A 576,716-nucleotide genomic window follows, 5' to 3' on the forward strand; every position below is an offset into this window, starting at 1 on the left:
TCGAGACAGCAACCTTCCCGGAGAGCTGGAAGCTCGCTGAGATCAACGCCTCACTCAAGAAACCCAAGGCGGACCCCAAGGACCTCAAGAACTTCTGGCCCATCTCCCTGCTCCCGTTCCCGGCAAAGGTCATCGAGAAGACCGTCAACGAACAACTGACCCGCTACCTCGAGGAGAACAACATCCAGGACCCTTCCCAGTCCGGGTTCCGCAGCAACCACAGCACCGAGACTGCCCTCATCGCCGCCACTGATGACATCAAGTCCCTGCTGGACAACGGAGAAACGGAGGCCCTCATCCTCCTGGACCTGTCAGACGCCTTCGACACGGTCTGTCACCGCACACTACGAACACGCCTCCACAACACTGGGATCCAAGAGAAGGCCCTGGACTGGACCACCTCCTTCCTCTCCGGCAGAACACAGAGCATCCGCCTTCCCCCCTTCCGCTCCGAAGCCACCGAGATCATCTGCGGCGTACCCCAGGGCTCATCCCTCAGCCCAACTCTGTTTAACATCTACATGGCACCGCTCACCCACGTCGCCCATCGGCACGACCTCAACATCCTCTCCTACGCCGATGACACCCAGCTGATACTCTCCCTCACCAAGGACCTCCACACCGCCAAAACCAACCTTCACGAAGGAATGAAGGTCGTTGCTGAATGGATGAGGAACAGCCGTCTGAAGCTGAACTCGGACAAGACAGAGGTCCTCATCCTTGGATCCAACCCTTCGGCCTGGGACGACTCCTGGTAGCCGACCGTACTGGGAACCGCTCCAACACCCACCGACCACGCACGCAACCTAGGGGTCATCCTCGACTCCACCCTCTTCATAACTAAACAGGTCAACACGGTCTCCTCCTCCTGCTTCAACACCCTCCGCATGCTCCGTAGGATCTACAAGTGGATCCTCACTGAAACGAGAAGAACAGTCACCCAGGCCCTTGTCAGCAGCAGGTTGGACTATGGAAATGCCCTCTACGCAGGAGCCTCGGCCAAACTCCTGAGACGGCTTCAACGCATCCAGAACGCCTCTGCACGCCTGATCCTCGACATCCCTCGCTGCAGCCACATCACACCCCACCTGAGAGACCTGCACTGGCTCCCGGTCAACAAGCAGATAACCTTCAAGCTCCTCACCCACGCACACAAGGCACTCCACAACACCGGACCAACGTACCTCAACAGACGACTCCGCTTCTACACCCCCACCCGCCAGCTCCCCTCCGCCGACCTCGCCCTCGCTACAGTCCCCCGCTTCGGAAGAGCGATCTCAGGCAGCAGATCGTTCTCCCACCTCGCCGCCAAGACCTGGAACACCCTCCCCATCTACCTACGGTAGACCCAAGACCTGCTGACCTTCAGAAAACTCCTCAAGACCTGGCTTTTCGAGCAGTAGCAGCATTCCCCACCCCAGCGCCTTGAAACCCTCACGGGTGAATAGTGCGCTTTACAAATGATATGATTGATTGATTGATTGAAGGGTTACACCCCATCCTCAATCTTCTGGAACATGACCATGATATTGTCTGTAACATCAAAGAAAAACACTCTAAATTTAAACTCCTGCAGATTAGCGCTGCAAGAGGCACAGGCTTCAAGCCTTGGTATTAAAGTGCATAAAGGTACGTCACTTTATTTTAATTGAAGATCTTTAATATTTGGTTGATGGAAAAAATCCTTTTGAAGCCTTAGCGACACATGTCTCAAAACCTCAGAGGACGGTTGGTCTTTGGCCAGATTCCCTCTTGGGTGTTAGGTGTCTGTTGATCTTTTCACACAGTGAGTGTTTTGAGATCAGAGGCTTCCCAGAAACATTTTAACAGGATTGGACATTAATCTTTATGCAGATCACATTTTCAGGTGTCACAAGTGTTTGCTTACACTTGGGGTCGGAAATGCACAATCCAACGATGACTAGGCTGGCTTGCTACAGTTATTTACTATACTAGGCCTTGTTAAGTATGCATGACCAAAGAGCCAGGTTACACAGAAGGGGAATCATAACATCCTTACACGGTGCTGCAACATCATTCCCTCTGTAAGCAAAATCGATCGTACACTCATCAGGTTTTACCTGTACAGCACTCTACCCGGTCTCCCCATCTCTGCCCTAAACACCCAGCAGTTACTCTTGATTCACATCACTATCGTGTTACATTGCTTGATATTGAGCAAACAGCCCCCAAAAACTGTTCGGTCGACTATAGGGGGGCATCAGTTTATTATGGACCTCTGATTGAATATTGCAATACAACATATTTTTCCCATTCTGCAATCGTTGGGATGGGGTCCCACAACCAGCGCATTGCTAGCCTATGTTCCGCCAAGAGCAAACCCACAGCAACCAATTTACGAATGCTCTTACGCAGAGATTTCGTGTAGCCCAAGAGAGCCATCAGGGGGTCAGGGGAGAGTGGTATCCCCACGATATCAGTTAACGCTTGAAAGATGCTCCTCCAATAAGCCTCCACAGGAGGACACTGCCAAGCTAGATGAAAAAACCCAGCTCCCAGCCTATCACATCTCTCACAGCAATCAGTATCACGCAATCCCTATCTAAACAGTCATTGCGGCGTGTAATGCACCCTATGTAAGAATTTAAAATGGGCCAACCGATGTCGGCCATTTAGTAAAACTTAGAGGGTGGCCTCAAAAAATGGCATCAGTAATTGGAACTTCAAGATCTGACAGCCATGCCAGCCGGGCCTTCTCGTATGAAGTGGTCTTTGTGAGTTGTGCCGAGGTATACAATCGAGAAACCAACTTAACTGGAGATGTGGAGTTATGCATCCTTTTCTATGATCTCTCCAGTTGCAATCAACGAATATCTAGGGGCTATCAATCTTCCTACTCTTATTAGGGAACAGCAGAATATAGCAGTGGCCCCTATCATGCTCACAGAAGTTTAGGAGACCATCAGGACCTCCGCCAATGGGAAAACCTGTGGGGATGATGGGCTGCTGACTGATATGTACAAAAACTTTATGGCTTAGATTGTGGCATTTTTGGTTAATTTGTTTAACAAAATACTCGAGGGGTGTAAAGTCCCCAGCTCGTTTACAGAGACTGTAGTCATCAACTTTATGGGATAGACTTAACTGCCCAATAAGCCTGATTCATATCTACCCACTAGCCTCCTGAACAATGATTACAAGCTATTTACCAAGATCATTGCCACTAGAATAACACCACTATCTTAAGAGGTGGTCCATAGGGACTAATCTGGCTTTCTGCCAGGGATAACTATCTCCGCTTCCACCAATTTTCTACTACATGCTATCTATTTGTTTGTCAACACGGTTTAAAGCAGCTATCATCATAAAAGACGCTGTGAAAGCCTTTGACTTGGTTCATTTGGAAATTATTTTAGCTATTCTATCTAAATGTGGTTTCCCTTGCAAACTAGTAAGGCTTTTAGAAAACTTATATCTACAAGTTCATGCCAGAGTTATAGTGAATTCCCATACAGCAGTAACACTTGCAATCAGCTGTGGCACTCGCCAGCTCTACCCTATGTCTCTGGTGTAATTCTCACTCTTCATTGAATCTTTGGCTTCAGCCTCCGTCAGGACCCACACATCACAGCATCTCTGCAAGGCGCACCTAGATTGAATTTATCTGCAGATGATTTGATCATGTGTCTAAACACAGCAGATCATATCGCCAGAACATTTGCAAAAATCTAATCTTTTGCCGATCTGAGGGGCTATAGAACCAATCACTGCAAGTCGTAAGCCCTTCTGTTTAACTGTTCTGAATTTGTACTAGTGACTGAAATGCGGCCAAAATTCCAGACCTCAAACTCAACTAGATATTTGGTCATTTTTGTTTCTCATGATTTTTTGGCACTTTAACAGCTCAACTATCGTCCCACTTTAACTAAAACCCAAAACTTACTACGTCAATGGTAGTCTTATCCTCTAACTATTATCAGATGAATATCATTAATTAAAATGATGATTCTCCTACTTTTTTATTTTTTTTAATGATCAAGGTGCCCCAGAGTTTCTTTAGTGAGATCGAACAGATGTTGAGCCATTTTATCTGGTCTAGGAAGAAGCACTGTACCAAATTGGAAACTCTACAATTAACTATTGAGGATGGTGGGCTAGCTCTTTCTAATTGAAGAAAGGACTATCGGCTTCTTTTCTAGATTGGAGTGTTTGTACAGCAATACCACAGAATCTCTAATTATTTTTATCTCAAGGAAATGCTTTGGGAAATCGGAATGCAACTTCGCCCCTTTTTGAAAATTCTTAAGCTCCCAAAACGTTTTTGATAAAAGTTCCCTTTCGTTGTGCTTTTTTCAGCACACCCAATTGAAGGAAGTATACTTTCCCCCCCAATTTCATCTGGATATTCGGAAAAAAGATTGTGGGCCATATTACCAAGATGTGCGTTAAAAAACGCACATCGCACATTTCCCTATCGCCGGATTTTATCGCTGTGTTAGCGCGCCATTATCAATGCGCAACACGTAGGCGATATTAAATCCGGCGATAGGGAACATTAGCACGTGAAAACAAGCGTTGTTGTCATGCGCTAATGTGTGCCTTGATAATATGGGGGGGTGGATTCAGCTTTATGATCCACACCCCCATGTTGTCAATGCCTAACACCTGATCAGAGCAAAACCAAAGGAAATGATGGACGGAGCGTTGACAATACAGCACTCACCCCCAGTCAACTGATCTGGGTTTAATCCATCACCATTCTTTAGCCCACTCTGCCACCCCAGTTCAGACATGGCTATATGCAAATCAGTCTGACCCTGTGCCTCATGGGAACAGTCCAGCCCGAACTGCCAAGCCATGCCTTCCCTGGACCGGAAACAAGCTTCCGAGGACCGGTTTCTGGCATTCCAGCCGTCTTCAGCCCGGCTTGCTTGAATCCAGTGGCAAAGTGAGCAAGGGACTCATGTCTGAGCATACCCTGCCAACTTATGGCGAACAAAGCAAAACCAAAGGAAATGATGGACGGAGCGTTGACAATACAAGCACTCACCCCCAGTCAACTGATCTGGGTTTAATCCATCACCATTCTTTAGCCCACTCTGCCACCCCAGTTCAGACATGCCCATATGCAAATCAGTCTGACCCTGTGCCTCATGGGAATACCTGATCAGAGCAGGCGTTGGGAGACATGCGATAAACGAGTTTATCGCAGGTCTCCTTCTCCCAACACCTGCCTTGGTAATATGGTGTTACCACCTCCAACCACATTTTACATGTGGTTGGACGTGGGAACGCCCACTTTGCATGTCATTAGCGATGTTTCTCGCTGACATGCAAAGTGGGCTTGAGGCAGGCGTTAGCATGCCCTTGTTAATAGGGCGCTAGAAGTATCGCCGCTTTCTCGGCACAATTTGCCGAAAAAGCGGCGATACTTCACCTTGGTAATATCGCCCTGTGATTTTCTAGGCCTTTGGGTAGAAAAGGGAAGTATTCAGGACGGGGGGAAAGTTGGGATCTTACGCTTTAAGGACTTTCTTATTGCTGGAGCCATGAAGCCCTGGAGATAGATGCAATTGAGTAACGCAGCGATTTCCGGTACCTTGTTTTTTCCATATCTTCAGTTTCAACATTCTTTGCAAAGAACCCTGCCCCCTAGGAATGTTATATTCTCCACCGTTAGTCAAGCTTACTACATAAGTAAGCAAGTTAGAGTTGGCAATTGGAATTGTATTTTAGTGCAACAACTTCAGTTTAAATTGTTACCGGTTGTCTTAAACAAGATAGAAATCTCTACTGGGTGTAGGATAGAACTTTCTACCTGGAAACAATACAATCACTGGGCTCATAAAGCCATAGAGGTGCCAACTTTAAAAGAAAGGCTTTCCTCCAAAAATGGATGCTCTGTTATACGCCATCTCGCTTACATAAAATGTTTCCCTCTATATACGAGATTTGTTTTAGATGTGGGATTAACATAGGAGACTGGCTCCATGTATGTTCTATCTGCCTCGTACTATTTGAATTTTGGAATAATATTTTCCAGTGGCTCGGCATGAAACTCTAGGGTTCTTCGGCACCTTCTCCTCTGGGAGCCCTTTTCTGGATATGTAATTCCTCAAATCTATCCTTACGGCAAAAGCAGATGTATTTTATAGTATGTTTGGTGGCAAAATATTTCATTCTTCAAAAATGGAAACTAGGGGAAGCTCCATCATGTGAGTGTTTGGTTTATACGATGCAACAGGCGAAAGCAAAGGAAAGTTATATGCTTTAAAGGTCAGTAGGGGCTTTACTCAAATATCAAATTATTTGTTAGAGGGAAGAACAGTAATGAGATACATTCAAGAAATAATGAATTATGGGTTTCGTATGCTTGCTTTCTACTATCATGTCTCTTTGAATGAAGCTCGATTACAGGAGCATGTACTTGAATAGCCTTGTCCTTTGGATGAAATGTGGCATATTTATTTGAGTTTCTACCAGTTTCACCCAAAAAAAAAAATCTTTAAAAAAAAAATCAGAGTCCGAATAACGATAAAAATAATCTGTCAAATAAAGTAATGAAGTTGTCCTAGCTCGAATCTGAGGCGTCCTGTGTGAACATCTAATGGGGGATGTATAAAATATATTATTTAGTCCAACGGCAGTATCTGCATTTTTAATAGGCATAATTGTTTTTTTACCTACTACGCTTAAAAAACATTGTCTTTTTCAAAAACTTGTTTTGGTCTGAAGTTCTGAATGGACCGTACATGTTCCATTATTTTTTTAAGATCAGTAACCAATGGGAGTAACAGTTTCTCTTTTACTACCCCATTGAACTACTTCCATGTCATCTACAGTTAACATGACCTTAAAAGCCTGGTTCATGATGTGAACAATCTGAACTGGGGACTGTAAATCTTACTCTTGCCTCCAGTATTTGGTGGTCTGAACAGATCCCTGACAATGGAGGGAGCAGTAGAAATGGTCTTCCTCAATCTTTGCCATCAAAAGACCTAATGTATGCACACTAAAATGAACATTGCTTCGGGTAAGGTTAAAATGGGCAGGTTGGAAACCCTGTAGCAGATGTTCTTTGGTGGTCTTCTTGAGGATTATCTGCTTATTAAAATCTCTCGGATGAAGGTAGCAAATTAATTTGAGACTGGGTTTGATGCAAAAGGAGTAGATGGTTTCATGCATTTCATTCGCTCCCTAAAGTGGATCCTCCTTCTAGAGGTTCGATTCAGAGGAAGGGTGGAAGAGGCACGGATGGGCAAAAGAGGTTCCTCACAATGAAGGACTTTAATGGATCTTGCATGACCATCATGACCTACCTAGGCACTATTTGAAGGATAGGAAAATGCCTTTAAAGATCACTAGGTTATTGTGCTTATCCAAGAAGTGCGCGATAGGGCAGCTTAAATGTCATCCAGACACTTTTTTACAAATTAAAAATGGTTACATATTCACACTATTGCCCCCAAAGCCACCATCCCCTTTCGCTCTGACATAGTAAGGCCATATGTCCTTTTGATTAATAAATTAGCCTTCCGATGATGAGGGCAGCTGAAATAGCCACTTTATGATGCTTACTGCAGTGTTCTTGTAGCCAGAAAACAGAGAAAGCACCCTCTCATTAAGAAACATATACCATGTTTCAGTTCTCCTAATATGCTCTTTTAAGAAGCCATTCACAAACTCATCATTTACAAACTCCAAATAGTTTAATGAATTAGCAGGCAAACCTTGGCCTTCGACTAATGTCAAAACGAATGAGGCTACCCTGTGCATGTAAGCTGCAGCTTTGCCCAACTCAACTTCAAAGCAACTGTTAAACTTGTATGCCAACGTATTACAAGTTGGGACATCTCTGACTGACCCCTGGAAAAATTGAAAATACCCAGTTCTTGTTCGACCTATCCAAAACAAAACTTTCGTTTGTTCATCTCCTCTTCTTTGGGAAATCATCACTTTTGTCCTGGTATGTAACGGTGTTCTAACTATACTAGATCATACACATTCCAAGATAGGCTTGAGTTGAAAGAAGTCAATTTAAAGCAGCGCAAATCTGTGCACACTGGTAGACTTCCAGCTTTAGCTGCTTATGATGCAAAGGAAACACCGAGGGCAACAGCCAAGGCTGGGAAAATACAGAGGGGCAGATTTACAAGCCCCATGCGCCGCATCACGTTGCGTGACGCACCGGTGGCGCAGCCTGCTAAGGGATATTTACAAGCACAGATAAAGTCAACCTGCGTGACTTAATCTGTGCTTGTAAATATCGCCCCTGTTCATGTAACACTTTGTGTGTTAGTGGCGGGACATGGGTGTTGCTGTGGGTGTTCCCACGCAACACCCATGTCCACTGAGGCATTTCCAGATTTACGAGAAATCATAAACCAGAAAATGAGTCAGTTTGCTGCGCCACCATAGGGGTGGCGTAGCCAAGCGAAACTAGGAGAAATTTTTCATTTCTCCTCGTTTTTTCCTCTTTTAATGCGTGCTGCATTCTACAGCACGCATTGAAAGAGGAAAATGCCTGCAGCGATTGCTTTTGTGCAGGAAGGAGCCCCTACCTTCACAAAAGCAATCTCCCCATGGCGCAGGCATCCTTACACCATGGTGCAGAGGTGACTGTGCCGGCGCATGGCAGTTGTTTCTGCGCCAGCGCGGGGGAGAGCACAGGAATGCAACATATCATTGTAGATATGTCGCATTCCTGTGCTCTGAAAGTGCCGCAGCGTGGCGCAGCCAAAGGGCTAGCGGTGCCACGCTGCGGCACTTTCTTTTAGATCTGCCTCATTGTGAGGATCTAAGAACTGTACACACAGTAAAAGCACAGATGTCCTTAGCTTTTACCAGCTTCACAACCCCAAAGTAGGGGAGGGTCACAATCATGACTAGAGTGAGGATAGATGGCGCCTGGTCTCAGTTCAGAGCTGACTGGAAACAGACGTGTTCTAGTTCCTCACTCATTTGCCAAGCGAGTACTCCAGAATTACCCCCACGTGTCCAGTGTAGCCAGGAAAAGTCCCGAGCCAGAGAACTAAGGTTTATCATCTAAATTATCTAATAGGAAACTGTTGGAGTATTCCTCCATGTCCAGGTTTTTCGTATGACACAAATGGAAGAACATCTAATCTAATGGGAGACATCAGCTGGTAACTGCTATCAGTAAACAAATTATTAAATATTGTGTTGCATTCTACAAAAGGCTTAGCAGACAAGATACTGATGTCTAAGAAACAGCTTCCACAATGTTGACATATTAGAAGATGAGCATTAAGACTTTAGAGATAATTATTTCAGCCAAGAACCAACCTTTTTGCCAATAATCAGGGGTATAGATTGCCTGGGAAAGTTTGTTTGTGGCAAATTTAGGTGTCTAAAGAGCATACAACGATCTGGCTGTTATTAGCAAACAAATGATATGGAAAATCTAAATAGGATATTTATTCCGGGGAGATTATGTAAAGCAATACACGGGACAAGTACGAAGTGCTGGGGTAATCCTGTGATAAGGGGGTGGGAGGGGAGTTATATTAACTCTAGTGGATGGAAAAGTTAGGAGGGATCCTGGCGAGTGCTGATCCAGTAATGCCCAGGGATGAGAGTGCCATGCCTTTAATTTACTCTGATCACTCACAGAAAAACACACAGTAAACTAATAAAATGGGTACAGCCAAATCACTCACACCACAGAGACAAAAACCATGCCCTCTAAAACGAAGGAGAGAGAAATAACCTTGATAATGGAAGTTGCCCCTTTGAAGCCTTAACCTGTACCTCATCAAACCTTAACAACACAAAGTCCTCGCTCTGTCAAGATATCAAAGAATAGGGCAGTAGGGGGGTGGGTTGAAAAAAAAGATTAGTGCTATGTATATGCTATGTGTCTAGTTCACTTAAACAATTTGTTTTGACTTTTTCTGCAGTAATGGTGGGAAATGTGCCTGGCAGAAGACTAGGAGTTGCTGCTTCTCCTCGCCGCTCAGTTGATCCAACAATTGCAAAAATTCTGCTGTGGGAATGAACTCCTGTGAGCACTCCCCATGGCAAAGTCAGAGGAGGAATGAGAAGGCTCTTCATCATGCAGACATCAGTGGAGACCCTGATCCCAAAAGGCTGGGGGTGGAGTCCCAATATAAACCACAAACGCCCACAGAAAGGTACATGGTTCGGGAAAAGGATCTGCCTGACCCCATGTCCAGCTTGCAACACACACTGGCCCGCATAGGTCAACTGGAGAACGAGAGAGTGGAGGAACTCCGCGAGCTGGTACAGCAAGAGATGCAAACTACTGACATGTTTGACATTGGCGACTCACCACATCCGGATATCGAAAATTGGGTCAACCAGGCAGAATACCTTATTCAGGAACGGTCCCAGGTCCTGGCAGCACTGGGAGAAAGCATGTCTTCTCTTCGCCTAGCACTTCAGTTGAAAAAGCAAGCATGCCAGTGACAGGCCTGAATAAAGACCATTGGGATTAATGTTTTGCAATGCCACACTTTATCCTGCCTTGACTATCCATCTTGTTTCATTGTGTGCGCTCCTGTGACCAGTAGTCTCAACACCACACTTCCATATCGCTCATGCCATTCTCAAGAAAGCCTCTTCGGGCTTGATTGGGAGGCCAGTATTCTCCTTGGCTAAGCCACGTTTTTGGTATCAGTTGGGTCTCTCTGTTAATTCTGTAAAAGTTAAGATTGTGGGAAATGACTCCAACAGTGGACAGCAGAGCTGAGTGTGTTCCTCAGTTCGAAACATAGCGATTTTGCCGAAAAAGAACGAGAACACTCGAATGAGGCACCCACCACTTTTTGGCAGCTCCAGTTATTACCCAGCTCTAACTGAGACTCTAAGGGGTATGTTTACTAGGAAATGGGACAGGCAGCAATTTTTCAGCGCCGCCCTGTGTCATTTAAAAAACGCAGGGATGTGCCCTAATCACAAGAATACAGTGCAAATGTAAATGTAAATGTCATGGTACTTATAGAGCGCACTGTCACCAGACGGTCACCTTGCGGTGTCGCCTATTCGGCTTCCTGGCGCTGATACTCATACCGCTGTGGAACCCCTCCTGGCTTTCCCTGTGAAGTGTCCACTCCTGGGCACCCCCAGGGTGAAGCCAGGCATCCTTAGCGCTGTTGGGGCCGGTGTGGAGGCTAAGCAAGCTATTGCCCAGAGTTGCAGCGTGGGGCCCGTGATTAGAATAGGCACCGAGGCGAGAATTAACAGGTCCGAGGAAATTGAGCCCGAGACCCCGCCGAGGCGGGAATCGAACCCTGGTCCCTGGCCAGAACTCTGCATCAGGGTCTGCCGCTCTAACCATTGGGCTACACTCCTCCACCCCTGTGTTTTCCCTTGTGACTGCGCTAAAATAGCTCACAAGCGTAGACACACTTGCGCCATTTTGCAAGGGTGACTGCCTTGCAGGGATGAATGTTTATGTGCAGGAAGGTGTCCCTTCCTGCACATAAACAATCAATAACTGCGATTTGCTACTTCTATGTGTGCTGCATTCTGCAACACATAGAAGTAGCAAATCACCATTAATTAATAATGTTTTTTGTGCAGAACGGCAAACTTTCCTGCACAAAAACAATCATTAATGGTCTTTAGCTCTTATGTGTGAGCAAACAACGAGGAGAAATAAAAGTATTTTTCCTCGTTGTACCACTCGAACGCCTGCTTTTCACTGGTGTTAGTTTCTGGCGCGGCCTCAGATTTAAAGAATCTTGTAAATCTGGGACAGCATCCAAATGCAATGGGTGTTGCATACAAATTCCCACAGCAACACCAATTGCACCTCCTTTCATGCACAGTGAGGCGTGAAAAGGGGCCGTATTCACAAGGCAGCATTAAGCCACTCAAAGTGGCTTAGCGCCACTTTGTAAATATGGAGCAGGGCACAGCGCTACCGGAGCATCGGTAAAAGCGACATTTTCTAGTAAATATACCCCTAAGAGTTAACAGCAGTACGGAAGAGAGGAACACAACCAAAGTCGAGGAACCACTCTTCACAATTTCAATAATCTTTGGTCTCTAAATCCGATTGCTCTTTATTTTGCCTTCAAATTCATTACTCGTGCCAGCTAATTTTCCATATTGATGGCAATGTGGCTGGATAGCAATAGCAGAAATCAAATGACAGGTCTGCTCTATGGATCAATACTATGCTGAAGTGACGAAAATCACAAAACTATTTTGTGATTGAAGTCCAATACTAAAGAATACCTGTTGATGGATTTTAAGGTATTGCAATCACCAACAGCACCTAAAAGTATTTTTGTGTTGCCCAATAAGCTTCTCTGCTGGATAAAGTTAGGGTCCGGTTGTGATCTAACCTATCAGCGCTGGGCACCTGCTTGAGCTGAGCCACATACTTTGACTAGCGAGTTTTACCTGGTCATTCGTTGCTTCTGCACCAATTTCCCTAGTGGCAGGCAAAGTACTCTCTCCCCATCAGCCATTTTTGTTAAGGCCTGGGTGCACATGTAACTCACCATTTTTTTACAATTTAGCTGAATTCTCTGCTTCCATAAAACGTGCTGCTTACCTGCTCTTCCCACACAGCGCTTAGCAAAAGCTGGCAACTTTCACTGCACTCCTGTTTGTTTGGGTAATGCACTTTTTTACTTGGCCCATTCACTGTAACTGCCCAACTTAAGATCCGATAGAACTTTGTTGCTTGTTTCCCCACAACCCAATCCCCATATGCCCAATCATCAACCAAAAGCAAATCTCCAACATAAACAAAACATAAGTTAACAAAATCTATTTGAGTTTGGACTACTGTCTGCTTTCAGTAGAAGATTAGCTGTAATGACATTTGTCCAGCATTGGAATTTGTAAAGATTCAGAATACTTGATTAATTCCCCTGCGGTCAGCTAGGAATCAATGGCACATTCCTACTAGTAGTGTTTAGTGTAATACATTACTAGAACTAGCACATCCACATCATTTTAAAAAGCCTGATTTAGATGTGCTCTGAATACCCTCGCCCAAATGGACAACTATACATCTAATTCTCATAGCATAAATGAATAGGTAACATAAGGGGAGCCTCGAAGAAGTGGAGTATTAAAGGTTGCATGTACATATATACATTATACCATATTTAGAGTGAGAATTTGTTCTGCTCCAGCATCGGATCTTTCATAGATTCACAAGCTCGAATCACGACCAACACGAAGTAATACATAGGAAGGGAAGCTGGAAGAGACTTATTATATTGAAAAAATTGTTTGAAGCACTGCTAGTCCCCACTGTGAACTTACTTATGGCTGACTATTCACAAAGTAATGCTTTTTGAATGTATGGCTCATTCTCCATTTTGTAGCTCTGCAACTGTCCGGGAGGGGATGAGCTGTGATATTGCTTTCCCTCTTGTGAGTTGGCTATACATATCCCCAGAAGTGGTATGCCTGTCTTTATGTACAAAGGTAATATGCATCCCATTTTCCACCTTGTGTGTAGACTGCTTGAACTTTATTAGTCAGTCTAGATCTTTTCAACAATTTATTAATCTTGTAAATGCTTCTGCCTGTTCACAATTAAAAAAAGAACAAATAATGGACAGAATGCCGCACAATGTCATACATTCACCCCAGTACAGAGATCTGGGCCTAAATCCATCGTTTCTTGCTCACCATGCCATCAAAGTTTGAACCCAGCCATATGCAAATCAGTCTTGACCCTGTGCCCCATGGGAACAGTCCAGCCCGAACTGCCAGGCCAGGTCCTCCCTGGACTGGAAACAAGCATTCTAGGATCGGTTTCGGCGTTTCACCCCCTCATCAGCCAAGGTAGCTTGACTCTAGTGGCATGGAGAGCACAGGAACCACGTCTCTGCATACCAGTCCCACTCGGGGTGACAAATGCAAAAAGAACAAATGATGGACAGAATGCAGAAAAATGTCATACATTCACCCCAGTACAGAGATCTGTCCCTAAATGTATCGTTTTTTTGCTCACCATGCAATTCCAGTTTGTATCCAGCCATATGCAAATCAGTCTTGATCCTGTGACCAATAGGAACACCACTGGATTCAAGCTAGCCTGGCAGATGAAGGGTGATGCCCTGAAACCGGTCCCAGGATGCTTGTTTCCAGTCCAGGGAGGACCTGGCTTGGCAGTTTGGGCTGGACTAATCCCATAAGGAACAGGGTCAAGATTTGCAAATGGCTGGGTCCAAACTGGGGTGGTGTGGTGAGCAAAAGAATGATAGATTAAACCCAGATCCTTGTGACTGGGGTGAGTATTTGTATTGTCTAGCATTCCGTTCATCAATTGTTTCTTTTGCATAGGTTCACATTTTAAAGCATCTTAATGTGAAGGGAACAAAAGTTCACATCTGTAGTCCAAGTTGGATTTGGAAAGAATGCTGGTAGGCCGACAATCTCATTTGGAACCCAGGGGATAAACCCTAGGTTTGATTTCAGAATAAGCCTGTCCCCACGCACACTATAAAAGTTCTTTACTACTGAACCATTGTCATTCTCTACCTTGTCTGGCTGATTTTCTGACTAGCACGAAGACCACATTCTGTGTATGGTATTTAATGTCCTCTGTAAGTTTACGTTGAAAGAGAGGGCCCTTAATCTTAGTAAAAAAGTCCTGTCAAACTCCAATGTTGGCACTAGCTAAATAAAGCAAAAGGTAGAGGAGAATCTTCAGTGGTTCGGCACAAGGAGGTGGTAATCTGTTTTCTTTTCAACCTCAAAGAGCAAGTGCTCCGTGTGGAAGGGAATGTTGCCACCTTAAGCAGCCATCTTCTTTCTTCTGGTTTGCTCAATGAACCAAACTAAACCCGCTCAGGAGTCTGGCTGTCAGGTGAACTCATGTTGGGTCCTGAAGAAGAACCTTACTGCGTCCTCCATGAGGAACCCTACGGGTGATATAACAACTTTGAATATTCCACTTGTCTGTGTATCAAAATCATCAGTAAAATGGAATTGAACCATGCCCTGAACTCTCCTACCTATAAGTCCCCGACTGCCGCTGTCTGCAGGCAGATGATGCTTTGAAGAGGTCAAGGGCCAGAGCACCATCGTGAACTAAAAATTCACTCACCTAGTTCACACTGGTGGAAGAAGCTTTAGTCCTGCTGAAGACATGTGCAAGGCCATTGGGCTTCCCTGGTAGATGCCTTCTGGTGATGGTGACATGCTGCCAGTGCTTCTGTGCGCACTTTTGAACCTGTTGGCTTCCACTAAAAGTTGGTGGGACCTGGTCCCTCCGTTTCTACACAGAACGCATGGAGTTTGTGTTACCTCTTCATAGTCTGACAGCTGTATTCTTGGGCACATAATGAAATGCCCACAGATTTTAACGAATTTCTGTACAATTATGTGCTGGATTTTAACCTGGTTCAGCCTGTGACCCTTGTAACCAGGTGCTCGAATTGAGCTCTCCACCAGGCCAAGGAAGCATCTGCGGGCATGGTGGACTTTGTTTGAGTACTGGGATAACATTCTAATAGTGAGATTGCACACTACCCCCATAGTGTTCATGCGAACCTGCTCTCAAAGATAAGGCTTACCATGCAGTCTCAATTTCCATCGGCCTGCTCCCGCTGATGATAGAGCTGCTCCTAAATAGCCCCAATGTGTTGGCATCACTGGCGAATCACAGGTCCTGGTCCACTGTCCTCTCGTGAGTTTAGGCAGGTTTCTAAAATAATAGCTCCTGTGCAGGAGTCCAGAGACTTTTCTTGTTCGAGGGATGTGCACAGGTATTGCTTGAGGATCAAAGCAGCTACAATGACCTTCCAAGGTACGATGATAGCATTTTCAAATACCCAGTCACTAGGATATGGGTACACTTGGCAGTCATGCCTTCTTGGATGCAACACAACTTGGAACACGCATTCCATAAAGACTGGCCATTGAATGAGGAGAAAGAGAATCTCTTTCTATTTATATTGTTGACCACTCAAGGTAAAATATAGACATTTGTAATGGTATGTGTGTGGATTGGAATATGAAAATAGGAAACTTTAAGGTCTGTAGAAATGAGCAACTCTTCCTTGTACTGGAGGGAGATAATGTCCCAGGGGATTACCGCTCAAGCTTTTAAGTGTTCAGTTGTCAGGAGGGTTGCAAATGTCCTCATTGTTTCTTGTCCTAGTGCCTCTAGTAAAACTCTTTTACTATTTGAAGGATTGGAACTTTCTCTATGATGCATTCAAGAACATCAAAATATAGCCAAGCAAGTAGGTCCTAAGAAATTCCTCCCATGACAGAAGTGGCAGCGTTGTAGTCCAGGCCCTTGTCTTTTACTGTTATGTTATGTTACTGGGGGTTTTGTAAAGCGCTCAGCTGCTCATAGAGCGTCCCGGCGCTATAGATCCTCACACAAATACCAGCAACTAACAACAACAGCCATACGGCACCAAACAACACAGGCGGCTTACAGAGCGAAGAGATAGGTTTTGAGTCCCTTTCTAAAAGCAAACAGATTCGAGTACGTTCGCAGCGTCAAGGGCAGAGTGTTCCAGAGACGGGGGGCAAGGTAGCTAAAAGAGCGGCCTCCACACCGCACACGTCTCACTGACGGCACGATGGCATTGGCCAGGGCAGCCGACCTCAAGGGTCTAGATGGTAGATAGAAATTGACCCTTTTCTGCAAATAACCAGCGCCGAAATTGTGGAGCGCCTTAAAGGTTATAGTTAAGGCCTTAAACGCAATGCGCTTCCGAATCGGCAGCCAGTGCAGAGTCACAAGGAGATTGCTTGCCCTAGCTCTTCTGGCAAGACCAAAGATTGCCCTGGCTGCCGAATTTTGGACTACCTGTAGACGGGTTAACAGATATTCAGGAAGGCCAAGGTAAAGGATGTTAGCATAGTCCAAGCGTGACCCTATCAGGGCCTGCACCGTAATCTTCTTATGTTCCAAAGATAGATACGGCAAAAACTTTCTTAACATCCTTAATATGGCAAAACACTTCCCCGTCAAGCCAGCTACCTGGGCCGTGAAGGAGAGAGTGTTATCAATCAACATGCCCAGGTTCTTAGCTGTAACAGAATCGCTGGCAGGGGGGAACATGTTCGCAGGCCACCAGTGCCTCCATCTTGAGTCTGCAGGACAACCAAAAAACAATATCTCGGATTTGTCCGAGTTGCATTTGAGGCCGCTTTTTCCGAACCAATCAAACACAAACTCCAGACATTTCCGGATGGCCTTTCCGTCAAAATCACAGCCCCTGTCGCATGTGAACAGGAGCTGCGTATCGTCCGCATAAGACACAATCTGGGCCCCTAGCTCCTCCGCTTGAGCCGCCAAAGGTGACATAAAGATGTTAAAAAGGGAGGGACTGAGTATGGAGCCCTGCGGAACCCCAACCTCCAGCTGCGGCATAGGGGCGGCGAATGGGGGGGCCCAGATTGTTTGTCTGCGGTCAGCCAGAAAAGATTGAAACCATTCGAACACCGTTCCCCTTAGGCCAATCTCCCAGAGTCTAATTAGGAGAAGGTCGTGGGGAACGGTGTCGAAGGCCGCCGACAGATCAAGCATGACAAGCAAGGCCTTTCCACCCCTGTCAAGAGTTTCCTTTACAACCTCCGTTACCTCAAGTAACGCGGTTTCCGTACTCAGGTTAGATCTAAACCCTGACTGAGACTGATGTAATAAGGAATTGACCTCTAGAAAGCTGGTTAAGGTGGTATGCACATGCTTTTCCGCAATTTTGGCCAGGGCGGGCAACAGGGAGATTGGCCTATAGTTGGAATGCAATTTGGCATCTGCATTCGGCTTTTTAATAAGGGGGAGAACAAGGGCCTGTTTCCAAGATGAAGGGACTTGTCCCGAGCTCAAAGACAGGTTAATCATAGGATTAATAGTAGAGTTAAGGGCAGGCGCCAAGGTCGCAAGGCACTTGGCAGGGCAAGGGTCAAGTGGAGAGCCAGATTTCAAATTGGACAGTAGATCCAGCGAAACCTGAAGCTCTAAAACAGGGAAGCAGTCACTCTCTCTTGGGTCCAAGACTCAGTGGGCCCTCTCTATACCACTGGTGGTAGGATGCAGTGCACCTCAGCTCACTGATATTATAGGTAGCAAGAGGGATGTTTTACATGTAGGGTATTTAACATGTGCTTTATGTAGATATTCAAAGATGGCCTGTAAGCTTTCAGAAAACTGTAATAAACTTCCATGTTTGTTCTTTTCCTTCAGTGGCGAAGCTAGCAACAAGAGCTCCTGTATAAATTCTTTGACAATGCAGTGCTCCTATTTGCAAACACCCTCAAGTTTAGGAGCCTGCCGGATGGCAATATTGCTAGCATATGCGATAAAACATTTTGATACATTTCATCATCCATGAATTGACTATCCTCTCCAGGCATCCACAGAAACCAATGCAGATCCTTAATGTTCTTTAGCATATTACCCACATGCTTTCCCAAGAGCCTGCAGAATTTTGGATTTAGATCCCTGGACAAAATGAATTGCTTCTGAGCTACACCAGTCTGTGGGTCACTGCACAGCTGGAAAGAGGAGAGAACACGAAAGCTGCAATCTTCGTCAGTATATCAATGTTGGACAATGCGGAGTGAGCCTCTCTCAAGATTCTTTCACCTTCCACTATTTTGTCCTCTATTAGATCCATAAAATGTTTATTGATCAGAATGACCGTCCCTTGCATCTGTATAAGCCGCTTTAACTGCTATTGCTGCAATTAAGTACATTATCTTTCTCAGAGAATTCAGGCATCTCTTACTCTTGGTCAGCGCTGTGTATGCTGACCAAGAGCTCCCACAGCATGTTTGACCCACTAAGGCAATCACAGAATCAGTTTGTGTTGACTTGCCAGCCATGAATGAGCGGTGTCTAGCAACTCATTCCTCTTCCCCATCCCAGCCAAAATGACCTTCATTAGGTGCTGTGCATTTGCCACGTAGCATCTCCCATTGAAGATTCACCTTTGTACGGATACTTTTCTGACTTTACTGCTTCTCCTTTCTCTTCCTACACCTCTGCCTGCAGGTAAGAGGTGGTAGTGTCTAAACAGGGGCAGCTGGAGGAATGTGTTGCTGATTTAGGTACAACGTGATCCAAACAGGGGTGAGGGTTGGGGTAGTTTGGGACTGTGGCACTCTGGAAATATCTGCACTATGTTTTGTGCAGAACTGCACAACTTCTCCCTTGAGAGGGCTCGAAGGTTGCAGTCCCCTTCCAGAGGCAGGGTGCCCTCCCCTTCATTCTCCTCATCCAGAATCTTGATTGGTAACTCCAGAGGCTTTTAACAGATGACTCTTGGGTGTCAGGATAATCAACACTTGGTACAGAACAAAGAGAAGGCACTGTGTTGTGAGGTGGATATGAAAACTGGTTACTGACCTGCAGTTCTGCTTCTTCAGTACTTGTAGATTTCATAGATTCACATGCTTGAATCATCTCCAGTCATCAGACTGTGAACCCTCGTTAATCAGTGTTAGCAAAGCAGTGTGCACCACAGCATAAACATTGCAGAAAAGTCCTTAGTCTGTACTTAACCAGTCCACCTCTTTGTGCAACCAAACTTAAGCTCATCAGACAGCAACACACTCATCCTTTGCCATTTGCACCTGGCAGGTTTTCTAGCCACTGGCTGCAGGAAAAAAACGTATGACTAGCTGTATGAAAAAGAAGGGTTGCATGTAAATGTAAGAAAGATGCCAATGTAGGAGGACCAAAGTTAGAGGTACAGAACTTCTTTTCTTCTCCAGCCTGGTGCTAACATAGATTCATATGCTTGAATAAAGATTAACATCAGTGTTAAAGAATGAGGAACACAAGTTCCAGAGCACTGCTTTACTCACTGGTGATTTCTTCCTGGATGCCACATTGATGTAGAAATGCCTTGAGAATGCACTTGTCCTCATCCACCTATCTTAGCTGCCTTGCACATTTCTTTGAGGGACAGTCCAGCAGAGAATGCAGTTGTGGCAGCCACACTTCTAGATAAGTGTGCTCTAAGAGCACCAGTTAGTGGTATAGTCATCAGTCTGTGGGCTATTGTAATACAAGAAGCAATCCATTTGACAAGTGTCTTTTTATCGCACTACAGATACTCAAGGGTGCATAGGCATTAAAAAGGTTTCTAAAGGTAAATTTAAAGCATATAATGCAAAGGGAGTGCATGCAGAGCTTTGTCCGCTGCTGAAGGATGGTTTTGAAAAAGATGCTGCTGAACATATTTTCTGATTCAAATTAAACAGAGTGAGCATATTCAGAATAAACCTGGAGTTAGTAGGAAGGAACACATTGTTTTTGGAAATCTTCAAAAAAGGTTATTTAAGGGAGACAGTCTGAAGATCACCTACTCCCCTGGATGAATATCGCCAACAAAAAGGTTGTCTTCCAGAAAGAGGCTGTAATGTCAGTCTGTGAAATGGATCCAAGAGTGGTATGGCAAAATTGTGTTGAGCTCCCAAGAAGGAGATAGCCAAGCCTTTGATAAAAAAAAATAATAATAACCTGTTCTAGAACGCTTTAAAGATCCTTGAAGCATAAAGAGAGGGTCAATCTAATCTTCTCAGATCCCTGTAAATTGCTGCTTGATAAATCTTAACAGAAGCAAAACTGAGGCCATCCCTAGCCAGTTTGGGAGGTTGGGCAAAAATTGGAATAGATACATTTCCAGAAGACCCAGAATGTCCTTTCTTGCATAGAACACACATCTCTTCCCTTTTTAGAGCATTTGTTTTGTTCCTGGATGGTGATCTGGATGCCTTAAGTATTTGCGTACAATCTTGGAATAAAATAGATGACCAAATTCTAGGTCTTGATTAGCCAAGTAGTCACTCGTGTAATAGTCACCGAGGATTTCGGTTGAAGCATTAGATTCTTGTTCCTGGACCACAGACTGGTGTTTAGACTGAACTGCACAGGGTGCTGGATGCGCATGTTCCACATAACTGTAAACCAGTGCTAATGTGTCCAGGCAGGAACTACCAGAATCTCTTGAACTTGCGGAGTAGTCTTGGAAGTAGGTGAATTAAAGTAAATAAATTTTTCTACCGTACACTATGGAAAAGCCTCGCCTTGAGCACTGGGGAAATACCATCTACTCATCACTAGGGAACATGTTGTGTTCCGGCCATTTGCAAACATGCCCCAACGTTGCTTTCCCCACCTTTGGAAGAACAAGCTCAACTGTCTGCTGTCTAACTTCTGTGCGTGAATGCCCAGATTCTTCCTACTGAGATGGTTAATCAACTTATTCTGCAATCCTGGAACATGTTTCATAGGCAGTTCTAGGTTGGGCTGTTATGCCCACAGCCATAGCTGCTGAGCTTTGTGATCAGAGAAAATACTTTGTGTTTCTCTTTTCTGAATATGGTACATGGTGGGGATTGTTGTGTCTGTATGCACCATGCCTTTGGAGTAGTATGTCTAGGAGGAAAACCCTCATAGCCTGTCTGACTATTCTCAGCTCAAGCAGGCTGATACTAAGAGATAAGTCTTCCACTAACTACTGACATGTATGTCTTGCAGACACCCCCAATCCTACCAGGGAAGGGTCAGTCCTGCCCCTTGAATATGTTGCTGTTTTCTTTCCTTCATTGTAGAACTTGTTGTATTTGAGGAAGATAAACACTACATCATTCCAGACCTTGCTTACTTGCTCTCATTGCAAGCTCAACTGTCTCAAACTGCCATTCTTAGGTGCATCTGGGGACTAGAAGAATGCAAGATGAACTAGTACATTAGCAAAGCCTTTACCGACCGTTGACTCTGTCTCGTGCATTGGAGCTACGCCAGTTGCATACATGTATTTGCCTGCTCATGGAAAACGAGTCCTTTTGTTGGTATTCTGGCTCCAAGAAACATGATGATGTTTGTTGGGATGAACATTTTTCTAGCATAGATAACCAGACCCAGTCTTGTCATTGTGATTGTTAGCATACCTCCGAACTGTGCCGGAGTTTGGGCTCAAAGTAGTGAATCGTCCAGGAAAAATTGTGCAGTTTCTTTTTCAAAGCTATGCAGCTAACGTAGCAATGCACTCAGTGAAGATTTGGGGGTGGGGGGGGCTCTTCTTGACTTGAAGAGGCATACTACAATAACTTCACAGTAATGATTGGAGTGGCATAACCAAAAGTAATGGTGAAATTACCAAAATAGGAGACACCAAGGACACAGCTGCTGTCGGCTTTGCTAAAGAAATGGTTACCTTAGTACACCCACCATTGCTTGGTTATCTACCATCAAACATATGTGTGGAGATTGCTTCGTCAATGGTGGCACTGTCGGCAGTGCAGTAAACGATGAGCGAGTCTTCACTGAAGAGACCGTCAACAATGATTCTTTAATTGGTGAGATGTTTGTCATGGACGATAAATTTGCAGACTAGTCGAAGCAAGAGATTATACTGCTGTTGTAGACTATTTCCTCTCCATAATAGCGATCGACAGTTTCAACAACTTCTCTGAGGAATTTTTGTTTTTTCAAAGGCAATTCTTGGCTAGATGAAACTAACAGTATAGACTTTTGCAGATGCTTCTTGGGGAGCCAAATTTCCTTACCTAACAGCACAGAGGATGACAATCGCTAACTGAAAGTATGACCCTCGAGTAAAGATGTCGAAGGTGGGTTCCAGGGTATGTACCTACTTACTTGAGGTGAGATCAACCACCTTCGCCTCAAGCATCGCCAAAGCCAGCCTTCTCTCTCTGTTTTAGAGCATTTGGTGGGAACCCTTTTCAGAGGTCACACTTCTTTGTAATGTGTCTGGGATAGAGGCAGTAAAAGCACCTAATGTGAGGATCCTCCATACAGACCTTTCTCTTGACACAGGCTTTGCAAGCCCTGAAGAGAGATTTTCGTCTCAAATTTCTGATATTTTACACTGCTTCAGAAAATACCTGCAAAAAAATGAAGAAATAAATGAAGGCAGAACACTGCCTCATAGCTAAAGTGGTGCAGTAGTTGTTGAAATTAAATAAAAGTGAATTAGAAAACACCCTTTGAAAAGGTTGAATGGAGACAGAACTCTAGAGGATTCCCTATTACTGAATGTATGGTAGAAAATCTGGTAGTTGGTAGCCTCTCTCAGGGAAGGGATGAGAGTGCTGCTCTCGGATTGGGCGAAGTTTGGGTCACATAACCAAGTGGACTGGCTATGTGATGGTCATGGAGTTCTTCAATGTTATTGAACGTGGTGTGCACTGCTTTGCTAAAACTGATTAGATTTGGATCTCAATCTAACTCCTGGAAATTTTTCAAGCATGTGAATCTATGAAAGATCCAATGCTGGATGAACCAATGGTCCCTCATAATGGCTAGCTCATTGAAAGAAGTGTCACTGATGTTTTTGATGAGATGGGTTTTGACAGGATCCCCTTCAGTGTCAACAATCTTGTGGAGCATATCACGGTCGATGAGGCACTTTTTGACAAGACCCTCATTGACAATTTGATCATAGACAAAATCATGAACAAGGCATTCACCAATAAAGAGGGTATGCTTGTAGAACATATTGTTGACAAAGATTTTGACAGCAGATACTGCTAATCATTTTTTGATGCTCATTGGTGGAAGGCATCGGATCTGTGAGTGAAGCAAAAGCAAATTTCACCCTTTAATCAAGGAAAAAGTGACACTTCTTGGAGGGACTTCTGAGTAGCAAGTTTATATCAGGGCTAAATCGTTGCTTTTTCCACTCATGCAGAGCTTGTACCATAAAAGATGGCAACTCTTGCACTCCCTTAGCCTTATGCCTCAAACAAATGTCTGCATCCAGATTTCTTCATGGGCCTGAATTCTCAACTCAACAGTTAACTTGAAGTAAACCGAGGATGGAGATCCGCGCTCCTTAGTAATTGATTCACACACAAACGGTGAGAGAAACACTTTTACAATGATGTTGTACTTCTAGAACTGCACTACATGAATGCAGGTTTATTCTGCTGTCTAAAATGTACTTGGAGTTTGCCATCTGGTGATGGTGAATGGTTGAAGCATAAAAATCTATGCAAAATACAGTGCTGGAGAATCTTGTGTTCTTGGTGTTTTTATAGGTGAGAGTAGACAAGGGTTTGCAAATACATGCATTTTCCTTCTCTGCTTTATTCTCACACCTATAATGTTTGGATGTTGGCTCCATTAATCTGACAGACAGTACTTCAAAATGCACGCCTATCATCTGACTAATAAAGGCTGATATTAACTATATCAAGAAAGTGCACTGCTTGCTAGAAATTGTTCTCCTGGTTGTCTTGTGGCATTAGCTACTGCTGCACCCTACATAAATCACAGTCTTAACAGTGACCATGACCCAGCTCTCCTTCAGGGTTCAGGTTGATCCTTGCTTCAGTGAGAGTGTAGTTGGGGTGACCACCCAACCGGCTCTTCTGGCAGCATCGGTTACACCTGTACCAAGTACTGACATTTCACTCCAAACAGAACAGACACCTGGCTTGAGAAGGCCAGCTTGCATCTCCAGAGTGGCACAGTGTTGAGGGTGGTAGAAAAGAGCTTCTTAGAAACGGAAACCAGCAGAAAAACTCCAACCCGAAAACGGCAAATACTTTAGCATTTTCAAACGTGTTTTTCTACGTAGTTAGACCAGGCATTTCTACACCGATACGGTACAAAATGGGAACCGCATAACAGAATACAGAAGTGTACAAATGCAAGGGACACCTCCTAAAATCAAACGGCTTGTGGGGGGAAAAAAAAGTCCACCAAAATAGTTCCCTTGAAGACTGCACAGGCTGGGGGGTTGGTTCAAAGACCAATGGGTGTAGCAGAAAGCAGACGATGGAGCACAGGGTGGTGAAGTGCGGAGAAACTAATAAGAGATTTAAAACTACATATTTGGATGAGACGAAATAAAAAGCATAACAGCAGATGAAGAAGAATATAAATTGAGTATTGAAGTGGGGTCATTGTCCGAAAATGTCAAAGATATATAAAGCAAATGGGAATGGATATATATTGTATAACAATTCTTGCTTACTATATCATTTTTCTGCAACAGGCATCCGAGTCCTTATTCACCAGTTGGCAACAAAAACTTTCAGTGATAATTGACTTGAACACTCATTTTTAATTAAAACGGTAAATTATTTTGGTATTTCTATTTGCGAGCCTTTCCATTCGGACCGGATGGATTTACGTATAACACAAAAAAAAATTAATCAATCTGAAATTTAAACACGGGTATAATTATAGTTAGTATAGAAAAGAAGAACAACAAGAGAAACGGAAATTCGATCCAGAGAGTAGTGACTATATCAGACTGCTTTGGACAGTCTGATTTTAGAGCAGAAGCAATAAACCAGAAACACCATATTTAACCCAGAACAAAGAACGTAAGCAGGTAAGGCTTCTGTGGTCCAGCAGTGTCGGTGAGACCAGAGCTACAATGCGGAGTGAGGCGGTGCTCACTGCGGTGTTGACCGGTCATGGTGCAAGGGACAGAGCCGGTGAGCGGCAGTTGGCGTCGGTGGCCCAGACTGCTGTGAGGGACGAGGCAGTGCGTCGTGAAACTTACGAGCAGTGCCCCCAGCCAAAAAGCAGTCACGGGTGTCGAAGTCAGCGACGGCGTCGGTGAGACCAGGTCAGCAAAGTTGAGCAAGGCGATGCAAAGTGCGGTGCCCACGGGTCACGGTGCAAGCAGCGGCTCGGTGGCGTTGGTCGTGGTCAGTGAGCCCAGGGTTGCGGTGCCTTCAGGACACGGAGCCAGTGACGGAGTCGGTTGCTTTTCCCTTCTCTGTGGCAATTGAAACAACAGTTCCAGAAGCTGTACTCAGTGGTTGGGGAAGTCTTTGCAGTCCCTGAGACTTCAGAACAAGAGGTAAACTCTAGTTCAAGCCCTTGGAGATACTCAGCATAAGTAAAGAAAGCTCAGTCCAGTCCTTTCACTACCTAAGGCAGCAGCAGCAACTGCAGGCCAACCCAACACAGCAACATCACACCAAAGGGGCAGTACTCCTCCGCGCAGTTCTTCCAGCAATTATTGGCAGGTTCCTTGATTCCAGCGAGTTCTAAAGTTCTGGGGTTTGGGACCCAATATTTATACTCAAAACTTTGTTCTCTCTGGCAGAAAGTGTCTGTGCTTAGCCCAAACCGGTTTGGTCCTCTCTGGCCCAGCTTCCCAGCAGGAGGTGGAGACAGCATTGTCTAAAGCAGACCAGGCCCATTCAGGTGCAAGGTAATCTCCTCCCACTAATCTAAATGTAGCCCAGGTCTTTTCAGGCCAAATCTGACTCATCCAGGAAAAGCAGGACACACCTCAACCCACCCCAATGGCTGCATGAAGCGAATGAACATCCCAAGCCCCTGTATCTCCAAAAACCAGACAGTCAATCCACAAACCCAGCAGATGCACACAGAATGGTTAAGCAAGAAAAGAACTACTTTCTAACAGTGGTATTTTCAAATACAGAATGTAAAAATGCACCTTTTAGTAAAGATGACTTGTGTTCTGAGTCCAGGCATACAAAACCAAATATCCCATTCTTGTCCCAATGGGAAGTTATGCTAATAGGAGGTTATAAGTAAAACTCCCATTCCATCCTATGGGACAGACAGCCTTTCTATAGTGAAAAACAAAATACACTGTAATTCACTACCAGGACATGTCACACACACCCGTACATGCCCTACCTTTATTTTCACACAGCACCCTGCCCACAGGGGTACCTTGGGCCTAGCTTAGGGGTGACATGTGTAAGAAAAGGGAAGATTAGGGCCTGGCAAATGGGTGCACTTGCCAAGTCGACATGACAGTTACAACTGCCCAGCAGACACTGCAGTGGCAGGTCTGAAATATCTTTACAGGGCAACTTCTGTGAGTGGCACAATAGGTGCTGCAGGCCCACTAGAAGCATTTGATTTGCAGGCCCTGGCACATTCAGTGCACTCTACTAGGGGCTTACCAGTAAATCAAATACGCCAATCATGGAAACACCAATCCATAATAACAATTTACAACAGGAGCACTTGCACTTTGACACTGAACAGCAGTGAGAAAGTGTGCAGAGACATAATACCAGCAAAAACAGTAGAAACTGGGAGGTCAGAAAACAAAAAGACAGGAGAAACACACCAGGCCTAACAGCAAAGATTAAAACTGAGATTTGCACAAAAAAAAAGGAAGATCTGAGTACCGTTGGGGAGGCAGCGATAGAAACCCAAATTTGACCCTAGCAGATGCACTATAATACATTTAATATGGGTGCTAATGAGCAACATCCGTTCGTCAGAGTGAGAGGACAGATTTCACCCATGCCGTAGTTATTCAAATACAGGTGCCAGACAAAATGTGGCAAAGTATCTAAAATGATTATCTGTCTTTTTCTGCAATGCTAAAATCAAGTGGGTAAGCTCAATGGGTCTTGGCTATTAGTGTGGTGTAAAGGCAAAATCTCCACAAAAAGCAGGTTGGATTTTCTAACAGAAACAAATGAGGGTCACTGGAAGGATAAAGCTCAAGTGGTTGGTGTTTCTAGTCACTAGGAACTCTGCTACATCATGACCTCAAATCTCTGGTGAGGTAAGGATCAAGGAAGGAAGAGGAAAGAACTATGTGAGTACATTTAATGGGTGAATGATGATTCTGATACCAACTTCAATTCAGGATGCAGATGTGTTGACCCCTTGGGTGCCATCATTGAGGTTCCATCTAGTTTGCTCAAAGACTTTAGGAGACCATGTCAAAAACAGATATTTGGATTCTCAATTTCCCCCATACCAGTGGCAAAGAGCAAATAATGTATTGTAGAAGTTGTCCGTTTTTGTATAAAACACCACATACCCCAGTTTATGTGGGGGACCTACTTGCAGTTCACAGCACAGTCAATGCTTCTCTTTCACCATGCATCTTTCACAGCATGCTCAAAACTAGTTAAATCCTTCCGTTACAAATAGGCAGGTCATGACCAGGCACCCTCTAACAGCCAATCCCCCACCAAACAAGCTTAAAAAATACTAAGAAGCCAGTCTCCATCCACCAATAACAAAAGTGCATCAAGAACTCCCTTCACTGTGGCTACCTGTTGGCCTTCAAAATACACTGCAGCACTAAAACAGCAATTAAGAACCAATTAAGAACAGGAACCAAGTTGTAGGCTGTCTTTCTCATGAGAGAAAACATCGACCCCTGCCATTTGGTCCTGCTTGATCTCTAAGTGGGCTCCAATATCAGAACAGAATACGCTACTCACCTTCCTGTTTACACACATGAAAACTTCTGTCTCGCATTAACTTGTTTCCTTCTCAGCTCCTCAAACTATTCAGATGGTACCCTTAAGATCTGAGCATCAGCCAGCGGTTGGAAGAGCACAACCAGGATTCATCTTCACAGTAAACGTTGTTTACACCGCACGACCTTTACCACGCTGCCATTACAACGCAAGTCATTACTACGACTTGCGCTGGATGGCGCTGTTGGTTAAGGAATATTGTGATTTTCTATTCCAACACCTTCCCTACTGTTTCGTGGGCTGGAGTTGGAATAGAAAATTATAATAATCCTCAATCCGCGCCCTCCAACACAAGTCGTTGTAACGACTTGCTTTGTAAAATCCGCGATGTAAAGTACCGCCTTAAAAATGATCACGTTGTACTATCATACATCCCATCTTCACACTTATCGCTAGGTTCACACATCCTCTGAATTCTTCTGTCCCAGCCTGGATTCAAAATCCATCACTACAACAAATCATAACATCTCCTCAAGCAAACTATAGGTAAACCTGTGCGTTAGCAGGGACTATGCAGCCATTAAATGCAATAGTCAGCATGGACTCTACAGGTATTCTACCAAATACAAGTTTATTTACAAGTTTATAAAATACAGTGATTGTTGAAGCAAAAACTTAAGGGACACAAACTAGACCTTTGTAAATGACTTGTTTGGACTGTTGAAGAACAATTATGGGCACAATGTCAGTTTTGGTTACAGAATGTTTGACAAGTGAGGGTTGGAAGGGGATTTGGGGGTTGATATGGTATTCAAAGTTTGCGGAGTGGAAGGTGGAACACAACACAATAAAAGATGAGAAAGGGAGAAAACAAATCTTTGGAGCAGAGAAGAAAGTACTTGGAGCAAGCTCGGGTTGCATTGGCAAGAATCACTAGATAGAAATGGGAACTAATGTCAATTCCCATTTGTGTGTAGTGTGAGGTATACATGTTAAACCTTTAAGATACAATATGTTGACTCATATTTGATGGCAAAAGATGGACATTCAAGTAATACAGAGGAAGGTGATGATTTGTTGAATAAAAAATGAAATAATGGAGGGGAAGATACTGAGCCACCAATTCAACATACAGAAGACAGGGGAACAAAGTTAAAGGTAACACACTAAAGACCTAAAAGGGATGCATAATGACCTGTGGTGTGCTGGATGGGAAAGAACTATGCAAAATAAATACATATGCACCAAACGTTGATGACAAAGATTTCTACTAGTCTGTTACACCGTTGGTCATGGTCTCCATGTTTTGGGAGGGTGACATGAATTGTATACTGGATAGATGAACTATAGGCACCCCAAAAGTCAAAGTCAAACCTTAAACTGAGATCTGTGGAATTGCAGGAAGAACACATTACTTAACTTCAAGAACACCTTTTCTGGTAGCAACTCTTTCCAACCGCAGATGCCTTACCGTAGAATATTTCCCAGGTGTCAGAATGGATCCGAAATATACATGAGCAGTACCTTTGTGTGCCGGTATCCGCACTGGATGTGATGTGCATGGTGCCTACATAGGTGCCACTCTGGGGCTCTGACAGTTTCTTTCACGATTCATTCTGCATCCACAGGCGCAGAGCCATGTCAGAAAGGTGGTGACAAGTTTTGGGGACTAAGAGAACCTTCCATATGAGAAAGTGCAGTTCACACAGCATGAAGGGATGGAGGTAGGGTTGGTTAAAAATATGTGGTTAGATAGATTCCCTACCAGATAAGGAGTTACCATAGGTAAGTAACTTGTTCTTCTGGAAGAGACGTCCAACTGCAGACTCCTTACCTTCTAATAGATACAACACTAATAAGCTCTACAGTGGAGTGGCTGCAAACTAACCTAAATCAAAAAGTCCTGCACGACCGAGCAGGCAAAGTGTTCCTCTCAACGAACCTGACATCCAGACAGTAGTGCTTTATGAAAGAATGGAGTGATGCCCATGGCTGCCATAAGTCAAGGATAGGCATCCACGTGCTAATGCAGTAGTCCAGGGTTGCTTCTTTGCCGATGCACATCATATTTTGGAAGCAGAGTACAATCAATTAAGAAGTTTCTCTTCTGCACAGCTATGCTCCCGCAAAAATGAAAAGCGGACTGTTCAGTTGGTGGTCCTTGGTCCGATTTATACAAACACTATGGGCATTCTTTGGATCTAAAAATGATGGAGTCTCTCCTCCTTGCAGGAGTGGGTTGGAACACAGAAGGCCAGAAGGGTGATCACTTGACAGACATGGAATGGATCCACCACCTTAGGTAAGAAGGAGGCATGCGTTCATAGAACCAGTTTGACCTGAAAGACAAAAGTATAAACAGGGTAGGCTGGGAGAGCCTGAAACTTGCTCACTCTCAGAGTCGATGTAATGTCTACCAAGAAGACAGTCTTGAGACTCCGTGCCCAGTCCGGGGCCACTAGGATTACGTGGGCCCGGTCGGCCTTTTGTCTTCTTGAGGACCCAGGGCAAGAGTGGTATCGACAGAAAGCCATAGAGGAGTCCAGAGTTTCACTCCAAGCAGAATTTTTACCCTAGCAAGAGCTGCTTGGGAACTCCAAAGAGCAGAAGTGCAGACATTGTGCATTCTCAGAAGTGGAACACAGATCGAGCAAAGGTTCTCCCCATTCTTGGAAGAGATCTTGCATCACCTCCAGGTGTAGAGGCCATTCCTAGTTTGCAAGAGTCAACAGCTGAGTTAGTCTGCCCAAGTGTTCAGAGATCCCTGCCAAGCATTGCAGACCAGGAAGATGTCCTGACATTTCAGCTATTACCAGAGGGGAAAGTTCCACTGGGGCAGGAGTAGGGGTAGGGTCAGGGTCCACCCACTCTAACTCCCACTTGTTTGAAGTACCACATGGCAGTAGTGTTGTCTAAACACCTGAATCAGCCTCCTTTTGCTGGAAGCCAGGGAGGCTTCCACCAAGCGGATGGCCCGCCTTTCCAACAAGTTGATGTTGAGGCAGGTTTCTGCTTGACCAGCGGTATCTGTTCCCTATCTCTCCCTGGTGGCCACCCCACCACAGAAGTTATGTATTTCTATCACTATCAACTCTGGGAGGGGAAGGGAGAGGGCTATCTTGCTGAAGAGAGATCAATTGAATAGCCACCACTGCATAGCTCTTGCAGTGTCTTCTGAAATTTGGACCCAGATGGAGAGATCCTCCCCTGATGTTATGCACACTGGCTCTGCATATGCCAGCTGGCGTTTTTCACTAGAAGGATGCAGACCCAGTGGCATTAAAATGAGTCTCACCAAAATCCAAACTTGAAGCTAAAACATCAGGATCACAGCCTGAATGTGCTAGACTCTCTGCGCCAGGGGTAGTCGCGAAACTGTACCATATTCAGAATGGCTTAGACGAAAGGGAATGTTCGGGAAGAAGGCAGGTATGACTTTGGCATGTTGATACTGAATCCCAACAAATGAAGGTTCCCTGCAGTCCAGAGGTGGGTGATGCTTGCCCGGGAGAGCTGGCATCCTGCCTCCTAAAGGATGGCTGTGCACTGAGTGGGGTGCATTAAAGAGGTTTGGGGAGGTGGTGAACTGGACCGAACCGTGCCCTTGCTGTCCACGTGGCCTGTTGGGAGTCTTTACCTCTGACACAAAAAGGCTAGGAAGCTCATTGACCTTGTGCGGATAGGGGTGCTGGATATGGGAGGAATGTTGATGGCGGGAGGCAGCAGCCAGACCCAAGGATCGAGCCATGACCCTACGGTCTTTAAAGTGCTCCAGCACTGCATCCGCCTTGTCAATAAACAGGCACGAGCCTTTGAAGAAAATATCCAAAAGGCTTGATTGGACAGCTCCTGAAAAGCCAGTGGACTGCAGCCAGGTGTGGTGCCTGATAGCCACCATGGAGTCCTTTGCCCTGCCCATGGAGTCAGTGTTTAATCCACACATTATCATGAATGTTGCTGTGTCCCACACATTAGATATGGCTAGGGTAATGATCCCTTGGGCTTCACCAGGGAGAGCACTTGTGCCACCGAATCCCACAACATGTGGGAATAGCGGACCAGAAAACATAAGGTATTAACCGACAGCAAGGCCAAGCTGGTGGATGAAAAGATCTTTATTCTGAGCGTGTCTAAAATCTTGGACTCTGTCGGGGGAAGGGGAGGGGAGGGGTGAGGGGGTAGCGGGGAAAAGCTGTCAAGTTTACCCTCGCACCACCAAATTTCGAAGTGGGAGGCTGGGTCAGAAACGAGGCCCTAGGAGGATGTCTGTAAGGGCTCATTACAGGGGAAAATTGGCTCTGAGCTGGTTTGCCCCGATTGACGTACCTCCGTAAGTTGGTTTTCACTTCCATCGCCGGAAGCTGGAGGTCAAGGCTGTCAGCTGCCCATCCGATCACCATCACAAAAGATGCACTCTCCTCAGTGGCTGGACGAAGTAGTTTGAGCAAACCGCTGTAAGGAGCGGTGTCTGGTCCACTGGCGTCACACAGCTCCTCAAACCAGTTCCCTTAAGGGAAACCCTAGGCAATATAAATCGGCAGGGTCAAAGACCCTGTACTCCGCCTCCTCTTTCAATTTAAAAACAAAACTTGATGAACAGAATGCAGAACAATGTCATACATACTCCACAGTACAGAGATCTGGGCCTAACTCCACCGTTTTTTTGCTCCCCATGCCATTCCAGTTTGAACCCAGCCATTTGAAAATCAGTCTTGACCCTGCACCCAATGGGAACAGTCCAGCCCAAACTGCCAGGCCAGATCCTCCCTGGACTGGAAACAAGCAGCCTAGGACCGGTTTCGGGGTTTCACCCCTCATCAGCCAGGATAGCTTTACTCCAGTGGCATGGAGAGCACAGGACCCACGTCTAGGCATACTCATCCCACCCCGGGTTACAAATGCAAAAACACTTGATGGACAGAATGAACCAATGTTCCCATGAGGCACAGGGTCAAGACTGATTTGCATATAGCTGGGTCTGAACTGAGGTGGCAAAGTGAGCTAAAGAACGATGATGGATTCAACCCAGATCTGTGACTGGGGGTGAGTGTCTGAAAAGTTTCATCGTTCCGTCCATCATCTCCTTGTGTTTGCTTTCCTCTTTCAATTCAGCACCCAGAGACAAAGGCGCTGTATCGGAACCGAAAGATTGCTGTGTTATCCCAGGTGATGCCGGTCTCAATGTCAGACTGATTTTATGTGGTGCCACCTTGGAATCTGTAAGAACAAAAGGTGGTACGCAGGTAGCAGCGCCAAAGGATCAAACTCAAGCAAGGATCCTAGAGCTAGAACGGGGCTTGGGACTGATGTCTGTCTGGATCAGGGGGATGGACCAGAACGGGAACCCAGTTAGAGTACCTCCCGACTCCTTGGGGCCTGAAGTTTCTCCTGAGGAAGTCAACTACCCGAAGATGCGAGAATTTGCTTGGTATACTCCTAAAGCTGGACAGGAATCGCTCTGGTGCCAGGAGATCTGGGAAGCCTGGAAATTGACCTGGTACTGGTTCTGCAGGTGGTGTGTTGGACGAAGGTGTAGAGGCACGGGTGCAACCTTGCTCTTATTTTGAGGATTTGAAAGGGCACAGAGAAGTCCAATGGCATTTTAATTACTTTTTTGTTTTAGACTTACCCGACTAAGATTTGGGCTCGGATGATGACCTGTCAGGGGAACAGCTTCGGAAAAGGTCCGTGATCTGCCACAGATCCAAGATCATCCGCGGGAGTAATGCAGCATCTTTCTGTGTCGCACTGCAAGAAGCTTCATCGCCTTCTCACAAATCACCTGTAGGTGAAACAGGAGGCAGTGTAAGCAGGCCATGGAGTTGGAGCCCGACCTAGGCTCCTAAGGCAGACCAAATAAGGAGACACTCACAGACAGACATCTGTCTGTATGATTCCCCGCAAGGTTTGAAACCTGTATGTTTCTGAGGGGACATGTTCCCAGTATACTGGAACCAGAGAAGATAGAGCTTGACAAAAGTTGAGAAAAAGTTGGCAAAAAAATTATCAAGGTAGACCTCTGGATCCGCGACTGTTGGCACAGTAAGAAGAACTGATGTCAGCACACCGGGTGGCACTTATATAAGCATCATGCATGTCACAGAGCGGTCGGCACCATCTATTGGTGCACAGATTTATTGCTTAAGAATTTTCCAGATCGATTCTGCAGCTTGGAGAATATTCTAGGGGAAGGAAGCTGCAGTTAGAGTCTTTTCAGAAGTTATGTATACTATGGGTTAGGCAAATATCTGAAGGGCCTTAAACCCTACCACTAGAAAGTACTTACTTACAACAGACTAGACACATCCTAGTGATACAGAGAGCCCCGAATAGATGTGACTGACATATCTCAGAGAATACTTCTCTGGCCACCCCACATTTCAGATATATGTATGATGATATTATCAGGCAGGGATTGCCATGTGAAGATAACGGGGTGAGAAGAACCACAGAGGGTTAAGCAATGGAGTGGGAAGCAACGAAGTTGGTACTAATAGGTGAATGCATGACAAGAATAAGTGGTACCAGACTCCCACTTGAGGAAGTACTTGATAAACATAAGGCAATAGATTGCCGATTACAAACAATCATAATTACAGACCGGGTAATGAAAAGAAAGCAGATAGGAACTGGGGCACCAGGACACACTGGTCAAGTTCATCAGTACAACCTTTCAATAGATATTGCATAGAGGAGATAAATTAGATGGACTGCTAGTCTGATTGACAAAGACAGTGGCGGCTCCTCTGCTAAGGCGGAGGAGCGTTGCCCCACTGCTCTTTGAGCAGTGCAAAAAAGTAAAATTAAAATAAGATATTATAATTTTTTTCCTTGCATCACTCGGAGTCAGGTCGGGTTAGGGCCGAGCTCACCAGGGTGAGGAGTGGTTTGCGCTCCCTAAATGCTAATGACTGTTCGGCCACCTGGGTGTGCTGCACAGCCCGGTGGAGAATATGCCTAGGCTTTGCCCAAGCAGCCAAACAGGCCGCTCAGACCAATCACAATGCATGATTGGCTGGGAGAGACTGGGAGCCTAGGTGCTTCTGTTCCTGCTGCAGTGTCTAGTGATGACAGAGGCGAATTGACAGCGGCCAAAGGTACGTTTATTTATTTATTTTTCTACCCCACCACCCCCGTTCTGAGGCAGCAGCCACTGCAAAGAGAAAACACCCTTCCTGTCATATCAACCACTATCCATTATCATCACCGGCATCAAGGGTTAAAGCAAAGCTCTAGCAAACAGGCTAATGAAAATAGTGAGTACCCAGGAACATAATGAAAATAGTGGGTACCCGTGTACATAATGACCAATGTTGTTTTAGATCATATAGAAGCATTACCCAGAGGCCAAGGTGTCTTACACAAATTCTGCCCTAACTGGGTAGTGCAGCATTATGCTTTGCTATCAGAACTAAACAGAAATAAAGCATGCAACGCAATAGGGTAGGACTAGATGTTAAGAGTTTTGAAGACTTTGGGATTTAGGCCCAGGTTTCGGATTTGGAAATAATTGTTATAAACACAACCAACAGCAAGAAAGAAGATCACACAGGTGGTCTCAGAGACCTTGGAAACAGAAAGAGGGGTCCACTCACAGTTGCTATTTGCACTTGTGGTTGAGTCATTAGATTGTAAATTAAGTTTGATGGAGTGGGAGTCTCAAGATCAGGTTCACAGGGAGCATTATGCCATGTATGCTTATGAAACTCCCACTTGTTTCCAGCCTGACAATTCTGTGCATGTGTTACTTTGAGTGTTGAAGTTGCAGGTCGCCTGCACACCAATTGTGAAAAATCAAAGCTGTTCACTTTGGGTAGTGAACCAGGATAACACACAAGCGTGTCTCCAGAGGAGCCAGTGTGAGGGGAGTAGGATCAGTATTCATACCACAGTGGACATGGTCTATAACATTGCTAAGCAGCTCCAGCATGCAGTTGGCTGGATAAATGAGGAGGACAATTGGAGGGGGGCAGCTTATAAAAAAAATATAAGGCTGCTCATGGCGAAACACAGATGAACCCTACCCTCTACCCTGCGGGAGTTGCTTCTGAAGGGAGAAGCATTCACCTTGATATCCATAATCTCAAGACTGTCAAAACCTGGGCAAGGTACACAGCGTGGGTTATGAAGACGCCTCTACATGCATAAGACATGAATTTCTCAAAGCTACAGCCATTCAAGCGTATTCGTCACAACTATGTGGTAACCTATAAGATAAGAGGGAAGGACAGTGAGAGGCAATAGTAATTTTGTGCCCATATAACATTTCTTATATTCACTGAAGGACAGGGTGTCAGAGTGCAGCCAGGGCAATTTTTTGCAGTACACCAAACTGCACAAGAAATATGGACTGAATTCTAGGACGCCCCAAAAGCAACTGAGACCCTGGTTATGCTATTCAATTTAAAAACAGAGGGGGAGTTCGATTTTATATTTGTTAAATAATTAAAAGCAGAAAAAGGTGGATGATCCTTGAAAACGAAAGCACATAAACACAATGTCCAGATTCCTACAGAATAGGGAATGAGAAACCGCATACGCATGTGTAAATGTCTTAAGTAACACCAAGTTAATGCTGGTTCAATTATCCCCATAGTACTTACTTCACCATACGGAAACTGGCAAAGATATACCCATGGGACACTAATCCTGTCCAAGAAGGGCATCTGCAGTGGCCAACTTGTTTCACATATTCTGGTCCTTTCGAGTGACGTAGTAGTTTTGGACGGAATTCCTGGTGAGGCTGCACCCAATCATGGGTGGTATACTCACACTTACCATTTACCAATGTCTGCTGGAGGTAATCCCTAAACCAAAGAAAAGCAAAAAGAAATACAGGTTTGCTGTGATGAGTGCTGTCCTCATTAAATATTTCATAGCGATCCGTTGGTTAAGGCTGGAGGAACCCCAGAGTTAAATCAGGGTAAAAGATATCTTGGAATTGGCAATAGAAGGCAGATGAGAGCTTCAAGAACCAATGACTGACTGAAGACCCAGTAGAATGTAACAAAAAAACGGGCTCTCTCAGACAGACTAGGTAGTAAACTGACCTTTGACTATACAGTCTTCAACCTGGAATGGGGAACAAGAGGTGCAAATGGGATACAATAATTACGTAGTATACAAAAATATAGATAACAGACATACAGATCCCGAGGAGTGGGGAGGGAAGGGAATCAGCGATGTACTGGTGGAAGATAGAAGATTACCACAGCATGAGTGAGATACTCAGTCAATGCCATACTACACACTGCAGATCAGACTCTGAACTGTAGGGTGATCCTATTAAAAGATTACTTTTGTCATTGGCCCTGCCGACTGCTACTGTGAACGTTTTTTATGTGATTGGATACCTGTTCTTTGGATCGTTGAAAATGTTAAAAATAAGAATCTTTAAAAAAAAGTCAATCAAGAGTTACCAAGAAGCAGCAGTTTTTCAGATGAGAAAAGAAAGAGAAAGAGAATAGTCACTTTTATTACACTAGTGGTGATTCCATGACCTTGACTAAAGGACTCAACTGTTTAATGGATAAGATTACTTCTTCAACAGCCGCCACTTCCAAAGCTGGTCTCAAAGGGGTATGAATAAGCCAGCTGTAACTAAAGAGGATTATAGGACGTTTTTGTGGCTTGTTTGGTTTAGGAAGGTCTGTTCTTCACACTTATGCACCTTCCCATGTGAATAGGAATGAACTGACTAATGCAACATCCTCAATGTGGGCAGACCTGCACAGCCCAATTACCAGGAAAGGTCTTTTGACTACTCCGGAAGGTCGGTCTGGGGAGAATGCCAGGAGCAAAAGACATTCCATTAGGATTTAAGCTGGTCAATTCCCCCCTGGAACCTAACTGCCTATGTTCCTACTGCACAAGCAGTCTAAGCACAGGCTTCCGGATCACAGAGAAAACATTTCACTCAGGACAAGCTTTCGCCACACAGAGAAGGCCATTCCACCACCTCAGAAATCATGTCCAATATTGGGATTCATAATCTGAGAGCCACATGGGACTTCTACTGGTATGGGGTCAATAAGGTACAATCATTTTTGTTAAGCCTCATGGGAATATCACAACAATGTCCAGTTCAAGCCCTATATTAGGCCTATGCAGCATCACTAGGGATCCCCAGCTGAAACCACTGCACTGACAGTTGGAACATTAATGCAACATCAGGTCTAGAAAGTACAAAGTCACGACTTACTGTTCACTTACCACGCCAAAAAGGAGTCCAGATTCATAAATTGCCTTGCTGACTAGCGGTTTTCACATACAGAAATAGCCCCACATGTAAATTATTCAGGAAGCAAGAAAGATATGGAAGACAAAGTATTGTTTGCTGGGTGTCGCATCGAGGAGTGTGATCCCTGAAAGAACTACTTTCCTTAAAACAGGACGCACATGTGGAGGAACCAGCTGCAGAATTGACTACTCGAGTCTGTAGGTCTTCCAGGCCTCCGTATTAATTAGATATGGTGGCATGCAATGCTTGGTGAATAGCAAACTGGAGCAGCTAGGATAACTATGCTGCTGCGGGAGTTTCATAATCCGAGGAGGAGCAAAGCAGCAGGGAAAGAGAATAGGCTTTGTGTTAGATATTTCAGGACAGAGTCATGCATACATTTGTGCATCCCAGTTGAAATATCAATGCACTCCTCTCCCCCGTGATTACCAAGTATTGATACCCAAAAAAGTGAAGGACAACATCCTGCTTCATTATAAAACACATTGGGTTTGGATAGCTCCAAGAGCAGCATTGTTTTTACAGGGAACTGCAGCCAAGTTACTTCACAACATATAGTACCAATATCATATGGATGAGAAGGAAAACATACAAATCTTAAGGAAAACCGATCAGTACTGAGTCGAGGGAAAGTTCAAACTTGTAACTACATGACCGACATTGGAAAACAAAACATTTATAAAGGCTAGTACTCCTGTGAAGCCACTGCCTCGAAACAATGAAACAAACACGAAGATTGATGTCTTAACCACACAAGTATAGTTGGCTCACATCTAGAGTAAGCCTTATCGGTTTGAACTGAATTTCATGTTGACGAGTCAATAGCCAAAACACAGCAACAACAACAAAAATCTGAAGTTACTCTAATTTTTAATTAAGATTTTTGGCATAAAATTGTACACAGTACTACTTGGTAGAACTGAACATCAACAGAGGCATAATAACTTAGGGTAGCTGAACCTTTGATTTGCCAGAAAAGGGTTGCAGCTAATCAGTTAAAAAAACCAAAATGGCAAACATTTTTTACAACGCTGGAGAAGCCAGAATATAAGTCAGACACAAGACACTCATTTACATTGGCACAAACTTAATTTGTTGGAGGAGGTCTATGGACAGCCTTCATGTGCACCACTTCAGTACAGTTAAAATGTTTGGCACAATTGTTTGCATTTTGTCCAAGTATTTCGAAGCAAACATTAGGCTTACAGATACGATTCCAATGCAATGGGAAAGGCGGGAGGGCGGGAAGAACCATTCACAGGACCACTGGAGGGAAGTCCATTGGAAAAAAACAAATAAAATAAGAACATCCTTTGCCTTGGCAGGACAATCTTTCCCCTTTTCTTGCATCTCCTCCTTAAGAGCTTGGACGGCAACATGCTAATTACCAAAGGCACATGCAAAGCCTATACAAAGACAGTTCATGAAGAAAATAGCTTTGCTGGCTCAACTGGTTTCCGAAGGACAACTGCTCTAGACAATTCCAGATGGTCTCAAATGGTTTAATTTTGGGACAAAATTGTAAAGAATAGAAGTTAAACACCATTAAATGGGTGAGGTAAATGTTACCAATATAAAAACTCAAAATCGAGCCAGTGCAGACACTTGTGGCTGAAGGTCTTGAGTTGGAGTCTATACAATCTTCATTTTTGTGCTGATTTATTTAAAAGAACAGGGGACAAAATGTTTCATGAAATTTAATTCACAGAAAGGCAACTGATGTATTGGTGGAGTAAGGCATCAGAATTGGAGTTTTGAGTGAGGATCTCCTGATTTCCTAGTAGAGTTCTCCATGATACATTGGCCGTGTTTTCCAGGTGTAGGTTCACTGTAACCGCTCGAGGAGTCCCGGGGAAAGCCCAAGCTGTAAGAGTTGTTGTGTAGAGAGATGGGCCAGGTGAGGGAAAAACTTGTTTAATTTCTCCCAGCACAGTTCTAAAAGACTGGGCACCACCAGCCAGATTTTAAATAGCGATCCAGTCCGTTTGTTTTCTTGAATGTTGACAACTCCACCATGGATGTACATGCAGCCAGCCTACAAAGAAGAAAGAATTTGTTAAGTCTGAAAATGCAGATTCCCTCTGAAAAAATTCAAGCGAACAGATAACTTGATCAACCTTCATGCAGTGCAACACAGTGCATTTGTGTGGCTAACTGATGATTGGCAAGAAAGGAAGTGTTTCTTACCTGTAACACCAGTTCTCTCCTAGGTGAATTTCAATTATAGTCATAAGCACTAAATAGTCCCGCTCAAGTGCAGGGACAAGGGAGCATTTTTCACAAAATATCTTAAGTGTAGATGTTTGCCTTTCTTCAAGAAGGCCAGCTGTCACTTAAGAAAGAAAAATATTATGCAGCCTAAAGGACAAGGCTACAATAGCCCAATTCTTCATTATGTACTTAAAGGGGCCAGGAGAATTATACATACATATAGTTTCATGATGTTTTAATATGACCACATAAATCTTTCACAAACTCTTTTTTTGATAGAGCATAGAGATGAAGGAAAGTAGGACAGAGTAGCCCCACAGGATGTCATCAGAGTTAAAAATAGAGGCTGTTCCTTTAAGAACCCAGGGACCACCAGTATTCCATCATGCTGAGCAGGTGGCAGTTGCTTCAATGCTTTTTTATGTGGTGCATGATATTTAGGTCCCACAGTGACCTCTGTCCACTCCACAGGGGAGGAGGGAGGGTTGTTAAGGATTAGAATGGAAATCCCCCTATGAGAGAATTGGAGTTACAGGTAAGAAACTATTCCTTCTCTCGTGGGGGATTTCCATTTAGAGTCATAAGCACTGACTAGAGTAGCATGCCCATCCCTACTAAGAGAAGTGGAGCAGGCAGAATGAACTAAGGCAACCATTTAAGCGTCTGCTCTAGCATCAGAGTCTAGGCAGTAATGTTTGGTAAATATATAGACAGTTCTCCATGTGGCTGGTATGCAAATATCCGGAATGGGGATATTCTTCAATAAAGCAGCAGTAACCGCTTTACCTCTAGCGGAGTGTGCTATAGGTTTAGCGATAGTGCCTGGTTAGCTTTTTGGTAACACAAAAGGATGCAGGAATCTATCCATCGGGAGATGGATTGCTTGGAAGTGGCTAAACCGGTACAGACCGGGTCACAGTTAATAAACAATTGATTCAATAAGTGGTTTCCCCTAGTCTTGTCGAGACAGAATTTCAAAACTTTCCAAACGGCCACGGATTGAAGATTTTTCAGCTGGAGTAAAGGAATTCTAAAAGAATGTTGGTAAGTAGATGGTTTGATTGACCTGAAAGTCCGAAATAACTTTGGGGAGAAATTTCAGGTGAGTTCCTATGACCACTTTGCTAGGAGTTCCTATGACCCCATTTGCTAGAGTGGAAGAATGTGTATGGTTGGTGAGGAGTTAGCGCTTGGATCTCGCTAACCCTGCGAGCCGATGTTATTGCTAGAAGGAAAGCGGTCTTCCAAGAAATATGTTGCAGGACAGCTTTGTGGATAGGCTCCAGGGGGTCCTGGAGAAGACATGCAAGTACTATGTTAAGCTCCCAGGGAGCAGAATGACGCCTAATTAGAGGGAAAGCCTTCTAGAAAATCCTTGATTACAATAGATTTTGAAAAAACGGTTTGTGAAGAACATTTTTTGTAGGCAGTAAGATCTGCCAGGTGAACATTTATAGAAGAGAATTGCAAGCCAGATTTTACCAAATGGAGTAAGTATGGAAGGAAGTAGGATCCACTTTCTTAGAGAAACACCATATGCAAAGTCTCTTCCATTTGAAGGCGTATGCGTAACGTGTTGAAGTCTGCTTAGCCTCTTTCAGGATGTCCGTGCAGTCTTACGGCAGATTCGTGTCCGTGCTGCACTAGCTCAGGAGCCATGCCACAAAACTCAAAAAGGAGAGATTGGGATGTACCATCTGGCCTCCGTACTCAGTTAGCAGGTCTGGTCTGCATGGCAGTTTGAGATATGGACGGGTGGACTGGTGAACGAGGTACGTGAACCACCATTGACGTGACCACTCCATAGCTATGAGGATCGGGAAACAGCGTTTACAACGCTGCTGTTACCACGCAGGTAGGTAACAACGCGGTTGTTACAACGACTACGTTGTTACCACACGTGCCTTTACATCGCAAGTTATTTCTACGACTTGCACTAGGTGGCGTTCAACACCAGGGAATGTGTTGGATTTTAAATCCAACACATTCCCTGCTGTTGCACTAACTGGAGTAGGAATAGTAATGTACACTATTCCTAAATCCAGCGCAAGTCGTAGAATCGACTTGCGATGTAAAGCCACGCGTGGTAACAACACAGTCTTTGTAACAACTGCGTTGTAACCTACTGCGTGGTAATAGCACGCGTAGTAAAGTGCTTAATTCAGGAGGATCATCTTGGTTCTGTATTGGAACAACTTGATGAGGACTGTTGGGATCAGGGGAAATCATCAGAAAAGAGTAGAGAAATTTGCCAGACTAATTGATCCATAGGACATTCCCCAGAGTCCGTGGCTTGAAGTAACTTGGAGGCGAAGCTTCAGCATTTTGTGTTTTCTGCGGTGGCAAACAAGTTGATGGCCTTTTGGACGATGTTGTCGTTTAAGACCCACTCGTGGTTTTCTTGCAGGAGTCCGATGAGGGAGCCTGCTTGAGAATTTTGAACCCCTGGAAGGTGAGTTGCTGTGAACACGAGGTCCCTGGCTAGAACCCATTTCCAGATACTCTGGGTCTCGGATGACAAGGGCCTGGACCTCACCCCTCTCTTGCTTGTTGGGGTAGGACATGGTTGTTGTACTGTCCATCTGAACAAGCAGGGAGTGAGATCTGAAGGACATATGGAACACTTTCAATGCCTGATAAGAGTACTCATAGCTCGAGGACATTGACATGGTATGTCGATTCCCTCTACGACCACTTACCCTTGACTTGGATATGATCCATGTGGGCTCTTCTGCCCAATAGTGAGGCCTCAGTGACTATGGTTTGAGGAGGGATCTCCTGATGAAATGGCATACCTCGAAGTAGGTTGGTTGGAGAGCACCATCACTTCAGGGACAGTTGTATCCAGTCTTCCCAATTGCCTGTCAGTTGAGGAGATGGGCATTCACTGTGAGAAAAATGCAGGAGGCCATGGAGCAGAGAAGGGAGGATACTGTTCACTGTTGAATGAGTGGCTTTCATGACAGCAGGGTACTTCCGATGGATCAATAAGCGCCTCTCCTCCAAAGGACACACTTTTGCCAGTATTGTGTTAATGAAAGCTCCAAATAATGATAAGTTTGAACCGGGACAGGAGTCCACTTATTGTGGTTGACCTGAAGGCCTAATATTTTTAGGAAATTGCACGTCTAATTACAATGACGCTGAGCTTCCTGAGAAGTGGGCGCCTTGATTAGCCAATTGTCTAGGTGTGGGTAGAGTAATATATTTTGTCTCTTGAGATGGGCAGCAACTACTCCCATGCACTTCCTGGAGAATGTCCTATGTGCTGACTTCAGCAAAATGGAAGTACTTGGTAATCGTAATGGTTCTGCCCCACTATGAACCTCAAGAACATTCGATGGTTTCTGGCAATTGGTATATGAAAATATGAATCTTTAAGGTTGATAAAACTGAGCCAATCCCCTGGTGTAATTGGGGATAGATTTGGTATAAAGCCAGCATCCAGAACCTTTCTTGCTGAATCCACTTGTTGGCTGTTTTGAGGTCGAGAATGGGTCCAAATTTGTTCTGATCTTTCTCCTTGACAAGAAAGTACCTGAAATAAACGCCTGTACCTCACTGTTGGCGAGGAACAGGTTCCACCGCCTCCTTTTGTAAGAGGATTTTGACCTCGAATCTCAACAGTGGGAGTTGGAAACTGGATAGTTTCAACGGTGTGGACGGTGGAGGACTGGTGAACCTCAGACAATATACTGCAAACAATATTCAGAATCCAGGCATCTTGTGTCATGGTTGCCACTCTGCCAGATAATTTTGGATGCTTACCCCTACCGGAGTGGGTAACTTTAAAGAGGGAATTAATGATTTAGGGGTTTCACCCAGATGGTAGCTTGCCCTTTTGAGCAGGCAGCTGGATAGATCTCCCTCTAGGCTGTTTTGTTTGGTAGAATTGATGCTGCTGTTGTGCACCATTGTGCTGGTGCCACTGATACCAGTGAGGGGTTTGAACCCTCTGGGAATAGAAGCGGGGTTGGTAGGATTTGGAAAGATTCTCTGTCCCAGGGTCTCTCTAAGCGAACTACCTTTAGTGTGTCTATTTCCGCCCTCATCAAAATAGAGTGGAACCAGAGAATGGAAGATTTAATATCCCCTGCTGCAATTCTGGCTCGATGTAAGGCGGAGCTAGGAGTGCCTTCTAAGAGTGACACTGTGGCAGTAAATATGAACCACTAGGGAAACGTCTGCTGCAACACTAAAAGCTAGATTAGATACCATTAATCCTTCATTCTATGAAGTCTTCCCTCCGACCTCTAGGAAGGTGTTACGCAAACTGGTTCCTGGATTCCCACAGTGCCTGGTCTTATCTGCCTAGAAGAGCCAGTGGCACTGGCCGCTTTAGTGGTGGTGGCTGTTGTACTGCACACTTTGACCCACAGAGTCAAACTTCCGACTATCTTCCCGAGAGGCACTGTAGAAGTTGGAGTAGTAGTACTCCACAAAAAAGTACTCCGCACTCTTATGACCAAAGTGCACAACTCTCTGAGACTAACCCTGGTTGGTAAGGGATGGGAAAAACCTATTCAAAGTGATGAGCTGATCTCCACTAGAGAGTGGGGAAGGACACACATCCTTTTGTTTTTATTACCCTCACACACCCTAGTGGTGTCATGCTTCATCATCGGGTCACCCAGACGCCTAAAAGTCAGGGTGGGCTTTACGGTATTTCAGGGCGCTCTTGGATAGATGTGGCCAGGGGGGGCTCAAAGATTAAAAACCAGCCGTCAGATCGCAGTTTCCCTTTATTCGTGGATCCGTCGGGGATATTAAAAAACAAAATTTTATTTTTAGGTCTGATAGCTGCTCCTAAACTGCCAAGTAATAGATAATTTATCTTTGTTTAGTACTCACTCCATCCCATCTTAGGAGAGTAATCGCGTCTAAGGGAACTCCGAGAATGGGGTAGCCCTTTAGTCAAACTGCAATCAAGGGTCCTGCCCCGCGACGTTACCTATTAGGTTCGGGTCCCCGGGCTTGTGCACAAGGACTAAAACATGTTGGCACTAGGGTCATAGGAACATAAACCTCCTGTTTGACCCACATTAACCTTTGTTTTTTAATATCCCAACAGATCCATGAATAAAGGGAAACTGGGATCTGGCGTTTTTTTTTTTTAATCTTTAACTTCCCCTGGCCACATCTATTCAAGAGCTCCCTGAAATACAGTCAAGCCCACCCTGACTTTTAGGTGTCAGGGTGACCCAATGATGTAGTATGACACCACTAGGGTGTGTGAGGGTAATAAAAACAAAAGGATGTGTGCCCTTCCCCACTCTCTAGTGGAGATCAGCTCATCACTTTGAAAAGGTCTTTCCCATCCCTTACCAACCAGGGTTACTCTGAGAGTCGTAAACTTTGGTTATAAGAGTGAGGAGTACTTTTTTCTGGAGTAGTGTCTACACACGGGAGGACGTACTCCCACTATAGGAATCCTCTCGACCCTTCCGGCACAGGGAGTTCCCTCCCTATGTATGCCATAGTATACTGGTTCTTGAAGTTGGAGTAGCAGCATTTTGCTTCTTTGCTGCTACTATAATCACAGAGTCTGGTGTATGATATGTTCAGAGGAAAGCAGGATCTTGCTTCGGAGGGCTATATATCTTTGGAAGCCGGAATGGAGCCGGCTTAACTGAGGCTGGCGTCAGAAAGAGGTCCATACCAGGTTGAAGGAGACCTGGGGCTAGAGGCAGAATAGGCCTTCATGTTGACCAGTGTTGTTGAGCCTCAAAAATTACTGATGTTATCGGTGTTGGAGTTGACATAGGAATTAAGTTTCTCTGCTCCCCGGTGATATTCGTGAAGGTACAGTTTGAAAGTGTTGGGGAGTATCGTCCAGAAGTGGAAGACGTGTCCATATGATGTCTTGACCAAGATCTTTGTGGTTAATGAGGACGATGGCGGGAGCACATGCAAGATGTAGAAGTGCACCTTGGGCTGTGTTGATGGCACCTAGAATGATGACGCAATCTGGAGGAAGATCTGGGTCTTGGAGAGGCTGGTGCCGGTTGAATTGGATGCAGTGGAGGCGGCCATGGTAGCGGAGGCGGAGAAGACTGTGCTAGTGGTGGAGAACATAGTTGAACCCCTGAAGAAGGGAGATTATGTTCAAGAGTACTCTGAATCTGGGGAGAGACAAAAAACAGTGAATTAAATAGTGTCACAACTTTTAGTTGTAAATGTTTGAGGAAAAAGACCACAATTGGCCAAGGTCAATGCTCCATGGTCCTGTCAGCAGGAGCCGGAAAAAAAAAAATAACTGAAGCAACTGCCACCTGCTCAGCATGATGAGATACTGGTGGTCCCTAGGTTCTTAAAAGGTACAGCCTTTATTTTTAACTCATATAAAGACAACCTAATGGGCTACTCTGTTATGCTTTCCTTCCCCTCTATGGTCTATCAAAAAAGGGCTTGTGGCCCGAAAAAGTGGATACGACTATAGGAAGGGTGAAAAACTCACAGGGGAGAGCTGTGCACCTTACCAATCATACCCCAAGATCCCGAAGCATTGTAACAAAGGTCTCAATGTTGTAATGTGATAAGCATGCACTGTATTGATGTATACCTACGACTGTGCAAAAATAACTGACACCCATAACTGTAACTTTACCAAACACACTAAATGTAATAAGGAGTACTTGTATTTACTTTTTATATGTGCCAATGTAATGTGGAAAAATAAAAATATTTTCAACAAAAAAAAAAAGGGCTTGTGGAAGATGTATGCGGCTATATTAAATCATGAAATTATACATGTATATAATTCTCCTGGCCCCTTTTTATATACAAGATGAAGAATTGGGCCATTGTAGCCTGGTTATATAGGCTGCATAATATTTATCTTTCTTAAGTGACTGCACGCCTTCCTGAAGAATGCAAACATATACACTTAAGATATAGTGTAAAAACGTGCTCCGGGGTCCCAGTGGACGGGACTATTCAGTGCTTAAGACTATAAATGGAAATCTCCTACGAGAGAACAAAGTCTTCAAAATAGTTAAAATATCAATCATAAACGCAGACTAGCGTCAGACAAAAGACACCATATTGTCCGAGACATGTCATTTAGCCTAAAAAATGTGCACCACAGAATATAAAGCATGATTATTACAGAAATTAAACATTACTACGGGCTTGGGAATCTGAAGAAAGATGAACAGTTTGGAAACATCACAAGAAGTAAAAGGGAACATGGCTGATTTAAGAGTAAGTACCCTACTCCCGTTTCTGCTAAACTGGGTTGATTTAAGTAGCAGCAAACACTAAAATGAGCCTAAAACACACCAAACGCTGAGGCCGGTTTTGGACTGCAAATACACACACATCTTACAATCTACTTTTAAAATATGAATGCATACTCTATCTGATAATTATATCTTACAGCTTGAAGATTTCCAGTCGACCATTATGTGCAACACCCTACCTTATCATATAGGTTTATCACCTGAATGTTATCCTGGGGAAATTGAATACTAGGTCTAAGGTTAGTGTTTTTCAATTCTACTGAATCTAATAATTGCTTTTCAGTGGAAACCGGGTACAAAAATATGAATTCTGCTGCATTTATACTGCTTCAGAGCACTGTCTTGCAAAGCTAAGTACTATTCTATTATCAGTGCAACTGCTGTGCCATACTTGAGACACATAAGCCACCAAATATGTCCTTGTAACCACCCAGAGGTTCTCTAAGCCCCCTGAATCTACTTCCAGGTCCCTGTCCGTGCCATTTGGCGAGCCCTGCTCACCTCATCTGGATTCAGTTTTATGTTCTCTGCCGGCTGCTGTGCTGCATTTAATGGCAACATGTCCAGCTCTTTCTGCACAAGAGGGAAAGCATGCCAGAACAGTGCATATAGGCCAACAACTGCACACAATACAAAGATAAAGTAGCTGCCGCAACTCTTACACACGCCCGGTGGACCACAACAGTCCCAATATGCTTTCAACTAAACACAAGCCTGGCACAAATCAATGCTTAGCAGTCCTCACACCCACTTTCAAATAAAGACAATATTCAATAGGCTTGGTCCAACAAGAAGGAACAAATAGAGAAGGAAATAAAAGTTTCACAGAAGTAAACATACCTTGCTTGGTGGTTGACTTATATTTAGCAGTTCACCTACCATGTCACACTTTGACTTTAGTCACGTGACCTACACAGTCAAACGACCAACGGTCTTCCGGGGGCTCTTTTCTCTACGACCGCAGCTGTTATTTCATACAGTGTAGTTTCCAGTCACCAAAAGTCATTCTGCCAAAAGCATGCATATCAATTCCTCTGCAGGCTTCTCCCTCTATGACCAGGCACAGCAGGCAAGTCTACAGATCACACGTTAACTATCTGTTACTAGTGCATTCCTTTCTTGGTGTCCTTAGACAAAGAACAGCACAAAAACAGACCTTGGCTTGCAATAACGGAACCGGAGATGTAGTCCTTACTCCAAGTCGTAAATCCTCTTTCAGCATATCATTGCCCTTTGATTAAACAAAATAGCAGCAGGATGGTGCATTTATTAACCTTTATTCTGCTGAAATCAAAATTTAATGAGGTGCAAACACACCTCCAGCCAAGCACATCCTTACATGGGTGGGAGAGGCCTTGAGAAAGTGGAGACTGTCTCTCACTAATAGAATGGGCAGGGAAAATATAGAAATAATGGAAAGTTACATGAACTAAAATGTAAAGAAAAGATAGGAGGAATGGGAAAGGAGGAAGGAGAGTTGACAATTGGAAGGACAAGGGAAAGACGGAAATGGTTATTTACAAGCACTGGAAAAAACGCACTGATAAACAGATTTTTGAAAACACTACCAAAGAAGGACCCAAACTTGCAACAGATTAAAAAGGATAACAGGAAAGCCTAGTTATAACCCATATGTAGAGTCCTGCCTCTGTGACTCCAGGACATGCCTTTGACCTCAGCTTAATGCAGCGTGCGGAAACTGCAGTAAAAGGCACATAATTCAATGTCAAAGCAGGGCTCACAACCTGTTGCAGCCAATGACAATCCTTTGCAAAGGCCAATATCAAAACTATAATTTCTGTGATGTGTCTTTCTTCCTGGCGAGGGAATGTTGAGGGCTAGGTGTGGGAACGCGAGGTGGAAGAGGGTAAGAGAAACGTATTGCTGCCATGTTGAGGGCAAAGATTACTCACATTTGGGGCTAGAGATAAAGAAAACTGAAAAGTGAAACATGGAACCTAGTCAACAGCACTACCCATGAGGTCAGAAGATTACACCAGCCCAGCAGCATGTGAACTACCCAGGAGCACAAATATCGAACTCACAAAAGAAACCGTGATCTCCACAGCACCAACTTGGCCTACATAAGAGAAGCATGGACCATGTAGTAGTAGTCCCAGTGCTTTGAAACACACACACACGTACACAGTTGCTCACCACACGTCCCTAAAGACTGCCAAATTGTGACCAGGCTTAAGGTGCTGCCTGGCGTTGAAGTCTGGCATCTGAATAGATTCACCCAGAGCGTGCTTCAGATATGCATATCTTCCACTTTGGACCCAAATAGGGCGATAGGCCCCTGCTGCCATCCTAACTTTAGGCTGAGCAATGGACAATGTAGGTGTTCAAAAGAAGTACAATTAATTGTGTCTGCTTTTGATCCTCTACTATGGTCCTACTACTACTCCTGCAATTTAGCACACTATTGTTGCAGCCTTCACTTTTAACCCCTTCGACGCTCATGACGAGCTGAGCTCGTCATGAGTTACGCCTCTCGTACACTCATGACTATCTCAGCTCGTCATGTAACGCGGGTTTTTAAAAAATGCCTCGCACAGCGGGAAAACCGCTAGCGCGCATGCGGTTAAACTGGTTTAAAAAATGTAATTAAAACAGGTATTGGGCTATGACTATCAGCTGCACCAGGGATTTATTTCTAATGGCTTCCAACTGACATGCAAGCCCTTCTCTTCAATTACCTTTCACTCCCTACAATCACATGCATATATCATCTATCCATTAACAACTGTACATACTAACCACTTGTCTCATACCAAACCTGACTCACCACTATCATATACACCAATACGTTGCCTGAAAATGAAAATCAATATATCCACCAAACCTAAACATTAAGCAAACCACCAAACTCCTTCAAATGTCAACAAAGGCACTCCCAATCTCATTCAGACTCTAACACCAGATCAGTCTGCAATAAAACTTCCTACATAACTGAACACTTAAAGTATCAAGCACACAGTACGTTGCACTGCTATTTATGAGACATGGATTGCCACATACAACTTAGCCGCACTAGCTGCCTTTCACAATAACCTTGCTACTTATGACCCACCTCGCACACTTCTCATTCCCAAGACAAGGGAGGACGAGTATTCATTCTATACAACAAACCTCTTATTCCCCATGTTACAACAACCCAACATCTCTATCTTTTCAATGCCACTACACAACAAATATTTAACTTGCAAAAGTCAACATCAATCAGGATCTGTGGAGCGCGGCTGCATCACCCGTGAAGGTCTAAAGGCAGAGGGAGATCACGCTGCCAGTTCTCATATTGGTTGAACATCCAGCTCTTGAGGTCCTTCATGAACTGCTGGAACATAATGACAATCTACCACCCTCATGGACCACATGATGCTGCTGCTCTGGAACTTGGCTCCAGATAGGATACATTATCATCTGGTTTTGCAGGGTACAGGTCTGGATAATTATCCATGCGTGGATCAATATTATAATCATACCGCTGATCTGTAGGTAAAGGGTCATTGTCGTCATCATCATCATCCCCATCTCCTAAATCAGGCTGTGTGTGAGGAGATCCCTGTGGTGTTATGTGTAATGGATCTGATCCTGGCAGTATTGGTAATGGTGAAGATGGTGGAAGGGAACTTGTAGCAATGTCCTTCTTAAGGGGGATCCTGTATCCAGTGTCCTCTGAACTAACTTTTGGCTATGATATGTCCAGTGTCTGGATTGATGTAAAGCTTTTTCTGCTTGGGATCTAATCTGTCCTTTATAATGTCCAAGATTGGTTCCAGCGGATCTTAAATATCTTCTTTGGATTTCGGCACCAAATCCGAAAGTTTCGGTGCCAAACCGGACTTGTCCTTCTTGCCCTTGGAAGTGGAAGGTTTCGGCTCCTAAGCGGACTTTTGTTTCAAAACAGAGGATTTTGGCTCCGAACAAGATTTGTCTTTCGGCGAAGAATATTTCGGGTCTGAAGATGATCTGTCTCGGCTCAATCCAGAGACAAAAGGCTTCACCACTTGTTTCGGTGCCAGGCCTGAGGGAGGGGCATCAGAAACTTTGTTTCAGTACCGACCAAGGCCTGCGGCAGAGGTGGTGCTGAAGCCTTACATTTGGTAAAAGATAGTTTTTGGGGTACGGGGGTTTTGGTACTCCTGATACCCTGTCCTGCTGGAATGTCTACTGACTCCAACTCGATGTCTAGGTCTGAATCGGTTTCTGGGACAGAGAAGCCCTCCTGTACCGCAGCTGCCACTTCTTCCTGTTCGGATTCTTCTTCGAAGATATTAGAGTGTGCAGAGTCCCTTGGCCCTGAATTTCTCTTCGTCAAGCCTGACTATCGCGAAGTCTATTTTCACCTGTCGTGTAGTTCCTATAAACCTATATAGGATCTGAGGGAGTAGACAGATTGTGGGATTTGTGTCCAGACTGATTCCAGACACCCCCACTGGCTATGTTCGCCTGTATACCAGCTAGCTCACAGTGCCACTACAAACCTCTAACCAAGGAGAGGTTAGTTCTTGGCAACTATCGAACATGACAACGCTGTCCCATCAGGGATCAGGGAAACCGTGCGATACTTTTCGCTCAGTCACTCATGCTCATTTGTCTCCGAGAGATACACAGAATAAATGGTGGTGACGTTTTCAATAAGCATTTATTGAACCAGCGTCATTCTAGTGTAAATTAGGTGTGCTGAAACAACTATTTGACAGAAACAGATATAAATGATTATAAGCACCAACAGATTAAAAGGATTGCAGATTTGAAACCCTCTAGGATAAAGTCAACCCCATTACCTGAAGTGGTAGACTGTGGGATCCCGTCTTGGTCTCGAGATGGACACCCCGCAAGGGATGTCAGACCAGAGTGAGCTGGAGTGTCTGCATGCAGGAACCTTAGCGTCTTGCGTCCGTCAGCATGGAAGTCCTTTTTCTCCTCTCCCTGCCTCAGCAAAAATATGGTGTTTATATACCCAAAGTTGTACCCGCAGTGGATCTACCTTGTTGTGTCATGTCGGACTTAGGATGACGGCCGAAATGACTCTTATACATAGTTATTATGCAGGAGATGGTAGTCCTGCTGAGTTTCAAAGAATCCTCATGCATAATGAAAGATGCTAGTTTTCAGAGAATATCCCACGTCCTGTTAGCAAGACCGTAACTAGGTAAAAGGTCAGTCCCAAGACCGTTATGTAGTGTAATAGCAGGGTAAATACAGGTGAGAGGTTGGTTGCTACCTGAGCCTATTTGGGGTTCCTATATGAAACATAACAGACAGGTCTCGCAGTCTTCTTCCTTGTGCTCCGGTGATAAGCACAAGTTGCAGACCGTCAAGGGTAGAGTGGATTGCACACAGAGGGTACCTGAAGGACTGTTTCGAACCGGAGCGCAGCAATACATGTCCAAACCAGATGGCGGAAAAAAAACAATCTAGCAATGGAGTCGATGCCCATGTGCACTATCACCAAAAGGAGGAGTCATCTTACCTTGCGACTAGGAAAGGCTTCTTTGGAGATAAACAACTTGCAAACACCCCGACCAAATACTGGATGGCCGGAGTATGCAAAGCATGTGTATCTACAGCACACATGCCTCGAACAAACACTTCATTAACGGAAACTAGTTCCTAACTATACCTTCTGGCAGCCGCCAATAGGATCAGGCAGACAGACAGACCCACACACACACAGACACACACAGACAGACAGACAGACAGACCCACACACACACAGACACACACAGACAGACAGACAGACAGACCCACACACAGACAGACAGACAGACAGACCCACACACACACAGACACACACAGACAGACAGACACACAGACCCACACACAGACACACAGACACACAGACCCACACACAGACACACAGACACACACACACACACACACACACACACACACACACACACACACACACACACACACACACACACACACACACACACACACACACACACACACACACACACACACACACACACACACACACACACACACACACACACACACACACACACACACACACACACAGGTCACCAGTTTTAGTTCGGACCTAGTTTCCATAGGAAAAGTTTTTTTGTTCTGCTAATAACTTTAGCTTTGTTTAATGAATGTTCACAAACTTTTCAAAACCAGTTTGCTGCTCACTTGAAAGTTTCAGGGGGCGGGGATTCGTCAAGCAGGGTCTCACAAAACACGTTTTACCTCTGCAATAAAGCTAGATCTTGGTCCAGAACGCGCGCTTTTTGTGATTTGGTGTAAATCAGTTCAGTAATTTTTGAGATATTAAAGGAAAAACAAATATGTATATCTTGGGACGTGAATCCTATGCAGACCCCTTGTGAGCCGTTCGCGAATCCCTGCACCAACAGGCCTGCTGTGATTGGCTGACTGCAACCTGAGTCGAAAGTTGTGGCCGCCATTTTAGACATCTGCAAACTGTCTCCGGCAGCAACAATAAACATGAAATGTAGGGGATGGGAAGAGATACCCTGACCCCCCCCCTCCCGAGTGTAATATAGGGCTCTGTGAGGGTCCCCCTGATCAGTGGAGGCTCCTCCGCTAAGGCAATGGAGCGCCACCCCACTGCCTTGATGCAGCAAAAGAATGGAAAAATAAATGATAATAAATAATGTTATTATCATTTTATAATGTCCTCTTGCTGCGGCAGCTTGCGTGAGGGGGCGGGCGGGAGAGCAGGGGAGGAGGGTAAAACACTCTTAAGTGACTGTTAGGTCGGCCCTCTTGGGCCGCCCAAAACAGTCATGCACACTTTCAGTGTTCTTCTGTATGCTGCATTACAGCCTGAGTGGAGAACATACCCACCCCTCCAGCCCCCAGCTGAGCACCGTGTCACGGCACGTGTGGGAGACCTGGCGCCTCAGATTCCTCCCAAGAAGGAAGAGGACGCAGGAGAGGCGGCGGCCAGCCAGCCGGCCTGGCGGTAAGTGGAGGTAAGTGATTTATTTTCCTTTTTTTTTTACCCGATAACTACCCGTCGCTCTCCGCCCCTCTGCTGATGGGCAAGAAAATGCCCTGAACTGTTCTTTTTCCCCACATGCAAGGATTCACTAATCCACTGTGACGCCCAGCATAGCCCCCTGTGTTACTTCGCAGCGGATCCGTGAATCTCGCTGAAATGTAAATACACTCACTCAGACACTCAAGGACCCTCTCACAAACCCACTCAGACAGTAACACCCACTGACAGACCCACTGAGATACTCATACTCAGTGACTGACCCACTCAGACACTCACATATCCACTCACAGATCCCCCTCGGACACTCACACATCCACTTAGATGCTAACAGCTAATCACTGATTCATTCAAACACACTTCTGCACCTACTCTCAGATCACACATACACACCCACTCACAAACCCGAACACTTATGCACTCACTTAGATACACACACACACAGCTACTCAGAGGAATTGGCAGATGCAAAGAGTCCAACACAGGGTCCAAGTCACTGGAAGACCTACCCAGACACTAACACCCCCATTCAGTCACTCACAGACCCACATAACCACTCGTACACCCACAAAACTACTTACACACCTATATAGCCACTCCCACCCACTTACAAACCCATACAGCCACTCAGCCATACAGCAGCCAATCACATAACCAATCAGACCCATGCCGCCATTCACAAACCCACTCACACTGCTACTCACATACCCACTCACAGACTGAGTCACTCATACACCCACTTACCAACTCACAAATCAACTCACAAACCCTCAAAACTGCTCACACATTCAAACACCCATAAAACACACACACAGACTCATACAGCCACTCACACACCCCGTAACTGACCCATACAGCTACTCACACACTCACCTTAGACCCACAAAACTGCTCACACCCACAAAACTGCTCACAACCATATAGCCACTCACAAAGGGTACAGTTAGAAAATAACATTTTAAAAAACTTTCGAAATTCACAAAAAAAAAAAAAACAGGTTAAAGGGACATTATAGTTAGGAAATAGAATTTAAAAAACCTTAAAAATTCACTTAAAAAAAACAAAGGTTACAGGGACCTTATAGTTGGGCTCAGATTGTACACGCACAAAATCCTAGAAATTCAGCAGTTATAGTTACCTGAGCATATTACATGGCTCATGACCTGGTCAGTGACATCACTGATGACATCTCAAATGACATCACTGATGACATCATCCATTGATTGGGAGTGTTTTCTAAAAGTGTGTGTATATATATATATATATATATATATATATATATATATATATCTCCTTGTATGGGTCAACCAGGCTTCTAGCTATAACAGCTACTATATCCATTATTAGTTGCTGCACAGTAGTAAGACTCCAATGCTGCCAGCATTTACCATGTACACTGCCAATCACACCTTTGTACGTAATCTACCTATATCTAATAAAATGTTCTTGAGTCAATAAGAAAATGTTACTTATCCTGTCATTTGTTCATAGCGTGTAGCGCTGTAGATTCACATGCTCTTCAAACCTAGTTTTTAGTGTTGCACCCGGATGTTTGCAATTTGTTGCTTTCATCAAAGTTGTTTTTAAGCCACAAGATCTATTGCGACTCCACTGTTGGTCCACCATGCACAGAACAAAGACGTCACCTCAGATTGTTCTCAACCCTGCAGGTGAGTTGTGTTAGTGGAGCAGAGTGTTGAAGACAGATCGCATGAGCTGTGTATTGTAGAACTTAATGATGTTGAAAGGAAAACATTGGTGTTAATCTAAGCCTTCCAGGAAGGAACATGCATTTTACCTCACTACACTCTAACAAAGGATAAGTAACAATTTCTGTCTGTAGCAAACAGTCGGACCAACAAAGTCTGCTGGTGTACTTGAATGTCAATACAGAAGTGTTTAGTGAACGTGTGGTGTTGGCCAAGTGGCAGCTTTACAGGTGTCTGCTAAAAGGAAGTTTCCTAAGAAGGCCAGAGTGATGCAATTCTTATGTGAGGAATGTGTCTCTGATGGGCACAGGCAGTGTACATTTGGCTTTGGCACAGCAGGTTTGAATGCATTTGACAATCAGCTCAGATAGGCCAGCTTTAGAGATGGGGTGGCCGTTTGAGGCTTAGGAAAGGCTACAGTTGCTTTGCAGATGGACTTTGCTCTGTCAATACAGTAAAGCACCATCTTACCATCTAATGTATTTGATGTCCTATCTGCTACAGAGTCTGGTGTGGTAAGAAGATGTGCATCTCAACAGTTTGATTGATGGTAAACAGAGAGACTCCCAGTAGGAAGTTGGTGTTATCTTTAAGGAATACCTTATTCTTATGGATCTGAATAAAAGTATTCCTCTATGGTCAGTGCCTGTAACGCACTGATCTATTGCAAAAAGCTGATGACCACTAGATAGGCCACCTTCCAAGACAAGAACTGTGACACAGGAATTGAGTGGTTCAAATAGTGGATCCATGAGCCATGCAAGGACTCATTCACGTTCCAAACAGGGACTGGAATAAAGCATGAAGGTATGACTCTTGAAGCATTCCATGAAGCCCATAGCAACAGGAATTAAAAAAATGGATGAATGCTCTGTTTTGCTCATATGCTGCAACTGCAGTTCAATGTTAACAGATAGAGGTATATGCCAATCTAGCTTTCTGCAAACTTAAAGGTAGCAGATAATGTCTATACTACTTTAACTCGTTTTATGTGCTTGTGCAGTAATGAGCAAACTGGTTCTACCTAGCTGGGTAACAGGGGCGTGTGGTGGGTTTATGCACCTGAAGCAGAATTAGCATACACTCCTTAAGGAATTGAGGTACCCAAACTCTAGGAACTCAGGGGCCAGATCGCTAGGTTGGAGTCCGGATACCCAAGCTGACCCCAATGCGAAGTGAGAAGGTCTAGCCTGAGTGGCAGTTTGGTGTGTGGGCACACCATCATCTACAGGAACGCAGAGTAACAGAGCTGCGTGGCCAAAGTTGGTGCTTCAAAAATGAGGGTCATAGACACTTATGTATTTTTCTTGACACATTCAGGTTAAGAGGGAGGGGAAGAAAATGGTAAACAAATATCCAGAACCAGTTAATCTATTGTGTATTGCAAATAGACTTTAGGTGTTGGTTCCTGAAGGCAAAGGTTTGGCATTTTGGGTTCACTCGGGGAATGGGTTTAAGAGAAAATAAAATAGATGGTCAGAGTACCCAATTGATGCTCTAAATACCCCAATCATCCAATGAGAATTTCAAGTGTATCCTAGGAATGGCCCCCAGAGTACAGACATACGCGCTACAGAGGAGCAGGCAACTCTGGCTACACTTAGTTCTCCAGACTTATCAGGGTCCCGGTTACCTACATTTGATACAGCTCGTACTTGATATGTGGAATTGATATTTTTACTTTGAGATGACCCTCTCTCTAGTCCCCGGGGCCAGTTATGGGATACACTTGAAATTCTCGTTGGATGACTCGTTTTAATTGAATTCTTTTAAGCCTCGAAAAAGTTGTGGAGTGCAACGAACACGTGTCGGCTGTCATTGAGCTTTATATGGAATAAAAACGAATGAAACCAACAACCTGGTTATATGTACATTTTTCTGATTGAAGCGGACTCTACTTGAACGGACCAGTTAGAGTGAAGGACCTTTTCATTGTGATTATGGTGGTGCTCTGGACATTCTTTAAACATTTTGTGTAGATGGGTTTTCCTCATATACCTGGCACTATTTGGATGACTTCGTGTCTTTATCTTTATTGAGCACACCTGCCCATTCTGGTGTTACTTATACTCTCCTGAAATGGTGTATGTGCCAGCACTGTTCTAGGGCCTTTGTCATCTTAGTGCTTGCTCACCCTTATCTGGGCGCTGTGTCCCTTTCTGAAATCTGCCAGCGAGGGGGCTGTACGTAGCAAAAGGGGAAGGCGTTCCAGGTCTTGGCAGCGATGCAGAAGAAGCAGCAACTGCTGCAGCTGTGACAGATGCAGGGGTGTGTGTAAGGGCGAGTGAAGAGGAGCGCAGGTGTCAGGAGGGTTCGTGGAAGTGCAGTCATCGGCTGATGTAGGCAGGTCTTACGTTGTATATGGCTTCGTAGGCGTGCGTGAGGATCTTGAACTGGCATCTCTTATGGATGAGGAGCCAGTGAATGTCTCCAAGGTGAGGGGGAGGGAAGGGCGATATGGCTCTTTGGGGAGGTCCAGGATGAATCTGGCTGTGGCTTTCTGTATGGTCGCGAGTCTTCAGAGGAGCGGGGAGATGCCGGCATAGAGGGTGTTGCCTTAGTCGAGCACGCGAAGTGTGTTGTAGCAGGAGAAGCCAATTGCGTTAACTTGACGTTTCATGGTCAGTTGTCTGTCGAGGATGATGCAGAGGTTGGTCGGTGTAGTTCCGAGTTCCGAAGGCCACCATCTGTGGTCCCAAGTGGAGGAGTTTCCCCCAAGATAAGAATGAATATGCTACTTACCAGTATGCATCTGTTCTTGGCATGTAGGGCTGCTAACATTCATATCTAGTGCATAGATCGTCGCCTAGTGTTGGGTCCGGATGATTGCACATTGTTGTCCTGGAAGAGTCTTCGAAGTATCACGAGATAGGTGGCTCCTCCCCTGGACTACAGTGCGCATGGGCATCGACTCCATCCCCAGATTGTTTTTAGCCATTGTGGCAGAGATGGAGTGAAACAGTGTACAGGATGTCCATGCTAATGATGAATGCAAGAGAGTGTCTGCAGCCGCTACGGGCACCGGGGAGGAGGGCGGGCGATATGAATGTTAGCAGCCCTACATGCCAAGAACAGATGCATACTGGTAAGTAGCATATTCAGTTCAAGGCATGTGGGCTGCTAAATTCATATCTAGTGCATAGAATACACAGCAGTCCCTCCATTAAGGGCGGTTGCCCGTGCCAGCTGCAGAAGCTTGAAAAAGTGTCTTGAGAACAGCCTGTCCTACAGCTGCTTGCTGTTTGGAATGCACATCTACGCAATAATGCTTGGTAAATGTGTGTGGTGTAGACCATGTGGCTGCTCTACAAATGTCTTCTAAAGGAATGTTCCCCAGGAAAGCCATGGAGGCCCCCAATTTGCGTGTAGAGTGCGCCCTTGGGGGTATTGTTAAAGTGCGTTTAGCCTTTTGACAACAGATTTGAATGCATTTAACAATCCATCTGGCTATTCCTGCTTTGGAAATGGGGTTGCCTTTGTGTTGTGCTGAGAAGGCAACAAAAAGTTGTTGTGTCTTCCTAAAGGGTTGTGTCCTGTCAATGTAGTACATTAGCGCCCTCCTAACGTCTAATGTATGAAGCATTCTTTCTGCTACCATTTGCGGGTTTTGGAAAAAAGCAGGCAGGTCAATAGTTTGGTTGATATGAAACTGTGACACCACCTTTGGAAGGAATTTGGGGTTAGTACGGAGCACTACCCTGTTAGAGTGTATTTGGATGAATGGCTCTTGGATTGTGAGCGCTTGCAGCTCACTAACACGCCTGAGCGACGTGATAGCAATGAGAAAAGCCACTTTCCATGTTAGAAATTGAAGTTCGCATGAGTGCAGTGGCTCGATAGGTGGGCCCATCAGCCTAGTGAGGACCACATTGAGGTTCCACACAGGAGCTGGTGGAGTTCTAGGAGGAATGACTCGTTTCAGTCCCTCTAGGAAGGCTTTAATGGCAGGCACTCTGAAAACAGAGAGGTGCTGCCGATTCTGGAGGTAAGCCGCTATGGCGGATAAATGTATCCGAATGGAAGCGTACGCCAGATTGCATTTGTAAAGATGTAACAAATAGCAGATGTTAGGAATGGATGCATCTAGCGGGTTGATATTGTTGTCTGTACAGTAAATGACAAACCGCTCCCATTTTGCAGCATAGCAAGCTCTGGTCGTGGGCTTCCTTGCCCCACGGATGATGTCCATGCATTCAGGAGGCAGGTTGAGGTAGCCAAATTCTAAGACCTCAGGAGCCAGATCGCCAGATTGAGCTGTTGCGGATCTGGATGCTGAATGTCGCCATGGCTCTGCGTCAAGAGGCTGGGTGTGAGATGCAGCCTTTGATGCGGTACCACGGAAAGTTCTAGAAACGTGGTGTACCACGGTTGGCGTGCCCATGTTGGAGCAACTAGGATGAGAGTCATCGAGTGTTGCTTTAGCTTTCTTGCCACCAGCGGAATGAGAGGCGCTGGGGGAAAAGCGTACGCAAATTTGCCTGACCAGTTCATCCATATCGCATTCCCCTGCGATTGCGGATGAGGGAACCTGGCGGCAAAGCTTTGGCATTTTGCGTTTTCCCTTGTGGCAAACAGGTCTATCTGTGGATGACCCCACTGCTGGAAGTACGGGTGGAGCACTGATGGATGAATCTCCCACTCGTGCATTTGATGACTGTACCTGCTGAGCAGATCCGCCATCGGATTGTCCTTGCCGGGGAGGTGTTCTGCCATGAGGAAAATGTTCCTCTGAATGGCCCACTTCCACATGCTCTGAGCCAGATGAGACAGCTGTGGTGAGTGAGTACCTCCTTGCTTTTGGATGTAGTACATGGCTGTCATGTTGCCCGTCCGGATCAACACGACTTTGTTGCACAAATGTACCTTGAAGGACTTTAGCGCCATGAAGATTGCCATCAATTCTAGGTAGTTGATGTGCAACTTCTGTTGTTGAGTGGACCACAGTCCCTGCACAGTGTAGTGGAGCACATGAGCTCCCCATCCTTGGAGAGAAGCGTCCGTCGTCAGGATAATCTGTGGCACCGGCTCTTGGAACGGTCGTCCCTTGCAAAGGTTGTGTGGATTCCACCAATGCAGAGAGTTGTATGCCCGACCGGTCACCAACACTAGGTCCGTCAGTTGTCCCCGAGCCTGTGTCCACTGATTTGCCAAGCATTCTTGGAGAGGACGCATGTGCAACCTCGCGTGCGGGACTATGAAAATGCAGGAGGCCATCATGCCTATCAACTGCATGAACACTCTCGCTGGTAGGGAGTGTTGCGGTCTGAACCGTTGGATTAGTGACTGGATGCTGTTGATCCTGGCTGGGTTTGGCTGAGCCATAGCAGTCAGGGTGTTTATTGTCGCGCCTAGATACTGCCGCACGTGGGCCGGTTGAAGGTGCGACTTTGGGTAGTTTAGCGAGAATCCCAGACTGTGAAGGAGGTGAATAGTGTGGGACATGTCCGCGGCGCATTGTATTTCCGACTTCGCTTGAACAAGCCAGTCGTCTAGGTAGGGGTAGACATGTATGTTCTGCCGTCTGAGGTGCGCCGCTACTGTCGCCAGACACTTTGTAAACACTCTGGGGGCAGTAGTCACCCCGAAGGGTAGGACTTTGAACTGATAGTGTTTGTTTTGAATGGTGAACCTGAGGTACTTTCTGTGGGATGGGTGGAGTGGGATGTGAAAGTAAGCATCCTTGAGGTCCAAGGTTGCCAGGAAGTCCCCTTGGTTTAGCAGGGGAAGAATTTGTTGCAGTGTCAGCATGTGAAAGTGTTCTGACAGTATATACATGTTGAGGGGGCGTAGATCCAGAATAGGTCTGAGGGATCCGTCCTTTTTTGGGATGAGGAAGTACAGGGAATAGACCCCTGTGCCTTCCTCCTCCATTGGTACGAGCTCTATTGCGCCCTTTTGCAGCATTACCAAGACCTCCTGCTGCAATAAGTGCAAGTGCTCTGCCGACATAGGACGGTGTCTTGGTGGAATGTTGGGAGGAGTGGATGTTAACTCCAAACAATAACCGTATTGGATCAGTTTTCTCACCCACCTGTCTGTGGTGATGGATGTCCAGACTGGCAGGAACTGCTGGAGTCTCCCCCCGACAGGTGTTGGATGGTCGGGGGGCAGTGACAGAGAGTCACTGTTTATTGGCGGCAGAGGAACGGGAGTTGTTGTTCCCTCTGCCTCTGCCCTTGGCACTGTTACCTCTGTAACCCCCTCTACCTTGCTTGGGGTAGGAGGATTGTGCACCACCCTTTGTAAATTGTGATTGTTGACCCAAGTGTCCTCTGGTAACACCACGCGCTCCTGAGCGACGAAAAGTGTTTCCTCTGAATTGTTGGGACTGAAGTGCCCCCATGGACTTAGCAGTCTCGTTGTCCTTTTTAATCTTTTCAAGTGTGGTGTCTACATCTGGGCCAAACAGTCTGTCAGGATTGACGGGCTGGTTGAGGATTGTAGTTTGGATGTCAGGCTTAAATCCAGATATGCGAAGCCAAGCTTGTCGTCTTAGCATGACGCTAGTGTTAATCCCCCTAGCCGCCGTGTCTGCCACATCAAGCGCACACTTTATTGCAGCGTTTGATATAAGCTTCCCCTCTTGTATGAGCATTTCGGCTGCTTCTTTATACTCATCAGGTAGATGTTGAAGGAGCTGTTCTAGGGTGTCGTAATGCGCCCTATCGTAACACGCCAATAGTGCCTGTGTGTTTGCTATACGCCATACATTGGCAGCCTGCGCAGCCACCCTCTTGCCGGATGCCTCAAGCACTTTCGACTCCTTGTCAGGGGGAGGAGCGTCACCCCTAGTTTGGGAGTTTGCCCTCTTGCGGGCATTGGCGACCACCAACGAGTCCAGAGGCAACTGTCCTCGAATATATGCAGGATCCCCAGGTGCTGGCCTGTATTTTTTTTCAATACGTGGGTTCACCACTCTTGCCCTGAAGGGTTCCTTAAAGATCTCTGGGGCATGTCTAAGGACACCTTTGAGCATAGGAAGTATTTTAACAGTTTTTTCCGAGACAGAGAAAGTGTTAAACAAAAAGTCTTCCTCCACCGGGTCAGCATGCATGTCTACATCATGATTTGCTGCTGCCCGTTCGATTAAAGCATTAAATGCTGCAGAATCCTCAGTTGGAGATGTACGTGCCCCAAAACCTTGTGGATCTTGTACCACCTGCTGTCCACCTTGGTCCCCAGTGTCGTCATATGTGTCCTGCTGAACATCAGGGTCATTGTCCACTGGGAAATTGTATTGGTCGTCTTCCTCATCATCCTCTCCCCCTGATTGGTTTGGGGAAGGTGATGGACTCCTTCTTGGAGGTGGTAGAATGGGCTCAATAAGGGCAGGACTGTCCAGTGCTGTCCTCTTTTTCTTCAGTGGAATAACATATGATTCCAGTGGTTGGGAAGTGATCTTTCTTTTGTAAATGGTCAGTTTCCCCGTGTGGGCATCGATGTAATGCTCTGATTGTTCAACTGAGGCCTGAAGCGCCGAAGGAGCCGAAGTCTGTGGCACCGATCTAGGTGCAAACGCCTTTGGTGGCACCTTTGGTGGAAGAGTGTAAAGCAGCTTGGCTGATGACTTCTGAGGAGTGTCCACCTCCTTTGGAGCCGACGGCGTGGGAGCCGTCGTCGACAAAGCTTTTTCCCGAATCCGTTTCAGGGAGTCGGTGACCTGCGCGGTGAAGGAGGCGGAGGGTGTGGCAGGCGACGGCCGGTGTCCGGTGGCGTCGGAGTCCCTCGGTGTCGACGGTATTTGCGTCGACGAATCTTCAGCCGCATTGTGGTGCGGGTCCTTGGTAGACTTTGGCGCCGACGCTGCAGAGTCGACATCTTTGTGCCGATGCGTAGTGCCTGCGGCCTTCGGTTCGTGGCTTGTAGTCGACTTTTGTTCGACTGGGCGTTTAGTTGGCTGCACCGTAGGAGCGTCTGAAGGCGTGTGCACCGACTTCGACGACCGTGCCGGAGCAACAGAGGCCGACTCTTGATGGACGGCCTTCTTGGAGGACGAGTCCTTGTGCACCTTGTGTGGCGCTGCCGTCTCGACAGCCTTCTTCGACTTCTGTGGCCCGGAGGTGGACGGAGCCGATGAAGGAGCCGGTTTCGAAATCGTTTGCCGGACGTCGTCCGTCTTTGGTGTTGTCGCGTCCGGTAGTTTCGTTTTCGATTTTGCCTGGACGTCGGCCATTTTGTCTTTTGTCGAAGCCGTGTGTTTCGGTTTCGATTTCGGCTGGACGTCGGCCATCTTAGGTGCCATAGAGACCGAAGGTTTCGGTTTCGATACGGTTAATGGCGGCTCCGCTTGAGTGTCCGTGGCCGGGCGAGAAGGCGGGGCCGGGGATAGCGGTGCGGGGTCGTGGGTAAGGCCGAGTGGCGATCCCGTGACCTGAGCCTGAACCATGTAGACTTCGGGGCATAGCTCCTCCTCTGAGCTATCTTCCGCGGCCCCATAAACTTCTTAGTCGTCCCCTACCTCCTCGACGTATTCAGTGTCCTGGCCGTGCCCTTCGACGTGTTGCTCGGCATCGGACTGGACCTCCGTCGTCGGAGGCGAAATTTGGAGATGATGGCTACTGCCTTCCACCGCGGGGTCGTCAAATATGTCGTCGGGTGCCGGTGCCGCTCGCTGGGCCTCGAGGCGCGCCGCGCGCCGATGCTTGAGCGTCTTCTTTGACCTGAATTGAGAGCAGGCCATACAGTTGTCTTCGTTGTGGTCCGGTGACAGACATTTGTTACAGACCGGATGCACATCGATGTGTGGATATTTGGATCCACAGATGGGGCAGTATTTAAATGGGCTCCGCTCCATGGTAAGGTTGTCGGGTCTTGCTGCGACGAGAGGGCCTCGATGTCTGAAGAGTAACTGGACTCCGTTGATTACCGGCTCCGAGAGTCGGACGACGCTAGAGACCGTGCGCAAACAATACCGACGCTGGTAACGAAGGCCTTTTGGCCTTAAAAACAAGTTTATCGGTTCCGACACGGAGACGTCGAGAACCACATCCGAACCCAATGGCGGAAAAAAACAATCTGGGGATGGAGTCGATGCCCATGCGCACTGTAGTCCAGGGGAGGAGCCACCTATCTCGTGATACTTCGAAGACTCTTCCAGGACAACAATGTGCAATCATCCGGACCCAACACTAGGCGGCGATCTATGCACTAGATATGAATTTAGCAGCCCACATGCCTCAAACCTTACATTTTGTAAGTGTTGAGCTGGAGGCAGTTGACTCACATTCATTTGGCTACATTAGTCATGGTGTTACAGAAGTTGGTTTTGGCGTTGGATGGGTCCTCTGTGAGCCAGAGGATCAGTTGTGTGTCGTCTACATAGGAGATTATGTTGATTTCATGGGATCCAACAACATCTACAAGGGGGGTGATTATTGTGATAAGCCTAATATGCGGTCTTTAGGATGCGGAGGTGAAGGGAGGCAGTCGAATGCTCTGTGTGCGTCCTGTGAGGAAGGAGGCGATCCACTGGAGTGTGTCTTGCTGTATGCCTATACTGTAGAGTCTGATGCGGAGGGTATTGTGGGAGACTGGGTCAAACGCCACGGAGAGGTAGAGGAGGATCAGGGCCACAGTTTCTACAATGTAAAGGAGTGTTCTGATGTTGTCTGTGTGGCAATCAGCGTGGTCTCAGTGCTGTGGCAAGCACGGAATCCTGATTGTGGCAAGTCTAGCAAGTTGTTTTGTTCAGGAATTTTCGGTGAGCTGCTTGTTGATTGCTCTCTCGAGCACTCTTGCCAGGTAGGGAAGCAGGGATAATGGCCGGTAATTTTTTAGATCGCTGGGGGTCGGTGGAGGATTTCACTAGGAGGGGTCTGATGTCTGTGTGTTTCTATCTGTCCAGGAAGGTTGCTGTGGAGATGGGGGTGTTGAAAATGCTGGTGAGTTGCATGCTGATTTGGTTCATTGCGAGGTTGTTGAGTTGGTGAGGGCAGAGGTTTGTGGGCGCCCCAGAGTGGAGGGAAGACCTGATGGCTGAGGTGGTTAGGGCAGTGAGCGGAGACCAGGTGTTAATGGTTTGGCTGATGATAGCTGGTTGGTAGAGGTCGTTGGGGTTGAGGGAGGCGGGATAAATCCTTCATCTTTGTTATCCCAAGACATGACGTTTGTTGCACGATTTTATTCAGGAAAATCCTTTGTTGTGGTATAAGGCAAGGTCTAAACAAAGCTTTGTTCCCCTGAACCTGCCAGTCCATTGTCCTCCAAATTGACTTGACATCAATAGTGTCCCTCCAAAAGTCAAACCCTTGTGTGGATAGAAGGGAAAGAAAGGAAGCAGGGTATATCAGCTTGGTGTTTGTCAGCATATTTTTCTTTGCAGGTGATGGTGCAAGTTTATAATGAGACAATGGGTCTAATGCATCATGACCTGAAAAATAAGCAAACTTCTACGTAAATGTCTTTGAACTACCCCTTGGTGGTGTAGGGCAATGTTTCCATTGTGTATAATTAAAAAACAGCATGTAGAGTACTTCCTTTAGCAGGAAATGATGACCGTAATTTTGGAAACAGAAAATTGCATCATAATTAGATGTACGTTCGTATCGTTCATCAGACGAAAAAAACAGTACAATGCCCTAGATCTTCTAGCATTTCATGTACTGTGTCTACATCCCAATCATCAGAGATAGTGCTAGGAGTGACAATGTCATTTAGAGATCATTTAAACAAATATGAAATATGCAAAAAGGTCAGTGGGGCCATACACATCATACAATACTCTATCTCAAACAATCCCATAAGGACCTGGAACAGTTGAAATGTTCACCAGGGAATGGCTTCTTTGTTCTTGTTGTGATGTGAATGTGGTTTGAGAACCAAGTACACCAGTTGTACTGGAAGATAGTGTCCATTTAGAAGCAAGAAAAAGACTTTCCAAACCAATCAAAAGGACCAGAAAAAAATAAAACAATTTAAATCCAAAGGTGTAGCCACGGAGAAACAAAGTAGGTCTTTTTCAGCCAAAGATAGAAAACATGCAGTCTTAGCCGAAACGGTAGAGGTGGTGGAGGATCAGATGAATCTGAAGAGAAATCCTCAAAGTTGATGGCAGCTCTTCAGGTTTCGTAGAACTGGTGGATAATTTGATATGTGGAACATGGGTGTAAACAGGATTAGTGTCATGCTTCTGAATTGAAATCTGTTTCTGCACTAGTTGAGTGTACAGTAGTAGTTGAAGTAAATGGTAGAAGGGATAACTTCATTGTTGTTTACTGTGATCTCTCATTGGAGAGAAGTTACTTCATCAGTAACTAAACCTTTCATCCGAACCTCCTGAATAGTAGTGAGAGGAGGCAGGTAACTACCCAGGAACTCATGTGGCTTACTGTTGAGAATCAGCCACATTGTGTGGTTTGATCAGATCAATCGAGACAAATCTCTTGTTTTTGCAGCTAGCAAGAGACAGGAGTAGTACAGGTCTGGTACCTTCAACAGCCAGGACAGGTACTCTGTAGGATGGCCCACTTTCGCTCTTGTGCACAATATTTTCCAGGACCAGATCCCCAATCTTCAGGATCCAACTAGGTTTTGTTAGTACTTCCTTCACTTCCCCAGTGGTGGTGCGTTTTATTTGGACGTTGCTTTGTTCATCACAGAAACTGTTCGGTTCCTGTAAAACAGCCAGACATTTGTTTAAACCAAATGGTGTTTCTGCCGCCACTGTGCTGGGACTGTCGAACTCTGGGACCCACATCCTTACCCGTAACAGGATTTCATAGTGAGCCCGACCACCCAGATATTTTCTAGGCAGATTGCGGAGTTCCCTTTGGACCCCAAATAGATGAATCCAACTGCAGCCTCAGCCTAGTACACTAGCTGTTAAAGACTGCTTTAAGTCCCAGTTTTTCCTCTCCAGAACCGCATTTCCCTCAAGATGGTACGGGGAGGAGTAACCCATACCCAAGGTTCCCATGGCCTCTTTGTAAGCCCTAGAGCCAAATGCCGGACCTTGGTCGGAATGTAATTTGCCAACTACGTGTGTCTCGATAAAGACTCGCACATCATTTATAACAGTTCGGGTGTCAGCTGACCACTGTGGCCATACCCACAGGAATCCAGAGCAGGGATACACTGCTACCAAGATACACTTGTCCGCTCCATCTGATGACAAAGGCCCACAATGGTCCACATAAACACAAGCCAGAAGCATATTAGAAATCAGTAGAGGTGTCTATGGTGGATGTGCCATGGTGGACCCTCCCTTTGCAGGTGGATGTCGCATTTAAAGGACAAAGTCCTTGGTCTGTTTGTAAAGATCAGACCACCAGTAACGTTGCTGCAATAATTAAATTGTAGCAGCCACTCCTACATGGGCTTATGCAAGACCCTCACAGCTAAAATTAATCCCAACCTGTGGTCTGAATTTAGTATTACTCTATCCTTCTCTTCAGTAATGTGAGCAAATGGTATGTTTTGTGTATCTAACTTGTAGGAGTACTCAAGTGGAAATCCTTTCAGCAAGTCGGTGTCGCTGCGGGCAGTGTTGACAGCCACCATGAGGTCTGTGCCTATCCTCTACCTTGAACAAGTTATTGCAATGACTGCATCAGTTTACACTGTTGCAGCTTCATTAGCCATGGTATTCCCCTCAATTTACACGCACACATGTTGATTACTTAATGTGTGGATTACATAAGTCCTTGGCAAGCAATCTTTCAGCTTCGCAACCTGTTTCCAAAGTATTTTGGGATTTACTGTGCACCCATTTAATTCGCTGAATCAATTTTGGTTCCAATAATGTACTTACTAATTATAAAACTCGACAGAGTAATGCAAATCACACATGGAGTGTGGGGAATCCGGGATCCGGATTCTCCAGTGCCAGTTTTCAAGCCCTAAGTTCAGCCAGCTGTGCAGTAACGTAGTGACTGTGTGCAAGTTTTCTCTGGATGGAATTCTCTGTCCTTCATGCGCCCCTTCACGATTGTGCATGCTACGGAGTACTGATGCTTTGTCCCTATGGCAGGCTGGGCAGAACCCTCATTGTATATGATGTAATTAATGTCCCACAGGCATTATTTAATTAGGCAGAGGGTATTCTTGTTCAAATTGCAGAACTTGTGTTTGCAGTATAGAGTGAAATATGCAGTCTACATATGTTGCAGTGAGTTAACCATTGCTTCCAACGTGGGTGCAGTATTTTTGCATATGAAACGCTGGCTCTGGTGACTGCCTCAAAGGTCGACACTAGGGTCACGACAAGGACTAGTTTTCCCTGAGCCAATGCTCTCACGACAGGTCTGTACCGTGGTCAGTATTTTTTCTGTCAGTGCAAAACGCAGCCAGCATTGGTGTATAAATGTGATTTACATGCAATTGGTACAGTGTCACCTTCATGCAATGTCACGTAAGTGTACCTTGATACCTCCGCGATGACGTGGATCACCAAGTTTGTTGTATTTACATGTGTGTGCAAGTGTTTTGAAGCTAGCAGGTCAGCTTGTACTGAACTCAGTATTTGTGTATGTTCAGTGGTCAAGTGTATGTTGGGAAGTCTGGATGGATCAGATCATAGAATGGTTTAACCCGTGCTGCAGAATCCAGAATGTAAAGTCTGCCAAAATTTAGGAATCCTAATATGGATTGTAACATCTTCAACATAGAAGTTGTAAGAGCGCACACTTCTCTAAGAAATGTATTGCAAGGTTATTGCCTTCACTTGACAGCTTGTATCCCAGAAACAAGACATTGAGGTGGCCAATTTTTGATTGTTTAAAGTTACATTTGTAGCCCATTTGAGCAAATCCCAGAATCATGAGATCCACTCTTGCCAAGTGCTCCGGACGGTCATCATCTGTCAAACATACGTCATCGACATAAGAAGGCTTGCTATAACTTTGTTAGTAGTTCTGTTACCCTGGCTCAAAACAGCCCGGGCTGTTCTTATACCCCTGTGGCAATCAACCAAACTACTTTTAAGAACCTAGCTGTGAAAAGTCAGTAAAAAACCTGCTTCCACGCACTATACGTTGGCAGAAAAATCAATTTGCAATATCTAGCTTTGTTTTGTATTTTTTACGTTCTATGTTATTCATTAGTGCTGCGCGGTGTGTAGTCTGTACTGCAAATGTGCGAGTAGCTGCGTTGAAATATCTGCAGTCTAATACTAGACAATAGGAACGGTCTGGTTTCATCAAGGGAAGTAAGGGATTATTCATTGAAGAGGTGCAACTTTCTATTACACTCCGGTATTCACATTGTGTGAGAACCTCCCCAACTTGTTTCTTAGCCTAATTTTTTAATGTGGTAGTGTCTTTGAGGTTGTGGGGTCATCTTCAGAGGTATTTCTTGAAAAGGGGCACCGTCATCTCACCCCAAGACTGCAGTATAATGCAGGAGCTAGTGCCAACGCCCACTTCTTGATGTATGAAAATGACTGGTTCTCCGTTCAGGCAATCCATCATGAATTCAGGTGGCCCGTCCTTTTTGGCCCACAAATGGCCGTAACCATATGTCAAGTTCTCCCAAAAGAAATCATTGTTTCTAGGTACGTCCCCCTCCAATTGGAGTTGTATTTTGTATAAAGTATGTTGGACACTTACTCTAGTATCCAGTGTTTCCACATGGATCTATTCACTCAGTGCTACACTCACAAAACAATCCAGCGAACTTCTGTGACTTCTGCCGCACTTTCCAACATAGTCACTGACCATTCCCCGCTCAGAAACAGTGTCCTCAATATCCATTGCATGCCTGACCATAAGTCCAGCTACCTTTTTTTGAATATAGGTTTGAATGTTTTAGGTTTATCTTCCTGGTTAATGATATAGTCAGATGAGTGTTGGGAGTCCTTTTTCGGTTTCACGTTCCTCCAATCTGAGCTCGGACAGTCCATCTCTCTTCAAACGTGTTTCGGATGACTCCTGGAAGGAACGTTGAGGAACGTGTATCAGTATCCTAATACTGATCAGCTGTCTTATATTATCAAGGTTACGTAGGTTATAGTGCTGATCAGTGGGTTCCTGTTGAGAAGACCCACCCTGTGGTTTATTATTTTCTTTGTTTTTCTTACTGCGCCATTTCTTCCTTGTTGAAGACTTGGGTGCCTGCTTAGAGTTATCCTTTACAGAATTACTCTTTAGTTGTAGTTTACCAGGTCTGGCTCCCAAATTAGCTCTACGCAGAGTAGCAAAGGTATCTTCGATAATTTTAGGTAACTCGCGCTCTTGTTGCCCCGGAGCCTAGCTTGTGAGTCGCTGGTGTATGGCCAAAGCTGCTGTTTCCTCTTTAATCTTACTTAACATTATGGCAGCTACCTTGGCAAAATTGCCCATTAGATTAATTCCCAAATCCAGGTCAGGTGTTGCCCCGTAATCATTCTGAATCTGCTTAAGCACCTCTGGCAAAACAGCTAATGAGGAGATATGGTGGGTTCTGGTATATCCATCAAAAACTGCACCCAAATCGGAGCAGTCCTTTAAAGGGGGAGTCATCCCCATAGGCAAGCAAATTTGTAATATTCTGTGTTTTTTCTGCGGTCCTGTATGGCGTAAACCGTTTCAAGTGGACTTGTTTTTTGTGCAAATCTGGAGTAGAATCTTCTCCCGTCTGACGGGAACCTTACCCATGACTGCATTCTGCATTTGTGGGCTGATATGCGGTGTAAAAAATTGTGGATATGCAGCTTGTGCAGTCCACACAGGGTTTAGTGTTAATGTTCACATAATGAAATTTGTCAAACATTTGCATATGGTCACCAAGTGTTTGTATATTCTCCGCAAATGTATTGCTGATAAATTAACATTAGGATGGTGCGTGTATCTGGCTAAGACTGGCCATGTCACTCGCTCATTGCTAAGGGGACCTAGTCTAACGTCTTCTGTTGTGTGTGGTAGCACACCATCAAACCTTCTTCTGGTAACTTTATTTCGGTCACCACGGACCATAAAAGTGCAGATAAAATACATACATACAATACACAGGAGATGAATAAAACAATAAATAACATAGCCAGTAAAATTCAAACATTTAAAATTGAATTAAACAGTAATGGTTATCCAGATATACAATAAGTACAAAGTTATAATTACACTTAATCTTTACAACACTTTTCTTCGTCTGTGCCACATACCAATTAGGAACCGTGAGACAGCAAAGACAATAGGGGGATGGGTGTCGTATTTTAAAACCCTACAAGCTTGGGCGCATAGGCTGAAGCCTAGGTTTCTACAAAGTGGAATCTTACCAGCATTTCCTTAAAACCTGATAAGCAGGGCAAAAAAACAGGACATGAAATACATCCTCTCGCCACGATGTTCTCTGTATTTGCCCATTTGCTAGTAAATGCCCCGAGTGGGAGACTACCAATCCTAAACTGCATATAAAGTTTCCTCGCAAGTGGGGGATAAATTACATCCAAAAAAACCTCCCTTTTAGGTTCTGTTTTTACTTGGAGGAACTCTGCTGTTAGTCTTCCCACTGTAGTGGATCTTTGCAGAGATAATTTATGGTGCCTTAAGTAGTGGACCAATAGAATCTTACATATCCCTGGACAGGTTTCTTCAGGATTGTCCCACAGCTCAGGTAAGCCAATCCTGTTATTAAGTGCCTTAATATGCAAGAGCCATGGAATGTTCTTAGTTCTTAAGGTAGCCCAAACCTCTAAGAATTCTTTTTTATAAGAGGCTAGTTCAGGCACTGACCATAATCTCTTCCAATACATCAAGGGCCGTAATGCTACTGCCTCCTCTATGGGATCTAGCCCCAAGTCCATGCGTACGGGAACAAGCGGTGTGCTCGCGGGTAAGCCCAGAAGATTCCTCATGAAGGTGTGTTCTACCTTCGTGAGGCTGGTTGTTCTTTGGTGTCCCCATAGCTCCGCCCCGTACATAGAAGCCGTTCTGGCCTGGAGTTTATAAATTTCTATGACCGGGGCCGCTGGCTTAAATTCAGAAATTCTGTGCACTTTTCCAATTCCACCCGCCACTTGAGATAACCTAAGGGCAGCCTTTGCTGACTGGAAACCCCAGTCAAGATGTTCCGTCAGAGTAATGCCCAGGTACTCAAAGGTCTTGACTCTTTCCAATGGAGTTCCATTCAAGAGTGGATTTGGGCGGGTCTGCCTTGGAGGGTTGAAGATCATAAACTTAGTCTTATATAAGTTTATTTCTAGACCACGCAGTGCACAGAATGCAGCAAAACTATCCAGGGTACGTTGGATACCCGTTGATGTTTTGGACATCAACAAAGTGTCGCCCGCAAACATCAATTCGGACACCCGACCGGAAGCTAGCCTAGGGGCGTCATTATCCTTTACTTCAAGCAGATGGTCTACTAACCCATTTAAATAAAGACAGAATAAGGTTAGGGCCAGGACGCACCCCCTTCTTCACGATCAGACAATTCTCAGTACCTCCCACACCTGACTTGAGCATAATTGTCAGTGTGGAGTCTAATTAGCACATTCAATAAGTAGATGGGTAAGCCCAGATCAAGTAATCCTCTCCACAGCTTGTCCCTCAGCACTAGATCGAATGCGGCCCGCAGGTCGACAAAGAGGAGGTAGAGGCTGCCACCCTCCACTCTCACCGTCTTCCAAAACAATACCTGAAGTCTAAATATTTGATCTAGGGTTGAAATACCCAGCCTAAACCCAGCCTGCAGAGTACTCAGAATCTCATTTTCCTCTATCCACCCCTGAACTCCGTCTAAAATAATCCTTCCCATCAGTTTTTGTGTGGTGTCTATCAAACGGATAGGCCTGTAATTAGACGGTGTTAGGGGACAACCTTTTTTATGAATAGGTACTATCTCCGCTCCACGCCAGGTATCAGGCGGGTCCATACCCTTTAGTACTGCATTAAATAGAACACCCAAGTATGGTGCCCACATTTTCGGTTGAGACCGAAATAGATCCCCCGGTAGCTTATCTAAGCCGGGCGCCTTGTTAGGTAGAAGTTTGGCTATTGCAGTTTCAACCTCACTTAACGTAATATCCAAAGATCCCTCCAGTCGATACTCATTGAGGGGTCCTGGGGTAAGGAGAGGGGGAGCCTCTTCACCAGAGTACGCATAGAGAGCTCCAAAGTGAGTTTTCCAGACCGCAGCTGCTATATTAGGTACGGGAGCTGAACCACCCTCACACACCCCAGAGCTGACAATAGCCCAGAATGATTTAGAGTCCCTACGTGAGAGTGCTGATCTTAAATCTTTCCATCTATTTGCCTCCCAATCTTTCTTTTCCCTATTAATAACCTGATTATGGTTAAACCGGCATTGCTTAATGCTTGATTTGTCCTTTGCTTTAATTGCGGTTAGCAAATCTTTTTTTGCTTTCCGACAGGTGGCATTGTACCAGGGATGGATTACAACTGGGCATGCCTTCTTACTTCCTTTGGGGTAGAACACATCAGACAATTTGAGAACCAACTGTTTGTGGATTTCCAAAGGCCTGATCAGGGTGTCCTTATCCCCAGTCTCTCCCATTTCAATCAGCTGTGGTAGGACCTGCTGATATATATCTGCAAGTTTAGTTGGAGAGCCCTGCAAGTAAGACCATTTGACTCTCCGCCTGTTACTAGTAAGGAGGAGGGGCAGTTGAGCAGCATTGGGCGCAGGGACAGGGTTAGACAACCCAAAACTCCCGGGTTTCAACATCAAGACCAGGGCATTGTGGTCACTGTCTTTCCTCAGATGTACCCTGAAGTCCAAGACCTTATCCCAATGTCTAAGTTCAACCATTATGTAATCGATGAGGGATTTTGCCCTTCCCTACTGAAGGTTGATAGGTCCGGCCTATCTGATTTTGTCCTTCCATTGCACGCCCTCAACGACATTGAAAGGGAAAGAGAATTGATTTGGAGAACTAACGGCATCCATGCTCTAACAGGTGGTATCTGTGGTTCTGGGATGCGCCAAAACTGATCCTCATCAGCTAATCCTTCTAAATCTATGCTGCTAAGAGGCTCAAATTGGCAATTAAAGTCCCCACCTACTAATAGGACAACTGTTGGTTCAAGAGTCAAGATGATCTGCCTTAATGTGTCAATGGTTCCAGATTCTTGCCCACTCTGCATAGGCCTTGAGTAAATATGGAGTAGGGCAATCTGTGTGGAATCTGGAAGCGTTAAAAGGACACATTGGACATCGGGTGAGTTAGTTGATATGTGGGCTGCTTTAGCACCCAGGTGCGTACCCACCCAGGTGGTTAAGCCCCCCGAGGGTCTGCCCCTACCCAGTGTTGTGGCCAATATATTGAAAGTAGCAAAACCAGTCATCACGGTCTCTTCCAGCGCCCATGTCTCCTGCATTAGACAGATGTCATGCTTTTCTATAAACAATCCCCACTCGGGCGAAGTTAGTTTACTTTTAATCCCTGCCAAATTCCAGGACAGAATTTTAATGTTACCACCTGTTGCCCTATCCCCAGTTGCGCCTAGTACTCTAATTGAACTGGTTTCCCCAGATTGTGGTACTTCACCAGGTGTTTCCCCTCTAGTGCACATTGGCCGCTTATACACTTTAGTTCTTTTCTTGGGCCCACCCTTTAACAACTCGTCTAAAGCACCCCCTACTTCCTCCTGTGTCACGGGGAGTAGGGCTCCAAGATGTGCGACCGCATGGTCCCTCCCCTTGATCTGCCCCGCGTTAATCCTGGGTACCACCCTGCCGCCTGCACCCTCTTGCTGGATAGTTACTGGGGTATGGGGAATAATAACATCAATGTTAACACCCTCTCTTGCTACTTGTGGGCCCTGAGCATTGATCGTTGGAAATGCGGGCAGTTGACTCCCTGGGCGTCAATCCACTTGATCTAGGGTACTGAACCTATTGCTTTGAGGAAACAGAAAGAAGTAAAGGGATAGATGTATATGCACCCTTCCAATTTGTTGTCCCCACTTGGTCTCTGTGGCGAACCAGGTTCTGCGCCCCCCCCAGAACTGCCCACCTCTGTTTCGGCTGGGATCCGGCTGAGGAGCAGGATAAAAGTAAGATAGGTGTAGGGGTTGGATTTGCATTCCTGAAGTTAATTATCACACAATCTCCCAAAATGGTTTTTTGCCTAGGCCCCACCCAATCTACTCGTCTTGCAAACAATATTTCGCCAGAAACCTGTAAGGGAAGTGTCCTATTGAGGTTGAGCCACTGCATACATTTATTTTTGAGCTCATTATAATCCTCTTTTTTTCCCCTGGCTTAGGACTGGGACCCCTGCAAGCACCACCACATATGATAATGATTCTGGGGGGGAAGATCAATGCGAGGTAGGGCTTTTACTAGCCCTTCCTGAAGTATGTTACTGCTTGCTCGAGGTTGTTGATTCACAGCCGCAGTCACCCCCCAAGCAGCCTCCTTCTAATCAAATCACTGCTACTGTTTATAGTGCTATCACTTAGTCGGGGTGGAGGGACATTAGGGGCTACCACCAAAGGAGGTGGAACAAGTACATTATTGCTAGTAGGCAGGATGTTTAGGTCGCCATCTCCATTATATTGTGCCCCATCAAAGTTACCATCCACCCCTGTAGCCTGTAGACCTGGGCAGATTCATGCAGTGATTCAACATGCAAGAGTCTATTTTCTATCAAAGTGAGTCTGTCATAGATAGGGAGACAGGTTTTGGTAAAAATAAGTTCCAATTTGGCACAAAAGGCAGGTCCCAGCTTGCTGGGGCCCACATTACTGAAGCTCGTTGTAGTAGTAGCCACTTGAGTAGTATGCGGACTTGTGACTGGGGTGTTTAAAGTTCTTGTACTTTGACCTTCACCCTCATTATTCCGTTTTTGGATCTTCACTTTTCTATTCTTCAAAGGGGCACCCCGCGTTTTCTTTTAGCAACCGGGTCTACTACAGATTTTGTAGCCTCCGGTTTGGAGCTCTGTTTAGATCTTGTTTTTGGCCATGAAAATCGGCGAACCTGGGTCCTCGCAGTTGTGATCAGGTATTCTTGAGTTGCCAGGGGCAGCATCCCTAATATCTGATGTGTGGATTTACACTGGCTTGTAATAGGTTGCCCCCCTCGCCATTAACTCTTATCAAACCAGTATCAGTCCCAGGTTGATGAATAGGCGACAATGCGTGTACCAACACACCCAGGGATGACCGTTTCTCAAAAACGGGGTCCAGTGACCGCCTTTTTTCAGTTAATTCTATTTCGCGGGCCAGCACAGATGATGCCCTCGTAATAAACTGATCCAGGGTGCCCATTAGCGAGCCACCAGTGGTAGACTTCCTCCCCTTCGCTTCCTTTGTAGTAGTCATGACGGCGTTAGGAAGGAAAGCAACTTCTTAGGTGCATACTAGTAAGATTTCAGACGAACAAGTTAACACACAGTCAAGCTACTAAGTGAGGTATAAATACACTAACCTTAGCTCGCTGATGAGAGGATGGCCCCGTCCCGTCCTCAACCGGCCTCTAACGGGCTCAAACGGGCCCGCCCTTGGCCCGCGCTACGCCCGGCGCGCGCCCGTGCGCGTACCGCGACGCGGATGTGAGGGTCAGATTTAAACAAGCTGGGGGAGTGGCCAAATACGCCTCAGGTGTCCCAGGCACAGGGCTGCTGGGACACGTAGTCCTCGTGGTGTTCCGGCAGGGGGGGGGGGGGGGGAAGAACGAAACAGTCTCCCTCAATTTGCCCAGTATTCGATCCTCGCTGTCCTCATGGAAAGCAGGGCTTGGGTGTAAAAATGCGCAGCATCAGCCTACGGTGATCTCCTCTCAGCGAAGCGGCACCCCACACGTTTTCCGGAGCGGAGAGCCTGGAGCCAGATTCACGGAAATGTACATAATAGAAGGTGCAGGTTAGGCACCATTTCCTCACACACGGTGTTAAACAGGAAGTGCAACCAAAGCCGTGGGGCTCAATGCTTGAGCCGCCCATCAAACCAATTTCTGCGTTCTTGGAATGTTAAAGGTATTTCTTTTGCTTCATATGATGTATAGTTATCTGGAACTTCCCCTTGTGTGTAACAGTGAAATAGTCCTGTTGTAGTATTAGTTGCCGAAAATGTAACCCATGAATAGAACAACTCTGTTCTATAGGCTTTGTGAACCTCAAGCACAAAGGTAACATCTCCACCAGTTAGTGTGAGACCATGTTGTAATAATTTTTTGAATAGCCACATTTCTGCAGTTCTCAGCAATATTAATTGCTGGGGGACCTTCAGCTCCAGACACAATTGTATGAATAGGTGTATGAATAAGTGTATGACTTTCAGAGAGGGTAACACAAATGGGAATAAATCCTTTGAAAAGTTTAAACTTGAACAACCTACAGCAAATACCTACTCAGCTGAGGAGGACAGTCCCTACCACCACAGATGCCTCCGGTTTGGAGGTAAGTAGGGGTCTTTGAGTATGCACGAGAGAACTACTAAGAGGATCCATTAAATAAGAACCCAAATTACCAACGTTGGTGGCACCATGTCGTACAGTTTCCACTTTTTAGTAGGAACTATTCCTTTGTTGGACAACAAACGCTGAGATTATGCCTGACTGATTCCATGCGCCTCTTCAGGATAGGTTGGCCTATAGACTAGCTAGTTCACAGTGCCGCCATACGTACCTAGTAAGGCAACAAATAGTTTGGGTAACCTCAGAACATGACAACCCTGATCCTCCCAGAAATTGTGGTAACCGATCTAGAACCTTTTCGCTCAGTCACTCATGTTTTCTCAGAGAAATATACAAGAAAAACACAGGGGATATATCAATATTTATTGAACCACTGTGATTCTTCTATAAAATATATGTGCTGCATGGGGGCGTGGCTACGAGCGTCAAGATGGCGGTGGCACCTTAGGTGTGCTCCGGACCTCTCAGTCATCCGCTCGACCATCTGCCACCATCGGGAACATTTAACACCTTGTGCTCCATACCTGGATGCCTGGGGGCCTCAGCAGCACCTTTTGAGTCGTGGGGTGCTGAATTTGGAACGAGTGGGGCTGCTACTGCCTACCGGACCACCCGGGCCGAGCTCCTCAAGATGGCGGCCGTGGCGCACGGAAACAAGATCCTCTGCAGGTCCGCTGTCCGTGACTGGCACCACATGCCTGCGGGGGGGCTCCTTGCGTGGCGGGCCCTCCTCCTTTGTCCAGGGTGCACCATCACCTCCCCTCCGGGACCCACCGGTGCCGTGTCTGTGGCCGTGAGCAGCTGATGAGAAACTCAGAGGGTCTGGTGCTGACGTCCCGCGCTGATCGGCTTCCCCGAGGCAGAACTGGAGTGTGCGCGACGCAGTGGCTCCGAGAGGGGTCTCGGTGCGAACGGGCCACCTGTGGTGCTCCTGAGGGCCCTGCTGATTCCTTTCTGTTGCACGGCCTGCGGAGTGGTGGGGCATCCTCCACGGAGTGGAGTGCTGGTGCCGGCGAGCCTCTGTTGGTCCTGGGGCTCTCAGCGGACCAGTCGGCCCTGGAGTCAACCGGATTGCTCCGATGCCGCAATCCTGTGACCAAGCCTGCAGGTAAGGAGTGGGGGCGCGGTGGTGTCTGGTCTGGGGTGTGGGTCAGCTGGGCTTATCCTCCTGCTGCCCGCTGGGCTTATCCTCCTGGACTCTGGGCATGGTGGTGAGCGCTTCAGCCACCATTCCGGGCGGCGGTGCCCCATGGTGGTTGTAGACGGAGGTCCAGTGGCTCCCATGGGGCTGCGAATATAGTCACGCAAATCAGGACCCCCGTGAGCCGCCTAAGGTCCCTGCCAACCAGACAAAAATGGACCGCTTCACCACCCCGGAGGGGGGGCCACTGGAGGAGTGGCTGGGCAGGAGGCTCCTCCATCTGCTGAACTGGCCGCCATCCTCCAGGCCATCCACACGCCCCAGACCTCGGTGGAGGGCAAAATTGCAGAAGTGAGAGTGGACATGAATCTCATCAGCCAGGACCTTCGCAACGCGAACGCCCGGATTAAAGAGACTGAATTCAGGATCTCCGCTGTGGAAGATGACGTGCAGCAACTTAAGGGGCAGATGGCCCGTCTTCAGTCTCATGAGTTGCATCGCCGGGCGGAGGACGCTGAAAACAGGTCCAGACGCAGCAACCTCTGCCTGGTGGGCTTTCCGGAGGGAGTGGAACAGGGTCGTACAGTGGACTTCCTGGAGAGGTGGCTGAGGTTGTGGGTCCCCGGGGGATCCCTATACCCTTGGTTTGCAATTGATCTGGCTCACCAGTCCCTGGTCCCCAAGCCAATGCCGGGTGCTCCTCCCTGCCCGATAAAAATGTGGGTTCTTAACTTCAAAAATCGAGACATCATCTTGTCTGAAGCCTGCAAACAACGGCTCCTTCACGAAAACTGCGCCATTATGATCTTCCCAGACTATACCCGTGAAGTCCTGGACCAGCGTCGCTCTTTCGGAGAAGTCAAGCAAAAGTTGAGGGCACTTAACATTCAGTATCTGCTCCTCTTCCCGGCTGGCCAGCGGGTGATATTTGCGAACAAGACACTGTTCTTCAACAGCCCGGCGGAGGCTTGGACTTGGGTGACGGAAGAGTGCTCTCTGGGAGCTGAGGGTGGTGCCCTGGGCTGAGGGGATGCGGGGGGGGCGGACTCGGCCGCTCCGCTTACTCTGCTCCTCAGCCTCCATGTAATAGATCCCGCAGGCGCCGTGACCGGAGGCGGGTCTGCGCGGACTCCCCGCCGGGTCACCCACAACAGCCACCCCAGGTCAGACCGGAGGCAGGCCTGCGTGGACTCCCCACCGGGTCACTCACAACAGCCACCCCAGGTCGGAGAGGGAGTGCTGACTGGGAGGCGCTCTGGGTCCTCTGGACGGCGGAGATGCTGAATCCCGGCCCTCCGCGATTGACCTCCCAGACACGGATCTCTCCTGTAGCCCAATGCTTTTGAAGGACCCTGCTTGAGCCGGTCTCTGCCAGGCGGGCCTTTCTCCGCGGCCGGAGAAGGCGCTCTGATCCAGATCTGTTTCCAACTTCCCGATGGTCTTTGCATCCGATCACGAGGAGGGGGTCCTCCACGCTTCCCCATTCCCAGGCGTTTTAGTTTGGTTGTTCGCCCATTGTACTAGGGTGTTGTTTATTGGGGGGGAGGAGGTCGACAGATGCTTCTGTTCCTGAAGTGTAGGGTGGGGGTAAGGGGGTTTGGGAAAGTTTTTCCCTGTACGTTGTTAGGCCTTTTGTTGGTTTTTGTTTCAGCTACCACGGAATGACACAGGTTACCAGTGGGAGGGATGGGTGTGCCCCCGTAGCAAGCGAACGCACACATCACCGCAGGCTCCCAAGAGCGTTTGTATACCCAAAGTCACGCACTCAGCTTCGACCAGGAAATGCTTACCATGACAAATAACACTTCCCCTACGGCGTCTCTCCACGTGTTGTCGTGGAATGTCAATGGCCTGCTGGCCAGGCACAAACGCACAGCGGTCCTAAGGTACGCGCAGCGTCTCCACATAGATATCCTCATGCTTCTTAGGTAACTGCTGCCCCTTCTTAGTTCGCTATGGCTATGACCGGGTATGGCATTCAGGCTTCTCTAGGGGCTCAAGAGGGGCAGCCATCCTCCTGAGGCGTACATTGTCCTTTGTTCTCTCCCAAGTGGTATATGATCCTCATCTGTGACAATTTGCGGATCGCTGGCTGGTTCCCCTCTCATGTATGTATTTGCCCCCCCCCCTCCATGCTCGAGCCCACACTTGCACACACCGCTGCCCTGCTACATATTGTGCCCGCTGGCAACATGATCATTGCGGGTGACTTTAATACAGTCTTTACCCCGGCCCTCGACACAACGGGACCTCCACCTGCCGCCCGGGCGGCAAGTGCGAAACAACTGAAAAACTGGTCTGAGTCTCTGGGGCTCTGCGATGCATGGCGCACATGGCATCCACGCAGCACCAGATTTACACATACCTCCACGGCTCACCACACCCAAGCGCGCATAGATGCAATCTTTGTCGTTGCGCCAGACTGTTCTACGATTCTAGATGTCAGCATCCTGCCCAGAGGCATTTCGGAAGATTCCCCTATACTCCTTAGCACAGGGTCCCCCCCCCCACCCTCCCTCAGCCCGCCAAACATTGCAGGATGAACGCTTGGTTTCTCCAGGATAAAGACTTCAATCAGGTGGTGGGGAAAGAGCTTACACAATATTTTGCTACCAATGAGGGCTCGGTAGCCTCCCTGGAGACCCTATGGGAGGCAGGGAAGGCGACCATACAAGGTATGGCAAAACAGCAGCTTAAGATCCAGAGGCAGTCACAGTTGCAGGAGATCTCCTCCAAGGAAGCGCAAGCGCTTCGCTTGGAACAGCTACTATCCACGTCAGAAGACGCCGCCCAGACCCGACAATTAGCCCTCATCCGGGACAACATCAAACAACTGTCCAAGCTCCTCTGGAGGTCTTTGGTAACAAGAGTTTACGGGTGGGGGGACAAGAACGGCACGATCTTGCACAGATTGGCCACATACGATTCGCCCTGGGGTATCATCCCAGAGGTGGTGGATGCAGCTGGAACGGAGCAATGTGATCCCGTGGCAAATACCTTTGCTGCATACAACCAGAAGCTGTACACAGCACACACCCCCGAGCTGTCCGTTGCAGCTCTCCTTGACCAAGGTAGGGTGTGCATTCCTAGGCTGGAACCAGCCGCTCAGAAGGACCTAGAGCGCCCATCTCCTTGAAAGAAATTGAAGTGACCACCCTGGTCTCCCGGGGTAGGACCCCGGGTCCAGATGGCCTCCCGCAGGAGTAATATACGGCATACCGTGGCACCCTAGCGCCCCACCTGGCCAGCTTATTCAAAGAAGCCATGGAGAGAGGTTCCTTTCCGCCGGAAATGGATATTGCCACCATATTGGTTCTCCCGAAATCCCAACCTCCCTCCCGAATGTGTGCAGAGTATCGCCCCCATATCCCTCCTCAACACCGAAATTAAGCTATATGCCACCATTCTGGCCCAACAACTGAAATCCTACTTGGCCTTCCTGGTGCACCCAGACCAATGCGGGTAATGCCTCAGCGTGAGACCCGATGCACGCTGACCAATGCGGGTTCATGACTCAGTGTGGGACCCGCCACTGCCTCCGAAGGCTGCAGCTAGCTCTGGCACACCGGCACCTGCTTACCCCATACTTGGCACTCCTGTCCATAGACTTTGAAAAAGCATTCGATTCAGTGGACTGGACATACCTACAGGACGTGCTGACCGAGATGGGGTTAAGGCCCTACTTCCGTTCCCTGGTCCGGGTCCTGTACGCTCATCCGAGAGCGCGAGTATTGGTCAACAGGGTACTGTCGGAGACCTTACTCATCGCCAGGGGCACTCGGCAGGGATGTCCGCTTTCTCCTTTGCTATAGACCGCCTCCGCGGATGGGAGTGGCCCAATACTGACACGGACAAGATTGCAATATATGCGGACGATGTCCTTGTCTTACGGTCCGAACCAGCCTCCTCCGGGCCATATTGCCTCCAGATCTTGCACTCTTTCGAGCAGGCCTCAGGGCTGCAGCTAAATCCCGGGAAATCAGTGTTGGCCCCCCTGCATCTCTCTAGAGAATTCTTTGATTGGCAGTCTACTATACCACTCCAGAGAAATTCCTTTAAATATCTGGGGATTTGGATTATCCTTCTTCCCGAGCTGGGCTGGTCTCTCAATGTAGCCCCGTTGGTTAAGAAGGCCAAGGATGGCCTCCTTAAATGGAAAGTGCGGCCTCTGAATCCCCTGGGGAGGGTGGCCCTGTTTAAAATGATGATCCTCCCCAGATTCCTCTATGTCCTACAGAACACCCCCTACTGTTTTCCCAGGACTTGGTTTCGGGAACTGGACAGTCTAATCACCAAGTTTCTCTGCAGCAGAGAATGGGCATGTGTGGCTCTGTCCGTTTGCCAGATTCCCTCCTACGAAGGTGGTATGGGGATGATGCACTTGTATCTGTATTTCTTGGCGGTACGTCTCCTGGTAGTTCACGACTGGTTCAATGGGGGCTGGTTTGACCCAGCCTACAGGCTTGAACTGAGTGAACTGGGGCTCGCGGACATTCAAGCCATGATGTATGGGGGGCCCATTCCAATCCGACTGCATGAAGTGACGCGTTCTGTGCTGTTGGCTTGGCGGGCTTCGCACCGTCCTACTGGATGGACTGGGAAGTTGACTCAATGCACCCCCCTCTGGCATGGGGCTTGGCTCCGGGAGGTTAGTGGACTACAGGGGTTTAAAACCTGGGACCTTATTGGTATCTCCCAGCTAGGGAACGTATGGGCCAGGGGCCACATGCTGTCCTTCCAGGAGCTCCAAACTCGCTACTCTCTGCACTCGTCCCAGTTTTATAAATATTTGCAACTGAGACATGCCCTCCACATGCACATTACGGACATGAGGCTCCCTGAATATAGCCCCACTGAGGCTCAGACGATGCTGGGAGTCTTGGGTAAGGGAGTGGTCTCCTGCATTTACCACACTCTAGTTAACAATACCCCCACATCCCTAGATAGGTTTAGGGATCAATAGGTGGATTGGGTGGGCCCCTTGACGAGGTGGACTGACGTGATGCCCTTATGGTCCCCAGAATAGTCACCATCTCTGCCAAACTCAAGCGGATTCAGCTCTACTGTTTACACGCTGCGTACCTCACTCCCCTGCACCTGTATCGAGCGGGTTTGCGCCCAGATGCGTCATGCGCGAGATGCAACCATGCCCCGGCCAGCTTCCTCCACATGGTTTGGTTGTGCTCCCGTTTGGGACAGTTCTGGGGATCTATTGAAGCGGAGCTAACGGAGGTACTGGGCTGGGAGGCTCCTCCTGATCCAAGTCACTCTTTGCTGGGAATTACTGATGGGCTGGACGGGTCCAGGAGTGACAAGTTATTTTTTAATACGGCTATGATGGTGACCAAGCGGGACATAGCGGCGGCCTGGATAAGCCCTGACCCACCGGCCCTGGAGAGGTGGCGTAGAGGGGTGGACTGGTGCGGGTTCCAAATTCAGTCTATGTAATTTTTATGGTGTTCGTGATTGGGGGTTACATTGCTTTTGCGAATGGATTCAAAATAGAGATTTCCGTGTACTGGCTGAATTGTTTTATGCGTTTTAAAAGCAATAAAAATTTCGTATAAAAAAATATACATATGTGCTGCAATAATCAATAGCGGTAGAAAAGGGGGTGGTGATGGACGGAGCATCATATCCAATCAAACACTCACACCCAGTCAAAAGATCTGGGTTTGATCCATCACCGTTCTTTAGCCCACTCTGCCACCCCAGTTCAGACATGGCTATATGTAAATCAGTCTGACCCTGTGCCTCATGGGAACAGTCCAGCCCGAACTGCCAAGCCATGCCTTCCCTGGACCGGAAACAAGCTTCCGAGGACCGGTTTCTGGTATTCCAGCCGTCTTTAGCCCGGCTTGCTTGAATCCAGTGGCAAAGTGAGCAAGGGACTCACGTCGGAGCATACCCTGCCACACTTATGGCGGCCAAAAGCGGTACAAAAGGGGGTGGTGATGGACGGAGCATCAGAACCAATCAAACCCTCACACCCAGTCAAAAGATCTGGGTTTGATCCATCACCGTTCTTTAGCCCACTCTGCCACCCAAGTTCAGACATGGCTATATGCAAATCAGTCTGACCCTGTGCCTCATGGGAACAGTCCAGCCCGAACTGCCAAGCCAAGTCATGCCTTCCCTGGACCGGAAACAAGCTTCCGAGGACCGGTTTCTGGCATTCCAGCCGTCTTCAACCCGGCTTGCTTGAATCCAGTGGCAATGTGAGCAAGGGACTCACGTCTGAGCATACCCTGCCACACTTATGGCGGCCAAAAGCGGTACAAAAGGGGGTGGTGATGGACGGAGCATCAGAACCAATCAAACACTCACACCCATTCAAAAGATCTGGGTTTGATCCATCACCGTTCTTTAGCCCACTCTGCCACCCCAGTTCAGACATGGCTATATGCAAATCAGTCTGACCCCGTGCCTCATGGGAACAGTCCAGCCCGAACTGCCAAGCCATGCCTTCCCTGGACCGGAAACAAGCTTGATGACTGACTGATTTGCATATAGCCATGTCTGAACTGGGGTGGCAGAGTGGGCTAAAGAACGCTGATGGATTAAACCCAGATCTTTTGACTGGGTGTGAGTGTTTGATTGGTTCAGATGCTCCGTCCATCACCACCCCCTTTTGTACCGCAATAATCAATAGTCAGAAGCAGATAAAAGTGATTAGCAGTAGAACAGTGAACAGAATGAAAAATTCCAACATCGAGCTAAAACAGTGTAGTACTGGGTATAGAGTACTCCTACTATCCGTTCCCTAACCTAGTTGCCTGGGGTGAGTGTTTTGCCAAGAATCCCCTATTGGATGAGCTAACCCCCATTACCTGAAGGCAAGGTATTTAGGTCCCCATCTTGGCCACAAGTTGGACATCCCTCCTAGCAGAGGGATAAAACAGGATCCAGCTGAACTGAAACTTCAACACAGCCGTGACCTCATAACAGAATAGTGCCACTCTGATTGGAGCACAGAAATGTGTGTATTTATAACTGTGTTCATGCTTCTGTGTCGGCGCTCCAACTGAGTGGACATTATTTGTCTCTTTGCTAGCAATGCCGCCTTTATGGACGGAATAACCTGCAACAACATTTGCACAAGTGTGTCGAGGCCTTATATGAAACGTTCAAGGTTTTGTGATAGAGTACTTATGAAGTGGTTTTGTAAGCAATGTGGTTTCAGAGAAACTAATCCTTCACGGTCAAGCAAGCAAATGTATGTCAAAAGTCAGCATGTGAAAGAGAAGACAACTTAAGAATATAAAAATCCATTTTAAAATGGCAGTGTTTATTCATTAACTGAGCAACGGGACAGTTTCACCATTATTAGGGCTCATAAGCAAGGTATAGCTTGATTCTAGTGGTACAGTGTGCACCGGACTCACATCTGGGCCGATCTGCCCACTTGGGGAGTCACACTATAGTATGCAAAAAAGTAGTTGATGGAATGCTGGAATTATTCTCAGCTGCTGTATTTATATTGGTTTGATACCCTAAATCCACTCCAGTGCACCCGGTTCCTGTACAATCTGATTCGGACAGCATACAGCAATTATTCCAACACTGTTTGCGGAGACTCCATCACCATTCTGGTTTTAATTTGGACAAAGGTTGGCCTCCCGGAAAAGATATTGGTGATGATCTACCCAAACATTCTGAGGGTTTGATATAGATGACATACTGGAGGGCATGTGGGCTTGATATTTCTCCTGATACAGGATTGTTGTCCTATATCTGACCTCAACAGAGGACAATGCTTCTTTTGCTGCGGTAATTCGACATGCTGCTGAGTTTCTAGACCTGCTTTCTATTAAAACAAATGTCCTTAGATAAGTCCTGAAGCCTGGGCGTGTTGCCTTTCAGCCCTTACTTCCATTCAATGAAGCCCTAGCTTATCTTCTGATGGGCACTTGGTCCATGGCTTGCTCTTGCCGCGAATGAACAGGCAGGTGGACAGATGCCACAGACTAGCGCCAGACGGCCAACATTTTCTAATGCAGCAAGAGAAAATCTGGTGGTCATGGTTTCGACCAGCAAGGTGAACCCAAACTCGTTCCCTGCAACCCCTCCAGACAGGGTGTCAAAAAAGATTGAAGCATTTGGGAAGTGAAAAAATGGTCTTCAGTCGGCTTGGCTTTGAGGCCTGGGACAGTTTGACGACTAGGCTGATACCCACATGCCCAGCAAGATCTTGCCAGTGGTTCCGGAACAGTTTAGGGCCTCCTTGACTCAGACCACTCAGGATGGTCAAGAAGCAGAAGAAATAAGTCATTTGTGCTGGCTTAGATAGAACCAACTACCTGAGATGCGCAGTCGGCGCCAGGTTGCTGCTCCGTCACCATGCTTGGATGCAGTCCACAGGGTTTTCCGGAGGTGTGCAAGCATCCCTTATGGATAGGTCTTTTTATAGATCCTGCTTATTTAGTGAAAATGCAAATACCACATTAGAAGGTTTTCAGAAGAGCTGGGCCGCAGCATGTTCTTTAGACCTCTTCATAACAGCCAGACAGTTTTTTCCCACCAGTTTCAGCCTTTCTGGGGCTCCCCAAAGGGGTTAAAATATAGGCAGCTCCAGGCCCTACACCTGTGCAGCAGTTAACCAGTTCTTTGATGGAATGGATCAAGTTTACACTATAAGGCTTTGCAAGGGCATTGACCTTCCACAGCGGGCAAGCCACTTTAGTTTCTCCTTAAAGGTGCATACCTACCCTATGAAAGGCAGGATCCAAAACTTTCTCCGAGGCTGGCAATCCATCACATCCAACGGATGGGTCCTTCAGCTTCTTTGGCAGGGCTATGCTATGCCATTCCATTTCTTTACGACCTACTGCAGTTTCCTCTAACATCTGAGCAGCTCTCAGAGAAGCATCTTTCCAACTTGCTGGAAGAGGTGAGAGCTCTTCTTATTAAAGGAGCCACCAAGAGGTTTCTGGCCTCAGAGATTTAGATGGGTTGGTACTCGTGCTATATCTTCATGCAGAGGAAGGATGGAGGACGGAGTTCTATTTCAGATGTTCACCCTCTGAATGCTTACCTGCGGAAAGACAGATTCAAAACGCGCATGCTAGCCCAGGGTCTGTCTGCATTAAATCCGGGAGACTGAAAGGTGGCCATGGACCTGAAGGACACGTATTTTCATGTAGCCGTCCTGCGGTCGCACAGGCAATTCCTGCAGGTCAAGGTAGGCCTGGAGACTTTTCAATTTATCATGTTCCCCTTCGGCCTCACCAGCACCCCTTATGTGTTCACAAAAGTGATGGTGGTGGTCTTTGCACATCTTCGATGCTAGAGGTTACCAGGTTTTCTCCTACCTCAAAGGCTGGCTGTTTAAGGCCGACTCACCACAATCTGCAATATTTCACAGACTTAATGGGTTCATCGAAAAGGGTGGCCTGTTCCTTTTTCTAGACTGCTGATAGATGTGAGCATAACTTCCTAAGAGGAGCTAGAGCTCTTCATTTTATTAAGCACATTATGTTCCTTCTTGATGGCAGCTGCAGGAAGTTTGCAGGTTCACCGACGTATTTTATTCGTGACCTTTTGGCTTGCACGCATTGAAGCTGTGCAAGTTGATGTCTCAGACTTGTAGGATGCTTGCTCTCCAGAAATGTGCTTGGTCCAATGGCACAATCTCTTTTGTATAATTCTGCCACTGAGAGCATGCCTGGATCCGAATGCCCAATTCAGTCCAGCGAGGCGTCCAAAAGCTCTGGATGGGAGAAGATTCCAACAGGCCAGAGAAGAGGTGAGGAAAGCCATCTTGCACAGCTGTTATCTTGAATACATCACCCTCCCACCCCCCCATCTGTCACTTAAAAGTTAGATTATCAACATTTGTATAGCACATATCTGCCATTAGTATGGACCTCATACAGCTGTGAGTTTAGAGTAATGTTTTCTCAGATGGCTGCAGGTTTTCCTGGAGGAAAGCATCCAAGGGACCATATGATAGATATACTACATTATCCATAAAAGCTTATAGGTCATTATAAATTTGAAATCCTGTCAAGGTGGTCGTGCAAACTAAAATTATGTACCATGGGATCTGCAGCCTGATCTGTGAAATCAAAGACAGTTTCCCTACGGAAGTCAGAAGCGCTCTTAGGTTTTTGTTGGGAGCACAACAAACTTTTGTGCTATCAGCAGGTTGTTGTAAGCTAGAGGAACGGAACGGAGGTAAGCAGCACATTGTGCAGCAGCTACAATTCCTAGTAATCCCCAGTCATATTTCCATCTCAATTTCTAGTCTCTGAACAGAGTGCAGGCCAGAAATTCGGTCATTTAACACTTGCACCAATCTACACTGTACCAAGAGAAGAAAACCTGCAGTCATGAAACTGATACAGTGGGCTGAACACGGAATTATGTCCATACAGTTAAAGAACTTACATTCCAAAAGTTTTATCTACCTGCGTAAGCTATCCCTTCTTCATAGTCCATGAACACAGACCAGACAAAAAGCACATAGAGGTGTGCAAGTTGCACTACAATTATTTCATTTGGGATAGAAAGTGGATTAAATAAATAAAATACTTACAGGTGTAACAGCAGCACAGTGAAAATAAGCTGGCTCTGGCATTTTCGCAGGCAGTTTCACCCACTGGAAGGTCTGCAGGCTCAGCTTCCAAAGATCCCCCAGGATCTCATCACCATTGTAGCCACCGCAAATGAACACATCTGAAAGGATTGATAAGTGTACAAACGTATAGATAAATATGCAGCTAGTCATCTTAAGATGTTTATTGCTTGATCAGCAATTTTATGTAGGTCTGCATGAACCAATTAGAGACTGATAACTCACAATCATTGACTGATGGACGAGACAGATCTTATTATGCTAGGGCATAAACAGTGTCCTTACATAACATATGACGTGGTTATATGCAAACCACTAGACACCACCTGTTACAAACTTACTTATCTAGAAATGTATCTTTCTACAGGGCCCACCAACAATATGGGCATTCTGCCAACATACATGTACTTCAATAAAACTCATGCCAAGACAAATATTTCCACAGGTGACTGGACACCAGTTCAAGTTTGTAAGCAGGACAAGTGACTGTTGAATTTTTCTGGAGGAGTCCCTTTGTCTTTGTGAAGTTCATACTGCATACATTTGAGGCACCCAGCCCAGATTGTTTTTTTAGTGTTTCCTATTTTAATTCTAATAGGAATGTTTGTTTCCCGCTGCATAAAAAACTAGTTGAACAAAATGAAACCAAACACGGCACGATGGTAGACATTTATCTAGAATTGGCCCTTATACTGTCTGGTGTAAATCCATTCAGTAGTTTTTTTTAGATCTTTCTGTTCCGAAAAAACACTGGGTGGGTTTAGAAGCATTGATCTTTCTTAAAGCTGGGATTTCACAAATAAAGTAAGTGCTGCTCAACAAGTTAAATCGGTATACGGGACTCAGAACTGCTAACATTTAAGGATCTCACGGAGACTTTCGGATTACTGTGCAGACAATTTCTACTGCACAAGGCGGTGGTGGTGACGATTCAGAGCCGCCAGGGAACAGCTGAACTCACTGCTCACCAGTGCTGCTGTGTGTCATGCCCCACGACCGGTAAAATCAAAGCAGTTGCATTACTGCATCAGGCACTGCAGGCGGACATACCAGCCCGTCAGGAGCAACTCCGCCTCAAGTGGGAGAAAGACATTGGTCTCCCCACAACAGAGGTGGAATGGGCCACTATTCTTTCCAATATATACACACGCTCCAGAAATGCTAGATTTAAATGAATACATTTCTAGATTTTACATAGGGCGTACCTCACCTCAGGTAAAATTATTAGAACTTTCGGTTCAACAAAGGCTTATTATCCATGGTGCAGGGAACATAGCTCAAAATCACTTCACATGATATGGTCCTGTTGGAGTTTTGGGAGGAAGTGGTGGAATGCACCATCAATGTCACCAATAGGATGATCCCTTGCATCGCCAAGGCATGGCTGTTACAGGGGATTCCCACAACCAAGCAAAAACAAAATAGTCACCAAATTTGTTGACCCGGCCGGGGTCTTGGCGAAGCAGGAGATTACATCATACTGGAAGGCATCCAGAGGTCCCCTCCTGGAAAAATGGAAAGAGACTAAACCTTTGAGCGGGGCATGAGAGTGCAGTGCTGCTTCAACAGGTGAGGAGGGGGCAAGGCTCCAGTGACAATGCCTGGGCCTGGGACTACCTGCTAATTTGTCTAAAAGAACCAGAATACACCCATGACAGTTCCTTTGTGTCAATACACGAATGAGGTTGAATAGATCTCGAACTCTTTGATCAGTAGGTATTGTGCATTAGGTGGTTGAAAACGATCCCTCAGGGTGGGGTTATTATAGACTATCCTACAAGAAACATAAGGCAGAGGTAGGAGTTTGGGGGGAAGGGAGGGGGAGTTTTTTCAGGGATTGCATGTTAATAAGAAGTACAGGAACAATAGCCAGATATGTATCTGTTCTATCATTCGCATACTTTAAGTGTTGTGCTCATTCAAATGAAATCAATGTACAATGCAGGACAACTACTGTAAACTATGTGCCCGAACTGAGCTTCTTTTGTTGGTCTAGATAATAAAATCAATAAAACTGTTTACAAAAAAAAAAAAAAAGTTCAATCAGTATATGATTTGTTCATTCAACAGTGGTTCTCAATTTCAAATGCCATGGAGGTTATTAATGGCGTGGTGGAAGGCAGGCAAAGTAATATGGAGGATGATCTGAAATTAGCATTTGAGATTTAAGCGCCACAGGAATGTTTGCCAGTGGCAGTTTCTTCGCTAAGGAGGAGGAGCGTTGCCTCACTATGCAATTCAAAAGGGAAAAATAAAATGACAACGCAACTGTTCTAACTTTACTTAAACAGTACTGGCTCAGTTGGTTGGGGGCAGGGCTGCTGGGTTGTTCAGAGCTGGGGGAGGAGTGGTTGACACTTCCTATGTGTGCATGTCATTTTGGCCGGCCCAAGAGGGCCGACCAAACTGTCATGCACACTTTGCATATTCTCCACCCAGGCTGTGGAGAACATGCCCAGGGTCCCAGCTCCTCTAAGTGCCAAACCACAGTGCTCAGACCAAGGCAGCATTGTGTTTAGTCAGCGGAGTCTGGGAGGCTGTGTGGTTCCTGGTTCCTGCTGCCCGGGAGAAGAGACGAGTATGTAGGAGAGGCGGCAGCCAGCCGTATCCAGGTAAGTGTTTTAAAAAAAAGATTTTTCATTCCCTCCACACTTCCCTGCACCCCTGTTTGGTAGCAGCTGCTACTGATGTTTGCTCTGCACTGCAGCAAAAACCGATGAATGGAATTGAACCAAACCCTGCAAAAATCTACATATGACCTTACCATTAGAAATTAGTTTAAATTTGTGTTTTTTAACCAGTTTGTAGTCACAATATACACACACACAAAAGAAATCCACCCAAAAAAACCTTCCAGGCCCTCAGTATATTTGTTACCCTCACCAATACATAGAAGCTCAACACAAAGCCACACTAGCAATACATCAACACAAACAACACACAGAAAATCAACAGTTAAACACCCACACAAAACCCCAACACATCTGCAACACACCTAGAAAGTACATCACCCACTACAAACATCAACATAATAATACACCTGCAAACCAAACAACTGCAACACCACAACAACAATAAACAGAAAAACATACTGAACGAAAACCTACAATCAGTACCTATTGGCCTGAATGTATCCATGTAATGAAATTTAAGACATAAAAATAGTTCACTTCAGTGGTAGCATTATGCATGAAAAAGGGTGAATTAAAGAGCTCACATGAACAACAACCACTACCCGCTCCGGTTTAGAAATTTTCCATAATCTCTGCAGTAGTTATGCACCTGAATGGCTACAACAAGCTCTACTCCTAAACCGGTCATTGGCAAAACTCAAGCTGCTAGCCTCCCATTTAGACTAAAATTATACAATCACTTTACATAGCCCTTGAAACCCCTTTCTTAAACAATTACAGATAACCTTCACAACCCAATGTTTTGTTCATAAATCTTACAAGGCTGATTGCCATACTACCTTTCCATTTTGCTCATCACAGTTTCCAATCAGAAGATTACAAGTCCCCAAACCTTAGTCTACGGTCCATCTGGCCAATCAGCTTGAAGAAATTTGGTGGAAGCTCTTTCCACGTTCAGAACTCCTATGTCAACTTCCAACTTATCCACCAGAAAGATGAAAAGGATTTTCTTAAAATTATACCATCTCTACAAATACAATAGTTCTACTGGGTTGCGGTTCACCCTTCTCACAAGATTATTCCTAATGACTGCAATCTAATCAATTGGTGTTTTTCATATGCATTTGTTTTAAACATGGCATTTAGCCAAAACCAGAATGCAAGAGGTTACATTTTTGCAGACAGCTAAAAGTAAAATTAAAAAGATCTTGTAACAATTGGCAGAGTTGCTTCAGGTCTAATGTCTAACATCCAGTCAGAGGCAGTAAAACAGTCTTTAACATATCAATTTCCTTTCTAGTTCAGTAAATAATTTGACATTTGTATTGTAGTAACAAAAGGTGAATGTGACATTAGTACTGTTGGTTTAAAATAGCATAATGTGATTTATATATATGATACATAATCAATCAATCAGTCAATCATGAAATTTGTAGAGCGCGCTACTCACCCGAGCGGGTTTCAAGGCGCTGGGGGGGGGGGGGGGGGGGGGGTAGGGGGTTCGGGCTGCTACTGCTCGAAGAGCCAGGTCTTGAGGAGCTTCCTGAAGGAGAGGTGGTCCTGGGTCAGTCGTAGGTGGGTGGGGAGGGAGTTCCACGTCTTGGCGGCCAGGTAGGAGAAGGATCTTCCTCCGGTGGTGGTTCTGGTGGCTTCCTCCGGTGGTGGCGAGGGCGAGGCTGGCGGAGCGGAGCTGGCGGGATGGCGAGTAGAATGTAAGGCGGTTGTTGAGGTAATCGGGGGCTCTGTCGTGGAGAGCTTTGTGTGCGTGGGTGAGGAGCCTGAACGTGATCCTTTTGCTGACAGGGAGCCAGTGCAGGTCTCTCAGGTGGGCGGAGATGTGGGAGTGACGGGGGATGTCCAGGATGAGTCATGCAGATGCGTTCTGTATGCGCTGGAGTCTTTTCTGTAGTTTAGCTGTGGTTCCAGCGTAGAGAGCGTTCCCGTAGTCCAGCCGGCTGGTGACGAGGGCCTGGGTGACCGCCTTTCTGGTTTCGGTGGGGATCGACCTGAAGATCTTCCGGAGCATGCGGAGGGTGTTGAAGCATGAGGATGAGACTGCGTTGACTTGCTTGGTCATCGTGAGGGAGGAGTCAAGGATGAAGCCCAGGTTGCGTGCGTGGTCCGTGGGCTTGGGGGCAGAGCCCAGGGCAGGGGGCCACCTGGAGTCGTTCCAGGCGGAGGGGGTTGGTCCGAGGATCAGGACCTCCGTCTTGTCCGAGTTCAGTTTTCCTGCGGCTGAGCTTCATCCATTCCGCGACGTCTTTCATTCCTTCCTGGAGGCTGGTTTTGGAGGTGGCGGGGTCTTTGGTGAGGGAGAGGATCAGCTGGGTGTCGTCAGCGTAGGAGATGATGTTGAGGTTGCGAGCGATGGCTGCGAGGGGGCTCATGTAGACATTGAAGAGGGTGGGGCTGAGAGAGGAACTTTGGGGTACGCCGCAGATGATCTTGGTGGCCGCGGCGCGGAAGGGCGGGAGACGGACTCTCTGGGTTCTGTCGGAGAGGAAGGAGGTGATCCATTCCAGGGCCTTTCCTTGGATCCCGGCGTGGTGGAGGCGGGTTGTTAGGGTGCGGTGGCAGACTGTATCGAATGCGGCCGATAGGTCGAGGAGGGTGAGGGCGGCGGTTTCCCCGTTGTCGAGCAGGGTCCTGATGTCGTCGGTGGCTGCGATGAGGGCGGTCTCGGTGCTGTGGTTCGCTCGGAAGCCGGACTGCGATAGGTCGAGGGAGTCGTTCGTGTCGAGGAAGGCGGTCAGTTGCTTGTTGACGGTCTTTTCGATGACTTTTGCGGGGAAGGGGAGGATCGAGATGGGCCGGAAGTTCTTGAGGTCTGTGGGGTCCGCGGTGGGTTTCATCAGGAGGGCGCTGATCTCTGCGTGCTTTCAGCTCTCCGGAAAGGTAGCAGATGCGAAAGAGTTGTTGATGATGTTCCAGAGTTGGGGTGCGATGATGGAGTCGGCTTTGTTGAATATGTGGTGGGGGCAGGGGTCGGCTGGGGAGCCAGAGTGGATGGTGTTCATCACGTGGGTGGTGTCTTCAGTGCTGACAGGGGTCCAGGCGCAGAGGGTGGTGGTGGGGGGCGTTGGTGGCGTGCGTGGGCTGGGTGTCGAAGCTGTCGTGTATATCGACGATCTTGCGGTGGAAGAACGTGGCGAGTGAGTTGCAGAGGTCTTGCGAAGGCCTGATGTCGTTGCTGCTGGCGCTGGGGTTGGAGAGCTCTTTAACGATGCTGAAGAGTTCCTTGTTGTTGTGGGTGTTGTTGTCCAGTCGTTCTCTGAACGATGTCCTTTTGGTAGCGCGGATCAGCTGGTGATGTTTTCGGGTGGCGTTCTTGAGGGCAGTCAGGTTATCTGCCGTCTGTTCGTGGCGCCAGGCTTTCTCGAGGGTACGGCAGGATTACTTTGAGTCTTTGAGGTAGTCGGTGAACCATGGGGCTTTCCTGCTGCCAGGTTTGCTTCGAGCGTTCTTCAGTGGTGCCAGGTCGTCGGCGCAGTTGGTGATCCACTGTGCAAGGTTGCGGGCTGCGTCGTTGGTGTCGGTAATATAGGTAGGGGGGTTTTGGCTGAGGGAAGTGGTAAGCTGGTCGGTGGTGATCTTGCTCCAGCATCTTCGGGGAGCCTGTTGCGCATGGTGGTGAGTCGTGGTCCTTCTGTAGTTGAAATGGTCGCAGCGGTGATCGGTCTAATGTAGTCCGGTAGAGTGGCTGTAGGTGACGAGGTTGCGGGAGGAGAAGACGGGGTCAAGCGTGTGGCCGGCGTAGTGGGTGGGGGTGTCTACCAGTTGCTTGAGTCCGAGGTTGGCGAGGTTGTCTAGCAGGGTGGTGGAGTTGCTGTCATTGTTGTTCTCCAGGTGGAAGTTCAGGTCCCCTAAGAGGATGTAGTCTGAGGAGGCGAGGGCATGCGGGCTGATGAAGTCTGCAATGGCTTCTCTGAATTGTGTGCGTGGCCCTGGGGGTCTGTAGACTAGGGTACCTCGGAGGGTGGTCTTGGGGGGTCGGTGTGTATCTGGAAGTGAAGGTGTTCGGCGGCGGTGAGGGTGTCCTCGGAGTTGGTCGTGATGCGAATGGTGTTCCTGTAGACGATGGCGATGCCCCCTCCGGTTTGGTTGATGCGGTCCCTCTGGGTGATCTTGTAGCCGTCCGGGATGGCTATGGCGATATCGGGGGCCGAGGAGGCGTTCATCCAGGTTTTCGTGAGGAAGGCGACGTCCGGCGCTGTTGTGTCGAGGAAGTCCCAGAGTTCAACGGCGTGCTTGTGGACGGAGCAGGTGTTGAGCAGGATGCACTTGAGGTGGTTGTTGTTGGCGCCTGGTCTGGGGGGCGCGGTGCAGGTTCGGAGGCAGGTGAATTTGCAGGCTTGGCAGGTGAAGGGTCTGGGGGTGCGTTTTGAGGTGGCTTGATGACAGGCGGGTATTCAGCCGGTGTTGAGTGCGTGGAGGGCGGCGGTGTCGTATCTCAGGCGGGGCTTCTGGTTCCTGTGGTGGCCAGGGGTTCTGGTGCTGGGCGCGTCCTCCATAAGAAGGGCAGTGGGAGGGAGGGGCAGCTGGGAGGCGGGAGCAGGGCTGCGAATGGGCTCGCAGGGGGGCGGGGCCGTAGGGACGCAGCAGAGGGAGAGTGCGAGGGAGGGGAGCGGGAGGGGGGATACGGAAGGCAAAAAACAGGGGGCAGGGGTACAAAGAAGGGCAACAACAGTGGAGGAACTAAGGCACAAATACAGAAGAAAGAGGCACAATATTACGTTAATACAGCAGAAAGAGACGCACAATGCAGTACAAGTGTACCGGTGGCACGAGTGCAGGAAGCGGCAGAAGCATGCAGCGGGCGACACAGGCAGCGTCACAGGAGGACCGTGAGGCACCAGAGGGGGGGACCTACCTGTACTCAGGGTCAAGGGTCGCTCCCTTCACTGCTTCGCGGCCTCCATAAGAAGGGCAGTGGGAGGGAGGGGCAGCTGGGAGGCGGGAGCGGGCGGCGAATGGGCTCGCAGGGGGGCGGGGCCGCAGCGGTGGGAAAGTGCAAGGGAGGGGAGCGGGAGGGGAATACAGAAGGCAAATAACGGGGGGCAGGGGTACAAAGAAGGGCAACAACAGTGGAGGAACTAAGGCACAAATACAGAAGAAAGAGGCACAATATTACGTTAATACAGAAGAAAGAGACACACAATGCAGTACAAGTGTACCGGTGGCACGAGGGCAGGAAGCGGCAGAAGCAGGCAGCGGGGCGGCACAGGCAGCGTCACAGGAGGACCGTGTGGCGGCAGAGGGGGGGGGCGACCTACCTGTACATAACAGGAACTGTGGGACATATTGATCCAATATGGACATCGAGGGGTTCATCAGAAGGCGTAAAACCAGGACGCTGAAGGCTGCATGGTTTACCCAATAATTATGGATTAACATTTTAAGACCATTTTACAAAAAGTTATTTCCAGTACATGTGGATGAAAATAATACAGCCGAATAATCCTTCATATCAGTGTTTTTGCTGCATGGCTTCGATAAGCTTTCCGCAGAATATGGTCCTCAAAGCCGCATAATTCTAGCAGGCTTGACTAAACCTCAGAGCTTTTCAGGGCTATAGAAGCATATAGTTGGCCGCTTCAGACTCAAGTTGCTATGCTATTATGCGGTCTTACGCTTGCCCACAATTAATGGCTGCTGCTTGCACTGAACTTTAAAAACACACAGCAAATTAAAAACAATTAAGAGAGAGCAAAGTGCTAAAAGTATTAGAGGCTAGCTGTTCTCTTTGCCTGTTGCACTTTATCTTGGGGCTTCAGTGGGGGCACGCCTCGCTACCCCGGTCTGCCGCGGCTTGGCCTTTTATTGCGGAGGGAAGTGAGTATTTTGATCAGTCCTCCCCCCACATCCGGTCCCTCCAGTGGGAGGTTCTCGCTCTAGCTTTTCTACAGCCCAGCCTATTTTAGGGCATGCTGGGTCGGACGAGCAGTGGACGCATGCAGCTGGTGCGCCAAAAGCAAGCCCGTCTGTGCCGGACCGCGCCAGGAACTCTGGCCGTTTTTCTGTAGACTGGAACAATCCTCGTATTTATTCGAGAGACCAGCTTCTCGGTCTACAGAGGCAGGGGGACTCTAATTGCAAGTACATGAACCTGGAAGCCCTCGCGGGTTGTCAGGCATAAGAGTGTTCTTCGTGTAACTTCCACATTCCTCAGACTGGCACCAGTGATACTTCCATGGAGAATCACTTGCTCCTCTCTTCACCTTCGGATAATTCCTTTCTGGGCTATCTCATTAACCCCTTGGCCGCAGCGGTAATTCCGCTGGGGGGGGGGGGGGGGGGGTGGAGGGGGCGGCGCCGCCATGCTTGTGACGGAACCACTCCCGTCATGAGCCACGGGCGCGCTGTGCTCGTGAAGGAGTGGTTCTGTCACGGCCCTGCCCGCTCATCAATTCAGCCGCCAACCAGACCAACATGTTCTCAGATGGGGATCTAGAACTGCTTTCCTGTTGTACCACGGGTGGCGGGAGTGGAGGTAGAGGAGAAGGAAGAGGATTGCTGACAATTTGCTCCCCTGAGGACTCTTTTACTCTTCCCTCTGTATGATCTGTACAAGGAATTTTGTTGTTGGCTCTGCTGAGACTGCTGGCGGTTACGAAAGGAGGCAGATATCCCAAAGCCACTATATCTTTTGTAGCTAAAACCTCTGGACTGCACCTGAAGGCCTAGAGATCTTGCAGTAGCCCTGCTGTCTTTAAAACGTTCCAAGGCTGAGTCTGCCTTTGAACGAAAGACCTTTGACCCATCAAAGGGCAGATCCAGCAAAGTCGCCTGAACATCAGCTGAAAATCCAGAAGACCTGAGCCATGCCCGTCTCCTAGTTGCCTCAGAAGACCCCATCACAAGAGTCACAGAGTCAGCAGTGTCCATGCCTGACTGAATCATGGCACGATCATCCTCAGGCAACTTGGGAGCCAATTGTACAACAGAGTCCATTAATGCATGAATGTATCTCCCAAGAAGGAAAGTTGCATTAGTTGACTTTAGAGCCATACCGGCAGAAGAAAACACCTTTTTCGCAGCTTGCTCCATCTTTTTCGAATCCCTATGACCTAAAATGGTAGGGAAAGCACCAGAAGACTGCTTTGAACAAGAAGCCTGGATAACTAAACTCTCAGGGGCGGATGTCAAGACAAAAACGCCGGACCACCTGGAGCAGGCCTGTACCTTCTTGAGATAGAAAGAGATACAGCCGGTGCAGATAAAGGCTTCTGCCAAACTTCTAAAATTGGATCTGTTAAAGCTTCTGTAAAAGGAAGCAGCGGCTCAGAAGTTGATGAAGTATTCAAAACCTCTGTTAGTATATTACACTTAATCTCCGCTGAAGGAAGTTTGAGGCCCAATAAATCATCTGCCTTCCTTATCACCACATGGTATTGTGCAATGTCCTGAATCACACCTCCACTTGCAGATGGCAGATTATACTCGGGATGTATCGATGCCACTAGCATCATGAAGGCCCTCAAACTCATCCATGGATTCCACAATTTCTCCTTCCTCCCGATTCTGTAAATATTCCTCCCCTCAAATAATCTCTGCGCCTCTCTCCTGGAGCGTTGTTTTGGCAACGGCGTTGGTGGAGCCACTCGCAGCGCCGGAGAAGACATCAACGGTGTCGATGGAGGTGCCTCGGCATCAAAACTAGACGTCGATCGAACTCGAGGCGGAGCCAACTCAGCTGCCGAAGGAGACCGTGGAGCCGGAGTAGAGGTTCTTGGCGCCGGGAAATGCCAAGCCGGAGTCGACGGCAAGAATGGCATGAGAGGAGCCTGGGGATAGAACTGAGGAACACCCAGGTTAAACGCCAAAGGGCCCACGGGTCCTGAAGGCGTGCCGGATGGAGTCAAGGCTCTGCCAAACACACCAAACATTACATTTAGAAAATGCGAAGAATCAGCCCTAGGAGCAGGAAAAGGAGGATATGGATCTGTACCTTCCTGAAGGGGAGTCACCTGAGGCTAAACCAGAGCCAGTGGAGCCGGGGACGGCACTCGCACAGGTGAAGTCTCATGGACTGGAGAAGATTTACAACGCGCCGGAGACATCAGTGGAGCAGGTGAACCTTCATGCTGTGAAGAAGCATCTGAAGCCGAGAACGCCTATGCCGGAGATGGTACTGGCGTCGCTTGAGGCAAGTTAGCGCTCTAGGTCTCAACTGGGGCTATTTAGGCGGAGCCTCTGGTCAGCGCAGCTGCGGTGGAAAGACAGTGGCAGTGTCTGCACACCGCTAGCTGGCTTGCTGGCTTGCTGAAACAAGAGGGCATAATTAATTTGGGACTGACAGAGCGCATTTGTTGAACGAGCGCTTTTTATCTAATTTGCTTTTAAATATACTCGTGTGCACGATTTTAGCGAGTGCACAGCTCACAATTGTTTAATACTGTCTTAAACTTCATCCGGAGTGCTGGTCTCGATTCCTGTGCCTGCCCGCCTCGGTCCGACTCGGTAATTCATTACCGTTGTGCGGAGGGCGGACAGGTGAGGGCCAGGCACTTCCGGGAGCGGTTAGCGCTCTAGGTCTCAACTGGGGCTATTTAGCCATCGCCTCACAGGAAGCGCGCAGCGGTTGCGCGCAGCCTCATTACAGCCGAAGACCAGCCAAAGAGCTGCCCGTCTGCGCCCGTCCGCGACAGGACGAGGCGACGGGGCAGTAACTTTACACCATGCCGGCTCTTTGTGCTGACACCCATATCAGGTATGAGCCTTCCCTCCTGAAAACATTACGGCAATTTACCTCCCCATGCTATCTAGAGGATAACAGACCTTGTTTTGGAGGTCCTTTTTCATGCAAAAAATGTCATTTTTCTTCGATGCTATTTCTTGATTCCCAAGAACTCACTAAGTCACCATATGATTTGCATTGTATTCTTATTAACGTTCGTTCGATGCCCAAACACCAAGTTGAGATCTGGGACTTAATACACTCCTTGACTCCAGATCTCTGTTTCATTACTGAAACTTGGCTAAAGCCACATACGGTATCTGCCATTAATGTAGGAGTGCCTATGGGTTACAAACTTCAACACTCTGATCGCCCTGACAAAACTGGCGGCGGCATCGCCATAATCTATAAAGAGTCTCTTAAATTAGACATTTTAGATAAACAATGTTGCAAGGAAATGGAAATTATGATCTTTAGAATTACCCTCCCTAACAGAAAGGCCAGTAAAGGTGCTCTTGTTTATAGACCACCCTCCCTATGTCCCAGCTTCTCCACATCTCTTTTAGAGATGTTAGGCCCCTATATACGGGCCAACGAAGATTTTCTTCTCCTCGGAGATTTTAATATTCATACTGACCAACCTGACTCCATTGGGACCAACGGTCTGTTTACCGATATGACAACCATTGGCCTCACACAAAGGAATCAGGATCCCACTCATGAAGGTGGACACTGTATTGATTTGATATACACTAATTTCGATAATATATTGTGTTATAAACCCACCAAAGTCAATTGGTCAGATCACTTTTTATTACACTTCACTATTTTTAAAGTTAACAATGGTCCCCAGAAGAAATCTTTACCCTCCACTATACGTAGACAGTGGCAGAAACTCACGCTAGAGGCGCTAGAAAAGGTGTGGGAAAAACCTGAGATTAGAGATACTGAGGATGTAGAACATAAGTTAACCATGTTTCAGCATTCTCTAACTGTGGCCATTGATAAAATTGCCCCTCTGAAAACTTTTAGACAACTACCTGTGGCCAAACAAGAAAAATGGTATACTGAGGCTCTCAGGAAAGAGAAACAAGAGTGTAGGAGGATAGAAAAGAGATGGCGGCGATCACACACGGAGGAGAACAATAAGGCACATCGAGCAGCTCAAACTAATTACTACAAACACATTAAAGCTGCCCGCAAAAATAACATTGCCCAACAGCTCATTGAAGCCGGAAATTCTCCGAAAGAATTGTATAGGATTTTGAAAACATTCGTAAAACCTATGGCTTGTATAAGTCCAGATGACTTCTCACAAAGTCTATGTGATGAAGTCTCATTATACTTTGAAAACAAAATAGAGACCATCCATGAAAAAATTTTAGTATCCCAATTAAATAGCGATACTCTGAATATCTCCTCCCCCAGCAGAAATGCCAACCTTACATTAACCACATTTCCTCCTATTAACACTGATGAGCTCTACACCATAATGACCCAAATAAAATCTGGTTCGCCGGATGATCTCATCCCTGTTAAAATCTTAACCTCCCTCCCTACCCTGTTAGCCCCTTACATTCAGGATGTAATCAATCAGTCTCTTAAAGAGGGAAAAGTACCAACTGAATGGAAAATTGCAGTGGTGAACCCTATTCGCAAGAATGCGGCTCTCCCGTGGACGGAACTTTCCAACCTCCGTCCCATCTCCCTTCTGCCGTATTACAGCAAGATGGTCGAGAAACATGTAAATGCACACCTGTCGAATTACATCGAGGCAGCGGGCGGCCTAGACCACTCGCAATCTGGTTTTAGGCCAAACCATAGCACCGAATCAGCCCTCCTGTCAGTGACAGATAACATCAGAATGTCACTGGACAAGGGGAGCTCAGTGATTCTGGTGCTATTGGATTTGTCCGCTGCCTTCGACACGGTGTCGCATAAAATTCTTCTCGACCGTCTGAAGGGAGCGGGAGTAAGGGGGACCGCTCTTGCATGGCTTGAAAGCTTTCTTGAAGGCAGACAACAGGGTGTCAAATTAGGCTCCCATAAATCGGTCTGCAGGAAGCTTACCAAAGGTGTGCCACAGGGCTCATGTTTAAGCCCCACGTTATTTAACGTATATGTGGCCCCTTTGGCTGAGATTATTAGATCTTATGGGTTCTCACCAATTTCCTACGCTGACGATACTCAGCTGTTGTTTCCCTTTCAAACCATCACACCTGCAGTCATGCAATCCTTTCAAAATGGCATGAGAGCGGTGGCTGGTTGGATGGCCCAGAACTTCCTCCAGTGCAATGTGACCAAAACGGAGGTCATGTTGTTTGGAGGGGCCACCCTGCTATGGTCGCCGGATTGGTGGCCACCTGAGCTAGGACCTGTCCCATCGCCCAAACAGACCATCAAAAATCTGGGGGTACGCCTGGACCAAAATCTGATTATGAAAGATCATGTCAGCCAGGTCGCGGGAACGTGTTTCCGCACTATTGGTCTCTTACGGCGTATCTTCCCTTTCCTACCGAACATCCATAGGAAAACGCTGGTACAGGCTCTAATCCTTGGGCGGGTAGACTACTGCAATAGTCTACTTAGCTCCGCCAACCATGAACAACTACGCAGACTGCAGGTGGTGCAGAACACCGCGGCAAGACTTATCCTGAATGCTCCCCCCCGTACCCCTTCCCGTCCTCTCCTTTGCCACCTTCACTGGCTCCCAGTGCAACAGAGGGTGAGTTTTAAACTCTGCTGCATTATGCATAAGTGTATTTATGGGTCTGGTCCCAAATATCTAAAAGATATTTTTTTCCTCTATTCTCCCGGACGTGCTCTGCGATCCAGCAACACTATGTTGCTACATATACCGAAAGTTACCAGAGCAAGACAGGGAGGCCGAGCACCCTCCTTAAAAGGCCCCCTGCTGTGGAACTCTCTACCACCGCAGCTGAGACAAATCTCCAATCTTTTTTCCTTTAGGAAGAAACTAAAAACTTTCTTATTCACATCTGGTTAACCTGACCTCTCTCTCTGTCATCCCCTTAATATGATTTATCCCTCTCATTCAGGAGCCACGCGCGGAGATAACCCTTCGGGGCTGATTCAGGCGCGTTATAAGAATATAAATAAATAAAATAAACAAGAAGAAGGATAAGGTGAGAAAGTCCTTCCTTTAAGGTCACTCAGCCAGAGTCGGCGGCCTCGAAACCCTGGCCTTCGACGAATGATGTCTTCTTTGGACTTCTTGTGCTTCTTCAACCTCGAAGAGTGAGAAGACGAAGACTTCGCTCTTTTCCTACCTATCATCTCCTTTTTGGCTTTAGCCATAAACAACCAACTTGGCCTCACGCTCCTTTAACGCCTTCGGATTCATTTTCCTGCAGCTTCGGAAATCCTCGACGTGGTGGTCGGAAGATAGGCAGCAAAGGCAGTCTTCGTGTGGGTCCGTGATTGACATGTGTCCTCCACACTCTCTGCAGGGTTTAAATACGGCCTTTCTGGAAGTAGACATTCTGTAACAATAAAGACATCCAAAGCTTTCCTAGATGAAAATGGAGAGCCCTAGAAAAAACGTTATGCGTCGACGGCGCGGAAAAAAAGGGAACTGACGTCAACATGCCGACGAGGTCCTTTTGTGGCTCCGATGACGTCATGTGGTGCCGCGAGCGGAGCCTGTCTATTGTGATGTCCTTGTCGGCGTGGGGAGAGATAGGAAATATAAACACAGATATACCCTATGCACACACAAAGTATTAATGTACACGTAGGTAGTCGTACACACAGTTGAAGATAAATAACGTTGCAGAGAAACAGTCAATATTATAAAGTTGAAAAGAAGAGAACAGTATTTCCTTGGTTCTTTAATTTCTGTAAGTTTTACAACAGCCAGCCGACACGTGTTTCATCGCTCTCGCGAATCTTCAGGGCTCAAAAGGCTGCATATATGCCAAAGGTCGCTCTGCCGGTGATACTTCCGACCCGGTGGGGCCCTTGACCAATTCAAGTGCGAAAATTGAAGTATAGATGTATACTGGAAACTTAATATACTTAGTGGTCCACTACCAGGAACACGGCGACCCGGGAGCTGCACCTCAGCGCGTTTATCGCATCTATACAATCTTTAACAAATTGAAGGGATTGCGAGCCACTTCACTCCTTCCCCCTGTTATAACTCACATACCGAGAATACGACACTAATGAAGTTATCCGCTCCGTTTCAGTGTTAAAGAATCAAGCTCCCGGGATGTAAATTGAGGCATATTAAGTTTCCAGTATACATCTATACTTCAATACGAAAAACAGCAGGGGCCACATACCAATTCATAAAATGGGCATTTGACCAGAACAAAACTAGATCTTAGGGGCAAGGGCACTTGGAGGAAATAGCTCACTTCTCCAAACTCGCCACTGGGGAAGATCCCACAACCTCGCAATACCTCAAAGTAGCACTGAAGCAATGGCAGCACCTGTAAGGGAAAAGGGAGGATAAGAAGTGGCCCTGGCACACCTGGTTGGGTCTTGCCAGAAATTTGCGAGAGCGCCTCAGAGGTTATATTATTCAGGGAGACCTTTACACTAGCTTCATTTGGGGCATTTAGAGTAAGTGAGCTGGTGGCACCATCCAAACAGGACATGACATACAGACCCAGGGCATGTTGAGGTATTACTAAAGAGGTCCAAAACTGACCAGCAGGCAAGAGGGATACTATTAATCTGTGCCCAGTTCACTGGATGCGAGAATACTGGGTTAAGCGCCCAGCCAGAGAGGGTCCCTTGATCAAGCACAGCAACGGGGAATGCCTGAGCAGGTTTCAGTTTCAGGTGGTGCTCAAGATGGCACTCACCAGGGCAGGTGTGCCAGCAGCAGATTTCTGCACACATTCATCCCGCATTGGAGCAGCAACAACTGCAGAAAGGAGGGGAGCTACGACCGGGGGCATCAAAGGAATAGGTAGGTGGCGTTCCTCAATCTACAAGTGGTATGTGAGAATCCAGCAAGAATGGGGGCAGCAGAGGTAGCACCCACACCCCCCAAAGCCCAGCCAGTGCACCACAACCATCATCACTACCCCACCCACAACACACAGACAACCGTGCCGCACGTACTGTACAGCAAGCTGCCAGTTTGTCTTGGCAGGAGCCTGAAGGACAACGGTGTGGAATTTGGGGTGCTCATTCATTCAGAGGACCCAAGATTTTTAGGCATGGGGGATGAGTGTCTCCCCAGACCCATCAAGATGGATAGGGGAGTCTGAGATGCGCTGGGGGTGACATTTGAGAGTTTACACTATAGAGCATCTAGTTGAACCACACCGGTCAATTGTGCACCAGGGGAGGGGGGGGGAGGGGGCGACCTTGTACAGTTGGGGAGAAAAGAGTTGTTGGGGTGTATCAGGCACGACCTAACTAGTGCATCCAGGCTATTTGGCGCCACCAATTTGATATGGTCAGAAATTGTGCTCAGGCAAAAGTGGAGAGGGTCCTAGTCCACTAGAGCTCTGGAAAATCCAGGAAGAAGCTCAATGTGGCGGTAGCCAAGTACTGCAGAGCAAACGGATTGGAAACCCTTAGGCACAGCCCAGTCAACCTGGGGCACCCGTAAGACTTCTGTAAGGACAGGGTGCATCAGGCAGAGGCTGGATGAGAGGTATACTGGGCCAATCTATGCGCAGCCAAAGCGCTGGCGGGGTGCCAGCAAAAGATCCAACTCACTGAGTGCTGCCCGAGGACGGAAGCCAACGAGCAGCATGGTGGTAAAGGAGTAAAATAAATGGAGCTTAAGGAGGTTTGAACAGCTAGCCTCACCATGCTCGGGTGGCAGACCAGGTACATACCTTAGGGTGCTTCACGGCAGGGTAAGGCAGTCAGAGACAAGGGGGCTGGACACTTATAATTAACATTTATCACTATAGGACATGCGGGCATCCAAGCTGATTTATGACCCTAACAAAGTTAAGCACCGTAGGAGAGGTTTGTTAGATCATCCAATCCTGCAATTCACGTTGCGTTCTTTGCATTTTTGATTATTTTATTAACTTTACAATCATAAATGTAGTATAGCAATGTCGGAAAGCAAATGAAAACGAGCTTTTGCAATAAACAGGTCTCGCATTTGCGAGAGTTTGAGCTATTGGCATTGTAAATGATAAGTTTTATGTATGTGTTTTGAAAACCTGCAAGCGGTGTGTAAACACTTAATAGTTCTTTCTCATGGAAAACAATGCTGGCAGCAAAAGTGGAGCAGTTACTTCCAGCCTTGCTTCTTGTAAGCAACAACTATTATTACTAAGTGCGTGTTTACGTAATTTGTAGGTTTTCAAAATGCATAAAAAAAAGCCATTGTCATTTTCAATGCCAATAGCTCTCAAACTTTTGCAAATGCAAGACCTTTTTATTGTATTGCAAATGCTTGTTGAGCTCTGAGACTGAGGCGGCAGCAGCCATAGGAAGGCAGGGACTGTGACGCCAAGAGGGAGGAGGAGGAGGCAGCTACATCAAAAGCAGAACTCAGTCAGTACAGCAAATGTGGCAAGAAAAGAGCACGATTTACAGCCATGTTTACAACAGAGCTCTGTAAACCACGAACACTGGTTTCCAGTGCTACAGCTTAAAAAACAGAAATAGTGCTCACAAGCTCTGAGTAACAACACATGTAACAGCGTCAGTCCTTGAAAATAGGTGGAGCTTTTAAAGCCCATATCCTGACTATAGCATGTCAGGCAGAGACAACGCAAGCTCTGCCTAGGTTAGATCTAAAAAATGTCTGGGCATCTCACTCGCTTCTAGGGATGAGGCAATCATTCACACCAATCTCATTGGTTCTAGTCAAAGGCTTCAAATAAAAAAAAAATCTGAGCATTCTGAGAGTTGTAGTCTTACTTTCAAGTAGAATGAAACGGTTTGATAATGTATGGGGGTGTGCAATAGACCGATTGCAAAGAAATAAAGATGAGAATACAAGTAATTCAGAGTGCTCACATTGTGATATACCTACTGGCATACGCATCAGATTGTCAAGTTTAATGAGACTCTTTTCAGCAGATAATTGTCAACCTGGCAGATTTAGGACACTAGTCACTCCCTGGCTGCTTTTCAGGTCTTGCTGAGTCAGCGCGCATTCACTGTTCAGAGAGACATTTAGTAGCGGCTTTGGGAAGTGTTCCCAAAGCGGCGAGCAGCTTGCTAGATCGCGCAACAAGCACGCGTGCTGCTGTGCGCGCATCCCTTGCGACTTGCTTCTGCGTTTTTTGCACGTCTTGTTAGAACATGAGTTTGGGACAACTACAACTAATGAACTGCTGCGTAGAAGAGTTTAATTGCACATTTGAACTGGTTCAATTATGTCTATTTGTTGCAAATGGATTTACATTTCCCAAGTTTTACCAGCCGGCATTAAGACCAAGTTTTACCAGCCGGCATTAAGACCAATTTCATAAAAGCCCATTTGCCCAATTTGCAACTGGCTGACTAGGATTTCCAAGGAACAGACTAGTATCAGCTCAATCTTTATCGCAAAGGCTGCATAAAATGAAACACTAAGAGGCAAAGTCTCAACCAGTAAAACTGTTATTCTATCATATTTATGGACAGTTTACTCCGCCACGGTATTTCATCTCGCCAGATCACTTATGTGCAATATAAAAAACATTTGCTCATGCAATGCAAGCCAAAACACTTGTAGGGAGCACGTAGGATGACGCCCAGAACCAGTGTTTTCCAGGGAGGAAGGCTAGTGTCACGCTTGACCATGCAGCAATGACAGTAGCAGCAGATCTAGTCAGCCAAGCTGCAATGTTATATATAAACCCCGCAGATGCACTGAAACACACTAGCACAACACACTTAAGAGACGCACGTGAGGTAAACCGTACAGTCCAGTGACGCGTGCTGCTTATCAAAGGAGCATGCTGTGGAAACGAAGTCCATTAGAAAAAGTTCGGAACATACTCACCCAGTACCAGACAGACCACATCAGCAGCACAAAGGGTAGCCTGCTCATGTCACACATGCTGTCAGCTCCTCCGGCGCACACAACGAAAGCAAGACCTGTGTGGGGACTACGCGGAGACCTGTGGTCAGCAGCAGCTCACGGGCTCGGTGTAGGCTCGGGTTACAAAGACTCACTGTGGGCTCGAACTGCCCAGCAGGCAGGTCACTGGCCCTGGGTTGTCCACTTGTTTTATTTAGTTTTGCTACACACACTCTTCCTGCCTGCTGGGTTTGCCCTAGTTGCCTCCAATTTATGAGCATGAGGGGCAAATATGAGCGTATCCAGACCATTCAATCATTGGCCTCTATTTAGAAACAAGACCGCCCCCATCTCCAGACACACACACACAAACACTTCTTCAGGCAGGAAAGCCGTGCTATTTCCAGGGAATTCCAAGGTAAGGAGACAGAGACAACCTCTGACATGACAATGTGTCAGACCCTACGCATCGCCTGCTCATGCTCTTCCTCTATTTACCTCACCTGATCGTGCCCGCAAGAAACGTATCTGTTTTGGGAGTCGCTGGGCCTCAACTCTCAGCGCAGCCCGATGTTCCTCAATGCTCATCCCTTTCCTACATGTTTGTTGTCCCTGGCCCTTCAGATAGTGGCAAGCCCTCTGCCCACCATCCTACCCACTCTCACGTGACCACCCCTCCAGAACCCAGGTTTCCAGTGACGTAGGAAGGGTGACACGAACTATAGCTTAAGTGAAGAACAATGGTCCCCTCAAATCACTATTTCACACAGCTTTATTTGGAGGAGGGGGACGGGATTGTATAGCGCAAACTCGACCTGAAGGTATCAGAGCGCTTTATGTATAATCACCTGTTGCTTTACACACGTACACACTCATTTTGTTATGCACAGGCAGATTAAGAGATTTGCTCAGAATCACAGGCTGTTGAGCGTCCCTGCCGTGACTCCCCTCTCTATTTCTACATCCTCGACCAGGGGCTACCGGTCTTCCTCCCTACCCCTGGCTGTAACCTCTGCCAGGTAGGTCCTGCCAGTCCCAGTATCTCCCGCAGCAGTGCCCCCTCCCTTACTCCCTGCCGGCTGGCACAGTTCCTTCCCAGACCATGCACCCCCCCCCCCATAAACCTATTCTTCCTGCCCCTGCATCCATGCCAAGGGACACATCTATCCGAAGGATAGGAAGCCCTCCCTTCCCCCGTCGCACCCCCTACCCTCCTGCGTGCCTGTGCTCCTGCACGCCATACAGGAACAGAGGTGCCTCGCGGAAGGGATGCCTGGGAGCGCGCTCGGCTCCTGTACGGCAGAATAGACCTCAGTGGCAGCGCTTCCCCCTCGCCCTCTTTTTGTCTTCGTCTAAAGCGGACTATGTGTCTACTTGTACTCCCCCCACCTTTCTACCTTTCTCTATCTCACCTACCTCGTTCTACCTCTTCTCGCTTTACCTCGCTCTCTATTTACCCGTCTACATCTAACTTACCTCTGCCCTCTTTCTACCTCACATCTCTTTCTCTACTTTGCCTATCTCTACCTCTTTATTTTGGTGCCCCTCATCTGGCACCAGTCTCAAAATCCTCGCTCCTCTCCCAGCCTCACTTCTATCTACCCTTCCCTCCTAATACTACGTTTACCGCTATTATTCATTTTCTGACTCCGGTCACTCCATACTTTACCTCACCTCTGGAACCCCAGACCTCTGTCTTTACCTCTCTCTACACCCACCTCTGGCTGCGCCATAGCTCTCTATCACTACTCTTTCCACCACACCTCACCTCAATAAGCACTGGCATAGCCAATAGGTCTCGCCTTTGGGACCTCATAAGTGCCAGCCATGCAACAGTTGTTGTTGCACCAAGGATATTGTGCTTCATAACTAAATACTTATAAGGTCCCAAAGACGAGACCTATTGGCTATGCCAATGCTTGTTGCACTTGCTGTTGATTCTGTACCCTCTGCAGTACACCGAGTTGTTTTTGATACATAGAAATTTGTGTTTCCTTAAGAATAGATTGATACTTCTATAAACATTGTTGTGTTTAAGAACGATCTAGATAGAATTTTTTTTTTAATCCACCTGATGTCTTCAGTATTATTGTAACTCACATCAACAATGTTAACTATAATGCATCATGAAAGCAGATTGCTTTTTATTCATCTGAACGGCATCCAGGGAGGTTGGGTTAATTTAAGAGTGATTCAGCACTGTATTAAACATTTTGATAGCCGACACCCATCCTGAATAGCAAGCTAGAGTCACTGGGAACATTTTTTGTACTAAATTAGCACAAAGGGTTTGATATTTTACAAGTGGGATTGGGGGCTTATATACATTCTTGAGTTCCAGCTCAGAGTGATTAAAAGTTAACCCTAGTGGTCAAGATATCATCCGACCTTTATAGGGTGGTGGCTGATGTCCTGCCACCAATCCCCCTTCAAGAGAAGGTATAAATGTGCATTTGCCTACTTTCTGATGGCTTAATGGTGGAGATCAGACGCTAAGATGGGAAGGAATGGAAACTGTAAAATAAGGGACTACTGTTTCTACTGATCAGGTGAGCAAGTATCTAAACAGGGCCTTTCATCTGTTTGTCTGATTACAGCTACAGGAAGGCTAAATGACAGTCAGATGCAGGATTTCACACTTCATTGTGGCTATGTTGTGGGTGTTCCGGATTAGACACAGTCACAATACTACCTTCCTTGAGAAGCATTACTTCAATCTACTAAAACAGACTCAGTTCTCCCTTCATCCCACCCTGATCATCTGAGAGAGATGGGATGCGTATCTCTAGCACAATACTATTTGCCCACGCGTGATGGTGGTGTGTGCCTGGACTGGTGTTCTTATGGCCTAGAATGATATTGCAACACATGCAAATAGTGTTATTTCTTTCCCCAGGTTTGCATGCGGTCTCCAAAAGCCCCCTCAACATTCTTATAAACCCTCGATGAAAACTACCTTTGACTTAAAACTTTCAAACTCTCAACTCCTTTTTAAGTTGAAACATACCAGATAGCGCAGCAGTGTGGTTGCAAAGACGTATTGGGGACATACTGAAAGCGGACCTAGAAATGCATTCCGCCCATTACTTTCCTTTGGCTTTGCCTTTTGTGACTCACATTTGCATGCGGTCTGTTTTCTGGCTTTGTTTTAGGCTGTCCAGCTTGAGTGAGTCTCTCCTGTGGAGCATTTCCACTTCTCTCTGTATGGTTTCTTTAAGGCGTTTTGTGGATTCTGCAGTCCCTTTTACCAGAAGAACAAGTTACTTACCTTCGGTAACTATGCATCTGTAAGAGAATTACCCCATGCGTCAGATTGTATCCAGAGAATTTTTCTGTAGCAGTACCCCTGCGCGTCGGTAGGTGGCATCAGTCTACTCCGCATCCGTTGTCGACATCGCCGGGATGATGTTGGGGTGTCTTAGACGCCGCCCCTGCGCGCTGACTACAGTTCTAACAGGACATCCCACACCAGAAGCGCAGAGCCATGCAAGACACTGACCACTGGTGCACAAAACTAGGGCCCTGAAAGAGGGTCCCTATCACTAGAAGTCAGTCCGCAGAACGGGGAGGATGGGTGGGGCAGTAAGGAATAACTAATGTAGGTCTCTTACAGACGGATCGTTACTGAAGGTAAGTAACTTGTTCATCTGAAAGAGACCATTAGTTATAGACTCCTTACCTTGGAATAGATACCCCAGCAATGCCAACCCCAGAGGTGGGCCTGCTAACCAAGTTCACACCAGAAAGACCTGGAGAACAGAACGGCCAAAAAAGTTGTCTCATACAGGCAGTAATGTTTTGTGAACGTGTACAGGGATTCCCATGTGGTGCCTGGCAGATGTCAATCAGCGGAACTCCATGCCCCAAAGCTGTAGAGCGGACGTTGATGTGGAGACCGGAATCCGCCGGAGACCAGAGACCCCTGCTCGCCGCCTCTCCGAGGTGGCCGCCCCATCCCAGGAGTGACGCATTCGTCACTACTGTGAACTCTGGTTGGAGAAAGGTGAGGGATCTGCAGATGACCCAATCCTGGTTCATGAGCCACCACTGCAATTGTCATGCAGTCCCCTCTGAGATCTGGATGACATCGGAAAGATTCCCCTGATGCTTCGCCCATTGGAACTTCAAGTACCACTGCAGAGCCTGCATATGCCACCTGGCACAATCCACCAGCAGGATGCAGGAGGCCATGAGGCCCAGCAGCCTCAGCGTCATTCTCACCAAAATCCGGGATAGAGGCTGAAACATCGGCATCATAACCCAAATATTCCGGACTCGCTGTTCGGGGGGATAAACACGAAACTGCGCTGTATCCAGAACTGCTCCGATGAAAAGGAGTTTTCTGAGAGGGAATCATTGTGACTTTGGCACTTTGATAGTGAACTCCAGCGAGTGCAGAAGGTCCGCCATAGTCTGGAGGTGGGAGACAAAAGCCTGGGGCAAGCTAGCCTTCAGCAGTCAGTCGTCGAGATAGGGGAAGACTGGAACCCCTGATCTGCGCAGATGAGCTGCGACCACAGCCATCACTTTCGTGAACACCCGAGGGCCACTGGTAAGGCCAAAAGGGAGCACTGTAAACTGAAAATGCTTGTGGCCTACCGTGAACCGTAGGGAACGCCTGTGGGCTGGCAGGACGGGGATGTGGCAATAGGCGTCCTGCAAGTCCAACACTACCATCCAGTCTCCGGGATCAAGGGCAGACAAGACCTGAGCCAATGTCAACATTTTGAACTTCTCCTTTCGGAGGAAGCGGTTGAGGACACTGAGGTCTAAGATGGGACGTAGGCCTTTGTCCTTCTTGGGTACCAGAAATTAGTGGGAGTAACAACCACAACCTACTTCTGGCACAGGGACCCTTTCAATAGCTCCCTTGACCAAGAGAGCTGCAACTTCCTGGCGGAGAAGGGCCAAGTGATTTTCCAACAAGCCATGGAGTGCTGGTGGCATGGAGGGAGAGGTAAAGCGATACAAAAGGGGATGATTGGCGGAGCGTTTGAACAAATCAAACACTCACCCCCAGTCAACTGATCTGGGTTTAATCCATCACCATTCTTTAGTTCACTCAGCCACCCCAGTTCAGACATGGCTATATGCAAATCAGTCTGACCCTGTTCCTTATGGGAACAGTCCAGCCCGAACTGCCAAGCCAGGTCTTCCCTGGACCGGAAACAAGCATCCTGGGACCGGTTTCGGATTCATAATCCCCATCAGCCAGGCTATCTTGAATCCAGTGGCCAAGTGAACAAGGGACTCACGTCTGAGTATACCCTGCCACACTTAGGGCGAACAAAGCGATACAAAAGGGGATGATGGACGGAGCGTTTGAACAAATCAAACACTCACCCCCAGTCAACTGATCTGGGTTTAATCCATCATCATTCTTTAGTTCACTCAGCCACCCCAGTTCAGACATGGCTATATGCAAATCAGTCTGACCCTGTTCCTTATGGGAACAGTCCAGCCCAAACTGCCAAGCCATGTCTTCCCTGGACCGCAAACAAGCATACTGGGACCGGTTTCGGATTCATAATCCTCATCAGCCAGGCTATCTTGAATCCAGTGGCCAAGTGAACAAGGGACTCACGTCTGAGTATACCCTGCCACACTTAGGGCGAACAAAGCGATACAAAAGGGGATGATGGACGGAGCGTTTGAACAAATCAAAAACTCACCCCCAGTCAACTGATCTGGGTTTAATCCATCACCATTCTTTAGTTCACTCAGCCACCCCAGTTCAGACATGGCTATATGCAAATCAGTCTGACCCTGTTCCTTATGGGAACAGTCCAGCCCGAACTGCCAAGCCATGTCTTCCCTGGACCGGAAACAAGCATCCTGGGACCAGTTTCGGATTCATAATCCTCATCAGCCTGGTTGAGGACGTCTGGTTTCTCTAGGGACGTCCGATCCACCCTTCTGGACATGCCGTTTAATGGCAGCCGCCTGTTTGGTTACAAGGTGGACTCAGCACTCGAGCGCTTCAAGGATTCCAAGGCTACGGCCAGATCCTTGGGCAACATCTCGCCACACTCAGTCCACCTTTCGTAGCTGCGAAAGGGGTGCCCACCACTATCCACCCAATCTGGCCACAGGGCCTCGCAAGCTTCCCAGCCTCTGCGTGGCTGCGTATGTGAGACCCAGCGATGCGGGTCTGGGGGTCAGCTAGCCGGCCAGTCCACCCATGCATGCCCTGCAGCAGTCTCAAAATCCTCCTAGTCAGACCTTTCAGGGCCACCAGAGGCTAGTGGGTGGCAGGATTCGCCATCACCTCCCCCACTGGCAAAACATCACGTTGGAAATGTGGGCTTTGCAGATAGGCCGAAGGGGCTACTCCCTCCCCTTCAAGACTTCAGGGCCTGGACCATGACTCCTCGCCTGGAACGGCAATAGAGGGAGAACCTTCCGGAGCATTCTCATAAGTCCGAAGCACGTGGCAGAAGTCTTAGTAGCCTGGACAGTGAAATCAAGTGAACTGTCTAGCCAAACTCCCAGGCTCTTTATCTGGGGTTTGGGGGGGAGGAGGGGGACCTAGACAGGAAGGCCAGATGGGGGTCAGGATGGTAGGTGAGGGGTTACCCAACAGCATGACTTCCGTCTTTTCCCCGTTTAATCTAAGACAGGAAAGTTCCATCCATCTGGCGCCAGCCTCAAGACATGGGCTCAGTGCGCTGGACGACATCTCAGCATTGTTCAAAGATACCACAAGCTGAGTGTCGTCTGCATAGGTGACGATACGGACGCCAAATGGATGGACGATCTGTGCAAGGGGCCTCATATAGACATTAAAAAGTGTGGGGCTCAGGGCAGAGCCCTGAGGCACCCCACAGCTGAGTGGCTGTTTGCTTCCCCTTCAAAAACTTGGAAGAAGCGTTCCTCTAGGAAGGAGGTGAGTCATAACAGTGCCGAGCCCGACACTCCAATGCCACTAAGACGGTGTAATAAAGTGGCATGGTTAACCGTGTCGAACGCAGCGCTGAGATCTAGTAGTATGATGGCCGCTTTTCCTCCATGGTCCAAAACTGTTCTGGCCTCCTCAGTCACTGCTAATAAAGCTGTCTCTGTCCCATGTTGGGGACGGAATCCAGTTCGAGAGGCACATAACAAGTCATTGGATTCAAGATGTTCCACTAGGATGTTATTAATGTGCCTCTCTAGCAGCTTACTCATCCATGGCAACAGAGAGATGGGACGAAAATTAGCTAAATTATTCTGATCTAAATGAGTTTTTTTTTAGCAAAGCCCTAACCATTGCACATTTTCAGGACTTTGGGACGGTGCTTGAGGTGATAGAGGAATTTAGAACGTCCAAAATGGCTGGGCGAATTAACTCAATAGCCGACGTAAGGACTTGTGGCGGTACAGGGTCCTTGGGGGAGCCTGAGGTGACTTTAGAAATTATTTTGTCTAACAAGACTGGATCTATAAGGGTAAATTTTTCTAGAATACAGGAAGGGGGTGTATTGGGGCTTGCTACTATCTCGGCCTCAAGGACGGTCGGATCAGAAATAAAAGAAATAAAAGAGGAATAAATGGTCTGAATTTTTTGATTAAAAAAAGTTGCTAAGTTATTGCAGCGAGCAAGCGCCCCATCTAGCCATCTAGTGGTATTTGCTCCGGAAGATTTCCTTGGGGGCATTGGCGGCTAAAATAATTTTTGATTCATAAAACTGGGCTTGAGTTGCCTTAATTTCAGTTTTATAGAGTCTAATGGCGGCTCTATAATCTGCCTTTTTTCCCTGTGTCCGATCTTGTCTCCAGATCCTTTTTGTAATTTGCGGCATGATAATTTCATATCCCTTAGTCTAGGGGTGTACCAGGGAGCTACTTTTTGCCTTTTTATACAATGAAGAGCTTCCTTCGGCAGAGCTAAATCAAGGGAGTTGTCAATCCAATTATCAAAATTGGCACTAACTATGTCAGGGTTAGAGGACCTCGGAAACTCGCTTGCCGCAAGCATGGACTCCCACTTAATGGAGGGAAGTTTTGACCACTTCCTACCCAGGTGTCTTTTGGGTTCTTGTACAGGGGGGAGCTCCCATTGACCCAGTTAATGGGTAACAAGTGGTGATCCGTCCAGGGTAGAGGAATAGGGGGTTCAGTTTTTAGGGCATCAAGATTACTGAACACGTGGTCCAAGAGGTGAACTTTAAACGTGTGTCGAGAGGAACCCATTTTGAATCAGGTCAATTGCTCGAAGACTCAGCCGAAGGCTGTTGGCTGCTGAGTCAAGTTGATCGTCTAAATGAAGGTTTAAGTCACCCAAGACGGTGAAGTTAGCCGATGTGATCGCTAAGTTAGCAGCTAAGTCTGCTAAGTTTGAGGTAAATTGACCTGGCGATCCGGGTGGTCGGTAGATCAAGAGGCCCGTGAAGGAATCTGTAGAAGATAGCTCTAATGAAAACAACAGGCTTTCGCAGGCTGGTATAGATGTAGGTGTCAGACGGCATTTAAATCTTTCTCTGTAAATGATAGCCAGACCACCTCCTCTACCCTTATTACGATCGAGTCTCTTGATTGTGTATCCTTGTGGGGTTGCCCATACAGTAGCTGGGTCAGCTTCTATATGTAGCCAAGTCTCCGTCAGGAAGAGTACATCAGGGTGGTACTCCTCTATTAGAAGGGCCAGCTCGGTGTGGTGTTTGGGTAGTGATCTGCAATTGAGAAGGAACATCTTCCATGTCCTGTGGGTGGGGATTCTCTTTAAGGTTTTTCCTGGTAATTCCCGATTACAATATGTGCACTTACGTGAAGCATCTAAGGGGCGGGTGCGGTGCAGGCATTTGGGGTTAGAGACCTTTCTTAACTTATGCAGAGTAAAGGAGTTATACGCGATTCAATTCCTGGCCACTTTACCAGAAGACTTGGTTATGGGCACGGTAGGCGCAGACTGGCTTTTCTTAGGCAACTCTTCAGCGCGATTGAGGCGCCTGCTTACGTGTCCGCTACGCGGAGAAGAAGGCCTCTAATTATATAGCTGAGCAGGGGAAGTGAGGAAGCCCGCACCACTGGACCGCCGCCCAGCGTGCCTGGCTCCTCCTATGATGGCCGCTGGTGGTGTATGCAGCCTACAAGCCTACACGTCTCACAATGCCCCTGCGGCACTTAGTCTGCCGTACAGGTATGGGAACAGGAAATAATGTAGCGCAATACAATGCCACCGGACAGAGGAATGCAAGAAAGATCAGCAGGAATCGATAGATCCAGAAAACACCCGGCTTCCGCCTCAGGTGTAGGAAATAAAAGGAGAAAAAGGTGCACAGGGCACGTAAACACAAACAGGTAAGGGCAGCGAGTGGCGAAATACTAACGCGCTAGCAATCAGCGCAGAGTCAAGCTAAAACAAAATTAAATTAAAGCAGCAAGAGGCATGCAGTGTTTGCCGACCGCTGCGCTAAGATTGCGGAAGAAAACTTCTTCCAAAGGTGGTCCAGCTTCTTGGATTCCCTATCTGGGGAAGCATTATGGAATGAGCCCTTACAACACTAGTCTTGGACCACAAAGATCTCGGGGTAGGGTGTTGGGAGAGGAAAAGTGGGTCTCTCAGGGCAGAGCGGTTGAGTCGGGCAATCATCCTGTCCACAGGAGCCTCTGTGCTGGGCTTGGGACCAAGTGCTCAGAAGGACTCCGGTGAGGGCTTCATTAAAACTCAGCAGTGCCTCCGAAGATGCCGCTGCTGGTTGAAGTACCTCAGTCGCCCTACTAAACACCACTGCGTTCAAAGTTCCCTCCTCCGTAAAGGGGGGTAGAGGAGGGGTTGCATGCCAAAGTCTATGGAGGTATCCAAACCCAGTTCCTCTCGCCAATCTGGCTCTTCAAGCTGGTCAGCTAAAGGGTCTACAGACCCCATCCAGTCCTCCTCACCCTCCTCTGGCAGCCTCTCAGGCCAGTGGGAAACACCAGGGATGAACAGTGGTATGAAAGTACCTTCTGGCGCCGGTACGGACGTTGGTCCGGCACCGGGTGCAAGTCGGGGGTGAGGCTGGAGTCGACGACGGTCGGGGGCACAACCAACATCGGGGAGCGTCATCACTGGAATCGGCGCCGGGGAAGGTACCTTGAGGTTGACTGGTGCCGATCCAGATCCTCTGGGTCCTCTGGCGCAGGAGCTGCTGGCATCAAAGGCCCGGGCCCACAGCCAAGTCTGCGTGACCAGAAGGCGCGCCGGAGGAGTTGAGCTGGCCAAATATTTTATGGAGCACTTCCTAAAAAGCTCAAAGCTGGGCAGTGGACACTCCAGCTCCTGGAAAGGGAGGGAAGCTCCGAAGACTGAGCTGGAGAACAACAACAATCCGGGTCGCGTCGGACGACAGATGGGGTAAAGGCAAAGAGCGACGATGCTTCTTCACCTTCTTTTTGTGCTACAACTTACCAGAGGAGTGCGAAGACTTCGATAATGAGTGGTGGTGGCTCCGCAACCAGTACCGAGACCTTCCTCTCGAACGACACTGAGCGGACTGTCAGGCCTCCAATTGCTTTCGGAATGCTCTGGCATAGACTTCGGATTCAAGGCCCAGCAGTCGGAGCACGACTTTGGGTCGTGGTCACGCTCCAGGCACCAGAGGTGCGGATCAGTGACGGACATCAATTTGTGACGGGAGTCACAAGGTTTGAAGCCGGTCCAGCAATGGGACAACCCTTGAGCTACTAGGAGTCGAAGACTCAAAGACTTCGAGAAAAGTTTAGTCAACAAATGACTAACGGGGAAGATCTCTCCGGATCTGCGCGGAAAAAGAAAGAACATACGGCAGCACGCAAGTGCGGCGTCTAAGTAGACACTGCAACGTCATCCCGGCGACCACAACGACGGACACGGAGTTGACCAATGCCACCTACCGACGTGCAGGGGTACGGCTACAGAAACATTCTCCGGATCTAGTCTGACGCCTAGGGGGGATTCGAAGGTAAGGAATCTATAACTAATGGTCTCTTTCAGATGCTGTTTTGGTTTTGCCTCGGTTGTGAAGGCACATTTTAAATACATGGAAGGAGTAGTTTCAGTCCTGTAACTCCAGTTCTGTAGTAGGGGTATCTCTGTTATAGTCATAATCTAGTGAATAGTCCCGCCCATGTGCGCGGACCCCAGAGCAATCAAAAATAATCTCTTAAATTGTCAAAAAATGCAGACCTGCACAGACACTTAAGAGAGAATTTAAAGACAGATAATGCAGCCTATATCCAGAGGCTACACGGTCCAGTACTTCAACTAGAAATTCCACCAAAAACCCACAACAGCACAGCCTGTCCAGATTTCTCCACAGAGAAAAACTTTCCTTTACCAGCAAAACCCTCTGGAATGATAGAGAGGAAGGAATGGACAGACAAGCCCCATAGGCTGCCATTATGTGGCTCAAAACAGGATACTGTGCCTTTAAGAGAACCTTCCAGAACTCTCTCAGTATCCCAGAATGCACAGCAGGTCCCTCTTACTTTCAGTTCTTTTTGAAGGTGTAACACGCCAGACCTGTAGCATTCCGTACATAATATCTTTCTCCACCGGGGAGGAGGGCGGCGCTTATGACTATAACAGAGATACCCCTACTACAAAACTGGAGTTACAGAACAGAAACTACTCCTTCTGTAGTAGGGGATCTCTATGTATAGTCATAATCTAGTGAATATAATCTAGTGAATAGAAGGGCAAGCCCATCCCCACACCAAAGCGGCGGTGGAGAGAATAGAATCAACACCACTACTGTGCGAACAGATTTCGCAGCGAAGCCTGCCCAACCTGAGCGTCTGTCCTGGCATCAGTGTCCAGACAGTAATGCTTAGCAAAGGTATGGACCGACTTCCAAGTGGCCGTCTTGCAGATTTCTGCAATAGGAACATTACGAAGCAAAGCAGTCGTGGCAGCTTTGCCCCTGGTGGAATGAGCCTTAGGTTTACCCCCTAAGGTCTTGTTAGCCTTCTGGTAACACAATTGTATGCAGGACACAATCCACCTCGAGATGGACTGTTTAGAGGTAGCAAGACCGGTCCTGACTGATCCATAATTGATAAACAATTGGTCTGACCTACGAATATCTTTGGTTTTATCCAGATAAAATTTCAACAACCTCCTAACATCCAGGGAATGCAGAGACCTTTCCGCTGGAGACGAAGGATTCTGAAAAAACGTAGGTAAAGTTATGGTCTTATTGACATGGAAATCAGAGATAACTTTTGGAAGAAATTTAGTGTGAGTACGCATAACAACCTTAGCAGCATAAAATACAGCATAAGGTTCTTGGCAACACAACGCCTGAATTTCACTCACCCTGTGGGCCGATGTGATGGCCACGAGGAACGCCGCCTTCCAGGACAGGTGCTGCAAAGAAGCCTTATGAATAGGTTCAAAAAGGCTCCTTCATCAATCTGGACAGCACCACATTCAATCCCCATGAAGGCCAAGGAAGCCAGACAGGAGGGAACACTTTCTTCAAGCCTTCCAAAAAATCCTTGATCACAGGGATCTGGAAGAAGGAAGTCTGTGAAGGGCATTTCCTGTAGGCAGTCAGCGCAGCAAGATGAACCTTAATGGAACGGAAATGAAGGCCAGACTGCGCCAAATGTAGAAGATACGGAAGGATGACATCTTCCTTACATGTCGTTGGATCATAGTTCTTGGACTTGCACCAGATGCAGAATCTCTTCCACTTGTAAGCATAGGAAGTCCTAGTGGAAGGTCTCTTAGCCTCCTTCAGTATGTCCATACAATCTTCTGGTAGATTCAAATGGCCATATTACACTATCTCAGGAGCCATGCCGGCAAACTCAGAGACGAGAGGTTGGGGTTCACCATCTGCCCCCCGAACTTTGTGAGAAGGTCCGGCCGGCACGGCAGCCGTATGTGAGGAAGGCGAGACCGGTGAAGCAGGTCCGTGAACCACCACTGCCTGGGCCATTCCAGGGCAATCAGGATCATCCGTGCCCTGGACTGGGACAGCTTGATGAGCACCGCCGGAATCAGGGGAATGGGTGGAAAAGCGTACAGAAAGCTGTTCGACCAGTCGATCCATAGCGCATTCCCCAGCGTCCCCTGCTGGCAGTACCTGGAGGAGAAGTCTCGGCATTTGCTGTTTTCGGCGGTGGCGAACAGATCTACGTCTGGAGTCCCCCACCTTGCGAAGACGTCTCCTAGTACTTCGTTGTTTATGACCCATTCGTGGTTTTCCTGAAGCAGTCTGCTCAGCGCGTCCGCCTGAACATTCTGCACACCTGGCAGATGAGACGCCGTTATCGTCAGTCCTCTGGCTAGAAGCCAACGCCAGATCGCCTGCGCCTCCTGCGACAGAGTGCGCGATCTTGCGCCCCCCTGCTTGTCGAGGTAATACATCGTGGTCGTATTGTCTGTCCGCACAAGCAAGGAGTTGGTCTGGAAGGACAGATGAAAGGCCTTCCGTGCCAAGTGAACAGCTCTGAATTCCAGGAAACTGATGTGATACGTGGACTCTGTCGGAGACCACGCTCCCTGGATCTGTAGATGGTCAGAATGCGCTCCCCAGGCCAGGAGAGACGCATCCGTAACGATAGTCTGAGTCGGGAAGTCCCTGTGGAAAGGAACCCCTCTGAGGATATTCTCTGCTGAGCACCACCATCTCAGGGACAGTTGGGCGTGAAGAGATAACAGAATCCAGTCGTCCCAACCCCCTTTCTTCTGGTTCCACTGGTCCTCCAAACAGTCCTGTAGCGGCCTCATGTGTAGGCGCGCATGCGGAGTGAGGAAGATACAAGAGGCCATCGATCCCCGTAGAGAAGACACCGCCCTCACTGTTGTAAATGGAGCAGCTACGAGAGCCTGAGCCTTCCGAGGGATGGATAAGCGTCTCGCCTCCGAGGGAGACACGCTAGCCGACAGCGTATTGATGGAGGCTCCCGAGTACTGCAGGCACTGTACCGGGATCGGGACAGACTTGGACAGATCTATGTGCAACCCCAGACGGTTCAGCAGGACGGTCGTCCTGTTGAAGTGCAATTGCGATTCTTGGAAGTTGGAGGCTTTGATCAACTAATCGTCCAGGTACGGGTAGACAAACACCATGTTCTGTCTCAGGTGCGCTGCTATCACAGCCATGCATGTCAAAAAAGTCCTGGGTGCAGACTTCAGTCCAAACGGTAGTACGGTGTACTGATAGTGATTGGTGCCGACGAAGAAGCGCAGGAATTTCCGATGTTTCCAAGGAATGGGCACCTGGAGGTACGCATCCTGCAGGTCTATAGCGCACAGCCATCCTCCTCCTTGCAGCTTAGGATAAATCCGGCGCAAAGACAGCAACCATCCGTTTGCTTAATGCAAAACCAGAATGGGCCTGAACTCGATCTGGTCCTTCTCTCGCACCCGAAAGCACCGTGACTACAGACCTTCTCTTAGAGACCGAGGGACGTCTTATCTCCCTGCTTCTCAACAGGGTAACGGCCTCCGCTCGGAACTCGCGCAGCTGGAACTGCGAGTGAGCCGGTGGAATTGCTGGAGGAGGGCTGACAAACGAAGACCGTCTTAGACCCGGCCGGCCTTTGTTCGCCGAGGAGCATCAAGCTCTCCCGCGTATGCGCACAATATACTTGTGACATATTAAATGGCGGCCCGGGACCACAGACAAATTCCGGGAGGAAAAAACGCCGCTAGAAAGGGCGGAAGGCCTTAAGCCGTTCTCCACGCCCCAAACCTACAGCCTTCAAAAGTCTCCGATTCAGACTTCATGCGGACCACTCACTACCCTCATGGCAGCCCAAGGGTCGCCCAAAGAACGGGAGAGTAGAAGCACACTGCTGAGCCGCAGGCTGCGGAGACGTCAGACAAGTACAAGTATGGCAACGTAGGACAAACCCACAATACCTGGGTGTCGGCAGGAGAGAAAACTCCGCTCCGACACCGATGCTTAGATCTGAAACTATCAGGCCCTTTAGACTATCTCTTGTAAGGCTTCCCTCCCGTCTCTCGACAGGGGAACCACAAATCGGTGAAGAAACAACCCCACACAGGGATCTTACCACAACGGCCCAGCAACAGCGAGCCACAGCATGCTGTCTGCATGCCGCCACCCCTGTGACCAAGTCAGAAGTACGTTCGAAGCCAGAACCTCCTGGCAGGTGGTAGTGGACGAAAGTTAAGTACCGCCAACCAGTTAAGAGTAGGAGAGAGTCTCCCCGTACTCATGGAAGACGCATCCCTGGCATCAAGGCACGGGGGCTCGCAGACTGAAGGGCCAAATGCCCCTGGAGTGGTGGGTGGGAGAGGGAACCGAGAGAATTCCGAAACATCCCCGGTGGTCTCACCAGTGGGGGCAGAGCAGGAGGCAACCTAGACGATGAGTAGATATGCGAATACTCAAAACTAAGCAAAAGGACCCAACGTCCCTCGCTTACACGTGGTAAGTAGCCACAGACTCCCCATCAGAAGGGTTCCTCGACGCCGATCAACTGCTCAGCGTCGTGAGTGGACGTTGCCGGGAACACAAAGTCCCCTCCTACGAAGAGAGGCTCACCACGGAGCGAGGCCTGGAACAAGACCCAGGCGTCAAGCGCCGGCAAGTATCCCACGGCTGTCACCCATGATGTCGACCTCACTACGACGTCACCATCACTAAGACAGTGACTGTCTCTACGACATTGGCCAAAACCCAGACATCAAAATGTCACTACGGTGTCAAACACCGAGACGCCGAGCCCCAAAAGGAGCATCCCTGCTCCTCGACGTCGAGCATCCCTGCTCCTCGACGTCGAGCATCCCTGCTCCTCGACGTCGAGCATCCCTGCTCCTCGACGTCGAGCATCCCTGCTCCACGACGTCGAGGCACTCCTCCACGACGTCGAGGCACTCCTCCACGACGTCGAGGCACTCCTCCACGACGTCGAGGCACTCCTCCACGACGTCGAGGCACTCCTCCACGACGTCGAGGCACTCCTCCACGACGTCGAGGCACTCCTCCACTACGCTGCCCGGAACCGCGTCATAGCTCAGACGTGCCCCTACTGGGGAGAACCCCAGAGGTCACAGCATGGGACTCGGTAGAGGACCTACCCTCTCCTTACCCAGAGGCTGAAGATGCCTTCAAACTCCCCTGATCCAAACCTGGGAGCCGAAGCCTCCTAGAAAAGAAGTTATAGAGAAGACAGGTGTCAAAAGACACAGGCAAGCACAGAATACAAACCCTGTGAGCTTCAGCTTTGGTCTTTAATTCAGCTGCAGACAAAGCACTTGTCAGACAGAAATAGTATAAAGACAAGAATGTAAATGTAAATGTAGTTGAGCTTATATAGCGCACAGCTACCCGCAGTGGGTTTCCCGGCGCTTGCTTAGGGAACCCTTCCTGGTATTCCCCTGTGAGATAGCAGGGTATCCACAAGGTGAAAGTCAGGCATCCCGCCACGAGGGGCCGTTGTGGAGATTAAGCAAGCTATTGCCCAGAGTCGCAGAGTGTGAACCCGTGAGTCGAGGAGGCACCGGGGCGAGAATTATCGAGTCCGTGGAATATTTAGCGAAAGACCCGCTGAGGTGGGAATTGAACCCTGGTCCACGACCGATCTCAGCTTCCGGGTCTGCTGCCTCTAACCCCTGAGCCACACTTCTCCTGACTGCAGAAATGTTGCCAAAAAAACACAGCAGAATGTAGATAAAGGCCAAAGACGTCGAGTGAAGCTGCAAAAATCCAAAATTATCACAAAACTTGAATAAAAAAAGCTCAAAAAAGAAGAGCTAATGCTCCAGGGTCCTGCTAGCAGGAGCCGGAAAAAAGAACTGAAAGTAAGAGGGACCTGCTGTGCATTCTGGGATACTGAGAGAGTTCTGGAAGGTTCTCTTAAAGGCACAGTATCCTGTTTAGAGCCACATAATGGGAGCCTATGGGGCTTGTCTGTCCATTCCTTCCTCTCGATCATTCCAGAGGGTTTGCTGGTAAAGGAAAGTTTTTCTCTGTGGAGAAATCTTGACAGGCTGTGCTGTTGTGGGTTTTTTGTGGAATTTCTAGTTGAAGTACTGGACAGTGTAGCCTGTGGATATAGGCTGCATTATCTGTCTTTAAATTCTCTCTTAAGTGTCTGTGCAGGTTTGCATTTTTTGACAACTTAAGAGATTATTATTTTTTTTTTTTTTTGGAGAACCTTTATTGTTACTTCAAGTAAATACAAGCATGGGCCTACAACCATCCCGGCCGGCCGCTAGTCAAGTCGTAAGTACAGCAAATCAATGCAGAAAAATACAGCAGCCCAAAAATCGGGATCTAATAAGTGTCCAGGATATAACTTTTATTCAAGCGTACTGTGCGAGATTCAGGATTCGAGAAGGTTCATTTTACAATAAAGAAAAACTCAGAATCAATGCCATACGGTCATACATGGTCCCACAATAGCAAGCATGAAGCCGGAAATCCGCAAACAGTGCAAATACGTTTGAAGTATTGGGGGTAAGGCATACGAGCAGGATAAATTTAAAAACAAACACGTTGCGTAGCAAAGCTGCACCCCACCCCTCAAAACGAAACATACTGTAGGAAACATGAAAAACGACGACACCAAAAAGGAAGAAAGACAAAGGGCCTTAGAAACAAAGAAAGGACAAATTAACAAACCCCATCCCCCTACCCCCCACCCTGCATCCCTGCAGAAGGCTACGGCCTATCCCCCCCCCAGCAGCGTGCCTGTCGCCCTAAATGAGAGACCCGAAATATAGAAAAAGAGAAAAAAGAAGAAAAAGAGGAAAAATGTGGGGAAGGGCCATCGATCTGGCCATTATGCCCCCCCTCCCCCCCCCACCACCGCGTGCAGTAAACATCCTAAAAGCAAGATCAGAATAGCCATGGAATACATTAATCACCGATAGCACAATCAATAACATCCCCGCTGAGTGTCCCCCAAATCACCGTCAGCCAACAATAAGTTCCACCAAGTCCTAGACGGTCTTACCCCTGGCCTTTTCTATCAGCAGTACCAACATACGTCCACATATCAATCGGCATACAGAGCAGCGTGGAGGGTCCAAGTGTTCCGGGCGGACCGGGCAGAGCTGTTACTCCATGGGACTTCAGCCACCAAAACCCAGCCGAATATGTATGGCGGAAATCCGTCTGTGTCAGCATCGACCCCGAAAACATCCTCCAGTCCGAACACAGTCTCACCAGCCAGAAGAGAGTCACACCATCCGGTAAGCGCTGAAACGCCGCCGGGGCAGCCCAAACCATAGATCGACGCTGTTTCCCCAGCCACCGATTAGATATGTGCCCCGACGAGTCACTCACATGTACAACAGATCTGTCCAAAGCGATCTCATGAACCGGGTCCTCCAGCGTCTCCACGAACATAGGCGTAGCTGGAGCGCTCCTCACTGACGCAGAGGCGGGCTGATCGGCGCTTCCTTGAAATCGAACTATGCCCGTGTGGAACGGTGGGATAACAATGGCGGCCATCCTTCTTCCCAGATCCCGGGCGTCCCGGATCAGGGTCGTATGCAGGGTTGTTAGCGCAGCCAGTATATCTCTGGACGTGGGCTCTGTCTCGTGTCGCCAGACCCCAGGACTCTCCCGTACAGCAGCTTCTCTGCCTGGATGTGGTCTGCGTAAGAGGGTGCCATCCGCCATCTTAGCTGATCCGGCCTCGTCCTTCTCCACCTCACCTCGGGACCGGGCCCCACACCAGGGCGCAACAGGATTTACCACGAGGACCCCGAAAGTCAAGGCAGGCTTCCCAGCGAAGGGTCACCAAGGGGCTAAACAAAATCTCCGCCGCTCCCTGGGAGCCGCCCGCCGATTCCGGGAGAAGTCATTAGTCATGCCCGGACACAACACTGGAAAGGGGGCCAAGTATCGTGCACTCCCCTCGACCCTGCTTTACCGCACATCCCACAAGGCACTCCGCTAGATGGACTGGGTCGGCACTGTCGCCATCGGCAGAACAAATCTCCAGTGCCCTCCGGCCGACTCCTCACCTCCACCAGAGGCCGCTGTTGTCGCAGTCGCGGCCGGCTACTCTCCTCACTCGACACCCCGGTCCCAGCTCCGTGAAGGCCGCAAAACAGTCGGGGACATTTCCTCGGGTCTGCCACACGTAAAAGCCTCAGGAGCAAACGGTCAGTGAAAGTTGTCCTTCGCCTACTTAAATATGCCGTGACGGCTCAGGATAGTTGCCAGGATGTATGCGCGGGGTGAGAAGGCTCACGGAGCCGAGCGTCTATGCAGCCATCTCGGTCGCCAGCCTGGCTCCTCCTAAGAGATTATTTTTGATTGCTCCGGGGTCCGCGCACATGGGCGGGACTATTCACTAGATTATGACTATACACAGAGATCCCCTACTACAGAAGTGTGAGTTTTGCTTAGCGGTCACTTTACACAGGGCATGCTCACTAGCTGCCACTATCAACAATGCCTTAATCAGTGATCATTAAGTAAGGCAAGTATATGGTAAAGACAAATTAATGTCACAGAAAAAGAAATAAGGGAGGACACAATAGTTTAAAGAGGACCAAAAACGTTGGCATGTTTTTAAGTAAAGGTAGTTATATCAGCACTACATTACATAAACTGCGATTGTAACCCAAAAGTATAATGTGCACATACGTGCTCGTGGAACGGTGAACAGCGCAAGTGACACGTGAACAAAGGTGAACTAACAGCGAAAACGGCGCAAGAAACAATTTAATTAATGGTTGCAAAACAGTCAGTAAGATGGTTATACAAAGTTTCAACTGTTTTCAGACACCACGATAACGCCTAGAGATGCGCTGAATGGTCGACGGCGTTTCAACCTGTACAATTTCAGGTCATAATCAGGACCAGGTTACTCAGATTCGGCCAGTGGCGAGGTGCTGGTAGCGAGGAATCCTTGTAGTAAGGGGGAGTCATTCAAGGAAGGCAAATTAAGATGTCCGTAAGCGGTCGCGTCAGTTAGGTTGAAACAATGGGCAAGTGGATTACCACCAGACCGGTATGTGTGGCACTGTTAGGGCAAATGAATTGTGTCGTGGAAAAGGAATGAAGCCAGTACACGGCTTGTGAGATGCCTTCAAGCAGGGAAAGTGAAGTCCAAGAGTCAATTGGGGCTCAGGAGTGGAATAATAGCAGGTCTCTGGAAAACAGCTATAGTCTGGAATTGGAGGGTCAGTAATTCAACCTACGCCGTGCCACAGCATTCCTTCCATTGGGATTTCAGAAGCTGTCCTTTTGTTTTTATAACTTCTAAGATTTGTCAGTCAATTAGGCCTTGGAGAGAGCATGATGTTCTCTTTATAGCATGCCAACAAAAATCACTGATCCATTTGCAGCTTGACCAGGGTGCTGAACATACAGAAACAGAGAACATTTGGACACTCCATACATTTTATTATTTCGATCTGCTTTTAAAGTTCTTATCCTGGTACTGGTACCGGTACCTGTACCGATTTACTGGGTAAATTGCTCCAAACTCTGGGAGACTGCTGCACCGGTACCTGGTACTGGTAATGATAATGCCAGTGCGGGGGACCGCTGCACCAGGACAAAGCCTCAGAGACATCGACTGGATCCGTCGGCTGAATCTGGGGACTCCCTTGAAACAAATCTCCAGCTGCCGAAGCTCACCCCGCGATTTGCGGACAACATAGTTTAACTGAAGCAGACCTACAGAGCACTCCAAAACTGGTATACGTTCCACACTCTCCAAGAACCCACTCCATAACAGAAGAAAAACCATGGTCGAACCCCAGCAGTGGGAGAGCCACAGACTGTGGTCGTGAACTCAGGACTGAGAAACATTTCTTGGGAATGCAACCATATAGTGGAGCTGGGATGAGACGCTCCAATCCCACCTACACTCTACATCCACCCCCCGCAAGAATGACTCGCCTAGCGACACGGAGGCTGCATTCTGACTGGGTTTTGTTCAGTTTACAGGTTTGGGCAGTTAGCGGTTGCTCTGCTGCCCTCGAGTTGGGCAGTTGTTTATTTTTTTTAAGTTTACACAAGTATACAGGCGACATGGCATAGTCAAATCCGGACATGGCAGGAGAGTGATGACATCAAGATCACATGGCAAGTGCAAATGTAGGCCCTAGGGGATAAAGTCCTTACTTGGAATTTTAGAGGCATGGGCTCACACACGAAACGTCATAACATACTCTGCTATATTAGATGTTGGGGAGCACAGATATTCATGCTCCAAGAAACCCACCTGACTCTAGAAGAGGGACAACGTCTCCTGAGACGATGGAGGGCCCACATGTACGCTACGCCGTACTCTGCCTTCTCCCGTGGGGTACTGGTGTGGATACACCCTGGAATGCAGTTTGATGCGGTACAAACCCTAATTAATCCCACGGGCCGATATGTGTTGATCAACGAGAGCAAAAACAACAGTTGTTGGACAGAATGCAGAACAATGTCATACATTCACCCCAGTACAGAGATGTGGGCCTAAGTTCATCGTTTTTTTGCTCACCATGCCATTCCAGTTTGAACCCAGCCATATGCAAATCAGTCTGGACCCGGTGCCCCATGGGAACAGTCCAGCCCGAATCGCCAAGCCAGGTCCTCCCGGGACTGGAAACAAGCATCCTAGGACGGGCTTTCAGCCCTCATCAGCCAGGATAGCTTGATTCCAGTGGCATGGAGAGCACAGGACTCACGTCTGAGCATACCTGTGCCACTCAGGGTGACAAATGCAAAAACAGTTGATGGACAGAATGCAGAACAATGTCATACATTCACCCCAGTACAGAGATCTGGGCCTAAGTCCATCGTTTTTTTGCTCACCATGTCATTCCAGTTTGATCAACGAGAGGGCAGCATCTACGCCTCTAACCACGTGCAACAACAGTTTCTTTGCAAACTCTCCAACCCGCTTGCAGGAACAGGCACACAGGATATGGTACTGGAGGGAGACTACAACTGCGTGGCAAACACCACCATAGATAGATCCACCCCACCACTGCATGGTACACTGGCCAACTTCAACGCGAAAGCCCTCCGTACTTGGATAAAGCACTGGGACTTAGTGGATATATTGAGACTGCACCACGAACAAGTTAGGGACTAATAATTATATTCCCCCCTATATCATTTGCTTACCAGGTTGGACATGTTTCTTTGTCATTTGTGTACTAATGTAGGATGAACAGACACTGAAAATTTGGGACGCACACTGTCAAACCATAGCCCCAAACTCCGGACATTCTCCACGACGCCCGAAACGTCAGCTCTCCCCACTTGGCGACTGGACGCTACCATGCTGAAATACACATACTTCCAACAATCCCTGCATACCTCCATTACTGACTATTTCTCATGAAACCAGGGTACGGCCAGTTCCTCACTAGTGGAATGGGACGCCTTCAAGGTGGTCATCAGGGGACACTGTAGGGGGGCGACGGTGGGTGCTAGGAGGGAGCTACTGAATTAACTCCAAAAACTGAACACTGAGATACACGCGCCTGAGTTCATACTAAGGGGGCAGACAGATACCAACACACAACTGTCCACAGCCAAGAGTACCTACAATAAAACACTGGACAGACTGCAAACCTTAGATCGCAAGGACTACCAGAAGAAACAGCGGGAAATCAGGAAAATTACTAGCGTGCCCGATTCAGCCAGAGAATAGGGGATCCCCATAACTAGGCTGCAGGATACAGACGGAGTCACGACCTATTCCCCTAACACAATAAATACCTGCTTCTTACAATATTACGGATCCCTCAATGACTGTCCGCCGTGAATACTGGGGGACGAAATCCAAGACTACCTGGACAATGTCCAACTACAACGTATTGATACTGAATCCTAGAAAGACTTGGGGGACGCTATCAGTGTACAAGAAATTAGGGTGGCGATTAAAGATATGGCAAAAGGGAAGACCCCTGGCCAGATGACCTCTCGGCTGAATTTTATGCAACATATAGTGCCCAACTGGCGCCCCACCTTGAGAGGCTATATGCTGACTCACTGGACCGTGGCCACTTGCCAACAACAACTAGAGAGGCCCTGGTGGTGCCCATCCCTAAGACTAAAGTTGACACCCCTAGTGTCCCAGAACTCAGACCACTAACCATGTTAAATATGGCTTCAAAATCTTAAGGAAAATATTAGCCAGGAGACTGCTCCCGCACATGCGCATACTGGTCCACCCAGAACGGGTTCATCCCAGCTAGATCCACATCCAGGAGCCTTGGAAGACTGTATTATGCACTGTTTCACCTAGATCTCTCGCACTACCCGAATGCAGTGGATCTAGAAAAAGCTTTAGACTCCTTGAGGTGGGACTTCTTGCTGAAGGTGATGCATGCTATGGGGCTGGGTGAGGGCTAGATTAGGTGAGTCGAGCTACTTTACATCTCCCCCATGGCTAGAGTTAAGACAAGCGGTACAATCTCAAGCTCCTATAGGATACACAGGGGAACCAGACAGGGATGCCCTCTGTCGCCCCTCCTGTTCGCCCTGGCTATGGAGACACTAGCTGAGCAGTTCAGAGCAGAGAATGATCGACTTGGCCCGACACTGGACAAGAGAGAATGTATGATTTCTCTCTACACAGATGATATACTCCTTTATTTGAAGAATGACGATGGAGGGAGAAGAGATGCAATGGTTATTTTAAAGGTTCATACTACATTAACTGGTCTGAAAGTAAACCAACGTAAGACGCATATCTTTCCTCTTAACCCTATAACCCCTTGCTCCCTTCTCTTCCGATGGGCACCAACTGGTCCCCACGGTCTTTCAAATACTTAGGTAATGAAATATTTCATGAACAAAGGGACCTCCTGGAGGGCAACCTGAACCCAGTGCTTCGCTCCCTTAAGTCAGTGGTGGCATGCACTCCCTTAAGCTCCCCACCATGTCATAAGTAGCACTCTCGCCAAGATGGTCATGTTGACACGCCTACTCTATTTTTTCGCAAATATGCCGGTGGTTATTCCGAGGATTTGGTTTAAAGAGTTAGATAAACTACTGAGAGGCTTGATCTGGGATGGGGGCCGCAATAGAGTATCATTAGCTATTGCCCAAAGACTGCCAGCAAATGGGGGATTGGGAACCCCGGATTTCGAGGCATACTACTTGGCTTCCCATTTGCAGTGGCTGGCGCAGTGGCTGGAAGGGATCGGGATGGAGACGCTGGACTCCCCGCCCTGCAAAGACCTGAAAGGGAGGCAGTTAGCTGGGATGCTACATCCTGGGAGAGGGTCCCAGCTCTGCACTAGTTACAGTGGCCTTGAAATGTTGGTGAAGCATTAGGCGTACACCAAAAACTACGATGTATTTACCAGATCTTCCCTTGGTCGGATTGCCCAGAGGAAAGGCAACCTCATCTTTCACCACGACCCAACTGAGAGACTGGGATAATGGGGGCCTGTCGAGTGTGGCGGACTGCTACTTGGAGGGAACACTGATCCTCCCTAGAGGAGTTGATATCCCAGTAGGACTTGCCTAGTGGGCAATTTTTGAATTATTATGGGATGCGGAGAACCTTGCAGTCTCTATGGGAGCGGGCACACGCAAACCAAACACGCATGGACTCTTGCAGGCCAGGATTACACTGGGATCGGCAAGACATTTAATTAAACGGTAGGACTGAGGAATGGTGGGGAATAAGCTACCCATGCTTCAACAGAAGTGGGAGTCCACTATAGAGCGTCCCATTTCTGAGGGAGCATGGAAACCGGCGCTGCACTTAACACAAGACTATCTCCAGAAATGCTTGCTTCAAATACACCCAATTCAACATTCTACATATGACCTCACACCACACAGACTCAACATAATGTGGGGCAGCGTTGACAAACCATGCCCGCGCGGTGCACAGACAGACGCTGACTTTAAACACATGGTATGGAACTGTCCGTCCCTATCGGAATACTAGCATGTCCTCGAATTGCATAAGGTCCTTGCACGCACTATTCCCAACACAAAGGCAGCATGTGTTCTGGGCCTGCTCCCTAGTACAAAACAGAAAAAAGTGGGAAATAAATTCCTACATCTAGCTCTAGTGTTGGCTAGACGGAGAAGAGCTCTACGATGGAAAAACCCCTACCAGCCCTGGTATCCTGTACTGAAAAAAAAAAAAGATGTCACAGCATGAGCCCGGGCAGAAGAAAGAGCATTCATTGAGGAGGTAAAAAAGAGTGGTGAGTTGCCGCCCTATAGCGGACATGTGGTCGGAGGTAGTACGGGAGTGGGAAGCAAAAGACACGGTTGAAGGGGACTACGCCCACTAAGTCACCACAAGCTACCCCAATGCCATAAATAAATACACAACCCACCCCGAATCACACTTAGACGAGTCAGTAACCACACTTGTCGACCCCTAGATGGCCTCTATAACACCATTAAATCCCACAGAATGTATACAAGACCTGCTTGCCACCAGATGAACTTGACCAGTATATATACTGCCTGCCTTTTGTCAATAGACGCTCTTGTTGTTATCAAGTTTTATGAGTAATAAGTTTTATATGTTTAGCTGCTAGAATATGATGCATAGAGGATGTCATGTGGACCTGACTCCCACCTTTGACACTTATTGTCGAAATTTGATTATGTGGAATGTGACTAACCACATGAATAGTAAATGTTTTCCTATATTTTCTCCAGATGTTTTTAAAAAAAAAAACTCTGGGACCTGGAGTAGTGTGCTGCCAAGCGTAAAAGCACAACAATAATGCCTGGTCAAGGGTAGTAATTGCTATATAATGTAATCCTAATACAATATATGACTCACACTAAAGTGAATACCATAACGTTTACCACTGAGCTGACTGTAGTTCATACAGGCAGCTTAATAATTCCCTTTTACTAGTTGCCACTCTTCCAAATCTACAACACAAAATGGCTAAGGGTCATATCCATCACCCAATACTGTACCATTTAATCGCATTAAGGCATGCAACACCAAATGAACAAGCACATAACGACTGAAGAGATCTGCCACATATTGCTAGCCATAGGAGGACTCTAATTTGGTCCAACACTGCAGGTCCTGACTAGCTAAAACACTACGGCCACTTTGACATTTTACAATGACAATCAGATTTGGGATGATTATAACAAAGTCCATCCCAGCAGATCTTTCCATAGCTTCTTTCTTTAACCTGTGTCTGCGCAGGAGCATAAACTTAACAAGCATTTGCAATGCAATAGGTTTCGCAGTTACACAAGTTTGAGCTATTGACTTTGCAAATAATTATGCCTTTTATTTTTCTTTTTGTTTTAAAAACATAAATAAAAGGCATTGTTATTTACAATGCCAATAGCTGAAACTTGTGTAACTGTGAGACCTATTGCATTGCAAATGGTTGTTATCAATGTATCTAATCGGACATTGGCTTGGACATAGGGAAAAAAGAAGATTCCGGGGTGAGATGGAAATAAATGTGTGGAGGGCGTTGACTCAACCATGGCCACACTCCTTTAGTTATTTATTTTTATTTATTTTTTATACCATATTAACATCTTGGGAAGCCACGTGAAGCACAGAAAGAGACTTGTGAAGGGAAGGCTAGGCGCTGAGATGCTAGGTCATAAACTTTTTGCGTGGGTGTGTTACAGGCACCGTGGGGCAAGGATTTCTCCTCCATTGGTGTCTGCCCTCTGTATCTTGGTGCCTCTACGGTGTGGGCTTACTCAGACTGTCCAAGCTTTGCCTAATTTGGACCCCACGCTGACACAACCTCGACACGCTTTTAGAAAGTATTCCTGGGCTTCCAGCTGGGAGGGATCCCTCAGCCAGACGCCAGACACCACCTTGAGCCTCTCTGCCTGACTTATCGATCCAGTGAAGCCTGTGTTGCCCCCACCCTCTCCGTGTTATCATCTTATTTGCGCTCGTTATAAAGTGGAGTTTAAACACTCTCCTTGACTGTTTGTCCACCGACACTCCTTCACACCAATGTTTCGTGGAGGTATGCCGATGCGGTTTGTGAAGCCGCCGGCACCCCTGGCTGACCAAGTATGGGGAGATTTCAGTGCACGGGGGGGGGGTTTATTCAGCCATTGTGGTAGGGCGGGCAGACTTTACAATTATTAATTGTTCATTTAAATGTTTTTTTTTTTCCATGAGACGCGGAACAATATGCACTCCTTACCCCTCCTCACACTTTAAACCATCCCTGCCCCCACCACACCCAAAAGAAAATAAGAGGTGGGGGCACCTTTATTTGGCCGAGGTATTGAGATAGGGAGGCCCAGCTTTAAAGAAAGCTCTTTTGTTTTTGCCTGCACCAGGGGCATTTCCACTGCCTCATACCTACCGGGCCCGGCTCTAAAATGGTTCTGCCCAGTGGCAGTTATTTATGGAACGGAGCCTTGGGTCGATGGATGCTGCGCGCGTACAGGCAGTAACATCACAAGCGCGGCTACGATTGGGTAGCAGCATAGCTGTGAATAGTGCAGCGGGTGCAGTAGTACTGGGCCCAAGCTGCACAACGCACCCTAATTACAGCAGCCACGAATCCACAAACTGAATATAGTTTGGTTACCACACAGACATACCATACATCATATATCCAGTATCATGACTATGTTCCGTGCACATAAGATGCATCATACATGCATTTAGTATACTTGTACAAATGGCGCCAAAGCTTTCTATGGAGGGGTTTAGCTTTGCTACGGGACAGCACAAGCCCTGTTTAGCTTGGAGTACGTCTTTGCCCACTGGTTACAAGTGAAATGGGGGCTGTCTGAACCTGGGGGAAGTGGTAGGAAGAGTCTTTGCAACTGAGCTAAGTCCAGGAGTTTCCCTGTTACAGGGAGAACTTTCAGTTTCACTTTTTTGCCCCGACCGCATAGCAAGCCCTGACATTTACCAGCAAACGATCGTAAATAAAATGAGAAAGGCAGGCCTGTTCCTGTGCTGTAGTTTGCAATGGTGCCGAAAGATAAAGAACAAGTTTGGGATAAGCTCTAGAGTTCTTTCAATCTTTTGGCCCAGTTTTTGTAAGAACGAGGCTGTGAGGTGCCCTACCACTGGAGACTCTGGAGTCAGGTCACGTAGAAGCGACACTGGGCTTATGGCTGATCGTGGGGGCTTAGTGCTGACCGCATTCTGGATGTCTTGATTATGACATTAGGTCCAAGAATTTGAGCCACTGTCACGGGGACTTGTTCCTCTTTAGATTAAACGGTTTCATGTTTCCGCCAATAGTGTGGTTAGAGACCTTTTCTTTACGTGGGGGTGTAATTTGGCTGCATGGCGAGCCATTAATTTGAACAAAGTCAAAATTAGCCATTGCCGGCTCGCAGGACTTGGAAGTAATACTTGGAGGGTATGCGGGGCATCGGAAAGCATTCTGCTTGGACTTTTGGAGCTTGTCTCTTGTGAGATGCACGGATCGTGATCAGAAGGTGTTGTATCCAGGGGTTCAACCTTTTGCCAACCATAAGTAGTGCCCTGGGTGGTGCTAAGGTGGCCATTGTTTTTAAATAAGTGCCTGATCGACCCCCTTTGTGGGGCATCCTGTGGGATTTGGTTTAAGCTCTCTGATAGGGATATACTCCTTGTTATCCTTTTGGTTGGCAATTGTCTGTTAGCAGTTTCTACAGGGACGTTATACGTAGTCGCTCCTTCTTTTTAGGTCCCATCTTACTAGTAACATGCTTAACACAATCAATTTTTTAAAAAACACCAGTTGCGAGCACCCTTAAGCGGGTGTTGACAGGAGCGAGAGGGCACCCCTGAGGAGCCGCAAACCGCACCCGGTCTAACCGGGCCATCTCGTGCCACCTTGGGCCCACGCTTCGCTGCTGCCTGCTGCAGCTGCCACACTTGCTCTCTCTCTGCTCCCTGGCCCTCTGCAGCCACCTCCGCAGCAGCGATCCTCCGCTTGCGACACTGCACTCAGTAGATGGGACAGTGATAAGTGGGGGAGGGGAGGATGGAGAACCTCAGCACATGCCCACCCCCTCGTAACACAAATCCCGCTCACTGGTTATCTAGAGTAATCTGGGATAATCCAAGGTTCCACGGGCCCCGAGCACCAGCACTGCTCCGCTGTGGTAGGACGTGAGCAAAGATCAGGTGTAGGGTCAGGTGAGCAGAGCGCGAGCGATGATGGCCGGGCCAGCTGCAAAGCACTGGTTATCCATTCTACGGAGTTGGCGGCGGTGTTGCAGTCGATAGCGGGGCTACCACACGCCGCTCTCCACACAGGGAGCGCACAGGCAACAAGCAAGCAAGACAGAGCGAGGCGAAGGCAAATGGAAACACTTCAGGTGCCCAGCTCCCCCGCCTTCCTCACCTCGCTCCGTGCTCAGCAGTATCTCCTCAGGCCTTGGTAGCAGCTCCGGCGAGAGCAGAGGGCAAAGCGCTAACAACCTGTCAGCCCGTTGCTCGGAGGCGGCAGTAGTGCTGCCATCGGTGGCCGGGCTCACCACTCTCAGCTCTCCTTGCGGCTCTCACGGCACTCTTCGCAGCACCCCCGACTCCAGCGCTCACCGCTCCAAATACGGCATGGACTCTGTCACTTCATAAACAAGACTCCGTGAGCGTGCACATGGTGTGACCAGGCGCCCTCGCTTGCGAAAGTGAAAGCGTGGGCGAGCGCGAGAAGAGACGCACGCGTTTACAGCCCATGTCTCCAAAAGCGCGCGGTCACAGCCATTGTCTCCAATGTGTTTACAAGCTCGTGCACCTCTCCTCTCCCACTTCGCTAAGCAAGTCGGCAACAATAAGTCTCGCTTACCCGAGCAGCGCATGGCGCTGCATCGGTAGGCGAGACCTAAAAATGAAATGTTTGTCAGAAAGGGGCTATAGAGAGATGAGTTGCATTGTTGGTGAGTGGTAGTGAGGGAATTCATGGAGAAGGAGGAAATGGTGGACTAGGGGTGTCAAAAAACTGTTGCATTGTGCGCGACCAATGCTAGGGCCTGCCCTGGCTGGGAGTCTTAGCTCCCCCAGAAGTTCAGATCTAGTTGCACCCCGATTGGTGGAGGGGAGGCGGTCTATGCCTTCTGGGTTATGTGATTTAAAGTTTATTGGCTGCTGTTTTGCTTCAGCGAAGAAAAAGAAGCATACTCATCGCCTCTATGTCCTTAATAGTATAGAAAATCTTGACATATTAGCTAGAAAAAAATTCTTCTGTGATGTAATCATATGCTAATGAGCATTTTTGAAACATGAAAAAAGCTACCTCTGTATGGTCATAGAACGTTGGTAAGTATGGAATCTTAAAATCAGTTTGTCAGTTATTTTCACACACAACTAGATTTGAAAAGCAGGCAGTGATTTGTAAAAACTGTTAAATCACCAGCGAAAGCAGCAGCAGCACCTATGAAAGTATGATCTCAAAGAAACAGGTGCCGTCCTAGGCGGAGGAGCCAGGAGGGCGAAATATTGTGCAGCGGGAGCTACGCACACCGCAGACCGGAAGAACTCGGCCATATGTACCAGAAACCGGAAGTACATCGGACTTATTTTGCGTCGGAATAACTTAAATCAGAAAGAGTAGTCAACTGATCTGGGCAGACAGAGGTTTCAGCAGCGTTTCCTCCACGGTATAAACACCAGACATGAAAGGCTCAGTGTGAGAAGTTGGCCTGATATGCAGTGCTCACTATTCTAGTGATCACTATGTATCAGTCCAAACAACCCTTATTGATGATTGGTTGTAAGTCAACCTTATAGACCAGCTATCCTAGTAGCATGGATACGAGCAGTCTAAGGCTAAGACTCTAGAGGGCGTGTTAAGCCAGCTGTTTTACCATCACATTACCCCTTGAACACCAAGTGAAAGGACACCACACAAGTTGTTATGAAAATAAACAGGTATTTATTTATAACAAGTCTACCCTGAACTCTTTATGAGACAGGGAGCTAAGCACACAACAAAACTCTTACGAAAATACTTTAAGTCGCACAATTTACACAAATGCCCGAGGGGCACGAAAAACCATATACTACAAAAGTGGAATGCGAATTACTAGCAGGTAAGTAACGATTCTCAGAGGCTTTAGAAACGCTAGGCCTACAATACTGAACACTCAGGTTAGGAGCAGGAGGCCTAGGTACGCCACGTGCAGAGTGGGAACTCTCACGCGTAAGGCGGGAAAAAGCCTATGGAAGCTAGAATTCACAAAGTTAGTGTTCTCGGGCGAACCCGACTAGGTAGGTCAAAAACGAAAGTGGATCTGGACCCTTGGATAGTGAGGCTATGCTGAGGCACCGAAATGCCGAAGTTACCTAGCCCAGGGGCTGCAGCTGCATAGGTCTGAAAAGACGTCGGGATTCTCCGTTGACAAACCAGGAGCCTGAAGGAAAGGAGTTGCTGGCAGGCGACCAGTGAAGATTGTTCGGGTGACCCAAGCCTGGATCGAAGATAGATGACAACTGAAAGCAGAGGGGACCAAGTTCGTGACTACTAGCCAGTAGTCAGGTGGCACCAGGAGGGCACCGGATGGTAGTCACCTCGACTAGGTGAGTGGGCGACGCTGGGCTCTGTAGTCTCACGGACCAGGAGGCGTTGTCGGCGACCAGGATGGAGGTACGAGCTGTCCCACGATGGACGATGCTCTCGTCGTCGCTGGACCCAGGATTGGGGCAACAAGTCTTGGCAAATTCAAGCCCTCGCGGTGGACCTAAAATGGCGTCTGGAGTGGACCAGGAGGGTCCGGGGTGCTCCTCTCGTGGAAGGGAGCAAGGGCCAGTCTGGAGCAACCAGACCAGCAACAGTGATGTCGTCGGGCGTCGTTAGGAAGGCCACAAGCCAGCGGGCTAGTAGCCAAACAACGCGGTGAGCAGTAAAAAGCAGAAGGGCCCCACGCAGATCGTGGAGATGCTGAGAGGCTGAACTTCGGTGCTGGAGCTGCTCAGGGTCGGGGCTTCTCGGACCCCAAAGCACTCACCAGGGGATTCCTCGGCGGTCGTGCTGGAAAGAAGTCGTGCAGTCTTGAAGATGGCCGGTCCTTCGAGGTCTCGTCGCACCCACGGTTCTCAGCTTAGCTGTAGAGGTGGGTAGAGGTCAGAGGTGCCAGGGAAGCCGGTTCTCGTCGAGCTGGGCAGTCGGATTCCGGAGGAAGGACTTGCAGCAGACCGCAGTGTTCTTAAGATGGTGCCTGCGGATGCAGGGTGACTACTCCTTAGTCACAAGGGAGAATCTTGTAGAAGAAATCTTGATGTCCTTTCGTAGAAAGTCGTGTCTTGATTCCAAAGATGATCTCATTTGGAAGGGGGCCTGCTCCTATCTTTATCTTGGAAAAGGGGGCTGGCACGCGACTAAGTCCTGCCCTATGGGTGGGACCAGGAGGGGGGTGGTTACACCCCTCTCCTTTGGCGGGCTTTCCCCAGCTCAGGGGCTGGTGTGCCCCTGGAACTGGTTCAAGCCGGCCTATGCACAGTGAGCACCGGGGTGCCACTTGCAGTCACCTTCCTCTGTAGCCCTGCCTACCTGGAATACACAAAACCCTGTCTGGGACGGTGCTGGCACCGCCCCTGGCAGGAAACCCTTTGTCCTTGCCTCCTGCTCTGGGAGGACTCCCAGCAGCAGGAGGGCAGACTTGTGTCTCGGTGGCAGCATCCATTTTGTGGACGCTAAGGCACTGTCTGACTTTAACCGGGGTTACAGGTTACATACATGTCGTGTCCCTCTAGAAGGGTGGAATGCTAACCCCGTCGCCAGAATTGGCGAGGGGTTAGTATTCCAATTCGTATGACACCTTACTCGACATGTTTTGATAAAGCGATACCAGAGTTGGCATATAACCGCGAGGATTATAATGCACTTAAGAGTATATGGTATGCGATATCATGGAAACGGCTAAGGGATGGATCCCGAAAGCCGCAGACAGGCTCAGCTCATGCCAGAGCACTATCTCACACGATTCCAAGCACTCTGCCTTCAGGATTGTTAAGGCCTGCCATAGGAGTGACTGATAGGAGATCTGTGTGTCCATTTTTAGGGTTAGATATAGGTATACTATATCTAAAGCAAAGGGTGATTACACCACCTTGCCCCAGCTGTCGTGCAGCCAGTTGTGTCAGATTTGGATGGCCAGCCAGGGGTGGCATAATACATGCTGCAGCCCCTGGTAGGCCCTGGGTACACCTATGCCCTGGGTACCTAAGGTACACTGTACAGGGACTGATAAGGTGACTCAGTATCCAATTAGATATGTACCTAGGGTACATGGAATCCATTTTACAGAGAGAGCAGTAGGCCTGGGGTCCTGAATAGCAGGGCCCCAGGTCAACTAAGTCAGAAAACCAGCAAAACACCAGGCAAAAAGTTGGGGGCAACCATAGTCAGGGATCTACCTTCCTACACTCAGCGAGCCTCTTTCAGACCAGGTGAAAGACGCACATTCCATCCGGGGCTTCCTCTGGTTTCTTCTGATCCGTGTAGTTTATACTTGCTAACAATTTGGAAAAAGTGGGAACTTTGAGAAAAAAAAAATATCGGGGGAAAGGATTCACCATTGGCTTCTATTGACGCTGGAGCTATTTCAGACGGGAGACAGCTAAAATCAAGACATTTTTGACGTAAAAAATCGTGAGTCTGAGGGCGTGGCTAGCGACCGACGATGGCGGCCGCAGCCTAGAGAGGCTCCCGAGCGGTGGTGGCTTCCCGCACTCATCCGGAACAATAATCCTGTAATCGATAGTGGCGGAAGGGGTGGAAAGGACCCGGAGTCCCGGCAGCATTCAGCGCTGCAAGTTTGAAACGGACTCGGCGAGGCTGCTGACTCGGAGGACGAACAAAGCCGGAGAAGAGGTGGGGCCTGACAACAGCCGGGAGGCAGCGGAGCTGTAGTTACCTCGGAGCCCGACCGGAAATTGACTCTCGCCGGCCGCACCTGGCCGGAAGTGCCGGCTCGTCGGGAGAGTTGCCGAGCCATACGCGACCTTCACCCCGGGGGTCCAGTGACACGGACGGAGCCCCGCACCCCCCGACACTGACCGAGGGGGCAGTAGTGACGGACACGGGGCCTCCGCCTACGCCGCAGGCCGGAAAACACAGTGCCGCCATCTCTTAACGCCAAACGTGCGTCACGGCCCTGCGGCAGCGGCCCCAGCTTGGCGGTGGTCGGGCCGGGATCACGGATGCTTACAGAAGGCTCCGCTGCATCAACTATCACACCCTTGGCAGCAGACGACCGACGACGGCCGCGAACGGCGGGGGACGACCACTCTCCCCCCCCCTTCCTTTCCTACTAAGACTCTATCCAGGGCACTGAATCCATCGGCGGTACACACGCCAGGGGGCACGCCTCATGTAAGCAGTACTCTGGATCATACACTAGAACCTGTTCGGATCCATTACGCCCCGCTGGCCGCAAGAGCTGAGAACAACAGGCCTTGATCAGAGGTGAGGAGAGACTTGGCGCCAATTGCTGGTGTGGACGTAGTGCCCTGCGTTACCCGGGTTGGAGGCGGTGACCAGGACCAGCAGTCGCGGACATGAGAGGAATTGCTGTACACCCTCAGAACAGGCCATACTATTCGAGGCGTAATCGGGCTGCCCTGCCCAGGGGCGCGCTCCAAAACATGACGCATAGAGGCCCTCGACAAAATGCCACCCAGGCCAAGCTAGACAAATTCGCATACGACAGACACTCCCCACCCCAGGACCAACGCAAGACGGCCGGGAAAATGACGGAGACGGAGGGGACCAAGAAGGCCACTATCGAAGACGTCTTGGCGGCACTGGCACAGGTGCAAGCGACAGTGGGGGCTACAGCTACCGAGGTCACCCTGATCCGGGCGGACCTCCACAAAATATCCGAAAGGGTCAAACAGGTGGAAGTTGTTACTAAATCCTTGGTCGAGGATGTGTCCGAACTACAAACAGCAATGGAGCGTCTACAGACGGACAACAAACTGCTTCGTGACAAGCTGGATGACCAGGAAGGGCGCTCTCGGCGCAACAATGTCCGAATTTTGGGGGTACCGGAATCGGAAGACACTGGGGCAATGGACCTCTATGTAGAGGATCTGATTAAAACCAGGCTCCAACCTAAGGGGCTCTCACATTTCTTCTCGGTGGAACGGGCCCACAGGGTGCCGGGGGGGGAAGCCTAAGACTGGAAGGCCACCTTGGCCGATATTGGCAAGGCTATTCAATTTCAGAGACCGCGACGCCATCCTTCAGGCCGCAAGAATGGCACCGGCCATCCAGGTCCAAAACTCAAGAATAGCGTTCTTCCCAGACTACACGGCGGAGGTCGCTAGGAGAAGGAAGACGTTTTTGGAGGTAAAAAAAACGTTGCGGGAAAAGGAATTAAAGTACTCGATGCAATTTCCAGCCCGATTGCGAGTGGTAGCGGACAACAAAGTGTGGTTTTTTGACACCCCCGATGCCGCCCGGGACTGGTTGGAGGGATGGCGTACTGTGGACCGACAGCGGAAACCACCCAGACAACATCACGAACGCGGAGGGAACAACGGAGCAGGCTCACAGTCTTCCAGTCGAGGTGGAGCAGAAGGATCGCCCTCACATGGATTTACAGGACCTGGCGGTGAGGAATGACCCCTACTCGAAAAAAGGGCTTTGGTGAAGATTGCTGATCGTCGACACATCACTCTACAGCTGCATTTGGACTCTGGCGACACTGTCCCGGAAGCACGCAGGGATGCCGCCTACTCGGGGAGACACTCTCCCCCTTACACGCAAGTACTCTGGTTGCGGGATGGGTAAAGCACTCTGCTCAGTTTGGGAGGCGGGCAGTTGAAAGTCCGTTAAGCAGGGATGCAGGGAGGGGGGGTTGGGGAGGGGATGGTTTTGTTACAGTTAGGAACACACTTTCACGGTCAAGGAAGGTACCTAGACTTTCCTATGAATCTGGACTAGGCAGGAGGGTCGAGCAGGTGGGGACGGCTCCCAGCAGAACATTGGACAGTGGATCAACCCAAGGTGGGAAGGGAGGACGGGTAGATGACTCTCTCATTTGGCCTTCTGAATCAGTCGTGGGCAAATCTGCGCCCGGCACCCGCACCACACTTCCCCATCGTTACACTATTAGCCCTGGAATATCCAATGACGAATGTTTTACTTCCGGAGAGGAGTGAGGTGGATGTAGAGACGCACTGCCCTGCATTGAGTATCATGTCCTGGAATGTGAGAGGGCTGGGGGACAAGGTTAAACGGGGGTTGGTCCTTACCGCGATTAGGAGGCAGAAACCCTCAATAGCATTGCTGCAAGAAACGCATTTAACAGGGGGTACGGTTAAAGCCTTAGATAGACGAGGATACAAGATGATAGTCCATTCAGACTTCACGTCGGGATCCAGGGGGACCGGGGTCCTGATACAGAAAAACACAAGCTTTATCCCCCTACTCACAAAAACTGATGACCAAGGCTGTTTTGCAGCCCTTCAGGGGCAGTGGGAGGGGAAGCTTCTTAACCTGGTTTCAGTATACATTCCACCAGCATTGCACTCAGTACAACTCCCTAAATTGGCCGATTTTATTCTGACTCTCCCTGAAGGGGAAGTTATCCTGGGAGGGGATTTCAACGCGATACTTGACACCCAACTCGACAGGTTCCCCATACCGGCCCCCGCAGGAGGAATCCCCCGCCTCCAACGTTTCTTAACAGCCATAGGCCTGACAGATATTTGGAGGCACCTCTACCCCAGCGCCAAACAATACACCTTTCACTCCACAGTGCATGGGAGTTTGTCGAGAATTGACCACTTTTTGACTCTGGGAGACGGTCTCCAACGTATTGATACAATGACAATTCACCCGCGAGGGATCTCAGATCACTCCCCGCTAATGCTCACACTCTCCTCACGGACACGAACGCACAGGCGCATGTACCCCATACAGGCTACCTACCTCAAGATTCCCCAAGTTCGTAAAGCTCTCAAAACAGCAACAACACGGTACTTCGCTGAAAATATAAACTCGGTAGGCTCCTCCGAGGTACTGTGGGAGGCATATAAGACGGTCCTACGGGGGGAAGCCATACACACAATCACAGGTTACCGGCGCGAACGCTCTCAGGAACTAGACGGTATAGAACTGACTCTGCAGGAATTAACAAAGATACACAAACAAGACCCCACTCCTTCCACTCTACACGCACTGACACTGCAACAACAGCTTTACAACGACCACCTACGTATGCAGGTTAAAGATCGTATGACTGACACCCAGAACAGGATCTATGAAGTGGGTGATAAGGCCGGGAAACTATTGGCGTGGCTCGACAAACGGGAAGGGAATTCTAGAGGAATCCCACGTCTAAGGGACGAATATGGAACGCTACATACTGACCCAGACCACATTGTGGATCTGCTAGCGGACCATTTCGAACGGGTATATACCCCATACCATGTAATCACCCCAGAAATGGCCAGGGATGTGCTGGCGCCGATCGAGGTCCAAACATTGTCCTCAGAGGTGTCCGGTGAACTGGAGGCCGATATCACCGCGGAAGAAATACAGTTGGCTATTCGTGCCTTGAACCCGGGTAAGGCGATGGGGCCTAACGGGATACCGGTAGAATGGTACCAAGCAATACCTGAGGCTCTCAGTCCACATCTACTGGGAATGTTTAAAGAATGTCAGAGAAATGGCACGCTCCCACCAGACCAAAGAGTAGCGACTATAGTGACTATCCCCAAACCGGACAAACCGCCGGAAGACTGTTCATCTTACCGCCCCATTTCACTGCTCAATGCAGAAGCAAAAGTACTCGCTAAACTCCTGGCGATGAGACTCTCGCCCCACTTGTCCTCTCTGATACACCCGGATCAATCAGGGTTTATGCCACACAGAAACACTGCGTTGAATTTGCGACGCCTACACGGGGTACTAGCCAGAGCAGACTCAATACCGTCCCAGGCAGTGATATTGGCCCTTGATGCCAAGATGGCGTTTAACCTGGTGGAATGGCCATACTTGTTTGAGGCGCTGTCCCGCATGGGATTTGGACCCCGATTTATTGCATGGGTCAGACTGTTATATACCGACCCGGTGGCAAGAGTGGTAGCCAATGGCCATACTTCGCGGATGTTCTCGCTGGGGAGAGGCACGAGACAGGGATGTCCCCTCTCCCCCTTGCTATTTGCGATTTCGCTGGAGCCACTCGCCACGCTCATTAGAACCTCGCCTCTGCTTAAGGGCATCTGCTGGAGGGAGGGCTGGGAGGATCGGCTGTCGCTATACGCAGATGACATGCTGATCTATCGAACTAATCCCGACGATGGAGTGCCAGCCCTATTACGGCTCTGCGGCGCTCATGGCAAGATCTCTGGATACACCTTGAATTGGAATAAATCGGAACTTTATGTTCTGAGGGGGCAGTCTCCGACCCTCGACCTGAATTGTCCTCTACGGATAGCAGGCTCATCGTTCAAATGTTTAGGCATTCACGTCACTAGAGACCCCGCAGAATTCGTTGACAAAAATCTGAAACCCCACTTAGATAGGCTCAGGCGCGATGTCAAGTTCTGGTCGGAACTTCCACTAACGCTCCTGGGACGAGCTGCACTTTACAAAATGATGGCTCTGCCCAGATTTTTATATGTCCTTGAAAACACGCCTTACCCGGTAGCCCCTAAATTCTTTCAGACAGTCGCAGCGTTGGTCTCCAACCTCCTATGGGGGACCCACCCTGCTCGTATCGCCCAATCAAAACTACATAGAGGTTGGTTTGGCATTGCTCTGCCCGGTTTAAAACTTTACTACTGGGCGGCGCACCTTAAGCCCATCAACCAATGGCTTCACGCTTCTCACGCCGAGCCAGCCTTTCAGGCTGACAGGGGACAGCTGGGCACGGTCAGCATGTTGACTCCACTATATGACCGCCGTAAAATCCGCACTTTAGTGGGACCCACCAGACTAACGGTCACAATCTGGCACACAGCGACAGCTGCTCTGGGCTGGAAAGGGAAAATCACCAAGCTAACTCCACTGTGGGACTCCCGAATCCTCGGACACCTAAGAAACAGCAAGGGATTTTCCCACTGGGACACTATAGGGATCTCCACGGTGGGAGATCTTTGGGAAAAGGGAGGGGTCATACCCTTCAATAGACTGAAAGAACTGTATGATCTCAATGAGAGGGAATTATATAGATACATCCAGATAAGGCATGCGCTACTGGCGGTTTTGCCCGTAGACACTGACCTGCCTGAATCGTCCCCACTAGAGGATCGCCTTCTTACGGAATTCATGGTTGAGCGCGCAACATCCCTCACTTATCGCAAACTGATAAACAATTTCCCAGACCCTACGTTGACATTAAAGATAAAGTGGGAGGAGGACACCAGCGAAATGGATGAACATGAGTGGAATGAGGCACTGGCGTCGCCTAAGGAGGTGGGCATCTCTGCGAGACTACGACTGGTACAATTGAAAATATTGCATAGGGTGTACTACACTAGAACATTGTTACACCGCATTCACAGGATAGAGCACCCTTACTGTCTTTGTGGGTGTGGGGAAGAGGGTACATTCTTCCATACCATATGGGACTGCCCCCGAATCCAAGAATACTGGAAACAGATACTTCGCACGATCTCACAGACACTGGAAACCACACTGTTGCCTGAACCGAAGAGGTGCCTTATTAATGTATGGGAACCTACGGATCTCTCCAGATTCGGACGGATTTGGGTTGCGGTGGGATTGATAGTGGCGAAGAGATGTTGCGCAGCGCTGAGGGGTGCCAGAAGTACCGACCAAGTCGCACTGGTGCTCAAATATGGATAAGGTGATGTTGACAGAAAGGGCGGTGTATTCCAATCGTGCCTGCCCGGGGAAGTGGAATAAGATCTGGTCTAAATGGAATGTGTATAGAGGTGAGATATGTGACCCCTTGCCGGAGACTGACCCGGATGAATCAGATGATGAAGGGGAGGAGTGACGGGTCACGACACGTTCTGGGAGAGCAAGAGGGATGAGAATTAGGAAAGAGAACCCTCACTAAGTGGCCTTGCCAGACTACAGGGCCAGACACTCACAAGGTTACAAGTTCAAGGCATACCTGACTGGTTATAGATTAGACCCTTATAGAGATAGAGGTGCTAATGCCATGTTCTAGCATAGGAACCTAGGGAAGTTAAGTACAGCTGATCAATATTCAAATAGAAATGACCACATTTGTGTTCCACACAGTTAATTTGTTTGTTTTCTTGGTTGTAAAAATGGGAAATCAAAGACCACTTATTTCGGGTAAACTGCGGTAAAGGCCTCACCCTGCCAGTGAGACACCGGTATTGTGTTTTGCACTGATGAATACTCCTTTGAAATCAAGGTGGTGTTATGTGGACGATTCAAATACACTATCACGGCCAGCCCATCGGGTTGTAGGCATTCCGCAGTGTAATGTACATGATGCAATAAAAGTTTTTACTTCCCAAAAAAAATTAAAAAAATTGTGAGTCTCCTGCTGGTATTCAGTCTATTTGTATGTGTGGCAGTTGACAGTTGTCTTTAATCTCACTAATAAACTGTTACGACAAGTACCACAATGCAGCGTTAAGCCATGCCTGGGTGAACTGCTTACACTTACTAATTAATGGAGGATTCAGAGCATTACATCTTGTTGGTGCCACGTCCCATGCTGTTCGTGGCATGAAGCCAATTGTCGCAGAGAATAATTGGAGCCGATTCATGTGAGTTTAAACTGGAACGCTTCATTCCTGCGCCCGAATCACACAGAGCGACGTCCAGAATTCGGTTCAACTTTCACTGTGGAACGTTCCAGAACCAAAATATAGGGACGGGCAGGAGAGAACAGGACCGCATCATCTAGTATGCTTAGTATAAATAATACAACACCAGCAGTGGCACGTGTGGACATATACACACGGTGAACTTGTTTAGCTAATAGAAAGTGTCAAAGGTAAAAGTACGAATTTTTGCAGCCTGCTGTTGGCTAAATATCTGAGCTGGCGGTACGGCAGATGACACTGGGCTGGTCTGGTTCGAAGCCCACACTCCAACCGCGCACCTTCCCATCTTGCGGAGTTGCTTATATTTGCACATCGCTCACAAATAAAGACCGCTTCTTTGTGTTTTCTGAAGGAGGTGTGTGTGTGTCTGTGTGTGTCTACACAGCGAGTAGAAGGGGTTGTGTTCATCCGAGAGATGGAACCCCCCTCCTTTCCTCTTGGCTCCTCCTCCCGCTCTCCCTTCCAGGGATGAACACAGGCTTCCCGGGCTAGAGGGGCTTGAAGGAGAGCGCTGGTGTCGGAAAGAAAGAAGGGGCTTGTAGAGCGTCCACAGCTCTTACAATCTTCCCGAGCCCTCGATATGCGGCTGCCACAGTCTGCACCTTCAGAAAGCACGCTGTGTACCCTTACTGCCCAGCACACCCCAGTGATGACTTCACAGGTAGGAAGGACCCGTCGGCTCTTTTGCACGTTCCGGGTTTAGGGGCCAGTCCAGGCGAGAAAAACACAAGCAGGTCAAGGGCGCATTTGAACACTTATTTATACAGCACTGAAATTACCTCGTATCCATGTGTCACGAGAGACTTCAAAACCCGGGGGGGGTTCTGTATGTATGTATGTGTGTGTGTGTGTGTGTGTGTGTGTGTGTGTGTGTGTGTGTGTGTGTGTGTGTGTGTGTGTGTGTGTATGCGGGGGTGGGGTGGGTTCTCTATGTGTGTGTGTGCGTGCGCGGCAGGGGGGGGTTCTCTATGTGTGTGTGTGTGTGCGTGTGTATGCGCAGCCGGGGGGTTCTCTATATGTGTGTGTGTGTGTGTGTGTGTGTGTGTGAGTGTGTGTATGCGCGGCGGCAGGGGGGGGGTCTGTATGTGTGTGTGTGCGTGCGTGCTTCCAAGGAGCCATGGGAGACCGGAAGCGCGCGTGACCGGATCCACAAAGGGGTAGTAAGCGCTATATAAATGTTGCAATACAATACAAACCCATCAAGAGTAACTTAGTGCGATGCAGTTAACAGACAATGTGGCAATCCTGAATGCAAGCTCTATCACTCACCTCTCTTGGTATCAAGTTAAACTACTGGGACAAAGCTCAAGGTTCCCTGTAGCTGGCAATGAAGACGAGACTAGATTAGGGACCCTTTCCAAATTAGCTGACTGGGTTGATGTCAAGAAAATCAGGAGTGTTACTAAAAGAAAAGTGTTTCTGCGAAATTCTTTACGATCCTTACCGCTTTTTATTTGCACACAACTGTGACATCTTCTGGCTGCAGGGAAACCTGTAAACGACAATCAGGAAATAAAGAAAAAACATAAAGGTGTGATTGTCTCAGAAGTTACAATGAATACAGTAAAAGAAAAGTAAAGTAATCTCTAGAGGAAAGGAAATAACCAGAAACTATGTGCATGCTGTATTAGTGTGCACATACATCAATCGTTCTACATGAAAGAACTTTGCCATAATACAGTTGTACCCTCTTACAGCTAGTCAACACAAAACGAAGGATGCTTCTCATGCGAGTATGCTCTACATTTGTGTACTTACTGGGCAAACAAAACGGGTTACTGCTGCAATTTATTTGTTCCAGACCACCACAGTTTACAGTTGTAATCTATCACAGTGATTAAAAAGCCAGTACCAAATACTGTACTAAAACAAAACAGTGAAAGTAAAAACTCATGTGCTGTCTCCCACAGATCGTGTACCTGAAATAGTCACATGTAAACTTCACTCTTCCAGGCCTCTACTTCTTACCATTAGGTGAAACACCAGGGATGGAAACAGCTGAGAACTGGGATAAGAGTATGCTGAGGAGAGGTCACAGTTTACTATATAACAACATCTTTCTCCCACTTGCAGTTTCTCCATTTCCAACAAGCAGAGGCACATTACAAATCAGGATGAAGAGGATGTCAACAGCAGCATGGGTCAGGGAAGCATCTTGAGTAGCAGGGTCAGAATAGTGCACCAGTGCTACAGCCTTGGTTGCTGCTTTACATTATGCCGATCTGTCAATGCAGCTAAAAAATGAATGAAGCTGCCTTTCTATACCTAGAAAAGTGTCCTCCGCTGATCAGTATTTGGAAATGTAGGACATTTTCCAGCAAAGAATGAAAGCACTGGAAGACTAGACCACATCAGCTGCCATACCTTATTAGGCATCTCTGCACAAGGGATCAACATACATTACAGGAAAATGCTTGGGTAAAGGAACAGACTATAGGTTCAAAAGGAACACAGACCATTCGACTCGGTGTTCAAAGATACTTCACCAGTTTTTTAATATCCCAGGCAAGACTTTGATCTCCAAATAAGAATTTGCCAGCCCCACAGCAACATTAAACTCCTTTGGCAAAAGACAAAATTGATGGCAACATAACCCCACAGATTCGCTTTAAAAAAAACATCTTTTGCTGTCCCTCTAACCCAACAATTCTCCAACCCAATCCCGCTTTTCAAAACCACCATATTAACACAGGCATATATGGAGAACTTCCTCAGCGAGTTATGAATTTATTGATGCGTCTCAGCAGCTTGTTGGACTTTAGTCTGTGCCATCTTTTTCAGTTTGTCACCATGAGTCCCAGATACCCAAAGCAATCTTGTTCCCACTGAATTTCTGCCTTCGGCAATCAGTATTTATTTCCACTGGGGCGCTGATGCTGGCTCTGAGAGACTGTTTTCTTTACTTGTTCATACATAGCTCTGTCTATTCCTAATTTTTCCAGTGCTTGCATCAGCAGTCCCTCCGGCTCTGCTGGACTCAAATACACCCTCTCTAGGGCCCAATCATTCACCGTCTGTCTTAACTTATGAGTCAATGGCTCCAGTGGCAGAAACATTAATAGGTAATGGGGGCGGTTGTTCCTTTTTCAAATTCCCACTTTAATAATCTAATAGTGTTCATACTCTCCCAAGCTACCATATTTGTATAAAGTTTTGAGTTCATTATTATGAACAGAGGGCCAAGACACATTATACCACGCCTTCTCAGGGTCCAATGAGGGTCATCTCAATTTATACTCTGATTTTTCTTGAGATATTAGCTCCAGTGTTGACCAACGATAGCCAAGTTTTCCCAGATGCTGGTCAGCAATGGATTACATACCCCATATGTGCCCCTACTTGGACCTTTACATCCGCTCTGACTCCTAATCTATATATGCATCCAGCAAATTTAATTTCCTCAGTGTATTCTTTTTGGGAGGTTGCGGTGTTGTAGCTACTGTGTTGTATGGTAGTTTAAATGGTGTGTTTCGTGTGTTGTTTTTGACATGTTGCTTGGTTTACATGAGTGAGGTGTTTAAAGTCTTTATATCCTTGTGGGGTGATGCCACAAGTGGGGTGGACAATTGTGCCTTGTGGAGTTGGCAGTGGATAGACTTGGTTGCTGCGGTTGATAGAACAGAGAGTAGGGAAGGGAAGGTAGTACAAGGGCTGTATATGCATTAGAAAGGATGACCCGTTCTGCCATGTTAGGCTTTTATTAGACCAGGCAAGGGGGAGGTGGGTGGTGAAGATTTCTAACAGTGCAAGCCACACTAGACCAAAATTGCTGGCCTTCATAAAAACAAATTCAACACCATGGTGACATCCCACAGCACATTGTATCTTGCCCTAGGAGGTGTCTTCAATCTCATACTCTTCATAACGCTACAAACCATGATATTTCCTCCCAATGACTTGTTGTCCACCAGTGCATGTCCTGCTGAAACTCCTGACCTAGAACAATTAATTGTCCTGTAACCTAAACCTTCCTCAAACTTTTCCACTAAAAAAATTTACCACCTCAACTACAGGTGCTTCCACAGGATCCAGACTCCTTTCCATGCACCAGCTAAACCATATTCTCCAAGTTACTCTATACCTACTCCTAGTTCTTGGTGCCCAAGAGTCTTCCAATAACTCTGCAGCCTTATCCAAAAGTCCTCTGAAACTGCTACATCTTTACTAGGCCAGGTTGCATTTGTATAGATGTAATAGATAACAGATGATGTTTTGAGCAGATGCATCCAGCGGATTAATGTCATTATTGGTACAATAAATGACGAAACGCTTCCATTTTGCTGCATAGCATGCTCTAGTTGTGGGCCTTCTTGCCTCCTTTATGATATCCATACAGTCAGGAGGCAGGTTGAGGTAGCCAAATTCTAAGAATTCAGGAGCCAAATCGCCAGGTTGAGCTGTTGCGGATCTGGATGCTGAATGTCGCCATGGTTCTGCGTCAAGAGTCTGGGCGTGAGGTGCAGTCTTTGATGCGGTACCACGGAGAGTTCTAGAAACGTGGTGTACCATGGTTGGCGTGCCCACGTTGGAGCAACCAGGATGCGAGACATCGAGTGTTGTCTCAGTTTGCGTGCCACTAGCGGTATTAGAGGTGCTGGTGGAAAAGCGTACGCAAATTTGCCGGACCAGTTCATCCATATCGCATTTCCCTGCGACTGTGGATGTGGGAACCTGGCGGCAAAGCTTTGGCATTTTGCGTTTTCCTTTGTGGCGAATAGGTCTATCTCTGGATGACCCCACTGCTGGAAGTACAGGTGGAGTACTGATGGATGTATCTCCCACTCGTGCATTTGGTGGCTGTGCCTGCTGAGCAGGTCCGCCATCTGATTGTCCTTGCCTGGGAGGTGTTCTGCCATGAGGAAGATGTTTCTTTGACTGGCCCACTTCCACATGCTCTGAGCCAGATGAGACAACTGTGGAGAGTGTGTACATCCCCGCTTTTGTATGTAGTACATGGCAGTCATGTTGTCCGTCCGGATCAACACTACTTTGTTGCACAAGTGTACTTTGAATGCCTTCATTGCCATGAAGATTGCCATCAGTTCCAGAAGGTTGATGTGCATCTCCATTTGCTGTACTGTCCATAGTCCCTGCACTGTGTAGTGGAGTACATGAGCTCCCCATCCCTGGAGAGATGCGTCCGTTGTCAGAATGGTCTGTGGTATAGGCTCCTGGAACGGTCGCCCTCTGCAAAGGTTTTGTGGGTTCCACCAATGCAGAGAGTGGTATGCGCGACCAGTCAACACTAGGTCTTTCAATTGTCCTTGAGCGTGATTCCACTGACGTGCCAAGCACTCCTGAAGAGGACGCATGTGTAGTCTCGCGTGCGGGACTATGGAGATGCAGGAGGCCATCATGCCTATCAACTGCATGAACACTCGTGCTGGAAGCGAGTGTTGTGGTCTGAATTTTTGGATCAGCAATTGAATGCTGTTGATCCTCACTGAATTCGGCTGTGCTGTGGCTGCCAGAGTGTCTATTGTCGCACCCAAGTACTGCCGTACGTGGGCGGGCTGAAGGTGGGACTTTGGATAATTCAGTGAAAATCCCAGGCTGTGAAGTAGGTGAATGGTGTGGGACATGTGGGTGGCACATTGCTGGGCCGACTTTGCTTGGACAAGCCAGTCGTCCAGATAACGGTAGACGTGAAAATTTTGTCTCCGCAGGTGTGCAGCCGCTGTCGCTAGGCATTTGGTAAACACCCTGGGTGCTGTTGTTACTCCGAAGGGGAGAACTTTGAACTGATAATGTTGATTTTGAATGGTAAATCTGAGGTATTTTCTGTGTGACGGGTGTACCGTTATATGGAAATATGCATCCTTTAGATCTAGTGTTGCGAGGAAATCTCCCTGACTGAGCAACGGTAGGACCTGCTGTAATGTGAGCATATGAAAGTGTTCCGAAAGGATGTACATGTTTAGGGGCCTGAGGTCCAATATGGGCCTGAGGGACCAGTCCGTTTTTGGGATCAAGAAGTACAGCGAGTACACCCCCGTACCTCTTTGTTCCACAGGCACGAGCTCTATGGCTCCTTTTAGCAGCATGCTGACAACCTCCGGCTGCAATAATTGTATATGCTCTGCAGACATAGGACGGTGTCTTGGGGGTATGTTGGGTGGAGTGGATGTTAATTCCAGACAATAACCATGCTGGATAAGCTGTCTTACCCACCTGTCTGTGGTGATGGATTTCCAGACCGGCAGGAACCGTTGTAGTCTCCCCCCGACCGGTGTTATGTGGTCGGGGGACAGCGACAAGACGTCACTGTTTGTTGGTGGCAGGGGATCGGGAGTTGTTGTTTTCACGACTTCTGCCCTTGGTGCTGTTTCCACGATAGCCACCCCTATTGTTTTTGCTGTAGGTGGTCTGCGTGCCCCCCTTACTGTATTGTGCCTGCTGGGACACCTGGCCTCTGGAAGCACCTCTATTGTTGGAGCGACGAAAAGAACCACCCCATAACTGCTGGGACTGAAGAGCTCCCATAGACTTTGCAGTCAGTGTCCTTTTTGATTTTTTCCAAGGTGGTGTCCACTTCTGGGCCAAATAAGTGATCAGGGTTAACTGGTTGATTGAGAATGGTGGTTTGTATTTCAGACTTGAAACCAGAGATTCTCAGCCAGGCGTGTCTATGTAACATAACGCTGGTATTAATTGCCCTGGCCGCAGTGTCTGCTGCGTCCAGTGCACACTTAATGGACGCATTGGAAATAAGTTTACCCTCCTGAATGAGCATTTCAGCTGCCTCTTTGTACTCATCTGGCAAGTGTTGTAACAGGGTTTCAAGTGTATCATAGTGAGCCCGGTCATATCTGGCTAGGAGCGCCTGTGTGTTGGAGATTCGCCAGACATTGGCCGCTTGAGCTGCCACCCTTTACCCTGAGGCTTCTAGCACTTTGGAGTCTTTGTCAGGGGGAGGAGCATCACCTGTGGCTTGTGAGTTCGCCCTTTTACGAGCATTGGAAACAACTATAGAGTCCAATGGTAACTGTCTCTTGATATATGTAGGGTCCCAGGTGCAGGTTTGTATTTCTTCTCAATCCTGGGGTTTATCACTCTGGCCCTAGTAGTGTCCTTAAAGATGTCTCCAGCGTGTCTTCGGACACCTTTTAGCATGGGTAGAATTTTGACAGTTCTCTCAGAAGTTGAGAAGGTATTAAATAAGAAATCCTCCTCAACAGGGTCAGCATGGAGTTGGACATCGTGATTTTTTGCTGCCCTCTCAATAAGTGCGTTGAACGCAGCTGTGTCCTCTGTTGGTGATGTTTTAACAGTATAGACATTGCTGTCAGTGGCAGGACGCGGTTCCCCTGGGTCAACAGCGTCTGTCCAGGGTTCATTGTGGTCTTCTGGATCAGAGTCTATAGGATAATTGTATTCCTCATTGTAAGCCTCTTCTACATCCGCATCTGAATGTGTGGGTGAAGAAAATTCAGGATTTTGTCCACATGGTTGCAGAGGTTCAGACAGAAGAGGTGACGTTGCTGAATCCCTCTTCTTCTTTAATGGAATCTTATAGGACTCCATTGGCTGTTCTGGGACGAATTTCCGCTTGTGAATGGAAAGTCTACCAGTTTCAACGTTGATGAATTGCCTCGGTTGGTCTTCCTGAAGAGGCTGTTGATGCTTTGTGGCCTCTTCAGTTGTTGTAGGCTTTTTCCCCATGGACACCTTCTTGCCCGGGTCGACGCCCGTAAGTGGGGCGAACGCCTTAGTTGTTACCGGTGGCGGCAGTACAAACTTTATCGGCGCCGACGCCTTTGGAGTCGTGACGACTGATTTTGGGGGTGGAGCGGCCTTTGGTCCGACAACCAGGGCTTTATCCTTTATGCGCTGCAGCGAGTCCGACACTTGTTTCGAAAAAGTGGCGGATGGTTGTGTCGACTCGATGGGATCTTTAGAGCCACGGTGTGTTTTGCGCTCGGTGTCCTTGCCGACTTTGGCTTTGTCGAGTCGACGCGTAGGATCAATAGCGTCCTGCGCTTTGGCTCCTTTAGTTGTGTCAATGGTCTTTGGCGCCGACGTCTTTGGGCCGATGTCCGTGACCTTTATCTTCGGTGCCCCGGATTTCGGCTCGACACCCTTGAGCGACTTATCCGGCCCGATAGCACCCTTTGGTGGCGTCGAAGCCGACGGTCCAGAAGCCTTCGATCCGATCAAAGTTACTTGCACTTTCGGTTTGGTTTCTGGTGCTTTCGGTTTTGTGGTCACCGATGTTGTTGGTTTCGAGTTTGATCGATCAACAGACGGCTCTTTAGAAATGTTCGCAGCCGGGCCCTGAAGCGAGGCTGTAGAACTACTCGTTTGATCTTGGGTAAGGCCTTGTGGCGATCCCTCGACCTGAGCCTTATCGAGTGTCTTATCGTAGGACCCCGAACCAGCGGGCGGGCCTAGCTCTTCGCTCGAGCTATCGTCTACGGCCCCAAAGGGCTCATCGTCGTCTCCTACCTCGTCGACGACCTCGATATCCTTGACCAATTCCTCATCTTCTGCGTCATAACTGGAGTCAACCTCCGACGCAGGATCCGACTGGGTCTCCTGAACTTCTTGCTCGACTCCGTCATCGTCTTCAGTGTCGAAGATGTTCATCGGTTCAGGCGTTGTGTGCTGGGCCTCCTCCCGCGCCGCGCGTCGAAGGCGAAGTGTCTTCTTGGATCGGAACCGAGAACAAGCCATACAGCTGGCTTCATCGTGATCCGGAGACAGGCACTTGTTGCACACCGGGTGGACGTCGATATGAGGGTACTTGGAGTTGCAGACTGGACATCTCTTAAATGGGCTCCGTTCCATTTCGATCGTCGACAAGGCCTACGGCGTCGACCAGGCCTTTGGAGCTGAATAGCCACGCTGCTTTTTCTTGACGTTCGGCTCGAAAATCGAGCTGGAAGGAGTACTTGGCACCGATTGCAAGACAATACCGACGATACCTATAGGCCTTTTGGCCAAAAGAAAGTTTTCTATTGATTCCGAACTTGAGTTAGCAAATATACATCCGAACCCAATGGCGGAAAAAAACAATCTGAGGATGGAGAGGATGCCCATGCGCACTGTAGTCCAGGGGAGGAGCCACCTATCTCGTGATACTTCGAAGACTCTTCCAGGACACCAATGTTCAATCATCCGGACCCAACACTAGGCGGCGATCTATGCACAGATATGAATTCGCAGCCCACATGCCTCGAACAAATATATTGTTAAAAAAAAGTAATTGTTTGGTATCTGCAGGGGAAGGCGTGTTGAGTTGCCTCTACCTCTTCTCTTTCCATTGTTTCCTCTAAATCCACCTCTGAAATAACCTCTTGATGAGGCCGATCAACTGTTTTGACTTTGTAAGAGGAAGAGGGATTTTCGAAAGACAGTTTTGGAGCCTGCACTATAATAAGAGCGACAAAAGGAACCTCTACCTGAAGATGTTTGCAAGGTACCCATAGACTTAGCGACTTCAGTATCTTTTTTCATTTTTTCCAGTGTGGTGTCAACTGCTGGACCAAAGAGGTGTTCCTTGTCAAATGGTTGATTAAGAACAGAGGCTTGCACCTCAGGCTTAGCACCTGAAACTCTCATCCACACAGAATTACTCTGGTGTTTACTGCTCTAGCTGCTATGTCTGCTACGTCTAAGGCACATCTAATTGAAGTATTAGTAATGAGCTTGCCTTCTTGAATAAGATCATTAGCCTTGGATTTGTGCTCATCAGGTAAAAATTGCATAAGTTTCTCTAGCTCATCATAGTGAGCTTTATCGTAAGGAGCTAATAAGGCTTGAGTATTAGTAATGCGCCATGGATTGGCTGCCTGCGATGCCACTCTTGCCTGAGGCATCAATTAACTTGGACTCCTTATCAAGGCGAGGGGCTTCACCTGTGCTCTGTGAGTTGGCTCTCTTGAGTGCACTGGAAACTACAAGACAGTCTAAAGGCAACTGACCTTTGCTGTAAACAGGGTGCAGGTTTATACGTTTTGTTCACTCTAGGTGCGATTATTCTTGCCCTTACAAGATCTTTAAAAATGCATTTTGCATGCCTTAAGCATTCCCTTTAGCATGGGTAGTGTGCGAGTGGTTCTTTGAGTGGTACTAAGGGTTTCAAATGAAAAAATCCTCTTCTAAGTTCTCTTTATATAACTCCACCTTGAGATAATTAGCAACTCTATTAAGGGGAAGGGAATCGAGGTTTTCAAAAATCACCTCAACCAACAACATGCCTGATTTTGTTAGCTCACTTCATGAAATAGCCCTAACCAAGAGGAATATTTCAGACCATGTAAAGGTACATCCATGGGGGCTGTTTTTGCCCCCAATTTTGCCATTCTTTTTGTGGATAACATTGAGACTACCATAATTCTCAATATGATTAACCCATACCCCCCAAAAAGTTGAGCATGGCGCAGATATATTGATGATGTCTTCATGATCTGGCTGGGTGACGGCAATAAATTGCATGATTTTTGCTCATGGCTTCATAATAGCCAACCTGACCGGAGATTCACATACAGTCACAACACAGATTATCTAGATGGCATCGTCAAAAGCCTCAACTGAGAACTATATACTACACTGTTCAGGAAACCCACGGAGCGCAACACACTTCTCCAGTACAACAGCTCACATCCCAGAGCACTCTGAGATGGTCTACATACGCACAATTTCTCAGAATCCGGAGGAATTTCAAATTAAAAGACGATTTCTTCAGTGAAGCAGAGATACTTTGTAAAAAACTGACTGACGGAGGCTATCCTAGACGCTTAGTCAGACACTCAATAAAACGGGCATGGTACTCGCATCGGGAATACCTACTCCAACCCAAAGAAAAAGCTTCCCTTTCTAAAATTACATGTGTCACCACATACTGCCCTGTGAGCAATAGACGTACGACAATGATTAAGAAACACTGGTCAATTCTAACACAATTGGACTTGACAACAGTAACCCCTCTGTTCTCTTTCAAAAGTGGATGGAATACTGAAGATCACTTGGTCAGGGCGCACAAACCCATACGCAAGGACAACTCTCTCCATTCCTACCTTAACTTACTGCCCCTGCAAGGTCACTACAAGTGTAACAACTGCATAGCATGTGACTTGACTACGAAAACCAAAGTGTTTGAACATGGTGCTCCCAGGTCCTGGTGAAGGAGCCTGCAGCACCGCCCAGTTTTCCACCCCACACCCTGGCCAGCAACCCCTGCATCTCCCTGTGGCAAACTGAGAGCAGGGTCGTCGGTGCTACCAAACACACAACCACAAGGCTCCACCTAACTCCACAGAAGACTTATAGCCTCGCATCATGCCCAAGCTCGCATTGTCGTGGCGTTGATCCCTGGGCTAACCAAGGTGATCGACCCACCTGCAGCCGCCGTGACTTGTTGTGGCGCTGGCTTGTCGGTACGATCCGCCCTAGCGGCTTTGCCCGTGATTACTGCACTGGGAGTCAAGTGCCTGGGCTTCAGATGTGCTGCTGGATGAGCCCGCATCTGATTGAGATCGCTGAGCGGCTCCAGTCTGGTGAGGCTGGCTCATCGAAATTGAAACTCGGGATGAAGAGCCCCCGCATAACCCCACAGAACAAAATTCTGGTGAGCACCCAAGCAACGAGTACAAAAGGGTCTACGCACAGGAACCTGAGATTTGGTGAAATATCTCAACAGACACGTATTCCCAGTAACGGGAGACGCAAGGCTCACTACCGCCTGTCTGACCCCAAGATGGCGACATTTGACCACTAATCTATTTCCCTCCTACAGAAAAACCCCCTAGACTATTTCCACCTTTGCCAGACTTCTACTGATCTCCGAACCGGACAACAACTTAGCCTAGTCACGCTGGCCTCAGAAACAGGAGGCGCAGCACTCCCCATCACACCACCATTACAGGGGGCCAGTCCCGAAGATGGCGGCTGCTTGCCCCTAACCACTAATCATCGGAAATCTCACCGGACCCTCCAACATTCCTACCCTCTCCCTGGAAAATAGGGAATAACAATCTCAGAATCGCAAGCACATCATCACTTACCACGTCTGTGCCACTTTATCTTCATTCTGAACGTCCTGCAGAACCTATGCCTGCTCCCTCTGACATACATGTCCTCTACAGAGAACCCTGCGGTCAACGAGTTGGCCTTCATTGGGTTCATGTTCTTCTCCCTCAGCCTCATGATTCTGAACTATTTCGCCTGGATGATGACTAGGTTAAACACTATTAGTTCTGAGCATCATCCTTTGCACCCAAGAACTTAATATGAAAACGTCTGGATTGCTGATGTGCAGCGTACTGTAAACTTCTGTGAATTGTGACAAATAATTTGAATTACAAACTGTGTGGTTCAAGTCCTGGATGGAAAAGCTTCTGGACAGGCCTGTGGTAGGCCTTTACTTTAGAGATGGGGCAAACTCATGGCCATAGAGAGAAAACAGTCTGTCCCCCAAACTGATGCGTCTGTTCCCATTTAATACTCTTTCTTGGTCTACTTCCTTTGCTCCCATCCCCTCTCACCTGAATCTCTCCCCTTGCCTGCTACAACGCCTAGCCCCCTGTCCTTTTGTGCCCTTTGACTAAGCACTACTTCTCCCCATGTTGGTGAAAGATCCAATATTTATACTCTGGAGTCTCAGCGAACCCGCTGAGAGAGTCCACAGCGCCAAGGGAGCCACTCACAGTTGAGGTATGGTATGGCACCCCTTACCAAAGCACTCCCTCTCCCCTTTTTGGGGGAAGGATCCAGTATGTAGGCCTTGGAGTCTCAGAGACCCATCTGAGAGCGTCCACTGCGTATAGGGAGTTTCTCGCAACAGAGATGATGAAATGATACCACTTTCCCAGGGATCACAGCTTACTGGACTTTGGACGCAGCTTTAACTCTTCTACCGGTTTGCGTCCCCATCACCCTCCCCCTCCTCTTTCCATGCTGTGTCGCTCACCCTCCCGGCCCTTTCCCTCCTCCATTCTCTGTCTAATTCCCCTGCACCTACCCCCCCCCACATCCCCCCAGAGTTTCTCCCCTTGCCTGCTTTTTCCCTTACGTATATGTCCTTTTTTGTTTGTCTCGACCTTACATGTAACTATGTTGCCAGTATCTAATAACTGTGTAACTTTTGTAACAATGTAACCTGCAACTATGGTCTGATACTCATGTAAAGCGCTCAGATACCTCCGCGTCTAGCCAGCGATATATAAAATATTTAAAATAAAAAATGTTAAAAATGGTGGGATAAAACACACTTTAAAGTCTTTTTCCAACTGTAATTCACAAAATGTGATTTATTTAATTAAATGTCCTTGCAAACAGCTCTACAAAGGACACACTACTCAGAAGATTAAAAATAGGATCTCGCAGCACAGGAGTAGGATCTGTTGCAAGATTATCACAGCACCGCTGGTTGAACATTTTCTGGAAAAAGTAAATTCTGAACCGGATTTTACATGGCAAATGATTGAAAGCCTACAACCCAATAGCACAGGTGGGAGTCAACAACAGACCCTAAACAGACTGGAGTGCAAACGGATTTTTAACTGCCGCACTATTGAACATGGACTAAACTCAATGGACGAATGGAATGCCTTCATGTAACTTCCCGACTGCACCCAGCAGTTTGTTTGCCACTAAGTAACTGGCTCGCATTGTGCTACCCACTAGCTTCATTGTATTTGTGACATAATCTTTGCTTTTACATATTGCCTCAATGCACAAGTAATTAACCTTCTTTGTTCCCACCAATTTTTGTAATTTATTTTTGTTTCAACTAAAATGTTTCTTAAACACCCTCTCCTTTTCTATTCCATCTAAATTCTTTGCCTTAACTTGCGCCTGGTCTACAGCTATACACCTTGCCCAGCATTTTCTCCCTTATATAGGCGAGGTTTAGGAAGGGTTAACAGCCCACTAATATATGCTTGATTCACCGTAGCACATTAGACACCCCCCTAGCCTAATTGGTTGACTGCACACTGACACCGGCGTCACGGTATAATTAACCTCACACACTGACGCTACCCTTCACATGCAGAGCGGAGAGAGAGACTAGCTCTTTCGTCTTCGGATTGACTAATGCGGTCCTGCAAAGTAAGTAATACTTCCTCCCCCCCCCCCCCCCCGCAAGCGTGCAACGCTGCCCCCGGTTCACAATGCCAAATATCCCTTATTTACCATAGGTAATATGTTAAAAAAGGAAATTACCAACACAAAACACCACTGTGCGGTACAGTTTTGATTTTCCAACGCTAAGTGGACTGAGTTTCGCTGGGGTAAGCGGCCCCTCTACATGCCGACCCAATTAATTGGTTGAAATATGCACGGCACTACTTAATTGTAAGTAACTTGTCAGTCCAACATTTTTTTCCCCAGCCAGAGGCTGATTTAGTTTCTAATACATGGTTATCTCCTTTAGTGAGCGGTATTCACTGGCGGCGCCAGTCCAGTCAGGAGCAATCTACGCTGCTCTCATGCCTTCATTGCAGCCATCAGATCTAGTTCTGCCACATTGATCCAGGCATTGCCCGGTTTAAAGTAAGTTCCTCGTTCTCCACTGCCTTAAATTTTCAGACTTCTTCCGGTCAATAATTTCTTTCACTCGTGCACCTGTTATCTCCTCTTTTTTTCCCCACTAACTCCTCAATTGTCCTGTTAATCTGTTAAATTCTTGTGGATGTCTCGTTGGATTCCTATAATGCATCTAGTATGTCGATAACAAGGGTTTGACCAAGTATGGCAGTTATTAGTCAAGGTTTTGCCAATGAAAAAAGTTTCTCTTTTCTGTTTTTTTTTTACATTCTCTCACAGATAATTAAGTCTCACTAAGTTAACATGATTTACACTAGGAATGCCAAAAAGAAAACCAATATATATATAAATGATTATCTAGGGACCCTACATTAACACATGCAAAATCTCTTATAGATTGAGCCTGCTCACATTTTGCTATGTTCTAAAGATGATCTCAAACAGCGGAGATCGAAACGCCGTTGACCATCTACAACAAGCACTCCATATATTCTGTACTAATTAGTCATTAGGCATTCTCATAATTGTTGGCAATGCAATGTATATATTTTAAAATCAACCCCACTTATCACATCACGCTTGTTGTCACTTATGGGAGCACTTTAACTACATATTTCTTTCATACTTTCATAAATTAAATAACAACCGATATTTATGATTGACATGTGCCTGGTCACAATATATTGCTTTGCTCCCGGAGATATCAGTTATCGCTTTGAATTAAAACCTATTGTTCCTAAATCGGACACTGGCCTTGTGGCCCTCTTCTTGGACCATTTCTGGCCACATAAGAACCACGGTTTTCCTGAAACAGCTCTATTAAGAAGCTCAATATATCCTACATTGTCGTCCGGTGGTGAAGGTTTAGACGGATATAAATCCGGGTCATTATCAGTATTATCATCAATTTCATAGTGTTCCCACGGGTCAGGTTCCGTTATCCCACCCTGGTTATCCTCCCCATCCCCTTCATCCTGTGTGTCAGGTGATGGTTGTGAGTTTGCAGGTGAAAAAAGAAAATATGGGTCAATGGGTGGAGGAGATAGAGTGTAGGGTGGGGAAGGGTTAGTGCCCACATTTTTCCTCTTCAAAAGGTATGTGGTGGTCTTCCAGAAGGCCCTTTTTCCTTTTTTTCAGGTAAATTGGCAATGTTTATGTCCAGTATCTGGCTTTATTTCCAGCTCTTTTTGTTTCGAATCCGAAGATGGAACGTCAGTTCGGGACATGTCAAAAGGGATGGAATTGGTGAGGTGTACATCTAGTGCTTGGTGTCAACTAGCAAGGAGGGGTGGCTTGTTGAGACTGCTTATCTCAGATGCAGATAATTATTCACTGCCTCCTACTTTGGAGACTAGAGGAAAGTTCCAGCCAATTGAGTCAGGGGTGTATAGCATACTTTTTTTTTTCCATGGAACTTCAAGGCACTGGAACAACGCAAAGAGAAATTGGGGCGAAGGCCATCAGCAACTTTCCTATATTACAGCCTTCACGGCACATTGAGATCACCACTTCCACTATTCCCAAAATAACTGCCTTACTTCCAGACACCCATCTCTTCTGGCCTGGAAGAAGGAACAACCTTTTCACTTTTATAAGCTACACTAAAGGTTGCCATCTGCTAGATCAGAAGCCCAATCCACACCATTGCCAACAGGATCATAAATCTGATCTTTTTTAAGAACTCAAAAGATAGGCATGTATCCTTCCATGTCACTGGCAATAAATATCGGAGCACCACAAACAGTAATCAAAGGGATTTGCTCGGGTTTGAGAGACGAAACTTACATAATGATTAACAGGACTGGGTTTGTGACAGACACATGCCTATTCTTGCCATGACGATGCTTACATGGTCCGAGGAAGAAAATAAATAAAAAAACACAGACCCTTGGCAATGTTACGATGGCATTACTCTGGCAAAACATGCAATTTGAATGGTCAAGATATTCTGCTTCTTACTTCTGGAGTCGTGGTATTTCTTTCACTGATTTACACCGTACTGGTGCCATCTTTCCTATGTCATGTTGAATCTCTTAAATACAATGAAAACAAAAAAAGGAACAAGAACTTTCAGATTTATACCTCCATATAATCCTTGGTACATTGGAAATGAAGGTGTTTGAATCCATCATTAGTACGATTTTGATTGTGATTATCCTTTATGTTGCTATTAAGTTAGTGCTGTGCATCATCCAGCGCTCATGCAAAAATAAAGACTCCCTATACCTCTACACTTATTAACTCCAAGGATGATGAGGGAAGGAATCATGATGAGATTAATATGGAGATGGGGAGAGATTATATTCTATTAAGGTCTTGTAAACTTATGTATTCACTGAACACCAACTATAAATGTTGTTTCCTTGTGTTACAAAGATTCACATAGTATTACGTTAGTCAACTATGTAGGGCCATAGTGGGCCCGGGAACAATGACGCCTCATGTTGTACACTGACATTTTTCCATACATGTAATTTCGTTTTCAAACCTGGCAAGGGAAGTGGGATATCTGGGAAGAATAGAGTTGATATTTGCAGATTACAACGATCTATTCCTTTCCAGAACATCCTTTGCTTCCTTGGATGAAAGATCAGTTTCTGTAGAAACGAACTGTTGCCACATAATCCCACTATAGGGACTTGTATTAGGAGAAAAAGTATGTAGACAGAGTGAAATTTACATGGTTTCACAGCACTGCTCCACCGGACCATTTTCTAGCCAGAACCGTGGTTAGTTGTAATGTCAGCTATCTATTGATATTTCACTTGGCCGCCTGCTAATTTGCATGAAAGCTGTGTGGGCTTCCCAATGTTTTTTATTTTTAAGAGTTGCCAAGTAGTTCCACATGCAAAACTCCCTCTGGACATGGTAAGAGCTATACAATGTATGGCCTGAAGGCTAGGCCCATAAAGAGGGGGCTGGTTCTAGCAGGTTGGGGTGGGTGGCACAATAATGAGAGAGGTTAAGCCCTTGTGAGTCTTGGGTCGCCTTATTCCCACGGCACCTCACATCCTGTTTATGTTCTGCCTTTTACATAAAGATGCACTAGAGACTTTGGGTTGGGTCACCATTGCCAGATAGGAGATGGCCTGGTGAACTGGATGTCTATTTTTATTGCCAGCAATAGCATTTCAATAGCACCCAAGGTAAGTTCTGGAGACATACAACATATGTTTGCTCACACAGACCCTGGGTGAGTCCCTACTATTTGATCTAGTAAAGGCCCTGTAGGTGTTAACTTCGGCAAATGGCACAAGTCCTAGTCAGCAGGTGTATGGGGAAACCTCCCCAAAAATCTGGACCAATACAGTGTGCACAGATTGATTTAAAAACGTCAACACCACCAAAAGTGGGGGGAAGGTTTGAACATTACCTTAAAACATAAAATTACTTGTTGAACAAGATGCAGAACTCTCAGCAAGACTACTTTTATCTCAATTACAGGATGTCAGATTGGTCAGTTACTGTACAATCCATGCAAAGCAATTGTTTACCTATCTTATTGTGAGGTTTTGTAGCAATATCCTCCCAGGCATTTGTTTCAAGGTTATAGGCATGGATCTGTAGATAAAGAGACAAAACTTTAGAATGACATAAAGGCGGTGGTGAAGCTCAGCATCATAAAACACTAAATTAAATGTTAATCCCGCTAAATATGCACTACTTTAGTTTGCAATGATAGCATTATATATTTTTCTCAGATTATTATTGTTGATTTAAATTAGCACTCTGAGAAAGCTACAGATCTGCAAGGATGTCTTAGCATTAACATCATACATAGAGAGGCTACTTTAGTATACCAGAATTATTATTTAAGAGAGGGGAAAGATCTTCGTCTAATCATGGAAATAAATCTAAGTGGCTAGGTACCAAAACCTCAGACGTTTCCAGGCTGTGCTATATAAATCCACCTTACCCAGTCTTGGATTATTTTACGGAGATGTACATGATCAAGTGCAACTAACTGTACTGGAGTTAGAAAGACCAAGTATGTAGTTTAAACAGCACTTGTACTTAACATGCATTTGATCTTCTAGAGTGCTATACTTCTTTAAAGAAAATATTTACTAGTCAACAGAAGGAAACCATCTTTGATAGTCTGGGAGGCATTGTGTTGTGATGGACTGAAATAGTCTGTGCCTGAAGCTTGACAGATTCTCACAGTTAATCGTCTTTCAATACTATTTTCTTCTGTGCTGGGGGAATGGATGAAACAGCTACCACCACACTGCTCAAGTGTTGTTGCATGCACCAGTGAACCTCTGCCAAAATTGGGTTTCCGACAGCTGTCCCTCCTCTCATTGTTGCTCAACCCCTTGCTATTATCACAGCTGCAATTAACTACATGCGCGCTGCGGGTTTTCCCGCTGTGCGCTGACATTTGCGAAAACCCGCGTATCATGACGAGCTGAGCTCGTCATGAGCGTCGAAGGGGTTAAGGAGAAGACTAAACAGCTTGTTGGCGATGACGGCCCCTCATCAGCAGAGTCATCTCATTTGGGATTCCCATGCAACACTTGGCCCGAGCGCAGGTCTCTTCACCGATGACCTCCTGAAGTAGCTATAGGGTGGGGAGGATGGGGAGGTTAGGAATCCTTTCCACAGCAATTGTAGAAAGTGTTTCTTTCTTCGAGGATTACCAACTAGATTAGAGCTAAACAAGGGTGCAGTGACAGGAGTGGTCAGGGGGATATATCCACCTACTTACCACAGCCACCTCTGCTCGCTCTCCTTCCTCTGCTCGCTCTCCTTCCCCTGCTCTTGGTAGCTCCCCTGGTGCTGCCACTCACTCCCTCCTCGGGCTGCAGCTGCATCCTCCTCTCTACTGCTGGTTGGGATCTTTTCTGCCCTGCAGTATGTGCGGTGCTGCAGATCCCCTCCTATTGTCCTTTCTGCCTCTCCCTTCACTGTGTTTAAGGTTTCCTTACTATCAACCTTTCTCTCACCCCTGAACTCACTGCTCTTCCCCCATCGTCGTCCTTTGCACCTCTCAGTATTGGTCCTGCTAGTAGTTTTCCTTTCGCTGTTTTGTCATCTGCGCTGCCTGCACTCCTCACTATACTTCTATTGCAGTCTCCGTCTTCCGTGCTGTGCCTTCATTAACTCGCCTTTTCAGTCCCCGCTGCTTCCACTCCAGCCGTTTCTCCAGTCCTTTCTCTTACATTATCCTCTTTTCTGACTACACCATATCTTTTTGACTCCCGGTCTATTTTGTTTGCCGTAACTGCCCTTACCAAATTTCTTTCTCCCAGTGGCACTGCACAAACTATGGGAATTGTTTCAGAAAACTCATCACAGCTGAGCGGGTCACACAATCACATACCACTAGTTGGTAATGCTCTCCTTCAAGCCAAGACAGAGTGTATTGTGTGATTTTTACACGCTAGGGCTTCCCGTGCCGAGAAACAGCGGTTGAAAAAGCCTACGTAGAAAACATTTCCGGGCTTAGAGTTGGACAGTAATTTAGAAACCACCCAAAATCATACTTGATGGTAGCACTTAGCCATGCCGTCTTGTAGTGTGATGGAGGTAACTCATCCAGTTACCATGCTGGTGGCAGATTTAACACTGGCAGCCAGTGATTTTATATTGAGAATGTTCTCTAAACCAGCCACTAGCCATTGGAAATCGTTGAACATGAAAGCAGAGCCTGGCTTCTTGTAGGCCAGTTACCAACTGTGACCTTTATCTGCTCCAACAGATACACCGTGTGAGTAAGAGCACAGGGGCGTTAACGTTATTAGGGAGATTTCGAATGGAATCTTAAAGCACAAGGGTACCTTCTAAAGTTTAACCAAAACACGGCAAGTGTACTATAAAGTGTACACTACGACCATCAGGAGAGCAGACTTTGGAAAACCTTTGTGGTGCACATCTCTGCCAGCCTCGTCTCCAAGAAAAGTCTTAATGTTCAACAAAGAAACTCGGAAAACGTGGGCCTGAACAAAATCAAATGGAGGAATATCAAGCAACTAATTTCATAGAAACAAACTGCATTGACAACATTTACAACTAAATAGGATTAACGTTTATCCATCACAAACATTTTTTTGTAAACAGTTTTGATATGTAGGGGTCTTATGTGCATTTGCATTGGCTGTCAAACGGTACACCGAGAATCCGATGTCAAATTACACGTTTGTTGATTGTTACCATTTTATTTCTTACCCCACCCTTTACTTAGACAGCCATCTGGCATGCTGCGTTTTGTAATTTGTTTGAAAGGCCTGTTAGTAGATCGCTGGGCAACATGATTTGTTCCATTAGTACACCTTCATATGTTTTTGCGTGTAAGTTTCTACTAACAGTAAATCGTATCAAAATGCTTTGGTCGCACATCAATTGATATTCGATTTTTTAAAACACACAAGAGTACATCGAATTCAGTTTATTCAAACCATCTTGTAAATCAAAGACCATTGGACTACCGTTTATTCCGAAGATTACACATCACCTCAGTGCATGTCTTAGTGCATAAATTCGCCAAATGCCTGCAACATGGTTCAAGTCGCCACCTCCCACTTGATGGACCAGGTTGCCGCCTTGGCTGGCACCCTTTGCTGCCTTCCATGTTCCCTCCACACACACCCACCTGCTCAAAGGGCATGCAGGGCACACTCCTTTAGGACTGAACGGTTAGGGTCACACCGCTGTAACATGAAATGTGACCGGTTGCTCGGTCTATTTTCTGATGTTTGTAAACTCTCAGCTTGTGTGCTGCATGGCTAAATACTTATAAGGTCCCAAAAGGAGAGACTTATTAGCTATGACAATGCTTGTTTTTAAAGGGAAGTCAATGAAGAGAATATATGAAACAATGAGAGACGAGAAGAAGCTGCAAACACGGTGGAACATGACATGCTAAGGGAAAGACAAAGTAGCTTTAGTAGAAAAGGAACACATTCAAAAACACTTAAGTAGCAGGCCTGGCAACATTCTCTGTTGCACAACAGACAGGTAGAAGAATTCAAACATAAGTCTACAGGAAACGTATTTTTACCTTATCCAAGGAATACGCCATCCAAGCTGTACCACCTCCTAGAACATATATTCGGTGACCATCGTGCGCTATTTCATGCCTATATCTGAAAGTACAAAGTAACTGTTTCAGCCAAGCAGCACCACAGGGGCTCCAATCTTTGGAGACTGCTCTGCTCGCCTATTACAACTAGAATGCTTATCTTTATATACTAGAATCCAGCAGTAACAGTCATAAACAACCATCTTTGATGCCTTAAGCCAGCATTGTATTTTTTTGTGCATTATAGGGCAAGCGGACCACTGCATTAAGCCTTTAAGGGGTTAACAGACATGGGCCTCAGGTGGACTCCTTGTAACCTCTACATAGAGCACTGTAAGCTACACACACCTATCTTCCCTCAAGACAATTTCCCGTATGGGCTTTTCTCTTGAGCTTTTTAGAGGCCTGTGATCACGCTGGAATCTTTGAGATAACCCGAATCTTTCAGGTAATTATGGCACAGACCCATCTATTATGAAAAATATGCTATTTACCCACTATTAAAGAAAACATCTACCACACACAATACATACTTTCCTTCCAATATATTAGCCAATTTCCTTGGTATTAGCCCCAGAAAAATTTACCATGGAAAAGGGTGATCTTTAAACCCCCGCCAAAATGGAGGGAAAGTTAAAATCACAAACAACCAGGTCTTAATAAAAAAATATTCACTCAAAGTGTTTTATCAACACACTTTATTACCAAGTGGTCAAATGAGTCATCGCTGGATATTTAAGTTACTCTAGTGTTCCTGTCTCTTGCAGTTCACAGCATACATTTTGTAAAACTTTTGGGACGGAGTTTGTGGGATAAAGAGAAAGTACAAACAGGTTAATTTAGTACAAAACCACAGTTCTATACCATCCTACAGTAACAGCTTGTACATACCGCTCAACAGGCAAATCAGTGTTTGGGTTGTTTGGTTTCAGTTGAATCCATTCCCTGGTATGAAGATCTAGCCTGTGCAAATCTGTACTGTATGTATAACCAGTCGTTCCACCAAATACATACAGAAAGCCATCAATAATTGCCATTGCCTGGAAAAAAAAATATTCATGAATATATCTCCCAACTATAAAATGTATTGATACCGTGAAAAATAACATCTTTCAGAAATAAGAGAGACCTGTGGAAGACTGGTGAAGTGGAGAAGGCGTCTTTTCAAAAAAGGGAAGAGAAATTGACTGCTCCTGTAGACTTTCAACTAAGGTACACAGTTACTGATTCAGCAAGTTTAGGAGACAATAAATACGCTTATATTTCACTTATGTGAAGCTTGCAACAAAATGCGACATTCATTCATCAGAAGCCAGTACACCACATTCTCAGAAAAATTCAGGCTATTCTACAGTCCATCCACAGAATGTAAAAAGGCTATTAGTACGTGTAAAATGTCTTGCACAACAAGGATTAGTAAAAACAGAAGCACTAATGCAGCACCACCACAACTTAAACTAGCCTGTTGTCTATATGAATTGCGGGAATGATACTATCCACCCCACTAACTTTTTACAGTTACAGAGCATTTACCCAGAATTAAAAGTGAAACTGGCAGACAAAAAGGGGGCAAGGCATTAGCAAATTACGATGATGATTCAATTAGCAAAGTGTGCACCTATGCCTCATGCACAGCTAATAACGAGGCATTTGACACTGTGGATCATGCTCAAATATGGACCTTGTAATCTAGCCTAAAGGTGGAAATAGCTCAAGCCTGGCACAATGTTAACGGTTCAAGAATGGAAACAAGAAAAAACATAATCTAGTCAAATCCATATAGGCATCAATGGATTTATGTAAGGTGATAACCTTTGAGCAGTGCGGCTCCAAAAGTCAAAAGAAACAAGCAGATTAAAAAAAAAAATCTTTTAAAAAGGAAGTCACAAGTCAACTTTTGGGGTGCATGTGTTTTAGTACATGGAATCAGTATCCAGGGTGAAAGCTGCATTTCCACCTCACAGAACTTCTACCTCTTGCTTCTGAGGTATTATATAACACAGTACTATCACTCAGATGGTGGATGCAATCATGTGTACACAGCATTCTAGGAATTAAAACATAGGGTCTAGCAGCACTTACCTGTCCATAAATTCGATTTGGCTTCTTCCCTCGACAGCTCAGAAGTGCCCAACGTTTGTATTTCACATTGCAGACATTAACATCATTGCCATTGCTCTCGCCAAATGGAATTCCAGTGCCACCAAACACCACAAGGTTGTGGCCATGTAGCACAACTAGGGGACAAGGAGAAGAACTTATTGGGCACAATTCTGGCACCAACTCAACAGCAAAGCAAAACAGGGTGTGGCTCCAAATTTTAAATAGTGGCGTTTCACCTATTCCAATGTGTTACATTTCAATACTAAAGTAAGGTTCTTTATCGGTACCACTGATTTGCCAATTAATCTTCTTAACTTTTCCAACATTGTCTAGTGAGTACCCCAGTGGCAATACTTTGCAAAAAAAATTTTTTTTTTTTTTAAACAATTGCAATAAAAAAAATTAAAAAAACGTATGTAGTAGTAAAAAAAAGATTAATCAGATCGGAAAAGTGTCTCAACCCTCTATACCCCCGAGAAGAAAAAAAAAACAGCTGCTGGACATTATGTTCAAAGTGAGCTACAACCCATGTTTCTCTAACCCAAATGCACTGCCCATGACCTCGTTAGTTCCTTGTAAAAAAGTGTTTGCCCCGGCTCACATGGCCCAAATCATCTTCTTAGGACCTCATTACAATAATGGTTGACTAAGCAAAAAAATATTGTTGCTGTTGCCCAATTAGATTTCTTCTGGTATATAAAGCAGCAAAGTCTATTCATGCATCATAGGACAGCCAACAGGAATAAAAAGGATCTTAGAAAATTAGGTGATTCAAAAGTATGGTTTGCAAATCTAAAGACCCAGATACTACTAAACTGTCATTTTCTTTTTCAATGTTTTCAAAAATGTAAACTTTGTCACACTTAAGGATAGTTTCGAAGCAAGACTGGGGTAAACTCAATCAGTGGATTTTGCCATGCATTTGAGCAGTTTGTCTCATGGGGTTTAAATGGCAAATTCAAGTTTTTGGGGCCTAAACCCTAGCCAATCAGCACAGAAACTGAAGGATCGGTCTTCAGTGGATTCAAGGCTCTCTGGAAAGGGGTTACAGCTGCTAAATACTTAAAAAATAGTTTTTTAAATGTAAAGTGCCACTTAATGTTAATTACCGTTTTGTCATGGTCTGCTTCGATCTCTCTCATTCGGCATAGCTGCTGCTACATCTTTATATCGATCTTATTATATGAAACACTGTGGCAGTTGTCCTCAACGTTCACAATATTAAATAAGGCCTACACTAGAACTTTTTTCCGTTTGCTCTACAAGGATGGTCTGTACGAATTTAAGGATGATTTTCATCCTTTAGAAAGGGTGTTCTATGTGTGATCCCTATCATGGAATCTTCATTACTATTCATAACAAACCTGGGAATGAATAGCAAGATTGTCAATAGACCACCTTCACTGCCAACAAAAAGAGGTTAGGGAGTCTCAACGGATGGAAACGAGAGTAACTGTACAAGATGGCACAAAGCAACAATATATTGTTATGAGTCTGACCATGTTTGGCAACGTTTTGTGCAAAACAGAACTGGCTTTCGACTCTGGGGGAAAAGGATTTCTTCTTACTCTTCTCCCCCCCCCCCCCCCCCGAAAAAAAAATAATCTTTTTTTCCCTATACAACAATAAAAGCACATTCATCATCGAATTTTGGGTTATTGTCCTATTTGCGCAGATTCTTGTGAAAATGGACCTGGGGATGCTCTGATCATTTAGGGCATGGCCAACAAGCCTCCAGTATTAAAAAATAAAATGGATGGATGGAATGCTCGAATTAAACTCAGCCACTAGTAATTACTTGGGCTGCTTCCGAGTCCATTATTATTTTGCACACCATGCCACCTCAGTTTGGACCCAGCTATATATACAAATCAGTCTTGATCCTGCTTCAATAGGAACAGGCCAGCCCAAAGTGCCAGGCTCTGTACGGCCTTACCTGAACACTAGCAACCCAGGATGGAGATGGCGATTTCCACTCTCTGCTCCTCACGACATGGGCGTATTGCTTAATGTTTCAGCACGGGGCCCACTTTCATGTAAACTACACGGGCAATATAAACAATAGCGGCCACTGCTTTATTTTCACAGCAGGCGCCCGCTAACATAACCCGTTTTTAGGCCTCGCATCAGCGAAAGAGCTTATGTCGCCGGCTTGCGGGAATGTTGGACAGGGGATGTGCACGTGCTTTCCCTCGGCGGATTTCACCTCGTGGGCGTACACATCTCCTGTTCAACATTCAGCAGCCTCTCGCCTCTCTCATTCGCGCGCGCGCACACACACAGCCACACACATTCCCACGCTCCCACGCGCACACACTCCCCCCCCCCCCCCGGCACACGCAGGGCTTACATACACACAAACGCGCACACACACACCCTCCCAACCCCACTCACCGGGCACACGCAGGGCTTCCATCACTGGGGGGGGCGGGCACCGTCAATGTGCCCCGACGGCCCCCCTCACCGGGTCTGTTATACTCCTCTCGTCCTGTACCGCGGTAGTGGCGGCTGCACGGGATTCGTAGGCGGCTTGCTCCCTTCCCTTCTCAGGAGCGCGGGGTAGGCTCCCGTCCGCTTCCTGTCTGTGCTGGTGGCCCCGCCCTCAACCAGTCAGTCCCGGACAGTCCTGCCTGGCTTCCTGTGTCTCGTTTTATTTTCGATTGGGCTTTTTCATAGGTGCCCAATTACAGTAAAGACAGGAAGTTATTGGGACGTTTCTGCTGTCTATAGGGCATTTAACAAGGAGTCCTTTAAGCTGGATTGGTTACCTTTTATTGTGCAGACTCTAACCTCGGACTGCGGCCAGTTATAGCTGCATTTTGTTGATTTTCTTTCCTTCACCTACTCCTGATCTGCTGCTTTCTGCGCCTTGGTGTTATCGGTGCGCACCGGGAAGGCGCCGCTGGTGATGGTGCTGACTGAGCTGGCCGTGAGGCTGAACAATGCCGACTACAAGAACTGGGTGAAGGCCGGCCACTGCCTGCTGCTGCTCAAGAGCTCCCTGGAGGGCTTCGTGGGCTCCCAGAAGAAAAGCTTCCACCAGCGCCTCCTCATCGAGAGCCCCGTGCTGGGCCGAGGCAGGCAGCGCTGCACGGGGCACTGCCGGGCGCAGGGCAGGCAGGTGAGTGCAGCGCGAGGACTGAGTGTTCACGTCACACACAGGTGTTGGAGCCACGCCATTCCTAGGGGATAATAGGTTTTCTCATATGTAACACTGTACGTTTCCTACCGTCAGCCTACCTTGAATGAAAATTCTACAGTAAAAGCAAGCAACAGAAATGCACCCACTGGTAAACAGAGCTGACATCTTTTTAAATGACACGCTCTTTATTACAGAGCAGTAGTTTCACAAAGCAGGGTATGTTGCCATTTTGTATGGCATTGATACAAATAGTTACAGGGTCCATTCTAACTGGAAAGGCAGACGAGTCTGATGCGCAGTGGTGAGTGGCCGTCAATTAAAATTTAGAGCTTAAGCTTTTCCAATGCTTTAATCACAACGTACTGAGAGCAGTGTGCCCGCTGCTCCCCTCTGTACTGAGCAGTGTTTGTCACCTAGTTACAGAAAACAGCACAATCGTGCAGTCCTCCGAGAGAATTGAGGGGCTTCGGTCAGATGACCCTTTTGTTGAAACAGGGATTTTCAAAAAACATGACAGGTAGGCGCGGTACATCAACAGGCTTTAAACACAAGCATTTGCAATGCAATTAGTCTCGTATTTATGAGAATTTAAGCTATTGGCATTGTAAATGACAATGCGTTTTATGCATGTTTTAAAAACCAAAACATAGATAAAAGGCATTGTCATTTACAATGCCAATAGCTCAAACTTGCGTAAATGCGAGACCTATTGCATTGCAAATGCTTGTTCAAAATGTACATTACATCATGGCAGCTGCTCGTCTTCTTGTAGGCTGCTCGCCCAAATCGTTTTATTTTGTTTTTTTCTTCAATCAATTGCTGCCATCCTTCCTGTACCGCTGCCAATTCTGCCCCCTTGTAGGGGACACTGTTTAATCGAGCGCAAGCACCTTGAGCTTAAAAAGTAAAGCCCTTCTCTTTAAGGTAAAATAGAGCTGGAGGTTGGGTACCAGGTGGGTTCAGGGCGGTTGTGGCTGTTCCCGGCGGTGCTTAACAACCGCACTACTCACATTGTGTAACTCTCCTGGCCTGTTCATTTGTAAAGAAGGCATAGTAGGGTTAAGGTATACTTTGCGTATGCGGCACCTCGCACTGTGTATAGCTTTAGGCCTGGTACAATGACGCCATTTCATATCCCTAAAGTGACAAGCCCCGGTCATCTAAGGCAAGCTGTTTGACAGTAAATGTGAAGATAAGAAAACAGCGTGTTTTTTTAAATTTAACTCGTGTCACACAGCGATTCGGAACGAAATGTGCAGCATTTCGCAACCATGATCCAGGTACAATGTTTATTTGCAGTCTGCACTCATTATTTTGTGCCTTTGTGCTTGTCAAAATTAACAAAGCAGTGATTTTTTCGCAACAAATAAAATCATCCCAATTTTGTCTACGCAACAGGCCGGTCCAGTAACTTTGTATCCAACAACTTACTGTGGCTAAACAGGCAGTGCAAATACATATCATTTTAACAGTGTTCCCTGCAGCTGTTTTTAACGTTTATTCTTAAAGAATAAAAAAATACATTCAAGATAGCATCTACAGATACGCGCACATTCATGAATGCCACCTAATTACACTCTCAATATCACAAATACACCACACATAAAACCACTATGCCACATAGCAACAATCCACATGAATACACACCACGCCACATAATTCCCATCAGCATAATTTCACCCACAATGCCACAAGTCCAAACCACACAATTCAGTTTCATACCTCATAATTCGACAAACCACATCATTTAAATAAACACAATTGCACAACACATGCATCCAATCCACAACACAAAATTCCACATCATGCCACAAAGGTTAACGGCACGCCACCTAAACTCCACTACTTACCACAACACAAAATAGTAATCCGCATATTTACACTCCATGATACTCAATCCCACTCTACATAATTCCAGTACACTCCGTACCATATAATTACTATCCACATAATTCAACAGCACGCCATGCCACACATTTCCACTACACACATTTCCACTACACAAATTTACACCACACTATTCCACACCACGCCACACAATTCCACAACTAACAATTTCAATCCAACCCACATAATTCAACTTCATGCCACATTTATCCACTCCATAAACATAACTAAAAGACATTGTCATTTACAACACCATTAGCTCCAACTTTCACAAACGCGAGACCTATTGCATTACAAATGCTTGTTATTGGAAATACATCCGGAATGCAAAGCAAGAGTTTGTCTGTGCTGTATTTCCAGGGTCCTGTACATGGGGAAATATATTTATTAATGTTGATGAAGACTATCCAAGAAGCAATGTCAAAGCAAATGGATCTCACCTATGTGAGAACTACTGGCTGTCAATATGTTTTAGCCATGTGGAACAGCAATGCGGCTTCTGTGCAGCATGGCTAAAAGTTAGGGGGTGGGGGGGTAATACTACGCAGTTCGTGCTGGCCATGTGATAGCACTTTTCTGGTGGGAGAGGCTGGGGGTGAGAAGGAGCAAGCAATGACGGATGGGACGGGGGAAGCAACAACTGGAGGAGGGGTGCTGGATGAAGCAATGTTGGAGGTGGGTGAGAGAGCAAGCAACAAGGGGAGGACATGGGAAAGCAATGATAGAAAGAGAGGACGGGGCAAGCAAAGATGTGGAGCGGGAGGGACGGAGACAGCCTGCAAACACTAGTACTCTTATGGAATGCAAAATAATTCAAATGCAAAACTCCTATGTAATGATACATAAAAAAAAGGTATATACAATAAAGTGCAAACAGTGGAAAGACACTGCACAGGACAAGAAAGCAGTACTTAGGCCATGCTCCAGGGGAATAAACGATCCACGAAGAGGAAGGGAATCCAGCATGCGCAGAACCAACAGGAGTCAGAATAAGAGTGATGACGAAGCCAACCAATGGTAAGTAATATGAGGGCCCAAAAAAAACGCTAAGGTACTAAAAGGTCTTGCAAGTGACAGCTCATGCGCCGTATCAGGCAAAACTTAAAAACAGAAAACCACCAAATTGTACCTAGCTCATTTTGATCCCCGAAACAGTAAACATAATATGCATGTGTTCCACGCCAGAAGAGGTGTGTTTTTTTCACCTTCTATAAGCCAACCAAGCTTGGTTTTGCCAACCAGCCTAAAGTCATTTCTTTTGGGATCCATCTTTTCACTGCCAAGGATGACCTCATAGATCCCTCCATTACAATCCAATAAGAACTAGATAATTAGGAGTTCCACAAAAGTGTTACAGATCATAATCTTCCTAGCTGTTTACAGAGCAGAACAATTGTTTGCACCAGTATTTTTTTTTCAATTCATTAAATGTCCCTGCAATAGTTGGGATAGACATTCTATAGTAATGGCTGCAAGGTGGCGTGAACACTTAACAAATGAGTTTTAATGAACAATCATCTTGGTTATTCTACTGCACACATTAACAACATCTCTTAATACAGAAGGCCTACATGACATTTCAATGTTTAAAGGGTCTAATGACACATGCAAGGGGGACCCTGACTGATGCAAAAAAACAAAATCCCTCAAGATTTAGACTATACTCTTGCCTCAGTTGTGCCCATTCTCAGAGATCCTGTAGGAAAAGATTAACTAGGGTAGCAAAAAACTAAGACAGCATACTAAACAGACACAAAGTTCTACAAAAACTCTTTAACAACTTACACTACTCTTTCACTTAGTAGATTGCCCAGAACATTGAAAAGTGCGTATTAGCCACTCTCGTGCCCTACTTTTCAAAGCATGCCCCTTACATCGCATTGCTAAGAAATGGTGATGAAGGCAAAACGTTTGGAAAGATCTGTCACTATAAAAACGACACCAGCCTATACCAGGGACAAGGGTGCATGTTTACAACGTGTTTGCAACAGTAAGCTTACCTGACTTGAAGCCAGGCTTAATGTTGTGTAGGCAGTATATATGCATATATTTTTTAATTCAAATCATTTTTATTGAAAAGAAAATATATGCAAGGACATACACAAAAGAAATTACCGGTACATGAAGGGAAATTAACATGAACTGAATGAAGAAAGAAAATAAAACGGAGCAATATATAATAATATAAAACAAATTAGAACATTGGAATGTTGGGAGCTCCATTGAAAACAATGGAGTGCTCTGGGCTTATAATGGCTGGTATAAGCCTGGAGCTCCAACATTCCAATGTTTCTTTGTTCACAGCTCTGGCTGTGAACAAAGGCTTCAGGGAGCCTGAGGGGATTCCAATCCCCTCACGCTCCCATAAGGCTCTACCGCGGGCTATAAGGCTATAATAGGTCCGACTCCGTATGATACATACCAATTGATTGTTGCATACAAAATTTTCATACTCAAGCACCTGTTGGTACATTTAATTTCAACACCATTAGTGGCAATGTGGAAATGGCAGTGTATGGAATTAATTATTACCAATTATTACAAATTAGTACATATTATCACAAATCGTCACACAAAACGTTGTAAGTGACATGGTCACTAGTAGTGTGGTTAAAGGTAGGACAATGGCGTCACTATGGATATACATACAGCACTGGAGGAGTAGGAGGTCAAGGGGGAATCGAATGAGAATGATGAGGCGTCTAGGGATTTCCAAAGTTTCTTGTGGGATATGCGCCAAGGGGAGGAACAACGCCGGGTTATCAGCTCCTCTTAGGAAGGTCAGCCACTCTTGCCAAGTTTTAAAGGACACTTCTTTGGCGTTCTTCCATTTACATAGTATGACTTTACAGGCCAGGGTGACCAAGAGGTCGAGCAGCTGACGGTCATAATCGTTAACTAGTTTTGGTTCAAGGGCGCCCAGTATGATGTATGAGAATTCCCTAGTAGGTTTGACATTAAAAAAAAATTCTATACAATCCAAAATTTTCCCCCAATATAGCTGTAAGGAGGGGCAAGTAAAAAGCATGTGAGCAAGATCCCCGATAGCGGAGTTACAGTTCCAGCATGTCGGGTTTTCTCTTAAGTGAAGTTTGAAAAGCCTTTCCGGAGTCCAGTACGTTCTATTTAGTAACATATATTTGGTTTGGGACAGGATAGGGGAGATTTTATTCGAAAAGGCCGTGTTATATATGTTGTCCCAGTCTAACGTTAGGCCGGTGGAATTGGGTTCCGTTTCCCATTTATGTTCATTTTGTTTGTGAGTTTTCCTTGGGAGAGGGAGAAGGAGTTTATATGTTTTAGAAACAAAATGGCAGCTTCTATAATTCGTGGTACCGGAGTCATTAGCCATGGGGTAAAGGGCTTAAAAGAGCACACTGAGAGGAGGGCTTTCAACTTCAGAAAATCATAAAACTCCATAGTCATTAAATTGTGTAGAGTCTTAAGTGACAAGAAAGGCAAAGAATGTGTGGTCCTTCATAGAGGTCTTTTACGAAGTTGATGCCTTTCCTAGACCAGGGTTCCCAGTGGAGAAATTTTCCTTCAAATTTAAGGGAGGGATTCCGCCACAGGGATACCAAATTAGACTTCTTGATTCTGAAGTTCGATTTGTGTGTCTGCTCTAGTCTCAAAAGGGCACGCCTAGTATTAAGGAGAATGTATCTAGAGTGAGGCAGGTGGGAGAGATCCATAGTGAGAAAGGCAGGTAGAGGTACGTTGCCGATGAGTGATTTCTCTATCTCTAGTCATAACGGAGTGTAATCCGGAGTCACAGTCAGCCAATTCGCTCCCTGCTTGTGGCCCTGCAGCACCGTGACCCGACGGGACTGAAGGAGAGACGCTGTGGTGTTGGGTGCGGGGCCCCAGGCCGATAATTTGTGCTGGAATACTGTCTGCCTTGCCGGTGACCCGCGCGGTTGGCCCTAGATTGTGAGATTGCCCTCATACGGCGCTTCCATTGCTGGGGACACAGAGAAATGACGCGGGGTGGAGCCGGGAGCGGCTAGAGCAAGCAGGGGCCGATGGACAAGTTCACGGAGGCTGCGGGCCCCGGGGGATCCCAGGCGCTGGCACCCGACAATGCGGCCCTGCTGGCGGCCATCACGCAATCGAGGGATATGTTGGACGCTAAAATAGGGGCGGTAGGAGCCGACGTCACCCTTCTCCGCCAAGACCTGCGGAATGCAGTGGAGCGAATCACTGGTGCGGAGACCTGTATCTCGGAAGTGGAAGATGATGTCTCTATCCTAAAGAAGAAGGTCGCGGCCATGGAACAGATACAGAAGGGTCTGGCTATGAGGGTCGAAGATGCCGAAGGGCGCGATCGGCAGAATAACCTCCGCTTTGTTGGGTTTCCGGAGGGCTGCGAAGTGGACAAGGTCGAGGACTTCCTGACGCAATGGTTGGAGGGTTGGATCCCGGCGGACATGCTATCTCACTGCTTCGTGGTGGAGAGGGCCCATCGGGCGCTCGTGAAGAAGCCCCCTGTAGGGGCGCGCCCACGGCCGATCATAGCCAAGTTTTTGAACTACTCAGATTGAGTCTTGCTTGCCGCAGGATGGTGTCTCTAAGGCGTGCTCACACAAGACAACGCGAATATCCTCATCTTTCCAGATTACACGAGAATGGTGCAGCAGCAGCGCCAGTCCTTTCTTGCGGCCAAGGCCGCCTTCGTGGCCTTCAGCTCCAGTACGCGTTACTTTCTCCGGCGTGGCCGCACCTTGTTCTTTGACACTCCGGAGGAGGTCTTCCACTGGACAGACGAGACCGTGAAAATCAAGGTCAACGCGGCCAGAGATAGGGAGTCTGACTCCTCCTCCAGTGGAATAGCCCGGGAGGGCCTCCGGAGCCAGCGTCGACGCCGCAGAGGTTCGCGCTCGCGCTTGGGCATCGGGCGCCCGCCGGGGGAGCCCCACGCAGGAACAGCAAACTGAATGAACTTGATGGTTAAGGGCCATGACTGTGATCCAATGTATATAAGTGGGTCTGGATGCTTAGGAGCACAGTTGCTTTAGGCTGGGAACCCATCCCGGTCCGAATGGGTGGGGGGAGGTGACGGCCTAGTTCCGATGGGCTGGAACGAGGGGATCCATTGGAGGACGTGGGTCTGGATCTCCCGTTGGGGTCCAGGCCGCGATCCGGCCGCGACAGGTGCTTCCGTGTTTGGGAGGTACGGGGAGGGGGGAGGAAGGGGGGTTTGGGGTTTGGGGGTTGGGGGGTGTTTACGTACGCTCTGTTGGTCAGTCTTTGCCATGTGCCGTACCAGCTGTGTTTAGGGGACGTTTGCCCCACGAGTGATACACTAATCGAATGGCTGCTGTCGGGGAGGGGGGGGGGGGGAGTAGGCCCTGGCTCATTGCCTATCCTGAGTTGGAATGTGCGGGGGATGCTGGACAAAGTTAAACGGGGGGCGATAATTCAGTGCGTCAAAAGAACAGGAGTGGACATCCTGCTGTTACAAGAGACCCATCTGCTAGGCACGAAGGCCCTATGTCCCAGCGTTCAGGGTTCACGCATGCATTTCACGTGACTTTTTAAGGGGCTCCAGGGGGGTGGCTGTCCTTATACACCGGAGGGTGCCATACATACACAAACATGCATGGACAGATACACAGGGCAGGTACCTCTTTCTGCAGGGTGAAATTGGGGGAGATAGCGTGATTCTTGGTAGTGGGTATGCCCCACCGCCGCTATAGTGGTCCTTGGTGGAGAGGTTCTTGTCCCTATGGGGTGCCATGCCGGATGCCTTGTCTATTGTTGGGGGAGATTGGAATGATGTTTTGGATAGGAGTGGTGATAGATGGCGGAGTGCAGCGGCAGCCCTTGCGCCGGAGGAAGAGGGGCCCGCCACTAGGCTGAATGCATTGATCACGGGCCTTGATTGGATAGACACATGGAGGTAAAAACATGGGGCCCGCAGGGAATATACATACTTCTCAGCGGCGCGCGAGTCTTTCTCCAGATTAGACTACATTTTCGTTCCCAGGGCTCTGGTCCACAAGGTGTGGTCAGCGGAGATTCTGCCGCGGGCGCTCTCGGACCATTCGCCGGTAGCCGTCACGCTCAATGTCGGCCCGGCCAAGCAGCCGTTTCGGTGGCGAATCTCGGCCTGGCACTTGATGCAAGAGGAGTATAGGGCGCACATGACCGTTGAGATAGATCGTACCTGGCCACGAACTTGGGCTCGGTAGATTCCCCTGCAGTCATATGGGAGGCCATGAAGCCGATGCTGCGAGGCGTGGACATATCCTGGTGCGCCGCGGCCCAGAGGGAGAGGCTTGGTGACCGAGTGCGGCGCGAGGCGGAGCTGGAGGCGTTGGAACGCAGGGGTCGGGAGGAAGATGGGGGCCCCGCCAGACGACAACTGGCTTTTGCACAACAGCAACACGCTACGGTCCTCATGGACGAGGCGAGGCAGGCCTGGCTGGCCAGCCGCAGTCGGATCTATCAATGGGGCGACAAATCGTGCAAGATGCTGCATCGCCTGTGCCAGGGCATCATGCATGCTCAGCCGCTGCCTCGTATCGAGACTCCTGAGGGGGTGCCCATACTTGAACCCGCAGCAATAGCAGAGAGCTTCGCCGAGTACTAGGAGGGGTTGTACAGGCCACGGGAGTGCCTAGAGGCGGATACGGTCCAGCGCTTCATAGTTTATCTCCCACCGGCCCCTGACGGATGAGGAGCTGGGTGAGGCCTTGGGTGAGCTTAATCCGGGTAAAGCGCCGGGCCCTAACGGGTTTCCGTGCTAATTTTTCCGTTGGTTCTTGATCCAGCTGGGCCCACACTTCCGGCCCATCTCCCTACTGAACACTGAAGCGAAGATCCTCGTGAAAGCCCTGGCCACTAGGCTCAAACTCTATATCACGGACCTGGTTCATCCAGACTAGGCGGGATTTATGCCGCGGAGGGCAACTCGACATAACATTAGGCGGGCCGAGGTCGCGGTATCTGCCTGGAGGAGCCTTGGGGAGTCAGCAGCGCTGTTCCTGGCGGACATGGACAGGGCCTTCGATTCATTGAGCTGGACTTATCTGTTTGCCCTGCTGCGGCGTCTTAACCTTGGTCCGAGATTCTTGCAATATGTACAACTGCTATATACCGACCTCACGGCATCGGTGCGTTTTGGGGGGGGGGGCGGTCTCCCGTTTGTTTCTGGTTCAGCGGGGGATGCGGCAGGGCTGCCCCCTATCCCCGTACCTATTTGCGATCGCGATGGAGCCTCTTGCAGCGTGGGTGCGTATGGATGCCCAACTTGAGGGGTTTCGGTGGTCCACAGACTATGCCGATAGAATCGCGTTATATGCAGACGACGTGTTGTTTTTTCTTACCGACTTGGCCCGCGACTGTTGCGCATCTTACAAATATTTGGCAAAACCTCTGGCCTCTACATGAACCCTAGCAAGTCCACGCTCTGGATCTTGGGTGGTGAGCGAGACGGTGGTGATTGGGCGTCGGGCCTCCAACTGGCGACGGATGGGGTGGAATACCTGGGAATCTACCTATCGGAGGACGCAGCGGTGTCCCGCGACCGCAACCTCACCCCGGTTTGGGATCGCACACATGAGGACTTAAAGACATGGACTAGGATGCCGCTGTCAATACTGGGCAGATAAGCCATTTTTAAGATGGTGGCGCTGCCACGCCTTGTGTATCAACTACAAAACCACCCACATGTGATCTCACCCCGCTGGTTCCGACAGTTGGATTCAGCGCTCAGTGGGTTTCTGTGGGATGGTGGTGTTGCACGCGTGGCCCTGAGGACTTGCTTCTTATCCACATACACCCGGGGACTGGCCACTTCGGATGTCCTTTCTTACTACCAGGCGGCACACCTCTTGGTGCTGAATGACTGGTGGTATAGAGACAGGGGGGACCCGGCCTACGCTGTGGAGAGGACGTTGATGGGCTCTGCGTCATTACACACACTGCTGTACTCGGCGCCGCTTCGGAAATCCCTTCCCGCAGCCACACAAGTGGTTTTCCATGTGTGGCGACAGGTCCTGCGGAGGATGGGGTGGTGGAATGTACTAACCCAGGAAACCCCCCTCTGGCGCAATGGTCAGCTGCCCCAATTGAATGCCCTGATGGGCTTTCAGGGATGGGACGCAATAGGTATTTCTACCCTAGGGGATGTCTTGTCGGGGTGCGTTCTCCTGCAGGAGGAATTTGGGATGCCCCGCACCTAGTTCTTCCGTTATCTCCAATTTCGTCACGCGTTAGCGCCCCATCTGGTAGGCCTGGAGCAGCTTCCTGAGTTTAGCCCTCTGGAAGCCAAAATCTTCATGGGGGAGTTGCCGGACAAGAAATTGTCGCGCATATACCAGACGTTGGTGCGCCATTGCTTATCGGACCTGCTTGGTCTTCGGACTGCGTGGGAGCGCGACGTCGGTGAGCTAGATGAGGAAGACTGGGTTGAGGCTCTGGAGAGTCCTAGGGGGGCGGCAATCTCTACGCGCCTGTGCCTGATTCAGTTCCGCTATTTACACCACACATACTATACCAGGCAGCGACTGTGGAGGGCGGGCATGGATGCGTCTCCCGAGTGTCTCCGATGTGGTCTAGAGGTGGGTACCTTGCTGCACACGGTCTGGGAATGCACGGCGCTGCGAAGGTTCTGGGATGGGGTACATCGTTGTCTAGCAGAGGTTCTGGCCTGGGAGGTTCAGAGGGACCCCAAGTTAGCCCTATTACATGTCATGGCAGGGGTTGGGGGCAACCGCTATAAGCGCCACTTACTACTGCTGGGGCTCACGCTGACGAAGCGCGATATAGCTAGAGAATGGAAGGCGCCCCGGGCCCCGTCACTCACCGCCTGGAGGAATGGAATGGACTATTGTATGGGTCTGGAACAGCCGGTGTTTGTAGCCAGGGGATGTCCTAGAAAGCACTACAAGATATGGAAGAGGTGGGCAGAATACCGGGGGTTGGACCTGGACCCGCCGTAGGAGGAGGTCGCCCTCCCTACCCTCTGATATGTTGGGAAATGATAACACAGTTGGTATATGGTACATATGGCTAGCGATTTGTCACGGGACTTTGGCCGAATGGAGCGACCAGCTACGCACGGGGGGGGGGGGGATGCTGGATTCTATTGTTTCTGATATTCCAAATGGGGGAGTTATAATGTTCTTATTTTATATTGTTGAAGATGACGCAGACTGACTGATGATGACAGTAGCCTCTGGATGACAGAGCTGTGCATACTATGTGTGTTTCAACAATAAAAATCTGTTTAAAAAAAAAAAAAAAAAAAAGTACTAAAGAGCTTATCGATCTTATTCAAGAAGTCAGAGGAGAAAGTCATCGGCAACATGCTTGCCAGGTAATTCACTCAAGGAGTCACCATCATTTTCAGTGTTTTGACCCTGCCCCACCATGAGAGGTATTTAGGTGACCACCCATCTAGTAGTTTGGAGATTTTTTTTGAAGGTCACATTTTTGTTAATGTGCAGTGTAGAAATTAAGTCGTTGTCAAAATCTAACCCCAGATATTTGAAGCAGTTTGGCTGCTAAGTCAGGCCTGAGTTACCCAGCCCCTCTTTGTTGCCCGGATTATTCAGAAGTTTTACTTCGGTTTTATCTTTGTTTAAATTGTATCCTGATACACATGAAAAATTTTCAATTGTGGACATGAGGGCAGGTATAGCTTCCTCAGCCTTCTCTGAGACAACTACGACGTCGTCCGCATAGGCAGTAAGTTTTACCGTACAGTCGATCAAATGGACTCCCGAAATACAATCATTATTTCTTATGTGGAATAAGAATGGTTCAATTGCGAGTAAAAATAATGAGGGGGAGAGGGAGCACCCATGCCTAGTTCCTTGTTGTAGTTGGAAGGATGAAGAGAACGACCCTCCCGCCCTGACTCTAGCCGAAGGACTGAAATAGAGGGACATTACCATTTTTGTAAAGTTCTTTCCTAAGCCAAACTTATTTAGCACCGCCTCCAGGTACATCCAATCGACTTTATCAAAGGCCTTCTCGGCATCAAGCGTTATCGCTACCGTGGGGTGTTAGCAAGTTTAGCCTTTTCTAGCACATGAGCTAAAATTCTGGTATTGTCACTGGAAAGTCTATTTTTTTAAAAAGCCGACCTGCGAGGGATGGATAAGCTTGGGTAGAACCTTTTGAAGGCGATTGACCAAGATGATAGCAAAGAGCTTACAGTCTAAATTGATAAGGGAAATTGGCCTATCATTTTTAGGGAGTGTTGGGTTCTTCCCTTCCTTAGGCAACACCGCAATGATGGCTTCAGACAGTGTCCCTGTGATTTCACCCGTGTCATTGAATTCTTGGAACAGATGTAAGAGTGGCGGAGACAAGAGCGAAGGGAAGCATTTATAAAATTTCGCACTGAACCCATCTGGCCCAGGGGCCTTCCCACATTTTAATGATTTGATTGCTTTCTCTATTTCCAGGATGGTTATTGGGCTATTAAGGTCTAATTGCTCGTTGTGAGAGAGGGACGGTAGGTCACACTCCCCAAGATATTCTTGAATTTTAGCATTTTCTATCTTTTCGCTTTTAGAATATAAATGGTTGTAAAAGTCTTTAAATATTTCCGCAATCTTGTCAGGGTCTGAATAGGTCATTCCATTGTAGTCTTTTGTGCTGTTTATCGTGTTTTTCTGTACTTTAAATTTTATATATGTAGTTTAACTCTTACCCGCCTTGTTCGATTCGCAAAGCTTGAACCTCTTCCGTCTGTTTAACCAGACCCCCGCTCTTTAGCTTATTATTTTATTATATTCATATTTCTTATTAGCCAATTTATTCAGTGTTACATCGTCCCTATCTATCAGGTGTTTGCTTTCTAGAGCGGAGATCTCTTTTTCTAAGTCCTCAAGGGCCCTATTATGTTCTTTATTTACAGCTGATCTAATTTTGATGATTACCCCCTGATAGTACTCTTCAGAGCTTCCCAACGAGTTAGGTCTGAAGTGTCTCCCTTCTTATTATGTTCTAAGTAAGTTGGGATTGCGATCTCTATGGTTGCCCTGTACTGCTCCTTGTCCAATACCTCGTCATTTGCACTCCAAACGGACTGACGGATGGACAGTTTTCCATTGGAGATGGAGAGTGAGATACAAGAGAGGCCAGATAGTACCCTGGGTTCTATTTTTGTCTCTTCTATTCTAGAGATGCCGTTGTTCGTAATGAGGAGATAATCAATGCGAGTATACGAATCGTGGGGTGGTGAGTAGAATGTGTATTCTCTACCCGCAGGGTTTTGTAACCGCCAAGAATCCACTAAGTTAAAGCGTGCGCAGAGGTTAGTAAAGGCTTTGTGGGATTTATTACAGCGATAAGTGCACCTTGAGTCCCTATCGAGAGTCGGATCAAGGGGTAAATTAAAGTCTCCTGCCAGGACATGCACAGCAGAGTCAGGAATAGTTTGAATCTGTTTAGTAAGGTCATTCCAGAAACCCAGCTCGCTGGTGTTAGGGGCATAAACATTTGTGACATAAAATTCCGTGTTATCTTTAAGCAACTTAGTTGTGACCCACCTCCCATTAGTGTCAGCTGGGAAATTTACCAGTTCAACATTTGATTTTTTTGCTATCAGCATCAGGACACCATTTTTCTTGCCAATTGTTACAGAACCTACCATCTCACTGTAGAATCTATTTCTAATTATGTTGAATGGTTTTGTGTCAATCTTTGTTTCCTGTAACAGGCCAATGTCTCCTTTTTGCCTTCGGAGATAGTCCAGAATCTTCTGCCGCTTAATCGGTTGATTAAGACCTTTGACATTAAGTGAAATTATTTTCAGATTGTGCACCCTAGTGGTATCTAGGGGTGTACTAACTGTAGTGTGTGACATAAGGATACAGTGGAAGATCAAACCAGGTCAGGTTAGCGACACTGCCATTAATGACGCCCCTAATTGAACGCTTCCAGTTGGGTAACAGTACAACCAGGATGTATGAGCCCGAAAAAAATTGTGACTTGTGGAGGAAAGGTTTGTGTTGACCTAGAACAGATCGCTTTAAATGATCAATTGCCCCTGTGTGCCTCGTGGGCTGCCTAAAACAGAGGCCAGATCTTGCAGTCCAAACAGATGTGTTTCGAAGTATATTGAAACGACTTGGAAGACAAATAAAAGTCAGGACAACCATTGGACATGAGGCAAATGCTGCTCACGAAACAATATATAACGGTACTTGAGCAGTGAGAATAATAACAGACGGCCCTAAGCAGAAAGTAATGATGACAAAGAAAACCAAATGAAAATCCAACCCCCCCTCTCCCCCTAGACCCACCCGCCCCCCCATCCCCTCCCATCCCACCCTGAACGAATTTAGTAGGCATGGCGACGAGGGAAAACAGCTTCTCCCCCATGGCAATGAACAAGAACCATCATGGAGTATGAAACTGGACCAACATTCAAAGCATTGGATGCATAGATAACTGTAGCAATAAGCTAGTATAACCTAAAACGGGATTAGATCATGACATAAGTAAGGTAGTGCATCTTCTCAGTACATAGCCTCGCAGGATAATGAATTTATCAAAAACAGAGAATATAGTCTTAAAATCCACAAACGTTCCTGGAGCAGTGAAACGGCAAGTGTATAAAGGGAACAGTTCCTGCATAGGTACAACAGTCAGTGATATGGCAGCTGACCTCAACAAATAACAAGAAGTAGCGGTGATTCTACCACATAAAACATCTAGCTGTGAATCAGCCATAGTAAGCAAAAACTAGCCTTATTAGGAGTGCGCTAATCAAAGTAGAACCGATACAAATGAAAGGATACTCCTGTGGCAATTGCTGAAGCGCCGGGTGTCGTCGTGTCCATACGGCTTTCATCCGGACCATCAAGGAATCGTCTGAGCTTCTGAGGGTCCATAAAAACCTGGGGAGTGCCTTGGATGACCACTCGGAACCTTGCTGGACCCACAAATCCAAATTGGTGGCCTAGTGAGCGTAGCCTTTGACGGAGAGCAAGAAAGCCCTTTCTTATATCAACTGTCTCCTTGCTGTAATCCTGGGAAATTAAGATCTTGCTGGATTTCCATAAGATATGGTTGTTTTTACGCATAAAGGATAAGATCTGCTCAACGTGCTGGTATCGTAGAGGCTTGCATACAATTGGCCTATGGCCTTTTCGGGTCGGAGTGACTCTACCGGGAACTCTGTGAGCTCTGTCAAATTCAAGCAGATGGGGAAAGGTTTGGTTAGTTGCTTGCGAGAACCTTGACTCCAAGAAGGAAATACATGAGCTGAAGCCTTCCTCCGAGCCCTCCGGTATGCCAAAGATGCGTAGGTTCCCCCTTCGATTCCGGTCTTCAAGCTCAGGCAACCTCCTTGACATGGAGTCCGAAGCTAGAGATAAGTTCTTGAGGGATTTGCAGACTTTTGTCTCAGAGTCTTCCAGACGGCTTATCCTTGCCTCCGTCTCGGTTAGTCTGGAGTTGGTGTCTCTAATGTCTTACCTAATGGCTGTAATTTCTTCTTTTGTGGATTTCGCCAAGTCGTGTACCTCCGCTAATTTGCTCAGTATTGTGTCCATTGTGTCGTTGATGTCCTTCCTTCCCTTGATAGGTAAAACATTAGTAGGTGGATCTGCCTTGAGCCGCTTGAGGTTTTTTGCTTCTTTATCACTCATGATGTTCTCAGTAAGGGATCAGGATATTTGCACTCCCTATATTACACAACAGTAATTGGAGAACAGGATCTACGAATGGACAACAATTGAGACCACCAGACGGAGCACAGTGATGGCAAAAGGTTTACTCCTACCACGCTGTCTTAAAGTCAGACCCGGAAGTTGATGAAATTGATGGAGATAAGCCGCTTCAGATGGTTGCCAACTTGAGGTCAGTAAACAACGTAATATAATACAATTTGCATACAGTCACTTTAGCAAATCTGCTTAGCCTGGGCCTCGGAGTACTGACCAGGGATCACAGGCATGTATTAGTATGATCACAGGTATCAGGGACTTGATATGGTCTCATAGGATGTGGCATATGACATGAGAGGCCGAAGACATGAGAGGCTCACGGATGGCAGCAAATGCATCAGGAAGGTCGAATAAGCACGATTGATTGAATTGATACTCGAGCCTGCACATTAGACATCTGAGGTTAGTGCGTGCACCATTTTGATTTCAAGGCTGACTGACTCACATAGCACGGGGATACCTACAGGGCTTCTGAGCGCTATTTCAATCCTGCTGCATCATCAACATGTAGAGTAGTGTTAGTGTTGAGCGCTCAAAGTAGTACTCCTGAAGGTGTGTCGAGAGAGTCACATATGTTGGATAAAAGTGAGGGCGCACTAGCAGTGGAGCAGGGAGCAAACAAAGACACCTTTACAGGGCATGGTCTAGCTTCAGATCCCCTCAGGGAATGATCGCAGAAAGGGTCAGTTGGTTGTGCATTTGTTCCTACCGCAGTACAGGGACAAATGCTGATATCACCTTATTATGAGCGATGAGTCCAAAAGTAGGGCTGTTTCATTCTCATCGGTTATGATCATGAGTTGTCCCATATACATAGAGCTTCCATTGAGCCACCTGCAAGCCACCTCAAACCCTCAAGTGAGCCGCCTTCATACACTTCCAGACAGCAAATGCGCCATCAGTATTCTCCAACACGCTCTAGTAGGGGCCTCCTTCACACACCCTCAAATACCAGGAGCGACCGCCATTATCTCTTCTAGCACGCTGCAGTGCTCCTCATACAGGCATCGAGAGCGCCCACCTTTTTCTCTCACAGCGCGCTCCTCCGTTCAGATGGCCATAAATCAACGCACATAAGCCTCAGGGAAAAGCCCTAGATTTCGGGCGCAGTCATGTAAAATTATGCAGTGAGCAGGCTTGCCAGAGTAGCGATGAACATGGTGGATCAAAGGCTAGGTGCGTTCCACTTTAAACATGGGGTGCGTCCGCCATTTTATATAATGCGCACGTAGATGTTGGCGAGGTTCTGGCGAGGTCGTGAGCTACTATTAATCACGCTTCCCAGGTTCACTTACTGTCGGAAGGCTCTGGGGGCATCAGGGATCGCAGGCAGTCTACTGTAAGTGCGTAGTCCTGGTGTGTCTGCAGCCGCGGAAGCTCCGGAGCCTTCCCTCGTCGCTTATCCGACACCGGGGTCCGGCCAGGTGTCTGGGTGCGCTGTGCTCGAGCACGTAGCAGTCACTGGAACCGGCGAGATGCCACCAAAACCAGGTAATAGTAGCCCCTCACCTTCCGATTGCAGGATTTGGTGCCAGCATCAAGATTGCACCGGGTTTAACTGTTAGAAAATCAAATAGAGTTGCCGCCACGGGAGGAGGAAAAGACCTACGCCGCCATTTTCTTCGGCATCCAAACCACGCCCCCGGCAGAATATATTTTTTTAATTGCAAACATGAAGTATGAGAAGCACCTGCTTTTGTACATCAATGTGGCTGTAATACAATGGTAATAAATGCAATTTATCTTCGGCTGCCATGTTTCTGCCTACAGTTTTGCCCTGCTTGCTGTTATGGGAGTGTCAGAGGACCCCGCAGGGGCTACTGGGCCAACCGTGGTGGTTGAGGCCTTTCACTCCTGATGTTCCGAGGCCCGACCCACTGTGGATCCAGCTCAACTGGGCAAGTAACCCTTCTGCACTTGAATCTGTGGAAGCTGTGGTCGAGCAGTCAAGGTTCCCTCAGAGGCATAAAGATGCATTCAGTACACACCACTCGCAACTTAAAGTGCAAAGAGTACAAACACTAAATCAATGTCTAGCCAAGTACCAGCTTTCATATGATAAAGTTTCTAACTCTACAGTGCAAAGAAATGCAAAATCCAAATGCAACAGTACCTTCCCGTTTGAGGTTGGGGCTCTAGTAGTGGTGAGGCGAATGCTTCTCCCCAACCTCCTTCATGTAATGTGTTCATGGATATTCTCCATTCATTGGTACAATTTCCAAGAAGGGATGAAAGCCGTCGCAATCTGGATGAGGAACAGCTGTCTGAAACTCAACTCTTAGAAAACAGAAGTCCTCATCCTCGGCTCCACCCCCTTCTGCATGGGACGACCACCTGGTGGCCCCACGCCCATGGTAACACACCCACCCCAACCGACCATGCATGTAACCTCGGCATCATACCGGACTCCTTTTATACCATGAACCGCCAGATCAACGCCGCCTCCTCCGCATGCTTCAACAACCCCGCATACTACGCAAGAAGGAGGGATGGGGCGTTTTTTGGATAGGTCCAACATACATATCCCTATAAATGTATGACAAGAAAAGTGAGTGTGCAGTTCCTAAGGAAGGCGTAGAGAGGGGAAAGGGAGAGATGATGTCCCAGGAGGGTGAGAGAATAGTTGGGAGGAAAATCGCTCCTTTTAGGAGCAAGAGCCCTCACACACCCTGAAGGTTGGTATGCTTCATTATTGGGCCGTTCCTCATTGGGTTGGCCCTGCAATGACCAACATGCCCCGCATGGGGGCTCTTCGCCAGAGGTCTTCTCTTTTTGCCGATGAGAAGTAGGAGGGGGTGAGGAGGCAAAAAAGTAGTGCAAGTAGAGTGCGAGTGAGGATTATAAAAAGAAACCATCATTGAAAATGCAATTGGTCTCGCCTTTGATTAAGTTAAAGTCATTTGCTTTGCTAATGGTATTGTATAGCAAAGCAAATGGCTTTAACGTAATCAAAGGCGAGACCTATTGCATTTTTAACGCTTGTTCTTCTATGTTTGTGGCATGTCCCGGCTTTTCATTTTCGAAATCTGCTCATCTATCCTGTCACCATGATGAGCTTTTCTTGCAGATATTGTCCTGTTGATAATCAATACTTCAGTGTTTCAAAACATCCAGAAGGGGCAGCAGGTTTTGAAAGTGACTTGCATTAAAGTGTTCACAACCTGCTCGCTGCGAGTTACCAGCTTCATATTGATCTGCTTGCTATTACTTCATTGTTTGTTTATTCTGCATGTGCGAAATCAATGGTTCTCTTTTTCATAAGACAGTGCTGGACATGCCCGGCAAAAAAGAAAAAAAAAAAGTTGCTGCGTAATTTTGTAGGTGCTCGCATGCAGGTTGACCACATGCAAAATGATGTGTGGCCACGAGGTAGGCTTTTTTCATATTTAGCCATGCAGAACAGCAACGGGGAGGCTGCACGGCTTGCTAAAAACCATTGAAAAAGCCAATAGGCCTCAGTTTAGACCTCTTGGCTTTGCCTATGTTTTTCTTTTTGCGCATGCACTCAATGGAAGTGCATGTGGCTTCCATTTGTCTCCCTTGTGTAGGTCTCCCCCCTGCATTCGAGTTGCATGCTTCTCTCCACCCCCTGCTATGATGCAGTTGTTATACCGTCGTCTCCACACGGACTTCCTTTTGCTTTCTCACCTGTGTGCTCCCCAGCCTAGCCCACCCCACCTTACTCTCGCCCATTGCTTCTCCTCCCTATTCCCGTCCTCCTTCTTGGTTCTGCCCCCCCACCCCATCTCTCCATTTCTTCTCTTTCCCACCCATGCCATTCGTGTTGCTTCATCCCACTCGCCTAATGTCACCTTTTGCTTCGTCTTCCCATTGCTGCCCTTTGCTGCTTCTGTCTCCCCATGTGTCTACTGCTTTTGCGCTTTTTTAAATTCACGGATGCCACTCTATTAAAAACAGCGCTTGTCATTTTGTAGGCAGGCGCATGCATGGCGCAATCCCTTTGACATCGCGTCATTATATATATATATTTTAGTTCTTTTTTAGCCATGCATAAGGGATGCTGCGCATTAAGGCTTAAAACTATTGGTAAAGCCAATAGGTTCCAAAGGTGAGACATATTGGCTCCTCAGTGCTTGTTGTGGCATGGTGCAGCATCCAATTTCAAGAGATTAATGGAGGAGCACGAGAGTCCTCAACCATTGTGTAGTAATGGCAGTTTCGATGCTGTAGCACTTTCTGTACAATTTATACATTTCAGAGGCAGTGTGTCGTAGGATATTGATTCTCTGTGATTGGTTAGAAGATTATTGGTTTAGCACAGTGTGTAGCGTGACGTGTTGTAAAGTTTTAACTTAATGGCATGGACTGACTAATAGTGTAAAAGTATGCACAATCAGGGGTTAATAGGGTAGCACATTACGAATGATTAGTTGTCAGTTTGGTGAAGTCCAATTTGCATTGGTATGGTTTATCTCCGTTTATTGAGCAACGTATTGACGGGCGGACTGACTGAAAGAGAATATACAAGATATGGTCAGCCACGCCAAAAGTTTTTCCCTGGGTTACCATGAACGTACTACTTTAATTGAAGTATTAGCACAGAATCATAGGTACGGTATGCAGGCATTGGTTTTCTCCCAGTTTTTGATAAATAGTGAAAAACTCGACCCAGAGGTATTTGATATTTTATAGGAGCACCAAAGACATGACACTAGGACACATTCATTTTTGTTTTTAGTAGGCACAGGGAGATTAAGTGATTTCCCCAGGATCACATGCTGCGTGGGCTGGCGCAGAGATTCGAACCGGCTGAAAAGTCTGCAGCTCTGGCCGTAACGCCACATTCTCTCCCTGTAAATATTGTTCAGGATAGGTCCTGTGTATTTCGTTATGGACGTTCATATGAACGTTTTCCACCTCACCTTATCAGGCACTCTTGTCCCCTATCATTACATGAACCGGTCACGCAAAAATTGTATGAAAGAGACTGCCGTGATATAAATCTACTCCATATGTATTTATGCCAATTCAACGATCCGCGCATTGGCAAAGATTGCGTCTATCCGTGTGCAGATCAGTATGCACACATTCAAGAATAGTCACAGTAAGGTTGATTCTTTATGTGTAGTCTTTTACAATCAAGAGGTGGCACTGTAGGCAGTATGCAGTGAGGGACTGATTGTTTGCGTTTGTAGTAACGCGTCTTGAGCGAATGAGGGCACTAAGCTGATATGTAAAGTTAAATCTCCACAGCAAGTTGAGCGTTGCTAAAGAATGTCACTGTGAAAAAAAGTTTTCATTACCAGTTTGAAGTGGAATTTATCTTAAATTCCATTGCCTACAGTTAAGGAAAATAATCATTTTGCGCTAACTGTGTGTCGCGTTAAATTCTTGTGTCCCTAGTACTAGGGTTAAATACATTTTAAAAGCGGCAGCAGCACAAGTGAAATAGACCAGAAACACTAAGCACAGCCGTAAAAGCGTTGCGACCGTGAACGTGAAATACAACACAATCCCTGGTGCGAGTGCCTACAAATGTAACAAGCTGCATGCTGCGTGTAAGCAAGAAATAATACCAGGTGCACTTAAAGCGTATAATCCTGGTGTCCTGTACCAAGCTGCATGCCACATTAAATTCTTGTGTCTCTAGGACTAGGGTTAAATAAATAGAAACACTGGCAATACACAGACAGTAAAGAAGCAAAAACACAGAAGTGGATGCCTGCTTGGGCCCCAGGGGGAACGGACATAAAAATAAAAACACGTGAAGCGGCATTTTCGTTGCTATGGCAACAAAATGGCGTGTGACTGTCCACAGTCCCTACGGACACAGGCATGCTGTCTGCTATGGACAAATGGCAAGAGCAGCCATGTTTATCCAGGCAGGCGCGTGCATGAAAAGCCCTCGTCAGAATCGATGACGAAAGGTACTCGCAATAGCGAGAGCAGTGCATGCGCTGCTTTCGCCAGGCGAGACCTAAAAAGCTATAGGAAACCCAAAATGTATCCTTTATTCACTGGGTTTGTATGCTATACTAAAACAAAAAAAAAGTACTGTAATGTCGTGGCTGGAGAGGGGAGAAATGAATAACCTCTCAAGGTCAAATTAGTATATGTGCACTGAATGGGGTCAACATGTGTCATGCCCGTTTAAAGTCCACTTTTCAACACTTAAATGGAGCCACTGAGGTTCCACAGCATCTCCGGCAGTCCTCAGGGATGAGTCTGAGGCAGTTCCCTCGCAGTGCAGATCCAAACTGTGGATCGTAGCCACAGTCTTTCATCTGGGCAGTTGCCCAAATCCTTTGGCAACGTTTGTACCGACAGCCTCTTTTGGCATATGGGGTTTCCACGGTACAGGGTTATCCAGGTGTACGCTCTCCCAGCACTGGTGACAGTCAAATCTGGCCCCTCCTTGAAACAGTAACGTTATCAGTGGTATCCTCTGGCAACCGGGTCAATGCAGCAGGTTAGAACTGGCATAGCAAGACCTACACAGTGCCTAAACACACGGCAGCCCTCTCCTGGCATATGGGGTCGTGGAAAACAATCTTGCACAAGGATAACTGCACGATTGGTGCTCAGCCGAACCCTCACACAGAGAATCCTCACGGTAAGGCTTCGCAGTGCAGATCCAAACTGTGGATCGTAGCCACAGTCTTTCATCTGGGCAGTTGCCCAAATCCTTTGGCAACGTTTGTACCGACAGCCTCTTTTGGCATATGGGGTTTCCACGGTACAGGGTTATCCAGGTGTACGCTCTCCCAGCACTGGTGACAGTCAAATCTGGCCCCTCCTTGAAACAGTAACGTTATCAGTGGTATCCTCTGGCAACCGGGTCAATGCAGTAGGTTAGAACTGGCATAGCAAGACCTACACAGTGCCTAAACACACGGCAGCCCTCTCCTGGCATATGGGGTCGTGGAAAACAATCTTGCACAAGGATAACTGCACGATTGGTGCTCAGCCGAACCCTCACACAGAGAATCCTCACGGTAAGGCTTCACACTGGACCTGGCTCCCTCCAAGGCTCTACTCCATCTCACAGGGCACACTGGCCTTGGCATGAAAGGCAGAGAGTGGTGACCCAGGGCCAGTGGCCTGGTTTCCCTGGGTGATGAACACCCCTCACCCAGCAGGGAGACTTACAGGCCTTACTGCTCACCCTCCCGCCCAGACACAGGCCGAAGTCTTGCATTGCTTTTCCTTCTCACTCAGCTAGTCTAGCTGGTTGGCAGGGGACGAATTTTTGGGGACTCACCCATCTCTTGTTACAGTCCTTTTCCAGACACCAAATAAGATTTAGGGTCTGGGTCTTTGATGTTTTATATTGGAGTTTTGCTCATTTTGAAGGGGGCACTTCTTTTCATCTTCCTTTATGAAAGAGGTCTGCCATAGCAGGCATTACTCTGAAGCAAATTGTCCCACAACACAATTTGTGGGAGTGACCAGAGTTCACATCGGGAGGTCAGCCACAGTTATCTGTGCATCAAAAGGTTAATCCCAGACCCCCAGCCCTTCCCTTATTAGCCCCATCTCCCTTCCTGAGATGTGTCCCTTTATTGTAATCCATCACTGAATAAAAGAGCAATCTCTTGAACTGTTCCCTCCGGTGTGTCCCCATTTAGCTCACAGGACTGCAGCAATACACAAATCTATCTGGAGTGGGGTTATTCCTCTCCTACTCAGGTCTTTACCAGACAGGTCTGAACTTCCCAAATGGAACCCAGGGTCCTCCATACAATGTACCACTGCAGGAATACTCACTCAGTGTTCATTCATAGCACACTGAGTTCAACGCTAATACCTCTATGTATTATACCCTCACATGTACACATGCATTCAGCAATCACTCAGTCCACGCACTCTTCAGCACCGACGATATTCCATATTTAACTAGGGTGAGCTCTTTACAAGCACACACACTCTGTGCGCACTGCACAACACTTCACCCTTCATACTTTTACTCCATGCAAGCACAAACACTCTGCAAATGCTTTATCCACACATTTATTGCACAGCACTACATGTTTTCATCTTGGTATACATACACCAAATAAATGTACTAGCCACACATGCACTGCACAGTACTGCTCCATCCTTGTACTAAGCCTCGGGTGGAGAACTCAGCTAGTTTAGTGGAGTTTTCAGCACTCCACGGAGAGCAGGGAGTTCCACAAATACGCATAGGTGAATTTTTTTCCTAGCTTGTGTTCCCCAACATCAGGTTTGCAAGCGAGCAAAATCCACCTCTCAACGCGGACGGTCGGATTTCTCAAGGTGGGTGGTTGCGACTGTTCATGTTGAGAAACCTGTTTGCGTTGAGAAAGTTGCCCCTCGAGAAGAAAATCGACTCAAGCAGCAGAAAAGACACAGCGCCTTCTTGCGCTGCCGTTACAGTTGATTGTCCAGCACAAGACAAAAACCAAGCACTGAAATCAATGCGAACAGGCGTGACCAAGCGCACTCACCCGCCTGCGGAACTCTGCGTAGCGGAGTTTTTTGGTCACTTCGCGAAGTTCCACGTAGCGCAACTCCACCCAGGCTTTACAACTAAAGCAGATTCACCACTACTGCACTATGCAGCACTCCACAACAAACCTGATGTAGGGCAGCAGTAGAACGTTTAAAGGTGAAGGAGCCTGTAGGCCTCACTCCAGTGATACATGGTAAAAACATCCTGCTCACTACCAGTATACTGCCACCTCCGCGCACGTGCTGCTTAACTCCTGGTGAATGCGGTAGCCTTCTACCACTAGGAGGGTAGCGCTTTTGGCACCCCTCCCAGTCGAACAAGACCAGATTCTGTTCGACAGCTCTAGGTCATGGCACACATGCATGATCAGTGTTCGCCTCGGATGATAAAATCAGCATTAGGGATCGAGACAACAGTACAACTGGGCAATCCGTGCAGGGGCACTTGTCTTTTACCATGCATGCAGAGGACTTTTACATCCCAAAAGGAAGTTTCAAATTTCTGGTGGTCCAGAAAAAGCCATACAGCTAGCTGTAAGAGTCAAGAGAACCCAGTGACTGCAGCAGCACACACATGAAACCTGAGGCCAGCTCTGCGTTTCTACCTGTGCTCATTCGTGACAGAGGTGCAAGACACTTCTTGAAAGCCACAGAGTTCCACCATTCACTGGCTGAAGTCCCAGTACAGATTCAAAAGCCTGCTATATCACTCCCAAGAATCTACATGTATCTACTCAGGAAACAGATCCCCCTCCTCCCCATGTAATCCCCAGTAGCCTGAGTGAACAGTAGGCATGTCAGGAATGAGGAAAGAGCATTGTTGCAGGATCGCCGCCAATTATTGCTAGATTTCGCACAGGTCTACGGACTATACACTGTTGCAAGGATATCCAGCACCCAATATATTTGCTCGGACCCCTAAAAACATGTGTAACTGGCTAATCCCGGATTGGCAAATCTAATTTACCAACAAGTCCCTAGTATATGGTACTCTGGGTACCCAGGGCCTTGTAAGTTAAAAATGTCACCCATGGACTACAGCACTTACTGTGCCACCACTAAAGGGACAATGGAAAGCAGGTCTTCAGTGAAAATTCGACCTGTCACAAAAAAACTTTGAGAGGCCTAAACCTGTCTTTTTAATACTTATAAGTCACCCCTAAAGTATGCCCAAAATGTCCATAGGGCAGGGGCATATCATTTAAAAAGTAGGCTATGTCAATGTTAAGTTTTACAAAGTCCTGACCTTGGAACATCTCTTAAGTAGTTTTTCACTGTGGCAAGGTTAGTTGTTCTATAGAAACGCACTGGATTACAGTACAACATATTATACAGTATACCTTCAGTTTGGGAATAGCTAAAACATGGTTAAACCACTCAAATTAATAGGAATTTAAAATCCGAACTAATGTCAAAGTTGGATTTAAAATTTCTATTTTGAAAAGGTCACACTTCTAAAATTGCAAAAGAAACTATTGAGGGACAGAATGCTGGACAATGCAAACATTCACCCCCAATCACAAGTATCTGGGTTTAATCCATCACTCTTTTGCTCACCTCACCACCCCAGTTGGGACCCAGCCATATGCAAATCAATCTTGACCCTGTTGGAACAGTCCAGCCCGAACTGCCAAGCCAGGTCCTCCCTGGACCGGAAACCAGCATCCTGGGACCGGTTTCAGGGCATCACCCTTCTTCAGCCAGGCTGACCTGAATTCAGTGGTATAGTGAGCACAGGACCCTCGTCTGGCCATAGCGTTCCCACTAAGGGCAAAATAAGCAAAAGAAACAATTGAAGGATGGAATGCTGGACAATGCAAACATTCACTCCCAGTCACAAGTATCTGGGTTTAATCCATCATTCTTTTGCTCACCACGCCATCCTGACTGATGAGGACTGAAAGCCCTAAACCGGTCCAAGGATGTTTGTTTACAGTCCAGGGAGGGCCTGCCTTGGCAGTTCAGGGTGGACTGTTCCCATTGGGCGTAGGGTCAAGGCTGATTGGTATACGGCAGGGTCCAAACTGAAATGGCATGGTGAGCAAAAAAAACGATGGATTTAGGCCCTGATCTCTCTACTGGGGTGAATGTATGACATTCTGCATTCTGTCCATCAATTGTTATTTTTACTCTTAGAAAGTTGGCATTTTCCTGCTTGCCAAAACCCTCCAATAGTTCTTTCGGAGTTAATCCAAAACTGTCACCGGGCCACCAGCTGGGAGGTATGAACTGCTCTCAGTAAAAAGTAACTAAAGGGCCTCTGCAGGGAGGAGGTGTGCCCTCCTCCTGGTAGGATGGCCTTGGTGAATGGGACCATCAATTATAAACGCTTCAAAGTGGCAGTCCCCGTCATAGGCAGACAACTACAGGCCTAGGTGTGAGTTAGGTCTAAGCAACTAGAGTTGAACTAATGTCAGTGGGGTGGAGGGAGCGGGATTGGGGGAAGGACCCTGTCCCAGAACTATTTTTTTTAACTATAAAGACTTCAAAGTGGCAGTCACAGGCAGACAATTGCAGAACTAGGTGCGAGCTACGACTAAGCAACCTGAGTGAGACTAATGCCAGTGGGGTGGAGGTGGGGAGAGAGGGGGTTGGGAGGGGGGGTGGGAGAGAAGGACCCTGTCCCAGAACTATTTTTTTCCAGAAAGAGTCCCCATTTCCCTAGACAACTCAGGGGTGTGCCCGGAGCTCTGACTAAAGGAAGAATTATCTAAAATCTTTATTTTGGCAGAGGGATACACAATAGGACTTTAAGAACCGGGTTTTAGAACCCAGCGGCGCCAGGGGCACGCCCAAAGTCTTCGGGTTCCACCTGTCTTGGTATACAGAGACACGGAATACTTCTGGATGGCGTCAAAGATCAAATTTATTAGCTGCAGCTAGTAACAGTAATACCAGCAATACAACACGGTGTACAAAAGACATCTCTTTTTATCCATACTTTGCTCATTATAAATGCACACCCACTGCGACAAATACTGACGAATGAAATACATTTTCCCACACATTATCACATCATAAAAAGCTCACTTTACATTGTAACAACCCACAAGTTAATTATTAGGAATGTCCCAAATTCAATTTCCACAAGCCGGACAAACCCATAATTGAAAGCGCTATCCATGTAATGAAAAGACATTAGAAAAGAAACAATTCAGATGCTGAATAGGATAAGGTATTGTGACCGGGTGTAGGGGTGAGGGGTGAACCTTAGGACCGAGAATAGGCTCTGGGACAGGTCTGATAGGCAACTCCGGTGTTGAAGCAGAAACTGACTGGACAACAGGTCTTGGGAGTAAGGACGGTTTTATTGGTATAGTACGTTTAGGGTTTGGTTGCAATGTTCTCCTGGTCCTAAACGTAAGTCTCTCCCTAGCAAAGTGACTGGGATCCGTCTTTGAATCGGGGTATTCTCCTTCTCCGGGGTCTTTGGTCTTCCGCTCTTGTCCTCAGGGTCTGGTCAAGGTAGCGTCTCGATGTTCCGGAGCCCATAGAAAGGAAGACCAACAGAGAGGGAACCGTTAGTTCTAGTTCTATAGTCTTTGGGGGACTTGCACCTTGGGGCCGTGTGAAGTGGAGAAAGGTCACCAGTGTCGGATTTACTATTATGTAGTCGGTGACGTGGGGAGGGTACAGAAAGTGAGGGTTAATCGCGGGGTAATGAACACAAGAGGAGAGGGGTACGAGGAAACACAAACGGGGTTTGCTATACACTATTTACACGCACGCCGTCTTCCCACCCACACCGCCATACGGTCCCGTACCTGGGATAGCCACGCTCCTCCCCCGGGAGAGTGGCACGGCGGCTCACAGGGTCGTTGGCCTCCTGGCTCTCCGTGGGGTTCGTCTCTTTCGGCCTGCTCTTCGGAATTCCTTCGGTGTCCTTCTTTTCCGACTTCTCCGCTTCTCTTCAACCGCTCTCCGACGCCGCTCCTCGCCTCCTCCTCCTCCGGGGTGATGTCACACGTTTCTGTCTGTACTTCCTGCTCTTTATCCAATCTGGCCTCGCAGACGAATACAGGAGGAGGGGTCACCACCTCCTCAGAGTACGCCCAATTAAAGGCGCCGCGCTCTTCTTCCACGTCGTCCAGTCCTGTATCCCAGGGGTCAGTCTGTAAGGAAGGAGGTATGACAGGATCAGTAATGGGAGACCACCAGTCCTCGGTAGCGCTCCGCCTCACATCTTTACAGGTATGTACAAGAACACTAAAGTTAACGATATCCTGAACATTGATTGGCAATCTCAGACAACGATCAGCAAGGGAAATTGGCTTCGCAAAAGGTCAGTTTCAGGTGACTGGGTCAGCGTCCTGCAGTTCACTCACAAGTCAGAAAAGGCCTAGTTAATACGTACATGAACAACGAAGCCCATGCAACTTTGTTCGTTCGGTTACCTCCATTTGCCTACGTGAGGGCAACACAAAATGGCGTCACGAACAACTCAAACAAAATGGAGTCCGGTTAGAGAATCACAGAACCTCAGTCCCTCCTTTTGCCATTACGTAGGCAATAACCTAAACTCATGTCAATCTGAATCCAGGTCTATATCTATTCTCATCGGGTCATCAAGGTGTTGCTGTAGCATCATCTTATTATCCTTCACTTCTCTCGGGACAGGTCTTCTCACACAGATCGTAGCACAAAGACTACAAATGGCGGGACCACACTGGATGCATAAACACGAGAAAAGGATAGCTAAAGCCATACCAAGGAACAATAAGAATCTTCCATCCCCATTTAGACAACAGTCCCCAAATCCATCCAGTCAATGACCAGTTCCCTTAGTCTACATGTATAGACTCAGCGGACCTATGTAACTTCATGATGGCTTGGTACACTGTCGGGGCATTATCTGGTATGAAAACACAGCAACTAGACCCGATCAATTTACATATCCCACCTCTATCTGCTAATATAATATATAAAACCATACGGTTTTGTAACGTCATAAGACGATCCGCCTGAAGCTCAGCTGTAATATTGCTAAGAGCACCTGCAGTTTCATTTATAGTGGCCTCAACCACTCTCGTAAGCTGTCGAATATTCCTACTATTGGCCATAGGACCCCAAAAGGGCACGAAACCCTTGAAGAAGTCTCCAGCTTCTTGTGCGACAGTATCTTTCACATCGATGGCACCTCTACCATATCTTGTCTTATGATAATTGAAAACAGCAGTGCATGTAGGGGGAAGCAAAAATGCCACATAACATGTACCTGAAAAATCAGGTGGCAACCATGTATAGGCTCTATCGTGACAAACAAAATACGTGCCTTTAGCTGGCACGAACGGTGGAGAACTCTGGGATGCATAGACATAGGTGTGAACACACACACACTCTTACCAAGCTGAGCTCTCGGATTCTGACCATTACCTTGCAGACAAAAGGTGTCCTCGGTGGGGTACAATCCAAATAGGCGGAGACCTTTTTCGTCACTCCTTCTCTGTCAGACTAATGCTATATCCAGTCTTGTTCCAACCAGTATATGCTCGTACTTCATCCTTAGGGATAGAATTATACGCATCAATATCTCTGATCATATCTACTATTCCCTGTATCAAGGCATTGTTACTCGCATTATCTTTGACGGAACGTAAAGGAGATGCTTCATTCGCATAAATAAACATTGCTTGGAGTGCCCACACTGACCCATTAGGCGAAAAAGGCAAAACCAAATATGGCATTCCCTTATCAGTCGTATGAGGCATAAGACCACATACCCAGCAATTTGTTGTATTTACTACTAGCTGATGCAACAACTGTATAAATGAATTGTTAAAAAATTCTGATCTTCGTGTATGCTCATGTTCAGGCAAAGTGTGAAACTCATACGAAGGAACAGTAGGAAAAGAAAGAGTAGGTTGGGACGTAGGTACAGGCGTCTGTTGTGCAATATAGACAATCCAATCCACACAAGCCAATGTAATATTCAAAAGCATCAAGAAACACAATATTAAAAGACATTTGCTACGAACCAATGTACACATTTTCATTTTAAAATCAATTCTCTCAACACTTTTCTCAGATACAAAAGACTCCATCCTCTAACGTGCTGCTCACGGCTATTACCTTCTTCACTCAAGTGTGCGTCAAGATCGTACTAACGACCATGAACAACAGACTTTTCGACCATTCGCGGCTCACCCCTTAAGGCTGTACGCGACCCTGCAGCTGAGTCCGGATGGTGACTCGAAAAAGAAAAATAGTCTTGTCTGAAAAAGGTATAACTCACAACAAAAATTCAAGTTTTATTTGTCCATTTATTTGTCCTTTCTCGGCCTTAGGTTGTAGCACTCTTTGCCAGGCACAGTTTGCTCTTGAAAAAGTGTTTCCGGATCTGTTGTATCAAATCTCAGGTGTGGAGGCACAGAAGCTTGGAGAATATCATCGTCCGCACGTTCTGACTGAGTCCATTCCAAATGTGCGTCACTAAAAGGTACAAATCTAGGAATTCTTTCACATTCAGAATCAGCTATACCTCCCCTTACCCACTTGTCATACGGTAAGGGCAACTGAACTTTCTTACAATGGGTGGCATGCACCCAATTCTTTTTACCAGCTACCCTAACTGCAGTCCGAGTCACTAGCAAGACTAAATGCGGTCCAGTCCACCTTGGCTCAAAGTTCTTAGTTTGTTGGAAATTCTTCTTAAGGACGTACTCTCCAGGTTGAATTGTGTGGCCTGGATCCGCAGTTGCTGTCGGTAAACTGTCATAGACCTGTTGGTGGAGAACACGTAATTTAGCACTCAAGTCATGTAAGTAATCCACCAACATAGGGTACTCAATGTCGCTGTACTTTTTAGGCCTTGGGACACCCCAAACATTGGCAGGACGACCAAACAATTTCATATGGGCTAAGTCCCACACGAGAATGTACTGTCGTCCTCGTTGACAAAAGGGCCAATGGCAAAGCATCTGGCCATGTAAGACCAGAGCTCGCTTGTATCTTAGCTAATTTCAGCTTCAACGTGCCGTTATAGCACTCAACAAGTCCAGCGGACTGGGGGTGATTCGCAGCATTACATTTCTGATTAATACCCAAACCCGCACACACTTTCTTCATGATCTGGCCCACAAATTCACTCTCATTGTCGCTCCATACAATTCTTGGCAAACCATACTTAGGGAAATACTCTTTGAGCAAAACCTTGGCTGTGGACAAGGCAGTATTATCCTTTAGGGGGTAGGCCTCTATCCATCTGGAAAAGGCACAAACGACCACAAGGACATACTTTAAGTTATTGCATCTCTCCATGTGAATGTAATCTAACTGTATCACTTCAAACGGATACGTTGGGGGAGCAAAATGACCAGCTGGAGTTGGAGTTCCCTTTCCAGGATTATACATCAGACAAATCATACAATGCTTCACCAAATTCTCAGCACATTTAGGAATTCCAGCATTCTGCCATACTGGAGCCAACAACTTGCATATTCCTTTCGAACTAATATGAGTCATTCCATGACCCATAGTAACCACTGGGAGCACATACGCATCAGGCAACAACCATCGCTGGTGCTCCGACAACTCAACCCAACAATCTGTCGAATCCAACATACCCGTAGTTTCTCTTCACACACTCACTTCTTTCTCAGTAGCTTCAGCCTGAATCAACTTCACACTTTCCATTGTGTCTTCACACATTCCTCTTACCACAACCCATCTTGCAGGACCTGCAACATACATTCGACTCGTCACATCCTTCGCCGTTTCTTTCGCAACTTCATCTGCAAACGCATTCCCTCGACCCACATCATCTGTAACCTTTCTATGCGCACTACACTTCACAATTGCAATCTGCTTTGGCAGAGTTAGTGATTCAAGAAGTTCATTCACTAATTGTCCATGCTGAATTTTCGTACCATGAGAAGTAAGAAATCCTCTCTCTCGCCACAAACGTCCGAAACTATGGGCCACACACACCAAACGCATACTGGCTATCAGTATAAACATTCACTCGCTTTCCTTCTGACAACACACACGCTCTAGTCAATGCTATTAACTCTGCTGCTTGCGCTGAATTCTGTGCTATACGTGCTGTTTCAACAATCTTGTGCAAAGTTGTGACAGCATATGCTGCAGTCAACTCTCCATTCGAAAGCTTAAAGCATGAACCATCTACCCATAGGGTACCATCAACATTCGAAAGAGGAGTATCTTTTAAATCAACTCTAGCCTTTGTTTCCTCCTCTGTCCGGAGAACACAATCATGCTGTTCCTGAACATTTGTCTCTACAGAAATCGGTAGCAACGTAGCTGGATTCAACACATTGCACCTTTTGATGTGCACATGGCTAGCCAAAAGCGTCAACTCATAACCTGACAAACGTGCACTAGTAAGGTGCTGTGTCTTAGTCCTATTCAATATGGTATCCAGTGCATGTGGGACCATCACAATCAACGTATTATCCAATACCAAACCAGCTGACTGTCGAATAGAAACAGCCGCTGCCGCTGTAGCTCTCAGGCAACTCGGCAACGCTCTAGCTACTGGATCTAACGTCGCTGAAAAATACGCACATGGGCGTTGCTTGTCTCCAAATCGTTGTGACAACACTGACAATGCACAACCTTCTCTCTCGTGCACATACAATGTGAAAGGTTTACTGTAGTCCGGGGTACCCAATACCGGAGCAGAACACAATGCATCACGTAATTCAGAAAACCTTTTATGACAATCATCAGACCAAGGGAGAGGATACGGAGTATCTTTAAGAGTCAGTGCCAACAGAGGTTTTGCTAGCAGGGAAAAATTGGGGATCCATTGCCTACAATACGAGGTGATACCTAAGAAGGCACGCACTTCCCTCTGTATGGATGGTACAGTCATTTGGGCAATCGCTTGAATTCGTTCTGGGGTCAATCGTCTTCCTTCCTTCGACAAGAGATGACTTAAATAGGTTACTTCTTGTCGGCAATACTGTAACTTTGAAGGTGACACTTTATGATGAAGGTCAGACAAATGTCGTAACAAAGAAAGAGTAGCTTCTTTACAAATATCTTCATCATCAGCAGCGACCAGCAGATCATCAACATATTGGATAAGAGTAGCACCAGAAGGCAACACAAAACTATCAATCTGAGTTTTCAACGCCTGACTATAGATGGAGGGACTTTCACAATAACCTTGAGGAGCTCTCTGAAACCGGAAGCTGCGGACTCCTAAAGAGAAGCCGAAAATATCTCTGCTTTCCTCAGCGATCGGAATGCTAAAGAAAGCATTCTTCAGATCGATAACTGAAAACCAAGCAGCTGAAGCAGGGATCAGAGTCAACAAAGCAGTGATATCCGGGACAACAGGAAACTGTGGCACCACAATCTTATTCACTTCTCGAAGATCGATCAAAAACCGATACACAGGTGGCTGAGAAACATCAGTACGCTTAAGGACAGGCAAAACAGGACTGTTACACACATTACCTCTCGTTTCTTCAACTACACCCTTCTCAACCAAACCATAAATAATCGCTAGAAGAGCTCTCTCGCCATCACTAGAGATTTTATATTGCGGAATACGAGGTAGCCTAGCATTCGACTTAAGGGTAACAACATAGGGTGGAATCTGCAAAAGACCAACATCATTGGGACCTGTAGCCCAAAGTGTATCAGGAAGAGAACGCAATTCCAGTGGAAGACCATCTTTAGACAAATACATCGGGGAAATCACTTTCTTACCCATCGTAAGATGTACTCCCGAAGGAGAACAATGTAATGTTGCATGCAGTCTTTTCAGCAAGTCCAGACCCAACAGATTCTCACCACAACCAGTCGTTAGAATAAGAGGAGCTTCCAATTCACAAGGACCAATAGACAGGGGCAAAGGACTAGAAACCGGATTACGAACTGGGGCGCCCAAAAATCCTACTGAAACATTGGTCAAGCCAGACAAAGGTGCGCCAGGAAGTTTAGAGTGCATGATATAACTCTTTGTCGCACCAGTATCCAAAAGAAAAGGTTCTGTCACACCTGATGTAATCACTTCAAAATAAGGTCCACTCTGGTCTACTGGAACTGACACTACTCCCTCTCTTTGCCCATGGCTGTCCTAACTATCATTATAACCAGTACTCTCACTCTCAACATAATAATCATCAACGTAGTACTGTGCAGACTGAACAGTCGGAACATTCTGTCCGTCAAAGCAATTCGTAGAATTCTGAGGGGGAAAGGAACGCTCATTCCGGGGAAACACACCACGTTCCCTAACCCTAGGAACTCGTTGGAAACCACCACGACCTCTCCGACCAGATACACCATTCGCACGCTGTAACAGAATCGGACAACTACTCTTGAAGTGACCTTCTTCTCTACAATAAGCACACTGACTAGGTCCTAGCGGCATTCGCGGAGCGAAAAACTCGGGCTTCTGTAATAATCTCTGAAACTGTGGGGGTTGCTGAAACTGAGGTTGATTCGTACGAGGCGGATGAGCTGGCTGCAAAAGAACTTTCGTCTTTAATTCTTTAGTCTTCTTCTCTACTTTATCCCTATTCTCATAATATTGTGCAGTAGCCAATATCTGGGCTGACGAAGAAACAGCCCATGAACTCAGAGTCCTTTAATTTATTAGAAAGTTCGGGAAGCAAATTAAAGACAAATTTGTCCACGAACAACCTTTGACCACCTTCAGTGCTCATATCCTGACCACTATGATCGATAAACGTTTCCTCAAACCTAGTGAAGAAATCAGACACACTTTCGTCTTTCTTTTGTTTGCATGCTGCTAACTTGTCCCAATTCACTCGCAAAGGAGGCATCATAGTTTTCATCAAATTAATAATCCTACCAGGTAATTCTGCAACTAAGGGCTCAGGTTTGGCACCTCCTACTTGCCGACCATCTGCAGCAACAATATTAGCCCAGGTATCTCCTAATTCTTGCGCATGATTCTCATGACGAATCTTCGCCCACAAAGGTTGAGGAACTACATTACCCATCAACATATCTATGTCAGCTAAATTCATAACACACGCATCACCTGTCTGAGACAACGCCTTGTAATAACCAGCAGGATTCTTACGGGGGTCAGGCAAGGTCTGCTTAAGAGCCAAGACCTCTGCTCTCTTCCAAGGAACATGTACCCATACTCGCTGAAAATGTGCCGGCTCAGCCTGAATACCCTGATTAACATTAGCAACAACTGCCTCTCTCCATACAGGGGAACCTCTCTCATAGGATACTGCTTCACTTTCCTCCTAACAGAAGAATCAGGTTCGTACAATGTCTGAGGCGGTAATCGAGAACTAAAAACAAGTATCGTCTCTACGGCTTCCTCAACATCAGACTCCACTATCGTCCCTTTAGCAAATTCTGACTGAACATCAAGCACTTCCTGCCGAATCGGACCCAACTCATTATTTTCCAATTCCAGACGGAGAAACGTACACATTACATCAAAAACATACCTTTGCTTAGGCGGCTCCCACTGTAAGAAAACATCCATAACCGCTTGTAACTTATACCTGGAAGCATTTAAAATCCATCTACGAGCCAAAAGATCCAACACTGCCCGCTCTTCGGGACTTGGAAACAGACTACGACTCTGCCTATGTTCCAAAACAGGGGTCATATTCAATGACCCAAAGAGTGGAGACAAAAGATTAGCAACAGTCTCAGTCATTCGTTTTCGAGCAGAAGGAGAAGAAGCAGACATAAGGACAGGAGAAAAAGTGTTTTGAGGCAAAAGAGACGTAGGGACAAAAGTAACAGCAGTCGGAGATACAGGAGTGGAAGGCAAAGGAGTTTGAGGCAAAGTTGGTGACAAAGCTGGGGGCCCTAGAGGGGGCTGCGCCGTAGGAGGGAGAACCATCTGTGCAACGGGTGGCTGAACAACAGCAAGAGGCTGAACAACAAGGGGTGCAACAACCGGGGGTAATGGAGGTGCAGTAGCACCCTGCACATAAGGGGGTGGTAATCTCAGTAAATGAGACATCAAAGGATCTTTTTCAGAGTCTTCTGTCACTTTGGAAAAGGAAGGCGGCAAGGCCGGATAACATTTATCAATGGCCATGCAACGTTGTCTTAGACTTCACTCACTCGATCTTCTTCATCTACTTTAAACTGCCTAGCAGCTTGTAGTACTGACATATTCTTATCTTTCTTATCTCTCTTTGCTTGCTTAATTTCTCGCTGTTTGGCTTCCTTATGCCAAAGGCGGCAAGAGTCAAACATTGCCGGCCGGGCTTTCTTCCTAAATAGCGCAACTTCCAAATTATCTAAAATATTTAATTCGAAACTACCATGTTGGGGCCATCGTAAAGCACCATCTTTCTTCGTATAGCGAACCTACACTTCATTATAAATGATAGGACCCACTCCGTGTTTTGAATAGAGCTCATAAGTCGGAGTTCCAACCGGAGGTATCGGACACGAATCCTCCAATCGGGAATCCCTGTTGCAACCACAACTAAACCATTTCCCAAATTTGGTAAGACCAGGCATCTTATAGCTCACTAGTCTAGCTTCAAACTTCAAGGGGTTATCAACTATCTATACACTCATAAATATACAAGCCCCTCGGCTTCGACTATTGCAATAACGGAATCAAAACCAAGAACCAAAACAAAGGTCGTGGGAGCGACCCACTTATACTTAACCAAAGTATCTGTCACGCCACCAGAAGACAGTCTATCGTCTCGCTTTACAAAGGATCAATCGAGGGTCCAAGACAGGGCGACAGTCAGGGCAGCAGTCCTTCATAGCCGTCGGAAAGCGGGAAGCCTCGCAGCAAAAACCTTCGGTCCACGTCGACATACAGGGGTCGATGAAGTGGTTGGCCTTCCTCCAGAATTTTCTCACGGGGCTCCTCACGATCCTCTGGCTTGGACCGGTACCGCTGAAGTCGCCCCACGTTGGGCGCCAACTGAAGATCCGGGTTTTAGAACCCAGCAGCGCCAGGGGCACGCCCAAAGTCTTCGGGTTCCACCTGTCTTGGTATACAGAGACACGGAATACTTCTGGATGGCGTCAAAGATCAAATTTATTAGCTGCAGCTAGTAACAGTAATCCCAGCAATACAACACGGTGTACAACTCAGGAAACTGCTCAACTTTCGTAGAGCAAGACATCTCTTTTTATCCATACTTTGCTCATTACAAATGCACACCCACTGCGACAAATACTGACGAATAAAATACATTTTCCCACACATTATCACATCATAAAAAGCTCACTTTACATTGTAACAACCCACAAGTTAATTATTAGGAATGTCCCAAATTCGATTTCCACAAGCCGGACAAACCCATAATTGAAAGCGCTATCCATGTAATGAAAAGACATAAGAAAAGAAACAATTCAGATGCTGAATAGGATAAGGTATGTACAAGAACACTAAAGTTAACGATATCCTGAACATTGATTGGCAATCTCAGACAACGATCAGCCAGGAAAATTGGCTTTGCAAAAGGTCAGTTTCAGGTGACTGGGTCAGCGTCCTGCAGTTCACTCACAAGTCAGAAAAGGCCTAGTTAATACGTACATGAACAACGAAGCCCATGCAACTTTGTTCGTTCGGTTACCTCCATAGGCCTACGTGAGGGCAACACAAAATGGCGTCACGAACAACTCAAACAAAATGGAGTCCGGTTCGAGAGTCACAGAACCTCAGACTGTTTAGAGCCAACCCTCAGGAAGTGATGTACGGGTGGTTTGGGTTTCCCATGGGAATTTTCCTATTGGTTAGGGAGTCTCCCCCACCCCACAAGCTAGTGTCAGGCATACAAGTGGCTCCCCTGGCTACCTCCTTGAGAACACTGGACCTGTAGAAAACAAAAGTATTGCTCCTGCTGAACTAAAGGAAGAACTCGGAAGGACTGGGCCTGAAGCTTTTTACCTGTTAACGGAACACCCATGGGCAGGACAGAAGAGTGGTCTCTGAAGACCACAAACACAAAAGCAGCAGGAATCCTGCAACAAAGGAGAGCCTGGCTGACCAGTTCCAATGGGATTTGCCCTGGGCACTGCTGGTGGCTTCTAGAAAAGTGAATTCTAACTCAGTGTCATGGAGCCTTGGATGGTGTTAGGGTTCCAGGTCCCTAGGGTCAAAAGAGCCAGAATGGGTGGCCACTCCTTCTCCTGTCTGGCCCCCTCCCTATTGAACTCTTCCTTTATCCTTGCGTACTGAACCTTGCTATCTCAAGTTTTGTAGGGAGGTTAAAACTTGGTTATTTAACCAATAATCGCTTTTATCCTGAGTCTCTTCTGAGTCTAGCGCCGGGAAACCTCCGGGTAGCTGTGCGCTCTATAAACTTAATAATAAATAATAATAATAATAATAATAATAATAAAATGTACTCGCGCCTCCTCAAGAGGAGAAAAGTAGACACTTCGAAACTTTCTGAACTTTTCACAAAAGAACCAGAGGCTACCATGGAGCCACTGCTGAATGGCAGCTGCCATCATTGCATCGTCAAGATTCAGCTTGCTGGTTTGCCCCGCTGAAAGCCGTGCCACCTCCAGAAAAGTTTCTAACGCCCAACATGGAAGATTTCTCAGGGATCAATGCTGAGCAGCACCCTGCCATAGTCCCACTCTCCATAGGATCGATCAGGCAGCCTGGCACTGCGCCGATCAAAATTCCTCCAGAAAACAGACGAAGTCCAAAGTTTAATTTTTGACCCGGTTGAACAAGCACAGTCGGCGTTAACTTTTGATCTTGTCCCAGTCCAAAGCTGCCAGATACCCATAGTTGGCGATTTGTGATTTTTGGCACTAGACAGCTATAAAACTCCTAAAAATCATCTCTACGGTTCCCCAGATCCAATTTGTTGTTTTGATGTCGATTTCCTCAGTAAAATTCAGACTAATTTTGTAAATTGGAGTGAGACTTTTATTGTGTTTTCGACTTTATTTTTATTTATTACTTTGGAGGTAAGCCGGACTGCTCGGTGCCACAGCTACCCAGGACTGGGTTAAGGTTTAAATTTTAAATTACAGTAACTTAACTGGACAGAATAGTAATATTACTTGGGGAGGTCTCACAACCACCACAGAATAGTCCACTTCCCCACATTAGGGCTTTCTGGGGAATAATCGTTCTGCTACTACTTCTAGCACACTCAATTAAAATTCAGATTGAGTGATAAACCTTTCCATAACTCCCATTTAAAGTTACTTTCTAAACTGTTGCAACATTTTATGCAAAAAAGAGACCATTTATTGTTGTCTCCGAACATATTTGTAATGCAATTGTTTCCAAAACAACTGTTTGCACACTCGCATGCTATTCAATTTTTGTCCTGAGCGAGCCCGTGGAATCCCTCCGTCAGTTATGGAAGCAAGCATTGTTGTATATGTAGTTTAATTTGTACAGGGCCCTTTAATTGGATGGTATTCTTTTGCATTATTGTGAGCATGTCATAGAATACTCTTTGTGTTGTTACGAGTTCGATTCCAGGGCGTTAGTTGCCACTGATGTCCTGGAAGAGAAGTCGTACTGCTGTACTGCCTGGCGCTCCCCTGTTTCTTTATCTGCAATAAATATATCTAAACCTTTAATACGCCTCCAGCATCTTTACAAGCGTGTGACTATGTTTTCACAACAACTACAATTATGCAGCGAGTCTCCTGTTACAGCCTTAGAGGGCCTCTAAGGTCTTCAACAGATCTTACTGAAAAAAGTGTACGAGTAACATTTGTTCACAAATATTCCTTTGTGACTGATGTAAATATATAAATGAATATTCTTTATTGCATTCATTTTCTCTTCTGACTTTTTTTTGGTAACAAATTCCCAATTAACTTCATAAATACATTCAACAGCAAATAAATGTGATGCTCTCAATGTATTTTGGTTGCACATTGCCCTTCATCAGAAGATACATTAATAAAGTCACTTCACTTAATAGCTGCAACATGCTAACGAATCGTACTGCAAGGAGGAGACCAAGTGCTGTATTTCAGATTCCTCCTTGCACTAGGATTCATTAGACTGTAGCCCCCATTATTCTATTACTTACCAGACATGGAGGCTAGTTCCCTTGGCATATATCCATCAGTGCCCATCTGATGCCATGTTCCAGTTGCAAAATGGTAGCGCCAAAGCTCCCTAAAAAGAGGATAATCTTCGTTTTCTGGACCTCCAGACTCATCATAATCTGGGTTATACCCTCCAAACACATACAAGTTGGCATTATCTGCTACACAGCGGTGCCCGCTTCTGGCTGGAGGAGATCTGTGGCCTAGAGTAAAGAAAAAACAAATTGATAAAAAAAAAAATCACAGCAAACCTTTGAGAGAACAGAAAGGAGACGCAAGTGCCCCTTTATTTAAAGGCAGAAAGCATAGTAATCTTGCTATTACAGCATATGATCTAAGAGAATTGGAAAATTAAACAATATGGAGACAAGAAAGGAGGAAATGGACAGGTGAGGTCAAACACTCGTTTCGAAGATTGTTATTCTGCCAGAAATAAGTAACATTTATGTTTCTACAATATAGGAACCAAACCGTTGTAAAATTCTAAAATGTATGTTCCAACATGTAATAAAGAATGTCTACATGCAGGTCTGATCAACCTGCTAAATAGATTTGAGAAACATACAAACACTGCAGTAAGTGAATACTGTCACACAAAAAGCTTCCCAATTGGAAAACATAAGGCATCAGTGACCCAAAGTTAACTAGTGTAACAACTGAGCCTCTGCAAAGGTATTACACACAATACACCTTTGGTGGTGAGGTATGAACGGTTTCTTCTCATCACATTAAATGAGAAAAGAGGATAGATGAAATTGCATAGTAAGGCATGTTGAAGCTTGTTGGACCACTCAAACCCTCATGTTATTTTGCAGGAGAGGCCCTACCTACTCCTGTAAATGTAAAGACGGATGGCCAGATTACAGTTTCATAAAAAACATACCTAGTGAATGCAAAATATGAAGAAATGGAATGTTGTCTGTATGAAACACATAGAATTGTCAGAGATACATTTTCAATATTTAAAAAGGCCATTGTACTTTTAAAAAAAAGGCACAGAATGTTTTCCCCCCAAATATAGAAGCTTTTAAACTTTGACAACTTTATCCCAAATATCCTCAGTTTCTGAAGGCCAACATCCAGAAAGACAGGACAATCTGTGTCTTCTGTGGTAGAACATACAGACTAGAAAGCAAAAAACATGAGACTTTCAGGTGTGAGCATCCAATTTCACCACAAAGAATGCAGGCTCAGTTTTAAAATATAGTCCAAAATTGATGTCCACATATCTTCCCTATGTGTTCTGTTACTGCAAAAAAAAAAAAGTATCACTTTTGTCAGGATTATGAAATTGCTCTAGGAGTCTGTAAGCATTTCGCACCAATCAGAAACATAGGACTTTAGAACTATGGGCTAGATGTACAAACATTAGGAATACGGATTTCCTAACTGCAATAATCTCCAAATCACACTTAGGAAATCGGTATTTCTAATGCATGAAACTCCTTTGAATTTCATGAGCGAATGCTAGTGTGTCGCAAATAAACGACCTATTAGGACTTGCAGCCATCACAGGAATGCTTGTCTGCTGAGCTCAGCAGACCACCATTTTTGTGATTGCTTTTTAATAAAGCAATCTTTTTAAATAAATGCAGCCAGTTTTCCTCAAAGGAAAATGTGATGAATTTAAAGAAAAAAATTAAACGTTTAAGTTTAATTTTTAGGTCTCTCTTAGGCAGCGCTTGCGCGGTCTATTTGAGACATGCTGTACTGAGGTATGAAATTGAAGCTCTGCCCATCTTTTCAATTGGCTCCGGTTACTTTCCTTTCTAAATGGTTGCTTTTGATTTGAGATTAAGCATAGTAGTACCTCCTTAGTACCGCCTTGCCTGCATTTGTAACCTCCCACGAGGACTAGGCCGTGTTACTCATTGTGTTTTATTTACAGTCTGTTTGCATTATTTCTTTTTAAATGACTTGCTCCTATTGCACACAGTAGGTGCTTTCCGGCATGGGACCGCTTTTCAACTCTGCTCCTCATCGCATGAGACAACTTTTCAAGCTCCTTATCGCTGGGGGACCGCTTTAAACCCTCTGCTGTTCGCTCCTCAACGCCCAGGCGTCGCACTTAATGTTTTAGTAAAGCAAAGCGCAATACAAACAATGGTGGCTGCCCTATATTTATTTTCACAGCTAGCGCCGGCCGGACGTCACTCTTAACACAGGCACATTCAAACAATGACGGCCGCAGCTTTTTATCATCACAGCAGGCTCCCTTGTATTTTAATTAATAAGGTCCCCCCCCCCCCCCCCCACCAGCTCCGCACTCACTTCAGCAGTGGCACGCTACTTGAGCAATGGCGGGTGCTTCTTTTGTTGATTTTCAGTTTGCTTTCACTTTCGCAAAGGCAGTACGTGCCCTTCTTTCTGCACGGCTCCCCTTTTTTTAAGACCCCGAAACAAGGAGCAGAGACAGCATTGGATCCTTCATATATGAGGAGGTAAATGAGGCATAACCCAGCTCTTTTCGCTCCCACACTGATCGCAGGACCCCACCACTACTGTTTGCTTGTTTTTTGTTATTTTCAAGTGCCCCGTGCTGTGCTTGCACGTTAGAGGCCATGCCCCTTTCTTTTGCCGCGCTCATCTAAAGAAAGGGGCGTGGCCTTTATTAACATGCAAACGTGGCATGGGGCCCTTAGAAACAAAATGTATTTGCAATGAAACAGGTCTCGCATTTGCGAGAATTTAAGCTCTTGTTATTTACAATGCAATAGCTCAAACTCTCGTAAATGCGAGACCTATTGCATTGCAAATGCTTGTTTAAGAGCAGGTAGTGGTCCGGAACCACTGCCTGCTCTTAAAAATATTATTTACATTCTCAAAGGAGGGAGGGGTCCCTTTGGAACCTTTCTCCTTTGCAAATGAGTTACCACCAGTTTTACTGGTGGCAAACTATACTGTTTTGAGATCGGAATTCGGTCTCAAACCAGTAATCCATAACATACAGATTCGATATTTGGAAGGGGAGCTCTAAACACGCCCCTTTCAAATATCGAAACGCAAATGCCAAATACGATTTGGTAACAAATTACCAAATAGCATTTTGAAAACAGGAAAAGCATTTTTCTAGTTGCATATGTTCTGCGAATCGGGCCATTTGTGAATGGAAAAATGCTTTGTACACCTGGCCCTTTGTTCCGTACGTTGAACAGTGCATGATGTTTATTGTTGTCGAATGCTGAAAGCCTAGGAAATCTAAAAATTTAGGAATCTTTAAAGAAGTCAGTCAGACTATGTGTTCAGGAAACATGCTAAAGAAATAAATACTGGTGGAGTGGGATAAAGGATTTGGCCTTGGAACCTGGAGGGCACATTCAGTCTGTATAGCAGCTAAGTGTGAACCCTTTTGGAAACGAAAGTAGGTCTAAAAGCCAACAAGCCTTGGCCACTCTGGTGCAATAAAAAGAGTTTTGGAAATTTTATATCAGAAGTAATGTGATCAACGGAACTGACTGAAACGAGTAGAGAAATTTCAGTGTGCATTTGTTTAAGAAAGCCAAGCACATTATCTCTGGCTTGTGATATCAGAAAATTAATACTAGACTTTTTTTGTTTTCAGAGTGGCAAACCGGTATTTTGTGGAAAACCTCAAGAGCATAAGACTGTAGAACATGGATTTTTCTTTCCTGTGGATTGTTCCTTAGAGTATTCATTCTTGAGGTGTCACTAGATGGCCTATTGCACATTGATTATATGCCATTTCATTGTAATTTACGGTCTTTTGTGAATATCTGTTGCTATTTAATTGATGCATACTTACTTGTACCGATTTGACTTATGCTAGTGTATTATTCCAACAAAATTACGCAATGTTCCTATGCACCAATGCTGACCCCGTTATGTGTATGTTTTGCTTTTATTAAACAATAAAAGACAGACCAGGAAAAAAATAAAACGAACAATATATTTTAGTATTTCATGGTTCTGTTGGAAGACATTCCAGAGCAAGTAGATTTCGACATTTCTCATATCAGGAAGGATAGAGCGGTTCCTGGCAGCCACCTCCAGATGGTCAGAGCTGCTAAAGGAAGATTTACCCAATTCCACTTGGTGTGTTCCTATAGTACAATACATTGATAGGGTCTGTCTAAAGGAGACCAGACCTAGGATGTTACTTAAAAGTACAATCATTGTCAAGGCTATGTTAATCATCCTTAGCTTGGGAGGATTATTTTGTTATATTGACTCCTTCTGGGACTAAAAGCATTGAACAATTAAAAGAGTATTCAGATTAGTTCCATAAATTATTAAGCATATGTTGCAAGGATCTATCGGGGCAACACTTCATGGAACTGTACTCCTATCAGAAGTTTCTTTGGAATACACCTTGGAAGACACTGCAGAGTAATGTATAGCATAGTGCCGCTTGTATCCCTCTTCTGAAACAAACAGATTTTCTATTTGTATTTCCAAGTTTACTCATCGATAACGCAATACTTTACCTGGAGTATTGTAAAACTTTGGATCGTCTATGTGAAGCCCAAACACCTGATTTAGAGATAGTCTTCTGAAAATCTTGCTTTGCTCTCTTGAAAGGTAAAGCTTGTAGGAGTAAATATCAAGATGTAGAAATATCTAGTTTTAGAAATATCAAGATCCCTCCTCCCCTCCCCGTGGTGTCATAACACAGGCATGCACTTACAAATGGTGCATGGACGGATGTAAAACTAAAATATAGAGCTTTCCACCGAAATAGTATTTTCCTACACAAACATCAGATGCAATTGTAAGCAGAATGAGTAAGTGGGAAGCTTGCACGTCAATCAAGAGCATCCAATCCTCCTTGTGTAGTTGAGGGTATACTAGGTGTAGTGCCAGTAACCTAAAATCTGTTTTTATTTACTTATTTGCCATTTTTATACCTAGAATATTAATCTTGAACCAGAAAGTTATTTAATTCCGTTGACCTTTTGATTCGATTAAATAGTTTCAGTCACTTGCTCTTGCAGAAGGGTCTTGGCCTCTGCAAGAGCAACGTGAATGTCCACGTGAAATATTGACAGTTTCTTTGGTGAAAAGGAATAAATAAGTATTTTATTCAGCACTCCGTCTTTAATAACAAGTTTGCCAGTCCGGGACATCAAAAGTTCATCTTCCTTTCCAAACAGAGAAACATTCACAGAAGGTAACTTATGAAAAGAAATGAGCAAAAAACAAATACGGAAAACAAATGTGGAAAAGATTGTGGCTGAGAGCAAACAAAGCTATTATTGTGTGAAGTTGAAGTATTTAACCCCTCGGCCGCGGTGCTAATTCCGCCCCAGTGCTGGGATGGTGGGGGGGGGGGGTGAGCGCAGCGCCGCCATGCCCGTGACGGAACCACGCCGTCATGAGTCACGGGCGAGTTGTGCTCATGACGGCGTGGTTCCGCCACGACCCCGCCCACTCGGGAAATCACTGCGGCGTGGGAGGAGGGGCCACAACATTACGGAACCACGCAGTCATGAGCACACACCGCCCGTGGCTCATGACGGCATGGTTCAGTCATGTGCAGGGAAGGGGTTAAAAAAAGAAACTATAGAACCTTTTTATAAATTATTTCCTTCTCCTCCTACATCAGATGTTTAAATAAAAATACACCAGTGTAGACTGCCTAACACTCCCCTCTAAACACAACTATCTCGAATTAAATGACTGCAGGCGCAAAGCAACAAAGGGGCAGGCATCGCGAAAATAATTTACATGTTAATTCGAGGCCAGCTACAATGAGTAAGACTGGAAACAAAACCTACCCGATACCAAGTATCTAACAAAAGTAGCATAGAATTCACCCATGTCATGTTATATTTTCTTGTAAAGTGCAATGAATGACACCCGCAGGTATCTTGGTGCTCGGCCTCTTCAAGTAAAGTCATTAAAATAACCCTGTTTTTCGTAATCTCCTGAATTGAGTTAAGTACACACAGCTACGCAGATAATCGGGAAATTGATTCTATGCCCTTGGGGCACTGTAAGAAAAAGCACTGCCTCCATATCTTGAGGCACGAATCCGAGGGGTAGACAAGAAAGCTTTGTCACTAGATCTCAATGTGCGTACAGGACAATAATAGCATAATTTGTCCTTGAAATAGTGAGGAGATCTACCTAATCGGGCTTTGTGGATGAGACAGCATGTCTTAAAGAACAATCACTTCCTGAGAATAGAGTCTAAAGGAGTGCCTGCTGAAAGGTTACAGAAAAGTCAGGCAGCTGTATTGTGTATGACGAAGTTTTGTCAAGAGGGTATCGCTAACTGCCATAAGCAAGGCATTGCTGTAATCCAGGTAAATGATCATCAGTCTCAAACACAAAAGCCTGGTTACATGCTAAAACATACAAGTTCAATTTTCCAACAGGGTCGCAACCATTCTTATTCGGTGGCACAGGAATGACAAATTAGTTATACCCACCCCTATGTGTCAATGCATTTATAAAATCAAACAAACCAAATTATGCCAGGAGCCCACAATTAATAATAACTGCGTGGGTCTAGAAAAAAGGGAGGCTAATCAGGAAGTGCCTCACGTTAGCAACACCAATGGAGCTGTGGGTAGGTGCTCACCAGTTAGCTCACTTCGTCATCATTGGCACTTTCCTGACATAAAGGAACAAAACCTAACTCCCAACTATGTGTGAGGTGAGAAAGAAAGTGTGTACTCTAAAGATAGATTGATATCTATTGTGGTAAGGATTGCGCACTTGCACACCTAGGGTATGAGGGTCATGCTAGTCATGTCCGTATTTGTGAGGGGAGGAAAACTAGTTCTTATTAGTTACCCTCACACACCCTAGTGGTGTCATGCTTCATCATCGGGTCACCCGACCCCTAAAAGTCGAGGTGGGCTCAACCACAGTGTTGGGTAGCTCTTTAGATAGATGAAGGAAGGGGGACTTAAAGATAAAACACCTGGAACTGACCCCTGGTTTCCCTTTATTCTTGAGTCCGGGCATTAAAAATTCCTTAAAAACGGTTCTCTTTTGGATTTAAATGGTCCTAAGACCCTAATGCCAGGCACTGTCATTAGGGTCTTAGGACCATTAAAATCCAAAAGAGACCAGTTTAAGGAATTTCAAACAAAAAAAGTTCAAACAAAAGGGTCACGTTTAGACCATCTTAACCCAACGGCCGACATGCTTTATTGCTGATAATTTTGTGGTAATTTCATCAGGGCACGAGGACTCAAATCCACCTCAGGAATGCACCGACCTATAGGGTTTGATTGTAAAAGAAAAGATCAAAAAGGGGAGACAAAGCTGATATCAGAGGTTAGATGTAGATCATTACATTCAGAGAGCAACCACTACAATCTCCATTTTTTTTTATTAGGTCTCGGCTAAGCGCGCGGAAGCGCGTCTCCGCCGAGAACCTATTGTCGGCGTGTGTGCTTTCCAGGAGACAATCCTGGCCGCGTGCATCGCCTTGGAGGCGATTTCAAACTGACACGCGCACAAGTACGAGCGCTGTTGCAAGTTTCTTGCAATGCGCGCAGCTCCAATACAACAGACGCATGCGCATAAACAAACACACACACAAGGGCACATACATACATACATACAGAGACCCCCCCCCCACACATACACACACACACACACACACACACACACACACACACGTGCACCGAGCCCCCCTCCGCCCCCACCGTCGCACACATACATACACACACGAGCATACACATACATACACACACGAGCATACACACACACGATTGCACCTAGCCGCCCCAGCCCTTTGGAACTTACCGGGCCAATCTCGCGCAGCCTCCTGCTGGCGGCTCCGGGGCTCTCCACCGCTCACAGGAGCCCCGGGCCGCGAGACGCATTGACTCCCCTGCCTCTTCTTCCGGTCCGGACCAGGCCCCGCCCCCGTCACAGGCACCCTTGCCTGACTTCCGGTGCCGCCGCGGCGGGATTCCGGGAGCATTTTCGGCACAAACCTTGTTTAATGATTGCAATTGTACTTGCGATTGACGAAGCCATTTTAATTTTGTGAGGAATCTAAAATCTCTGATACCCTTACGCAAGGCATTGTACCAGCAGCTAGTCGGGAAACAGCATCTAAAGCCCTGAAGCGCCTAGAAAGCAGAATCGTAACTTCAAGGCGCCCCACGTGTTGCTTCAGTGTGCAGTGTCGCTCGTCTGAGCCACAAGTAACTTAAGAAGGTTCCGAAATGTGCAGGTGAGGGTCTTAAAATCTGCAACGCGCTGCCACCTTAAAACTTTGTTGTAGGTTTACCAAGCCTTCCTTACCTCGAGGCAGGAAGTCCACGGGTGAATTCCCCAGAGGTGTGCACGCGGGCTCCTACAGTGCACGCGGGCTCCTACAGTGCACGCGGTGCTCCTACTCATGCATAGGTGTGCACGCCGTGCCGGGACTCGTGCATAGGTGTGCCCGCGAACTGCTGCAGCTCTGCTGGTGTGTTTGTTGTTTTGGGTCCAGTGCTGCGGTCTGGAGTGCAGCAGCAGGCGGGGGTGCGAGGAAGCAGCGTTCATATATTTCAAATGTTCCTGTGGTTATAAATAAAGCAGGGCCCGCTGGGCCGCGACACGCCGGGGCTCGGCTTTCCAGGCCTTTCCTTCTGGCCTCTGCGCGCTAACACTGTCACCGCTAAGGGTGCCGCCGTGGGATGAGGACGGAAGGAGAGTGTGTGCCTGCCAACTGTGGCACGAGGGAGGCCAAAGGGGGCTGGCTGCTGGCAGAGTCACCAGGCCGAGTCCCACATACCCAGCCGCACACGTACATCCCCTTAATGTCATCTGTGCCCTCTTCCCAACACTAGCATCCTCCCTCCACCACTCATGCCAGTCACCCCTGTCCTTTCTGTGCTCTCTGCCAACCCTAGCATCCGCCACACTCGCCTGGAGCGTGGGTGCCAGTCACCTCTGTCCTTTCTGTGCCCTATGCCAACTTTAACACCCCCCTCCACTCGCTTGTGTGTGCAGGTGGGTGGCTCTGTGTGGGTGGCTCTGTGTGGGTGGCTCTGTGTGGGTGGCTTTGTGTGTGGGTGGGTGGGTGGGTCTGTGTGGGTGGGTGTGTGGGTGGCTCTGTCTGTGTGTGGGTGGCTCTGTGTTTGTGGGTGGCTCTGTGTTTGTGGGTGGCTCTGTGTTTGTGGGTGGCTCTGTGGGTAGCTTTTTTGTAGGTGGCTTGGTGTGTGTGGGTGGCTCTGTGTGTGGGTAGATCTGTGTGTGTGGGGGTGGCTCTGTGTGTGGGGGTGGCTCTGTGTGTGTGGGGGTGGCTCTGTGTGTGTGGGGGTGGCTCTGTGTGTGTGGGGGTGGCTCTGTGTGTGTGGGGGTGGCTCTGTGTGTGTGGGGGTGGCTCTGTGTGTGTGGGGGTGGCTCTGTGTGTGTGGGGGTGGGGGTGGCTCTGTGTGTGGGGGTGGCTCTGTGTGTGGGTGGGTGGCTCTGTGTGTGGGTGGGTGGCTCTGTGTGTGGGTGGGTGGCTCTGTGTGTGGGTGGGTGGCTCTGTGTGTGGGTGGGTGGCTCTATGTGAATGACTCTGTGTGGGTGGCTCTCTGTGTGTGGGTGGGTGGCTTTGTGTATGTGGCTCTGTGTGAGTGCAAATGCAATATGTCTCGCATTTGCGAGCAATTAAGCTATTGGCATTGTAAATGACAATGCCATTTATTTATGTTTTAAAAACAAATAAAAATAATGTCATGAGCAATGCCAATAGCTCTAACTTTAACAATGCCGAGACCATTGCCTTGTAAATGCTTGTTTATAATGTAATTACAAGATAGTTGCCAGGTGGACTCCTACCAGCAAACCACCATAATAGGTCACAGAGGGTCGTAATCCCGTACAGCCAAAACCCAAGCCTAAAAGTGAATATGTGCATGTTACCACAAGTTAAAAGGTGAAGGAAAACTCCTTCACTGTACTTTCAAATTTCAACCACTTCATTTTTATACCGGACATACAACCATGTTACATACTGGAATCTTTAATAGGTGAAAAAGAAACTGCCAGCGCACTTCACTTCTACAGTTAAAAATAAACACCTATCAATGAATAGGGAAACATAAAAAACTGTTAAAAAAAAAAGAATCCTGACTGATTGTACATTCACACTCAATAACAACCATCTGTCAGACTAACTGACTATAGGACTCACTGCCGGGCCGAGCACTCTCATTTACCTCTGTAACAGATAGACCCCGGTCACCAAGCCCGCTTAAAAATCAAATCTGTATCTTGCATCCCACAAGTTGTCCTTGCACTCATCTGACCACGTCCCGGAACAGAGAGAGCTTATAGTCCTAAGATTATTATCAGGAAGGCACAGAAGAGAACAACGAACACTCCCCTTGCTGCCTTACTGGAGAAGAATACAAGAACTACCAGAAAGTGTTTACCGGTGGTCACTACCTTTGAATCTTTGTCTACAAAAATTAGACAAATAATCTGGAACAATTGGCACATATTGGATATGGGACCCAATAAAATGCCCCGGCCTAGGTTTGCCTTTAGAAGAGGCAGAAATCTCAGGGATAGTCTAGTCCATTCTTGACAATATGATCATCAGAAACGAGCAACCAGTGTGTCTTCTGGACATTTCCCACCCAGGAGCTGTACTGTTTGTAGTCTGTCTCAGGCTTCTAAGAGTGTTATTCTTTCAGATGGCAGGACGTGGTTCCAGAATAAATTCAGTAGCAGCAACATCAATAATGTAGTTTACCGCTTGACCTGTAGATGTGGGCTCCACTACATTGGCTTAAGCTCAAGAAAAATCTAGATTGTGGACCAGGAACCCATAAGCACATAGAAAGCTGGCAAATTAACTATATGGCTTGAAAGCCACTTTCAGGACATAGGTGAAAGGATTTCAGGTGGACAATTCTGGAAAGAGTGATCGGATCAACACAATACCGAGAACATGTTGGTTTGTAGGGAAGCCAGCTGGATTTTTTCTGAAAAAGTGGACCACGGAGGATAGAATGATTCAATTGAATGGCGTAAGATAATATTTATTTATTTAATGGGTTTTATATAGCGCTGGCTATACCCGTAGGTATCAGATCGCTTTACATAAGGTTCAACAATGTTACAACAATGATAATTACACGTTACATCAAATACATGCGACACATTAAAGAGCGAGAAGGAGAGAAAAATAGAGCGGATAGGGGGAGAGGGGGAGTGAGAAGGGAGGGAAGATGGGGTAGACAGTATGAGAAACTAAGGGAAAATCTGCCCAATGACTGACTGGGTAGGTGACGGCCAAGGAGGGAATCCACAGCCAGTCTCCCCTGTAGCTCTCAAGGTAGCTCCATCGGACAGATAGCTAGGTCTCAACAGACTAGGGAAAATTCACAGAAGAATGTTCAGTTGTGATAGGGGTGGGGGGTAGAATGAGGGGGAGAGGAGGGAGATAAGGTCAGGAGAGACGAAGGAGAGCCTGCCCAAAGACTGGCTGGGTAGGAGACTGCTGAGGAGGGAATTCACAGCCCATCTCTCCTATAGTTATTGGGGTAGCTCCACCGGACATCAGTCAAAATAGCTAGGTCTCAACAGTCGAGGGAGGGTTCCCAGAGTCCTGCTGGGAGGGCAGGAGAATGCTTGGGTGATGGCTGAATGGGATCAGGAAGATGACCAATTATTATAGTCCAGGCGAGATAGAGCACCGAGGAGGGCCCCACTGACGAGGCCATCTTGAGGTTAGGCAAAAAGTGGATGAGTTCTTGAAGTTCGAATTCCAACGGTCCCCAAAAATCTCTATAACCCAGAGGGCAGGGGGTGTAAGCAATGCAGTGGTTCAGCATGAGGACACAGTAAAGGACCGCCAGTCTTCAGAGGGGGCGTGTGATGGCAAGAAATAATCACCAGTGGGAGAGACAGCCGCCATTTGCAGGTCTGGCGGGGCGCCTCTGGTGTCAATCTCCCTTGAACAGAGTGCTAATCAGGTTGTCCCTCAAGGTCAGAACAGTAGTTCTAAGATGAAGATATTACAACCGTCTATGCCGTCAATGAGATGGTCTATTCAGCTGTCCTATGTTAAATCTGTATGTTGTAAACATGATTTTTGACAAACAAGGGCATGTAGTAATTATCACCCTTTATATTACAGGACACGTACACATGTATAATTTTGAATAGGGCGTATACATATAGGAATACTGAGATAGGAGCGAAATATGGTTCCAATCTTCATGGATACCATGATTATATTGCAAATTATTGGAGCTGCACAGGGCAAAGGTGCCAGATATACACTTTTCAAACCGTGAGCCCCAATTAAGACATGATGGTGTCATTTTTGGAGAAGTTCTGAGTGAATGTTTTTGTACTTTAGAGAAGATTGTCCTGTTCTAACCTGGCTCCATGAGGACTTCCAGGATTAGATGGGAAATTAATGGTGGGATACGGGTGGTTACCGCTACGGATATGGATTTGCAGTTAGCCCATGACAGGAACCGGTGGTCCCATTTATAGACGTCATGGTGCTTCTTGAGAATAATGAAATGATAAAGTAGAAAGAATTTCAGCAGTCCCCCGTAGTGTCTGATTTTTACTGATCGTGTACTCAATCCGTTCTACGATGCCGCTCATGATTAGTAGTGAAACCGATTATGCAGTAGCTGGGAACAGCATCCGGGACGAGCTCAGCTGAGTGCACGGACAACTTCCGGGATGAGAGACGCCGATTTGCTTTATAAGCGGGCTTGGCAACGGGGGTCTATCGGTTACAGAGGTAAATGACATCGCTCAGCCCAGCGGGGAGTCCTATATTCAGTTTGTTTGACAGATGGTTGTGATTTAGTGGGAATGTACCATCAGTCAGGATGCACTGATAGGTGTTGATTTTTAACTGTAGAAGTGAACTGTACTGGCAGGTTTTTTTCACCTATTAAAGATTCCAGTATGTAACATGGTTGTCTGTGCGGTATAAAAATGGAGTGGTTGAAATTAGACAATACAGTGAAGGAGTTTTCCTTCGTATTGTAACTTGTGGTAATGTGCACACTCACTTTTAGGCACACATTTTAGCTGTAGGGGGTCACAACACTCTGTGACCTCTTGTGGTGGTTTGCTGGTAAGAGTACACCTGGCAACTATCTGGTAATTACATTATATATCAAAAAACATTGGTCACTGGATGTGAGGTTATACATCTAATCTCTATGCCACAGGCTTGGTCTCCCCTTTTTTATTTTTACTTTTACAAACAAACTCTACAGGTTAGGTGCATTCCGGAGGTGGATTTGAGTCCCCATGCCCTGATGAAATTGCCACTAAATAATCAGCAATGAAACATGTCGGCCGTTCAGGTTAACATCGCATAAACATGACATTTTTGTTTTAACGGAATGTGAACACTATCAAAAATAAAAGATAGATGCAATAGGTGTCTAACTTTTATAACCTTGGGAGAGTACACTTGACCTCCTTTGTATAACGGGGCTTTAGATGATTTGACACAATTTTTCTTTCTCACCTCACACATAGTGTGGAGTTTGGTTTTGTTCCTTTATGTCAGGAAAGTGCAAATGATAACAAAGTGAGCTAATTGGTGAGCATCTACCAGCAGCTCCATTGGGGTTGCTTACGTGAGGCACTTCCTCACACACCTCACTTTTTTATAGACCCCCGTAGCGATTAAAGAATTGTGGCTCCCAACGTACTTTGGTTTGTTTGATTTTATAAGTGTAATGACATAGGGGCGGGAATAACTAGTAAGTCAACCCTGTCCCACCGAATAAGGATGGGTACGACTCCCTTTGAAAATTGAACTTCTATCATGCAACCAGGCTTTTATGGTTAAGATTTGAGTGGAGGGCGTCCTGGCTCTCGTTTCCCTTTAGGCTCCCCTTTGTGAGATGACTGATTATCGGTGCCTGGACTATTGTTTTCCTGGCTGAGGCAGGAAGCCAAGGAAAAACTTTCTTCAGGATACCCATGGTGGCAAAACAGGTCCCCCTAGTCGTGGTTATTTCATGGTTGATTTTAAAGTACAAAATAAAAGTATACAAAAATAAACACTATCTTGAGCACATTAGAAAAGGTTTGGGTCATGCAATTTATTAATAGAACAGTCATATTACAATCGGTTCTATAATCCTGCTTAAAAAGTCTAGGGCCACAGTCTTATCTATGTAGGTCATGTTGTCTTGACCCAACCTCATAGTACACCCAGTACTTACACCCATATACAGGTGTGTTAGGTGACATGGGGAGTGAGTAGGAAGAGAGTCATTGCTAGGTTGGAGCAAACTGTTTTCTTACTGCTGATGGGAGAGAATAATCTTCACTATTGGTAAGGCGGTCTCTGCTTGAACACTCAGATTTTTTCTTTTCATGCACTGTGCAGTGCACTTTTTTTTAAATGTTCCTGCCTCAAGTCCAATGCTTTCAGCATTTTAACTTCAGATTTTATGCTGTGCATTTTGCCTTCCGCAAGTTAACTGAAAACAACTGAATAAGAGAAATTTAAGGTCAGTCGGCTGATATGGGGTACTACACATACACTGGTCCCAGTGTGCTTGTTACAGGTCAAGGGAGGATCTGTCTTGGTAGTTCGGGCTGGATTATTCCCTTGAGGAGCAGGGTCAAGACTGATTTGCATATGGCTGGGTCCAAACTGGGGTGGCGTGGTGGGCAAATTATAAAGTGGATTAAACCCAGATCTGTTGACTGGGGGTGTATGTTTACATTGTTCAGCATTCCGTCCAACATCGGTTCTTTCTACCTTTGTACCCCATCAGTGACCAATGGTGGGGCCTAGATGTGTGGTCCCCTGCTCACTCTACCACTGAATACACAGGATCCAAGCAATATCTCACTGTCTGGCTCCAACAAGGCCAAAGCCAGCCTGGAGTTGCTTGTATTCCCTTCTAGAGAGGGCCACACCTGGTATCTTATGATGGAAACTTCCCATGGGGTTCAGGGTCAGTACTGATTTGCAGAAGGCAGGCCTTTGTCTGGAATGGCACAGCAGTGGAAAAGGATGCTACCTCGAATGCCAGCGGTTAGACTACTTGCAAGCATTCCTCTCATCACCTTTTGTGTTACTGATAAAATCAGCAGTACTACTCTTAAGAGCTGCGCTCTTCTTGAAACCTTCCCTACAGTCACAAACATCACTTGGCCCATTTCACTTTGAGCCTCCCTTTCGACCAAGTTCTTTGTCCCTCCTGCCCTGTGTGACCCTATAGTTTGCTGGAACACCTTCCACCAAATGCTGTAATGGCCCTTTTATACTAAGACTCTCCCCCCCCCTTCACTTCCTTCCTCTGTCCCAACACATTACCATCTTTCCAAAAGAGTCTTCCATCACCACTCTCCCATGCATATTTAACTAGCCTACACATCCATAACTCTGTAGCACTGCATAATCCACCACCTGACACAGCTCCTCCTCCAAACTCTACACTTCGGTCACACTACGCAGAAACCCATACTTCTAAACATCACATGAGACTACAATATATCACAGTACAACCTACTGTATTCCATTCCACACAAAAACACAACCTACCAAATCATACACTCAACAACCCACTCCCCCCAGAATAATCAACTATCAGTCAATACCAGTACATCAGACAACAGCCACATCCAGAAGTCCAGCCATGCCATATGGGCTAACTATAATAAGACTCTAGCCTTCTTATCGCAACACTTTACCAAAACAAAAAGTCACCACATCATGTAACACTGCTCCAGCTCTAAATACCCTCTATCTACTTACCCACTCCATCCATATCACCAAAATAGAATATATTTAACCACATACTGTACCACTCTACATACCTCATGACAAAGCCAATACACACACCCTCTCAAAAATCAATTAAGTCAGAGACATGAAACCGTTTTTTGTTTCTTTATGACAAATAAACAGAAAGGAGGGTCCTGCTTACTTTAACTCTAAAGAAAGCTACTCTTAGTTTTGTGGTTGAATATTGCCTCTACTCCTGGCTGAAGATTGTTTGCAGGGCTGGAAAGCTTGTGGCCAAGGTAGAGGCACAGGGATCAGGTCAAGAAAGGGACTGACAAGTTTCGCAACCACCATAGGAGGTTCGATTTCATACAATTAAGAAGCAATGCAAACCAAATTACTGCAGTTAAAATGAGTAAAAATACAATCCAATCGAATGGGAGAGGCCATAGAGAAGGAGGTGGAAGAGTATTTGGCACAAACAGCTTGATGGTCCTTACCTGTTAAAGACATTTTCTAAGGCATACCCACTCGTAGTACTGGCTGATAAATAAAATAGTGAGATGGCACTAACTGATAACCATGAGTGTAACCTACACGAAACCATCATAGTGACCTCATGCAAGACAAAAGGCAGTGACTCCCCAACAAACAAAGAAGTACACGTTCAGTGTCACCCAGTGAAAAACATCTGCAACCACCATTTGAACTTGGTGTCCGAAGAGCATACTAGCAACTGAACGTGTTATGAAACCACTAGTTAATTAAAAAATAAAAACCTTAACCCTAAAAAGAAAGAATAGAGATAATAAGGTGGCTAGTAATCGTCACCCACCTGCTCTCAAAAACCTGCTAGGAATCCTTAGGCTGGGACACGAGTGGCTGAAGAGCTGCCTAACCGGAAGACATCTCACTTTCTTCTTACAGCCTGTTACCACAATTACCAGCAAGGAGTCAGACATACTGTACACAACACATGGCATTAAGTACACAAAGACAACAAATAATAAGACTTTGAAACGATGGATGTAAGCAGCTGGGTGGGAACAATGTACATAAATAAGATCCTGAAAAAGATACCCAACAAATGATATGTGGTATGCACAGCTCCTACTTCATTTTGCATGCAGAAACAAATGTAAATGGGGAAACATAACTACGCTGTAGTAAATTCAGTCACTTCTTAAATCTCCCTTATGCAACGTGCCACTATACTTCTGGGCAGAGAAGTGTAAAGCTACACGCATGAAGAAATATCTCAAATCTTTAGGAGTCAGGCCGAGTAGATGTCCTTTGCTGTAGAAGAGGAAGAGTTCTAGTAAGGACTGGGACCACTTCACTGTCCTGCAGAGCTTTAAGGTGGAAAACATTTACACCAAGTTCTTATTCTCTACATTTCAACACCTTAAATTGTACCAAGTTTGATGTTGTGCTGCTTTAGATGTATTTACTGTGCTAGAACGCAACCACTTGGCAGTATGAGGGTCCTGGGGATGCAATCATTGAGATTAGACGCATAGAAGCCAACACAAGCAGTTCACACTTCAACAAATGCAGAGAAAGCAGAAAGCACTAAATGGGTGGTTTCTTAAAGACATTCATCATATATATTTGAAGGTCTACATTTCTCAGTTGAGAGCATTTCTGTTACAGAATGGAATATTCTGAATCTTGGCTGCTCCAGCTTTTGATCTCTATTATATAGCAGAAGGCTTGTTTGTACATTAGTGGATTCATGGTCCCACACATTTGCCGCACTTGTGGATGCAGGAAAATGGAACCATGCCTATGCCTCTGGGTGAGGCTATCAAAGACCCTCCCAGTCCCATGAGAAGGTCTACTTGCATTGATCCAGTTTGCCTGATGGTAAATGTGTGGGGTACTTGTTTCAGGATGATAGATTCGATAAGGACAATATTCAACTCAAGATATTTTATACACAACAAAATGAGTGGGGCATTTTTTAATGCCATTGACAACTTACCAAATAGACCAGATTCCTTCACCTTATTATCCGTTTTAGAATCAATCATTTTTATTGTGCAGCACAACAATTCAGAACAAAGCTCAGCTGCCTACATCCGCTGGCCGGCAGAGCGAAGTCCAGAGGCAATAGACAGCGTTCGGGCTTACACCCCGGAGGGCGACCCCGCGAGGGAAAATGTTATGCCGTAATGAGCAGCCAATGCAAGTACAAAGCTACTGCTTTTGAGTACAAGAAAAAGAACAAACAAAGACAAAGGAAACCCCCCCTTCCCCCCCATCCCCCAAACTACCCCCTCCCCCGTCCCCCCACCACATCAGCCTCTCCTTCCCCCTCATACTCTCTACCACCCTTTGGCTCCTCTGCTCAACCCATCTTAGCAGGTCCCCAGGGCTCCAGAGGAATAAGTTGAAGAATTTGTAAGTACTTCGGGCAGGTAACCTCCCTCAAGTAGATAGAAGATGCATGAATGAGCCCCACAGTTCTGCATATTCCGCTCCCTTTCCATCCATACTCCGCGATAGCAGTTTCATAGCTAAAAGATGCCACAGTCTTCGAATCCAGTCCCTCGGGTCAGGTGAGCCTGGGGAACCCCATCGCGCAAGAATGACTAGGCGTGCTGCAAGCAAGGCTAGGGCAATTTGTCCACCCCTCAGCGAGCGCAAAGGAAACAATTTGACATGTGGAAGCTCTAATAGTGCATGCTCAGGTGCTCAAGGGAATGTGATCTGAAAAGCGCCGTCCAAGTCATCAAGGATCACCTTCCAATATCGCTCTAGTTTCGGACAGTGCCACAGAAGATGCGTCAAGGTGCCAGGGGCGCCACATCCCCTCCAACAGAGGCCCGAGTTCGTCCCATCCCAAGCTTTAATACGAGCTGGGGTATAATACCAATAAGCAACCGCCTTGTAGGCGGACTCGGTGCCTGCTACGTTGGCAGTGGTGTGGTGTGGTGTGGTGTGCACGATAGAAAATCTGCTCCCATTCCTTACATTGCACCAGGACAGCCACAAACCGCCCTCTGATGTCAACCACTTGGGATAGGATCTTGCAATGCGCATGCGCACTAAAGAGAATAGCAACCCCATGTTTCTTCGCCGGACCCGCAGACCAAATTTGCACAGGGAACCGCTTATCCTTCATCCTCCTAGTATCCCTAGAGAGGAGATAAGACTCCTGCAACAGGCACACATCCCCATCGGCATTCTTCAACAAGGAAAGGATGGCCGCACGCTTGACAGGGTTATTTAGGCCTCTAACATTCAAGCTTACAATTTTCAGATCTCTACCCATAGGCCCTAAAAGGGAGGGAAGTGCCAGTACAACATCCTAGGACAGGAGCACTAAAGGAAGCGCAGGAAACGAGCAGGAGGCCTGGCCTACAACCAACTACCCTGAGAACCGATGCGGAGCCCCAAAAACAACCCCAGTCCTAAACCCAACCCCCAAAACCCTCACAAAAATACTGAACCACAGAAACGAAGAAAAATGTCAAAAGTCCTTCAAGCGGACCAAAGTCCGGCAGAGGAATCAATCTATAGGAAAAACATGGTGCCATCCCAGAACCTCACCCAGCCCTGATACAGGGCAACTCCACTCCACAAGGACAAAAGGAAGAGCGGAAGACCCAGTCTCAGCCCCCCCCCCCCCGCCCATGTCCAACCTCTGGCGCCGCAGAAGAACCCAACCTGTGCCAGGCAAGAAATCCTCAAGGGACACTCTCATTGTCAGTTACCAGCGCCACCGAGGAGACAGCCGCCTCCCTCTCTAAAATGCTCGCAGATAGGTCAGGCTTCATCGGTGGAGGTGATCTTCCAACTCTCTGCCACTCCGTGGAGCGTCTGTGCCACCGAGCAGGTGACCCGGTTGATTCAGCCTGAGCAGCAGACCTCTCCAATCCTAGAGCCTCGTAAGCTGCCTCCAGCGAGCGGATCTGTAGAAGCTTGCCCTTGAACTTAAAGATGATGCGAAACGGGTGCCCCCACGAGTAGGGGATGCCTTGTTCCCGCAAATGTGCCGTAATAGGGCGGAAGCTCCGGCGTTTGACAAGAGTGGAGGCCGCCAGGTCTTGAAATAGAGCGGGTTGATGCCCACGAAACTGCACGGGATTGAGGTCTCGCGCTCTACGGAGAATCCGTTCCTTGATCTGAAAATCATACACACATACCAAGATGTCCAGTGGAGGAGCTTTGGCACCTCTTAGCAGGCCAACACGATATACATGATCTAGTTGAATGTCCAGCTCATCCCCCTCATCAAGGATTTGTCAGAACAACGCCTCCACATACTCACGCAAACTGTCCCTTTCCCCTTTCCACAGGACTGCACAAATTCTGATATTGTTTCTCCAGCAGCGGTTTTCCAAGTTCTCAGCGTGTGCCTGCAGGACTAGGTCTTGTTCCGTGAGGCGGAGAATGTCCTGCGAAAGCTGATGAACCTCATCGGCAGTGCCCAGGTCATGTTCCTCCAGGGTCGCCACCCGCTCCCCAATAGCGTCTACATCTCGCCGCATGTCCGAGGAGAGTTGGGAACGGAGTTCTAAGATGTCCTCCTTAATGGCAGCAAAGAGCTCCAGCATAAAGGCCTTAGACGCAGGCGCGTCCACATCCTCAGGCTGCGAGGATTGGCCATCTGACTGCGAGGCAGTAAGACCCACCGCTTTCTGTAGCGTGTCTTTCAGTGACTTATCCTTCTTACCGACATCTTGGCGCCGTAGAGGGCCCAGCAGAGCACAGACAGGGTCCAGCAGCGCCCACTCCCCGCCGGATGGCCCAGGACACAGCTGTAAGACGCCGCCCGCCGACAGCGCACCCTCCTCCGTCTAATAATCTCCTCTGCTCAGCAGCGCCGCTGCAGAACAGCCCCGGGACTCCCAGCACCACTAATCACACCAGGCCGCCCCGGTGCAGGGCCTAGTGCAGACCACCGTCTGTGCACGTCTCTTCTGCCCAGGTGGCAACGTCACCCCCCCCCAACCCAGGGCACCCAAGGGCAGCACCCCACAGCAGGCAAGCAAGCAGGCAAGCAAGCAGGGCGGCGAGGCTCCCCACACCAGGTCTCAGGCTTATCCTAGGCCCCACAGCGGCTGCAACCCAGCTAGGTGCCCGCCAGGCCCCCGAGCACTCCTCACCGCCCGCGGACCTCCTTACGGGCACCTCTGGAGATTTCCTTTCAATGTCTCCCCTCCGTCGTGTCCAAAACTCCAGTGGGGCCCTGCTACAAACCCCCGAGCTCCGTGGGCTCCCCGGCAGGCGGGGGAGGGCGAAGGCGGAAAAGCACCACCCGCCGATATACGGGCCGATATGAGGTCCCGCACCAGCCCCGCGAGCACCGTGCCCAGAACAGATATCACGAGTTTACTCCCAGGCCCCAGGGAGCACTCCAGCCAGCAGGAGAGAGGGGGGCCCCCACGCTGTGCCGCCCGCAGATGCACGGGCCGATGCTAGGCACCGCGGGACTTCCAGGTCATCGGGCCCCGGCCAGCCAGCAAAGTCCACAGCAACCCAGCCCAGAGAGGAGCCGGGACCAGAGTCGGGGCCCCAACGCTAGCACCACTTGTGTGGGCCCCGCGCCGTCCGCCGGCCCGCGGACCGAGTTCCAGACCCCTAGGAAGCCGCTCCTCCACACCTCTCGCCGATGCGGGCCCTCAGAAGCAGGTAACCGCCCAGGTTGCCGCGACACGGGAGACCAAGCCAGCGCAGCCGGGGTCTCAACCGCCGCCACCTCAGCGGGCGTCCGAACGGCCTCAGGGCACACCAGCTTCTCCCTGACAGGTCTCAGCGCCGCACAATGACCGGCGCAGCTCCGGCCTCAACAGCGGCTGCCCGTCTCTTTCGCCACCCCAAATAGCGCCACACTCCGCACCAGCTCCACGGGGGCGGGCACTCACAGCAGCCGAGGCGCCGCTCCGCGGTGCACAGGCCTCCGCTCTCAACGCCACGAGGCTCGCCGGGCCCGGGCAATGTCAGGGCCGCACTGCTCAGAGCAACAAGGCTACCCCACGAAACTCAAAAATAGGGGCACCGTTAGATTCAGGGCGACATGAGGGCACAGTAGCACACCATCTGCAGCGTGGATGGGCACCAGGTAGGGCGATACACAAAGCTAAATGTCAGGCGACGCCGGAGGGACAAGGAAGCACGTCCTACTCTGCCGCCATCTTGGCCACACCCCCCTTATTATCAGTTTTAAAGTATTATTTCTAGACTATATGGCTTGGCCTGGAGAGGTGGATCTCTAGGTGTGAGTAAAACCCAACAGAAACGTCAGCCAGACATTTGCAATATTTCTAAAAAGCAATGGTTATGTTGTTGCTCAGCTAGAAAAAATATTTCCCTAAAAAGTAAACACAGACTTCTACAGTTTTGATTTATACAAAGATTCTACTACATGTCAATTAACCTCAACAGATATGGTCCCAGGAAGAATGCTAGACATTACAGATGGGGAGATGAAGCGACAGACTGTAATAACCTGGCTTAGCTATGTCCTGATTTGCAAACATTTTGGAGAAATGTATTGATTGAGCTGGGACAATATACGCCACAATCGAGCCGGACTTCTTATGGGTATGTGAAAGATACCTGCATCAGTCAGGAATCATACAGCACTGGCACTTTTGTTGCAATGTAGGCAAAAAGCAATGAAGTGGTGGTAGGATCTCTTTCCCCTACATAAGCAACAAGATACAAGACCTCATACATTGTAATAATGCAGCAGATAATCTGGACAAGCAGGAGCATGGTAAAATTAAAACCCAGAGATATATGGGCACTAATGCAACTATACCATACATGGTATGCTCTGGTTATTGCGGAGTTGGGGGGGGGGGGGGCTATAGGGATATTTGACTGAGCATTAGAATGAAGGTTACTATTCTCCCTGGATGCAGTGTTTGGAAATTAGATTATCGCAGTTAGGCTACTATCTGGCAAGAGCGGTATTAAGGTGTGGTTTAAATGCTGTTACCATGCAATGTCATCGTGCTTTCGTCCATCACAAATTCAAATTTATTTTTATGATTGCATTGCTCCCCCACTTTTGAATAAAACAGAGTTTGGGGGTGAGGAAGATAATGGATTGTTATGCTAGTGATATTGAGAGTGATAAGCACGCTGTAACTACAGCAAGGTCCAAAAGCTCATCCCAACCACAGTGGGCCCCCCACCTCTCCACTTCATCCTTTTGCCTTATACATAACTCGCGTTGCTGGGGGTTCAATGAGTTGGAGTGATGGTAGTGGAACTGATGTAGTCTACTATAAAGGTCCCTCTTTCCAGAAAAAGCCATCAGCAAAGCCTCCAACATTACCCACCTTCTAACTCCTTATCTTTAGTTAATTATTCTGAACTGAGATTTCAACCAAACTAATTCTTCAAAAATCTAAAAAATTCCAGATATTAAAATAGACATCGCTAGAAGAAGTTGAAGATTATTCCTACATGTTTGAAACAAAAAACGCCACAAATTCCTGAACTCAATCCAAAAGGCTTACTACAAAACAAAATGGCGGTCTTCTGGGTTGAAGGAAAGCCATATAGGGAGGTACACTGAGACGCTCTAGATGAGTCAGTGGAGGAAGACAGGAGCCATGGAGTCCTTGACAATAACAAGTAGCCTGGGGGGCAAGCTAGGGCATTGTCCTAGCTCATCCTGTAACATTAACCTTAAGAGATCTTAAACAAGTCTGCAAGACCCTTGTCCTTTGAATAATCCTAAATGTGAGACGTGATTCAGCCATGCACAAGGTTCAGGAAAAGTAATAAGTGTAGTCAGTTCATTTTTGTGTGTGGCGTCTCTCCATATGCCCACCAGTAGAACAGAGAAAAACCATTCACTACCGACTGCGAACAGCGACTCTACTTTGCTAAATGTAGTCCTGTTCAAAGCAACATATATGAGAAATACACGTTTAGATAATCTACGTCTCACAAAGATTACATAATGGGGTGGTAGAGGGGGACCTCTACCCCATGCCCCTCTTCTTAAAGGGATCAGAAAAACAAGTTACTTACCTTTGGCAATGCCCCTTCCATTGAGACTATTTAGCTACATCTTCCTCTTTTTTAGTATATCTCCCAGGCACCACTGGATCTGGAGAGGTTTTTCAGCAATACTCCCAGGTCCTGGGTGGTTGGATTGTGAGGCTCCATGCAAACTATCCCGTCCCAGAAGTGACTGAGCAGATAGGCATGTAAGCACCATCCATGCTTTAGGACATCAGTTCTTCTTCCTATTCCAGCCAGACTGCATCTCCAAAGCAGTGCTCTTGCGGAAACACCAGCAAACAAAACTGGTAACACTGGTGGTTAAAACCAGGGCTCTCCCCACTTCTATTACACAGCCAACGCCACCTCAAAATGCAGACATCATTTGTGATCTGCTAGGCAAAGTCTATACCATTTATCCAATATAGCTTTTTGGGACCCTGCCAGGTGGTTGGCCACCAGAGAGATGTTTAGCTGCGGCAGGGACCTCCAGAAACATGAAACTAATTGATACCGGGGGGCGGAGCTAGCCACGACACGAGATGGCCGCGCTTTAAGCGAGCTCCTCGAGGTGGCCTAAAAACATCATCCTCATTCTGCACGGAAATAGGCATTTTCAACCCGACACAGATACCGAAGTCGCATAACCGCCTCAGACGCACTCGACGAAAAGCGGAACCCGCTAAAATGCTCCACGAAGGAGTTACGGACTTCAAAGCTGAAGCAGCCTGCTGAACTCCAAAAGACGAGAAGCATCGGTCTGGGGTAGGGGCACAGACCGAGACACGCACGCACGCCGGCCAGAGCCATGCGGTGGGACCGGCAATCGGAGCGCGGGACATAACTGCTCCGGAGAAGGTACGAGACTACTGCACACCACCACAATCCCCTCTCCTCCCTATGATCAACAAAGGGGCAGCAGCGTCCTATGCTATATGAGGTCCAAGGTACATGTAGGAGGTAAACCTAGAACAGAAGGGTGCAGAACATATCGGCAAATGCACGAAAAGACGTGGTGCAGCCCTGGGCACTAGCGGGAGCGCAAAGTCAGACCCCAAATGAAACGGCTAGAAAGTAGACATCGGATCGGCATAGGAAGAGCGCAACATCAGGCACTGGGACATCCAAAACGGAGGGGGACTGCAGCATACTGCTCAGACCGGGTAGTAGACTGGTGTAAAATTCGTGCCCAAAGGAAGATAACCTGCCCCCCAAGGAACTACTAACGAAAGAGCTTCGAGAACGGTAGGAGGAGAGGCCATATAAATCAGGCTGGAGTGCTTCACGAACTTTGGGGCATACCACACCGCACCATACCGCACACCATAGCAGCGCACAGTATACTATGGCAAAGAGGGTGAACGACGAAGTTCACATGAGAGGATAACGTGTAGGAGCACAGAGTAAAATTCAGGCACCGCAGACCGAACTTACCGAAGCCGCAACAACAGGGGAAACGTGGCGTAAGCAAGCAAAGCGCTCCTAACAGACAACTACGACCACTACAGGACACAACCTGAGAGAGGCCTGGAAAAACGCCAGATTCCACACATAGCCTGGGGCGTATCAAACTCACTGGGAACCACAACAGCTGTAAATAGACGCGATATCCTAGCTGGTGGAGAACATAGCGCAGAAACCAAACAAGCGCAGAAACCAAACAACCGCCATAATGAGTAAACCGGATAGGAATCCGCCAAAAATAAACTTTGAGGCATCGAAAAAGGCCCGGAGCAGTCTGAGACAGATCAGCAGGCGCTCCTGCCGGCACTGTCGCAAACAGGAGGAATCTCAAATGAAAATGTACAATTCAATGTTTCAATCCATACAGACTGCGTTATCTAACATAGATGGAAAAATCGACACACTCACGCAAAGAGTGGACCGCATGTCTGAGAGACTAGATCCACATACCAAACGTATTGACATGGCGGAAAGGAGAATATCAGATGTGGAAGACACTAACAACCAACTGACCGCAAAATAAGCAGGTATAGACAAACAACTGGCGACATTGGGTGCTAAAACAGAGGATTTGGAAGCCAGATCTCGAAGAAGCAACATACGCATTATGGGAATTGCAGAAACCACACATACAGGCCCAATGGAGAAATACGTAGAGCAACTCTTGATATCGCTCCTGGGAAGGGACACATTCTCAGAGGGATTTCTCATAGAAAGAGCACACAGATCCCTGGCCCCTAAGCCTCCGGTGGGCACCAGACCAAGGCCCATAATCGCCAAAATTCTGAACTATCGAGACAGGGATGCAGCGCTGAGAAAAGCGAGAGAACTGGGGTCATTGTGCCATGAAGGCATGGAAGTAGCACTGTATCCGGATTTCACCCAAACCGTACAGGAAGCGAGAAAAAAGTACGGAACAGCAAAACAGAAACTGCGAGAGCTACAAATACCTTACGCCATGCTATATCCTGCACGTCTAAAGATCACAGACGGCGGTGCCACAAAAATCTTTAATGAACCCAAAGATGTTATGAAATACCTGCAACTGAAAAAAATCGGGAGGAGAGCGAAGAATATCGCCGCGGGACAGACTCCAGGAAAGAGAAGCCATGTCCGATGTGGAGTAATTACCTTTGAAACGAACAGTCATCGACGATAAGCAGGTGCGGTAACGAAAATGAGGCAATGTGACTCCGTGTGAGACAACAGAATACATAATTCACAAACTGAAAGTAGAGGAAGAAGACGCTGGCGCACGACAGGACACAGAGACAAGCTTGTGCGCTAGTTGGAACAAATTGTGTGGAACACACAGAGCAGTGCACCAGATAAGTCCCAATTAAGACATTGAAATGTTTGTTGACACCAAATTAGGATGGTGACACAAGATCGCACGATGTTAATGATACTTGTAAAATGAGTTGTTATGTCACACTGACTACTAAACATCAAGAAGCAGGGTTGGAGTGCACTTAGTTAGTGCAACTACATGTTAAGCAAGGCCCCCCCCCACAGGTGAAATTCCATCAGGGGGTTCAGTCGGGCAGCTTTAGCCCGCCTGTGTATACCACAACTGTTACTGTTTTTTTGGGGGGTGGGGTAGAGTGAAGCAAAGGGTGGGGAATATGTCTTCGTTGTAGGGGGAAAGACGAAGTGGGAGAGGGGAGGGGGGGTGGGAGTAAACATAAAATTCACCAGACAGCCATGGTTGATTGCAATGTAAGACATCTTGCTAAACGCGCTATGCATCCCTACAGAACCACAAGATTAGCTAGCACGAACCACAGAACACTATGGCAAATAATCTAAGACAGACCAGGACACTGACATTCCTTACTTGGAACGTGAGAGGACTACAAGATCCACGTAAGATTAGAAAAGTGATAGCATATCTAGACAGACACAAGGTAGATGTGGCCTGCCTACAGGAGACACACAACCCCCCTGCAGGAATGCAGGATTGGATACAGGTGGGCCCAGATGCGCTTAGCGGCCTCATATTCAAATTATGCTAGAGGGGTACTGCTCTAGATGCAGAAAGTGATGACCAGGGACGGTATGTTATTTTGCGCGGCAACTTCGGCGGCACATATATCGCGATAGTCTCAGTATATGGACCTAATACGGATGACCCTCAATTCTTTGATACCAACTGTTAAAAATTAAGAATCTCACAGCCGACAAATATAATATGGGGGGGCGATTTTAAAACATGCCTAGACCCAACACTGGACAGATTAGCTGGGACTGACAGACACGGCCGAAGGTCTGCCAGAGCCTTACAGGATGACATAGCTGAGTGGGGGCTGGTGGATGTATGGCGGCTGCGACACCCGGGCACTAGGGAAGGCACATGCACCTCGCTGACGCATAACACATGGTCGAGGCTTGATTATTGGCTCACCACCCGTACGGTCAGCACATGGGTAACAAGTGTGGAACACCTGCCCAAGACATTATCTGATCACTCCCTGGTGCGGTTGGCCCTCGCGATCCCCACACACACACACAGAGACAATTTACATGGCACCTCCAGCCCTCCGCGCTAAAAGATCAAGTTTTTAAAACCGAATTAAACCAAGCTATCATAAACTTTTTCCAGATTAACGTGGGATCAGTGGATAGCGCAAGATCACTATGGGAAGCTTTCAAGGTTACAATAAGGGGGCACTGCATTGGGAAACACGCTGGCATACTCAAAGACGTTAGGCAGCAATTAGCCATGGTGGAGAAGGACATCCAAAAGTTGGAAACTGAGTTCGCAGACATACAGCAACAATCCATTCAAGCTGACATACAGCGCAAAATTGACACTTATCACGAATTTGCGGATACAGAAATCAAATACATGTCAAAACACTACAAGGCCAGGGCATACGGGGAGGGTGGCAAACCGGGGAGGGTGCTCTCGAGCAAGCTTAAGGCAATGAGACATACTACTCAAATAACACACATTACAACGGATGGCGACGTAACAGTCTACGATACTCCAACCATCTTAGATAGTTTTCAGACTTTTTACTCCACATTATATACCACAAGGATCACCAAATCTAGACAGGAAATACACGATTACCTAGATGACATAGGATTAGCCTGGTTATCAGATACACACAGAGCTTTCTTAGGACACATCTAACAGAAGATGAACTAAAAGACGCCATAAACTCTCTACCAAATAATAAAGCCTCCGGACTAGATGGCCTGCCGGGCGAATTCTATAAGGAATACAGGGACTTATTGCTACCACACTTAGCCCAGATGTACGAGGAGTCGTATGAAGAGGGGATCCTCCCAGAGACTTTAAGAGAAGCCTTGCTGATAGCACTCCCTAAGCCTGGTAAGGATCTTACAAAATGCGAATCCTATCGTCCTCTCTCCCTTATCAACATTGATGTTAAAATCCTAGCGAAAGTGATAGCCACTAGAATACAATTGCTTTTGGGATCGCTAGTGCTCCCAAATCAGGCGGGCTTCATCCCCACCAGATACACAACACAAAACCTACGAACAATATTCGCAATGTGCCAGCTGAGGCAGCACTATTAGACTATTAGACGCAGCGAAAGCGTTCGACTCGGTGGAATGGGAGTTCATGTTCACGGTCATGACTAGAATGGGGTTCCCGCCCTCCTTTCTGAAATGGATAGCCTTACTATACAATGAGCCTAAGGCAAGAGTACAGATTAACGGTAGCACCTGCAAAAGCATGAACATAAGTCGCGGAACTAGACGGGGATGTCCACTGTCCCCTATACTATTCACACTCATAGTAGAACCACTGGCCTGCAAAATCAGACCAAAACATCCAGAATCAGCGCTGCAGTTCTCCCTTCGGCCTACAGGGATTTCGTTTTACAAACTTGAATCCACTGATAAGGGAATATATCAAATATGAACAATACGCAGGCCTCAGTATAAATTGGGACAAATCGGTGGTGATACCACTGACGGTAGAGACCCCAAGACCCACTTTAGACTACCCCTTAACATGGGAGACGGGTCCGGTGAAATAATTGGGTATATGAGTACACCGTGATCCGGAGGTAGTGCTTAAAGAAAACTATGGAATAGCCATATCAAAACTGGAAGACCATGTAGAAAAATGGATTAAACTTCCGCTATCGATAGCTGACAGAATCGCAATACAGAAAATGACAATATTACCCACATTCCTGTACCTCTTTTGGAACATCCCAGTGTGGCTCACAAAGTGTTTTTCAGCAGGCTACGCACGGTGCTACAGCGACTCACATGGGCAGGAAAACAACCAAGGGTTGGCTGGAAAACTCACAAAACCATATCACCAGGGAGGTGTCGCAGCTCCCGATCTACAACTATTACTGCGCACAGGCACAACACGCACATTACTGGCTACACCTGCATGCATATATACCTCACATAGCGGTGGAAACGGATAGCATACATCCGAAAGAACTGACGCAATATATTACAGACACGGTGAGCTATTACAACAATGACACAATTCAACCAGTCAAATGCACGTCGAGGGCATGGCACGCACTAGCAACACAAGCGAACAAGCTACCCTTATGTGCACCGGCACTTCCACTGGCAAACCATCCCAAACTATCGGTCACATGTGAGCAGGGGATGATTAGAGAACTAGGAAACATGGGTCTCCGAACAATGAGCAAGGTGTTTCCACAAAATAAGTTTATATCCCTCCAGAACCCGGCATTATGTGCCCACCAGGCACCGTTAAAGAAGTTCGCCTATCACAGACTAAGAGCAGCGATTAAAGACCTATATGAACGTTCCCAGACGAACCGCCAACACTTCAAGCCTTACAAATCTTATCAACAGCGCCAAAGCGCTCGCAATTAGTTACTAGACTGTATACGGCCTTCCAACACGGACGGGAGACTCAAATAGATTGCTACTAAGGTGGGAAAAGCAAACGGGCATGACTATATCAGAGGACGAATGGAATTACAGCGGTGCGCAAATAAACCTACTCACATCAACTTGCAACCTGCGCATAATACATTTTAAATGTATACACCAAACGTACTACACACAAGCCAAACTGCATACGTACGGCCTTAGAGCAGACGATAAATGTCAGAGGTGCCAGGCGCCCCAAGCCGATTTCTTACATATGTCATGGACCTGTCCTGTCCTCACTGAGTACTGGCTACAAGTGACAACTGCACTTACACACATGTTAAAGGAACATATTCCAAACTCACCGTTGATATGCCTGCTAGGCACTTTCAAGATTAAACAGACTAGGAGGAGAAAACGGTTAGCGGTGGCGCTCTTACTGGCAAAAAGACGTATAGCTATTAAATGGGGTAGCATAAGACCGCCCAGGCTCAAAGATTGGATAAAAGATATGATATATTGTAAGGAAACAATGGGGACGTATGAGGAGGAACTACCCCCGGCCTCCAGACCGAAGGATTTTTGGCAACCACTCGTGGACTATCTGCAAGAACATCAAGATGATTCTGGGGAGGTGTAGGGCGGAGGTAAATAGTAGCGCTGGTAGAGACATACCAGAGTGGAGCTCTGGTCACATAACCCTGCATAAAAAAGGTACCGCTGATCCTCTGAGGTTAAACTAGGAACGGTATAACAGATGTCCTGGGCAAATATTGATGATGTAAATCTGCAGCATAAATGTGCAAACGTCGCATAATGGTATGATTGTTTCATGCTTACAAGCGGATTTCAATGTGGAAATGGGGATTTGCAGACGCTTTATATGTCAATGCCTGATTATTGCATACTGAAGATGTGTAACTGCTGTATTGGTGAAATAAAAATAAAAAATAAATAAAAACTAAAATTGATACAGGCCTGAGGGTCTCTTTGAGTCCTTCTTGGTGCAGTACCGCACGGATGTTATTCATGAAAACCCACACTAGTTAGTTACCCATGGAGGGATGGCCGAAAAGCCTTACAGTTCTAACAAATGGCCCATAGCTCTATAGGGTGGATGCAGAGCTGGCTCCCCACTAGAGAACTCTGATCTCCACTTCAACCGGACGACCCACCAAACCCAGTAGTGATGATTCAGTTACCAATATCAGCTCTGGGTGAGTAAAGGGAAAGCGGTTTGCCAGAGGGGATCTGTGCTTGGTCAGCCACCATTGCAGATCTTGACCAGTCTCTTGATGCTGGGCCCACTTGGATTTCAGGTTCCATTGTAGGGTCCGCATGTGGCACCTAGTGTGGGTGAAGAGAAGGATGCACAAGACTAAGATGCCACGAAGTCTCAGAACCACCCTCACCAGGATAAAACCCAAAATATTGGGATCACAGTACAAATGTCTGAGACTAGCTAGAAGATTCTATGAGGGAAGCAGATGGGATTGTGGCTCACTTATAGTGAAACCCAAGAACATAATGGAGTTCCCCACCCCCAATAGCCCTGAGATAACGACTGACTGACTGACAAGCTCGATATCAGCAGCCAGTAGTCAAATTACAGGATCTCCTAACCTCCGAAGATGGGTAGCAACCACCATCATCACGTTCATGAACACCCAAGGAGCAGAGAGGAGTTGGAGCAGAAGCTGGGCAAATTGAAAATTGTTTATGGCCCACCTTGAACCACAGGCAAGATATGAGAGACTACAGAACACTTATATGAAAATTCAGGTTCTGCAAGTCCAAGGACAGCATCCAGTTTACTCTAACTCAAAGCAGATAAGATCCAAGCCAATGTGAGTATTTGGAATTGGTCCTTCCTCAGCAAGGTATTTAGGGATTGAAGGTCCGAGAGAGGCCTAGAGCACTCTTCCTTTTTAATGTGAAGTAGCAGCATGATTAAAAACCCTTGCATCTCGCAGAGTCTGGTATGCATTCAATGGCATCCTCTGTGAGCAAGTGCTTCACCGCCTGCAGCAGGATAATCAGATGCTCCTCCGAAAATCGTTCTGATGTGGCACAAATCTGGGGTGGGGCGGAAATGAAAGGCAGGGCATAGTTTGTATAATCTGCAAGACTGATCTGTTGGAAATAACGAATTGTCTACTTGGGAGGAAAAGCTGAATTCTGTCTCCCACTGGTCAGGCATGAGCTGCCAAGGAGAAACTAAAGCAGCTTGGTGGCTTAGCAGGGGAAGAGAAGTCAGAGGACTGTTGCCCCTGCTGGCCAGTGCCATGTCTGCCGGTAACTCATCCACGGCTCCAGCCACGAAAGCTCTGAGCTGTCTGCTGCATCACTAACTTGGAATGTTGCCATTTCCTAACGGCTAATCCCTTGGAGTAGCCCCTAAATATGTGTAACTGATGGGTACATTATTTTATAGGAGTCAAAAAGCCATAAGGAACACACAGTGCTCCCTACTCTTTAAACTGTTCCAGAACAGTGTCCGCCTTCTGTCTGAAGAGTCTAGACCCATCAAAGGGCATGTCCATCAGCGATGCCTGCACACTACCAGATTTGGACAACCTAGTACAGGTATACCTGTGGAACAAAACACTAGTACAAACTGCTCTGCCACTGCAATACATTGTTCTAAGCTCAAACGGATAATTTATTTTGTTGCATCCTGCCCATCATAGACCTAATATGGTTTCCACAACAGTCATCAAGGCATCCGTGAGGGTGTCAATTAATGAGAACAAGGACACAACTGTTGCTGATTAAGGTTAGAGAACCTCGGTTAGAACATTTGTCTCAGTCGCCTTAGAGGCCATATGCAGATCTGGTATCTCAGCTGCCCTCCAAAACACCACTGAGAATGAGGCTGGTAGCACCTTCTGGCAGGTCAAGCTCAATTTTAAGGGTGGTGTTAAATTCATCGATTTTTTATAAGTCAAGGTGTAAGGCACCAGCAGAATAATAAAAGGATGGTGGCAGAACCAACCCATTCCCCTCACAATCGTCCGTATCTTGGGGTGCTCCCTGTTCAGACACAGGATCCAGGTTAGAGCCCAAATAACTGAATGCACAGTCTGCTGGCACCTGAGTCGAAATAGAAGCACCGAGTTAGAGTTAGGCCGTATTTCTACCAGTTGTACCATCGTACTCTCTGGGTAGAGTATAGGCCAATATTATTTCAAGTCCGGTGTCAGCACCAGGTAGGCTAACAGCACCGATTGAGTCGGTACTGGTATTGGGTCGACATGAATTAGCAAGGATCTTAGTGCCGGCGTTGAAGTCAGTACTGGAGTCAGTAGGGGTCAAGTAACTGCGCTCACAGGGACAAACCACGTCAGGGGAGAGCCCACCTGGAGGCCCTTTGGTTCTGTGAAATCAAAGAGTCTCCGGCTCCTTTCTAACCGAGTTCCGTGTGGGTAGGCGTACTGTTGGCTCCTGCTGAGCAAGAGGGTACTTACTTTTGAAGTTCCCTAAACACGGGAGGAGACCGATGAGGCAACACATTCTAAATTAGTAGGGTGAGCCAAAGTACCTCTTTGCCCCTTTGCCTCTATCCCGCGTTCTACGCCTGTCCAAGAGTTGTAGTGGTCACCCACTAATTGCCCGTAATGTTTTTAAAAGTTTTCTTGACTATTATTGTACCCTCTCCCCTTTTGGCACCCCACTCCAGGTCCCACTAAGGATTGGCAGTACCTCCGGCCTGCTATTGAATACCATGTGGATTAGGTAGTATAGGCCTACCACATTGTGTAGATCGTTTTTAATTTCTAGGTCCTGACGAATTGCATTGCATCACTTTGAGCACGAAGCATGAAACATGTTGACCGCTAGGTAGAGCACACTACCCTGGATCGTAGTACCGGAGAGTGACCTCTCCTATTTTTCTTTTAATAAGGTAGTTAGCCACACCATTAAAAGTGCATAGTGGACTACCTAACCTTTTTTAAAATTCTCACCACCCCCTTGCATCTACACCTCACCTAGGGCCCTCACACCCACAGCACCAACTGGCAGGGACAAAAGAACTCCGATAAAGAGCCCCTTTTAGGGTGCCCGTCAAACATTGCACCGCCAGTTTGACGAGGAGAAAAACCCAGATAATTAAGCATGACACCTAGCTTGCTGGGTGTGTGAGGGTTTTAGTCCTGAAAGGAAGAATTCCCCTCCCTTTCCACCTTCACTACCTGGGACCTGGTCCTACCTTTCTTTCACTCATTTGGGGTACAACACCATTTGGGAACTGCGTACTCTTCTTTGTTTACTGAGTTACAGGGCATGTACGCCGGACCCAGTTAAAAATCGCCCTCCTTGTCCCTTCCTTTGTTGATTAAATCAAAGATGTGCCAGAAGGAAACAGAAAAGCACTTCCATTTTGCAGCATGGCCACCTTGAATGCCTCAATTTTTCACTGGTGGCAGGGCCGGGGGAGGGGGGGGGGGAAGGTAGTTGGGGAAATGGATTAATGACAGCACAGTGAACCAGGGGCACATAGGAACCAAGTGAGGTACCATTCCATGGCTGGCAACCTGGTAGAAGAGTGGAAGATGGCGTCCAGTCCCACTGTGCTTTTTGGTTCTTGCATTTAGACTTTGAATTACGCACAGATTGCAGGCGGGAAATGGACTGGTTGTAGGAATGGCTTAAGGACTTAACTGCGACTTGAAGCAAAAGGTGTGAAGACCACAACTTCATATGCTCAGGGATGTACAGCTTTGCCTCCTGGTCTAAAATTACTTTCAGGTGGGGAAAACAAAAATAAAAAAATTGGTGCACTGGTCACAAGACAAAAAGTCTTGAAGTTTCAAGAGAACCAACCTCTTGAAGGGACAATGAGGTCTCTCGCGGTAAAGGCTCAAAATCTTTACCATTTAATGGCCATTAAAATTATGTGCAATGGGCCCAGCATGCGTTCAGGTTGTATGGGTATTATATTATTAACTGCTCAAAGACCAAAGCTTTCATTTTGATCCCTGCCCTCCCTGTGCCAACTCTCCCTCGAAAAACAAACCGAACTTACATTAAATACTATGCCCCATTTACCAATTCAGATTGCCTTTTCACCCTCACTCAAACAAAAGTCCCACTGGAACAGTTTCACAACACAACAAAAAGGCAGTGACCCAACTAGGACACACCGCTCTGTACCTGCCAAATCCAGGAACTCCAAACATGATGCTACCCTAGAAGTGATCTCAAATCCAAAGTTAGGGAGGCTATCATCAGTATTGTCCCTTATGGATGGGTTTTTGTTCTACAGCTCCTCAATTTCTGCTGATTCTCTGCAGGTTCTCTAGATGGTCTGCTTTAGCCTCTACAATGTTCTATCCTGAAGGGGAAGAGAAGTGGGCGGTGGGTGGGGGCAGTTGGCCTTATTCGCTCAATGCCATACTGTTTCTCAATATTGCGTCCTTGCTCTTTCCAGCCTGTCACATTATCTCATCCTTGCTCTAGTTTTTGAGCACAGCCAGGATTACTTTGATTTCTAGGAGACGTAACTTTCACCTTTATATACCACAAGACTAGAAAAAAGATGGCCTGTGCCAATATTTTCCTCATGTTCACAATGTGGTATCTTTACAACTTCTGAAATAGTTGCAGCTTGAAAGAAATAGGTTTTTGGTCTATTGTTTGTTCATGAACCTTTTTTTTAGCTTCTCTTTGACTAGCACTCATGAGAATGTCCAGAGCACCTGTATGTAGGCCTACATGCAGTACCCATGCCAGCAGTTGAACCAGGCACTGATTGTCTCAGTACTGCCGGATGAAATGAAAGGAAAATGCTAAAAGGAGTTGCTTTGTTTTCCTAAATGATTTCAACATAATATAGCAGAGCATAATATAGCAGAGCTCTCCTTACGTCTAGTGTGTGTAGGGCTCTTTCAGCGGGTTTTGGAAGAAAACTGGCAATTCTATGGATGGATTGATATGGAAAGTGGATATGACTTTTTGCATGAACTTAGCGTTAGTCCGAATTACTACCTTATTTGTATGTATTTGCATGAAAGGTTCTTGAATGGTTAGTGCATGTAGCTCACTCACTCACCTGAGGGAGGTAATGGCAATTAAAAATGCCACCTTAGAAATTGTAATTTACATGAATGGAGTGGTTCGAAAGGAGGTCCCATAAGTCTGGTAAGTTCTATATTAAAGTTCCAGACTGGTGAAGGTGGGTGCTTTGGAGGGATTATCCTTTTAAGACCTTCCATAAAAGCTTTGATTGGGGTACTCTAAACAGGGACAGGTGTCTGTTCTGGAGATATGCTGCTATAGCAGCAAGATGTAGCCTTATGGAAGAGTATGGTAGATTGCATCTTTGAAGTTGCAAGAGGTAACAGATAATGTTTTGGATGGAAGCATCTAATTGATTGATTTGGTTATTATTGCAATACATTACAAATATTTTCCATTTAGCTGCGTAGCATACTCTAGTAGTTGGCCGTTTTGCATCCTTGATAATGTTCATGCAATCAGGAGGCAAGTTAAGGTATCCGAACTCTAAGACTTCAGGAGCCAGATCGCTAGGTTCATCTGATTAGGATCTGGGTGCCTCATTTCTCCATGGTTCCGAGTTAAAAGATGGGGCGAGAGGCGCAGTCTTTGGTGGGGAACTACTGAAAGTTCTAGGAACGTTGTGTACCATGGCTGTCTTGCCCATGTGGGAGCAACCAGGATCATTGTGAGTGACTACTTGCGTAGCGTGCGTGCCTCCAGCGGAATTAGTGGGGCTGGTGGAAAAGCATACGGAAATCTGCCTGACCAGTTCATCCATATCGCATTGCCCTGTGACAACGGATGTGGGAACCTGGCGGCAAAGTACTGGCATTTTGAGTTTTCGTTTGTGGCAAACAGATCTATCTCTGGATGCCCCCATTCTTGGAAGAATGGTTGGAGACTTGAGTGAATCTCCCATTCGTGTAGCTGTTGGCTGTGTGTGCTTAACAATTCTGCTATTTGATTGTCTTTCCCTGGCAGGTGTTCTGTTAGGAGAAAAATGTTTTTGGGAATTGCCCACCTCCATATGCTCTGTGCTAGGTGAGACAGCTGTGGAGAGTGTGACCCTCCTTGTTTCTGGATGTAATACTTGGCTGTCATGTTGTCCGTCCGGATCAACACAGCCTTGTTGTACAGGTATTTCTGGAATGCTTTCAGTGCCAGAAATATTGCTAGCAACTCCAAGTGGTTGATATGCAGTGTCTTTTGTTTGATTGTCCAGAGCCCTTGGACTGTGTATTGAAGTAAGTGGGCTCCCCAACCTGTCAGTGATGTGTCCGCTGTTAGTACTACTTGTGGAATCGGCTCTTGGAACAGTCACTCCTTGGAAAGGTTTTGTGGGTTCCACCACTGCAGAGAGTTGTAAGCGCGACTGTCTACCAACACTAGGTCTTTCAGTTGTCCTTGAGCTTGGTTCCACTGCCGTGCTAGGTATTCTTACAATGGACGCATTTGAAGTCGGGAATGAGGGACAATGAATATGCAGGAGGCCATCATGCCTATGAGCTGCATGAACACTCGAGCTGGCAAAGAGTGTTGTGGCTGAAATTTTTGAATGAGAGTCTGCATGATGGCTATTCTGGCTGGATTTGGATATGCCTTTGCTACGGAGGGCTGTAGTTGTGGTTTTGGGTAATTTATGGAAAAACCCAGACTGTACAGCAGCTGGAGTGTCTGAGACGTATGGCTAGCACACTGCGCGTACGAGTTGGCCTTTATGAGCCTATCGTCGAGGTATGGAAACAGGTGGATGTGTTGCCTTCTGAGGTGTGCTGCTACTACTACCGCTAGACCTTTTGTGAAAACTCTTGGGGCTGTAGTCACCCCGAAGGGGAGAACTTTGAAATGATATGTTGACCTTCTATTTGAACCGGAGGTATTTCCTGTGAGCTGGATGTATAGGTATGTGAAAATATGCATCTTTGAGGTCTAATGTAGCAAGGAAGTCGCCTTGCTGGAGTAACGGGAGTACTTGTTGTAGAGTAATCATATGGAAATGCTCTGAGTGTATGTATTGATTTAGCGGTCTGAGGTCTAGTATGGGTCCGAGGTATCCATCCTTTTTGGGAATTAGGAAGTATAGAGAGTATACCCCTGTTCCCTGGTTTTGAAAAGGGACTGGTTCTATTGCTCCCTTTTGTAGCATGGACGCGCCATCTTGTTGTAACAGTGTGATGTGTTCTTTGGACATAGGACGGTGCTTGGGTGGTATGTTGGGAGGAGTAGAAGTGAGTTCCAGGCAATAAGCATACTGGATAATTTGTCTCACCCACCTGTCTGTGGTAATAGAGTTCCAGACTGGTAGGAATTGTTTGATTCTGCCTCTGAATGGTGTTGGATGGTCTGGAGGGAGTGTGATGAAGTCACTGTTTGGCGGCAGTGGAGGCTCTGGTGTTATTGCCGCCACGTCCTCTGCCCTGGTTATTGTTGCCCCTATAACCTCCTCTGTTGGAGCCTTTATTAAAGGAACTTTGGGTGTTGATTTTGTATGTAGAGGAAGTTTGTGATGTGTTGCCTCTTGCCGAGCCTCTGTAGGAGGACCGACGAAAGGAACCTCTAGGTTGTTGAAACTGAAGTGCGCCCATAGACTTAGCAGTTTCGGTATCTTTCTTCATTTTGTCTAAGATGGTATCTACTGCAGGGCCAAACAGGAAGTCTTGGTTAACTGGTTGGTTGAGGATGGTGGATTGCACCTAGTTTTTAAAACCAGAGATGCGTAGCCACGCGGGTCTGCGTAGTAATACGCTAGTATTACTGGACCTGGCTGATGTATCCGCTGCGTCAAGCGCACATTTAATGGAAGCACTGGTTATAAATTTGCCTTCCTGTATGAGGTCGCTAGCCTGAGCTTTAAAAGGTTCTGGCAGGTGTTGCAGTAGACCTTCAAGTTGATCGTAATGTGCTCTATCATAGCGTGCTAGTAGAGCTTGTGTGTACGCAATCCTCCATGAATTAGCAGCCTGTGAGGCTACTCTTTTGCCTGAGGCTTCTAATATCTTAGACTCTTTGTCAGGAGGGGGAGCATCTCCTGTGGTTTATGAGTTAGCTCTCTTTCGAGCGTTTGCTACTACTAGGGAGTCTAAAGGCAACTGGGATTTAATATAAGTAGGGTCTGTAGGGGAAGCTTTATATTTCTTCTCAATCCTGGGATGGAGTACACGTACTCTGGCTGGATCTTTGAATATGTCTGGCGCGTGTTTTAGTACCCCTTTTAACATAGGAAGTGTCCTGACATTTTTCTCAGAAGTAGGAGAAAAGTGTCAAATAGAAAATCTTCTTCTATTGGGTCAGTGTGCATGTCGACATTGTGGTATTTTGCTGCCCTATCCAGCAGTTGGTTAACATTAATGGTGTAGTCAGTAGGCAACAGCTTTGTAGGGTATGGGGAGGTGTCTGGGATGGGTTGTGGGTCATATGGATCATTCTTGTCATTCCATGTGTGATCCTGTGCATCAGGATCCTCTGGCTCATTACAATTATCCTGAGGATCTACCCCCATGTTATCTCCATCATTATAATCTGAATGTGTAGGAGAGTAGGGCACAAAAGGCATATTAGGAAAGAAAGGAGGAGGAGGAGGAGTAAAAGGCTTTGAGGGAGATGTCCCGAAGTCTTTTTCTTTGGAGGAACAGGGGAAGTAGTGTCCGTGTCCAATGGTCTCTTTTTCCGGTGGTAAACTGTAACGTGTCCGGTCAGGGTCTATATACAGTTTAGGTTGTTCCTCACTCACTGGATCAGGTTGGAAGAGTTCTTCCTCAACTGTTCGTGGCTTTGGCGCCGATGTTTTTGGCTTAGTGACTTGTTTGTGAGTCTTTGGCTCGAGGGCTTTTGGTTGTGGAACTTTTTTTGGCTCGGCTGTTGCTTTCGGGTCGGTAACCTCTCTCGGTTCGACGTCCTTTGTTGGTTTAACAGTCTTTTTCGGTTCGGCGACCTTTTTTGGCTCGACGACCTGTTTCGGATCGACCGGAGCTTTTGGTTCAATACGCTTTTTATGCTAGACGGCCTTTTTCGGCTCAATGTTTTTGGTCGAGTCAATGGCTTTTTTCAGCTCAACGGGCTTTGTAGTGTGATCCTGTTTGTGTTGATCGACACTTTTTAGGATCGACGGCCTTCTTTGGGTCGGGTGTTCTTTTTGGATCAACGACCCGTTTTGGTTCGAGGCTCTTCTTCTGCTCGATAGCTTTCAGCTCGAGAACCTTTTTCTTCGGTTCGACGACCTTTGGTTCGACAACCTTCCTCGGTTCGACGACCTTTGGTTCGACGACCTTCCTCGGTTAGACGACCTTTGGTTCGATGACCTTCGGTTCGACGACCCTCTTGGGGTCGACAACCTTCTTGGGAAGAGTTGTACTCGGTGCTGGGCTATCAGAAGGCCTGGTTTTGGGCTTTGGAGCCTAGCCGGAAGGTGGGGCTTCTGAAGGAGCTTGTCGATCTCGGCTAAGGCCTTTAGGCGATGCTTCGACCGGAGCCTTATCTTTTGGGATAAGCGGTGTTGGGGGCTGGGTACCCACCTTTTGCCCTGGCGTGATCTGGTCATCGGAGTCCGACTGGTCCTCAACGGTGACGATTTCTAGATCCGAGTCTGCCGCTTCTGGGGAGGTTGTGTTCATCATCGAAGATGTTCTCCGGTTCCAGCCGCTGCATCTCTTGCCTAGCGACCCGTCGATTCCGGATGGTCTTCCTCTAACGGAATTGGGCACACGCTGGGCAATTTTCTTCGTTGTGCTCCGGTGATAAGCACTTGTTGCATACTGTAGGTTTGTCAGTATGCGGGAATTTGGAGTGGCATTGTGGGCACCTTTTGAACGGGCTCCTTTCCATCGACAGCAGGCTCACGTGGCGTCGAAAGGCCCAACGGCCCGCGTTGACGACCGGATCGAGATGGAAAGTTTGGTTGAGTCAAGAAGTACCGAACGAGAACAAGACCGTCGAAGTAGAAGGCCTTTTGGCCTTAGAAAGTAGTTAGTTTAGTTTTGGTTCCGAAGTTGGAGTAGAGGAATAACATCTGAACCCAATGGCGGAAAAAAACAATCTAAGGATGGAGAAGATGCCCATGCGCACTGTAGTCCAGGGGAGGAGTCACCTATCTCGTGATACTTCGAAGACTCTTCCAGGACAACAAGGTGCATTCATCCGGACCCAACACTAGGGGGCGATCTATGCTAAGATATGAATTCAGCAGCCCACATGCCTCGAACAGTCTTTAACTGCGATCTCAACTACTTTTCCTTAGGACTCCCATGCCACGCCTGGTTATTATTCCAACATACCCTATTTTCTAAGCTCTTGCAGTTCAATGCTTTACTGCTCTAAGCCGGTTATTGTGGCCCGCATTTTTTCTTGGTCCACCAATCATTCATTCACCATTATTTGAAGGTCATTTATTCTATATATTTAGCTTGCCCAGGTCCTCTCATATCTCCTAGATAACCAGCTTCATATCAGACAACAGAGCCTACTTCTTCCTTTATTTTCTTCAGGAGGGTTTTTCGGAGGTATGCCACGGCGGTCTGAAAACAGGGATCCCAAGACCGTTTTAGTCCAAACTTTTAGGAAATCATATTTTTTGGGACTGCCCTTCCATAGGATGGACAAGCTGCAACAGGATAATATGGGGATTCAGCTACCATTGATTCTCAAAAATTCAACCAGGTTGCTGAACCCCACCATAAGGTTCAGCGGTTCTGGAGGTCCAATATTTACAATTCAAGGCACTCTGCCTCACCCACAGAGCCTTTCATGGGCTTCCTTCCAAACGTACGTAAGCAAGATTTCACTTATTGTCACACTAATGTGAATAACCTACATCTTTTATTCAGTCTCCCATTACAGACAAGCTTGACTTGATGGCGGGTCCTTTAAAGCAATCCCTCTCCACCTCTGGAGCTATCTACCTTTTGCACTTAGTTAGGTGGTCAATCATGTAGTGCAAACAAATCAATAAAATTCAATCTCTTTTGCTAAAGCTAGTGTTGTTTTATAGCTTTAGAGGTAGAGTAGGGCATCATATCAAACCCACACTCCTAGACCCAACAGGTCAGCCCTTGGGCAAGATTATGATCAATAAATACCTCATGCACTTACTTTTGCCGGAGTGACTGACACTTCATTTACGGGGATCCGTAGAGGGAAGGTGTCAAGACCATGCTGTTTCAAGTAAAGTTCTCCCACTAGCGCCAAACCCCTGAAACTCAAACTAGCTCTGCAGCCACTGCCTCACCAGTGATTTTCTACTTGTGGTAATTCCATTTGATGTCCCTCTGTATAGTTCACCACACCTCAGACTCCTATTGGGCCTCAAATTGGGATCTCTTCTCTGCCCACTGGTCAGTCAACCCCAGTATGTAGTGCGGTCAGGCTCTGCACTCCCTGGTGTCTTAATTCAGCAACTACTTGGCTTCTTTTTATAGGTAGCAATGTGGATGATTTTGGGGTGAGGGGGGGGGATGTAGGGGTGGAGATGGAGAAAAATATTGTCATGTAGAACCCACCGCCGTGCATAGGACATGCTCAGCGCATTAGGAACATGGCAATGGCCCAGAATCCACTGCTTAAGGTTTTTCACAGTCCACCAGCAAAGCAATCATGAGGTAGCATCCAGAACACAGTGAACACTTCGCCTTGGGACATGGATGTGCTCTGAAGCTATACGGTACGGTGAATGCTTCACTATGAACATAAGCAAAAAGAAAAATTGGGGGGCGTGGCCAAGATGGCGGTAGAGTAGGACGGGACTCCCAGTCCCTACGGCGGCACCTAGAACAAAGCTTTGAAAATCGCCCTTGCCTGTGCCCATCCAGGCGGTTTGCAGTGCCCGCTGAGGTCCCAGTGTGCTCCTGCTCCAGGTGGAACCTTCATTTCGGAGGTTCGAGACGGCAGCCCGCCTCCGCTAGCAGCCAAGCCTGAAGTCGGGCCGTCCGCATGAGCGGCGACACTGAAGCCGCGGGTGTCGCGTGACCTGGAGCCGCGGAGCTGTACCAGACCTGCCGGCGCAACCTGGGAAGAGCCGAGGGCCCACTCCGGACCGCGACCTCCCGCCGGGGGCCAGAAACTGCCGGGGTGCTCCCACTTTCAAAATGCGGTAGAGCGACCCGGGCGAAGACCGGATGTGAGGAGGTGTGGGGCGCTCGCCTGGCGGCTGGGGACCGGTCCGCGGTTCGGCAGACGGGGAAAGGTCCACGCCCCCTGCGGGGCTGGCTGCTGACACACAGGTCCCCCCTAGCAACCGCGTTTGCGGCGCCTAGACTGCCTACAGACCAAGACGCCCTAAGCTGGCCTAGCGTAGAGGTTCCTGAGACAGTAGGTGGGGAGAGGAGTAGCGAGACGGCCACGGTGACACCCCCTTCCCGGGGCCAGACGCCGGGGGCCAGCAACTGAGGCCCGGAGCAAAGAGTTGCCCATGTCGGACCCGAGAATCCCCGCGGCCTGAAGGGGACCCACATATAGCAGTGCGGGGTGCCCTACAGTGGTCTCCTGCAGGTGGGGAGTCAGGCCTGGGTGCCCTCGGGCTACGCACAGACCCAGCAGAGAGGAGGCCGTACTAGCGACCTGGGAGGCGGCCGCAGCTGAGGGGGGTGAGACGTGGAGGAGTGGCCCACTGGCGAGACCGGGCCGGCTCCCCCCCGCGGTGGCGGCGACAGATCAAGAACAGGCCCGAGGGCTGTGGTGACTCAGGGGCCCCAGCGGACGTCGCCTGAAGGGGGCCTTGCCTTGGACAGCGATTGGGAAGACCCCCCCCCCAAGAGGTGTGAGCATCGAGTGTGAAGCATTCCATATCGGCCCGGGGGTCAGCGGGCAAAGCGAGAGGGAGGCGCTGCGAGAGCCTCGGAGGGCTCGTCTGTGGCCTGGTGGTCCTGCGGGCAGTGCCTAATGCCTGGACTGTGAGATTTTTGTGGACTACCTCGTGGCTGGTGGTGCAGCGGTGAGGATCGAGCCTCTCAGCGGAGTGGCAGGGGACTAGAGGCGAGGCGGCCAGTAGTGAGTCGGGAGAGCAGAAGCAAAGAGATTTCTGGTCACTTGCCCGTCGACAGAGATCCCTCCCTAGGACGGCCAGTGGTGGGGCTGAGGACCTAGGGTGCCCCCACAATGGCTTCCAATAGGAGCAAGAAAGACAAGGTCCCCAAAGACACGCTGCCAAAATCGGGGAATGGGAGCCCGTGCCCGGCGGCGGCAAAACCGGATGATGTAGAGGCACCGGCCACAAAGGCCTTCATGCTGGAGCTCTTTGCCGCCATCAAAGACGACATCCTAGAGGTACACTCTCAGCTCTCCTTAGACATGCGCAAAATGAGGCGAGATGTCGACTCCATTGGGGAACAAGTGGTGACTCTAGAGGAACACAATGTGGGCACTGCCGACGAGCTGCATCACCTCCAACAGGATGTTATCCGTCTGACGGAGCAGAATCTGGACCTGCAGGTGCATACAGAGGACCTAGAAAACCGCTCAAGGAGGAACAACATCCGAATCCGGGCAGTGCCTTGGAAAGGTGAGGGTGAGAGTCTCCGTGAATACGTGACGGCGCTATTCAGACAGATTCTAAGTGAAGGGGACGACTTTGATCTCCAACTGTACATGGTTCATAGAGTGGGTTTGCCGAGAGGGGCACAGGCTCCACCGCCGGACATCCTGGTCTGTGTCCACGACTTCCAGATAAAAGAACAGATCCTGCGCAAAGCACGAGGCCTCGCCGCCATCCAATTTCGTGGGCACCAACCCGCCCTCTTCCAAGATCTAGCGGCCTCCACTCTCGTAAAGCGCCGCTGCTTCAAGCCATTCACCTCATATCTGAAGGAGCAGGGCATCCCTTACTCTTGGGGTCATCCATTCCGCACCATTTTCAAGCTCAAGGGGAAGCTCCTGCAGCTACGTTCAGATGCGGCATTCGAGGCGTTGGGTCTGGAGAAATCAGAACCTACAACAAGTGCGGCTGGTTCCCCGCGCCGGCGGCGCAGGTGCTCCAGCGAATGGCAGATGGTGGGGCGATCGCCACCGATGGGAAGGCCTGGCCCCTCTGCAAGCCTAATGGAAAGAGAAGCGGCTGTCTCCTCCGTGGCGCTGGTGACTGACAGCGAACCAGTGACATGAAATACAAATGAGTGGTCAGGTTTACATTGCAGGGTGGTGCCGGAAGGGGCTGCTGGGAAGTGGGACTGTGGTATTCATCCTCCTCGCTCCCAAGGATGGACGGTGCCCTGCATAGGGGATGGGTGCGGAACTGTAGGTTCTGTCACATAGTAACTTTCCTTCTATTGGTTTGTTGGGGGGACGGTTGTGGGGGGGGTTGAGGAGGAAGTCTCGGGGGGGGTCGTTATGCAGGTTGTTTGGGGCTTGGGGGGGGGGGGCGGTGGGTGGGAAGTCATGGTGGCGGCTATTCTTTTTGTTTTTTTTAAATTTCTTTATGCACTGAAGATGGTTGCTTGAACCGATGTTCGCTTAAAGATACTGACCAGGCTCCGGTTCGTTGGGCCTCCTTCAGCCTTGATAAATCTGACGTTTCTCTATTAAGGGTATGGCACCTATTTCAATAGCCATCTGGAACGTCAAGGGCCTCAACTCACCGCAGAAGCGAATCAAAGTATGGAAGTACATTGTAGACCATCACCTAGATGTTATCGCCCTACAGGAAACCCACTTAGCTAGGACAGAAGAATCGCGCCTTAAGCACAAATTATTCCCCCTTATTTATAGATCCTCAGCTACCACAAAACACCGAGGGGTGGCCTTGCTCTTCCGCGCTGCGCTTCAGTTTCAACCGCTTGGGGTCCAGGAAGATAAAGAAGGCCGATGGATCATGGTAAAACGGGTTCTGAGGGGAAGGGTCTGCACTTTTGTGGCGCTTTATGCTCCCAACACTGGCCAAACTCCATTTCTTTCCAGCTTATTAGGGAAAATAATAGACTTTGTAGAAGACCCCATCCTTCTCCTGGGCGATTTCAATCTTATATGGCAAAAAGAACTGAACAGCGCACACACACACACAGGTCAGATGCGGGGTCTTTCACAGGGGAGACACAACAACACATTCAGGAACTGGGACTCCTGGACACTTGGCGGGCACTTTACCCACAAACACGAGACTTTACATTCTTTTCTCACGTCCACAGAACGTACTTATGCCTGGACTACATTTTTATCAGCCAATCTCTGCAGGGCACCCTCCAGGAAGCAAACATTTCCCCCTCTCGGTTTCGGACCACAGCCTGTACTCTATTTGCCTGCAATGGGAAGGACCGGGCCCGACCACCCTTAAATGGTATTTCCCGCCTTCCCTGGTACGTAATAAGGAGTCATGTCTTAAGCTCCGCACGGCCATTTCCAGTTTCTTTGAAACTAAACCCCCGGAGGACACATCTGAATTTACTAATTGGGATGCCCTGAAAGGGGTGCTTCGGGGCGAATGCATCACCCTCAATTCCGCCCTAAATAAACAACGCGCTCAGGAGCGCGAAACACTTGAGGCTGAACTTACAGCTGTGGAGCTCTCCCACAAGATAGATCCCACACGACAAAAGCAACGACAACTTACTGCCCTCAGAGACAAACTCCGAGCCATCTACTCCAATAGGACGGAACTCACCCCTTCTTAAGCTTCGGAAGCTTTCGTACACGCAGGGCAATAAATTAGGCAAACACTGAGCGCGCCAACTAAGGGAAAAAGAATACATTGGAGGGATCCTTGACCCGTCTGGCCAGATCGCCCACAGGGATGAAGAGAAGGCTGCTGCATTCAGTTCCTTCTATGAGGACCTCTATACAGGGGTTTCCCTGATTAGCGACGCCCAACAGGCGTTCCTTGACTCCTTAGCGTTTCCACAGGTCTCCGAAGAATGGAATCCTGGCTTACAGCTGAAGTCACTTCGGCGATCTCCTTACTGAAAACCAATAAAGCCCCGGGTCCCGACGGCTATACGGCACTCTTTTACAAAACATTTGCCCCTGCACTTTCTCCGCACCTAGTCTCACTTTTCAATGCAATGGCTGACGAAAGTAGGACAACCAGCACCATGGCAGAGGCTATGATCTCAGTCATACCCAAGCCAGGAAAGGACCAGCAGTGCTGCGCCTCCTACAGGCGGATCGCACTGCTCAACCTAGATGCCAAACTTTACTCTTCAATCATCGCCAAAAGACTGAACGACCTCATGCCACTTCTCATCCACCCAGATCAGTCAGGTTTTATCAAAGGGAGACAGACGCACGACAACACTCGCCGAATTATACACCTCATAGAAAAAGCTAACACTCCATATCCCGGCAATCCTGGTAGGCCCTGATGCGGAGAAGGCCTTTGACCGGGTCAACTGGTCTTTCCTGTTCAGGGCGCTGACCGCCTTTGGATTTTCGCCCAAATTTATCGCCATGGTGCAGGCGAACTATCGTGCCCCTGTCTCAATAGTGGTGGTCAATGGGGCCCGCTCGGACTCCTTCAAGCATTCCCGGGGGACCCGACAGGGTTGCCCCCTCTCTCCACTCCTCTTCGCCCTTAGCAGCGAACCCTTGGCGATTACGGTACGGCAGAACCCAGACATCAAAGGCATTCCGTTCGCTGGAGACTCTCATAAAATCTCCCTATTCGCCGATGACATCCTCTTGTCCCTTACAGAACCAGAGAGCTCCCTACCAAGCCTTCATACGGAGCTAACTCGTTTTGAGGCAGTGGCGGGCTTCAAGGTAAACTCTGGGAAATCCTTCATTCTCAACCTCTCCCTCCCCTCGGAACGAGAGGCTCAACTTCGCTCAATCAACCCCGCTCGCTTGGCCCGCTAAGTCGCTCCAGTACCTAGGGGTGTCTTTGACCCCGACGCTCCAGGGGCTCTTCAGAACCAACTTCCCCCCCCCCCCCCCCCCTCCTCGTCCACATTCAGGCAGATCTGGCGAAGTGGAAACCACTCTTCCTTTCCTGGCTGCAGCGTATCCACGCAATCAAGAGGACACTCTTGCCAAAACTCCTCTACCTTTTCCAAGCTCTTCCCATTGGCTTAGACTCTGACTTTTTCCAGAGACTCAAAACCATGATCTCACGCTTGATCTGGCAAGACGGCCGAGCGCGCTTTTCCTTTTCCCATCTTCGTCGCCCCAGCACGGAGGGTGGGGTAGGTCTACCGGACATCCAGATGTATTATAAAGTGGCCCAATTACGAGTACTGGTCGAGTGGACCCAGAAAGATTCTGAAATACATTGGCTCCACATGGACCGAAGCGTCGAGGGCAGGACTATTTGGGACCTGGCCTGGCGTCCTCGCAGAGATAGACCTCCGAACACATACCTGAGCACACCTACACACACTACGCTAAAGGTATGGGACACCGTCTCCGGCGATGATCGTGGACTACCTTCCCCTCCCCTTATACCCAGATTTACCACACGTCCTCCTTCCCTCCAGCTCTCCATGAGGGGCCCTTCGACTCCTGGAAGCAGGGCGGCTGTCTAGCGCTAATCCACCTGTTCCGGGACGGCGAACCTCTCACTTTCAAAGAATGCCAGGACGAATTTCACTTACCAGATACAGAAGCTTACCATTATACTCAGCTCTTGCACTGGGCACTACACCCCCACGTCAGGGAAGCGGCTACATGTCCTCCGACCAAATTTGAAACATTTCTCGCCAAATCTTCTTCAATGAGGGGAGTGATCTCCTTTATATACGCATTGCTACTCAAAACCACTACCTCGCCAAGGCCCAGATATATGGGAACGTGGGAAGACCTCCTGAAACGCCCCATTTCCGAGGAAGAGTGGACTCACCTGTGGGTGGATACCAACCGCTTCAATCACTCTGTTGCACTTAGAGAGGCCCACCTCAAAACTATGATGGACTGGTATCTCCACCCTTCCAAACTCCGGCGAATCTTCCCCAACACCTCGCATAGATGCTGGAGGGGGTGTGGCCAACTGGGTGATTGTCGACATATATGGTGGGACTGCCCCTCTATTAGACCTTATTGGGAGGAAATCCTGGCGCACATAAAGGAGATACTAGGATACCCTATTCCTACTGACATGGCGGGGATTTTGCTGGGACTTCGTGACCCTGCTCTACTGCACCAGACCCGGGCAGACAAAAGGATTATGTGGCTCTGCATCGGAGCAGCCAAGGTCACCCTGGTGGCAGCTTGGAAGAGGAAAGAGGCACCGGCTATCTCCCTCTGGCAACTCCTGAGCCTGGAGCGGTTGGCGGACATCTTCAGAGATGACTTTAAAAACTTTGAATTCAGATGGGGTCCGCTAGTAGCTTTCCTTTCCCGGAGACTCCCGTCTGTGGTTTGTCCCCCCCACCAGAGCTCTACATCTTTTCCAAATATGAGTGGTGCACAACGACGCTACTCAAATCCATCTTAGTTTCGATCCATTTCCACTTTTTCCTTATTGGCTGCCATTTGTTTTAGCCGCTGCCGCTGCCGCCACCATGAAGGGAGGGGAGTGGGTGGGTGGGAGGGCAGGGATGGGGATTTGTTTGCCTCTTAAAGTGCAAGGTTTGCCTCCTGTTGAGGCAACTCAGTCAACGCCAGTCTGCCAGGCATCGTATAGCAGTCACTGGGGGTATTTATTCCAACTAATGCTCGAACTAGGACGATGTTCCGCTAGTATCTGAAACTGTGCACCATGTGGTGGGGCTCCCCCGCTGTTTCAGCACCCGAGATCCTTCAATGTCTGACGACCTGCAACGGGGAGCCCTCCCTTTCTAATGTCTTGTGGTTGCTTTCTATAGTTGCCTTTCATAATTGTCCTGTTTTCATTACGCATGCTCTCCCCCCCTCGAGAGACCTTTGGTTCTGGCTAGGATTGTCAACGCATTGTGTATTATTGTATATCTCAATAAAAATATTTTTTTTAAAAAAAAGAAAAATTGATGGACACAATGCAGACTAATATCATACATTCACCCTAGTACAGAGATATGGGCCTAAATCAATCGTTTCTTTGCTCCCCTAGCCATTCCAGCCTCTCTCTGCACACAGTGAAATTTGATTTTGTTGGTGTGCCCATGATATCTTGCAGTGATGGTTCACATTCTATAGCAATCCAGTAAAACAATAGCATTTGTATGACACTTAAATACATTGTTCTAAAATATTCTTTATATATCTCTCTATCATATATATAGATATAGATATAGATATAGGTGTCATTGGCACAACTACCTATTTTGCAGTGTGGTGGGTGTGGCCATGCAGAGGAGCACTTGTACTGCTGCTCTCCACTCCAGCCTTGCATGCCTATGTTCATAGTAAAACTGCAACAAATGATGGACGGAATGCTGAATGATTCAAACATTCTCCCCCAGTCAAGAGATCTGGGTTAAAGCCATCGTTCATTTGCCCACTACGCCACCCCAGTTTGGACCCAGCCATATGCAAATCAGTCTTGACCCTGCGCCCTATAGGAACAGTCCAGCCTGAACTGCCAAGGCCAGGTCCTCCCTGGACTGGAAAAAAGCATCCTAGGACCGGTTTTGGGGTTACACCCCACAATATAATGATTTCTACTTTAATGATGGCGGCCACTTAGTGATACTGCTTAAGTAATGGAACAATCCGTTATAAAGAGTTGTAAGGAGAGAGGAAGAGAGAAGTTCTCCAGACAAAAGACTGTGGCAGAGTAAAGTTTCTTTTTTAGCAATAGGTCTTTCCTCTGTTAGATACCATTCAGATATGGCCACTCCTGTGATGGTGGGAGAATATGGAGTTGGTTTTTTTTCACAACAAAATGTTATTGTCGACAGGCAATATGAGCCCAAGAGCAGCCAGGGCAATACATTGCATACATGGAATGGCATTGATAAAGATGTCAACATTTTACAATAAGTTCGGTGAAGAAAAAAAGATACATATGTCCGAATCAAACAAAAGAAAACATCATAAACCATGAACAACAGTGTCACAGTGCACGGAGACTATGGAGTTTTGCTTACAGAGCTGCTCAGAAAGCAGATGGATTTTGGATAAACAAGGATGTTTTCAATAAAACTACTTAATTTGGCATTGGAGGGTATTTATTTACTTTATTTTGACTCGCAATCCATCTTTATATACAGCTCTCGACATGTTGGATTTGAACTAAATGACTTGTGTCTCGTGGAGTTTTTATTTTTTATTTTTACACTTTGCACGCCTTTAAACAGGTCTGCCTTTTATGTCAATGTATGGCAGTAATATTATTGGAGGCTGATCTAACCACAGCCTATTTTGCAATCTGTACACGTTTAAATATGGCCACCAGTTTGATGCACAGGAAGTAATGTCGAAGGTGGACTCAACCACAGCAGACAACTAAAAAGTACGTGTTTACTCCAGTAGGCTAGCTCACACAGAGGAAGCATGCTGTAGGAGACAGATTATTCATGTATTTTCGTAAATTAAGGTGTGTTTTCCCCGCTAACATAGGAAGTGTACATACACTTTTTTTCTGAAGTTGGAAAAGTGTCAAATAGGAAATCCTCTTCTATTGGGTCAGTGTGCATGTCTACACCATGATATTTAGCTGCCCTATCCACTAGTTGGTTAAAACAATGGTGTCGTCAGTAGGCGAAGTCTTTGTAGGATATGTAGAGGTGTCAGGGATGGGTTGTGGCTCGTATGTATTGTAAGGATCATTCTGGTCAGCCCATGTGTTATCCTGTACATTCTGACCCTCGGGTTCTACAACATCATCCTGAGGATCTTCCCCCCTATTTTCTGTCTCATCATAACCTGAAGGTGTAGGAGAGTAAGGCACAAAAGGCAAGTCAGGAAAGAAAGGAGGAGGAGTAAAAGGCCTTGAAGGAGATGTTCCAAAGTCTTTTTTCTTTGGAGGAACAGGGGAAGAAGTGTCAGTGTCCAATGTTCTTTTCTTCCTCTGGTAAACTGTTACGTGTCCTGTTTCAGGGTCTATATACAGTTTAGGTTGTTCTGCGCTCACTGGATCAGAATGGAAAAGTTCTTAGTCAACTGTCCGTGATTTTGGCACCAATGTTTTTGGCTTAGTCACTAATTGTGGTGAGTCTTTGGCTCGAGGGCCTTTGACTGTTGAGCTTTTTTCGGCTCGACTGCTGTTTTCGGGTCGGTGACCTTTTTCGGTTCAATGACTTTTTTGTTCGATGTCTTTTGTTGGCTGTACTGCCTTTTTTGGTTCAGCGACCTTCTTTGGTTCGACGACCTTTTTCGGATCGACCGGTTTTTTCGGTTCGATGTGTTTTTTGGGCTCGACGACCCCTATCGGCTCGAGGATTTTTGTAGACTCGACGGCCTTCTTCGGGTCGACAGGCTTTCAAGTGTGATCTGTTTTTTGTAGATCGACACTCTTTTTCGGCTCAACTGCCTTTTTCGGGTCGACTGTTTTTTTTGGGATCGACGGCCCTTTTTGTTTTGACGCCTTTTTTTTTTTTTTTTTTTTTTTTTTTTTTTTTTAATCGACGAGCTTCTTCGGCTCGACAACCCTTTTAGGTTCGAAGGCCTTTTTGGGAAGAGTGTTGCTCGTTCCTGGGGTATCAGAAGGCTTGGGTTTGGTCTTCGGAGCCGAGCCGGAGCCTCTGAAGGAGTTTGTCGATCTCGGCTAAGGCCTATAGGCGATGCTTCGACCGGAGCCTTGTCTTGAGATGGAAGCGGGGTTGGGGCGTTGGTACTCACGGTTTGCCCCGGTGTGATCTGGTCATGGGACTCAGACTGGTCCTCTACGGTGACAATTTCTAGGTCGGAGTCCGCCGCTTCTGGGAGGTCATGTTAGTCGTCGAAAATGTTCTCCGGTTCCAGTGCCTGCCGCTGCATCTCTTGTCTAGCAGCCCTTCGGTTCTGGATAGATTTCTTCGACCAAAACTGAGCACAAGCTGGACAGTTTTCCTCGTTCTCGGCAGATAGCCACTTGTTGCATACTGTATGTTTATCAGTCTGTGGGAATTTGGAGTGACATTGTGGGCACCTTTTAAACGGGGTCCTTTCCATTGGCAGCAGACCAACATGGCGTCGAAAAGGCCCAACGGCCCGCGTCGACGACCGGATCGAGATGGAAAGTATCATCGAGTCAAGGGGTACCGAACGAGAACAATACAGTCGAGGTAGAAGGCCTTTTGGCCTTAGAAAGTTGAAGAGTTTCGGTTCCGAAGTTGGAGTTGAGGAATAGCATCCGAACCCAATGGCGGAAAAAAACAATCTGAAGATGGAGAGGATGCCCATGCGCACTGTAACCCAGGGGAGGAGTCACCTTCAGTCTCCCTCACCCTCGGACTCAGACAGTTTGTCACAACACCCACCCACTCCACCGGCACACGCTTGACCCAATCTTCTTCACAAGCTCCCATGTCTCCTTCAGCCACACCACTGGACCAACTATCACTGCATCCACTTCACCTTCCGGAAACCCACCACACACCACCGCACCCAACAGATCCCTCACAGCTGCTGGAGCAAAGTCACCGAAGGCCAGCTGACCACCACCCTAGCCTGGAGCCCACCCGCCGACCCCCACAACCACAGACAGTGGATCAACGACTGCACCAACACTCTTGCTCCATTCAAGAAACCCTCCAACAGGCACACCAACAAGAAAGCGAGCTGGTTCACTGAGAACCTCCAGGCCTCCAAGCAAACCTGACGAAAACTAGAGAAGAAATAGCACCGTGAACAGACGCCGGACAGTTACGCAGCCCACAAGAACGCCACCCGCAGACACCATCACCTCATCAGATTCGCCAAAAAAACCTCCTTCAAAGACCGCCTAGACAACAACGCACACAAGAGCAAAGAGCTCTTCAACATCGTGAAGGAACTCTCCAACCCCAACTCCCAACACCAACGACATCCCACCAGATCTGTGCGACTCCCTTGCCACCTTCCTCCATCACAAGATCACAACATCTTCAACGCCATAACCGCCCCGACAACCACTGAAAACTCAGACCCCCACGGCCACCATCCACACCGATCCCCTGCTCACCTGGAACATCGTAAGAGTCGACGACACCATCAAAATCATGAGCACCATCCACTCCGGCTCCCTGTCAGACCCATGACCACACCACATCTTCAACAAAGCCAGCGCCACCATCGCACCCCATCTCCATAAGGCCATCAACATATCCTTCGAGGCAGCGACCTTCCCGGAGAGCTGGAAGCACGCCAAGATCAACACCTTACTAAAAAAAAAAAAACAAGGCTGACCCTAAGGACCTCAAGAACTTCCAGCCCATCTCCCTGCACCCGTTCCAGGTCATCGAGAAGACCGTCAGACAACTGACGCGAGGAGAACAGCATCCTGGACCCATCCCAGTCCGGGTTCCGCAGCACCGAAACTGCCCTCATCGCCCACACCAATGACATCAGGGCCCTGCTGAACAACGGCGAAACTGCAGCCCTCATCCTCCTTTACCTGTCAGCCGCCTTTGACACAGTCTGCCACCGCACCCTACGCACACGCCTCCACGACGCTGGGATCTGAGACAAGGCTCTGGTATGGACCACTTCCTTCCACTCTGGCAGAACCCAGAGCGTCTACCTTCCCCCTTTCCGTTCCGAAGCCACCAAGATCATCTGTGGCGTACCCCGGGGCTCGGCCCTCAGCCCGACATTGTTCAACATCTAAATGGCACCTCTCGCCCACGTCGCCCGACTGCACGTCCTCAACATTATCACCTACGCCGACGTCACCCAGCTGATCCTCTCCCTCACCAAGGACCCCTTCACCGCCAAAACTAGCCTCCACGAAGGAATGAAAGCCCTCGCCAAGTGGATGAAGAACAGCCGCCTGAAGCTGAACTCTGACAAGACAGAAGTTCTCATCCTCGGCTCCACCCCCTCAGCCTGGGACAACTCCTGGTGGCCAACCGCACTGGGAACAGCACCTACACCCACCGACCACGCACGCAACCTGGAGTTCATCCTCGACTCGCTCTCCATGACAAAGCAGGTCAACGCCTTCTCGTCCTCCTGCTTCAACACCCTCCGCATGATCTACAGGTGGATCCCCACCGAAACGAGAACAGTCACCCAGGCCCTCGTCAGCAGCAGGTTGGACTACGGAAACGCCCTCTACGCAGGAGCCTCGGACAAACTCCTGAAACTACTGCAACACACACAGAATGCCTCTGCACGCTTGATCCTCGACATCCCTCGCCAAAGCCACATCACACCCCACCTAAGAGACCTGCACTGGCTGCCCTTCGACAAGAGGATCACCTTCAAGCTCCTCACCCACGCACACAAGGCACTCCAAAACACCGGGCCAGCATACCTCAACAGATGACTCACCTTCTACATCCCCAACCGCCAGCTCTGCCGACCATGCCCTCGTCACCGCCCCCCGCATCCGAAGAGCAACCTCCGGCGGCAGATTGTTCTCCCACCTCTCCGCCAAGACCTGGGACACCCTCCCCATACCCCTACGCAGACCCAGGACCTGTTAACCTTCAGGAGACTACTCGAGACCTAGCTGGGTCGCAGAGCCCTGAGGGATGCTGCTCTGACTAACATCACTACTGCACTAGCACACTGAATTCTAAAAAGCCATTGTGGAACTTCTAAGATTCGTACTCCCTAGAGGGGTTCTAACCTGAATGTTGCCGAACATAAATGGTGACTAACCACTACCAGGAGGTAAGTGGGACTCCGGATCTTACCGGAAATATGCTACAGTGCCTGCCTTATTCTGCATAATGCGTGTGTGTGCCATATTTCACTTTGTGTTCATATATAAAACTACTTTTGTCATTAAAGTGAGTGAGTATCTGGCTTGACATTCATTGACTGAGATTACTGGATGCCTTTTGAGTCTTGAGCCCATGTACACCTTGCAACTGCCTCTTCCCACGAGAAGCCTTGGACAGCTCTACCAGTGCCACAACAAAATCAAATCCTAAATGGGTAGTACTTGGCCCAGTTGCTCAAGACCATAGTAGGTCCGGAAACCCAACTGCCCATGGCCCCCTCACAACTTTGCAGATGGACCCTGTAGGTACTGCTCTATTAAGATCTGGGGAAAGGTCCTGGCGATCAGAGGTTAACTTCGCACTTTAGAATTAGACAGAGCCAATTATATACTTACTATAATGGGGGCTTGTTTCCTCAAGGGAGGATAGAAAAGGAGGTACCATGTTAGCATATACATTCAGAGGATACTAGGCACTCTCACACATCTGTGAGGTTAGACAGGACAACTGGAAGCCCTCATTATAACACTAGAAAGTCCGAGGCAGGGACGTGAGGCGCGTAGGCAACTCTGTTTTGCCCAGTAGCATCGGATCAGATTTGTAAAGCGCATGGCTGCCTTAGCAATGGGGAGAACCAGCGCTGATTCCACAGATAACCAGACAGAGGAGGAGAGAAGGGGCAGTGGATTAAACAGGAAGGAGCCAGGTCTTTATTGCCTTCCTGAAAGCCCCATAATTTTACATGCTTCTGATGGACACGGAAGAGTTTCCCAGAGAGAGGAAGCTATGGCACGGAACGGCCGACCTCCAGCCCGATGCTCTTCTAACAAGGGGAACATGTGGGAAATGTTGGTTCAAGAAACAACTGATGGAAGAAGCGCGATGCGCATGGTTGGCTTCTCAGGAGCAGAATCTACCAGTGGGTGGACAAGTCAGGGAAGCTTTTATAAAATCGACTGTCGTCAGGCAGCCACCCCAACCCAAATCCCCGCGGTCTAGGACACCAATTGAGTTGTGGACACAGATCCGGCAGATGTGGTGATTAGCTTTGCTAATTTCTAAGAGGCCTTGTATGCACTGAAGGAGGCAATCAGATTGAGAGTTTCTTTGAGGATATACCCTTGACGGCCTAATCAATGGAAGCGCAGAAGTCCTTGTAGGACCCCCTCACACTGAAAGAACTGACAGCAGCATTGTTGGAGAAGCGGCCCATCAAGGCACCTGGCCCAAACGGGTAATTTTACAAGGTATATGTGTCCCAGCTAGGCCCACATTACCTAAATGCCATCCAAGAGTTGTCCAGACGGATCAGAAGCCCCCAGATTGGAGGAATGAGGAGCTTGTTGTCTTTTTAAAACCAGGCAGCCCCCCCCCCCCCAAACATCATGCCTCATATTGCCAGATATCCCTTCTAAATACAAAGGAGAAACTGCTGACAAAAATCCTGACAACAGACTAAGGCCAATTATGTCAGATCTGGATCATCCAGATCAGGCGGTTTTATGCCCAGTCGGGTGACACATCATAATATCAGGAGGGCCCACAACGCCCTAGCTGAAGTTGATCGCCTAGACAGGCCAGATGCCCAGTTGCTAGCTGAGAAGACCTTCAACTCTGTTAGTTGGACATATCTTTTCGCACTCATGAAATTGAATTTTGGTCATCGCTTCCTGTAATTTATTCGGCTACTCTATACAGATATGACCGTGTCAGTGCAGGTGGCCGGCCGTGCTTCTCAAACCCCCTCTTTCCAGTTACACGGCACACAACAGGGTTGTCGTCTATCTCCAGTTATTCACATTGGCCATCGAACCCCTGGTTGTTTGGGTCTATAGGGACTCCCTGGTCCGAGGTTTTGAATGGACAACGGAAATGTCTGATCATATTGCTTTATATGCAGATATGATGTTCTCCCTCACAGATCTGCATATATCGGGCCCCAGAATCTTGTAATGCGAGGTCTCTATATCAACGTTCACAAATAGACTTGAGTCCCCCATGGGCGAAGCATGCATTATGCCACCCATGGGAGCCCATTTAAAATGGAACTACAGGCTTGCCATTGCAGCCTGTGTAAGATGGCGCTAGCACCACTTACTAAAAATATAGGTTTCCTATATCTAGGGTCACTGCACTTAAAACCTATAGGTCAACCCTATAGCAGGTCTCTGCAATCCTGAAGGCAAGGTGCTTGGTTGTCAGTGAGAGGGTGCCCTTGCATGAGCAGGACATCCCTACAGCCTACTGAGTCCATTCTCCCGGGTTGTCAGTGAAGCAGCCATATACCATATAGAGGGGCACATCGTAATTACACGATAACCATCTCGAAACTGGCTGCAACAAATCCTATCATATTTGGTATCAAACATGTTGGAATCATACACACCACACCGTAAACGGTACGGTGGTAGGATTCCAAGCACTGGAAGAGCCCTCCATTAGGCTCTCCATGTCCCCAGTACCAGTCTTCCAGACCCGGACAGCACAAATTGGTTGCTGACAACTGGAGGCACAATTCTGTGCTCCTGCTGCTGAGCCAAGCTCAAGCAGGGGAAGGCAGAACAATAGGCATCTGGTCACAAGGAGGTGTGACCAGCTCCCAGACAGGATTTAGTTTATTGGGGCAGGGTGGGTGCACTTGCCAGTGCCACTCAGTGTGCATGAGGGGAACATTTGGTGTCCCCATGCATAGTCTAGTTCAAACCAGCCCTGGGAGCAGTTGGCTCCCTCTCTGGCGCAAAACTGGACAAAGGACATAGGAGTAACCACCCCACTGTCCAGACCCTCCCCTGGGAGGGTCCCCTGAATCGTCCCAACCCTTTCCCAAGGATACTTAAGGGCTTACCTGTGGGTGGGTCCCTAGATCCGTCGAGGGATAAGATTCAGATCAGACACCACTTCTACTATCTGGGCACTCTGGACTTCGTTTGGGCTGGACTGGTCTTCCTTCCAGTCTGCTGCATGGTCTGTGTCTGTGCACCAATCAGGAACCTTCCAAGCCCGGTGGGCATCAACCACACCTGAAGGAATCTCCCCTGGAATGAAGGAGTCACTTCCCTGAATTTTTAGGCACCGCCACTAAGTCGACCGGTCTGTTGATCATGAGCTCCTCCGGACTCGTAAGGGTTCTACAGCACAGGTGGTGGTTTCCACAGCTCTTGAGTCCTGCCCTGCCTCTCACCAAGTTTGGAGGCCAGTATCCCTTGTGGGGGCGCCATTCTAAGGAGATATTTGGGCTCCATGTAGCCCCAACCTCCAGCATCTCCTGTGAACAGAATTTTTGGCCACACAGCATCGTAGCCTGCATCTTTTCGTGAGCTGCTTGAGGTTCTCTCACGACTCCAGTAGCTCTGGCCTATAGGTCCATTCGAGGGTCACCTTTGCTTCTCTTGGGTTCCCCCCATTGCTCCGAGCCGGCCCTGACTCCCCTGCTTGTGGTGAGTCCCCTGGACCTTGCTGGTGCCGACATTGCACCTTCTTCGACATCTGCGTGGGTGGCATATGCCAAAGCTTGTTGGTGCTCCCGCTGGACACAGACCCTTCTGCAATCAAAATCCTATGTAGGACCGCTTGTGTACTGCTCCTGGACTTGCTCAGCGTCGCCTGGTCCTCAAAGCTGCAGAGTCAAGGTCCTTGTCAACTCTCCTGCATGTTTGTGCGTCTTGTATGTGCACCGGTGCAAATAGTTCACACCAAGATCAATAATAAGCACTCTAGAAATCACTCCTTTGCAGGTCACCACTGTTACACACGGATTGCTTTGCATACCTGACATTTTTTAATATTGTGTTTCTCTTTCAGATTACACTTAAGGAAATTCCTTTTGGTATCGTGTTTTAGATTTAGACTATTGGTCTTCTACATGTTGCATTCACTACCTGTTCATCTAGCACTCCACCACTGATGACAATGTCATACAAGCTATGTGAGTAGGGGAGGGATCTGTTAACCAGTCCTGAAGAAGTAGCACACTTCGAAACATGGTGACACACACAGGAGGTCTTGTACATTGACACAACATACCTCCGTCTCCCATCTTTAACAATACCGGCACCATGGAATATTAAAGTTTTCTACTCCACAGAAGCTAGGTATTTTTTAACATTCACTTTCCACTCACTCTTGACCCTTCCACTCACTAGTTCTCACACCACACAGTGAATAATATCTGGGCTTCCACGTATACGCAGGTAGTAGCACGCCGTATACCTGTAGAGAGGCGCAAAGACCCCTATGATGAAGCATGACACCAAGGGCCCTTTTGGTGTGTGAGGGGTATTTAAGAAACACTACGTGCTTCCCACCAATGTAGGTAATGCTCATGACCCTGAATTAAAGTAATCTTCTACCATAATCCTTCATGGGTGGATCCTACTGTTTATGAATAATTACAAGGGGAGGTCGAATCCACCCCCAGTGTTCAAATAAGACCTCACCTCTCCACTCCCTCTTTTGTTATTAATAGTAACTCTCCTGGAACACCAGATATCGGAGGGCATTCATCTTCCAAATCTCCTGGTCACTCCTGAGTGATGGACTCGGTCCCCTCTGCTTGTAGGAACCTCTAGTCTACAATCCACCTTCGGATTCCACCAGACACTTTCTCCTCTTCCAGAAGCGGAACTTTCCTGAAGTCCTCCATTGGAAACGACAGTTGTTTCCAACACCACTTCACACCTATGCACCTTGCTTTCCTGGTGTAGGTAAAGTGGATACTAGGGTATCCACGGGTGGGGTGGCTCTCTAACCTTCTGTTTTCCACTGGATTTCTTCAGGGTCCACCAGGAAGGGTCCTTAATCTTTAGAAGTCCAACTGCAACTTACAGGTAGCCTTGTACAGAGCAAGCAGTGGTGTTCTCACACTGCACATGCTCTGTGGGGTTCCTAGTCACTCACCTTGGTTCCCAGCACTTCTACATCCTTGACATTGTCTTCACCTGAGACGTGGTTCTTATACTACTTTTTTAGTAAATGGTTTGGTCCCCCCCTGGGGTCCACTGTGTAGTACATGTTATTTACTGTGATACTTTGCAAAGTATTGTGTGCATTGTGCAAATCTCTGTGTAGGAGATATTTGTATGTGTTAGAGAGTATTATATAATAAATATATATTTTTATAAATACCTTGTGTGGTTTTTTTCTTCCACTTAATCTACACTATATGATTGCATTCTGGTAACACAAGCTGCTTTAAACTCCTTCTGGACTAAACCTGAAGGCTGCTCTCCACAGCTACCACTTAGAGAGCCTTCTAAGGTTGTCTAAGACCTCTTAAATCACAATAAGGGTGCCTGGACTGGTGCAAGGTGTCCACTCACATAAGTGTACATTATATGCCAGGCCAGCTTCTCACATGGGTTCATTGGGCATCGGCAGGGACGGACTCTGGGTGACAGACTAGTTAGGTTGCAGCGTGTTGTACTTTTTTTGTTTTCGAACACCAATATACAATGTAATTATATATATATATGTTTATGTACGTGGCCCTTGGACTGTATGGCGGTAATAAACTGAAACCTAGTTATGGAAAAAATACAGACAGAAAATAATAAGAACAAGAAATCTGTAAGCTACGCAGACACCTTCAGTAGACCTGCTTCCAGACCCAAGTGCATTCAGTTGGAAGTTATAGCAGTCTTAAGGAGCAATTCCACCCAACTAGTTTTTCAGCATGGAGTCGCACACTCAAAGAAAAAGTGCCAGAGTGATCTATTTAATTTTATTTCTTCAACTATAAGTTTTTTTTTTTAAACTAACTTTAAAGCCAAACGTTGGAAGCGACCAAGGAGCAAGGCATTTAAGGACAGAAAGTGACAAAAAAAATTACGAGCATTTATAACCTGTTAGTAGGACCTGAGCAAAGTTGTACTGTTGAGGACACTTAACGAACTGCTCCGATGCAATCAACTGTCAGCCCAATTTCTTTTTAGTCGTTACTTGGTTACTCAAAATTGGGGTACTACATAAAGGACATTAGCCTATTCCTCCTGCTGGTAAAAAAGGAGGCCATTAGTTAATGAGCAGGTATGCTTTCCATTCAAAAAAGTATTTTTAGTCTTGGCTTGATATCACAGCTATCTGCAACACATAAGCAATTCTTCAAAATATTCATAAATTGGGCAGAGAACTGCTCCACTCACCGCATGCTATTGGCTGTTCGGTACACCATTCTGCCTTTTATGGATGGCGTGCGTTGCAACACGAGGGACTATTATTCATTTCAAAAAAGTATACCGATTCACCACACAAATTAAGAGAAATACAGTTTTTCCCCCCAGTGCAGCATGCTTATATAGGTTTTAGTCAGGACTTAAAATGCAAGCCAGACCTAATGACTTGGCCAATGCCTTTTTTGGTTTGCTAATAAGGACTGTGTGGTCTGCTGATAAAATCTGCACTAAATATGGTACTCAACTGGTACATGCGGCCAAGGGTCATCATGCTAAGCTTCATGCAGGTCAATCAAGTGGGTGAAGATAAAACCAGTTGTTAAATTTAGCCCTATGCTAGAGCAACAACAGCTAAAATGACCCATCCCAAACTTTGCATGAAAGTATAACTTTACTGAAAAAGTTTGTGTTTTGTGGATGGATATAAAAACGTTCAGTAATTTCAGATATCCGCGTTAAAAAAATAAATTTTTAAAAAAGTGGTTGACCGGCTCCCAATTGTTCATTCCATATAGATCTTGCCAGTTTACAAATCTGGCACAAATATTTACCAATTCCATCAGGCCATTTTTGCGCGCATACAATTGATCTCAATGTTCAACTGAAAAAGTGTTTTAGTACAACCTAGATGAATCTGTGTACAATTTAACAGACAATCATCAGGGTTCACTTACTTTTTGTAAGAGGAAAATTTCAAACAGATCAGTCAGTCAAGGGAAGCTGCTGGTAATTCAAGTACGCTGGTAACTGCAATATTATAACAAATATGCATGAAATGTGGCAGTTAGTTAACATGTAGGTGGGGGCAGGGTCCTGCCTGCAGCTAGGTCCTGCTCCCAGAACATGTTGCACATTTTTGAAGGCATTGTGAGAGGTTAATGATCTTGGGAGAGAGTAGCCCAAACAGAGCACACCATCATAAACAAGCAGAGGAAAGTGAAGCTCTAAAACAACAAATCCACCAGCTTGCAGGTCAGCATATCCAACAACAAGAAAAATTCAAGGACCTTGACAGATTCCATCACAACAACATTCGCATACAAAGTGTCCCCACCAGCATGCCTGCCATAAATCTGCCAAAATATCTAATGGATCTCTTCGATGTCACCCTTTGAGAGAACTGCTAGAGACCTAGTCACAATGGACAGAGGTCATAGAGTCTTGAGTAGTGCTGGAAAACAAACACCGGATGTCTTGGCTCGTATCCACCGCTTAACGGGCAAAGAAGCAACCATGACCAGGGCATGGCAGGGTGTTCCCCCTGCCCCTTTAAGGGCACACAACTCCTTTTTCAAGAACTTTCAGCAAATACATTGGCAGAACATCAAGACTTCAGACTACCAACTCCAGACACCTCAGGTCCGAGAGTCAGAGTAGCAGACTCTGGCAAGATGCCCTCAGACACACTGGCCAAGCTCTACTAATAAGAAAGGGACCCCCTGCGTCTAGTAACGAGTTCCTAGGTCAGGGCACAATATTAATCAAAATAACAATACCTAGGCAACTTCAGGGTCCTGCTAAGATATCAGGTACAAAAGCACACCTATACCAGAACCCCACTAGGCGTCACGGACATCGCACGCAGCAAATACTGCCATTGTGCCTAAAGGGCCATCCATGCCCTTTTCTTAATAAATAACAGATACCTGACTCATCACGAATTCCGTTCTAAACTACTTAAACCGAAGGCGATGTTCAACCTTGTCGGATAAGTATTTTACCAGTCAACTTGGCTGACCCTTTAATTCTATCGGTGAAGCTAAAAGTGCTTTTTTAACTAAAATCCATATTGGACTGCACAGAAGGCAGCCGGTTCCCCACGTTTTAAAGATTGTTAAAGTAATGTTGACTGACTACATTCTTGTTGTCAGTCAGTCCTAGTGCGTTAAATAGTAAGGACAGCTAGTCGATTGTGACTGCACTATCACAAGTCCATAAATAGGGTGGCAGAACCGTCAAGTTGTCACTGATGCGACATCTGCAACTATTTACCTTGCGCACACCTTTGTGCAATTTTAGAAATCACAAGTGGTCTACCGAAGAAGGCGTGTGTTGCGCCGAAACGCGCGTAGAGATTCCTTATTTATCCACTTGGCTGTTTTTCATTAATGTATAACCTTATTTGTGCTCATTGCTTTTAATTGTGTTACATGTGTTGAAATTTTATGTATTAATTTGTTTATTGATGCTTATGTACATGTTCTTTTTATCTCAAAATATAATACTTTGTGAAATTTGTTAAATAAATTTGTACTATATGAAATTGTTTTATTAGCTTATTCGTCCTGTACACTGCTCCACTATACACCACAATTGTGTTCCCACTATCATTGTGCTTTTGTACCTGATATCTTAGCAGGACCCTGAAGTTGCCTAGGTATTGTTATTTTGATTAACACTGGCCAAGCTCTTCAGAACTCGAAACTAGTAAGGCCCAGCTTCAGGAACACCTCCAATGCTCAAGTGGTGAAAGAAAAGAAGGACGACAATTTGGTGGTAACGTGGAACCGAGCCCCTCTACTCCAATCTGCTGAATTTGACCAGTCACATTGTTGGCAATGAATATGTGGTCTACCTGCTTGGATGGTGTTGGGGGGGAAGGGGGCAGGCGGGGGAAGGGGGCAGGTGGGGAGGAGAGGGGGAACGGGGTTGGAACCAGTTACGTTGCAATGCAAGCAGATTGCTCCCTCTCAATACTTCTACTGTGGGCAGCTATGTACCACTATTTAATCATTATGATCACCTTCTAGGCAGCTTTAAGCTGTTCTATACTACAAACGGTTAGATTTTAGAGGTTAGTGCTTCATGGTTTGGGTTCTTCCATGTTTGGGTGGGGGGGGGATGCTGGCAACCCATGACTAACACCAAAAAAATGACCAGTAGTTACACATGTTTTTAAATAACTTAAGTGTCATGGGACTTAACAACCCATCCAAGAGGCTAAACATCCAGAGTTAACTTAAGATAGCAGGCGCTGATATAAGCCTGCTCCTAGAAATCCACCTCATGGGGTTAGAAAATACTAGCTCTGGTCTCTTCCCATTCCAATACCATGAGTCCTCCCTCACTGAGAAGGCCAGAGTAACAATCCTCATAAACTGTGCTACCTCCTTCACCGAGCAAGATTATAACTTTGACAAAGGCAGTAGTTAATGGCCTCGGAGGGCTGTCCAATAAGTCTGCCCTGCATCCAGGTCCTAAATCTTGATCGACACCCTTCAGATTAGGATGGTCTTTACTAAAGGACCCTTGATTGTTGGGAGGTGGGGAGGGGAACTTTACATAGCACAGCTCAGTATAAAACAGCAACACCATGGAGGCATAGGTGGTTGTGGGGGCGGGGGCTTAGCAATCCCTTGAGGGCAGACCTAGCTTGCTGATCTATCCCTGGTAGATGCATGGCGCACTTGACACCCAATACCCGCCACTATTCCCACTTAACAGCAGGTTACTGTTGTGAATCAGTTTTTCATGTAACATGGCTGACAGTGGTCGTTAGCTCTTCCTTTGTGTTATTACCTCCTTAAGCCTATCAGAATACCTATGTGTGTTCTAACTTGTACTTAAGTGTTCTACTCTTTTCAGTTGATGGTCTGGTCAGGTGGCCAGGTGTGCACTTCGCTGTGTCTTACAATAAATCTACATGTAACTAACTAGAAGTGTCCGGAGATCCATCTTCAATAATTTGGCGACGATTTAGCAGACCAGACCAGAGAGGAAACCATCAATATCACAGCCTGAGCAGCACCTCGCACCAAGAACCCAAGACGGCAGGCCACCCAACTGAGTCAGAAACTAGAAGAAAAGAAATGATAAACCCGCCAAACACCAGCTAATAAGAAGAAAACCAGCCGCAAATAAAGGAGGCACGCTGTAAGAGCCATCGTTAAGTGATCGTGTGAGAATGTGTGGTGAATAATTTATAAAGCAGCCAAGAGGGAGGGAACTCTGCATCGGCAAGGCTGGTGAAGAGAAGTTAAGTGTGTTTTGAAACTCCGCCTTACCGTCCTTCGGCAGAGAGTTCCTTTCCCGGTTCTGATATCCTTGCTCCGATGACGTTGTGGAACTTCTGCTGGTCCTAGCGGAGAAGCAGCGCTTTCACTGTGGCACGTCGCTGTTGTCCTGGTTACCAGCGTCACTTTGTTAACAAGTGTCCAGTGAAAGCGCGCGTTGGTTTCTTGATTCTCCTTCTAATGCGGACACCACACGTCGGACGCTTGTTTGGAGCCTTATGGAGAGGAGATGCAGCGTTTGTGCTTTGTGGTCAGTTAAGCACAAGTAAATAACCCTGGCTTTGTTTTGATTATTGTACACAAAGGTTTACCAATTGACAATCACTCATCAACATAACTCGAAGTGTCCCGAGATCTATCTTCAACAGTTACGATGGAATGTACTATGACCACATGAGTCCCAAAAAGTATCGAGTAAGGATTTACTGGGAAACAACCTGGCCTCCGACCACCTTGAGAAGCCAGCACAATAGCCTGGGAAGATTATGTGGAGATTTTGGAAAAATATATCACTGCTTTAAATGGTCATAATGTTTTCACCTGCAAGGAAGAAAGTGTTTTCAAATATCTATGGGTTTCAATGGTCAGCCTATGGACGACGTTTATAAGGAAGCTGTAAAAAAAAAAAAAAAAAAAAAAAAAAAAAAGGCCTAGAAATGAGGATCGCTAAAGAAGTTAAACTTGTAATGGCAAAATACAATTTTTGTGCACAACCTCAAGCAGATAAAGAATCGATAGATGAATTTGTAGCCAGTATGCATGAACTATCGGTGAAATGGTGTTTTGGAGTAATGACTAAGGAACTAATCTGGGACCAACTAATTGTGCAATGTCGTGAAAAGAAAATTCAGGAGAGACTTTGGGCTGCCAAAGGCCCCTCACTAATGGAAACTGTAGACATGGCTAAAGTAATCTCAGAAGTGTATCAAGGAGCTGGGGAGGAAGGATAGAAGCACTGCAGAAGTCGCCAATCTTTCAAACAAGATGATGTAGAAATTAACAGGGTCTCTTAAAAAAATACAAAGGGTGTGTCTGGCACAATTCCAAAAAACAACAAAATGTATGCGGTGTGGGAGAAAATATCACATTGCTTACTCGAAGTGATTTTTTGCTGTAGACCAGGTGTTTAGAAAGAATGGCCGTAAGGGACAGAGCAATACTGCTCAAAAGTAGAAGCCTAAAGTCAATGTGGTGCAACAGTGCATTGATGTAAAAAAAAAAAAAAAAAAAAATGCTCAGATACTGTAATAGTAGTGGATGAGGCTATGAACAGCATAATTTCAGAAGTAGGTGAGGACGCAAGGAGATTGACAAGACAAAACAGCTGTATTTAACGTGTGTGGGCAAGAGGAGAGTTTCATGGTTGAGTCAGGATCCATGTTCACCAGCAATCTTGAGGCTTTATTCAAAACGTTGTGGGGTAATGCCTCATTAAATGACAGATATCAATCCCATCGGTTATCAAGGGCAATCCATTGACATTTTAGGATATATGTTTGGTGTCATACGCTTTGGGACAATGAGCACGGAGGGCAAGGTCTACATTGCTAAGGAAGGTCCCCCCCCCATACTTGGTTGGATTTGCCAGTATGATCTTCATATTGTAATCAATCTGAGGACCCCTAGTCAGGTCATGGTTGTGGATGAGAATTTACTGATCGAGGATAAATTGCAGGAAGCACACAAAGTGTTCGAAGACAGATTGGGGTGCTTAAAGGCATACACACACAAAATTATTCTTAAGTGTGAAGCTTGCCCTGTGCAATATAAACTCAGAAGAGGGCCATTGTAGTTGAGACAGGGCCTCAAGGACTTGTTGAAGGTAGGAGTTATAGAACCAGTAGAAGCATCGTTATGGATTTCTCCAGTGGTTGTAACACAGAAACCCGGTGGCCGCTTGAGATTTTGCATGGACTTACGATCACTTAATCAAGACATTGTGACAGACACATTTCCCCTGCCAAACATCCGGCATGGTCAATGCGTAGCTTGATGTGTGCAGATCATCGTACATATACCTGCACTAATGTAGCCAAATGAAAGTACACTAATGAAGGTGTGCTGATCAGCTGCCAGATAGTTGAAACCGGGGAACACAAATCACATCAGCTGTCGATTAACTGAATATGCAGGTTGTTCGGAAACAAAATGGGAGGCATGTAGGCGGCGCAATGTAGAAACATACTGGACGCTCCACTCCGCGTCCCACGGACGATGCAGATCTACGTGACACAAGGGCCGGAATCTCACTGTCATGAGCCACTGTGCTCGGCTTGAATGGCAGAAGGTAACATGGGCAAACGGATAAACTTCAAAAACAGTATCTTAATCTGTGAAGAAATTAGACCCCAAGGGCGATGCAGTGAGCGCAAGGTAAATAGTTGTATTTAGTTAATTACTTACTTACATTACTCCTGTCTGTCGTATGTCCGAGTGCACTTACCCCCCCCCCCCCCCGCCCCACTCACTCTGCAAGCCGCCACTGGGCTTCCCTAAATAATATTCTAATTATGTCCCAATGTCAGAATCAGATTCTGAAAGATTTGAATACGGTGATAACTATTATGGAGAGTTTAGGTTTCACAATAAAACAGGGAGAAGTCTATTTTTATTCCCGTCAAATCCTTCAAGTTTTTTGGCTTCACTATAGATATAAGAAGGTGGTACTTTTTTTTTTATTTAACCCAAAAAAATTAATTGTTAAGATTCCGAAGGAGATAATGTAGGTATTGAAACGAGATTCCTTAACTTTGAGAGAGCTTGCCAGACTCCTGGGTCTCCTCTCTTCTTCCATTCAGGCCATCTTTACAGGTCCATTACACTATTGTGCTTTACATACAATGAAGGTGAAGGCTCTTCTAGGCGGCTTGTGGTATGGAGACAGGATTCGCCTAGATCAGGAGGCCAGGTTAGAATCGATTTGGTGGCTGGAAGATGCCTGGAGGGGCCGGGCAATCTTTGGTTGCTCTACAGAATATATTCTGGAGTCCGATGCAGGTTCTCAAGGCAGAGGTGCTCGACTAGGTACACAAGACACTCACAAGGAAAGGTCTCATCAAATGAATTATCTGGAACGGACCACAGGTCTTGACGCTCTTCTAAGCTTTAAACACCGTTTGCAATGCAGAGCCGTTCTTCTTAAAATGGACAATAGTTCTGTAGTGGCATAAATAAACCGGTTGGGGAGTAGGGGGGAGTACAAGATGCTCATACATTTCAGATTTAACCAAGAGATTTTGGATGTTTTGTCTGGAACATAGCATCAACCTGAAAGCACAGTATCTCCCTGGGAATACAAATGTAATGGAGGACTGGAGCTTGAGGTTCTTAAGGGATTACAGTGAATGGAACCCGAACGAGAGCTACTTCAGCAGTCTGTCCCAAGTATGGGGTCCTTTAAAATTAGATCTCTGTGCAAGCAGACTGACAATTCATCTGAAGAGGTACTTCAGGTGGATGCCAGATCCGGGTGCTCTAGCAGTGAATTGCTTTTCTACAGGTTTGGAAGGAACTCATGCTTAAGCCTTTCCTCCATTCGCAATGATTCAGAGGGCTTTTCAGAAAGTCAGACAGGAAGGATGCTCACTTGTGCTAATAACTTTCTTTTGATCGTCCCAGGAATGGTGTGCGATGACCCTAGAGCTAGCTTGCTACACTCCCTTCTTCCTGCCGAGCAAGACCTTTTAAGAGACATGGATGGAAGACCACATCCTCTGATTCGGACGGGTACTTTGAACCTTCTTGCCTGGAGAAGGTCAGAAGATTTAGGGAAATGTCAGGCTCTTCGGGAAGAGCTGAGAAACTTCTTGAGGAGTCCTGGGTCCCCGGAACACACAGTATATACAAAGGAATTTGGAGTACATGGGTACGTTGGTGCTTGAAGACGGACCGGAATCTCGTTGAGAACCCTATTGTTGAAGCGGTGAAGAAGTTTGATAAGGGGCTTAGCCATAGAATGGTTAATTACAATAGGTCTGCAGTTTTGGGTGGACACGCTCTAGTCAAAAGTTGAAGTGTTGGAAAAAATGTAATGTTCTATAGGGTTGAAGAGTATTAGATGAAGAGACCCCCCCCAGACCTAATTATGAGAACCTTTGGAAAGTTAATTTAGTCTTGAAGTTTTTGTCTTATTTGCCAAGTAATAAATATTTGGATCTCAATAGACTTTTTATGAAGCTTGCTTCCTTGCTCACTTTAATATCCTGTCACAGGGTACCGGATATCAATTTTGAGTTGCTTAGGAGAACAACGTCTGACACTATATTTTACCCAAAATATGACTATTTCAAGCAATTGTGTGTTAATTGTATGAAAGAGTATGATTCAAATATGTGTGAACTTTGTCCTGATGGTATAGAGCCACTTCTGATCTCCTTTGTGAAACCCTTTAGAGTTGTAACATCTGCTACAATGCGAGATGGGTTAAATTGAATACGCAATCAGCGGGTTTTGACCTCCAGAGATTAAGCTCATTCTATGAGTTGAGCTATGGCTAGTCAATCGTTTTGGAAAGGTAGCAGACTAGAGGACATTCGGAGGGCCGCTGATTGGTCCAATTCTACTACCTTTGCAAAACATTACTGTAAACCAATTGAACACAGCTCATTTTTTTTGCAGGACTACCAACATGCATAATTGTAGCCTCCTAGTTAAATGACAAGAGAATATGAATTTCATTTAAAGACAAGGTGGCCTACATTATCCCACCTTCCGATCCCTTTTGAGGAGTTGGTGGCGCTTAAAAAAAAAAACAACATCTAGACATTCTTTGTGGAAATATTTTAAGATTTTAAAGTAAGGATGTAGAAGTTATGAAATGATAAGTGATGTTATAATGCATACTATGTTTTTTTATCTAAGGAAAACATCATATCATGTTACAATTTCTGATTAGGTCTGCCTGGAAATTGGGATGGAGCATTAACATCTCCTCTTACTTTCAGATAACACCCAATAGTTCATTCCCTGGTTGGATTTTTCTTCTGTGGGGGACTTCTAATGTTGCTGGAAGTTTCTGCATCCTCGTTCTCCTTTGACGTTTCAGTCATCTGATGCTCTTTCGTTGTCTTTGGATTTATTTTTCTTGGTTTGAACATGAAAAGAGTTTTGTCTGCATTTCAGAGAGGCCTTGAAGGTTCTGTTCTGGAACAGTTTTCTTTATGATGTAGGACTTTTAAGTGGATGAGTGGAGTGGCATTAAAGGAATAATGCTTTATGTCAGCCTCTTGGTCTTTAATGAAATTCAGATTCTCTAGTCATTTAATTAGGAGAATCGCAATTTTGTCGAGTGGAACCCTGAAGCAGAGTGAGAATTTGAAAGTCCTGAGTAACTGCTGCACCAATCAGACAGTTTGTCACCCAAGTTGGGGACCCATTTGCTAGAGATGCCCGACATGAAGGGCAAGGGCTGTTTCCCTAGTGCACCGCTGAAAAGAGTGAAGGCCGTCAGCCAGATGTGGTGTGCAACCATAAAGAGAGACAGCTTCTGAACTATGCACCCAGATCACTGACTTGAGAATCGAAGGCCAATTAACTGCCCAAGCCCTCCCATGATGGAATCAGAGGAACATACCGCATTACTGGAGGAGAACCATGGATGCCCAGCAGCCAGCAACAAGACTACAGCTATTCGTAAAGAATCCGCAGCAGTCAACCGCAACGTCAGACTGCTAAATGCTCCTGGGATTTTCTGTATTGCAATAGCAGCAGGATCAGGTAAGACAGATAGCAGGGTCGCAGACCCCGGAGGTAAGTTGCTCTGACTAACAGCACCACTGCACCGGGACACTTACAATTCTAAAAAGCCACTGTGGAACTTTTAAGATTCGTACTCCCTAGAGGGGACTAACCCGAATGTTCCCTCATGTAAATGGGAGACTAACCACTACCAGTAGGTAAATGGGACTCGAGATCTTACCGGAAACATGCTACAGTACCTGCCTTACTCTGTATAATGCTTGTGTGTGCCATATTTCACTTTGTGTTCATATATAAAAACTACTTTGATCATTAAAGTGAGTGAGTATCTGGCTGGACATTCATTGATTGGGATTACTAGATGTCTTTTGAGGGCTGAGCCCGTGCAGACCTTGCAACTACCTCTTCCTACGAGAAGCCTTGGACAGCTCGACCAGTGCTACAACAGAATCAAATCCTAAATGGATAGTACTTGGCCCAGTTGCTCAAGACCATATGTTACATTCTTTGTTTTACTTTATTATTTATTTAGCTGGACTTGATGTGTTCCATGTTCCACGTGTTCTTGATGTGGCAGTTTTTACCTTGTCATCCAACTTAGCGGTTGCGCTGGGCCACTGCTGGAATAAAACTTTATTTATTTCCTACCCAATTCCTGGATATTTTAACTTTACAAATTTGGCAACGATTATTGGAGACTCCTCTTGCAGCGTTTCTTGTGGCACAGGTGCGGAGGTGTTCCCGAACTTGTTCCCGTACCCGGTGTTTCCAGTTTCCACCTAGTGTTTATGTGATCATCATTTCTAGGCAGAGTGTAGTGAAGTAGAAGAACAGAATTCAGTTGATCCAAGTAATAGATTTATTCCGAATGAAAAGGCATGTCAATACAAATCAGCTGTCTACAGAAACTGATCAGTAACTCATACCACGAGTCATATAGAACGTGGAACCAAGCTATTCAAATGGATACAATCCAATGGATTGCTAATCCATTGTGCTTTGCACGCGTGGGTTCGTATCCCATCCTCATCGCAGTTTTGTAGTGAAGTAGAAGAACAGAATTCAGTTGATCCAAGTAATAGATTTATTCCGAATAAAAAAGGGGCGTCAATACAAATCAGCTGTCTACAGAAACTGATCAGTAACTCATACCACGAGTCATATAGAACGTGGAACCAAGCTATTCAAATGGATACAATCATGCTTAAAGGGAAACTAACAATAAATACTAACACAGTAAAGTAACATAGCTTAATAAGGCATATACTACACAGAGCTGCGTTATCGAGATCTCTATAGTATGTTCTGCAGCGATTCTATGGATTTTACAAGTTTTAGCCATACTTTAAGATTCAACGGCTTTCCTTGGTCTACCGTCTCCCTGACAACGGTATCCAGTTCTCCTGGTGACATTTCTTTGTGACACGGCATATACGCGAGTCTTACGTGTTCTTCCTCTAGCCACTAGTCTCCTGCGCCTGTTACTTTGAAAGGGAGTTGACCTTATTTTCTAAGTCTTATTGTCAGAACGTGGCGCCATACGTCACCACAACACGCGCCATCTTTGTTTTACCAATTTTCAATCCCAGCAACGTCTGAAGTCCTGCTGAAGTATTTCTACATCTACTTATTTGACTTCACGAAGGTACTTTGTATCCTGAAATTTACTTAAAGCTTTCGCTTTTTATCTGTATCATTCAGAGATACCTTGGATGCATTTAAACGGATTTTGTACACCTTGTCGATGCGCACGACTATAACCCTTATATAATCACACCTTCGTTGCGCACAACTATCTCAATGAACTTTGCTTAGTGCTTTTACTGTTTATCTGTATGCGTACCTAATTAAGATACCTTGTATGCATTTAAACGGATTTTGTGCACCCTCGTCGATGCACACGACTATAACCCTTATATAATCATACCTTTGATGCGCATGACTATCACACATAACATCATCATCTCCAGAGGGCATTATTTATGGCAAAATATATATTTTTTTTTCAATCAGATATCAAAATATAAAATACAAATAGTCATTTATATTATATTTATCCAGCATTGACAATGTGTTTCTTAAGCATAGGTTGGAATTTATACATATTTTGCAGTTATACTATTGTAATTGTTATTTATTGCATTTATTTTCTGTTCTGTTAATTGTATTATTGCAGCATGCAATTTGATCCTCCCAACAAATTCCTCCAAAGCAAGGGTGAACCTCCAATTCCATGGTTAAGATGGAAGGAGGAATTCATCACCTATTTGAAAGCTATTGACGGTGAACGAACGTCTACAGAAAGGAAGAAGAATATATTTCTTCATTGTTTAGGCTCTGAGGGGCAAAATGTTTACAGAACTCTTCCCCCTATAAGATCTGGTGGAGATTATAATGTTTATGATGAAGCTTTATTACGCATTGAGAATAGATTCAAACCAGATACTAGTGTTGAACTAAATAGATATAAGTTTTATACAAGAGCCCAAGAAGAGGGAGAGTGTTTTGATGATTTTCTTACAGCCCTCCGTGCTCTCTTAACATTGTCATTTTGGATTAATTACTGATGAAGTGATCAGAGATCAAATCGTTGTTCATGTTAGGAACAAGAAAGCCCAGGAACAACTTTGGATTTTAGGTGATCCCAATTTAGATACAGCAATTGGCACTGCCAAAGCCTTAGAACAAATCGGAAAAAGGGATGAAGTCTCTTGATAACAAGACTTCCAATTCTAGGACTGTTAATAAAGTGACTGTAGGAAGGTAGATCCCTGACTATGGTTGCCCCCAACTTTTTGCCTGGTGTTTTGCTGGTTTTCTGACTTAGTTGACCTGGGGCCCTGCTATTCAGGACCCCAGGCCTACTGCTCTCTCTGTAAAATGGATTCCATGTACCCTAGGTACATATCTAATAGGATACTGAGTCACCTTATCAGTCCCTGTACAGTGTACCTTAGGGACCCAGGGCATATGTGTACCCAGGGCCTACCAGGGGCTGCAGCATGTAATATGCCACCCCTGGCTGGCCATCCAAATCTGACACAACTGGCTGCACGACAGCTGGGGCAAGGTGGTGTAATCACCCTTTGCTTTAGATATAGTATACCTATATTTAACCCTAAAATGGACACACAGATCTCCTATCAGTCACTCCTATGGCAGGCCTTGACAATCCTGAAGGCAGAGTGCTTGGAATCGTGTGAGATAGTGCTCTGGCATGAGCTGAGCCTGTCTGCGGCTTTCGGGATCCATCCCTTAGCCGTTTCCATGATATCGCATACCATATACTCTTAAGTGCATTATAATCCTCGCGTTTATGTGCCAACTCTGGTATCGCTTTATCAAAACATGTCGAGTAAGGTGTCATACGAATTGGAATACTAACCCCTCGCCAATTCTGGCGACGGGGTTAGCATTCCACCCTTCTAGAGGGACACGACATGTATGTAACCTGTAACCCCGGTTAAAGTCAGACAGAGCCTTAGCTCCACAAAATGGATGCTGCCACCGAGACACAAGTCTGCCCTCCTGCTGCTGGGAGTCCTCCCAGCCCAGGAGGCAAGGACAAAGGGTTTCCTGCCAGGGGCGGTGCCAGCACCGTCCCAGACAGGATTTTGTGTATCCTAGGTAGGCAGGGCTTTAGAGGAAGGTGACTGCAAGTGGCACCCCGGTGCTCACTGTACATAGGCCGGCTGGAACCAGTTCCAGGGGCACTCCAGCCCCTGATCTGGGGAAAGCCCGCCAAAGGAGAGGGGTGTAACCACCCCCCTCCTAGTCCCACCCATAGGGCAGGACTTAGTCGTGTGCCAGCCCCTTTTTGCAGGATAAAGGTAGGACCTGGCCCCCTTCCAAATCAGATCATCTTTGAATCCTGAAACTACTTTCCACGAAAGGAACTCAAGACTTCTTCCCAAGATTCTCCCTTGTGACTAAGGAGTAGTCACCCTGCAGCAGCAGGCACCAACCAAGCATCGCGGTTTGTTGCCAGTCTCTCCTCCGGATCAAGACTGCTCCAGCACGACGAGAACCGGCTTCCCTGGCACCTCTGACCTCAACCTACATCAGCCCAGCTGTGATCCGTGGGTGTGACGAGACCTCGAGGGACCGGCCATCTTCAGAACTGCACGACGCTTGTCCAGCACGACCACCGAGTGACCCTCGACTGAGTGCTTTGGGGTAAGAGAAGCCCCGACCCTGAGCAGCTCCAGCACCGAAGTTCAGCCCCCCTGCATCCACGAGATCTGCGTGGGGCCCTTCTGCTTTTTACTGCTCACCGCGTTGTCCAGGTCGCTTGCCCGTTGGCTAGTGGCCCTCTCCCGACGCTCCACGACGACAACTACTGCTGGTCTGGTTGCTCCAGACTAGCCCTTGCTCCCCTCCAAAAGAGGAGCACCCTGGACCCTCCTGGTCCACTCAAGACGCCATTTTAGGTCCACCGCGTGGGCCTTGCATTTGCCAAGACTTGTTGCCCACTCTTGGGTCCAGCGACGTCGACAGCAAGAACCTTCGTGGGACAGCTCGCACCTCCATCCTGGTCGCCGACAACGCCTCCTGGTCCGAGAGACTGCAGAGCCCAGCAGCGCCCACTCACCTGGCTGAGGTGACTTCGTCCGGTGCCATCCTGGTGCCCACTCAAATCACTGGCTAGTGATTCAGAACTTGGTCCCCTCTGCTTACAGGTTTCTTCTTCCTTGATCCAGGCTTGGATCACTCCGAACTTTCTTCCCTGGCCGCCTGCCAGCAACTCTTTCTTCAGGCTCCTGGATCTTCAACGAGGGTTTCCGACGCAACTTCAACCCTATGCAGCCGCAGCCCCTGGGCTAGGTCACCTGAGTACTCCGGTGCTCCAGCATAGTCCAACACCCTAAGTGTTCGGATCCACTCTTGTTTTCGATCCACCTAGTCGGGTTCGCCCGAGAACAGTAACTTTGCAACTGCTAGCCTCCATAGACTTTTTCCCGCCTTACGCGTGAGAGTTCCCACTCTGCACACGACGTCCACAGGCCTCCTGCATCTAATCCCAGTGTTTAGAATTGTATGCCTAGCGATTCCTGAGTCTAGAAAAGTACTACTTACCTGCTAGCAAGTTCGCATTCCACTTACTGTGTATATGGTTTTTCGTGCCCCTCGGGCATTTGTGTAAATTGTGCGACTTAAAGTATTTTCGTAAGAGTTTTGTTGTGTGCTTAGCTCCCTGACTCATAAAGAGTTCAGGGTAGTCTTGTTATAAATAAATATCTGTTTATTTTCATAACAACTTGTGTGGTGTCCTTTCACTTGGTGTTCAAGGGGTAATGTGATGGTAAAACAGCTGGCTTAACACGCCCTCTAGAGTCTTAGCCTTAGACTGCTCGTATCCATGCTACTAGGATAGCTGGTCTATAAGGTTGACTTACAACCAATCATCAATAAGGGTTGTTTGGACTGATACATAGTGGTCACTAGAATAGTGAGCACTGCATATCAGGCCAACTTCTCACAGCGACACCTAGGGGGGCGTGGCCTGGCGGCAACCAAGATGGCCGCATAGTACTGCGGCGCTCCGGGGAAATACCGAAGGCCCTGAATATCCAGCACAAATCCTACCTAGGGATCCTTGCCATGCCTTCCCTGGATCGGAAACAAGCTTCCTAGGACCGGTTTCTGGCATTTCGGCTTGGCAGTTCGGGCTGGACTGTTCCCATGAGGCACAGGGTCAGATTGATTTGCATATGGCCATGTCTGAACTGGGGTGGCAGAGTGGGCTAAAGAACGGTGATGGATTAAACCCAGATCTGTTGACTGGGTGTGAGTGTTTGATTGGTTCAGATGCTCCGTCCATCACCACCCCCTTTTGTACCGCTTTGTGAGGTGCGGCGTGTGCCCTGTGGGAAGACACCCCGATATCGGCACATACCACGGGTGGTCAGTCCCCGAGAAAGACGACCTTTACCTACTATGGGGCGGCCCGGCTGTTCCTTGACGAGGGGCGCAGGTGACTAGTGTGCTGGCGGACCCATGCCTAAGCTGTAGTGGCCACGGGGTGGGCGCGGTATCCTCAAGAGGCCCAGTCGCAGTTCCAGCTCATCCTCACTCGGGCGCCTCCCAGACTGCGAGGAGTTGGTGCTGGGGGAAGCGGACAGCATGGTGGTGGAGTGCTCCAGAGTGTAAAAGGTGGTGCGCCTTCGCCCCTGTGGATGGTACCAATGACGGCCATGAAGCCCAAAAAATCCACAATGACGCAGACCAATACCATGGGCAATTACACGGCGGCGACGGGTGGAGGGAGTGAGGCCCAACCTGGGAACCTGGCGGAGGCGCAGGAGCCTTCCCTGTCCACCATGCAGGCCATACAGACTGTAGGCACCACGCTAGATTCAAAGATCGATAAAGTGTCCATAGAGATGGCGTTGCAGCGGGCGGACTTAAACAAGACCTCAGAGAAAGCCACTCAGAATGCTACGGACATTATAGAACTTCAGCGCACCACCAAATAATTGCAGCAGCAGCTCCAGCAACTGACCCATCAGCAGAAGCTGGTGGCGGCCCGGCTGGAAGACCAGGAAGAAGGGCCCGCAGGAATAATATACGCGTGGTGGGTGTGCCGAAGAAGATGGAAGGGCCAAGGGTTGACTTATTCTCGGAAGATCTGATCCTAAACCACCTTTAGCCCAAACACCTATCAAAATTGTTCGCCATTGAACGCGCACGCAGGGCGCCGGTCCCACCGCCGCATCCCGGAGCTACGCCAAGAACAATTATTGCGCGGATCCTTAACTATAGGGATAGGGACACCATCTTGCAAGCAGCCCGTCAGCATGGGGATCTTCCAATCGACAACGCCACTATTAGACTCTTCCCGATTTTACGCTCAAGGTCCAGCAAGAGCGCAGATCGTTTGACGGAGTAAAGAATGAGCTTCGCAATCGTGGCATTAAATACATGATGTTCTTTCCGGCCCATTTCAAGCTTCTAGCGAATGGGTGGCCCTCACCCATCCGGCAGGATCAGGACTCGGAGTCTATCGGCTTCGCCGGACATGAGATGAAGAGGCCGAGACTGTCGTGGTGCGATGGGCGCAGACTGAGAGCACGTAACGTATAATGACTCTCCTGTGTATGAAACCACTGGGATGTTGATGTGATGGAGGGCATTGTCCTAAAGGGTGGCCCCAAGGGGGGGGGGGGGGATCTAACATCTACAGGATCTAGTGGATTGAACTGTTCGTGACACTCGGGGGAGGGGGGGATGGACCATGTTTTTGGGTCAGAATCCTATATGTTGGGTATCATCCCCAGTCATAGGATATGGTGAGATGGCTAGCATACAGCAGTGGTGGGCCGGGTGATCCCCTCTGGTTGTTGATCTGGTTGTAGCATTCACCCCCAAGGTTTTCGTTGTAAGAGCTACAGGCGCACTCTGCTTGTTGGGGGGATGTCTGGCCATGTTGGCCGGCATAGCAGGGTTGCAGGGAGGGGGGAAGAGTTCGGGAGGCTGGGGTGGGGGAAGGTTGACCGTTTGTATTATGTATGTTTAACATTGCACTATATTATTGTTTTGGCTCCAACTGCACCATTAGTGGGAAGGCGGGAGGTGGGAAGTATCCCTCATTTTTTTGTTGTTGTTTTTTAAAGACATAGTTTATTGGTTTTTTGCACAAAACATACATAAATCTTTACAGAATAGTTGCCATCTCAACCGCAAAAAAAAAAACGGTTGAAAACCCCCCATCAGTTATGCATTACATGTTATGTTGTCATATCAGCTCTTTGCAATCAGTGTACCAAAATAAACAAAGCCCTTTGTAACATAACCCCTCCACTCACTTCTACTAGAAACTTTATCTTCCCTCCCTAACTTCCCAGCACCGACGCACACAACCGCATCTGTTCTCTTTAACACGCGTTCCCAGGAGCGACTATGTGTTGATCTATGCGATGTACCTTTCATGTTCCGGAGCTATCCCCCAGTCAGCGATCTGTCCCCCTCAATCGTCATGTGGTTCGTACTCTCGTAGTGCCTGCACTAGTGCTTCCCATGCCGCCGCTGCCTCTACCGCTTTATCGTCGTTTCGCCTACGCGCCAGCTGATCTCAGCACGCTTTCACTGGTGGCCCACTTTAGGAACTCGCCCCTCCATCTTTTGCTGGTGGGACCCACTGTTGCCTTCCAATGCTTCGTGATATCTCGTTTTGCCAGTATGAGCCCCAGGTCTATAAATTTACTCGTAATCTTATTCTTGGAGGTGTGGGGGACCCAGTGCAGAATGCTAATGGCCATATCGTCACCTCTCTGTTATCGTATTTAGGGTATCTCCCACCTCCTTCCAATAGAGACCCATCGCTGGGCAAGACCACATCATAGGTTCTAATTCCACCACAGCTCTCGTGCATCTGGGGCATGCCGCCTCTTCTACCTTAAAGTATTTCCGGATTTTCCCAGGCGTCAAGTATGCTCTGTGGAGTATGTAGAAGTGCACCAGCTGGAACCTTGCGTTGCTCGTGCTCTTCCAGGCTCGTCGCACTATCTGCATCCAGGCTGCCTCAGGGATATCTTAACCTAAATCTATCTCCCACTTTCCTTTCAATGTATCCAGGGGCGTTGGGCCTTTATTGAGCATTCTAGAGTACAGACATGTGACCGCCTTAAAGGTCCCTGCCGCCATCATGGTGTACTGGCAGACCATCGACGTCTTAGGTTCCATCAGTCCTTCCCGCCAGTGCGCTTGCATCGCTCGTTAACGCTACGTGTAACAAGAAACCTCCTCTCGGTAGGTCAAATCTCTTGGAGTGTTTGGTAGGGTAGCATAGCCCCATCTTCGTATAAGTCCCCCAACATTTGTTGTCCCGCTCCCCCCCCCCCCCCCCCCCAAGTCTGAAATTGTGACCAGTCTCTGCCGTGTGGTAACGCTGTCACCATCCAAAGCGGTATTTCGGGCGCATACGGGTGCAATACTCCTGCCCTGCGTTGAGAGCGGTTCCAACAAGTCTGATTGTTTTCTCCTCTGTTAGGAGGTCCCTGAGGTCTAGCTTCTGCTGCAGTGCTATATACGAGAGGAGGTGGCGCGGCATTCCTCTACCTCTCTTATGCTCTGGTCCTCTGAATTCCCGTGCTATTTCTTGTGTGAAGATCTGCAGTTGGGCTGCTAAATAGTATAACTCAAAGTCTGGGACCGCCAGTCCTCCCTCGGCCTTGGGTAGTATGAGCGTCGCTTGTGCGACTCTACACCTGCCCGCACCCCAGAGAAAAGACACTATTAGCAATTTCAGTAACTTAAAAGTGGAGCTAGGTATCCACACTGGCAGCCTTCTAAAATAATATAAGAAGCGAGGGAGCGCTATCATTTTTAAAGAGGGCTATGCGGCCCGTCACCGACAGCGGGAGGGTGGCCCAAAAGGCCATGCTGCCTTTCAGCGTCCTCACGGCGCAACCTACATTCCCCTCCAGCATGTCCGCCGTCCTGTGGTAGATGTGTACACCCAGGTACTTCAAGCAGGTGGGTTCCCACCTCATCAGCCGAACCATATTTGGTCGGGTCTCCCCCTGCCTTGCCGGGAACAGACATGTCTTGGACCAATTTACTCTCAGGCCCGAGACTGCCCCAAAGTCCGAGAGCAGACTTTCCGCTCCTGCCATCGTCCTGTCAGCGTCTTCAAGGAAGAGCAGTAGGTCGTCCGCGTAGAGCGATATGTACTGTTGCCCATCTCTGCTCCCCAGCCCGCCATAGTGGTTTCCTGTCCGAATCTCAACCGCGAGGGGTTCTACTGCCAAGGCGAAAAATAACGGGGATAACGAGCACCCCTGCCTCGTCCCTCGTTCCACCGGGTATTGCGAGGAGATCAGCGAGCCCACTCTCACTCTGGCCACCGCCGCCGTGTACAATACCTTCGTCCATTGCAGATAGCCCTCCCCCAAGCCAAAACGTCTCATAACTTTATATAAATACCCCCATTCTAAACTATCAAAAGCTTTCTCGATAACTACAGACAATATCATTGGCTTTTGCTCCTCTGGGTGATCTTCTTCCATTAGACGCACCAATCTCCTGATGTTCGCAGTCGTGTTCCGCGTTGGTACGAAGCAGCTTGGTCTTCGTGGACTAGCGTGGTCATGTATTGTAGCAATCGGGTCGCCAGGATGCTGCTCAGTATTTTGTAGTCGGTGGTTAACATCGACAGTGGTATATAAGAGGCCGTATTCTCACTCTCCCTCCCTGGTTTCAACAGTGGGATCACTAGCGCTTCCCGCATTGACTGGGGTAGCTGCCCTGACTCTTTTGCCTCCTTATAGACTTCCTGGAGCCTCGGTGCAAATAGGTCAACATATTTCCCATAAAATTCTATGGGCAGTCCATCTAGCCCCAGGTTTTTGTTGCGGGCCATACACTTAATGGCGCCTCGAATTTCTCCGAGCTCTATGTCTTTACCCAAGTCTTTCGCCTGCTCCTGGTCTAGTCCTGGTAACTGCAATTCGTCCAGGAACATATCGATGGCAGGGTCCCCGACCACTAGCTTGCTTTTATAAAGTGCTTCATAGTAGCGCTCGAAACACTGCAAAATTTCGTTTTGAGTATGTGCCTCTTCTCCTCCCTCAGTTTGTAAAGCTAGGATGGGGGAACTTCGCTTCGTGGGGTTGGCCAACAGAGTCCCCGCCTTGTCTCCCTCCGCATGAACTCTCATCGTGTAAGCCTTATGGTCAAAGCTACGCAAACGCTCCACTTCGACTGCCACTACTTCTTTCGCTACACTAACCTCTTTCTGTAGTTCAGGGTGACCAGGCCTTGCTATCTCTACCTCCTGTAGCCTAGCTTCAGCTTTGTCCAGATCGCTTAGGAGTACTTTCCGTATTCCCGCATGTTTCCCTATGCAGAGCCCCCTGATGACCACTTTAAAGGCATCCCATTCTGTCGCTCTCGTGCCAGCATTTTCCGCAAAGTACTGTGTGATCCCCTCCTCCAGTGCGGCATGGAAAAGCAGGTCATCCAGCGTTTCGGGGCGCAGTTTGCAAGTAGGGACGCACGAGACTCCAGCCATCCAGTTCATGGTAACTAACAAAGGGTTATGATCAGATATCGTTCTGGTTAGGTATTCAGTCCGCACAACAACTGGCAGTACTGCTGGAGAGCATAGCACTGCATCCAATCTTACGTGTAACTCATGCATGCCAGAGAAATAGGAGTAGTCTCGGTCCCCTGTGTGTTGCGCACGCCAGGTGTCTACCAGCCCCCAGCGCGACTGCCAATCTAGCCTACCCTTGATCAAGCGATGTGTAGGGGAATCGGCCAAGGGGGGGGTGTGATTTATCAAGGGAGATATCCGTAACGGAGTTGAAGTCACCCCCATTACTAGAGGACTCGCGAGATAAATCGCCAGAGCCCCAGATATCCTCACTAGAAAGCTCAACTGATCAACATTGGGTGCTGATATGCTACAGAAGGCAATGTCCCTGCCTCTTAGCTTCCCTTCAACAGCCACAAACCTACCCTCAGGGTCGATCGTCTGCCTAGTCATCTGAAAAGGGACCCCCGCTCTAATCCAAATCAGTGCTCCTCTAGCAAACGAAGTGTATGTGGTGTTGTACACTTGGCCCCTCCACCTACGCTGCAGCGCTATCCCTTCAGCCTTTGTTAAGTGTGTTTCTTGGAGTAGTGCAATGTGTACTCCCCTACGGACTAGATAGGCGTGAATCTTATGTCGTCTCGTCATAGTATGAAGCCCCCTCACATTCCAGGTTATACATCTCAAATTAGCTGAATCAGCCATTCTCCCACAGCATCCTGCGCAATCGAAATCGTTCCTCTGTTTCTGCGTCGGTGGTTGTCCCTCCCTCCCCCCCCCCCCCCCCCCACCCCACTGTCCCAACCCTCCCATGAACAGGACCTAGTAACTCCCATCTAGTTATGGGCAGCCAACCCTCATGATTCATTTGTTAGATATCTTGTAGTGTAGTTCCTATTATCCCAATAGGCTCTGCGCATTGGAATAATACCTTCAATAGTATAGGCCTAGACCAGACGTTAACTAGGTCTTCTATTGTCGATATTAGACTTAAAGTTTTGGGTTTGCCAGCTAGCTCAGAGTTCACTAGAAACTTTCTCGAATAGGCAAGGAGGAGTTGAACCTCCCTGGATAGACAAGAAGGGATTTAGTTTCTGACAACCATAGAACATGACAACTTTGCTCTCCCCTAATCAAGAGTGTATCTCTAGAGTCGTGTGAAAACAAAAGACAACTTATTTTACTCAGTCAGTACGTGCATTCTTAGTCTCACCAGATTGTAGAGAAAAGGAAGAGACGGGCGTGTTCAATAAAAGATGTTATTTATTGATCAGTCTCTTTTCTCATACAAGAGAAATGGATCGATATTATCGCAATACTTATGGTTAAGTAAAGTGCATACAATAAAAGCAGAAGTATAAAATACTGTAAAAACATTTATATGGTTTCTAAGCCATAAGGTGGTTTAAAATGGATAAAATAGATATACACATATACATTTGACTAATCGTACTCAACTGGTGTTTCTAACTACGCCTACCCCGGTGTACCTGACCTAAGCCTAATACGTGGGCGGGAATAGAAAGTAGCAGTTTAAGTTAAGTTTGTTTTGCCAAGTGACTGACTCAAGAATTCTCTGCAAGGGGTTATTCAGTTCTGTACCTTGAATCTAGGATGAATGAGGGATGGTATCTCTCGTCTCTGGTCTCGATATTCCAGGCTGCCTGCGAGGGCTACCCGGAAGCGCCGGAGCTGGATTTCTCGGCAGGAGAAAGCAGCGTCTCGTTCTCAGCGCGTCAGGAAGGCGGGGCTGCGCCAGCGGGGTCTGCTCTGCTCTGGGCTTCGGCAAGTCTGGCTGCTCCGATCTCGTCACCACCGCGTGTGTTTGCTTAAGGCAATACCGGTAATATTTATACCTGTAAGGTGCCGAGATTGACGTAAGGATGGACATAGATACGTCAATAAGGATGTCATACGACTTGGTCGTTAGCACATTCTTTTGCTGAAGTTCTCGATGAAATCAAAACAATGGCCGCAGGGTTTTTCCCAGGTTGTCATAGGTTTGATTTGTTTTGAGAACTCCGTATGCCTTATCAGGGGCTGGAGGAATATCGCTTGTCTAATTAGATAGCAAGCGTTATGACCTAATCAGATAACACGTTCCTGTGCCGTAGTGTGGCTTAATCAGATAACGGTTTCTGCATCATGGGATGGCTGCTAGTTAACTTGTTAACCAGAACAGGGTCAGGAATAGGGGGATCGATACAGAACCTATAAGAATACATCACACCCACTCCACGCTAACTATGGCCATGTTTACGAATCTAGGCATAGTAAAACATACTGTAGAGTATCGTGTATACCTTACCACCCCAAAATACATATAATGCATTTCGAATAATGTAATATACGGGAAAAATATTCACATGTACTATATGCACTCAAGCTGTAGAATAATGCTAAAGTAATAACGCATATGTATACATTATTGCTAATTGGTATATGAGAATTTACACATGAAATGGCTCTTAATACAGAAGAAAAAGGTTCGAGACCATTTCATCACAGAATAAAAATAATTATGAACATACCAGCGGGCAGCTAATGTCTATAAAGTTTCTAAAAAATAGAAAATTCTAGTTCTCTAAGAATAGTTCTTACTTTAAGCAGAAGATAAGTGTCCCGAAAAATCGTAAAAATATTTTGGGGCTGCTGAAAAAAAAAAAAAATCGCTGTCCGTGAACTGGAGGGAAAATTGTCCATGCTATTTTGCTATTAAGTTGAAGGCCAAATTCAGGGTGTTGGGAACACCGTGTGCTAGCTTGCTTAAAAGTCTCTATTTCTGCTCTGGTGAGAACATCATATCATTTAGACTGTCGAAAAAGCTGTCAACAGCTTCCTGGGAGAGTTCCACTAACTCGGAAAAAGGTGTAACCATGCATTCGTGCGCATGATTGTCTCCATTGACGTTTTGATTAGTATTGCTGACAGAAGGTCGTACTTGATCGATGCTGCTTTCATCTTGAACTCCACTACCCCTTAATCGTAGTGGTGAAGTTTCCACGAATGCCGTCATCAGGATTGGCAGGGGCTGAGGGCAGCACAAAGCATGAGCCTTTATCGGACCCAACAATGTTTCTGCATCCATAGGCGCATCCGATTGTAGCGTCAGACAGGTGTCCAACACGCATTCTTCTCCGCACAGCAGGCACCTTAATACAGGTAAAACACATCGATGCCACATTGGTCGAAATGAAAGAAACCAAGTCATGTTCAGGTCTCTAAGCCGGGATAGTCCCAGGATTTTTGATATCCGGTCCCGGTATCCAATGGCTCGGATTGTTTCTTCCCTTGTCGCAGGTGTTTTGTCTGTGACATGGTTTGCCATAACGAAATATCAGGACCAAGAATAGGATTCCTGCAATTAGTCCTAAAATGAGGGGAAGTCCGCCAAAAATCGAATGGACGAAATCTGGAAAAATACCCAGTATGGCTTTGAATGGTGTTAATGCCATCGAAAATACTGTCTTAAATACTTTTGAGACTCCACTGGTATCGGAAATATTTAAGATTTCATTCAGGATTTCTGCGAAATGTATGGGGGAATTAGTTGATAACAATGAGTGAATCTCTGCAGTCGTCCTTGCGACTAGGAGACCATACGTTTCTTTTGATGACGCGAGTCTGGTCGGCGTCTGAAGAAGCACTGTTTTCATTCTGCTTAAAGTATCTATTCGAATAGAAGTAATTTTCAAGTTAGGCCATGCCCTTGCCTCCCTGTCTGGAAAGGAGCTGGGGAACAATGAGTGTCCACAGCACATGACCTTCGCAGTCGTAGTTACGAGATAAGGAGTCCCGGGCATAAGACTACAACATCTGCGGTCCACAATTAGAATGTAACTCCCATTATAGAGTCTTTGAAAGAATGGTTCTATCTCTGTAGCAGGTGTGCCTAGCTGGTGACATGAAAGGTTATTTGAGTTCCCTTCACAGGCTCCATGCAAACTAATTCCATTACACAGAAGTGTACCGCTTAGTGACATCGCACAATTATTGCCACTAAGAAACACTTTCTGTCCTTTATTACTGACACATGCATGTGAATAGGGCAAGTTCCATGTTGTCTTAATGTACCCTTTTCCCAATTTTTCGTACATGCCAGCCTGTATATATTTTTGGCAGTATTGAAACCTGAAGGTTGATATTGGAATATTAATTATCCCATGTATTATCCATTCACTGACAGGTCGTTCTGACATTGTCACTGGTAATCTCTCGAGTTTCTCAATGCTCAGGATTGTATAATCAGCACCCTTTTGTGCCATACTGATTTGTTTATCAGTAAGGTTAAAGATATTGAATAGTGACGTTGTGTTGATTAAACGCCAAGGCACATAGCCTGAACGCAGATTTTGTAACGTCCAGCCAAGCTGTACAATAGAACGCAATTGAGACTGACCATGTTGTAACAACAGAAAGTCTTGCGATATTATGTCGATTGCTGAATACACAATGCTGTCCAAAGAAAAAATTCTGGAGAACAGAGTCATTAACCCATTGTCCACTACAGAAAGTGATTTTTCCAAATTAATACGGTCAATTTCCCGTATACTTTCTGCTGTCTCAATTTGAGTTACCTTCCAGGCCTCATTGTAAGCTGCATATACAGAGGCTGCTATGAAGCGTTTTTGACGCTGTTTGCGCGGTCCCATAATGAAATCACGCAAGTCAGCACCATCAGTAAGTAAAGTTAGGTGTTGCTTAATTTCTGTCAGTGTGGAAGTTTGTAGCCATTGAAGGCATAATTTGCCCACACTGTAGGTGGTTATTATCCCTGGGTGTTGTCTTTGGGAATATCTAGGGTCTGGCCTGGTCAATTTGAACCCCTGTTTTTTGTTCAGGAATCTGTCTTGACAGTTATTAGTATCTGTGGGCCAGATCAACCACTGTTTCCAATCAGGATGTGTTCTGTTTTGGTTTAATATATAGTTTAAGTCTATCTCTTCATCTGTAGAGCTATTGCTGTCCATTGTTGGCTTTGGAATAGACGGTTTATTTAAGTCTTTGATTTTGGCTAAGCCAAGACAGGTGGTTTGTTGAACAGTGTCATTTAAAAATATAATTTGTTCTGGGATCATGCAGGCTCTAAACAATGATTCTATACCTTGTATTTGCCATTCTTTTGTACCCCAAACACTTTTTACTTCAACATTTTTGTCCCAATAATCAAAACCAAAAGTATTCATTTGTTCAAAAAATGAGTCTGAATATATCAATTTCGTGTTTGTTAGCATGGTCTTTGTCCCTGTCTTATTTGACAATTTGAAATAAAATGTTTCAGCATTACTTGTGTTGAACCCTGAAAAGTATGAATATTTGTCGTAAAAGGTTCTTGAGCTTCCTTTTGGAGGGGTTGCACAATGTTCCCATTGATTATAATTTAAAACATTTCTAGGTTGTGCAGATTTATGTAGAAAATGGTTACCATAGTGGTTGTAACAGTACATACTATCATAATTAGTCGAACCCTGCAAATAATCATGTTTGGTAAATTTAGCAGACATCACTAAGTCAGACATCATATTATTTATACTTTCAAAGTCCCAATCATCAGCAAATGAGCTTGTTTTTACAAAGTCACTCAACGAGATCTTAATTTGGTGTGGATATTTCAGGATCTCAACCGGACCATAAATTTCGTAGTCAGTATTGTCCCATGCTACCCCACCCGGTATAGGATTGGCTGTGAAGTTGACTGAAGAAAGTTCTCTTTTCTCGACGTGTGAAGATGTGTGTGGCTTGAGGATCAAGTTGATTTTCTGACTTGCTGTGTCCATTTTAGCATATTTTCCCTCAATGAAGCGTCCCAAAGTTAGTACCATGATGAGCCAAAGTATGAGGATAAATGCACCAAAGCCCACCCAAAATTCAATCCATGGAGAAATCAGATATGTTTCTTTGAGCGGTTTCAAAAGTTCTTTAGCTTTATCTTTAAAGGTTTTTGTTGATGGCTGTGTTTTTGATTCACTTAGGTCTTCAGAGGAATCATCGAAGTTTATGAAGTAGCCGGATGCAGTTCTGTCAATTGTTCCAATTGCTTCAGGATTACTGTTTCTTGCATATTCGTTTGTTACTTCATTGTAGGTTGGTGTGTCTCTACTAAATCTTTTTATTTGGGTTTTCAGAGGTTTAAGTTCCAATGCATTGTTGCATAGTCCTTGTTGTTCTTCTGTAGGCGTTTCGAATGTGATTAGCCTCTTAGTTTGGACCTCTGTATTGGTAGCAAATCTTGGTGTTCTACTACTTATCGGGAGTCCACTTGGCCTACTGTTTGTTATCGGCCACATGATTGTGGTTTTACCAGGTCGATGGATACAACTCGGTTCTCCATTTTACCAGCAAGTGGCGGTAGTACAACTGATCTTGTCCCGTTGATAGACAAGACAGGAACTGCTTTTCTGTAAGAAGGCCCAAATTCCTTCTTTACCGCGATCTTTTCTCTGACTAGATCCCCGACTTTTGGAATCCAGACAGGTCTTGCTGGGACAGGTGGTGGTTCTTCAGTGGTTGTTGGCTGCTGTTTCAACTTTATGTTGCTCAGGTCTTTTCTTGTTTTGTTTAAGTCCTGCAAAATAGCCAAACGATCTTTGATATCAAAGCTTTTTTCCTTTACCACTGAAGTCTGACTGTCAAGATCTAAGACTAACATCCTAGTTCCAAACAATAATTCGTACGGACTGAATCCCTTCAGAGAATTTCTTGGCAGGTTATTTAGACTACGTTGGACACTTATTAGATGTTTGACCCACCCAGCTCCCGAACCTAATATCCTTTCTGTTATAGATAGCTTTATGCCTTGGTTTTTTCTTTACACCATCCCGTATCCCTCAGGAAGGAAGTGAGAAGAATCCCGCATCGCTATGCTCATTTGGCCGTGCTTCCCCACAAGCTTGAGGGCTAAAGTGAAAACATTGGTCAAACGTAGCATGCTCCTAGCATATATGCCATTTAGACTCGCAAATCTTTGTATAACAGTCCAGACGTCAGCCGAGTGCTGGGGATCTACATTATAAGTGGAAACTAGCCTGTATATGTTAATCGGACGCTTTGCTTTTTACTGCTGATCCTTTCTGGAGTGAAACGCCACGGTAGTATACCGTTTCTCTCGCCACTGCGATCTCTGTTGCAGTCCGGGCATTTTTTTACAAAAATGTGATGCTGCAGGCTCATGCCTGGCCACCAGTACACTGATTGTAGTTCTTCCAGAGAATCTTTTAGTTTGAGGTGTCTGAGACCCTCGCCCATATGTGCGTCTGCAATTAACAAAGTTCTCCTGTCCATGTTTGGAATTACTCTATCCCCCACTCCAGGGATTCGAGCAAAAGGGACGGAGTTTGCATTGATTATGTATGTATAATTGAGTGGATAGTTGACCGGTAGCGCTGAGCAGTCACCTTTTGATGACGTTTTTACCGCCAGCACTGTTTCACCGTCAATTTATTTCATTGTACGCTTTTTTCTAGCTACGGAAGCCGATTTAGTTGCTACCGCTGTGGCTGTCTTAGCCAATGAATTCCCTGCAACGTGAACGCCATCACGCTGATGACTCCGTGAGTGTGTCACGTGAGTCTTTGGTAGTTCTTTCTGTAAAAGAACTATTTGTTCCCAAAGCAGTTTTTGCTTTATTGTTGCACCTGTGTCATCTTTGTAACCGTTTTGAATCCATTTCTGCAAATCGCTGTTATATGATTTGACGCAGTAATACGAATCGGACACTATAAGTGTCGGGAATTCGCGATCTGCATTATCTAGCGCCATTTTCAATGCTATTATTTCAGTCTGTTGTTCTGAATTGGTTTCTACTGAGTGGGTTTTTGTTAATAGAGGTCTTAGTTTATCTCCGCGCCACACTTCTTTTGTAATCTCACATGTGGGGTTGTATGCTTGTTCTCCCCAAACGGAGGGTTGAGCATGTCCGTCTGTATAGATTACACAAGCGTACTGTCGTAAGGGCAGAATGTCGATTGGCAGAGGGAATGTTCTTTCATATTCTAGATTTTTCAATTCTTTTAATTCTGGATCAAAGTAGTATTTTACTTTGTCCGTTGTAATTGAATTCACCCATTGTATCCATTCCGGATTCAATGCTGTTGTTGGTAAATTACACGGTGTTGTTAATGCCTCAAAGGCTGATTCTGCTGTTCTGACTGTGATGTGTCTACCGTCAGCTTTATCTTTTTCTCTAGCTATTGCGGTTTGAACTGCATGAACAATGTTTTCTTTAATGCTGAATTTCTTTTCAGCTTCTGTGTACAAGTGTGATTTGAATGCAATTGGTACCTTTTCTCCCTCGTTAGAGGTCAGGTATGTGAATCCGCATCTTCCTGGGATGACTCGAATCACAAGATTGCGTGTGTTATCACGTGTTTCTAATTTTGTTTTTATTAACATGTCACTTTGTAAGGATCTCAGAATTTCTGTGTGTTTTTGAGTCCAATTTGTTCTTTTAAAATCTGGTTTTATTAGATCATAAAGGGGCTTGACCCTTTCTGCGTAATTTGCAATGTATGTTCTTCCGAAATTTAGGAAGCCTAGAATTGACTGTAGGTTTTTTAGTGTTCTAGGTGCTTGGAGTACGGCACATTTCTCTAGGAAATTGTCAGCCAGGCTTTTGCCTTCACTTGATAATTCATATCCTAAGAACAGGACTGTTAGATGGGCAATTCTAGATTTTTTAAAGTTGAATTTGTAACCCTCTGCTGCGAACCCAAGTATTATGGCGTTCACTCTCTTCAAGTGAGTCTCCAAGTCATCATCTGTTAGGTATATGTCGTCGACATACGATAATGCTTCGTCATCATATGTTTGTAGTAACTCTGTTACTCTCGCTGAGAATAATCCTGGGCTGTTCTTGAACCCTTGGGGTAACCAACAGAATTGTTTTTGAGCGCCATTTATTGAGAACGCGGACAAATATCTGCTCTCTGGTGCTATATTTTGACAAAAGAATCCATTAGAGATGTCTAATGTTGTTTTGTATTTTTTGCGCACTATGTTATTCATTAGCGCTGCACTATGCGAGTTTTGCACTGCAAAAGTTTTGCAACATGAGTTAAGGTGTCTGTAATCCAAAACTAGACGATATGAATTGTCTGGTTTGGAGACAGGAAACAAAGGGTTGTTCATTTGTGAGGTGCAAGTTTCAATCACCCCCTGGTATTCTAATTGATCTAGGATTTCTTTTACCTGTTTTTTAGCTTCTTGCTTAATTGGGTACTGTCTTTGTGCAGTAGGTTGTGATTTTAACTGGATTTTGGGAGGAGGAGAGTCCTCATCCCATCCTACGTGATTTTTATATAAAGCAGGAGCTTGAGCTACTGCCCACTTTCTAGCAAGTGTGTATTTTTTATGAATTGGGATATGATTTGAGAAGGCAGGCATAATTATTTCTTCGCCATGAGGGCAGTCCCTGACAAACTCTGGTGGCCAGTCTTTTTCAGCTAGAAGGATGTCATAGCCCTTGGAGAGATTATCCCAAAATAGTCCCCTTATTTTTCTAGTCTTATCCCCTTCTATACGTAAAGTTATTTCATATATTTTGTGAGGTTTGCTAACTCTGGTGTCTGCAGTTTCCACTTGAAGATATTCATTCGTGTCCACTGTCTCCAGATGATTCATAAGGACTTTGCGAGCTATGCTCACTTCTGCTGCGCTGTCTAGCATTGTCTGAGCCCATTCTCCGTTTTTCAGTTGTGTCCTCAGTATTCTCGGCATTGTTAACTACTTTAATACTGGCTACCTTCTTTTTTGGAAATTGTAATTTCTTATTTGGATGAGCAGGTTCCTTGTCTTTGGACTTGACGTGCCCTTCCCTGGGTTCCGATCGTCCTCTTCTTTCCGATTTCTGCGAGGAAGTCTGAAAAGATTGAGAGGGACGTGTATCAAAATCTTGATATCTATCCGGTTTCTTTATATTATCCCTATTTCTAAGGTTGTATTTTTTCACAGAGGGCTCCCTTTGGGGAGACTTGGGTCCTTGGTCCGGAGATCTTTCTCTCCGCCGAGGAAACCTTCCTCTGGACTGGAATTTCTTTTCTTTTGGATTGGATTGTTTGTTTCCATCCCAGTTCTTCTTTTGACTGTTTAGATTATTTTTAATAAATATTTTTTCAGGACTTTCAATCAGTTGGGGTTTTACTGGTATTCCACCTAAACTATCTCTACCTAGTTCCTCATAGGATTTTTCTATAATTCTGGCAATTTCAGCTGGTTGGTCTGCTATATCTGTTTCTTTTAATCTTTGGCGGATCGCCACGTTTGCTGCTTCTCCCTTTATATTGGCTAGTAATATAGCCGAGACCTGCTTGAAGTCTTTCAGTAATTTCATACCAAGAGTTAAAGCGGGTTCTGGACCGTATTCGTCTTGAATTTGTTTTAGCACATCTGGTATTACCGAAATGGATGGAACACCATGCGTTTTTGTGTAAATGGAAGCAAAGACTGTACCCCAAGTGTCACAGTCCTCCACATGTGGTGCGATTCCCATTGGAAGACAGATAGTCAGAATCCTGTGTTTATCCACAGGGGTGGTGTCTGGAAACACCGCCTCTATTTGGGTGATTTTTTGTGCTAACCAGAATGGTATTTGTTCCCTTTTAGCTGGTACTTTACCTAGGCAGGACTGTATGTTCTGTGGTGTAATTTTATTTGTGTTCCCCTGATGAGGGGTCAGCTGTGGAATTTTAAATTGCTGGTTGGATTGTTGAAATCCGCATTACATATTGGACTAATTGTCTATGTACTTTTATTAATTGTTTTAGTTGTATTAGAAGATCTGCTGCAGACATTCTTTCGATGTCTGGATGTGGTGTGTATCCGGCTAGGACCGGCCACGTTGCTCCTGGTCTACCTAATGGACCGAGCCTGGTGATGTGATTGTTGTGTTTTAGGGCGCCATTAAACAAGAGCGCGTGCTCTTGAAATTTAAGTGGTACTTCCACCTCCTCAAAAGGAGTGTATTCATCAGGAGGTTCCTCTGTTTTGTAATAGTGGAAGACCTTTGTTACAGCATTTGCTGCTGGAAAGTGTATCCATGAATAGAATACCTCTGTCTGCCGATATTCGTGTGCCTCTATTACGAATATGACTGTGCCACCTCTAGGTGTCAGTCCATTTTCTATAAGTTTTAAAGTTATAGATTTCCTTTTGTTGACCGGGATGAGTATTATATCCGGGTCTGCTTCTTGCATAGTATTATCAGCTGCTACGAGTTCAGCTGCTACTCTAGCTATCTCTCTTTCTTCTTCAGTGTCTGACATTCTACTGTCAGGAAGGTTATTTTGTTTGTTTGCAGATCAGGTTTCTTATGGAAACAAAGATTAGATGCACAATATTTTGGAACAGTGTATCCTTCAACGTTGACTAAACCTAGAACCATACATAGGAGTTTCCTCCTGCGAGGTTTGGCGGATATGACCTTTCACCCACTCCAGACGTCTTTGGAGTATTATGGGAAAAGAGGGGTCTGAGTGAAAAAGCACGACTGAGTTACTCTAATGTCTTGCGTTAGTTTTATCGCCTTTCCAAACGTTTGGGCGCCATGCAGTGTAGTTCCTATTATCCCAATAGGCTCTGCGCATTGGAATAATACCTTCAATAGTATAGGCCTAGACCAGACGTTAACTAGGTCTTCTATTGTCGATATTAGACTTAAAGTTTTGGGTTTGCCAGCTAGCTCAGAGTTCACTAGAAACTTTCTCGAATAGGCAAGGAGGAGTTGAACCTCCCTGGATAGACAAGAAGGGATTTAGTTTCTGACAACCATAGAACATGACAACTTTGCTCTCCCCTAATCAAGAGTGTATCTCTAGAGTTGTGTGAAAACAAAAGACAACTTATTTTACTCAGTCAGTACGTGCATTCTTAGTCTCACCAGATTGTAGAGAAAAGGAAGAGACGGGCGTGTTCAATAAAAGATGTTATTTATTGATCAGTCTCTTTTCTCATACAAGAGAAATGGATCGATATTATCGCAATACTTATGGTTAAGTAAAGTGCATACAATAAAAGCAGAAGTATAAAATAATACTGTAAAAACATTTATATGGTTTCTAAGCCATAAGGTGGTTTAAAATGGATAAAATAGATACATACACATATACATTTGACTAATCGTACTCAACTGGTGTTTCTAACTACGCCTACCCCGGTGTACCTGACCTAAGCCTAATACGTGGGCGGGAATAGAAAGTAGCAGTTTAAGTTAAGTTTGTTTTGCCAAGTGACTGACTCAAGAATTCTCTGCAAGGGGTTATTCAGTTCTGTACCTTGAATCTAGGATGAATGAGGGATGGTATCTCTCGTCTCTGGTCTCGATATTCCAGGCTGCCTGCGAGGGCTACCCGGAAGCGCCGGAGCTGGATTTCTCGGCAGGAGAAAGCAGCGTCTCGTTCTCAGCGCGTCAGGAAGGCGGGGCTGCGCCAGCGGGGTCTGCTCTGCTCTGGGCTTCGGCAAGTCTGGCTGCTCCGATCTCGTCACCACCGCGTGTGTTTGCTTAAGGCAATACCGGTAATATTTATACCTGTAAGGTGCCGAGATTGACGTAAGGATGGACATAGATACGTCAATAAGGATGTCATACGACTTGGTCGTTAGCACATTCTTTTGCTGAAGTTCTCGATGAAATCAAAACAATGGCCGCAGGGTTTTTCCCAGGTTGTCATAGGTTTGATTTGTTTTGAGAACTCCGTATGCCTGATCAGGGGCTGGAGGAATATCGCTTGTCTAATTAGATGGCAAGCGTTATGACCTAATCAGATAACACGTTCCTGTGCCGTAGTGTGGCTTAATCAGATAACGGTTTCTGCATCATGGGATGGCTGCTAGTTAACTTGTTAACCAGAACAGGGTCAGGAATAGGGGGATCGATACAGAACCTATAAGAATACATCACAATCTATGATGCATACACCAAGGGCGCAACAAGTCAATATCTTGCCTTGGAATATTAGTGGCCTGCAAAACAAGACTAAACGCACCATGAAACTTCAATACCTTCACAGACATGCCCCAGATATTGTCCTGCTCCAGGAAACTCATCTGCTTGGAAACCATTGGAAGGCCCTTAACAGATTTGGCTACACGCTGCGGGCTCATGCCGGATTTACCACAGGCTCCAGAGGAGTGGGGATACTTATTCAAAATTCCCTGTCGCTTATAATTGGGCAGCAATGGTTAGACCCATTGGGGCGCTACGCAGCACTGTCGACACAATGGGAGGGCCGGACGCTGAACCTTTGTCCGCTTTACATTCCCCCAAGGCTGCACAGTGTCACTCTCCTCGACATTGGTAAACTACTCTTAGATATGCCAACTGGGATACTGCTCTTAGGGGGGAGATATGAACAAGGTCATTGCCAGGGACATTGATAGGTCACAGGCCATACCATTGGGGGAGGGGGTGGGGGGGGGGGGGGAAGACGCGTCACCTCTGGGATTTTGTGCATGCTTTGGGTCTGGTGGATCTATGGATGTCACATAACCCCCACGTCTGGCAATACACACATATCCGCAGCTCACGGCTCAGGATCCAAGATCGACTATATATTCACACAGAATGTATGGGCCTCTTTCAGGGTGGGTATCATAAGGCCAGGGGGAAATCTGACCACTCTCCGGAGGGGGGGGGGGTACAACTGAGAGGTCCTGAGCAAGAGTGGACTAACCGTCCCCCTTCCCCCCCCCCCCCCCGGTTTGACACGTTTCTATTCAAGGATCAGGAATTTCAGGAGAAGTTCCGGGAGCGGGTGGACCAATATTTCGCGGAAAATGTAGGCTCCGTCAGATCTCATGGAACAGTGGGAGGCATATAAAACTTTAGCTAGGGATTTTGTACAGGCGGAGGTAGGAAAACGGCGCAAGGACAAAAATGTCCAAATTGACAGATTACAGCAGGAGCTTCATGCCTTAGAGGATGCAGGGGGGGAATCTCTAGAGCAGGAACAAGTTCGGCGGTACAGACTGCGACTCCTAGAAAAAGAACTGACAGACGTACTTGCTGACCAGGCAAGATCACGTGACCTAGCCACCCGGAGGCGAGTGTATGATTTGAGGGATAAGGCCAATAAGATGATAGCCTGGCTGGAGAAGAGGGATAGCAGGGCTCGACAAATCCAAAAAATGGTACTAGTCCTGCAGGTCTAGTACCATGGAAAATCCCCTCGACCTGACTGCAACCACTTGACCTCCGTCTCTGAAAACGGAGCAAAAGTGACAAGATAACAAGATTTAAAGGCATCTTTATTGCTCATTCCCTTTGTGAGCAATAAAAATGCCTTTAAATCGTGTTATCTTGTCACTTTTGCTCTGTTTTCAAAAACAGAGGACAAAAGTTAGTTTGACTTCCTACTCGCCCTTTCCTCAAAATAGATCGACCTCATCCATTCTCCCTCGCAAATACGAGCGGGCGAGTGGATTTGTCGAGCCCTGGATAGGGAACGTAACTGGGTACCAGGGATTAGACTGACGGACGGGACTGTGCAAGTCACGAGCAAGGGCATAGCGGAGGAGTTTGCGCTATATTATGAGGCAGTAAATCGGTCGAAAACTACCAGGAGAGAGCAGGACTGCCGGGATTTCCTGGCCCCCCTACAGTTGCCTACTTTGGATCAGGCAGATAGGGACATCTTGGAGTCTGACATTACATTTAAAGAGGTGGAAGATGCCATGGGAGATTTACAGGTAGGGAAGGCGCCAGGTCCTAATGGGTTCCCAGCTGAGGCGTTTGGGTGTGTCTCAAGTAGAATCGCACCCCACAAGTTGCGAATGTTCACCGAGGCCAAACAGGATGGGAAGCTTCCGAGGGATCTAAGATCAGCAACGATTGTAGTCATTCATAAAGCCGGGAAACAGCAGGACAAGTGCAGCTCATACAGGCCCGTATCCCTTCTTAACTACGAAACGAAGGTTCTCGGGAAGATCCTGGCACATGCCTCATAGAAGCACGCAACTGAATCTGCGACGCCTGTTTGGCGTGCTGCAGGCTGTGTCTACACGGCCCGATATACCGGCGGCCCTACTATCCCTCGATGCCCACATGGCTTTCGATAGCATGGAGTGGCAGTACATGTATGCGGTATTGGAGAAACTGGGCTTTGGAGACAACTTTCGTTCCTGGGTGAGGCTGTTGTATACCAAGCCACTTGCGAGGGTCCGAGTCAATGGCGCACTGTCTAGGGAATTCCAGTTAGGCCGGGGCACAAGGCAGGGCTGTCCACTTTCTCCGACCCTATTCGCTTTAGCGCTAGAACCGCTGGCACACTGGATACGGTGGACACCAGGGTATGGGGTATAGACCTGGGAGGAGCGCATATCGTTATATGCGGATGACATTTTACTATACGTGCAGCGACCGGCCGCCTCCATCCAGAGGCGGATGGCAATCCTAAGCGCGTTCGGTGAATGCTCCGGGTATAGCATTAACTGGGACAAATCCCTGGGTCATGTACTGGCGGGGCCACAGCCGCAGTTAACTGAAGACTGTAGGGGCCTGGTCTGGAAGGAGATATTCCGATATCTGGGAATATGGGTCACAAGGTCAGACATAGAATTCCTACGCCTGAACGTGTCGGCGCAACTAGAGCAGCTACACGGGGATGTGGAGCATTGAAAGACCCTTCCGCTCTCCATGATGGGGCGTGAAGTTTTATTTAAAATGATGGCCCTTCCCCGGCTGATATATGTTCTGCAAAGCACGCCCTTTCCGGTCCCGGAACATGTTTTTAGAACGATCGAATCTGAGCAGCGCTCCTTACTATGGAGTGGGGGGGGGGGGGGGTCGCCCGAGAATAGCTCTTAAGAAGCTACAGCGGGGCCCTATGAGGGTGGGCTTGCCGTCCCGGATATCCGCCTCTATTACTGGGCGACGCAACAGATCAATATCAATTGGTGGGTGTTTGCCCCGCTGGAAGAGCCAGCATATAGGGTGGACCGTATGGTACTCAGTAGTGGTACTTACTTAGCGGCTCTATATACTAAGGGCAGGCGCGGTCGGCCCTTGCCACCCCAAACAGCAGTGGTGGTAGAGGTGAGGAAGCGGGCGACGAAACTACTGAGATGGGAGGCGAAACTCACGGCACAAACCCCATTGTGGGCTGGGAATTTCCTCCCGGAGGTTGCGAAATTACAGGGCCTTCGTCAATGGAGCCTAATTGGTATTGATGTGCTGGGGGATATCTGGAAAAAGGGGGGGGGTTTGGTGGCCTTTGCGACCCTGCAGACAGAATTTCAAATGGGGAGTGGAGAGTTTTTGCATTACCAGCAGCTTAGGCATGCTCTACATGAGCACATGAGACGGGGGAACAACTACCTGAGTATGCCCCGCTAGAAGATAAATTTATCAATCATGGAGTTCATCAGTAGCCTATCTCCCTCACGTATAAAAAGCTCATAAATAACCTTCCGGACCCACTGGGACCTCTGCGAGAAAAGTGGGATTCAGACATTGGGCTGCTAGAGGACGACGACTGGGGTGAAGCCTTACAGTGTCCCAGGGAGGTGGAGATACGCGCCAGGTTTAGACTAGTTCAGTTGCGCATCCTACACCGGTCATACACCCCACGCCCGATACAATACAGGATAGGATATGTGGATTCCCGGTTCTGCATAAGGGGCTGTGGAGAAGAGGGCACCTTCTTCCACATTTTGTGGGATTGCACCAAAGTCCGGGCATACTGGTCCAGACTGGCAGGCATCATGTCGGAAGTGGTGGGCGCAGAGGTCTCGCTGGAAACTAGATGGCATATCCTGGGTGTGACGAGCGACATCACTAGGCCGAAATGGGACAAGGTATGGCTGCCTCTGGCAAGTATGGTGGCCAAGAGAAATATAGCTAGATTATGGGGAAGTGATCTATTGCCGACGGTGGAGGAATGGGAGCGGGACCTGGACTGGTGCCAACGAGCTGAGAAAGTTATATATAAAAGCTGAGGGTGCCCCAAGAAGAGGGAGAAAGTGTGGGCGGCATGGAGGCAATACAGGGGGACTTGATGGATACCTAGTCTGTCTACACCTGCTTAATGAGAACGTATGCTAACGGGTCTGTCCTTATTGTATGCTCTGTTAATGATGATGTTACGAGTTACCCTGCCCCCTCTAAGCAAATCAGACTGCTGCTGTTAATCACGATGGACACACTATGGATTCGGAGGGATGGGGAGGGTGAGAACTGTGGAGATTGGCTTGTAAGAGGGCTGTTTTATTCCTGTGGTATCAGGGGCGCCTTTGCTATGGCATTGATGCGATTTTATGATGGACTCTGTTTGCATTAGCCAATGAACTTCCGATGCGGACTGATGTGCTATTTTATGGAGCTGGTTAATAAAGAGAATTTAAAAAATAATAATGCGACACCCAATTCTTCAGATTCGGGCATAATAAATAGTGTTACTTCCAATAATTCACATTCTACTAGCGCCTCAAAGGCTATGTGTAATTCTAGCTTAAAAAGTCAGATTAATTCCAAAAGTTTTTATTGCTGTAGGTGTGGCAACCCAGGTCACATTGCTTCTTTTCCAAGATGTCCTGCCATTGGGAACGAGTGTAGTAAATGTGGATGTGTAGGACATTTTTCTAAGATGTGCAAGGACACTTATACTAAAAGGAATTTTTCTCCTGTGTCATCATCCAATTACTCAAAAGGTAACATTTCTACTACCTCTCATAACCTTCTCATGAGGATATCCATTCCAAATTAGAGTCAGGTATTGTAGTTTCCATTCACAACTCTTTTGATATGACACTAGCTGACAATTTTGGTCCACCAAAGTGTATGGTTTGTATTTTAGGAAAGAATCTTGAACTGATGGCAGACTCTGGATCACCGTGGACTATAAATCACAAGACAATATGGTTCGGAAATGTTTGGAAGTTTAATTGATACTACGAGTTTATGCAAACCGGACACAGTTGCACAGAACTTTGATGGCTTTTACATTGATTTCATAGGTTTTAAAGAAGTTCTGATTGAGTTCATAGGTACTAATGCTTTGATCAAACTCTATGTAGCATTCAATGGAGTAAATGTGCTAGGATGGCAGGATCAAGCAAAACTTGGTATCAAGTTAAATCCCAGAGATAAAGAACCTGTCTCTGACATTGCCATTACATGTGTGGCTCAATGGTTAGAGCGGCAGACCATGATGCAGAGGTCTAGCCAGGGACCAGGGTTCAATTCCCCACCTCGGCAGGTCTTGGGCTCAAAATTCCACGGACCTGATAATTCTCGCCTCGGTGCCTATTCCAATCATGGAGTCCCACTCTGCAACTCTGGGCAATAGCTTGCTTAATCTCCACAACGGCCCCCACAACGCTAAGGATGCCTGGCCTCCACCTTGTGAGGGTGCCCAGGAGTGGACACCGCACAGGGAAAGCCAGGATGGATTCCACAGCGGTATTCGTACAAGCGCCTTGAGACCCTTGCGGGTGAGTAGTGCGCTATACAAATATCAATTTTACATGTTGTAAAGAAATGGATGTAAAAGATAATATTTCCTCTTGTAACAATATGATGAAATCTGTGCACACAGAAGAAGCAGCTAAAAATTTTACTATTACTGATGACGATGTGGAGAAATTTACCTTACCGTTTCTTCATGTGTTCACTGAAAAACTAGGTAAACTCAAGGGTTTCAGCCACAGGATAAAAGTCAGAGAAAACTCAGTTCCGGTCAAACAAAAACTTAGAGGAGTGCCAATCAGCATTAGAGCAGAACATAGATCAATGTTAGATGAGATGGTCAAAGGAGGTATTATCGAAGAGATTGAATCTTCAGAATGGTTTTCGCCCATTGTTTTCGCACAAAAACCTGATAAAAGTATTAGGCTATGTGTAGACATGAGAGCGTTGAATGCAAATTTAATTACGGACTGTCATCCTCTGCCGAATATTAACGAGATGGTGTGTATGTTAGAAGGTGCGTGCATATTTTCTACTCTTGATCTCCGCTCTGCATACCACCAAATTGAGTTAAAAGAAGATTCTAAACATTTCACAGCCTTTATTATTCCCCATGGCCTATTCCAGTTCAAAAGGATGCCTTTTTGGATTAGCATCGGCGGCCTCTGTTTTTCAGAGAGCTATGTACCACATCTCTAAAGATGTCAGTATGTTCGTCAAATGCTTCCAGGATGACATTCTTATTTTTTCTAAAAAATGAGAACGACCAGTGAGAGTGGGTTAACGCTTAAATCTAAGAAATACAAGTTCTTCCGCAAGTCAGTAGAATATTTAGGCCACACTCTTTCTGGTGAAGGTGTAGTGTCTAAGAAGTCTTTAGTTGAAGCCATTGTGAAAGCACCTTCACCAGACAACATAGAGAAACTTCTCTCTTTCGCTGGATTATGCGAATATTATAGCAAGTTCATTCAGAATGTTGCCACCAAAATGGAGCCTCTCAGGGAACGAACTAGCAAATCTTCTGATTTTGTATGGTCTGACAGACATGAAGCAGCTTTTCAACTGATTAAAAATGAGATTGTAAATGCTCCCACCTTAAAATCTTTTTCTCTTAACAAAAAGTGCATAATTACTGTTGATGCCAGCTGTTGTGGGCTAGGAGGTGTTTTGAGTCAATGCTCAGGCAGAGAAGAATGGTGTGTTGCTTTCACCTCCAGGACCTGGTCTGCTACGGAAAGAAAATATGCTGTCATTGAGGGAGAGTTATTGGCGTGAATCTGGGCGGTAGATCATTTTCGCAACTATGTATGGGGGAATAAAATGGCAACAAGAACTGCTTGTTGCCATTTTATCTCCTGGTGGTGGATGGAATTCTACTGCTCGTAGTGCCCGCCTCACTTCCAAACTACAAGAATAGGATTTCGAAGTAATGTATGTTCCTGGGAAGAGTAATGTTACTGCGGATTTCCTTTCTAGATTACCTTGTTCTGATGGGAGTTCGAGTTTAGAAGAACAAGATGTAGACATGGTGACTACAGTTAAAGACTTTGTTTCAGATGAGTTTATTGGGTTGTCTGAATCTGAATGGATGTCTGAAATGGAGAAGGATACGGTCTCTCAATTTATATTTGATTGTTAAGAAAAATGTTGGCCCAAGGATAAAAGTACCACAGCAGACTTTGCTCCTTTCTGTCAAGTATCAACAGAAATTGAAGCAATTGGTAGTCTACTTTTTAAAGGGAAAAAGAGGATTCCTCCTGTCTCCTTACAAGGGAAAATGTTGGCTCTTGCACACTAAGGACATTTAGGTATGTCCTCTATGAAACGTCTCATCAGGGCGAATTTTTGGTGGCCTGAGCTTGACAAAGTAGTTGATAGAACTGTTAGGGAGTGTCCTTAATGTATAAGCAGTGATAAGATGCTTAGAGTTTCTTCTGCTCTCCCTAAACCTGTTACCTGGCCTGAGTTTCCATGGCAGAAAGTGGCATTCAATATTTCTGGTCCATTTAATCATCTTCCCTACAATGCTTGTTTTGCCTTAGTGATGATAGATTACCACTCAAAATGGCCAGAAGTAAAGTTTGTCGCGAATGCTACCACCCAAGTCATCATTTCATTCTTTAAAGAGGTTTTTGCACAAGAGGGTTCTCCTAAAATACTAGTTACAGACAATGGAGTTCAGCTCATTTCACAAGAAATGAAGAATTTTCTTTGTAAGTGTGGTATTAAGCATCTGACTACTTCTCGTAATGAAACAAGAGAAAATGGTCAAGTTAAATGATTTAATCGTGTTCTTAAAGGGTATTGAATTTGCTTGTAGGTCAGGTGACTCTTGGAGAGATGTTGTGAGAAAAAGGTTGTGGATGTACCATGTTACACCTCATTCAGTTTTCTGAAGTCCCTTCAAACTTCTCAAAGGGAGGGATCCCATAACAGACATATGTCCTTGGTGGGTCAAAAAAATTAACAAAGATGTTGATCATATTGACGTTGGTCAAGTTGCTATACGTGTGGAGATTAAACAGGACAAGATGAATGCGTTATTTGATTATAACATGAATGTGAAAGTTCCTAATTTCGAGTTGGGAGAGTGTATTAAGAATCAAAAAAATCTGGTTTTCCATGCAAAGGTACTCTCAAATTTAGTAACCCTATTAAAATTGTCAAAGTGTGTAAAAATTCAGTTATTACTCCAGGTGGAAGAGTTAGGAACATGAGAAGAGTTGCCAGGTGTAAATTTCTAAAGTCATGCAAGAATCATCATGGAGATGTTCAGCAGAGTTTACATTCTTCTCAGTCTATAGCTTCCAGAGTTAAAAGTAACTACAACCAATTGTATTACCTGCCAGATTTTTGTCAATCTTTTCTGTATTTTCCTTTTATTCTCTTTAATTCTTCTGTTTCTGTAGGGATAAGATGAGTTACATTCTTGGTTTTACTTTATTATTTATTTCACTGGAACCATAACCAAGTACCTGCGTGTACTTCTTGTGTTCCATGTTCTTGATGTGGCAGTTTTTACCTCGTCATCCAACTTAGCGGTTGCGCTGTGCAACTGCTGGAATAAAACTTTATTTCTTACCTGATTCCTGGATATTTTACTTTACACCATAGTAGGTAAAGAAGCCCAACCGCCCTTGGCCCCCTCAAAACTTTGCAGTTGGACCCTTGCTGGAGCAAGGATTTGCTTGCAAGCAACTTGCTGGAAGAATCCGCTCATAAAATCATAATAAAGTACTAATAAATGTTTGTGATACTAATTTACACAAAATCCGTACACAATGTAGAAGGGGAAGATTGCCTATGTGTCTACTAACAAGTAAACTGAACGAGACTAAAATGGCCGCTAAAAAAACGCGGGAATTGAATTGCGCATGCGCCAGTTGCATGATGTCATAACGCTTGGAGGAAAAGCTTTGCTTCTGCACACTAATACCGAAAATGGCCGCTTCAGAACTCGCATGCTAAGCATCTGCTCTGCTTGAAACTAAAATGTATTTTATACCAAGTACTAATGCATAAAGAATTATTTTTATTAAATGGGATTAGAGTAGAAATAAGTGTTATACAATGAAACCATTTTTTTTTTTTAACTAGCGTCTTGTCTTTTTGATTTCTCTGTTAGTTCATAAATGGGCCAAAAGATGAGAAACGAGGCTAATAACCACGTGGGTAGTGCGCGCAGGTGCATTAGAAACAACCCCGGAGTTGTGATCTCAAGTCTTGGAACTCGATCAAGGACGATCTTTGCTCATAGTCTGAAAGATGACGGAACATCCTGAAGACTCAATGAACAAATGTATAAATGTTATACAATGTTAAAAAGTAATATGAAAACGGGTGGGAATAAAGCTTGGGTGAAACTAATTAATGGGCGGGAACATATGACAATGCTCTTAAGAAAAAGTAATACATTTAGTATGGTGTGATGATCATCCCCTTGGCTTGTCCAATCAGAATTCACAATTTACACAAGTTTGAAACATTTAGGGGTGGACCATGCCACCAAAAAGGTATAATTGGGATAGTACGTTAAATGAAGTAGCCAGATTGCTGCCAGAATGCTGAGAGATAGAGATGGAGTCCGAATGCTGACAAATTACCTGAAAGCAGACTTAGAATTTTCTACAAATAAAATTAGGAACGTGATTTTCTGAAGAAAAATCGAGGAGGCGAGGGAACTAGGAAGGAGTTTTGCGGAAGAAATCGAGGAGGGAATCTAGCATCAGAGAGGGGTTTGACGTTGGCATTAAATCCAAAAGAGGTGACCTGTCCTGTCCTAATCCGGTCCTGAACCCGTTACCTGTTATTTTTTGAGGGGCTCAAACTCTTGGCCAGAAGGTTCTGATCTTGCACCATCCTAGGTAAATATAATCTGTATTTTGTCTATGAGCCTTTCTCTCCTGAGGTATAAATGTATAGTCTAATTAAGGTACCTGAATCTTACCTCTTCAGGATGATGGAGTTAACACTGTAATCTGTATTTGATTCAATAAGATATTTCAGATAAAACTTTAAATTGAAACGGAGTCTGTGGTCATTTAATGAATAAACCAGGTGAATAATTTCTGTAATTAATTACCTATATCTAATCAACTAAAATAGATCCATGTGTAAGGAAGGGCTTAGTAATTAAATAGGTTAAATTCGTTAGGCAAATCGGACATTTACAAAAGCCCTAAATTGATCTCCAGCGCGGTTTCATCGACAGGATTTTGTAATTGAGAGTGGCTTATGGGCCAGAGTGTGTGTATTTTAGAGACACTTGTCCGCAGGTTGGTGTCCCGCTGGATCACCCTGTAACTCCTGCTTGCCCAGTGGTCCACTGAAAGGGGTTGAGACAGGGCGATCTTGAACTCTCTAAAAGCAGTTATTATGGGAACCTTTATCAAAGAGGGCACCCGGCTTATGCATATGCACAAGCTGACCAGGGCCCATTTACCTGCAGACTAAATAAAACTCTTAACAGCAACATAAAAGGATATCTCTAATAAGATCTGGAGAAACGTCATGGCGCTCAGAGGCCAACTTCGCACTTTAGAATTAGACAGAGCCAACTATATACTTACTAGAATGTGGGTGTGTTTCGACGAAGGAGGACAGAAACCAAGTACCATATTAGCACATACATTCAGAAGATACCAGGCATTCTGACACATCGGTAAGGTTAGACAGGACATTGGCACTCCACACACAGCACTAGAGAACAAACTCCAGGCCGTTTATCAAGCTTTAAATACAGCAAAGTCCTCCGGAAGTGTGGCCCACATATCTAGACTCTATTGCACTCCCTAAACTCTAACCTAGAACATCTACTATGTTACATGAACTCATTACTGCTGTGGAGATACTGGGGCCAATTAGACATCTCAACCCCTCTAAAGCACCATTTGCTCTACCCAAATTAATCCTTTTATGGAAGGGATAACAGGTCAAATCTAGGTTTCAGCTATTTTGGAAGCAACAATACTAAAACACTACCAGGTCTAGATGGGTTTACCACACTTTAGTTTTACGTTTTTTTAAAATAAGTGGTTTGCTCCCCAGCTCCTTCCCATCTTAAACGCCGTTTTAATGATCTGAACACAAGCAAGGGTGCCTCCCTGCACCCAACAAAAGCCTGTATCACATAGCCAAACTGGGAAAAGACCTGGCACTTTGTCCTCCTACAGACTAATCTCTTTACTCAACCTGGATCGCAAGATCTTAGCTGAATTCATATCAATCTGTTAGATAATTTGATGCCTGGCCTAACCCACCCCGATCAAAGAAGTTTTATCTTCAATTGAGTAACAAACCCTTTCCATTTCTTTAGTTACTTGGGCCACACTTGCAATCTGGGACTCCATCGGACCCCCCCCCCCCGGGGGGGGGGGGCTAGTTACATTTCCCGGGTTAACTGATTTTTCACTGGGATCCTCTTCATTCCACAACAGGCAAAAGCCTCCTCTACACCCATGCAGATAAAACAAAATTGAACCCTTACTAGGGTTTAACTGGGGCCAAGTGTGAATTGTGGTCTGTACATCAATGTTGCCAGTGCCCCCTTTTTGGAAAATTATATTTAGCAAACATCATTAATTAAAAACGTAAGACTAGAATTCAAAAACTGCTTGAAATTGTATTTTCTTTAATAAAAGACCTCAATTTAGAGCCACAGAAATGTTTAAGTTGAATTGTCTCGTTGTATTCCTTTTTTCCTCACAGAGGGTCAACCCTCATCCCCCTCAAACTGAATCTTTAAGGAACTTCAAACCCCACAAATGCATTGTTCAAAACTATTTTCCCCATCTCTAGTCTTATACACTGCCTCGGAGATAAGCCTAGCTGCTCATGCTACGTTACCACAGGGTTGAGCAGGGGTTATCAAAGGGTGTAGCCCCCTTACTCGGACTAAGGAAGAAGGATCCTCACTTGGACAGTGGCCAGCCATTGCCAACTAGAGACCCCCCATTTCTAACAAACAACCATTCCGATTTGGAGAGGAGTAAACTTATCAATGCTAGACTAATGTTCTGATTTGTTTCCTTTGCCTCAAACTGTAAAGCGCTCTGATATCCTTCGGGAACAAGTTCGCGCTATATAAAACTTTATAAATAAATAAATAATTAGCTCACTGTATTATGCAGCCACATGCCAAAGCTCATCACCCACTACCTCTTGCACAAAATAAGTTCAACTGCCTTATACATTCACCACAGCCAACAACTGGCGACAAAGATAAGTAAAATACATACCAATCAAGTTCATCTACTCATAGAGCGGGAATAGAGGGATGATAACTCAAGTTGCACTTAACATTCTTCGAGAGGTTCAGTGCCAGCTACTCAGGGTGCTTGGCAAATTGGGCATAGCTCTCCTTTACACAGACACCCCTGCATGTGTTCTCTCAGAACTCTGTGACTTATGTGATGAAAAGTGAGGCAGGACAAGCATTTGTCACAGTTCTGGTTGCAGTCCTGCTACAGGCCCAAAGGCAAGGCAACAGCAATGACAGAATGTGGACCATGCAAATATCCTCTACATGATGTGAACTAACAGAAAGGAGCACTGGGCTTAACAAGATATTGGCTACAATTACTAACAGAAGCATGTTAACTGAAGTATAACCAGATAGTGGTCTCATTTTTTTGTCTTAATTATTGCAAAATCCCAATGAGCAGACTGAAAATGTACCTTTGGTCAACAGTAAGGCAGAAGTGCCTTTCTGGGAAGGATCAGGAATATTTCCCAATTCATGTTCAAAAGCTCACTTTTCATAGATATATTACTAAAGCATGATGTGGTAGTGCAATGTCCTTTACAGATAGCAAATTTTCTATTGAAATGGCCACAAACCTTTCCCACTAACATGTAGATTACTGTTAAAACTATATAGCACATAAACAATGGTTGGAAATTGGATCCCAGCAAAAAATATTTAAAATGTGAACATCAAGTAAAGTTTTCTGATTGGTTTTGATCCTATAAAAATCTTTTTTTTCCCCAAAGAAAAACAAACATGTGTCTTCATAGTTAGAAAATTATATTTGAAATGTTTGAACAGTTCATTTATTAGCTATTACAGTGTTGTTAGAAAAAAAAGCCTGAAATCTTACAGCCTTTCATTTCAGATGCTTTGCACAGCGAGATTGTGTCACAGTTCACTTTACAAAATCCTTTAACTTCAGTCACAGAGAGAAAAGCACATGTAAGAAGACATACTGACTTCTGACCTCCGTCTCTGAAACCCAAGCAAATGTGACAAGATAACAAGATTTAAAAGGGCAGCTTTATTGCTCGTTCACTTTGTGAGCAAGCACGACAAACTCTTAGCAGCTTGCCATAACGGACAAGTGGGCCCTAAAATAGCTCGTTCTGATTAAATCTGGCTTGCCATAGCTAGTGGATTTTTCTAGCCCAGAGTGCTCTCCCTCTCATAATGCTGAAGGAACTGTATTCAGTCAAAGTTGGTGTGACTCCGTAGAAGCCCAAACTATGCTACTTAACTCCTTATCTTGACCTGCATTGATGGCAGCTTGCACACTACCCATTATCACCCTATTAAAGAGTTCTACAGTAGAATTTCCTGAAGGATGATAAACTGGAGCAGATTTCCCCTGGTTACCGTTCCGAAATAAGATTCCACGCATTTCTCAGCAATAAATTGCAGTCCATGGTCACTTGGAATTCCTAAGTCCATTTTCTCTCTTAAAAATGTATTTTCTAGGAAAGAAACTACAGCATTAGCATCCACCACATCACAACCTTCAAACTCTGGCTACTGTCAATAATGGTCAATGACAACGAGCACGTGTTTAGGTACCCAGCATACATCCAAAATGGGTCCTAGAATGTCTTCCCATGGATTCTCTGGACATTTCCTATTTCCAAGGGATGGTCGAAAAACAGATTCTGCCTTGTTTGTGAGAAGTAAGTTTGGTGCTGGCTCAATTATCTGAGTCAACGTCAATGCCTGGCCACCAATACAACGTATTCACCCTTCTCTTTAGTTTAACTATTCCTAGATCCCCCCTCATGACTTCTTCCTAACATTTTTGCCTTAACCCTTAGGAGGTACAACTCTGTCCCCTCTAAGAGTGTAACCTAAATCACTAAGAGATAACTCATCCTTAAACTGCCATAATTTCTTACAAGCTACATGTAATGCAATCTTATCTGTCCAACCTTTTGTAATGAATGTATTCACCATTCTCAAAACCTTATCCTTCTCTTAAAATCCTTTCACACCCAGAGGTATGCTCCAGACTTTATGGCATACGGGGGCAGTACCCTCCTTTAGTATTATTTTAGGAACAAAACTACTCAATTTCCCAACCTTGCCTGAAAACACGCCGGAAAACAATTTCAGCATTTTTTCCATAGAAATTACTGGCTCTCCAAAGCAACAAAACCTGGTCACTGATGATGGGGGCGAAGGCTAAAAGCTCTCTGATCCATCCACTCAAGTACGAAAGGGCCCCTTTTCGCTACATATAGCTTGCCTTGTGATTTCCTTCCCCTAAATTTGAATCAGACATATCTATAACCAACCAAGGGGAAGGGGGTGGGGAGAGATGGAGGATCTTTTCACCCATGTAAGTAGAATTCAGTTGGTCACTCAAAACACTTGCAAACTTATCCTGCCACATGGAATGTTGTACAATAGTGTACAGTGACCCAGAATCCACCCGACCAACGGTCTTTTTGCAAGAGGGTTTCTTTTTAGCTACTTCATTGACATCCAGAACCGCGTTCTCAATGCTTAGGATGCCCTCATCACACAACCACTCACTCACTACATCTTGATTATTATTGATTTCACTTTCACATTTTACCAAATCCTTGCCCTTCTTGCAAACTGTGGCAAAATGACTAGTGATCCCACAATACGAACACTCTGACCTTGTGGCAGGACAAACTTTATCTCTGGCTACATGCCCTATCTTCCCACACTTTTAACACACTGGCAGTTTGTCGTGCTTGTCAAATTTCACTTTATCCTTCTGTTGTCACACAGGGCTTTTCCCGCTCTACTTCCCATTCTTCCTCTTATCCTCTCTAGCATTGGTTACTTTGCACACAGATTCAGCCTCCACCCCGCTCTTCAATGCAGCTTTAGCACATTGTTTCGACATATTAGCTTTTTTTTTTACGATAGCAATAATCTCATTAAGCAGCGCACCCCCACAATTTTTCCTGGATACCAGAGTAGTTTGAATGCACAACAATTTTGTACCACATCAGTTAGTAATACAAAGATCTGAATTTTCAAGTTATTGCAATTTTTTTTTGTGCAGTCACATAATCTTCTACTGTTTCAGTTATTGACGGTTTCCTTTGGAAAAAATTATATTGGTCTATGGCTGCACATACCGTCGGTTGGTAGTAAATGTCTAAGTCTTATAGCGCCTTTTTAAATACATCCGCGCCCACATCAGCCCTTGTTTTAATTTCCATCTGACTGTATTCTTGTAAGCACTCAGGACCCAAGCTATGTAATATCTTTTTCTTCCTAGTGGAGGTAAAGTCTTCACCATTCTCTTCCTCAATAGTAGATATGTAATAAATAAAATAGTCTTTCCAATTCCACTTTCCTTTTATTCTGGGGTTTCACAGGGCAAGAAAGAAAAGGTAAGGGTGGAGTAAAGTCGAAGTTCTGCATACTCATCTCCTATACGAATATCTATTAACCAATTGCTAATCAATACTCTAAAACCGGATTCAGCCACACACACACACACACACACACACCTATCTGCAGTTGGTATGCTCAATAGAAGGCGTGCATATGACTAACCAGTACAATTTTAATTATTACTACTCAAGTCATAGGATGTGTGCCCCTTCCTCAGGTGTACGGATCACCGTAGATTCATGCACACGCTTTCTTCACAGTATCTTCTATAAGAACTGTATATGCTTCACTTGAACTAACTACAATCACAGTGCCTTACACCAAGCATGATGAGGTGTGCATGTCACCACACACAATGCTCAAGTATCTACTGGAGGACGCGTAGGTGTCATTGCAAAAGTGCACGATAAACAACTACCTGCTTGAGCACTTCCCGCGATACAGCAAGCACTTGTCTGATCAAAGGAGGTTCCACATGATATTGATCCCAACCAGGTGTCTCAATAATTATAAAAGCAGCTCAATTATTGCTCCCTTCAATTGTTATTGCTTCCCACATTGCGCCTTTCAAGTGCACCTTCAATTAAATGGTCCGATATTACCTCCCATGGTGTGCGTGTCACTGTAGATGCGCACAGTGCACTTACGATACGTGATACTTGCTACTGTGCTTTTACTTCTAGTAGTGAGGCAATATTTAATTGGTGAGCGCATCACCGACAAGCACACCCAGGAACTACTACAACATTGCCAAAATGGCATCGCCCATGGACTTAGCAGTATCCCAGGTTTGACTAAAATGGCCCCCCACCCCCGGACATCGGCATCACAGCACACTCGTGCATTTATCAATATTAACTGCAAGTCTCACGCATGCGCTTCCTCATCACGGGGACTGGGTGTGCGAGTGATGGCAAGCGAGCCCTGCCAGTAGGGAGGCTCACACAATCTCACCACTCCGGTTTCCCCAAAAACGTTGGTATGTTCGCCTCCTTGTCTTGCAGTGCACGCTGCCTCGTTTCGTGGTGCACTAGGGGCTGGCGCCAGACATTTATAACACAAGAAGGGTACAAAGTTCCCCGGTGGAAGTGTGGAGAGGGAAGCAGTGTGAGGCGAGAGTGGAAGCAAAGGGAAGAGAAAAAAAGGGAGGGAAAATTCCCTTTTTGGAACTAAAACCCTCACGCACCCAGCAAGCTAGGTGTCATGCTTCATCATATGGGTTCTGCTCCTCCTCAGACTGGCGCTGCAATGTCCGACAGATACCCGCGAAGGGGCTCTTTACCAGAGATCTTTTGTTCCTGCCATATTTTGCATGTGTGTAAGAGGGTAAAATTTATCGCAAGTGATTGTGTTGAGGTGAGTGCGAGTTGAAAGATTAGTCGATCCACTGTGAATTTTATTAATGTGGTTGGCTATCTTGGTTAAAAAATGTGGGAGGGGAGATATGCACTGGTACAATGATACAGTGAAATATCTGCGACCCTTTGATCAGGTCAACATGTTTCTTGCATTCTAAGCAATTCGTCAGGACCTTAAGTGAAACTGTGCTACACACAGTGAAAAGCAATATACAACCTTATGTCTTGTGGTCAGTATATGTGCAGGCCAATTGGTCCCGCCGTAAGTGTTGCGACCCTAAGAAATTCCCTGGGGTGCCCCAGTAGTCAGCTTCCGTGGAACCGGCACCTTTGGAATAGGTACTTGTATTGTGCGCGGTCACCGCCGTCAACACCTACCCCACAGCGTCGGGTCAGGACTGGAAGCGACTGGCACCAGACATTGCCTGAAGCTCTGAACTCCTTATCAGGTCACTACTGCACTCTCACACAACCTTCACCTGCTCACCACCTAGTTCGCCTCATGATGACGCCTGGAACCTCTGTCCTAGTTCATGTTCGGGGCAATCCCATCCTCGTCGCCAAATTTGTAGAGTAGAGACACATTACTTCTTGGTAGGAAAGCAATTTATTGGAGTGCAAGTGTGTGGCATCCAGTAAACACTCCAAATGCCACCTCAACCACTACATTCCAGAACACCAATGGTCTCCTGGTTACCTAGTCACAGGTTACCTATATACCACAAACAGCCCTAAATAACACACCAAGTAAGTACCACCAACCCAACAAACATCACATGCCACCGATGTTGCCATTGTACAGGCCGCATATATTGAAACCTTCTCTATTTAGGCCCTTAACCCTCATCTGCCATTACACCGTCTCCTAATCTGACCTCTTCACGCGAGGCGCTGCCTCACCAACACCTGAGAGCCACAGGTGCAGACTCATTAATAAACACATAGATTCTTGCATCCCTTCGGCCTGACTCATCGGCAGTGTTCTGCGTGGCATATGACAACCCTCTCTCTCTCAACACCCGTGATCTTCCTTCAACTGACTCCTACCGCTGGATGCTGCCCACTTTAAAGGGAGGGGGGGCACTTGACAGCAGTGCGAACCCTTCTCACACCTGTAAGTTGTCCGATCCCACCCAAGTGCCTCAGGACTCGAAGTGCAGTATCCTGAAGCGTCTAGTGTACGTATAAGTGTGTAGAGCATCCACCTCTCAGGCTTACTGGTCACCTGTCAACCTCAACTACTTGACCGTAACCCACCACTCCTTCCCTTCTCGACCCAGGGAATTTCTCATCAACGCTAACCCTTACCTGGCGGACCAAGATGCGGCCTCCCACATAGCCTGACGAAACGCACCAGCTGGCCAATGCCCTCTCCGCCAGGGTCCATAGCTCGCCTCCTCGCGAACCTCACCCGCCCGGACCGCCCGTTCATCCCCGGTGCTGCTGCTTTAACACGCCCCTTTTACTGAGCAGAGCCGGGTAGGCTGGGACGAAGAGTTCCAGCCTTGCCAATCATTGTCCGCCTTACTTAGCCTTGCCAAATAGAAGGAAGCGTTTTTTCAAAGCAACCTGGGAACGTCAGGGTAACCAGTACAAAATAATCGATTCCAGATATCGCGGTACCTCTAGCAGCCGCAGTTTTCAGACAGAGCGAATGGATGTAACCACAGAGTTCCTGGCATCGAAAAAGAGCAACGACAACCGTGTCGATGTCGGCCATCTTGTAAAGGTAGCTTCTGAAGGGCTATCAAGGGCAACCCACCTTGAATAACACATGTAGCACATTTAAGTGAAAAGATGTGTTTTTATTTTATATATCTTTATTTTCTTTTTTCCAAAACTGCAGTTGTGAACAAGCGTATTACTCCCAGATAAATAAGAAGTAAAAAACAATTCGGCATTGTAAAACGATGAAGATTTATTTACGGAGAAAAGGAAAGGAAAAAAGAAAAAAAAATGACCTTACCACCCTGGTATTAACGACGCATATATAGTCAATAGGGGTATACATAGGCATGTGTTTATTGTGAGGGAAGTCACTGCGCTTGCATTTATAAAACAAGCATTTGCAATGCAACAGGTCTCGCATTAGCAAGATTATGCCTTTTATTGTTGCAGGTTTTTTAAAAACATAAATAAAAGGCATTGTCATTTACAAAGCCAGTAACTAAAAATCTCGCAAATGCGAGACCTATTGCATTGCAAATGCTTGTTTGCCTATACGATTTTGGGTGATCTTTGAGTGTAGTGACAAAACATGGAATAATTACAGGAACATGAAGATTAAACAAAATACTTTATTCCTATTATAAGAGCTTGTGGGGAGGGAGAGGTGACTACGCAGAGTCACTGGGAAACAACCGGTAGCATGGGTGTGACGTCATATAAGTACATGCTGAACATTCCATGGCTGGAGTGTGCCTGGTAACCAATGGGAAGGGGACAGAACAATAACGACTAGACCTACAACATCTCCCTTTGTTGGAAACAGTTTACGATAATTCGTATTCTCTAAGCGCATTGGGCAACTTGGATATCCTGCCATACCTGGTGCAGGTGCCCTCCCAACCACCCTGCACATACGTAGAATTCAAAGACTCAGGAGCAACAGAGGAGGATGCGTGACTGGGATCATCACTACTACCTCGGTGCTGGACACAAACTGAATCGTTAACATGACGTTTGTCAGTGTGGTTACTAGTATCAGTGCAACTATTTTCAAAAGAGCTATCCCTCTCACGTACAAGGTTACCTGGTGAACACGTTTCACCTACTTGTGTAGAACAGTCTTGTTCACTTTCACCCGGGTAAGTATTTAACCAAGAAAACTCATTGTTATAATCAGAAATCCCTTTCTTTCCCCTGAGCCATACATCAACCTGACTTTTGTTAAGCCTTACTGCATCACTTTTTGTTGCGCCAACCAGCATGTTTGAGATAAACAGCGCTCTCAGAGACCTCTACAATTTCTTCAGGATCAAGGAATTTAGACTCCCCTTTGAGATGATGACCAGGTTTGGTGACCAAAGCCCACTCCCCCTTGCAGAACTCCTTGTTTATAGCCCTGTGCACCATGTCATGATACTTTTTGGATTTCAACTGACAATCTGTGATTTTCTTTTTGACCTGTAACTGATCATCATTTACCACAATAGTTGAAGGCAAGGCGCCTCCTGACAACTCAAACTTTGGAACAATATCATTGTCACATCTTCTTCCTCTCATTAAAAAGAAAGGGGAGAAACCTGTAGTGCTGTTGGGTGTGGTATTGTAAGAGAAGACTCTTTCCTGAACAAAGTCTTTAACTGGTAATTTAGATGCCAAAGCTAGTTGAATGCCATCCTTGAGGAAGCGAGTGACTCTTTCAATTTGTCCATTTGACTTTGGGGAGTATAACGGAGTCTTCTCTTGTCGAACACCATGTAATTTGAAGAAGTCAGTAATTTTGTTTGAAGTTAGTTGTTTTCCATTATCTGAAATGATGATTCGAGGATTACCTTCAATGGAGAAGCAAGTACGTAGAAAGTTTATGACTGCTTCAGAGTCAATGGTACTGACAAATTTGTGATATATGCATTTTGAGTAATAGTCACTAACTGCAATCAAAAATCTGGAATCCTGTTCAAGAAGTTAAAATGGTCCAGCCATATCGATGGCAATTTTGAACCATGCGGAGTTGGGAATGGAAACAAGTTGCATTTCTTGAGTCCTCAGTTTCCAATGTTTGTCCAATTTGGTACATATATCACATTTTTCGACAAAAAGATTAACATCAAGGTCCATCCCGGGCCACCAGTAGTGCGCTTTCAGTATTCTTTTGGTCATTGTAGCTCCTAAATGTGATTTATGAGCTACAGAAATCAATTTGCTTCTAATCATAGTGGGGGGAACAAGTAAATCTCCTCTTCTAAGGAAACCTTTGAAAATATTCAATTCATTAGCCACATGCAAAAAGGTTCTCAAATCAGACGGTAGATTGTGAACAGGAGGCCATGCTGTAGACATGTACCTTTTAACTTTCAAAATTAATGTGTCTTTACTCATTGCATCTGCCCACTCTGAAATATCTGAAATAACAGTGTTAGCCTGTTGCAAAATATCAACATTTGACACTACACACTCAGTATCATCCTCTTTTTGTATTTCTGAACTATCAGTTGGTAAGCGAGATAGAAAATCTGCTCTGATATTACTTTTACCTGAAATGTGTTTAATAGAAAAATTAAATTCTTGCAACTTAGCCAACAACCTTACCAATCTAGCTGAAGCCCTTCCATTTCCTCTGCCATACCCGTCGAACATGAAAGTGAGGGGTTTATGATCTGTAATTAATTCAAACTCCTTTCCCCATACATACATTTTCAATTTATCTACAGCCCATACACAGGCGAGAGCTTCCCTCTCAATGGTGCTGTAATTTCTCTCAGAGTCGTTTAATCTGCGGGAAATGAAAGCTACAGTGTGGGTGAGCTTGCCTACTCTTTGCGTGAAAACTGCACCAATACCCACTGAACTAGCATCAACTGTAATTATATTAACGCCGTTAGCGTCAAAAGGTTTCAAAGTAGGTGCTTTCAATATTGCTTCTTTAATTTCTTTAAAAGCATTATCCTGCTGTTCATTCCACTCAAAACTTTGACCCTTACTTAAAAGAACCCTCAACGGCTCGACCATACCTGAATAGTTCTCAATAAATCGTGAATAATACTCACCAAGACCTCAGTGAGTCTTTTCCTTCAGGTTTTGGTGCATCTGTAATAGCTTTTATCAAATTCAATTTGGGTTGATTCCCTCAGCACTAAGCACATGACCCAAACATTCCACTTCTGTTTTCAGGAACTTGCACTTGTCTCTAGAGACTGTCATTTCTCTCTCTTGCAATTTATACAACACCATATCTAAAATGTCATTGTGCTTACTTTCTGTATCTGCGTGAATCAAAATATCGTCTTGGAATTTTTGTACTCCATTGATCTCACCAAACATATTTTCCATGAGTTTCTGAAATACGCTGGCAGAGGATGCCAATCCGAATGGTAAGCAAACATACCTCTAAGCCCCTAGTGGCGTGATGAAAGTGGTTAACAGTTTAGAATCATCATCCAGTTTAACCTGGTGGTATGCCGACTTAAGATCGATGAGAGAAAAATATTTAGATCCAGCGGTGTTAGCTAAGATCTCCTGAATTTTGGGAAGGGGAAAACAATCCACTAAAATATTTCTATTCAAAGATCTTAAATCGGCACATAGACGGTACTCTCCATTTTTTTTTTAATCAAAACAATCCCAGAAATCCATTCAGCGGAATCAGCTGGTTCTTTAACTTCTTCCTTAACGAGTTTTATTAACAAAACCCGCAACTCCTCCTGAACCGATAAGGGTATAGACCTAACCTTGTGTCTGATTGGAATGGCATTTTTTGATTTCGTATAATTTTGTGTACAACACCTTTCACACACCCTATTCGATCTTCGAATAGTGAATTATACTTACTCAATATTGTTGTTACATCATTACTGGATTCTGAAGGAATAGAAACAAAAGATATGAACCCTTCATCTAATACAATGGGATCATCTGATCCTGGTTTGAGAATTATCTTCAATTTTGCGAGATCTCTCCATCCTATGATATCTCTTCCTCGCTCCACTACATATATCTTTGTACTTATACATCTTCCCTTTATATTCAACACTTCTTCAAAATATCCAAACATATTAATGCCAAATTCCCCGAATGCTTTGGGGTTTACATCAGAAGGTAACAGATCTACATTAGGCCAATATTTCAAGTACTTTCTGTCAGAAATTATTGTGATGGGCGATCCTCTTTTTGTATTTCTGAACTATCAGTTGGTAAGCGAGATAGAAAATCTGCTCTGATATTACTTTTACCTGAAATGTGTTTAATAGAAAAATTAAATTCTTGCAACTTAGCCAACAACCTTACCAATCTAGCTGAAGCCCTTCCATTTCCTCTGCCATACCCGTCGAACATAAAAGTGAGGGGTTTATGGTCTGTAATTAATTCAAACTCCTTTCCCCATACATACATTTTCAATTTATCTACAGCCCATACACAGGCGAGAGCTTCCCTCTCAATGTTGCTGTAATTTCTCTCAGACTCGTTTAATCTGCGGGAAATGAAAGCTACAGTGTGGGTGAGCTTGCCTACTCTTTGCGTGAAAACTGCACCAATACCCACTGAACTAGCATCAACTGTAATTATATTAACACAGTTAGCGTCAAATGGTTTCAAAGTAGGTGCTTTCAATATTGCTTCTTTAATTTCTTTAAAAGCATTATCCTGCTGTTCATTCCACTCAAAACATTGACCCTTACGCAAAAGAGCCCTCAACGGCTCGACCATACCTGAATAGTTCTCAATAAATCGTGAATAATACTCACCGAGACCTAAAAATGACCTCAGTGAGTCTTTTCCTTCAGGTTTTGGTGCATCTGTAATAGCTTTTATCAAATTCAATTTGGGTTGATTCCCTCAGCACTAAGTACATGACCCAAATATTCCACTTCTGTTTTCAGGAACTTGCACTTGTCTCTAGAGACTATCATTCCTCTCTCTTGCAATTTATACAACACCATATCTAAAATGTCATTGTGCTTACTTTCTGTATCTGCGTGAATCAAAATATCGTCTTGGAATTTTTGTACTCCATTGATCTCACCAAATATATTTTCCATGAGTTTCTGAAATACGCTGGCAGAGGATGCCAATCCGAATGGTAAGCAAACATACCTGTAAGCACCTAGTGGCGTGATGAAAGTGGTTAACAGTTTAGAATCATCATCAAGTTTAACCTGGTGGTATGCCGACTTAAGATCGACGAAAGAAAAATATTTAGATCCAGCGGTGTTAGCTAAGATCTCCTGAATTTTGGGAAGGGGAAAACAATCCACTAAAATATTTCTATTCAAAGATCTTAAATCGGCACATAGACGGTACTCTCCATTTTTTTTTTTAATCAAAACAATCCCAGAAATCCATTCAGCGGAATCAGCTGGTTATATAACTTCTTCCTTGACGAGTTTTTCTAACAAAATCCGCAACTCCTCCTGAACCGATAAGGGTATAGACCTAACCTTGTGACTGATTGGAATGGCATTTTTTTTAGTATCATTTTGTGTACAAAACCTTTCACACGGATGTATGACGTTACAACGCATGCTATTACCACGCATGCTGTTACAGCGCAAGTATTACAACGAAAACCATTACAACGCATCACACTTGGGGGTGCTGGATAGTGAATAGTTTAATTTACTATTCCAACTCCTGTCCCCGTGGACACTAGGGAAGGTGTTGGATAGTAAATTCAAACTATTCCTTATCCTAGAGCGCCCCCCAGTGTAATGCGTTGTAATGGTTTTCGTTGTAATACATGCGTTGTAACAGCACTGCGTGGTAAAAGTTGCTTTGTAAAGGTTGCATACTCTTTCACACACCCTATTCGATCTTCGAATAGTGAATTATACTTACTCAATATTGTTGTTACATCATTACTGGATTCTGAAGGAATAGAAACAAAAGATATGAACCCTTCATCTAATACAATGGGATCATCTGATCCTGGTTTGAGAATTATCTTCAATTTTGCGAGATCTCTCCATCCTACGATATCTCTTCCTCGCTCCGCTACATATATCTTTGTACTTATACATCTTCCCTTTATATTCAACACTTCTTCAAAATATCCAAACATATTAATGTCAAATTCCCCGAACGCTTTGGGGTTTACATCAGAAGGTAACAGATCTACATTAGGCCAATATTTCAAGTACTTTGTCAGAAATTATTGTGATGGGCGATCCGGAATCCGCCATAATACTAAGCTCCACTTCTCCTAATTGTGCAACTCCTAAAGGAACTTTAATTTCCATATCGCAATCTCCTAAGGCTAAAACAATATTGGAACACATATCTTCATTAAAATCTTCAACAATATTAACCTTAGATCTAACATTGCGTTTTTGGCCAAAATTCCCACACACACTTGCGAAATGCCCTACGTTCTGGCATTGTCAAGGCCGTCCGAATCCGGTTCCTCAGGGTCGTGTGATGCTCTATGGGGGCCCACCTCTGAATCGACCCAAGTCCGGTTTGCAATAAGCACAGACTTTTGGGCGTGATTGAGCAGGGGAAAAAAGAAGGGAGGGGACTGCGGGGGATGGAGACCTGCAAGGGCGACAAAAGCAGACAACAAAGATCATAACCTGCACACTCCTGTCCTGACTATTCCCACCTTCTAGTATGTCTAGGCTAAGCTCCTACCTTATAAGGAAATTATTATACTGAGCAGCCAAGGGGAAGAGAGAGACTGCAACGTCTGATGTGTTCTGGTCTCTTTTCTTCTCCTCACTCAAAAAGGAGATTAACAATGGCTAATAGCGTCTGTTCCAGGCACAGTGGTAGCTGTCTTTCCCAGTAAGTTAAGTCTCACTACTTTAGACAGGAGAACCACAAGACCTGACTGCATAAGTTCCGTCAGCTTTACATAACTGGAAAACAAAGTTTCTCTCCCCAGCAGAAGCAACTCCAAATCAAGTACGTTATGCCTAATGCTCTCTTAGGAATACGTGTAAACAACACAATTAGTCACGAAGAAGCTGTAGAAACGAGGGGACAGCTTTTCGCGGGTGTATTTACCGCCCTGCAAGAGACCAGCCAGTCTCAGCCAACAGACAGATATCACTACCCAAGCGCCACTATGTGCGCACTCCTCCTCTGCACGAGTACGCAGGAAAGTAGCGTCTCTGCCAACAGAGGAGAATAAAGCCGCCCCTCTCGATACCTGAAATCCAGGAGCCCGGAAGGAAGAGGGTCCGTGAGCATCCAAAGTCCCGGCGACCCCTGGCCAGAAGTCTCTGCAAAGTAATCCACAAGGAAGTCTGTGTGTACAAAAAACGAAGGTCCGAACCCAGGAGTCTTCGTAACCGCGTCCTGCGAGTTACCAAAGAATTATCGTCAGCGTCTCGACTGGCTTGCCGTCTTTTGTGCTTCCGTGTACGTCACTACAGCGTCACGTGGTACGCCGCCTATGCCCTACGCTGGGAACCCGAGGAACATGGGAAATGTAGTCTTTCCCATGTTTCCCGGCTAAGTCTCACGCAGCTAGCGTGGTAACCTGCGCGTCGCTAGCACGGTTCGTGACAGTACATCCCCCTCTTCTCCTGACGCTAGCTGAGAGAGGGCTTTTCTGGATGCAGTCGGTGAAACCGAGCAGTCAGTCTCGGGGCATGCACAGCCACACAGGGCTCCTAGGAGTCCTCCTCGGGGCCGTACCCTTTCCAGGACACTAAGTACCACAATTTGCCTCTCACTCTTTTTGCATCAAGGATCCCCTTGACCACATACTCCTCATCGCCTTGTACTGACACAGGAGCAGGCCTTCTCGGTAGAGAGCCCTGCAAAGGTTTCACCAAGGAGACATGAAAAACCGGAGGGATTTTCATGTGCGACGGAAGCATGAGTCTGACCGCCGCAGGGTTTATGATTTTAGACACTTGGTAGGGACCTATGTACTTTGGACCAAATACACTGCGTCGCTTAAAGCGAATGTTCCTGGTGGACAACCAGACCCAATCCCCTACCCTGTAACCGGGACCTGTCCTGCGATGTTTATCTGCTTGGGCCTTGTACCTGGTTTTGGCTCTGTGTAGGTTGGCTCGTGTAGACAAAAATACTCTACGCATACGCTGCAGCCTTTGTCTGAGATCTGGAATCCTTGGGTTGTGACTGGGTAAGGCTACCGGGGTAAACCTGGGGTGAAACCCGTATGTACAGTAGAAAGGAGAGTAAGAGGTGGATGCATGTTTAGCGCTATTATACGATATTTCTGCCACCCACAGCCACTCCACCCATGCGTCTGTGTTGTTATTAACATAGCATCTAAGGTATGTTTTGAGCGTTTGGTTGAGTCTCTCGGTTTGTCCGTCTGTCTGTGGGTGGAAACTTGTAGACAGCGAGGATTCCATCCGTAACTCGGCACACCAGGTTTTCCAAAACGTTGCTGTGAATTGCGCCCCTCTGTCTGATACAATAGTTCTGGGTAGGCCGTGGAGTCTCACCACGTGCTGTAACAACAATTTCACCAGTCGGCTTGCTGAAGGGACCTGCTTGCAGGGGATGAAGTGTCCCATTTTGGTCAGATAGTCCACTACTACGATTATGGCTGTGTTTCCCTGATTTTCTGGCAGTCCTACTATGAAATCGATGGAGATCCTTTCCCAAGGTGTTTCAGGTGTAGGCATGGGTTGCAGTAGGCCGGCCTTGCGTTGGTGATCGGTTTTCGCTTGAGCATACACTGTACAGTCTTTTACCCATGACACCACATCCTTGCGCACTGAGGGCCACCAGAACTGTCGCAAAACCCGGTCTAGGGTTTTTTCTCCTCCCTGATGTCCCGCACAAGGAAGGGTATGACACCAAGAAAATCCCGTATGTCTAAGGTTGTTGGATGGTATCAGCAGCTGTCGTCCTCGCATAGGAAGACCATCACGCATCCTCCAGTCAGGATGAGAACGAAGCCAACACATCCATACCATCGCACGCATTTCATGTCGAATTCGCTGGAGGAATGTATCAGTGTGGGTTAAACAGATCACTCTGCTGGGTTCAATGATCGATTCTTCCGGTGGTTTTTCTCTCATGGGAGCGGTGTCCTGACGTGTCAACGCATCCGCTTTCTTGTTCTCCCTCCCCGGACGAAACGTAACCAGAAAATGGTACTCTGCGAAAAACTGAATCCATCACAGCTGTCTGGGAGTGAGATGTCGAGCCGCTCTCATGAACTGGAGGTTCCGATGATCTGTGTATACAGTGACCTGATGAGCCGCCCCCAACAGCCAATGTCTCCACTCCAGAAATGCGTAACGTATCGCCAGAAGCTCCTTCTCGGCTACGGTGTAATTTGCTTCGGCCTCGTTCAATTTCGGGTACATGAACGCAATGGGATGTAAACAGCCAGTGGTGTCTTGCCTTTGTGAAAGCAATCCCCCTCTAGCGACTTCCGAGGCGTCTGCCTCTACTATGTATGGCAGGGCTGGATTCGCATGGGTGAGAACAGGAGCAGTGGTGAAGGCCTTTTTAAGGTGGTCAAACGCCCTTTGAGCTTCGTCCGTCCAACAGAATGTTGTCCGTTTCCGTGTTAGCTTGGTCAACGGGGCCACCATGTCAGAGAAGTCTCTTATGAACCTCCGATAAAAGTTCGCAAAACCCAGCAGGCTTTGGACTTCCTTGACGTTGTGCGGACAAGGCCACTCCTCTATGGCTTTTACCTTTCTTTCAGCCATAACTTGTCCAGAGGGAGTAAGCATGACACCCAGGAATTCCACAGTAGACACATGGAAATCACGTTTGGTGATTTTGCAGAACAAATGATGTTTTCGTAATGCCTGTAGGACTAAACACACGTGATCCACATGTTCCTGTTCTGTGGCCGAATACACTAGTATATCGTCGATATACACCACCGTGAAGACATCCAGGTATTCCCTTAACACCTCGTTTAAGAAGAATTGAAAGGCCGCAGGGGCATTACATAGCCCAAAGGGCATCACCAAATATTCATACAGCCTGTACCGCATCTTGAAGGCCGTCTTCCACTCGTCGCCTTGTTTGATGCGGACCAAGTGGTACGCGCCTCGTAAGTCAAGTTTAGTGTAGATAGCCGCAGCTCTCACCTGCTCCAGGAGCACCGGTATGAGAGGAAGGGGATACCGGTTCTTGATAGTTATTTCGTTATAGTCGATGCAGCATCTCAGTTCTCCATTAGCCTTCGGTATAAAGAAGAGGGGAGAGGCAGCTGGTGATCTGGACGGACGGATGTATCCTAGTCTTAAGAACTTGTCCAGATACTCCCGTAAATGGGCGTTTTCCGGCACCGTGAGGGAATAAACCCGACCACATGGTATCTCCGACCCTGGTACTAGGTCGATCCGGCAATCGTAGTGTCTGTGTGGTGGTAACACCTTGGCCTTGATATCATTAAAGACGTCAGCAAAGCTCTTATAACATGAGGGTAGTACCACTTCTTTTTCAGCTGCTGTAGCGACATGATGTTCGTAACAGCCGTCGCCCTGTTGTTGGGTCGTGGCTTGACAATGGTTCTTGCAGTACGTAGAGTTGAACTTGAGTATCTTTTTTCCCCAGTTCACCGACGGTTCGTGTTTCTACAGCCACGGGAGTCCTAATATGGCTCCATACAGAGGGGCTTGGATTATGTTAAATGTTATCGTCTCCCGATGATATCCATCATACGTCATGTCACACCCCTCGGTTTGATACAGGATGGGTCCGGAAGGCAATTCCTTTCCGTCCACCGCGAATACCAGTTCAGGTACCTTTTTCTGTACGAGGCTCACCCCCAGACGTGACGCTTCTCCTTCGTCCATAAAACACCCCGTTGCTCCTGAGTTCACCATGGCTGTAACGTCTTGGGCCACATTGCCAACCATGAGAACCAGAGGGATAAAGAAATGTTCCTTCTCACTGGAGATGCGTATGTTTAATGAAGGGACGACACAACCGCTCGAAGAACCCCCTTCTGTGTCCTTCAAGCTTTGTCGTTTCCCTCCTCCTTTCCAACCTTCAGCACCGCCGCTTGTCCCACTTTCGTTCTTCCTTACTTCGGTTTAACCGGTCACTCCCTCAAAAAATGACCTTTCTTGCCACAATAGAGGCATAGACCTTGTTTCCGTCGGTGATCTCTTTCGCTTAGCGTCAACGATGCCCTCAGTGTTCCAATATCCATGGCCTCAGCGGATCCAGCGGCTTTTTCTGTGACTGTGGTTTTCTCACTATAGGGTATTACTCTATCCTTTCCTTTGCTCTCCCCACGGCGTTCCCGCAGACGATGATCCAGCCTTAAAGTTAACTCGATGAGCGCCGAACACGTCGCTGGTTGGGGATCTATCTGGGCTAAGACGTCTTTCATTTCTTCCGTTAACCCACGGTAAAACACAGCGGATCTCATGGTTTCTGGCCAGTCGGTTTCGGCAACCAAACGCCGAAAACTGTTCAGGTATGTTACCAACTCCATGTTGCCATGACGTAGTTCTAGTAGGTCTCTGTCAGCGGAGAAGGTGTCCGCCCTTCTATCAAAGGTGCGTTCGAAGCTGGCCCTGAACTCATCCCAGTCGTATAACAAAGGGTCGTCTTGGCGTACGATAGGAACTGCCCATTGTGCCGCTTCTCCACCCAGATAAGAGATGAGGAATGCCACCCGGGCTTGGTTGGTGGAAAACAGCTTAGGCTTGCATGTGAAATGTAGCAGTACCTGTGTCAGAAACACCTGGACCTTTTTAATGTCCCCATGGAACCTCTCGGGAGGGGCTCGTGGGACCTGTACTGGCATCTCTACTACCACTGGGGTGGGACGAGCGGTCGCCCCAAAATCAAAAGGGTTTCTCTGCAACTGGTGTACCCGAGCGTGTAAAGCAGTGGTTTCTTGGTGAGAGGCGGTCAATTCCGCCTACACCAATGCCAAGGCTGCCACCATGTCTTCTATGGTAGCCATCTTACGTGTCATACAACCAGGAGGGATACAATTCTTGGGCCGATAATTCTGTCAAGGCCGTCCGAATCCGGTTCCTCAGGGTTGTGTGATGCTCTATGGGGGCCCACGTCTGAATCGACCCAAGTCTGGTTTGCAATAAGCACAGACTTTTGGGCGCGATTGAGCGGGGGAAAAAAGAAGGGAGGGGACTGCGGGGGATGGAGATCTGCAAGGGCGACAAAAGCAGACAACAAAGATCATAACCTGCACACTCCTGTTCTGACTATTCCCACCTTCTAGTATGTCTAGGCTAGGCTCCTACCTTATAAGGAAATTATTATACTGAGCAGCCAAGGGGAAGAGAGAGACTGCAACGTCTGATGTGTTCTGGTCTCTTTTCTTCTCCTCACTCAAAAAGGAGATTAACAACGGCTAATAGCGTCTGTTCCAGGCACAGTGGTAGCTGTCTTTCCCAGTAAGTTAAGTCTCACTACTTTAGACAGGAGAACCACAAGACCTGACTGCATAAGTTCCGTCAGCTTTACATAACTGGAAAACAAAGTTTCTCTCCCCAGCAGAAGCAACTCCAAATCAAGTACGTTATGCCTAATGCTCTCTTAGGAATACGTGTAAACAACACAATTAGTCACGAAGAAGCTGTAGAAACGAGGGGACAGCTTTTCGCGGGTGTATTTACCGCCCTGCAAGAGACCAGCCGGTCTCAGCCAACAGAGAGATATCACTACCCAAGCGCCACTATGTGCGCACTCCTCCTCTGCACGAGTACGCAGGAAAGTAGCGTCTCTGCCAACAGAGGAGAATAAAGCCGCCCCTCTCGATACCTGAAATCCAGGAGCCCGGAAGGAAGAGGGTCCGTGAGCATCCGAAGTCCCGGCGACCCCTGGCCAGAAGTCTCTGCAAAGTAATCCACAAGGAAGTCTGTGTGTACAAAAAACGAAGGTCCGAACCCAGGAGTCTTCGTAACCGCGTCCTGCGAGTTACCAAAGAATTATCGGCAGCGTCTCGACTGGCTTGCCGTCTTTTGTGCTTACGTGTACGTCACTACGGCGTCACGTGGTACGCCGCCTACGCCCTACGCTGGGAACCCGAGGAACATGGGAAATGTAGTCTTTCCCATGTTTCCCGGCTAAGTCTCACGCAGCTAGCGTGGTAACCGCCGCGTCGCTAGCGCGGTTCGTGACAGGCATCTTGTGCATTTCTTTCCGATTGCTGGACAATTCAAAGAATCTGCTTTGTGGTTATTAGACCCACATCTAAAACATACAAAATTGGGCGAATTAGAATTATATTTTGACTTGTAGAAATTGCTTGAACCAAATTCTTTCTTTCTTCTGTCATTAACATATGAAACATTTGAAAATGAAGAATCCTTGGCTGTAGCTAGTTCTTTTCTGCCTTCATGTGAACGTTCAATACCTTTGGCAATATCGATTACTTCAGATAATGTAGGATTTTTACAGGCAAGCAGACGTTCCTGAATTTTATGCTCAAAACAGTAAAAGACAAATTGATCTTGTATATAAACATCAACTAAGTCACCAAAATTACATTTGGTGGCTAATACCCTCAAACTACCAATGTATTCTCCTACGTTTTCTGACTCTGACTGTTTTCTCATCGCGAAACGATGCCTGCCAACCATAATGTTCTCTTCTTCGTCGAACTGCTTTTCTAGTCTTTTCACAGCCTCCTGAAATTCATCCAGGGGAATAAACTGTCCCGGTTCAGGCTCATATTCTGGTAGGCTGTCAAACATTTCTTGTCCTGCAATACAGAGAAGTCCAAAAAGAATTGCTTTTTTCCGTTCAGGCTCATATTTCTTGCCATTAATTGCGACTAGGTCGTTTTCAAAAGCCCTGTACCAGTTCCTCCATTTCATCACGGGTTTACCTGGATTATCAAGGAAATGTGCTGGTGCATTAAAATTATTCTCACTTGCCATGACTTTAATTTCATCTAAAGTCTCTTTCTTAAATATGAAATCAATTTTGTCGCCGGTTTTGCCCTATACCATAAAGATTAATACAGAACAAAAACAAGAGCACACTGAACCTTATTACTAATAAAACACATGGACTGTAATCGATAAGCAAAAGAGAACAAACGTTAATGTCTCAGAGAGAGAGTGAGAGAGCCTCGTTTGAAGTAACCAGCAGAAAACTATTTGACTCTCGACACTTTCTTTGACAGTAATTACATCCTTTTACTTAAAGAAATGCTCGACTACCTTATGGCCTTTCAGAAAACATGAAAAACACCTGCCGTGCGAACAGTTCGTAATTGTGCACTTGCAGTAACTAGCAATGTTGCTATGAAGAATGCCAAATCCAAAATGGCGTCGCGTACTTACGTCAGTGACATGCTTACATATTCACACGGCTTAGAGACTCGTGGATGAGTCAGATGAACTGCAGCTGCGGATGACGTAAAGGCGTCAGCTGTGTTTTGACAGTTGGAGGGCGCTCAACGAACTTTTCCAACGGCGATTAGCAACTTTCTCAGCACGACCATTTCAACGGCGACCTGCAAACTCACTCAGCAACGCTGCAACATAACGTGGAACAGTTTACCGAAATGATAAGCGTTTCTACACAAACGCAAATATTCACACTTGCCTGAACAATTTCCTTTGTCGGCTTCACTAAGAATCTTCCTCAACGTATTACTCCCACGTAGATTAACGAGGTTCTAATCAGCTACTTGCACAAATGGCTCAAAATACAGAAAAGAAGCAGAATTATTACGAGAAATGCTCCTATTAATTGAAAGTAAACTAGATACTTGCCTTGAAATGAAGTATCTGACTCTTTAAGAAATCTCCTCCACAAGCTCTAAATGTACGTTGATCCCGTCCCTCGTCGCTAATTGTAGTGACACAACACGGAATAATTACAGGAACATGAAGATTAAACAAAATACTTTATTCCTATTATAAGAGCTTGTGGGGAGGGAGAGGTGACTACGCAGAGTCACTGGGAAACAACCGGTAGCATGGGTGTGACGTCATATAAGTACATGCTGAACATTCCATGGCTGGAGCGTGCCTGGTAACCAATGGGAAGGGGACAGAACAATAACGACTAGACCTACAACAGTAGGATTTTAAGATTATACGAGAAAAAGTCGCCATAAACCTGCAGCAGAATCCTTCTCAGTGACACTAGGTTTGGAGAGATATCTGAAAGCGGAAACAGGCGTTCGGCTGATTTCCCATCTAATATATATTGCTTAAAACTTGAATTCGCCAAGTTAGGTTTCTTTTTTTTTGTGTGGATTATTGTGAAAGCCTGGCTACAGTATCAGCCTGTGAAAATTCAGCATTCTAATCAGCACATAAGCGGGATGTGGTCTCCTAGCCCTGATCGGCGGCTTGACTGTCCCACAAGAGCTAGTGACAGCATTTCTCAGACTTGTGTGTTGTGTACATCAGTGGTGGCTGCTGACATTTGAAAGTGGTGAGGCATGAAAGGTTTGTCGTACTGCACTGCGGTGAGAGAGTGATCCGGAACTACCTACGGGAGGTTCATGGGGTTCTCCCCCGAGAACATTTTGAAAAAAGAGCGGATAAAAGGTGCATTTTCAAGCAAATTTAAGGAAGTAGGAAGGTTAATAAAGCAATATGATTGACTTATTTATCATTTAAGAAATTGCCAATTTTTATGAGCTATAGAGGACAATCTTTGCATATGCTGATGTTATCATTTGCCCATATTAACTTTTGAACACACTGATACACTTGTAAAGGTTTTATACAATTAATACATTCATTGACTGTGCAGTGCGGTACATCAGTATGATGACACTATTTCCTTAAATTAATTTTCTGTTTTCATGCAAGAAACGCCATTTAACCCCATCCGCGCTAAGCGTTTTCCCGCTGTGCGCTAAAGATTCGCAAATACCGCGTTACATGACGAGTTCAGCTCGTCATGAGCGTACGGCAGGCGAGACTCCATTCTCTAATGGCGGCCACACCGCCGGAATTGCCCAGTGCAGGCTGTGTTGCACTGGATCTCCGGCAGGCGTTCGATTCCCTGGCATGGCCGTTCATGTTCGAGGTGCTGCAGCGCTTCGGCTTCCCAGACTCACTGCTTAAACTGATACAACTACTATATACAAACCCCACTGCTAGGGCACGTACCGGCAGATACATCTCGGACAGCTACTCCATACATAGGGGTACCCGCCAAGGCTGCCCGTTGTCGCCCTATTTTATTTGTATTGACGTTAGAGCCCTTAGTTATCGCTCTCAGAACTCACGCAGAGAGGGTGGGCATCTCCATAAGAGGGACCCACAACTTGATATCGGTCTATGCGGACGATATCCTGCTGTACTTCCGGGACTTGGAAGGTGATCATGCCCCTATAGCGGCCATACTTGACCGCTTTGGAGCTGTGTCGGGATTAGCCGTTAACCCTGCAAAATCTACAGGATTCTACTTTAGGGCACTACAGCACCGCCCACATATTCAATTTGGCGGACACTTGATTCCAATAGCGCAGTCCACGTTTAAGTACCTAGGTATTAACGTATACAGATTGCCTGAAGATCAGATTGAGGGAAACATACGTAGAGCCATTAATGGTCTGCGCAGTAGTGTGGGATTCTGGACGTCACTGCCCTTAACTGTCATGGGTAGAATTGCCGTCTCTAGGATGGTGATGCTCCCTCGTATACTATATTACTTCGTCAACCTACCAGTTCTTATCCCACGACAAGACTTTAACACGCTGAATACGCTCCTAACCACGCTGGTCTGGGGAACCGGAAGGAGGAGAATTCGTTTCCGGAAACTGCAACTGAGTACCAGACGGGGAGGTCTAGGGGTGCCGGACTTTAGGGGGTACTACTATGCGAGCCAGCTTCAGTGGCTGGCGAGATGGATTGCAGGTAGAGATCTACACGAGATTGACCTCACGTCCGTTAGACTGGCACGGGGCAAACTACACTCCCTGCTTCTGCCTGGAGCCAGGATCCCTCGGGACTGCCACCCTCTATTACACACTGCCCTACTGTGCTGGCGGAAAGCACTGGCGTACGCGTCAGAGGCCTCGCCTTACGCTGACAACATACCTCTACTGGGTGTGCCGACGCCGCAAGGACGACTGACACGAGGCAGATTGCAACCCTGGACAGATGTGGGAGTAGACACAGTGGGAGACCTTTTTGGGGATGACACCCTACTAGACCACGACTCCTTTTTGCAAATCATGGGGGCACCCCCGAGGCTCTACGTCCTACATGCCACAGTGTCACATTATGTACGAACTAACTGGGCCCCACAGCAAGTAAAACCTGCACAACACAAACTGGTACACCTTCTTTATTAAATGGGTAACGGGGGACGCTTGGTACACTGGCTCTACACTGGAGTCAGGGAACATGCTGCCATATCTCTTAACTGGATCACTGAAATAATATCGAGGGACAGAATATCGACCATCAAAAATATCGTTGACAAAATATCGACAGTCAAAATATCGAGTTTCTATCTACAAACAGGTAAGTACAAAAATATCGAGTTAAAAATATCGTTTACAAAAATATAGTTGTAAAAAATATCGTATATTTACTAAAAACAGTGTTAAATTAAATTAATATTAATAATTAATTACTAAAATATACTTAAAATTACTTAAATTAACTTATAATATTTAAATAATTAATGAAAGTTAAATAAATATTTTTTTATTTCATATTTATTAAAACATATATATATAGTAACAAAATATAATAAAATAATACCCAAAAACTGAAAACTGACCCTGAACCCTAAAAATACCCCTTTACCCAAAAACCCAAAACTGACCCTGAACCCTAAAAATACCCCTTTACCCAAAAACTGAAAACTGACCCTAAACCCTAAAAATACCCCTTTACCCAAAAACTGAAAACTGACCCTGAACTCTAAAAATACCCCTTTACCCAAAAACTGAAAACTGACCCTGAACCCTAAAAATACCCCTTTACCCAAAAACCCAAAACTGACCCTGAACCCTAAAAATACCCCTTTACCCAAAAACCCAAAACTGACCCTGAACCCTAAAAATACCCTTTACCCAAAAACCCAAAACTGACCCTGAACCCTAAAAATAAAAACTAATTTTTTTACTATCTATATTATATACTTACATATTTTCACTTTCTATATTATTTACAGTCGATATTACTTCACTTACCTTAAAAACGATATTTTGGCTGTCTATATTCTGTCCTGTCGATATTTTGTCCAAACGTTATTTTTGACTCGATATTCAGTCCAAACGATATTTTGGAGTCAATATTATGTCTGTGCACCCTCTTAACTCACTCCGGGACTCCTGGACATTAGACTCCGGCGAGGCACTGACAGAGGGGGTTTGGAAGATTATCCTAGAACACCCTAGAAGGGTGTCTCGGAACGTTAAGGTTAAGTTCATACAAGCTATAGTATTACACAGGGCATACCTCACCCCCCACAGACTACATAAAATGTTTACAGACTCCCCCCTCTACTGTCCTCGTTGCAGAGCTGACGAGGCCGGCCTTCTCCATATGCTGTGGGCGTGCCCTCGTTTGTGTGGCTACTGGGGTGAGATTTGCCTGGCCCTGAGTACAATCACGGCCCTCCCGGTCCCGGAGGAGGTACTGCTTTGCCTGCTTGGTCACCAGAAACGCCCTAAACGCCACAAGGCCCAGGTGAAGTTCCTAGACTTATCCTTGCTGTTGGCAATCAGGGTCCTAACCATGAGGTGGAAGTCCGCCAGGCCTCCCGACCTAGAGGTATGCCGTTCTGACTTACTGAGATGGGGCAGAGCAGAGGGAAGAGTTCTGCATAGGGAGGAAGAGGGAGGACAACGTAAATACCCGATTGCGCAGGAGTGGGAGCAGATGCTACTGGAGGTGGAGGAAAGGGAGGGGGAGCGAGAGCCAATTCACACTGATGGCCCCTAGGTGGGAAAGAGCGGGGAGCGAGGTGGGATGGGCATGAAGCGACCTAGCCCAGAGAGCGCGCAGGTTGGTCAGCTGAGTATGAATACACTAGTTGAGATGCGAATGATTAAGGCCTGGGCAGTATACCAGGTACTTGAATGGACCAGGAGACGTACGAAACGGGGTGGAGGGAGAGGGGTGGGTGGGGAAAGGACAGACTGAGGAGATCCTGGACTACTGTTACATATCTAAGCCGAATACACAGCGATGTAAGAGAAGCTATGCTGGAGGTGAAAGGAGTATACTGTTTTACGGTTTAAGACTGTGCACGAATTGAAAGATCCGTTAGTAACAAGATCTTACAGTTGCATCTTGATGGTCTGGAGTTACTGGTTGTGGGAGTAAAAAGAAAAGACTGTACACTGATAGAATGTTTAATTGTATAATGTGATGGTATGCAGTCGCTAATAAAGAGTTTTAAAAAAAAATGAGCGTACGACAGGCGTACCTCATGACGAGCTGAGCTCGTCATGAGCGTGGAAGGAGTTAAAAAAAAAAAGTGCAACATTGACTTCACTACAACATTCTGAATCTGTTTTAGGTGACACTGTTCCATAGCAGGAAATCCACAATACAGACCGTGACCACTGTTCCCTTTAACCTGCGCACCTGTTGAATCTGAGCACGCAGTCACTTCTTTGAAGCGCGCACACCACCAGAGGCAAGTATTCATGTTAATCGCAGCGCCCTGTAGAAGCATATTGGGCGCTGCAATTAACATGAATACTTGAAGAAATGCAGACAATCAGCCCCATTCTGCGCTCCTTCAAGAAAAGGCAGGCAGCAAGCTTAAAAGCACAATGTGTGCTTTCACAATCATTAACATACATTAGTGATTGTGAAAGCACACGTCCTGCTGTTAAGCGTGCTGCCTGCCTTTTCTTCACAGAGCGCTGCAGTTTCTGTGCCTTTTCGAAAGTTTTTATGTTAAATGCAGCCCGTGGAATAAGCATGTAGGGAGCTGTAGTTAACAAGAAAACTTTCAAAAAGGCACGCAATTTGCGGCGCTCTATTAACAAAAGGCAGGCAGCAAGCCTAACAGCACAAGTGTGCTTTCACAATCACTAATATGTATTAGTGATTGTGAAAGCACACGTAGTGCAGTTGTGCTTGCTGCCTGCCTTTTCTTCACAGAGCGCAGCAGTTTGTGTGTCTTTTTGAAACTTTTTATGTGAAATGCAGCCCGAGCATAAGCAAGTCGGGAGCTGCAAATTAACATGAACACTCTCAAAAAGGCACACTATCTGCTGCACACTATTAACAAAAGGCACGAAGCACGACGTGTGCTTTCACAATACCTAATATATATTAGGGATTGTGAAGTGCTGTTAGGCTTGCTGTGTGCCTTTTGTAGATAGGCTGACCAGAATTTTAAAGCCAAAAACGGGACATTTCACTCAAACAGAAAATGGACTAAACATAGCTGCCAAGGTTTCAGACTGGTATGTGTGACATTTTCAAAATTTCAGTGCAATCAGGGCACAAGTCATAAAAAAAAGAAGTGGGGAGACTAACCTAGTTAGGCAGCATGCAAGTGACATCAAGGCGCACAACATCACGGCGCACAACATCACACATGGCATCACAGAAATTGACATCACACATGGCATAACAGGAATTGACATAATAGAAAGTGGCATCACAAGCCACGACTTTACAGGAAGTGACATCAGATCTAAAGCCTTCACATATATGTTTAGCGGGTCTATCATGGGTACGTTTGAGAGCATTGCGAGGATAATAGCACAGTGAGCTATGGAAGAGGATATGTGACTTCTACACCTCGCAATCCCCCAGTTTTATATGTTATGTTATGTTATGTTATGTTATTTATTCTTTTATATAGCGCACGGCTACTCAAAAAGAGTGTCCCGGCGCTTTTATTGGAGAAGGAAGGCTGCCACACAATAACATAACACCGATAAAAGAAAGAACAGAAGTACAGAACAAGTACAAACAGGAAACCGGCTACTGAGTGAACAACCAGGTTTTCAAACCTTTTCTAAAAGCAAGGAGACTAGAAGCTCCCCGGAGGGCAAGCGGCAAAGAATTCCACAACTGTGGTGCCAGCAAACCAAAGGAGCGGCCTCCCAGGCGCGCTCTCTGCACACGCGGGACGACCGCCAAAAACAGAGATTCTGACCTCAAGGACCTAGTCGGTTGATAAAAGACCAGTCTCTTTTGAAGGTATTTAGCTCCCACCATGTGGAGAGCTTTGTAGGCCAGAGTCAAAGCCTTGAAGGCAATCCGTTTCCGGATGGGAAGCCAGTGCAGAGTTATCAACAGGCCAGATGCACTGGCCCGCCTGTTTAATCCAAAGATTGCTCTCGCGGCAGCGTTCTGCACCACTTGAAGCCGCTGCAGCAAGTACTCTGGAAGGCCCAGGTAAAGAATGTTGGAGTAATCCAACCTGGACCCAATCAGAGCCTGCACTGTCACTTTCCTGTGCTCCTCGGACAACAGGGGGAGGAACCTCCGCAGCATCCTGAGGATGCCGAAGCAAGTGCCCGCCACCCCAAGGATCTGGGATTTCAGTGTTAATCCTTTGTCCATCTTGACCCCCAGATTTTTAGCGACATGGGAAGAGCAGGATGGAGGAAACATATTAATCGGCCACCAGGCCTGCCAGTCTGGCTCTGAGTCACACCCGAAGAAGAGTACCTCGGACTTATCGGAATTGCACTTGAGGCTGTTCAGATGGAACCAATGAAAAACAGCCCCAAGGCAATCCCGGATACTCTCCTCCTCAAAGTCTCCTCCCCTCTGACAAGAGAAGAGGAGCTGGGTGTCATCAGCGTAAGACACGATCCGGGCGCCATACGACTCCGCCAACGCCGCCAATGGGGTCATGAAGATGTTGAAAAGGGTTGGGCTCAAAATAGAGCCCTGTGGGACCCCGACTCCCAGAGGCGGCATCACGGCGGAGTCTGGCGACGCCCAGACCGTTTGCCGGCGGCCGGCTAGGAAGGAAGAAAACCAATCGAGCACCGTCCCCCGTAGACCTATCTCAAAAAGTATATTACACATCCTGTACATTAATTTACAAACTTATATAACTTATTGTACTTGTAATATACACATGTTGATGTAAAGCACTTTGACACCCTGCATTGGAATGGGTAGGGCTATATAAGAAAAAATAGTGGTACTTAAATTATTTCAACGCAACCTCAGGGGAAGTAAGCTCTATATAAATGCAATTTGCTTTGTGTAAATACTGGGAAAGACCCACACAACTGATATTCTTCCAGTGCATTTTTTACTCATTAGCACAGGTGCACCACAATACAAATTGGACAACGGATTATATAAAATACATGCCCACAACATAGTCTTCAAAAAATGTCTTTCTTTATTCAATGGAGTCTTTAAAACATAGTCAGGATGATTGAGATACAGGACTTCTTCAGGGCAAACGGATCTTCACTATAATGTCTATCTAGAACAGTTATGCCATCATTCAAGAATATAAAAGATGCTTCTGTTTTTCAAGATATTTTATAAAAAATTATGTTTAGTTTAAATGTAAATGTAAAATGCAAACTACTCACCTGCAAGGGTCTCAAGGCGCTTGTACGAACCCTTGGAACCCATCCTGGCTTTCCCTGTGAGGTGTCCACTCCTGGGCACCCCCAAGGTGGAGGCCAGGCATCCTTAGCGTTGTGGGGGCCGTTGTGGAGATTAAGCAAGCTATTGCCCAGAGTTGCAGAGTGGGACTCCATGATTGGAATAGGCACCGAGGCGAGAATTATCAGGTCCGTGGAATTTTTGAGCCCAAGACCCGCAGAGGCGGGGAATTGAACCCTGGTCCCGGGCTAGACCTCTGCATCAGAGTCTGCCGCTCTAACCATCGAGCCACACTTCTCCCAGTGCCTTGGAATGGAAGCATTGGATTTTTTTAAAACATATTTTTATTGACATTTTGCATTTACAGGGACGTTGTATCAGATAACAATTTCATAGAGTACATCTACTGGTATTTATCTCAGAATGCATTGGTATTCATGCAGTTACTAGTCGAGTGTCCTGTCACTATAGATGTCTTCCTACGAAGAATTGCTGAATATAACTGGGGGGTGAACTGGGGGTTGCTCATGGAATGCCGGGTACAGATATCGGATGAGGCCTTGGGGTGGCTTATGCCCCGGTGAAAGATTGTGCAGCGAGTTACCAAGAGCGTGGGGGGGACCCGTGATCGGTCTAGGTACGAAGGACCGGCTTATTCTTGAGGCGCGTTACCTGGCGCTAATGCCTGTTGGCTTTCAGTGTGCCCTACGGTGGGGATCTGGCATTCGTGTACATGGCTTGTCCCTGTGGCTGTGTGGCTCGTGGTGTGTGAGGGACTCCCTCTGGGTCGTCTTGGGTCAGTGGTTGCTTAAATTGATTCAGTAGGATGGCCCAATCCATTGAAATGGGGTGTTTACACATCCCTTTCACTTCTTCTTCTCTCAGTGTTTCTTCCTCGGCCAATGCCCATTTTTTCACTGCACCCACCCATGCATGGATCGGGGGGTCTGTGGAAGACCACCAGTGCATGGCTATGTTCCGTTTTGCTAATAAGATGGCCAGTGAGGCAAACCTGAGGGGCACTTTGTGTTGTTTCTTTCTCTGGTAGATGCCCAGTGCACAGGTGTCCCATGTATCTAAAAACGTGAGCCCAGTAAGATCCCTAAGTGACTCGTGAATGTCTTGCCAGTATGAATGTAATGTGGGGCAGCTCCAGAACATGTGTTGGAAATCTGCTGCATGCAATTGACACCTGGGGCATGAGAACTGGGTTTCGGGATAAAAGCATTGGTGACGCGCTGGTATCATATATGCTCTGTGTAGGACATGGAATTGTATATTTTTGAAGCGTGCGTTTCGGGGCACCTTCTTGGGATATTCAAGAGCTTTTTCCCATTTCTTCTCGTGTAGGGAGCGGCCGAGTTCATCTTCCCAGGTAGCCCTTAGAGTCTCTAGTGATACATTTCTGAGTTCCCTGATAGCTTTATAGAGCCATGTGACCAAGTGTCGTCCCACTCCCATATGTAAAATTGTGTGTATGACTGGGTGTGTAGATGGTTCCCCTGCCGAAAGGTCATGGTGTTGACGATAGTTTGCGAGGAGTTGGTGGTGGAGAAAGAATTGGCCCACGGGGAGATCATATTACTCTGTCAGTCGCTAGATGGGTCTAAGCTGGCCATCTTCAAACAGTAAGTCCGCCTCAGTGATGCCACAGTCTGTCCATGCGTGTAACATGTTAGAGGTGTAGTAGCGTTCCTGCATGGGCCATCCGACCAGAGGGAGAAGGGGAGAGTATGGGGCCCTCCCTGACGACATACGGTGTATCCTTTGCATGCATTTGTGTGCAACTGTTATATGTAGGGGATATGTACGTCTAGGTTTGGGGCCCGGTAAGAGTAGCCAGCGGAGTTCTGGAATGGGCACTGGACCATTCATGGTGTGTGTCTCCCTGTGTGTCTGCCTGCCATCCAGTAAGAAAGCCACTGTAATTGTGTAGCTAAGAAATAGGATTCGAAAGAAGGGGCGGCGAGTCCTCCCTGTGTGGTAGGTAGTTGTAACTTTGCTAGTGCTATCCTATGTCTGCTTGTTCCCCAAATCAGTGAGGCAAGAAGTGCATCTAAGTCTCGAAAGAAAGTTCTGGGCGGGATGATCGGTAGATTCGTAAAGTAGTATAGCAGCCTCGGGACCATTATCATTTTGGTGATGGACACCCAACCAATCGGGGCCAGCGGGAGGTTTTTCCAGAATCCTACCGAGGATCGGATGCCGGCTAGTGCCCTAAGGTGGTTACCGTCATAAATATCGGCCGGGGTGTGATAGAGACAAACCCCGAGGTAATGGGGGGCCTCTGCGCTCCAGGCGATGATTTGATCGCCTAGTCGGACAACCCGGGGGGGGGAGATGTGGCTGCAACGGGTACACTGTAGACTTCTCCCAGTTGACTCGCAACCCGGAGACTTCTGCAAATTCTGTCAGTGAAGTCCAGATGGGCGTTAAATCAACGGTGATGTCTTTGATATATATTAGGAGGTTGTTAGCGTACATAGAAACACTGTGCGTGGTATTGGCTATTGGGATGCCCCGTTGTTCCCCCTCCTGTCGCAGTCGTATGGCCAGTGGTTCCACCGCGAGGACAAAGAGCAGAGGCGAGAGTGTGCAACCCTGCCTCGTGCCTCGTTGCACGTGAATTCTGGTGAAATGCAACTCCCTATACGTACCCATAAGGTGAGTTTAGTGTATAAGAGCCGCGTGTACGCCAAGAGGGTATGGCCGAGCCCTAATCGTCATAAAACCGAGACAATTAAATGCCATGTGAGGGTGTCGAAAGCATTTTCGAGGTCTAGTATAAGGCAAGCTGCTCGAGGGTAGGTGTATCCTATTTGATCTTGGACAAGGAATAGTTGGCGTATATTCTGGGATTTTTTTTACCCGGGACGAAACCACACTGGCCAGGATGTACCAGGGGCCGTATGATTTGTGTGTATCTATCTGCTAATATCTTCCTGAGGATCTTGCAGTCGGTGGAGAGAAGTGTGATGGGGCGATAAGATGCCATCATTTGTGGATCACGGTTGGGTTTCAGGAAGGTCACGATAACCGATTTCCGGAGGGATTTCGGCAACTCCCCTTTATCTAGTACTGTGGTGTACATCGCCGCCACTCTAGGGACCAGCAAGTGGAGAAGGTCTTGTAGTATTCTAAGGGGAGTCCGTCTAGTCCCTGTGCTTTGTTGCGGGCTAATGCATGCAGTGCATGGGTGATGTCTGCGTGTTGTATCCTCGCCTCTAGTGACGTCCTATCTTCCCTCGTGATCTTGGGAATCATTAGGGGAGTGAGAAAGTGGTCAATTATGTCCTGCCCGATGGGGATTGGGTACCTATATACCTCCGAATAGGGTTGGTGAAATACCGAAAGAATCTGATCCTGGGACCGTATTAAGTTACCGTGGGCGTCTATCACCTCAGTTATAGGCTTCATATCGCTGTCCTGTTTGGATAACCATGCCAGTAAGGAACTTGTTTTGTCTCGTTCTTTGTGCATTCGGGTTGCATACGACTTGAAGTTGTAGCGTTGGAGGTCGACGCAAGCTGTCATGTATTCTGTCCTGGCCTTGGCTATCTGTGTCAGTACCTCTTCCGATAGCACATCCTGTTTAGTAACAGTTGTGAGGTGCTTTTAGGCTTTGGTGAGTGCTTGCTCTAGCGTTCATCTTACTCCCGCTATTTGTGTGAGGCATTCTTCCCGGGCTACCAACTTGAATGTGTCCCATTATATTAATGTGGAGGATGCTGTTCATGCGTTGTTCGTGAAATAGTCCTCTATACTCCGCCCCTGGTCATGTTTGAAGACTGGATCTGCTAGAGAGTCCAGTGGGAGACGCCATGTGGGGACTGGGGGAACGGGGGTCTCCAATTTAATTGCAGTATGTGAGCATCATGGTCAGAGATGATCCTCCTCAAGTAATATGTGTGGCACATTTTGGGCAGGACTGACGCTGAGATAAAGAATTTATCCAGACGGACCCGAAGGTTATATGGGACGGAGTGGAATGAATATAGTTTTGTCTGCGGGTGTTGCATTCTCCATACATCCGTGAGTACCCATTGTGTGACCCAGGCTTTAAAGCGCTCTGTTTGTTTCTGCGCGGCTGAGTGTGTAGGTGGGGGGTGGGAACGATCTAGTGCGAGGTATAATGTGCAGTTGTAGTCACCCCCTAATATCCATGGTATGGAGGTAATTTGAGCTAGGACCCCAGTGAGGCGTTCCCAGAACTTGTCCTGGTCTATGTTCGGGGCGTATATACTTCCCAGCAATATCGAGTGTCCATCTAGAAGGCCCTCTATTAGGGCGTTTCTGCCTTCCTTATCTACCACCCGTCTAAGTTCCTGGAAGGGGATCCCTGTTCTGATCCAGATCAGTGCTCCTCGAGCGTAGGAGGAGTATGCCATGGCACATATGGTACCGCGCCATTTGGACTGTAGCTTGCCTAGCTCAGTGCTAGTGAGACGTGTCTCTTGGAGGAACACGATCCGGGCGTTTTGTCGTTTCGCGTATGAGTATAGGTGTATCGCTTGCGCGGTGTGTGAAGACCTCGGGCGTTAAGTGTTAGGATGCTAATATTAGCATAGTATGTCTTTACAGCCATATGAGGGCGTCAGTGCCTGTGTGGGGAGGGGGAGACTGCCCCTGCCGGGGCCTAGTGACCAGTGGGTCCCCTGTGATGTGAGGGGTGCAGTCATCACCAACTGTCCCTTGGAAACCCGTCTAAGGAAGTATTTCCATGAGAGGGTGGGGTGATGTTGAACAAGGGTAGAAAACTACTAAAAACTGAGGTCGGGAAACGGTCCCAATGCTGAGGACCCATTACAGTCCGCAATGCGTCCAAACCTACTCTCTCTAACAGGAGAGTACAACAAAAAACAATGGGCGTGGCAGTACGTGCTAGGCGAGACGTATCGCCGATCGGGCTTTCATAGGATCTCATGGCTCCCTCTGGATTATGTCAAATCATGTCTGTGACACAAGCGCTCAAGAAGGGAGTGCAGGATATATAAGTCGGTTGGAGGTAGTTGTGAGATCATTTCATGCTGGGAAGGAGGTCCCTTGACCATCCATCATGGTATCAGCTGTCTGGGGGGTGACAATGGAAGGTGTACCTGAGTCCTCTCCGGAAATTGTTCCGTCGCTATCGTCCTCCCCTTCTGAAGTGAAGATGTGTGGAGCTCGATCGATGTCCTCCGCCGATTCGTGTGCCTCTTCTGCACTCGTGAAGAAGGTAGCCGTACCATTATAGAGTATTTTAAGACGGGCTGGAAAGAGGAGAGAGTACTGTATTTGATTTGCCCGCAGCCGACATTTTACTTCCAGGAACGAAGATCGTTGCTGTTGCACCGCCCGTGCATAGTCTGGGAATATCATTATCTGCTTGTTTTCCACATGTATGGGTCCTGTTTGTCTGGCCGCTCGAAGTATCGCGCCTCTGTCCCGAAAATGTAAGAATTCCGCCAGCATCGGTCTGGGGGCGTCCCTGGTGGAGGCTTGCGAGCTGGCACTCTGTGGGCACGTTCGATGGAGAAAATCGCCGTTCTATCTGCTGCGGGGGTGAATGATTTCACCCAGGTCTCCATATATCCCAGCGAGTCCGTGCCTTCGATTCCCTCTGGAAAGCCCAGCACGCGGATGTTGCAGCGTTGCGAACGTCCTTCCAAGTTGTCTGTGCGCTCCTCATTAGTGGATAGGCGGTTCAGGACATCTTGCAGTGTCGTTTGATGCTTCTTGAAGGAGGGTTGCAGCTCAGTGAGTTCCTTCTCTCCCTCCTTCACTTTGTCGGCGAGTTTGCGGTGATCGTCTCGTATGAGGCCAATGTCCGTCGCAAGGGTGCCCAGGCGTTTCTCTACAGAGATCCTGGAGTGCTCGATGGACGTCAAGACTTGGTCTAGTTTGTCTGAGATTGATGGGTCGGTCTGAGGCACAGTGGATGCGGCCGTCATCCTAGTGTTCGGCATATGTTCGGGGGCGGTCTCAGGTATTGCGGTCTGCTGGGATGCCCTTGGTTTCCCCATAGTGGCAGCTGGGGGGTCCTTTGTGGTGTAGGTGTCATGGACGGGGACGTGTGGCTTGCGGGTTATGAGCCGGAGTGCTGGGCCTGGAGGAGTCTGATGGGCTATTAGTGCCCGACCAGTAGATGATGCCGGGTCAGTGGCCCTTTGAATTGGATGGGAGCTCCTGCTCCGATTGTCCCCGTTTTCGGATTCACCTCCTTACAGGGTTTGGGAGGATATATGGTGCTGTTTATGCTGCCGCTGGTGAGTAGGGTGCCGCAGGGGTCTTTGATGAGGCTGTTCTCGTGTAGCACCCTCGGCGAGGTTTGGGGGCTGAGGCAGGAAGCAAACAAGGTTACAGCACAGCAATGTCTAGGTTAGGCACCTGGGACTCACTTCCTTGAGAAGGTGGGGGTTTACCGGTATAGTTCCACCCTTGGTTCAGATTCACCTCCTTACAGGGCTCGGGAGGATATCTGGTGCTGCATATGCTGGTGCCAGTGTGTAGGGTGCCGCAGGGGTCTTTGATGAGGCTGTTCTCGTGGTGTACCCTCGGCGGGGTATGGGGCTGAGGCGGGAAGCAATCGAGGTTATTAAACCGCCATGTTTAGGTCAGGTATCGTCCGTGTGCGGTGCATCTGGGACTCACTGCCTTGAAATGGTGGGGGTTCGCTGGCATAGTCCCACCCTTGGCTAGGAATCTGGAGGCTCACCTGGGATCCACTTGTGTGAGACGGCCTCCCGGACCGCGGCTTCAGCCGTTCCATGCGCCGCGGGTCTTGGGCGCCATTTTAGGTCCAGGCAGCCCCGGGGAAGGAACAGTACCGCAAGTTGTGTGTGTGATGTTGAGAGGAGTACTCCTCTTTATGGTACCGGGAGTCCGGTCATCCACCGGCGAATCGCTGAGATAGGACGTTCGTGAGGGGCCGCCAGCTCGCGGTCTCGGTAGTGCGGGGCATGTTCAGGACCGAGACGCCATCTTATGTCCCGGCGTTGTCGGTATGGAGGGCTCGTCTGGCCGCCGTCGGATCTCTTAACCCTGCATTGTGTGCATATGCTACAGCCTGTGGTGCAAAGGACCGATGGTAGAATCGGGCGTTGTTTGGGATGTCCGCTTTGGGCTGCGTTGTTCAGTGTCTGCTGTCAGTGGCGGATGGACGCCATCTTGTCGCTGTCAGTCTGCGTCCCGACTTTATCCACTTTCCTCCAACAATACCCTCTGTGGCTGGATCCTGCGAGCACCAGCAGGTACAGCTTGTCCTCCGGTGCTTGTCTTGCATTTTGGTAGTTCAAAACAGCGCTGGAAAATGGGCGGTATGCTGGCCCGATCGTGGAGCCTCAGCAGAGCACGTCTGCTCTCATAACTGGCTTGTATATAATCCGTTATCTAATTTGTTATGTGGTGCACCTGTGCTAATGAGTAAACATTTCTAAACTCCTATATGGGAATTACACTGTGACAGTGGGTGTTTTTCAGTGTGCACATTTGTTTTCTGGGTAATTCCACACCACTTATATATTGATTAGGGATAGCGGGTTAGATGCAGAGGCCCATGGGGTTCCACTGTTTAGTCTATTTCTATTCTTCCAGTGCATGCATATATCCTAACCAGGGACTGCAGAGAGTGAAAAGCTGCCTCTCTTAAGTAAGTGTGAAGACCTAACAAGGTTTGAGCCTTTGTTTCCCCTCCGCTTAATTTACATCAGGTGTGAGGCTCCTGTCTGCTCACAGCCAAGAGACTCGAATAAAAGGAGGCCTGATGACCCCTCAAACTCCACCTTTGTTATGGGCCCAGCAGGAGTCTTAAATAAGAAAGCCCCGGCCCGCCTGAACGTTGTTGCTTGTTGCAGATGGAAAGCAGGCAATATGCAGGTGCTGCTGAAAGTGTCCCAGTGTTTGAAATTACACCAGGACGAGTTCAGAACATTATTTAGTGGGGCCCAAATTCTTGGCAAGGTGAACCGCATTCACCCTGTGAAAAAAGTGGGTGGACGCCATCCTCCCATGTGTACCTCCAACTCGTGCCCAGAGTGCAATTATGAGTGACATTTCAACGGCTTTGAGTGACACTTTCTGGAGAGCAAATTCAGCCTTATTCTACCCAGTAAACTAGAACCCCATTCCCAATATGAACAAACCTGCCCCACACAGTGCATTCAAACACCACACAGCCATTAGAGCTAACTCCATTCATATCCATCAGAACCAACCTGCTCCTTCGCAGTCCATCTTAACCACATTCACATCTGCAGTGTTCAGCTCAACCGTGCCAAGCAAGATTCAGGCCTGGTTGAGATGGGGTTAGGGGTAATTGGTGTTGCTTTGATGATTATTGCAGGAGAGAGGCCGGGCCTGGCCTTTCAGGACTGGCCTCAGATTGTATGGTGCTTCGTTATGGGTATTTAACAAAAGTGATAGCAAGGGATACATTGTTACATTAAAATACTTTAAATGGAGAATATGTTTTTGAATACTGTATCCTTTTTATGTTTGTTTTAAGTTGCAAACCTGTCTTAAGACCCTTCATGTAGTGCTGTATGTGTAGAAATACACTGTCTTTTCACTTTATTAAGTAAATGTTTGAGTGATATTTGCACTGATATTTGTCGCTGCACCCACACACGCGGTTGGGTTCTTGGCGCACAAAGTTAGGATTGATTACAAGTGATCTTCCAATCAGGAAGTTTCAGTTCCACTGCACCACCCAAACTCCCAAATTGATTACTTAAGGAGCAGGCTGAACTATCACTGACTTGCCAGTGTCCACTATGAGGGGACCCTTGCAGCACAGGAAACGTCCTAAACTAAATATTCTAAAATGGCCGCAAGGGGACAGATATAGGTAATATACAAAGTTAGGTAAATACATTTTATCAGGCACATAAAAAACCGACGTAATGAAACTATTCTGAGATTTATCATGAATATTGCATTTATATTTTTCATTCCCTGTTTCGTACATACATTGGATAAACAATTTTTGCAAACAGAAGACGGTGTAATATGGTACTTATTTTACTTGCGGTAAAGCAGTTTGTTCATTAACCTATTGTGTACAGGAATTTATATAGCGCAAATCACCAAGCGGTCTTTACATTTACTTTACACTTCTATTACAGTGCAACTTTCGAGCCACGTCTCTTGTCAATGAATAGTGAGGTGTGCATGTAGTTAAACGACATATTTATCAAGTATTTACACATTCCTACCCTTGTATTACATAGATATAAAATTCATAAATACAAATTTCAAGAATCCGCTACAAGGGCAAGGGAAGTCATGCACGTGACATATATATGTTTCAAGGGCACAATTAACAGGGCACACCCCACCCTGATAAACACATATGCTCCCAATGTTAACAGCCCCCAATTATTGGAGGGGTTGATGACACTATGGAGGCAATGTATGGCATGCAACATACTATGGGGGAGACTTTAACCTGACCCTGCACTTCAGATTGGCAGTAGTAACCCTGCCCGCATTGGTCAGCTAGAGCCCCCAGACTATTATGATAAATGGTGGATATGAGGGGGATGAGAGATGCTTGGAGGGAGAAGCACAGCTTAGATTATGTATTGTCTTATTACAGAGCGGTTCATGTCTCACAATATCGCATTGACTTCTGGCTGTACTTAGTGGAGGTCCTACCATGGACCTCAAAGTTACTCACTTACCCAGTACATTAACAGATCATTTACCGATCTATCCCCTCAGGGATACAGTTTTCCTGGAGGAGCTCTGTGGAGCTACTGAGGATCTTTTTAAAAATACAATTTTCTCAATGGCGAGTTACTCTACGGTATGGGAGACCTTCAAGGTCTATATAAGGAGTACATACTGGGTAAAGATATAGGCGTTTTGAAATCAATTTGAATGCAATGGAGCACCGCTGAGGCCCAGTTGAAGCACCTAGAGGAAGCCTATGAGCAAACTCATGATATATTAACCATGGCAAAACTACATAAGACTGCCTCAGAGGTCCAATAGTTGATGAACTGTGAAATTAAATATCTAAGTAAAGATGCAGACACCCATCGATATGGTGAAGGGGATTGCCCCAGCAAAACCCTTTCGTGGCTACTAACAGGGAGCAATGATGGCAGATGCTGACATACAGCAACACCTGGAAGATATTGCGATGGCCTGGATTAAGGGGGGCCCTAGGGATTTCCTCCTCTAGTCCACTGATGCCCAGGAAATTGCTCAAGCTTTAGACTGCCTGGCAAAAGGAAATTCCCCAGGGTCGGATGGCCATATGACTGAGTTTTATAAGGTGTTAAAACAGATACTGGCCCCTCATCTTGCTACCCTTTATCAGGAAGTGGTGGAAGGGGGAATGATGTATCTTACCATAAGAGTGATGATAATCACTGCAATATTGAAATGTTCAATAGATGGGCAACATTGTCAATCCTACAGACCACTATCACTTTTGCTTCTCAATAATAAGATACTGGTGTGGATAATCAGAAATAGGCTTGCTCCTTTGATGTTCTGTCTGGTTCTATCATAGCAATCAGGATTAATTTCGGGCCATCAACAAAGTATGCACCTTCTCCGCTGTCAAGCCACAAATCCGCCCGGAGGTGAAAGCAGTAGTGGTACAACTTGACGATGAATAGGCATTTGATTCCCTCGATTGGCCCTTCCTATTTTTAGATCTCTGTGAACTGGGTATCCTCCACAAATGCTGAATCTAATCCAATTGCTTTATATCCACCCTGAGTTAGAATCTGACTGAATGGCTGCCTCTTTTTGGGGTATGAGGCATGGATGCCCCCTATCACTGCTGCTATTTGCTCTCGCTTTGGAGACACTAGCCACCTGGCTGTGAGTTGGGCAAATGCACCGCAGGCTCACACTCGTCAGCAAGTGTATATTACTGTCACTGTATGCAGATAACATATTGCTATTTATTAAAGATCCAGATGAGAATCTCACGCCAATCATAGCTGCAATTTGGAGATGTGTCTGGTGTATGTATTAATTGGTTTAAATCTGAGATGCTCTCACGGACTGCAGGCACTCACAGACCCACAATGGAGTACCCTCTGTGGGCCATTTATTTTCTTTCCCAGCCCACAGAGGGCACTGAACAGGGAGAGTAAAACAGCCTCATTTGGGGGCCAGGTGATGTGGCCGCTTCTTGACACCTTCGCTCTGAGGCAATGGTGGTCTGGGGAGGGGGTGCCTCCATGGGGGCCAGAAGTTGCGTTGACCTTTGAGCCATCCGCACCTCGGCACCCCCTGGGCCGGCACATTCTAGAAATAGTGTCTTTCCATGGCACCTCCTCTGCGGGCCATTACATTAAGGCCGTGGCTGACAGGAGAGGGTGGGTTTATGCTGGGACTTCGCTGGGGTGACTAAGTGATGTTGTGGCTGCTAGGACATATTTTCCTTAGCCCCCACCCCTGTGGATGGCCCAGCAGATGTATCTTCTTCTTAATCCCCCCTCCTGCCAGGCAATGGAGTGCTGGGGTGGGTGTGAGTAATAGAAGGGGCATCGCTGGGGCCATGTGTTATTCGGGCTGTAGGGTTTTGTCTCCTTATGTTAACTGTTCATAGCACCTACTGAAAAAATACCAGATTTGGGGGATTTTGTTCCTTTTGTCCTGGCCAGGACATGAAAATACCGGACATGCCAGTAACAAACTGTCCAGGTGGAAACCTAGTCAAATAAAGTGTTGTGGCAATTTCGCCTCGCTTGCCTGGCCAAAATGTAATTAATGCCCCATTTTTCAGAGTACGACAAATTAAGTCTTCCAGTGAACACTTGTGCGTAATTTCAATGTAATTCCCTTTAGTGCCTCACTGTCTGTGTTTTCTATGTTGGGGAGGCTGCGCTATGACACTTAAGTCATTCTGTGCCAATGGTAGTATGCATCATTCTACGTCCAAAAAATCCTGCACAAGGCTCAGGGGAGTAGGGGGCGTGGCCAAGAGTCGGTCATGGCGGACGTGTAGTGCTGAAGCTCCGTCCGTAGCCCTTTGATACTAGCTGCTAATCCTGCCTACCCTCTACGCAACCCACCTCAAACTTTGGCCCGGACCTGCACCGGACGAGCGGCGGGCGGTGGCGGCGAGATACCCTCCTCAGACACCGCCTACCGCCTTGGTGAGCTGCGGCGGCCACTGGGGCCTCCTGCGCAGAGGGAAGCCGCGGCCTCAATTAGCCCTGAGGCCTGACTGCTGCTAACTGCCGACGAACCGCCGACAGGACACCGGAGGTGCACTAGGGCATAGAACTGTGCGCGCCGCAGCCGGGAGGCCGGCGATCGATCCTGCGGGCACCGGACCGGCTCCCCGTCCGCCGGTAGACCCCTGAGACCCGTTCTGCCCTGATTGCCCAGCGTGCGGCCGGAGGAACGCCGGACTGCGCTGTACCCCCTGGACTGCTGCGGGGGCGCCTGCGTCCGGCGAAAGGAAACGTTGAGAGAGCTGGGGAGAGGACTCTAAAGCCCTGAGTTCTGCTAAGGCTGCGTGGGACACCCGGCGGCGGCCCGGCGGGCCTTGGCGCCGAGGCAGCGACAAGGGCGCCATCTTGCCTCCGCCCTGAACACCAGCAAATCAGTGAGGGACACCGTGTACGTCGGCAACACCAGCAGTTCTTGAGGGCATCGGGGGAAATACAGATCTGGGGAAGCAACGCAGCGCCGGCACGACCCCTGCGGCCACGCTACCACTGGTGACCCAGGACAGCATCGAGGGGTCCGGCTGCACAGGGGCACGCGTGGCGAGCCTCAGACTGCGAGACCGCCTTCACTGGGACAGGTGAGAGGCGCCACACCGCTGTTTTGCCTCTTGCGGTCCCCCCCCTCCTGCAGCCACTTGCCTCTACCTGCCGCCACGCCGGGGCCAATGCGGCGACTACGCGGGGGTTCCTCCACGGAATGCCGCCACACAGATCAGGCGTGCCGCCTCTGCTATAACACTACTGACCCTCTCCAGCGCCAGGGAGTCACCGCTCCAATTGCCTTCCCCGCTGAGACGCCGGAGGCCGCGTGGAGATCCACAGCGGACAGGAACGCGACCACCCCGACGCCGCTCTGCATACTAGGTCGATGGGACGGCACAGGGGCAGGGCCCAGGATCCCGGTGCATCGACGGACATGCAATCTACCGGCTCGGAGGACCCTCTTTTCTCCTCGAATATGGACGTCATCCCGCCAACTGGGAAGGGGTCGCAAGACGCCAAACTAGACCTTATCCTCAACGAGATACGAGCTACACAGGAGGCGCTGGAAACACGTATCGATAACATGGCGACGGGTCTCTCGTTGCTCCGAGCAGATCACAATAAACTTGCAGAGAGGGTCTCCGAACAGAAACTTGCACTGAATGATCTCATACCCCAACAAACGGAGCACTCGACGAAACTAGAAGGCGTGGAAAAACAGCTCAAGCAATTATGGGACAAGGTGGACGATGCGGAAGGACGTGGCCGCAACAACGTCCGCATCTTAGGCATTCCAGAACGCAGCCAGGGGAGGAACCCTACCCAATTTGTGGAGGACTGGCTCCGTCAACTGGTGGGTCCAGAAGGTCTTACGGCCCTGTACAGCGTGGAGAGGGTGCATAGAATACCATCCAAACCACCGCAACCGGGTGCGCCCCCATGTCCTTTGATCGCACGCCTCCTTCACTACAAGGACCGCGACACTGTGCTATGCGTGGCCCGAGAGAAGGCACCGATTCGCTATGAAGACAAGAATATCTCCGTGTATCCTGACTTCACGCCCACGGTACAGCGTGCCAGGTCCACCTTCCTGGGGGTAAAACGCAAGTTGCGTGAAAGAGACTTGAAATATGCCCTTCTGTTACCTGCCCGCCTTAAAATACTACACAGTAACAAGTCATATTTCTTTGACTCGCCGGAAGAAGCAGCAGAGTGGATGGAGGTGACGCTAACCCCGCCGACCTCGCAGGACCCATTTATGGCCACTAGGGGAGAAGGCCGTCGGCATCGCCCAGATTGGAAAAGCGCCACTCCGGACACTGGACAAGCCCCACCGCAGAGGACGGCACCGACGGATGCGACCGCTACGAACCGTCCAGCAGACCCCACACCGGTGATGCAATTGACGGAGGAGGCACTCGCCGCCCATGATGCGGGCACAGCCAGAGACCTAATTAGCAACTCTGATACGCACACAGAGGTGTCCGGATCGGCGGACAGCATATTATTATTATTATTGGGTTTTGTAGAGCGCGTAGTCACCCTTGAGTATCCCAGGGCTAAGATCCGAAACTACCTGAGGGTGGCAGGGGGAGAAAGAAAAGAAACAGGGGATTAGGGGAACAGATGTGTTTTTAGACGCTTCCTGAATCGGAGGTAGTCTGGTTCTGTCCTGAGGTCCCTGAGGAGGGAATTCCAAAGGCGAGCGGCGTTAACGGAGAAGCGCCGTCCACCCGTGCGCACCCTCTTCACTCTGGGGACCGTGATGAGGTATTCATGGTCAGATCGGAGGGATCTTAAGGCTTTGTAAGGCCTGATGAATTTTTTTAAGATGGAGGGGCCTTTGTCCTGAAGAAGCTTATGTGACAAACAGAGAGCTTTGAACTTCACTCGCTCTCTCACTGGGAGCCAGTGGAGATGTTTCTGAGCTGGTTTGGCTGAGGATCTAGTCGAGGTGTTCGTAAGGATCCGAGCCGCGGCGTTCTGGATTCTTTGCAGCTTGTTTAGGGTTGCCTCAGGGGCTCCCAAATAGATGGTATTACTGTAATCTAGCCTTGATAAGATAAGGCCTTGGATTAACAGTTTCTGGGAGACAGGAGGGAGTAGGGGCAGAATCTTCCTAGTAGATTTCAAGAGGCCAAAGCAAGTCCCGGCTATTTTATTGGCTTGGGTCTTAAAAGACAGATCTTTTTCAGGCCAAATTCCCAGGCTCTTAATCTCAGATTTGGGAACAGGGGGTTCACCTAGGCAGGGGGGCCAGATATTCTGAGGGAGGGAGAGCCCCTTCTGGCCGAGGAGGAGAATGTCTGTCTTAGATCCGTTGAGTTTTAATAACGAGTCATTCATCCATCCTTGAATTTCAACCAGACAGTTGTAAAGGTCCGAAGGATCTTGGTCAGGGTGAGCTAGAGACACCACTAATTGGGTGTCATCAGCGTAGCTGATAATTTTCACTCAGAACGGGTTGACAACTTCCTCCAGTGGGGACATGTAGACATTAAATAATGTCAGGCTTAGAGATGAGCCCTGGGGCACACCACACTGGAGGGGGGTATCGGGGGAGCGGATGTCGTTCTCCCAAACCTGAAAGGAGCGGTGGCCAAGAAATGATTTGAACCAACTCAGGGCGGTGCCCTCGACACCAACGTTCTTAAGTCTCTGAATAAGAACCCGATGGTTGACAGTGTCGAAGGCCGCACTGAGGTCCAGGAGGATCACTGCCACTGATCCTCCTGCGTCCAACAGGGTTCTGGCCTCCTCCACTGCAGCCAAGAGGGCAGTGTCAGTGCCCTGCCCTGGGCGGAAACCAGTTTGCGAGCTTCTGAGCAGCAAGTTAGTCTCCAGAAACTGCGAAAGCTTTTTGTTAACTAGCTTTTCGGCGATTTTGCTGGTTCCGGGAAGAAGAGAAATTGGCCTATAATTGGCCAAGTCCATGGGGTCCAGAGAGGGTTTTTTTAGTAGTGCTTTGACTACAGCCGCTTTCCAGCTTGGGGGAACTTTTCCCTGCAGCAAGGAAGCATTGATGAGCTTCGTGAGAGGGGGAACAATAGGGGGGGCCACTTTCTTGAGGATGCGTAGTGGAACCGGGTCCCTAGGGGATCCACTTTTGATAGTGTGAAGCGTAGTTAACACCTCTTCTTCGGTGACTGGTCCGAGAGATGATAAGCAGGGAGTGGAAGGGGTTGCGTTGATGTAGCCTTCCTCACTGATATCAGTGGGTGGAAGTGACGCCAATTTTTTTTTAATCTTCTCCTCAAAGAATTTAGCCAATTTAAGGCACTTCTCTTCGGCGACCTTGGGATCTGGCGAGTAATTTGGTGCGGGTTCTGGTATTTTCAGTAATTCTTTTAGGATAGTGTAAGTTTCCTTGGTGGAACAGGAGGAGTTTTCTATCCTTTCCTGGAAGAATGAACTCTTGGTCTTGCGGAGGGCTAGCTTGTAATTTGTTAGAGAGATGCGGTAGGCTTCTTTCTTGACTACCGTTTTGTCCTTCCGCCAATAGCGCTCCATTCTTTTACACTCCTTCCGTAAAAGGTTTAACTCGGGAGTGTACCAGGGGGCAGGGCTCATTCTTTTAAATCGCCTGAGAGTAGTGGTCTTAGGGAGAAGTTTATCTAATGAGGTAGTAAGCCAGGAGTTAAACTGATCATCAGCACTGGCTGGGTCACAGAGCATACAACTCTTCCCCAAAATCACGGCGCAGACAGCAGACGAATTTTAACATCACCATCGTGACCGTACTCCAGGTGGTAATGTATTGACTGTATCATTCCTTGCACACAGGTGGGTTGCTTAAGGGATTGATTTATTAAGGGCCGCCGTGCCACCGCAGGCCAGTACAAGAACGGCGCTAGTAGCCTGCGCCCCCCACCGCAGGCACATGGAACTGTTTGACTCCTGCCCCTGTTGGGCATCATGGTTCGGACCTCGAGCCCGTTGGCCTGGGGACCTTAGTGTTCAGGGATTAACTGTTTGCTTGACACTCCTCTTTTGCAATACGATGTACCAGGCGCGTGCGCCCACATACTCATTTTTGCCGCACTACACGACCAGACATGGGGCCACTTAATGTTTATAACTTGTGCACCTGGAATGTGCGGGGCATGGGCTCGATTCATAAAAGGCACAGGATACTTGCCCAGCTGAACCGCAGGGGCATTATGATGGCCTGCCTACAAGAGACGCACCTGAACTGTGCTGAGCGTCTGAAACTGCATAAGAAGTGGAAGGGCCAATTTTTTGCTATGTCCTATTCTGCATTCTCTAGGGGGGCCGCTATTTGGCTCCGTAATTCTGTCCCCTTTAAGCCACTAGAGCAAAGAATTGACAAGGAGGGTAGATATGTATTTGTGAAGGGCTTACTGGATGGGGCTACTGTTGTGCTTGGTTGTGTATATTCTCCAAACTCGGGACAATCTGATTTTTTGATTAATGTCAACGGGGTCCTTGCGGATTGGGCGGATCACCAATGGGTGGTTGGAGGGGACTTCAATGCTGTGTTGGATGTTACCCTGGACAGATCGCACCCCCCACTACACGCCACGGAAAGCAGGCGACAGGCGGACGCACTGGCACAGTGGGCGGAGGGATGGGATCTGGCAGATGCATGGCGCAGTACACATTTGCAGGATAGGGAATATACCTTTTTCTCCCCACCGCACAGGCTCCACACCAGTTTAGACCGAATCTTTTGCTCCCGTTCCTTATTAGGATCGGTTATTCAGGCCCAGCACATGGGGAAGACCCTATCCGATCACAATCCTGTTGAGCTGACTTGGCAATGGGGCCGACAGACGACCCCAATCCCGACCTGGAGATTACCCACGGAGCTGTTGGAAGATGCAGTCTTCAGGTCCACTATGGCGGATGCCATTGAGGGTTATTTTGACACAAACACTGACACTGCCAGCTCCCGACAGTTGGAATGGGACGCCTTCAAAGTTTTCATCAGGGGGGAGGCGATGGCTACTAGAGTGGGCATGAGGAGGGCAGTCATTGCAGATCTGAAAGACGTGGAGGGTAGACTGGCGACGCTGGAGTGTGAGGCTGCGGGCACGAACACACATTTCACGCCACTGCAGGACGCACATGTAAAACACGCTGAGCTACTAGAAGACTTGAGATTGTTAGACTACAGGGAATACACAACTAGACAACACACGCAGGCAGATAGGATGGGCGCTCTGCTGGCCCGCATCATACGTGACTCCCCAGTGCACCATCCCATCTTAGAAGTACTGGATCAAGACGGCATGCTAGTTTCGACTCAAGTAGGAATCAACGCCGCATTCGAGGACTATTACACCACGCTTTACAGCCCACACAGCTGCCTCTCACAGGCTGCATTCGAGGGATTCATGAGGGATTTAGAACTACCCAAACTCACTGACAAGCAAAACGACGATCTGAGGCGTACCATTTCTATTGCGGAGATTAGGCAGGCAATACGCGCACTCCCAAGAAACAAAACCCCTGGGACGGACGGCTTACCGGCCGAGTTCTATGCCACATACATGGACCTGCTAGCCCCGCGCCTCCATGCCATTTATATGGAAGCGCTACGGACTGACGGCTTACCACAGTCCTCCCTTCAAGCTTTGATAACCTCCCTCTTGAAACCGGGTAAGGATGGTCTGCACCTTGCTAGCTACAGACCCTTATCTCTACTTAACACCGATTACAAGATTCTGAGTAAAGTGCTAGCGACGAGACTGGCACAATACATCCCACAACTGATCCATCCTGACCAGTGCGGATGTGTACCGGGCAGGAGCACGGCCATGAATCTTAGACGTTTGGCCCAGCTGATGCTACGGGACCCGACAGCCCTAGGCTCTGAGGGATGCATCTCATTGGACCTGAAGCAGGCTTTCGATTCCCTCAGATGGGATTTCATGTTCGCTGTGCTCACGAGGTTCGGAATACCTATAGAGTATATAGCATGGGTTAAGCTGCTATACACACACCCCACGGCCCGGGTGCGCACATCCAGATACATCTCGGGTCCCATAGCCATAGCAAGGGGTACAAGGCAGGGTTGCCCCCTCTCCCCGCTCCTCTTCATTCTGGCACTTGAACCACTGCTCTGTAAACTCCGGACTGTGGCCCCCCACTGTGGAATTAGGAGGGGTGAGACAACACATATAGTGTCCGCCTACGCTGACGACATTATCCTGTACCTGTGTAACTTACGGGGCGACCTGAACCCTATCCCTTCTATATTTGAGGACTTTAGATCGTTATCTGGCCTCACCATAAGCGAACCTAAGTCTTACGGGTTTACCTTTGCCACCGCCGACTCGACTACGCCACTGCCCTTTGCGCCACACGCGTTTCAGATGGCGGATACTACCTTCCGATACCTCGGGATACAAGTTTACAGGGATGCCGAAATGATGATTGACGGCAACCTAGGAAGGGCTATGAGGACACTTAAATCTCAGATACAATTCTGGTTGTCGCTCCCTCTCTCGGTGGCCGGCAGGATCGCCATTTCCAAGATGGTGATGCTTCCCCGTCTCATTTACTACTTTACAAATCTACCGTTTCTGATCCCTGCAACGACGTTCAAGACACTGGACACGCTCCTTACGGAACTCATATGGGGACAAGGGCGGAGGCGCATAGGCCTCGCTAAGTTGCAACTCGCAACCAGCGCGGGAGTTATGGGAGTACCAGACTTCAGGGCCTACAACTTTGCATGCCAACTGCAATGGCTGGCCTATTGACTTGCTGGTAGAAACCTACATGAGATTGACATGATAGAAGACGATCGCTCTAAAGGGAGGATCCATGTCCTGCTCCTGCCCCGCTCGGAGCTACCGAGTGACACCTCACCGCTTCTCCGACTTGCAATACACTACTGGCAGAAGGCGGTGAAGTACACGGCTCCGCTGTCATCATATGCTCCCACAATTCCACTACTGGGTATACCCCTGGGGTCAGGACCGCTCACAACACAAAAACTGATGCCATGGCAGGACGCAGGTGTGACACACGTAGGAGACCTTTTTGCTGAAGGGCGGATGCTGTCCTTTGCAGACTTCAGGACCGCACATGGCATCCCTGGAGGATCATTCCTTTTGCATGCTGGCGTCCGCCGCTATGTACTAGGAAGGTGGGCGCCTGGGGGAGTGGAGCCATCCACGAACCCCTTACTGACGATGCACTACCTCATGGGAACGGGAAGTCATCTGACAAAATGGCTCACTGCTAGCATTAGAACGGGGCGGCGGTTTCACTGTCACCTCTCACAACCAAGTGGGAGGGCGATATAGGGAGGCCATTACAGGACAAGGAATGGGAGCGGATCCTTCAATTCCCCAAAAAAGTAGCTAGGAACCCCAAATTTAAGTTCATCCAACTAATGGTCCTGCACAGAGCATACTTAACACCACACTGTTTACATGCAATGTTCCCCAATGCCCCCGACACCTGCCCTAGATGCGCTATAGATGATGCGTCACTGACACATATGTTGTGGAGCTGCCCCAAACTGGGTTATTTCTGGACTACTATTAATGACTCGCTCACAGACGCAGGTGCGTTGATGCAGATGCTCACCCTGGAATACACGCTCCTAGGGTTGGGCCCAGCAGCGCGTAAGAGAAGCGTAGCCGCACGTTTGCTGATATAGCCATGTTACTTGCGAAACGTGCCATCACGATGAGGTGGAAGTCTCCCAAACCACCTGACCCCGATTTGTGGAAAACGGAAATGATACGCTGGGGCAAAGCAGAGGGTGAAGCGCTACAGCGTGAAGAACGCAGAGGCCTCAGGAAAACACCGATCTCATTAGATTGGTTTACTATTCTAGGGAGGTTTGAGACAGGGGGTGAAGAGGAGTCTGATATTTCAATACCGTAAACTGGACTGTATATTGCTGTAGATGGACTTACATGTGCCGTGAACGAACATGCTGCACTAGATTGTGATACGGGGTACCCCGTGATACTATTGCTTATGCCACTGGCTGGTTGTGTAAAAATGCATATTTGAACTGATCTGCTTATTGGGTGCGTCCTGGTACTTACTACTGTATACGTATGTACAAAGGGAGTGTCTAGGGTGGGACTTTTGTTAGTGGGTGGCGGGAGGGATTTCTTTAAATTCTTAAGGGGTTTGTTCAACTACATGAAATCACAACAAAAGTTAAAATGTATAATGTGCCCACTGTTACTGAGCCCGATAGAGCTTCCTTCCTCCTGAATATGTCCTATGATACTGATACTGTAAAGTTGCTCTGACTACTCTGCTTATAAACAGATTTTCAAAAAAAAAAAGGCTCAGGGGAGTAGGTCTGCCCCAAAGCACCAAGGCACCCACAAATGCAGTATGTTGCTAGCTGATCCCTTCATATGAAGCAAGCAGGAAGATCAAGAAATCATTTTTATGGACTGTTTACCAATTCTATGTACAATTAAACTGAGTCATTTGCATGCCAGTCCAATTCTAGCTCTATTTCTAAAGGCCTTGTTAAAAATGCAGACAAGGGACTTATTTCTCCATATGCCAGGAATATTATTCAGTAACTTTTGGTTAGTTTTTGGCTGTAGTAGGTCATTCTGACTAGACTTTAGGTCTTAGGCCGAAACATGCCAACATTTGTTTGTTGGTTTCAGGATATATTTAAGCCTTTGTGTTAATGTGCTTTCTCAAAAGAGAGCTTTTTGAGCCTCATTCAGAACGGGGTTGTGCTCAAGGCCTAAGCAAAAGAGGAGGGCCCTTTGGTATATGCACAATGTTTTCTGGTTGGTTGTGCTTTGTTCTCATGTATTTGACCCGCACAACGTCCTTCAGATTTGGGGCTACAGCATGTGTCTTACACATGGAGGGGCATGTAAAGAACTATGAGGGATTGTTACACAGATGGGATATATAAACCAATATCACTATTTGTCTGCAGGTCACTTTAACCATGATTCTGAGAACAGAGAGTGTTTATTGCTTTTTCAGATTGTAATATGTTATGAAATAAGCTAGAACATGGGTACTCGCAAACATTTTCCCATGGGCCGCAAAGTTTGGTCTGCGATATGACAGGTGGCCACATTGATACCAGCAGGGTGGCGGTCGGGGGTTCGTGGTAAGGTCAGTGTAAGTGAAGCAAGGCATAATACATCTAGTTTCTGAATTGCACACTGTGAAACCAAAATCTTGGGATTAATCCTAGCTTTTCCACTTAACCAAATTGCGTGATCCTAGTAAATTGTTTTATTTCACTTTCTACACATTTCTACACATTTGAGATTGTTCCTTTTGTAGCACCCCTCTGCATCTTCAACTCTTTCAATTTTGTTGCTACTAGTTTTAGTGCAGCTACAGTCTCTCAGGAAACGCACCTCTTCATGCATAGCTTTAACCTAGACTTCAGTCATTTGTAGTTTTTACATAATTTTCCTCACATCATATTGTTATGGAGTCATTTCTTTATGGGTTCTTTGAAGTTCTTAATTGCTGGCAGGATGCAGCCATCATGCCAGAATTCACCTGATCTGCAGCCAACTGATCTGTCTACTAGGCTGACTGCTTCCCAGAGTTCTTATCCAATCCTTGGGAGCCAGTAGAGTAACTGACAATGGCATTGCTTTGCGTTTTACTTGTTTTATCTTTACCTATTTTGTTCTACACTCAATGGGCCTGAGTTTATACATGCAGAACCTCCCAAATGTTATAGTTCGATTGGGTTGTTTATTCATCTCAGGAAGGCCATATTGTGTCTTGTGTTTTAGTGGAATACCATTAAACTGTAGTCAGCACAAACAATATAGAGTTGAGAACTACAGGGAAGCGTTCCACCCCACTCTGCTTCACAGCCCCTGTGGCTGCGCAATTCACCTTTCTGCAGTAAACTGTCCACAACCCCTCTTGTCACGCCATCGAGGACCGGGACTAAATCGTCTTGCTTCCCATCTGCACCTGAAGTGTACAACGGCCACAGTGAGGTTTCACTTAACACGAATGCCATCCTGTCCTCTTTCCGATGCAGCCTGAGCAAAACGGCAGGCCCAAGGTGTCCTGCAGCACTGGCCACTCTGTGAGTCCAGGCTGCACCAGTTGCACCCCACTGACACCCAGTGGTGTTGGAGCCGCAAACAACACACACCACTCCGAAATCCATGAAGTGGGTGCCTGGCCACATTCCATCATACTCCCTCTTGCTGCCAGGCAGTCCAATCAGACTGCTGCCTGTTTTCTTTACCTCTATACCAAAAAAATGCTTCATATGACTATTGCTGTTTCTGCTCACTACAGAGCCAGGATCCACAGGACGCTTTAAGGTGTTTGGTTAGTGACAGAGAGCGTCAGCAGGAAGCGACTAGTCTGCCATCTTGCTCTGCCACGTCCCCCTGCTTTGAAGTTTTTAAAAGAGACAAATTTGTTCCTCCAAAATTAGTATCATCTGATATGCAAAGCATTTTTAATGTAGATTATATGATTTTAATGGATCTTAGGCCTTTAGAACTTCACAAGAATTATGACCTTTTTTTTACCACTTATTGCAATCATATTTATTTGAAAATAAATACTGCTATGACCAAGTGAAAAAAGAAATTGAATATAAATGGAACATCAGCACAGAACAAATTAGAAACTGTTGACTCCTATGATTATCTTGGAGTCAGTTTCAGATTGGACCTCAATTTCAAGTTGCATGCGGCTGGAGTAATTGCAAGGGCACATGGGGTAGCAAGTGCTTTAAGAAGGCTGAATGATAAACTTGTTTATAAATCAATTTTATTTTACAAAAGTAGAGATGCTGTTTTGGAAAAAATAGATAGGTATTCCTAATGCATCTCAAACTATTGTTTTAAGATTAGATTTTGGCCTGGTTTATATAACATATAAATTATGTAAGCAAATGGTGAACTATTGGTAAAAACATTCATACACCTATTGTTTCTTTCAGGGATCTGTTGAAGGAACATGTGATAAATTCTAAATGTAGTCAATGGAATAAGATGATTTCAAATATAAAATTATATAAAATTGGAATTGGTGTAGAAGCAATAAATATTATGGATACATCAAAAACATCCAGTTGGAAATTAAAGCTGAAATCTATATGTAGACAAGTCGCTTTTAATATAGATACACAAGCCGGTAAAAGAAGCTTAATATTTGAGCATATTACTCAGGCCCGGACTGGCCGTTGCGGGCACCGGGCAATCCCCCGGTGCGCCGCAAGGGTGGGGCCCGGTTTTGGGCCCCTGAGGGCCGTTTTTGTTACGGGCCGTTAATGCAGCATAGCTGCAAAATCGGCCGTGTAACAAATTCGGCCGAAAAACCGGCCCCGGCAAAGAGCTCAGACCTCCGATACCCCCCCCACCCCAGCGGCCGCCCGAGCACTTTGCCAGGGCCGGTTTTGGTTCCCAGTCCGGCCCTGATATTACTAGTCCAGCAGGGAAAGACTCCCCCCAATTTATCTATGAGAGATCAAATCAAAAGTATCTACAAGGCCGTTAGTGAAATGGAGAGGCAATTTAAATTGTCCCTGTTGAACACAGAAAGAGATATGTGCTCTGCCCTTTATGTGTACTATGCCATCAATCTTTGGCACATATTGTCTTTTTCTGTCCCGGTTTATATCCGCATCGATGCTGATGACGGAACCGCTCCGTCATCAGCCGCGGTGGCGCTGTGCTGATGACGGAGCGGTTCCGTCATGGCCCGCCCGACGCGCCTGCGTGGCGTATTCTATTGAGTGGGCGGGGCCATGACGGAACCGCTCTGTCATCAGCACAGCTCACCCGAGGCTGGTGACGGAGCGGTTCCGTCACCAGCGTGTGAGCGCCGCGCGGCCCCCCCGCCCCTTAGCGCTGCGCCGTAATAGCCACCGCAGCGAAGGTGTTAAAAAAACGGGAAATTTTTGCTGTTACCTTAGTTTCGCACTTTAAAATTAAACATGTTTAGGAGATTTCATTAGATTGCACTGCAAATATACTCCTCTATATAATAAATTAGGGCAATTTCTTAAAACTTTAGAACTGAAGAATTTTTTTTTAATGGTGTAAAGTTTAGAACGTTTTTTAGGTCTCGCCTACGCAGTGCACATGCGCTGCTTAGGAGGGCCTTTAGCCATCGCTTTGCTCATTTTCAAGCACACACTTGTGCTTGTGGCGGCATCCACCTTGCGGGAGCGAGCAGGGGCGCACCACAAGCACGAGTGCAGTGCTTGAAAATGAGCAGACTGCGCACGCGCGCACGCACCACTCCCGGGCTCACCTCCTGCTCCCCCCCTCTCTCACGCGCATTCCTTGTTTATTAGGCTTTGGCCACTCTGTTACGCTGTCAGTGTTGCTACCTGTCCGTTTACCCCAACTTCAAAAAGTCCAGCATGAGGGCTTCCTCTTTACCCCTCAATACCTATGTCGCCAGCAGTTCACTCAGTCATTGGTTGACCACCACGCTCTCATCAAAGCCACCTCTGCCATGCTGCTGTCTTTTTTTTGTACCATCGCCATTGCAATAGGATGAACAGGGATCCAGCTGGAATGAGGCAGGCACGTTTGTGGGCTGTGACTCTGCATGTGAGTTATAAAATCATGACTGGTCCAACCTGCAATACGTTCATTGTGTGTGCGCGGAGGGTGAGGGAGGGGCTAGGATGCTGGTTTGTTTTGCATTTCTCTGAAAGTGTGCGAGTGTGTTGCACATCTCTCTCTTCCTGTGTGTTAACGCCAGTCACTATTAGGCACGTGTTGTTGTAGCGCTCAGATGGGTAATATCCAAACACTGTTACCAGCAAATTGTGAGATTGCTCACTTGATTTAGGCGCCTGCTACAAAACTCTTACAGCGCAATACCATGACATTTAATGGAACACATTTTTTTTATTTTTGTTTTACTCAGCACTTCATACGGCTCTTTTACGTTTTTAAGAGCTGTAAATAATAGGGACATTTGTCCTGTGTAGCATGCTGAGAGCGCTGCGTGGGTTCTTGCCATTGACCTCATTGCTTGAAGGTCTGCTCATCAAGCAATGCATTATACACTTTGTTTTCAGAGCAAATGGAAGCCCCCCGCCCCTCCTACTCTTAAACGCTCCCACTCCACACTTCCTGTTGGGAGCCTGGAGCTGCCGCCTGCTCCGTAACACACTCTGCTCATCTTACCACAGTAGGATTCGTCCTGCACTTGATGAACAAACAACTCACTAATGAGCAAAACATTTGAATAAGTCGCTGCAGCATTTCATCAGCCCAGGATTGATAAACATGTCCATGAAGTCTGCCAGCAACGCCGTTCTGTTACAAACTTTCCAAAGTGCCTTAAGACTTAGTAGTGGGTCTTGTGTGATGCACTATTACATTGTTGAGGCGTGTTTGTGTTTTAATGAGTGTCCATTAAGTGTTTGAGTTACAGAGCTTTTGAAAACAGGGCGATGATTCACAGTGGGTAAAAACGTACACTGTTAATGATCATTTGTATTATTGCAGTGATTACAAGTCCACAGTGTCATAGGCTCGACCAGCCAAACATTGCACATCCCTGCCAAATAAGGGGCCATTCAGCAATGTGAACACTGCTGCCCTGGAGTGACTCACCCACTGTTTGGACTAATAAAGATGGTTCTTGAGTGTGTCTGTGCAGCAGGAAATAGAATCAATATATAGGTTCACATGTTGATTAAGCATGGCCCAAAATATTTTTCCTTACCACTTTTAAATACAAGAACACTCCATTTTAGATTAAAGTATCCACTGGTAGGTTGCTAATAATGTTTTCTTTTTGTATAGTACGTTGTGAACTGAATCCCCTTCAGACACTTCTAAAGTTATATCAAACAAGCATTATCAATAGCGTGATCAGTTGTATTACCTCACTATGCAGTGCGCTTATAGAGAATGCAGAGATGCCTTACTCGGTATATGCTCCCGATCTTAGTAGGGCTCTAACGTAGGGATTTTCATCCCTCAATCCAGACAAGCGTCATCGCTGTATTTTTTGGCCACGCCACCCACACACTATTCTAACTCACCCTGGAACAGCGTCTTTAACAACGTGGCAGCCACGCCCCCTCTGACGAGGTCACGCGCCCACGTGACTACGCCCATCGTGATGCACCAGGAAGGGCTCCCTGATCGGTCCTGGTAAAACTGCAAGGAACACACACACACACACACACAAACACACAGTGATCCTCGGGTCGCCGAGACGGTTCCAAGAATAGGCATAGAAGCGGGTGGCACGGTTTGTTGCAGTAAGTATTCCTGGCACAATCCGGGTGGGCTCCGCTTCTCCACAAACCACTTCTCAGCTATCGGCAATTCGAACGCTCTAACGTATCATCTCGCTTACCTCCATAGAGTGTGACTAGAGCCAGCGCCCTGACCCCGGCTTCTATGAAGCACAATTCCATTGCGTCTCTAGTGAGCCTTCATTTGCCCTTTTGTTCTTTACGGCAGTTCCATTTGAAGCGCATAATAAGCATGCATGCTTTTTTAACTGGAGTGCTTCACCGTAATTATACGCTCTAACCAGTGGATCGAGCGTTTAGACACCCACCATAAATGAATGCTGTATGTGGGTTGCAATATAAAAATACGGGCTAACTATGAGCCCAGAGTGACTGTGCGACTGGCTGTTGTCATTCACAGTTGACTTGCATTATGTGGGGAACACCGGGCGTGATAGGCACCAATCACCTGACACAGTATGTGCATTTTAACGATAAATACACTGGATCTTGTATGAGAGGAGCACCTATCCCTATCTCTGTGCCACGGCACACATATTTTACTCATTTTGCGTGGATTGTTTGTTTGTTTTTCAGAATTTCCCTTTCTACAATTGAAGATAGGGCGCCAGACTGTGAGTACATAGTTAGGTTTCGAAGTGACCAAGGGTTGAGTACACCTTAGCGAGTGTAGACCATTCTGGTCACGTAACTAGGTCCTGAAGAAAACCTCGTAATATCGCCATCAGGTTGAAACATGTAGACCAATTTTCACTTTTTATCACCATCAAGATACCGGAGGTCAATCTAACCGAGCACGGCATCTTACACAGTTTTTAGCATTGTCCACTTGCTCCAGATTACAGTATTTTAGGGAGTTAAATCTGGCAAATTTAATTAACTTGCTTTCACTCACTTGCACCACTGAAAAAAACCTGCTCCATTGTAATCAGGTGTTGAAGCACACCCGGATAGAACTCTGCTATTCTGGTGTGACCCCTATTATGAAGCATGTCGCTAACTAGGTTGGTGAGTGAGGAGTCTTCTTAAAAAGAAAGAATTTTCTCCTTTTTGTGCACCTCTGCTTATACCACGGGGACATCGTTGTGTCTTCAGGGTATACTCCTTCAACTGTTTGATATGTTTGACCCCCCCCAAGTAAAATGAATTTAGAAATGATTAGCAAATTAAGTCATGTTCATTCCAGGTAGCACATAATCCTGTGCTAATGGGCTGAAGCTGACAACAGCACATATGTGTTACATGTCTTCTGTACTAAAGCCACCTGATGGTTGTTTTCAAAAGCCTGTTTTATTAACAACAACACCACTACACCAATACCACCACCTCCACCACCACCAATACCATTACCACCAATATCACCACTAATACTGCCACCATCAATACCACCACCTCCACCAATATCACCACCAATACCACCACCAATACCACCACCACCAATACCACCACCACCAATACCACCACCATCAATACCACCACCACCATCAATACCTCCACCACCACCAATATTACCGCCAATACCACCACCAACAACCTCTCAATCACCACCGCCAATACCACCACCACCAATAGCACCACCACCACCAATAGCTCCACCAATGCCAACACCACCAATACCACCACCACCAATACCACCACCAATAGCAATATCACCACCAATACCAGCAATACCACCACCACCACTAATACCACCACCACCATCACCAATACCACCACCAATACCACCACCACCAATACTGCCACCACAATACCACCACCACCAATACCACCACCACCAATACCACCACCACTACCACCACCAGTTACCACCACCAGCAATACCACCACCAATACCAATACTACCAATACCACCACCACCAATACCACCACCAGCAATACCACCAGCAATACCACCATCACCAATATACCACCACCACCATCAATACCAACACCTCAACCACCACCATCACCACCAACACCACCACCAACACCACCACCACTACCAATACCACCACCAATACCACTACCAATACCACCACCAATACCAGCACCACCACCAATACCACCACCAGTACCTCCACCACCATCAATCCCACCACCACCAATCCAATACCAATACCACCACCAATACCACAGCCAATACCAATACCACCATCACCACTAATACCACAGTTAATACCACCATCAACACCAATACCACCACCACCACCAATACCACAACCAATACAAACATCACCACCAACATCACCACTAATACCACCACCACCAATATCACCACCACCAATACCACCACCACCAATACCACCACCAGTACCCCCACCATCACCAATACCACCACCACTAATACCAATGCCACCTCCAATACCACCACCGCCAATACCATCATCACCAATACCCCATCACTAATACCAGTACCACCACCACCAATACCTACACCACCACCAATACCAATACCACCACCATCAATACCACTATCCCAATACCAGTACCACCATTACCAATACCACCACCAATACCTATACCACCACCACCAATACCAATACAGCCACCACCAATACCATCACCACCAACAATACCACCACCACCAATACCACCAATGCCACCACCACCAATACCCCCAATACAAATACCGCAACCACCACCAATACCACCACCACCAATACCAATACAACCACCACCGATACCAATACCACCACCTCAGCGCCTCTCGCTCACTAGTAATAGCAGGGGCAGTGTATGAGGCCGGAGTTGCAGCCGATACCATCCCTCCCTCCCTCCATGCCTGCCATAAAGCACAGCCCGCCCTGCACCAGAAGGTGAAGCCAAGGCCCTACTATAGCTGGAGTATTTTTTATTAGGCCAAAGATAGCAATGACATTACACAATGCCAGAATGCACACTCAAATCACCAATAAGGGCTTGAAATAGCCCCCCCCCGCTGCTCCTCCTCCTGAGCCGCAACAGTGTAATCACAGAGAGAAAGGTGTTGGAGCGCTTTGTTAGTGTTTATAGCTCAGATCATATGTAACTCTCACTTCACACTTTGTGCCTGTGTAATTTACAACACTTACGCATCTTCTTCACTGCACTATTTATCACTACTTAGGAGACGTCGCAGTTTCTTCCTCTGATATTTACAATCTAACAAGCAATCGAGAAGGGTCCTTTATCATACATGCCAACATTTCAGGAGAGCAAAGTGGGAGATAAAAAAAAAAAACGGGAGATTTGGGCCTTGAATCGGGTTACTGTCATGTATGGCCTTTGGATGTGTGCTGCTGCAGGATCGGACATTTGAAACGCAAATGCACGTTTTTTGTCTTACCTTTCAGAAGCATGGAGCGCAATGGCAGGGAGAGAGAGGGTGATGCAAGTGTTGTACACTGGCCTGGCAGGTTGTTGGCAGTACATGCACCCCCCACCCCCCTGTGGCAGCCCAGGCTGAGACAGCCCCCCCCCTCCAGTACTTTGCAGGTCTTTAAAAGACGATTCCCTTGTTAATGACGCTTTGTTGGTTTTTCACCCCTTCGAGAGCCCCTGCATCGCCACTCTTTGCTAGAAGAATTAGCACTTTATACAATACCAAGCCCTGTCAGCTGAAACCCCCAAGGAATCGGGTTTTTGCTTGTAGGAATCGGGAGGCGGGAGACTAGCCTTCAAATCGGTAGTCTCACGCCTGAATCGGGAGGGTTGGCATGTCTGCTTTATTGCAATGCAATAAGTCTGGCATGTGGGAGAGTTTAAGCTATTGGTATTGTAAATGACAATGCCTTTAATTAATGTTTTTAAACCTAAAACATAAATAAAAGAAACTCGTGTGAATGCATTACAAATGTATTACAGCTGCGCAGCAAGTAGTGCCAGCTGCACCATTTAGGCCTTTTACAGCTGCGTAGCAAGTAGTGCCAGCTGCATCGTTTAGGCCTTTCTACAGCCTGACGGCACATTAACCCGGAGTATGCGCCCCCTTTTTGCCCTCTTATTTCTCCTCACTACCGCTCTCCCAGTATCACCCCTCTCATCTTTCTCCCACCCTCCTTCGCCTCATCTTCTCAACATGGCCACCTCTCGAGTTAAGTCTGGAGCCAATTGCTACAAAATCAATTATCCTCCCGACCAGTCTAAAGCTACAATAAAACGACTGAAGCATAACATTATTGAACGTTTCCCAGACTCCCTTTTTGTGGATCAATTTTACAATGGTCGTCTTGGGAGGCTCAAAAACGACTTAATCTTCTTCACTCGCGACACCCCCTCTTGGTCCAACAGTTTTTACAATTCCTTTAACGTCACCTCCTCCTCCTCTATCCCATATGGAAAACAACTAAAAATTTCCCCCTCTGGGTGCTTCAATGGCTACCTCACTATCTCACTCTATAACAACGGTACTGTCATGATCCAAGGCAAAGACTCCTGTCTCTCACTCTTTGACCACCTCTTCCCCTCCTTACTCCCCCTCCCTGCAACCGGGCTTCCCTCTGACTCTCCTTCCAACACCACCCATTACTCCCTTTCTCCTCCGCCGACCCCACCTCACTCCAGTTGGCTGCACTCTCGAGAAGCGCAGGTCGGCCCTCTTCCCTCCCCCCCCCTAATTACCTCATCTCCTATTCCTCCCCCCACACAGTATGTACCCTCCCACATTACTTCAGCCTTACCACTAGCTAACACGCTCCTCGTCCCATCTGCACTATCACGGTTCTCCAATCTCTTCTCCTCCCCCATACTTCTTCCCAACACCCCCTTCTTCTCCTCCCCCATACTTCTTCCCATCACCCCCCTCTTTAGTCCACCTCCCCTCCAACACTCTCCCCCAATTAACTTTCCCTATGCTCCCCTTAGCCCTCCTTCCATCCCTCCTCTCCAACCCATCATCCCCTCGTCACTCACCCCGTTTGTGCCACATTCCCACTGCATCTCTCTCCTCCCTCCTACTCCTCCAGTTCTGCCGCACTACCCCCTTTCCCCTCCTAGTAACCCCTTCCATCTCCCTCCCTCGGGCCCAGCAGAACCACTTCCCCTCCTCAATTTCCCTCTCTCCCAACCCCCCTCACTCTGCCAGATGACAGTTCCCTCATTGCTACCTCTCCTAACGGACAGAACCTCCGCAACCGCTGCTCCTCTTTTCCTCCCAAACGTCCTACATTCCCATGACGCCACACAGGCCTCCCCCCTCCTTCTTCCCTACCGACGTGTCTCGCACCTTTCTCCCTCTAAATTTATCCTTAATTCCTCTCCCTCTGGCAACACCAACAATGACAACTCTCCCTTAACCCCCAATTCACCTACTCCCGCTCCCAACCTCCACCTTTCCCCACCTGTGAACCCCACCCCCCGACTCACCTCCTGTCCCCCCACCTCTCCTTGCCATCCACCACCAATTCCACCCCCCCTTATTTCAATGGAGCCACCCAACCTTCCATGTTCTACCTCTTTCTCACTGGAAAATACGCTAGGCTCCCTGATCACCTCCATCTCCCAGCTTACAGTTGCCATTTCACTTCTATGCTCTAAGATCTCCACCCCTCCATGCACCTCTACTCCCTCCCAACTTCCCCGGAGTTGCACCTCGCCCCCTCACCCCAACACAGCCAAGCTCAACCTTTCATCTGCAAACGTCGTTAACTCGCACAAGCCCTTGAACGCCACCCCTCTTCAACAGGCATACCCTAGCAACCCCACTGTCTACACTATTCCGACCATCACCTCTGTCAGAACAAAGCGTCCACCTAAACCCTCCCGAGCACCCCCGCACATGTACAATATCCCGATCACTCTTCAGAGCCCAAGTGCCCCCGTCACCAAAACAGTCTTGACAGAGCTGCGCTGTATGCTTCACAACTGCAGATCTGCAGTAAAACACAAACTTGAAATCTCTGACACCATCACCCTTCACAATCTTGACATGCTCTTCCTGACAGAGACCTGGTTCAAAGATACCTCTCACGCTATTTTTGATCTCCTAATACCCACAGGTTACTCCATATTTAGGAATGACAGAACTGAAAACACGGGGGGAGGTGTTGCAGTCATCTTCAGAAACGCCCTCCAACTTAAGGCGTCTCCTATCAGCTCCCCCCACACCTTTGAATGCCTTTCTCTTGAACTTCAATTGCAACACCGTTCACCGCTCAGATTCCATATCATTTATCACCCGCCTCGTAGTGGCTCTTCATTTATAGAAGATCTCAAAGACTTCATCAGCGACCAATACTCTCAAAGTGACAATCAGACCATCGTGGGTGACTTCAATCTCCACTGGGGCGCACCGCATGACTCCTCTGCGAACTCACTGGCCACCTTCCTCTCTGCAAATGATCTTATCCAACACTGCACTGAGTCAACCCACTCCAAAGGCGCAATCCTGGACCTTGTTATTTCTAAAGCAGGCATGCTTTCTACTACTACCCCAATTCATGTAGACTGGTCTGACCACCACCTCATCCCATTCTCCCTTCAACTTTCACACTCTATAACTCTTGGCCAACCCAAGAGGGCCATCTCCTGGTTCAGTGATGCCAAAAACATTGATATCGGTCCCCTCTGTGAATCAGCCTTGCTATCTCTTCCAAGACTAGACCCGAACATAGCTGTTGACGATCTCACCTCCCAATGCCTCACAGTTCTTGCAGCTGAAATTAATAACGTCGCTCCACTCAAAAGCAAAAGGATAAGGCCCACTCCCTCAGCACCTTGGTTCAACAAATCCCTTTATGATGAAAGGAAGAAGCTAAGATTCCTGGAGAAGCAATGGAGACAATTGCCCTCTAATGACAATTTAGCCATGCTTCGCACAGCAAGATGCAAGTACCACAAACACATCTTCCTTGAGAAAGCAACGCACTTCAAAACCCTCCTTGACTCCGCCAAAAATAGACCCAAAAAACTATTCGATCTCATCAAGGCTCCGAGCTGCTCTCCCCCAACCTCTAAGGTGGAGGATTCTTCAAAGAGAGCAGCGGATTTCGCTGTTTTCTTCGATGAAAAAGTGAAAGCACTTGTGGATCAGGTGGCTCATCCTACACCTCCAGAGGAGCGCAAATCCTTAGCCATCTGGCAGAGCTTTGACCCCATATCTGAAGATGCCCTTCTCAAGTGCATACGGGAAACAAAGCCCTCCAACCATTCTCTTGACCCTATCCCCAGTGCCATTGCCTTTGACTTCTATACCCATTCCCTTTCCTATTGGACTACCCTGATCAACCTCTCCCTCTGGCAAGGCTCCCTTCCTGTCTCCTTCAAAACTGGGCAGGTCACCCCTCTGCTTAAAAAGCCCACTGCTGATGCGAATGACCTCAACAACTTCCGCCCCATCACTAACATTCCCTTTCTTGCGAAGATCACAGAAAGATGTGTAGCAAAACAACTCTCTCATCATATCAAGGACAATGATCTTCTTGACAATTGTCAGTCCGGCTTCATCCAAAACTGCAGCACTGAAACAGCCCTTCTGCAAGTGGTTGATGATGCGCTGAGGATACTCGACTCAGGGGGGTCCTGTCTGCTAATTCTCCTTGACCTTTCCGCAGCCTTCGACACTGTTAATCACAACACCCTCCTCAATATTCTTCAACAGAGAATGGGCATGGAGGGCACTGTGCTTAAGTGGTTTGCATCCTTCCTCTCTGACAGATCTCAAATGATCAAAATAGCGAACAGTCTCTCTTCTCCTGTGGCGGTGGGTCAAGGTGTTCCCCAAGGCTCGATACTAGCACCAACATTATTCAATCTCTACTTAGAACCACTGGGAAACCTCCTAAGCAAATCTGGGATTCACTATCATCTCTATGCAGACGACACTCAACTCTACCTCAAGGTTGCCTCCACTCATGATCTCTCCATCCTAAGATCTACTCTTGACTCCATTCAAAACTGGATGTCAACTCATCAATTGATTCTGAATCCCTCCAAAACTGAATTCCTCCTCTTCTCCTCCTCACTCTCTCCTCCCCCGGTTCAATCATGGATGGATCAGATGAATCTACTAAACAATAAACCCATCATTGTCGACAGTGCAAAATCCCTTGGTGTCATTCTAGACAAAAAACTCAATCTAACTCCCCACATCAATTCTATTGCAAAATCTGCTCGCTACCAACTGCGCCTTCTTTGGGGAATCCGTCGCTTCTTCCCGGAGCAGGACCTTATAATCCTGGTGCAATCGCTGGTCCTCTCTAGACTAGACTACTGCAATTCTCTACTTACTGGCCTCCCCAAATCTCACCTGTCCCCACTTAAGTCTGTCTTCCACTCAGCAGCTCGTTTCATTTATGGGGCCAAAAGAAGCGATCACATCACACCGATGTTATCCACCCTCCGCTGGCTTCCCTTCGAGGCTAGAGCTATCTATAAGACTGCCTGTATCACCCACAAAGCCTTGCACTCCTCATCTCCCAGCTACCTGGCGAATAAACTGAAACTCTCTGGTGGCTCTAGACTTTCACGCAATGCGGAGAATCTACTGCTTGAACCTCCCACTTTCAAGAAGGAAAGAACAATGGCCCAATCCTTTTCAGGCAACGCAGTGAGAATCTGGAACTCCTTTCCACCTCAGCTCCGGACCACCGCCTCCTCCCAGGCCTTCAAAAGGGACCTCGAATTTCTCCTCCTCCAGAGACACCTCCAAAAGTAATTCACGTCCTCTTGCTATTTGTGAGGAAGACTTCCCACTACTGATAATTTCTACTTTCCATGACCATGGATGTGCCTTCCCAGTGAATGCCTGTGATTGGAAGGTGTGCCTTTTTGCAGTATTTTACATGTACTGTTGTTCGGTGCCCTTTTGTAACATGCACACACCACTCTGCCCTTGCAACACACGGCGGCTACCTCTCACATGTCTTTACCTTTGATACTTGCACAAGTGCCACCCTGCCCACGTAACGCTTGTTCCTGAGCCTGAGTGTCTAGCACTTATTGCAGGACTATACCTCAAATTATACTCTGTTTTCTCTTATAATCTGCACACTTGTCACTTTCATTTCCTCTTGTGCACTTTTGACTACCTCATGTATTTTGGTTGCTCACAATTTTTACTCAAGTATTTTGTTTGCTCACGATTGTCACTATTACCTTTACTACCTCATGTATTTTGGTTGCTCACAATTTTTACTCAAGTATTTTGTTTGCTCACGATTGTCACTATTACCTTTACTACCTCATGTAATTTTGGTTGCTCACAGTTTTTACTACCTCATGTATTTTGGTTGCTCACAATTATCACTATTACCTTATGTAAGTAACGTATGTTTTTGCAATCTGTTCTTTTGTAATGTTTCTCATTATGTTTCATTCCTGTTCCTAATGTGAAGCGCTCTGACGCCTTCGGGTAAAGTCCGCGCTATATAAAAATGCATAAATAAAATAAATAAATGCGAGACCTATTGCATTGCAAATGCTTGTTCCACATACATTAACTTGCTCTAGTAATAACACCTAACTCCTGTCACCTTAATTCTTAATTACCACTGAATCAACGGTTCCTGAGATTTAGACAGCGCTATTTCAATGCAACTAGGATACAATACAGTTTACAACAAATAGTAGAGGTCAGTTTAATTTGCCTTTCTTAGAGGGAGAACGATTAAATGATATCATTGTTTGACTTTATAATCATCCAGGAATCTCCCACAACGCCTCGTTAGGGGTAGTAAGGCTATATAAATGCAATTTAAACACATAAATAGAAACTATTTACATATACGGTAACGTACATGTAACTATTTTGCTAGTGTTTTTCTAGTCTTTCTTCTGTTTCTACAAAGCTGAACTTTTGTGACGCCGGAAGTGAATTGTTGCGTCTTTGGGTTAGTGGCTGAACCTGGGGTGTACAAGATACGCTCAAGATGGCGCTGTCCAGCACTGCTGGAGGGAAACATGAAAATTCGAATGGACAGTTGTCGTCCCCCGTGGTGACTCCGCAGAAAATTCGCGAGCTCATCAGCGAGGGTATCGCGGTCGAACAGTCAGGCTTTGCAGAGAGGTGAATGCACCGGTCTTGTGCAGGTGGAAGGGAACAGTTATTAGAAGGGTGATGTTACAGTATGAATGATATGCTTACACAAGTTCTACAACGTGGAGGAATTATGGAAAGCAGATTTCAGCTTGCAGATCGATCTAAAAATTGAGTCCGAGACTGGCAAGCACTGCGAAATGTCTGCGAGGCAGTACAGGAAGTTGTGTTAGTAGTGAGGATGAAACTTGAAATTTGGATGATGGTTTTGGGAAACAGGTAGCTGTCAAGCATACATGCCAACATTTTAGGACAGAGACGTGGGAGATTTTAAATAAAAAATCGGGAGAATGAAAATTCCCCATTGACTTCTCTTGTAGAAAATGAAATTTCAGGCAGGAGACCGCTAAAATAAAGCCATTTTTGGCTTGAAAAATCGGTAGTCTCCCGCCTGAATCGGGTCGATTGGCATGTATGCTGTCTTGTGACTCGGCATCACCTGACATTACGTTGTTTTTAAACATTTGCACGCTGCTTTTCGGGTCTTAGCCCAGCTGTGAAACTGCTGTTGGTTTAAAATCCAGGACTGGCTAGTGGTGGTGTCCAATGACTTTGAACCACTGAGTAGCCATGGAAATTAGCTGTATCAAATAATCCCTTTAGTAAGGGGCGGTGTGCTATATAGAATGCTGCTTCAGTCAAGGAGTAACCGGAGAAACTCAGGTAAGGGACATTAGATAGCGATGGGGGAGAGAGAAGCAGCATGTTTCCCTATGTAATAAGGGACGTATACTGGTGATTTAGATTGGAAGTGATGAATCTTTTATTCCAAAAGTGCTACAAAAAATCGTGCTCTCTTCTCTTGTTCTCTCAAGATTGGACAATTGCAATGCTCTATTAACCAATATTCAGAGAAGATTTCTGTGGAAATTTAAAGTTCTGAAGTACAACAGCCGTTTGCTGTTGGGCTTCTCCAAACAGAAGTCCGCATCGCAGGCTCTGGTGCAGATTTGCTGGCTGCCAGTTAAACAGCATATTGACCGTAAAGCCCTCTGCATCATGTTCAAGGCATTGCAAAACTCTGGCCCGGCCCAGTGTTATATTCTGGTCTTCTCCTTCCCTGCTGCTCAGCCTGTGTGTGTGATGTCATTAGAATGTTCGTGTATGCATGGTTTGAATGTGTGGTCAGTTTGAGTGAATGGGGCTGAGCAGCTGGATGCTGCTCCCGGTGGGGCCTTCCTTACTACCTAACTTATGCCAATAAACCTACTTAAGTACACTTACGCCTATTCGATCTACTTACCTTACGAAGTACTTATTTTCAATGTAACACCCAGTCTATCTTACAGACCCTCCAGCATTTCGCGATTCACGAAAAAATCGCGAAATCAGCTTTCAATCGCGATGGCCGCAATATTTGCCAAACCGGCCGCAAAAAAAGGTCTCCCGGCAGGTAAAAAAAAATAGTCATTTTATTGGTAGTAAGCGCCTACGTCACCACGTGAACGGCGCTGTACAACCGTGAGAGCTGCCTGTTGCTGTTGATGGACGGGCCGCGGGACACTGATTGGGCAGGGAGCCGGATATGATTCTGTAGGGATATGGCAGTGCTGTGCAGCAAGCAGCGTGTGCGTAGATTTCTTTTAAAATGCCACGCCCCTGCACACTCGCCTGCACTGTGCCTGCCCCGTGTTAGCCCGACGTCGAATGCAGGCAGGAGCAGGCTTTTCCGCCTATTCAATAAAGGCAGACAGGCATGCCAGCCGGCCAGTCAATGCCCGGCCGCCCACCACCACCAGAAGTAACCGTAAGAAGAAATGCGGGTTTTTTTGTGTGTGGTTAGTGTGACACTGTCTGCGACGGTCACCGGTGTGGTAGGCTAGCTCCGGTTCGGCGATGCATTCCTGGGTTACATTTTAAAGGCCCTGCACCGGCCCCTGCTGCCCTTCACCCAGCCTTCTCTCTGCCCGACCTAACGCTGGGAGGCCCAGGTGAGGGAAACACCTCGACAGTCACCCCAAAGTCATTTATACTATGTGAAACTAAATATTAAAAGCTGAACTGTTATGTTTGAAATGTGTGTATGGAGATCGAAACGATGACAACATCTCCTTTAAAGCAGCACGTTGAGTTTGAGCTAAATTGTTGCCCTGGTTTGATCCTGTGTTTTACCTTGCGATGTTATTGTTGTAATTCATGCCTCAAGTTTTGGAATATCAATCTGCATACAATTGTGGAGGGATATATTTTTGCATACTTTGTTTTGTGATTTAAACTTCAGATGTGGTTTTATTGCATCAAATGGTTTTATACATATTTGGGGTGATATTTCCGAGTACACCTAAATGAAATGACTGTCATTTGTTAAATTATTCTTGTGGTTTGTATAGAATAGAGTCTGTTGGCATTAATTGACAACATTCAAAAACATTTAAATTTTGTTGTGAAGGCCAGTGGAGACTTTGTTCAGTTCTTAATATAATGACCCGCATCCTAGCGCCTAAATGAAATCAAAGAATGTGACGTAGGTGTCCTGTCTTGCTGCTATAACTTAGTGCTTTGGGGCCCACAGCCAACTCAGTGACGTCCAGGTAGATTTGAGCTGTGCTTCTGCAGAGCTGCAGAAACCGTATGCCTATTTCAAAGTGGAATACTATGCTAACACAGGTTCCATTGATTTAGGGCTGAAAAGGAATGAATTAGAGTAAAATAAAGTGCCGCAATAATGCCGCTAAATTTTCATTTTTGTGCCGCTAAATTCCAATTTTTGTGCCGCTAAATTTGCAAATTTTTGCCGCAATATCCGGGGGGTCTGATCTTAGACAACGCTTTCAGCCCTATTTGTCTAGATTGCTGTGGCCATCCTCAGTTTTCCATCTAGTAATACCTAAATTAAAAAAATTGTCTTGGGGCGACAAGTTTTGGTTTATGCACCACCAAACTATGGAACTCCATGCCCCTCCATTTAAAGAAAATAAATGACCTATTTGCTTTTAGTAAAGCATTTAAAACATGGCTTTTCAATTTTCAGCGTGAATAGTCGACCTTCTTTTCTCTTTATGCTCACCTCCGGTGGTTAGTGCCTAGACACCGTAGGGTGGTAGAGGCTTTGTAAATGTTATTTTTATTTCATTGTGAGATTCCTCACAATCTCCGTGGTGTACCCAACTAAAGAAGATGGTGTGTTGAACGAGACTAGAAGCATACATGTCAGTAGACCCGATTTAGACGTGAGACTAGATTTTTCAAGCCGAAAATTGCTTTCTTTTTGCTGTCTCCCTCCTGAAATTGCATTTGCTTCAAACACCCTATGTATTTGTCGCTCTGTATATAAGCATTTATTTTCACTATAGATACGTGCCTATCTTTGTGTATTGCTTTGTATAAACATGTACAATAATTATGTTGTTATAAAAACAACAAAAAATACACAAAAAATCATCTTTGGTCTACATGTACTTGCTTCCATTGTGCATCTATGTACCTCCATGTACTTGGATCTGTGTGTCTGTTACTTTTCTCCTGAAAAAGCATATCCAATGCACTACTCTGTTTCTCATCCCGTACCTCTATCAAAATCTTTAATCTGCCTATAATTACTTCCTTTATGCATCTATATACTTTCAATGTACTTATGGATCTATATAATTATCACTTTATTCTAATTTAGCATTTCCAATGCACAACCCTATTTCTCAGCCTATACCATCTATCATTATATCCTCTACACCCACTCTCCCATACCACTACTATGTTCCCCAAAATAACCCTTTCTTGACTCTCTCCTACTCTACCCCTCCTTGCATCATCTGACACCTCTTTTACAATACCGATCCCCAAAACAAACCTTTCTAAACTCTTCCCTCTGACTCTTGCCCTCCAAAAACCCTTTTACACATCCATAAACCTTTCTTTCCTTTCTATCCCTCCGCTATCCTTCTCACTCCAAATAACTGACTAATATCCACCACTCAAATTACTTTCATATTTCACCATACTAATTCACCACTAATCCTTTATGGGTTTCCGGAGTACCGTGCTACTCTCCCAAAAAAGTGCTTCAACACCCCATCAGGGGTTAAAAGTGCTATATAAATACAAACCTTCTTTCCTCTTCTTTCCTTCCGAATCCAAATGACTGATTAACATATCCACCACTTAAAATTTACTTGCATGTTTCACTATACTAATTCAACACTAAAACTGGTCAGTTTTAAGGTGGTGATTGATTCGCGGCTGAACAGTCCTCTCACCTCCGTACCCGACTCTAAGTACAGAGACTGGAAGAAATTAGATGTTGATTCTCTCAACCTCCATCTTGCAAGTAATATTCCGGTTATTTCTTCCACAAGAATTTTGGATGCAGATACTATCCTCACTTGGATCACAACATCTGTGAGAAATTAAATGATCATCGTCCTCCTGCTCCTTGGTTTACAGAAAAGTTGAAAGTCGAAAAAATCAAATGCAAAGCTTTGGAAGGATATTGGAGAAAAGATTACGCTCCTGAATCCAAGCAGAGCTATAAACTTGTCAAGAGAGAATACAACGCTCTGTGTAAAGCTGCTCGTGCTGAACATGCGAGCAATACTATTGTATCTACACATAATACATTTTAAAGTATTGTTTAAAATAGGTAAGGAGCTCTCAGGAGCTCCCCGGTATTAGATGAAACACACTGTGAAAATGTGGCGAAGTTCTTTATTGAGGAAGATGAGAAGATTTATGCTGATTTAAGTACAACTACAGGTAATGTCGAACAGCCATTAACTAACTCCCTGCCCTTTTTAGGCTATATCACGCCAAATGGGACGCCTGACTCTGCTTCTAGTCACAGTATTACTAATTGGCAGCCATTAGACTCTTTTTCTTTTAATTCCATTCTAAATAATCTTAAATCAGGCTCCCCTAATGACCTGCTTCCTGTCCACATTTTTCAAAAATTATAACCCAACGCTTCGATACTTATTAGGGATTTACTTAATGCATCACTGAGAGAAGCCACCTTACCACCCGAATGGAAACACGCAATGGTTCTTCCACTTTAGAAAAAAATAAATGCCGACCCGGCTGAACCGTCAAACTACCGCCCGATCTCCTTGCTACCCGTTTTCTCTAAAATTTTGGAAAAACATGCGAATCAACAACTTTCGCAGTATGTGGAAACCCATCAAATCTTACATGTGTCTCAATCAGGCTTTAGAGCTGGGTACTCCAGAGTCAACACTCCTAGGAGTTACAGAAACACTTCAGCAGCATTTGGACAAAGGGGAAAAGATGGCACTCATTTTATGTCACCCAGGCACTCGTCACCAGCCGACTGGACTACGGAAACGCCCTCTACGCCGGAACCACAGCCAAGCTACAAAAGACTCCAGCGCATCCAGAACGCCTCCGCCCGACTCATCCTGGATGTCCCCCGACGCAGCCACATCTCCAGCCACCTGAGGAACCTGCACTGGCTCCCCGTCGACAAGAGTATCACGTTCCGGCTCCTCACCCACGCACACAAGTCTCTCCACGACCTGGGCCCCAAGTACCTCAACGACCGCCTGACCTTCTACACGCCCACCCGCCAGCTACGGTCCACCAGCCTCGCCCTCGCAGCCGTACCACGCATCCGAAGAGCCACCGCCGGAGGAAGATCCTTCTCTTACCTGGCTGCCAAGACTTGGAACTCCCTCCCCATCCACCTTCGGCTGACCCAGGACCATCTCGCCTTCAGGAAACAACTCAAGACCTGGCTGTTCGAGCAGTAGCATACCCCTCCCCCCAAGCGCCTTGAGACCCTCCCGGGTGAGTACTGCGCTATACAAATGGCATGATTGATTGATTGATTGATTGATTGATTGATTTTATTGGATTTGAGTGCCGCTTTTGATACGGTGTCCCACTAAGTTCTTTTAAAGGTACTCCAGTCCATTTGGATAATTGGCCCAGCTCTAGAATGGATAAAAAAAATTCTCACTGCAAGAACCTTTCAGGTTTTTCCGCCTACTGCTAGATCCAAGACCTATAATTCTCCATATGGAGTACCATAGGATCTCAATTCTTAGGCCATTGCTATTTAATCTTTATGTCAGTCCTCTAGCTATTATTGGGGAAGAAGCTGGGTTATCTATCTTTTCTTATGCAGATGACACCCAGCTTCTTTTTTCTTTTTCCTCCAACAAACCCTTCACTGTGTCATCTGTACAGGTAGGGCTGCAAAAAATAGAGCCCGCTGAATGCATACAAACTGGCTTAAGTTAAATGGTGGAAAGACTGAGGTTCTGATCCTGGGAAAAATAAAGACCTCTGGGGCCCACTTCATTGGCCGCCAGAATTGGTCAAACTACCCCAACCGGTGCAAGCTGCATGCAATTTAGGCGTGATACTCGACGATCAGCTGTCTATGAGACAGCAAGTAGTCTAGACTGCATCAATTTGCTTTACCATCTTAAAATGGCTCAGTAAAATACTCTGGATGTTGCCTGGTCCCATCCAAAAAAACGTGATTCAAGCCCTGATCATGTCTAGGCTGGACTATGGTAACGTCCTGTATTTAGGAGCCAACAAGGAGACAGTTCGCAAATTACAAGTGGTTCTGAACTTGGCGGCTAGAATGCTTTCCCTTGTGCCTAAATCATCGCCCATTTCAGGTGCTCTCCGGGATCTTCACTGGCTTAGGATAGAGACACGGACCAAATTTAAGGCCCTATGCTATATGCACAAAATCAAACAAGGCATAGCACCCCTGTATCTATGTTCCTTAGTCCAGTCTTATCTTCCGACACGTGCGCTTCGCTCTTCATCGCAAACCAAATTTCAAGTTCCAAGGTTCAAACTGTCACGTATGGGCGGACATTCCGTCTCCTATCTGGCCCCTGTATTGTGGAACTCGCTACCTTCCTCTCTTTGGCATGAAACCAGCCATAAGATCTTTCGTAAAGGCCTCAAAACCTGGCTATTCAACCAGTAGACGTGGTTCTCTCTGTTGCGTGTGGTCCTATGGCGCCGGTCAACCTCCGGGTAGCTGAGCGCCTTATCAAATTAATTTAATAATAATACTCCTCTATGGGTCCCGCAGTAGCGTGCTACTAGCTGAAAAAGCGTTTCGACGCCTCGTCAAGGGTAGTAAGCGCTATACAAATGCAATTACAATACAATAGAAGTCAATGTGGAAAATACTGTCTCACAATTTGTTATATATGTCTTTTTTATTTATTGTTTTTATCCACCATTTTCCTGTCCTAAAATGTTGGCTTTTATGTGGAAGTGCTTTTTATCGACTTGCATTCACAGCATTGGGAGTGTTAGACGTATCAGTGGCAGGCAGGGTGATAAGCATTGTGAAAATTAAATGTTCGTATTTTATTTATTTATTTATTTATTTATTTCCAAGGTTTTATATAGCGCTACTGGACCCAAGAGTATCAGTTCGGGAAAAGCTGGTAATGGATTGGTGAGCGGCGCTCATACCTCAGAAGCTGTGTCACGTAGTTTACAGGAGCACACATAAATATAGACACGTTTAAACATATGCCAAATGCAGGCCTGACAGTCAGGATGGTCTTACTAAAAAGGGACAGTGTGAAGTATGAAAAGATGCATGAAGTGCTAAAAGTATAAAGGTTTTATCTATTTCCTCCTACAAAGCATACAAATCCAACAAGGGATATTGTGTACTTTTGTTCTGTCCTCTCACCCCCAAAAAACTAAAATACCAGTTTGGAAGAGAAACCCATTCCCATTCACCCATGATAAAATACCACAAGCCCTTGTGCACTTTACTGGAGTAATTATTTTGTGAGATTACTAATATCTGCAAACAAACTTCTCCGACCTGTTTTCTTAAACACCAATTCTCCATTTTTGCACTGACATGGCAATCCACCGGCCACTCTATGCGCTCCGGCTGCCTATGTTCTGCTTATTCCTTCACATTACAAGCATGCAATTTTAAACCTTAGCCTCCATAAGCTAAGTGACCCCTGCTTGTGCCTGTAACGTAGAATGGCATTTCACAACTCTTTCCAGCTCCATTTTAATGTTCCGATTCAGACAAATTTTAACTTAAATTGGAATGTGGGTCTTGGGCAACTGTTTTCCTGTTAATGTCCTCAAAACCAAATGGCATAGTTTGCTGACCCAGCTGGTGTCTTGGTTCTATGAGTGAGGTGCACTGCAGAGCATTGTTAAACATTCATTGGTGGTGATTTAATCATGATAGATCGAGTAACAGACTAGTCTACATCTATGAATGCAGTTAGAAAGTGAAGACGGACTGGTGCTCTCCACTGAGATGCAATTAAGAGATCAAATCATTTTCTCTTAGCTAGAAGATATGCTGCAAGAATATCAGATATAAATTCTGTAACCTATAAGAAACCTATGTGTCATAATGGCATTTTTACTGATTTTGCCATTGAGCCAAGGCACGTGGCATATAAAAACAAATGAAGCCTAAAACAAAATTAATGTGTCTACTTTATATTTGCACAATGTGTTACATCCTATCATCCGGTTGAGTAATCAACGTAATGTCAATATCAGCTAATAATGATATGCATCTTTTTGGAAGTATTCGGTTGTGGGAGTGCTGGGCCCTCAGAAATGTATATCTCAGAGGCACGCCTAGACATTGGGTGGATTGGGGATGGTCTTAATCTCAAAGGTATGATGCAATGTGTCACAAGAGACCAGAGTCAAAGCAGCATTTCAAAAAATATACAGTCCATAAGAAAGGATCGACTTAAAAAGGGAGTTAGAGATCAGAAATTTAGAAAAACCCTGAAGGTTTAGTACAAGATTCAAAAGACATAGTACAAGGAATAATACATGCAGATGCAGCATCAGAAAATGCAAAGTCTCAAATGTGTAGCAAAATCAGCAAGAAATCAGCCATCATAACTAGAAGAGATCTAAAAGATATCAAAAGAGTTGTGGCTCACTCACAGATTCAGAGGTTTATATGCCCATATTAACAATATGCAGTTTGCTTGCATAGGAAAATGTACAGAAATTGGAATTTCAGCATGGTATGATCATTTTGCCAGCAAATTGCAATAATTCATTTTAAAATGTCACACAGCCGTATCACCTAAGCACTAACCCACTAGATGTACATTGATTCACTGCTTCTGACCTAATGTCATCCGGAGATGCCAGAACAAACTAGTTACATAAACAGAACACTATTGTGTATGAATGCAGTTCCGTGTATGAGCGGAAGGCCTTGAAACTATGTTGCAATTGGGCTTCAATAAGCAAGCCCGTTGAGGACAGTGTCATGCAGAAATAAACAAACCACATCTTGGTTTTTGTGTCGGAGAGAAATATAAACACAGACTGAACACCATGATTCGGCATCCATTTTAAACATGATGGCATCAGGCCCTAACTGAGACCTACTTAGCCAACGCCAGAAAAACGCACTTCTACACATTTTTGAATTGTAATAGCTTTATGTCAGTATGTACATATATGCCACATGTAGAATGGCTGATCTTAATGCACATCTTCAGCAGAATCACATAAGCTTTAACCCCTTGACCGCGGCGCAAATTCCGCCGTGGTGCTGATGAATTAACGAGTGGGTGTGCTGCGGACGACCCCCGGCTGTCCTCCGCACACGCCTTCTGTGACGTAGGATGGCCGGAGGGCGTCCGACGCACCCAAAGGGTTAACAGGGTACTCGGAATGTTGTAGTAAGATAGCTTATTAAATTCCTGCAGAGAATTACACGTAACCTAATAGTTAGAGGGTTGAATCCTAATCGGGTGGCTCAGAATTCCATCTTTTAGAGACCGATTATTAAATACCACACAGGCAAGTAACCATTATTTGCTGTGCTGTTAAAAATGGGGAAAAAAGAGCAAAATCTGCTGTTTGTTTTCACATTAATTTATGTGTACACACTCCCATTAAATACTCTGATCACTAACTTGTAAACTATACATAGGGAAGAGATGTGGCGCAGCGGCCAGGGCAGCTGACTCCAGAACACAGGGGCTCACAGTTCGATCGCCGGCGGCAAGTTAGCCCATCACCATGTGACTCTATGCAATAGCTTGCTTAATCTTCCAGACGACCCCCAGCACCTTGACACCCTCGGGTAATTGTTTGCGCTTTAAAAATACTGGATTTCATTTCTGGGTACCCACCTCTGTAGATGTTTAGGGATTTTCTAGCTAACACGAATTGTGTTTGTGTCTCAGCTCTTACAACTTGTATGAGTTATAAACATTTACCAAAAATAATTTTGTGTTGTTGCTTACAGACGTGACATGTGACTTCAGATAGCCAAATTCTCTTTCAATACAAAAGAGTTTGACAAGTGGTGACCCCACTTCTATCCCCCTTTTTCCATGTAATGGATAAACATGCACAGAATCCCCAGGGAGAAAAATAACAAACCCAACTGTACCTTAAATTAACACATTTCGTTTCTAAAGTCCTTTAAAGCTGCAGCAATAGCGACAACAAGAAATACTTTTGGTACCTCTGTGCCTATTTGGGTAGTCGTAAGAATAAGACTGAAATAAGACTGACCCTGAAACCCTACTGGAACCTATGTTTTGAGATTGTTGTGCATATCAGGAAGTTTTGCTTGCCTCTGGAAGATACATTGCTTTGGTTTACTTAGTTTTTCTTCTGGAGTTCACACATTTATTATGACACTAGACTTCTGTTAATGTCATTTGTTGGCTTCTTGGAAAGTATTTTTGTAACGTCTCTGACATAGACGGTTAGTATTTTAATGTAATATTTATACAGTACTTACTCCTATGTGGGGCACTGAGGCGCTTGCCTACACCATGTAGTTGTGTGGTTGGAAGTGTGTTGTCTTTGTTTTTGATTCTGTGTGGGAAGTATTTCTGTGTCCTTTTTAAAGACAAGTGGAGGCAGTTCTTGTGAAATGGGACTCTGTGCATAGCAGTGTGACGGATGAAGAATTGTGAAAGACATGTGCGCAGTTTATGGTTTTTGGTAAGCTGGCAGCTTTGAGCAGCTCTACAGGTATTTGTAACGTTCATAGTCCACTTACCTGGTTACTGCACTGGATTGTGTATTATGAGATATTCTGTTGAAAGTTAATGGTCCCGAGAAGCCATAGGTTGAAGGGAGAAATGGTGGCTAGATATGCAGGGATGGACTTTGTTAATTTCGTCCCATATCTGATTGCCATTGTGAGATTTCAAGAAGTCATAGTATGCCGCTAGTTGTCACCTTGAGTGAGGGGCTAAACTAAAATCCTTCATTGTCCAGCAGCATGTGGCAGATCACTTCCGTTATTCAATGCATTTTCAGTTGGTGATGAGTGGTTTATTTTCTTTGGACTGGTACAGTATTGGGTGATGGCCAAGCTTCTTAGCACTTTTGTCTTGTGTGAATGTATGAGTGTCGAGCAGTACAAGGTAATTATATAATGCAGCCTGTATGAACTTCTTGATTGTCCAACTTCTGAGCCTTATGATATCACTATTAGTGCAGGTTGTGTATTGCATTTGTATTGCAATTGCATTTATATAGTACTTACTATCCCGTCAAGGTGTTGTAGTGCTTTACACCAGGCAGCACGCTGCTATGGAACCCAGGGTTAGTATTTTTTTTTGTTTGTTTATTGTTGGTTACTGGGATTAATCTTGGAATCTTGAGGAAACCACACCATGGTTTACTCCATATTCTATGTGGTAGATTCAATTAATAGGAGTTAGCTTTGATCGTTAGCAGGCATGTGAGTAGGTAAACTCATGCATCGGTTGGCATTTTAATAGATGAGCTACCAAAGGTTATGTATTGTTATAATGCAGGGTATAAATTTTAACGCAGAGGTTGTGGTATATGAAATGAGGTGTGGGTAATTTGCACAGATACAATAATGGGGTTTAAGGCAAAGAACACTTGTAATTCCTTACAACTCAAGTGATGAGAAGGGAGAAGTCCCCCCATCAACCCCTTCCAAGCCACTCTCCGCAATCAGTCCCTGCCAAGTGACCATCATCTCTCATCTCCAGCCTCACGTGGGCGCCATCTAGGGGTCAGGTGTTTAATGATGTAGTTTGCCAAGCCCAGCAGATTACTTTTGCCTACACCAAGACAGAAAAAAGAGAAAACAAAAATTATCTGCTGCTTATTTGGTAGCCAGGGCTCTACTTCTAGACCCCGCCGCGTTAGCTGAAACCGCTCAGGAGGCTGCTAGATACTCTCTGCAGGGTGCCCCTCTCTCATCATGAAGCCCATGCTCCTCTGCGAGGCTGCAATCAGGACTGAGGCATCAGCGCAGCTCCTGATCCCCCTGCACAGAAGGCATGGCCTGTCCGATGCCTCCTATCGTATAGGGTCCACAGGGCCACTGCCGCACGCAAGTGCTGCCACCTTTGCCAAAATCAGCTCCAGGACTCACGGCGCGGCCGCCATTTTCCTCAGGCTGGCCACACCACTCCTTCCGACCATATATCTGGTGTCCAGCTTCCCTCAATCCTCAGACTACTGGGAAAGTCCTTGCTGTGTTCCACTCAACCCCGCTATGCATTGTGAATCGTTTGAGTGGTAGGAGCATGCGGAAAGGCTCCCATCAGCAGGGTGACTAGCAGAATCTAAGCAGAACGCACCCACATGGCTATACTTGCTGGCCACGCCTCTCTATTTCTTTTACTCTTTGTTCATCTCCCTAATGCATGCGTTCTCTGTAAAGAGTTTCTAACTGTAACTACTCAAATATGAGCACTTTTTGAAATGCAGAAGGTATGTCTTTTTCATTGATCCTCAATATTTCTGCTACTCCTAATTCTAACCTAAAGACCTAGCTTTTACATAGTTAACCATGAGTTTTGCTTTCTCTTCCTCTGACAGTGGGATTTGTAGTTACTTGTTCAGGCCTCCAAAAATCATAAAAATATTACTAGACCTGAAGGTTTAGTAATTTGAATAATCTACTCGACCTAACTGTAATGTACTTGACCCATAAACTGGTTTCATTATGTCTTCCTAAGCAAATATATTATTTTGCAGAGACCCCTTTTTCTTCATCATCAAGAGAGCCCCTTCCAATAATTGAGTTCAGCATTCATGCTGTACAAAAAAAAGCTATTTGGTTTGATTCAATAGACTAAACGTTTTCTCCATGCATAATAATAAGCTAGCCCACATATAGGTTACGTATGACCCCGGGCCTGCCTCTTAGTTCTCTAATAGCATTGCAATCAGGGCACTGACATGAATGTTTCTCAGTTAATCTTTAAAAACTCACTTTTTTATAAATCTATTACTAAAGCATAACATGGTAGTGCACTGTCATTTACAGACAGCACATTTTTAAGTGAAATGGCCAAGCATGTTCCCACTAACATGCACTTTTACTTATGAAACTATATAGTGTGTGAACAATAATCTGAGGAAATTGGGTTTCAGCAAACATATTTATCATTTGCACATCACCAAGTAAAGTGTTCTGATTTATTTTCATCCTATTAAAATATATTTTTTCATCACACAGAATTACAGAACAACAATTTTCATAACTACTGAAATTATTTTGAAATGCTTGTACAGTTCACTTTTTAGCTATTTAAATGTGTGTTGGAATAAAACATCTAAAGAACCTTTTTTGAAGCAATTGTGTCTCTCCAAATGGACGAGAACAGTCAGCAAATGAGAAAGCAAAACGTACCTTATGTCCAAACCAAAAAGCGCAAAACACTCAGTGTAAACTTATTGCAATACATTTATTTACATTTTCTTCTTTCGAAAATTTCGCACTGTGTTTAAATATCATTTTTCCATGTAGTATATGTCCATGTATTTTGTGGTATGTTTTGTGACATGTAAATATTTTAAATGTTTGTGCACATCTAAGTCTTAAATGTTAGTTCAGAAGAACTATTCTGTGTGTATGTTAATATATGTATTGCAATAAGTTTACACAGATTTTTCAAAAAACTGATAAAAATATATAGTGGAATATAAGATAAGTTTTTGCGCTTTTTTGGTTTTGACATACGGTACATTTTGCTTTCTCATTTGTTGACTGTTCTCATCCATTTGGAGAGACACAATTTTGCTATAAAAAAAGTTCTTTAAATTTTCAAGAATGGCAGAACCACTGTTTCGCATATAGCACTTATTCCCAGGTGCTGGACTAGACTGGGCTACCCCATTGCTTTATTTCGTTAGAATAAAACATGACGTCCTACAGCCTTTCATTTCACATTTTTTGTACAGCACCTTTGTCAGACAATAAGTTTATCAAATCCTGGAACTTTGCAGTCAGAGAAAGAAAACTAATTGTAGATGTAAACTGAATTATTTTTTTTAAACTCTTTTTATTAAAGGATCACCATACAACCGCAGCACTCCAAGCCCTGGAGGCACTGCACACAAGTCAGTTCAGCATCAATTACGATCCACACAGTATATAGCAAAAGCCCCATACCCCAACACTACCCTCCATCCCCCCATCCCCCCCTAACTCCCCCCCCCCCACACAGAGTTGCCTAGCCTCAATATCATACAAACTGAAGTCACATAATAAGATTCCGTGGGCCATACTGCCCCCCGGCCCCATCACTCTGGCACCCCTTTATCACTGAGTATTGCCGGCGGTTCCAGCCAAATCCCCCAGTAGTCTGCCCATCGTTTCCAAATTTTGTAGTGTTTCTTGGGGCATCCTCTGGCTTCATACACGGGCCGCTCTAGTCCCATACAAAAGTCAAGGCCCTGCTTCCATACTGTCACACTGGGAGCCCGAGTATCCTTCCAGGCTTCAGCTATGTCTCTCTTCGCAACAGTAAGGTCCAGCAATAGCAAATGTCTCTTATAAATATTACCCCCCACCCCCTCAAGGACATGAAGAAGCCCCAGTTTGGGGGTGCGCGGGAGTTCCCAACCCAGCACCCCCGATAGGGAATCCCAAACACCCGTCCACCATTGCGCCAATCTGTCGCAACTCCACACTGTGTGCAGGAAAGTGCCTACTGCTTGACCACATCTCAGGCATTCAGGGGACACAATCAACCCTGCCTTCCACAGTCTCTCTCTGGTGTAATAGGCCTTATGCAGGTATTTGAATTGGATAAAACGTAGGCGTACCGCAATGGCTGCTCCCATCGGGGCCTCCAAAGCTTCCCGCCAATCTTCCTCCTCCATATCCCCCACATCTCCTGCCCAAACCTCCCGCAGGTGTTGTAGAGACGATGAACAGTGGACAACCAAAGTTTGATAGATACGGGAAATCTTTTTGTCTACTAGATCCCCCATGAACACCTTAGCTTCTAATGGGCTAAATTCGGGCAGAGAGTCCAGGCCCTCCAGTGCGGGTGTAATAGCGTGGCGAAACTGCAGGTAACTGAAAAACTGTGTCTTGGGCATGCAATATTCCCGACTGAGTTCCTGAAAGGATTTAAGGGTCGTACCCCGCATCACATGTTCCAGGTTCGAGATTCCAATAGAATCCCACCCCCGGAAACCCTGCAAGGACGCCAGCATCGTGAGTTGGCCATTTCGCCAGAGCGGGGTCTCCTCCGTAAGTTTACCCCACCATCCCATGCGGCGCAGTGCCTGTCGCCAGATCTGAAAGACCACCTGTGTAGCACACGGCAATCTCTTCCTCAATGGCGCAGAGTATAGGATGGTGTGAAGCAAGTGCGTCTCCATCCAGTAACGCTCAAGAGCGTATGCCGGGTCCCCCCTGTCTCCATACCACCACTCATTCAAAATAAGGAGGTGAGACTCTTGGTAGTATGATAAAATGTCCGTTGTGGCCAACCCTCCGCAGTACGTGGATAAAAAGCAGGTACGGAGAGCTACGCGCACCGCGCATCCTGCCCATAGAAATTGACCCAAACACGAGTTCACTTGCTGGAACCAACGGGGCGGGATTGAGAACGGGTGATTCTGCAGTTGGTATAGGAGTCTCGGGAGGGCGACCATTTTGAAGATCGCTGACCTACCTACCATATATATATTTAGCGGCATACGAGCCCAGGATTTCATCTCAGACTGAACTCGGTCCCTCACCGGCACCACGTTGCGTTCCCAGGAGACATCTGGCGAGGCAGTCAGAAAAACCCATAGGTATTTAAGGCCTCCAACCGCTATCTGCAGGGTTGACGCCCATTGTCCCAATTCTAGTCGATCTCCCTGCGCCCAGATAATAGATTTCCGCGGGTTTATGAACAGTCCCGACACCTCCCCAAAGATCCTCATAATCTCCAGAACTCTAGGTCCCGACTTGTTCACATCCGTGAGGAATAGTAGGACATCGTCCGCGTATAAGGCAATTCTATCTGATGGCCCTGATTCCCACTCCAATCCTCGTATTTGAGCATGCATCCTGACCCAAGCCGCGAGCGGCTCCATGGCAAGCGCGAAGAGGTACGGCGAAAGGGGGCACCCCTGCCTAGTGCCCCGCCCGATGGGGAAGGCCACCGACGTGGCGCCCGCCACCCTCACCGATGCCGTCCGGTCCGTATAGAGGAGTTTCACATAAGACATAAATATCGGCCCAAAGTTAAGTCGCGGTAGTAGAGCAAAGAGATAGAGCCAGCTAAGGGAATCGAACGCTCTATCGATATCAGCCAAGAGCAATGCTGCCGGGATCTTGGCACCAAACATCGCGGCTACCACCCCATGTGCTCGCCTGATGTTATGCCGCGTTGCCCTATGGGGCATGAACCCCGCCTGATCCGGGTGTATTAATTCCGTTATGTACGGAAGGAGTCGGTTCGCAAGGGCCTTGCCCAGTATTTTGGCCTCAATATTCAACAAAGAGATCGGGCGATACGACTCATGTTTGTCAGGCGGTCTACCCGGCTTGCAGAATACCACGATTTCTGCATGCCTCCAGTCTACGGGTAAGAGTCCGCTCTCTCTCGCCGCCTCCAGGGCTCTCCCGTAATGTGGTCCCAGTTGGAGATAGTATTTCTTAAAGAACTCACTCGGGAACCCGTTGGGTCCCGGGGCCTTGCCTGTGTTAAGTTCCCCTAGAGCCGTACCAAGTTCTTCGGCCGACAATGGCAGCTCAAGGCAGCCCCTCACATCCTCGGGTAACGCCCGCGGTGGGAGGTCTGCAAGAAATGTATCAATATCTAGTGGGGAGAGGCAATCTCGCGGGGCATATTGGGTCGCGTAGTAACTGGCGAAGCTGTCAGCCAGAGACTTCGGGGATGAAATCTGCGCCCCGGTGTCATCTGTAAGGCTTGGCAGCACCTGCGCGTGGAGGGTGTTCTGGCAGAGTCTGTGCAGCATCATGCTTGATTTATCTCCCCAATGATATATCCTGCTCCTCGTCGCCAGCCATACCTGACGCGCCTCATCCAGTAACAGAGATGCATAGGACTGTTGGGCGTGGAGCAGCTGTTGCACGCCACCGCTATCACTAGCCGCGCCGCAGCGGGACTCCAAGTCCTCGACTTTCGCCGCAGCCTGAATCAATCCCTCCTTTCGTTTCTTCCGGGCCGTAGAGCACCAGGCTATGTCCACTCCACGCAGTGTGGGTTTAAGGGCCTCCCAAACCGTCTGGGCATCTGCCGCCGAGCCCAAGTTTTCGTCCTAATAGTGGGCAATGGCATCCCCCATATGTTCCTGATATTCTGCCTGCTGCAGATTCCAAGCTGAGAGGCGCCATCGGAATGGCCGTCTCTCCGTCCCCAATGTGAGGGTCACTGCCACTGGAGAGTGGTCCAACAGGCCCCGGGGTAAAATCGTTGCTGATTCGACTCTTCCCTATTAAGGCGTTAGGGACGAACACATAATCAAGTCTGGAGAAGGATTTATGCACTGACGAGACATAGGTATATTCTCGACTATTCGCGTGCAAACAGCGCCAAGTGTCCACCCAACCCAGTCCTCGGGCCACGTCATTCAGTTTGGTAGGTGCGTCAACCCATGAATCACCCCCTGGCCTATACCTGTCCATCCGGCACTGCATGACATCATTCCAGTCGCCTCCAATCACCGCCAGACTCTCAGGGATTTCAGACCACACAATATAGAGCTTTTCAATCAACGCCCATTGTAACGGAGGGGGAGCATATATACTTCCAATCACCCATGTCTCAGCACCCATCATGCCTTTAATAAATAGGTACCTACCCTGCGGGTCTGTCCACTGTGAGTCATAAACAAAGGACAGCCTTCGATGTACTAAGATGACCAACCCCCGGGAGCACCGAGTAAACCCTGCGTGGTAGACCTGGTCGTACCCATATCTTCGCAAGCTAAGAACTTTGGTGCCCAATAAGTGCGTTTCCTGCAGCAATAAAATATTCGCTCCTTCCCTTTTCCCAAACCTCAGCACAGCTCCTCTCTTGATTTTGTCCAATATGCCCCGCACATTCCAACTCACCACACGCATACATGCCCCATACGCTCTAGTGTCCCGACCTTCAACCGCCATCTAATCGCAACCACAGAAATCGCCCATAGGATGGACCCAAGAGGCAAGGTAAACTGAGTTTTGACTTGTTTCTGAACACAGAATCAATGTGACAAGATAAAATGAAGATGTAAAGGCATCTTTAATGCACCTTCAATTTGTGAGTGAACAGAACATAGTCAGCTAGTCAGAAGGGCAGGTAGTCCATAAATATAGCCTACTGCGGTACTCCGTACGTGTTTAAAAAAAAAAAAAAAGATATATCCTTATAAATATTTGTCCCAACCCATTACAATTTTAATAAATTGGTAATCGGTAGGGAGAAAATATCTTACCTATATTTAAGGGCAAAATGCAGAAAACAGCCAAAGTGTTCCTAAAAACACATAGCTACCTTTAACTTTTGTAAATTGCCATTAGCCGATCAGATAATGACTTGTCATCGCCATGTACCACAGTACTTCTGTGAAATCCAGCAAAACCTTGCGAAAGTACTGCGACAACAGAAATCAGTAATTTAAAATTCCTTATCATATAAAAAAAATACTTACCCTACTTACCTGCAGTATCCAAAAGGATCATCTGCAGACCGTAAAATGTAATCCTGCCAATTTCATCGAAATCCAACCAGTTGTTTGGCTACTGTTCTTGAGTACTTCATCTATGTAAAAATGCATGATGCTCAAACGCATCTTTGCTCCCCTTTGACGAGTTGCCATGAAACTTTCCATATTCTGCCAATGTAGTACAGGCATTTGCAATGCAATAGGTCTCGCATTAGGAAAGTTTGAGCTATTGGTATTGTAAATGACAATTTTTTTATTTATGTGTTGGTTTTGAATATAGCAAAATTAATAGCTTTGTCATTTACAATGCCATTAGTTATAACTTTCGCAAATGTGACACCTATTTACGTGACTTAGATGTATTGATATTACAAATAACAATGGCTTTTAAAAAAAATAATTAATACTTAAAAGTTATTGTAATTTATAATGGCAATAGCTTAAAGTTTTGTAAATAACTTTTGTGAAGATTATGTTCAGTGTATTTTATTGTGATCCAAGAACAGAAGTGAAATACTAACATCTTTTTGTGACATTTGTAATAAAGGTTGAAACATTGAGAGAACATATTTGAACCAGTTGTTGTTGAATGGTTGCACAGATTGATGCTGTGGTGGCGCTGAGTGATGTTGTGGTGGCGCTGAGTGATGTTGTGGTGGCGCTGAGTGATGTTGTGGTGGCGCTGAGTGATGTTGTGGTGACGGTGAGTGATGTTGTGGTGGCGACGAGTGATGCTGTGGCGTTCATTGATGCTGTGGTAGCGCATAGTGATGTTGTGGTGCCCCTGAGTGATGCTTTGGTGGTGCAGTGTGATGCTGTGGTGATGCGATAGATAGCTAGATGGAGTGCGATAGATAGGTAGATAGAGGGAGGGCAATATATAGATAGATAGAGGGAGGGCGATAGATAGATAGAGGGAGGGCGAAAGATAGATAGAGGGAGGGCGATAGAGCGAGGGTGATAGATAGATAGGGCGATAGATAGGTAGAGCTAGGGCGATAGATAGATAGAGCGAGGGCGATAGATAGAGAGACAGTGTGAGGACGATAGATAGGGCGAATAATAGAGCAAGGGCGATAGATAGAGTGAGGGCGATAGATAGAGAGATAGTGAGGGCGATAGAGAGATAGAGTGAGGGGGGTGGGTAGAGTGAGGGGGGTGGGTAGAGTGAGGGGGGTGGGTAGAGTGAGGGGGGTGGGTAGAGTGAGGGGGGTGGGTAGAGTGAGGGGGATAGATAGAGGGGTAGAGTGAGGGAGATAGATAGATAGAGAGATAGAGTGAGGGCGATTGATAGAGTGAGGGCGATTGATAGAGTGAGGGCGATTGATAGAGTGAGGGCGATTGATAGAGTGAGGGCGATTGATAGAGTGAGGGCGATTGATAGAGTGAGGGCGATTGATAGAGTGAGGGCGATTGATAGAGTGAGGGCGATTGATAGAGTGAGGGCGATTGATAGAGTGAGGGCGATTGATAGAGTGAGGGCGATTGATAGAGTGAGGGCGATTGATAGAGTGAGGGCGATTGATAGAGTGAGGGCGATTGATAGAGTGAGGGCGATTGATAGAGTGAGGGCGATTGATAGAGTGAGGGCGATTGATAGAGTGAGGGCGATTGATAGAGTGAGGGCGATTGATAGAGTGAGGGCGATTGATAGAGTGAGGGCGATTGATAGAGTGAGGGCGATTGATAGAGTGAGGGCGATTGATAGAGTGAGGGCGATTGATAGAGTGAGGGCGATTGATAGAGTGAGGGCGATTGATAGAGTGAGGGCGATTGATAGAGTGAGGGCGATTGATAGAGTGAGGGCGATTGATAGAGTGAGGGCGATTGATAGAGTGAGGGCGATTGATAGAGTGAGGGCGATTGATAGAGTGAGGGCGATTGATAGAGTGAGGGCGATTGATAGAGTGAGGGCGATTGATAGAGTGAGGGCGATTGATAGAGTGAGGGCGATTGATAGAGTGAGGGCGATTGATAGAGTGAGGGCGATTGATAGAGTGAGGGCGATTGATAGAGTGAGGGCGATTGATAGAGTGAGGGCGATTGATAGAGTGAGGGCGATTGATAGAGTGAGGGCGATTGATAGAGTGAGGGCGATTGATAGAGTGAGGGCGATTGATAGAGTGAGGGCGATTGATAGAGTGAGGGCGATTGATAGAGTGAGGGCGATTGATAGTGAGGGCGATTGATAGAGTGAGGGCGATTGATAGAGTGAGGGCGATTGATAGAGTGAGGGCGATTGATAGAGTGAGGGCGATTGATAGAGTGAGGGCGATTGATAGAGTGAGGGCGATTGATAGAGTGAGGGCGATTGATAGAGTGAGGGCGATTGATAGAGTGAGGGCGATTGATAGAGTGAGGGCGATTGATAGAGTGAGGGCGATTGATAGAGTGAGGGCGATTGATAGAGTGAGGGCGATTGATAGAGTGAGGGCGATTGATAGAGTGAGGGCGATTGATAGAGTGAGGGCGATTGATAGAGTGAGGGCGATTGATAGAGTGAGGGCGATTGATAGAGTGAGGGCGATTGATAGAGTGAGGGCGATTGATAGAGTGAGGGCGATTGATAGAGTGAGGGCGATTGATAGAGTGAGGGCGATTGATAGAGTGAGGGCGATTGATAGAGTGAGGGCGATTGATAGAGTGAGGGCGATTGATAGAGTGAGGGCGATTGATAGAGTGAGGGCGATTGATAGAGTGAGGGCGATTGATAGAGTGAGGGCGATTGATAGAGTGAGGGCGATTGATAGAGTGAGGGCGATTGATAGAGTGAGGGCGATTGATAGAGTGAGGGCGATTGATAGAGTGAGGGCGATTGATAGAGTGAGGGCGATTGATAGAGTGAGGGCGATTGATAGAGTGAGGGCGATTGATAGAGTGAGGGCGATTGATAGAGTGAGGGCGATTGATAGAGTGAGGGCGATTGATAGAGTGAGGGCGATTGATAGAGTGAGGGCGATTGATAGAGTGAGGGCGATTGATAGAGTGAGGGCGATTGATAGAGTGAGGGCGATTGATAGAGTGAGGGCGATTGATAGAGTGAGGGCGATTGATAGAGTGAGGGCGATTGATAGAGTGAGGGCGATTGATAGAGTGAGGGCGATTGATAGAGTGAGGGCGATTGATAGAGTGAGGGCGATTGATAGAGTGAGGGCGATTGATAGAGTGAGGGCAATGGATAGAGTGAGGGCAATGGATAGATAGATGGTTGTGTGTGGTTGTGTTGTGTGTGTGTGTGGTTGTGTTTGTGTGTGGTTGTGTTTGTGTGTGGTTGTGTTTGTGTGTGGTTGTGTTTGTGTGTGGTTGTGTTTGTGTGTGGTTGTGTTTGTGTGTGTGTGTGGTTGTGTTGTGTGTGTGTGGTTGTGTTTGTGTGTGTGTGGTTGTGTTTGTGTGTGTGTGTGGTTGTGTGTGTGTGTGGTTGTGTGGCTGTGCGTGTGTGTGTGGCTGTGTGTGTGGTTGTGTGTGTTGTGTTTGGGATTGGGTGTGATTGTGTGTGTTTGTGTGGGTGGGGGTTGTGTGTGGGGGGTTGTGTGTGTGGGGGGAGTTGTGTGTGTGTGTGGGGGGAGTTGTGTGTGTGTGTGGGGGGAGTTGTGTGTGTGTGTGGGGGGAGTTGTGTGTGTGTGTGGGGGGAGTTGTGTGTGTGTGTGTGGGGGAGTTTTGTGTGTGTGTGTGTGGGGGAGTTGTGTGTGTGTGTGTGGGGGAGTTGTGTGTGTGTGGGGGAGTTGTGTGTGTGTGGGGGGAGTTGTGTGTGTGTGGGGGGAGTTGTGTGTGTGTGGGGGGAGTTGTGTGTGTGGGGGGGGAGTTGTGTGTGTGTGGGGGGAGTTGTGTGTGTGTGGGGGGAGTTGTGTGTGTGTGTGGGGGAGTTGTGTGTGTGTGGGGGGAGTTGTGTGTGTGTGGGGGAGTTGTGTGTGTGTGGGGGGAGTTGTGTGTGTGTGGGGGGAGTTGTGTGTGTGTGGGGGGAGTTGTGTGTGTGGGGGGGGAGTTGTGTGTGTGTGGGGGGAGTTGTGTGTGTGTGGGGGGAGTTGTGTGTGTGTGTGGGGAGTTGTGTGTGTGTGGAGTTGTGTGTGTGGGTTTGTGTGTGTGAGGTTGTGTGTGTGTGTGGGGGCAGATGAAGTCTTTGGCGTGGCAATCAATGCACGCTGTCTGTGACAATTTAAATAACTTTTGTCCTCTTTGAGCTGGAAACATACCTTTTATTTAAATCTACTAATTATGTAACAGATGATTGATTAGGTGGTAGTATGGCAAAATTGTATTTTGGCAGAAAGCACAGCATCACAATTGTGTTTTTCGGCGGCTCTGCTTGGAACCAGATTGTTCATGCTTGAGTATAGTGGTCACAAAAATATGAAAATGGCATAATGAAGGAAAAGTTTGGGAAATACAATCCTTCTTCTAAGGAAGGAAAACCCGGGGATCCGACATCCACAAGCAAGCACAAAAATAATTGTCACGAAAAAAAACATACGTTCTTTAAGTACGATTTCTAGAAAGACTGTAATATGCAAAAGGAACACTAGAGGGTAATGTCGGCCAAAAAAAACCTTTTCGATAACTATCTATTTCGCGACATGTTAGACTGAAGACAAATTCATATAAAACTAAAACAAACCACCGAGAGCATGAATTGTTAGGTCTCACATTTTTAGTTACACAAGATTAATATATATTTTCCATGAGATAAAAAAAACAATGCGTTAAAACGAAAAGCCGCGCTTTTGCCAGTGTTAACCTTTACGTGACGTGAGGCGAAATAAATACCGCACGTTTTTATGTATTTGATTTGTGGGTGATGTATAGTTGTGTGAATGTTCCGAAGGAGTGATGAGTTGGTAACCGTGTATTGTACCTCTTTACTGGATGGCGTTGCTTAGAACAAATTGTTGACACAGCAGAATGAATAAGGTCCCCATTGACTGGGAGATAATCAAAAACAAGCTCTCTGCATTGCGTGGCGGGGGCGGGGGAGCGCATTCCTTTGAAGTCTGATGCTCCTTTGAAGTCTGATGCAGAGACTCGCAAGATGACAAATGGTGGTCTATGTGCACGTGCTCGCACACATGCACTGTAGGCAATCCGCCTAGAAAATCCTTTGGGTGCATTTTTTAAAGCCCCTACATAATATCTCGCCAACAAGCATTGCTAAAGCAATGCCTTAGGCGAGACCTAAAAAGGACTAGATCTGGAATGATTTGTGTGGATTCGGCAAACGGATGCCAAGTTATTAATGGTGAAAAATATGAGGAATTCCTATCTCTGGTAACCCTAACTAGAACTACAGAGCAAAGTTGCTACCACCTCTCTGTTTTATATAGACACATTCACAATGTAATGGATGCCGTTTAATACCTTCTGGTGTAAAATCCAGAGAAACAGCAACTGGCAACCCTTACTGTTCTCAGTCTTTTTTCTTTTTTATCTTTTTTTTTTTTTCCACGGAAAAGCAAAACGTACAGATGGGAAAAGAAGTTGTTCATGCAAGAAGTGTGACCAATTGCAGGCATGGAGGTAAATCAATGAGCAGTAAATATTGCAGCAGGCTTTCCAATAAGAAACACTGAATCACATTAACAAAATCGACATGCACGTACATAGGTCAAATCCCCTACAATCCTACCCTCAGATAGAAGTTAGGACGATTGTCACTAAGGGCCGGATTCTGACCTACCATGAGACAGACCTAGGGTTTCCCCTTATACAGTTAGATCCAGCTTGCAATATTTCAGCCATGGGGACCAAATTCTTTGGAATTTACGCAGGCAACCCCTCGCCTTATAAACCTCTTTCTCCGCAGCCATGTAGAGATCCATATTAGACTTCCATTCAGTAAGCGTGGGGAGGTGTTGTGCCCCCCAGTACTTGGCTATGTCTCGTTTGGCCACCACTAACCCAAGATTGGCCAACAGGAGCCTGTAGCGCGGCAAGTCGATATCTGTGGCAATACCTAGGAGTAAGAATTTCACATCTAGCCCTTAGCTTGTCCCTAGTATTTTGTTCAGTTCTCCCATGATCGTATGCCAATAGGTTTGAATGTGCCTGCATTTCCAGAAAGTGTGTAGGTGTGTGCTGTGTTCCGCATGGCATCCGATACAGGCGGGGTCCTCCACCCTCCCCATCTTGTGTAGACGTTTGCAGTCAAAATAGAACCTGTGAATGATCTTATATTGTATAAGGCGCAGCCTTAGTTTAATCGCTACTTTAAGCAGGTGCATGAGGGCCGCTTCCCAGTCTGTCTTCGAGCGGCCCAGTGGTGAGTTCCCACTTTGTGCGAAGTGGACCATGTATGTCAGGGAAATAGCCTGGGTCGGGATCTCTTCCTGCAGGAGCCTGCCTTCAAGGGGGGCGTACTCTGGCAGCTTCACACCGTCCAACCCTTCCGCATGCCAGGCGTGTTTAAGTCTAAGATAGGCATAGACTTGGGAGGTATGAAGTTGGTAGACTTAATGAAAGAAAAGAAGGCCAGAGAGCCTCTTTCCAAGAGGTCTCCTATCTTAGAAATGCCGATAAGGTCCCATTTCTCGAAACCCTCAATTTCCTGATCTCAGTTAGTGTAGCACCTTCCCAAAGGGGGGGTCTCCCGCGTGGGTTTTCCCTCCCATCTCATCTGCTTTTCCGCACTTTTCCAGGTTGCTATTACGCGTTGAGTGGCTGGGAGGAGTCGCGTGGTCCCGGCACCCCTGTATAAGTAGTGTAGTTGGGAGCGTTTATGAAACTGAGGCCTTTAGCCTATATGTCGGGTGATCACCAGGCGTGTGGTTCCAGTCATTAATAATTTTGAGGTGGGCCGCCCTATCGTAGGCTCTGATATCTGGTAAGTCCAACCCTCTGTTATAAGGGTTCGGTTGTAAATTCTGCAGCGCTCTCCGTGGGTGAGCACCGTCCCACAGGAGGAGACACAATTCACTGTTAATGGAAGCAAAGATGGTGTCTGGTATTTTGTGGTATGTATTCTGAAGAACGTAGAGGAGTTGGGGGAGTGTTACCATTTTATACATGGCAGCCCTTCCCATAATAGTCAGAGGAAGCTTCCTCCACCTCTTCACATCCGCCTGAAAGTTTAGCAACACCCGCCTTATGTTATGATCCAGTCTGGCCTCAGGGTCGGTGGTGATGTAGAGCCCCAAGTAGAGAAACCCCTCTGTGGTTAGCCGCAGGCAGCTGGGATAATTATGAGGCTCTGGTTCTCCACTCAACGGGTAGAGGGTGGATTTAGTCAAGTTGATCTTATAGCCAGCATAGCTGCCATACTCAAATATGTACAATATTCGGGGGAATGTCTTAGCAGGTTGCGTGACATAGAGCAGAATGTCATCCGCATACAATGATATGCATTCTTCCTCTAGAGGACACAAATCAGTGAGGAAGCCACCTAGATCTGGTCGGGTATGAACCACACAGGCCAGTGGCTCCAGTATGAGGGCAAAAATAAAGGGGATAGGGGATTGCTGTATCGGCCAGTTGGCGGAAAGAGTGCCATTCACCCGGACCCGCGCTTCAGGCATATTATATAACAATGCCAGCCATTTTAGGAAGACCGGGCCAAAGCAGATTTTTTTCCAGAGTATGCAACATGAAGGGCCAATGAATCGTGTCAAACACTTTCTCCACGTTGAGCGAGAGAATCAAATGGGGACGATCCCGACCCTGTACCGTATCCATCCAATTAGCTAGACGGTGCAGGATGAAACGCGTGGCATGCTTAGGCATGAAGCCAGATTGGTCCCTGTGCACCAGCGGAAGGATCACGTTCAAGAGTCGCCTCGCAAGGATTGTGGCCAGGATCTTCGATTCAATGTTAAGAAGGGATATGGGGCAGTAAGACCCACATTCCTCTGGGGGTTTCCCTTCCTTGTGGCTGACCACCCCCGTAGCTAGACGGAGGTCTTGCGGGAGAGTCCCCTCTTCCTTTGATTCCAGGAACATGTTAAGGAGATGCAGCGCCAGAAATGCACTGTTTATGTTCAAGAATTCAGCCGGAAGGCCATTAGGGCCTGGGGTCCTGCCTGCCTTCGGTCACTTCCGCCCGCTTCAAGTCTCGCTCTAGACTGTCCCTCTCGTCTAGTGTAAGTGAGGATAGGTCAACGGTCTGTTGATAGTGGCGTATCTGCGGGTCTCCCGGCTGAATGTGGGCGGTTTATAGTGTCGTGTAGTACCGCACAAAGGCTCCCGCAATATCCTCTGGTGTGGTGTCAGTGACTTCTTGTTCCGTAATGGACAGCACCCATCGCGACTCAATTTCTTTCCGTCCCAACCACGCTAACAACTTCCCCGCTCTATCCCCAGTTTTGTAAAGTCTATGTTAGGTTGCCAGTTGCTGTGTTCTCACCTCGTTAGTCGCAAGTGCTAAGTACTCTCGCCTGGTTATCTCAAGTTGACGCAAAGCATGTTCAGTCATTGCGGCGGGGTCGGTCCCTTCCAATTCTAGGAGTGTATGTTCGAATTCATCGATCTCCTGGGCCTTGCGTTTCTTTTTGTGAGCCAGTATGTTCTGTGCTCTGTCACATAGTACCGTTTTGTATGCCTCCCATAAAATGACCGCTGATGAGTCGGAGCCCTCATTTTTGGTGAAGTACAGCTCGGAGTCTATCCGGATCTCCTCGGGGACTGTCTCATCTCGCAGCGCCCATGCATTCAACCTCCATTGTGGTATGCGATGTCCACCTCCGCGACCCACCCTCATTAGTAGGGGAGAATGGTCCGATATGCCCCGAGCCAAATAGTCTACAGTTTCCACCCGCCGCACCTCCCCTGCCGGGGCGAGAAGATAATCCAAGCAGGAGAACACCCTGTGGGCACCACAGAAATAAGAATACGTCCGCTGATGCGGATGGTGGCGCCACCACAAATCAGACAATCCTAGAGTATCTAGAAAACGGGCCAACGGTGTGATTTCAGGGGTGTCTCTTCGAGAGAGGGATCGATCCATCAAGGGGCTCAATACATCGTTAAAATCTCCCCCCCCCAGTATATGTATGGCTGGGCCAGAGTGCAAAAGGAGCGTGGTTAAGTTATCTAGCATGCGCTGTTGGAGCCGAGGGGGTGCATAGACACTGCCTAGGAGGAACGTCTTGCGTTTACAAATACCTCGGACTGCCACATATGTTCCCTCAGAATCCACCCATTTTAGTGTGACATGAAAGGGAGGGGATTTCTTAATAAGGATTGCCACCCTTCGTGTGCCTTTGGTAAATCCCGCGTGGGCCAGAGGGGTATAGCAACCCCATCCCAGGAAAGAACAAGTTGATACCTACAGGTGGGTTTCTTGCAGGAATATTATATCAGGTTTCTGTCTCTTAAGTTATCGGGTTACCAACGCCATCTTGACTTTATTACATAAGCCGTTGACATTCCATGTCATTACTGCATATCCATCGGCTGTCATGTTAACTCAACCTTTGGATCTGTTCCAGTGCCTCTCCTTAGTGGGAGTGCACCCCACCCACCTCCCCCCTCCACCCGCTTCAGCATTATGATAACCGCCTTGATTCAAACTAACTCCATTCCCATCAAACAACCTCAAAACATTACTCAAAACTAAACACCAACCACCCTCCTCCCCACACTCCTCAGACACTCCCACCACCCCCCAGCTCATCAACATGACAACTTTGATACGGATAGTCCACTAAGGGGTCTGTTACTCCCCCCCCCCCCTTCCCTCCCACAAAATTAACTACTCAATTCTGTAACAATAACCTCACATAAAGTGTTTCCCCGGCTTAGCTCTAAGTCAGTGGATGCCCACCAAGCCTCAGGAAAGTCTTACTGTCCGGTGGGGGCCAGCGAGCCTCGCTTCTCAATCCTCTTCGCCTTGTTCATGTGGCTGTCGGACCTGCATATCCGGAGCTTGGAGGTGTTGGTCCGTTGATTCTAATCGTAAACTGTTTTCAGCCTTAAACCCACATGAGCGGTTGCAGCCTGATCAGGGATTTCGTGATACTTCTACTTTTTGTGCTTCTGTTCGCCATCCATTGTGTAATCAAAGAAAAACTTTGTTAAATGGTGTAGCAGAAAATCTGGCATACCCATGGAAGGCTCTGTGTTAAACACTTGCAAACCTGCATACACATTTGTGGATCGTCTTCAAATTAATCTTTGTACATGTTGCAATATGTTTATTTGAGCCAGGGTGCACTGTGTTTGAATTGACTGTCTTGTTGGCTAAAGCTCAGCTGGCTACAGGGGAGTATTTCTTAAAGAGGCTATAGGCAGCATTTGCTTCAGGGTGACATTGGCTGAATACTATGACTTTGTCTCTAGCACTCCATGCTAAAGATAGGCTGGCCCCCAGGGTTTGACGTCTAGGGACACCAAAGTTTACTCCTGGTTTACCAAAGAGAGTACCGTTCAAGCTCATATAACACATAGACTATTCTTCTTTTTTTTTTTTTTTTTTTCTTCTTCTCGTTTTGAGAGCAGTATTGAAAAAAATGATCTGCTAAAAATAAATCTAGTCTTGTAGTGAGGATTTTCTCTTATAGATAGTCTATGGTATTATAGCAACCTTTTGAGATTTGAGAATTTTATTTTTAATGGTTGGCGTGGTGCAGCCATCCAGAAGAGAACTTGAGAATGATGTTTATGTAGTATGCCCACAACAATCTGTTTGTATTTTGATTAATTATTCATGTTTATGTTTTTAACTTCCAAAATACATCTAGTTTTCTTGCTGGAAATACAACAAAATGCGCAATGAGCTGTGGATTCAGCATAGGAGATACCACTTTGTTGCTTTGTTTCATTTTGAATTTTAGGAAGGAAGCCTGTGACCAGTCTGAAGCATCCCATCGATCCTGTGAAGTGGATGCACTTTCCTGTGAGACATCCAGCAAGGAAGCATTCTTCAGCCGATTAGAAAGCTTCACCATATCCTTTTCTATGTAGAGCTTTCGGAAGTTGGAGTAATACACTTGCTCAACTTGTCTATCTAATAACCCAACACTTATAAGTTCTCCACTCCACTGGTGACTTCTGTGTAGTCTGTCTCCTTTGTACCAAATATTCCCGACTTTTGCATCTGCACACATTAGTAGTTCCTGAGTAGCTCCTGGTTTTGTTTCCTCACCATCCACTGTCACCATTGACTGTGAGAGTTCTGACCTACTTTAGTCAGATGTCTGTACTTGATCCAGTACTGAAGAGGTGTCTACCCATCCTACGCATACTTCATGTTCTTTTAATATATAGTATGATGATAGTGTTCTATGCTGTGTACTGTCTTGTCTTTGATGATGGAGGAATGGTAAAAGTGTAGATCGCATCTTCTTCTCATATCTGTTCAGATGATGATGAACTAATGTATGAAGAGCCTTCTCCTTGACTATTGCACTCCCTGAAGTGGGCTGGAAAGCCTCATGAGCTGTCACCCTTGGCATGCGCCCAGTATGGTTGGACCAATGTTGAAAGTGACATGCTGAAGTGCTCCAGCTGCCAGGCCTTACTTTGCATGACCCTGCATCCAGCATTCGATTTCAGCAACTGTATGTATAATTAGGATTACTTGTTTTCACATTGTGCTTGGTGTCATTGCTTCTGGATTCATAGCATGCTAAATATCTGGCATTAATACTATCCAGCTCAAGGGTGATAGTTTATTTGGCCTTAAGACTCCAAAGGATCAGTGGGCCTATTTGGAATCGGATTGGTAGCTTTCAAGTTGTAAAATTACATTAAGAGGGCATTTCACTAAATTTTTTTTTTTTAATTTTTATTTTTGTTGCAAAACATAAATAATACAGTTATCTCCATCAGTCACGTGGTCACATACATTCGCAGGGTACCTATGAAGAACACAAGAAACGGAGAGTGACAAAAGGTGTAACGGCCCCTCGAGTTCCAAGTGAGAATCCGGCAAGTCAAGTGACATGATGAAAAGGAATATATACATATCGTGAAAAATACAGTTTGCTTTTTCAGTTTTTTGACGTGGTTTGCATATAAACAACTTAAACAAGAAAAACTGCACACATAGTTCGGCATGTAGGTGGGGCAGTATCATCAGTATCCTGCATCCCAGTCTACCTATAGAGGGACCTATCAAGTGTTCCTGTGCCCCCTGCCTTATTACTTCCCTCCACACTACCCTCCCTTAGGCAAGTCCAACCCGCACCCGTGTAAAGCACCTAACAGTCATTCTCACATTCAATCAGAGGTCCTCCTCGCTCTCAGATCCTTCGAGATCATCCTCTTCCAGTGGTTCACATATGTCCCCCCTGTAAGAGTTCCATGTCTGCCACACCCCATTCCACTTGCGCGGGTTACCCCTCAATTTATATACCGCCCTCTCAGTCAGCATGAGCATATCCATGTTACGGATCCACTGGGCCAGTGTGGGTAGTTCAGCCGACCCCCATTTCTGTGCTATATCTCGTTTCGCCGTCACCAACCCCACCGTTACCCAAGTTCTTGCATAAAAGGTGAGGTCATTCGGCCCCCAGACATTCAGCAGGCACATTCGCGGGTCCAGAGCAAGGGTGGTGTGTAGTGCTTGGGCCAAGGTGCGTAATACTCTTTGCCAGTAACTAACCAGCAGCGGACAGTCCCAGATCGTGTGTATGAACGAGCCTTCTGCCCCGCAACCCCTAAGACAATAAGGATGCTCAGCCCTGTGCAACTTGTGTAGTGTCGTGCGAGTGTAGTAAACCCGGTGTAGGATTTTTAACTGTACTAGGCGGAATTTGGAGGAAATGCCTGCTTCGCGCGGGGACGCCATGGCTGCGTTCCACTCAGTTTCATCCAGATCGCCCACCTCCAACACCCATTTGTCTTTCAGTTTCCCCAGTGGATCAGGCATGTTGTTGACTAATTTTCGGTACGTCATCGAAGTCGCCCCCTCCTGCAAGTAGTCCGTGAGCAGACGGTCTTCCAGAGGGGAGGATTCGGGTGGGGATGTGTTAGGCGGGATCGCCGCTCGCAGTGCATGTCTGATCTGAGTGTATCTGTAGAGTTCTGTTTCCCTCAAATCATATTGCTCCTGTAGGGTTGCAAAGGAGATTATTCCATCCCCCGTCCACATGTCCCCCACTGTTGAGAGGCCGATATTATCCCACTGCGTGAAGCCCTTGGAGCGCCGCAAGTGGCCCAACGCCTTCGTGTCCCATAGAGGTGTAAGTTTAGTGATGATTCCATCCCATTTCAACTTTGCCTGTGCCTTATACCAGAGACGCACTGTGTGTTTCGTAGGCCCCGTCAGCTTCGCCGCTACACCACGGTGGTACAGTGGGGTCAACAAACTGTTCGTGCCCAGTTGCTCCCTGTCTGCCTTAAACGCCGGGTCCTCTTGCGGGGCGTGTATCCACTGGTTAAGGATTTTCAGCTGGGCCGCCCAGTAGTACAGCTGTACGTTGGGTAGCGCAATGCCACCGTCGTACCATCCCCTGTTCAATTTTGTGTGTGCGATTCGGGCTGGCTGGCTGCCCCAGAGCAGGCCTGAGATCTGCGCCGTTATTTTCTGGAGAAAGCCATCTGGCACCAAATACGGAGCATTATCAAGGACATATAGGAAGCGTGGCAGAGCCATCATTTTAAAGAGCGCTGCCCTTCCTAGTAACGTTAAGGGGAGTTCTTTCCAATGTTGCACATCACTATGGAGGCGGATTAAGGGGGGCTGCAAGTTCAGTCGTGCGAACTCTGCCTCGTCCCGGGTGATATGAATCCCCAGATATTTGAAGGACGTGCGCGCTAGTTCTAGCGGACAGGAGTCCGGGAGTGGCGGGAGTGGTCCCCGTAGCTCGAAAATTATAGACTTCGCCCAGTTGATGGTGTAACCCGAGATCCGCCCATGTGCAGTACAGAGGGCCAGTATTTCACTAAATTTGATTGGAAGAATCTGTTGCTGTTGGTTGGTCATTTGTATCTATTCTTCGACAGATGTTATGTTCTAGCAGTTCATGCCAGTAATGGTGTCTGCATGGTATATTGTGAGCATCCCCCTCCAAATTCCATCTTGAGCACACCGCTTGTGTACAGTTGCAGTAGGATATACCTCTGCCTTCCTAACTCTTGGCCTCTCCACTTAGACCTGGTGCACGTGAGGTGGGCACAGACTCCCAGAAAGACGATCAGTTTGTGTCACTTTGGGCGTGAGTGCTATAAAACGACATAAATGTGTCTGGGCTACAGGAATTGACCATGGTAAGTCTGTTGCGGCTTCCACTGGCTTTGGCGTTTGGCAGCCTCTGTTAAGGAATTTTGGAGCCCTAGGAGAAATGGCATTTTGTAGCATTAACCCCCTTGTGGTAGTGGTACATTATTTAATGCTTGTAGGGCAATTCTGGAACCTCTTGCCTATAGCACCCTAGATAGTTATCTTACATTTCTCTGGAGCAGAAGACATTGAATTTGATAATCCTTGCACTAACTGTCACCCTGTCGGGGTGCCTGGTACCAGTATGAAAAGCTGGATAAATCAAGTAACCTATTGTGTTTAATCAAATTTGGAGAAAAGAAGTCAGATATTGAAAGCTTTATGAACTTGCAGGTAGTCAAATGAGAGCTTCAGCAAGACCGGGGAAAGATTCCTGACTCAAAGTCCCAGATAATAGAAGAAACATCCTCCAGACCAATGCAGAGATTGCAAAGTATACTTTTTCCTAATAACATGAAATAATATTTCAATTAGATTTGAAATAATGCTTTCTCGCAATAAACCAAATTGTCACATTCTTGACTCTGATGGCCCTTAGTCAGGTTTCAGGTTTCAAGTCTTTATTTCGATTTTTTGACAAATCATAAAAGACACATTAAAATACAGAGAAAAAAAACAACCATAAAAAAAAAAAGAAACAGATACAAAACACATTTGGAACAGACCAAAAAGGAGAATGTATAAAAAAGTATTAAATATCAATTAATGAAAAACCTGATTGAAGTTAAAAAAAAAAAGAAGCATTTCAATTCGTATTCATCATCAGTGAGCCCTTTCTTGCCGGATATGCAAGGGATGCAAATGGAAAGTACTAATAACAAGTGATTTAAACTGATACATATTCTATCAAGTTACGAGACAGTATGGGTGGCCCAGGGAGCTATAACATTTGTTTTAGCCTTAAGAGCCAGGCCCAGCCCAAATATTTTGCCAGACTTACAACAATAAGTTCAGAGGTGTTGGTCTTAAGCGCCCAGATGGCTTCCGCCGATGTTTTAAATGGTAATTTTTGAAACAGAGGTTTTAGCCATTTCTTTCGGGGTACAGCATATCTAGGACAAGCAAACAGAAAATGTCCCTCGGATTCATTATGACCAGGGCAACTTTTACAGTTGGTTGAGGACCCTGTGGACCATTTGTTTGAGAAAGAGTTCAGAGGCAAAGAACCCACTCTAAACTGATGGTACAGTTTTTTATCTAGTGGTCTGGTTATTATATCCCAATAGGGCTCTCGCAATAGGTCAAGTTTGAATGTTAAAAACCGGCCCGTAAGGCTATTATTGTTAGAGAGTGAAACTCTTTTTAGACGGATCGAAGCCCAGTACAGGGATTTAAACTCATGTTTGGAGGGAAATACATTGGATTGGGGGGATGACCAATGATGTTCTAAGCCCATATCAGTAAGGATGGTTTTTACAGCAGAAAACCATGGAATTTTCCCAGATCCAGTGATAGACCTAACTTCAGCCAATTCCTTTGCAAAAAGAAATAGATCTGGAGACGTCCATATACGTCTCCACAGGGCCACCAACCTAAAACTAGCCATCTCGTTGATCGGAGGGGACCCTAGGTCCAGGCAGAGTGGAATCGAGGGGGTCGACTGTGGAAGACCTACTAGATTACGAAAGAACTTACATTGGGTTTTAAATAAGTTGAGCAGGTCCATATAGCCCCAGAGATCAGCGCCATAAAGAATGGCGGTAGAGATTTTAGCGTCATAAATCTTGAGGGCCGGTAAAACCCGCTTTGTGGTAGATTCCCTTTGCTCTTTAACGAGGCAGCCAGTCAGCCTTGCAAATTTGAGATGTTGGATGTTAATTTGGTCTTTCCATCTCAAACGGCTGTCAAGGGTGACCCCCAAGTAGGTCATGGTGTCAACTTGCTCGAGGTTAACTCCGTTCAGCCTCACGGAGCTCCGAACTGGGTGATTTTTAGTAAAAACCATAAACTTCGTTTTTCCCACATTTACCACCAAGTTGTTAATGGCACAGTACTCCTCAAAGCGGTCCAAAGCCCGCTGGAGTCCGCTGCGTGTTCTTGAGAGGAGTAAAGTGTCGTCGGCGAAGATGAGAAGGGGGAATCTCATCCCAGCCAACATTGGGGCATCATTGGGGGTATCCATGAAGAATTTAACAACTTGGTCAATGAAAAGGAGGAAGAGTGTTGGGGCCAGAACACACCCCTGACGGACACCTCGAGTTACGGGAAATGTTTCCGTCACTTGTCCCTGGCCCCCCACCTTACCCTCGCATAGTTATCCTCATGGAATCTAATAATGAGGTCTAGTAGTTCTAATGGACATCCCAAATTTTTCAGCACACCCCACAATTTGTCCCTTGGTACCAGGTCGAAGGCGGACTTCAGATCAATGAATGCAGCAAAGATGGTACCGCCGCCAAGCCAGACCACCTTCCAATAGATCAGGCAGAGTCTAAACACCTGATCTATGGTGCTTATTCCTGATCTGAAGCCCGCCTGCATGGGAGATAGAATGCCCTCTGTTTCGATCCATCCCTGGACCCGCCCCAAGATCATACGTGCTATGATTTTTTGAATAGAGTCGATCAAACTGATCGGGCGGTAATTCCCTGGTAAGGACTTGTCGCCCTTTTTATAAATCGGGACTATTTCAGCTCCCTTCCACGATTTTGGGACTGTGGCTCCGTGGGCTAGGGAGTTAGCTATCGTAGTTATGTACGGAAGTTGGATTTAAATAAATCCGCCGGAATCAAATCCATACCCGGGGCTTTCCCTCGTAGAGTCAGGGCCAGGGCCAGCTCGGCCTCAGCAACTGAAAAGATTCATTTTATTTTTTCCCCGTGGGGAACCAGCGGGAGCGTCCTACCCAAGGGAATTATAGCTTTGGGGTCATCGGCTCTGAATTGGGCAGAGTAGAATAATACCCAATCCTCCAGAGGCACATTGTTAGCCGGGGTGGAAGAGTCAGGGTTTTTCCCCCATTTAACTAGATCCCAAAACTTTTTTTGATTGTTTGAGATGGACGCCTCCAAAAGATCAGACCAGAACCTATCTTCCCACTCCCGTTTAGCTTCCCGAAGGGTTTTCCTATAATGGAGCCTGGCCGCCTTAACTGCAACCATGTCCCGTGATTTAATAGACAAAATAAGAGCCGAATGTGCCTCCCTGCATTTTTTGTTATACCATTTCTGGGGCAAGGGATTGGTTTTAGTGGAAGCACTTCTACACGGGAGGGAAAGAAGGGATTTTAACTGGTCGAAGCATCTAATATGTAATTTCATAACATTGTTAGCCAAACCAGGGTCTGTCCCCAACAAATCAATTTGCAGCATCTCATTATACACGTTAATTGCCACTGTATTAACATTGTCCCATAAAGATTTATCCTCCATTACCCGGGACCATTTCAGTCTCCTCCTATCGTTGGTTAGTAGTGCGTCCCCTGTGTGAGAGGTGGTAGGCTCCTCTTGTCTCTTTAGGCCTGGTAGTTTCAGTGACAGTGACAGCGGGTTGTGATCGCTTTCCGGGCGCTGTAGTACTGCCATGTCAATTAATAACGGCCAGTGTTCCATATTTAGCAAGATATAGTCAATACGGCTCTGACTCCGCCCATTGTCGAAGGTGCAATTAGCCTCTTTGTCTGAAATTGAGCGGCCATTACATGCACGAAAACCCCTATTTAGGCAAAATGCCATCCAGGACACAGCCGCCTCTGTTGCTTTTGCCCTCTTAGCCACTTTTAGATCGGGGATGTCCCAAACAGAGTCCTCAGCCATGCTCCAACTGTCTCCGGTGTCAAACAATGGCTCTATAGTGCAATTTAGATCTCCAGCTAGGATAGTGACATTCTCGCTGCCCATTTCCGAGATTTTGTAGTCGATAATGTTCAACAAGGGCGAACTTCGGCCACCGGGCAGACTTCTAGCGTAAACATTAAAAATGTGCACATGTCGTTGGTTGTCTTTGCTTAATTTGATTTGAAGGAGATCCGGATGCTGAACAGAGAGCTCAGTTGGGTGGAGACCCAGAGACTGTTTCACCCAAATCGTCAGACCACCTGAGGCACGCCCTTTGCCCCCTTTAATAGCAGGTTTAAAAAAAGTTAATGAAACCCAACTTGTAGACTGGCTCAGTTGCCCAAGTTTCTTGCAACAGGATGATGTCATAGTCGTCCACAAAGTTCAACCAGTCAATAGAGGCAAGGCGGGCCTTGATTCCTGCTATGTTCCAAGACAAGATTTTCAGGTTGTCATTCGATTGGACCAAAGGGGGAGGTTGTAAAGGTAAAGACGGCATAACTGCCTGTGGATACCCTCTATCCTTTTTAACCTCAATGTGCCTGACGTGGTCTATTGAAGCTATAGGGTCATCCTTAGTCGAGGTCTCTTGAGTATCTCTATGGAGCAGTAGATTGGGTAGCCTAGACTCTGGGCCTCCGCCCACAACCACTGAGTTACAGAGTGGGTATGGGCTTACCATACTGTGCCCAATAAGCTCTTGGGCCATTGCTTTATCAGGGGAAGGCTCACTGGGTGGATCGTGGAGTCAATCAATGGCCTCAAGGTCAGAAAGGGGGCCAAAATGATTAAAAAGAAAAGGGCGCTGGCGGTCGAGAGGGGTTAGTGCCAAAGGGTGTCTTATAGCTGGAACCTGGCGAAATAAAGAGTAGGGTTGGGGGGGTATTTGCCTATGTGGGTAGAAACATGATAGGGCTAAGGTTTGTACATCCCCCTGTCTTGCAAACCTAGGTTCCCTTCGAATGGCATCTACCACCCATATATCTTTGAACGAGATTAAAATGCAATCTCCCTCCAAGTCTTTGGTCCCATGACCCACCCAATCTACTCTTCTCACAAATAGAATCTCCGTCGGAGAGGAGGGTGGTAAAGGGCGATTTTTATTTAGCCAGAAAATGACTTTATTACGAAGGTCCCCATATGACTCCTTGCTGCCTGGTTTTAACGGGGCTACACCTGTCAGGACAATAGTGTGTTGAGCTGCTTCAGGTGGTAAGTCAGCACGGGGGGTAGATATTCTTTTACGTCCCCCCTCCCTGTGATTATTGTGGATAGTGCGTTGGTCTCTTTGTGTGCAGGGGGGGGGCAGGGTTTGTAAAAGATTGTGGGAGAGGTCCCGCGCTTTGATGCCCACCAGTATTTTGCTTATCCATAGATTTTGGCTTTGGCTTTGGCTTGGGAGTCTGAGTAAGGGTGCTGGTGCCTGGTTTGGAAGATGTGCTATTTAATTTTTCTCCCCCTTTAGGTATGATGGTGTTTGGCCCTAAAGTTTTGTTAGATGGTGGATTACCCCTTGCCATGTTATTACTAACAGGGGCCTTAGTGGCTATTTGTATTTTACTGGCACCCGTATGGTTAGTGCCAAGTAAGGTTTGTAACATAGCATGGTTTAAGTTAGTCATAGCCTCCATGCTATCAACTTTTGAGGTCATGAGCCTTGTCCGCTCCAAAACAGGTAGTAATAAAGTTTTGAACATGGCCTCCATTTTTGCTAACAAAACGTCGTCACTATTAAGGCACATGGGGCAAGTGCTAGAGGAACCCAAGGCCGAGAGGGAAGGACATAGCATATTGGCGAATACAGAAGGGTTTAGAGGGTCCGGATGAAACTCAGACCCCTGACTCCCTTCGTCTTGGGCATCATTTGTTTTAGGGATTTTCCGGTCTCTCTCCCCCGACACTCTAGAATCCAGCTTTCTCTTTTTAACGTTAGGACCAGGATTGGGTGCGGGGTGGTTTGTAATTTCGGCAGGATTGGAATTGTTAGAGTGATTAAGGAGAAGGTATCCGGAGAGCTGACTGAGCTCGGGCCCCCCACTATTCCGTGAATCATCCCCCTGACTACATTGAGAGACATCTATACTGGGTCTTTCTTCCTTCGAAATGCAGGCTGTTGGACTCACCCCTACACTTTCTTGATGGACAATAGCGTCCGTGAAGGAGGTATGGACACAGTTAAAGGCAGCATGTGGAGCGGTGGGTACAGGGGAGGTAGAAGTAGCTAGAGCCCCCAATGATGATCGCTTGTCACTAATAAGATCTATTGAAAGTCTTTTCTCCACCATGGCGATTTCCTTCTCTAGGATTCCAGTAGCCCGTGAAATAAATGCATCAAGGGGGCCAGAGACGACTCCCTTGGTGGTGTGGATTTGCACGGATCGTTCTTTGCCTGACCGTAGCGGCATTGCGAGGGGCGCGGATGGGAGAGTCTTACAAGAGTTTTAGGCTGTCTTAGCAACACCAAAAGGCAGGAGATATAAGTACAAAGCCCGCCGCCTACCTTAAGACCTTCCGATCGGCCAAGGGGGGTGGGCCTAGGCCGGGCTCTGCCGTACTCGAACGGCCTCAAACGGCCCGCTCTTTGCCCGCTCTTTGCCCGCTCTTTGCCTGCTCTTTGCCCGCTCTTTGCCCGGTCTTTGCCCGGTCTTTGCCCGGTCTTCGCCCCGGTCGCTCCCGCGCAGCGGGTGCACCACCCTATGGAAATAGGGGGAGGGCAGGGGGCGGTGCCGGCAGGGAGAGCAGCCACAGGTGATGCACGCAGGGACTCCTGGTCACTGGAGTCCCTGCTGGGCAGCTCGCAGCCCCGCCGGGGTCCAAGACTTGGTGATGAAAGCAGGCTCCCCTCCCACACACAGAGAGTCACGCGACGCAGCGGGACCCGCGCAGCGGGTCCGGCAAGGCGTTGCAGGGCAGCAGCAAGACACACAATGCTCCAAACGCCGGTAGATTCCGTAGAAGTTTCCCACAAGGCAAGGGAAACACTGGCTTTTTAAATCCGCTTGTCAGGGGCGGTGCCGGCAGGGAGAGCAGCCACAGGTGATGCACGCAGGGACTCCTGGTCACTGGAGTCCCTGCTAGGCAGCTCGCAGCCCCGCCGTGGTCCAAGACTTGGTGATGAAAGCAGGCTCCCCTCTCCTCCCACACACAGAGAGAGTCACGCGACGCAGCGCGACCCGCGCAGCGGGTCCGGCAAGGCGTTGCAGGGCAGCAGCAAGACACACAATGCTCCAAACGCCGGTAGATTCCGTAGAAGTTTCCCCTCAGATGGCCCTTAGTCATAAGGTTCAGAAGACCTATCTGAAGAGTTACCATAGTCTAGATGAGAAAACATTGTTGCTTTACTAGTGCTTTTTAGGTGTAGAGGAAAAAACAGCCCCAAAACACAAAGAGCAGAAAAACAAAAGCATCCAACTTGAAAGGCCAAAAGGCTATATATTGAACAGAGGCAGTCAGGGCCGGTCTTGGATTACATTGTTTTATAAAAATAAAACACTGAAAAACAATTGTTTTCCAATGTTAATAATCTGAAATTTACCAAGATGACCTTTCACCACCAGTGCCACCTAAAGTAGTGATCCGCTATTTTAATCCATAATTGTTTTAATTCTTCTGTGTTATTATCAATTATGTGGAAAATGAGGAAACTTCTTAGTAAGCACGTCTTTGTTTAGAAAAAATAAACCAAATTAACCTTTCAGAGAATCAAATCTGCCTTTCATCAAAACAAGTTCACCTTTTTACATTCTTGCATAAAGTTAAGTATCTACCAGAATCCAGTTTATAAAATAGTGATTATTCCACAGCCATGTAGTCCCAGCCTCTCACAAGCATTCAATATAAAGACCAATGTGACCATTCAATGGCATTCTATGGTCATAAAAATCTACATACAATGTTCTTACCATGAAGACTAGATAAAAGGCGGTATATGAATGCATCTGATAGATCCTTATGCCATCTTCTCTAAAACACTTCATTGTTCAATCTACAACCAGACCAGAACACTTGTGTAGAATGAATTTAGGAGCATCCGAATCCTCCCTCCAAAATAATACCATTGTCAGACTAGCAAACAGACAGCCTGGGACGGTAGTTGGTTAGTTATAAGATGCTAGGCTTGCAGTTTCAATAGAATGAACATCTTGAAAATGTAATAGAACAACACATGAGGAACGGGAGTATTTATTGTGAAAACAAAAAGGGGGCTTCTGTATGCACTTTTTTTTTTTTTTTAATGTTTAATAGAGTAAGTGTGCCAGAAGAGGGACAGACTGAATGATTAAGATTCATTGTGCCAAGTCCAATTCGGAAAAAGAAATAAAATGTCATTAATTCATCATCAAAGTTTGAGACTCAGTGTCCCAGTTACTTTTTGTCCTGTAGGAAAAATTGATAAACACCGGAAGAGTTGGGGCAAAACCATTTTTGCAGTATTATTATTTGAGGGAGGGCGATAGGTGCCCACCTCAGGTAATAATTAAAGTCTTTGTTAGGGTGAATCGCTAAAGTCACTAAATAAATCTGAGCTCAGCCTCCTGCTGGTTATGGCGCAGCCCACTGTCCTATACCCACATTCCTATGCGGGGAAGGGAGAGCGGTTTCTATGTGCGTAGGGGAACCTCCGGATACTACCTCCCTTTCTAAACCATTGAATACGCTGGTATCCTCCTGCTCGTATGACCGAGCCTAGTCTCAGTTCAGAACCCTAACTCGATAAGAAACTGGGGTACAGGGGTAGTAACCCCCAATAAACACCTGACACATAACTTTTCAATTATATCAAAGGCAAACAACAATAAAGGCAAAACAAACTGTCTTTTAGGTATGTTTAATCTCTAGACCCCGTTAGGAAGAATATTTAAAATGCTTCCTCAAATATGGTTGAGCCCACCCTGGTTTTTAGGGACCAAGGTGAGACCCGATGGTGAAGCATGACACCAATATGGTGTGTGAGGATCCATAAATAACCTTTTTAAGTTTTTCCCATCCTGGAGTAATACATTCTGAACTGAGCCTAGATTAATGGGCAGAGCAGACCGGCTTAACTTAGAGGTAATGTGTAAAGTATTTATGCAGTACTAAAACAGTAATAAAGTTGAAATTGCAAAACAATAAATATCACAAAACAAATTAGTAAAGTAAAACGTAATGTACAAAATGTCAAAAAAATCAATAAGTTGGAACTAAGATATTCATTTTTAAAGTTTTATGTAAAAATAGAGCCAAGAAGCGCGAAGTTCAATTGATAGGTCCTGTTCTACCACAACATTGACTAAGTGCAATGTGAAGCTGAGTGTAATAGTGCATTGGTCAGAGACACTTACCGGGTTCGTCCTGCTTAAAGATTTTACCTTCTGACTTTAGTCCTTTATCTACCATTCTACCACAGGAGTACAGTTCTAAAGCACTCAGGGGAGGCATTTAAAGACTCACAGGGTGACAGACAGACACTTGTCAGCTGAGCAGTGGATGGAAAAGGCCTCCTGTATTTTGTTGTGTTCATGTAGCTTGACAGAAGGGCTGACTTAAGAACCTTGGAGTCCACTTCTTTGTTATGGGTTCAAGAAGGAACACTGGTCCAGTTTTGTAGGCTCTTCTCAGGTCTCCTGCAGCAGTTTTCAGTTCTCATCTGATCTGCCACAAGTCCAGGAGTGTTCTGTAGTGGGTGATTGTAGATGCCACATTTATGCCTGGCTTGATCAAGGGGGTCGGAATGGCCCCCGGGGACCGCCTAACCAAAGGAATAGAGGTTCCTGGGCCTAGCTCTACCCACTTTGGGCATTTTCAAGATGGCAAAAGTCTTCGGCCGCACTAAACTTGGGATCTAAGGGCAGGGGATGTGTGTGGGGAGTATACTATGGTAATACTAGTGTACTCTGACATTTAACACCAAAATCCAGATTGAAGCAGCAACGGTTCTCCTAGTTAATGTGAAGATAGAAGTCTGATGGGAAAAAAAGTAGAGTTTACATCAATCAGACAGGGGATACAGAAAATATATTTTAGCCTCCTGCATCCCTCATTTGAAGTACACCCCAAATGGTATATGTAAACCTAGACTTTGACATAGTAATGCTTGAAAGAAGCCCATTGTGATTATAACCTGGCTGGCCGAAGGAGACAAAGGAGGGGCTCTTCTTAGGTGTAGTCTAACAGTAGCCTATGTGAGGCAAGCCTCTTTGAAGTGCTTTCCAAGTCTTCTATGAAAAAACTCCATCAGACGTGTCAAACTGGATTTAATTTCAAGCAAGATTTGACACTTGAAAGTCAAAAAGGATGCTCACAGCCTGACCTTGTATATCTCTGCCCATTCAGGTTTACCTATTGTTTCCTCCTGGGAGGCATTTCACACCCATCAAGGGGGCTATTCAGATGCTAATTACTGGCTGGCAGAAGTGGGAGAACAAAATTCTTGTTAGCCTCCAGCAACTTCATGCAGGGAAAAGTTAAGTTTCGAAAAAAGTTATTTTTCTTTAAAATGTATTTAGTAAAAATCTGAATTCACTTTTTTTTTTTTAAACAGATTTTATTAGTCAAGCAGCACATAGTAAGCAGCCCCCTGTAACCCAGAGGCAACTGCACAATCAGTACAAAAGGTCATATTTGCCCTTGACTATATAGTTTGATGAATACATCACCCCCCTCTCCTATGTCCAACTTCCCCAACTCCCCCCCTTCCCCCCGGGTCACACAGGTCCACTTCTTCAGAATCACAATTGTGCATAACAGACATATGCCATACGGCATCAACAGTCCACCCCACCACCCTCGCGGCACAGTTCTTCATCATCGCACGTGTCCTCCCTAACCCGGCAATACCTGCTCATCTGCCACAGGAGTGTCCAGCCACAACTCCCAGTATTCTGGCCACCTATTCCAGATTTTATAATGCTTGCGTGGGTACCCCCGTGCCACAAAAATAGGCTTCTCCAGACCCATGCAAAAACCACTCTTCCAACCCGCTACTGATGGGGCCCTCGTCGCCTTCCATGCCCGTGCTATATCACGTTTCGCCAGGGTGAGCCCTAGTAATAAGAGGTGTCTCTTGTATCTATTTCCTCCCACTACCTCCATCACATGCAGAAGGGCCAACTGCGGTGTGCGGACCAGCTGCCACCCCAAGACCTCCGAAAGACCCCCCCCAAAAGCGCTCTCACGCAGTGCATAACCAGACTGTGTGTAGAAATGTGCCCTCCTGCTGATCGCAGGGCAAGCATATCGGTGAGGAGATCATCCCCGCTCGCCAAAGGCGCACCCTAGTGAAGTACACCCTGTGGAGGTATTTAAATTGGACCAGACGAAGTCGCATTGCAATGGCCGCCCCACGCGGGGACGCCAGCACCTCTACCCAGTCCTCTTCTTCCAGCACTCCCACGTCAGCCTCCCAATCCCCCCTCAGTTTCTGAAGTGTTGGGGAGCAATGCCTCACTAAGGTTTGATATATGCGCGAAATTTTCCTATCGCCCAGATCACCCATGAATAGTTTGGCCTCTATAGGCTGAACTCCGGAATATCCTCCAATCCCCGCAAGCTCGGGGTTAGCCCGTGCCTCAACTGTAGGTATTGATACAGCTGTGTCTGCTGTAATTGGTATTCTTCTTGTAGAGTCTGAAAGGACTTAATGGAGGTATCTGTCACAACATCGCCCAGCGTGGATATGCCGATGGCTGTTTTGACAGGACTCAGGGGGTGGGATGCCAACTGGGGCAGCCGCCCATTATTCCACAGTGGAGTTTCCCGCGTCAGGACCCCCCACCAACCCATGCGTCGCAATGCCTGTTTCCAGACCGCGAACACCACCTTCGTGGCCGGCGGTAGCGCCCCACGTAACCTGGCAGAGTACAATATAGTGTGTAATGTGTGCTGGCCCATCAGACAGCGCTCCAGCGCATAAGCCGGATCCCCCCTGTCACCATACCACCAGTCGTTGAGGACCAGCAAGTGCGAGGCCTGATAGAACGACAGGAGATCCGGTGAGGCCAGCCCCCCCGTATGTAGAGAGAAAACATGTACGTACCGCCTCACGCACCCTCCCTCCCTCCCAAAGAAACTGTCCCAACACCGAGTTCACCGTGCGAAACCACCGGGCTGGAATTGGGAATGGGTGATTCTGCAACTGGTAGAGAAGACGAGGTAATGCCACCATTTTATATATTGCTGACCTACCAAACCGCGTGAGAGGTATACAAGACCAGGATGTGTTGTCCGCCCGCGTCCTATCCCACACCGGTACCACATTGCGCTCCCATGCTATAGCTGGTACCTCCGACAACACCACCCCCAAGTACTTCAGCCCTCCCGCGGCCAATTGTATCGGGGAAGCCCACGTCCTCACTTTCGTCTGCCCATCTAGAAGCCACAATGTGGATTTGCGAGGGTTCATGTACAGGCCCGACGTCTCCCTGAAAATCTGCATGATCTCCAGCAGCCTCGGGCCCGTCCTATCCAGGGCCATTAGGAAAAAGAGAACATCATCCGCGTAGAGGGCTATCTTGTCGGAAAGACCCACGCCCCACCTAAACCCATGAAGCTGCGCATCGATGCATACCCACGCTGCCAATGGCTCCATGGCTAACGCAAATAAGTAGGGCGACAAGGGGCACCCCTGCCGCGTTCCCCTCTGAATCTTGAAAACAGAGGATACCGCCCCTGCGACCCTAACCGCTGCCGTGAGACCAGTATAGAGCAACTGTATGTATGACAGAAAACGTGGACCCAGATTGAGCCTGGGCAGCAAGGCATACAGATAGGTCCAGCTCAGAGAGTCGAACGCCCTATCCATGTCTGCCAGGAGCAGTGCCGCCGGCTCCCCGGTCTGCCGAATCGCTGTGACTGCCACCTGCGCTCTCCTTATATTATGCCGCGTAGCCCTCTGAGGCATAAAGCCCGCCTGGTCCGGATGTACTAGGGACGTTATATGTGGCAAGAGTCGGTTAGCCAACGCCTTTGCCAAGACCTTGGCTTCGACGTTAAGGAGAGAAATGGGTCGATAGGACGCATGGCTCTCCGGAGGGCGTCCAGGTTTCTGAAAGACCACCACTTCGGCATGTCTCCAATCCGGCGGGAGCACCCCTTCCTCCCGGGCTTCCTCCACCACTGCTATATAATGCTTGGCCAGCTGCAAATTGTATAGGCGAAAGAATTTGCTGGGGAATCCATTCGGGCCGGGGGCCTTCCCGGTTCTCCATTCTCCTCGGGCCACCCCCAATTCCTGTTCAGAGAGGGGAGCCTCCAGTTGGTCTCGCTGAGCGTCCGACAGTGCCCTGGGCGGCAGGTCTGCTATAAATCGGTCTATCATGGCTGGATCCAGGCATTCCCGCGGGGCATACAGATCAGCAAAGTATTCGACAAAACTCTCCGCGATAGCCAGTGGATCCGCCATGCGCCCCCCCCCCCCCCGCCACCTCCAGAACTGCAGGCAAGATCTGCGCGTGCATGGTGCCCTGGCACAACCGATGCAGCATTTTCCCCGACTTATCCCCCCATTGGTACACCCTACTGCGCGTAGCAAGCCAGACCTGACAAGCCTCCTCCATCAGCAAGGCCGCACACTCTTGGCGGGCCAGAAGTAACTGCCTCACTCCCAACTCGCTGCCCGACTCACGCACCTGCGACTCAAGTCGCTCGATGTGAGCTTCTGCGCGGACCAGCTCCTCCCGCCGTTGCCTGCGAGTGGCTGCGCACCATGATATGTCCACCCCCCGTAGTGTGGGCTTCAGCGCCTCCCAGAGCGTGGCCGCACTGGACACGGTTCCCGCATTCTCACCCAGGTAGTGGGCAATGGATTCCCCCATGTGGGTCGTATATTCCGGTTTCTGTAAGTTCCACATAGCCAATCGCCAGCGGAAGGGCCGCCTGTTCCTCCCAGTGTCCAGCTCCACATAAACGGGGGAGTGGTCCGAGAGTCCTCGATTCAAGATCTCTGCCGCCAGCACCCTGTCCACCCCAGCCTTGGACACGAACAGGTAGTCGAGCCGGGAAAATGTCTTATGCACCGCCGACAGGTATGTATATTCCCTGGCCACACCGTGCAGTCGCCGCCACACATCTACCCAATCCATTCCCGTCACCAGTGCATGGAGCTTTGTGGGTAACCCTCCCCTGGACCCCGCACCAGAACATGACCTATCTAGCGCCAGTTGCATGACATCATTCCAATCCCCCCCCCATGACAGACAGGTCATCTGGCATGTTCGCCCAAAGCAGCCTCAACTTTTCTATCAGACTCCATTGCAGCGGAGGCGGTGCATACACACTGCCCAGTATAATAGGGAGATCGCCATCCTACCTCGAGTAATTACATATCGACCTTGCTGGTCATACCATTGCTCCTCGTGTGTGTATGGAACCCTCTGGTGTAATTAGATAGCCACTCCCCTGGACCCTCTAGTAAAGCCCGAGTGGAAGACCTGCTGGAAGCCAAAGCGCTGCAAGCACAGGACCTTCGTGCCCATAAGATGCGTTTCCTGCAACAAAAGAATGTCCGCTCGCGGACGCTTCGCATGCTGGAGTACCGCCCCCCCGTTTTACCTTATCCAACATTCCTCGGACATTCCAACTCACAATACGCAGGCCCTGTTGCTGCCCATGTCCCCCAACATTCAAGTTAGCCATTCGAGAAGCTTGTGTCATTCCGTACAAGGATTAAGCCGCAGTGGTGTGTGTGTGTGAACCCCATCGCGCCTGTAGTACACGGGTGACCCGGTGACCAAAACAACCCTTCCCAACCAACCCCCCACCCCATACCTCAACCCCAACACTGAAGTATCTATCGCGGAGGAGCTTGATCCAGGACCCCAACCGGAGGACCAGGCCCGCCCCATCCAATGGATCCCCATTTCACAGCCCAACAACATATGATAGAGCTCCTACTAGTCCACTACCAGTGGATGCACAAGCCCAGTTTGTGACAATCCAGCAAATAGACACAAGTGTTCCGCCGTGGGGCAGCCGCTGCCCCCATCATTTTCCCTCTTGGATCTGTTCTCCCGGGACCGGCTTGCCTCCGCAGATCTCGAGCGTCTCCTTCTGGACCGCGACCGCCGTTCTCTGCTCCGCTGCCGCTGACCGGTATCCCCCGGTGGCATCTCCCTCGTCTGAGAATCAGGCTCCCTGCCCGTTGGAGTGTGGGGCCGAATCCTGACCGTCTCCTCTGTCCATCGAAAGACCTCCTCGGGGCTGTCGAAGAAGTGGGTGCGCGACTGGAAGTCTACCCGGAGCCGCGCGGGAAGCAGGAGGGCATATGGAAGTTTAAGCTCCCTTAGCCGAGCCTTCGCGGCCATAAACGACTGGCGTTGCTGTTGGACCTGCTGGGTATAATCTGGGAAGATCAGAATGCGGGCATTCTTATACCGTAGCGGTTCTTGTGCCCGGGCCTGTTTTAGGATCATGTCTCTGTCCATATAGTTAAGGAGTTTGGCGATAATTGGCCGCGGCCGGGCCCCCACCGGAGGCTTTTGCATGAGTGCATGGTGGGCTCGTTCTACTACAAAGCACCTTGCCAGCGACTCAGACGGCAGCCATCCCTCCAGCCATGACGTGAGAAAACGCTCCATATTACCCTCCTCGCAGCCCTCTGGAAAACCTACAAAGCGGAGGTTGTTGCGGCGAGCCCGGCCCTCCGCATCCTCTGCCCGAAGCACCAGGCCCTTCTCAACCGTTTCCATCGCTGCCACCTTCTTCTTGAGTTCCGTCATATCATCTTCAACACGCGAGATACGTGTCTCAGCCTCCGAGATGCGGGATACTACATTGCGTAGGTCTTGGCGCAATAACATGACGTCCACCCTCACCGCACCAATTTTAGCGTCCAGCGTGTCTCTGGCCTGGGTGATGGCAGCCAAGAGGGCCGCGTTGGCCGGCATCGCACCCAGCTGCTCCCCAGATGCCCCAGACCCCTCAGTCGGACCCGTGAATTTATCCATGGGCCCTTGCTTGGTCGTGCCGTGGCCACCTTTCTCCCTGGTCATGACGTTGGGCCCCGCAGCGCAGTCCGCCACCTGCACCAGAGGATCCACACAGCGCTCCCCCCGAACCACCGGCCCAAGAGTCACCCGACCCACTGAGATGTCCAGTCTCTTAACGAGGGCAGAGCAGGCCCTCAGATTCCCACAAGGCAGGCGTCTATCAGACCGATCCTGGGGCGCCAAGCACACCCCTCCCCAGTACCACCCTGCACCAACCAAGTAATCTTCACGCAGGGGGGGAGGGGGTGGGGGGTCGATGCGGTCCACGTTGCCCCCGCTGCACTGCCGTAGCTGCCACTAGGAGGGGGGGAGGAGGAGGCCGCAGCAACACCAGGCCCCAGTGTAGTCTCTGGGGGGCCCCCCGCAGGTCGGGCCAGTGAGTGGACCCCCCGGCCTATTACCACTGTTCTCTCAGGCGCGGGTGTCACCAGGGCCCCGTCTGTGGCCACTAGAGGCACGGGCCCACCCCACACTCCATTCCTCTCGGCTGTCTCTGGGCCGCTTCCCTCTCTCGGGTATGGGGCCTTCCGTGCTGTCCCCGCCGCTCTGTAGAATGCGCCGCTAGCCCGCTCTCCAATCCTATAGCGGGGGGGGTAGCCGGCGCCGGTGCCCAGATCATTATCGAGGGCACAGGGGGGGGCCCCCCTGCGGCTTGGTCACGCCGCCGAATCCCCTGCCCGAAGGGGCACACCAGGAGTCAGAACGCTGCCCCTCTCGCCAGCCGCCCAGACCCGCTCACCGCAGCCACCCCCACCGGGCTCCAGATGCCGCTTCCTCACCTCGCAGCCAGCCGGTCCGCCGAGCCCCCGTCTACCACGCTTCCAGTCGTCCAGGAAGCCTGTCAGTCTGCCGTGGTTGGATCGCTGGGGGCCTCAAGCCGCACGCTTCCCGCCGACTCCGCAGCACGACCCGGCAGCCTCCGCTAATCAGGCCGGCCATGGCCTCGCCGCCATGCTCGTTTCAGGCCACCACACTGCCCCGGGCCTCCGCCGGATCTCCGCCACACTCCGGTCCCGGTCAGCAAGAGGGACACCGCTGGGAAGGGGAGCAGCCGCCGCCCTCAGCTCCGCAGGTTAGTAATTAAAATATCGCCAGATTGCCAGGATAATGAAAGGATAATACATGGGCTGAACGGAGCCGGCTCAGAGCACGTCCGCCATGTTAGGCTTCCAAGCCACGCCCCCTGAATTCACCTTTTGAATTGGATTTAGTTGTTTAATTATTTTATAGCTAGTCCCATTCACGAGATGCAGTATTAGTATTTATTGTTGCATCACCATATTTTCCTTTGGAACAGCCAGCCTTGCTACCATGAACATAGCTTATTGGGTCTTTTCACTGCAAGGACATGTCTAACAATTAACATTTCCCTGTCCTACTTTTAAATTCCATGCACCCTACCTTATAGGAAATAAGGCCTACTTCGAGATGAGGTATAAATATTTAAAAGAAAGGTTTAGGCATGTCAGAAGGGGTTATTTGACAGGTCGGATTTGAAGTTTAAAACTGCTCAACTAGACTGCAAAGGTTAGGCCTGCAGTCATGTTTACACTGTCACTGTAGTAGACGGCTCAGTGGGTGCTGCAGTTCACTTATGGCATTGAACTTACACGCCCTTGGTACAATTTCTACTAGATACTAGAGACTTAAAGGTAAGGCTCCCTGTTTTCCATTTTTACAGATAAATACAGACCGAAAACCATTTATTTTCTTGTCTGTATTTATTTTTCAAATGTGGATATAAATGGAAATTGGGTGCTTTTTAAGTGATTAATCTAAATACACTTTACGATGACTGCCAGTCCAATAGCTGCGTGTATTGATAGGTAAGGGGGTTAAAAAAAAGGAATTTTATTAAAGAGGCTTAAACAGCAGTAGATATGCCTAAAGCTGATACTGAAATGTGCATATTTTCGTATAAGTGCATTGATTTATCTTCTGCGGGTGCGCATATCACTGAAACCTGGCAGGCATTCAAGCATGACTGCATATTTATTGGTTAAATAAATGTGGAAATATACCAGTTTCACCATTTTTTTTCCCACAAAATTCATAGTAAATATGGATAAATACAGGTAAAGTTGACAAAAAATAAATATGGATAAATACAGAAGGAAATGTCCCAAAAATATATACCATAACACCAGGAGCTCTACTTATAGGTAACTTAGATATGTCAGTTAGTAGTTTCTCGATACTAACCTCTGGTTAGTGAGCATAAGGTGCACAGAGTTCCACAACCAGCAAAAATATAAAATCCAACAAAAGACAAAAAATCTGGGATGACCATGTAGATTCCCTACTAGAAATAAGGAAATTATCGTATTTGTCACAAAGCTCAACAGAAGTGTGTACATTGGTATGTAGCTCCAGAGGCAGTTATTCACTATGGAAAATAGTTTCATAGCCAAATTAGGAGAATGAAGAGCCTGATTGTGATAATCATAAACTGGAGATTACCTAGAGCAGCTTCTTATGTCTGTATTTGCAGCGTGCATGTTGTTTGAGTTCATGTAAGTATTGATGCCTGTGAGTGTTTCAGCTATCCTAGGTACAGATTTGGTATCAACTGATTCTTGTGCAACTAAGGGAACCACAGAGTATTTTACTGTTGATGGGCAAAATCGACACATGTGTAAAAGTAAGCTAACTCTCAATTGGTTCGCTATACAGTTTTATTTTTTTCTACCAAAACAAACTTAGATTTTAATCAGTTTCGACAAGATGAATAGTGGAGCAAAGAAGTATTATAACTTAAAAGCAAAAATTACTGTTGCTTTATGACCTGAATACCACATTGCACCATTATTATGCTTCTAAACAATACCACGATTTTCAAGGTGTTTAGGACACTGAGTATTTCAGAAAACAATAGGACAATATATCCTAGTATTAAAACTGCAAGAGTTGTTATGCTGTAACTACGTATTGAGATGCGTTTTTCAAAAGGATCAAAAGACTAAGAAGGCAATCTTGGAAAAAAAATGAAAATCGAAGTGAAGACAGAGAAATGGAAGTCAAAATAGACTCCAGTTTTATAAAAAAAGAAATTGGATGGAAAAACAGCTGGAGGAGATTGTGAACAAAAAAGCTACAACCCCTTTCCTCATCTGACTAGCATCATTTAAAATTAACACACTCTCCTTGTGCCTTAGGTCACCTACCACCAAAATTGTTAAAGCAATATCTGAACCCAAGCAAACTCTGATCTAGGATATGGGGATGGTTAGCCTATCAACTGCATCCTGGCAGCAGATCATGAATATTCAGACTGTTTGAGCATGCAAATGGCAATAATGAATACGGTTTAGATCCCACTAAGAATAAGCACATTCACAGAATCAGGATTGTTAACCAAGTTAAGAAAACATAATCAGCCTGAAAATTGTAACACAGGATGAGGGCATACTTGAGGCTGTTGCACAAATTATTCAAATAGATCCCTGCCTTCCAGGCCCCCTTCATAGCCCAAGAGTTACTTTCTTTGTGAGATTTATTTTAATGATTCACACGGGTAATAGTCACTAGGCTCCCATCATGCCATTATGTTTACCATGGGGCAGTGGCCTTTCAAAAAGCAACGCAATAAGCATCTTTTACCCAGTGAATAGTCATTTGAGAGGACTGTCTGCTTTACTTCCATGACTCCTGCATCCTTAACATTAGCACTGCCCTCCCTAGAGTATTGTAAAAATAAAAACATGAGGTGCTGTGGATGATCACAGACCTAGAGGCTACCAACCCTATATCTGTCTTAGTACCAAATCTATTTCTTAAATTTCCCTTACATACTGAGTAGCTTCCCTTGATGGGACATGTTGTTGGGTGCAGACATTTAAAAAGGGTGGCTAGAATGGGTTGGAGTCACATGGTTTAGATGTAACTTTAGACATCTTTCTAAACATCCTTTGTTTGACAGTAAACGTTCTGATAACTATTGCATATGAGCATCTGTTGGGCCTCACACATGCTAATCTAATTGTCTGCGTGTTTTTAGATACAAAGAAGTGTGCAGAGCTTCAGACTGCCTTGCGGACGTCACATGAGCGGTTTTGTTTTTGGCCCGACAGCCCTTGCCCAGGTATGTCTGCCTCAGATTGATCATACATCTCTTCCAGGTTTGGTTACTGGGCATATTTCTTTCTCAACCCTATTCGTTAGATAACTGCAATTGTGCAAGCTGAAATTGTAGCGTTTGGATATAGTGCCAAAGTGGTTGTAGAGAATGTGCCTTTAGTGCGGGGACACTCCTGATATTCTCTATCTATTTTGACTTTACTGGTATTATAGCTCTGTACATTGTGACATCCCCATACAGTGCTGTGTTACAATGCTCAGGCCCTATTGATTGACAAAGTTATACAAGTGGCATGGATGTTAATGTAATATATTGACTATTGTGTGTACTTGCATCACCCACATACATGACAAAAGCGCATGACTCCAGAGAGTACCATTCTGTTTTGATTGAACTATAGTTGGATGCTACTGCGTTGACTCATGGCAAACAAAAGTACTGTACTAACTATGTAGCAAAACCTACATTTACATATTTGCTAAGTCTGCAATTGGTGTGCTTTCCAAGACCGCACCATTAGGTGATGTTTAAAAGTGGGCCATACTAGATATGGAGTATGTTGCCACAGTGAACGGTTGCAAAAATGTGTTTGTTGCTGTGTAGTTAATGCTACATTTTCCATGAGTAGAACAGGTTTTGAGTAGCAGCCTAATTTCTGGTTGATACGCCTACCTGCAGATTCCTCACATTTAAAAATTCCAGGAACAGGACTGTATCCAGTAAACTTCTGTAATAGCTCTCTGCTGGTAGGTGGCTTCTCCATTTCGACGTCGGGCATACAGTTGTTATGATGTCATCCAGCCTATATAGCGATAGAACCTGCGCACTAACATTAGTTCTGTTTTTTCCACAAGGTTCAATATGGTCTGGAGCTTCACTGGTGATTTTTCTGTTACCAAACTGTTTTCTTTTCTGGTGCAGTTGGAATAGTGTTTCCACCAAAAAGCTCAAGCGTTCAACCGTGTCGCCAATGTGATGGACACTTGTCCCTCACGGACCTGCACAACAACTCTCTGCGGTGCCTCAGCTCAAAGCAAGACTCATTGTTGTGCTACCTCTGTTGATAAATTCAACCCAAGCCCATAATGGAATGTGAAAAAAAAAAGGTAGCCTGAGTCGTCAATCAACCAGGTCATGGTTGAAGTCACGAGCAAGGTCGAAGTCCACTTCTGATGGATACATCTGCCTGTGGATTCCTCACCTTATGCATATTCCCTGCACCAGCATTCTGCGCAAATTTTTCCTAGCTCTCCACGCCGACGAGGTCGTCATAATACCATGGCTCTGCATGCGGCTCCGCATGACGTCACTGGAGCCATAAGAGGACCACGTCGGCGTGATGACGTCAGTTCCCTTTTTTCCACGCTGTCAACGCTATCGGTTTTTTCTGGGACTCTACATACTTTCGACTGGATACTTTGCTATTTTGTTTGTATCTTTCTCTGTTTTGGCATGTCTGCCCCGAGGAAGTCTTGCTTTAAGCCCTGTAAAGAATGCGGGCGTCATATGTCGATCACTGACCCGCATGAGAACTGTCTTTGGTGTTTGTCGTCTGACCACGACGTAGAGGGCTGTTCTTGTAGGATGATTAATCCGGAGGCTCTTAAGGAACGGGAGGCCAAGCTGTATATGGCCAAGGCAAGAAAAGAAAAAAAGTGGTCGTAAAAGGTCGAAGTCCAAGTCATCGACGTCGCATGACTCCAAGGGAAAGCATAAGAAGAAGAGGAGACATGCTTCTCGCCGCCGGTCGTCGAGGGCTGTGGTGTCTAGGTCGCCTTCTCCAGCTCCTCGATGTTAAGAAAAGGACGTTGTCTCTCCTCCTTCAGTATCTCCTCAGGTGACTCCGGTCCATTCTCCATCTTACAAGGGGACTTCGGAGCAGTCACCGACATAGAGATTCTCACCGACTCCAGGGGGTGTGTCGAATCCGGCTGATGCTGCCGTTCCTTCGGCTCCTGCTGCTCCGCCTGTGGCTCCAGCGGCTCCGACTCCAGAGGAGCCTCGTTTGGATCTCGAACCGGTTCAGTATCCACAATTTCCGGTGTCTGGTTCGGATCCATCACATTTTTTCAATGCAATGTATGGCATGTACGCCAGGGCCTGATACCCCTCTGGTGCACCTTTGGGTCCTTTGGCATTTAATTTGGGTGTTGCCTCACCAGTATCCACAGGCCCCCTTTGTGCCTTTCATGCCGGCGACTCCGTCCTGGCACTTTCAGGCTCAGAGGATGTCAATGCCATATGGGCAGTCCCCGGCTCCATCTGGTGAAGCTTCTCGGATTCGATCGCTGCCGGTTACGACAGTGGATCCTCCTTCGACACCACTCCCGAAGCCATGGACACCGCGTGTGGCGCTACCGACGCCGCAGCACAAGATGTTCTCGAGGAGAGAAGCGCAGAGATTATTGGAGGAGGAACAGTACCAGGCTGATGAGAGGGAGGAAGGAGAAGTGTATGACACAGAAGATATGTTTGAGGATTTTTGTGAGGCAAGTGGACTTTATACTTCTCCAGAGTGGGACTTTGCTTCTCAGAACGCTTCCATTCTGGAAGGCTGCAGAACCTTTGGATTTGTAGCTCTCTATGGCTCAGTCTAAGCCTAATCTCCTCACAGAGGTGCTTCATTCTCCGTCCTCGGTGTTTGAACCACTCTTACCCTTTAATGATGCACTGACTGAGCCACTCCTCGATGTGTGGCGCAACCCTCTTTCTGCTCCTGCAGTTTCAAGGTTGGTGTCCAGAAGATATAGACCTGCTCCTGGGGATCCAGTGTTACTTTCATCTCACCCTTCTCCTGAGAGCTTAGTGGTGCAGGCTTCTTGTTCCAAGCAGTCTACAGGGGCTTTTCCACAGGCTCCGGCCGACAGGGATTCCAAGAAATTGGAACAGTCTGCTAATAAGGTCTTCTCATCAGGCAACATGGCACTGAAATCTACCAACGCGACTTGTCTGTTGATTAGATACATTCATGCTCTAATGGACTCTGCCAAACAGCTTCTTCCTAAATTGTCTAAGGAAGATGGAGGAAATCTGAGTGAGATGTTGGCGGACTCTCAGGCTGCGGCTTGCCAAGTCATCCAGTCTGGTCTGGACACGGCGGATTCTGTGGCCAGGGTTATAGGTTCATCCATTGCAACAAAAAGACAAGCGTGGTTGAGGTCTTCTGGATTCTCTCCCGATGTGCAGGCTGCCCTTCTTGATCTGCCTTTTGATGGGTCTAAACATTTTGGAGAGAAAGCTTATTCTGCCCTGCAAAGATTTAAGGATTTTAAGGCCACGGCAAAGTCTTTGGGTCTGCAGACTCAGGCGAGAGGTTATGGTTATAAATGATACTGTGGCTTCGGGAAGTCTTCCTTTCGAAGTTTCAGACCGCCTCAGCAGCAGCAACAAAACCCCTTGTACAAGTCCTATAGGGGTAAAGGCAGAGGTCGCCTTCGTGGAGCTGGGCGTCAAGCTTCTTCCTCCTCCTCCTCTACCTCCCCAACCCCTCCTGGTAATGCAGGAAAGCAGTCCTATATCCACCATCCTGGATCATGTAGGTCCTGTGGGAGGCCGGCTTACCCATTTTCTACAGGATTGGCAATTGATCACTTCGGACCTTTGTGTTTTATATCTGGTAGAAAATGGGTACGCCCTTCCCTTCAGGGAATTTCCTCTTCCTTATCCTCCTTGCCAGGGGTTCTGCACAAAGGATCAATTACTTCTTCTGCAGAAGGAGCTTCTTGCACCGTTACAAAAGGGTGCGATAGAGGTGGTTCCGGAGCAGGAAAGGGGTCCGGGATTCTACTCCCGGTATTTCCTGATTCCCAAGAAGGATGGCAGGTTACGTCCTATCCTGGACCTCAGAATCTTGAATCTGTTTCTCAAGCAGGAGAGTTTCAAGATGCTCACCCTAGCACAGGTTCTTCAGGCGCTGCAACAAGAGGACTGGATGGTGTCCATCAACTTGCGTATTTTCACATCCCAATCCAGAAGTATCTCTGTTTTACGGTTGGTTTGCAACACTACCAGTTTGCGGTCCTTCCGTTTGGTCTTACTACTGCACCTCGAGTCTTCACCAAGGTGATGGCAGTGGTTGCTGCCCATCTCAGGAGGTCGGGGATCCTAGTTTTCCCCTACCTGGACGACTGGCTTCTGAAAGCAGAGTCTCCAGAGATGGTGCGTCGTCATCTGCAGGTAACAACCCTGCTGTTGTACAAATTGGGTTTTTGCGATAAAGGTACCCAAGTCTCACCTGGTGTCCTCACAGCGCAACCTGTTCATAGGGGCAGTACTGGATACCACTGTGTGTCGAGCTTTCGTGCCTCCGCAAAGGATTCTCGACATTCATGAAATTATTCCCTTGTTTTACAAAGGAGCGGTTGTTCCAGTTCTGAAGGGCCTTTGCCTGCTAGGTCCGTTTGCTTCCTGGTTCCGTTAGTCACCCATGCACGTTGGCACATGATGGCGCTCCAGTGGTGTCTCCGCAGGCAGTGGTGTCAGCGTAACGGAGATCTCAGGGAGTCGGTCAAGATCTCCAGAGAAGCTGCAGCGGATCTGTCTTGGTGGAGCGTGGTGGGCAATCTGTCTCAAGGAAAGCCCTTCTACCTTCCTCCACCGGTGGCCACAGTGATATCGGATGCCTCTATCCTAGGATGGGCTGCTCATCTGGGGAATCTGGAGGTCAAGGGTCTTTGGTCTCCAGAGGAGAGATTGCTTCATATCAATCTTCTGGAATTGCGGGCGATACGTTTGGCGCTCAAGGCTTTTCCCCCTTCCCTTCGCGGTCAGTCGGTTCAAGTCTTGACGAACAACACTGCCGCTATGTGGTACGTCAACAAGCAGGGAGTAGTAGGGTCATACCGTCTTTGCAGAGAGGCATTTGGGCTCTGGTCCTGGGCTCAGGACCATCGGATTTGCTTGATGGCAAGTCATCTGGCCAGGGTGCTGAACGTGCGTGCGGACAGTCTGTCGGCAGTTCTCTGGTGAACACGAGTGGAGGCTTCATCCGGAGGTAGTTCATCACGTCTTTCAGACGTGGGGAACTCCTCAGGTGGACCTGTTTGCCACTCTCGAACGTGCACCGCCTGTCATTGTGCAGTCTCCGAGGTAGGGAGCGTTGGGGGATGCGTTTCAATAGAGTTAGAGCTCACAACTCCTTTGCGTGTTTCCTCCCATACCCTTGATTAATCGGATTCTGAGGAAGATTCGCCAAGACCGCGCCCAAGTTATATTGATCACCCCGGATTGGCCAAGAAGGGTGTGGTACAGAGACCTCCTTAACCTTTTGTCGCACCCTCCGCTCGGTCTCCCTCTCGGGGTAGACCGCCTCTCGCAGTCCCAGGGGCATGTTCTACACCCCCTCCTCCAGAGCCACATTCATGCCTGGCAACACTTCACCAAGTCTTTCTACTCCTGCAAGTGGTCAAAATGTGTTAAATGGTGTGGAGAGGAGTCTATTGATCCATTAAAAGCTCATCTTTCTGATGTTCTTTGTTTTTCGCAGCATTTGGCCCTGCAGGGTTGTGCTGTGGCCACTGTTAAAGGATATCTGTCGGCTTTATCAGCATTTCTTTTTAAGTCTCCAATAGTTTTAAGGTTCATTAAGGGGCTTACTAACATGTTTCCGCCCACTCCTTTTATTATGCTCCAGTGGGATTTAAATCTAGTTTTAACTTTCGTAATGGGTTCCTCATTTGAACCTATGCATAGTTGCCCTTTGAGACTGCTGTCTTCAAAACGGTCTTCCTTGTGGCTCTCACTTCGGCTAGGAGGCTGAGTGAGCTTCAGGGTTTGAGTTCAAAGCCTCCCTTTCTGACCATACATGTTGAAAGGATTGTCCTCAGGATAAGGGCCGCTTTGCTGCAAGGGCCGCTTTGCTGCCTAAAGTGGTAACTCCCTTCCATCTAGGGCAGTCCATTACCCTTCCTACTTTCTATCCTTCCTCTCACCCTTCCAAGGAGGAGGAGAGGCTTCACTGTTTAGACCCTAAGAGGGTGATTAGTTTTTACCTGGATAGAACAAAGGACTTGCGACAGGATGATCAGCTCTTGTGGGCTATGTTGGATGCATGAAGGGTAAGGCGGTGCACAAGCGCACTTTATCCAGGTGTCTCATCATCCGCATCAAGATCTGCTATGCTCTGACTGGTAAGGAGCCTCCTGAAGGCATTAGAGCTCACTCCACCAGGGCTAAATCTTCTACTTCTGCCTTCTCTAGGGGTGTTCCTGTGTTGGACATCTGTAAGGCCCCAATTTGGGCCTCCCTCCACACTTTTGCAAAGCTTTACTGCTTGGATTCTGAAGTGAGGAGGGATGGCCATTTTGCGTGCTCTGTTTTGCAAGACTTTTTGGTATAGAAGCTTGGACACCCTCCTCCGGAAGTGGGACTGCTGAGCGATTCTATTCATAAGGTGAGGAATCCACAGGCAGATGCATCCATCAGAAGAACAAGTTACTTACCTTCGGTAAAGCCTTTTCTGGTGGATAGAGTATCTGCCTGTGGATTCCTCACTGACCCACCCGCCTTCCCGTTGTCCACCCTCTTATACCTTAAAAAGAGGTATTGCTTAATATGTTCAAGTTCAAGTTTATTTGTTTGATTAATTAAAATCTTACAAAAAAGTACACTTTAAAATATCTTCAACAATAAAAAGTTTAGGAACATCAAGCAAATAATTTTACTAATCTTCTAAAAAGCGGAACTCTAAATAAAATTTGCCTATAGGCCTTTTGCAATCACAGATACAAATTTTACAAAAGCAGAATTCATTAATAGATCGGTCGAATTTAGGCACGCCATTAGTGCTTGTCTAAAAGTTCTTACACCTCGAGCATTGAATAACCGCCTGAGGATTACTTTCCTTTCTGCTTCTATTGTAGGACACAAACATAAAAGATGCAACATATCTTCTTGTCCCCCTTTACACAACCTACATAACGTATTGCTCTCAGTTAACTTCCACGGTGGCAGATGAGACAAACCTGGCCATAGACCAAAGCGCACTCTAATAAATGTTCGCTTACTTTGGACAGACCAAGGAGTTTCTAGGTATTTTTGGACTTGTTTTTTCTTATAGTCGTTAACAATTGGCCAAGAGTGTTTTCTTTTTACCAGTAGCTCTTTATCTTTTAACAGCGATAGATGAATAACCAGTTTATTAACTGTCTTTTTAAAACTTTCCTGGGTGATAGTATTTTCCCAAATTGGTGTTAATCCAAGTTCTTCTTTTGCTTTGTTCAAGTATGCCCAGGCTTGAAGTTTCCTATTGTCTCTTACTTCTTTCCATACTATTTGAGACAATTGATTGACCTGGTCGTTTTTTACACGATTCCACACTTTTAGAATTTGGCCTTGCCGGGCATAAAGCTGATTATTTATCCCAAACTCCAGCCTTATTTGTGCCTGTGAGGCATTACATGGTAGGTTAAAAAGTATTTTGTATGTTTTTGCCACTGCATTGTTAATTAGCTCCGCATCCTTCCCGTTTAGGACTTCGGCACCGTATGTTAACGTTGGTAATAGTTTGGCAGATATGATTTTTAATAAAGGACCGTATGTCAAGGCGGTTAATTTCTTTTGTATGGTTCTAAATGCGGCAACAAGGCTATTTGCATTCCTGGTGATATCTTTTCTTTGAGGGAGAAAACTTCCACTCTCGATAAATAGGACACCAAGATACCGATAGCTATTAACTTGTTCTAGTTGGGTTTGTCCTAGCATCCATTTATTTTTTTGTCTTTTGCTCTTGTGACAACCATTATTTTTGTTGTTGTGTCATTAATTACCATTTGGTTATCCTTTGCATACCTAAGTGATCGATCAATCAGTCTTTGCAGACCTACTTTTGTGTGGCTCATCAACACCACGTCGTCTGCATATAGCAAATTCGATATTTGTTTTCCCGCTAGCCTCGGTGGATGTGAGTTAACTTCGTTCAATGTTTCGGTGAGATCGGCTATGAATAAGTTAAAAAGTAATGGTGCAAGGACACAACCCTACTTGAGGCCGCGTGTCACTGGTATTTTATTGGATAATGATCGGCCGTCACCGACCCGTACATTGACCCAGGTGTCAGAGTACAGTAGTTTGATAAGGTTCAGTAATGGGCCTGGGATACCATAATCTACAAGTTTTCTCCATAGTAGGGTCCTATTAACAAGTTCGAAGGCCGATCTAAAATCAACAAAGCAAAAAAAAAGGGACTGTTTGGCTAAAAGTGCTTTATCCGTTAAATCGGTGGAACTGACGTCTTCACGCCGACGTGGTCCTCTTATGGCTCCAGTGACGTCATGCGGAGACGCGTGCAGAGCCATGGTATTGTGGTATGGTATTTACACTTAAAAATAAGCGTTCAAAAGCCAATTTTGACCAAAAAGACATTATATTTTCTACAAAAAGGATAAATGCCATTGATTCTAAAAATTTCCGTTAAATAGTTTAAATGAAATGTTTTCTCAGTAATTCCAGAGATAGTTTTTCTCTGAAATCTCATACAACCAGGCAAAGCCAGGTCACTGGTCTTTCAGTAATTGGCTGGTTCTTTTCAAGTCTTTTGTAAACCCACACCCCTTTGCCAGAGGCTTTTAGAATCCGCGTTAAGCCCACGTGCCAGGCCAGCAGCAGAACTCTTTTGTTTACCACTAAAGAGGACATGCAGAGAAGCTTCCACCTAGCTCTCTCTTCCTCATCTCCAGCACCACCAGAGGTGCAGCAATGGTTTGCTTGTGAAGTAGAAAGTCATGCTGATAAGGAAAAGTAATCAATCATGGACAAGTGGTAAACCCTACCCTTTCTCCAGCATCCTACCCAATTCCCTCCTCCGCAACATCAGCGAATCCTGCAGTAGGAAATGTCTGTCCTGTGGCAGAAAAGGGCAGTGGAGGTAGTGCCAGAGCAGGACGTTTGGCAGAGGTGCTACTCTCCGTACTTCTTGGTGTCCCAGAAAGGCAGCAGTCTTCATCTGACCCGCTACCTGAATTTGTTTCTATGAAAAGACAAGTTCAGCATGCTATCTCTGAGTCCGGTTTTACCGCTGACTGACTCTGATGACTGGAGGGTGTCAATAGACCTACATATTTTAATGGTGCTGACCCACAGAAAGTACTTGTGCTTTGTGGTGGGTTTACAGTACCTTTTGATTGACCACAGCACCTCAAGCCCTTCAAAAGGGCATTGGTGGTGGTGGTGGTCGCCCATTTTAGATGAGAGCGGGATCACCTCATTCCCATACCTGGACAGCAGGCTCATCAAGGCCAGTTCACCTGAGCTGGTGCCCCATAATCTCCTATTGACAACTTCACTGATGTTTGGCTTGAGGTTTTTATCAGTGGAACCAGAGCTCACCTAGAATTTTTCCAAAGTCTCCTGTTCATTGTACTGGACTGGATACCATCAAGCTTTCCCTCCTTCACAAAGGACCCACAGCATTCAAAACATGGTTCCAATATTTCATGGGGGAGAGCTTGTACCGGTCCTGAAGCTCAAACTACTACTCACTCTGTTGGCTTCTTACATTCTACTGGTCATATGCACACTGGCACACAAGGGCTGTTCAGTGGGTACTTCTCAGGCAGTGGTTCTAACTTCAGAAGCTTGACCGATTCCATTGTTATCTGTGGGAATGCTACGACAGAGTTGAGCTGGCGGGGAAAAGAGGACAGCCTGATTCATGGATGACTCTTCCTCCCCCCTACAGAGGTGACAGATGCTTTCACTTTCAGGTTGGGTGGGCATCTGGAGGAACTGGTGATCATAAGTCTCTGGTTTCCAGAAGAGAAGAAATTTTGCATCTGTCTGGTGAAATCGTGGACTATCTGGTTGGTGGTCAAGGCTTTCCTCCCTTCCATTCGAGGTCCGTGTGTCCAGATCTGGACTGTCAGCCTGACTGCAATGTGGTTCCTGAACTAACAGGGAGGTTTGGGGGTCTCCGATTCTTTGTCGAGAAGCCCTGATGCACTACACCTGGGTTCATCAACACTGTCTGACTGATGGCTCCGTCAATGTTATCTTGCTGACCTCTAGTGATGCCTTCACCTGGAGGTAGTCCAGGATCTTTTTGCCCTTTGCAGCATACCTCCGGTGTATCTATCTGCCACTCAGAATAACACTCATTGCCTAAAATTCTGTGCCCTCCAGTAGCTATAGTGACTAAGTGTTTCATCACATATATTTGATTTCTCAAGTTCTGAGGAAGTTTCACCATGATCAGGCCCAAGTAACTCCTCATTGCCCCTGGCTGGCCCTTCTTCCTCAGTTACTCGGAGTGAATCTGTTATGTCAATGGAAGGGCATATCCTGCACCCTAATCTTCAAATTCTACACCTTCATGCGCGGAGATTGAGTGGCTCAATCTGATCACCTTTCAACTTCTACCTGAGGTGTTGGACACAAATCTTTACACACATCACCCCACTACCAAAGCAGTTTATTGAGGGAGCTGGAACAAATGTATTTCTTTGTGCGCTGACTTAGGGGTTGATCCTCGCAAAGCAACCCTATCCAATGTACTGCAGTTTCCACTGCCCTTTGCTTAACATGGCTGTGAAATAGCTACGGTGCTTAACATGGCTGTGAAATAGTTACAGTTAAGGGATACCTCTCTGCCTTGATGGTGTTAATTTTTACCAAATCCACCCACCCTGTTCAAATCACTGTTTTTTTGTTGTAAATTATATTTTTATTGCAGAGTCAAGGGGTATACAAGCAATCATCTCGACAGGTTTGCCTCTGGCAGCTGTTGTCCACAGGGCATAAATAAACACCACACAGCCACTTAGCCCACATCCCGGAGGCCGGGCGGCACAGGCCGTAAAAATGCCAGAGTGAGACGAGTTAAAGAAAATAGAAATAAGATCATAGAAGAACAATCGTTTCCGGTCGATAAGACAGGCTGCCATCTGCTTTTCTGTATCCCCTCAATCACCCTTCACAACATTTGCCTGTTCAAATCACTGGTGGTTGTGAAATTTCTGAAAGGTTTGACAAGCATGTATTCACCAGTACCGTGAATGATTCCAAATTGGGATCTCAACCTGTTTCTGACATTTCTTATGGGAACTCTGTTTCAGCCCCAGCACAGTTATCAGGTAAGATTTCTCATCCTCAACACAGTTTTCTTATTCGCCATTTCTTCAGCTCATCGTGTTAGGGAGCCTCAAACACTTTCTGTTCCCTCTTTAAAATTGTGCTTCTCGCCAAGCATGTTAGTGAGAGAACTAATATTAATAACACACATTTTACGTATGGGGGAAGTGTAGCCCTTACCTTCCATGGCAATAGTCTCTTAACGAACGCTTCTTACAAGTGAGGTTTGTTTATGCATTTAATGTATTTATTTTCATTTCAAATAAATTATCGTTTCAAAAACAAAGGCAACCTTTCGGTAAAATCAAATACCATGGTAATCCTATTTCGTGATGCGGCGTGAAAAGTGATACAATGAATAAACAGTGTGCCGGTGCTATATACAACATATTCATGCGACTGACAGGAATAATGCGATGCTATTTACGACATTCATATTGCGGGTGCCGCAATCCAGGATCAAATTAAAAATGGTCCACATTTGAGAATTGTCTACGTTTCCACCTGCAATGGCAAATCAGAAAAAGGTCATCATCAGAACAGAAGATTAAAGGAGACACCTAAAGAGAAGAATTGTGTGTAAGAATCCTTGATGCTGCATTTCAAGAAAGGTGTATTGTGAAAATGTGGGATTTTGTTTTACATACCAGAGGAATTTGTCAAGTCATACAATCCTAGGGAGTATCTGACTCGATGGATACCTCATCCGGCTTGTTCTAAAAGATAACAAGCTGTAGGTAGAGAAGATGTGCTGTTATGTTCTTTTACATTGTCACTGAATAGTAGAAAAACAGAAGAATTATCCTGAGCCTCACTTACCAAAAGGGTAAGGGTCTTTCTGAACAACCCGCTAGACTACTGCGGTATCGGCTGTAATAATAAAAAGAGAACAAAACAAGCATGAATAACCCTTAGATTAGAAGGGTCATCATTGTGGGAAAAAGGCAAAGTGCAGACCTGTCATAAAAATTAAAGATCCCTACAGAAGACAAGAAATTACCATTTTATATATGATATATGAAATCGTATGAGTATCCCCATATGGTAACTAACCATGAACACCACTACAGTGCTCATGGTACGGTTCGAGAATTCACTGATTTAAAAATCAAATTGAAAAATAAGATGTTGGCTCGGACCGCCAATTACTATGTACAGAAAGCTAGTACAATATAACATCTCCTTTCCGTCCTGAACAGCTACAAAAATGTGAAGTGAATTCTTAATGTTGTATTGGAAACCCCTTGGAATGTCCACAATGTGGGAGAAAAGCATTTGGCCTCTCTTGTTTAGTAGAAAAACTTGCAATTCCATGAGTTTATAAGATCGTGCAAGAACCCCTAGAGACAACAACTAACTATAAACCTTGACACCACTGTGGAGCTCATTCATTGACACTTGTTAGGGACTTAGCTAAATGGAAACAGCAAAAGAAATGTAACCAAGCGGAACAGTTACTATGTAGCAACATACTTAATGAGATTCAGCATCTCCTTTTGAACCGCAAAACAATAAATTTCCTTCACTGCTGCCCGTCCATTAAATCCCTCGGGAAACAAATGGCTCTAAAAACTGGTAAATCTAAGTATATAAAACCCAATTTTAGAGTTATAAAGTGAAAGTTTTAAAATTATCGTGATTTTAGAAACTGGACAAACTCACCCAAGGTCAATTAATGCCGTCACATGGATCGGTATTTTCTAAAAAAAACTATTGAAATGAGGGCAAACCATAACGGCAAGGCGTAGTAAGATCTAGCCTCGCCAATAATTATTTTACTAACTGTTTCCAAATGCGTGCCGTGCTGGAATTAATCGAGGCTGGTAGCGTGAAGAGTAAGCAGCTGAATACATTCCCCAGGGTGCACATAGTGTGCACGAGGATGAGGTGGCGTGACACACGTCAGATGAGTATCACCTTCAACATTGCCATGAGATTGTTTGAGGGTTTGTTTATATTCCTGGGATAATTTAATGGCCCGAATTAAACGGGGGTTAAACAATTGAAATTAAAAGAAGCCTTTTTGTGAAAACATATTTGTTGGCTACAACAAAAAGTAAGGAAATACTGCCCCATAGTGCAAAAATACCCCATGTCTCCAAATTCACAAAATTATACATACAAAATGTCAATGTTAAAAAACATGTCAGTGTATAAACAGTGTCACAGGGTCAAGACAAGTATTGAATCAGTCTGACTTCAAACTGAAGAGGCCTAAAAACATATTGAAAAGGCCTAAAGCAATATTGACATACACTAACCAGTGACAAATTATCAAAGCAATCTTTGTTGTTCCAATGTAGATGCCTTGATAGCACTATCTGATAGAGACATCTAGCCGCAGATTCCATACCTTTGAATTTACCAGGCTTCAGTCTGGATCAGGAAGATTTTTCATTGAGTAATACGTTAGCGCGCCGGTAGGTTGTCTTGGTCTGCTCCACGTCACCTATATAGGCACCACCTCGGCACGACGATGTCCGTTCTTTTCTTTCCTCACCAGATCCACGAAGAAAGCTACCTTCTGCCACTTTTTGACAGGATCTTTTCAACATTTTGTCAAATATTTTTGGGTGTGTAGGTTTTTTAGACGGGTCCAAGAAGACTTTTGGATTCAAACCATCTGGTGCCTGCCACTGTGCCATGTCAGTTACAGATCCACACTTGTTTTTTCTTTGGTGCCTGAAGGGCGACCTTGACTTAAATCATGCTCTGAATGCCAAGCCATGGTTCCTAAATCTTTGAGGGCGCAGTCCATAAAGCTGCTTGTTGCCTGGTGTTTTACGCAAACAAATGATGGACGGAATGCTGAATAAATCATACATTCACCCCCATTCAAGAGATCTGTGTTAAATCCATCGTTCTTTTGCTCACCATACCACCCCACTTTAGACCCAGCCATATGCAAATCAGTCTTGACCCTGTGCCTCATGGGATCAGTCCAGACCGAACAGCCAAGCCAGGTCCTCCCTGGACCGGAAACAAGCATTCCTGGGACCGGTTTCTGGGTATTACCCATCATCAGCCAGGCTAGCTTGAATCCAGTGGCACAGTGAGCAAGGGACCCACGTCTGGGCATACCCAGCCCACTTAGCTTGAAAAGTGCTACGCAAACAAATGATGGACCGAATGCTGAATAAACCATACGTTCACCCCCAGTCAAGAGATCTGGGTTAAATCCATCATACTTTTGCTCACCATTCCACCCCAGTTTAGGCCCAGCCATATGCAAATCAGTCTTGACCCTGTGCCTCATGGGTTCAGTCCAGACCGAACTGCCAAGCCAGGTCCTCCCTGGACCGGAAACAAGCATTCTGGGACCGGTCTCTGGGTATTAACCATCATCAGCCAGGCTAGCTTGAATCCAGTGGCACAGTGAGCAAGGGACCCACATCTGGGCATACCCATCCCACTTAGGGTGAAAAGTGCTATGCAAACAAATGATGGACGAAATGCTGAATAGTCAAGTCAAAGCATTTGTAATGCGCACATATCACATCCAAAGAGTCTCATGGCGCTTGCAGACGGCTCTGACGAGAGGTGGACAGCTTAGTTTGCAAAAAGCCATGTCTTCAGCTTCTTGCGAAAGCAGATGTGTTCTGAAGTAGTGCGCAGGTTCAGGGGCATTTTATTCCAGAGGGAAGGGGCAAGAAAGGAAAAAAGCCCGACCCCATTTTAGTCCCAGCCATATGCAAATCAGTCTTGACCCTGTGCCTCATGGGAACAGTCCAGACCGAATTGGGTGGGGTGGGGTCATGGACCCTTTGTAAAGAGGCCCTGTGTCTCTGGACGTGACTGGAACAGCAGGACATTACCCTGGTGGTACAACACCTGCAGATTCTCTGAGCGCCAGGGTGGACACACTCAGTTGTTGGTGCCCAGCGGATCATGAATGATGTATCCATGGTTAGATCTGTTCGCTTCTGCCGAGAACACGCAATGTCAGCAGTTTTGTGTGCTACAGTTTCCAAGGCGGCTCTTGCTCAGAGACGCTTTTTGTCTCGAGTGGAGCTCAGGCCTCTGTATGCCTTTCCGTCCATACCACTCCTGATCAGAGTGCTCAAGAAGATCTGAAGTGACTGGGCTCAAGTCATTCTTGTGGCTGCAGACTGCGCACAGAGAGTCTGGTATGCCAAGCTTCTCCAATTGAGTATTGATCCTCCGATCAAACTGCGCCTTCGGGAAGATCGTCTGTCGCAGCAGCAGCGGAAGGTTCTCCATCCCCATTGGTCAACTCTACACCTTATTGCGTGGAGCTTGTGTGGCAGCAGTTGATAACATTTGACATTCCATCCGAAGTTTGCAATGGCATTTTGGCGGCCAGGCAGCCCTCCACTAAGATAGTGTACACCTGCCGGTGGAATAAATGTGTACGTTCTTGTATTCTTGTGCTTCCCTCTCTCAAGTTCTACTTTTTATTTTGACCCTTTCCCAGCTGAACTCAGCTCTGGGCGCTCTCAATGGGTACCTTTCGGCCCTGTCTGCCTTTTTAAGGGTGCCAGACCAACCCTCTTTATTTAAATCCCCTATCTATATAAATAAAAATGTAAATGTTCGTTTGTTCAAAATCGCAAATCTCAAAGTTCTTCACCGATTGCTCTTAAATTTTCACACAACGTTTGATTCGAATACGCGTGTGTTTTTATATACACAACGTTGGATTCCAATACGTGCGTGTCGAATACGTGCGTGTTTTTAATCGAAAGCCCGAACAGACACATAAAAATGTCAATGTTCGTTTGTTCAAAATCTTAAATCTCCGAAAGTTCTTCACCGATTGCTTTGAAATTTTGACACAACGTTGGATTCGATTAAGCGCGTGTTTATATATACACAATGTTGGATTCGAATACGCGCGTGTCCAATACGCGCGTGTTTTTAATCGAAAGGCCGAAAAGACCCTATTGATTTGGTTGCTGCGCAACAACTACAAGGGACGCATAGAGACAATAGTCTACATATATTAGGATGGACAGTTGGTGTCAGGATGGCAGACCGGGAAGTGGGTCGAGGGAGGGGGGAGGAGTTGGTTCACTTTGCAATATTAAGAAAGGACGCATAGAGGCAAAAGTCTACATATATTAGGATGGACAGTTGGTGTCAGGATGGCAGACCGGGAAGTCGGTGAAGGGAGGGGGGAGGAGTTGGTTCACTTTGCAACATTAGCGCGTGTTTATATATACTCAACGTTTGATTAGAATACGCGCTTGTACAATACGCGCGTGTTTTTAATCGAAAGGCCTAGCAGACCATATTGATTTGTGTGCTGTGCAACAACTACAAGGGACGCATAGACAAGTCACAAAAACATATTGTATACCCACAAGCATTGTGAAATTAAACATATTAGAAACGTGCGCTTACTCTTTCCTTTCTCTTCCATTTAACCAGACTGAGCCACAGCAACGTGTGGCCGGGTACAGCTAGCTGTAAATAGATTTCTTAAAGGGCTTGTACATATGTTTCTATCTGACTCTTTCATCTTGTCTCAGTGGGACCTTAATTTGGTTCTCACCTTCTCATGTGTGCCCCATTCGAACCCCTGCACAATTGACCCCTCTGGTTGCTAACCATCAAAACCACCTTTTTAGTGGCAATAACATCTGCCAGGAGGGTGAGCAAATTGCAGGCACTGTCATTCAACCCTCCTTATCTGACCATCTTCTGTGATAAGTTGGTGCTTTGCACTAGGGCCTCTTTCTTACCGAAAGTGGCAACACCATTCCACATGGGACAATCTATTACCTTGCCCAATTTCTACGCTCTTCGGCAACCATGTAAAGAAGAGTGTTGTCCTACCTTGACCGCACTAAAGAGTTCTAGGTGAACTACCAAATCTTCGCAGGCTACATTGGCACGAGGAAAGATTGTGTGCTGCAGAAGAGCACTATCTCACCATGGGTCGTCCCCTGCAACCAAATTTGCTATGTTTTTGCCAAAAAGCAACCTTCTGAAGGCTTAAGGGCACATCTCACCAGAGCTAAGGCTGCTACCACGGCGTTGCAACGTGGAGTTCTAGTCCTTGACACTTGTCAGACAGCAACCTGGGCATCCCTGCACACTTTTACTAAGCACTACCGCCTCGATAGTCAAGTCTGCTTGGACAGCCTTTTGGGCTACTCTGTCCGGCAGAACTTTCTGGTCTGAACTTGTCTGCAGTCCCTCCTCCAGGGATGGTATTGCTTGGGTATCTATTCAAAGGTAAGGAATCAGCGGCTATATGTCTCTATCAGATGGACAAGATACTTACCTTTGGTAATGCCTCATCTGGTATAGACATGATTTAGCTGAAGATTCCTTACCGACTCACCCATCCTCCCCGCCCTGCGGACAGGTTTCTACGGTCATGGATTAACCCCCTTCCTGGGCTTTAGTTGTTTAGAGACACACCAGTGTCCCTGCACTTAATGGCTCTGCGCTTCTTGCGTGAAAAGTTGTGAAAAGTAACTGACGTCAGCACGCCGACGTGGTGCCTATATAGGTGACGCAGACATCACAATGGTGGAGATGATGCCGATGACATCACGTGTAGCCGACCGACACCACCTACTGGTGTGCAAGGATATTGCTTGAAGAAAAATCTTCCGAATCCAGTCCGATTCCTGGGAAATTTCAAGGTAAGGAATCTGTGACTAGATCATGTCTGCTAGATAAGGCGTTACCAAAGGTAAAACTGGGTTCGAACTGGTTTGCGCAGTAGCTCTGTTTTAGAAACTGAACTGTACATCCTAGTCTGACTTTTAAGAGACTCCTTGGAAGCACAATGTGTTTACTTTTGGGAGCAGGGTTGGTGTTAATAGTGGCCATTTAGCAGGGATTAGCCATCCGGTTAAAGGAAAGGCACAGTTAACAACACAAAGTGTTATTTCTATTGAAATGCAGTTCTCAAATGGGGTTCTTGAGAACTGAAACTTGATGTTCAGAGCCGTCCTAGACATTGTCTGAGCTCCCTTCAGGCTGGAAACTGAGTTCCAGCACTGGGAGAGGTGAGGCGGGGCTATCTCATCTCCATGTGGGAAGAATTAGAAGTGAAGACAAGTCTCATTCAGGTGGCTATGGGCATATTGGTTGAGGGACTCTGGGAAAGTCTGCAGTACATTGAGAATAGAAGAGCTGAAAATAGAGGATGGGGTTCACATGAATGCTGACAGGATTGCATTTAGGGCATCCCCAAGTCCCTAGCTAGTGCTCAGATGAAAAGACTGACAAAGTTCCTAGGTTCTGGGCTCCACTACCTTCAGAAGCACTGCGTTGTTCGCTTGATTACAGACTGCCCCGGATATTAGTTTCCCTCTTGTAAGGGATTACCTCGGGTAGATTCCTATGGCTGTCTTTCCCAAGGCCATATCACCATGACACATCACTTTGAATCTACCCAAATCTTTCCCTCTCCTTGCATTTTGGCTTGTATCTGCTCTGTCCGCAAGGACAGCTGGATTAAAATACAAAATAGGATGTCTGATAGTTAATGATGCTTTATGGCCAAAACTGTGAACTAATAAGTTAGAATTAAAACTTATGTCGCTGTTATTTAATTTTATCACTGAAGTTTAATTTAATAAATAGCACAGACTATGAAAGACTTTAAAGTATGAAGTCCTATAAATATCTCTTATTGCAACGTAACAGGCCTCCTTTTATGAACGGTTTACTTCGCCCTAGCTGTTTCCAGTGTGCCGGTTAGGGTGAAAGTAGAGAAATGAAAGCCACATACATGGAAATAAATTATAATTAAGGAACGGTGGGAGTGAGAGCGCAAATCTTATGAAGTGACACCAGTATCTTTTTGAAAGATCCACTTTTCCTCTGTCTCCCGAAGAGAAACAGTGTAACTAGCCTCAATATTCGTGAGTTTTGATTTTGTGAAATAGAACCAACGGCTTAAGTAAGAATTCACATTTGTGGTAGGAGAGGTTTATTTGCTTTTGAGGTTCTTGTTTACTATGTGGTATTGGAGATGCTGTAAAGCACATTGCAGTTACTGTCGGTGTAATTGACTGCTGTGCCTATATGTAGTACCATGTTATTTTTGAATTCAATGTCAACGATCTTGGTTATTTGTATTTTCTATGCTTTTCATAGTATTTCTAGTTAGACAAAAGTCAATAAGTAAGTAAATTATGATTATGGGCTTTTACATGTGTAGCTCACATTTCTTGGCGGACTAAGAGGCTCTCTGCAGAGATCAGAGGTCTTCACTCTTTCAGTGGCAGAAGTATCATTGAGTTGAAAAACTGCTAGATACACTATTACGTAGCGCTATTGTTCCTTTATATGATGTGCTTTTGTTGCCTGATTTTGCATACTTGGAGAGTCTAGCTTGCTGTTCGTACTTTTTCTGTCTTACAGGGTGTTTCTTTACATTTTCTATTTCTGTTTAGAACGCTTTTGGGTCCTTCTGGTAAATGAGCCCCAGGTCATTCTCACCAGTTTCATAGAGCGGTTCCAGAGCTTGTGCCAGCTGGAATTGCAGCTGCCGTTCCTGAAGCCAGAGGACCTGAAAAACATGGTGAGCTACAACAGCCAGCAATTTTAGTTTTTCCGTATTCCTACACCTTCACATCGATTGCATCACACTTTTTCCTACAGTTTTAACAAGTGGCTCAGTTCCCCTGCTCACTGATAAAATGTAAAACAATGACCAGGCTTTGGATGAATGGACAAGGAAACATTAAAGGCAGTGTCTTAGTGGAAAAAGCTGGCTCTTCTTGGGCATTTGAAAGGTAACAGATCACTATGGTTCAAGGATGATTAGTGAGTATTTAGTCCAGGCAGAGGGCTCAACAGATTTCTGAAGAGTGCCAGGGCTGCAGGGTCTTAGATGGCTATTTTGCATGTGCCACTGGATAGCCTTCAGGGTAATGCAAAGAACCTTGAAATTAATTCTTTCCATGATCCGAAACCAGTGGAAATATTTCGTAGCTGGCACAACGTGGTACCACTGTAAAAAAAAAAATTTGAGCTGTGAGGTTCTGTACTGTTTTGAAGCTTGGAGTGCTCCTTACTTGGGCAAGCCACTAAGAGTGTGATTGCAGTAGTAGAATCTAGAAATCACAGCTGCTTTGGTTAAGGGGATTCTGTGGCGAATGGAAAGCAGAGGCAAGGAAAGTTTGTGGATGGACGAATGTGTTTGTCATAGTAGTAATAGACGTTGGTCACAATTGACATTTTTTTTATCTAGAGGAGTCCGTGAAGTTGCCAAGAGAAAGTGCTAACAACTGATGTCAAGAGTCAGAGAGCTCTATTCCCCTTTGAGTAACAACCAATGCAGAAATATTCACCCTCAACTGCATCTATCATCTAAAACATCTTTCCTCTGATTTCAGGACTGCCATATAAGTCCTAACCATTTCTAAATTGCACTATTGGATTTATCATTTTGAAAGTGTGACTGCCTCCTTTCTTTTTCTTTTTCTTTAAAAAAAAACAAAAAAAAAAACCTTTATTGTACAGTTCAATAAAATTATAAGCACGGGTCAACAACCGCAGGGGTCGGCCGCCACACAAGAATAAGACCCACTATAGTATCAAATGACACAGCTCTTCAGCCGACAACCCTGAGGTCCGGCAGCGAATCAGGATAAACATTGTATTGAACACACAACACGTTTCAGGATAAGACGAAGGTTTCATTTTATGTTTAAACCCCCCCTCCGCCCCCCCCCCGACCTAAAAAGCAGGAAAAAAAGAAACGGACATATCTGGTGCCATACATTCAAACACTATGATAAAGGGAGCAGGTACAAAAATAGAATAATCACAGATCAATTTAATGGGAACGACCGAGACGCCTGCGCTAGCAAGCACAAAACAGGATGTACGACAAAGCAATCTATAACCCAACGCAGTCGCCCGCACACAGACCCCGCCCATCCATTGACGCCAGGTTAGAAAAAGAAGTACGGTTACCAGATACTGGAAGACATACGAAATCAGGATAATACCCCAACGTTATGAAAGGAAAGCGAAAGAAAGGCGTGAGATAAAGAAACCATAAAAACTAAACTAACTAACAAAACTATAGACCCATCCTGCACCCCTGCATGTGGCTTTCGCCTAACCCCAACTAGCAGCGTGCCTGTCGCCCTGACTAACTAAACTACAAAAAGTAAATGAAGAACGGAGGAGGAGAATATCATACAAACTCCCGGTCATCTCCCCCCCCCCTCCCCCCCCCCCCCCGCCTGAAACGAACAACCCCTGTCCTAAGACCACAGAGTACTCAAAAATATTAGAGACAGCGCCAGACAGGGGAGACGTTGAACACCTCCCAACCTCCCGCAAGCATTACGTTAGCGAATCCCTTGTCCTCTAAAGCCCCGAAATCAGACCCAGACCAACAGTCTCATCCTTGACCGCTCCGATCTTTCATGCGGACTCTGTCCGGTAACACCATCACCGCCCCGGGAGAGTCCAAGTTCGTAGGAAGTTCAATTAGGATTAATATGAGACCGGTCGAACACATTGAGTCTCTGCAAGCATCCGCCACCGGTAAGATGTCCCTCACCGATATGCAGTCCAGATATCCTTTCCTCCGTAGATGTAAAAGAACCACAAGGGCGGGAAGGGACGGTAGTGACTTTCTGTTTTTGCAAGTCATAGTCTCAAGGAGTGAAGAACCAGGTAGCTCCACGATGATCGGCTGCGATGGTGAATGCAGCAATACCCCCAGAGAAACAATTCCGCAAGTATTCTGCAAGCAGGTCAATGGCATCAAAACTTTATCGCGCACGGGGTCTCCATCCTCCTTTACTACGGGCATCGTGGAAGAATCAGTTCGTTGAAAGTCATGCAGAACAGAGCCCAGACTCGGTCGCCCAGTTTCGATGTCACCAGCGATCATTTTATGGACAATGGTCTACAGATGCAATTGAAATGCCCCGATGGCGGCCATTACGGTCTTCAAAGACGGCTCACAGTTCGTCCGATCCGCCTCCACTCGCTCGGTACCAAGCATGGGCGGGTTCCTCAGAGAGCCGGGTCTCTCCGGGAGAAGAGGCAAGAGCGGAGCGGACGGCAACGGAGGGTGCATTATTGGTCAGCAGTACGCCACCGCGAGCGAGGGCCCCGGCCGAGCAGACCCGGGAGGTGGCAACCGGGTCGCCGGGGACGGGGTCTCCCCCCCCCCCCCACACACACAGCCACAGACGAAGCCTATCACCACTCCTTCAGTATTAAACAGACCAGACACTCGCCACCAAAAACAGGCCAGGATAACCTCCACTGCAAGAGACCGGACCCTGTCTGAGTCCCACGGCTGATGTAATTCAACTGCAACCCGGCTGGGCAAATACTCGAGGCCCCGGCTCAGAAGCTGGGTTAGGCCGAGATCTTAAAAACGACACAACTCCGTCAATCTGGGCAATAACATTCTCGGGACCGCACCGTCAGATTCAGCAACAGTTCATCCACATGGGGGTCGGGCGTAAAATCAGGATATCTGGCAGGATCATCAAGCAGCAGACGCAGGTCGGGGGAGCCGGGAGCCTATGCAGCCATCTTGGTTGCTGCGTATTTCCTTCCGACTGCCTCCTTTCTAAAGCTAGACTAGTTGTTCCAAAACCTTGCAGCCAGAGTTCTCCAATGTCAGCTGTTGCAGATGTACATGATGTGGAATGGCATCTATCTTAATTTCAAAGTGAGCTGCCAGTTCATGATTTATACTCCGGTTGCTAGAACTTTACTCAAGAATCTGTCGCCCCCACTATATATCAAATTGAATCTCCTCTCTCTAGACCAAGAAATGTATACTCTAATCCGACACAAACTTAATGTCCCCACCCACCCACAACATTGAAATACTCGTTATTTTTAGACTAAATACTTGTATTCTCTGTCCCAACCCTCTAGAGCCTCTCACCCTAACATCTCACATAGGTCTTTCACTTCTTTGTGTTAAGAACCTGCTAAAGAGCAGGCTCTTTCCAAGAGAGTGCCTAATCTCTATCCACGTCAAATGTCCCAAATATCAAGCTGCTTGAAGCTTTTGTTATATTTTATATCCTAAGGATTTTCAATACCAAGCTGTGCCACTGTGCCCATCGGACCTATAACCTAACTCCCTACCTGTCATCTGACGGGCACTCTGTGTATACTCAGCAGAGCATTCCCAGATGTAATCCTCCCACTGACGCATCCACCACTAGAACTCGGTTGTATCTGCATTTGTAACTGTTTCAAGACTTATTTTGTGTGTGATGGTTTTCTCCAGAACGTTCAGTGCAGTGCCCCTAAATCCTGCTTTTAGATGTTATGACGACAGCGGCAAGACATGTTCTTTCCCTCATTTGGTGGGTCCATTTAACCTAGAATCTTTTTCTTTCTTCTCTTTAAGCGCACAGGTGTTTGTTTGTACCCTATTGTTGGAACAGTGTCCTCCTTGTTTTGTTTTGACAGAATAAGTGCAACACATATAAGGTTTCAGCAGGTTTTTTTTGTTTATTGGCATATCGACATAAAAAACAACAGTACAACAACCAGGTCAAACTCGCAGTAATACATCCGTCTTACACAGAAAAAGCAAAATAGGTCTACATATACATCCTGGGTTTACATCATTTCGTACAAACAAAGAGATAGTATAGCGAGGTAGCAAATTCAGTTTATATCTAGTAGCCATTATTACTGGACACATTTAGTTACATGGGAGGGGTTCTCCGCCCAGACATTGTGATATGCATATAAACATTTCTACCACATCTCGCTCCGACACCCACGTACAAGTATTTACACAGCCTGGTATACCATTACCACAGTTTACACCATTAACTGCTCACCCGGAACCAAAGGGGCCTCCTCCTCCTCTTGTAGTGACTGGGCCCATTCCAGAAACGGAGCCCAGATGTCCCTGGGTCTCGATGCAGTTGGCATCAGCTCCCAGAATGCTGTCAGTTGTGTATGGCTGAACATAACATCCTGTACCCAGGCCTTTCACGTGGGAGCCCTCTTCCTACCCCAGGCCATCCCCACTCTACGTTTAGCCAGTAATAGCAATAGTGCATGTAATTTACCTGTAGCTGCGCTGTATGCTTAACATATCCCAGCAATCCTATGAGTGGATCAGGATCTGAGGGTGCCTCAATTATAGCATGTATTTTGTTGAAAACGTCCGTCCAGTACGTGTACACACCAGGGCAGCTCCACGCCATGTCTAAGTATGACGCTGGAGTAAAACCACACCTCCAGCATTTGTCATGGTCTCTGATTCCCATGCGAACCAGCTCACCCGGGATTCTTAAATATCTGTGTAAGTATTTGAAGTGAATGAGCCTCGACTTATAGTTGGGGGACAGGGCAGTCAGTTGGCCACAGCAGAAAGCCCATTGCTACTATGGGGTCTGTTCTGGGAGCTCCGCATTCCAATTCTGCATGGATTGCGACTGTGTCACCGGGGCAGAGCTCTGCATAGCGCTGTACAGCCTAGTGGTGAGTCTGCGGGGCAAGGGGTTCGTCAGTGTATTCTCTAGTGCCTGCAGAGTGGACAGGGGGGCCGGGAATTATGCATGCAACTGTCTACAAGTTGCCTGTATTTTGTAGTAGAAGAACAGCTCAGAGAAACTTACTGCCTCTGACCCAGATACGGACGGTGGGGCAATGAAAACATCACCTGGATACAGATCTGCAAATGTGTGGAGTCTGAGTGACTTTGCAGCTACTCTACTAGCTCTCTCCTCCATCGTGGAGAGCATAGGGTTGTGCGCTAATGGTATGGAAGGGGTATATAGTATTCGCAACCGGGCTCTATCCCGCTGACGATCCCACGCCCAGCACAGGGTTTCCACTGTGACAATCTCATCTCCACCTCAGTATGCGGCTGAAATGGGGTGGGATGCACCCAGTAATGCAAAAACTGGGCCTGTGCAGAGTACGCATATAGTTGTATGTCTGGGCCGCCCATCCCGCCTTGTGTTAACAGCAGGGTTAAAAGTTCCCAGGAGACTTTCGCCTGCTTACCAGCCCACACCAGTGAGATCAATAAAGTACGGACGGATTATAAAAAACGCCTGAGTCAGGGGCAAAGGTATATTTATAAAGAGGTACAGGAACTTAGGCAGTACCACCATCCTGGCTATGGCGATCCTCCCTGCTAATGAAAGTGGCAGTCCAGCCCAGGCAGATACCTTTTCCCACAACCACTCAACAGCCCAACCGAAATTCAAGTTCCAAAGTTCCTGTATATCTCTGCACAGCCAAATCCCTATATATTTCACAGGGCCATCCGCCCAATGCAAGAGATATTCGATCGTGAATGGATGTGTGCTGTCTGATAGTGGATTTGGCCCAATTTATGGAGACGCCTGACAACCCAATAAACTTTATCCGTTCACGCAGTACTGGAGCTATATTAGCAGGATCAGAAATGTATAGAGTAATATCGTCCGTGTATAATGAGACCAAAAGCCCCTGTGTGCTGAAGCCCAACCCTTAAGCTGCGTGATGTTTTCACTGCCTCGTCGCCAGTGGTTCTATCGCAATAGCGTGGAGGAGAGGGGAGAGGGGACAACCCTGCCTTGTTCCACAGGTGATTGGAAAAGGCTGCGATGTCATACCATTCAGTCTGATTCTAGCAGATGGCTCAGTATATAACAAGCAGATGAGTCCTAGGAACAGTGGGCTGAACCCCATTTGTTCTAAGATAGTAAATCGATATGGCCATACCAATGAATCAAACGCTTTCGTAGCGTCGAGAAACACCGCCACTGCCGGAAATTGCGTGTGTAAATAATGTAACACAGAAAAAAGGTTGCAAGATTATGGGAGGTGTACCGCCCTGGTATAAAGCAAGACTGGTCCGGTCTCGCAACAAGTGGGAGCAGTGGCTGCAGTCTGCCTGCTATCAGTTTGGCTAGGATCTTAGCATTAACATTGATTAATGATATTGGTCTGTAAAAGTCCACTACATCACTGTCTTTCCCAGGCTTCAGCAACGTAATAATCATTGCTTCGCGCATGGACTACGGTAACCTACCCAGGGTTTGTGCCTCCTCGAACACCTCGAACAGTTGCAGAGCCAGCTCAGTCGCATAGGCCTTATAGAAGGCAGTGGTTAGCCCATCTGGGCCCGGGGCCTTGTCTAGCGGTACACTACATATTGTCTTAACTATATCTTCTACCGAGAATGGCATGTCCAGATGTTTCCTGTTACCCCTCTCTAACCACAAGAGTTCCAACTAATCCAGAAATTCCTTGAGGTCACTAGAGACTTCGCTATGTGTGGCTGTGTAAAGGTTCTCGTAAAATTGCATGAATCTGTCCAGAATGCCCTGCGGGCCCCTAATCAGGGTGCCGTCCTCCCTCTAACCTCTGTCACAAAAGTGGCAGAACGGGGTTTTCTAAGCATGTTGCCGAGAGTCCTGGCCTGGCAGTCCCTCTCCCCATATTGTCTAGCTTGTGCATTCTTGCCCAGGAAGTTCACCTTCCTTTGTGCCTCCTCATCAAACTCCGCAATAGCTTCCTTAATAGAGGCCAGTATCGTAATGTTGTTCGTGGAGTAATATTGAGATCCATGTTCCCTGATCTTGCCTTCTAGAGCTGTCAGTGTACCTCTTATTGACCGCAGGATCCCAGCTTCACAAATTGGTAGTAGTCACGGTAATGGTAGTACTCTGCATATCTGGCCTCGAAGTAAATGCTGGGCTGCATAAACACCTCCCCAAGTAGGAGCACCTTATGCAGAATTGCCCTCGCCACACCTCTGTCCGTCCAAGAAACCCATGTGTGCCTATCTCTCGCTACATGTGCATACCTATAAGGACCTCTAATGTTCTGCACCATTTTGACCAAACTTGTGAGCTTTAACCTCCCCACCCTCCCCAACCCCCCAACTTGGTTGTGTGTAAATAACCACCCTGAAAAGTAAACAAAACATTCGCTACAGGTAAACAACCTAAGTGAAAATGGGAGTTATCTCTTGGGGGCCTAGGTACCACCGGCATACTACCCTGCCAGAGGAGAGGGCGGCCAAGATAAGTCGAGAAGAGCCATTCACCTGCAACCCTGTGCTGATCAATTGTTGTTTCTTAGTATAAACATTTATAAGCCCACATTGCATTCCCTGTCATGTCTGCCAAAGGGACCCCCCAACAAGGAACACAACATCGAGCTACCACTCTTTTACTGCTCAGTCCGGAGCGGTGAAGGTCAGGAGTCAATCATTCTCACTTAGTCCGGCTTCTGATTGGGAACCAGACGTAGCCTTGCCGTTGTTTTTCCTTCCTCCAATGTGTTTAGCTAATTTCAGGGCAGACTTCGCGTCTGTAAAAAAGTGTGACGTACCTTCACGAGTGACCTTTAACTTGGTTGGGCATTGGAGCGCGTAGGGGACTTTTGCTTTCAGTAGGAGACGCTTGGCTGGCAGGAACTCCCTATGGGCCGCCTGCACTGCTGGCGTAAAGTCAGGGTAGAAAGAAATGTTGTTTCCTTTTAGTTATCGGTGGCCAGTCTTAAAATGGCATCTCAATCTTGATAATTCAGCAGGCGTGCTAGGATATGACAAGGTTTCAGCAGGTTGATGCGAACAATAGGAGAAGCACAGGCATTCTGAAGTAAGGCTTAGATGGTGCACCCAGGTTGCACCATATAAGCCTAAGAGGTTGAACAATTGAACAGAGCTGGATTGTGGCGCTGTCTTTCCTACGCACCCTTATCCCACCGCCAACACCCGTATCTCCTTTTCAAGCAGGGCTTTGACTGTCTCTTCCAGCTGTGTAATCTCCTTTTGTACTTTCCAGGCATTGACGGAAGACACTGTGAGCCTCCTCTTACACTTGATAGAAGTGGAGCTGGAAAAGAAAGCTGATGAGACCAAGGCTGTTGTGAAGTTTACAGCCGAAGCTCTGCAAATTCACGTCGCAGCCTGCATTTTGGCACTTTGTGGCTGGAGCTATAGGTTGGTGTATAAAGAATTTGTTCAGAACTATGTTTTTGCCTCGACCTTTGAAACAACCATATTGCTACTGACCTGGCCTGATACGCTCTAAGTTATCTAAACCATTCAGCAGAGTTTGATATTTTGGCATTAGTTGTATATTGTTGTGGAACTTTGTATAGGGTGTTCAAGCCTTAAATTGTAGTTTTTGTTAGAATACTCTTTGGATGCTTCTGGTGATTAGTGTTCTTTACCGTTTGTGGTCTGTTGTTAACAGTAGGTCTGATCATCTAGTTAAAGTGAGCATTCGTTATGTGAATAGCACAATTCCAGTTAGCATCAGAGCGTTAAGTGGGGTGAAACAACTGGAGGGTCTCTAAAAGGGGCATGGCAAACCTGTTAAAAGGGGTGTGGCCAACCCAATTAAAGACATTCACTAAATCGTAGGAACTAGCATTACGTGCTTAAGGGAATCTTGAGTTCCTACTCAGAAAAGGATAATAAAATACCAAAAACCTTACTGAGAGCAGGTACTTACTTGTGATGCATGCCATGGCCTCCTGTCTTTACTCAGTTACTCTTTCACTTGGAATGTCTTGCCTGTCTGCCAGTCCACTCCCTCTCTGTCAGACTTCTTTACCTCTGTTACTCGATCTGTATGCTGCTTTTTACTGTCTCTATTACTCCCTCACTGTCTCCTCTAGCCACCCCCCACGCCGTCTCTATGCTCTTGTGGTTACTCCTCTCTGTTACTGTCTTTCAGTACTTTCTTGTCCCCTCACTCAGTGCTTTAAATGGGCCAGTACTGTCTGCTAGTGAGTACCTTTTTTATTACCTGCACTTCTCGGAGATACAGAAAACTTTTAATTGGAGAGTACTGGCACTTCTCAAAACAAGCAGATACTCTGCTACAGAGTACCTGCACTTATATTCTCCCCATTTCAAGCATTGCCCTCACTGTTACTCTCACTATATTTCTGTTAGCCCCTCTGATTGTTATTTACATCCCTGTTGCTATCCGGTCAGCTCTGTCGCTCTGCCCGTCTCCTTCAGTCCCTCCCTTTCTCTCGGTGATATTACTGTTCTTGCTACTCCACTTCTATCTCTGCGTGTACTCCTATCTCCGTTACTCTGTCTCACGTTCTTGTTCCCTCTCACACCACCCAATCTGCCTCTACGTGGGGAGCTCATCTTTCTCCTGTTGACTTTCCAACATCCATTGACAACATGCGCCCAGACCCTCTCATGCCTTAGTAGGTGGCTGGCCATTTATTTTCTCCATCACAAGCCTCTCCTCTCATCCTGAGGTCTGACGTAAAGAGCTCTGTGTTACTTTCTTTCACCTTTTATTTGTTTAAGGAACAGAGCAGCAAACAATCCCGAAAGGCCAGGAAGCCCACTACAGAGTTCATTACACTGAAATAGAGAAACTCATGTTAGGCCCGTCTTGCTAAAAAGACCAGTATAGAGGAGAACTCTTTTCAGTTTCATCTTTGAGCTCTCTCCATTAGTAAGAAGTGAACAAGCGTACATCTCCTGTTTACACTCTAGTGTGCATGCTGACTCCAACGCTATCGTTTGTAGGAAAACAGGACCGTCTGTGCCAGGGCTCGAAAATAGAGCCCTGATAGGCATCTTTAAAAGGTTCCCTTTCATAGGCGCTTATTCTGGGTATAGAGTTATGTGGCAGATGTATCAAGTCTTTTTGTGGTCGCAATGATTCCATTTAGGAGAATTGGGCCTTTTGAGACACAAAAATGCTTTGTCTTATGTACAAAACTAAATCTGATTGGTATGTATTAATGTTTTTCGTCTGAATTCCAGTTGCAAAACATTAATCTTTTACCACATCCTCAAAGGAGGTGGTAAGTCATTTGCAAACGGGAAAATAACCCCTTCCTCTTTGTGAATTTTGGCAAAAAGCAATTCTAAAAGTAGGGAGTAGTCCCATGGACCACTTCCCACTCGTAAAAAATAAATGTACTCTTTATATATGTATTACTTTTTCCGAACACATCCCGTTTTCCTTTAAGGGAAATGGGTTGCAATTTTTTTTAATTGCTTTATTTAAAAGCAATCACAGACATGTTGGTCTGCTGACCTCAGCAGGTCAACATCCTTGTGATGGCTGCGATTTCTAATGGGCTGAAATTTGCAACCTGCCTCATTATTATTCATGTGGTAGGCAGGGCCGGGCCGTAGCGGGCACCGGGTGTTCTCCCCCCCCCCCCCCCCCCCCCCGTGGGCCACCAGTGTTGGGGGCTGAGTTTACACCCCTAGGTGCCATTTTTGTTACTGAGGTAGGTTGTGCCCCCTGCAACAAAAGCGGCCCTAAGCTTTCCACTTGTACACCCTGCCTCCTCCACCCCCTTTCCCCAGGCCGGCCGAGCTCTTTGCTAGGGCCGGTTTCGGTTCCCAGTCTGGCCCTGTGGTAGGTCCAATTACGACCCACTGGAAATCGGTAATTTGCTAACTGACCTTTTAATACACAGACTGGTTAAACAATTACCCCACTAGTCTAGAAAATACTGGTGCCAAATTGCGACCAGTATTTTGTGACCAGATCAAAGGACATTTGGCCCTAAATTCGGAACACTGTCTAAATGCCTATTTGAGCAGGCAATTTAATTCCAAGTTATGCAACACTTGCCACCTTCTTGCTGTTTTCCCCTTACAGATTTTGCTAGGTTAAACCTGCTGAAATGTTTCATGGGGGAAAAAAAGCTTAGCTAGCAGAATTTGTGGCTTTCAGCACCAATTCCTCATTTAGTGCCTAATTTCCATGTTGAAATCTCACAATAGGAGGCATTAACTGCATATAGTGAATATCTCACCATACAGTATTGCCAATTATCACTTCCAGAAAAAGTCACCCCTATTCCAACCAACTCCTAATCTGGCCATTGTGTCCAAGGATTGTATGGATATGAGATTGTGGGCACAGACACTGACGCTGTCCCTGCAAATCAGTTAGAAGACAGTGGCAGGGCAATGTTGGGAGGAACCATGTACATTACACGTTTACTCCATGTATTTAAGGATTTTGATTTTCTAGATTGTTACATTTCACAACCATTAAACATGTGTACTGTATTTCTAAATTTGTGACTGGTGCAAGTAATGCGCCTGAACACTGAATATACAATATGCCTGAACACTGTAATATACAATGCTATTACTTCAGCAGCATTCCATGTCCATTTTAGCCCAATAAATAGAGGCGAGGTCGGATGTAACCCATCTTGCTTAGTGTTAATCCTGTCATAAATTAAAAGTTTGAAAGGTCAGAAGACTAATTGGCATCTCCGTGAGTGATTCTGATGAGTATGTCTGGCACTCTGTTTCTGACCGGTCCTTTCTCTCCCCTCTGAACAGTCCATCTTCGGGGTCCATTCATCTATCCATCATCACCTGTTCTCGTTGCATCCGCAAAGTGGGGCTGTGGAGTTTCCAGCAGATTGAGTCCACAGGCACTGTGGACCTAGACACATCGCTTGGACAGATTAGCACTCCCGTCACACCTGTCGAGGGGCGCTCTGATCAGCGCCCTCCCTGGGTGCTCGTTTCTCCACGCCGGATGAGCACGCGCAACCGAGACAACCAACAATCGCCTGGTTCTGATCAGGTATAGTCCTTAAAATGCTCTCTTTAATGTGGTCACTTGGGGCCTGATTTTGATCTGGTGGACAGGTTACTCCATCGCAACGGTGACGGATATCCTGTCCACCGAACTATTAATCCCTTTCTATCCTATGAGATTTATAGTTCAGCAGACTGGATATCTGTCCCCGTTGTAACCAAGTAATCCAACCGCCAAGATCTAAATCTGGCCTTTAGTCTCAAACTGTAAAGCAGCAAGGGATTTGTTGTCTCTAATGGGCATGGAAGCATTGTATGTCTACTCCTTTTGAGCTTTTTCTTACTGCAAAACACCAAACCCATGCGAAAGAAAGGCAAGAACTTGAGGAGCCATGTTTATCTCATAAAAGTATACCCACCTGCAATGTAGGGAAAGACCAGCTTAAGACAGGCCATATGCATTCAGAGAGCTTCCAGCTGTATTGTAGGAAAAGCCAAACTTGCTGGGTCATGTTTATATAGAGTAGTGTCAACTAGGCACGTGCCACTGAACACAAGTCCTTGTAGGTTGTTAAGCCATAAGGTACATTGTAAACAGAGTTAAGGTGAAACAACTCAATTGACATCAGCTGGGCTCCCTGTGAAGTGTAACACTGAATGATGGACATTGCCACAGTTGTCTATTAAGAGTTATTTAATTTCTGCATTTAACAAGGAGAGACCGTACTCGTCATTGATGGAAAAGACAAGTTACTTTGTTGTAATCCTGTTTCTCCATTACAGGAATCTTGCTGAATTCATAAACAACATGCCCAGACGTATTGTATTGTAATTGCATTTGAACAGCGCTTACTTCCCCATACGAGGCGTTGAAGCGCTTTTTTTGGCGAATAGCACACTACTCCGGAGACCCGTGGTGAATTAGTATAGTGAAACATGCAAGTAAATTTTAAGTGGTGGATATGTTAGTCAGTTATTTGAATTTGGAAGGATAGCAGAAGGATAGAAAAGGAAAGAAGGTTTGTATTTATATAGTGCTTCTAACCCCTGATGGGTTGTTGAAGTGCTTTTCTGGCGAGTAGCAGGCTACTCCAGACCCCGTAAAGGATTAGTGTTGAAAATTAGTATAGTGAAATATTAACTAATTTGAGTGGTGGATATGTTAGTTAGTTATTTGGATTGAGAAGTGTTGGGAAGGGGTAAAAAAGGAAAAAAAGGTTGGCATTTATATAGCGCTTGTAACCCTAATGAGGTGTTGAACCGCTTTGTTGGCGAGTAGCACGCTACTCTGGAACCCATAAAGGTTTAGTGGAGAATTAGAATGGTTGAATATGGAATTAGAGGAGTGAACATGCTAGTCTGTTATTTTGATTGAAAAAGTTAGTGGAGGGATAGAAGAGTGAAGGATTTCTTTTTTTAGGTCATAGAAGTAGGGGGAGGCTTTTGGATGAGTAAAAAGGGTTTTTGGAGGGGAAGAGTTTAGAAAAGTTTGTTTTGGGGGATCGGTATAGTAAAAGAGGTGTCCAATGTTGCAAAGAGGGGTAGAGTAGGAGAGAGTCAAGAAAGGGTTATTCTGGGGAACATAGTAGTGGTATGGGGTTTGGGATAAAAGAAAGTGGGTGTAGAGGATATAATGATAGATGTGAAGGGTGAGAGCTAGGGTAGTGAATTAGAAAGAGTAGTGGAAAGAAGTTTGAGATGTGTCAGAAAGATGGGCTAGAAGATATATTGAGAGAAGAATAGGCTGAGAAATAGGGTAGTGCATTGGAAATGCTAAATTAGAAGTAAGAGATAAATATATAGATCCATCAGTACATAGCAAGTATATAGATGCATAAAGGAGGTAAATATAAGCAGATTAAAGATATAGATAGAGGTAGAGGAAGCAGATGAGAAATAGGGTAGTGCATTGGATATTCTTTTTCAGGAGAAAAGTATCAGACACACAGATCCAAGAACATGGAGGTACATAGATGCACAACAGAAGCAAGTACATGTAGACCAAAGATGATTTCTTCTTTTTATAACAACATAATTAGTGTACATGTTTTTACAAAGCAATACACAAAGATAGGCACATATCTATAGTCAAAATAGATGCTTATTACAGAGGGACAAATACATAGGGTGGGTATTAATGAATGGGAAAATGGGCAGCATTCCTTGCCCGACCAATCTCGAACAGGCTCAAACAGGCACTCACCCTTGTCCTCTCCACCCTTGTCCTCTCCACCCTTGTCCTCTCCACCCTTGTCCTCTCCACCCTTGTCCTCTCCACCCTTGTCCTCTCCACCCTTGTCCTCTCCACCCTTGTCCTCTCCACCCTACCCTTAGCTGAGACGCCCAGGCTGAGATGCCCTAAGCCTTGGTGGGTCTCTTGCTCACTTTGCCACTGGATTTAAGCTAGTCTGGCTGATATAGGGTGTTACCCCGACACCGGTCCCAGGATGCTTGTTTCTGGTCCAGGGAAGACCTGGCTTGGCAGTTCGGGCTTGACTGTTGCCATGAGAAACAGGGTCAAGACTGATTTGCATATGGCATGGTCAGAACTGGGGTGGCGAAGTGAGCTAAAGAACGATGATGGGTTCAACCCAGATCTGTGACTGAGGGTGAGTGTCTGAAAAGTTTCAGTGCTCCGTCCATCATCTCCTTGTGTTGCTTCATAAACAACCCACCATATAGTTGGGTAAACCCGGAAAGTGGACATAGGTGCACTGTTTTCTACTGACATTTGTGCTTGTTTAAAGCTTCAAAGTGAACAGTTGCTGTTCAACACTGTCTAGGAATGGAAGGACGATCAGGTTTTTCTGAAAACACACAGGCGGTTTTCTTTACATTGCCTCCATATCCACTTTCTTATCTTTTGTTTAAAAAGAGGCCTAAAGTAAAAAAAAAAATCTTAAAGTTGAAGAATCAGTTGCTCACAAGTGTATCAGTCTTAGGGTTTAATATACTACTTTGCTTGTGCGAGCACCAGGCAGCTTCAGACTACAGCTGTGCTGGTCCCTTCCCCATCCATTGCTCCTTGGTGTTCCTGGTTCTCGTCTGTGCCCCACCTCCTTCCCCCTCGAGGCCTAATTGTTGCAATTTGGTGCAAGGTTGTTTGCTTCCTATTATCCATGCTAACAGTACACTTCGATGACAATTTAATTTACCATTCCAAAATGGTCATCAGCCATGCTGGAACACTACACTGAAAATGCTAAAAATAGCAGCCAAGGGGGCGTGGCCAAGCGGCATGGCCGACAGGACGTGAGCTCCTTCAGCTCCCGGCCGGCCCAGCTTATAAATCCTGATTAATAGCAGATCCTGTGGCACTCGGACCGAGAATCGGAGGTCCAGGAGTCCTGATCGCCTGGGGCTTCTCCCGTTCCCGGGGGTCGACCGGCGGACAGCCGCTGACTGGAGGAGGTGGCCGGGCTGCGACTCGCCAGAACCGTAATTCACGCGAGTCCGGTGCTGCGGCCTGCTCGCGGCCTACCGGCCGAGGTCCCCTGCAGTCGCAAGTAAGAACTGCGTGTGGGCAGAGAAGGAGACCGCTGTCATCCGAGTCCTCTTGTGAGGGGTAGATCCTGTCCGGCGTGGCCGGAGGTCGGACCACGGGACTGTGGCGGCACCCTGCATTGGAGCGGAGGAATAGACCGGAGCTCCCGGAACCATCTTGGCGGAGCCGCGGCGAGTGGGCGCCCACTGCCTACGGAGGCCTCCTGGCATTGCGGCACCCCTGAAGTGATCCGGCCCTGCGGAGGGCGGACGTGAGGCGGCGACGACGGCTCGGGATCCTGGGCCTAGGGTGTACTTGCCTGCAGTCTGGGGGGGTCCCTATTGCCATCGGGGACCCTCCGCCATTATAGTTTCCCAGAGATTGCCTGGCCCTGCGGTGAGGAGGCAGAGTGCCCGCGGCGGCGGTCAATATCGCATCGGCGGGGGCGGCTTGAAATCCCGGCGCATCTATCTGGAGCCTGGGGGTGAGTCGACTATAGCCGGGGAGGCACCCACTGCTATCGGGGGCCTCCCATCAATCCTGCGCCGTACCTGTGGCGGTGCGCGGAGGCGCAGCAGAGGGAGCGACCCGAGATCCTGGGCTCCTCTTTAACCGGGCTGTTTGGTGAGCCTGCTGCAATTGGGGGCCCTCTGTCGCCACGGGGCCCCAGAGCTTGTCCGGCCCTGCGGTGAGCGGGAGTGGTAATCGCAGAGACGGCCGGAGCTTGCGTGGCGGAGCTGTCGGGCCCCTGGGCCCCCTCACATCGGGCCTAGCAGGTGGTGGCCAGGAAGGCGCCTGATACCGCCGGAGCTCCGGGAACCAGTACACATTTACTTGGAATGCCTGGCCTGCCTGCAACGATTAGGGGCAACATCTGCGGCCGCCGGGGGGGGGGGCCCAGCCATATCCTGCAGACCCTGGAGACGGCGACTGGAGGAACAGTTGGACCGGGATTGCGACCTGCTACAGCGGAACCAAATGAAGGAGGGGGGTTCTCCCTGGCCACATCGCCACCCTGGTTGGATGTCGGGTGGTGCAAGGTTACTGCTGGAGTTATCCTGGGCACTTGAAACGGTCTCCGGTGTCCGAGTTCAGGGCGGAACCTTCTCCCCGGGACGGCCACTACGCAGCTGACACGGCGGTGAGTGGGGTCTAGAACTATACCTGGCCGTGGTGGCGCATGGTCGGTGGGACCGCCGGGGGACCTCAGCACCTCCGAGGACCATTGGAGAGGCGACTGTCTGGAGGCACCTCGATTGTTCAGACGCCTGGGAGGGGTCCCCATAGACTCCTATAATGCGAAAAGACAGAATGGCCAAAGCCTCACAGCCGAACACCATCACACAGTACACCACCCAGCGGCTCCCTTCACAGCGCATCACGCATCAGTCTGGGGAGGGTGAAGTCCCTGGCGAGCCCTCCCGGGCGGAGCTACTGAAGGCGATACAGGGGTCCCACACCGCCTTGGGAAGACAGATCGAGACGGTGTCCATAGATGTGAACCTCCTGAGGGCAGATCTGCGTAAAGTGACGGATAAAGTCACCGCTGTGGAGGGGAATATAGTCCAGCTGCAGGAGGAGGTGGCGTCCCTCAAACAAACGGTCTTGCAGCTCTCTGCCTCGACGGGGGAGTTGGAGCGTCGCGTGGAGGTTGCCGAGGGGGGGGAGGGGGCATGCCGCAGGAACATTAGGGTCCTTGGAATTCCGGAACGCGCGGAGAAGGGGAACGCTGAGCGCTTCCTGGAACACTGGATCCGCACCACGCTTTGCCCTACGGGACTGTCCGATGTGTTTGTGATCGAACGCGCCCATAGAGCGTTGGTACCGCCGCCGAGGCCCGGCGCTCCGCCGCGGGCCCTCATCGCCAAAATCCTAAACTATCGAGACAGGGACTGTATCCTGAGAGCGGCCATGGGAACGGCGGGCCTCACTTTTGAAAACTCCACGGTGTCCGTGTACCCGGATTACACTCGCCAAGTTCAGGAACAACGAAAATCCTTTTTGGCAGTCAATCAGAAGCTCCGTGACCTGCACCTGCAGTACATGCTCCTTTATCCCACAAAATTTAAGGTCATTTCCCAGGGAAAGGCTCATTTCTTTGACGGCCCTGAGGAGGTATGGAAGTGGCTGGAGATCAGAGGGGATGCCCTCCCGCCGGGGGAACGGCATGGAACCAGGAGTACATGGGGGACACGTCCTGCAAGGAACCGCAGAACCAGACCCCGGCGCTCACCTGACGACACTGAGCATGGAGAGGGGCGGCGAGTTACAGTGGGAGACGATGGAGCCCTCTGCTTGGAGTCTTCGGAGCCTGGGGACCTTCTGGTGTTTCGGGCAGATCCCCCTCAAAATGAAGTACTGGTTCCTGACACCTTGCCACCGGCTGTGGACGCACTCCCACCTACCATAGACATGATCCCTGAGACGGTGGGGGATCGGTTGGACACGTCGGAGACCCGGTCCTGAGGGACGTCTTTTCCTCACTCTGGTTGACCCTATACTGTGAATGTTAGCTGAATTGCCTGGGTCACAGCCTTCTGGGGACAGTGGGGGGCTTTCTTAGGATACCTTCGATCTTGTAGGGGGGGGGGACCTCTGGTGGGGTGGATGTCCTGGCAGACATACATGATACACATCTAAGAGTCCAAGTCTCCTGTGATTGTCAAGTTAGCGGGTAGTGCTGGGAGCTGGAAGGGGGAGGGGTCTTTTTACTTTACTTGTTGGGGTGGTTTAGCCCAGTTGGGCACATGGGAAAGCTGTGTACGTCCTGGCACCAGCAGGGGAAGGGCATATTAGCATGTTTGGTTGTTGCAAGAATATTGCTCGCGGGAGGGGGGTGGTTGGGGTTCTGTGTGGGAATGTTGGGGGGAAATGTTGCAGGCATCAAGTGTATTACAGTTTGGGTACGAAGATGGGGTGTCATCGGAAGTAGAGTTGTAGGCCCGGGTGTGCCATGTCACCAGCCATGGGATATAAGTTCTTAAGTTGGAATGTGAGGGGGCTTGGCACATGCACCAAGAGACACAGGGTGGAGGCGGATATACACGGCAGGTACCTGCTCCTGCGGGCGAAGCTGGATGGCAGAGATCTTACCATACTAAATTCGTACGCACCCAACATAGATGACCCTGGGTTCTTCCTGGCCCTGCAGGAGGTCCTCATCCCTGACCTGGAGGCTCCCCTGCTTTAGCTCTGGGACTTTAACTGTGTCTTGGACCCTGTACTGGATAGGTTTCCACCCCGTGCGGGCACAAAGCCGCGTATGACCGCGCGGCTTCGGAAGGTAATGGGGAGCTTAGAGGCTAGAGATGTGTGGTGCCTGAGTAATCCGACGCAGAAACTGTACACATGTTCCTCCCCCACACATAATACACATAGTCGATTGGACAGAGTTCAGGCGGCGAACATAGACGCTGCTATTTCTCTGGAGATTACACATCAGGCCTGCTTTTTGTCCGACCACTCCCCAGTGGCATGCGTCTTGAGTTGGGAGAGGCAGTCCTCCCGCCCTCGTACTTAGAGGATGCCGGCAGATCTCCTTCAGGACCAAGTGGCGAGGAACCATATAGATACCGCCCTTACCAACTATATAGATCTGAATTGGGAGGAGGGAGAACTCCCCTTCGCTACCAGGTGGGACGCCCTGAAAGCAGTGATACGGGGCGAATGCATGGGCCTCACCTATGGGGTCCGGAAACCGCTTCTTCGGGACCTACAAGAGGCAGAGGATAATCTCCTGGGCCAGTAAACGTTGTCAGACCCTGAGGACTTGCATCAGGAGACTGAACAGGCAGCCCGGTCTTGTATGCATGACATCTTAGACCGGCTGGACAAATACACCCTTGGCCAATATAGGCAACGTCTTCACAGAGAAGGCGACAAATCGGGCCGACTGTCGGCCTGGATCCTTAGCCGAGAGTACACCCCGGAGCGGATTGTGGCCCTGCGAGGACCTACGGGTGGTATGGTCCACTCGAAAGTGGGCATTCTCCGAGTCCTCCAATCCCACCTACACACGGTATACGCCGCGGATCCCGTGGTCGCCGAGATCTCGTACCTCCCTTACCTACAGGGTTTGACCCTGCAGTCCCTCCCTAGGGCGGTTCTGGACGAGTTGGATGAAACACAGACACTGCGTGAAGTGCGCGTGGCGATGGCCTGACTGCCGAGGGCTAAATCTCCGGGGAGCGATGGCTTCCCACCTGAATTTTATGAGACATTCAGAGATACCCTTTTTCGCCTCCTCTTACAAGTGTATCTTGAGGCGTTCGATTGTGAGACACTCCCGCCGAGTATGAACCAGGGCGAAATTTGTATGATTCTGAAGCTGGGGGGGGGATAAGTGCGACCCTTCGGCGTATCACCCCATCACCATGATTAACAAGGACGTGAAGATTCTGACCAAACTCTTAGCCGCTCGCCTGGCGCTGCATATGGCCCATCTGGTCCACCTGGACCAGTGCAGGTCTATCCCGGGGCGCAACACTGCCATGAACCTGCGGCGGTTTAATCACATTATACACGAGGTTCGCGACAGGGAGGATCAGATGGTCTTGGTGTCGATTGACTTCGCTAAAGTGTTCGACACTGTCGACTGGGGGTATCTGTTAGAGGTCCTCCGTGTGATGGGCCTAGGCCCTAACTTTTGTCGATGGGTCCGCAAACTATATAAGGCCCCCCGTGCCAGGGTGAGACTAGGAGCGGCACGATCAGAGGAGTGGCAGTTGGGACGAGGTACACGCCAGGGGTGCCCCCTCTCGCCGCTCCTGTTTGCCCTGGCAATAGAGCCTTTGGCAGTTCTAGTCCGTACGGAAATGGCGCAGTGGGGCATTATGGTAGGGGACACGTGCAACATGGTTTCCTTGTACGCAGATGACGCCCTCTTTTACTTGATGTCCCCGCGGGAATCGCTGCCTATCCTGCTACAACGCGGTACAAAAGGGGGTGGTGATGGACGGAGCATCTGAACCAATCAAACACTCACACCCAGTCAACAGATCTGGGTTTAATCCATCACCGTTCTTTAGCCCACTCTGCCACCCCAGTTCAGACATGGCCATATGCAAATCAGTCGGACCGTGTGCCTCATGGGAACAGTCCAGCCCGAACTGCCAAGTCATGCCTTCCCTGGACTGGAAACAAGCTTCCTAGGACCGGTTTCTGGCATTACAGCCGTCTTCAGCCAGGCTTGCTTGAATCCAGTGGCAAAGTGAGCAAGGGACTCACGTCTGAGCATACCCTGCCAACATATGACGAACAAAGCGGTACAAAAGGGGGTGGTGATGGACGGAGCATCTGAACCAATCAAACACTCACACCCAGTCAACAGATCTGGGTTTAATCCATCACCGTTCTTTAGCCCACTCTGCCACCCCAGTTCAGACATGGCCATATGCAAATCAGTCTGACCCTGTGCCTCATGAGAACAGTCCAGCCCGAACTGCCAAGCCATGTCTTCCCTGGACCGGAAACGAGCTTTCTTGGACCGGTTTCTGGCATTACAGCCGTCTTCAGCCAAGCTTGCTTGAATCCAGTGGCAAAGTGAGCAAGGGACTCACGTCTGGCATACCCTGCCAACTTATGGCGAACAAAGCGGTACAAAAGGGGGTGGTGATGGACGGAGCATCGGAACCAATCAAACACTCACACTCAGTCAACAGATCTTAGTTTAATCCATCACCGTTCTTTAGCCCACTCTGCCACCCCAGTTCAGACATGGCCATATGGTTTCTGGCATTTCAGCCGCCATAAGTTGGCAGGGTATGCTCAGACGTGACTGGGTGTGAGTGAGTGTTTTATTGGTTCAGATGCTCCGTCCATCACCACCTCCTTTTGTACCACTTTGTTCGCCATAAGTTGGCAGAGTATGCTCAGACGTGAGTCCCTTGCTCACTTTGCCACTGGATTCAAGCATGTGCAACTACTTAATGTCATTAGCAAAGCCAACAGCCAGCCTTGGCTGACAGACTTCCATGTCAGGCTTTTTTGACTTTGCCAATGCCTGTTTTGTTTTTCCTTTGCTGTTTGGTCCTGAGGAAGTGCCCTGTCATGAAATGCATTGAAAGCATATTACAAATCAGATTATACATTTATGACTGGAAAACAGTCTCTTAATCAGGCTTGACAGAACTCAAAACTAATTGTAGCGCCTGCTACATCCAAAAAGAGAATGTTTGAGGTCTGAAGGTAATAATGATATGGTATATGCTAATGTCAATGATGTTGGTAGCTTCTTCAAAGTACTTCTCCTAGGGTTAGTAAATTATATGCAATATTAGCATCAGCACAGTTTTGAGTTTCTAAAGTTCAGTAACCTTCGTAATTAAAAAAAAAAAAAAAATCTGTCATGGTGGTGCATATAGACATAAAATGACTGATTCGCTAGAACTTATTCACATTTGTATAATCGATATATAGCATCCGCACATTTGTACTAAAACTGAGTTGGGATCATTCCCAAATCTAGACCGTGACCCCCTACTATGAACCTCTTATTGATCAACCACGCTATTATCAACAGACTGCAAGATTCTTGGCAAGATCCTAGTGGACCGATACACTAGGATGCTCGCCAATCTGATCAATGTGGATTCGCACTGGGGAGAAACACCTTCCAAAATATCCGTAGACTTTTCCACATCCAAGATCGGACACAGAACCGATTACCCAACGCCGCACGCTTAAGAAAGCCTTTGACACCCTGACATGGCCATATTTATTTGCGGTCCTTCAATGGGTGGGTATAGGTCCCACGCTCATGGCATACACCAGACTTATACACAAAACTTATGTCTCGAGTATATATTGGCCGTCACATATCAGCTCCCTTTTGGGTGGCACGTGGTACACGTCTGGGATTCCCACTATCCTCCCTCCTCTTTGTCCTCGCAATAGAGCCATTAGCAATTCGGATTCGCAATGGGAGGTGAGAATTGAGGTATCCCACTGGCAGGCATCACTCACAGCGTGTCCCTCTATGCTGACGACTTACTGATATACATATGGGATATCACAATGAGTCTAGCACCTCTATGGACAACACTAGACGACTTTGCGCAAGCAGCGGGACTAAAAGCCAACTGGGCAAAATCTACCATATACCCCCTTCGTTCAACCTTCCCCCACGAGAGATCCATATTGGATCAGTCGGATTGGCCTGGAGCGAGGGGAGCCCCACAATACTTAGGAATCAGACTCTATCATTCCCCTAGGGACCTATATGAAGGCAACCACCGTAGGGCTTTGACGAGCATACAAACCCAAATCAACTTCTGACGGATCTTACCCCTGGCCCCAATAAGAAGAACAATCTTAGCAAAAATGGTAGTGGTGCCCCGCCGCCTCTATCACTTTGCAAAAGCTCCCTGCTGGTCTCCCTAATATGGGCAACAGGACGTCGAAGGGTAGCCCTAATAATATTACAGCTACTGGTGGACCATGGGGGATTGGGCACCCCATCTTTTAAAGCTTACTTCCTTACAGCACAACTCCAGTGGGACGCCATCTGGATGAGACCGGTACAGTCTCTCTGGCCCCTAATGATCCCGGCGATACACAGTCTACTCCTACCAGGCACCCGACCTACCCCATTCAAGTGACGGTAGCCAAGTCCTGTAGGCTACGAATTCCCTGCCTATCCCTCGACACACCACTATACACCCCTTTGCTGCCGCTGGCAGGCTTACCCCGGGGCTGCAGTCATTATACAACCAGAGTCTTAAGATTATGGACGAAACACTCGCTTATGGAGGTAAAGTCCCTATTTGCGGGCGGACAATTCCTACCATTTGATCGCCTAGCAGAGGAGAGTTGGCTCCCACACTGATAATTTCTCTTACATATTCAACTCGTCTCAGACTGTAATCAGACCTGGGATCTATCTGGAGGATAACCCTCAACACACCTGATACTCCACACTGTTCTAACCATGGGCACAGGGCGTAACCTCACCACATGGATCTGAAGGGCTATCCGAAAACTCATGGCCGTACCACTCACCCGACTTAGGCAGTACTGGGAGGAGGAATTTAGGCGTGCACTGCATGACAAGGAATGGCAAACCACATTAGAACATCCCAATAAGGTGTCACATAACCCACGCTTCAAAAACATACAATCTAATATATTACACAGAGTATATTTAATGCCAACTAAACTCCAACGCTTTTATCCTACGACACAATTTCTCTGCCCACGATGCCAGCTTCCAGTGAAAGATTTCAACATCACCGTTCTTTAGCCCACTCTGCCACCCCAGTTCAGACATGGCCATATGCAAAACAGTCTGACCCTGTGCCTCATGGGAACAGCCCAGCCCGAACCGCCAAGCCATGCCTTCCCTGGACCGGAAACAAGCTTCCTAGAACCGGTTTCTGGCATTATAATAAAGCAGTGAGAGCAGCATAATCATCGTAGACCGCACAATGCGGCCCATCACAGAGATCGGCAGTGTCTGCCAGAAGGCCATTTTGCCCTTTAGGACACGCATCGCCACGGTTGGTAACCTTCATAATGCTTTTATTTTTTGGTTACGAAAGAGAAGAGGCAGACAAGTGTTTTGCGACTTTTACTTTAAAGCCCCAGCATATATTTTACATAATTGGAGCAAATCTGCTTTGCTAGTACAACCACGTCTTACCCACTACTGCAAGATTCTAAACGTGTGTGTCGCTCCATCAGAGCCTATAACTATATAATTGGAAAAATTAAAATGTTGATAAATTTCGGACGAATCAAATATTACATTGATTTTCAGATAACATACAATCTTCTTTATACTGAAATAACTGGAGCACAGTTGCACAATGTAACAAGCATTTACAATGCAACGGTTTCGCCTTTACAAAAGTTAGAGCTATTGGCATTGTAAATGACAACATTTGTATTTATGTGTTGGTTTTGAAAACAGATAAATAAATGGCATTGTCACTATATATGATGTCTACTGTCTTTACTCATATTCCCTAGCATCAGGACTTTTGAACCCTATGGTGCACAAGCCAAGTAGGGCTTTGGTGCCACTTATGTCATGCTTGGCAGAAGGCTGCAATGGTGCCGTCTGCCTACAGCAGACTTCTGTGTGTTAACATTTTAAGCAGTGGAGTCGCAACATGGTAGTCGTGATCAGTGGGTCACTTCCATGACCAGTTTTAGAAACCATGCCCTGAAAGGACTAACTTAATTGTGCTGCAGCCCTAAAAGTGTAGCACATCTTCCTCACTGTGTGAATACGAAACTAAAAGAATCCCACAATGGACCGATTTACCACAGTAAAGTTACACGGCATGCCTTAGTCCTTCATTCTATCTTTCGCCGAGGAGGTGCATATAATAGCAGGACAGGCTTACAACACCAACAAAAATTGTCATCAATATACTGTATACGTTTTACTGCCCCGTGAACAGGGTTCACTGTAGAACTTATTTTCAAATGTGATTTAAAAACATGTAAAAACCCAGAGTGCGGATATGTGTTGATGTGATGCATAAGTTACGGTTCTTGTTGAAACTGGTGAATTATTGTACAGATGTTTCTACGCCAATGATGGTACAGTAATATATAATGTGCTTGTTGTCTCATTAAAAGAGTGGATTAGGCCCAGCAGAGCATCATGGTGTTTCTGTACTGGCCACTAGCTGTCAGCAGTCCTTTCTAACAGCTACTTAAAGATAGGCCAAGATCCAGATGTGTGTGACTGTCGTTCCTAGAAGTCTTTGTGGCCTCTATGTCACTCGGGCCTCGCCATTTGCTCCACAGGTAACTGAGAAGTTTTTAAAAAAAACACCTTAAACTGAAGCACTTCTAGCATGCCTAAGCACTCAAAGTGAGCTTACATAGTGTCATTATATACTATCAACTTTTCACACTTTGGCAGAAAGGCAGCCAAACTGAAGCACATGTAGAAAGATTGACTTTGATTACATGGTTTTTGTTCAAGTTGTGGGGGTGAGACAAACCGTAAGGGTTTGGTACTTCAGGGTTATCTTCATTGCTCCGCTCCGTAGATCTCAGCCACCCAGTTTACACACAAGCACTTTGATACAGGGCACACCTCGACAAAACATGTCACAGTTGAGTTGGAGTTAGGAGCTGCCTCTGTGAGATTTGCAATGAACAGTCACTAGTGTCAAGTGGTTCTTGTGACAGAAGGCTGGTCTGTATTTGTTATTTCACATGAGTTTACTTTTGTGATGTGTTGGTCATAATGGACAGGGTATTTGGTCATCCAAAGTAGTATGTATTAAATGCACACACCCATTGTACGCTGAAAGGTGTGTGTGTGTGTGGATCTAGGTTGTGGAATTGTAAGAGCTGTCTACCAGCATCTGTTCAGCCAACACTAACAATATTATGACTTTTGTGTTTTACGTACCGCTGACGGCATTACATTCTACAGGGATTTCTAAGGTGCTGACTAGAATACGAAAGTGACACACAACTGTCCCCATTGCAGTAGTCTCAAAATAACTAAAATATTCCCATCGCATTTTCAGACTTCTGGGATCTGGCACTTACCCAGAAGTGACTGTACTAGAGTCAAATAGTAAATGAACACAGTCCAGCTAAAAAAGGGACCTTCTTTTCTCGCACAGTGTAAGGTGAAATTGGGGCGAGCCGATGCGTGTGCAGGAGACACTTTTATAGAGGAGACTGTGTGTGGAACCAACTTTCAAGGTCTACACTGGTGCTCTATTGACGTGTTGTCTAGGATGTATCTATCAATAGTGCAGCAGGTGCAGTGGCACTGTGGCACGTGGGTGTTAGGGAGCCAGGTTCACCCAGGTGACTGTTGTATTTAGCTTCTCAGCCAGAGGAGGAGTGCACATTTGACTTGCTTGCAAAAGGCCCGTGCACCACTGAGGTGCCCCGCTGTTGTCCCACACTGTAGCCCGGACATCTTGCAGAGTCCTGTGGGTGTTCCTGACCCTCGGCAGCTGAGGGCAGTGCGGCCGTGGACTCTCGGTGCAGTGGGGTGGGCAGTGAAGTGGTGTCTGCGTGTGGCTGGCAGTGGCAGGCAGGGGTCACTGATGGGCCGAGTCTGAGCTGTGTGGTTTGAAACCACAAGCTCGCGAGCGATCCGGGAGGACTGTGCTCACGTCTTGTAAGGCAGAACACGAAAATGGGTCAGAGTGTATTTACGGTTACAGAATACCCCACAAACCAATTTTCCACATCAATTCGCTGTCAGGTTTTGCCGATTCGAGATTTTTCGGATAAACAGCTGTCACGTGATACATTTGGGTGACACATTAAAGCAAACGATCCCTGCAGCTACCAATATCGGTGGATTTCAGCTGCAAGTTGTGGCCACTCGAAATGGCATTCAGGGGGCATTAAACATATAACGCCTCGCCCCCACTGTGCTTTTCTACGCAACCAGGCAGGTGCTCGGTACTGCGCATTCTTTAACATGAAAAATATGCACGTCCTGATATTGCAGGCACCTGTATCTATAATAAACTGGGTACAGTAGTGTGTGTGTGCACGTGTGAGCGTGAGAGACGTTTCGTATGCCACCGTGTGTGTGGTTGTTTTCTGGAGTGTCTGCTTGTGTGTGTGTATTTGGGTTAGAATGTGTTTTAGGTGTGTGTGTGAATGTATGTATGTGTGTGCGTGCTTTTGCGCCTGTGTGCCTGTTAGCATGTGGCTGTAATATGCGTGGGTTTGTTTGCTGATGTATATGCTTGTGTGTCTTTTTTTCCTGAGTGCGTCTGTCTAAGGGTGGCTGTGTCTGTTTTATACTATATGACGTACTTGTGTGTCCTCTACGTGGCTGGAATTGTCTGAGTCTCACTCTGTCTGATTGTGCTCGTGGCTGTGTTGCGTTTCCGCACCTGTGTACGTTTGTGTGTTTGACAGTGTTCGATTCTATAGGCGTGCCAGTTTGTGTGCGTGTGTTGTGTGTGTGTGTGGTTTTGTGAGAAGGTAAATGGCAAGGCGCCCATTTATTTATCATATTACGATCAGCGCAGTTTTAGCTTTGTGCTGAGGTCTGTGGTGTTTTCTGTTGCCCCTTAAAATGTCCTCCCGGCGCCCAGCGCGACCTCCTTTCAGGGTGCTTTGACGGCGACCTGGTGAAATATAGCCGTCCTGCTCTCACAGGAAAGCCGCCCTAACCCTCGGCAAGCGACGGAGGCGAAACCCTGATTTTAAATTGTGAAGTTTGCATTCATAACTATTCCCTGGGTTGGACGCAGTGACCGGCTCAGTGAGCTAGTGAACACACCCATCGAGATTTAGGCAGGCACACAGAGGCGTTTGGTTTCGGCTTTATAAAACATGTTTTTATTACTGTTATATATGCTTGCAGTTCTATATAGCATGAACATGGTCCAATTTAGGCAAGCACAAAGTATCCCTTTTTAAGATATGAGAAGATGAATTGATTTGCACAGAATCACAGGAGGGTGAACCGGCGCCGGGACTCGAATGTCCTTTCCCCACTTTTAAAGTCGGCAGCTGTGGCCATTAGTCCCCATCCCTCCCCAAGAGAGTCCCTGGTTTGGAGAATGAACAGCCTAAGTGATCCTGGAGCAATGAAACGGGTTCGTTCAGCTCCAGGCACGGTGCACGCAAGAGTTGTCAGTATAACACGTACCTGTACGGATCTGGAGTCCTTGTTTGCAGCGCAGGTCACAACACAATCCTCACTGTTATCTTCCAACAAAAAACAACAAGTCAGGTCCAGGGCCGGCAGCCAATCACAGCGCGGCCCGGGGAATGACGTCACAGGGGTGTCCCGGCCGGCAGATTCGGGGGGCGTGTTTTTCGTGCTCTCCCCTTCCCATTGGCTGGAAGGTAAAAGTCCAGCCAATGGGAAGAGGAGAGGGCGGGACTTAAAAAAACACACGGAAACGCCCCCGAATCGCGTTTTCACGGGGAAAGCGTGATTGACAGCCTCTGTCTCCCGATGGCTAGCCTCCATTTATGGAGCTAGCCAATGGGAGACAGAGGCGGGACCAAAGCCCCATATCTAGGACATAAGATTTCGCCCTGGGCGGAGCAACTGCTACGCAGTTGCAACGCCAGGGCGAAACCTAAAAATTAATGTGATTTCCTGCTACAAGCTCGGCCTGGGAACCACACTTGAAATTGCACCTCAAGGTAGTTGGATTATGCCGAACATTTCATTTTTAAAGTCAAATTGCTGTGCGTAAAATACACTAATGAAGTTGTTTGAGATTTGTTTTTCAATAGAATTTTAATCGAAAGTGATAGCATTCTACAATTACTTTAACCTACGCAGCCGGGACTAATGTAATGTAATATATTAGCATGCTAAGTAAGCTTGAAGAACGGTAGACTTAAAGACCAGTGTCACAATTTCCAATGCAACATTCCCTGTGCGTGCTTTTCATTTATTTATAAGAAAGTTTACTTGCATTTTTAATGTGCTTTAAAATTATTTGAATATGTTCTATAATCACTCAGGACCTGTAAGAATATTCCAACGGATAGCTATAGGATGAGATGACCCCTAATGATGAGGCACAGTATGAACAGCTAAAGAATAGGACTATCGGGCTCGAGAATGTTTTTTTCTTAACTTCTAGGGTTTTATATTTTACTGCTGGTATGGTCATTGGAGGTTCTGATTCATTTTTTCAGTTGCTGACGATGTTTCTGTAAGAATCACGTTTCAGAATCTCGATTAGCAGTAAATTCAGTCTCCCTTTTTTTTGGGTGACAACAGTTACTGCTAAATCTTGATTATATTGTATTTCGCTGGCCTGACATTTCAGGTTACCTTTCTACTGCTCTAGATTCCCACACACCTGCAGAGATGGTCACAGATTGCTTAGGTCCTGATCATAAAGTGTTTGTCCAGCCTTGGGCCTTTTCTTGATGCAAGATATTTCACGCTTTCACTTTAGTGAGTGAAACCAGAAAAAATAGAATTCGTTTATCTGGCTAATCTGACAAGCACATCCTCAAACAAAAGTTGTCATACTCCAATTCAAGTTTGCCGATATCCAGTGCCTTGGCTGAAAAATCATGCAGTACTCGCCACAGTTGTGCAGAGATCTGTTAAGTCAGGAACCTCTGAAAGCCCAGGTATGCAAAAAGGTTGATTTAATAGTTGACCTGCTGCACATTAGATTGGGGGTTGCAGCCCAGCACCAAGTGAGTCGTATAAAGTGTTAAAGCTCTGCTCCTCCCTTTCAAAGATGACCTGCAGCACAGTTGTGTTCCAGAAAGGCCATCTACATTTCTGGAATGCTGCTGGTTTTATAGGACCATGACCTGTCCTGTTAAACAAGTTCTTGCACCTTTGCAAAATTCATTGACTGATCTCTGAGCATCTTAAAACGAGCAAAGTACGTGCAGCTGGTGTCTACTAATAACACAAGATCAGTGGCTGACGATGATTTGTGCATACATTATGGCTACTGGGGCTGAGACATATGGAGAGATGATAGGGCAAAGGTAGCTCCTGCTCCACCCATAGTGAGTAAGAGACCAGATTCTTTGGTGTTCCTGCACCTCGTCTTGCTCTTTACCTAGATACACCCAAAAAAGCCCCAGCACATATTTTAAATAATTGGAGCAAATCTGCTTTGCTAGTACAACCAAAAAAACAACAGTTGATGGACAGAATGCAGAACAATGTCATACATTCACCCCAGTACAGAGATCTGGGCCTAAATCCATCGTTTTTTTGCTCACCATACCATTCCAGTTTGAACCCAGCCATATGCAAATCAGTCTTGACCCTGTGCCCCATGGGAACAGTCCAGCCGAACTGCCAAGCCAGGTCCTCCCTGGACTGGAAACAAGCATCCTAGGACCGGTTTCGGGCTTTCAGCCCTCATCAGCCAGGATAGCTTGATTCCAGGGGCATGGAGAGCACGGGACTCACGTCTGAGCATACCCGTCCCACTCGGGGTGACAAATGCCAAAACAACAGTTGATGGACAGAATGCAGAACAATGTCATACATTCACCCCAGTACAGAGATCTGGGCCTAAATCCATCGTTTTTTTGCTCACCATGCCATTCCAGTTTGAACCACCATATGCAAATGTTTTGCCATTGTGCAACATTCCGTCCAACATCTTGTGTGTTTTGCTGTTCACCCTATGTGGAAAGGGTATGCCCAGACGTGGGTCCCGTGCTCACTAAGCCACTGGAGTCAAGCTATCCTGGCTGAAGACTGCTGATAGCCAGAAACCGGTCCTAGGATGCTTGATTCCGGTCCAAGAAAGACGTGGCTTGGCAGTTCGGGCTGGACTGTTCCCATGAGGCACAGGGTCAAGACTGATTTTCATATGGCCATGTCTGAACTGTGGTGGCTTGGTGAGCAAAATGACGATGGATTAAACCCAGATCTGTGATTGGGAGTGAATGTTTTGCCATTGTGCAACATTCCGTCCATCATCTTGTGTGTTTTGCTGTTCAACCTATGTGGAAAGGGTATGCCCAGACGTGGGTCCTGTGCTCACTAAGCCACTGGAGTCAAGCTATCCTGGCTGAAGACGGCTGATAGCCAGAAACCGGTCCTAGGATGCTTGATTCCAGGCCAGGAAAGACATGGCTTGGCAGTTCGGGCTGGACTGTTCCCATGAGGCACAAGGTCAAGACTGATTTGAATATGGCCATGTCTGAACTGGGGTGGCTTGTTGAGCAAAATAACGATGGATTAAACCCAGATCTGTGACTTGGGGGTGAATGTTTTTTCCATTGTGCAACATTCCGTCCATCATCTTGTGTGTTTTGCTAGTACAACCACGTCTTAGCCACTACTGCAAGATTCTAAAGTAGATACTGCTATGGCTGCTGCCTTGATACCCCTGATAAGAACCCCAGTCCTTTGGTAGTTATTAGGAAGCTTCTATTTTCTTAGCTTCATGAGCCTTGAGCCTAAAAACCATGCAGAGTTTTTGCAGAAGAAATTCATATCACCCTCTGAATTGCATCTGAATGCCAATGAAAGAAAGCAACATGTCTGGACACATTTCCCCTAGGTAAAATGTCATAAACCATTGGCCAGGAATTAAATGTACATAACTTATAATTTTTTAACTCATCCCCCGATCCTCTCTGACCCGCCATTATACGCTGTGCGCAGGATTTTAAAAAATGGCTTGTTTATGACAAAGCCAGCTCGTCATCCGCGCAGCGCAGGGTAACGCCCATGACGAGCTGGCTTTGTCATTAGCGCGGAAGGGGATAAGAATAAACAATCTTTGGCAAGGTCCATCCAGTGTGCAGAATTGTGCACTGTCCAGGAAACCAAAGAAGGCGGAGTTTTTTTAATCTCTAAGGAGCAATCACGTTTGTAAATGAACCAGTTATCAAGTGTGACTTTGGTTTAAAATCATTCTTCCTAATTTATCCATACCACACACAATACCGTAATTGTGAACTAAGACACTAGCTAAAAGCGAGCTACTTCATTGCTTGCTTGTCATTCTGCACAAAAAGAACTTGAAACAACTGCTCTGCTCTGGGAGTCACTAAGTAGAATTTCGATAAGATGTTCTCCGAGCCACAGCCGGTACAAACAGACTGGAAGCTCTGGCTGCAGGGAATGTGTGCCGCCACAACGAGGAATCCATTCCCACTTTACTCCGATTCTGATAATCACTGGGAACCCATCTTTTCACACTTGCTTTCCGATGGCTGATTCTTCTTGATTTACTTTCTTTCTCTTTTACGTCGTGGTACTGTGATTTAATGACACTCTACTTTTAAACTACTATTGGTGGTGTATTATGAACCTCTGTGCAAGGCTCATTAGGTCAGGCGCAATTTACTAAATGCTGTAAAAAAATATATAGTTCTCGTCCAAAAGAGCTCCAGGAACGTCGCCCACCTTTTTGTAAAGCCTTAGCCATGTAAGTTAGTGTATTGCCTTAGCAAACTACTTAGAAAAGATCTTTTCATGCCGGTTTCTGGTGGTTATTTTACATAATTCTCGTTCATCACTAATTTAATTTGTTCAAAAATAGCAGATTATTTCGACGGATGTTTCCAGATGGGAAAAGAGATTACACTGGCCATTACTCATTCATCACTGTACATATGTATAGCCTTGCCTGTGTGCGCTATTACAGTGTTGACTGCGGGCCAGATGTACGACAGTTTTTTACGGTTGCAAAAGGGTATTCAACGCTTTTGCGACCGCAAAAAACAGTGGTGGTATGTACCAATGCTATTTTGCGAGTCACTGAATCGCAAAATAGCGTTTGCGACTTGCTATTAGGAAGGGCCGTTCCAAGCGCATCCCTTCCTAATAGCGAGTCCAAATGATATGCACCATTGTTTTGCAACCGCATTTGCGCCGTAAAACACTTGTAGTTTATGACCTACTTCAAGTAGGTAAACCATTCGCAAACGGAAAGGGGTCTTCAGGGGACCCCTTCCCCTTTGTGACTGGGTGCGAAAAAAAGTTTTAAGAGCAGGCAGTGGTCCCCGGGACCCCGGCCTGCCCTTAAAAAATGAAACTGAAAAGTTTCATTTTTCAGAGACATGGTGGTCTGCAGACCCCAGCAGGCCACCATCCCTGTGAGAGCTAGTCATTCCCAATGGGGTCGCAAATTGCGCTTGCCTCATGAATATTGATGAGGCACGCAATTTACGACACCAATGGGAATTGCAAACAGTGTCTGAGACACTGGTGTACATTGCAAAGTCTCAAAGCGATGCAATTTGCGTGTCGCAAAATGCAAGCGTCGTACATCCTTCACTATTGTTATTCATGCAGCCGCATAAATAATCCACAGCTGGTCAGTTAACTACCACCCACATTGATCTATTCACCTCGCCTGTGTTCAATGTGCAAACTTCCTGTTTGGGAAATCTTATAGGTACTAAATATTAGTAATATCAGTAACAATAATAATAATACTCTGTGTATCCAGAATGAGCCAGCTTGAATGTTTCTGGCATTCTCACCTTCTGAAGTTTACTACCTATGAATGAGTTTCTGCCTCTGTTTTGGAGTTCTCATTGTAGACTCTTTAATGTCTTGGTCAGCGGTGCAGAAACTTCTTGATTTCTGTAGCCTCTCACTGAATCACTACTGGAAGTCTGGGACCCCGCCCGGCCAAAGTAATTTTTATGATTTGAACCTCAAAACAATACACACAAATATATAAAGAATTCTTCAAACCAACATTCAAAAAATGAAATATTTTAATAAATTCACAGACCATAAAATACAGAAATTCTCATTTTAATAGTTGTATGGAGCTTTTGAAAATGTTTTTTTATTTCTAAAAAATGAAGCTATAATCTAGACGCTAGCATACCACATTGTCTTTTTTTTACTCCTAATGCACACCATCATTTTGTTGGCTCGTACCAGGACTTCAGTTAAGGCCTCCATTCTTCCATTCTATATTTAAATTTTTAGATTTATATAACGCGGCGTATCACCCGCGTTTCACTTCAGCTTCAGAAAGACCACAACCCACCACCACCCACAAGTCCCCCGCAGAAACTGGAACAAACTTACCACCGACCAACTCACCACTTTGCTAAGCCAAAACCTTCCCGCCAAATCATCGGACCCTAATCAAGCAGCCATCAATCTCACACAATGGATCACCTACTGCGCTGACAAATTAGCGCCCTTGAAAAAGCAACACAACAAGCCAGGTAGCAAAAAAGCCTCCTGATTCAACGACGACCTCAAGAACTCCAAAAAGAACTGCCGCACCCTCGAGAAAGCCTGGCGAAAAAACCCAACCACAGACAACATGACCGCCCTCAAGGACGCCACCCGCAAACACCACCAGCTGATCCGATCCACCAAGAAATCTGCATTCAAGGATCGACTCGACAACAACGCCCACAACAGCAAGGAACTCTTCAGCATCGTCAAAGAGCTTACAATCCCAGCGCCGACACAAACGACATCACTCCCTCTCAAGACCTCTGCGACTCTCTAGCCTCGTTCTTCCACAGTAAAATCGCTGACATACATAACAGCTTCGGCGACCAGTCCACTCCCCTCACCACCGAACTGAAGCACCCCACCACCACCCTTTGCGCCTGGAACCCGATCAGCACCGAAGACACCATCCGCTTGATGAACTCCATTCACTCTGGATCCCCCACCGACCCACGCCCCCATCACATCTTCAACAAGGCCGACTCCATCATAGCACCCCAACTCCGGGATATCATCAACTGCTCCCTCAACACCGCTACCTTCCCGGAAAGCTGGAAACATGCCGAACTCAGTGCCCTCCTGAAGAAACCTACAGCAGACCCCACTGAACTTAAGAACTACCGCCCCATCTCGCTCCTCCCTTTCCCTGCCAAAAGTAATAGAGAAGGCCGTCAACAGTCAGCTCGCCGCCTTCCTCGAGTCCAACGACTCCCTCGACCCCTCACAGTCCGGCTTCCGAGCCAAACACAGCACCGAGACCGCCCTCATCGCAACCACAGACGACATCCGAACACTACTCGACAACGGGGAAACAGCTGCCCTTATCCTCCTGGACCTCTCCGCAGCATTCGACACGGTCTGTCATAGCACCCTTGTACAACGCCTCAGCAACGTCGGGATACAAGGAAAAGCATTGGATTGGATCATATCATTCCTCGCCGGAAGAACCCAGAGAGTCCGCCTCCCCCCCTTCAGATCAGAGGCCACCGAAGTTATCTGCGGTGTACCACAAGGATCATCGCTCAGCCCCACCCTCTTCAACGTCTACATGAGCCCCCTTGCATCCATCGCACGCCAACACAACCTCAACATCATCTCCTACGCTGACGACACACAGCTGATCCTCTCCCTCACCAAAGACCCAAACACCGCCAAAACCAACTTACATGAAGGGATGAAAGACGTAGCCGAATGGATGAAGAATAGTCGTTTAAAACTGAGCTCAGTCAAGACGGAAGTCCTCATCCTAGGATCATCCCCCTCTGCATGGGACGACTCATGGTGGCCACCAGCCCTAGGCAACGCGCCCAAACCAACGGACCATGCTCGCAACCTAGGATTCATCCTAGACTCCTCCCTCTCGATGACCAGACAAGTCAACGCCATCTCATCATCATGCTTTAACATCTTGCGTATGCTCAAAAAGATCTTCCGATGGATCCCCACCGAAACAAGAAAGAAGGTCACCCATGCACTTGTCACTATAGCGGACTGGACTACGGAAACACCCTCTACGCCGGAACCACAGCCAAATTACAGAAAAAACTCCAACGCATTCAGAACGCCTCAGCCAGACTCATCCTAGACTTACCCCGCCACAATCACATTTCCGGCCACCTGAGAGACCTTCATTGGCTCCCCGTCAACAAGAGAATAACGTTCCGTCTCCTCACCCACGCGCACAGAGCCCTCTACGACCTAGGACCCAAATTCCTCAACACGCGCCTAACCTTTTACACCCCCACCCGCCAACTACGATTGTCCAATCAAGCCCTCGCCGCGATTCCACGCATCCGAAAAACCACCATGGGAGGAAGATCTTTCTCCTACTCAGCGGCCAAAACCTGGAACTCTCTCCCCACCCACCTCCGCCTTACACAGAACCACTTCTCCTTCAGAAAACAACTAAAAACCTGGCTATTTAATAAATAACGACCCACCCCCCCCACCCCCCCAAGCGCCTTGAGACCCTCCGGGTGAGTAGTGCGCTATACAAATTCTTTACTTACTTACTTACTTACCCGTGAGGGTATCCATTTACTTTCCACAGGGAGATTAAGTCACCAGAATCACAGGATGTTGAACCGATGCCGATACTCAAACCCGGATCCCTAGCTCCGGAGTCTGCAGTTCTGGTCGCTACCCTAAATCCCCTCATTTTGCTGTACTCACAGAAATTTTTTTTTCAAATTCATTCACCTTTACAGAGTGTGTTGAAATTTTGATCTATCAAACTTTTTTAACTATATATTCTTTATTAAGCTGCAATTATTTCATTTTGTAAACCCATAAGTAGATGTCGTGGTCACACAGGTAAAAAGCAGCTTGTCTACGTCATTGATATGTACTTGGGTATTCACTGCATTTGTCATGGCATTCGGTGTGCTTCGTGTAGGGTACTGCACAGTAAATGGGATGTTCTTTCTTTAAAATAGTGGAGAGCTTTATCTGGCCACATTTTATCCATCCTACTAATGAAATGGAGACGTGTTTCTTACTTGGAGCATTAAAATGCTGCACCCTGTAGTTTGCCATTTAGTCTCGACACTTAGGTTAAGGATGCTATGTTGGCTTAATAAAATGAGGGTTGTACTTCAGAAACTGTGGGCATGGTTAACATTGTGAACTTTCCATTTATATTTATTCTCTTTCATCATCTGGGGGGGTCAGTTTACCATGCCCAGAACATACCATCCAACAATGTACAGGTCTTCTTTAATGCAGCGCCAAGAATCTTTCCCTTAAAATTACTGCATTAGCCAAGGCTTTTGTACATGGCTCAGTTTTCTTTTTTGAATTTCCTCAATTTCTTTCTGCAACCTATTTCTTTATTCTTTTTTTAACTTGCGTAATACAAATCACTTTATCAATAAATGTTTTAAACCTCTTCAGTATTGTGAAGCATGCTTTGTAATTGTTTTGTTTATTATTGAAAGGGTCTTCCCTATTATGGGACGCCTTTATCGAAGTTTTATTTTACTTCTATTTCAGTCTATTATTTTCTGAGGCCTTGAGATACTTTTTTTTTTAGAGTTTTATATAGCGCGAACTAGAACCGAGACATCGGGTATCAGAGCGCTTTACATGGGCACCAGTTTCGTTACAGATGACATTCATTAGTGTTAGGCACGGGAGATTAAGTGATTTGCCCAGAATCAAAGGATGTTGAGCGATGTTGCCGAAACTCGAACCCGGTTCCCCAGCTTCGAGTTCGACCGCTCTGGTCATGGTGATGAAGCCTATGGCAAAATAAAATCCCAAAGTGATCTGGGAAAAATTGGCACTAGGAGAATTTATAAAAGGGTACATTGCAAGAAGGGACAATTGTGGAAAATGGGAAAAATCATAGCTGGTAGAATAATCTATTCTTGTACGTTCCTTTATGGTAATAATGTTACTTGCATATACAACTAAATTAAAACCTTAAAAGTCCTTGAAGGCCTCTTTAAGATGACATTTAAAAAAAATGTTTTACGTTGTAGGTACAACACTTGTGTATCTTTGGAGTATGTGGCGTGCCTCTGGCTTGATCTTGTCACTCCCACTTACCTTAATTGTATTTTTGCTTTGCTCTGTAACCCCATCAATAGCCTGACAAGAGTGTGTCACCCATCATATCGCCATCAATCATGCGCACGCGCAGCTGGGATGGATCCAGCTCCACGGAGAGGGGCGATTCAGATGCCGTGAGGTCCCGTCCAGTGACTCGGAGCATGGGGCATGGCGACAGCACCAGCCTGGCTTCGGAAGTTCCAGCCAGTCCTCACCGCAGAGCCAAACGACCTCGATTGGTCTCCTCCAGCAGTTCCGTACGTATTGCATTAATGCACTGCACTTTCACACACGTTCCATAGAGAATTACATGTAATGCTGTACTAGCATGTGTCTTCAAAAACAATTAAAGCTAACAAATCTGATTTTAAAGACTAGGTGCTTACTGTGGCAAGCAAGAGATGCTGAGCAGTAAATAGCAGTGGCTTGCCGGTTGTCTCTACCATCAATGTGTGGCTATCTGCTGCTTTAATCTAGAGGATAAGGTGATGCTGGTCATTCCCATCTTCAGTGGACTGACCGAGTCCTCCTGCTTAGGAGGCTTCATCTCAACTATTAGGTGCAAGATGCATGAGGTGTCCTCTGGTAGTTGGAATGCAGTTATGTTTGACTTGGATTTAAAGCATAAAACCTTACAATACCTCTTAAAAAACCATTCCAGCCCTCATCTCTATATTGTCCTTCTACCTACAAATCCACTCTTATTCACTGTTCTTACAAAACTACTTTTGTTCTCCTTTCTACGAGACTGCAGTGGCATGCCTGCCTACAAGTCCACTCTAGTTGTTTTTCTAAAAACGCTCCAGCCTTCATCCTACAAAATAGTAGCTCAAGTTCTTGTACTACAAAAGCCATTTAACCTTCACCTTACAGGCTTGTATAACAGCTCTGTCACAGACAACCACCCCAGCCCATTTTACAAAGTTAGTGCACTCCTGTTAAATCCAATGTAGCCAAATCCTATGAGAACGCAAAGTACTCACTATACAAAGCCACTTGCGTAAGCATCACCCTACACAACCTCTTTAGACCTCTTCCTAAAGAAACATAGCTACATTCTAAATGACCACTCAAATTTCACACTATTAAACCTTTCAGAACGACTTCTTTCGGATTGTATAAAATAATTCTGAATCACTGCAACTTTACAGTGTGAGTCTCTTTAGAAATACATGTTGCCTATTATTCCAACATCTAGTGCTTGGGCACAGACACTGTTTATAAAGATAAAATGTCTTTCTTGTGGTCGTCGACCATAGGTGGAGTTGAAATTAATTCACTATGATGTTGAGTATAAGCTCGCAATGACCTAGTATGTAGTCCCCATCTTCTACCTTTGGATTTGGAAACTGAAGAGAGGCTCAGTGTTTGGAAAACAGTTAAAAGGCAGAAGAAAGAAAAAGCATGGTTGAGGAACCATGAGAAGAAGAAATTCAAGAGTTCAAGGATGCTGAAAGAATTCCTCGATAATCAACAGTGATGTCACAATGGACTGGAGTTCCTCCACGAGTGAACATCAACTTCAGAATTTCACCACAATCCCAATCAAGACCCAAAGTAGACGTATTTTTCTTGGAAAACTTCGACCATAGGGGTTGAGACTGCCTTCCAACCAAAGAACTTGACTACAAGGCTGGAATAAATGTGGTCACATTATTATAGCACAGGCCTAAGATGTTTACCTTAAGGTCCTGGTTTGTTCTCAGGAGACAACTCCAATATGATAGGAGAAACTGAAGAAGCTCATGGAGGACAGTAAGAGTCAGTCGTAAAGATTCGGCACCAGTAACAAGTCAAAACACCAAGTCTGTGACAAAAAAAGAATATCTTAACACTGAAAAAGCCCAATCCTAAAATGCCTCAGAAGGAAAACCTCTGGGCACTTGTGGTATTGTTGAAGTCAGGGATAGAAAGCATAATCTGCGCTGAAAGAAAAATGCTCTGCACTCGAGGGGAAGCAAAAGGAAAAAGAAGCCCTTTGCGTTGTAATAATTGGACAACAGGGTGGATGAACATACAGGCTCTGGTTAGATCAATAAGGGCAATCATGATCAAGCAAGATCTAAAGGTAAAGGCACATCCCTACCTCATAAAAGTAAGAGTGGCTCTGCACCCAATGTCGTAGCTATCAACGCCTAAAAGAGGAAGCAATTCCTCGAAACGTAAGCTTTTCAGTATGGTTAAAAGTTAGTGGGATGGTTGAGGTGGAGTGGGGTGGGATGAATTGGGGTAGTGTTTACTGGGGTGAGGTAGACTGGAGTGGGGTAGAGGCGATTCGGGTGGGATATAATGGAGTGGAGTGGGTAGATTGGAGTAGAGTAGAGTGCGGTATATTGGAGAGGAAGCAGTACAAGAGAGAGAAAAGTATTTTCAACCTGCATCATTTGAACCACAGCAGGCACAGGAAGAGGAACACCTACATTTTAAGGAAGACATTCAACATCTTGTTCAAGAAGACACACTGAAGACCTATGGCTGAACTTTGCTGAAGACTTCTCTCAGGTGGAGATGGACACTTAACCATCTAAACCATCTCCTCCAAATGATTTATCCTTTTATAATGCAGTTTGCTATTGTATCTAAACCTAGAAAAGGAGGAAAAGCACCAGCCTCTACAGGTCCTCCTCAAGATAAATACCACAAATGACTAGATGCAGTCAGAAGGAACATGTAAACCACTGCAGCGTCTCCTGGAAGAATCCTGAAAAAAGGGATGAAATAATCATGCAATTAGAAAAGGCAACATCAAATGGAGGCTTAAAATCTGCCCTGCAAAAATGTGTACAGACACAACAGCCATTAGACATGCCTGGCTCAAAATACCACAGTTCAAGCCTGAAGTACAGATAACATAATCTATACACCATTTACAAGGAAGAATTTAGTTAGAAGAGTTGAGGGTGACTTCCTGGAACAGATAAACACGTGTCTGTAAATCCAATCTGTCTCGCTTATGCAAGAGCTATTGGCTTTGGCAATGTGTTTTAGCCATGTTGTATACCAATTTGGCTGCTGTTCAGCGTGGTTAAAAGTTAGTGGGGTGGGATGGATTGGGGTAGTGTGTAGTGGAGTGGGTAGATTGGAGTGGGGTAGAGTGAAGTGGGGAGGGATATATTGGAGTGGAGTGGGTAGATTGGGGTAGAGTAAAGTGGGGTATATTGGAGTTGGTTAAATGGTGCATATTGTAGTGGAGTGAAGTGGGGTACAGTGGTGTGGGTAGATTGGGATAGAGTCGAGTGCGGGTAGATTGGAGTGGGGTAGATTCCAGCAAGGTGGAGTGGGGTGGGGTGAAGTGGGGTAGAATAGGATGGGGTAGAGTAGATTAGAGTGGAGTGGATTGGGGTGGGTAGATTGGAGTAGGATACATTGAAGAGGACTGGGTTAGAATGGAATGGAGTGGAGTGGGGTAGATTGGAATGAAATAGAGTGGGTTGAATTTGGGTAGATTGGAGTGTGGTAGAGTGAAGTGGGCTAGACTTGGGGGATGGGGTAGATTGGAGTGGTGTGGGGTAGATTGGATTAGAGTGGGCGGGATTGGAGTGAGATATATTGGGGTAGATTGTATGGATTATGGTGGGGTAGATTGGCGTGAAGTGGAGCTGACTAGACTGGAGCGGAGTAGATAGGAGCATGGTAGATTGAAGCATGTTGGATTGGATAGGGTAGATTAGAGTTTGGCAGTTTGGGGTAGGGTAGATTGGAGTAGAGTGGACTGGGTTAGATTGGACTGGAATGGGGTAGATATGAGTGGCATGTGGTAGATTAGAGTGAAGTGATTGGGATAGAGAGAGGTGGGGTAGATTGGGGTTCAGTGTAGTTGGCAGAAATACATTGGATAGATTGGGATGAAGGGAAATAGATTGGTAAAAAGTGTGGGTATATTAGAGTGGGGTACATTGGGTGGTTAGAGTAAGGTAAATTGAAATGGTGTGGGGTAGATAGATTTGAGTGGAATAGGGTAGATTGAAGTGGGGTGGAGTAGGGTAGATTTGGGTAGAGTAAGGTAGATTTTGGGGATGTAAAGAAGAGTGGAGCGAGTGGCGAAGAGCTAGATAGATTGCAGTGGAGTTTGGAGTGGGGTCAAATAGAATGGAGTGGGGTAAAGTGATATCGATTGGAGAGGAGTAGATTGGACAGAATTCAGATATATTGTCGAGAAGTGGGTCAAATTGAGGTACATAGGAGTTTGGTGGATTGGGGTAGATTGGCGTGTGGTAGATTGGAGTGGGGTGAGGTTGACTGGGTTAGATTGAGTGGAGTGGCGTAGTGTTGCGTATGCATGGTGTGGTAGCTCACTGCCATTACAGAAACACATTTCAATTGAAATGAGCATTACATTTGCACCGAAAAGCTGTTTTACTGCCCACAAAGGATAATGTTTGCAAATATCATCACCTAGTGTATTGATGTCTTTTTATCGTATTCAAATATTTTGTTGCCACCACACTTCAGAATTATAAAGAAAATGTGCTTAATTTGTACTAATTATGATATATTATGATACATCAGCACAGTTCATTTTTAGTTGCGCGCTAGGAAAAACCAGCATTGGCATAGCCAATAGGTCTCGCCTTTGGGACCTTATAAGTGTTTAGCCATGCAACAGTTGATGTTGTTGCACTAAGGATATTGTGCTGAATAACTAAATACTTATAAGGTCCCAAAAGCGAGACCTATTGGCTATGCCTATGCTTGTTAGAACTGCTGGCGCTGAGCACTAGCAGGACCCGGCCCACTTAAAGCTCAGGCTGGATGGGAGGGACTCTACCCCGGCTCCACCTGTCTGTGGGTAAAGGTGCCCGCTGACCTCCACTAGGCCTGGTAGGCTCTTCCCGCGTGAACAGTTTGCTGTCTGGGTTTCATTTCCCAATTCAAACAACAAGCTAAAAGCTCAAACAGTTGGCACAGCTAGGGAAGCAGTAGCAATTGAAGTGGAGCGTCTCCGCAGCTTCGATCATGAAGCTTATATGCTGAGAGCACATGCTGCGGGAGATAAAGCTGGGACGCTGCTAGCATGGTTGGCCAATCCCGTCAGGCGCAGCTCCCCGATCCTGGCTTTGGAGGGAGAAGGGGGTAGCATGAATTATACCCAGATGGCGATATTAGACAGCTTTCAATGCTATTACGAGACCCTTTATAAGAGCGCACTGGAAGGGCGCGAGTGTGACACTGACATTTTCCTTGAGGGGTTACCCTTACCACAGCTGGACCAAGAACAGGCGGAGGACCTGGGCAGGGACATTGACCTGGATGAGATCAGAGGGGCTGTAAAACGGATGGCCCGCAACAAAACGCCGGGTCTGGATGGTTTGCCCATAGAGTTTTAATGTAAGTACTTGGACCTGTTGGCACCGCGCCTCCTAACGGTGTATAACGAAGCCAGGAGCGCTGGCCGCCTGCCCCAAACCATGCGTGAGGCGCTGGTGATTCCCTTGCTGAAGCCGGGGAGGGAGAGCTGCAGCCCGGCCTCCTATAGGCCACTCTCTATGTTGTCCACAGACTACAAAATCGTGAGTACTATTCTGGCAACTAGACTATTACAGCATATGCCCAGATTGGTCCATAAATACCAATCCGGATTTATCCCATCGCGCAACACGACTCTGAATATACGGAGACTCATACGCCTGGTGGGCGACACCCATCCAGGAGCGCGGAAGCCCCTAGTCCTCTCGATAGATATCGAGAAAGCGTTCGACAGCTTGGAGTGGGAATACTTATACAAGGTCATGGAGCGCTTTGGCCTTGGGGATGGCTACATCCGATAGACAAGAGTGTTCTACACGTCGGCGGTGGCTAGAGTGCGGGTGGGGTCTCTCATCTCGCACCAGTACCCGGTGGAACGCGGAACGCGACAGGGGTGCTCGTTGTCCCCCCTGCTGTTTGCCCTGGCGATTGAACCTCTCGCGGTCGAGATCCGAACAGGGAGGCATTATAAGGGTATAGAAGGGGGGAGGAGGGCGGCAGTTCATCTCCTTGTACGCAGACGACTTACTGTTGTTCCTGGAGGCCGCGGAGGAAGCACTGACGGGTGCGGAGAGGCTACTCTTGCACTTTGGGGAGCTTTCGGGTTTGAGGGTTAACTGGTCCAAGACGTGCTTGTTCCCTCTGCGACAGGGCGAGATACAGCCCGCCCACCGACCCTTACTCAACTGGGAGCCCACCTTCCTGAAATACCTGGGAGTATACGTGTACCACACGGCGGCAGACATGCTTGACGGCAATATAGGCCGCTGTCTGCGAGCGCTGAAGGGAAGTATGGCCTTTTGGGCCACACTCCCGCTCTCGGTAACCGGCCGAATTTCGCTTTTGAAAATGATTGCTCTGCCGCGTCTTCTTTATTACTTCCGCACGCTACCTGTGTGGATACCCAGCTCCACCTTTCGCCGACTGAAGTCGCAGCTGATCTCGTACCTCTGGGGATCGGGCAGGCGTACGGTTGCACTAACAACACTTACTCGCCCAAAAGATGAGGGCGGCCTGGCGGTCCCGGACTTCGAGATCTACTATCTGGCGGCACAGCTGCAGATCTTTACACAAGAGGTGGTGAGAGTATTCCGCGGTCCAAAACACGGGAGGGACGTGGGTACTCCGAGACATATTCTCGCTTATATAGCACTGCAGCAGAGACTCACCCTCAGAGATTTAAGCCTCGAGGAGCAAACATTTCGGCTCTGCTGGAACCACTCCCAACGTCGGGCGGGTGTGAGGCACCCATATGCACCTGAGATACCTCTGGGAATGGTGACGGCACTCCCCCACGGAGGGGACTGGTCGCAATTACAAGCTTGGGAGGAGGCGGGACTGCAGGTGCTTGGCGACTTGTAGGAGGATGGAGCGCCCATACCATATCACACCCTACAAGAGCGTTTCGACCTCCCGAGAGGGGGCTTTTTATTACATGCAGTGGTAACTAGAGCCATCCAGGTGCATTGGAAAGGGGGGCTTTCCGAACCTACGACGACCATGGCCTGTCAGTATACTATGATGGCGGCGGGGACTTATAAAGCAGTAACATGCCTGTACTCTAGGATGCTCAGAGAGAATTTACCGCCCTTGACAGCGCTAAAAGCCAAGTGGGAATCTGACCTGAACAAAGAGATCCCTGAAAGGCTTGGGCACAGATAGTGCGGCGAGCGCGGAAGAGCACGAAGAACGCACGCTTCCAACAAATACACTTCTATATTCTCCACAGAGCCTATTTAACGCCTGACAAACTTAAGAAATATTTTGGGGCAACTGAAGCAACATGCCCCAGATGTTCTACAAAGGGAGCGGAACTGGACTATATGCTATGGTCCTGCCCTGACCTAGGGGTATACTGGCGAGCGGTCGGGGATACGCTGAACGAGGTAACAGAGAGAGGCCTACTCTTCGCCTGTGTCCTGCATTGGTTCCCGCACACTCCCAAAAATAAGATTACAAGTAAATTTATTGATCTGGGCCTACTGTTGGCCAAGCGGGAAATCACGAGACTATGGAAAGCGAGAACGGGTCCCACGCACAAGCGGTGGGTTCATGAGCGCCTGAAATGGGCTGCTTGCGAAAGCACACTCCGTTACCAAATGGCACGTCGAACATCAGATGACAAGGCACTGAACGCAGCGGCTGCTTGGGAGGCGCTAGTGCAAACTTTGCGAGATAATGCGTCACAAGACGACGGGGATATTCCTGACCCCGATGTAGACACTCCCCGAGACATGCCAGGCACATCACATACCTAGACTGTCACTAGCTCCTGATAACACTCACAGATGCAGTTTAAGCGAGTTCTCGTGCGTAGGTGGAGGGGGGGGAGGGGGCTTGGAGGGGTTGGGGGGAGGGGGGGAATTGGGACCACTTCAAGGGACGCATACGGGGTAAAAGGGAGGAAAAACTAAAAGCGGACATGAGTACTCCTTCAACGGGTTGCCACTATTAGTGCACTTATGCATCTGACATTTCCTTGCTCGACGCCGCCCGACCTCCGGGTTGTGGGCTTAACGGCTGTGTACGGGGCTGCCCGGGGAACGGTACACTGCGAAATCAGAACTGCAATGTCTGTGTAGAAGTGATATGTTTATCAAGGTCTGCAATAAAAAAAAAATCCCAAAAAATAAAATAAAAGCTCAAACAGTTTGAGATTCTGAGGAGGTTTACAACTGTCAGCGCTTAAGTCCACTTTTTACTCTGTTTCCTTGACAACGAGATGCTAACAAGGCTGAGGTGATACCTGGAGGGCGAACAGGGTTTGACCAAAGCACCCTGTGCCACTCAAACCCTTGTCACTGTTATGTACACTGATTTTGCTGCCAATTACAGTTTACGGTTCTGGGAGATATGCTCACACCGAATGTCACTGGTGCCGGGATCTGAGACTCAAATTGCACCTTTCCTACACATTCACAGCCGTCTTTACGGAACCTCACAGAGACAAGGGGCACACGATCACACATGGTGTCCGCTGCACAGTGTAGGAGCACAGCTGAATATATTTCAGCTATTTACAGTTACCTTTACTGACTCTTAAGTACAGACTAGAATGAGCCCACGACAACAAGGGGCGACCACGGGCGCCAGTCGGACCTGGGAGTCAAACTGAGGCTTTTTAGGCTGGTCACGTTTGGATTTACGGAAGCAGAAGGAAATACTGGAATATGCGCCCACGATCACACGACGTGTCTGCAGCAATCCTTGACTCTGACTGAAGCACTGCGCCAAATCAATCGCATCCCACTTGCTTCACATGGTAGGAAGGGTTTCCCTAACAACTTTAAAACAATCACTGGCAACGCCAGTATTTCTTGCCTTCACAAGCTGGTGTGGTAGTTATTTTTTTTTAATGCAAGTATAGCATTAAGGAGTGGCAGTTTTACTAGTGGTTTTATTTTAAACAACATGTCTTTCAACTGTGCCAAGCATTTTTTTAATTGTTCTAATTACTAGTGAAGGAAAAATGAATAAAACACCGCCTACCCAAACACTAAATTACAGGCAGCCGCAATGTTTGAATGACCCTTAAACATTTTATAACAGCAACTTTAAAAAGGAGGCGGAAAATAATTAATTGTCTAACAGGGCATCTCAGGAGCAGGGGAAACCAGCGCGTGCGGCCACACTAATTGCACACAGATGGCCCCTGCGCGCCGCTGCTCGCTCCCTTGAGGTGGAGGCCAGCACAAGCATGAGTGTTTGAAAAGGGCAGACCAATTTCAAAAGGTCATCTCCTAGAGCAGCGCATGCACGCTTGCCCAGGCGAGACCTAAAAAGAACACCCCTTCTTGTCTTACATGGGTACTCAGCAGGATTGTCACATAAATTCACTTTGAAGTCCGAGAAAGAAAAATACACACCAAGCTCCCTGGAAGACTCAGCATGACATTTGACCTCTGTCTTTGAATGCACAGCAAATGTGACAAGATGAGAACAAGATTTAAAGGCCTTTTTACAGATAGCGAGTTTGTGAAAGAATACAGTAAACACGGTTTAGGCAACGGGAGGGACGAACTGAACCTGGACAGAATAAAGCACATAAAGCTAACAAATGGAAAGCCAGAAAGTGTTACAAACCACAAAACCTATGGTAAGCAACAGGCACGATGCATACTTAAGTCAACTTCTGTAAGTCCCCAAGAATCTTTAGTAACCCAGACAGCTGTGCAGTCTGGTAGGCTGCAACCTAAACAGTGCACCTTTAAAATCCCAGAGAACTTCAGGCTCTTCGCACTCCCAAGATGTGGAGGGGAAAGGCTACCCCTCGAATTTTAGATAGGAGCTAGAGAATTGGGCCATAGCAAAACCAATAATTCCTTATTTCCAAACAGGCTTTCAAAAAGGCTGCAACATTGATGACAATCTAATATGGTTAACATAGCTGATTGATGGGTTCATGGCGTAAAAGGGTAAACTATTTTACTCCAGAAGCAGTGTAGGTGCGACAGACAACTGTAGAAGCTCATCACAAAATAACTATAATTAATCTTGTGTATTAGGATGAATACCGAATACTGCTACTGTTTATTGGTAGTATTATTAAACCCACTACCTGGAATTTATTTTATCACCTTCGTTAATCTATAAGGTTCAGGCAGTCATGCCAAAAATGTAATCTGTTACACGCATTTGTAACAATTCACTGCAGAATGTCGGTAAACTCATTAAGCTATCTTGCAGACTATCAGGATGTGAACTTCTGACTACTGAGGAAACACTGGAGTTATTAGTAGGTGTAACTCGATTCATTGTAATGAAGTTACTCAGTCATGTAGCTTTACATCATACCCCTTCTTAAGTCTCTTTTCCTCTTCTCGGGTTTCAGTCTTGCAAGAGAAAATTGTTGCTTATTGAGGCCCTAATTAAGTTCTTCTCTGGATGGTATTTATAGAAATCCTGAAGGGATCGAAAGTAATCAGTAACTATATCTTATCGATACAACAATCTTATCCCCAAAGCAAACCATATTGTCCCCACACCCTTCTCTGAGGCCTCTGTATATCACACTTGCCTAAGGAGTTAGCAGGTAACGTTTAAGATCATCCTTCAGAAACTGCTGTCTTCTCAACAACTGGTGGGATGGTAGGGGTTTTATAGAAATCCATCCCTGTTACTCCTTCCCTTTTGAGCCCCCCTATTTCCTGGGGGCTGCTTAGCTTTATTCCTTTCCCCTTCCAGTTAGACTTTGAGTGTCCCCGGCCACGTCTACTTTTAAGAGAGACTCCTTCCTTGTTGGAACTAGGCCGGTGTTCACCACGGAGCCCGTCTAGTGATCCCTGCTGGTTTTCTTAAATTGGCATCCTAAGTCACAAATAGAGATAAGGGATGGGGGTCTTACAGTGGTTAGTGGGATGATCCTCCAAATCCACTGCCACACGTCCGGGAGACTGGAAAAATGAGGTACCAAGCTTTGAGTCACAACAGGTCTGTTATTGGTCAAGGGTTCTGTGGTTGAGGAGAGCTACCTTACAGTTCTTCTCATGAGGTTAAACTTGCGCCCTGTGGATGTTGCGTGCCTGCCCTGTTACGAAGTAGGCCTCGCTCACTACAAGGCCTTGGTGTGGAAGCCATCCCAACTGAGGTGTTCCGGGGCAGCGCTATATCTTCGGGGGCGGGGGGATCTCACTACCCTCTCTCCGCACTAGTCACCGCCAGGAGAGACTGGAGTCTAGGGCCGTTTGAGATACCAGGACAGATGAGGGTGTGTTGGTTTAGATAGGGTAGGCCACGCTTAGTCTAACCTGACTGGCTTTGCACCAACCCTCTTGAGCTTTCAGTGGCCTATCTTAGTTTGTAAATCTCCAACTTCTCTCACATGATTTGCATAATTTCCTCTGCTGTCGTGATTTTTCTTATTAAAAACAAACCCCCTCTTTCTGCTCCTCAGGACACGTCTGTCAGGCACTGCTTTGACCCTCTTTCTCAACATCGAGACTGGTGTCCGTGGGTGAACGTGCCCCAGGAAGCGGAAGCACGCGAGTTTGGGAATGGTGACCAGCAGCAAACCTCCAGGAAAGCCGAGCCGGGCTGGCGGGAGGTGCTGGCGGTGCTGCTCGCCGTCGGCAAAGCCAACGGCGCCTTGGAGAGCGACAGGACGGTGAGAATCCGATTTCCCGACTTTGTGTTGAGCATGAGAGTTACACTGTCAAACACTCCGAATACAGCCTTGGTCTCTGGGTCGTTATATATAGCTGCAGCCGCAAGGCTCACTGAGATTACTACTTACAGAAGCACGTGGCCTCAGATCCCCTTTCACCTTCCACAGGCTGAATCTCCGGCAGATCACGCTCGCGCTCAGCCTCCTGCTAATCCTCTGTGCCCCCCCGGAGCTGGACCGAGGCTTTGTGCCAGTGACTGTCTGATTCTCTCATGTGTTCATTTTCCATGCCGAGTCTCTCGTGTTTGGCTATTTCTCAGATTTTTTGGCTAGTTCTCAGATTTTTTAATGGCTATTTTTCCCTATCTCTTTCTCTGAACAGGTCCTCTGTTTATCAGACGGACACCTTCTCTGCATGTGGTGTTCCGATGTACCCTCTCTGTTTGTTTCCCTTATATTCTCTGTGTTACCTTATATTCTCTGTGTTAGTGTTTGCCTTTTTTTGATGGTAGGTTTTGCAGTTTCACGGATGGTCTATGTCTCCGTTTGGTGCATGTTAATTTGTATTCTCTCCCCAAGTGTGTCTCTCAGCCTGTGATTTTGTTGTTGTGCCGATCTCTTTATCTGCTTTATCTGATGATCTATTTTTCTTGATCAGAAGATGGTCTCTTTTTCTGTGCTTGTGTTCGATCGATTACCTCTTTTTATTTTATTTGGGTAGTTTTGCTATTGATCTTTCTACCTTTGTTTCATTGATGGACTCTTTTTCTGAATGTTTCTTGAATGGTACCTTTGTGTCCATGATGGTGCCTTTGTGTCCATGATGGTGCCTTTGTGTCTAGGATGGTGCTTGTGTGTCTGTTTACCTCTGAACTAGCTTCCCCTTTAGAGGAGTTGCAAGTGCATCAACTTGCGTAGGCCCCAAGTAGTAATGGTTTGTGTGCAGTAGGAATGACTTCTAACCCTACACTCACTCCTCATGCCTACTCAATACCAGTTTGTGAGTATGCCCGCTTCCACTCATTTAGGATGGAACAAGTGATGTTGGAATGGAATGACTGGCCAGTCACCTTTACCCTGCGCCATCAGATGAGCAGTGTGTGACCGGCTGGAGGCAGCCACATATGTTGCTTGAATGTCTACATAAGGAGAGGAACCTCATAAAGGGAGAGTTTTTGTGGTCTTTTCACTCTGCGGCTAGCTTAAAGTGCAGGATGAAACAGTATCTTCAGTGGCTGAAATGCAGGCATGCAGGAACTGGCGGTGCTTCCCCCACAAGTCGTTTAGATGTGGTGGTTCTTCAGGTCTTGTATCCCGCCAGAGGGAGCCCTTTTCAGGATGCTATTGCGGCGACTTTTTACCACACTGCTAAGCAAGTAACGGCACACACAAAGCTGTAAAAATGTTTTTGCAGAGATGCATGTTCTTAGAGTGAGCTATTTCCTGAGAGAAGTTTTCTGAGGGTTTCTGTTTCTGTGTCCAGCTGTGAATGACCCCTCGAATAACTGACTATCCACCACCGTCCTACATTGGGCAGCACAGGAGACTCTGAGTGGCCGTGTTTGTTACTGCAGCAAGTGTTGTTCGTTATAAACACCCAGAGGACCAACTCATACATGTACCTGATCATCGCTCTCCCCAGTTAATAGATCCAGAGAACCGACGTGACCCACTCTGGGGAAGGGCTTGTGGACCTCTAGGTTTACGATGGTCTGTACCCTTTCCTCTTGCCAAAGTTAAATGATTGTAAATGTTTAGTCATTTGAGCAGGCATGAGTAATTTGGGGAGGGCTTTAGCTTTTTGGCACCCCCCCCCCCACCCTCACCCCCATCATTTTAGCCATGACCTGAAATAATTTTGTTTGAGTGCACCACAGTGCCTGCAAAAGAAGCATGAGTTAGGAGGGGAGGGTAGAACAATGCAAAATAAACTGCCAAACCCTGCACATGCGTCCTCACCACCCCCAAGGATGCTGCGACCTTTGTAACAAGGGATTGTCTTCTGCTAAGCTGTTAAAATCAGCTTCATGCCACCGGGCTGGAGGACTTTTGGTGGGCAAGGAGGAGGGCTGGGTTTGACTCTGGAGGTCACTTGGTCCAATCCCTGTGTCCTGGATATTGAAAAGCTTCAAAACGATCAAAAGTGCAGAGGGGTGCCCCCCTGGTGCAGAAGCATAAACAAATAATGCAGAAAAAAACTATCCATGGGGCGCATCACTGACCTGTTGAAAGGGCATTATGAAATTATGTCTTGTATGTATATAAAATAGTGTGATGTCATCGATGAAATTCTTGTATGTTTTCATTTATGCTGACCTGCAATCATTTGCTTCTTTTTCTCGGTTCCTATTTCAGACTGTTCCAGAAAAGTCCAGGAAGGTGTTTCGGATATTCCGTCAGTGGCAGGCAATGTGCCCTTCTTGAAATTTAACAGATTTTGAAATCTGAGATTACTCGGAGTTGCTGGAGATTAGACTCTGTATCCTAGTACTCTATCTAAATAAAAAAAAAAACTTGTGACCTCTTCGCCCGTCCTTGCCTACTCCAGCAATGACCAGGTTTGTGGATGGTCTCCAGAGCCACTTGTGTCCCTGCAGGCGTGTCTGAGAAACCCTTATGAAAACCCTTTCATGTAAATATGATCCTTTAAAGGAACATTCTCAGTGTGCATGGTTCAAAGGGTAGAACAAGGCGGGAATGTGGGTTTGGGGAGGGTGTGTGGCAGGTTTGCCTCTACTGTCTTCAAATGTTGACCTCGAAGTGGGCAAAGGGCATTTTGCCAGAGGCAGACATCTTTTGTACAGCGTGGCCCATCAGGCACAGTGTTATGTGTATCGTGTCTTTTTGGTGATGTTCCATATTAAATATTTTTAAATAAATATTATTTTGCAATTACGCAGCTGACGTATTTATTGTCTCATTTATGAAACTGTTTTTCAACTGCTTGCCCCCTGCAGATCTTTCTTTCCTCTTAATCGTCTGCCCTGTTGTAAGGAGTCTCTCCAAACTGCGTATTCTGTTCGTCGTTTCATATGCCGCTGTTAAGTATTTACTGCCAACTCCCCATTTCTCCTTCTCAACAGGTTGGGAAAGGCCTGCAGCCGCACAGAGGGCTGGCAAACGTTTCTCTGAAACAGTCGACGCTTTAGTTTCTGCTTAAGCTCGGCTGAGTGCTGCCCACCACCTGTTGCACTACCTGTTGCACTTGCGCTTGCTGTAATTCACAGGACTGTCTGGGGCAACATTAGAGCAATAGTTCTTACTTGCACTATAATCGTTGGGCTCACCCTGCACTTTGCAGGACTCAGGGCAGCTAAGCATCGATATTCATAGCCTCACGGCGTTTTAGGCCGCCATCTTGGGAGAGGGCATCTGGGGCTGCCGATCTACGTGCGCCATCTTTTGTTGGGGGACTAGTTGCTTCCCTTACACTCCTCCCACGTATAAGGCTATTTAAGATGGACAGGCAGTCAGCGCGCAGCGACGGCGCGCACCCGCTGCGCGCCAGAGGTAAGCCCGTTTGCACCCGTTCGCGCACAGGACGCGCCAGGCTCCGGCAGGGCTGATTCCTTGCACTGTTCTGCTCCCAAGTACTCTCGTGACGATCTTTTAAGACTCAACTCTGGCATTATTCCTAGCCACCAGCCTTTTACCATCAGCAGACAGTGTGACTCTCTGTCCTGCGGATTACTAAATGTAAGATCTCTTAGTAAACATTCAGAAAAAATCACGCTACTCATTGAGTCTCATGAGTTAGACGTACTCTTCATGACAGAGACCTGGACTAATGCTGATAGTACGGTGGAGTTAGGACTAGCATGCCCGCCGGGCTATAAGATCAGACACAATCCTCGGGTAGGGGCTAGAGGAGGAGGAGTTGGGATGATCTTTAGAGAGACAATAGATCTTTCCCAGCTCGATATTAAGATTATCCCAGGCTGTGAATTAATGGGCTTCTCAATTAACGGTCAGGGGGGCGCACTCTACTCAGGTCTGTTGTGTTATAGACCCCTGGCGTGCGCCATATCTGCTGTAACAGAGCTCATTGATACTATCTACGATCTTTCTAATTCGCACACGAGGTTAATAGTGTTAGGAGACTTTAATTTAAGGCCGGACGGTTCGACCGATTCAGCCTTTAAAGAGCTGGTCCAAGCTAACTGTAATATTCAGCTACAGCAGTTAGTTCTTTCTCTGACCCATGTAAAGGGTCACGCACTTGATCTTATCTTTGCCGATGTTGACCAAGTGTTCATACGAAACATTCTTCCTCAGTGCTGGACGGATCATGCTCCCGTCCATTTCTATCTCTCACCTCCCACCTCACCAACTAAGAAAGGCAGCTTAGGGGCCACTAAGGTGGGCAGACAATGGTCTAAGCTAGAGGTAGAGCTCTGTTGTTGCCGTATTGCTGACGTGACCCGACGCGAAAGCGTGACGCGTGATTCAGTGCGCGAGGAGCGCGAAGGGTGAGAGGAGAAGCTGCTGGAGCCGAGCGGCGGACCGTAAGAACTCGCAAACCCCAGCGCGAGTCGAATGTGGATAAAATACCGAAATATCAACCCCCAAAGAAGGCGCGAGGAGCAAGTGGCGCGAGGAGCGAGGTAACCAGTGCCTGTGGGACCCGTGTTGTCCAGGCAGCACCCTCGACCTTGGAGTATAGCTCCCGGAGCCCCGGGCTAAAGCCGGTCGGCCAGGAGTGGCAAAACAAGCCCCGGTAAAGCCAAAAAAAAACACTGTAATACCGGCCACAGCCCAGAGTGGGCAAGTTAGAAAACATCTCCCCCTTCCACCTGAGTGCTAACTGTGTCGTGGAGGCAGAGAGGGGCAAGTGGAAATTGGTGGAAGCAGTGGTAGGTTAAGTGGAGGTTTTGCAGCGTGAATCTTTCTGGATTCACTATGCTGTGCATTATTCCGCGGTCTTGTGGTTGGGTCCGGATTCGTAGTCTTTTCTTTGTTTTTTTTTTTTTTTTTTCTCTTTGCCCAGGTGGGCGTCGGCGTCACACCCCCTTTGGGTGTATTTCCGGTGACGTCGGCATGCTTCCTGCGGAAGCTCCCACTCTTGGGCGCCATCTTCAGATTCTTTTTTTCCGCGGTCGGGTCTGGATCGTTCCCGTTTGGGCTCCAGACATTTTTGGAGAAAGAAGAAAGAAAATACAGAAAAGACGAGGAGAAGTCATCTGAAGACTCCAGGGGACTTCACCGACGAAAGACAAGCAAAGATAAGGCGTTTTCCATCCAGATCTTCGACGACCGTCGACGAACACGCGACCAGAGAGGCCCTGGACGCTCGAGGATGGACAACACGCCGTTCAAGTTCTGCCGTAACTGCCACCACAAGTACGCGCAGAAGGACCAGCACCCGGTATGCAACCTTTGCCTACCGGTGGACCACGAAAGCGGAGACTGCAACGCCTGTTCCGCCTTCACCCCGAAGACCCTTCGTGTGAGAGAGAGGCAGAGGGTAGCACACGCCGCCCTGCAGGGGAAGGCCCCGACCCCGTCGCTCTACGAGCTGGGGATGTCCTCCGAGGAAGAAGACAACGCTGCCGCCGAAGACGACAGCTACACGGTCGTAGAGACCGATTACACGAAGACTTCTGACAAGGTAGGAGACTCTTCGGCCCCCAAGAACCCGAGAGACTCTGAGTCTCGAAAAATCGAGGGCAAGACCCCGAAAGCGCCGACGCCAAAAAAGGCGGCGTCCGCGACTACTCCCAGGCCCAGCGGATCCTCAGAGAAGGAGTCCCCGGCGCCGAGAGCTGCTGATCAGCAGAAGACGTCGAAAATCGTCCCCGAAAAGGATCGATCGACGAGGGAGAAAGACCCGAAACTGTCGACGACGACCAGAGACCCGATATCCGGTTCGACGTCGAAAACTTCGACTCCGAGAGGCACGGCGACGAGCCATCCGTCGAAGAGAGCGGCGGAACCATCCGACGCGGAACACGCGGCCGAGATGGAAAAGAAAAGAAGGCGCCTCGAGGCAGAAATGGAGAACTTCATGCAGCGGAAAAAAGATTTCGACGCAAGGATGAAGGCCTTCACGATCCCTCACAAGACCAAGCCACCAGTGCTGGAGGCGGTCGAGGAGGAAGAAGAAGAGGTCGCCGAAGTCACCGAGCAAGACCAGGACGTCGAGGTGTTCGACGACCAGGAGGAGTACGAGAATCCCCACGAGAGCTACAGCTATGGGGAGGAAGATGAGGGCAGGACAGACACAGAGTCGGCGCCCTATGACCTTCAGGAGGTAGATTACATCGATGTCGACACCGACAGCCCGGAGGAGGTGGTCGACACCTACCCCTCGAGGCCCTCGCCGCCGGACGACATCGGGGCCTACAACGCGGTGATACAATCTGCCGCAGCAGCTTTCAAGCTCAAGCTCGACGAAGAGAAGCAGAAAGCAGACTTCCTTCTGGAAACATTGCTCCCAACACAAACGAGGAGCCAGTTCCTCCCGATGCTCGAGAGCGTCTTGGCTCAGGGGAAGGAAGCTTTCAGGGAGCCCGCAACATGCAAGGCAGTAACTCCCAGAACTGAGAAGAAGTACAAGCATGCCGCAAAGGACCCGGCCTACATTCAGGGCACGGTCTCCGCAGACTCCATTATCACGGCCACAGCAAGGAGGAGGGCTAACGTACCCACTACCTCGGGCCCGCCACCGGATAAAGAGAGCAAAAGGATGGATCTGGTGGGCAGAAGGATCGAACGGAATGCCGCGACCCACTGGCGCATGGCTAATTCCAACGCCCTGGTAAACAGACACATGTACCAAATCATGGAGGGACTGGGGCAGTTGGTGAAGGACTTGCCCCAGGATGCCAAGCAGAAAGCCGAAAAGCTAATTGAAGAGGGGAAGAATGCTGCAAATTCTTGCCTTAAGACGGCCCTGGATGGGGCAGACACCGCCAGCAGGCTCATGATGATGGGCGTCACGGAAAGGAGACACGCCTGGCTCAGGATATCCGGTTTCAAACCGGAGGTGCAACACAGCATCCTGAACACACCATTCAACGGCAGTACGCTTTTCGGACAAACAGTTGATGAGCAACTCAGCCAACTTAAGAAGGATAACGAAACAGCAAGATCCATGGGAGCATTGCAGTTCAGAGGGAACAAGAGGGGCACCCCGTCACGGAGGCCCGGCGGAAGAGGCGGAAACCAGCCAGGTACATCACACCAGGCTTTCCAGCAAACGCACCAGGCAGACTCGCAGGGTCAGCAGGGCCATCAGAAACAGCCCTGGCAGTACCAACAAAGAGGCCAGTCCTTTCGAGGGAGAAATGGACGGGGACAAAATAGAAGAGGGGGCCAGCAGCCCACCTCCAAGTGACTTCAAAAAAATCCGTGTGCCCACCCACAAAAAAGATCCCAGGGGGCAGCACGTACAGATGGGTCAAGACAAACTAGACACCTACGACCACAGGACACCAGTGGGAGGAAGATTAAGATTCCACCTCCAGGAGTGGAGAGGAATCACATCAGACAAATGGATCCTCAACATTATCCAATTCAGATACTGCATAGAGTTGGAGGCGAGGCCAACAAACAGAAAACCAAGAAGAAAGCCGCTAGCAAGCAAGCAGCTGCAGTGCCTTCAGGAAGAAGCAAAAGAACTCCTGCAGAAGCAGGCCATAGAAAGGGTACCCTTCAAGGAAAGAAACACAGGAGTATACTCAACATACTTCCTGGTACCAAAAGTAGACGAGACAATGAGGCCCATTCTCGATTTACGGTTCGTGAACAAATTCATAAGAACGCAAAAATTCAAAATGACCTCCCTGCAAGAGGTGCTCCCACAGTTGCAGACCGGGGACTTCATGGTCACTATAGACCTCAAAGACGCATACCTGCACATCCCAATGAACAGGAAGCACAAGCACATGCTCAGGTTCACCGTCGGAGAAAGCCACTACCAGTTCACGACACTGGCCTTCGGTCTAAAATCGGCACCAAGAGTTTTCACAAAGTGCCTCGCAGCAGTCGCAGCGCACCTAAGAAGGCAGGGAATACATGTATACCCTTACCTGGACGACTGGCTGGTGAAAGCAAACTCATACCAGAAATGCAAGCTGCACGCACATACAGTGACCAGCACGCTCATAAACCTGGGGTTCTCCATCCATTGGAAGAAATCATCAATGGAGCCGGAACAAGTGAAGATCTTCCTGGGAGCACAGATCAACACCTTACAGGGCAAGGTGTTCCCCAGCGAGAAGAGGGCGAGGGCGCTGGTGAAGGAAACTCGCCTCTACCGGAAGGGACAAGCTCGGACAGTGAGGACGGCGAGCAAGATCATGGGGATGATGGCATCATGCATCCACCTGGTACCGAATGTACGACTCCACATGAGACCCATTCAAGAATGGCTACAGGAGCAATGGTCACAAGCTACAGGCAGTTGGGAGGATCTAGTGGTTGTAACGCACGCAGTGCAGAAGGAGATGACATGGTGGACCATGGAGAACATAGCAAGGGGAAAGCCTCTAACGCCCCCAACGCCAACAGTGACCATCACCACAGACGCATCCCTGAAGGGATGGGGCGCTCACATGGAGGAGCTCAAGGTGAGGGGACTGTGGACACCGACGGATGCCACAAAGCACATCAATTACTTAGAATTGAAGACAATCTTCCTTGCACTGAAGGCCTTTCAAACAAGACTGTACAAGCACAGGGTATTGATACAAACAGACAACACCACTGCGATGTTCTACATCAACAAGCAGGGGGGCACACAGTCCGCACCGCTTTCAACGCTGGCGCAGGAGATATGGAGATGGGCCATCCCTCTCAAGATAGACCTGCTAGCCATACACCTACCAGGGAAGGACAACATACAAGCCGATTGGCTCAGCAGGCAGACATCGGCATCCCACGAGTGGGAGCTCAATGCTCAGGAGACAAGATACCTGTTCGACAGGTGGGGGACACCATCGGTGGACCTGTTTGCCACACGCCAGAATGCAAAATGCCAAAACTTCGCATCCAGGCAGCCCGAGGAGGGGACACTGGGGAATGCCCTATGGATAGATTGGTCAAGGACATTTGCCTACGCCTTTCCCCCGATACCACTGATGCACAGAGTACTGAGCAAGTGCAGAGCGAGCAACATGACACTGATACTGGTCGCACCGCAGTGGGCGAGGCAGACCTGGTACTCGCAGATCATGGAGATGACACAGTGTGCACCCCACAGATTCAGCAGGAGGAAAGATCTACTGTCCATGCAGAACGGAGAGGTACTGCATCCAGAGCCAGAGAGCATGAGCCTAGTAGCGTGGCTCCTGAGGACATAGAGTTCGCACATTTGAGACTACCAGAAAGCACCCTGAGGGTACTTCGGGAGGCACGAAGGCCCAGCACTCGAAAGTGCTACGTTGCGAAATGGAAAAGATTCACAATATGGTGCAGACAGGAAAGACTCCACAATAAGATGAAGAGGGACTCCACAGTGCTAAGGTACCTGACGCACTTACTGGAGAAGAACCTTAGCTCATCCTCGTTAAGAGTTCACTTGGCAGCGATAGTAGCCTACACAAGGGGAGAAACGTGCAGGAGCTTCTTCACATCACAGGTGGTGAAGAGATTCCTAGAAGGAGCGAAAAGGATCGCACCACCCAAGCGGGTGCCGCCACCTGCATGGAACTTGAACACAGTCCTAACGGAACTCATGAAAGAGCCCTTTGAACCACTTCACAAGGCCTCCCTAAAGATGCTAACTATGAAAACAGCCTTCCTGGTTGCGATAACGTCCTTACGCAGAGTAAGCGAGCTTCAAGCGCTGACGCTACAAGAACCATACATACAAATACACAACGATAGAGTTGTGATGAGGACTGACCCACACTTCATGCCGAAGGTGGTATCCAATTTTCACATGAACCAGTCTATACAGATACCGAGTTTTTTCCAAAAACCCACAACCAGCGCAGAGAGAGCTCTGCACACCCTGGACGCCAGAAGGGCAGTCATGCACTACATTGAAAGGACAAAGGGGCACAGGAAAACGAAACAGTTTTTTGTGTCCTTCGCAAACAGCTTCATGGGCAAAGCAGTAACCAAAAGGACCATTGCACGATGGATCGCACAAACAATCCAACTCTGCCACAAACGGGCAGGACAGGAACTGGCTGAGGGGACACGTGCCCACTCCACCAGGAAGAAGGGCGCTACAATAGCCTTCCTGGCTAACACACCCATAGAGGACATATGCCTGGCGGCAACATGGGCTTCGGTGCACACGTTCACGAAGCACTACTGTGTGGACATACAAATGAACAAGGAAGCTCAAGTGGGACAGAAGGTGCTACAGCACATATTCAACACCCAACGCTCATCTTCCACCCAGCCGCCACAGAGATGAGAAACCGCTACAAAATCTATGCACAGCATAGTGAATCCAGAAAGATTCACGCTGCAAAACGAATAGTTTTCTTACCTGTCGGTGTAGTTTTGCAGCTTGAAGATCTTTCTGGATTCACTAGCGAACCCACCCACCTCCGCCAGAAAGATGAGGCTGGAGAGAGAAGAGGTGGTTAACTAAAGAATAGACTTTGAAAATACAAAGCGGTAAATACAAACTAAGAAGAACATTGCCATTACTTCGGAAACGAAAGAAACACGGAAAAAAAGAACCCGAAGATGGCGCCCAAGAGTGGGAGCTTCCGCAGGAAGCATGCCGACGTCACCGGAAATACACCCAAAGGGGGTGTGACGCCGACGCCCACCTGGGCAAAGAGAAAAAAAAAAAAAAAAAACAAAGAAAAGACTACGAATCCGGACCCAACCACAAGACCGCGGAATAATGCACAGCATAGTGAATCCAGAAAGATCTTCAAGCTGCAAAACTACACCGACAGGTAAGAAAACTATTCGTTAAGGGAGTAGACCCCTTGGGTAAAGCTGAGAAGGAGGAACCCCGACTGGCTAAAAAAACAAGGACTACTTGGCAGAATAACCTGCCCAACCCAGGTCTTACCTCCCTTAAAGGAAAAAGTAGAGAAGGTCACGGGGCACGAGTGCAAGCGCAAGGCACAACAGAGGTAAGTGGAAAGAATTTTTATACTAATATTTGATTTAATTCAATTAAACTGTTTTTAAATCGAAGCACGAAAGGTAAAGTGCGTAAAGATTAAAATGGCTCCACGGAAAAATAAAAGCACTCTAGGAACAATAAGAAAAGCAAAGCCTATCAGCGAAAATAGACAAGATGACCAAGAGAGCCTGACATCACCCGAGGCAAAGGAAAAAACAAAACGTCCCCAAAAGAACAAAGAAAAAACTCCCAAAGAAGCTCAACAGGGAGGAAGTAAGAGGAGTGTAGTAACCCATTCAATCAAAGAATTTGTGGGAAAGCACTTCAAAATGTTTTTTTCACCGGCTAAAGCTAATGCTATTGAAGAGGAGGAGGATTCGTGGAAAGGGGGCACGTCTCTAATTTTTGACGACTGCTTGGCAGACTCAATAGATCTTATTGATCGTTCAGTACAGTCTCTGCTAAGCTAAAAGGGAACAATAATGTCACCGTGACTTTCTTACTCCCCGCGATTCTTACGACAGACGCTGGAGGAGGTAGTTAGCTGGCGTTCGAGGCACACTGATGAAAAAACCCCAAACTTAGATGGAAGTCTTGATGGATCAGGAAAGCTGGCATTTTCAAGCAGCAATGACCTTGTGGGCCTAGTCAAAAATGGCGACATAAATGGGGAAAACCAGCATCCTGAGATAAACTTGGAGTCGTCTGAATCTCCAGCATTTTCACTCCTGGAACTGATGTTAATGGTGCAAAAATCGTTACAAGGCCTTCTAGAAGTAACTATGCTAAATCATGACATTCTCAAAAGTCAAAAAATGCACCTGTCTAAAATTGAGGGAGAATTACATGGGATTAGGGAGCAAATGCCCTCAATGTTAAGACCCGTCGCAGATTCGGTGGTGATGAGTCAAGGGAGGGAAGAGGAAGGCGGAAAAACTAAACCCCCATCAGCAAGTCAGATTGACATAGCCCATTCCGGGGAAAAACAAGTTTATGTGTCAAGATGGCCAATGCTGGTAAAAAGAAGAAGTGAATTTATGAATTATGGCTTACCAAAAAGAGTAAGCGTGGTAAGAAGGGGGGTGAAAGCAAAGTTAAGTAAAAGAGTGACAAAACATTACGAAGAAAGGCGTGACTTAATAGAAGCAGTAGTGCATGATCCCAAGCCCCAGCCGCATAGAATGGCGAGTGAATCCAATTCAATGAGAATAAGAGTAGAGAATTGGGGCGGGAGCTTAGCAAAAGAGGAAACTAGTTGCAGAAAGCAAACCATCCAGGAAAAGGTGACAAAAGTTAAGCGACAGGTGGCCTTAGAGCAAGTGAGTGCACCCGCCCGGAAGGCCATAGCTAAAAAGAAGATATACTGTGAAAATAGCCTACAGGAAGGTTGTAGAATTAACACAGAACTACACCAGGGTGAGGGTAAATCTGAAGAAGAGATGTATAAAGGGAACAAGTCACTCTATTTCGAAAGAGTAAAACTGGGATGGGGTGGAAAAAAAGCAAAAAAGTGCGCTTATTTAAATAGGTCCCACCTTCTTAACATTTTCGCACTTTGCCCAAACTTAAAGAGCATAGGCACAGAAGACTTGAAACAGGTGGGTTTCCAGGTAAATGGTGATGGCAAGGAGGTTACTAAGGTACAGTTCTATTCCGCCCTGGCCTTAACGGCAATAATAATTGCAGAACAGGAGATCCAAAAAGAGGGGATTAGACTAGTGCCTAAAGAAGAGCTAGTACAAGGCCTGATGGTGTCCCAACAGAAAACATTTTTAAAGTACCATGCAGGGCTAGGTAAGAGACAAGTGAAGCTACTAGGAAGAGAAATGGGACAAGGGCGCGAAAACATCAATATAGTGATAAATAATTCAGACCTAGTAGAGTCCTGGAAAAATTGGAGCAATATTGAAAGCCCGGCAGGCCCCTCACAAAGCTATAGGGAAGAATCAGAAATAAATGATCCCCTAAGCGATGTAGAATAGGTAAGGGGGCAACCACGGAGCACAAATATGGTCTCTTGGAATATAAATGGGATGGGTACCCAAGCAAAACAGGAAACTCTGAAGGAACTCGCAAAAAAATATGAAATCATTTGTATTCAAGAGACCTGGCTCTGTGGAGAACCCCCAGTAGTGGAAGGGATTAAACAAATTTACCGCCCAGCAGAAAAATCTACCTCTGGCCGTCCTGCCGGGGGTTTGTTGACATTGATTTCAACATGCTTATTAACTACCGCTTTTCAGATACCTGGGACGTCTAAGTGACTTTTGGCTTGCAGAATACAAACATCATTTGCTGATAAAAAATATGAAAGTATGTTGATCCTAAATGTGTATATGCAGTGGAGCTCAAGGAAGGAATATGGGGAGGAACTGTTATATTTTAAGAATGATATGGATACGCTGTGTGATAAGTATGGAAATGATTTAATGTTGTTACTGGGAGATTTTAATCACAAATTAAACCCAAAATTGACTGATCAGTTGTATAGTGAAATTCTAGATGCTTATGAAGTGAAAAAAGCAGAATTCCTGGAAACTAAAATAACAACTGATGCGGCCAACTTGGGCAACTTTTTAGCGACAAAAAGTTTATTTTGTCTAAATGGGAGGATATCGCAGGATTGTCCCGCAAAGAAAAGTTTTAATTATGGGACGCAAATTTGCCCGATAGATTATATATTTATGTTGGCTTGGAATTTTGAGTTGATAAAAGATTTTAGGATTGTCCCTGCAGAATGTAGTGATCATAAAATGTTAAAACTAGAGCTTGTAATCGCCCAACATTTAGCATGTGATATAGTTATCCCCCAAGAGATGGATTATCCAAAGCGGATAACCACTCGGTTAACTGAAAAATATATTAAGAGGTTAACTAGCCTGCAACAAAAGGTGCAATTAGGTCACTTGTGCGGCCAAAATTTACCATGGTATGTTGAGAAAATAACTCAAGTAGTGGAAAGCATAAGCGTAGAATTAAGGTATGATAAAAGCGCCAATAATAACAACGGAAGGTCACAAGCAAAGCAAGAAACTTGGTTTAACCAGGAATGTCTACTAAAGAAAAGAGAAGTTAGGTAAGAAGAACGTAGCCTACAAAACAAATTTGTGCAAACCAGGGCAGAAAACCTAATAAAAATAAAGAAGGAATATATCACCCTAATCCGTAATGCTAAAAGGACCTATAAAGAAATGTGTTGGGGCAAATTATTGGAAGCAATCGAAGCCAAAAATACACGGCAGTTCTGGAAGCTAATCCAGTCAGCAACGGGACCTTCGGTTGCCCCAATGATCTGCGTAGTGGAAGAGGGCGCATGGACAGAGCATATACAACAATTGTATGCCCCGAGGAGAGGGACTGGAAACGAGGCAGCTGGGGACTGGCATGGCCTAGTAGAGGATCTAAAACAAGAATGTTTAACAACAAATGTCCTTAGAATAATAAAGACACTGAACCTAACTAGGGCTGCAGGCCCAGATAATCTACCAGCCCTGATATTAAATTCAAATCAAACCTGGTGGGCAGAATTCTACGCGAAAATGTTTACCTTAATTTTAGACCAAGGGATTATGCCCCCAAATTGGAAGGGAGCCATAATAAGACCGCTCCACAAGAAAGGGGATGTATATGCCCCGAAGAATTATAGGCTAATCAACCTATTGGATATAGGAGAAAAAATATTCTCTAAAATAATCCTTGTTAAGCTAAAAGGTTGGGTGGAACATAGATCTATCATTCCGGTTGAACAAGGGGGCTTCAAAGAAGGCCACTCTACGATAGATCATTGTTTTGCACTGGGGGCCTGGCTAGGAAATCGATGGTACAAAATGGCAAACTATTTTGCTGTTTCGTCGATTTCCGAGCGGCGTTTGACACAGTAGACCGAAATAGCCTTTGGGAGGTACTGGAAAACTATGGAATGCCACAGGGTATATTGAACATCTTAAAAGAATTACATAGTGGTAATTGGGCCCAGGTTATTAGAGATATCAAAGGCTCTCTAACCCAGAAAATTCCAGTAAAGAATGGTTTGAGACAAGGGTGCGTTTTGGCACACTTGCTTTTCTCAATCTTCTTGGCAGACCTCCCAGCGACTTTGGAAGTTGAAAAAAGCGCGAGCCCGCGTATGAATAATAATAAAGTGCCATGTCTTTTATACGCCGATGACCTAGTGATCTTGGATCAAACAGAAATGGGCCTACAAAGGAAACTAAATGTGTTCAATAAGTACTGTGATAAAAAGCTCTTAACAGTGAATATGGAAAAAACAAAGATCCTATGTTTCGGAAAGAGGGTAAACAATTTTAATTGGTTTTTAGGACAGGATAAACTAGACATAGTATATGAATATAAATACTTAGGCCTCTGGTTTAATAGCGCATTAAAGTGGAATACCCACTTGGAGGCACAGACGGCAAAGGCCTACTCGCCGGTCTGTGGGCTGAAAATTTCAACAAAGATTATGGCGATATGTCACACAGACCACTTTTGAAGGCTTTTGAAGTTATGATCCCCCCACAAGTGCTTTATGGAGCAGAGGTGCTTTTTCTGAGTGGTTAAAGAGGGTGGGACCGGGAAGAGGGAAAAATTGTGAAAATGTTGTTGTCCTTACCAAATAGTTCCATGATACAAGAAATTAGAATGGAGGTGGGTTTAACATCATGGGAAGTAAAGTCCCAATTGTCTCTAATAAGATTTTGGAACCGACTGGAGCCTGGGGGTGATGAGAAGGTTTCAATTTGGTGTAGAGAGGAAATTCGAGTAAGCAGCTTACGCTGGGCGCGTGACGTGAAGAAAACCCTCCAGACGGTAACTGCGCACTTGAAATTGAGCCTTTCCCCACCACTGCTGAATATAGTGTGCACTAAAAAGATGCTTAGAGACCAAGGGCTTGAATACTCTAGATCAAAAGACATGGACTATCTGAGGCTAAAAAAAATCAGTGAATTGGGTAAAAAATGAATGGGAAAAGGAGGTCCGGTTCCCATACCTGGATTTACTGCCCAGTAGATGGCTAAGACATGAAATTTTGAAGGTTCGGGTGGGGTTAAACCCATGGAAGATTGAAAGAAAAATAAGAGTGGCACTGATCGATCCGGATGGAACTTGTAAATGTGGTCTAGGAGTAAGAAATGATATTTTACATATACTGTTTGATTGTACTTGTATTTTAGCAATTCGGAAAACTTTGTTACGTCCAATTTTTTTAAAATATGAGGTGACCTCACGGGCTGATGCTGTTGACCACCTTACAGAAATGACATTTTTGGATATTACAATTGCGCTGGGGAAATTTCTGAAAGCAACAAGAGAATATGTAACGGAGGCAACAAAGGAGAATGGGAGAGTTTAAAAATTATAGAGTATCCCAATTTTATGTGTATGGTTCTCATAAGAGTTGTAAATGTATAAAATGAATTGTGGTTTTAAATATTTTATACTTATGGTTTTACAAGTGTTGTAAATGTGTAAAATGAATTATGGTTTTAAATGTCTTATCACTATATGCGATCCATTGTTCTATGTATGGTTTATAGACTATTGTCTAAATAAACTTTGTAATCAATCAATGGTCTAAGCTCCTAAAACAATCTTCTCTCCCCACTCTGCTTCCAGATGGCTTCTCTCTGAGTGACAATGTAGATGCGAGCTATGAGATACTTAGCCAGCGAATCCTAGTATCATTGGATTCACTAGCCCCATTGCGAAAAACTAGAGTCCGAACAAAACATGCAATGCCGTGGTTCTCAGAAGAACTCCATCAGCTCAAACTTCGGTGTAAACGGGCTGAGCGGAACTGGAGAAAGAAGTACCTTGAGGTAGATAGAGGCCTTTTTAAACAGGCACTGGCGACGTACAAAGCCCAGATTAAACGGGCTAAGGCCAGTTTTTTAGAGGAATCATTGCTGTCAGCGGTGAACAAGTCTCAGGCCCTATTTAAGATCGTCAAAGATTTGGCATCTCCCGCATGTACAGTAAAGAACATTCCTGCCTCTCAAATTTTATGTGACTCATTGGCACAGGCCTTTGAGGATAAGATCACAACAATTTTGAACAACCTTGCCACATCGCCAGGTTCTGCCTCTCAGATCTCGGGCCATCATACCTCCACGTCTACTTCTGAGAAAGATGTCAGTCTGGTGCAATTGAATAGTTTTCCCCTGCCGTCCTTTGAACATTTTTGTGTACTGGCAGACGGGGTATCTTCGGGTTCGCCATTTGACCCCCTCCCACCTAAATTTTGGAAATTGTTCCGGGAAGAGGTCTTTCCCCCCCCTGTTTTCTATCTGCTGTCAGTCCCTTGAGTCTGCACGGGTTCCGGACTGTTGGGAGCTGGCGGTGGTCTCCCCCCTCCTGAAAAAGGACACTTTGGATCCCAATTGTCCAGCAAACTACAGACCCATCTCGTTGCTCCCATTCCCAATTAAAATTCTGGAGAAACTGGTTACTAAACATCTTTCCAGTTTCACGGAGACCAACGTTTGCTTGGACGTGGCCCAATTTGGCTTTAGACCTGCCCATGGGACGGAGTCTGTGTTGGTGACAGTGCTAGATGACCTGCGGATGCGTGCCGACCAAGGTCGAGCTGCTTTTTTGGTATTGCTCGACATGTCGGCCGCGTTCGACACGGTCAACCATACGATCTTGATTGGGAGACTGGAGGATATAGGGGTGTCGGGATCGGCTCTTGATTGGCTGGTGTCCTATCTTGACAACAGACACCAAATGGTGGCCCTGCCCCCCTTCAAATCCAACACCAGAAGGGTTGGGCAGGGCGTGCCTCAGGGATCGGCCATCAGTCCGATCCTGTTCAATCTCTACCTCCGTCCTCTGATCCAGCTGAATAAATCATTCGGCATAGCAGTCACCAACTACGCTGATGACACCCAACTGGTCTTCTCGTTTGAGGGTAAGGAGGCTGTGGCACAGGAGACTTTCCATCAGTGTATGTCCACCATGGCCGAATGGCTGAGCCGTAACTCTTTACAATTCAATGGCTCCAAAACTGAGGTACTACACTGTTCAAGGGATCGTACCCCTAGGCCTCTTCCATTGAACTTTTGGCCTCCGTCTTTTCAGGGTACCAGCCTGCCGGCCGAATCGGTTTGTAACTTGGGGGTGATGTTTGACTCCAGCCTGCAGTTAGACGTGTCGATAAACAAAACAGTGGCCACCTGTATGACACTGTTGCGGATGTTGCGGAAGATACTACCTATGCTCCCGCACCTACTAGGCCAGAGGTAGTTCGGAGTATCATTTTAAGTAGGCTTGACTACTGTAACTCACTACTTCTGGGGGCACCTATGACTCTGATGGGAAAATTGCAACGTGTTCAAAACTTCGCTCTGATTCATCCACAAAAGCACTCGGGGATCTCCACTGGCTGCCAATCCCCAAGAGGATTGATTTTAAAGCCCTTTGTTTGGTACATAAGGCCCTTCACGGCCAGGGCCCTTCCTCTCTGCAGGACCTGTTTTCCTGGTATGTACCGACTAGATCTCTCCGCTCGGCCTCAGCCCGTCTGGTAGTAGTTCCCAAGATCTTGAGGACCCGGATGGGAGGCCGATCATTTAGATTTACCGCGGCGAAACTGTGGCATTCCCTACCAATATGCTTGCGCAGCATGGATGATTTTATTCCCTTTAAGAAGGCTCTGAAAACTCATTTGTTTCCAAAAACTCTGTAAAATTCCCTTTGTAAGCTACGCAACTGTCCAAACACTGTGTTTGTATCATCCAAGTCGAAGCGCCAGGATACCTGACGGGTGACAGTCATTGCGCTATATAAATACACCGATACATACATACATACATACATACATACTACCCCTTCAGTTATGCTTATCAGAAGGATGCAGGGATCATTGTTTCATGGTGCTTCCTTTACTCTTGAAACAGATTCCTCTGGCCAAGCCCTCCCTGTGAGGGCCACTTCTTTATTAGAATTAACTTATTTTTGCTTGAAGTCTCCCTGCACTGGAAGTGAAGAATATATTAGGTGCATTTCTTGGCAGTTGCCGCATACAGAAGCTGTGTTTCTTGTTTGGGGTGTTTCCTTGAAGTCTCCTCTCCTTACCCTCCCCATTACCCCTTCAGGTCGGTCTGCAGTAGCCCCTTACTTTGTTTGGTTGATAATAACACAGACATACACGCCTGAATAGGGCACAAGTCAAGCAAAGGATTCCTGCATTCTTTCTCAGAGTCAGTGGGCGAATGGCTGGCCCTTCTATTGGATGAATGAATTAAATTGGATTTGCATAGCGCGTAGCTACCCTGAGGCCTCCTAGCGCTTATGGAGTGGACAGACAGATAGGCATGGATGACTGCATCTCCGACCGACGTGCAGAATGTATGGAACACGCTACTTTCACAGAAGACTTTTAGAAATATAATGTTCCCAATAATCTAATAGTTGGCTACTGACTCCCAACTCCTCCTTATAGACTGGGGCTATTCCTGCCTCACTTATTCGATTTCTTCCTCATTGGATTTCTGCTATCTCCCTACCCCCCGCAAGTCTGCACGAGTGGGTGGCGGGGCCTCTAGAATGAGGATGGCAGTGGTGGTGCCAGTCATCCTGCACACAAACTGGTTTCGATAGAGAAGGACTTCACTTATATATATGTAAGGTAGTACTAGCTTACACAAAATCTTCAATATTTGACAGAAGCTGCTTGGAAACATGATGAAAGAAGGAGACGTGGCGACACAAAGGGACAGATGGGGCAGTGTAGATCCAAAAGTGGTTGACCAAGACGTCCTTGTTTATACCAATAACCCTTCTTTTTAAGATATAATGTCACGTCATTGTCATTTCTTTGGTTATGGTTACTTTACTTGGGGGTTTCTATCACTTAATTCGTATCACTATGCACTAAAACAGGTTGCACGTTTATGTTTTTGCATTATAATGAAAATCAATGGCTCGGCTGAACTGAGCTCTGTGACTGCAAATAGATTGGGCTTTAGAAGTATTTTTCCAAGTCTTTTTTTCAAGGTCTTCAAAATTAAAATCATGACAGATATGTTCTGGTCTAATCATTAATTATTCGTTTTTTGTTTGGATTAAATCTACACAGACTTTTCCTGGGAGAACTAAAAGAATTGTTTTTTGAAATGAGTTCCATGTGAACAATTGTTATAAGTTTAATTTAATACCCAGTTCGCATGGACATGTGGGTTGCTCTTGTTCTTTTGAAATCCATTTTTTTCTCGGTTTTTAGATTATAATGACAAGCAAGGATAACATGTTTATTTAATGCACTCTTATATAGTTAGAGAAAAGCTAGAATCTTTCTGCATGTTTCTACACATTGAGTTAGTGCAGCTTTTTTTAAATTCTTTTTTCAAACTGACTTGTATTGAACTGTTTCTAGTATCTGTTCATAACAAATAACGAACAGGTTTATGATGTGTTTATTTTTGCACTACAGATTTTATTTTTTTCCTTCAGGTTTGCAAACCTACTCACTCTTTCATATGAAAGAGCTAGGCACTAAGGTTTTAAGTGGTTTTTGGCAAAGGTGATGGTGTGACTATGTATTATATGGGATAAAGTACCCTGCTAGCGTACATAAGGATATTGCAAGTCACCTATGTATGTATATGTGTGTATGTATGTGAATGTATGTATGTATGTATGTATGTGTATATGTATGTGTGTATACGTATGTATACTATGTATATAAATGTATGTGTGTGACATGTGTAGCTGTAGATAAGGTACTTATGCTGTGCATACTCTTGCCATCTAGTGATGGGCTCGGATGTGTGCAAGTTGTTTTTCTTCGAAGAAGTCTTTTCAAGTCACAAGGTACTGTCACTCCAACCACCTGGATCTTCTCTCCCAAAATCGAGGCGCTGTCAGACATCCCAACCTATAACAACTCAGTTGTGCTGTTTGGCTCCTAACGTCCTAGAATTTGGGTACCTTAACCTACCTGCAGAATGCATGACCATTCTTAGAGGCACTCTTTTTTTAAAAAAAAATTATACACTCTGTGAATCGAATAAAGTTTATCATAAAAGCGTACATAGTAAAATGCAATACAGTAAAATGAATAAAATAGATAAAAAAACAAGGTGAAAAAATACAGCTACAGTTTAAGATAAGGCAGCAATGATATGCTCACCCGATAACCACTTCCTTAGAAAAATAACAGCCCATACAAATCATGCTAAAACCATACATATATACAGATTTGGAAGTAGTTGTAAGCAGTGTTCCCTCGAACGTGCGCGCCTGAGCGCTCGCGCACACCAGTGCCCCCGAGCACGCAGTGCTGTGTGTGTGGCGCGCGCACACATCCCTGAGACCATTAGCGCCGCCACTGCAGCGTGAAAAACAGGCATTTGAAACTTTCAGAGGAAGAGGAATTTAGCAAGTGCTCCCTCCAACGGAGGGAGCACTTGCTAAATTTCTTTTGTTTTCTAGAGTGTGAATGTGGGGCTCATTATTTGCTTTTGTTTAAGTATTTGTGTTAATGGCAGAGTCTGTCAGGAACTGCGATTAACATGAATGCTTCAAACAAAAGCAAACAATGTGCCCCACAGTCACCGTCTAGAAAACGAAAGAAATGCAGCACCAAACCCAGCGTGTGCTTTTAGAATCACCTAAAAGCACATGCTGTGTTTCTAGACTTGCTGCATTTCTTCTCTCAATTGAGCTGAGTTGCCAGGTGATTGTGCACCTTTTTTAAAGAGTTCATGTTAATTGCAGCTAATGAAGGGCGCTGCCATTAACATGAAAACATTAAGAAAGGCGCTCTACTCTCCTTCCTTATTCTGAAGTCGTTTTAACCCAACTGTTGGATACAATGCTTTCCGCTTCTACATATGCAGCAATGAAGACTGTTCCGAATGGCAGATGACCGTTCCGAATTCCAAACATCTAGGAAATATATATTACCGACTTTTTTTGATCCGTATTTTTAATTGTGGTGTTGCTTTTCTATTGAAACGCTGCTGTTGCTGCGAACATAGGCTACTGCACATGTTGGTTTCACTGAACTCTTTATTTTATTAGTTTCATATAGCGTTTCTTCACCGAAGTGGTGTCCAAGCAATTAGCCCGCTTACGCAATGATCTCAATCCAAGTCACTGGAAAATAACAACATTTGAACATATATTCACAATTTTAGTGATGAGGGGAAATGGATCTAGTTCTAGGTCGCCCCATTCATCAGTGAGTGATCTTGTGCATTATAAACGAGGGCAGTTCAAAAGAACGTTTATCTGCCTTAAGCGCTATGTGCAGCTGGGAATTGTCTTTAAAGCACAAGGGTTAACAACGAAGACGCTTTTGCTGTTCGTAAGGGCCACCAAGCCTAAATCACTAAAACCATCACATTATATATTCCATTCTTCCATTGTAGATAATTCTGTAATAATGCTCACGGCGACGGGGGCCCTTTTGCATTTGGCGCTGTTAAGAAACCAGACAATGGTGCCTAGACAATTAAATTATATACAAAATAAATATAGACTAAATAGCAACTATATTCATTGTCCAGCCGGACAGTATTTAATTTTTGATAAAAGGAGTACAAAGGTAATATGGTGTGATACAAGCAGGACACCAGCCGATGCCCAACTAACACACTCAGAAGAAAGACAAACAAGAAATTACAGGCAATTGAAGTAATCTGTGTATCACAATTCACAATCAGACAATACAGATAACACACTATTGCTTGCAAACATTAGCATAATAAATATGCATATAGTGTGGCAAGGTCGACGACGTTTCGAACCCTAAATTAATTCAGAGTTCATCTTCAGGACAAACAATACATGCCTTCTTTATGAAAAGTTCATAATTAACTTTTTGTACAGCCCATACTGCGGGGCTAGTATGCTTGATTCCGGTCCAGGAAAGACATGGCTTGGCATTTCGGGATGGACTGTTCCCATGAGGCACAGGGTCAAGGCTGATTTGCATATGGCCATGTCTGACCTGGGTGGTGTGGAGTGCAAAGAAACTATGGATTTAGGCCCAGATCTGTGTACTGGGGTGAATGTATGACATTGTTTTGCATTCTGTCCATCAATTGTTGTTTTTCCATTTGTCACCCCGAGTGGGATGGGTATGCTCAGACGTGAGTCCCATGCTCTCCACACCACTGGAGTCAAGCTATTCAGGCTGATGACGGCTGATAGCCAGAAACCGGTCCTTGGATGCTTGATTCCGGTCCAGGAAAGACATGGCTTGGCAGTTCGGGCTGGACTGTTCCCATGAGGCACAGGGTCAAGGCTGATTTGCATATGGCCATGTCTGACCTGGGGTGGTGTGGAGTGCAAAAAAACGATGGATTTAGGCCCAGATCTCTGTACTGGGGTGAATGTAGGACATTGTTCTGCATTATGTCCATCAATTGTTGTTTTTGAATTCCTGGATGACGCTGAAAAGTTCCTTGGAGTTGCTGGAGTTGGCATGGATCTTGTTCTGAATGAAGGTCCTTTTGGTTTATCTGATGCGTTGGTGGTATTCTGTCATGGCGTTCTTGTAGGTTGTCCGGTCTTCTGGGGATTTGCTGTTACTCGGGTTCTTCTCGAGACGTCTGCAGGTGCGCCTTGGGGGTTGAAGGTAAACCAGGTGGCCTTCCTGGGGTGCTGGCTGTTGGGGTTACATAGGGGTGCATGCTCGTCTGCGCAGTTGGAGATCCATCTGTGGAGTTCCTTGGCTGCAAGGTTGTTGTCGGTCTAGGTGGTGGGGGCATCGCGGCTGAGGGTGGAGTTGAGCTGCACCTTGGTGATCTTGCTCCATTTTCTTTGTGGAGGGTGAGGTGCGGGTTTGAGTGCTGTGAGTTTGTTGACGTGGAAGTGTACACAGTAGTGGTCCATCCATGGGGGTTTCGTGGTATGACTGAAGTGGATGTTGTTACCTCTTGGGAAGATGGGGTCGAGGGTGTGTCCAGCCTTGTGGGTGAGTGTGGTGATGAGTTGTTTCAGTCCGAGGTTGTTCAGGAGGGTGGCAGAGTTGTGGTCGCTGAGGTTGTCGAGGTGGAAGTTGAGGTCTCCGATGAGTATGTAGTCCATGAAGGCGATGGTGTGGGGTGCGATGTGGTCGTCTATGGAGGTGGTGAGCGCAGTTCGAAGTCGGTGAGGTCTGTATGCGAGGTGCCTCTTAGGGTCATTCTGGGGCTGGTCTGGATCTGGAAATGGAGGTGTTCGGTGGTGGGAGGGTTGTCGCTTGAGCTGGAGGTCGTGAGTCGGAGGGAGATCTTGTGTGCGATTACTAGTCCTCCTAGGCGGTTGGGGTAGTCTTTCCTCTGGATCTTGTACCCGTCTAGGATGGCGGTGGCAATGTCGGGCAGAGGTGGAGTTGGTCCATGTTTTTGTGAGTAAGGCGACGTCTGGTAGGAGACTTACTTACCACTAAGACAGGTGCTTGTTTGGTCTGGGACGCTGTGTTTGCCAGAAGACGATTAGATAGATTGATATTCCCTTGGGCAGTCGGCTGTGATCGGAGGTCAACAGGGTAAAATTTAAACCGATATTATTAGGGTGATCTTGCGGCGCTTCGATAGCATCCCCCTGGGCTGAATGGCTACCGGAAAGTGGTTTGATCGTCCCCAGTAGGTCTACACAGGTTAGTACAGTACATTCAATAGCTTCAAGTCTGTCAGAGAGAGCAGTAAAAGAAGCCTTAACAAAGTCTGTCAGGACCTGTACTGAAGTCACCAATGAGGTGTGGTCCAGGGGTGAAGTTGGCAATAATTTATTACAGGCTCCAATTGGCTTAGTTATAGCTGCCTGCTTCGGCGCAAATGCCTTTTTTGTTTTTTAGCCCATACACTTCCAACCCGCGGGCCTCAGTGGGATCATCAATACGTCTACTGGGTATTTTTGGGGATTTAGTTGATGGTGAGAGTTTCAGGTGCACTCTGAGGTGGAATTCGGGATACTCTCGTCTTTGTCGAGGTTGCCAAGATGCACAGAATGGTGGGTGCTGGGTTGAGCAGCGATTAAGGGCGCTGAGCTTGAATTTATCAAATCAGGACCTCCCTCAGTGCAGATAGTTAGTGTTTCCGCCACACTGAGGCCCTGTTTCTCTATAGCCCCCATTGCCCGTGTAATGTAATTCAGCTAGATAACCTAATCAACAATGACCTCCTTTTGAAATTTAGAACCAGGAAACCCAAAATGGCAAAGGGGGACCGGGACAAAGGAAACCAGCTAAAACAAAGGAAAACCAAGTTAAAAAAAAGAAAAGAAAAACCACCACTGCCCGAGTGCCTAAGTCAAGGAGCCCCTGCGAAACAAAAGCAGTTTACGGGAAAGGCTGCTGGCAGCGCTCACCACGGACATTCAGTGTCTGCAAAGCCATAAGGGAACAAAAAAAAGAGTTTAGAAACGACCAGCCAAGAGGAAGGCCAAACACTGCCTCTTCCTGTTGCTGACTGGCATGGACGGGCCCAGACGGGCCCGGGCGCTGCCCATGCAGCGGGACTAAATAGGATTAATCAAGATCAGGTGAGAGTCACAAGGGGTTGTGGGCATTGGAGTGCCACAGCAGCTGTGTCTTGCAGCTTCACGCCTGCTGCAGAAACCGGCACCCAGGGAGCAAGTAGAAAGCAGAAAGAGCACACCGGCAGCACTGCAGTCCCTTGATGGCGTTGCCAATTCAGGTAAAAGTCCCCCACACAGCGGGATTCAGAAGCCTTTAAATAGAGGTAATCCAGATCCAGGTGAGGGTCACGCAGGGGGTTGTGGGCGTTGGAGTGCCCTAGCGGCTGCATCTCACAGCAGCACACCCCTGCAGAAACCAGCACCCAGGGAGCATGTAGAACGCAGAGAGCACACCAGCAGCGCAGCAGTCCCTTGATGGTGTCGCAAACCCGGGTAAAAGAGGCACTCATACCTATTACCAGAGCATGCTATGCGGCCAAGTGGAAACTACATTACTGTCTAAACACATTGATCTTCTCAAATTAACAGTCCAAGACATTGTTTGTTACCTGCTTCATTTGCAGAAGTCCGGTCTTGCCTATACTTCTGTCAGGCTTCACTTGGCTGTGGCTACTGCTTATCTTCAAAACAGCACACTTCGCTTTTCAGGGTGACTGCTCTCAAAGCATTCATGGAAGGGCTCAAAAGGATTATTCCTTCACTGTTGCCATCTGTTCCTAACTGGGACCTCAACATTGTTCTCACTAGACTAATTGCCCTCTTTTTTGACCTAGGACAAACTTCAAATTCCTACCCAATGTGGTCTCTAGCTTCCACCTGAATCAAACCAGAGAACTTCCAGTATTGTTTCCACATCCAGAATCAGTAGCAGAATGAACTCTTCAAATTTCAAGAGAGCAGTTATGTATGACCTTGATTGGACAAAGCCCTTCTATAAGACACAGTCACTTTTTGTCTCCTTCCCCAGGCTGCACACATGGTGTGCTCTATGTAAAGCAAGTATAGCATGCTGGCTAGTCAGATGCTTTCAGACCTGCTATGCAAAAGCCAAACACCCTTTGCCAGTCTCTCCCACCACGGGAAAAGGAGCTTCTATGGCTTTCTTGGGTAATGTTCCTATACTTGACAATTGCAAAGCAGCTACCTAGTCTAACCCCCACACATTTACAAAATATTACCGTGTGAATATTTTTGCTCGCCAACAAGCGAACGTTGGTCAGGCTGTCCTTCCTTTTCCATGTTTCTGCAACATCATCAGGCTAGCAACCACTTGTGGGTGGATTGCTTTATAGTCCATGCACAACATGGGCAGGATTTACAGTTTTCATGGCAACTTAATATGCTGAATATTTTTCGAATCAGCATTTCCTTATTTATGATTTCCGCATACCAATTGGTATGATGAGTGAACGCAGCAAGGTAATACTTTTTTTCTAGCCCACTTGGGCGCATTTGTGAACTGATTTGTAAAGTTTAGTGGGAATGATGATAAAGTACATACTTCTTTTATTAGACCACTGGGGCAGGACTGTTGTTGATTTATGAAATATATAATGTAATAGTGGCACTTTACTTTGAGTTGCAAGACTAACTTGATGTCATTTGGATAGTATTTAAAATTGTGCATAGAGAAATAAGTTTCTTTTGGAAGAATGAGATAGTATGTTTTCTATGTTATTGATAACATGACACATTATGGGCGTATTTCATGTGTACTCTCAGATGACGTTGCTTATCGAGACCAAGGTTTCAGTAGAAGATGAAACATGTGAACAGTGTATCATCTGCAAAGGCAGATTTTGTGGAGATCTCTGCCGAAAGGAGATGGCCTTGACGTAGGATGAATGACTTAATGGAATGGTATGACGAAACATGGGAACCTTTCGCCTAACTTAAAAATTAATGTCTGAAAGAGCTGTGGAAGGTTACACGGTTCCAATAAGAAGGGTAACCGAACATCGTTAAGCTTTATAGAACTAGTTTGACGAAGGGGATGTAACAAAAAAGGGGAACCAAGAAAGGACAACTAACAAGACCTAGTAGTTGGCTTGTGGTTTATCTAGATGATGCCACAAAACCACTGACTGAGGTGGGGTGGGGTGGGGACAGAGAACAAGGATAGAAGTGAAATCGATAGCTTGATCATCACCCCAACAGTGGAAACTGTTGTACACTCAGTGTTTTGAATTACTGTTTGGTTATTTGATAATTAATGTTGGTAATACTGGTATATGCTTTAATACATTTCCTTTAAACCTGCCCATATGCTTTTAGATAGATACACATTGTATTATTCCTAGTACCTAATTCACAACGCTTGTAATTTGTGCTATTAATGCTGGGGTTTCCCACAGATGTTTTGTATCTGTAAACTTAAAAAAAAGTTAAAGAATGCAAAAAAACCATATGGTTGAAATTTCCAGAAAATAGATAACATGAAACTGAAAAGTCCATTCAAAAGGTTCCAGGCTTTCCTGGGCTTGCATGGTACTTATAGAGTGAGAATCTCGAATCAAAAGTTTATGGCTTTCAGGAACAAGTGGGTAATTCCTATGGGTTTATAAGGCTAGATCAGTCAGTCGTGGTTCACTGGCCATGCCCCAGCGCTTTTGAGTGTGTGCAGGGGGTAGTGAAGCGAAGGAGGGGCAAGAACGTATATGCAGGAGAGAGTGAAAAGAAGGTGCTGAAGAGAAAAGAGATGAGGAGTGAGATATGCAGTTCAGAAAGTTCTGAGGAAAAAAAGGGCATACGTTTGTAATAGAGAGACTGCAGAGGAAAGTGTTGTAAAGGGAAGAACAGGAGTGATTGATAAACTCAAAATATTACTACCATTTAGACCTGACATCATTGGTATGTTATTCCTCTAAACATTTTTCCTTCACTCTTCCTGCATGCTGAATTTGTTTTTGTTGGATTTAGAGCCCAGTGCTAAAGTGCTTGTGCTCTCTCCTTCAAACATGATAAACATTGGCCTACATCTAATTGGCACATATAACTAACATGTACATGCCTAGTACATAGTACTACATGTGTCCAGGGCCATAAATAAAATGCTCTTAGTGGGCCTGCAGCACTCATTGCACCACCCACTACAGTAGCCTTTAAAATATGTCTTAGGTCAGTCACTGAAGCATGTAGGCAGTTTTAAACTGCAATTTTGCCTTGGCAAAATAAGCTACTTGCTAAGCATAAACCCTCCTTTTTGGTTTACATTTCTTTTATTGATTTTATCCGCAAAAGAAAAAATGAGCCAGCGTGCTCCACAGTCATCGGGTAACAACCCGGCATAATATTGCCATGTAGTTCAGGCAGAAAGAACAACAAGCAGGAATACAAAACCACCCTCTCCCCACACCTCTCCTCCTCCTCAAAAAAATAAGGTGAACTCGTGTCAACAGGAGTATTGCGGCTCAATAGATATGTCCCAATGGTGTCTAAGTGTCCGGTGTGGCAGGTGTGGGCGCCGGCGGAGGGTCCGTCAGTCGTAATAATCTAAGATATTTGGGACAAGTAAGTTCAGTAAATTCCGATTCAAAAGTGCTAAAAGGGGAGCCCAAAGTTAGTGGAATGAGGCCCCGGGGTTGGTGAAGGAGAGAGAGATCTTTTCTATCCCTAGAATGGACCACAGCTTATGTAACCAGCCTAGTCGGTGGGCACTATCGTGGAGCCCCAGTGTGTGAGAACGTTCTGAACTGCTGCTCCCAGAGTTAGGGCCATTTGCTTGCCTCCCTGGGAATGAAGCAGAAAGGAGAGAGCATTAGGAAGGCCAAGGAGGATATATGCTGGAAATCTCGGGATCTGTGTTTCGATGTGGGAGTTCATCTCATCCAATATTTGTGGGCAGTAAGTCCCTAAAGAAGGGCAATCCCAGAGCAAGTGGATAAGAGTACCCGGCATGCCGCAGCCTCTCCAACACAAAGAGCTACGCGAGGGATTGCCCCTATGGAGCCGTACAGGGGTTAAATACCAGTAGGGGGCCAATTTGGTGGGCGTTTCAATGGAAGCGACATTGCGGCCGTGCCCCAGGCTCGGTGGTAGATGTCCCTCCATTCCTTAAGTGAAAGTTCCCTTCACAGTTCACTCTCCCAACACAATTACCCAGGGGATTTCTCAGTGTCAAGGGGGGTCCTCATGAATTTATGCAGGTCTGATGTCAAATGTGCGTCGCTATGTCTCGTGATTAACCATTTCTCGAACGGAGTGAGCAGCCTCTCCGCACCCTCCTGCACCTCTTCCTGCAGCACCCAATGTCTGATTAGTAGATAGTGGTATCGCTCCGTTGCGGGAAGCCCGAGCTCAGTGCGGATCTCCACAAACGGGTGTAGGCCGGAAAGATCAAAGAAGTGTCGTATGGAGCGGGTAGTTTTTCGTCTAGTGATGAAATTCCCCATAGTCCAGGCCATGTGTAAAATCTGGGTTCTTTACAATGGGCGTGATGGGGCATGGGAAGGTCGTAAGTCCTCTAACGGTCGCCGTCCTATCCCAGGCTGCTATAAAGAGCCGAGTCAACTCCGATAAATATAATCTGCGGTGTCGACCCTGACGAGGGAGAAAGAGGACCTCCCCACAGTGTGCGGGCTGCAAGGGCTCTGTCCATAAATAACCAATGTTTCTCGGACTCTGGGCGCGACCACTCCACCAATGCCCTCAACTGAGCAGCCCGCCAATAAGTCTGGTATCCCCAATCCTCCCTCCACCGGGTCTCTGTATGTGAGATCGCGGCGCATCCGAGCTCTTTGGTCTCGCCAGATAAAGCAATCTATGTCTCTCTGCAAGGCCTGTAGGACCCCGGTGGGGGGCATTAACGGGAAGGTGTGAAAGGTATAGAGAATTTGAGGCAACAGCACCATCTTCACAGCTGCTATACGTCCCAGCCACGAAAGGGAGTGAGGTCTCCATCTACTGAGGGAGTCTCGTACTAGTTTCAAAAAGAGCCAGTAGTTTAGCTGTCTGGTGAGAGAAACGGTGGGAGCCACCCGGAGGCCAGGTAGGTGATGGCGTCATGGACCCATTGGATCTGAAGAAGTTCCAGCCTCTCTGGCTCTAAGGACAGGTTAAGAGTTTGCGACTTATGCACATTTATCTGAAAGCCTGAGGCCAGAGCGAATTGGGCTAGTTCATCCAAAAATGCTGGTAAAGAGTCCAGAGGGTGTTCTAGGGTCGCTACCACATTGTCGGCATAGAGACAGAGTTTGTGTTCTGATTCCCCAAAGAACACCCCTCGGATGGATTAGTCATCCCGGATACGATGAACTAGTGGCTCCATATAGATGGCAAAAAGGAGCGGCGACAGCGGACAGCCCTGTCTGGTCTCTCTACGTATTGGGAAGGCTGCTGACGCCATACCATTCACCCGCACCGGGGCGGTAGGGTTCGCATAGCTGTGGAAGATCCAGGCAATGAAGCGTTCAGGTAGACCAAAATGATTCAAGGTTGCCCAGAGATACGGCCAGTGGACCCTTTTGAACGCTTTTTCGGCATTGACTGAAAGGATCATGGGTTCCGCCGGGAAGCGCTCTGAGCTGTCCATCAGGTGGAAAAGCCGTTTAGTATTATCCGAGCACTGTCACCCGGAGACAAAACTCGATTGATCCGGGTCTATCAGGCCGGAGGGATGCATGGTGAGTCGGGCCGCCAGGATGCCCGTGAAAATCTTTAAGTCCATGTTTTTTTTTTTTTAAAACCTTTATTGTGCATGAAAAAGACAACAAATACGGGCCTACAACCATCAGGCCGGCCACAAGACTTTAAGCACAAGTGTGAGCAATGCGGCTCCTCAGCGGCATCAGGCAAGATAGCAGCAATTAGTAGCAGTTACACTGAATGGAGTCATGTCGCCGAGGAGAAGGAGCATGGAAGGTTAAATTTTAAAGTTTTTGATCGAAATATAACTCAGTAAAGAATAGAAACAAGAAGAACTGAGTCCGGACATTAGCTTCACGACATGAGCAGGCAGCATCAATAAGAACAACATTAGTAAGAACACCCCGTCAATACGGCAGTACCATACAAAACAACAGGAGCTGCAGTCCGCATTCACGTACCACCCTCAGCGCCACCCACTCCCCACTAACCCCTATTGCAGACCCAGAACAGAAACCAGAACAAGAAAGCGCAGAAATTAGAAAAATAAGGCCCATAGAAACTAAAAAGGGAAAAATAAATCTACCCCCCCACCCTACAACAATCCGGAGGCTACGGCCTACCCCCCCCCGGCAAAGTGCCTGTCGCCCAGTAAAGAAACCCGAAATACAGACCAAGAATAGAAGAGAAAGAAAGAAAAGAAAGAAAAGAAAGATTTTCACTCTTGAAGTATCGGGAGGAAGAAAAGAACAAGCTATTCTACCACTCCCAAAAGAGAAAGGAAACAAAAGAAGGTGGGGAGGAGCCCACTTAACTTCAGAGCGCCCGGGACCCTCGGCCATCCACAGCTGCCACACACCAAAAATCTCCTACTACGAAAGCAGCAGTGCTATAATAAATTGCAACAGTAACATAGATGGAAAAAGTCATTTCGCGATGTGTGCTCACAGCATAAACGAAGCAGTTCCAATCCCTGTCCAGCCCACCCGGGAAGCCATAGCTTTATGAATCAGTCTAACCCTGGCCAGATCGCGGGTGCAAGACAAAGCCAGCTCTTATATGTAAAAAGCAGTCACACGCAGCACCCCGGGCCCGTACAGAACCGCCTCCCCATCGACAAGAAACACAACAGAATTTAGTAATCGCAATCTCAAATGGGGAAAAGCTGCACATGCAACACAGTCAGCATAGTAAAATACAGTACAGTCCGGGTCTCCGCCAGCCGGTCAAGCAAAGCCGAGGCGAGGAGCACCTTCAACCCTGGCCAGAACGATGAAACCTCTCCAAGCATGACCATCGCCACGGTTACAGTGCAGGCAGAACAAAGGAGCAAGATGGCCACTCTCGACATGGAAGGAATAGAAGAGAAGAAGACGAATGTCCCCAGTCACCAACAAATTCAGCGGCCAAAATGACGAACCCCCCCTGCCATGCAGGATGACACTCACTCCAACCAAGTAGAAAGGAGGCTCCGGAGGCAAAACCCTCGAAGGGGGCAAACGACTGGGGGGGCGATAAGCGGAGCTCTGATAGCAGTTGTTCTGGCAGAGTCACAGTTCCCGGAGCAAGGGGAGACTTTGTAGCAGTACGCACATGCCGCAACATTGTATCCATTGTAGGAATGTCCGTAGGCAGCAGGGAGACAGGCAACCTCGGACGCTGTATGGAAAACGTAGCTTCCTCGATCTGCCCCCCCAGCTCTTGAGCATTGCGCCGCCATGTTGCCCATAAGTCTGCAAGGGCATCCAGGATATCACCATAGGTCAGGTCACTCTGTAGCACCAGCCGATCCTCTCTGCACAGTGACGCATTCGGTTCAGCCTCCGGCTCAAGTGCAGGCAGGTCCGCACAAACTGGGGATAGGGGAGCAGCCCTCTGTCCATGCTGGAAGGCAGGCGCCATTACCCTCTCGTCCGCGAGTCCACACCGGAGGGAGGGGGGCGGCTCCGTTGTCAAAGAACCATCGTTCAAACACGGAAGGGCACGAGGCTATCAGTACAGGGGGCTGTGCACAGTGAGAGCCCCCTCGCCTCCCGTGGGTACGGGCAGTCCACAACTGAAAGGACGCCGCAAGATGGAGTCCGCCTAAGTTAGGAGCAGCGTAGAAGTGGAAAGCACAGTACGAAGGGCTCCAGTCTCCCAAGCACACACCCCTGAACCAACGGGAGTCGCACTACAAAGGACAGGAGAAACTCCGTCTATTCACCGCAATCGGCACGCAGTCCCAAACACCGGTACCTCCACAGCCCGTCCCACCGGTCACGAGCAGCAGTGTCCAGCGGCGGCAATCGGCACAGGGTTCATGGGCAGCCCCGGTGATCGGCGAGTTCCATGAGTTTTCATCCAAAACGGCCGGCGGAGATCTCAAACGAACGCGAATGTCATCAGCGCGTTCGTGTCCTCATCTTAGCACGGTGTAGGCAAGGATAGATTCCAGGATATCAATGTGAAGTCAGGCGGCTTGGGGAGCCGGGCGCTCACACGTCCGTCCCGTCCGCCATCTTGGCCCCTCCCCCTTTAAGTCCATGTTAAGAAGAGATATTGGGCGATACGAGCCGCCGAGGCGAGGATCCTTCCCTGGCTTGGGTACCAGTTTGTAACGGGGCGGCCCGGCCGCCCCGTTCCGTTACCATGGAGGACACTGTGACGGACAATGGATCACGGTGCGAACTGTCTGTCACTCCCCCCTCCTCCTCTTGTCTCCCACAGCAGTCGGACGATCTGGAGTACGGAGGAGGGAACTTCTCACGCATGGAGAGTGAGGACGACTAGTCCTTTAAATTAGACCCGGAGTCGGAGTGGGCGGGTGAGCAGGAAGAGGCGTTCCCTGTAAATACGGAAGCGAGGGTGAACCAGGTGTGCTTGTACACCGGAGGCGAAGGAGAGCGGAAAGGAGAGAGCGGAGTGAAGACGAGATCGAGAGGACCGGAGGAGCCCGAGCCCGAAGGCGAGAGACCGAGGAAAGAGGAGACGCCTGGAGGCCCACGTCACCACAAGCCGCCCAGCCACTCACCCGGGGGAGGTGTGTGGCTAGCCCAGGTGCGTAGCAGACTCAGGGGCTGGGTTGGGAGGAGGGGTGACCCCCTGAAAGAGTAACCGATAACCGTTAGATCCGACCCCCCCCTTTCCTCCATATCACTCAAGCACACCCCGTCACGTCTAGCTTACTGTAGGCTGATTCACGTGTTGGTGCACCTCCTCACTCCCTTTCCCAAAGTGGTTCTGCCTAGGACGCTGAGCTCACGTGCTGCTTTCTTTTTCCTTTTGGGTCCGGAGTGTCGAAGGACAAGAGCAAAGACGGACCCCTTGGACTGCCGGCCCCGCCGAAGCCCGGACGGCTATCGTTGGACCGAGACTGCCACACCCCGAAGCAGGAGAAGTGCACGGAGTCGTTCCCCAAGAAGACCTGTCCCCCATAGGAGGACTTGTACCGATTTCTTGTTGGAGACATTAAAACCCCCTTTGACTAAAACCCGTCTCTTGCCTCTCCCTCCTGCGCTGCGCAAGCCTGCACCCGCTACACAGTTATTAAGGCCTCTAGCATAGAGGAAGGGAAGGGAGAAGCTGCAGTCGATCCAACGGCGTTAAAAACACGTGTAAGTAGGGGGGGCTAGCGTCCCGCAGAATTTCTTATTAAAACCGGAAGGAAACCCATCAGGGCCTGGTGATTTGTTGTGCTTGAGGCGGGCAATCACCGAGATAACCTCCTCCAACCATATGGGGTCTCTAGGTCCACTGCCTGAGACGGCAGCACTTTGGAAGTAGCCACCCCCTGCACGTATCGAGTTGGATCCGTGTCAGGCAAGACTTGAGCCGAATATAACGATTCATAAAATCGCCTAAATGCATCGACGATCGTAGTGTCATCGCTGCTTCCCCCCCACCTGGGTCCTGTATCAGTGTCACCTTTTGTGCTTGTCGCTGGGCTCGAAGGCGGTTTGCAAGGAGGCGCTCGCATCGATCACCCCTATATAGAAGGCATGTTTAAGACGCAAAGCCGCGTACTCCGCACGGTCAATGTCTAACCCTGCAAGCTGCGCCCGAGCTGCCTTTAACCGTCTCCAGACCCTCGGTGCTCCTGTTCCCTGGTGAATACGCTCCAGCTAAACGACCTCATCTGTCAGACGCTCACGCTTCTCGCTTCCGTCTCTATTGTCGGCTGACGCGGTGCTAATGAAGATCCCTCTAATAACCGCCTTCATCGCCTTCCATAAAGTTGTCATAGACATGTCTGGGGTGTCATTTAAAGCTGAGTAGTCTGCTATGCTTCGTTTGACCTGCTGCACTACCGAGGGGCGCTGGAGCATGGTCTCCCGTAGGCGCCAGAAGCGGCGACTAGCACGCCTTTGGGGGAAGGTCAGAGAAAGACGCAGAGTGGTCGGACAAGGGGCAGGGGAGAATCTCTACATCACTGGCGTGCTGTGTCAAAAGGTCTGAAGTGAAAATGTAATCAATCCGGTTGTAAGTTTTGTGAGGATGTGAGTAAAATTTGTAGGCCCTAGTGTCAGGTTGTCTATTTCTCCAGATGTCGGTGAGCCCCGCGTCAGTCAATAATCGCTTCCCGGCCTTGAACAAAGTCTGACACCATTGTTGCGCAGAGCGATCCATGTCACTATCTAAGACCATGTTGAGGTCCCCTCCCAACAGGACTGTCCGATCCCTCAAACCTGTAATCTCCTGAATGACCGTCTTTATAAAACCCTCCTGCCCTCTATACTGAGGCAAGCACAAACGTGTGTGTGTTTCAGGTGAAGGTGTGGGCCAAAAACCTCCCTTTAATTTTAACCTGTTTGCTACCAAAATGCCCCGGGAACTGGAAGGAAACCAAGATGGCAACCCCAGCAGTTTTGGAAGTATCTGACGAAAACATTTGGGTCGGGAACGCCCTCGAACGCAGTCTATGGGTATCGGCCGCGAGGAGGTGCGTCACTTGAAGTCGGCATATATGGGCATCAGATCACTCCAAATATGACTGGAGTGCTCGTCGTTTAGTGGGATTGTTTAGGCCTTTCACATTCAGGGACACAACGTGGATGTCGGGGCCCATGTAGGTGGGAATCCAAATCTGCTATGTCTAACAGCACCTGTCTAGTAGATATGGGAGGTGCACAAGGACCTATGAGGTGAGCCCGCAGTGATATCGGAGGAGGAGGCGGCAACCCAATAAAGAAAGGAAACAACCTAAAAGAAATACCCCAAACTAACAAAACAAAAAAATCTTTCATGAGTAAACTCCACAAATGTCCCAGGCCTGTGGTGAGATGTGGTATGGATAGCAGAAGCCCGTGCCGCCCGCTCCCACCCCTTGCCCGGCCACATCAGCCAAAGTGGTCCCCAGAGAAGTTCCACCAGGCGGCTAGAAAAAAGGGGGGCAAAGATGGATGGTATTTGAAAAAGAGCCTAGGTCAGTCAGTCGAGATGAGGGCGGAGTCCTCCGATAAGGATTGAAGAACTGTTGAGTGTTCCTGGGCAATGGCATCTGAGCCCGGGCGAGAGATTGGTGGTGAGCCCCCCACTCTCCACTAGCGGCTGCTGTCCTCTCGTCGGTTGGGGCTGACTTGTTTCTCTGGGCTGCCGTGGTCTGCCCCTGAGGGACGTAGGAGAGAAGACGCTTCTTCTAAAGAACATATGTGGCGGGTTCTACCTTCCCTTTGAAAATGAGCCTGAATGGGTGCCCCCAGGAGTAAGCAACGTCTTTAGAACGGAGGAATGCGGTGATGAGCCGGAAATAGCGTTGTTTCTGAAGAGTGGAGGCAGCTAGGTCTTGGAAGAGAAGCAGTTTACAGAAGCGGAATTCGATAGGGTGCTTAGACTGTGCCTTGTGCAAGATGCGTTCCTTAAGTTTGAAGTCATGAATGCATGTCAGGATATCAGGTGGTGGAACTGTCGGCGTCCTCCTGAGGCCTACTTGATGTGTGCGATCAAGCCGGATCTCCTGATCTGGGGGACATCCCAGAACGAGGCGGAACAGGTCTGTAACAAAGGCTTCTATGTCCTGCGCCTCTGCTCCTTGAGGAGCCGCCCGTATCCGGGTGTTGTTTCGGCAAGAACGGTTCTCCAGATCCTTTGTGTGGGATTGAAGATCTAGATGTTGTGCGTGCAGTCTGAGCCCCTCCTGCTGGACCTGGGACACTTCTTCATCCCTGACCGCCGTCTGGTTCTCCAAGTCGTCCACCCGTTCTCCCACAGTCAATGTCCTTGCGCATCTCCCGGATTTTGTCCGTAAGATCCTTTTTCATAGTATGGAACTCCCTGGTTAGGTCCGCAAAGAGAGTTTCCAGGACACTGCGCGTGACAGGGCCCTCGGGTTTCGCCACGTCCTGCCGGACCGTTGCCCCCCCCTGAATGTGACATAGCGTCTGCTCCACCAGTCCCGGCCCTCAGAAGTAAGTCCTTGACCGACCTATCTTTTCGGCCTCTGGAGGTTGCCATGTATGAAGGCCTCACAACCGACTGTAGCTGAGTGGGTGCGAGTGGTGGAATCGCGTGGCACTCAGCACGGGGTGGCGGCGTACTTGGCCAAGTCTGGTAAAAGATTGCCCCTACCACTGACTGTATCTCAGAGGAAAACCGCTTCACTCCGCTCCGGCTACTGGTCTCTGGCAATGCGAGAAATCTCCTGGCAGTGGTGATATCCCAAGAAGGGACCAATGAGTGATCCAGGGGAGACCTCCGCGTAGCACAGCCACTCAGCTGCCGTTCATTCCCTGCAGTGGTGGCACAAGAGTCATGGGCAGCAGCGGGAAGCGCGCCCGGGTAGTCCTGTTCCGTTTCTCACAGGGTCTCGCTCTGAGATGTCAAGGCTATAGCTGGGCCCCTGGCCGGGCACCCATGGCTCCTGGTTCCGGACCACGACACCCGCAAGCGGCCGCAGTATGGTGGGCCCCTCTTCGTGCACCCGCACCTCAAGCGCAGCATCCAGTGAAGCAAAGGGGCATGCAAACTGGGCCCGGCCACCCCCGCCGAAGCACCGTTGGACTCTAGGAATATGCTATATGGCGCTGTGCTGGCAGGGCCCCGTCCGTGGGCAGGAGCGGCGAGTAGGTGCGACCTACTCGTCCACCATCTTGGACACGCCCCTAAACCCTCCTTTTTAATACTTTTAAATCACACTTAAAGTAGGCCCTAAAGGCAGGGTGCATTGTATTTAAGTAGGTCCTAAGGGCAGGGTGCATTGTATTTTAAAAGTAGTGTGTGCTTAAATTTTACATGTCCTGGCAGTGAAAAACTCCTAAAGTCATTTTTCCACTGTTGTAAGGCCTATCTCTCCCATTGACTAACATTGAACTATCTTATTACATTTAGTAAGTGATAACTTTAGATTGGGAGCAGGTAGAAATATACTGTTAACACTTAAAGGAATTGTAATTTCAAATCCCCTTTAATAGTGAAGTCGGATTTCAAGTCAAAATTCTGAAAATGCCATGTTTAGAAAGTTGCCATTTTCTTGTTCTAACCATTTGTGTCTATTTAACTGTCTTGATAGAAAACGACCAGTAGAGGTCAGTAAAATACCAGAATTGCTTTCTACTGAGGGACTTTCTTTTTTTTTTTTTTTCTGCCAACTGCCTCTATTTAACTTTCTTGATAGAAAACGACCAGCAGAGGTCAGTAAAATATCAGAATCACTTCAGCATTCTCTAGATTCAATTCCATAGAAACTCTTCCACGAGCACCTGTAGACAATATTTTTTCCAAATCTTGATTTTCAGTGATATGACCACCGAAAGCCCTGATTTTATATTAAAAACAGAGCTTTGGACGATACCATTTCCTGCTGAAAGGAAATATTTCTCTCCATATGTTCCCATACCTGGCGTGTCACGCAGTTTGGTGTTTACTTTCCCTCCATGTTTAACCCCTTCCAGGCTGATGACGAGCTCAGCTCGTCATGAGCGTAACCTGCCGTGCGCTCATGACGAGCTGAGCTCGTCCTGTAACGCGGTATTTTTACAATTGCCGCTTACAGCGGGAAAAGCCGCCTCAGCGATGCGGTTCAAAAACAGTAGATGTTTCAGCACACAGGATAATGTGCTGCATAGGTAAATTCATACAAGGTCCCAAAGGCAAGACCGATTGCATTGCAAATGCTTGTTCTACATTGGTTTGAGATATTTCTTGTGTTATGTTTTTACTTTATTACTATTTTATATTTAACACATTGCTTCTAAGTTAAGCTTGACTGCTTCACGCCAGGCTACCAGAGGGTTAAGCAAAGGTTGATTAATTACTTTTGTTGTTCACCCTGACAAGGATAGTGGTTGTTGCTTATGCCCTCGATCAATAACACAATTTCTTACACTACCCCTTCCAGAGCCCTTCACTGTCTCAAATTTCAGAACTGAAACATTTCTAATGATTCACAACAAAATCATTGCTGGTACTTTTATATGTAAAACTGCCAACAAGCACTGGCAAAGCTAATATGGTTGGCTTGTTTTAGGTGCATAATTGTTACTATGTGATGTAACTGGTGCAGTAACAGAAAACTCACAGAGAGGCAACAAATACTGGTTGGCTGGTACTCAAAGGGACCCACAGGATTGCAGTTCACGTGTTTTAAGCCTCGCCTCTCTGTAGGCAGGCCTCTTGAATAGGATTCCTAGTTATGCTTTTCAGGCCAGCAGGCAAAGGCTCGCCCCTTTAGAGAATCCCCTCCCACTTCTTTTCATCCTCACTTAAATACCTGCTTGTCTTCTTTGGCCTTTGGGATGTAAATGCATCCTCCATTTTGCAGGCGAGTTACTGTTCAAGAACCTTGGTTCCTCAAAACTGTTCGCAGTCGCACATTTCTTTCCGGGTGTGGTGGTGTTTCTGACGCACACAACAATGAGGCGCGAGTGATTCCACTGAAGGCTGAGGCGTGTATCACGGTTAAAAATAGTTGTTTGGACTGACCGGGCGCAGGGTAATTAATTACACCTGCACACCTCAATCAAAACTTGGAGTGAGAGCAATGTTGGGAGGGGAGCGACCTGGGCGACTTGGAGAAAAACCGGAAGAACATGTGCACAACACAAAACTAATATGCGTCTATGTGAGAGACTTGTGTGACTGCCATGGAGATATAATGGAGATGTGTATATAACTATTTATGAGTCATTGTAGAAATGTTCGGAGCACGCACGCAGTGAAAGACAGGTGACAATAACTATGTAATACGCTCCTTCTAAAAGTATAGGTCTCGGATAATATATACGTCACCGAGGACAGGAGCTTTCCACGCAAAGCTCCAAGTTTCCGAGTAAAGGCCAAAGCCTGGCTTTCTCGGGCAGCAGCACAGATGTGTGGGCGCGTGCCCTACAGACACAGGAGTCATTTGTTTGAAAACCGCAGAGCACACTCACTCCTGTGATTATTGGATGGCCGTGGGAGTATAAATGCTGCAGAGGCTAGTGTAGAAAGAGTTAATGTGCCAAAAGCATGGACTTTTTGTATTAACTGAATATATTATGCAGTTTCCTACAAGAAAAGGCATTATATATAGGTCTAGCCTTCGCAGGCTGGTGTCATGATTAATTTAATGGTTTCTTTTTTATTGCAAGAATGTGCTACAAAAAGAAGAAAAAAATGTGCCCCCCCCCACGTTAAACATATATAATGTTTAAAACATTCATTGATATGGCAATTTTACTACTGTTTTTATTTTGAAAGCAATTTCAGTTGTGCCGTGCATTTTATTCATACTATTTGTGGAGGGGCAAAAATAAATCACTAGTTAACCATGTATTCAACTCAAAGAGCGCTACAATGCAATTTCACTCAAGCACTTTATCACTTTGAAAAGGAGACAAAAAATACATCCCCTTTTAACTGGGGACCCAAAATGCAGGCAAAATAAATAGCTGCTCTGTTAAATTATTATATGAAAAAGAAATAAAATGAAAAAGCACACACGGAACCAGGTTTAATTCTGAAGAGACAGGAACTATTTTTAGCCCGATGTGAACAATGTACACAGTCACGGTGTGGTCACTCAAAGAGAAGAGAGCCCATGGGTAAAGTGGGTTGACCCATTTTCCCTTGCTGTATTCTGCGATGTGCAGCAGCAAAATGTGAATGACAATATAACAGACCGATGGATGAAATCTTTGGACCAAAAGCCCCTCTGTTGCTATATTTTGTTTTTGGAAGCACAATCGTCTGGTGAGACAGCTAAAGCTGTTTCAAAGGCCAGTCCTAAAAATAGGTAGGAGAAATGTGCAAACACTACACACACACACGCTTCCTGCGCCAAGAATACAAATGTGCTTTACCCACGCCTTCTTCAGGACTGTGGATAACCTGTGTTTCCCACACACACTAAACATTTTTAGGTCGAAGCCTACCAGACTGCACAGCAGTCTGGTTTGCTAACATCTTGGGGACATTCGAAAAGCTTCCCTGGGAATGCATTCTGCCCACTGCTTACTATTGGCTTTTTGGTTGTAATTCACATTTGCCTGCTTTCCAGCGACAGCTCCTTCGACATGGTGGAGGAGCGTCACCCCAATACCTCAGCCAGCGGATAAAAACATGTAAAATAAAACAATAGTAAAGCAGTTTTATGATCTTTTTATTTTACATGACGGAGCTGCATCCGGAGCAGAGTCTTGAGGGTGGGGCATCCTCTTGCAGCAGGAGGAGTGGTGGGCACTGGGCACTGCAAGTGAGCATGAGGGTTTGGCTGTCTGTCTTACGATGGCCAAACCGTCATGCACACTTCGATATCTCCCGCTATTGCATGGAGATACTTTGTATTGGTAACAATGGTCCTTAAAACACACAAATAATGCAGTGATTAATATAGACCAAAATTAGTACTGTATTCAACGGTGTCCAGCCGGACACACAAGTTTAATGAAGCAATGCAAATGTTTTTAACAAAATAACAAACAACCAACAATAGAGTGGGATGCAGTCCTGCATCCATTTACATCAAACAGAGAACATATACAAATGACACAAGGAGTTTCAGGCAAAAGAGAAAGGATGCTTTGGATCAATCAAAATACAAAACAAGCTATCCATGACAGTATTTACACAATTGTAATGCAGTGGTTTAAAGGTGTGAATCTGTTTCAAATGGTCGACGACGTTTCGATCCCTTTCAAGAGAATAATGGGATCATCATCAGGACGGTGATGTTACATGCCTGACAGAGAGAACTGCCTGTTGAGGGAGAGAGAAGAGGGAGGAAAGGCAGAGAAATAGTTTTTGAGGGTGGAGACAACTCCTGAAGAAAAGCGACGTTGTCATGAAAAGTGACCACTGACAAACAGAGCCATGCAGAAGGACTATCCTGGGAGTACGGCGAATGGTATAGTGCTAAAACCGAGGTGAGGAAGTGTGTAGGGGTGGTTCTAGCATAACTTATGGAAGGACCACTGGCCAGCGTCTACCTCTTCACATATTTATAGTATTACGACGTATAAAAAGGGATGCCATCTTGGATCATAGTAAAATGCTTTGACCAAGCACAGGTCATAATCGCACACACATCTCCAGTGTATATTATCTCAAGTAGTTGTACGCGGTTATTTCCAAACCATTTTCCCATACTCACCAATACAAGCCAAGGTAGGACATTTATGTGTAGTGTAATATATCCATTTGAAAATCAATCAGTTGTACCTTGACCCCCATAATGATTTGTATTCTGAATCTGTGTATCCTTTATCTGATACCCAGGGTGTGGTTTCATCATATGAAAAAGCCCAAATGAGCTTAAAGTGTAATTAACATTACTACCACATATCTGGTTATTCTTCAAGCTGTAGCTACAAGTTATTCATTGCAGATTCATAAACAATCTAGTAATGTTACTAAAACAATACAAAATACAGTCTTCAATGCAAGTTACATTCTACCTTCATTACGTTCAGATTCCACAATATACTCCAACTCCACCCTCCAACTCCACCCTCCATTCCAACTCCACCCTCCAACTCCAACTCCACCCTCCAACTCCGCCCTCCAACTCCACCCTCCAACTCCACCCTCCAACTCCAACTCCACCCTCCCCCCTCTAACTCCACCCTCCAACTCCACCCTCCAACTCCACCCTCCAACTCCACCCTCCAACTCCAACTTCACCCTCCAACTCCAACTCCACACTCCAACTCCAACTCCACCCTCCAACTCCACCCTCCAACTCCACCCTCCAATTCCAACTCCACCCTCCAACTCCCCCCTCCAACTCCACCCTCCAACTCTACCCTCCAATACTACCCTGCAATACTACCCTCCAACTCCAACTCCACCCTCCAACTCCAACTCCACCCTCCAACTCCACCCTCCAACTCCACCCTCCAACTCCGCCCTCCAACTCCGCCCTCCAGATCTACCTCCACCCTCCAAATCCACCCTCCAACTCCACCCTCCAACTCCACCCTCCAATTCCACCCTCCAACTCCACCCTCCAACTCCAACTCCACCCTCCAACACCGCCTCCACCCTCCAACACCACCTCCACCCTCCAATTCCACCCTCCAACTCCAACTCCATCCTCCAAGTCCAACTCCACCCTCCAAGTCCAACTCCACCCTCCAACTCCAACTCCACCCTCCAACTCCAACTCCACCCTCCAACTCTACCTCCACCCTCCAACTCCACCCTCTAAATCCACCCTCCAAATCCACCCTCCATCACTCAGGGGCACCACCACATCACTCAGGGGCACCACCACATCATCACTCAGCACCACAACAGCACTGGCCTTGCTTGCTACCAACAAGCATTGCCATAGCCAATAGGACTCGCATTAGGAAAGTGTACGCTATTGGCTTTTGTGAATAACAATGCTATTCATTTATATATTTTCAAAGCCAACACATATTAAAAAAATGTGTCATTTACAATACCAATAGCTCACACTTTCCTAATGCAAGACCTATTGCATTGCAAATGCTTGTTTTTATTCAGGTCAGTGTATGTACAACCATTTTATGTTAGTTCAACACATAGGCCCTCGTTATGGGTTGGCAGGAGATGAATCCCAAGAGGGATACTGCTATGGGCTACGAGAGAAATGGGAGCAGGATATTGATCGTGCATTCACAGAGGTAGAATGGAATAGGGTATTAGAGAGTCCAACACAAGTCCCGCGGAATGCAAGGTTCCAATTGATACAATATTATATAATGCATTGTGCATATCTCACCCCGGAAAAGATCAATCTCTATTTCCATAGAATGGATGCCCACATTCCATGTTGTACTCACTTGAATGCGGACATTTTACATATACTCTGGTCCTGCCATAAGCTTCATCAATTTTGGGATGCAATGATTGAGCACCTGGAGGGGTCTCCTAATAGGCAGCTTTGGCGCTCCTGGTAGTCATGTTTACTGGGATTGACTCCCCTCGGGTATGCAGTGGCTAAAAGACTCATCACAAGGCGTTTGTAGGCAGGAGAGCCTCCTGCTTTTTAGTGTGGGCTCATTCTATGCTGAATTGGGCAGTGGCTGAGGGTGCATCCCACAAGAGGGAGGACACTCTTGGGCTGTGAAAGTTCCTTCTTTCGGAAAGCTGGAACACAATCCTCGCGGCACTTCGGCACATGATACAACTTGATCCTGATAGCTCATTACCGCAGCGGGCTGGGTCAGGGTTAGAGCCAGACAATGGATGAGGTTGGGATGGGAAGGCTAATGCCAAACTAGTGACACTTTAGTGGAATGGGATACGATCTGAACCAGGAATAAATAATACATATGACACTTTATATATGCGCATGGTATGTACATGGAGGATGCCTTTGATTACTGATGTAACCTGTGATAGTTTAAGTCGTTGGTTAAATATACATATTAATCTATAAATTACACTTGAGATAATGTAATGACAGAGTGGTAAAGATGAGCAAGGCACAGATGATACTGTAGAGTTAATGTAACAGGAGAAGTAGAAGGCAATTGTTTATTCTCATTATAAACGTTAAAATTTCTATGTTTTTGGTTGTACTAATCTACGGATCGTGTTGCTTTACTTGATCATAGCTGATTGCAGAATAGTTAAATGGGCAATGTACACGGCAAAAGTATACAGCGGTATCACAAATTACTGTAATGAACAATATAAAGTGTGAATAAAAAGATCAAACAAAAAAAAATAGGAATACTGCTATGGGCAACTGTGAATTTACCAGTGTCTCAGTGCCCAGAAATATTGTGTCTGCCATATCTGGACCTGGTAATTCAGTCCCGGACTTGCTAGTGGATCTACAAAGGGTGTGGGTAGTTGCTGCACAAGCCTCCCTCATGCCCATACACTGCAGCATTGGGTAAGCAAAGAAAGCTCCCCCAACTGAAACCTACTCTGTTTGCTTGCCACCCAACCCCACATCTCAACACCACAATGTATAGAAAAGGTCCCAGCTCACTTAACACCTGCTCCAAGTAGGTGGTAAATTTTTGCGGATCTGGAGCGTTCCTTCTCTAGGGAGAAAACACACAGAATTGGACCAAGTATTCCCAGGAATTTTAAAATGTATATGGATCCTTATATTTTCTTACTTATACTTCTAATACTGTTTGTCAATTATTGTTGATTGCAATTGTATTTATATAGCCCTGATGAAGCGATGAAGCGCTTTTCGGCAGGTACCACGCTATTCCAGAACACAAAGGATTCATGGTGGAAAAGTATAGTGACATTTGAGGTAATTTAAGCGGAGGACCTGTGAGTCTGTTAGTTGGATTGAAAAAGAAAAGGGGGGATAGAAGAGAGAAGAGTCTAGAAAGTGTTAATTGGGCTGTAGTAGTATTGGGGTAGTAGTAAGATGAGGTTTGGAATGAGAATAAGGAGGGTGCTCAAACGGACATTGCGGGCTCTGCTGGACTTACCCGGGGGATATTTCCTTGCCGCCGTTGGTTGCCCTGTGGTCTCCCCCTGCTGCCGCTGAGTGTTGTTACCGGAGCGCGGCCGCAGCGAGGGAAAGGACTACGAATCCCAAGTGCCCCTTTGGCAGGAAGCCACCTCAGTGAATCCCGCGCCAGGAGGCGCTTAAAACCACGATCAATCCCCGCGTCGGGAGACGCGCGCGGGCGGCGCCGGGAGAAGACGGGGACAAGGGCAGGACAGTCTGTGACAGTCCGGGACTGGACGTGACTGGGCTGGGCCAGGGACCCTGATTCTTGTTTGCCGCTGGACTTCCGCGACCCTCATACAGTGAGACTATATTGTACTTAAATTCACTCCTCTTGGTTATCTTGAGTTCCTAGTGTTTACCTTAGGTGACTTGCTCTATCCTGTGCAATTTAGTAAAGTTACTGATTGTTTTTCCAACTATCACCATTGGGTATGTCTAAACAAAAGGGTTCCCTGGTGCCCAATACCCTGGATAATTACTTAGTGAAGGTTGTGAGCAAAATTAACAGTGAAAGACGACAGTCATTAGGGTTAAGTTCTTCCCCTACACCACCCACCGCGCATCCTTCACCAGTATTACCGGCACAGGATGACAGCAGTGATATCGCTAATTTTGATTTCTCTGCCAGTGACATGCCTGAGCATAACATTGCCCCCACAGTTGATCTGGAAGTATCCTCGGATACGACGGTACAGAATCTACCGACTCCTGTCCCTTGAGCAGTCAGAGCGTGCAGGAAAGTACAGACTAAACGTGGGGGGTCACGTTCTGCTAGAAGAATAATAGTTTCTCCACCCAAAATCCTAGATAATGATGATGTTATCATGGGGAAAGGTGATACTGTGAAATTGGAGGACGAACTAATAAAAAAATTAGTAAGTATGATCGATTTAAAGATCAAGGGTATTGTCAAACCCCTTGTGGCAAAAATCGATCAGCTTACTGCAGAGGTCAACAGACTAGGAGGACTCCTCAATAAGACAACGGAGGAAGTGGGTAGCTTATCAGCTTTGGTATCAAGCAGATGTGAAACCCAGGAGATTCACCCTGGAAGAGGGGTAGGCGGTAGTGAGAATGTTGTACAGCAACCCCCCCTACCCAGCTTTCAGTAGGCGAGGATTGCCAAACTGTAGTTATAGAGGCTCCCCTAATAACAGCTACAGAACCGCGCCAAGAGCATGACTTATTCCAATTTGTTGTGGAAGCTTCTCCCCTAGCTCTAGTCCTGGCAAACGACCCTCCTTTGGCCCCTGGTCAGGTGGAGTCAACAACCTCTCTGATCGATAAAGCGCTGCATTGGTTGACGAAAAACATGAAGATGTCTCCCTGGGGTAAACGGCAATTAGCAGGGGAAATTATTATGGCTAGAAGGGTAGCCTGGCTTGGAGACTACCCGAAAAAATTGAAGGGAGACTGTATAGCCTTGAACTTTTCAGGACCTGAGGTACTCCCAAACATACTGGCAAATTTATTACCGCCACAACGCAGGGATTGTGCTATGATCCCACTAACACTTGAATTTTTCTATAGTAGGAGATGGAGTGTAGAGAATTTCAGTAGACCACGGCCAAAATGGACCCCTGTGTTAAGTACACTGGGGTGCCCAAAATAGGGATGGAGGTATCAGCTTGGAAAATCGGTTTGGGGTTTTGCCTGATTTGAATGAATGTGATTGACTCCTGAGTGCTGAAAGATCTGTAGATATGAAAGCAATAGAGCTTGGCAGAATGTATGGTCCTAAGGATTGGAGCATGGCACAAACTAATAAGGCCCCTACACCTCTAATAATCCCACTGGAGGGACCTCACCTTACAGAGCAGCCTTTAGAGAGTAGGGATCTCGGACAATTAATTTGCTCGGACCCATTTGGGGAATATGATTGCCCAGAAACAGATGGGCTCCCCCCAGAGATGTACTGCCACATGCCCACTAACATAGAATATCAATCAGTGACTGAGGGCGTGACCCCAGTAGCTAAAATCCCGCAGGATATATCTTGCATCTTACAAGGTGAGGCAGGGTTGGCCTTCCTTTCATGGAACCTTGCTGGAATTGACAATAAGATAACATCTCCAGAATGGTGTAGTTTTGTTGACCAGTATGACATCATCCTCTTTCAGGAATCCTGGTCAATGGTTCCAGTTTATCGCTTGGGGTTCCTTAATTTTCATGCTCCTGCCATCAAGAAATCTAAAGGTCGACCTGCTGGAGGTTTGATAATTTGGGTTCGCCAATCCTTATGCTGTAAGGTGCAACAAATTAGTCCCCCATCGGACGACATCCTGTCAGTAAAAATCACATGGGCAAATGGACAGGGGGTGGCTATCTACAATATTTATGCAAGAAGGACAGCAGGGGGACAAACATCTAAGGTAATCTCTGCTCTTGATCACCAGCTTGAGGCCCTCCCAATACAGTTGTCTGTTATAGTAGGTGGAGATTTTAATACTACATTTGAACCTCTTGGGCAAGAGGATCAGTTTCTTGCTGCTGAGGAGGACAGTAAATGTGGTGTCCCGCAGCTCGAATTACCTGCCGTAAGAAGATGGACAGCCGTAGCGATACAGCTTAAGGCCTTATGCTTAGTGAGAGGGCTTAGAGCAGCAAATGGGCGCACTCCGTCCGACCGCCTGGGAGAAAATACATTGGATAATGGAAGGCATTCTAGTCGCAAAGATTACTTTCTGGTGGACATAAGAGGATGGCACAGTCTGATAGACATGACTGTTAATAATAGGATGGAAAGTGACCATAATCCACTTTGCATGGAATTCCAAGCACAGAAGGGGACTAGAGAACAGAAACCGGGGTGTGGGAAAGTCCCCCTGGATATTGTTGCCTCCAACAACATGCGTCACATTAAATGGGGTAGTTTTATTGAGAACCCTGAGAAACTGGAGGTCCTTAAAAACATGGTTGTCGAAGAAGTGGTTAAGCTAAATACTCACATTAGTAAACTAGACTTTCCCCAAATAATGTATGAGGCCCATATCCACTTTTTCGCAAAACTCCAATTGATTTTTAGGAAAACCATAAAACTGGACAAGGGAAATAAAAAACAACCCAAGGAGGGGTGGTATAACAACACGTGTAAATTAGCCCAAAAAAAATTGAGTGCAGAAATAAGGTGTAGGAATCCCTCAGGAGTGAGAAAGGCTAGGGAGACTTATAGGCTAGCCCAGAAAGTAGCAAAAAAACAGTGGGATGAGGAACAATGGCGTGATCTGAAATCAGCCTGTGGAGCAAAGGATTCAAAACAATTTTGGGCCATTGTGAAGTGGGATAGAGGAGGTGTAGCTGTACCCCCCAAAACAATGTTGCCAAACAACAATGGGTAGATTTCTTCAGACCACAATACACTCGTAATCGAGCTGAAGAAGACTGTCCACTACCCCCAACTATTTTGTACCAAAGTCAGCTTTTTACAACTAAAGATGTCAGCATAGCGTTAGATTGCGTGACCGGGGGAAGAGCCCCAGGCATGGATGGCATCCCCGCTGACGTGTTTTTAAGTGATAGATCATCTTGGTGCCAGTACTTCGAGTGTTTAGCTAACTCTGTGGCTAGGGGTGCGCCAATCCCACCTTCATGGAAAGGCGCTGAAATAATTCCGGTTTTTAAAAAGGGTGACAAATCTCTACCCAGTAACTATAGACCCATCAGTCTTATAGACTCAGCTCAAAAACTTGTAGGTCGTCTAGTGCAAAACAAACTGCAAACATGGATAGAAGAACACAACATTCTGTCCCCATATCAAGCTGGCTTTCGGCCATGTACTAGTTCAATTGACCAGGTCTTTTCTTTTATAGCACTTTACTGGAGGAATGTGGCCTTAACCAAGGGGACACTTTATGCGGTCTTCGTAGACCTGAAATCGGCTTTTGATTTAGTCCCCCGTTCCAAACTCTGGAGGGTTCTCGCTGAAGCAGGGATATCCCCGGAACTATTGACTCTTCTTGTCCGCTTGCATGAGAACAACTATGCCAGAACCAGATGGGGGGCACAGGGTGTGGTGACCGACTCATTTCCTGTCGAGCGTGGTGTTCGGCAGGGGTGTGTACTGGCACCCACGCTGTTTTCTTTATACATCAACGGCATAGGGGAACATCTTAACCGTTCCCCCACTGATGCCCCTGTTCTGGCTGGGGCCCGCGTGCCAGTTCTCATGTTCGCGGACGACACGTTGATTGTTTCCCAGACCCCGAGTGGGCTCCAGAAGGCTGTGAATGCGTTTGGAGAATTCTGTCAACTGCGTGGACTTGAGATAAACACCTCAAATACCAAATTCATGTCCCTGAGTCAGCAAAAAACCTTCAAAGGTACAATTAATTTTAATGGTACTCCACTAGAGCAGGTAGAGGCATTTACGTACCTAGGAATATCTCTCCAGAGTAACATGGGCTGGAAAAGTCATATTGACATGGCTGTTCTAAAATCTCACCAGCTTGCGGGTGCCTTAGCCACAAAGCATAAAGCTTCTTTTACCAAGCCAATTACACCTGCCCTAGTGATTTACAACATGAAGGTTATAAGTGCCTCTTTGTATGGTTCAGAACTTTGGGGATTTAATTATTTGAACCAACTAACAATGGCGGGGAATACATTTCTACGCTGTCTAGTCGGGGTCCCCCAAAGTACTCCCACCATTCCGCTTTTATATGATCTTGGCAGGGAAAAAAAATCGAGGATATAGCACAGTTACGGCCTCTACTATATTGGAGGCGTATTTGGACAACTCCAGAATTAGCTCACTATGCCCTTGCATTAAAGGATATCATTAGGGCAGATCACTTTCATTCTATTCAATGGCTTAAAGAGATAAGGGGCCTATTAAGAAAGTTGGAGCTTGACAACCTATGGGAAGATGCAGACGTCTCAAGGTTCCCATCAAAAATAATTCTGAAAAAAAAGTATTGGGAAATGATTTGGATGTCCGCCCATAGTACCTGTGTAAACACTAATCTAACGGGACGTTTCCTTGATTTCAAACCGCGCCCACTCTGCGAGGCTTATTGGGATAATATAGAGGGTCCGTTTGACCGAAAGCTGTATTTCCAGTTTAGAACTGGAACTCTACCTGTAAAAGCTTTCAGCTATAAATGGTCAGCAATCCGGGATGACAAATGTCATAACTGTAAAGATTTGACGGAGAATATAGCCCATATGTTGTTTATATGTCCCCTTTACACAAGCCCTCGTCGTAAGTGGCTAAAACCAACGTGTATCAACTTGGGCACCCGGAGGTATATTGAGGCTCTAAGAATATTAGAGACAGACTGTTCACCCTGTATAGCGATTGCCGTTGCTAAATTTCTAAGGTGGGCTTGGATCATACTCACTTGCTCTTTAAACTCTCTAGAAGTTAGCTAAAGAACTCTAAGACATCTAAAAACATATGATTGATCTCGTTTTATGTATAATTTTAGCTGTTTTAAAACAATTTAAAAAAATTTAACTCTATAAATGACAGCTATAAAGATTTTTTGCTATGTAGTATTTATAATGTTTGCGATAGGATGTTTATTCTGCTTTTATGACATGCTGTCGAATAAAGCTTTGAAATTGAATTGAGAATAAGGAGAGATGGAGGAGGGAAGAATCTCTAGAAATGGAAAAGGGGGATCATAAAAGTAAATTGAGTTTTGGGATGAGTCAAAGGAGGGATAGGTGAGGGAAGAATTTAGAAGGGTTGTTTGGGAGGTCATAGTATTAAAATGAGGTTTGGGGTGATCCAAGGAGGGATAGAGGAGGGAAGAGTCTAGAAGGGGTTATTTCAGTGATAGTAGTAGAATGAGGTTTGGGGTGAGTGAGTCAGAGAGTGGAGGTAGAGGATATATTGAGAGAGATAAATGGTTAAATATAGTGTAGTGCATTGGAGAGAGTCAACTGTTTTTTTTTTTACAGCAGGAGTAAAGTAATAAATATATAGATAAATATGTACATATTATTATACATATTTATATCAAGAAAGACACATATTAAATTAAATGTTTATATACACAGGGATATGCTGTACATTTGCGTTTGAGGATGGTGGTTATGTAGGAAAGAGCTAACTCTTGAGTAGTCTTCTGAAGATAAGGTAGTTAAATGTGGACCATATGTTTGGGGGTAATGAATTCCATAGTTTGGCTGCTTGAACAAAGAAAGATGTGCCACCTATGTTTTTCTCTAGAATGGTGGGATTTTGAGGTGAGGTGCCAATCTGGAGTGGAGGTACCTTTGTTGAATGTATTTGGTGATTTTAGTCCTGATGAAAAGCGTTCCTGTTCCATTTATTGCTTTGTGGGTGATACAAAGCATGTTGAATGTTTATCTTCTGGCAAATGGTAAACAATATTGGGCCCTCAAAGCAGGGGAAATGTGGGCTTGTGGCTTTACATTTAGTAGTCTGGCAGCATAGTTCTGAATATGTTGTAGTCATTTCATAGTTGATAACGATGATCCGTGGTAGAGGCCATTGGCGTAATAATGTTTAGCCAGTAAAAGAGAGATAGTGGCTTGGATCTTGTGTGGAAATCCCCTCTGGCAGTAAGATTCGTCGCAGAGTTTTCATAGTAATGAAACTTGATCTTGCTAATTTACCCACTTGGGCATTTATTGATAATTTGATGTCCATTGTAATTCCAAGGTTTCTTACTTCCTTAGATATTTTAGGCGGTTCCAGATCGTTAGGCCAGGTGCAAAGTGGGCCATAATTTTTCCAGTCGCCTCATGGGAGTATTTCCGTTTTGGAAGCATTCAGTTTGAGATGGCTCCATATCATCCACTTATCAATCACTCTGAGGCAACTGACATTATGTGAGTTTCCAATATCTTTTGGGCTTTCCAGTTTAAGGATAAGTTGTGTATCATCTCCATAGTTATAGCATGTGAGCTGAAATTCTCTGAAATTCATTGATGATTCCCGGTAATGACTTAATGTAGATGTTGAAAAGCATGGGCGAGATGATAGAGCCTTGAGGGACCCCTGCTTTTGTGAAGTACGGTTTGGATGAGAAAGGTGGAGAATGGGATGACATTTGTTCTGTTTTGAAGATAGGATGTGATCCAGTCAAGGGCAGTGCCCTCTGTCGGCTTCATGGAGTCTTTGGATTACAGTCATGGCCAACTCTGTAGAAGGGAGCTGAGAGGTCCAAGAGAAGTAGTGCAGCAACACCTTTGTGTTCTACTGTGTTTTTAAGGTCATCCTTGATGGCGATGAGGGCAGATTCTGTGCCTCTTCCTGGATGGAATTCTGTTTGGAAGTCCGAAAGTATGGAGTTATCTTCAATGAATTGTGACATCTGGGTGAACGCTGATCTTTCTAGCAGTTTCCCAGGAAAGGTTCATTTGTAGTCAGTCTATGGTTATCGCAGTGAAGCAGGTCCAGGTTAGTTTCCTTTAATAATGAGCATATGTGTGCCTTTTTTAGGCGGTCTGGTAAGATTCCCGTAGTTAAGGAATTATTGATGATTCTTTTTATTGGTGTGCAAGCAGCGGTAGTTAGAAGAATGTTCTTGAATATTTGCGGTGGACAAGGGTCAGAAGGGCTGCCGACAGGTCTGCTTGCTTTGACTAGATCCATAAATTCACTTCATGAAATTTGTTTGAAGGAATGGAGTAGCTGGGTTAACCCACTCTTGGAGGGTATTTTAGGAAATGGGTTGTTGCTGGTAGTTTTCATTTGTTTTAAATAGGAGGCCGATGTGTCTGCTTTGGTTGTGTAATGATTTGCCAGTTTGTGAATTCTTGAGTAATGGGATGAGTTCTTTCTTTGCATTTTGATTTACAAAATTCTGTCAGAATTTGTAGCCTCTGAGGGTGTATTCTGCCTTTTTAACTTTAAAAATCAAAAGATTGGGGGAGGGTGGTTGCTGGGGGATTGTCCCTGCAGGCCTAAGCACAGCACATGGGAAACTAAGACATCAAGTCAAACAGTCCCTTGTGGGGAAAAAAAACCTGCGGTTTTCACAGTACAAATTGCATAGAAACCAAGAGTTCTATTGAAACAATCACGAGTAGAAAAACAGCTGTTAAAGTTTCCGAAATATACAGCACAAGCCTGTTCTTACCACCTTCTTTGTGGTTTGATCAGTGGGCTGTTTAGGGCACAGAGAGGCTGGGGCTACAAGATGGAAGTGGGCCAGGTTGTTCAGCCATTCTGTCTAGCTTGTGCCAACCCTAGAGGAATGCCACCCGAGGGTTTATAATGTATATTGTGTTGATTACACATTTTCCAAGGATCAGTGTAGTTCTTGTTAGGCTGCCAGCTGCATGTGCAGACATATCTGAATGAGCAGATATGCCCCTGTGCTGGTTAGTTAATTGCTGCCATGACAAGTGACAAGGGAAGCCATTTTAAGTACATGTGCTGGACACTGGTGAAAACGAGTTCCCCAACTAAATCATGACTTCACTGAAAACCAAGATGATTGGTATCAAGCTTCTCATATTAATAAATCCACACTGATTTCAGTGATGGATTTATTAATACATGCACCCAGAGGGCACCTTAGAGGTACTGCCTGAAAGCCCACCAACCTCCTGTGTGCTGACTGACTGGGCCTATCACGCCTGCCACCACAGATGAGTTTCTGACCCCCCAGGGGTGAGGGCCTTTGCTATCTGGAGATCAGGAACCATGCCTGCTTGGGCAGAGGGTGTTTACAACCCTTTCCACAGGATTATCTGCAAATTAGCATTCCAAGGCATTGAGCGTCAAAGAGCCCACTGCCTTTGGTGTGCAAATCTTGCTTCCCTCACAGGAGAGTATACGACCCTCCCCACCTGTCCGGGCCCATTTGGCACCTGGACAGGTGGGAAAATTAGTAGTCAGAGAATGCATGTTCACCTTCAGGCTAGTTAAACCCCTAAGGTGGGCTAACTGAAGTGAATACGAAAATCAGAAGTCTGCCATCTTTGTGATTGCAAACTTAGGAACTCTGGGATAGGTTTATGCCTACTTCCCCCATGAAGTGGTCACTAGGGAACATAGTGACCCCAGGGGTAAGTAGCTCATTGGCTACTACCCTGCACTCTGCTAACACCCCATAAGTTAAAATTTAGAGTAGCCCCTGGCACCAGGAAATTAAATCCTGTGGACATAAAAAAAGACGATGGAAAGCAAGAACATCAGACCAGCAACTGACTTGGTGCCAACCCTGTCGGCCTGCCTGCTGTCCTCAACAATTGTGCCAAAGGCGACTCATCCGGCAGCTGCCTGTGCCTCCAAAAGCCTGGGAGACCTTCCAGCCTTCACCCAAGACCGAGGAACTCCAGAGGAGTAGCAGAGCTACTTCCCTGCAAACCGCTGGCAGCCCTAGAGCTGCGAGGACTCCAGACCTCCAAAACCCAACACCAGAAAGCATCTCTGCACTCGTGCCGCCTAGCCCGAGCTTTAGTGAGCCAACGGTGGTGGTATGGTCTCCAGACTCGAAGCCCACCCTGGGTTTCTCAGCTGTGGACTTCCCGATGGCCCATGCAGCCTCTTTGTGCAGGCCTCCTCTACCGTGAGAGTCTCAGGTGCCGAAAACCTGACGCCTCCAAACACCTCTGCACCTGGCCACCCAGGCCCCATGAGAAGACTACCAAAGCATCGTAAGACATTGAGCCCCCCTGTTGGTTCAGACTGACTGGCCTCCCCTTACAAACCTACAGACTCTTTCCGACCAGACCGATCCTCATTGACTAACATCGGGCACCCAATGCTGTATTGTACCCATGCACCAAGCCGCCTGGTGTGACCTCTTGGTGCTGCTTTAGACCTTGCCCTTTGATGGTGCTAAGCAACCCTTCTTGTGGGTATTCCCAGTTCTGTATCTCAATCCTTTCTCTATAAATTCTGCAAGCATGTTTGGATTCTTGTTGCTTTATACTTTGTGGTCACTCACTCAGGCCTGCATGTGCTTATTATGGTGACACCTTACTGGATATTCATTTCAGGTCATTTTGAACGTTTTTGTTTTGTTTTAATGAATTTAACTGTAACTTTATTGATGCAAATTCAGGACAGGAGTTTCCTTTTGGTATAAATAATTGAGACTGGCATGAGTGAATAGTATATGATCTACCAACAAATACTTTAGGTTAATAGTTTTAACTATTGAAAATTCACCGTCCCTTCTTCAGTATTAGTTGTGTAACATTGGTTGTCTAACATGAGTTCCATCTCATACTCATACTTTAGTGACTTCCCATCTCGCTGGCTCCAGAATGTAACACTCCAGGGAGCTGATACATACATTTACAGGTTAGTAATTGCCAGAATAATTTTTTATGGTATATGATACAATTTCTATGATAATGGGGAGGGATGGGGGGGGGGTAACAAAATACCATTCTTCATTGTTTTATTTTCAGCTTATCAAAGTTTCTGGTCCCACACTATTTTTTTTATAGAATTTTAATTTTTTGTAATTTACAAAACTTAGCATGGACTTCAAGGAAGCATCAGTACAAGTTGTATAACTAGGACAATGTGATTACATCTCACAATAATCTGCAATAAATTGAATTATGAAAATCAGTCATTTGAATGAATGTAAAAATCCGGGTTACTATAATAGCAGGTGTGTATATATATATATATATATATGTATATATATATATATATATATGTGTATATATATGTATATATGTATGTATATATATATGTGTGTATATATATATATATATATATACATATACACGTATATGTATGTATATATATATATATATATATGTATATGTATATATATATATATGTATATGTATATATATATATATATATATATATATATATATATATATATATATATATATATATATATATATATATATATGCTGGAAATTCCATTCTTCATGCCAGCAGTGCTCACCCTAGGCACCTCATAAAAAGTATTCCTTATGGTGAGTTTTTACGTATTTAAAGGATTTGCAATAGAAAAGAGGATCTAGACACCTGTTTGAATGAATCATGGAATAGATTTTTAAATCGAGGATACAAGACTAAAGATTTGCAATGGGCACTAGATAAACTAAATTTAGATGGTCCATTGGCAGAAATTAATAGGGATTCTGTTGAACCAACTGTCCAACCTCCGGTAAGGCTTATTACTACGTTTTGTAGTCAGGAGCAGGCAATCAGGAAAATTGTCAGTAGACATTGGCCTATCTTACCTACTGACATTACCTTATCACCGGAACTTTTGGACCAACCCACTATCACTTTCAGACGAGCACCATCTATGCGTGATGCATTAGTGAAAACTAATCCTGAAGTGATTGAGAAAAGAAACTGGTTGACTGACAAGAAGGGTTTTGTAAAATGTTACTCTTGTCGCGCATGTAAGTTTGGTTTAAATAAACAGTCTTTTTTGGATCCCTTTTCGGGTTCTTTAAATAAGATTAATGGACATTTCACCTGCAAAACGAATTGTGCGGTATATGTTTTAGAGTGTACTTGTCATCTTTTATACATTGGCAGTACCAAACTCCCTGTTTTTACCAGGATCCTCCAGCACTTGCGGGCAATCGTGAATTCTGATCCATCTTATCCGGTTGCCCGACATTTTAAACTTGTGCACCAAAACAAATTGGAGGACCTTAAGTACTATGTAATTGACTCCGTACCGAAATCAATAAGAGGTGGTGACAGAGAGAAGAAACTCCGCCAGTTAGAGAGTCACTACATAGTTAGACTTAATACAAAGATACCCAATAGTCTTAATACGGGTGAAGATTTGGTCCATTTTCTATAAATATACCTGCTATATGTGACTTTGATTTGTCCATATATCTGATGTTGGGCTCAACGTCAGGCCTGTATCCTTTCTCCAATCTACATTTTGGTTGTCTATCCTTGATATAATAATGGTCTTCTAGTGCAAATCGAATGTGTGTGTGTGTATATATATGAATTTAGGTTTTACATTATGGGTAACATATTTATTGATATTAATGAATTTTAACGTGAATTTTAGTTTATTGCAAAAAATGAATTGCAAAAAATTGGTTTGTAATTAGACCTAATGACGATCTGGCAGAGGACTTCTAGTTTCTATTTATTATTTCCTGTAAATACTAGTTATTTTCAGATAATCAATAATGATCCCACTAGGAAAATCGTATTTATAATTCATATGTGTGTGTATATATATATTCATGTATTAGCTGATCCTTTATTATTATCATTACTGCTATACTTGATCCAGGAGATGAACTTTTGTATCTTTTTGCTTGGCGCCTATAAGACTTGCTTAATATTGGCATCCCCAATATCATCGGATTTTTAACAACAATGTATGGCTATAAGTAGCCACATTTCACTATTTGCACTTTGGGTACTTATATACCATGATTAACAATTTTTTGTCATATAAGCAATCGTAAATGTGGATCAGAATTTGGGCACTTGCCCCGGTTTTTCTTGTTTGATTTAGATTACCATGCATAGTAATCTTGTGGTCCAATTAATTTCAATAAGATTTTAACTTTTTATGCATTCAACAGTGTTATATATGTGTTACTGTAACATTGACTGTTTAAAAGGAAATTTATTGGATGTTCTGATTTGCACATTTTGTATTATGCACTTTATAATTGACTTAGTCTATTTTCCCTCTCTATGAGAAAGATGGGAGGGTCTAAGTTGTTTTCATGGTATTTATGGGTGAAATTTTTCCTAATCACGTCATGTGATCAAGGCCGGGGAAACTCGGTTGAAACGCGTCATGTTGTGTGAAGGCTGGAATAAAATGCACTAAGAAACTTCAAAACCTTGTGGTGGTCCGTTCCTGGTTAGCAGTTCGCCGAAAGGGAAGCTTGCTTTCTTTCCTGGATTTGTTTTTTCATATATATAGATATATATATATATATATATATATATATATATATATATATATATATATATATATATATATATATACATATATAAACACGAAGTTTGCCTGCAAAAAGGAAGGAGCCCACAAGCAAGGTGAAATCACGGCTTTTTATTCCTGTTGGGAGCAGCAGTGAAATGGATGCAAATTTCCAGCAACAAGCATCAAAGTCCAGCCTGACGTGTTTCGTAGCCTTACTTCATCAGAGGCTTGGGCTTGTACTCGGAGGCAAGCTTTTTTATCAGGCAGCAACATACTTCCCGCCTCAGTGGGCGTTGCCAATCAGATGGCCTTGTGGTCTTGGTAGTCACCTGTCTTACTCGAGTGAGTAGCCTGCCCCCAAGCACTTAGATAATGTCACAATAAAACCCGAGTGGGGTGTGCTGTTATGCTTCTCAATACAAAGCTGTCCATAGTCTGCCAACAAGTGCCCCATTGCTTCCATACCGGTGGCGTTTTTAAGCGTCTCCATGGGGGGCCAGCAAGCCCCAGGGCCTCCCTCCGCGGCTCAGGCTCACCGCTCAAACATAAACACGAAGTTTGCCTGCAAAAAGGAAGGAGCCCACAAGCAAGGTGAAATCACGGCTTTTTATTCCTGTTGGGAGCAGCAGTGAAATGGATGCAAATTTCCAGCAACAAGCATCAAAGTCCAGCCTGACGCGTTTCGTAGCCTTACTTCATCAGAGGCTTGGGCTTGTACTCGGAGGCAAGCTTTTTTATCAGGCAGCAACATACTTCCCGCCTCAGTGGGCGTTGCCAATCAGATGGCCTTGTGGTCTTGGTAGTCACCTGTCTTACTCGAGTGAGTAGCCTGCCCCCAAGCACTTAGATAATGTCACAATAAAACCCGAGTGGGGTGTGCTGTTATGCTTCTCAATACAAAGCTGTCCATAGTCTGCCAACAAGTGCCCCATTGCTTCCATACCGGTGGCGTTTTTAAGCGTCTCCATGGGGGGCCAGCAAGCCCCAGGGCCTCCCTCCGCGGCTCAGGCTCACCGCTCAAACATAAACACGAAGTTTGCCTGCAAAAAGGAAGGAGCCCACAAGCAAGGTGAAATCACGGCTTTTTATTCCTGTTGGGAGCAGCAGTGAAATGGATGCAAATTTCCAGCAACAAGCATCAAAGTCCAGCCTGACGCATTTCGTAGCCTTACTTCATCAGAGGCTTGGGCTTGTACTCGGAGGCAAGCTTTTTTATCAGGCAGCAACATACTTCCCGCCTCAGTGGGCGTTGCCAATCAGATGGCCTTGTGGTCTTGGTAGTCACCTGTCTTACTCGAGTGAGTAGCCTGCCCCCAAGCACTTAGATAATGTCACGCGGAGGGAGGCCCTGGGGCTTGCTGGCCCCCCATGGAGACTCCTAAAAACGCCACCGGTATGGAAGCAATGGGGCACTTGTTGGCAGACTATGGACAGCTTTGAATTGAGAAGCATAACAGCACACCCCACTCGGGTTTTATTGTGACATTATCTAGGTGCTTGGGGGCAGGCTACTCACTCGAGTAAGACAGGTGACTACCAAGACCACAAGGCCATCTGATTGGCAACGCCCACTGAGGCGGGAAGTATGTTGCTGCCTGATAAAAATGCTTGCCTCCGAGTACAAGCCCAAGCCTCTGATGAAGTAAGGCTACGAAACGCGTCAGGCTGGACTTTGATGCTTGTTGCTGGAAATTTGCATCCATTTCACTGCTGCTCCCAACAGGAATAAAAAGCCGTGATTTCACCTTGCTTGTGGGCTCCTTCCTTTTGCAGGCAAACTTTGTGTTTATATATACATATATGTATATATATATATATATATATATATATACACATATATGTATATATATATATATATTACCTACTGGCAGTCGCCAGTAGGTATATATTTAGGATTTTTTTGAATAGGGATTTCTGAAAATTCTATGTTGAATAACTTTGGCGTTGATAGACGGAATTGGCTGAAATGTTCAGGAAAATGGCACATTTTGTTTCTGAGCGTCCCCTGAAGGTTTGGGGGGGTTTCGTCAAGCGGGGGCCGAGAAAAAAGGGGGGTCCCAAAACGTGTTTTTAACATTGAGTTTTCCATAGGGCGGTTGGACTCACTTTTAGCTCGAACGGCTAAATGGATTTCCACAAAACTTGGCAAAATTGTAGGGACTGGTAGCCCCATGTGCCTTTGCTATGTCTCAAGATATATGCTCCAGTGGTTTTTACGAAAATTAACTTTGAAAAATATATATTGGGCTACATTGGGCTATATATATGTTAGAGCCCAAATGTAGCCCAATGTAGCCCAATGTAGCCCAAAGAGGCCACCAGAGACAAAAAAAAACCAAATGTAACCCAAATGTCAGCCAGATGTAGCCCAACTATAGCCCAATGACAGAATGTCCCAGAGTGTTCTAAAGAACAACTAGAACACTAACAGTCTTACTTATGACAAAAGTATGGCACACCTGAAGTCATCTTGATTGGAATAAAGTCGTAACACTTAATACATTTAATTTGAAAAGGAACAAAATGAGGGGTTTCATTTTGCCATAGAACAGTTATATATATATATATATATATATATATATATATATATATATATATATATATATTACCTACTGGCAGTCGCCAGTAGGTATATATAGTTAGGGTTTTTTTGAATAGGGATTTCTGAAAATTCTATGTTGAATAACTTTGGCGTTGATGGACGGAATTGGCGGAAATTATCAGGAAAATGGCACATTTTGTTTCTGAGCGTCCCCTGAAAGTTTGGGGGGGTTTAGTCAAGCGGGGGCCGAGAAAACTCTTCTTCAGCATGATAAAAAAATTTATATACATAAAAAAATTATATTAAATACATATAAAATATATTTTTCCTTTAAAAGAAGAATACATTTTACAGCTTTTGATATTTGCTATTAAAAAACCATTGAAATTCATTGAAAAAACCATAGGTTATAGACCATATATAGTTAGGAATTAGCATTTACAAAACCTTGAAAATTCACTGAAAAAACCATAGGTTATAGACCATATATTGTTAGGAATTAGCATTTACAAAACCTTATTTTACTCACACAAAACCATTGAAATTCGCATATATAGTTAGTTGCACTAACTATATATCGCGCACCCGCAATCCACTGCTGATCATGTCACATATTACATCATTCATGACATGGTCAGTGACATCACTGATGACATCACTGATGACATCTCAAATGACATCACTGATGACATCACTGATGACAACATCCAGTGACTGTATGTTTCTGTAAAGTTAAAATATGTCTTACATATTGAAGAATGAGTGGATGTATAAGTGTCTGGATGAAGGATTTAGTAGGTGCATGACTGACTGTATGAGTGAGTGATTAAATGTGTCTCACTGAGTGCATGGGTTAGTGACTAAACTGTCTTAATTTGTGTATCATTATGTCTGTTGTTCTGTAAACTGCTGCATGTGTTGATCAGTAGCTATATGAGTAACTATATGGGTTATTGATTGGTTGCCCAAGTATTTGTATGGGAGACTGAGTGAGTGTGTGGGTGGCTGGGAGGTGTATGACTCTGTGAATAGATGTGTGAGCAGTTGATTCACTAGATGTATGGGTTCAAAAGTGCATGTGGAAACAGCTGTATGGGCGGTTGACTGTGTGCATGAGTGTATTGGTGAGTGAATGGATATCTCAGTGCTACATGTCAAAGTAAGTACATTTGTAAAACACAGTACATGTGAGAGTTGACATATATAAATAACTGTGCATAAGAGCCTGTGAATGTGTGAGTGGCTGTATGGATCATTGTGAACTTGTATCAGGGATTGTATAAGAGAGTAAATATCTGTTAGTAAATGTTTGAATAAGTAAGGTGAGTATAACTGTATAGTTGAGGAAATGGAGGTGTGATTGATTCTTTGCATGACTGACTAGGTGTGTGAGTAACTCCATGGATGAGTGACAGTCTGTGAGTGTCTGTTTACACTGAGAGTATCTAAGGTTATATTAGAGTCTGAAGAGGTTCCTCGTATTATCACATGAATGATGTCATCAGTGATGTGATCAGTAATGTCATCAGTGATGTCATCAGTGATGTCATTTGAGATGTCATCAGTGATGTCATCAGTGATGTCATCAGTGATGTCATTTGAGATGTCATCAGTAATGTCATCAGTGATGTCATTTGAGATGTCATCAGTGATGTCATCAGTGATGTCATTTGAGATGTCATCAGTGATGTCACTGACCATGTCATGAATGATGTAATTTGTGACATGATCAGCAGTGGATTGCGGGTGCGCGATATATAGTTAGTGCAACTAACTATATATGGGAATTTCAATGGTTTTGTGGGAGTAAAATAAGGTTTTGTAAATGCTAATTCCTAACTATATATGGTCTATAACCTATGTTTTTTTCAGTGAATTTTCAAGGTTTTGTAAATGCTAATTCCTAACTATATATGGTCTATAACCTATGGTTTTTTCAGTGAATATATATATATATATATATACATATATGTGTATTACCTACTGGCGGTCGCCAGTAGGTATATATAGTTAGGATTTTTTCTCTATGGGATTTTTGAAAATTCTATGTCGAATAACTTTGGCGTTTGAGGACGGAATTGGCTGAATTTTTCAGGAAAATGGAACATTCTGTTTCTGATCAGCCCCTGAAAATTTGGGGGGGTTTCGTCAAGGGGGGGCCGATAAAAAAGGGGGGTCCCAAACGCGTTTTTCCCATGCAATTTTCCATAGGGCGGTTGGACTCACTTTTAGCTCGAACGGCTGAATGGATTTCCACGAAACTTGGCAAAATTGTAGGGACTGGTAGCCCGATGTGCCTTTGCTAGGTCTCAATATATGTGCTCCAGTGGATTTTGAGAAATTAACGTTCCAAAAAATATATATATCTGTAAGCGCGCTCCGGGCAGCGCCCCGGTTCGCGTACCTGGCGCGTAACGGAACTTCGCGAAGTGAAGCTGATTGGCTCTCCGGTGTTTGTCAACATTCTAAACAGTCCGGAGCGGCCGCCATCTTGTCTCTCGGTAGGATCGAGAGACAAGAGGAGGCCAAAACAAAGGGGGAAATGACCATAAGGGGGCATAGCAGATCCTCCCTGACCCCCTAGGTTTGATGTGGAGGCTTTAAAAGGCCCCCTCGTTTTTTTTGCGTGGGGAGCGCCCAGTACGCGCACCGGGAAGCGGTCTGGGGAGCGTACTATAAGGAAAAAAGAATGATAGACTTTTTAAATATTGTATGTTTATTGATTGTTCATTTTTTTTTTGTGCTTTTTTTTATTAAATATAAATTTATTTTTGTGATTCTTTTTCCAAATTTAACAGAACATTTAACAACACATTGTTGGAAATGTCCTCATTTTCAATCAGCGAATCTACTGCATCTACACATTGAACTAATTCATGGTCCCGTGATATATATATATATATATATATATATATATATATCTATATACACATATATGTATATATATATATATATATATATATATACATATATCTGTATATAGATATATATATATACACATATATGTATATATATGTACATATATATATATATATATATACATATATGTGTATATATATATACACATATATGTATATATATATATATATAATTGTATATATATATATGTGTATATATATATATATATACATATATGTGTGTGTATATATATATATATATATATATATATATATATATATATATATATATATATATATATATATATATATATATACATATATATCCCTGCAGTGGTAAATGGTTTTTGTCATTTTACAGCTCAGCGTGGATAGCACTGTGCTAATCCTATGCTTAAAGACTTTGCTGTACAAATGGCAAAAGACTTTGTCCATTTCTATTTCGGCGTGGATAGCACTGTGCTAATCCTATGCTTAAAAACTTTGATAGAAAAGCAGACATTTGAGGTGAGCAAATTTAGAGTTTCACTGGTGTTGAGGGTGCTCTATACAGGAGCTGCATTCCACCTAAACTTGGGAACTACAACGAGTTCTCTCCTTCTTTTTTGCATAATTTATGCATCACTCTAAGCCTGCAAGGGAATTGTTTTGACTTATACTGGGTGCTCCCTTGTGTCTGGACTAAGCTAAACCTCTCTGAAGAG

The 576,716-nt window shown here is 46.7% G+C and overlaps 2 protein-coding genes across 3 annotated transcripts; one reads left to right on the forward strand and one right to left on the reverse strand.

Annotated features, from left to right (window-relative positions):
- Positions 1-39,176: 39,176 nt before the first annotated feature.
- Positions 39,177-330,956, reverse strand: KLHDC10 (kelch domain containing 10). Of its 2 annotated transcripts, XM_078677592.1 has the most exons (10): positions 330,680-330,928; positions 233,521-233,613; positions 217,030-217,251; positions 173,891-174,045; positions 172,700-172,848; positions 171,788-171,872; positions 168,282-168,348; positions 151,742-151,789; positions 90,435-90,574; positions 39,177-40,358 (listed from the first exon to the last, which is right to left on the reverse strand). In XM_078677592.1, exons 1-10 carry the CDS (start codon positions 330,801-330,803, stop codon positions 40,149-40,151), a joined length of 1,293 nt encoding a protein of 430 aa, XP_078533718.1. In that variant the 5' UTR covers positions 330,804-330,928; the 3' UTR covers positions 39,177-40,148. The 2 variants fall into 2 exon arrangements, with proteins under 2 accessions (XP_078533718.1, XP_078533719.1); XM_078677593.1 differs by lacking the exon at positions 233,521-233,613 and having other exon boundaries at positions 330,680-330,956.
- Positions 330,957-390,092: 59,136 nt separating this feature from the next.
- On the forward strand, positions 390,093-514,761 carry ZC3HC1 (zinc finger C3HC-type containing 1). Its single transcript, XM_078677600.1, has 10 exons — positions 390,093-390,268; positions 419,917-420,028; positions 420,492-420,642; positions 443,048-443,131; positions 462,574-462,701; positions 470,923-471,080; positions 474,435-474,684; positions 500,332-500,550; positions 511,653-511,862; positions 514,218-514,761. The coding sequence occupies exons 1-10, from the start codon at positions 390,132-390,134 to the stop codon at positions 514,284-514,286; spliced, it is 1,518 nt and encodes a 505-aa protein (XP_078533726.1). The 5' UTR covers positions 390,093-390,131; the 3' UTR covers positions 514,287-514,761.
- Positions 514,762-576,716: the final 61,955 nt, after the last annotated feature.

This window comes from Lissotriton helveticus, chromosome 1_1 (assembly GCF_964261635.1).
Source record: "Lissotriton helveticus chromosome 1_1, aLisHel1.1, whole genome shotgun sequence".
Taxonomy (NCBI): domain Eukaryota; kingdom Metazoa; phylum Chordata; class Amphibia; order Caudata; family Salamandridae; genus Lissotriton; species Lissotriton helveticus.

Coding starts and splice junctions, on each gene's coding strand:
- ZC3HC1 (XM_078677600.1), top strand. CDS start 390,132: ATGGCGCTGTCCAGCACTGCTGGAGGGAAACATGAAAATTCGAATGGA. Junction 471,081..474,434: donor CTTTGTGGCTGGAGCTATAG/GTTGGTGTATAA, acceptor CCCTCTGAACAG/TCCATCTTCGGGGTCCATTC. Junction 511,863..514,217: donor CCTTGGAGAGCGACAGGACG/GTGAGAATCCGA, acceptor TTCCTATTTCAG/ACTGTTCCAGAAAAGTCCAG.
- KLHDC10 (XM_078677592.1), bottom strand. CDS start 330,803: ATGAACGGGCGGTCCGGGCGGGTGAGGTTCGCGAGGAGGCGAGCTATG. Junction 151,790..168,281: donor AAAACCTCACAATAAGATAG/GTAAACAATTGC, acceptor TGTCGTTTACAG/GTTTCCCTGCAGCCAGAAGA. Junction 40,359..90,434: donor ACTGTGCTGCTGTTACACCT/GTAAGTATTTTA, acceptor TCTTCTTTGTAG/GCTGGCTGCATGTACATCCA.